The 576,716-nt window shown below is 36.8% G+C and overlaps 1 protein-coding gene across 1 annotated transcript; it reads left to right on the top strand.

The window, feature by feature from the left end:
• The first annotated feature begins 115,066 nt into the window (after window positions 1–115,066).
• On the top strand, window positions 115,067–545,988 carry GRIK2 (glutamate ionotropic receptor kainate type subunit 2). Its single transcript, XM_059835498.1, has 16 exons — window positions 115,067–115,181; window positions 251,438–251,605; window positions 255,098–255,355; window positions 276,540–276,721; window positions 280,323–280,376; window positions 283,484–283,657; window positions 339,334–339,477; window positions 340,770–340,877; window positions 351,614–351,727; window positions 366,515–366,721; window positions 394,970–395,193; window positions 444,795–444,913; window positions 448,781–448,998; window positions 512,926–513,151; window positions 530,758–531,008; window positions 545,824–545,988. Exons 1-16 carry the CDS (start codon window positions 115,067–115,069, stop codon window positions 545,986–545,988), a joined length of 2,727 nt encoding a protein of 908 aa, XP_059691481.1.
• Window positions 545,989–576,716: the final 30,728 nt, after the last annotated feature.

The raw sequence follows: 576,716 nt of genomic DNA, 5'->3' as shown, positions 1-576,716 counted from the left end.
GCTGAGTGGAGAGGAAGGATCACTTGCCTTGATCTGCTGGCAACAGCCTTCCTAATGCAGCCCAGGACAGTGTTGACCTTCTTAAATGAGGAATGAGCAAGGCATAAAAGCATGTTAGTAAACGTATAAAAATGATCCCAAGTGGGTCCTAGAGGGAGGAGAATGAAGCCATCAACATGAACATCATAGTCCTCCTGGTGAAGAACTTGCATACTCTGACAGCTTGTGTAACAGCCCCTCCCTCTCCCGCAATACTGGATTGAAATCACTGACATCCTTAGGAGCCAGAGGAGCAGGAGAAGGGTGAACATAACACCAGGAGAAGGGATAGCAACTAGGAAATGTGTTTATTTTTAACGTATTATTACCATTAAGTCTTTTTCTCTATAAAGGTATTCTTTTTCTATAATAATTAGATCTGGACTAATAATTATTCTTTGAATACATTGTTAAGATTTCAGCTGTGCTAACAATAAATTCTTGGGTTTATATGTAAAGAGAATTTCCTCTTTTCATGTAAACAAAATTTTGAGTGTAAAAAGACCACAGGAAAGATTAATTGTACAGTTATAATTTGTTGACTCAAATTAGTATTCTGGAAGGAGGTGTTATTTTTTCTATGGAAACTAGCTGAGCAATTTGGGATTTGGACTGAAATTCCATAGCAGAGAGAATTAGGGTAATCCTGAAATAAGAAATATGATGTACAGTGTTTTTCAGGGTTAGGCTGACTGCAGGACTAAAGGATGTCAACCCAACTTTTTTTATGCAGTTACGAACAACTCTTTCTTCAGTCAGCATTTTGCTTTGGAATTTTTGAGGGCAGATGCAAATGGAAAAGAGTTTATTACGGAAAGGGATCGTTTTTTTTCCCAAATGTTGTAATAGGTAAGTGCATCTCACTGTTTAGTTGATAGCACCTGATTTGAGCCAGGGCTACTACAGATATAGCACAGATTGCAGAGGTCCCGCTTGGAGTCCTGGTGTGTTAGCTGCCATACATGCACACACTGCATAGTGTACTGAGTGATGGATCATGCACTAAGATAGGTTTTGAATAGGATGCAGTCAAGTCTCGTTGAAACAGTGGCGTCCTAAGTAGACCTGTTAACATTTCTATGTGGCCACAGCACTGTGCCAGATTCCATTACATACTGTAAGTATAGCATATTTATTACTATAGTCATCCTTCACCCTTTTGCTATTTTGACATCAAAGGAGGAGGGAAAAAAGTATTGAATTTCCATATTTGCTAAAAATAAATCCTGGTTCCCTTCATGAAACTTTTTGGCAGGAAGTGTTTTGTCTTGCAGCTACTGTAAACAATATGAACTAAACGGCTCTGACGCAATCCGTCACTGTCCAGATGAAGATCTTTGGGGAAGGAAAAAAGATTTCATACTCTGCTGGGTAAATGTACTTAATGCTTCAATTCTCTAGCTTTCACTAAGAAAGTCAATTTGCTTTTCATATGGAATATGTTATTTTTATGTTAGTCTTGCTACACCTAATAAGGAAGCACTCTGGTTTTTTTGGTTCTTCTTATTTTCACATACTGGTAATGGGCATAGACTGATGTTTATTAAATTCTTTTTCCTCTTTCAGAAGTTTATATTTTGTCTAGGAAAGAGCCCATGTATAATGAATTTCAGAAAATGACAAGTAAATAAGAGATGACAGCAGGCCGCCTGCTCAGTGTATGCATAGATAACAGAAAATACATAGCCTTAATATGCATCTCTTGTAAGCACAATCCTGTTCAAGGTCATAGTCCTGTTTTTTTGTGTGGCTGATCCGTACGTGTTTGAAAACGATGTTTTTTCTCCCATGAAATTTTCATTCATAGGTAAAACACGGCATTATAAAGATAAATAAAGAAGTACTATCCAAGAATAAGAAACAACACAATGTTTATGATCTCTGTCAGTAAAATAGCTCCTGGAATGTTACATCAATTTTTTCTGTCCAGAAAATAATACAATATCCACTAACTGGTAGAAAGTGATTGACTGTGGAATTACAGTATAGCTAATTATGGTATCAATAATTCGCATTTCTGTAAAGTGTTATAGCCTCAAAATGTCACATAAACAATTGATCAAATAATTCACTTAATTTTTCAGCCTTGCTGCTATTCTCATTTTTAACTGAATTCTTTGAAATAGCGTATTTTATTTTTAATAAATTATTTCTGTTATTATTCAATACTTATTCTAATTTCCTCACATTCTCTACATATAAGAAGTATAAAACTAGAGGTTTTACCTTGTACTGTAATTTTCGTAGCAAGTAATATTGCTGATTTGATACTGGACACATCTATGATTGGAGCTTGCAACTGCTTCAGCAACTGAAAATCCAAGTGTGGACTCCTGTTCGTGCTTAGACCTATGTGGATTTTACTGTTATAATTCCAGTAACAGTATACTGGAGTATAACTCTATACTGTTATATACAGTTGTCACTGTAACTGTATATAATTGTTATAGACTCCACATCTGTTTTAAGGTCCCTTTATGCTAGTGATACAGTGTAATGAGAAACAGTTTCCAAGTATAGGCATGGGGGCAAAATTTGGGCAGTTTCAAGGACTCCCAAACACTTTGTTTATTATTGATAATACAGAGTTTTTAGGCATCAGGCTACATCTACTTGTCATCTTTTCACTGCATTGGTCTCATTTACTATTTGAGTTAACGGACATACTTTTAGAAAGACTCCAGCATAATAGAAATGAGTGGGAGCCTTGAAATTGCAGAATCAAGCCTGAAATGTATATAATCTGCCAAGATTTACTGGAACACTCTTTGATATGATATTTCATAGGTTCATGTCAGTATTATTTTAAAACTGCTTCTGGTTTATCTGAAGTAAAATGTATTTATAGAAATTAAACAAGCATATAGGAATAGTATTATATATTAACATATATAAAAAGATTAACTTTGCTTAGATGGCGCAGCTATAGCATTGCCTGTAATACATCACATGATTGTTGTTGACAATGTGTGGAAAATTTTTCCTTTCAGTGTGCCAGGATTATGAGATGGAGGTGGACACTGATGATATTAAATGTGTATAGTATTTGCTCAATTTGCATCCTTTTGGAATAAGTCACATCTGAAGTTAATATCTAACGTACTAGGTTAATAAACCCAATTTAAGTATTGCAGCAGTAATAAACCCAAGCTAAGTATTGCAGAAGATGATTAGTGAATTGGTGAATCCCCCCCTTTTTTTTCATCCAACTATCCCTTGGTTAAGACAGCATAGATACTGTAAATCTAAGTTCAGATCTGGGTTTTGAAGGCCTAGGTTATTTAGAGGACTTAAAGGGCACTTTTTCAAACTCATGGGTTGTACCTACATTAGTGTTTTATTTCAGAACAGAAGTTCACTTTCATAGAGAATTTCCAGATAGCCCCCACTTGGGTACACACTTCCCCATGGCCCCAGAGAACATAGATTCGATTATTCTGGAGTGAAATGAAACTAGGCTCCGGCTGAAACAACCCTGAGTCACTTCTGGAGTTGACTCTAGTCACCAGCTGTTCTTTGCAGATCCACTCCCATAGCTCTACACTACTTGCTAATGTACTGGCACATCCTAACTGGGCAAAATCATAGTAAGATAGGCTAAATCCTAGTGGTTGTGCTGAAATACCATTGTATAATAAGAAGGTATGAGATGCTCTATTAGGTCTTGTTAGATAACTTAAGTTTTTTGGTAAGAATTTAGCCCTTTCACTGTTAAAATTGATATGGGGAAAATTAGGGCCTATCACTTAATGTCATTTTATGTTAATGTTTTTATGTCTTCTTCTTCTCATTTACGGAAAATTTCAGATAATAGCAGAATGACATCTAATTTGCTTTTCTCAGTTTTCACAAAAGGGAAACAAAGTTCCTTGCTCTTACCTTGCTCTTAGTAAATTTAATTAAAATTCTTATATGAAAGAAAATACTATTAAGATAAAATAACTGTTTGATATTGTTTCTCTGTATTTTCAGTGATGCGGATTAAGAGGTATATACAACTGTGCTATGCCACTCTTGCAACATCGTTTTAGGTCCGTATGCACTGGTCTTATCCTCTAAGATAGTATAAACCACCCTTAGGTGGTATTAAGTAATTTAAGTGCAAAAGCCATTAGAATCATTGCCTCACAGTAAGTACATCCTCTTAAGCTGCTTCCAGTAATATAGCTCCTGTGATACATCAGTTAAAGCTGACTCTGTTTACATATTTTGTTTGTGTGTGAAGGCATGACACTAAAGCAAGTAGGTGGTAAAATAAGAGTCAATGCTCCCTGTAACTGAGTTCTCTTTGGGCTATATAAAGAGGTGTTGACTGTCAGGCAGTGTTTTGTAAAACTCACTATACATTTATGTAAATGTACTCCAAAGAGTGTAAACACAGAAAAAAAAAAGATTAATTGTTTAGGATAATATGAAAATGTACCAATAGGTATAATGAAATATGTTAAGTAGCCTGTGACATATAATGCCACTCATTACATGCTTTTAAAGATTATTTGAAATTGTAGGTTCTGTAGATTTGATCTACATAGTACTGAATTTACCATCCCCTCCCTGACTGTTATGGAGATAGTAAGAAGTTTCAAGAAAAAGAAACAAAATTATTCTTGGTAAGTACACTGCTTGAAACTACTTACCATTTTTTTTATAAAAATGACTGTAATTTAGGAAGTTGGTTTTTTTAAAGAACATTTTTTACTATATTTACTTGTGTAGACTGAAGTATTGAACATTAAATACTTACTGCTTTTTGGCCACAGAGTAGATTCCAAAGGAGGCCATGTATATTGGATGTTTAAAACTAGATGAGAGAAGAGCAAATGAAACTCTGGGATGTTAAAATACCCATTAGTGATACAAAAATGCATACATACAATAGAATTATGCTGGGTTTTAAATACATTTTTTCTAATTCTTATTTCCATAGAATAGGCCTCTTTATACACAGCAAGGAGTGATGCCGAATAACAAACATTAAGTAGGTGATGCTATATTCTTCAGGTTCATTCCTCTCACTCCCAGCAGTTGTGCTGTTCTCAGGACACCAGGATAATTTTTTTTGTGACAAAAAAATAGAGGTAACAATGTCATCCTTAAATAGCATAGTGAAAGCATGGTGCTGGTCTGGCTAAATATATATCAATAATTAGCATATTCAGTGGTATTTTGACCTTGAGGGGATGGTTAGTATTTTCTATAACTAGCTTCATAACTGAGATTTTATTCTTTTGCTAAAGGCAATTTATAGTGCCAGAATAACTTTTTAAAATGAAGTACTAACTTGTCTACCGCATGGTGAGAAAATGGGTGCTTTAGAAAAGCTTCTCAGTTTTAAAGCATCACATTCCCTTTAACTGGAACATTTGTATATACTGTTAGTAATACGGAGATTTTCAAAGTTCCAGCCAATAAGGAAAGACTAATTTTTTTCACTATTTAGAGCTTTAGATAATCACTGTTGGGAATAAAAATTATAACCAGAACTGTGTGTGTGTCTTTCTGCTACCTCAGTGACTTAGTCACCTACAGTGTCTCCCACACTATTTGTGTCAAGTTAATTTAGCGAGGTGATAAAAATGTATTCTGTTTTGTTTAGCGGACTCTCTAAAACTACTGACTGCAGTGCATATTCATATATTTTCTTTCAAAACACTTTTGACAATAATATAAGACCTGTAAATTTTCATATCGTAATTTTAGAAGATCAGCCACTCAATTCTTTAATTTTTGTTAACGGTAATTCTGGTAGGGTGATCTAGCTAAGGAATATCTGTTAAGAATATAAAAACTAATTCCTTTGAAATGTTATATGTACATATATACATACTTTCTGCTGAAATGTCCTTTTTCCAGTGGAAGCTAAATATCTAAAACCCCTTGCTATTATCAGCCAAGACCTCTATTAATACTGTGTTTCTCTGATTGGAGCATATTGAATGCTTCTTGCAATGGAACACTTGATTGATTTGTGTTAATCTTTGGTAGCATTTCCTCCTTCTGCTACCTCTTTCTGTAACTGGCCAAATCTACTGTATAGTTACTTGCCTATTTGGCCACATGACACTCAAAATCTTGTTATGGACAAAAAGGAAACATACCTATATAAAGGCAAGATTTTATTGTTAGTATATTTGAAAACTTAAGAGTCTGATCTAAGAATCCTAATTGTTATGGAAAAAGAAAACAAAGAAAAAACCTGAACAATTCTGTATTGAAAAAGTCTCAATAATGTGGCTAAAATTTCTATACATGCACTTCCTGGTTTCTACTCCTTTCTTGCGTTATGCACACAATTTGAATGTGGCCATGGAGTATTGTATCATTCAGGACAAGGTAAACTGCTACAGGTGCTTGGCTTTTGTACATGTACTCCCTGCTCAGTTGATAAGATGATGGGCTTTAGGCTTTCCTGTGCAGCCTAAGGATACTTACCCTGTTTCTGTGGTGGAGAGTCAGGATGCATTCTCAGCACTTGACTCAGATACACCCACATTCTTATTTTTGGGGAGACCATAATTGGGAAAGAGTTTCTATCCATTTGTAGCCCTTGAGTGACTCAAGGAACTCATCGCCTTTGATTCTGCACAGAAATGTATTATTGGGGTAATTTCCACTTGTTCTCAGCTAACCTTCACCAGCTTCACAGGCATTGGTTTGCTAAATCCAATATCAATCCATTTTCTTGCAAAAAGGGTAAAAGCAATTCGTTGCTCTTTCTCTTCTGGCAAACTGTTAGCATTAGTCTGTACACAGAATGTTCCAGTTCCTCTTGTGACCTCCCTATTCTGTAACTGATGTGGTGGGGGCACTGGGCCTATCTCCTGATTGTGTTATGCTGATCTATATCAAGTATCTACTAAGACAAACTTGTTGGAACCTTGTCCCAGCACCTCAGCTGAACACCAGTCTCCTCTAGTGAAACACCACTAGTGAACTACTCCAGTGAGCTAGTACTATAGCTACTTATTGCCTTTGGTCAGACTTAGCTGTCAGGAACTCTTTGTCATCTTTAGTCTTTTTTTTTTTTGAAGATATATGTCAGCTGACTGAGCACTCTTCTTTCTTAATAGGAGTCTTCATCCTCAAAATGTTTCCCTAGAATTAAAAAAGTAATTCATGGGTCTTGCTTTAGTGCAAGTACAAATACATTTTGTTGAGATAAAAACTCCACAGAACCAATATTCTTAGTGGTTGGCAACAATTACTGTCATACTCTGATCTTGGATTTACTAAATATGAAGATGCAAAGGAGCATAGCAATGCGTCTTGTATCAGATCCTACTTGACCAACCTGATCTCCTTCTATGACCAGGTTACCCACCTAGTGGGTGAGGGAAAGGCTGTGGATGTAGTCTACCTGGACTTTAGTAAAGCCTTTGACACTGTTTCCCACAGCATTCTCCTGGAGAAACTGGCTGCTCATGACTAGGACGGGTGTATTCTTCGGTGGGTAAAAAAAGTGGCTGGATGGCCGAGCCCAGAGAGTTGTGGTGAATGGAGCCAAATCCAGTTGGCGGCCGGTCACAAGCGGTGTTACCCAGGGCTCAGTATTGGGGCTGGTCTTGTTTAATATCTTTATCAATGATCTGGATGAGGGGATTGAGTGCTCCCTCAGCAAGTTTGCAGACGACACCAAGTTGGGCGGGAGTGTTGATCTGCTGGAGACTAGGAAGAGTCTGCAGAGGGATCTGGACAGGCTGGATGGATGGGCCGAGGCCAACTGTATGAGGTTCAACAAGGCCAAGTGCCGGGTCCTGCACTTTGGCCACAACAACCCCAGGCAACGCTACAGGCTTGGGGACGAGTGGCTGGAAAGCTGCCCTGCAGAAAAGGACCTGGGGGTGTTGATTGACAGCCGGCTGAATATGAGCCAGCAGTGTGCCCAGGTGGCCAAGAAGGCCAATGGCATCCTGGCCTGTATCAGAAATAGTGTGGCCAGCAGGAGCAGGGAAGTGATTGTCCCCCTTTACTCAGCACTGGTGAGGTCACACCTCGAGTACTCTGTTTAGTTTTGGGCCCCTCACTACAAGAAAGATATTGAAGTGCTGGAGTGTGTCCAGAGAAGGGCAACAAAACTAGTGGAGGGTCTAGAGCACAAGTCTTATGAGGAGCGGCTGAGGGAACTGGGGTTGTTTAGTCTGGAGAGGAGGAGGCTGAGGGAAGACCTTATCGCTCTCTACAACTGCCTGAAAGGGGGTTCCAGAGAGGTGGGTGTTGGTCTCTTCTCCCAAGTGACAAGTGATAGGACAAGAGGAAATGTCCTCAAGTTGTGTCAGAGGAGGTTTAGATTGGATATTAGGAAAAAATTCTTCCCTGAAAGGGTTGTCAGGCATTGGAACAGGCTGCCCAGGGAGGTGGTTGAGTCACCATCCCTGGAGGTATTTAAAAGAGGTGTAGATGAGGTGCTCAGGGATGTAGTTTAGTGGTGGACTTCGCAGTGTAGGTTTATGGTCGGACTTGATGATCTTAAAGGTCTTTTCCAATCTAAACAATTCTATTCTATGATCTTTACTTAAGCAATAGCCCACATGCTTATGTGCTTAGCCCATACCTTTTTACCACTGACTTTCTTTGTATCTGATCAATTTACTGAGAATATTTGTAATATTTCTTTCATTTGAGCTATCATAAACCTGCTGTACTTTCCTGCCTGTTTTGCTGTGTTCTTTCTTTTACTTTGTGTAATCAGTTTCCACATTTTTATTAAGGATCTGCAAAATCAGTATGGCTTTAGATTTTCATATTATATGGTTGTGTCTTACCAGTGGTATAAGATCTTATAAAAATATCTATAGTCTAGAATTAAAAAAAAAATCCAATGTGACGTACATCCTCCACCATTATTATAAATCTTGTAAGCATGATATAAAATTTGTGCAGTCATGTTTTAATCTAAATCCTTTATGTTTATGGTTTTGGTTTCTTACAAACTTAAGAGAATTGATTTGGAGATGTGGAGAAAATGGCAAGATCATTCCTTTTTGTAAAGTTTCACACTTTATTTCCTTGCATTTTATGCTTTTTTTTGCTAATGAAGAGCAGAAAACTGAAACTGTGTTAAAAAGGAGTAAAAAGGTATTGCTCTGATCATAAGCAAATAAAATTATGTGGTAGATGATATAGAAACTGCAATTGTCAACACAAAGTAATGAAAATCTGCAAGAAATATTAAATTATTGGCTACTTAAACCAGTAAACCATTAATTCATTTGCAACAGACGTAATGTGGTAGCTCAATATGAAAAGACTCTATTCACATATTGTTTAGATATCATATTAACATAAATTAGCTGTATTTGGGAATCTTTAAATACATTTACACTTCTCAAGCATTTCTGTCTTCTATGAGAAATTTTTCCAGTATCTTCTGTTACTTGCATGACAATGTGTTACAGAAAAGGCCAAGTTTTCTAAAATTCAGAGCGATTCTGTTGGAAGAACAAATTTGAATGCAGTCAGTAAATTAAAAACGTGTTTAAACAGGCAGTTAATGTTATAGGAAGGAAATTGTTCAGATCTGGATATATGATGAGAAAAAGACTTCACCTTTCCAAGAAAAGAAATGTGTTATTGAAAATACAGTTGCATTTAGTTGTCTATCTTTGACAGACTTTTCAAGGGTTGACCACATTGGAAATTCAAGCTCCTTCATGCATACATGATTGGTGGTTTTTTTCTGAATGTTGCTATTGAGTCTTATGGACTATTTAATCCAAAACATACCCACAAATTTACATTCACTACAAGGACAGCATTCTTACACTAGCATTTCCAGAGATCCAATGCACACAGAAGATCAAATTCAATCAGGATGTAGAACACCTCAAACTGTGTCCCACTTAAATTTGTCTGTTTACATGGAGGCTGAATTTGATCAAGTCTTTAGCAAACAACTAAATAATTCAGTCCAGTGGCAGCATTATTTCACATGACTTGTACATGTGTCTTGATTGTGAGTATAGCTGTTTTCCCAGGAATGGAGCTTTGCTTTGATGAAATGTGTCTGGAAAAACAATTTTTAATACATTCAGTAAATAATACTTTGTTTGTCATTCAACCCAGGTGTTTTTCCATCTCTATAGAACCTCTTTGTTTTAGATTCTGATGACTAAATAATTCAGTCCAGTAGAACCAGGACTATTTCACTTTGAAATTACAGCTGCTTGGGGCAGGAGAAGTGTGTCTTGTCCTCCCCTTCTGGCATTGTGGAGGGTCTCTATCTGATGGATGGCACTGGAAAAAAAACAACAAAAGGGATAGATGGATACTTTGGGAGTCTTACAGCCCCACTTTTGAAAAATACTATAGAACTTCTTTGTATGGCCACACAGTGTAGAATTGTTTAGGCTCTATTACATCACTCTGTGTTGCATTGTAAAATGAAGTGATTGCAATGTGATTGGAGCAGCTGATATATTTCAAATCACTTGACAAAAGGGGAAATGTAGTGGAAAATCAAATGGATATATATGGGTAGCAGAAGTGATCAGAACAAGTTGTGAACATAATTACCTTTGATTGCTATCCCTTTTTTGAACGTAACTGCTTTGTAATAGCAGTTTGCTTTGGGTTCATGGTGGTATAGAACTTCTCTCAGTTTTAATTTCTCAGAAACCATATAGCAAACGATAATTGAATACCATGGTGATATCAAAACATGAGTAGATTATCTTTAGTTGTGTGAATTTGAAACCCTTTTTGCTGTTTTGATTCATTTAATTGATTGTAACTGTTTCTAATCAACTGGGATAATATAGCATCAAAAGAGGTTTTTCATCCCCATTTCGATGGGGGATGAATCTTCTCTACCCTTATTCTCCAGTTCCTCTGGGCCAAATGCAACTGTTCCTAACACATTACAGTCTTGGATCTCTTCCAATCTTAATGTAAGGAGCATAGATATGTTGGCATTTATTTTGATGGATAGTGTCCCCAGGGATATAGACAAGGATGAAATGTCAGTGCTAGTATTTTTCAGTCTGCTAAGAATCTCTGAAACTCCTATGCAAAATAATCTGCTGATCTGTTGGTGTGACTTAGCACAGGTATCTAGAGTTAGGTAAAGTAAAATCACTCACTGTTATCCAATAACACTTGCTGGAGCATAATGAGAATCTCTTCTTTCACACTGTTTCTATCTTTAAGGCTAATTCTATCTCCTTTGTGATTGAACATGTACCTGAGGCCACTGGGAGACCTTTAATGATCAAAGCATAAAAAAAGAGTAAGGCAACCAGTGAATGAGTTGACAACTCGAGAATGTACTTTGTAAGTCAGGATTACAAAAAGTCTGTTTTTCTTTTCTGGCCTTTCTAATAATTGCTGAAGCTATGCACAGGTGCATAAATAAAAGTAGCAAGGGAAAGGTAACAACACACTGATTGTGAAAAAGCTACTATGTTTTCAAGCAGCTCCTCCATAAAATAATGAAGACAGCTAAGTCAAAATGTGGATGATGAATTTGTTTGTTGTCTTCCATTTTTAAAAATTCAATAATGCTGGAGCTAAGTAAGCACCTCAAGTGTTGTCTGCTTTGGTGATATGCCATTGAGATACAACTTTATTGATCTTCTCCAACTCATGATAGCAAGTGATGTTGTCAGTGGAACTGTACGACCTCCTCACATTAACAGGGGACTCAAACTCTTTTGAATATTATCTCAGAGACCCTCTTTAGCACCTGTAATTTCAGCCCTGGAAGGAGCCCCCTTTTTTTGATCCCTCTTTTGTACCTCTAGCTAATTGATACGAAGGGAGCACTGTCAAAATTAATTTCTATGTCTTGTCCATTGTAAGAGCAGTTTGTGTAACACAGATTTAATTCTGTTGGTGCTGTAATACACTTTTGAGAAATACATTTCTAGCATATCACATGTATCACATTTTATAGAATGGTGTGACCATTGATTTGTATCATTCATCCATTACACTTGCCACCAAGCTTTCAGGTTTGTCATCTACCCAATAACCTTTGTTCACTTTGCTTCACTCAGGTCACAATCCAAGACTCCCTTTGTTTTTTTCAAATGCATTTTTCTGTTTGACTTGCTGTACTGAGAACGTTTCCTCTTAGGAATGCATTCATCTTGAACATCTTTTTGATTATTTGCTATATGCTTTGGCCTTTCTCTGAAGCCTGCAGGTTAGGCAGCAGGTCTTTCTTTGCATATGGAATTTATTCCATTCCCCAGATTCTGGGATTTGGGCCCAGAAATAAGACATGTCTTATACTTGTCTGAGAAAATGTATAATCCCTCCTTGAGTCAAATATAAGACATTTATGGTGCTGTATAAGGCTTCATCTTTTAATGAGCTAGTGGTATATTACTACTAGGTCAATTTTATGGATCCCGTGTTAGAGGAGTTTCCTCTTGTAGTTTAGTACCAGTTTGCAGTTATATACATAGCTGTCTGAAAATACAAAGAACATTATATACAGGAATATGTATTTTTTTATACTCAGGTAATGATTAATGTTTTTAATTCCCCCAATTCCCACCCCTCCACCCCACTTTGTTTCCCATTTTGTCTCTAATATTCCATGTGGAGATCTCTTTTCATGTTATTCACTATACAATCTATGAAATGGTATAAATAATTCTGTTTTCTGATTTGTATGCAGTTCGTCAGCAGTTCATCAGTTTTCAGCAGAATCTTGGAAAGCTCAAAACAAAGGAAATTTGTAAAAGGAATACCAGCAAGTAGCAAATTGAGCAAAGTTAGCAGAACAAAATTCAGGTGCCATTGCAGTATTTAACATTATGATTCATTGGGACAAATTTGTCAGTGCTATCAATTTCAGTCTTATCAGTGACTCAAACTAACTGTGATGGATGCACATTTCCATATTATGATTTTGTCATGCTTTAGGGTGACACGTTGATATAATTATTCCAATGCATGTTGCTGATAGAGCGAATTCGCAAACAGCAAGTAGAGAGCATTTCCCAGTCTCTATTATACATCTCTCTGAAACCTTCCTTTCCAGTGCTTCACTGTAGGCAAGCTAAATGGTAGCCAGAAACTTCAGGTCATATTTATTGATGAAAGATTGTAAATATATAGAAGGCAAAAATGTAAGTGTTAAAAACATGTATTTTAAAAAAAATGTGTCTGATACAATATTTGTCAAGGTTAGAAAATAAATAATGTAACAGTTTCTCTGCAATATGGGTTTTCATGTCTGATTTTCAGAGATTCAGTGCCCTCTGCCTATTACTGTTTTATAATTAACCAATACTTAAGCAAGTGCTGTGCAGATAGTATAAGATCTTTTTTTTACAAATTGCAAAACCTGAACCATCAACACTAAAACCTCTGATAAAAAGAGTAAATATAAGGTAACTGAACTCCTAAGCTAAATGAATTTGCTTCCTTGCTTAGTAACTATCTTAAGTCAAGGGTGACAAATTAATGTAGATCCTTTGTTGCTTAATTTCCTATTTAATACCATGTTAACCCTTATGTTCCTATCTCACTACAGTGTTTGCAGATAAACACAGGAAGATGTCTTCCAAGTGCCTGACATTAGTCTTTTCTAACTTGTGTGGGTAAATGGGGGCAACAATGTAATCAAAGGAGAGATAAGAAAAGGATGGTTGCTATAGAAAGAAAATAAAAATAGAAGATACTTGTTCTGCTCCTTCGTCTTTAATGAAGGAAGTAGAGTTTCAATGAAATGGGAATTTGAGAGTTTCCTTGCTCTGGAAACTTACAAAATTTAGGGATGACTCCTGGTGTCAAAGATGACTTCGTCCAATAACCTTTGGTTTAGCTATTATGGATCTGGTCTAAGCCTCATGAACACTTACTGGGAATGCTTGTGAGAGGGCATGCCGGCTTCCTGGCATAAAGAATTTAGGCATCAAAATGTCAAAATGTTGTAGAGATACATTTACTGTGGAATGAGGAGAGAGAAGATGCAAGTCCAGAAACAGTTTCAGGCAACAAACTTGAAACAAAACAAACGTTCCCCTCACCAAAAACAGGCAAAAGAGGACACTTACTCATAAATTCCTCTAATATGACCAGCAAAAGCTGTCTTTTCTCCCTGTATGTGTAACTGGCTGTTATGCAGGGAGGTTGTGAAGTCTTTTCTCTGCAGAAAATGCATCTGGCAGGAGGAGGCTGAGGACCACTGTGGTTTAGGCTGGCCACTGATGTGAAACTGAAGAGAGCTGAGAGGAGGGTGTTTAAATACAAAGTTTCTCCTAAAGGTGTCATGACAGTGCTTTTTCCTGTTGAAGAGACTTTTCTGATACAGTTCCTTTAGGAACAGTTGACAGAAGAAGCATTAAGTATCATGATCTTATTTACTGGTCTTGTTTCACTCTGAGGGAAGAAAGCTTCCTGGGGGGATACCTGATAAGCAATATGAGTTATGTGGCTTTGCCCACTAGAAGGAGGAAAAGGAAAACCTAAAGCCTAAAGGTTCTTCCAGGTCAAGATATCTTCCAGATCAAGATATTTTTACATCTACTAATATGTGCCGTGAGGAGCTAAAGATCAAGATGTTTGCATTTATAGGGTGATGAAGATCAGTCTGTCTTCCAAATGCCTGCTTCTTCATGGTTACTTCTAACACATGTTGCTCATCATGCTTAAAAATCCTGGGTTGAAACAGTGTCAGAAACTCTGAATATAATTATAAACTGATGTTGTTGAGCAAGTCTGTTTGCCTTGTATCAAAGGTGGCTGAAGGAGGCAAGAAGTATGGGGCCTAAGAATTGCTGTCACTTTAAGGAGTGTTAGGAGGAAGGCAGAACTGAACTTGTTCTGGCTCTACTGCAAAATGCTGGCGTATGATAAGTATGCTAGACAGGAAATGAGAAGCTTTGTTTCAGCAAATAAGTGGATATATTCATCTGTGAAAGGCAGTGTGTGATAAACTGCTATCAGCATCTAGTAGAAGAATCTAGTAAAGAAAATGACCTAATTTCACAATGAGTAGTCATCCAAGTATTCAAAATCTAAAATGTCACTGTTCTGCAAGAGCTGTTTGTATGGCCTCCCCTAAGCTCTATTTCTACATCCGTTCAAGTCAAGAGCCAAAATCTGACTGACTTTAATGGGAGCAGAATTAGGCTCATATTGAATTTTTGGAACAATGTTAACATTGCTGTCAGCAAGATTATGAGTTCTATCCTCATGCTTTCCCCTGACATCTGCCCATTTCAAGGTATAAATGAACTAACACACAAGGTACACTTGAGGAAATTTTTACATCTGCCTGTATTGGCAGCCGGGAGAAATGTTGTAAAATACTGGAAGCTTGACAAACCCTGCAGCTTTCAAAAGTTAGATTGCAAATGTTTTCAGTTTAGCCTCATTAAAATAGGAATAATAGTAAAGGGAAGGCCAGAATTTAGATTTATTTTTGATTTCAGACTGTGCAAGAAGACAGAACAAGTACTTTATCTGAAGACCTATAAACAGTTTGAAATACAGGTTTATCTCCACTTACACAGTGAAACTAAGGGCAAAAAGAGATTAAATTATCTATTTGATGCCTTGGTAAGACTGTCTTTATTTTAAAACAATAGGTTAAGTGTATGTGAAAATTTATTTTCCACTTTACAATCTCTCTGCAATTGATATGTTACCATTACTTCATACTTTTTACTCTTCTAAACTTATAATTTTTGTATCTGCTTCTAGTATTTTGTATGCAGACACAATAATTCTGTGTCCTGCATTGTTTGAATAATATGTAGCAGATGTCTGTTCTGTTTTTGCCGTTGCACAAATCAATATATTTTCTTCAATGGAAAGGAGAAAAAAAAAGGTCATCCTAGATGTTGTAGACAAACAGTTTGTCTAGTCTGAAATACAAATGCAACACCCACAAGCTCTTCTCTCTGAATGATCAGAAAAGGCTTCCTTTTTAAAAATATCAAAATATTTAACTCCCACTACTTTATGGCTCATTAGATTACTTCAACACCTTGTTCCAGACTTTCCAAAGGTACTCCATTCTTGACCACAACCAAAAATAAGCTATTTTTTAAATTGGATTGAGCTTTTGTTTTATTGTCATCAATATTAACAACTGCATGTCCTTAACATGCAAGCTACTTTTATAAGAAGAAAATAAGAGCTGTTTCTTAGATATGGCTTTACAACCTAACAATGCAAAGATACTGAGTACTTCTTGTAAAGTGACAAACTTCTTTAGCTACTTCTGGATTTTCAGTGAGTAGGAATTGAGACCATTAATTATCTCACAGGATGTACCAAGCAGCTCTCAGGTCATGGGATGAAGTTCTTCCAAAATCTCTACTGCTACAGACTGTACTTTGGCTGAAATATTAGTAGATACAATGTAGCATTTTGTTACCAAGATGATTTTCTATTTCCATGGTAGCAGACAGTTTGGACAGAATTCAAGCCTGTGGTTTTTTTTCTTCTTAGTGAAAGGACGAATGAGAGCAGTGGGATTAAATTGTAGCATCTCTGTTCTGTTTGTTATACAAAGCTGTGGTATGTGACTGTTTCTGTCAAGAAGATCAAAAATTAATGAGATAGTTATGCAGTAGAAAGGAACTAGAGGTGAAGACGTGAAGTACCTTGCCTGGGATCTTTCAATGGCAGGATCTCTGGGCCATAAATAGTGCTTGTCTGCTTCTGGCAGCTTTGTTCTATGTTTTTTCGTAATTCTAGTTGTCTTAAAGTGTTACGTCTATAAACATGGTGCAGTGTACATATTACATTTAATGGTGGTGTTCTCCACACTTTTGTTTATCCATTTCTCTTCCCTCTCCACATTTCATATTGGATCTGAGTTTGGAAGATGCACAAAGCAGATTGGTTGCTCCTAGTCCTGTTGCTTAATTTTCAACAGGAATTACAGTCACTGTCATGATAAGGGTAATACAGAGCCTGAACTAATGTTAGATATAATACTCTAAGATCATTTGAAGTTACTTTAAAGAGTGAAGGTGGGCATATATGCCACAGTACTCAACTATATGGTTTTATGATACATTTTTGTTAATGTGCTTCTACCTTACTCCATTTCAAAATGTGCATGTAGACTGTCCATTGGAACAGAAATTAGAGTATTCAGAAAGAAGATTGTAGCTAGCTATCATAATGGACCATACCTAAATACTGAGGATATGAGTGCTCAGGAAGGAAGTAGGATAATGTAAGTAAAGGTTACAGAGCCAGCTAATGATATTATAAAAAAGTAGTCCTTCGTTCTTGTTTTCATGGCTATTATGTGTGTTAATCTTGGTATATTGCCTTTCTCATTGGCATCTCAGAAATGGCTCATAATCAAGTTTAAGTGAAAGACTTAATTGCAACAAAAATGGCAATGAGTTAAATTTTACAGCTGCAGCCACGTGCATTTTACTTCAGGGAAGACAAGGAGGGAAATCAGTTGAGGCATTTTAGGAGTCGCTAATAAGGAATTGTTAAAAAACTGTGGGGTACTTCAACTCTTCATTGTCTGTCTAAGATGCTTTGGATGGCTATTATGCAAAAAGATTAAATACAGTACTACAAATCACCATAGGTCTGCAAGAAAAACTGTTGTAGTATGGTAGTGTGTTTGTTGAATGAATATCTTCAGAAATACTGTGGTACCAGCACAGTGTGATTTGCATATTGCTAGAGCTAATGGCCACAAAGCATCTTTAAGGAGATCGAGTCTCCTTAAATTAATAAGATTTTTAATGTTTTCTTTCAGCTTTTCAAATTCCCACTTTCATCCTAGTGCAAACCAACTAGGATCTGTTGCTATTTAGGCATATTTCAATTTCATTCTTTTAATCAAGCTTCCTCAGACCAATGTTTTTAAAACAGAAGGTCTTTTTACATTCTTTTTACATTCTTGTGCAAAACAGTAAGTTTCAAGCTTCCATTCTGTGGGGAAGCTGTTCCTTCTCTACTCCACCTACAAATACATCTGTACTTTTGAGATCAGAATACGGTATTCATTCTGACATAGTTACAAAAAACGTAGATAACTTGCGTTCACAGATCGTATTGCTTGTGGCACAAGCAGGAAATCTTCTTGCTGCCTGAGCAAAGCTAGGAGACCGAGCAGTTAGAAGATGTTGGACCTTCAGAGTGCTCAATGGATTTGGATGTAGAGCAGCAGTGAGCACAGAGGGTAACAGTGCAATGGAGTAAAAATCAATCAGTTTAAAAGGTCTGACAGAAAAGTGGAGAGAAAATAACTTTGTATTACAAAGACAGCTTCATGTTAAAGCAAGTGTGTGCCAGCTTAGGCTGCTGGCAAGAATGACAAACAGCTGCCTCAGTCACTAAAAATAATTGTAACATGCCATATTTAAAGCCAGCCATGTCACTACAATCTCATGATTGCAAAGTTAAGTCAAGTCACAGATCCTGCTGTGTGGTTACCCCAGTCTTCTACTGTAAGTAATAGCCAAGTTAAGGCATCATTTAAGTCTGTGTGTACTAATTACTGGCTACTGTTGCTTAATATGACTACATAAATGCTTTTCCATTGCAAATTCTTCTTAGAGAATTGTAACCATGTCAAATTAGAGTCTCCTTTTCATGGAAAACTTTTGCTCATGGACCATGAAATGTAACACAACACATAATTTTGGAAAATTTTTTTTTATCCTAAATGCAAGGCTTTGGATTTTATAATTTTAATTTTTAAACTACTAAATTAAGAAAATGCAGTGTCCTCTGAAATTATTGATGAATTGGAAAGGAATTCTTATTCTGTGTAATGCATTTATCACCACATATTTCCCAAATACTGATGAGCAATGTTTATTAGATACTTCTGTGAGCTTTCTGTTGCTGTTGACAGTTTTACCATTTACGATTATTAGAATATATTTTCTTACATCTTCCAAAATTGTCAGATGTTTTATCTTTTGTCCTTCTGTCTCCCTAGTTTTTGATTTGTAGTCACTGATGTAAAATTCCAGTCTTCATTTGCTATATGGTACTTTTTGTTATTTTTAATGTCTGTTTTCTGTAATCCTCTAAGCCCATAGAGTCATTAGTGTTTCTTAATTAGAGATTTTTGAAATATGTACTGTAATAATTTTAGTTAGAATGCACCTTTTTCTGTTCATAAAAATAGTTGATTTAGCTCATAATTTACTTCTCGACTTGTGAAAATGCTATTTTTTAAGCACCAAATACATAAATCCTTTTTCTGTCTTACTCCACTTGCACATAGCAAATATATTCAAAACAAGAGCACTTGCTACAAAGTCATTTTAGTCCTGTGATCATAACTAAATGAATTTGGAATTTCTCTTAAATGGGTGAAAATGTCTCTAAAAGTTAGGAGATTGACACACATGCCATGAATTCTGATGAAATAAATTCTATCAGCAGGGTGAAACTTCTGGCATGTTTCACTGAGAGTAAAGGTTTCTGTGATATCACTTTTTTTTACTTCTTATGTAGGTGACTGTAAGAGTTGGTATCAATATTCTCTGAAACCTAATTACGCATTTGAATAGTGATCCATAATCTTTTCAAGGACCTTTTGCTTGTCAGTTATGGGTAACTGTTGTGGGTTAACACCAGTAGGCAGCTGAGCCCCACACAGGTGCTTGCTCATTCCCCCAGTGTGGCGGGCGAAAATCAGAAGCATAAAAGTGAGGAAACTTGTGGGTTGAGATAAATGCATATTAATGGGTAAAGAAAAAGCAGCATGCGCAAGCAAAGTAAAATAAGGAATTCATTCACTACGCATTGGCAGGCAGGTATTCAGCCATCTCCAGGAAAGCAGGGCTTCATCACACATAACGTAACTCTGAATGTCCTCCTTCCTCCTTCTTTCCCCAGCCTTTTATTGCTGAGCATGATGTCATATGGTCTGGGATATCCCTTTGGTCAGTTGGGGTCAGCTGTCCCAGCTGTGTCCCCTCCCAACCTCTTGCCCACCCCCAGCCTACTCGCTGGTGGGGCGGTGTGAGAAGCAGAAAAGGCCTTGACTCTGTGTAAGCACTGCTCAGCGATAGCTGAGACATCCCTGTGTTATTGACACTGTTTTGGTCACAAATCCAAAACAGAGCACCATATGAGCTGCTAGGAAGAAAATTAACTCTATCACAACCAAAACCAGCACAGTAACTTAGTAACAGCTAACACTATTTCGACAGAGTGCTGCTTCAATTCCCACTTTGCTTTCTCTGTCCTTTTTAAATAAGTCATACCTTATTCTTCAAGTTATGCAATTCATTTCACAAGGGTGCTGCAATACCAATTCTATTAAGTTTGGACATGTAAACAAACAATTCTGATTCATCTTATTTATTACTCAAACCCCTAGCTTAATATCTTCATAGGCTTTTGGTTTTGGATAACTTTTTTAAAATCCAACTTGATTTCGTTCTAAGCAAGTGCTTTGGTCTTTATCTTTGTTAATAGTTTAACACCCTAGTTACTAGGCTAGCAAGCTTTATCTGAGAAGGAAGATGACTACTAAGGATTGTACATACCATTATTGAGAGAAGCAAGAGATGCAGGGGACAGCATTATTTTTCAGCCACATACCCAAAAAGCATCTGGGAAATATTTTCACATCAATATTTGCATTTTTTTTTTTTAATTCCTTATCCTAGAAGATTGCCTCTACTGCCTCTCAAATGGTAGCTAGGGGAAAAAAACCCCAACTTGTTAGAAGTTATAAATAAGTTTACAATTAATATGAATCATTCTTCAAATATATTTCACTCACCTCTTATTATACATTGAAGAATTAGGGATGCAATGAAAAAGAGAAATCTTGATATGTTGCAGTTTTATGTGTCATCCTTGATGGCAAAATTGACTGTACCCCTTTCTGCAAGAGGTGTTCAGCAAGCTATCAAAAAATATTACAGGTTTTCCTTATATATAATATATTAAAAAATGGCGAAAGCACTCAAACAGCCAATGAGGGAAATTGCAGTTATCCCAGGTGGAGGCATTAAGGGCTGGAGACACTTGAGGCAGAACTGAGCTTGCTTATTCCAGTGTATCTATAAAAGTCGATCATTCTGTCATGCCTAATCGTATCAGGTATGATGAGTCCTCAAATGAACGGTACTGCCATAATTTCCTGCATATGCATGCAGTACTATCATGTCATTTATACATCCAAAAGGGTGGTCCAGAGTTCTGTCAGGTCTGGGAAAAATCTTCCATGCTCTCATGACTCCTGCTGCTTCTGTGGTACCGCCCAGTAACGAAACCAACAGGTAGCAGCGGCAATCTAACTGAACTGGGGAAGGGAGGTGAGGAGAGAGGCAGACAGGGTCATTTCTTAATTTCTTTCATCCTTCTGAGGTACTTACTGCTGCAGGACTCTGGGGGAACTACTCTGACTCATATCTGAATGGCTTTACCTATAGAAAAGGCATTTTCCAGAGAGAGGCACCTTCATAGCCATAAATGTATATCTTTTTAATATTTACCTAAGCTTACACTTTTAAGCAGTGACCACATACTCTTGGCACAGCTTGAGGGAAAAATGAGGAAACTCACTTATTACCTCGAGGTCAGCAATTCTGTATCAGCCTATTATTTTTAGTAATAAAATTACTAGCAAGAAGAACATATAAAACAATTTCCGGTCTCGATATATGAACATTATCGTGAAGTCAAGGGAACTTTAGGATATAAATTAACTGCTTATGGAGTTCTAACTTCTAAGTAAATATTTTAAGTGAAAAAATTTATTTTAATGTAAATACAGTGGAATTAGCAATTGCATATTACATAAACAATATATGGTTGAAAGTGATTTGTACTGTCTTGTTTAGGCTTAAACTGTTGGTATTGGGAGTAATGCATTTTTTAGATAAAAGAACATAGCTTTCTGGTTCAGAATTTTAGAAAAATTAATAAAATGGACAGGACAATTTATTTCACTTTCAAAAGTGGCAGAAGTGCAATAGCTTTTCTTTAGGCATCTGAAGATACGTACTGTATATCTGGCAGCATTGTACCTTTGGCTTCTCATCATAAATGATCTTATACCAGTGACCGGCTGATCTGCTTTTATAAGAAGTTAGTTCAAGTCAGTGATCATCCTTGTCAGCTAGAGACTTGAGCATCTTCTTTTATCAGTCCATCAACTTTAAAAGCTTTTATTTCCTCATCAATTATCCTGAATTCATATTTGACTTAGTTTATCTACGATGGACGAAAACTACATTTGAAGACTTGAATGCTGTCTAAAATACAAGTTAGTGCTACAGAAGTATTTTCCATGGTATTTCTGCTCCTTTTGCTGTAATTTGGATATTAGAAAATTATTTTTCTGTTCTAAATCAATTTTCTGATTTAAATATTTCTCTACACTTGCCCCTTGCAAACCTCTCTTCCTTACTTAGAAACAATTCTTCAAAGTGAAGTCAGTAGCAACAAAAACTATAAAACATTTCCTCATCTTTTATTTTTATGTTTTGGAAGTAAATCTTGTTCACTATTTAACAAATACAAGGATTAAAGTTGGTCAGTATTTTTTTTTTTTTGCATTTGTTAAACATGAAAAGCTTAACAAAAATGTCGGGCTCTCAGTAGACTTTCATCAGCATTCTGTAGCGGTTCTGAATGAAATCTAATGCATTCTCCAGCCTCAGCCCTGAGGTCTCTACCCTTTTGGCAGTCTATATAATAAAAATGCAGCACATAGGAGGTACTGTTTGAGATCAACATCCTCATGTCACAGAAAACTTCAAAAAAAGTAAGTGAATGACTTACCCAAAATACTTTATGAAAAATCATTCTGAAGGATTTACTTCTGCTTTCATATGGTCCATCATATACTTCTTAAGTATTGCAGCCACTATATAGTTCAGATACTCACCAATAACAAATTGTTACAGGAAGATCTTTTTTGTAACGTTTTTCATGTGAAAGTTGCCTACATTTGCCATGGTCTTAGAGTTTCATGCTTTAAAATTCAAGATGTAAGTATTTATCTTAGGAAGGGAATTTCAAGCAGAGACGGTTGTAAAAGATTTTCTGTCTTGTGAAAAATTTTGAAGCCTAAAAATCCTATTTTACACCAGCATGAGGTCAAGGTGTTTTGGGAGAGACAAACCAGGTTAGTCAAGGCATTCACTTGTAATAGAGAATCTCACTTCCCTCCATTTCTGATTGACATCCTGAGACCCTGAAGTTGCTAAGTGAGTCTATCCGCTAGACTATTTATGTGGGGCAAAGTTGCTTTCTCTTCTTCTGTTCTATTAAAAGATTAATCATGGACCAGATGATCCAATGATTTTTTTTCTGGATGAAAATCTTATTGAAAATGTTTCAACATAGAGTTTTAGTTACATAAACTGACTGATGTAAAAATCATTCTGATGAGGTTTCTCAATCATCTCCAACTCTGATGTTATTATAACTGCAAAGTATTATTTATTAATTATTTTCTTTCCCCCATCTGTTTGACTTTGTGTTCTCCAGAATTATTTCTATTTTACAAACAGTAAGGCAAAAACTGTTGTTGAAGCACCTAGTTGCATAATACAATGTTTTCACAGCTAATAGAAGAGTTAAGAAAACAAAATTCAAAAGACCAGCAAGACTTCAAAAGGTTAGAGAAATCTGGGATATTATTTCATCCAGTTGAAATGAAATTTAGCATGCTTCTTCTTTGGAAGGGAAATTGTCATTTACAGTCTAAAACAATAATAAAGATGCTATTTTATTAATTTCAGATTTATGTGTATATTTATCTGTTTTCTGAAGACTAACAACAAATAAACGTGTGGAATATATTCTATATGTATTATGCTGCAATACAAAGGAGTTGTACCTCAAGTCATATATGTGTAATACAAATTTGTTCATACAAAGAGCGGTTTTGACATGAGTGGTGCTTATGAATTAAGCCTTTACAAGCATGCATTTCGTACATTTCAGATCAAACACATTTATTTCCGGTATAATCAAGCAGATCCTATCATTTAAGGCATCATCTTTAAAAGGTTTAAGATGGTCCTTGAATGAAGATTCAACATTTCCAATACTCAGGCAGAGATCAGTAAGGTTTGACTAGAAGGCTCACAGTTGCAAAACACGCACTTTAAAAATAAGGCAATAGTATTCTCTCTGAATAAATATTTTCTTGCCATCTGGGTCTTTATAGGCAAGATGAAAGGAATTCAGTAAAATCTTCTATAGCTTTTTGGAGACAAGATTCTTTCCAATCGTTCGGTTGCTCTCAGGTTTTGTGGAGGCTGACTGGCAAAGTTATGGTTGACTTCAAGTTTCCTCCTCAATATTTTAAGAATAATATTTGCTATATTCTTTTAAGGCATTTTAAAAAAGATTACTATTATAATTTCTAAGCCTTAGCTCCTTGCTAATAAATCCATTGCCCAAGGATTTCTCTTGTGTATCCAAGAATGTTTTCGTGTTCTCCAGTAAAGCTTACAGCTGTTTAAAGATAGGAGATGTCTCAGAAGAATAGTCTTTTTCCTTAAAATACTGGTCTCTTTATTTTGTGTTTCATTCTGATCCTTCAAGAATGGATTTTCTTTCCTAATCAAATCGTGGTAAAGTATGATAAATCAAATTGTGATAGAGTAGGAGCTGGTGCATAAAGCCAAAGCTAAAAAATGTATATCATCTTAGCTACAAAAGAATCATTTGCAAACACATGGAAATATTTAAAAAACGTTATACCTTCTGAAATACCATGCATTGATTACAATCTTTTGCAACATTTCAGAATTCTGATGAGATTATTACCTAATCTAGCACACCGAACCATGTTCCAGTGCATCAGGACAAATGATAGGTATGTTACAATCACACCTAATATGTAGTTAAATTGAAAAATACTTGTGATCAAAAAAATATTCTTTACCCAACATAACATCATCAATAAATTTAAAAAGTGTCTTTGTATGTTAATCAACCATGCTGTATTTGCTTTCTAGCCTGCTTCACACAAGAATATCATGGACTAAATCCTAACTGCAGAATCTATATTAGTGGCAAATGTAATACAAATGTCTGGAAGATTGTGATGTGTTTTTTTTTTCTCAATCTTCATAACCAATCAGAATTTTTTTAGTCAGTTTAAAAATGAACAAAAGCTAATTCATTACCTGAATGAACTGGATACAGAAACTCTTGATATGAAAGAAATAAGGACCCCTACAATGTTATTTATATCCTTGCTCTTCTGAGTGCCTTTTGAAATGGTTTGCTTTGATTTAAAATGTGTGTATTGGATTATAAAACACCTCTGTACAAATAGAGCTGAATGCATTGGGTAGTATATTATAAAACTTATTTCTTTATTTTGGTTTGTGAGACAATATTTGCATTCATTATAGAAGCAAAGATTGAGCAGAATAAATTTAAAGCCTATTAAGTCAACCATATGCAATATTCATCTACTGATGATAATAAGAAAAATTAGCTAGTGAGATTTTATTTTACTATATTTACATATTTAAAATTCCTTGCCTTATGGAGCATTAATAAGATCATACATACAATCTTCCTGGACCATTGTATTAGTTGTATTTATGGAAGGCAGCTGATAGCACCTGACATGAATTAGGATTTTACAGTTATAGAATGAACTACGAGGCTACGAAGGAGAATCTGAAGGGTTTTCATGGTGTTTCTCTGTCTAAAATCTAATTGTGCAAAATCCTTTGAGTTTCTCTGTAACACTGAATGCCCTGGAGTTAGACACATTTTATTTGGAGAAAAGACGTTTATTTATGCAAAGAAATCACACCTCCTAGGTTTGGAGGCTCTAGGAAAAGTTAGATAGACCAGGCAAAGCTTCTGTAAAAGTTTAGTAGGCATATTCCTGGCAAATATGGGAAGAAGGATAGAGGATGAACAAACTGGAGAGCAGAAATATTCTTGGGAATGGTTTCAAATCAACTGACCTACCTTGCTCTTTTGCATACCGATGTGGAAGGGAGAAGGATTGTTAGACATCTAACATGAATGAATGGATTTTTGACTACTTCTGCAGTCATCTAAAGGCACTTGAATCTGGTTGATGATTTGCATTGGCACAATGTCTTCTGAGTGTAGGTTTGCATTCACATAGCAATGCTAATTATTAATAATCCACTAGATGTTCCTTAAACTTACAACCTTTTTGTGACAGTAAATTTTCCAAATAACTCACTTGTAGATTAATAGGCTTTTATAGAAGCTTATTCTTTATGGCTTTCAGAATCCTAATTCTGCAATTGGATTGTTTCCTTACCCTTTAATCTCTTGGTAAAGGTATACCTACACAAAAGAATGAAATCTGTTTTGAGGTTCTGTGTTTCTTCAACAGTGATAAGAACAGCTCCTTTATCTTTCTTGATGGACTAAAATTTCTGTTGTTTTAATGTTACATTTTTATCCTTTGTGTGCTTTAGCAGATTATACATAATAACTGCAAGAACCATGAGCATCCATGATTATTGCATATTACCTTATATGGCAATAGAACAATCTCCACAGAGTTGTTTGCTATTTCATTGCAAAAAAAAAATCTGTTGTAGTAGTAACTTTGTCTTTTTTTTCATGCTGTATATTCTTGACAATGATGTTTTCCTGTTTATCTTTTTTTTCTGGTTAGCATTTGGTCTAGTTGTCAGCAGTCTCATTTAAATAATTTAACTTTTTTTCGCTTGCTTGTGAAAATTTTCAAATTCACTTTCATTCACTTTTTGTGATGCTTTCTGTATTGTGTTTTCATTATTCACTTTGCATGCAATCATATATGATGTGGATGTTTGGCAATTCAGTTCACAAGGCACTGTCACATAAATAATGTATTTCTAGACTTCTGCACATGCCTATTAACCTGATTGACCTCAAACCCCTTTCCAACTTGTAAGAAGTTTCCTTCTATAGCAATACTTTATACTTTGTGCCTGATCCAGTCTTTTTATCTAGTAGCCCATTTTAAGTCCTATTCTTTACCTCAACCACTAATCTCTAGTTTGGAACCTTGTCAAATACTTTCGAAAATCTGAGTATATTACATCCACTGAATTTCCCTTATCTCTTACAGCAGCAATATCTTCAAAGAACTCCAACAGGCTAGATAAGCATGACAGTTCCCTGACAGAGTCCTTGCTAGTTATCCTTAATCAAACTATACTTCTCCAGGTGTTCTCCCTACTGCAAAGGCCTGTATGAAATAGTTTAAATGATTTTCTTCATGAACTGCTATCTACGGTTTGCTGTTAAGCCATTTCTGATTGCTTCAAATTTAAGTCTACAGTTTTCCTTGGCTTTAGCTAATGCTGTTTTCCTTCTAACTGGCATATATGCTCTGCCAATATTTTTTGCTCACATTTTAAATATTATTCGAAATAGATGATTACTGTTTGGTTTGTATCTGGTCTAACCAGACCTGTTACTATGAGGTTGTCACTTTAAGAGAAACTTACAAAGTAGTTCTGCTGTCTGCTAAGCAGATGAATTGCTGCTTTAACAAATTGCAAAGAGACTCTATTATATTACCCTAGAAATTTTAGTCAAAATTTGTATTCTTTTTTTCTCAGTTTTGGACCTCATTTTTGGACCGCTCTTAAATTCACACCGAATGATGTCATGAGTGTTCTTCTGTCTGTCCTGCCTTCCTTCCTTTGTTCTGTGTGGTTTCTCTAGAAGTGTTCTGCTTAAGCAGTCACCAGAAACTTCAGTAGACCAATCACAGCCATTGCAGCTGAAGGAAGTGTATTGTGGGATTGTTTCTCAAACAACCCATGTAACTTTTATCAAGCCTATAGCTCTGAAGCATTTGCTTTTCTGCCACTCCACAGGGACAGAATCTCCCATGCGCAAAAGAGCCACATAAGCTGTCTGTCTGAAATGGAAGATTTCCTTGTCCTCCTGCCACCTCCATGTTCTGAGCTGCTGTGACTGAATCTGGCTACAGCTGTTTGATGGTTCTTTTTGCATCTGACATGCTTTAATGTTACTCTTGATTGTGATAACACTAAGTGCCTCCGCTATCAGGAGAAGCCTGGAAATCAACAAGTGGGGTGCAATTTCTCTTGCTTAACAGTGATGTCTAAATTGATATTTGTTTTCAGCAGTGCTTAGCTGATGATTTGATAGTGGGAATATTTTTTTTATTTTTCTCTCTTACCACACTTATAGCTAAAAAATTTGCAGGCATATAATAATTGCTCTGAACTTGGAAACTGGCTACTGGGAATGACTTATATTTGCAGCTCTCTGATGGACCTATAAGAAGTGACTTAACAGAAAATTGCGCTGACAGTTGAGGCTGTACTGTCTATGACAAAGTTACAGTAGATAACTTTTTAAGAAAAAAAATAATTCCCTATTTTGATGAGATTCTAAGAGTATGGCTATCATTCATTTGAATTGAATGACAGCAAAGTATTTTAAATATAATAATTAGGAAAGAATATTGAGGGTTTGAGGAATAAATCTATAAAATTAGCTATTAAATTTTCTTGTCATTTTCTCTGTAACTCATGTTTATGACTGTAACTTTTACCATGAGGAAAGCATCCATTCCTTGTAGCAGAGGTTTGCCACCCCTTGAATGTGTTTCTGGTTTGCTCTTCTCATGCCTCAGGCTGGATGCATCAGCTCCTTACCATGTGCCTTAGCTCTGTGCTCTTTTGACTTCAACTGAAAAAGTTTGGAGTGCCTCAGAGCTGTCTGCTTGGAGCACAGGCAGGCCCTGACAAAGCTGGATAGGGTTGTTCATAGTACGTCCACAAGGTTTCTCAGTATGTAAGCAAGGGCAGTTCATACATTTCTAGTACTTTGTAGACATATGATGTGACTGAGAAACAGGACTGAGCACTGAGGGAATCAACCTGCAGTGTAATATTGGTGCTGTGTGAGTGTATTCTGTTGTGGAGAAATATGCTTGCTAAACTGTGTTGTGTATTGTCTGCCATTGTTTTTGGAGGTTATAACTAAAACGTAGTGATGTAGCCTTAGCGAAGGTTTCTGAACAATTGGCTGTTAAGAGTGCTGTATAGCATTTAGTTCTAAACATAGGCTGGCAGACTTCTGAGTCAAGCACCTTCTGTTAAAGAGTATCTGTATCCAAAACCTGTCCAGATTTTGTACAGAGAAATCCTTTATAATAATTACCCAGTTGATGATAGCTATTTTTAATTCTTGTGAATTAAAGTGAAAGTCGGGTCAATTGAAATTTTGACAAACATCACAAATTCAGGGTATTTTCTGAAAATAAAGGTATCGGTCTTTATTTATACCATAAAATTATGTTTAAGGGAAAATTATTTTGCAAGATTGAGGATTATTTTGGAAGAATTCTCTCCTTAGTGTCAACCTCTATTAACTAGACTGGGCAGAGCAGCAGTCCGTGGCAGAGGAGTATCTCTGTCTAAAGGCATGGCTTCACTGGCCTCACAGCACATGGAGACACTGTTAGATTCCTCCTCCTCCTTCCAACTGGTAAGCATTTTACTCATCATTTTGAAAGTATTTTCTATGAAAAGAAGAATGAGGATAGGATGACCACCAAAAAGGTATATTCTTCAGTACATTTACTTTCATAAAGCGTCTGCCTTTCTTAAGCTAGCACTTAGAGGCAAGGTCTGCATCATGCTGAGAATGCTTATTCCTTGAAATTCATAAAACAGTAAATGGCTACATGACTTAAAAAGAATTATCCTTACAGTATTGTCTCAAAAAATTAAGTTTCTAATTTGATCAATGCAGCAGAACATAATTATATTACCTTCTTATCATACACATACACTTTATTTGTGATGTTTTTTACAATACTGTCCTTGTTGTCCTGCCTGTAGCACTATTCTGCATCCTTACTGTCTGAACTGGATCACGAATGAAAATTCCTCCTCCAACCCTCAGCCACATTCTATTTTCAGTATGGTTATTTTAACTTGGATCAGGCTGCTGATCCAGTTCACTGTGTGGCCCTACGGATAGTTATATTTACAAAAGCAAGCGAGCAGCACAGATGTGGAAATAAGCATAAGGCAGAGAGAGGAGAATCACTGCTTAAACTTGTACTGCTGCAGAAAGAAATGTCTGTGGACACAGAGCCTTAATTAAACATTTATGAGGAGATGTGTGGATATACTGTGCACATATCTAGGATCAGTGCAATTTTTCTTTCTTTCATAAAGCACTTGTCATCAATCTTCTGCAAGCAGTAAGTGAAAACGGAAGCTGTCATCTGCACCATAGTATTTGCCTTACACCCTGCAGGCAGCAAATATCAGCTCAGTTCTCTTAAACACCAGGGCTTTCTACTTTGCTTTTTGATAGCCAGAAGATTTGCTTTGTCTGTCATACAGTCCAGCATACAGATGTGTTAGTTAGATTTTTTTCCTTCCTTCATTTTACACAACCAAAGAACGATTAAGAGTTTTTTCTCTCAAAGAATGCTCCTTTCTCATCCCAGCTGTGTGTAGCACCTGCTAGGCATAGAAAGACAACTGTAGCTGCGTAGCAGTCAGGAAAACTACATTCAGGACATAAAGATCTGATTTAACGTGATACACAAAACAAAATACAATAGCGCTACAGAAGAAAATGTCAGTGAAACATATGGTTTGACTCTGCAGTCTTTCAGTGAATAAAAGTTTTGCCTCAAGAATTACAGGCTCAGGCTTTCAATCTTCATTGCCTGAGATGAGTGCATGATATTAAGCATTGTGTTCTTCAGCATCTGGATGTAATGAGATGCATTAAGGAGAGTGTCATTCTTGATATTCTGCCATAGCTCTAAATTGCTTATTCTCTACCCGTTTGCGTTACAAATGTGTTTCTTTGCTTAAAGTAACATTAAAAAAATATTTATTCCTTTTCATTGGAAAACTCTCCATTAGTATGTGTGGTTTACAGACTTATGCTCCAAATTATGAAATGAGTATATAACAATCTTCATGGGTTATTGAGAAAATAATAAAGATTGTGTCATGTTTTCCAGATAAACACAAAAGGAGAGATTTTACAAAAGGGCTCTTATTTCTGTTCCGAATTCTAACAGCCCCAAAGGAATCAGGACCTGATAAATCATAACAGCTATTTTTAGTCTCTTGTGTAACAACTTACTTTGTAGCTTTTGAAAACTTCTAGCTCATAAATGGCCTTGGTGATCTGCACTACCTTTTGTGAAGCTGTTAAAGTGAAGATGGTATGTACCTTTAAAAAGTATAGTAGTTTTACTTGCTAATTGTTCATTTCTTTAAATATTTTTCCAGTTTTCAAAAGGCTTCAGTACAAAAAAATAAAATGTGAATGTTAAGAAGTGAAGACTGAGATCCCAGTTTTGGACTAATATGAATGTTATACTAAGTGTAGAGTACAAGAGAAACGCAGGTATTGACTGGGATCAAAATGGTAATCCATATTTTCTAGCATTCTGTCTCTGTAAATGTACAGCACAAGATGCTGCAGAGACAGATGTAAGAAAGTTTCAGTGGACGAGTTTTGAATAGTTGTTCACACAGCAAGACAGGGTGTCAAAATAGTGAACAAAATACTCCATGGGAGTCTGCTCTTTATTTCCAAACAAATAAATATTTATTTTATTTTTTGTCTGGTCTTGCACAGTACATTGGCATTTTAACTGAGCTATCTGTACTGACTCTTATGAAAAACAAATTTTAAATGCTTCTGAAATGATTTAAAGCTCTTGGGCTTTCAGAAAAGTGCTTGGATACCTAATTCTCATCAAAATTGATGAATATTATCAAATTATTTAAAATTCTGTTCTGCGATGGCTGTATTTATGCTGGAAAATTATAGTGGCAAATACACAGGATCATTCAATGGTATTGAACCTGTCTAATACAGAACAACGTACATGCATGCTATACATTCACTCCCTCTCCAAACCACACTGGCCATGTCTGAACCGCCTATCTGTAACTGCTTGTCCTTTGTTAAATTCAAGATGATGTCCAGAAATTGCCTGAGAGGCTGATACTTGGTCCAGGTTAAAACTGCATTAGTGACCATTCTAAGTTTTACAGATTAGATTATTTTGTTACAGTGCTTGGGAATGTTCCATGGCACTGTTTATTTTACTAGCACAGGTATCACAGAATCGTAGAATGGTTTGGGTTGGAAGGGACCTTAAAAGGTCACCTAGTTCCACGTCCCCTGCCGTGGGCAGGGATACCTTCCAGTAGGTCAGGTTACTCAAAGCCTCATCCAACCTGATCTTGAACACTTCCAGGGAGGGCGCATCCACAACTTCTCTGGGCAGCCTATTCCAGTGTCTCAGCACCCTCACAGTAAAGAATTTCTTCCTAATAATATCATCAATAAATTTAAAAAGTGTCTTTGTATGTTAATCAACCATGCTGTATTTGCTTTCTAGCCTGCTTCACACAAGAATATCATGGACTAAATCCTAACTGCAGAATCTATATTAGTGGCAAATGTAATACAAATGTCTGGAAGATTGTGATGTGTTTTTTTTTCTCAATCTTCATAACCAATCAGAATCTGTTGCATTCTGTATAATATGAAAAACAGAACCTATACTGACAAAGTTTTAAAAGCCTAAAACCGTTGCTAAAAATGAAACATAGCAACTGGTTTGATGAAGTCACTCTTCAAATTTATGCTACAAAATTTTGTCTAAACTGCTCAGAATATATACAATTAAGCTTTAAAAGAATTGTACAAGTCCTTTTGTTTCTCTTTTCTGAGGCTATCCATGTAAATGAATTATTGTATTATTTCCCTTAATTTAAAGTCCATTCATTATCCAAGGTAAATTTCACTTGCCCTCTTCTTACTCCACCTGAGTCTTTCTAGTCATCCCAATTTTCTGTGAAAAATTGTTTCACGTTTGCCTGCAAAGTAACTTTCATTAAAGGAAATGTCAGCAGGCAACAGTAATTGATTAAAAATACAGGTATCATTGTGTATCCTTCTCTTGTATAACACTTACACACCATGAAATTCTTTAAAACTAAAACTTAAAATGATGCTTTTATAACCTAGACTGAATCTACAACTGTAGAATTTAATCTTGCTGAAAAATGATGCTACTTAATGTAGCACTGACCTCATACTTTCTTGAGGTTCATTTGATAAAGACCCTTAGCAGTTCCTTCTCAGTAGTATGCTAACTCCACTAATCAGAAATGGTAACATATTGAACACTTAAGCTGTGTCACAGCTGAAAATAAATTCAAGTTATATAAGAATAACATATAGATACTCTAATAAGAAAATCTATTTTGTGTTTAGAATGTGTATTTATACATGTGTAGAATTTTGCTTTAGGTTCACGATACATATCCTCAGATCTACAGTGTTAGAAAGCATGACTTTAGCATTTGGTGGTGGTGGTGGTGGTGAGTTAATAGGAAGAGGAATGTAATTATTTATTAATTCCCAGGTTCAAAAATGGCCTTTAATAAAAATGACAGTTTGTCAAGAATTTAAAAATGCAAAGTGATGAGAGGTGATACAGAAAAATCAATTCCATGGGACAGACATAAGAAAGCTTTTCGATCCCATCAATTCCATGGGACAAAAAATAGGAAAAAAGTACCCTTTTAAAGCCTTTAATATGCTAGGTTTCCTAGGTTGTTGATACTTCTGCGAAAACATGTTGGAGAAATCCATGTGAAAAATAGCTGTCTTTTTTTAAGGTCTTCACTTATTCCTGGTAGGCTGTTAATAGTTCACAGGAAGCAACATTGAATACCATTCCTAATTTATCTTTAGAAATAATTGAACATTTAGCTCTGAGAAATGTAATGGTCAAAGGTATATGCTTCCCATGCGAAAATATTTGGACAGGGGGTTGCAGCTTATATCCAGAGGGAATTCAAATTATTTCCAGAGGTATGAGCATGTATGTGGTGAGTTCACGTTGGCTAGCTGCCAGATGCCCACCAAGATGCTCTATCACTCCCCATCCTCAACAGGACAGGGGGAGAAGATGCAATGAAAAGCTCATGGGTTGAGACAATGACAGGGACATCACTTACCAATTACCATCATGAGCAAAACAGACAATTTGGGGAAATTAATTGAATTTAGAATCACAGAATCATAGAATCATTTAGGTTGGAAAAGACCTTTAAGATCATCAAGTCGAACTGTAAAAACTGTTTATTACCAATCAAACAGAGTAGGATAATGAGAAATAAGAAAAAGTCTAAAAAACACCTTCCTCCCACCCTTCCCTTCTTCCCAGGCTCAACTTCACTCCCAATTCTTCTACCTCCTCCCCCCACGTGGCACAGGGGCACAGGGAATGGGGGTTACGGTCAGTTCATAATGCTTGTTCTCTGCTGTTCCTTCCTCCTCATGCTCTTCCCCTGCTCCAACTTGGGGTCCAATTCATGGGAGACAGTCCTTCATAAGCTTTTCCAGCGTGGGTCCTTTCCACAGGGTTCAGTCCTTCAGGAGTGGACTGCTCCAGCGTGGGTCCCCCATGGGGTGATAGGTCCTGCCAGAAAAACTGCTCCTGCATGGGCTCCTCTCCATGGGCCACAGTTCCTTTCGGGAGCCTGCTCCAGCTTGGGTTCTCTATGGGGTCACAGTTTCCTTCAGGGTACACACACCTGCTCTGGTGTGGGGTCCTCCACAGGCTGCAGGTGGATATCTGCTCCACCGTGGACCTCCATAGGCTCCAGGGGGACAACCTGTGTCACCATGGTCTTCACCACGGGCTGCAGGAGAATCTCTGCTCCAGTGCCTGAAGCACCTCCCCCACATTTCTTCACTGACCTTGGTGTCTGCAGAGTTGTTTCTCTCACATATTCTCACTCCTCTCTCCCAGCTGTTGTGCAGCATTTTTTACCTCTTCTTAAATATGTTACCACAGAGGTGCTACCAACGTCACTGATGGGCTCAGCTTTGGACAGCAGTGGGTCCTTGGAGCCGGCTGAAACTGGCTTTGCCCAACATAGGGGCAACTTCTGGCGTCTTCTCACAGAAGCCACTGCTGCATCCTCCCTGCTACCAAAACCTTGCCATGTAAACCCAATACATTATGTCAGATGTTATAGTATTTTATTGAGGTTGATAAAATAGAGAAATTCTTTAAGCCCTGAGAAGCTGAATTCATTTCCTGAAGCAAACTTAAATAAACTCGCTATTAACAAGTCTTGTCCAGAATGGTTAAACATACTACCTAGTCCCAATCCAAGCTTAATTTTAACAGAAGTAAGAGCATTATCTTTTGAAAAGCTGTTGTTTGTAAAGGAAGTTTTGCAAAACCATGAAATTGATGGATGAGGTAAATGCAGAATCATTATTTACAAAATGTTATTGTACTAGAACTAGCTGAAAGTAGTAGGAGATCAGTCTGAAACAGATTTTTTTAAAGGTATGGGTTTTAAGCAGACAGCGATGAAGTGTTGGAATTTGTTGCCACAGAAAATTGTAGAGACAGACAATATCAACAGATAAAAAAGGGATTAGACAAATTCAGGGACTATAAATAAATAAAGAATGCCTAGAAAGTGATGTACATCCTAAAGCCCTTAATCCAGTGACTGGGGATCTGAGAGGAGTGTCCACTTTGAGGACCTCAGAGGGTGGTCAGGTTTATGTGCCTTTCATGAATAGCATCACCTATGGTCACTCAGCTAGGTAGACCAGACTACCTGTCTGATGCTGTCAGGGCATTTCTAATGCTTTTATGTCTGTCATTGAAAATTCATTCACTTCTTTTTCTAATTCAGAATGAAAAACAAGCACGAGATTACCTTCTATGCAAATTCCCTTGTCCTCCATCCACCCACACATATTTCTATCTTCTTACAAACATTTGAGTAGAATTTGGGTTGGAAATTTCAGGAATGTGTCAAACAGACAACTAGCTATGTCATACTTTTTTTTTTTTTTGTTCAATAATTCAAGCTATTACACATCGTTGGTGTAGTCTGCTCTATTGTTTTATTTCTGGTTCATCTTTTAGGACATAATTTCAGTTCCAACAATGGTGTAGAGACAAGGGGGTACACAATAAACAACTGAACTGAATTGATCTGTGACTGCAATTCCTGCTTTTTTTATATATCTATGACTGTAGCTTCTAAACACAGGAAACTCTGTCTTTCCACAATGACAGTGAATGTTGATGAATGGTTAGAAAATGGCTCGGGTGATGCATGTGATAATGTTACTTTACTGCAATTTGCAATGGCACAATAGTCCCATTAACAGGTGATTCACATGAGCTGGAAGCATTTTATTGTATTTACAACACAATAGAGCTCTGCTTCTCTTCAAATAACGATGTTCATTGCAAATCATTTTGCTAGGGTTTTTTTATGTTTTGAGTTTCTCCTTTATTAAGTTTTTCTTTCCATGGTGGCCCTTTCACATCTTACCTAATGCAATGAAATTATCTGTTGCTCATAGTGACTGTAAACCACAGCTGAGCCAACCTGCTACTGCAATGATTGTAGTGCAAGTGTAGACAAGGACGATGTTCAGTGATTTTTTTTTTTTTCCCAGGAAGTCCTGGGTAATAGTATAAACCCTGACCTTTATCCTGTTCTGCGATTGTAGTTAATGGTTAACTGCATCTGTGTCTGAAACTCACTCTTCTGTAAACTAAGATACAATATAAAAAAGAAATAAATTTTGTAGTTTGTACACAACTTCAGTAAAAAGTATCTTTTGTTTCCGCCTCTTTTTCCTTCAAATGATTGCTGGGGGCTATGACATGTCCTAAAAAAGCGGGACCTGTGAATTAGCCAATGTTACATTTGGAAAATGTTAATTTCATTACAGAGTAGGGTATGTACTTCTCCATTTATTCCGTGAAGGAATCAAAGGGATCTTGAAGGATATATAAAGAAAGAAAACAGAAATTTATTTCAAAGCTGTAATATTAGAAGGAGAATAAAAATTTGTGATCCTTGAATAGTATTTTAGATTTATGTGAATTGCTTAAAAGGATGTAGCTCTTCATCTGCAATAAGCAGTTTGTTTAACAATTAAAGTGCAGTTAATTGCCAAAACAATGTCTCAGACACACCAGCTCTCTGTTCAGTTTCTTATTATGCCATTGGAATGTTCCTGATCTTGCAAAATTCATATTGAGTCATATTCTCACCTGACCACTGAATTACATGACCCCTGATCAGTCAGTCAAAATCAGTCACATCTCTTAGTTGTTCTTTGCAGTTTTTTGTGTGTTAAACAGATTTGATGCCCTATATTACTCCATAAATGTGACTCTATCAGACAAAAAGTGATGTTTTATTATTAGAAGGCTGATATTAATTCCTCAGAAAAAGTCTTATCTGAATGTGTGATATTAGCTCTCTCTCACAGAAACATCTTTCCACAGTTTCAAAGTTATTGAGTGAGCTTTATCTGAGATACAGGACTTTGGAAAAAAAGATTGAAACTGTATGGTCATAAAGCTAACATAACTGTTTGATACAGAAATTTCAGTTTGATTTTCTTCCAATATAAAAACTAGTGTATAGGAGTGTGTTCAGTTTTAGCACAATAAAAGAAAAAAAGGACAGTGGGAAAAGAAGTATTTCTCTTCAAGACAGATGCTTTAACCAATGAGAACTACTACTGTTTCCCTCTGAATATAAAATGTTACAAGCATATTCTCTTCACCCACAACTTGAGCTCATAACTTGAATTCTTACTCCTTGTGATGAAACACTTGAGTCCACCTTAATGCAGAGTTTTGGGCTAGGTAGTGATTCAACCCATTTTAGTCACCACCATAATGGATGGTATTGACAATATTCAAGTGCTTCAGGGAACAAAAAGGGCAAGAAGGAAGACCCAGGAAACTACAGGTCAGTCAGCCTCACCTCCATCCCTGGAAAGATGATGGAACAGCTCGTTCTGGGCATCATGTCAAAGCATCTGGAAGAAAAGAAGGTTATCAGAAGTAGTCAACATGGATTCACCAAGGGGAAGTCATGTCTGACCAATCTGAGAGCCTTCTACGATGGCATGACTGGATGGATAGATGAGGGGAGGGCAGTGGATGTTGTCTTCCTTGACTTCAGCAAGGCTTTCAACACCTCCTCCCACATCATCCTCATAGGCAAGCTTAGGAAGTGTGCGTTAGATGAATGGACAGTGGGGTGGCTGGAAAACTGGCTGATAGACAGATAGAGCTCAGAGGGTTGTGATTACTGGCAGAGAGTCTAGTCGGAGGTCTGTAACAAGTGGAGTTCCCCAGGGGTCAGTACGGGGTCCAGTCCTGTTCAATATATTCATCAATGACCTGGATGAAGGGATAGAGTGTGCCCTCAGCAAGTTTGCTGATGACACAAAACTGGGAGGAGTGGCGGGCACACCGGAAGGCTGCGCTGCCATTCAGCATGACCTGGACAGGCTGGAGAGTTGGGCAGAGAGGAACCTTAGGAAATTCCACAAAGGCAAGTGTAGGGTACTGCACCTGGGGTGGAATAACCCCATGCATCAGCACAGGTTAGGGGCTGACCTGCTGGAGAGCAGCTCTGTGGAAAGGGACCTGGGAGTCCTGGTGGAAAACGGGATGACCATGAGCCAGCAGTGTGCCCTTGTGGCCAAGAAGGCCAATGGCATCCTGGGGTGCATCAAGAAGAGTGTGGCTAGCAGGTCGAGGGAGGTTATCCTCCCCCTCTACTCTGCCCTGGTGAGGCCGCATCTGGAGTTCTGTGTCCAGTTCTGGGCTCCCCAGTTCAAGAAGGACAGGGAGCTGCTGGAGATGGTACAGCAAAGGGCTACGAAGGTGATTAGAGGACTGGGACACCTTTCTTATGAGGAAAGGCTGAGGGACTTGGCTCTTTTTAGTCTGGAGAAGACTGAGGGGGGATCTTATTAATGCTTCTAAATACTTAAGGGGTGGGTGCCAGGAGGATGGGGCCAGTCTTTTTTCAGTGGTGCTCAGTGACAGGACGAGAGGCAACGGGCACAAATTTGGTCATAGGAAGTTCTATCTAAACATGAGGAGAGACTTGACTTTGAGGGTGGCAGAGCACTGGAAGAAGCTGCCCAGAGAGGTTGTGGAGTCTCCTTCTCTGGAGATATTCAAAACTCGCCTGGACATATTCCTGTGCAATCTGCTCTAGGTAAACCTGCTGTGGTGGAGGGGGGTTGGACTAGATGATCTCCAGAGGTCCCTTCCAACCCCTATCATTCTGTGATTCTGTGAAAACATTTTGATATTTGCTATGATTTTCTGTGAGGTTGTAGCTGTGCTGTGATTGTGATGCATCACCAGGACAAGAACAAACATTTATGAAAGCTGCCATATTCACAGCAACTGAAATATAAACCAGAGAATGTTGTGGCGCTACCTCCAAACCAGGATTTAGACAGTGGACTCATCCCTTGAATTTCTCCTCACCCATATCCCTAAATACCAAATTCTTCTTATAGAAATATCTCTTTTATCTTCAGGTGACCCAACTCAGAGCTAGAAGCACCATTTCCTTCCTCTTCTTATCTTGCAATTTGCTATTGGCTTTACTGGTGTCCTACTTACCACTGCATTCAGCTACACAAAGCTCTGAATTTTGTAAAAAAACGTAGATGTAGGAAAATCATTAGGAAAAAACCTTCCCAGGCAATTTAAAAAAAAAACAATGGTGATGGAAAGCAATCGCTGATAGTCTAAGTATTTCTTAGAACAAATATTCATGGGCTTTACATTAGCATATACAATTGGGGTTTTAAAGTCTTGTTAACAGTTAATTTGCATTAAAATCTTAAGCCTGCTGTGCTTAGATAAAAATACAGGTTGATTAACACTTTGTGCTTCTTTTTGTCTTGCTTGTTAACATCTGTGTATTTTCTTTTTTTTGCATCTTTCTGAAGATGAATAAGAAAGTATTAGTACCTTATCAATGAATTAAACTAGGACTGTTTCAGGGCTTTAGCCACTATTACAGCTGCATTCATGCTATTTCAGCATCAGTCACAATTCTTCCATGACAACTGATCAAATGAAAACCTCTCAATAAAAGGCCAGTATGTACATAGAGTAAACATGCCAGTGTGACATACACAGGACTTTACCAAAGTGCTGTGGTTTTGCTTTAAAACAAAATGATAAAAAGATACAAGAAATGGAAGAATATTTCTTGGTTTTATTTCTTGTAATGTCCAAAATGAAAGGTTGAGAAAACTGAGGTGTTCCTCCGAGAAAAGACTGGAAAACCTACACCTCCCTTTCTCAGTAGTTTTAGGAAAGACTTATTTCATTTACTGCAAAGAGAATGCCAAACCTTCCCATTTTTATCCCAAACAAACAATGTATAAAAATGCCAAGTCTGAATTTCTCCTTATTTTTCCTATGCCAAATACTTTAATGTGATTCTTTATGTTTAAGAGTACACACTCTAAACTGGTGAATTGCAATTATGTTTTTAAATCACTTAGAGATCCTCAAGGAAATAACTATATATTTGTCAAGTGGGTCTTCTCAAGTTTATGTAATATATAACATATGACTTTTAGAAACCTGAGATACACATGCTGTACATAATTACAGATACGTGGCTTGCAACCTTGTAAACCAAGAGCATCCCCTATTTAGGCTTTGAGTTATGAGCTCTGGTCTTGCATCAGAAGAGACTGACATCGGTATCTGATAGCTCTTCATCCATTTTCATCCACCTGAGGTTACTACCCCTGTAACAGAAAAAATGTGGACGATCATATCACAGAATCACAGGATCACCAAGGTTGGAAAAGACCTGTAAGATCATCAAGTCCAACCATCAGCTAACACCACCATGACCATTAAACCATGTCCCACAATGCCTCGTCCACACTTTCCTTGAACACCTCCAGTGAAGGTGACTCCACCACCTCCCTGGGCAGCTTATTCCAGTGTTTCACCACTCTCTCAGTAAATAATTTTTTCCTAATATCCAGCCTGAACCTCCCCTGGCGCAACTTGAGGCCATTTCCTCTTGTCCTGTCGCTAGTCACTTGGGAGAAGAGACCAACACCCACCTCTCTGCAACCCCCTTTCAGGTAATTGTAGAGAGCGATGAGGTCTCCCCTCAGCCTCCTCTTCTCCAGGCTGAACAACCCCAGTTCCCTCAGCCACTCCTCATAAGACTTGTGCTCCAGACCCCTCACCAGCTTCGTCACCCTTCTCTGGACACACTCCAGCACCTCAATGTCCTTCTTGTAGTGAGGGGCCCAAAACTGAACACAGGATTTGAGGTGTGGCCTCACCAGCACTGAGTAAAGGGGGACAATCACCTTCCTACTCCTCCTGGCCACACAGTTTCTGATACAGGCCAGGATGCCATTGGCCTTCATGGCCACCTGAGCACACTGCTGGCTCATCTTCAGCCAGCTGTCAATCAACACCCCCAGGTCCTTTTCTGCATGGGAGCTTTCCAGCCACTGGTCCCCAAGCCTGTAGTGTTGCATGGGGTTGTTGTGACCCAAGTGCAGGACCCGGCACTTGGCCTTGTTGAACCCCATACAATTGGCCTGGGCCCATCCATCCAGCCTGTCCAGATCCCTCTGAAGAGCCTTCCGACCCTCAATCAGATCAACACTCCCTCCCAACTTGGTGTCATCTGCAAACTTGCTGAGGGAGCACTCAATCCTCTCATCCAGATCATTGATAAAAATATTAAACAAGACCGGTCCCAAAACTGAGCCCTGGGGGACTCCGCTTGTGACCAGCTGCCAGCTGGATTTCACCCCATTCACCACAACTCTCTGGGCTCGGCCATCCAGCCAGTTTTTTACCCAGCGAAGAGTGCACCTGTCTAAGCCACGAGTCGCCAGCTTCTCCAGGAGAATACTGTGGGGGACAGTGTCAAAGGCTTTACTAAAGTCCAGGTAGACAACATCCACAGCCTTTCCCTCACCCACTAGGCGGGTCACCTGGTCATAGAAGGAGATCAGGTTGGTCAAGCAGGACCTGCCTTTCATGAACCCATGCTGGCTGGGCCTGATCCCTTGGTTGTCCTGCACGTGCCCTGTGAGCACCCTCAAGATGAACCTCTCCATAATCTTCCCTGGCACCGAGGTCAGGCTGACAGGCCTGTAGTTCCCCGGATCCTCCTTCTGGCCCTTCTTATAGATGGGCGTCACATTGGCAAGCCTTCAGTCGTCTGGGACCTCCCCTGTTAACCAGGACTGTTGATAAATGATGGAGAGTGGCTTGGCAAGCTCCTCCACCAGCTCCCTCATCACCCTTGGGTGGATGCCATCAGGCCCCATAGACTTGTGGGTGTCCAGGTGGCATAGCAGGTTGTTAACTGCTTCCTCCTGGATTAATGGGGAGTTTATTTTGCTCTCCATCCTTTTCTTCCAGCTCAGGGAGCTGAATACCCTGAGGGTACCTGGTGTGGCTATTAAAGACTGAGGCAAAGAAGGCATTAAGTACCTCAGCCTTTTCCTCATCCTTCATGATGATGTTCCCCCCTCCATCCAGTAAAGGGCGGAGATTCTCCTTGGCTCTCTTTTTGTTGCTAATGTATTTATAGAAACATTATTTTTTATCCCTTACAGCCGTGGCCAGATTGAGCTCTAGCTGGGCTTTTGCCTTTCTAATTTTCTCTCTGCATGACCTAACAAGATCCTTGTACTCTTCTTCAGTTGCCTGCCCCTTTTTCCAAAGGTGATAAACTCTCCTTTTTTTCCCCTGAGTCCCAGCAGAAGCTCCCCGTTCAGCCAGGCCGGTCGTCTTCCCCGCTGGCTCTTCTTACGGCACATGGGGACTGCCTGCTCCTGCGCCTTTAAGATTTCCTTCTTGAAGAAGGTCCAGCCTTTCCGGACCCCTTTGCCCTTCAGGACCATCTCCCAAGTGACCCTCTCAATCAGTGTCCTGAACAGGCCGAAGTCGGCCCTCCGGAAGTCCATCGTAGTGGTTTTGCTGACCCCCCTCCTTACCTGGCCAAGAATTGAGAACTCTATCATTTCATGGTCGCTAAGACCTCTGACGTTCACTTCTCCCACCAGACCCTCTCTGTTCATAAACAGCAGATCAAGCAGGGCACCTCCCCTGGTAGGCTCCCTTACCAGCTGCGTCAGGAAGTTATCTTCCACACACTCCAGGAACCGCCGGGACTGTTTCATCTCTGCTGTGTTATATTTCCAGACGATGTCTGGTAAGTTGAAGTCCTCCACAGGAACAAAGGCTTGCGATTGCAAGGCTTCTGCCAGTTGCTTGTAGAATGTTTTGTCGGCTTCTTCGTCCTGGTTGGGTGGTCTGTAACAGACACCCAGGAGGATATCCACCTTGTTTGCCTTCCCCCTCATCCTTACCCATAAGCACTCGAGCTTGTCATCACAATCATTGAGCTCTATACAATCAAAACACTCCCTAACATACAGAGCCCCCCCACCGCCTCTCCTTCCTTGCCTATCTCTCCTGAAGAGCTTTTAGCCATCCATTTCAGCACTCCAGTCGTGCAAGTGGTCCCACCATGTTTCTGTAATGGTGACTACGTCATAGCTGTCCTGCTGCACAATGGTTTCCAGCTCCTGCTGTTTGCTGCCCATGCTGCGTGCATTGAAGTAGATGCACTTGAGCTGGGCCATCGATTTCACCCCCAACATCGGCACACCACCCCTAGGCTCATCTCTAGGCACCCTTCCCCCTTCAAACCTAGTTTAAAGCCCTCTTGATGAGGCTCCTTTTACCCCTTGACGATAGCTGAACTCCATCTGCAGCCAGCAGGCCTAGTGCTGTGTAGACCGCCCCATGGTCAAAAAAACCAAAATTCCTCTGACGGCACCATGTGTCAAGTCTTTAGCTGGAGCAGTTCACAGCTAGGAGTATTAAAATCAGTTGTCATTTCTTACAGTTTAATACATTTGACTGTGAAAGGTGGCAGTTTAGGATCCCCCTTACAATACATGTTGGCTGTAACTGCCACAATGGAGGTAGTTGCCGGTTCCCACTGTGGCTAGTAACATCCTTGTCTTTGACAACAGACTCACCAAGACTGTCAAAACACCAAAGGCAACTATGAAGCTCTAGGAATACAGCTGCTGGGATTTGGCAGCAATACTGGACCAGAAGATAAAAGAGATACTTAGCAAATTTGGGAATTAATGAAATCTACTGGGGGTATGACGTACCCACTTGGTCAGTAGATGTTTTCATACAAGGCTACATTAGGATGCTTCACTCTTACATTCATTTGAGCACTGTTATAATGTCTTACTTCAAGATTCTGTAAATCTGGGTCAATCATTTGGTAGCTGTAACATGTCACATGCCGCATGGAAAACTATATATATGAAACTATAAATCAGACAGTCCAGTCAGGTGCACAGTGGCGCAAGATACCCTTGAATGGGTATCTCACATGCCAGCTCAGTAGAAACTATAATAGTTTTATTTGTGCTAGACCTGGCGAGTGTCTTCAGAGTAGGAGGTAGGAAGAATTAGCATTGCTGTGATTCTGTAAGCAAAGTTCATCTCAGGCACAGTTTTAGCTATTTATCTTCTGTCATCTATAGTTTGTGTAGAAATCCTCTCAGAGATTTTAAATGCAAAGGTATAATATGCCTGTGTTTCCATGATAGTAAAATACCCAATCAAACAAATTCAGTTGATCTTAGATCTATGCACTGTAAAAGTGATGGTAATTTAGGGCTTAAGGATAAGAGAGGCAGATGAAACAGAGACGCAGGACTGGATTTGCTGAATTGATTTCTTAAGAAATAGGAGAAACAGCTACATCTCTAAAGATGAGCCCGGTTCAGTCAAAAAAGATAGGTGCCTTAAGGTCTCTATAGTGCCATTTTGAAGTTCTGTCACAGTACTCATGGCACTGATATCCTGCAATCTTTTGTTGATGTAGCTTAAAACTCTGGCAGTGATAAAGAATTTCCATGTGTTTTCTCGGTTTTCTTGTATGACAGATCTGAGAGGTGTTAGCAGACACTGCAGGCAGTCCTTTACTGCTCCCTGGGAAGTGAGGATATGCCAGCAATTGCAGTAACCTGTGTAGAGGCTGGATCTTCTAGAATAGTATTGTAACAGAGCTGGAAAACTATGTGGCAATATGGGGCATCTTCACTGTTTGATTCCAAACTGTGCTTGGGACCAGCTTTCATATCAAAACTAATGCCATTCCAGTTCTGTAGAGAAGTGCAAAATGCACAGTGCTCTGACTTCCCTTGAGGAATTTATTTCACTTTTGGTTTGACAGGTTTTGTTAAACTTCATTACACTCTTTAAGGTCTTTCTGCTTGCACAAGCATTTAACTCAATCTTTTGCGATGCTTCAGTAAGGCTCTTTGAGGGGTACTCCAAGTTTGTTTTTAGGGGATGCTTGTTAGCATCTTGTTAGCTCACTGAATTTCTTTTTTTTCCCTTGTGTGAACTGACATCACTTCACTTCTTTAGCTGAGCAAAAAAGAGGGGGTAAGAAGGCAATTTTACCACTCAGCACGACTTGGGTTATATTCTAAATGCAGCCATTTCTCAGTTGGAATTTGCTATTAATAATGATTTAGCCTTAAAAAGTTTTTACAAGTTTAAGTTCTCTAGAAAGAAGACTTTTATTTCTACATAGAAATAATCAACTTTTATTTTCTGGTTAGCAGAGTGACAGAGAGAATGTGGGATCAGGCCCTTAGCTGATGTAAACTAGTGGGTTTTCTGGTGTTTTAAATGAAACAATTACTTTATTCACAGTTTTCAGGAAGTGAGAATTTGGCCAATGGAATTTAAGGAAATCTTACTCTTAAAAGTGAACTCATTTTGTCCACTTATCCAAGAAAGAAAACAAAATCTCTGAGAGACACTATTCACCACCTTGCTTTCTTTAGCATGTCTTGTTTTTCTGCCTCCAGAAACCTGAGCAGATTTTAGACAATCATATCTTGATTCTGAAGTTTTTGAGATCCATTTTGAAATGAAAGTTGGCCTATTTTGAAAGGGAAGATTCGTATGTTAGAATATGTTTGAAGAGGGGTTTGCTACAGCAAAAGCTTACTGGCTGCCGCTGCTCTTCAATTCTCGCTGTGCCTATTTATATTTAACAGCTCTTCTTGCAGCCAGATCATCCGATATCTCAGTGATGGGCATTTTGGAGTGGACAGTCAGTAGCATTAAGCATAAGGTAATTGGGGATAAGAGTGGTGGAGATGATGGAGTGGTTTAGTGAGAAGGAAAGGGACGAGGAATAGGACAGGAGAGCTTGCCTTGTAGCATCCTTTCTTACCAATCCAGGCAACTCTAACTTGACAGAGACATTTCTGTGTTATTCATGCCTTGCTCCTTGCTTCAAAACTAGCACCATGCAGGGCTGTTGGTCTCTCTGTCTCTCCTAATAATTTTCATTTTGCTATCAGATTTAAGTTGAACAGTAGATACATGTGGTGTCTGTAAGTCAGGGCTTTTTAGATGGCTAGATCTACAAATTCCCAGAGGAGGTTTTTAAAGGAATTTCACTCAGTTGCTAGCTGTTTTCTCTTACTCCTTTTGGTCAAATGAATGTAGTTCTAGGGTGGTTGTTCTACACAGTCTCAAAGGACTCTATTTTAAAATAGCATAAATCAATGTGAACTTTTGTAGTCATTGACACTTCTGATAGTGTGTGCTGTGCATTTTAGACTGTACTAGCTTGACAAAAGTTAGTATTTTTCAGGAACTGCTGACACAAAAATACAGGTTTGCTATTTGTGTAATCCTTTAGTAAAAGAAAAATAATTCTTAGAATAGTTTATGAGCACATGTGTTTCAAAGTGATTACTTTAGGCAGTAGATCTGTGTTTTCACTTAAGTCTGCATTAGAAATGCAAAGGACAGCATGGATGGACAGGAATTTTTATCTCATTTAATTCATAACAAGGAAATACTTCATATTAAAAAATTATAGGTAGTTTTGGAAAAGTTGGTTTAGAAATCTGATGGTAAATTTCATTGTTTGTCATAATAGAGCACGACTTCTGGCTAGAGAAACATTTTTTCCTTCAAATCAGTCCAGGCTTACTACATGCCAGCTTAATTACGGTCAGGCAGTGATGAGAAAACATACAATCCTTAACTGATACAGAAAAGCTAGCATAAACCAGCAGATGAAAATGTATTTACATTTAAAAAAAAAAAAGAACTTTTAGTGATTTGGCATAGTTAGTTCATACTTTTGCTGGTCTGGATGTCTTAGTAAAGTGGCAAAGACATAGTGTATCTTTCCTCAAAGGACCAATGGAGGTGCCCAAATTAGAAGTGAAACTACCCATCACTTTTGAGAGGTCATTGGGGAGTAAATGGTCCTTTTATGGGGGAGCTTAAGTCCACACGTGATCCTAATAACCATGGCCAAAGGTATTGTAGGAGTATAATCTGATTAAATGCTTTTTAACCTAAGCTGTTTGGTTAGGTGACATAAAATTTTCCCACAGAACTTTATTATTCTAGTGTCCTCTAGCATTGGCTGAGGAAGGGAACCCCTATAACTCTGTAAATGAGAATAGCTAACTCAACTGCAAATAGATATAACTTATTTTTAGCTTTAGTGAGAGGTACATATTTATTTGGTTTTATTCCCTCCCTAAACTGGTGATGAGCAATGCAGAACGAAGAATACAGCTTTTGCATAATCTAATCAAGAAATCAGTCCTTAAGTCTCTCATTTAAAGTCTGTGAAAACTGGAGTGAGAAAGCACTGGGGGAAGAGGAGGCAGAGAACTTCAGCTGAAAATGAACCCAATTTATAAGCAAGATTAATTAAATACTGCAGTTGTATGCCCAAATACAAAATAGTGACGTGGTTAAGGTGATTGTATTCGTATAATCCTGTTTTTTCGCTACATGTACCCCTACATCTAAGTGGGAAAAAGGTTGAGATTGTGATTCTGTGAATTGAAAAAGGAGGAACTCTTCCTTCTCTTCATGATACAGACAATTATGTGGAAAATGGATGTACTACCTTGCTTTTTCAGTTTCTTCTGTTGGAAAACTGACTGCAATGGGTGAGCCCTGAGGAATTTTTCACTGAATCTGGAATTTTCCTGTGAAAGGTATTTACATCTAAAAAAGTCCTTACCAGTAGGAATACGTTGGTACTGCAATAGATCAAGAGTAGGTCTGAACATATAGTCACAGGCATTTGTTTCCTGTGGAGAATCCTTCCCCATTTAAACTATATATGAATACAGCTGTTGTAGGTACTGTCTATAGTACCTACAAAGCCAAAAGAGAGAGCTGCTATAACTGGCTGGATTCTTCAGTTTGTCTGCAATTTTGTACAGAAAGTAGTGTCCAGCCTTGAGGTGTGGGTTGTCAGGGTCCTGAAGACACTATTCGTTCTTACTGTCCCTGCCCACCTTCCCGGGGCTCCCCCCACCATGCCCAGGGGCCCATTTCAGCCCCCTGGGACCATCAGTCCCTGCCCCAGCGATGCCACATCAGTGCCAGTCTCCAGCTTCCCACAGCCCTGTTCTGCCTGCCCCCAGGGAGGTGCCCAATGCCCAGGGCTGGGGCTGCCAGCTGTGACCCCAGCTGTCCCGCTCCCGGCTGGGATGAGCCCTGGCTGTTGGGCCATACCCTGAGGGACCTGGGGAGCCTCCAGCCCGTGCTGCACCTGACACAGGTCATTCAGGATGAGTCTGGTTTTGAGAGAGAGCAGGCAACACTCCAGAAAGGAGAGAAAACACTGCTGCATCTCATTTGGAATAGGCTGCCTCAAATATATTACAAATGTGGAAGATGGATAGAAAAGTGCAGTAAACTGTTAATAATATTAACATAGCACAGCAATTGCATTCACGCTCTACAGACTTATTTATTGAAAAAATAGTTACTATCAAACAAACTATTCTGCGAAGTAAAAAATACACTGTTTTTGCCTCCTGTGTTGATCTATCTTTATCATTGCTTGGTGCAGGTGATTATAACAGAAACGACCCAATCATTCAACTTTTTGTTTTTACACTTTATCTTTAAAATTATTATTTTGTGAGTGGCCATTTGACTGATATGATAGGTGGAAAATGTAGATGTTCTGCATTGAATACTGTTGTCCTGTCTTGTACAGCTTTTATGATGATATTGCTAGTTCTGCTAGCATGGCACTTTCTGATGTGGATGGATAAGATCACTAAGTGGGTGGCAGTGCTATGTAAACCTGCTATGCAGGTTGCTGCTATGCAGTGCTGCTATACAGCACTGGCATGTTTATGATAATTTTCTCTAACCGTGTTAATACAGTATGTGCATATATATAAAATAGAAGCATTTTCACTTCTATGGACATTTTGGTGAGTGAGAAGAAGTGGTATCTGTATCTGTAACATTACGGCCTGTCTGATGAGGAGTTTGGCCTTGAAATCTCTTGAGATGGATTTTTCTCATGAGACTGAATGTTTGAAGCATTTTATATGGCAAAAAATGCATAAATACCTGCATATAATATGGATTTGAGTGGGAAGATATGGGGAAAATAGTGAAACCAAGAAAAAAATTGAACTGACCTTTTTCAGAGCTGATAGTCTTGATGTTTGCTTGGGATCTTATACTACTCAGTGTCTTACATACTGCAGATTAGTGCATTGTTTGGACAGCATGCTTTGATGTCCAGTCAGTGTTTAGGCTTTTGGGTTGCATGTTGTTGCTTGTTCCAGAACCATGGAACTATAGCAGCTCTGCCAGTGCCACCTAGCCAGCTGAGTCCTGAAGCACCAAGCAGAATAACTCCTCTGTCTGTTAGAATTAATTTAAAGGATTTCTTTTTTATTTACACAGTTTTTTTTTTGGTAACTACTTTATTAAGGCTATTTAGCACTTGTGCCCATGCATAGAAACTCTGATTCTCTAGTAGTAATTGTTCAGTGATAAGAATATTTTTAAGGACAATTTCTATTGAATATAAGTATGCTAAGTCTTTTAGAATTGAAAAATTTTAAGTTAAATTATAACCAAAATGTGTTTCTAAACCGTAAGTTTTTGTTGGACTATGTGTTACTGTGATAAACACTGGCAATATGCACAGTCAGTTGAACATTTCACCAAAATAATTTCTTTGATTATTTTAGTAATATTTACATCCTTTGACAGCAGAATAGGTCAAAATTAAGATCAATATTTTCTCTGTTGTAGGAAGACACTGTTTAAATTTTAAACTAGACACATTCAATTTTATTATGTCATAGCCTGCCCTAAGCAAAATTTAAAAAAAAAATAATTATGTAAAGTGTTGGATGAAAATCTCTTTCTTTGTACAGGTGTCACACTCTATCAAAATTGTAGCACTGCAATTAAATTCTTATTACACTTGCATGTTTTTAGTCTTATACTGGTACAATTAATTATATCCTACTTTATGCACAGCTTTGAATAGATGTTTATACCTTTATGATAGTAATCCTGTTGGAGTTGAAACCTGTCCTTCATTGTCATTAATGAACAATCCTTAGATAATTTATCCTTAACTGAGACTCAAATTTCTGCTAATCAGATTCAATTTCACACCATGCTCAGTATGCGCTCTAGCAGAATTACGAGTAATCATTACATTGAATCTATAAGTAAAGTTGTAAAATTGGTAACTCAGTGGATGTTCACATACACTCATAAGACTGTAGAACAGATTAGATTATTAGATATGTGTAGCAGGACAGAAAACAAAACTCCCTTGGAAAATCTTCAGCCATTTATATGTCAGATGGCATAAAAGGAGGTAGTGCTTTCTAATAGCTAGAACAAACTTTAAAGGTCAAACCTCCAAGTGAGGAGGGGAAATTAATTTTGTGTCACAGTTGCTGTGTAAAGCAGTTGTGATGAGAGTGACTCACCTCAGATCATACTAGGGCTCAATGAGAGGCATTAAAGGACAAGAGTTATGCTCAAGGTGACTCAGCAGAGAGAGTCAGGGGAATTCAGGGGAGAAAAGGAGGGCCTCTGGTACTCTCCATTTAATCTTTTCCTTTTTAAAAAAAAAATTTATTTTAAATTTGGTTACTGACAAAATGTATTGTATTGCCCTAACCTCTTCCTTCTACTTTGTGCTCCCTTGCCCTCATTGTTGACTGAACAGTGGCTCTGCACCATTGCATTCACTGGGAGTTGTTCATGCTTTACCAGACCTTGTTAATGAAAAGATGTATGTGAAAGATAACGAGAAGTGTAGCATAGCCAGAAAGTACATGGACGGCAGAACTGGTGCTGAAGGTAAATTCAATCACTCATTTTTAATTTGGGAAATATTTAGTTTACCTACTTCAGTTCAATGGTGAAGAAAGAATTCAACAAAGGAAACTTTGGAGCAAATGGATTTAAGGCCATAAATATTTAAACACAAGGCTATGAGGACAATTCAATAGACATGCACTACAGATATGCCTCCCTCTCATTTTCTTTAAGCATATTAAGGAATGTTTCTAACCAAACAGACAGAGACTGAAAGGGGAGTGGTGCCTTTCCACTGAAAAACAGTATATTTCAAAATTAAGGATTAGTTAAGCAAATTAATAAATCCCTGTCAGTATTGCAACTTCAGAAAGAATGCATGGAGAAGCCTTTTGCCTCTCACTACTGCATCTAAATCTCTCAGATCCATAGGCAACTATTTTTGTGGGGTAAGAGACACCTCCTGAAAAAGGCTCATTATTCACATTTTTCAGTTAGATTCTTGGAGCTGAGCAAAATGAAGTTGGGGGGTAAGGGAGGGGAAGAATATACATATAACATGGCACCAATGACCATTGCTCCATCTGAGCTAGTTTGACCATCAGGCTATGAAATATTTGAAGCCATTAGTATTATGTCCATGCTATGACTAAATTAAGATGGGTTAAGAACAAGGGGAAAAGTCTTATATTTTCAATTTTTTACGAAATAGGTTCCCAGACTGTAGCATAAATACCATTAACTATGTGAACTAGTACTACATGAACTACTACTTGTGGTTGTACATGAACTTTTCCGAAATGTGGGGTGAGGTTCTTCACACAGTCAGTTACCAATCCAAGTAACTGAGCGCAGCTCGGGTGGGCTCCTTTGTACAGGCAGTTGCAGCTGATCTGTTGGTAGCTACTGGGGCTGGCAAGAGAGAGGGTACTTGCTAAAGTTGCAAGGGATGGGGACTGGTGTTTTACTCTGGGAGTTTGGTGACAGAAATGTGAAGGTGTAAAATTGGGGTACTACTTTGGCAAGCAGGAGGGAATGAAAGGATGACAAGCCTGATGCTTGAGCCTGACATGAAATGAAGCTGCAAGCTGTTGAGGTATTGCCAATGGTGGCAACTACTTGCTTTCACCAAAGGGAGAATGTGTTCTGTCACAGAGTATTTGTGACTTCTCTGACCATTATGAATACCATACTTCCATTTTTACCTTTTAACAAAACATTTGTCATTTATGTTTGAAAAACATATTTTTTACTTATCTTGCTTTGTTTGACTTTTTTCACCTTCAGAAACATAACAGTCAAAGTTGCTTGGAAAAGGCATGAAGAAAGTCAGTTGTCAAATACTGGTTTAGTAATTCACCATTTACCTTTCAAATGCAAAATTTATCTTGCAGGATACTGATTTTTTTGTGATTCACTTATGATCTATAACAGTCATCTCAAAGATAACATTTATGAGATTGTTACATTGACATCCTTCTTGTAATAAACATTTGTAGAGCAATTGGAATTTGGTAGATGCGTGGTGCTTCAAAATATTAAAGCTGTTTACTGTGAGATGTTACGCAACATTTTAGCCTCAGCAGAATGAAGTAAAAGCAAAGTTCTTATCAAACACACGCATTAGTTTTCTTAATTCCACTTTATCCTAAGAAGAGAATAGACAAAATGGAGAGGAGAGCAACTCCTCTTTTCCCATCTATTTACAAATTGTGAGTTTCCAACAACACTGAAATATGAGCCATAGAACTGTAAAGAGCTATTTCCAGAACCCAACCAGAAGTGTAGCTGGTTCTACAAAACCCAAGATCCATGCTACACAATTTTTAGCTTATTCTCTTGATGCCTAGTCTATTTTCTGCATGTCAAACATTGGATACACTTTTGGGCAGAAACACTTATATCAAACATATTATTCAACTGAAAATTACTTTTTATAAAAATACAGAGAGATTAGCAATTTCCATGAAGGTTGTTAATTCTGTAGACGTTCTTAAGAAATGTCTCTCTTTGCCTTGGAACAAATGTTAGAAAGTGAGCATTTTTTTATAACAAAATGCAATAAGTGGAACTTATGACAAATGGTTTGTATGTTGCAACTGAAACATATTTTCTGGGATGCACACAGCCCTAGACTCCTGTAACACACTTCCTCTCTTGGTGGAAGATATCTTAATGAGTAACAAGACAAATTGTTCAAACTTGGGATGATGAAAGGAGAATAAGCTGAGGACTGCTGAAATTCTGGAGCAATGTTTCCCAACTGAAATATTTCTGATTGTAATTTCAATTCAATCAGAAAAAAAAATGAAATTTTGCTTAGAATCTATATAGTTGATCAATGCTGTTATAAATGTGTTCTGCAACTACATCAATATATTCCAGTCTGTCAAACAAATAAATGAGAAAAAAAAAATAAACTATGAAGCAGACCAGACTCTACTTTGCAAATATTTCTCTAGGAAACAGCTAGTCACATATAATACATGTGATGGCTTATAAGGGAAATCTCTTCCTCAGATCTGGCAGGTGGAAAGCTGAAGAGGTATGCATTTGTTTGCAATGGTAGACAATATAAAGAACAGTTAAACCCAAAATCAAGTCCCAACAGACCTGACAAAAAAGAACAGAAGGATTAATTCCTTTACTGTGCCTAATGCACCTTTGAGACTTGCTGTAAAACCTAATTCATTGTTCATGAAAAACTTTGGCATCATTATATGAAAAAAGTTTGAGAAGTATTAGTGGTTGGTTTTGCTCATAAAAATACATTATATAGTCTACTACTACATAATATTTTTCAGTGAAATAAAGTAATACTAAATTTGATTTTTATTATGTTTCTGTTATATTGTTATTATTTTTTATAATTATATATGATGTTCAGTACCTCAGCAAAGAGTTGCTTTATAATTAATTAACATTGCTATTACTACAGTTTATAAAATACCAGTATAGGAATCATGTGCTGAAGGAAAATATGTGCTAAAAGTTGAGTGAAACATTTATCATTTAGTATGCAAGAATGATCAGCACAGATGGAAAACTGTTGATATATTGTCTCAAGCATATTTACATATCAAGTCATAAATGTTCTTTGACTTTACAACTCAAGAAGATAAAGTATCAAAGAGTGTCTATTCTGATTGGAATAAAGATTCTTTTAAACTGATCTACGCTAAAACACTTTAGCATAAAGCTTAATTATTAAGTCAGGAGAAGTACTGATATTCAGAAATGTAAGCATAATTATGTGCAAATTTCTTTGGAACTAATGGTGGAATGTAACAACACTCACTGGAAACAAGAATTTTTGGTTTAAGTGCTTCTGTGAATTCAGTTTTTGATTTCCAGAGTGCAGATGTCCATATATGTAGAAATGCAATGTTCTTCGCTCTTGCAGTTCTTCCAAACTTCTCTGTAAAAAGTTTCCTACCACTTTGTCTTCATCCTGCTGTTCACATTTTGTATCTCTCTCCTGTCCCTTTCACTCCCCACATATCTGATCTAAACGAGGATCTAGGATTTTTCTGTAATGAAATTAAAATTATGAGTACATTCAGAGCTCAATTCATCCCATCTGCCTAAAATATTTGGTTTAAAATGGGGCTGTACGGGGAATTGGGGAAGATTCATCCCAGCCCTTTGTGAAATATTTTCACAATTGAACAGTATTTATTACTGTGCAATATTAAGAACAGCTACTGCATGATTTTATAAAGAACAGTAAAATAGAAAGATCTTTCATTTTCACAAACAAGGGTGAGATATCCCATTTAATGCCAACATACAATTTTCAGTTGTCTTCTGAAAAGACTAAAAATATTACTGTGCAGCATGACTGATTTCACAATGCAACATGTGAAAATACAACTGTAACAAATATCTAATATAGGGTTTACTGTAATTATTATTAATTGTAATTTATTGGGTAAATGTAGCAAATAACTGTGTTAGAATTATTGTTTAAAAAATGGGCATCTCAAATGAATATGTAACTAATGTTTAATCATACCACCTTTGGCATTAATAGATCAGAGCTCATTCTTCCTGATAAGCACTTTTTATTTCTAATAAAGAATCTGCCATTGCTTTATATATTTCTCTCCCTGGCAAGAAATGTCACATTTAGCTATCCTGAAGCCAGCTCACCTCTCTGTTGACAACCTGATGATTTTTGCAAGTATATAGCAAGTTTCAACAAGAATTTTGCCTCATTAAATATTGCTAGGTGAGACTTTTCTGGTTTTTTTTCCCTTCTTTTGGATTAATAGAAAATTATTTACACCCATAAAATGTAAAAATGTTATGTTGAAATTTCATGGTTTTGTGTTGAAATTTTGCAGTTTACACCTCTTTTTGATTTTTCGTTTTGTTTTGTTTTGTTTTTGGTTTTTTGCATGAGGGTGGTAGAATTGACAAAACTTCTAAAGTTCTCAAGCCATGAAATCTTCAGGGATCTTAAGGATTTTCCTCTGCTTCCCTATTTTGGAACAACTTTGACAATGGAGCTACCCAAAAAAAGCACCCCAAAGGGTGTGATGCTGCTTTTGAGTAGATACCTATAGTCTGAATACCATGCACACCTCATAGCCATGAGGATTCCCAAATGTTCAGAGAAAAAGGTTGTTGTCAAGCTTATGCATAGGCACACTTGCTTTCACTGAGTGAAAAAAACAAACCAAGCAACAGTAGGTGATAAGGAAACTATGATTATATTTATTTTTGTCTCTTGCATTGGGTTTTAGAAAGTGCTAAAGCTGGTTGCCAGTAATAGATAAAACCTCATATTATTTACTTGCAACAGCGTGATGCCATACATTAGCTTCATGGGAATAGAGGAGAAGTCTTGTTTGGTAAGATTATAACTTCCAAACTCTAGCAAACCTTTTTTCCAGACCTTCATGCCAACCATCTGTTAAAGCATCTCTGCAGAACTAGCCATCTGTTAAGTACTAAATCTTCTCTAGTGCTGTGCTTGTGTATATTTTTTTCAAGAATATTTAAGTTTTCTGGTTTGGCTGGCATTTTATCAACAAATATGAATAAGTGCCTTATTCTTACCATGAAAACTCCTGCAGTATTCGTACTGCAGATGGGTCACTTTTAATACATTAGTCACCATTCATAGGCAAATATCCCATGAGAACATTAGTGCTTTATCCATTATCTAATTAAAAACATAAACTCTATTTCTATTCTCTTGTGACTACATAACTCAAGATTAATAAATAGAAAATAGTCTTTTCCTGCATTCTGCTCACATTAATAGTGTTAGAGCTAATTTAATAACAGTTAGTTCTCTTGCGTTGTTGTACATAGAAAACTTGGAAACTGTAAAATAAAATTGGCTAATACATCAAACTGGAAAAAAAAGTCCTGTGCATTAAAAAAAGACTGCTATATAATCTCATTTGTGCCATTGGCAAATATACTGTATTGTCTGTATTGAACTTATTCAGGGTTTTGCAGTTGGTGGTGCTATAATGAAACTAGTTTATCGATGTGCTAGCTGGATGACTGCAGAATTATTTGTTGTTGATTTACAAGTCATAGATTTTTATGGTAACTTTAAATATAATTATCATTTGTAATTACCAAGAAAAATAATTATAATTATTCTGGCTGCATAAAATTACCAAAAAATTTATCAGCTTAGTCAGGTTAGTATTTTATTTCTTTGTAGCATAATAACACTATACTGTAAAATAGATTATTTTCTAAAACTACAAATAGTCAGCGAAGCACAGTAAATGTAAGAAACAAGATTAATTTCAGTCAAGTGAGCTTTTGACATGATAAAAAATGCTATAGAAAGTTAAAATCTTCAACAACTTTGTTTTGGAAATAATAATAAGTGTTTTAGAGCATTTGTTTCATTCAAAGGACAAATTAATGTTGTAACTGGTAGAATGTTCTCATATAACATAAAGCAAGCATGATTTAAAAAAAATTTCTAGTGACCAGATTTCAGAGAAACAAATAGTCCAAACCTTACGAGTCTTCTATGAGTTCCTGATATATAAAAGTTTTTAAGTATCTGCTTAATGTTAAGCATGTGCTTAAAGGCTTTGCTTTTCTGTACTAGATTGTACTAGATACTACCTGTATCTTAAAATGGCTTTTGAATTCCAGTGTTTATATATACTTATTTAAGGTATAAAGATGATATTTACCATATTAACCAACTTCATCAACAGATTCCCTTTAACAGCCAAGAGGCAGAATCTGACAGTGGGCTGGGAGGAATCCCTATTGCCTACACAGTGAACCAAAGCCAGATCGAGTGTCATAATTTAGGCACATAAACTGGATGCTCAGAATTCAGTGTTGTGCTATGACCTGACAATTCTTTATCACTAAGGCATTTGTATTAAACTCCTGTTGCTGAATTCTTTCAGCAAATGTTAAACTACTCTCAGATATTTTCTCAATTTGAGGACTAGGGCTGCTGCATATGTGCATGGCGTTCAGCCTGCTCATCAGTCATATGAGATGGCATCTTCCTCACCAAGCGGCGATTCCTAGAAAAGTCCTGTCTTTGCAGAGGGATAGAGAGGAGTTCTCACTCCTTCTGCTTTTCGAAGAAAGTAGGTTTTATTTTATGGAATTTAAGATGACTGCATTTTTACCCCACAGCTGCCCCACTGGCTGTTCTGCTGCCTTCCCCTGTCACAAGCTTTTAAAATTTTTCTATTGTTCTGATAGCTGTTTGCACAGTTACTGCAAATGTAGTATATGGGTCTCTCATTTATGACTGTCCAGAAACTTCAGCTGATGGATATATCACTTCCCATTTAGCGATACTTCTCTCATTTGTATTTGCAGCTCTTCTTTGAAGTACCATCCCATAGGAACCCGCAGTCTGTGTACTTCTGGTTCTGAGTGAATTAGCATCTTAATCTGTTCTTGCAAAAGTAATATGAGTTTTACCATTGACAGCAAATCTCTGCCAATTCACAAGTACAATCCTGGTGGTCAAGGTAATCTGAGACACAATAATTGAGAGATTTAAATAGTGAGATTATAGGCAAGACATTCTCAGGAATGTTTAACTTGAATTTGATTGCTGTGTTCTATAAAAGCCAATTACATTTCTTTTAGGGAGAATTCATGTCACATTAAGTTCTTAGTCTTCAGTATGGGTAACTGGAAGATTGAGGTTCACTATTACATCTGTGGACAATTATTTTAGAATTTAATATATTTTTTAATTTTTTTGTTTTTTACAGGTAGTCTGGTGTGCCTACTGTAGGCATTCTAGTCTCCTTTAGATTTGTAGGATCTTTTATTACATTGAATGATAGGCTATAGTACTTATTTCTCTAAGTCATTCTTAATGTTAGAGGGAGAAGGAACAGACTAATAGTAGATAGTAAATTTACCTACACATCTTTCCTCACATTGCTCATACCATCAAAAGTATGACACCATTGTTACTATTTCTGCTTTAGATCACATGTAAATATTGTGAATATTCTGGTTCTTGTGAAGAAGCAAAAAGTCAGATGGTTAATGAAATGCAACAATATAAAATGTTATAGTCTATTCCTATAGCTTTAATAGTGATTAGTATTTTTGCTATTTTTAGTGAAATTGTATAGCCTCTGTACCAATGGACACCATAAGAAAATTTGGCCCCAGTAAGAGTAATTGTGAATTTGAAGTGGTGTAACTTTCTTAAATGCAGAAGGCCCTAGCAATCTCAGAAATAGCAATGAGTAAAGGTGAAGAAAAACGAAGATAAAATAAGGACAGGGGATACTTACTTCTATAGTAAAACACTTAAACTTCTTCAAGTCTTTCACTAGTTACTTGTATTTTTCTAGCTAAAGTCCTTCTAGGCTTTTCCCTCAGCATGGAAGTTACTTCAGTTTGCAACACATAAATGTTTCACTTAAACTGTTGTTTCTGCTGTCTCCAATATTGGTTTCTAAGCTGAACCATTTCGTTCTTGATGAAAAATATGTATATTACACACAAATATCTTGCAGACAAATTGAATTATATATTTTTTTCAGAGAGACATATGCTATGAAAATGCATGCTAAAGTGATTGCTAAGCACTTGTTGTGCAAGGTTATGTATGGGTGGTGCCTCTGACCTTCTACATTAAACCCAAGTTGAGTGTTTAATGAACTACTATTTTCGGAGTATCTTACAAAAATCAGGTAAATTACTCATTTAGTTCCCCACAGTCCAATGTTAGCTAAACATACCTTTTGTGGTGCCACGTACCAGATCCCTAAAGTGAGCATGTACGTACTAAATCCGCTTGATGAAAAGTAGAAGCCTGCCCACTCAGTTGGTCAGAACACACTTTTGCTCTACTCATTGCCAAGGCAAGTGTAGTTTACACGCCACATGCAGGTACACAGCATGAGTACACCCACAGGATGGCTAAGTCTGGCTATTTATGAAAGTGTTCAGAGTAACTGTTCAGATACTCTCAGAGATCAGAGAGTCAATTCCTTTCTTACCAAGGTTGTGAGTGTAGAGATATAACAATGGGTAAGAGGGAGTTTCTTTGTTAAAAAAATGCCCAAACTTACTGAATTACCATAAAAGAAAAAATGTTTTACCAACTTTGTAAATGAAAACCTCGATTAATTAACTCATTGCCTGTTACTTAATGTCCAATAAAGGAGAGAATGAACGGACAAGAGTAACTTTCAATGCCATGAGACTAAGTTGCCATGTTTTCACATTGCCCAAGCTCCTTTCATTTTAAGTGCTACCCCCAGTTTACACCAGCTGAAAAAAGAAAAAGTGTTCTAGATGTCAAAGCAGATGAAAATCAAAGGAACAAATTCACTGGGCTATCTTAGCTGCATTGTACCTCTCTAGTGATGGAAAGGGCACACATGAGTCCAATGGCTTTGCCAGTTAGCTTCAGGTTTGTAGTTGCTTTATTTCCAAGGAGTGCAAAGAATTGAGAGAAAAGTGAAGTGATCTGTAAACACCTGCATACTTCAGTATAAAAGTTGGATACCACAATAATATTGATGCAGGAAGAAGAAAAGAAGAGCTGCATGGGGATTGTGGGACATGGATTACGTGATACATTACTAGATACTGGTAATGGAATGAGAGGAGGATAGCTTCCCCCTGTGCTGCTAAATCTTTTTTTGACATGCAGTCACCAACCCTGGTTATGTATTACTCTGGTGTAGACTCTTGATCCAGCTGGTGGCTTTCCCCACCTCCTCCCAGTCCCCTGAATGCTCTCCAGGGCCCTCTGTCCTTCTCAACAATTATCTACCTCTTTTTCTTTGTTTAACTGTCATTCCTGTTTCTGTTCAGTGGTTGTATCTTTAGCTTCCAACTAAGACTTTAGCCTGGTTTCTAGTGTTGTTTCCTTGGCTCAAAGCTGTTGCTGTTGCTTAACTCCTTCCATACTAGCAAGTCTTCTTAGAAAAATTTTCTACAGTCTTCCTTTAAAAATATGGACAACCCCATCCCAGTAAAAACCCTAACATGATAATGTATCACAAGAAAAAAAATCCATTTTTAAGGTAAGAGTACCATGAAAGAACACGGAATTTCTAAATAATAGAATGACTGTGCAGTTTATAGACTATAATACTGCCATGTAACACAGGAGTGTATGCAATACTGGCAAGTAGCTGATTATCATCATGGCCAATTGAGGTAAATTTGCACCAGTATATTAAAATGCACATCACGGAAGTAAGTACAAACAACTCCTTTTCTCATAAATGTCAGAAACACCGATGTAGCAGGAGAGACTAGAAAGATAAACCCCCATGTAAAATAAGCTACCTCTGACACCCTATTTATTATACAAATGTATTTTAATGTAGGTGTGAATTAAATATAAATGAACAAGGGTTGGAGTCAAGCACAGTAAATAGATCCTATAGGCCACTGCTTAACAGGCCAGAACAGAATCAATAGCAAAGCTGCAAAAATCCCAGTGACTCATTTTCAGAGACCTAACCAATTGCAACCTAGAAGCAGGAGAACTGATGGACTGGAAATTGATTCATAATAACATGTTTCCAATGTCCTGGAAGAAACTGCAAACTTCACTACTTCAAATGTACCTGTGAGAAACTTCTTTCTTCATAACAGTTGAAAGAAGTAATCTCTTAATCCTAAGGTTTCTAAAGTCATTGTGACTTTTAGGTTACCTAATGCCACTACAGATTTTCAGGTGGCCTGTTGACTTTTTATTTGGTCCATTACTGCCAACTAAATGCAGCTTTGGAGAATTCCAGGAATTGCGTTCTAACTAGCATAGCTGCTGGCAGATGAGGACCCCCTTTCAACACTCAAGGTGATCTGGATAACTTATTATCTATCAGTCCTTGTCTGTTGGTATAACACAAGGGATGACAGAGGCGTCTTTGAAAGTGGAAAAGACTTGATAGTGCTTCCTCAGTAGGCTATGACTAGATAGACAGTTGGCAACTTCAAGATTTTGAGGTGTGAAAACACTTTAAAGACCAGGACATATTCCCTCAGATCCATAATACCTAAAGGTGAAGTCACGTTTGTGAATTCTTCCCAGCCCTCATCTCACATTTCAGTGGAGGTAAGGATGAGAATGTTATGTAGACAATCCAAAAAGGATTACCGCATAACAACACCAAAAAGTTGGGTAGCTGGTCCCAATATGTTGGAAGGAGATGATGTTGTACTCTTGGTCAATCTAGTTTAAGCTATTTCCAGAGAAAACACACAGTTTTATTAGGACCAGTAATGACTTATGGCTTGTCTTTCATTATTTAGGCTGAGAGAGTAAAACTTTCCTTGCCCTTTAGTATATTTCTACTGCAGTTCTAGCATTGCTTTTTTTAACTAGTTACATGATTAGAAGTTTATAGAGCATGGGGAAAGATTGAAGACATTTGATTTATTTAAAGCTAGAGAAGAGAAGATTAAAACAAGAAATAATAGTTTTCAAAGTCATAGAAGGCCAGTTCAAAGAGAAAGATAATAATCTATTCACTATGCCCCAGACTAGAAATAATGGGTTCAAACTGCAGCAAGGAAAAATACTTGGCAGAAGTTTCTCGCAGTTTGCCAGTGAAACTGAATGGTGAAATTGGCTGTCTGGAAGGCCTGAGGAGTCTCCATCACTGAAGATCTTAAAGGAAAGGTCTTTTATGCATGAACACTATTGGATGAACTCCTGAGATATTTTTCAGTTTTATGTTTCCTGTGATTCTATGATTTTATGCTACCAAATTGTATGACCAAACTCTCTACGGCATGATGCAACAGAAAAAACAGCAGAGAGACATAACTGTAGAGACTATGGGAATCTAAGCCTCTGACATTTGTGCTGTCATTGTGTTGAAAAATCAAATTAGTTTCTCTCCAAAGAAATAGCAAAAGCTGAACACATGTGCACCAAATTAGCAAGACATTGGCATCTTCCTGATTGTAGTGTTATTTCTGAAGCTTAATTTTGCCACAGGCCTAATCTAATTGGTGCTTTGTTATTCTGCAGACCACTAAATACAAAAATTCTTACCTCAATGCAACCTTGCAATTTGGTTTTACCTTTCTACAGATTTCCACTCATTTAAATTTAATTGACATGTCTTGAAATCGGTAAAAGGAAACTTTTATATTTAATGAATTGTACTATACATCCCAGATGTTTTGCTATTCACAACTTTGTTGGTCAAAAAACCCTATCTCAACCCCTCTGCCCAATTACGAGTTCTTTTTTAAGACCAGCTAATGTAAGCACTATTCCAAGTCTGAACTTATGCAAGACATCTGCTACTTCCACATTCTCTGTATCAATTAAGTCTTCAAGAACAGGCAAGCTCATCTGTACTATTTTTCTAGTTCAGTCTCAGAAAAAGCAACTCTATTCTCAATCTTGGGGCCTGCTTCTAGTCAGATATACCTAAAACTTCACCCGTGTCACTTCAAATTCTCATTCACTGATGAATTCATCACCTTGGTAGCAACACTTGTTCTTCTCCAGCTATCCTTGAGTAGCCCTTTGTGATCATGATGATTGATAAGTCTCTTGGATCAATGCTATGAGATTTTTAGCACAGATATTGTAATACCTATTTTAATGATGGATATGTCTGAAGCCAGATGCATAGTGATGATATGTTTTGAAGCCCTATTTTGAGATCATTATCCTTCTGATCTTTGAAGGTCTGATTATAAAGGACTCTTATTTCCATGATAAATAGGTGCTAAATTATTCCTGGTTTCCTTTACTCATGGTATCCACTCCGTATAATTCAGGATGAATGAACAAGAGATTTACTAGGTATTACTGATGTTCTTGCTCATAGAATTACAGGCAAGTAGCATAAAAGTGAGGATAATTTTCTAGAGAAAAGAGCACCAGACAATGGGGAGCAGGTAAGAGAACACAGATACTTCTGTTTGGGGTTCTGAAGCTGAAGGTTTATCACAGTGTTAACGGTTGGGAGGTGGGTAGGACAGTTGACATGTCAGGTGCTGTGTCTTAGAGCAATCACTTTTGGAACATACAACTTCTGGCTAATGTAGGGGCTGAATTTAGCTGTGCCTGACCTGGCCTTTCTTAGGTTTTGCTGGATAGAGTTCCACATCCTGTGTACAGGGTGGCAAATGGTGCATACCTAGCAAAAAAGAGAAATATGTTAGTTCTGTAATAAAAATATTTTGGTTTACTGCAATACATTGAGGGAGTTAATGCATCTCCAACAAAATAAAGACCCTTTGTTTAAGAATATCAAATAAATAAATCACATGATGTTGCACCACAAATTTTCTTTGCTTATATACAAAAGGAATACCCCCAAGATATATGGATCTCTCCAAAAGAATACAGTTGTTGGTTTCTTTTTTATTATTTATTTTTTTGAAATCTTGAAGTGCAAGCATGTCCCTCAGGTGATATAAATATCTCTGTGAGTATTCTGCATTAAGTTACTTTGATTTTTTTCACTGCAGGAGACCATACTAATATGACATTACCTCCTATCAAACTGTTGATATGCTTAAGCTTTCCTAAAGCAGGGCTGCTCTAGTTACTTCCCATTTCATGCTACTATAACTGCTTACACAGTATGTGAATTGACCATTTATTAGTAATTTTTGTATTTCTGCCTGTATTAAATATATATGCCATAAGTATATTTTGCTTTTCATCAAGCACTCACCAAGCTTCCTTAATAGCTTTATGTAAGGGACTTTATCAAAAGCCTTTATCAGAACCTGCTTCAATTAGTTGATGTTAATGGAGCACTTTTTGAAAATGAAAAAGGCGGTATAAGTGTTCAGTAGTATAGTTATACAAAAAAGTCCTTTTATTAACCATTTTGCTAATTTTAAATGTTTATTACAAATTTTTAGAAGAATATTATTTACATACAAAATATTCAGGATTATAACCTGTCTCAATGGAGAAATCAAATTAAGAAACCAATTTTAAAAAATGGAACTAATAAGAATTTTAAAGCTGAAAAGTCTTCATTTTTTTATTCCATTAATTCCTTTGTGTGCCTAATTTTCTTCCTTTCTGTCTCAGATTCTTGAGCCTTCACTTGGCTGCACAATAGCTCTTTGCTGTCAGTTGACTTAATAGCTTTCCTCTCTCTCTCTGTGTATATATACCAGCTAAACACAACTGGCTATTTCTACTTCAGCCTTAAAATAGCACCTATTTTTTAATCTTCTATTCAAACTTACTCTCTTCCGAGTATTTTGTTTTCTGACTCAAAAGAAGTAGTACAACATAACTTCTTTGAATGCTTTTATCTGGGCATTTCTTTGCTTATAGAAGAGATGATACTATCACTTTATGTCCTATCTAAAACTAGTTGGGCCCACTGCCAAAATGTCTTCCCCTTAATTAGCCCGAATCTTTGATGAGATAATGGACAGAGTATTATATGTATACACAGAAATGCATATTGAGCCTTACAATCTGCCACAATTGCACTACCATATAATTTAGCGTGGCCTGGTTCTACATTTTTGGAGTTTCTTAAATGATTCTTTGTAGATGAGATAAGGACATAATTTTAGGAATTATTAATAGTTTTCAATAGTGTAACAACCATAAATGATTGTGTTTGCATAATCATCTTGTGGCACTTCTACACATAAGATTATTCAGACTGTTGCCTCTCAAAACTAATCTCTAATTTGTAGAGGGTGTCACAGGTCATTTATCTTAGCCGGGTGAAATGAAATTTCACATAAATCAAATCAAAATTCTTACTGGACTTATCAATAAGTGGGTAAGTAAATAAGATCGAATGAGTTTCTCAGACCAGGATATTTCTTCCTTAGACCTACAGAGAGAAAGAGGGACTAAGTGTCATCACATTTTCTCTTCCTGCTGCTACCCTGCTAACTGAAGTTGCACGTCTCCAGAGCATTAGTGCTAGAGGCTATGCCTCCTCAGATACCCCAATTCAGGTGCTCGTGGGATCACTTTAGTCCATATAAACCAGATTAGCATGGATATATTATTTTTTTTTTTAAGCAGTTCTGGTTTGTTTTGAATAAAAAGGCCTAGGGAATACTCACATAGCAAGTCAGAGAGACAGCAGTTGTCTCTGGGGCTGGGGACAGTAATTTCTCAGCCAGTGTAACTGCAGCCGGAAGAAGATTGTGACTATGCTAATGATATGACTATAAAGACTTAGCTCTAGGTTAGCTTAATGCATAAATGCATTCATGTGTACAGATTAAAGTCCTTGTTAAAACTGTACATGGTTAGGCCTTCGGCTGTGACTAAGACCTGCAGTGTCAAAAATTTACAGTGGAACATCCTAATTGGAACTGCAGTGGTCATAGGGAATTGATTTGATACAAATCTTCTCACAGATTTCTTTTTGGCCAATGTCCCTCAACTCTGCTGAGCAGAGATTTACTAAAGAAGGGTGGGAAGAACATAAAGCTACAAAGAAGAAGAGCCCTCTAATGATGCTGACTGCTGCAGTGTGTCCTCCTGTGTTAAGTGATGTGGCTGCAGCCATGTAGCTTGCCCAGCCCTCTTTATTCAAAGCAGGAAAGTATTTGCTTTAATTTGTTATGACAATGGTAGCTTGTAGATGTTGCAATATTTAAATATGTTTGCTTTCTGGATAAATAGAGTATTATTGCTCATTTCGTGGACAAAACTCTTTCATCAGCTTATCATTATGTATTTGCAAAGTGCTTTAGTCTATTTGGTCATTCATTTATTCTGCAGAAAGCCATGATGTTCTGTTACATTGTAAAGGCCAGATCTAAAAGGATTCTATGTTCTGAAGTGATAACACCCACCAAGGTAAAACTGCCATTCTGAAAAATCTCACTTAGCTACCATGTAAAGACAGCCCATACTTAATAAGAAGTCTTTATTGTCTTTATGCTCCTCATATGACCAGAACCGCATCTTTATGAATCTTTCAAATTGTCCTGGTTTCAGGTGGCTTGTTCGCTATCTCATGACTAGGTCCAGTCAGGATGTTGAATTTCAGTGTTTCACTTCAGTCCCCCAGGAAACCTCAGCCTAGATGGTATTCTCAGACAAACTGACAGAAGTAAGCTGTGCAGTGGAGTTTTGGTTGCTACTTTCCTAAAAAGCACAGAGAGAAGAGGAGGCTGTGGGTGTATTTTCTAAAATATCTTCTGACAGAGTATTTTCTGAGGAAGGTAGGAGGCCCAGGTTCAGACTTCCTTTTCTGCCAGAGTTGATTCAGACTCACATCTCTGATGAATGTGCCCTAATTAGCAGGATTTTAAGTAGAGAATGAATGAATAGGAAGCCTGTATACTTAACCTACAGAATCAACAGTGGGAAGCAGGGTTTGCAGTGCTGAGCAATATAAAACCACAGTCTGGTCGTCTCTTTTTCTATCATGGGAGAAAAAGCCAATACCAGAGGGTCTACTGTTCTAGCAAAGAGATGCCCAATAAAATCCATGGACTAGAAATGAAAGTTAGATTGTTCAGAAAAGAAATTAGGCACAATGCACAATGAGAAGAATTAACCTCTGGAATAAAATTATTTTAGGACAGACCACCAGGTCTGCAAATCAAAACCTATGTGTTTCCAAACCAGAAACTGTTGCCTGCGCACATTAGGGGTTTCATTTAGGAAAAAACTCATACAGCATGCAGTATGTTATGGGGGATTTTGGAGGATGGTCTTCATAGGTATGAACACATGAAAAATAAACGTTCCTTGAAAGACCACATGAGCCCCCAGCGCAGAGTATAGGCAGCAGAAGTGAGGACTTAAATATTTCTTAAGAAGCTGAGCCAAAATACTGGCCTATTGAATAGTGTTATTTTTCATCTCTCCTTTCATAGCTCTGAAGTACAGCTTCTTAACAGACATCAGAGTATTGTCAGTTGCTTTCTTTCTAATGGGCAAATATTTTATTGAAATATTCAGTTTGGCACAAGAGTTGGTGTTGATCAGGGCTCTGCACTGTACATTATGTAAGACAAATCTGGACTGTTTTGCTAGGATGGGTCTTTGTCAGCTCTTCCTGAATTCCTGAAACTGTGTTGCTTCTGGTACTTTCCTTGAGCTTTGTTTTCTAACCTTCCTGAACACAATAGTAAGTGATACTTAGGTAACGTTTCTGCCACCAAGGCACCTTCCATGGAAGTGTTAATTTACATGACATGATCCAGAGCCATGTCCTTGTTATAGAATTTAATGATTGTGATAAAAATGTGGCTTTCACATATTTTGATTAGTTGACTTGGACTTAGTTACTGCTTTAATTAGATATTTGACAAGAAAAATCTCAGTGTTGCTTATGGAGTCACATAGATTGCCATGACCTTATTTTACAGAACATTTATATAGACCGCTTGCTATCATTCCAATTCTGCAGGCATTGTGAAAAATTGGATTTTTGCCATCAAAGCCTCAGTAGTGGCAGATTGGATCCTATATTGTATTTACTAGAGTGGTATTGATCTTTCACTTTCTATTTCATTAACTAGAACTCCTTATTCATGGAGGCTCTGAATTTAATGATAAGCCTAATAGTACTCACTGACTTATTATTTTGTGAGCAAGAATCTTTTTGTTATTTTTAAAACACCCCAAAGCAAGAGAGAGAGAGAGAGAAAATTAACAATCACAACAGCCGATCTTAGTAACATAAAGGCAGAGTTTTTCACTGCATAATCATCCATTTGTCATCTGCATTGCCACTGGAGATTCATGTTAATTATGCTCATTCATCTGAACCAGCCACAGGGGAAGTTCTCTAAACAGCTTAAGGCAGTCTAGTTACAAAAGACACTCCTTTTATTCCTATCTGCCCGTTGTGTTGCTCACTTAACTTGCTGTTACTTGAGCAGTCAAGAGACTAACACCTGCAAAATCAAATGGTAAATATAGTAACAAGACATATATACATTAAAAACGCCAAAATCTAGAGGTACTTTAAATTTGGAAGGTCTGAGATAAAAATAATCTGTAATTTTAAAGAAACACAAGCATTCATATAGAAGCAAACATTAGAGGAGTTTTAAAGTTGTACTGTCAAGTGCCCAAAACTTAGTAAGTGCCAGATCCCTAATTCACAATTTCTCCCCACTGATGAAAGCAAATTAAGATATAATCTTTGATTACATTGTCACAGGTTATATTTTCTTTCATGAAAGCCCGTGCTTATTCAGTGCTTAGTATGAGCATTATTTTTTATATGGACAAAACAATGCCTTCATTCTGGTTGAAATGGATGAACTGGTTTTCCTGAAATTTTATTTATAAACCCCAACATAATCACATATACCCATGATATGGAAAATGTCATCCTCACACCTCATAAAGCTATAGCCAAATGGATGCAAGATCTTATGAAAAAAGCCACTGAGCAATCTCTAGAATTAGACAAAGGTTAGATGACCATATGAATACTTAGAGATTTGTGGTAAAAAAAAAAAAGTAATTTATGCAACTTTCAGTTATTCCTTTTCTTTTGTGCGTGTTTGTGCTGCATATGTTAGTCAGGGAGCAAGATCTAAATAAATTGTAAGGGACAACATCTGAATTATCAGTAATCGTCTTGCTGCAACAAATACAACTTTCTTCCTGCAAGAAAGGGTATCAAATCCACATTTGTCTTGTTGCAAAATATAATATTCAAAGGAGTCACATCAGATAAGACAAATTAATTCAAATGAGTTCATCTGAGAAAACCCACCAGTAACTAAACTACTGTAGACAATGACTTACAACCCTGAAGACAAAAAGAAAATATTTTAAAGTGTAAATATTTTTGGCTTATCATCCTGGGAAATGTCAATACAATATTGATTGTACTTAAAGAAGTAGTAAAAAATATATTGTCTAAAGGAAAATGTCTTAAACTATTTTATCACATGCCTGACAGGTTGTCTTTGATCTTCCTGATAAAACTGTCCTCACATTAGAGCTGATATCTCGCCTTGTACATCAAGAACATCATACACAAAAAAAGTGCCTTTTCTGGCTCATGAAAGATAGTTGTGAACAAGAAATGATGCTGAAATATTACTGAATCAGACAGTGCTCCAGAAGAGGAACCCCCACTACTATGTGAGACAACGGGCAAACCAGTCTCCTGGAGACAGGGCAGGTACTTGCCTGCTCTGGTGCTGCCTGACAGATGTCTGCCTGTCCCAAGCCTTGCACTCCACGACTGAACACTGCTTTGCACTCCAGGACTGAACACTCTGCTCTATTTTCTGAACGCACCATCTATCTGAGGGTGCCAGACCACTGACTTCAGTACCAGTAAAAAGCAGGTGACATCTTCACAAGATAGAGCTACAATCTTACAGCCAAGCCCAAGGATAAATGCAATCAGTTTATGCATGACGAATGGTTTGGCAAAAGGCTAACCTGGGCAAGACAGTGTGCGTGCTCTGGGCAAAGTCAAATGTCTTTTCAGCTATTACAGCTTCTCTGTAGACATTTTGTCCAAAAGAAAACATCTCTGTTGTTCCGTTTAGTCCATAAATCTCCTGAATTTTTTCACTGGGTGTCATGGTTTAACCATGGCTGGCAGCTCAGCCCCACACAGCCACTTGCTCAATCCCCCCCACAGTGGGATGAGGGCAAGAATCGGAAGGGTAAAAGTGAGAAAACTCATGGGCTGAGATAAAGACAGTTTAATAGATGAGGCAAAAGCTGCACACACAAACAAAACAAAATAAGGCATACATTCACTGCTTCCCATGGGCAGGCAGGTGTTCAGCCATTTCCAGGAAAGTAGGGCTTCATCATGCATAATGGTTACTTGGGAAGACAAACACCATAACTCTGAATGTCCCCCTTTCCTCCCTCTTACCCCAGGTTTTATTGCTGAGCACGACATCATATGGTAAGGAATATCCCTTTGGTTAGTTGGGGTCAGCTATCCCAGCTGTGTCCCCTCCCAACTTCTTGCGCACCCCCAGCCTACTCGCTGGTGGTGAGAAGCAGAAAAGGCCTTGACTCTGTATAAGAACTGCTCAGCAGTAACTAAAACATCCCTGTGTTATCAACACTGTTTTCATTAATCCAAAACATAGTACCATAGGAGCTACTATGAAGAAATTCAACTCTATCCAAACTAAAACCAGTACCCTGGATAATGCTTTCTGTTGTCTTAGGTCACCGACCAGGATCTATACAGCTCTGTACAACTCTGTACATTTATGCAAGTGGGGAAGAAGTTAGACCTGACTTCACTGTTTTGTAACAGCTGTATGAGATGCCACAGGTATATGGTAAAAGATGCCTCACATGTCAACAACATTCAAACCAATTTAGGACTCTGCATCTCCTCCTTTCATTAAGATGGTGAGCAATTTGAAACTTGAGATGCCACATCCAAAAGATATAAATATTTCTGACAGCTTTCTAGTGAAGACTGTGGCAGGGAATTTTGCTCCTCATGTATAGTAGTACAATATAATACAGTATAATGCCACAATTATGGAGATAATCATTGAGAATCGTAGAATTTTCCCAATGGCATGGTCCAAGATTGTGAAATTAGGCCACAAAAATCATAGGTATTTCCAACTTCAATTAAAAACATGTTTAATCATGATTTTTTCTTTAATATAAACCATAGCAAAATGTTTTCTTACTGACCTATTTCTTCAACAAAATTGTGCTTGAGAAAAAAGCAATGCAAACAGACTAAAACAGACTTCAGACCACATTTCCCATTTTGCAGAATATAGAAGTGCATTGGGTGCTGGTGTCAAGGTGTTGGCAGCCGGGGGGGCTGCAGCGGTGGCCCTTGTGGGAAGAGGCATGGGGCTGTCCCATGCCAGACACAGCTGCTTCCAGCTGATTCCAGCTGGTTCCAATGGACCCACCACAGGACACAGCTAAGCCTGTGAGAAAAAGAGTGAGAAACGGCAAAGAGGACACCAAGGCTGGAAGAGGAGGGAGGAAGAGGAGAGGGAAGGAGAGAGAAAGAAGGAGTGTGGAGAGGAACCACACCACCACAACACCCCTGCACCACCCCTTGCCTCACTGAGGGGGCTGAGTGTAAGCTGTGGCAATAATGAAGGGAGGAGAGGAGTTTGGAGTGAAGTTGAACTTGAGAAAGGGAGAGGAAAGGTGTTTTCCCTAAGTGTGTAAATGTTTGTTTCTTTCTCTGTTTTGTTTCCCAATACCTGAAACAGTAATTAAATATATACATATATTTATTAATTGGCAGTAAATTAAGTTAATTTTCCCCAAATCCAATCTGTTTTGCCTGCGACAGTAATTGGTAAGCAATCTCCTTGCCTTTATTTTGACCCATGAGTTTTCTCATTCCTATTCTTCCTGTACCATCCCCTGTCCCACTGAGGCAGGGGAGAGAGCGAGTGGCTGAGTGGGAGTTTAGGTGCCACCTGGGGCCAACCCAGCACAAGAAGTCTACATAAAGTAGAGCAAAAAAAAAATGTTGTATTAGTGTGCAGAAGAAAAGTGTAGACAAAATACTGACATTGCTGTGAAGAATTAGTGGATGAATAAACTCTGAAAAACTCCTGCCTGTTGGCAGACACAAAATCAAATACCTGGGTGCCAGATGTCTGTGTAGCTGTGGAGTTCATCTGTAGCACATGCTTTCATGCCTTATGCTACTTTATATCAAATGGTGGTATGATTACATAATACATTTATGGAAAAACAGCTCTGTTCCCATCTCTCACTGCTCTTCTTTATTCTCCCATCTCTCTCTCTCATTGTCACTACTGAAAAATGAATTCTATAGGCAACTGTCTTTCTATATACTGTATTTCCCCTTTCGCTCCAAAAAGAGGATCACTGAACTATTGGGCTCTGAGGAGTTGATGTCCAGATATTAGGCACTAATTAGTCTGATAATTCTACCAATCACTGTTCTGCAAGTGCATGGTGTTTCCTTTTAGGGGACTAGCATTAATGTTATAATTACACTTTCATACATTTTAATTTTGCAGGATGTAGCAAAATTATATTTAACCTTACAACATAAATAAGTTAAATACAGACAGAGAAGTTTTGAACCCACACTCATTTTAGTAGACAAAGTAGTGACAAAAATTCAGCAGGAGCAAGTGCTCTGGGTTTTTTGTTTGTTTGGTTGGTTTCTTTGGTTTTATTTGCAAGACTGTGGAAACACTGACAATGCAAAATTTCATCATTTGTACTAGTTAAATTGAATACCTTTTGTTTTCTTATGACAGTCCCCACAACGGGCCCATCTTTTCATTATAGAGACAAATTACCTATTAAAAAAAAGTTGATAAATTGTAGTTAGTTTAAATGCAGACTGTGATTTCTCTCATCATCAAGTTTCACTCAGCTTTATAGCTTCTCTGTGATCCCTTAATTATGACTGGAACTGTTTGGATCATAATATAACTGAGAGCACCCTCAGAATTTCTCTAATTTCATCACTGTTTTGGGCTTGTCACTAGGATAACATTTTGATACACTTGAGACTTCAAAATGACCATTTAGACCTGAGATTCAGCTTTCCTTCCTTCAGCATGATACTGCATTGTCCCCATGTTCATGGCTGAGGTGAGCATATATTGACATTCATTCATGAGGTCCCCTATTCCTCATTCTGTATCTTACTGTTCTGTAGTAATGGCAATGTTGAGTCAATGTAAAGTTTGCTGTACCCTGAGCAGAAGCTGGCATTTGGCCCTATTCTTTGTCTTTCATAAAGACTCAAAATACTGTTGGAACTTTGACTTGATCCTGGTTCATTCACTTCTCTATAAACTGACTAATCTCATTTAAGTCAGTATACATATAGTGCAATAAAAATAGAGTAAGTGAGAAGAGAACCCAGCTGCTGGCTTTTTACTTGTGTTGTTATTTTATCTATCCTTTTAAAGAAGGTAGCAAGGGATAACATCTGTATTTCTTCTAATTTAATTTTAGTTCCCCTTATCATTCTTCAGAACTTTCTTTGGCTAAGAGTTGCAGAACACAATAATTTCATATTCTGCCAAATTGCACCTCAGTTGCATTTCTTTGTGAAAAAGGCAATATTTTTTAAAAGTAATATTATGTATACCTGATTTACTGAGGGTGTTACAAGAACCTGAAGACAGTCTGGGCCATGAAAAATGGTGACTTGAAAGGATTAGGACCTTACAAAATACAATAAGGACAAAATTAGTCACGGGCACAGTACAGGTTTTCACTGTGCTAAATTCAAGTAAGATCACTTTAGACATGAGTACCACTCTCCAGTGTGATGGGGAGGACAGCGTCCCCAAGAAAACCCCTGATAATCTTCAGTAGAGATTATGGTTCTACCTGCCTTTGCATTCTGCCAGTCAGCCTCCTCTACCATGTCTGACTCCCTTCTTTTCCTTTGATTCTATCCATTAAGGGATTGATTTGGGGGGGGGGGGGGGGGGCGGGAGAAGTCAACCTATCATCTTAATATCTGTTGACTGATAAAAAAATGGAAACTTAATATTAGTCTCTCAATGGAAAAAAATAGTATCTGTAAACTAATATCTCTGTTTTGTAGTACAAGATCCTCCAGAACTTCATTTCTGTTACTGTATAGTGGTAAATGAATCCACGTGCCAGCAACACTCCCAGATGTCAATATGTAACAAGATGATACAATTTAGGAGATTTCAGGTTTGCTTTTCTGAACCTAGAGCCAAGACAATAGAGGCAATTACTCTTCAGAGACTGAGGGAATACTATTAAAACACTCCCCCAATGTAAATGTTCTCGCAAAACAGATAAAAAAAAAAAAAAAAAGTTAGTAGAGTTGCAGCTTCTCAGCTTCAGGTACCTTTCTTGTTCACTAAGATCCTCACCCAGCATAGGTAAGAAGTTATCACCATTTGCTTCAGGCAAATGTTTTAAGATATGTCTCTTGACTCTGCTGGACAGTATCTACAGTGTTAGGTTTTGTATGGAAATGATGTTGCCATCTCAGAGAGTTTCCATTTAGTTAAAATCAACTGTTGTTCTGTCCTTGTTGTGAAATGTCCAGCTTGATTCTTGTCTCTCACATGGCTTTTGGAAACATTTTCTCAGAACCATGATAAACTGAGACATCTGATGCAGAAACTGGCAATTCATCTTTGATATAAGTAGCTTTATGTCTTCAACACACTGAAAGGCACAAATATAGACAAAATAAAAAAATATAGACAAATATAGACAAAATATAGACAAAATATAGACAAATATAGACACAAATAAAAAGATTTTTATATTCCTGTGTGGAACTTACGTTTCCTCAACATAGCTCTTAAAAGTTTTAGAAGAATCTTGCCTCCTTTGTTAACTCAACAATTCTCCTTTTCCTCATAACTATATCCCTTTTAGTGCAAATACTTGGGCGTGTGTATTTCAATTTGTATTGATGTGGGACTGGCAGCTGAAAGACTATCACTGACTTTAATGGGAATTGATTAGATCCTGCTGGCGCTTATGCAAGTGAAATTCAATTGCTTGAATGTGTGCAGAAAATGATCATAAACATGATGCAAGTGTAGCAAAAAGGAGTTCATTTTTTAATCTGAATCAATGTTCGTGGAAATAAACATACCACACTTGCTGCAGCCTGGAAAGGATAAGGGAGGTAGAGGTTACTTAGTAAACCAGTTAGAAGAAAATTTTAAAGATAGCTTTAGAGTTTACTGAGAGGGAACACCACTTGAATATTTGGGCAAACTCATTATGGTGAGGTTCATCTTGAGGGCGCTCACACGGCACGTGCAGGACAACCAAGGGATCAGGCCCAGCCAGCATGGGTTCATGAAAGGCAGGTCCTGCTTGACCAACCTGATCTCCTTCTATGACCAGGTGACCCGCCCAGTGGATGAGGGAAAGGCTGTGGATGTTGTCTACTTGGAATTTAGTAAAGCCTTCGACACTGTCTCCCACAGCATTCTCCTGGAGAAGCTGGCGACTCGTGGCTTAGACAGGTGCACTCTTTGCTGGGTAAAAAACTGGCTGGACGGCCGAGCCCAGAGAGTTGTGGTGAATGGAGCCAAATCCAGTTGGCGGCCGGTCACAAGCAGAGTCCCCCAGGGCTCAGTTTTGGGGCCGGTCTTCCTTAATATCTTTATCGATGATCTGGATGAGGGGATTGAGTGCTCCCTCAGCAAGTTTGCAGACGACACCAAGTTGGGAGGGAGTGTTGATCAGTTCATAATATACTGGACAGATTTCATGAGATTGTTTTTTTTTTTTTTAATGGTTGGACTTGATGATCTTACAGGTCTTTTCCAACCTTAGTGATTCTGTGATTCTGTGTGATTCTGTGATTCTGTTGATCTGCTTGAGGCTAGGAAGAGTCTGCAGAGGGATCTGGACAGGCTGGATCGATGGGCTGAGGCCAATCGGATGAAGTTCAATAAGGCCAAATGCCGGGTTCTACACTTTGGCCACAACAACCCCAGGCAACGCTACAGGCTTGGGGATGAGTGGCTGGAAAGCTCCCTCGCAGAAAAGGACCTGGGGGTGTTGGTTGACAGCCGGCTGAAGATGAGCCAGCAGTGTGCCCAGGTGGCCAAGAAGGCCAACAGCATCCTGGCCTGTATCAGAAACAGTGTGGCCAGCAGGAGCAGGGAGGTGATCGTGCCCCTGTACTCGGCGCTGGTGAGGCTGCACCTCAAATCCTGTGTTCAGTTTTAGGCCCCTCACTACAAGAAAGACATTGAGGTGCTGGAGGTTGTCCACAGAAGGGCGACGAAGCTGGTGAGGGGTCTGGAGCACAAGTCTTATGAGGAGCGGCTGAGGGAGCTGGGGTCGTTCAGCCTGGAGAAGAGGAGGCTGAGGGGAGACCTCATCGCTCTCTACAATTACCTGAAAGGGGGTTGCAGAGAGGTGGGTGTTGGTCTCTTCTCCCAAGTGACTAGCGACAGGACAAGAGGAAATGGCCTCAAGTTGTGCCAGGGGAGGTTCAGGCTGGATATTAGGAAAAATTTATTTACTGAGAGAGTGGTGAAACACTGGAATAAGCTGCCCAGGGAGGTGGTGGAGTCACCTTCACTGGAGGTGTTCAAGGAACGTGTGGACGAGGCATTGTGGGACATGGTTTAATGGTCATGGTGGTGTTAGCTGATGGTTGGACTTGATGATCTTACAGGTCTTTTCCAACCTTAGTGATTCTGTGTGATTCTGTGTGTGATTATCATTTGATAGCTATTGTAATTTGCTAGGTATTACTAACTGTGTTGAAGGATGGTGCGTTGTCCACTTTCTCCATTGACTCTTATTGGGCTTATTGGATCAGACTCAAAACTTACATCTATACTGGCATGGTATTGTATTGGAGTTTGTTGCCTGGCCACAGGAGAACGATAACTTTTGGACTGCATGCATACTTTGAGCTCAATTATCTTAATTTGCTCTGCTGGCAAGGGAACTAATAAGAGCTGTTAATTCCTTATTTGATATATTCCATGTTACATGGTGTGCTTTTCTGACTACAATTGCCCCTCTGCAGCAATTTGAGACACTTCTAGAATGAGTGAAAGAGAATTCAACTTGTCATATTTTTAAACAAAATATATGTTCTTTTCTACAAGTTAGCACTTCAGTGTAAATAACAGAGCAGCATGGCATGACTCACGATCCTCAGGATTCATTACTTAAATCCATTTGTGTACTTTTATAACCTAATGTGATTTCTGAAATGCTTATAGCTTTTTTAGCTTAATGCTTACCAAAAAAAAAAAAAGCTTATATAATTCAAATTAAAGTGAGGGATCACATAAAAAGAAAGAAAGGTTAAGACTTAGCGCTATCAAAAGACCAGATCTTGCAGTCCTTCCCACACTCCTCAGGATTGTTTTCTCTGAGTAAGATTTAAGAAATTGATAAATCTTAACTTTCCTCTGAGTCACTACCAGTATAAATAGCCAAACTCAGTGGCTTGGTTTTGCATCTTTCTTTTTTTCCCCCAAATATCTTGGCACTATATTTTTTTCCCTATTATTTGCTTTTATTTCAGGAAACACTGCTAAGCTAAAGCTGTATTTCTTACACATACCAAGAACTTACCAATTGCAATAGGAATGAGAGCTACCCTTTGCTAGCAGTACCGGAAGGCCACAGTGATGCCTGACCAGTGATTTTCCATAGTTTTGAAGTCTGATGTGCAGCACGGTAGTATCAGATTTCTCTTTTCATGCCTGGGGAAGTCTGAAAAGCAAGTGGAGCATGAGAGAGATACACCCTAGAAGCTAACATTTATTCCTCATTTCCTGAGATTATAACCCTGGCCCCAGTAAAATCAAAGGCAGCTTTGCCTCTGACTTTAGTGAGGCCAAGATTTTCTTCTCTGGGGCGTGAATAGTTATGGTACCGTGTTACCTCTGTCTTACATTTGCCAAGAGTGGAAGTTTTGTTATGTATTGCTGCAATGGGGGATCACACTTGGTGTTCCCTCCCATAGGTATTGCTTTTGTTCTTTCTTGCTGATATTTTTCTTATCCAAAAAGCTGCCATTTTAGGTGGAAATTACAAAATAAAAAGAACACAGAAAAACTGGAAATACTGCATGCTTAGGTTTACTATATCTGGTATTCCTTTGACAGAAAGTGAGTGGTTCTCTATTACTAGTCTAAGAAATGTAGCATTGTTAGTGTGATGTCTTTAAGAATACGGAAATTAATTTCTTTTCTGATCTGGTGAGTGGGTCATGGCTTGAACACATGAATCCTTGACTTCCTAACACAGCTAGCTCTACAAGTATCCTCTACATCTACTGTTTAAACTGTTATACATTACTATTTTGAACTAGATAATATACTTTGCCGCAAACAGTAACATGGAGTCAGTGTGCATCCAAATTTCTATTGAAGGCTAATGAATAAGCTGTTAGCTAATTTAGTCTAATTGTAGCTTTGTTGTGCTAAAATATAAAACTAACAATTCAGCTTTTGCCCTGAGTCTTTTAAATTATATTTTCACCCCTGCTGAGTAAGAGTCTAATTAAAAGCTTTTAGCTTCTCATTGTGCATGCTGCTAAGTGATGTTGTTCAGTTTATCAGGACTCAGTTATCACTTGATTTAAATAGAAAAAAGGAAAATAACAGAACAACGTATTTGTGCTTGCGTTTTTTGCCACTTGCCTTGAAAATTGTTCTAACTGTTAATTTGATTATTAAGCAAACCCCATGAAAATCAGAAATACAGAAATATTTTCTTATAACATCAATGGTGTTTTAATGATTTAAAAAGAGAAAAGAGAATATAAACAATACATTTTCAAACAACATGACTTGTAAAATAATACATAGGAGTCCTGTGTCTCCTACGTATCCATTGCCTGGAGAGTTGCGAATGGGTTGATTTGATTTTGGATTTTGGTTTTTTTTTATTTATTTTATTTTGCTTTTCTGTGGGATTTTTGTTTGTTTGTTTTCTTGAGGTCTTGGGTGTTTTTTTGTGTGTGTGTGTGTGTGTGTGGTCTTTATATTGTGCCAGGTTTTTGTTTGTTTATTTTCTTGGGGTTTTGTTTTTACATCTGACAGCGGTGAACTGTAGTGAAGGATAAAGACTGGAAGGTGATACAGAAGACTTCTTAAATGGCTTGTGACAAAAGAAAACCATATCTTCAGACATAGTAGTCTCCACAAGACCTTCCTGAATGCTGCTGGTGTCCTTCCAGCCTTGCTCTGTAGTCTTCAACTTCACTCTCTTAGGAGTGCTAACAGAGTCTTCATTAAGTATAGTGAAGGGGAACTAGGGAACATATTGGAGAGCCTTTCCTGCTGGTCAGAAAAGTGTTTTTCCTTGTGTTTTGCCTAGCTACAGGTAGTCATTGTTTACTGTTAATTTTAAGCTGCCTGCCAATTTATAGACTGATATTAAAAGTCTGAAGAGACTTTGGGTTTTAGTGCTTGAGTAGTTGTTTGACAACTAATGAAGAGGCAGTTGAGCACTGGCAAGACTGAAGACTAGGTGTTGTCCAAGGGTAAATGCACTTGGCAGGGAAATCAAGCAAATTTGCAACTAAAACACCTGGTCATGACATGCTGTACTTAAAGTAAATGAGCTTTAGGGTGGCCCATTCTAATAGTATGAAGAGCCAAGTACAATACTGCTCTAAGTGCACTGCCGTGCTTTTGTCCTGCAGGGATGAGGGCAAATTGAGAAGGAGGGTAGAGCTGAGAGGAGAAAGGGACACAGGATCTCAGAAGCCAGGGTGTCAAAATAACTATGGCCTGGGTTTCAGACTTTAAGAGTACATCTATACTAATAAAGTAAACAGTGACAGGGAACAGGAATGAACACTGGAATGTTATTGTCTGTAGTGTTGAATTTTTAGCCTGGTCCTTGACTTGAACTTGGCCTGGGCCAATTGGTGTTCTTCCAAACAATTCCTAGGCCTGATCTGGAAGTCAACATGTGCCAAAAACTACCTGGATGGACAATCCTGTTTTGAAGCTATGCGAGTTTAATCATATGGATATGGATATGGGCTGTTCTGTGCCATTTGTCCTCAGGTCAGCTAATGGGCCTAGACACTGTGTATATTACTCATGTAGGAACAGCCCAAGAGTCTAAATGGAAGCTGACTCAGGGCTTTGAACTGGAATTTTCAACCTTGGTATAACATACAGTAAGTGAGATGTTATGCATGCTGCTACAGTATAGATATACACATTTGGGGTAATCATGCTAGACTTGCTTTTAGTCAGATGGAGGTGTGTTTAAATGGCTCAGATGACCTACCCCATTTTAGATAATTTAAATGACTAACAATCTCTAGTTAGTCCCAAAGTGTCTCTGGGATGCACCTGGAATTGGCCATGAGATTGTTTGATTTTCTTTTATTTTGCATCCATTGTAGTCCTATAGACCATGTCACAGTGAGGGTAAATGAAACATGCTATGGTGATATCTGAATGACTGATTATAATCTATCAGTATTCTCGTTATTTGGGATTACACAAACACCTCTTTTACACTTGGGATTAGCGTCCACATCTATCACCCTGTCTTCTGATATCTCTACCCTACATACCAGGCTCTGAGAGGCAAGTAATGTCATATCTAATTCAGCTGTTGAGGGCAGTCCTTTACCAGTTGCCAAGATATTCTTGCCTCTCATCTTCTACTGTTTCCTTTGTGATTTTGCTGTGTCTTCTTCAGCATGTCTTTCCTCATCCAGCAACAAGCTTGTGACCATAGCTTTAGCCTGACATTGTCATGCTCAGATGTGGGCCTGCCTCATCCCTGGTTTCTCTAAATCCCCTCTCCACTTTGGCATCTTTCACTGAGCACTTCTCATGACTTTTCTTTGTGCTGACTGGTGATGACAGCCTCTTCTCTGTCACTTCTTCTCTTATCTGGGCTCCAGATTGATTTTGGACACAGGCCAGTGACAGAGTTAGAAACAAAACATGCTTCATATATTTCTGTACCTATTTACACTTACATATAATTCAGCTTTCCCACTGGGTCAGTGGAACTGGCACTGATACGTTAGCAGGAAGCAACACAGGTTGACTTGCTGTCAAGGCAGTCATAAGGGTGAGTTTACAGAGCTTGGAACTGGGAGGAAAACATCTTTTTTACTTGACACTTAAGCGAAGCTAAGTTGGAGTGGTTGGGATAACAAACAGAGAACCTCTGCAAGATGCCATTTTTAGAGCTACTTTTCAAAATAAAAGTATGCTTTACATTCATGACTCTGTTATTGTCTGCATTTAGACTCTGTTCTCTCAAAGGTAATTTTACAAGCTACAATAAAGCACTTCCCAGCATGTAACATTACTTTTCAAGTGTAGCTGTTACTTTTTATTTTTCAAGTAGAGTTGAATGATTAGTAAAGGACCAGGAATTTACATTGCCACATCTCTAGTAAATGTTAACACATGCCTCATATGGGTCTCTCTGAAAGTCTGCATTATCTGGCAAGCAAACTGTATGTATACATATAATTATGTAAACACATTCTCCCCAGTGTGATTCATGGAGATTTAGTGCAGCCAGTGGAAGTTTTTTTGATCACTGTCCTCACTGTGAGTTGCTTAAACATCCGCCTGTCTAGTTGTGAGTCAAATTCAGTGGCTATATAGGGACGTGCAGTCCTGTGCATGGTAAAAATATTTGCTGCACCACTCACTGTATGAGCTGGTCACTTCTTGCTTCAGCCCTGTCTTGCACATTTTTCCTGACTGTAGCCATATCTTTCTTAACAAAGATTTATTCCTTCATTTCTATCCTTTTGTGGCTAAAAGTTCAGAAGAGCTGGCTGCTAAATTGTACTCAGGTGTGCTTTAAACCACATGCTTGGCTCAATGCAGCTGACCTTTTGTTATTAACACTTCAGCAGACAGACAGTGTGCGGCAAGTCATGGTCATTGCCATGCTTGTCTTTCTGGAACTGCTCCTGTGGACAGTACCTGTATCTTACACCTATAGACTTGATTCTGCTCTGAGTCCATCTATAAATAATCTCTATCAACATAAACCTGTCAAAAACCTTGCTAGCTTTGCAGATTCTGTGGCATTATTGGTGGAGCTATTCATAATATCTCTGCATTGACTCAATCATTGAATGATTCAAAGTTTAGTTCTGTGAGAGGTATGGAAGAGGCAATATAGCGTCTTCCAAAAGTTGTGTATGAAGAGCTGAACTAAGCTTAGATTTGTAGCATATTCAAGTGCCTATGTGGCTCCTGATATAGGTTTCCTGAGAAGCCTGTGGCTTCTCACACACTTGCTGCAGATATTGTCCCTGCGTGCAGGTGTGCATTCATTTGTGAGAGACTCCCCATGGCAGCCAGTGGGGTCAACAGAGAAGTGGGCATCACTTTTAGCAAGTCTTTTCTTCCATCTGCCTGCCTACGTATTCACTTATTCACCCATGCATGCATCCACCTAGGCAAAATTTTGCTTTACCTATACTACATTTCAGCTCGTTCCCCGATAAAATGGAACATACTGTATGTTAACTTAGTAATACTGCTATAATTGTTTCACAGAGAAGACTGCAGAGATAAAATCTTTCAGGCAGAGTTAGGAAGGCCAGGATTTTTAATACAGTGTATCAATAATATGTTGCTGCATAGACCTCAGTATTTCAGCACCTCACAATCTCTTTATCACAAAGTGGTAAATAAGTGAGGAAGCTGTGCATAGTGTTAACATGGATTATTTGGGCTTATAACATCTAATATGTCAAAAAAACATATGTATTTCTCTCTGAAAGTTCAGCAAATACTGTCAAATTCCTGTATGCTCATATGTACAATGATCTTTCACAAGACGTTGAGCTAATGATAATTCTCACAGGGATGAAGCTGCAGTGATTAGAAGCAGCAACATTTTCAGAAGAGGAAAATTGGTATAATAGCAAATAATGCTGAGGAATCAGTAAACATGGAATAATAATTAAAAAAGCTGAATACAGCTGACACATTAAGACAAAATATGATTAACCATGCCAACTGCCATACTTTTGCATCTCGAAATAATTAATTCAGTCTTTACTAGTGGAACTGGAAAATGGTGACTTTGAGAACACTTAGGGTTTGTAGTGAACAAAAGAATTTCAACATAAACTGCTTGTGAAAATGTTTATGTACACATATGCAGCCTAATAGAAGGAAAACAATGAGCTCTTTAATTTAGCAGAAAAGGCAGGCCAAGAATGAAAGCTGGAATATGAAGGAAAACAATTAAAATAGAAAACTAGTTATTTTCTTTTACAGGGTGGTAGTCACAAAGGGAAATAGTAAATTCTCTGTGTCTTGTTGAATTCAGATGAAGACAAACTGCTTTTTAAAAAGATATTACTTAGCTATAACACAAGCATGCTTTACTCAAACAGAGGTTGCCAGATTGAGCAATCCCCTGCACTTGTCTTACTGAGGGGGGTTGAGCTAGTTTGTTTCCAAATTATTAATGCCCCACATGTGCTTGTGGAAGGTGGACAGAGCAACCCTTAAAAGTGTTCAGGAAGTTTGTTTCTTGAATGAGGGAAAGGACAACATCAATAAACTGGCATTTGCTTATTCTGAAGTACTCAGAAATACTACTCAAAATTTGGCATTAGCTAGAAATTGGAGTTTACCACTCCTTGTGGTAGGGTTTCTCTCTCTCATGAAGGTATAGATATTGCCACGCATGAACTAACACTAAGAATACATCTCATACACTGGCCAGCTATTAGAGATCTGAAGTATGCAATAACCTTCTCTCCCCACTTCTGCGACAGAGCTATTTGTACCTTTGTGGACTTACTTACATTGCAAGGCAACATTTTCTGAAATACAGCTGGTAGAACAGGTGCTCCAAAGGCATGAAAATTGTGGTCCTGGACAAAAAAATAGAAAGTTAATTTTAAAAAAATTGCATAATATGAAGGACCCATATTGGCCCATATGGTCCAGCAGTATCCCAAAGTCTGCAATGGTTTTATGAATGACTAAGCACTGGCAGAGGTATGTACTGATTAACTACATTGTTGGTGGTAGCATCTGGGAGCTGTATAAAACCTTAAAAGCTATTTCCTTGGCCTTTACTTGTCAGTGGTTTATTATCCAAAATAAAGAAGATTTGATTGCAGTTGAAAACTGTTCTTTGCTGATTGAACTGGCAGAGAGGAAAACAAGACAGACAAACACACTCAAGCTGGCTATGACTCACCTGAGGGCACAGTAGCTGTCATTAATCTTGGTAGAAACAACATACATGTTGTTTCTCTGCTAACACCAGTGAAACAAACCTGGAAGCCTTATGCTACCATATAGTTCCATGTGTGTTCCTTCTATAAAAACAGCAATATGAAGGCCCTGTTCCATGATTTTATTACTGGTGAGCTCATTCAACAATTTCTATTCATTTATCAAGGCACAAGAAATACAAGCATACAGTGTGGCAAAGGCTTATTTTTAATGTGATGCATAATAGATATGCAAACTAGACTTAGTCTTTTTTGTTGCAAAATGTGGGCATCCCAAAGGCAAAATTTGGCCTTCAGAGGTAACTTTTGTGAAGATAATGCCAGATATTCCCTGCCACCTGCTTGTGAAATTGTTTGGAGACTATTAATTACATCCCTCTAATACTTTGCATTTTGGTTCACCTGAAAGATCAAAGTTCTCCTCATCTCCTTAGATAGCTGATAATTAGAAAGATAAATAGAACACCTCTGCTCATCACCCTTCCACCTCTGTTAAATATTTTGTCACTTTTTAGCCCTCTGCCTCTGAATCAGGATTTCTTAGCATTAAACATGAATGCCGAATGCCTTCATGCAAACTTACCTATAGGACATCCAGAACAACTACTGCCAAAAGATTAAAGTGAAGGTGAAACCATCATATCAAACTAATTCCACTAATGTCCCTGATAATAGCATCTAGTGGCCAAAGACTTAGCCATTCCAAATATCAAATGCAAAATAATTGTTCACCCTTTATTGAAATATTTAATCATGATGTTCTTATTATAACATTTTGAAAGCAATATCCAAGGGTATAATATCCATATACATTTAATCTTTGTTTTATAAGTTGATAAAATATGCAACTAAAGTATAAAGACATTAAAATTTAGCATATTTATTGCAGTTTTTATGAAACATGCTGCTGCAAAACACATAAAATCCTCTAGGATAAGTCTACATCTGGTGCTGTCTTGATAACTGTTGCATTTACAATGGTGTAATATTTATACAGGCTCTTCTTTTACAGAAATAGCTGAAGTGTAGACTTCTTTTGTATGAGATGTACTCTCTCATTTGCTGCTGGAAGCTACTGGTGCAGTGCATCAGTGTGAAAGTAAAATATGTGTATGCCTGGAAGAAAGTTAATTTTTAGAAGTGAAAAACCTAGTTCCTATCATTCATTTTCCACTTCAGTGTAGTTTTTGCCGGTTGAGCAGACTTAACTTCAATATTTTTAATTGGCCCCAAGCATCAAACATTTTGTTGCTCATGTACAATGTCAGCCATACCTTAAAACATTCACTTTTAAATTTTTTTTCTCCTTAAGTCTCTTTTACTGGTTTAAACAAAAGGATATTTTTTTACTATGGATAGCAAAGCAAAATTGTTAAAGTTTGGGATCTTGTTGTGAAGTTTTAGATTCAAATCACCTACTATTGTTTAAATTCTCACTAAACCCTCAAGATTTGCTAGAAATTGGTATACAGCTCTACATCTCAACAGCTTTTTCCCCACCACAGTCAGTCCATGGATGGTTAGTTTGTGGCTACCAGGACACACTCGCTCTTGAAGTGTAGGAAGGCAGGGCATAACTGTGTCCTGTGTCCTGCTCTGGAGATGTTCTGGTATCTGTGAGCTGAATAATCCTAATGTGACTTTCTGAAAGGATGAAGTCCTGCTGAGAATGGCATTGCAAGGTAATTCAGACACCTGGCTTTATTATCCTCTTCTGTTTTCTAGTAGAGTGGTCAGAGTGTCTATGAACTACTCCTGGAGAGCCTCCTCTCCTCAAGCCTCTGGAAAGTGTCTTGCAGCACTTGGTCATAAAAAGTTGATATAGACCTTATGAGCCAGAAATTCTGGCCATCCTGTTCTCACCGATAATTATGATAATAACTTGAAAATAGTAATTAGGTATGGATCCAATAGTGACACACTAGAATATCAGTTGATGTTAGGTTCTGGAACTAAGTTGCAGTTTCACTAAAGTCAGTGGATCAATATGAATTTAATTTGGAACTTGCTCAGTATATGATTTTTTTTTTTAGAACAAAACCTCAATATACATCTGATTTTCTGGTTAGTTGCAAAGGAGTCTTTCCTCTGGAAATGGAAAAAACTTATTTCCTTGTCTACCAAAATATTCTATGGATCAGAGAACTGAGGCTTAAGTTTATTTCATACTTAAGCATTTTATAAAGAATATCAAATATTCTTCTTAACCTTCTGAAAGACAAGAAGGTGGACAAAATTAATAGAATGGATTTTTTTTTCATGGGAACAATGGCCAGAGGAAGCTGGGTGAGAGCCATATGAAGATTAGGTAAAGAGAAAGAACAGGCTTCTTTAAAGAGTGACCACTTGGCATGTGTTGGATGTAAAATATTATTGTAACTTTGGCTCTTCTCTTGTGTGTGAGACCAGGAAATAAAGGGTAATCACTTACTAGAATATTCACCTTATTTTTGCATTAAAGCTTTAAACTAAGATTCAAGTAAGCCTCTAAAATTTAGAATGCACATCACTGCTCAACTTTTAAACCTTTGAATTTTGCCAATAACTAATCTCGACAGAGCTATTATAAAGAGGGGAACCTTACCAGATTTGTTTACACAGTTCCTCTTTGATCTACTGACTTTGAATGTAATTATAATTTCAGAATTAATATCTTGTCACTGTGCATATGACTCTCACACTGTTGCTTTCTTTGGTCTAATGAACTCAGTGTACTTCTCAAAAGCTTTTCTTTTACATGGAAATTCCAAAAGGACCTACTACTTGTTCTTTTCTATTCATTTTAATTCTTTATCAATTGAACTTACATCATTACTATGCCTATCCATTCACAATATAATATCTTGAATACTGTCCAGTTAGTCAGGTTTTCCACTGTGGCTTCTGTATGCTTGTTAACATTGAACACTGAATAAAAAACCCGTACTGACCTGTGCATACAGTGCTCTTAAACTAGCTGCCTGTCTTCCTAGTTTATGTAGAATCACAGCTGGAGCCCATTATGAAAAGAGAATAGTCCATAATTGCACCAAATGTACATACTGCTTCTGTTTCAGATTTTTTTTTTTTTAAACTTGGGTATTTTAATCAGCTGTTTTACTCTAACCATACTAAAGACTCTATGCAATTTATTTTTACAAGAACTGATTCTCACCTACAAGTGGACTATGCCTGCAGAAGTTAAAAAAAGGAATAATATTAGAATTTTTATAAATATTTCCAGGATAAATTCAGGAGCTATCAGACTTGTTAAGAATGTGGGCCGTGTACTAATTTGTTCTTAGAGGACTGGAGGGCAAAAAACACATCTTAGGCCAACCACCCACATTCAGAATGGTAGTAGACATTCATTGTACTTAATTAGTGTTTTCTTCAAAGTTGTTTAAAGTCAAAGGTTTTTATCTTGCTTTTAGTCTATGCTATCTTGTCCTCTCAATTCTGTTTTCCCAGTAGCAATGGAAGAGTAGAGAGATAGCTATGCATAGCTGCGACTTTCTCTTATTGTAGCTCTGCACACATGCTCTTAAGTCAAGGAGAAGCACAAGTCTGTAGTCTTCTCTCTGACTAGCTATTTGTACCCTGCTGTCCTTCTTCCCACAGTTCATAATATATTCCTCTTGAGGCCATCCTGCCTTCCATATTTCCTTTTGAGTTATTTTATAAATTTTTGTTCTATATTTCTGGATACAGACTGGACTATAAGTATTAGGTCAATGTCCATTATATATTTTCTCTCATTTTATTTTCAGTTATGTTTCAAAAAATCCAGTCAATAAGTAGAACACATAGCAAGGATCAGAAGATACCTTGAATGTCTTTAACTACATTTCACTCAAAACACTACAGAGTTTTTCATAAATTTGACATTTTCTCTATTGTTTGGTATAGTGAGGAAAATTATATATCTCCAGCTTTAATGCTACAAAAAAATTTCTTGAGCAGTATTCTTACATGCATGTTTTTCCCACACTAGAAATTCATGCATGGCTTCAGTAATCTTAGATGCCTGCTTTTCCTTCCTGTACCAGCATTTCATCTTTCCTGGGAGGTTTAAAAAAAAAAGAATCAAGGTCTGAAATTTTCTTAGTCCATTTTAAATTTGCCTTTGTGTGTCAAGCTTAATATCTGATATTCAGGGTCCCAAGTGAGGTGCAGAAGCTCTGCAACCCCTTTTCCCCCTCTTCCTAGGGGTTCAGCTGCATGCATTTAAGGTCAGCTCTGTGTGGTCTCAGACCTGACTGCTCTAAGAAGAGCTGTGACAGGGGGCCTTCTGTCCTTGGCTTGGGAGCTAAATTAAATGTAATAGTCTTATGCAAGGCTTTGACATTGACTTGTGCAGTGTTATCAAGAGGATTTGTCATTCTTCCTATGTAAGAGCCTTTTCAAGTGAAACTTCAATTTGTATGACTACATCTGGTTTGTTGATCATAATTTTCCTTCTTAATTTTCCTCTGTCTTCCTCTTTTTTTTCTTTTTAATTTTATTTCAGCTGTATTGTAATTTAGTAAACTGAATTCACGTCTTTCTACTGAATAGCAATTTCAGCTTGCTTTCTTTTTATCCTGCCTTTGTTTCAGTTTTCTATTTCTTGTCTCATATTCATATGGTATTTAGATTTTTTCATGCCTCCTTGGCATTATTGAAGACTTTGTTGATCTCTTCTGTATTCTCACCTCATCTGTGTTCACTTAAATGATTTGAGGATAGAATATGAATGTAGATCAGTGCCTGTTTTTATACTGATGTTCTCTTGTGGTTTGACAACATATTTCAATCTCTAAATTACTTCATGGCAATGTTTAGAAGTACAGTTCCTGAGATTTTAATTTGCTAATGATTTGGCTTCCAGTTCTAGTCTTGAAGTCCACCTGAAGCTTGCTGAAAATGTCTTTTATCTGTATGTTTATTAAGGATTCCACAGCTTTTCCAAATTTTATTTACTGTTATTATAGAGAAATTACAACAATCCTTTAGCCAGCCTTATATACCACAGTAATGAAACATTTCTATATGTGTGTAAAGATTGATTCACAACATGTTTGCAAATGTTATTCAAGAATGTGGTTTCAGTTAAAAAAATTAAGAAAAAAAAACCAGCTTAGCTGTGAGCACAGACATTCTGAGGTTCAGCTGTTTATATCATCCATTAAAATTTTACTAGAGCAGAATTCATCAGTATTCTGTCCAATTTCCTCCCAGGTCCTTACAGTTTCATTATCCAGTATAGATTCCGGGTTGCTTGGGAAATCCCCACAACAAAATATTTTTGAAAATGATAAAAAATAGTAACATATCATCCAGTGCTGAGATACTACAGCAGGATGGAGACTGTAGCAATTCAATCCAATAATGATTCTGGGTTATGAGTGGCATTGCCACAGAGCAGTTACCCTGGTGTCTCCAAAGTTCTAAGGCTCATTTAAAAGAAAAAAAAAAAAAAAAAAGTACTATGAAACAAAGAAGCAATTGTTTTAACCTGAGCATGATCTTGTCACTTATTCTTTGAACATGAGAATCCATCTTAAAAAAGTCTTTGTCAGTTCTAAAGCACCATCAAAGCAATCCTGAGCAGTTGTGCAAACACAAATAGCTGATGAGACCCTTCATTGTTATGGCTTTAAAACACTTAAAGAGAAAGAGGTCCAGCAAGACGATTACTTCAGTCAAGCAGATTCCCTTTGTATCATATATAGACAGCTTCTGTACATACAGTCACACTTTGAATTACATATGATAATTTCTGTTCAAGGTTTAGTGAATATAGTGAAACAATAGGAGATCAGATTCCCTGACACTGATTTCTCCTCTGACAGAAAATAGATCTGAAAGATTCATCGAGGTGTTATTGCCTGTTGAAAGGAAAAATATCTGTAAAAAACCCAAAATTAACTGGTTTCAGCACAGCCCTTTGCATTATAGTCCTTAGACATTACAGGTTTTAAGATTATTTATTTTGTGAAGGAAGGTTTGACAGAAATTTCAGCCGAAGTCTATATAGCTGTTTACATTTATAAAGCTATTGTAGCTGTTATTTCTGTAATCAATCAATCAAATGTCATTAAAAAACCCCAAGAATCCTTGCAAGCAACAAAATAAATTCTAAAGAAAGCAGAACCTGGAACTCACTATAGAATTAAGAGTGATGTCCACATTCCTCCCACAGGGCTTGTTAGATAATTTCTCATTAAACACCTTCATTAATGGACTAAAGAGTTTGTCAATGAGCTGAGATGATGTGGTGCTGTTTCTTGTAACTATGTGTTAGCAAACATAAAGTAAGAACTAATCCTGTACTCGTAGAAAGCTGGATGACAATAATTTTCTTCCATCCCTGTGACCTATGAACATACTTTTTGGTTAAATTGCCAGTGTAATCTTAATAAAAAGCAGTTGCATTGCTGAGATTCCTCAGGATAGTTTACGCTTTTTATGTTGTATAATGTATTATCCAGCTATGCTTCACAGTGTGGTGATCTAAGAGTAGGATAGTTTTGAAAGCAGAATGACTCTTTTGTTTAAATCATACTTTTAACATTTTAGTTGTGACCTGGGTTGGCTACCCAGTTTGCTCATTATATTATGAGTATTAATTGAAGGGACCATATATGAATGTATACACTTAAAAAGGAAGGAACTTCGTTTGCAATCTGTATTTTGACAGCTCTTGTTTCTTACAAATATGATGCAGCAACCTAAAAAACTGTTGTGATAGTACTAGAGAAACATTAATTCCATTGTTCCTTTAAAAGGCTCAAGGTTAGTTCTATAATAGATGTTAGTTCACTGTAACTCTGTCAGCAAGATCTATGCAACTGCACGAGATAAATATTTGGTCCCAAGTCTTTAATAAAATAAAATGAAAGTTAAACAAAAGGCCCTTATCTGAACAAATTAATGCATTTATATTGGAGGTATGAGAGTCTTTCAAGAGTCTTTTAGCTAAGGGAAGAACTATAGGTTCAAAACTCAAAGAAAAATAAGTCAACTATTTCAAGGAGTAAAGTTGCAATTTTCATTTAATATTCAATTGTTTTAGCTGAATTGAGTTTACCTCTTAAAGTCCCAGCCTTGGGAAAAGAGAACTTTTTTCCTCCTGGAGCACTCTAAATTCAGCAAGAATTTATCATTTTGCAAGGTTTGTGGGAGAGTATGTAGTAGTTTACTGACTTCAAATGAGACCTAAACTTCTGTAAGTCTTTTCTAGGTCTTCTTGACCATAACTTTAATTTGTGCAAAATTTTACTGAGAATAACTTCAGGCAGTAAGAGTATTTTCTTCATATTGTGGTTATTTCCCAGTTTGTTATGTTCCACAATTTCAATCTTGGTAACAGAGTGACATTTGCAGTGCAAAACCAAGATAAGGTATGCTTTATGTGAAGTCCATTTTCTTTATTCTCTACACCAAACTATCCCCTCTTTCAGATCTGGATTATGTTCTAAGTCAATCAGAATGAGGAGGTTTTATTCTGGATTTAATGAAACACCATATTCAGACACCCAGCATGTTCATGTCACGGCACCAGGTGAGTGCTCTTTTCAGCAAATAGGCAGTGAATTCAGCCTTGAGTTCCACCTCGGGCTAGCTAGCCCTGTTTTGCAGGGTAAAGTCAACATGAAAGTTTAAATAGTTTAGGATTTTCTCCTCCAGTAAATCCTTTTCACCAATATATGATACTATCCTATTATCACAGTTAAGAATGCTGAAATTCATAGCCTGTGCATCTCTAAGGATCTTAGCACTACCTGTGCTAAGATCCTTAGCACATCCATGCCCCCTGGCATGGGCGCTCACTCCTTTTCCTTGACCTAACACCATCAGTAACTTGGAGTCTGGGGAAATTCTAGAAGGCCAGTGTGTTTTTCTCAGACATTTTGAAATTGGATGCAATGTTAGGTTTGGGAAAATTCTTCTATGATGACTAGATTTTATGTGTAGTTAAATAGTAGTTAAATAGAGAGATGGGGTAAATTCAGAGAAGCTTGGGTGAATTTATATTCTGGATTAATAATTTTCAGGGCTGTATATTTTACTGTCTTGTACAAGCACTTAGAACTTAGAATAAGTGCTTATAAAATAGATCTAAAGAACTTTGTAAGTCCCTACCAAGAAAATAAGGAATAGATAAGATGACCTATAGTGCAGAAGTGAATTATTCTGATGACACTCATATGAAAAGTGGTATTTTCTATACCCTGTTCCAGGATACAATTTGGAATGTAATTCCTATATTACACTGTCCTTTTAAAAATATGAAGGAAGTAAAGATGTCCTATCTTATACACTTATACACACATACATACATTGCTTGCACATACATTTATTTAAATATAAAATGTAGAATCAGAAAAACAAAACAAACTATCTCTCATTCCATGATTTAAATTTTAATTTAAAATTAAAACCTCTCAGTTACTTAATAATTAAAAAAAGCAGAAACATTTATTGCAGTTGGTCTTTACTTGAAGACCTATTTTCAGTTGCCTCATCCTACAGTAGTTAAGTAAATGGGTCAGATCCATCTCACTGTAAGAAAGCCTACTCTTTGTGACTGACTATAAAGGAGTCTAGACAACTATTTTGGATGCTGATGTCTAAATTTGGACAGAGAAATCCTATTCCAGAAGTTTAGTTCAAAGTGATTTACAAAAGCTTAACTACTGTGAAAGAATGAGACTGTTTTTCCTCTGCACTTTGAAACATGGGTGCAATGGTTAATGTAATAGTGATGTGCCTGTTATTGTCGCTGTGAAAATCACTGAACTATTACCAAATTACAAATCTTTGAAATATAGTAATATGCTTGGATTTTAATAAGAGATTTAGACACTGATGGCTAAAATATCTGAAGATCGGTGCACTAATGAGCCTTTTAAGAGAGATAAGGCTATGTAAATGGGACTCATCCTGCTTAACTTTGGATGCTTAAAACTTAAACCTTCACATTTGTGTTTGTTGTTTTAAGTTCTGATCAAATGTGATTCAAATGGGTAACTAAAAAGTGGTATTTGTGTTCCATGACCTGCTCAGGTTGTACATGTTTTTTGGTTAGATGTTACCCCTTTCGCCAAATCAAAGTTCATAGAAAAGTCACTATTTTATAAATTCTAAACCTTTAAATCTGCACATAGTACTTAACTATTCTGAAAATAAAAATAAGAATATGAAGAAAAATAAAAGGAAAAGAAAAAGGAAAAGGAATAGAAGAAAAAAATCTCCAGGAGGCAGAATTCTTCTTTAAGATTTTAACGTCTTGAATCTCCTTAACTTACTTCAGTGAATTCTGACATCACCTTATGTAACTAAAAGCAGACTTTGAGAAAGTTAATGATTAAAAAAAACGTTATGTATATAAACCCATGACTGAATCTATGAAACACCTGCTAACTGCATATTGTTTTGCACAGAAAGTAAGTAAACTTTGTGTCAGAAACCAGCCTCCTTATTTCAGGGCAAATCCAGAGACACCGAGGACTAGAAGTGTTGATAGAACCCGACTGATAGTTGTAACATCCCTAAACTGATACTACATCTTCGTCCCTTCCTTCCTCCCTCTTTCCTCTCTCTCTTGTACAGTTTTTATTTTCACACTTAAGTCTTCCTGTTGCCTTCAACAAACTTTGGATAAGATTGTCAAACCTGCCATTCCCTCCTCTGATCTAAACCTAGCTTCATAGTCATTTTAAAAAATCATCTCTAATTTAAAAAGAGGGGTGAATTAGCAGAAATCGCCTGTACTTTGCAGATGTATCAACATTCTATGTTTCTATGAAACATAATAATATACTTCTGGAGCCTTTCCTGATTTAACTCTACCAAAACATGCTCTCATTGTTCAGCTGTAAGACCTTTTCTGACAAAAGACTTCAGGAGACTGGTAACCTATTATATGTTCTACTTCACTGGTTATAAGAAAAAATACTTAATGTTTTATGGGTTGCCTATTGCTGTCTGACTGTGTTTGTATGCCAGCAGGAAAAAAGTAAAACCAAGAACTTTGTAAAATCATTACTAAGGAGCTACATTTTAGCCTTTTGAATTAAACTGTACAATTATCACTAAATGTTCTGTCCATGTAGCAGTCATCATTATATAAGGTTACTGATCAAGCAGAGTGATGTAGTCAGCTCAGTAGACCAACAAGATTTTTTTCAAAAATGAAACAGGTGAGATGGCTAGAAGAAAGGTTTCTCAAAGAGCAGGTGAAGTTTTCAGCTATTTAGTCATAGAGGCCAGAAGAGATGGATTACTGGTACTTATGCCAAGAGACATGTTGACGTGGTGCTTATGCAGATGGTTTAGCAGTGGACTTGGCAATGTTAGGTTTACAGTTGGACTTGATGATCTTAAAGGTCTTTTCCAACCTAAATGATTCTATGATTCTGATTCTATGATCATTGGTGTAAGGAATTTTTCCTTGGTTCAAACTCCTGGCATTTATTCTCTCATCCCAATCTCAAAGTGGCTGAAAATTCTTAGAGTTTATTGAATATTAGAACCTCAACAGAAATGCAAATCAGAATAAAGGTGGATATGCACCTTTTTGAAATATTAGTAAGTATAATGAACAATGTCTCCTTCTAACCTCTTACCTGCACTTGGGCTGCCAGGGTCAGTGAAATCTATTCACTTCCAGATGGCATTTATTTTCAAGCACACATACCAAATACAAACTTTCACAGCTCTCATTATGGAAAACAGGTAATTTTTATTCATCTATCTTTGATGACAACCCAGCCCCCGGTACGTTAATAAAATTTATTACTTATTTCTTATTACTTCCTTATTATTATCTTGCAATATAAGAGGAAACATTCATTTAATCAAACTGTTTCTGGACTAATATATTAGCTGTTTGTCTCCTGAGATTTAGGGATAAATTTGGAAGGAGACACAGAAGTAGTTTAGTGTGGCTTTATCTCTGTTCCCTTAGGAATATTTATTCACAATCAGCATCTTTAACATTTAAAAACCAAGGACTGAGATTTTAAAGGCCAAACACACACTTATGGAAAAGGGGACACACCTGAACAGTCAAATGTGTGACAGAAAAATTAAGCCAAAAGTAATCTGCAAATAAGCAAAAATTTTGGAAAAAAAAAATTAATTTTAGCTTTTTCTACTGAATTTAATGTTTTTGCCAATGAAGTGGAAATGACACCATGTCTCTATGCCAAAGTGAAGACTGCTAGCAGTTAGGTTACGCTGCTCAAAATCAACTGTTGGTAAATGCTGGGCCGTAATCTTCTGACAGAAGTACAAAACAAGAAGACATTTTTCTAGGAGTTTAAGGATTAAACACTTGATAAAAAGCTGTTTTCTTTAATAAGTAAGATAAATAGTTTGGGAGAGATTCAGAGCCCAATGAGGGTTTATGAATAAGATCAGTCAAGACCTCTATCATCTTTTTTTGCTTTGGGAAGACTGTAGCTTCTGCTATATCATTGCTATTATTTTTCTGTTTGTTAAATTGCACAGGACTACCCACTTAAGCTCTAAAGAGTTGAAAGTTTCCCATTTAATTTATTAATATCCTATGTAATTTATGAATAGATGCTTATTTATTTCATGATAAGCACAAAAGGACAGGATGAACACTGTATGGGAAATGGCAGGCAAAAACTCCAGTTTTGAACTATGTTGACATGAATTATATATAGACTATAACAAGAGATTTCCATTTTGCAGGCCTCTAGCTAAAGAATTGCAGCTCAAAGTCCAAGGTTAGAAATGGTCAGTTTTGGAAAAACACACTCCGCTGGTTTAGCCAGCTTTGCCAATGTTGTACAGATTGCAATATTAGTAAGACTAAGTTTTAGCAAATAAGAGTCAGCACTGCTCTTTCACAATGTAGTAGCAAAACATTTTCAGTGTTATGATATCAACAGAGGTGATTTAGAACGTGAAGAAATTCTTCTTAAAAGTATTTTTGGGTTCTGAATGACTACAATTGTAGGTACTTCAAATTCTTATTTCCTTGTAGAGGTTTATGTATGGTTTTCCTAAACTAAAATTTAAGGGGAAAATAGTAATAAAATTTTGAAATACATGTTTCTTAAACCTGCAGTTATCACAAAATAGTAGATAATACTGCCTACAAGGTCTATTTACAAACAAGTAAGTAAGTTACACCAACCTCAATTGGTTCTTTAGATAATTGATGGGGCAGGTCCTCATATTAGTTACAGATATGCGGGTGCCTCGGATTTCAGATATCATCTAAGTGATTTAATCCAAGTTTATTCTGCTCCTTTGAGTGTTACAGACCAACTGGTTAGACTGTTGCAAGACATATTTTACCTACCATAGAGAAGTCTGTATGAAATTATTAGCTCCATTCTTTTGCCTGTGAGACCTGGGGAAAAACCTGCTGCTCCAAGTTCTGAACTTTATTTAATCATCTGACTCATAGTGCTATCTACTGTAAAATGTAGGGAGTTACATGAAAATGTTCTTATCATTTGTGGAAATGTTCCCATCTCTGGTTAAAAGTGGAAAACTAGAAGTTACTGTGTTTGTTCGTATGTGTTCCGGCTATTTAAGTTGCAGTCACATGTGTAAGAAATTATTGTTAGTAAGAGCTAGCTTTCACTTGATTTTTTTGTGCTTTGTCTCAATTCCCTCTTCAGTAATTTTTAGAATTGTCCCTGTCTTTTTTTTGTTGTTGTTGTTGTTTTCCAGTGGTAAAAGACTTGTTAATAAAACATGAAAGATGGGAGTATCATTAATTCCAGTTCTCCCTTCTTGGATTCAGGTCAAGTCTGGAAGAAGAAACAAAAACAGCAAAGCATTTGACTTCAAATTAAGTCTTTATATGATGTCCTTGTCTCCTTCTTATCACTGTTCATTACAAATTCATCCTGTTGAGGAAAGAATTTTCATTTGATTTAGATGTTCTTCCTGAAGGACTTCTAAAAAGAAAAGCTACATTTGGAAAAGGAGATGTATCTCTTCTCTTTTGTATCAAAAGATACCAGACTAGTGCCTCTTACCTGTTAGGAGAAAAAAATACACACTGCAAGTGGGAGGTCTCTGCTTTTTTTTTTTTTTTTCTGTAAATCTAGGAGACTAGAAAGTTTCTCAGCTTCTCTTTAGACTGGACATTGGTTTTGATAAAGAATGACTGCAAGTCTGATCCTCTGTGTTCTCAAGGCCTCAATGTTCATCATTTATAGACATAGAAACAGGGCAAATTAGGAGTAAAATGCTAACTAATTAGAATGATTGCAGACTGTGAGTTTAAAATGCTTTCATAAAGATGCTTTGCATTATACATAGTGTTAAGGAGAATCAAACTCTCCTAAATTATCCAAGAATAGCTTGTGTGGTTCTTTTCATCTTCAGAAAGACTTCACTCCTTCTGGCAGTTGTCCCGACACAGTCTTCTCTCAGCTTTCAAGCAATTTCAGTAAGTTTAAAGTATTTTATTTCCTTTCTGATACTTATCTTCAGTTCCTCCCTTCCTCCCAGCAAGGGGCCTATCAACTCAGGAACACTTTTTAGTTTTTCTTATCCTTCCTGATTTTCAGTTTCTGTTTCAATTTCAGGTTCAGGTTCTGCTGTTCACAGCACTGGTTTCATCATCTCTTGCTTGTCCTGCCCTTTCTCTCAGAATAGTATGTCCAACAGCCTTTTTTCTCTCAACGACTTCAAAATTCCAGTTTCAGCAATCTCAAATAATGAAAAATAAGCCCTCTTTTGTCCCTTTCGCTTCTAGAAGATTTTCCTGGACAATGGATTTCAACAATATATTGAAATGAAGCTATCAAGAGGATTTTCAGGGCTGTCCAAACCTGGGATATTAAGCAGTCTTCATCACTGAAATGTGATCATCTTTTCTCAGCCTGCATATGGGTACTAACATACTCTCCAGAGAGAGAGAGTCCTTGCATAGCCTCAAATCGTTTCTCTAAGTCAGTTCCTAATTTGACAAGGTAGTTAAGTAAATGTTTGAATCATGCTGACTATGGTGCTTAAGCTGTTCTCCCAGAAGCGAAGACTTTTGTTCTACTAAAAACTCAGACTGAAGTGAAACTTGCTGCTTCTTCCCAGCAAATGAATGAGATAGCAAAGAAATTAAGGAAGTAAAGGTGCTTATGAATGCTTAAAATGTGAAAAGTATTGGATAAATAAGACTTTTAATTACTTAATTAAGGTGTTTATTTTTACATATTATTTGTGGCCCTATTACTTCACTTATGGTTATCATTGCTAAAGTAGGTCATTATTCTGTTTTATAATATAATGCCAGGATATGTGACTTCTACTTAAAATGCATATTGTAGAGGAATATGCCCCAGGGAGCATTTTCACATACTAGAAATTATTTCCATAACTGATAAACTTCTTAGGCTTGAGTAGTGGAGCAATTTCCTTGCCCCCGCCCCCCCACCCTCAAATGGACCAAATACACTTAATATAGTCTAACTAAAATAATTTCAAGGTTGATTAGAAGCGTAGGCTTGCTTTAGATTAAATTCACTTTCCAAAACCTCAAAGAGATTTGAACACTGCACAGATCTTGCAATTCTCTACACACTAGTAAACTTTAATTCTTCTGTTCTGAGAATTTGAAGACAATGGAGCACCTTTTAACAGTTGCCCTAATGAGTAGCTAGTACTGAGGGCTAAGCTACTGTGTGTCTGTCACCACAATTAATGTTATATGTAGTGCCATATATCTGAATCTTGACAATGGATTCATGTCGATTTCTAAATCCCAGGAAGAGGTATGAGATTAATTATAATTCAACAGACTATATAATAGATTACTTGGTTTGAATCACAGAATCACATAATGATAGGGGTTGGAAGGGACCTCTGGAGATCATCTAGTCCAACCCCCCTCCACCACAGCAGGTTCATCTAGAGCAGACTGCACAGGTATGTGTCCAGACAGGTTTTGAGTATCTCCAGAGGAGGAGACTCCACAACCTCTCTGGGCACCTTGTTCCAGTGCTCTACTACCCTCAAAGTAAAGAAGTCCCTCCTCATGTCTAGATGGAACTTCCTATGACCAAATTTGTGCCCGTTACCTCTCGTCCTGTCACTGGGCACCACTGAAAAAAGACTGGCCCCATCCTCCTGGCACCCACCCCTTAAGTATTTAGAAGCATTAATAAGATCCCACCTCAGTCTTCTCTTCTCCAGACTAAAAAGAGCCAAGTCCCTCAGCCTTTCCTCATAAGAAAGGTGTCCCAGTCCCCTAATCACCTTCGTAGCCCTTTGCTGTACCCTCTCCAGCAGCTCCCTGTCCTTCTTGAACTGGGGAGCCCAGAACTAGACACAGTACTCCAGATGTGGCCTCACCAAGGCAGAGTAGAGGGGGAGGATAACCTCCCTCGACCTGCTAGCCACACTCTTCTTGATGCACCCCAGGGTGCCATTGGCCTTCTTGGCCACAAGGGCACACTGCTGGCTCATGGTCATCCCGTTTTCCACCAGGACTCCCAGGTCCCTTTCCACAGAGCTGCTCTCCAGCAGGTCAGCCCCTAACCTGTGCTGATGCATGGGGTTATTCCGCTCCAGGTGCAGTACCCTACAGTTGCCTTTGTTGCATTTCCTAAGGTTCCTCCCTGCCCAACTCTCCAGCCTGTCCAGGTCATGCTGAATGGCAGCACAGCCTTCCGGTGTGCCCGCCACTCCTCCCAGTTTTGTGTCATCAGCAAACTTGCTGAGGGCACACTCTATCCCTTCATCCAGGTCATTGATGAATATATTGAACAGGACTGGACCCCGTACTGACCCCTGGGGAACTCCACTTGTTACAGACCTCCGACTAGACTTTGTGCCACTGATCACAACCCTCTGAGCTCTATCTATCAGCCAGTTTTCCAGCCACCCCACTGTCCATTCATCCAACCCACAGTTCCTAAGCTTGCCTATGAGGATGATGTGAGAGGCGGTGTTGAAAGCCTTGCTGAAGTCAAGGAAGACAACATCCACTGCCCTCCCCTCATCTGTCCACCCAGTCATGCCATTGTTAGAAGTCTCTCAGATTGGTCAGACATGACTTCCCCTTGGTGAATCCATGTTGACTACTTCTGATAACCTTCTTTTCTTCCAGATGCTTTGACATGATGCCCAGAACAAGCTGTTCCATCATCTTTCCAGGGATGGAGGTGAGGCTGACTGGCCTATAGTTTCCTGGGTCTTCCTTCTAGCCCTTTTTGAAGACCGGAGTGTCATTGGCTTTCCTCCAGTCCTCAGGCACTTCTGTTCCCCAGGACCTTTCAAAGATGATGGAGAGTGGCCCGGCAATGACTTCTGCCAGCTCCCTCAGCACTCGTGGGTGCATCCCATCAGGACCCATGGACTTGTGGATGTCCAGTTTACTTAACTGGTCTCTAACTTGATTCTCCTCAACCAAGGGAAAGTCTTCCTTCCTCCAGACTTTTTCTGTCACCTCCAAAGTCTGGGACTCCTGGGGGCTGAGAGCAGTAAAGACTGAAGCAAAGAAGGCATTCAGTAACTCTGCCTTCTCTGCATCACCTGTCACCATGGCACCTGTCTCATTCAACAGTGGCTGCATAAAATGGCCATTAAACAGCTGCATATTTGAGGATAGAGGCCTACTCTCAGCTGCATATTAAAGACAAAAATATCACCTATGACTCTTATTTATATTATTACTTCAGGTTTAGGCATTTGAAACAATACATAACATAAGTTCTGCTGCTATGTTCTTCCCCCCTGCAAATTAGTTCTATAAATTCTCAGTGAATAAATCACTCAGACACTTGGAAAAAAAGTTCTTTTTTAATATTGTAAATGTGATCAAAACACACAAGGTTCCACACGTATGGAGAGTTTGGGTCAAGTACACTGGCAATTTAGCTATATAGCTGTACAAAAACTGTTGCAGCTTGTTGATGCATGATTGATATTGATCTTTTATATGGTATATTCTAAGAGAGACATGAAAAAAGCACAATGATCAAAGACCTATTTCATTCTTATGTTATTACTGAAGTTTAAATCTTATTGGAATAATAAGTCAGTTGCAAAGTAAAATTGAAGTTTCTTCACATTATTAGAATGTCCTCTTCCATATTTACAATTCAAAGTTACCTATCTCTTGGGCATTATCTCATACTAGAGAAACTTCCACTGCCCACTAATTAAACTGAAACCTTATTTTTATTATTGATTGGAGTTCTGCTTAAGGCTGTATTATAAGGTGGTGTATCCAGCTCTTGTTTAAGACATAAACCAGGAATTTTGTTCATAGTTATTTCAGCATTGTGCTTGTAAGAATTAACTGGGGTTTTTCTTAAATGATTTTATTTTGTACCTGTATTGGGTTTGCGTGGCAAGGTTTTGGTAGCAGGGGGGCTACAAGGGTGGCATCTGTGAGAAGCTGCTAGAAGCTTCCCCTGTGTCCGATAGAGCCAATGCCAGCCAGCTGCAAGACAGACCTGCTGCTGGCCAAGGCTGAGCCCATCAGTGACGGTGGTAGCGCCTCTGGGATAACATATTTAAGAAAAGGGAAAAACAACTGCGCAACTGCAGCCGGAGAAGAGAGGAGTAAGAATATGTGAGAGAAACAACTCTGCAGAGACACCAAGGTCAGTGAAGAAGGAGGAGGAGGAGGTTCTCCAGGCGCCAGAGTAGACATTCCCCTGCAGACCGTGGTGAAGACCACGGTGAGGCAGGCTGTGCCCCTGCAGCCCATGGAGGTCCAAGGTGGAGCAGATATCCACCTGCAGCCCATGGAGGACCCCATGCTGGAGCAGGTGGATGCCTGAAGGAGGCTGCGACCCTGTGGCAAGCCCATGCTGGAGCAGGCTTCTGGCTGGACCTGTGGACCCATGGAGAGAGGAACCCATCCTGGACAGGTTTGCTGGCAGGACTTGTGACCCTGGGGGCACCCACGCTGGAGCAGTCTGTTCCTGAAGGACTGCACCCTGTGGAAAGGATCCACTCTGGAACAGTTTGTGAAGAACTGTCTCCCATGGGAGGGACCCCACACTGGAGTAGGGGAAGAGTGTGAGGAGGAAGGAGCGGCAGAAACAACGTGTGATGAACTGATGGCAACCCTCATTCCCCATCCCCCTGTGCAGCTTGGGGAGAGGAAGGAGAGGAAATCAGGAGTGAAGTTGAGCCCAGGGAAGAAGGGAGGGGTGGGGTGAAGGTTTTTTTTTTAAGATTTGGTTTTATTTCTCATTATCCTACTCTGATTTTGGTTGATAATAAATTAAACTGATTTCCCCATGTCAAGTCTGTTTTGCCCATGATGGTAATAATGAGTGATCTCCCTGTCCTTATCTCAGCCCATGAGCTTTTTGTTATATTTTCTCTCCCCTGTCCAGCTGAGGATGGGGAGTGATAGAGCAGCTTTGGTGGGCACCTGGCATGCAGCCACGGCCAACCGACCACAGTACACATGATGATTACTTCTGAGTCTAGATGCAAATCTAGGTCCCAATCATGTAATTGGCTCCACTTAGGTTCCATCTTTACATTTTTTCAAAGCTTCATTTATTGCCACAGGTTTTTCTTGGTCCAGCTATTAATATATTTCTTCCGTGCGTCTAAATTAGCACAGGATTTATAAAAAGCTAGACATATACAAATTCATTAAACCTATAGAATGCATATTCCTACATATACTTTTTTCTTTAAAAGAGGGGAGAGGAAATTCTATTGGGATCAAAGAAAAAAGCACAAGGATAAGACGTTAGATAAAATATATTGGTATTCATAAACAAGACTATAGAGTTTCTAAGAATAAGCCTGGACAAGACATGGCATTTGCATAAGCAAAATAGAATGTAAAAGTAGGTGCAGAACAATTTTATTGGTATGCTGTTGAACTGTAAGGAAAAAAAAAAAAGACTTCTCCAGAATTCTTTATGTGGTGCTATGCTGCTATTGCATATTTGCTATTGCAAGTATTAATGACTTGGCTGCCTCATTTAAATGTTTGGTGAAGACAATATAGGAGAAACTGCAGAAATGGTGGTGGTTAGGCCCAGAGTTTAGAATGTGTCTCAACAAATTGAAAAAGTGTTCTGGAAAAATAAGAATGATATTCAACAGGGACAAGCACAAGATTCTACACTTGGGAGAGAATGAGTAGCTCAGCAAATGCAAGTGAGGAAACAGCTAATCAGGGGGTAGTTAAGCAGAAAAGCACCTAGACATTATTGTGACAAGGTAAATATGAATCTACAATATCATGCTGTTGCGAAGGAGTCAAACATCATATTGGGATTTCTGAATAAGATGGGAACCTGAAAACAGTAAAAATAGTCTTTCCTTTCACTCACTAGTTTGGTTGTGGTCTTTTCTGTAATATATACAGTTCTACACACTGTAATGCAGTGATATGAACCAATTAGAAAGTCTCTGGCAAAAGCAGTTTTAACTATGAGATGCTTAGTCTAGAGAAGAGTAGACTGGGGGGGACACAAGATAATCACAGAATGGTTGAGACTGGGAGGGACCTCTGGATGTCATCTCGTCCAACCCCCCCCTAATCAAGCAGAGACACCTAGAGCTGGTTGCCCAGGACCATGTCCAGACAGTTTTTTGATACCTCCAAGGTGAGAGACTCCACACGCTCTCTGGGCAACCTGTGCCAGTGCTTGGTTAGCCTCACAGTAAAAAAGTGTTTGCTGATGTTCCGAGGGAACCTCCTGTGTTTAAGTATGTGCGCATTGCCTCTTGTCCTGTCACTGGGCCCTACTGAAAACAGCCTGGCTCCATCTTCTTTGCACCCTCCCTTCAGGTATTTATACACATTGATAAGATCCCCCCTGTGACATCTCTTTTCCAGGCTAACCAGTTCCAGCTTTCTCAGCCTTTCCTCATATGGCAGATGCTCCAGTCCCTTCATCATGTCCCTTTGGACTTTTTCCAGTTTTTCCATGTGTCTCTCGTACTGGGGAGCCCAGAACTGGACACAGTACTTCAGGTGTGGTCTCACCAGTTCTAAGTGGAGGGGAAAGATCAACACCCTCAACCTGCTAGCAACACTTCTCCTAATGCATCCCAGGATACCATCAGACGACTTTGCCACAATGGCACATTGCTAGCTCTTGTTCAACTTGGTGTCCACCAGGACCCCGGGGTCTTTCTCTGCCAAGCTGCTTCACAGCCAGTCAGACGCCAGCCTGTATTAGTACATGGGGTTGTTCCTCCCCAGCTGCAGCACTTTGCATTTGCCTTTGTTGAACTTCAAGTGGTTCCTGTCAGGCCATTTCTCCAGACTGTCGAGGTACCTCTGGATGTCAGCACAATCCTCAGGTGTATCAGCCACTCCCCCCAATTTGGTGTCATCAACAAACTTGCTGAGGGTATACTCTGCCCCATTATCCACATCATTAATGAAGACGTTTGTTCAACAAGACTGGACGCAGTATTGACCCCTGGGGTACACTGCTAGTTACTGGCCTACTAGACTTCATGCTACTGATCACCATCCTCTGGGCCCGGCCATTCAGACAGTTTTCAACCCACCTTGCTGTCTGCTCATCCAGCCCATACATCAACAGCTTCTTTATGAGGATCTTATGGGAAACAGTGTCAAAATCCTTACTGAAGTTGAGATAGGCAATATCCACTGCTCTCCCCTCATCCACCAAGCCAGTTACTTAATTTTGAAAGTTTATCAAGTTGGTCAAACATGACTTCCCCTTGGTGAATCCATGCTGACTACTCCTAATGATTTTCTTGTCCTTCGTGTGCCTGGAAACGGTTTTCAGGATTAACTGCTGCATCACCTTCCCAGGGATTGAGGTGAAGCTGACTGGCCTGGAGGTCCCTGGGTTCTTTTTCTTGCCCTTCTTGAAGATAGGAGTGACATTTATCTTCCTGCATAATATTTCTTCAGATGTTCAGAAGATGGTTTTAGAGAGAGGAATAAACTCATCTCTATGTCCTCTGCAGGTAAGAGGAAGAGCGATGAGTGCCAATTGCCATAAAGTTTTTTAAGGCAAACATCAAAATCTTTTATAACAATAAGGACTGCTAAGCCATGAAAGCCTTCATGGGAAGACTGCAAAATATGGCAGTCTGTTGGAGAATATTGTACACTGTATTGTGACTGGCATCAAATAAAATAAAATGTCCAAGCCAGGCTTCAATATCCAAAGGTGTTCAGACACAGGGAAAGCTTTTATTCTTTTATGGCTCTTAGTAGTGTTATATTTTAGGCCTCTCAGTAATGTAATACATTTTGGTGTATCTCTTAAACAATAAAGTGAGTCTACATGTCAGTCTTGAATTAGGCTAGGTTGTTCAAATGTGACATATTAATTCTAGAGTTATGGGATATCATCTGGAAAGACTCTAGACATTCCTGCCTAAGACCTATCAGTGAAAGTCATTAGATGATCTCATCTTGCTACACGGTAAGGAGAGAGAAGAAAAGTGTCAGATGTACAGATTGATTAATTGCTATGAGAAACATCATGCCTGCTGTGTTACACAGGCCAGTACTTTTAAAATTAACAATAACACACAATGGTTAGAAATCCCTCATCAATTAAAAGTTCAATTTTGTATATGAGTCATCAAACTGACATATGGATGTAACCTATGGCTCATTGTCTCCCTCAAGTGGATAGTACAAGAACAGGGATTTATTACTTCTAGACAAAGAGATTTTTTGGTTTTATTCCATCCTGCTTTGATTCATTCTTCGGTTTGAAGGGTCAAGATTTGATACATGCAGCCAGCTTGACCATCAATATGAGTATACAAGATCATTATTAAAAGCTGCAACCAACTGTGAAGAGCCAAAGCTTGGGAGGATTTTCCTTGGCCAAACTGATGACAACAATTTTTTCTTTGTCCATGAGCTGTACCAGAAGCCCTTATGCCATAGCAGTAGCACACGGATTTCCTGAAAGACTACCCAGTGTTGTTCACAACTGCAAGAGGATAAAAAAATAAAACAATGGCTGGCAGGAAGAACAAAATATTCACTTGTCTGCAATATGAAGGTCCAAAAGTTTCCTTTAGTGTTTTCTGTGGCAGGGCACAATATGTGAACCACTCATCTTGAACAAGTGTCAGTACTCAGATTTGGGTCATTAATTTGGACAGAATTTCTTTAGGGCTGTTAAGCCTCAATATCCAGAATCCCTAATCCCCAAGATTATTTTGGTCAGTTTTGGGTCTTTGTAGATCTGGCATTTTCAAAAAAATCCGTGGAAACTTTTGAAAGATCTGTTTACATTATCATAGCTGACCCAAATTGAAAGATAAAGCAGGAAAGAAAAAAAGTATTAAATACTCAAATGTACTAAGTACTCATGATATAGATTTCTGTGGGGAAAGAATTTATTTGTCATTCTTAGGTAATTTCATTTTGGAAGGCTTAAAGGAATTAGGCTACAAGTTTACATTACTTCTAACTTTGAGGTGTAAATGCACCTAATGGGATGGGAATGTGATAAACCCAGATTATTTCATTCTATATATTTAGAAATAATGCTGGGAAAGCCAAACAAACCCCAAAACCATTCTCACAAAGATATTTGCATTTTTTTTTTACTTTTTAATGGGATGAATTCCTAACTGGCACTTATAAAACTTGTTTTAAATAGCTGGTGAAAAAATGACACATGTACATTCTTATTTGATAATGTTTTAAATGTCAATAAGAATATTCAAAAATAAAAAAGAAACAAATAAGTGGTTTTTTTCTTGTAAGAGTCCAGGACCTTTTGTGACATATTCTCTGGTACACCTTACTTTGAATAATAACAATCTGGGCCTGTGCTTAGATGTTTCTTTCTGGTGGTCAATACTGATAAAGTTCAAAGTTCCCACAGTGTAACTGGGAAGAAACGTAACAAGAAACTTTGTCAGTATTGAAATTATGGGGTTCTGCAGTAGTCAAAGCCTGAGAAAAGAGAATCCCAGAGTGTCTTTCCATTATGTCACTGACTTGCAATGACAACAGAACAACACTTAGGCTTGTTGTTTCAACTTTCCTGCTCCAACTTTCTTCATTTGAGTAATAATGAGACATATGCAAAGTCCCAAAATATCCCAAGTGATACGTGTTGACAACAGCACTGGTGACACTGGGAATCTCTTTCCTGTCTGAGGGAGGACATGATTCTGTGTAAACTGTTGTTGGCTGAGGAAAGCACTGAGAGTTCCACGTCTGGATAGAAATGTAACCCAAGCAACAAGGGAAAAGACTGCATCAATGTAGTTGAGGTGAAATGGTTACATGAGGGTATTACACAATCTATCTGCAATATTAGAACCGTTCTGGGGACTGAAATGCCACATCCCTTTTCTTCCCCTGCCTTCCTGTCTCTCATCTTAGAAAGACACGTTTGAGTCACATGCTGTTATGTTTGCCTTGTTCTGTGTTTTTGCTCTGGTCAGAATACTCTGGATAGTAACAGCGCAAACGCAGTCAGTGACAAAAGAAGAGGGACGGAATCACCGAGTCACTGCTTCCACAGATGTTTGCTCACCCGACCTCACATGCTTCCCACCCTTTGCCTGCCCGCAGCGTTAACCCGCCTCGCCTTCTCGGAGATCGTGGAGATCACTTGGCCACTCCCGTGGCGATCCCCGAGATTCCTTTCCCTCCTGCAGGACCCCACAGAGCTCAGCTTTCCGCGACGTTGTCCCGCTCAGGTGCCCCACAAGCAACCCGCTTACTCCTGGCGTAGCGTCTCCTCCCCACCTCCCTTTACCTCCTAAGGTGGCATGAAGCGCTTTGCTTTAGCAGTGCGTTTGTTTTTTACAAGAGTTATCTCCATTACAGCTTCAGGCAAATGAACTGACTAATGAATTTTCTGTCGGCCATGGAAGTGCGCTGCAAGTAATTAAGGGATGTGCTGTGGGGCCGATTAAGCTGCAAGTCACAGCGGCCAGAGCCCAGTCGCGGCGAGCCCGTCGCGGTCTGTGCCGCCTGCGCTCGGCTCTACAATGGGATCATTGACTATTTATTTACTTCGCACAACAACTCTGCTGTTTACTTAATTGTAGGAGCTTTTCAGCCACCAACCCCCACCCGCCCTAGCCCCACGTCTTCGACGCTCTTCGAGCCCCCCCGCCTCCGATAACCAGGGCTCCCTAGTTGATCGCTTGGGCGGATGAAGCGGGGCAACGCCTGAGGACCCTTTGTGGGGTGCGGGCAGCGCTCCCCCGCGGAACCGGGAACGGGAATTTTCCGTGAGGGAAAGGCAAGGGGACGGGGATTTCCCTGTCAAACTGCACAGCACGTCTGCCCGGAGATCAGACCTCGGGAAGGCTGTGGGGTGGGGGGAAGGCGCAGGGGAAATCCTGCAGCGCTTCAAGGCATGTCCGAGCCGCCAAAGAAAATGGGGAGAAGGAGGGAACAGGCAGACAACTGTGGCGCGGCGGGGGCGGGCGCGGCTGGGCGAGAGAGGAAAGCATTGGCAATCCTGCGGGGGGGGGGGGGGGTGTCGCGGATTTCACACCTCAGCTCATTAGGAGGGCCTTGGCCCTATTACCAGAGCCCCCCTCCCGCAGCGTTGCCACTTAGGAGCGAGTCGGGCGGGGAGGGGGGCAGAGGACATTGCGGCTCCCACGGGGCGCGCTCGCCCTCGCACGAGGTTTCTCCCCTCCCAGACCCCCTTCCAGCCTGGATGGGGTGGAGAAAAAGTGCCCGAGCTCAGTCCCCGCTAGTCCAGCGAAGGAGCGGGAACGGGCGGGCTTCAGCATAAGGAAGGAGTCGAGAAGCAGCCGCACTTTTTCTAGCACTCCCACAGGCTGCGGTAAGGGTGCTCCGCTCACCTCCGCACCCACGGGGCAAAACGGGGACGGGCAGGGGTCGCTGAGCACCGTTTTGCAGGTGGCAGGGTCCAACCCCCCACGCCCTCCGTGTTTACAAAACGGGCTCGGGGACCCCCATTAGCAGCTCGGACTTTTAACGCCCTGAAAACTCGCCGCCCGGCGAGCTCGGGACTCTCGGGCGACGGCGGGGGAGGAGAAGAGGGAGCGTTTCTGCTTCGCCGGCCGCCCGCGAAGCCCTGCGGCTGCTGGTGGCCGGCAGGGTGGGCGGGTAGCGGCGGGGGCGGCGGCGGGGAGCCGGGAGCGGCGGCGGCGGAGGAAGCGGGTTTCTTCTCCTTTAAAGGGCGCTGTGCAGCGCTCTCAACGGGAGGCGGATCTCCCTCCGTTCTTCCCTCCCTTCATCCCTCCCTCCCTTCATCCCTCCCTCCCTTCATCCCTCCTTCCCTCCCTCCCTCCTTTCCTCCCTCCCTCCCTCGCTTGGCCGCCGCTTGCCGCCACCGTCAGTGGTGCCCGGACGCCGGCTGCACCGAAGCCCGGGCAGTCCCCGGCGTCCTGCCACCGCCCTTCCTCCCCCCGCCTCCGCCTTCCTCTCCCTCCCCGCTTCCCCGCCCGCAGCTCAAGGTAGGAGGATGTCCCGGGGTCTCCGGCTGGCCGCCACGGTCGGAGGGGTTGCATGTGAGGGGCTGCGGGGTGGGGGGGCGGGGGAGGGTGGTGGCGGGCGGTGCACCGTGGCCGCGTTGTGCCCAGAGCTGTACACTACGATGGCTCTTGGCCAGGTGTCTCCGGGCAAAGGCGGGCGCTGAGCTGGCGAACCCGGGCTCTGCTGGGCTGGCCGGCTTCTGCCGCCCGGGTCTGTCCCTCCTGTGGGGTAGGCAAACCTGTCGCCTTTCTCTTTTCCTCCCCCCGTTGCTCCGCACCGAGAGAGCCGCCGCTGTCCCCACGCTGGGGGCGGAGGGGTGGGAAGCGGAGGCGAGAAGCCAGGGCAGCGCAGCCCCCCGATGACCCCCGCCCGGCTCCCGCGGTAGCCTGGAACTGCCCCCCACAGCCAAAGTGCTTCTCCCGGGCAGGGCTCAGGGCGGCCGAGCCAGCAGCCTTGAGGATGTGCCCCCCGCTCTCCTGGGGAAGCGGAGGTGAGAAATGGGCTCTAACTTCGCTAGAGTTGTGGGTGCATAACAGTCTCTACTTCCGTGAGGTCTCCTCCTGCCCCTACCCGGCCCCCACGGTACGGCGCAGACAGCCCCCCTTTCAGTTTGTCGTCAGTCCTTTCATTTATTTCCGAAGAAATTCAGCGTTCTTTGGGAGAGCATCCATCGCTGACCCAGCCAGGGCGCTGACACTCACTGTGTAAAGCAAGAGACATTCCTGCCTACGGACTGGAGTCATGATTGCAGTGAGTCGTGTGCGCACTGAAAAGGAGTGAATACATTATAATGAAAACCTCTCTTCACATTTTCCTTAGCAACTTTCGGGGGAGTAGACCATGGAAAACATTAAACATCCTCCTTCTCCTCCCAAAATCTTTCACAGCTTCCCCAACCCCAAAGCAAACTGATGTGACCAAAGGCTGATTTGTAGATAATGTCATAGATGTTTGTTCTTGCTGTTTCAAACCTGCCAGGAAAGTGCATTGCTGTGATACCCAAAAGTGCCTGAACAAGTAAGTCTATTGCATACTCAGTTCGTTAATTAGAATGCACTTCTTTCCACTAGCTAAAAATTAATTACCATCTTAAAATGTCATTAATCATCGGCGCAGCAGAAACTTGGTTGTAAATTTGGACTGAGCTAATAACAGACAGAGGAGAACCTAGGGTTTTTATAGCTGGTGGGAGTGAAGTGCAAGTGGGCCGCAGTGTGTTTTTAGATTATAATATCAACATTCATTTGAATACTTTGGCAAACCTTTAAAAAGGGACGACTGTGTTACTGCTTTGTCAGCAAAGCTGCAATACTGGTTTCTAGAGATCTGGGGAGACTGGTCAGGTATTGCTGTAAGCTATGGCTCTCCTCACACCAGATTGCAACAGCAGGAGGACTGTGGTGGCATGTGAATCTCAAGTGTTTGCAAGGATTTGCCGAAAAATGTCCGAGAAACAAAGCTTTGGGGACCATATGTTATATGTATACTAAATTTATATCAGTTGTTGTTGGGAGAGGATAAAACAGTAGATTAAGTGATATAAAAGCTTATAATCGGTTTTAGAGACATAGCTATGGCCAGAAAATGAAAGCCATTTCCTTGTTAAAGTAATATGGTAAAACTATACATCCCAGTAGGTGGCAGCTGGCTGGAACTGGGTTAACTTTTATTATGATAACAGCACATAAAAATATGATCTGAAGGAAAAAGCACCTGATACAATAAGCTAATCAGACTCACATATATCCCCTTTCCAAATGAAACATTTTGTACATAAGATCACCATTTATACCTGAAACATGCCTAAAGAATTTAGTAGGCTTTTATTAGGCAGAAAAGATTCAAAGGCCTTAGATTGTCTATTCTTCTTTCCCCACCTATAGCTGGAATACTCTTTTTAATATCAGCTTCACTTGAAAATCGTCCTTGTGTATCAAAGGTGTGTTACTACCATGTCTACGATAGATAACCAAAAAGTAAAACAAATCAAAACATGTATCCGAGGAATTGTAGATTTCCCAGTTGCTGATCACTGAAGTGTGGAGGGCAGTTTCATAAAGACTTTAATCTGAGAAGAACTGTGTAACAGTGGTGACAAGCCCGCAAAACACAAGACCAGCTTCTCCAGTAGAACATTTTATTAGGGATTTCCAACCTTGAACTGCACGTCTTACAGGGAAAGAAATATTAAAGGCATTGAGAGCATTTACTTGCTTTCATATTGAAATCATTGTGGAGGGTGGACAAAAGTATCTTTTTAAAGGCTACCCTTCCTTTTCCCTCCCTTCCCCGAAGAAGACATGAAGCTAAAGTCCAATTAACAGAAAAGGAGTCTAGGGTGGTGAAGTCTGAGACTTTAGTTAATTATATAGTCTATAAGCGGTCTTCAGTGGCCAAATATTTAGTAAGTTCTAACCATGTGATGTCTTGCAAGATTTACTTTTTGATAAGGAACTGGTATTCTCGAGAAAATAATTCTGGATTAACTACGATTTTCCTTCAAGGTGAGAGCTAGGGTTTGAAAGAAGGGAGGAGGGATGCTAATACAGAGCTTCAGGCAATGTGTGACAGCAGCTAAGGAGAGCAGCACGCCTTCTGAACCCATAAAATATCATAAAATAGCTGGCCAGCTAACATAATCGAGGGTGTAACAAGCATGTGTCTTTAAAGAAGCCGATAACAGGTTTTAATTTCCTTTCCGTGCTGTGAAATGACTGGAGGGGAAAAAGAAGGCGTTTTGACACCTGAAGTGGCTGGTCGCGTCGGCGCGGTGGCCGCGGCGGCGGGCTGGCAGCGCTCTCCGTGGTGCTGAAGGAGCCGCGCCGCCCGCACCTCCCGCCGCGCCGGGCCGCTCCGGGAGCTGTCCGCGGTGCTGAGGCCTCAGCCGGCCGTGGCGGGATGGCAGCGAGGGGGAACGAAACTTGGCTTCAGTTTTAGGCATGTAACCAGGGGGCTGCAGTGTGGGCTCCTGGATATTTAATAGTAAATGTAATTAATCCCAAGTTGGTTTATGATTCCAGTTATAAACGCCTCGGTGCGTTAGGAGCTCTTTTGGGCTTAGCTTACAGGTAGCTGTATTTTTTTTTCAAGCCACCTTAGAAAATCAGACTGATAACAGGAGTCACTTTGCCCAAAGTTTATGTCTTGTCTCATGTGCTAAAACAATGATATTATATTTTCAAAACTGCTTACCAAAACTACATTAAATTTAAAGAAAAATCCGTTTAGACAGGAAGCTACATATGAACATTCACAATTTAAAAAGTAAAGATGCCTAATGTCCTTTATTTTAGCAACAGCAGGGGAAAGATGAGGGAGGCAAAGAACGTTCACAGTATTCACGTGGGTCTGTTTTATTTCTCCTTGGACTAAGACAAAATATGAACGAGTAGAAGAAAATAAACGAAATAGAAAATACAAGAAAAAGCATCCCTCTGCATTTTTACTGGGAGATATTCTAAGTGTGAACTGAAGGAGTCGCTAGATATCCTTGGTTTTAACACTAGGTGTTCTTTCTAAAGTGCTCCAATAGTCAAATCGCCTGATTGAATTCCCTGCTAGACTGCAGAACTAGACATTCATGATACTTATTTTTGACACTGCAGTTATGCCTCCATCCTAAAGAAAAAAAAATCAATGATGTTTAATAATCCCCTCGCAGAATGTACATTTCTTTTCGTCAGCGTTTTACAGCGTTTTAAGTAAATGCATGCAGAGGAAATCAGTAAGCCATAATGATAAAAAGTTACTGTGAATTGCTAACACTCTTAGGGATACAGAGCACCAACATTACAGGTTATAATTTAAATGCTGCTGTTACTTATTCACATGTCTACAATACAGAGATGTTATTTAAGAATAAACTGTAACTCACCTCTGCCATGCTCTACTTCTGATAGATTCCACAGAGTGTTCTCATTAGCTTGGCATCATCAGTATTTATTTCGGTAAAGTCAGGTTTATTCTGTGTTCATCTGTATGTATCTGTGGGGGAAGTCTCTCAGTGATATTTTCTTTAGTAATAAAAGGTGGAGAGGGAGATAAAGGAGACAAAAGATGTCTGTAGGCAGAATGTAGAATAAAATTAATTCATTTTCCTGGTGGGGAATCTAGGAATTATCTTTTAATATTTGTGATAAAGCTTAAGTAGGTTCACTTAGATTGCAAAGTCTGACAGTCCTAATTCAATGTATTTTAATGGGTACAGGCACAATTCTGTACACAAATTGTATTTCCAAGGAAAATCTGTAGTCCACTGAATGAGTTTATCTTTGGAACAGCTGGCCAAAAGACAAAAATCCGTGGCTGCATTTGCAGATACAAACTCAGTATCCCATTATCAAAGTGGGAAGTGCTATTGTTCTCACTGAGGATTGTGAAATGACAAACTACGTAGATCTCTCAGTACAGGGAGGAACAGCAATATTTCCATAATAGTAGAGTGAAAGGAAAGCAGAGCGCAAAATAAGAGAGTGGCAGAATAAAGTGCAAAACATAAACTAGTAAATCCCAAGCTACTGTCTTTTAGGCAACATTGCGATTTTAAGCAAGTTGAGTGAAACTGGTCTGTGCATTCAACAAGGTTGTTCTAGTGCTGCCAATTCCTGTTTTCCTTGCAAAAGCAGTCTGATGCTTCTTAATCACTGGGTCCAGAGCAAGTTTCTAAGGACAGTCAGTATACAAGCCATCGCATTTACCCTATTTCGTGCATTAACATGAGCAACAGCTAGTGAATGTAAATAACATGATTTTTATTTTTAGCCTAAACATTACTCTGATAACCTGCATAACTTTATTTTCAGCCTTCTCTTTCACAACCCTAGAGCTAAGTGATTTCGACCCAGGCAGCCAGCTATTAAAATGCATGAATTGATTTTTACACAACTGAATCCCATTTCCCCTACAGCCCCCCCCCCCCCCCCCCCCCCGCTACAGACCCTTATAGCTATTGTTCAGAATAACTGAAATACTAATAACAATTAGAAGCATGTAAATAAACCCGAGCTGTTTTTTTCCTCCGACGACGCTAGGCGATCAGATCTGTTGCATAATAGAAATTGGGAAGGCTGTCTGGCAGGCAGCCTTAAGAAGAGAAGAGCTATCTCAATTTCTCTCACTTAATCTTGGCTTCGCGTCAGGAGCTGTGCAGCAGTGCAGTAGAATGGGAGTACGGCAAAAGCTTCGCCAGTAAAACGGCTGGTGCTCATTGACTCTCGCTATGGGGCGACACCTCAGCGATTTCTCGAGCTGGATTACCTATTGATTTTCCTCCTTTCTTGCCTCCCAGGTTTACTCGGCTGGACATTGTGTGTGTTTGGATTTCTCAAGGATTCTCCCCCGACTAACATGGATGTCCCACCATTCCTTGCAGTTGAAGGTTGCTCCTTGGCGCAGTGAATGAAGAACATGCAGGGATTGCTAATGGGTTTGGGAAGCATAGACTCTCTCCTCTCTCTGTGACCATGCCGTGATCGTTTCTGAGGGCCATCAGCTTACGTACCCTCATTCTCACCCTACCGGGAAACCTGACGGCTTAGAAGGGGGAAGTAAGGCAGCGCGTGTGTGCGTAGAAACATCATGAAGATTATTTCCCCTATTGTAACTAATTCAGTCTTCAGATGCACCATTAGACTCCTTCTTTGCTTACTGTGGATTGGATATTCTCAAGGAACCACACATGTATTAAGATTTGGTAAGATTTCCCGACACTTTTTTCATTGTGAATTTAAGCTTGAATGCGATATGCATAGGATTGATTCAGAAGGGGGTGCTGGGGGAGAGCTGGGACGTGCTACCGGAGTCAGGCACCGAAGTCCCTCTTTATTTTGCATCCGGAGGGATGAATTGCTGCGTGTTTTTTTCTGTCGCTGCAGCTCATTGTAGCCGTAGTAACGGCACGATGATGATAATCATTATAATAACAATAGAGAGAAAAATGACTGGCAAACGCGTTTGCCTAAGGCTCTGCGCAGCTTGCGTGGCTTCCTCGTAATGTACGTTTTTTGTTTCCATACTAGTGGAAAGCATGGATAATACGGTGCTTGACCGGTTAAAAATCTGTGAACTAGTTGTTAAGTTTCGGGCGCCCGTCCCTGCTCCGCGCGAGCCGATCCCGTGTGGGTGCGACGCTGTGATTTGAGACCGTTGGGCTGATTTCCCCGGAACCGTCTGCCTACTTGCTTGCTACTTCAGTGGCGTTTAGGGTTAGAGAAGAGATGATTTATGCTTGAGCGGTGGTAGCGAAAGAGCCTTTGTGATATGTTTCAAAACCACAGCTTTTCTATGCGAGCAAAGTTCTATCCCCCCCCCAAAAAAAAAAAAAAAGAAAGAAAAAAGAGAGAAAAGTCATAGATCAGAATGAAATTTCAAGGAGAGTAGAGCGGTTTTACAGTTTAAAGACTATCCCAGCTGGACCATGAAACTAACCTTAACAGCTCTGCCTGTGTACGCGCGCGTGTGTACGCGTGTATAAGCAAGAAAGCCAGGGAGAAATTTCAGCCGCTGCATCCCCTGTAGAAGTTTCGCAGTAAGGAAGGGCAGGACGGAGACGAAAGTTAACCGCAGGTCCGAGGGGGGCTGTGCGGCCCGGGGCAGTCCTCCGGGGCAAGCCACAGCGGGAGCCCCGCGCCCGCGCCCTCCCGGCCGCCCGGGCACCGCGGGCGGAGAGCAGAGCACCGCGGGCGAGCGGGGAGCGGCGGAGGGGGCAGGCCGAATGTTGCTTCCCCAGACAAGCGGCATCGTCTGTGCCTACCGACAGCATGGTTGGAGGGAGGAAGCGCGGATTTCCCGCATTCGCGCGGGCCACGATAAGCCGTAGCGGCCGCTACATCCATTTCCGTGGGGCACTGAAAGTTCTTGTCTTCGCCTAGGAGCAGTGCTTTGGCTTGCATCTAATTTTGTTTAAATTCCCTCCCGCACACACTTTTATGTGGAGGGGAAGGTGGGTAATGATTAAAAAGTCACCAGGCTGTTACTGATCTCGCGTGCTGAATTCCTAGTAGTACTTATTTTCTGCTTCCATCTGGTCTAAAGGTGGTGCTTAAGGCACGTTGCTCTTAGCAACCGTCTTCAGGAATGCTTGTTTCTTTGGACATGGATAAACGGGTCCGTATATCATTGTGGGGTTTATTTTGCATTCATTCTGATCCATAATCATGGCCGTGAAATTAGTGCTAGGGCTGCCTGTAATCTGGCACTGTCCGGCTGTCTGTCCTTCCACGAACCGGGATTTGTAACCGGTGCCGAGGGTCGGACTCTAGGAGTCTGAATTACTTTCAAGGGTACCTATGTAAACAAGCATCTTCCCGGCCACACCATTAGCAATAGGTGAGCTTTCCTCCTTTAGATTAGATTCTCTCTGAATTGTTAGTCCAGTGCTCTCCATAGCCCTGGAGAGCAGCGTTTTGATAATGACTAGAATAATAGATAATCCCGAGACTGAAGGGTGGTGCAGAAGGACTCCGGCGCCCACTGACATGGTCGCGCATGCATGCATTTTTTAGCCTAACTTCCCTTCCCAAGTGCCTCCTGGTCCCACAACTGGTTAACAGGTCGTGCTCACTCCATTGTTTGTAGAAGTATGAGTCCGCTTCTGAATCACGGCATGCTTTTTCTTGTCTTTCAAAAGAACTGTCGCCAACCTATCTCTGAGCCTTAGAAGTAGGTAGGGAGCGGTTGGTTAATTTATTTTAGTATAGAAAATGTTAGACGTAAAGAGAGAGCGAGGAAGACTTTTGCCCTGCTCAGCCGGGCCTGTTGCACATCTCTGTTTTAAGAGTCTGGATTTAGCCTAGTCCAGGCGTGGAATGACTCTGTCCCTGACCGAGAGAGAACTCCCGCTCCTTCCCCAGAGGCTGACATCTCTGCCCCTGTGTAGGGCATGGCGGGGAGGAGGGAAGGAGCAGGGAGTGAGCGGTGGAAACGCTTTCGTTATTCCTGAGAGGGGAATTCCCCGTCGCCCCCTCCGGGTTCCTGTGCTATCTGTCCCTTCGGGTTGTCCTTGCGACCGGGAGGACGGGATGCAGTGCCTTCCCGTGGAGTCCTTCCCGTGGAGAAGGGAGAGCTGAGGAGATTCCCTCCAGAAGGCAGCCTGCCAGCCCCCGCTCTTCTTCCTCAGCCAGCAGCGCTATGGCAACAGGGGAGAGCTTGAAGCCTGCCAGAGCTCCAGCCCCCTCATTCCTCCTGTGCAAATTAAGCACCATGGATTCGCATTGTCCTTCCCACGGCTTCTTTCATTGTTGGGACTAGCCTGCATGTCCTTTCTCTCTCTCTTTCTCGCTCTCAAGCTACCTTTTAGCAACCACACAGCGAAGTCGAACCGCCTGGGTTATCTGTCAAACGCGGGGGTTATTTTTGCCTGCGCCTAATGGAGCAAACACGGGGAGAGGCTGGTGCGATGGCATAATTCCCTCCCCAGCAGCACTCACTCAGGCATCTGGACGCCCGCTTGCTGCTGCTGCTGGCGTAGGGCAAGGTGGTATTTGGGCATCACGCCAGGCGCCCTTCCTAAATGGCACCTTGCTTCACCGGGCATGCGGCCAAGCTCCCTCCCTTGCCCTTTCTGAATAGCTTCCCATAAGCGAGCCCAGGGAGCGCTGAGGCTGAGGTTTGTGCTCACGGTACTCGAGGCTTTCAGCCGGGAACAGTCCTAAACCCGTGCTGGGGCTAAAAGGAGAAGTCCCAGCTTGACGCGGGAGAAAAGCAGCAAGCAGCCTAGCATTTGTCTCTCCGCTGTGCTAAGTGTGATGGAAACCTTTTCCTTATCACTTGGCACCCTACAAAAGCCGAAATACGTGACCGCCGGCAGATCCGTTCCGTTATCGGGGATCACATTTCGCAGCTTCCCGATTCAGCGCTCCTGTGTGAGAGCAGACCCAGGGCAGCGGCTCCCCAGAAACCCCAGGGAGCTCTGCAGACCCACAGCCCAGCCGAGCCGCCCCCGACCGCCGGTCACGGCGGGCGGCCCGGGGCCGGCCTCAGCCTCCGCCCCACCACCTTTTCGTAGGCTCCCTCGCTTTTGCCTTTACCGCCCTGGGAGCACCCCAGCACTTCGCCCGGTAAGGCTGAGTCAATAAGCCATTAAGAGCTGTTAACCATCAGTAACTGCTCACCTGTAGGTCCAGAAAGCCGCCCCTTCTCCTTGCCCGAGGCAGTAAGAGCCCGGGCTGTTTTAAATCCCTCTTTTCTTACCTATTCCTACACGGGGCATGAATGTCAGCTCTTTGAAATCTGTAGCACTCTAAAATACCCTCCTTTATTTAAATTGCCCCTTTCGGGCCTTGTCTCTGCTGCCGTGAGCAATTCGTCTTTCCTACAGCAAAGGTGTGAAGAGGGACCTGGGACTGGAAGGTGAAAGCGGTTTGGACGTTGCGTTTTCTCATTCCCTCTCAGGTAACTCATTGAAAGAGTGGTGAAAGACTAAAGACCGCCGCCGCAGGGGGCCACTGGCCTGATAAGCGTTTCCCCACTTCGTGAGAGATTTTGTTTTCTTCAGCACATTAAAAAACGAAGAGTAAAGAAAAGTGGAGGCTCGTGTCTGTAGTCTCGACTTTTTGTTGCTTTGGAGTTGCCTGACTTCAAGCAGATGGGGAAGGGAGCTGAATGTTGTGGGTTACAATGAACCACAGGAGGAAGGAGGGGGGGTCTTCCAGTTTAAAAGGGAGAGAAAGCCAAGAGAGAGATGGGAACACTTTTCGAGGAAGGAAGGGAGAGTTTTGAACTCTTACCAGAAACGTTTCCTACTACTGACTTTTTCTGTTTTTCCCTAAAAAAAAACCCCACATCAAACTTTTGCGCTAGCACTTTCCCCGTACCCTTCTATTATTATTGTTATTAACAACTGCAAAACAAAGCTGTTTATGAACATGTCATCTTTGGGACTGAAGAAAAAGCAGCCTCATTTCTGAACTCTTTTGTGGGAACACGGAGAGGGGAATTACTATATACCGGAGACTTCTTCCGTGAAGATTTAGCACGGGTTTCATCCGACATCTTAACTGAGCTCCTTTGGCTCGAACAGACTGAGTTTATCTCCATAGAATGGTTTTTACGAGTTAGAGCATGAAAACCAGAGAGGAGGCCATCTCATTGCGTCCACTGCTTGTGCAGTTGCACAGTTGTGCAGTTGGGTGTTGAAGCACACGTTTCTGAGGTCCAGGTGACCATTTTGACATAGTAGCATTTAAAACCAGCCAAGTCGTGGAACAGCAGTGAGAGCTAACTCTGTGCAAAAGGGTATGAGACAAGAGTTCAAGTGAAAAATACCTGCTGGGTAATCATGTAGAGTTTTCCTAGACTGGACCTGCATTAGCTCTCCTGGATGTGCACTTCCTTTCCTTTGGATTTTGCACTGACCCTCTTTTAGCGGAATGAAGTAACCTTTCTGACTGTATTTAGGAGAGAAATGAGAAAATGTACGTATATGGTTTTAGTGGGGAAGGCAGTCTGCCTTCAGATCAAGAGTGCGATGAAAATCTGCAAAATAAACACCCTCAGAGGCCCGTGGCTTGGTAGTTGCAGCATTTAGAGCCAATGAAAATTTTACTGCCAAGGACAAGAAGCTTTCAGTATGTGTTAACATCCTCACGGAGAGGAGTTCAAAATCAGTCTTATAAACAACAACAGAAATCTTTGCAGGAAGAGTAAGGTTAAGAGCCTCGGGAAGGCAGCAAGGAGGTGAGAAGCATTGTTATTGACTAGTCTAGATTAAACAGCACAGAGGAAGATTTCAATTTGATAACGTCACAGCCCTTCCTGTTTTTCTTTGCTGCTTCTGCTGACAATTTTGTAAGGTAATTAAACTGGCTGATTGAAGTCACAGTGGTCATGGGGTGATAAAGACCATTTGGATTTAATGGAATTTAGAAACAACGGTGCGCTGCACACAACTCTTACAGAACGAGAATTTTAATGACTCATTCAGGGTGCTGACTACATAGAACGTCCTGGACAAGTTTAATTGAAAGGGCAAAGCAGATTAGCTGTATACAGTCTTTATTGCACTAGATAGGGGAATTAGAATTATCCTTTTAAAAGACTCATTATTGCATTATCAAGATTTAATGTAGGTTAAGAAAGCTTTCATCCGTGTGGGCTTTCTGGAATACCCTCAGATCCTTTCACCCGGTGTTTGGAATACCAACAGCCTTGTAAAAAGATTTTCACACTATTGTCCGATAGACTGGATGCTGAGAAGTATAACTTGCTTCTTACTGACTCCTACTTGTCTTTTGAAGTGATGCAAAGTTCAAGTAATACCTCCCGTTTAAATGTGGTCGCTGAATGAAATTATTTCTGTCACCGGAGATAAGAAACCAGAGAAAAAGAGATTTTTCTAAACTCAAATATTAGAGATTTTTTTTAAAATTTTATACAAGAGAAAATCCCCTCGATTTAGAAAAAAAATATCCCAGTCAGTATATTGCAAATAATAGCAGGTCTTTGTCCCCTACTTAATATATTTACCTTGTCTGTTTCTGAGTGTTAACCTTCATCCTCTTTAATCTCTTCCAGAGGAACAATTACTAGAAGTTCTGTCAATAATGCAAAAGAGAAGCTAGAAGGTGCCTTATTTCCATACTCCTCAATCTGCAAGGCAAATTAATGTTTCTCGAATAAGCTTTTTATAATGTAATGCTGTAATGTATGTTGGAAGATTAGATTAAACAATATGATAACATAATGCCATTATGCTGTCACATCGAAATTGGAATATGGAGAATCAAAGACCACTATCATATTAATACTTATAAATTTGTGCTTTACCTACCCCCTCCCCCCCCCCCCCGAGTCTTTTGGCTTCTTTATTGTACAGTAATAATAGTTTTAAGTTTATATAGTGCCTTCAATTTAAACAGCCAAAGCTTTCAGTAATGCAAAGAGTACAGAACAAACATGTAATGATTATTATTCCAATTACTGGAGCTCAGCCAGCTCTGGATACACTAGATGGTATTGTAATACTCTGTAAAACAGTAAATAGAAGTTCAAAAAATGTATTCTTAATTTCATTAAAAGGTAACTCCTAACAAACTAAAACCACAAAGCCTTTTTTGCTTTGGGCGAAAATTAGAAGTGACCTATGGGTGTGGTGCTCAAGACTGCCTTTTTTACATTTCCTGCAAAGACACACTTGGCTTAAAATTTGCAAATTATTTGGATCAGCCTGGATTCAGATTTCCTTGAATATTACTCTTGTGTAGTCTTTCCAAAATGCTACCAAAGTAGAGTAACTCACCTAGGAATGTGTTTGGTAGCTTTGCTTGATGTATCTTTCAAATGAAAAACACATTCTTAGATGATACATTTTTAAAGTGTTTCCATTTCTAGGTGCTTCTGCCTGGGGTGTATAAAAACAGGTTCTTTGCTAGTATTGTGACTGTTGTCTACAGTAGGGGTAGTTAAAAGCACAGCTACACTGTAGTCCTTAGATAACAATGTTTGTCCTTAGATAACAATGTTTGTCCTTAGATAACAATGTTTCGTTATCAACGCATCAGAAGGTTAACTCATTTATGACTCCTACAGAATTTCATCTTTATATTTGGGGAAATACATTAATCCACATTAGCTGAACGTTTATTTTATTTTATTTTATTTTATTTTATTTTATTTTATTTTATTTTATTTTATTTTATTTTTATTTCCACACATAAACTCTTTAAAAACTTATTTTTCAATGAAATGGTTATCTGGATTTATGTTGAAAATGTCTGTCAACATTTCAGCATGAAAAAAAACCCCTGATTGTTAGAGTCACTAGTTCTTGTATTAGACTCGGTAACCCTCTGACAGAAGAACAGTCCAGGGAGAGCTTACTTACTATGCTGTCAGGAACTGTTGTTCAGGAGACTTGATGAGTTTTTTAATTCAATGTATGATGGCTTTTTTCTCTTCTTTTCTTCTATTTTAATATTTTACTGGGTGTCTCTGATGTTTCCTAATTATATAAACACTCGATCTGATTTCAACTTGTGTAGCTAAGTCTTAAAGTACTAAATCATCCGTGCTGTACTTTTACAGATGAATGGAAAAAGTAATATTATTTTATGGGTGGGCAAAATAATTTTGAAAGAACAATGCTGGTTTTTTTTTTTTAACTTTTGCACCTTGAATCATTTGACCCCTTCCCTCACCTCCTCTTTTTCCTTATTTTTTTAACAGATGAAATGGAAAATCATAGAATCATAGATTCCAACCTAAATCATTGTTTAGGTTGGAAAAGACCTTTAAGATCAAGTCCAACCGTAAACCTAACACTGCTAAGTCCACCACTAAACCATGTTCCTAAGTAAGTGCCTCATCCACACGTCTTTGAAATGCCTCCAGGGATGGTGATTCAACCACCTCCCTGGGCAGCCTGTTTCAATGTCTGACAACCCTTTCTGTGAAGAATGATTACTTACCTATCCAAAAGAAGAATGAATGTATGTTTGAATGTTACTTTTCTGGTCCTTTTTGGAAAGTCTTTGCTTTTCTAACTTTCTGGGAAACTGCATGAAAAATTAAAAAATTTGAAAGGCCTCATCTCAGTCTGAAAACTAAACTTCCAATCCAAGCCAAGTCAGGCCTCCTCTTCAGTATTTGGCAACTGAAGGAGGCAGAAGGATTAGACAAAGTTGGCTTAGACTGGATAACTCTTACGTGGCAAAAGTTAGGCTAGATGAACCGTGCCTTTCATGGCATCAGCAATATGGAGGAAGTGGAAGTGGATTGAGTAGGGATTTTTGTTTTCTTTACAGGTTTTGAGTTTTATTACCACATACTGAACTCAAAATCTCAGGTAGGAATTTAAAAGGGAAAGATAAGTATATTAATGGCTCAACAGCTTCTTCCTGATGTTAAAACACAAAAAATGCTGAAACAGAAACTGCTCACTCATTCTGCTAAAAACTCACCAGCAAATGAGTGGTGCTTGTTTTCACAATAGGTAATCATAATCAGTTCTGTAAATAAGGACTTGTTTGTGAACATATGTATTTAACTGATTACTTACTCTGTGGAAGTTTATTGAGTAAAGTTTATCAAGCTTGCTTCAAAAGATGCAGAACTACTTCAGCTTTGGAAGAGCATGCCATCTTCCCAATTAGCTCTTTCTGTATCTCCAGTAAAATATTTCAAATTAAGTGTCACATCTCTCTGAATACAAAACCAGCTATTACTTTAAAGTGGTTTTTGTCATAAGGTAACTGATACTGAATTTCAAACACTTTTATTAAAATGCTCATTTATGTGCATATACACACTTGGTAGGTAACAATCTGGGTAATTTTATTAAGGATTACTTTATAATTGAACCTGCCATCCATTTGGGCTTTTGTTCTTCTCCAGGAGCTAAATATATACCAGCTATTTCTATTAGCTCGTGAACTAAACATACATCAGCTGTATCAATTAGTTCATATTTATGCTGTTATTTATAAGTTTTACAATTAGGACATGACTTACTGAACAGTCCATAATAAAAATAATTACACTCATAAACATGAAACATTTACAAGAAAATCTGAGTCTCGTCACTCACCATGGTCAAATTTATGACTTTTACCTTTTTTTTTTAACATGTAAGAAAGTAATTAAAGTCCTGCCTCAACAGTTCACATTGTAAACCCTTGAAGAAAGTAGTTATTTAACTTGGAGACCAATCAAATCTTCTATTCCTACCTATATTTTCAGAGTCAGTGCTCAATCATCAGCCAATACCAACTATCACAGAAATACAACTGTCAGATAAATACTTTCCTTGATAGTTTAGTGCTAAGTTGATTTAGGCGAGTGTGTTTTGGTTTTGTTTTGTTGTTTTTTTGTTTTTACACATGTGATATGAAATCCGTGTGTACTTGGTAAAGTTTCTTATATGTAGTTATTCACAACAACAATTTATGGATCAAATATTGAAATAAGATAACTCATAGTATGCTTTCTAACTTTCCATTCAGGTCAGTGGCTTATGTTAGTACAAAATGAAATAAGAATCAGAGTTGTACATTGTAGGACACTGTTTAGAAAAAGAATGTTTTAGATCATTCTAATGCCAAAACTAAGTAATTATGTTAAAGTCCATGGAAATTTGTCTGTTTATCCTAAGTATAGTCATTGCGTAGATGAGTTGGTGATAGAGTATTCTTCCAAAGATGTATGATTAGGTCCGTAGCTACGTTGAATGACATAGTGCTTTTCAAGTCAAGTGATCTATGCTGGTTTACATTAGTTAAGGATCTCATTCCAGAATCTGTCTCTCCTTGATTTTTTTCCCCCCAAATATCTTTTAAAATTGCACTACACTTTTTTACACTTAAATGTATCATTCACTTATTGTTATTAACAATATTTAGCAATGTGCTCTAAAACAAATTGAACATGATAGAGAATAATTTCAGTTAGTGGTTTTTTTTAAGCTGGAAAGGGTATACCCATTGATTACAGATGCTGCAGTCCAGTAGTAGCAATACAACTTATTTCACTGATCAAACACTGCAACATGATCAGAAGCATTGTACTATGTAGACATACAGGTGAACAAAAAAAGGAATGTGAAGATTACATATTCTGTAGGAGAAAAGTATTTTCTAAAGCAATAACCTCATTATTATTCAGCAACATTCATCGTACAAGGCAGGAAATCTTTAAAAGAAATTCCATGTTACTTATTCATTAAGGAATTAGGTAAAAAGGTACATTAGGGAAATTAAAATCATTCAGAGTCTTCTAAATCAGGGGAATTAATTTTTCTTTTAAAATGCTGCATCATAGCAATTTTTGGTTTTGTGTTTTTTAACTGGAAACATGTATGTTCACCTTGCTATACACATTCTACGGATTTCAATAACTGAAAGTTGTTCATAAAATTAATACAGAACCTTTAAGAAATTATCAGCATGCATTCAAGTATTATATTAAAATTCATTATTCTTGCTTCGTTTTGTGCCACTTAACAAGGATGAGTATCAGGACTCAACCTTAGGGAATCTAATTTGTGACATTATTGCTTATCTGATTTTTACTGTTCAACAACGTTTACAGTTTTTGACTTTCTATACTTGCAAAAAATTCCTGTACTTGTATAGATAATTTTTTCATTCAAACTGAAAGAGAACCCTAAACCAGCTACCTTTTCCAGTTAATAATAATGAATTTAAAAAGATATTTATATATTCATCCTTAGAAAAATCTAGTCTTTCTGGTGTTATATGGCACCCATATATGGTTCTTTCTAGTCCACATAACAATGAACTTTTGATATTTCACTCCCTGAAGCTGGTATTTGAAAAGATTACTGTGCAAAATGGAAACGTAAGGCCAGTGTCTGGTCATAGCTAATTTGATGACAAATGCAGAATTCTTCCTTTTAAAAGAATATATATTAAGTACTGAGGGAGTGTGCCTTGCTAATTTGTAAGAACCATGCTTTTGAGTCAGTCTGTTTTCAGACCAGTGTTTGGCTAAAAGTTTTTTGGTGTTTGCCTTCATACCTTGAGTTGCTGGTCTATTTTAGACACTGAACTACTTAGACATGCCCCCAGATATCCCTGACTATACTATTCTCTTCAGTTTTTTTGAAAAAAAATTGATAGGCAGCATGGAAGTGGTTTGAGAATAATAACAATAATGCAGACATATTAAAGGCCATCAGTGATGAACAAAAAACACAGAAAGGAATTGAGAGGGGTTAATGAAAAAAACCCCCACCATTTATCTACAAAGGCCATATACAACTGTGCAAAAAGAAAGATTTTTGTTTCTGTTAGGTTTAAACCAAACATAAAGATGGTACTTGGCAAAATGATCCAATAATACCATAAAGGAAGTATAGCTTTGTTTTTGTAAGCTAAGAATTTGCTCAGTTAAATCCCTTTGCTTGTTATTGGATATTAAGTATAATGTTTACATAAAGCACAGAAACATAGTTAAATAATCTATTTCTGCCCACATTTGATCTTTTCTTAGCCTTGAAGGAAACATACACGGGGTCAGTTCAGGGGAAGTGGTAAGCCCTGTGCATGCCTTATCTGTAAGCAGCTGAGAGAAGAAAATGGAAATTTGTGAAAGATACATGTTACTTCCTTTCAGCACCACTATATGTATTTGTTTGGATGTCCTTGAGAAGGAAAGACTATAAAATATGACTGTTATTAAGGCTTATCTCTTCAGATCTCGGCAGACTCTATCATTCACGACATTCAATATGCCTGCAGAAACTTACTGTGTGACTGTGATACGGCTAAGAAAAATGTGTCCAGAAATGCATTAAATCAGATTTCCTAATGTCTTTTCAAACCTACCTAAACAATGAAAAATCACATTTAAAGATCAAGTCAACATTAGCTAGTCACATCTTCAGTGTTACCCATTTGTGACCTTTTGTGTTTAGACATTGGAGATTTCAAATCTAGCTATGCATTTGTATCATTCTGTGATCATTAATGTTCATTAAACACTGCATTTGTTGGAGCTTAAGGTAAGACTATACCATATTCTCATGTAAACAGTGTGGGTTGCTTTTCAGAACATTTCCCACTCTTTTCATTCATGGGAAAATGCTTGAGTTGGATAAAAATGTTGTGTCTAACTGTCTTGTGGGCACAAGAGCTTTGTTCACATTGATTTCCTTTACTCTCCTGACTGTTTCTTCTAGTTTGTAAGGAAGTTGCAAGACATGTTTTTGGAAGCCTTTTTTTTCCCCTGTTACCACAGACCATTTCAAAAAAATCCTTTCTGCTTGGGGTTGCACTATTTACTGTTTTCTTATTAATCAGAAACCATCTGATGTTTATAATGACAGAAAATTAAAAGCTCTTTGTCATCTACGTCACTCTGGCTATATACTTACAGCAGCAAACAGCAATATTTTCACTTATCCATATTAACAACATATTGGACTTCTGATGATAAGTCCTTTTATTACTTATCTTATTTTTTTGGCAGCCATTTGAGAGTGTCACAGTATGTTTGTGACTTGAAGAAAGAAACTAAGTGGCAATCATCTTACAAGTACAGGCCTGTGTGAATGTGTGCACATATATTTTCCTGCAGTGGTGGTCCAAAAGCAAAAAAAAAAAAAAAAAAAAAAAAAAGTGGGAGTAAGTCTCCTTTGCTGGAGTTGTCTTTAACATAAACTAGGAGAATTGCCTGAGGGTGCATCAGTGGTCTTTGACAGAAGGACTCGTAAGGACTATCCATCTGCTTCCTGACAAGTAGTGTGAGCATGGGATAGCAAAGAGCTGTGAAGGTGGCAGAATCTGTTCTCACTTGGTGTGATCTTCATGAATATTTTCAAAGTGGTCGTGAAAACAAAAAAATTTTAAGAAAGAAGCTATGAAATTCAGCAAAAAACACACAAAGTCAAGCACATTCGTAAAGAAAAAAAAAGAATTGCTACCCTAAGAAAGAAAAACTAAATTATGTGAATGAAGCTATGGATATATATGTACTCTTATGCATTCCACACCCGCTCTCCTCCCCCAACTGCTAAGTTTGTGGAAATGGTACTTGTTAACATGTCAGCTCAATTTGTCATGAAGCAATATTCTTAGTGTAAAGGAAATATTCATTTAGAGAGTGGATCTGCCTCTGTTGAAGACCCAGAGCAACTTAATTTTGCTACCGTTTTAAGAGGAGGTAATTATGCCAATATTACTGGGTGTCACTAGCAGTACGGTAAATCAGTAGATCATATTGAAGTCGATTTCTGCTACAGTTTAATTTCTTCTTAGCTGGATAGCCTAAAACTACAGCACTGCAACAAACCTTTAGGTAGATTTTCTGGGCCTCCATTGTAAGGAGCCGTGATATGCTGAGGATGAGCGTATGGTTCTTTGCTGAGCAATTAGGGCAACTCCTCAGGAGACAGAAGAGTCTTCATTACTTCCATGTCTGATTAGGCACAATTTCCACAAAAGCTTACCTACATGGATAACTTCACAAATATGGTTAATAGGTGGAAAGCCAGAAGGGATTTTACATCCATGAATTGTCCTGTTAAACCATAATTTTTAAAAATAATAAGCTGAAGGAAGTGACTAAATATTAGCTTATGTTTTAGAGTTCATTTAACTCTGAAGCTGAAGTAATCCATGGAAGTTTATTTTGTCCACTTTTAGCAGAAAATAAAACCACTGAAAGCCAGAAAATATTGGCTTTGGTGTCATCCTAAAGATAGTTGAGCTGTTTGTGCTAGACAAATTGAGAGGAAAAATGGAAGGGTTTAGTCTAGGTGTTAATGAAATATTTTGCATTTGGTGAAGATTATTGTGCTGTTATACAAAAGGATTTTCTACCAGGGCTGGCAAAGGACATGAGTATACTGAGATTTTCAGATGCCTTATAAGTACTGAAACACACTATCCTAAGTACAATACTTTATATTTGCAGTGATAGTGAGCTGGAAGCACAGAGGATTACAGTGCTTTTGCTTTTTAAAATATCTTTAGCTCATGTTTTATAAATAGTTCTTTTAATTAAATTTTGGATATTATTTGGAAATTAGTTGCCTTTCAACAGCACTTCAGATTTTTAAGAAGAAACTAATTTAGGTTGACTTACATCACAGGCAAGAGTTTTTGAACACAAAGGTTAGTTTACAATTAGAATTAATATTTAAAAAACATATATAAAAAGTGCTAGCCTATTTTTTTTAGTTGCATTATCTTGCTTGCAGTATATATGATCTTTTAAAAAAAATGATATTTCTTTCAGTACTAAACAAATATTTTACTTTTTTTTGGGTCTTATGCAAACACTGTGGTCAGTAATACAAACAGTAAGCAAGTAAGACAAAACTTTCCAAATGGACTTAAGTTCCATTTAAAAAAAAGTCTTAATTTAATGTGCTGCAAATACCTGAAGTACTGGGCTTCAGGCATAACTATAACTTTTTCCCTGAACTGGGCTTACATGACTCAAGACATGTGTTTTAGCTTTTACTTTATCAGAATTAGTGTAGGTGTAATCCTGTCTTTCATAACAAGAAATTTTATTAAGAATTTTAAAATGCAAATGACAGTTGGTAGAACTCTTTTAGAGGTAGTTTAAGCATCACCCTCTTTTTATGCATTGCATTATTAGTAAAAGAACTAATAAAGCTATAACTATATTCTTATTTGAAGGTAATATTTCTAGAAATCTGGAAAATAATGAAAAACAGAGAAAGTAGACTAATGAAATCTTTTTTTTAATAAGAGAGTATTGGAATTGGTATGTTTTCAGGTAGGTTGTTTAAAACAATAAAGAAGAAAATTATGTAATTCATTGCCAGGGAATGTTCTGGTTTCCACCTCCTCAGCAAATACATAGATTTAAGGAAGAAAGGTCTCCACTGGACACTATTTCTACTTCTGGCTCGGTGAGTCCCTAAGTAAGTAATTGTGGAAAGCGTAATAATTCTCACTCTGATTTCTCCCATGTTTCCCTTGTTTTCTTTTTCTTTCCCTTAAATTTTGACTATTGGACTATGTTGGATACAGGGTGGTGTGTGTTGGAAAAATGGTTCTTTTTCATGCTACTTTATGGCCATTCTTCTGTGATGTTCTCTATAACATGCATGGTCAGAGAATATAGAAAGTGATGTCAGTGAGCTATTGTGCTGTTACTGGAGATTAAGATAATGAAGGTTAAGAAACAAATAATACAGTCTTCATATGTGGATGAAATAACGGGAAACCTTTAGATACTGTAGAGGAAAAGAGAATTTTAAAATAAAAGTTAAATATGATGTAAATTTTAAATGGTATATGGTAAGGAAGAATATAGAATAGAAGTGGAACAAGGAAAAATAAATGCTCTGTAAAGCAGTACTCAGCCAAAGATGGGCACTCAGCCCTGCAGCTGAAAACATTGTGGAAATGTAGTTCTGGAGTAAGGTCATGGAAACATAGCTCATTTGTCTTTTTGCAGAAAGATATCAATGAGAATACTGGTGAGTGTAGTGGCCAATATATCTTCTTTTTTGAAATATAGCATCTCTAGGAAGACATCACAACTTTTATAGAATGTTATTTCAGCGTTTATGTAGAATAAAGAGTTGCTTTAAAAACCTGACGTTATCATTGGCGATCTCCAGGTAAAATACTAAACAGAGTCTGGACAATTTTGCTTATCTGAGGTTTGTGCCAGCAGTGGAGCTTATGGCCTATTGAAATGAAGAGATGTGGATGATGGTATTTCTAATTACACAAGCTTGTATCCAACTTGTCAGTTTCTTGTATTACTTCTCTCAAAAGAAGAATGTGTTCAGCCAGGGTAAAAATGTGAAACAGTTTCTTGGAAACTTGGAAGTAAGCGTAATTTTATCTTATTTATAAAAGAAAAATTCTTTCCTTCTGGACACTGATATTAGTGATCTAGAAACTGGAAAAGTACTTTTAAGAGCACAGAAACTAGAGAGCATAGTTTCATGCTATAATCAAACTCTGTTGCTGAGAAACATTACTATGTCACAAGAAAAGAACTATTGGCCATTGTGAGATCAATAGATCACTTTCATCATTACCTCTGTGGGAGAAAGTTTATTATTCAAAATGATCTTACAGCTGCCCAGTGACTGTTGAGAGTCCAAAGCCCAGAAGGACAATTGGTTCACTGGTTCCACAAAATAAAGCAGTATGGTTTAATCTTTCAGTATCTTCACGGGAAAAGTAATGAAGATGTTGATGCCTTATCCAGGACACCGTGCTTGTGTACCTCAAGCATTACATGTGCAAAGAGTTTTCATCCATATGCCAAGATTCTTCATGTGCCAGTTTTCTAGAAATATTTCCTTTAAACAAAATAAAAAGAAGATTGACAAGTGCAGCTGTATATGAAGTTAATGACACAATTATAAAATGATTCATTACAAATCTCAAGAAGCCCTGCTCGAGAATCTTGTATTATCTGCCTGATTTAGCTGTTCTTGAAATGGATTTCCCATAAGCATGCTTGTTTGACTGAATACTACTCCAAAAAACAGATAAATGGTAGCAATGACCAGACAATACATAAGAGAGGAACTGCAGTAATGTTAAAATAAAACATTAATTTAAAAAGACCACTGATTTAAGTGAGTACCATACCTGAATGACAGCCAGTAGTTCTCAGGAATCTACGAATGATTATGAGCAGTTATTTTTTTAGGATGCTGATAACTGCTGAAAAAGGATTTATTTTTTTTAAATTTTTAAAAAGAATGCTGGTAAATCATGTGCTGCAATTGGATTTTATGTTACTTTTTACAGATGTATCTTCTTGGATTAAAAGTGGAAAGGTTATGTTTCAGAACTGGGTATCTCACTTTTGTGTTACTTTCCTAAACTCTCTTAAATCCACCCTAATCCTGCTTAATAATAAAAAAAAAAGTTTAATTTCTAACAGTACTAATATAAAATTCCTGCATGTACTTTGCAAAGCATTGTAATCGCATTTTATCAGTAGTCATGATAGATCATAGATTCCATATGAAACAACAGATTAAAAAAAAAAATTTCCAGGTGCTTTTTTTACTTATGGAAATAGTAGATACATATTGTCCGCTGCCCCCCCTCCCCGCTCCCGCCCCATTACTGTGCACGTATTAGTGTGCACAATACATCCTTTTTAGATCTGGTCAAAAGGCCAATAAATAACATTTTTTTGCCTGTGTATAAAACCAGTTTTTATAAAAGAAAGTCTGTGTAGTAACTGTGTAGTTTTTGTTTAATGGCCTTATATTTGGATTTTGAAATTTTGAAACTTTTGGCTTTCAAATTTGGGTAAGCTTGGAATCTGTGGTTTCAGTTCTTTTTTGTTTTGTATGTTAGGTTTTTTTTTGGTTTTTTTTTTTTTTTTTTTACATCCATAGCAAAGTAATAACATTTCCTTTATTAAGTGAAATTCTGTGAGCTTGGTTTTGAGTCAGCATTCTGAAGGATCTGTCGATATGAATGAGGTGCCTGTTTTCTGATAAAAAATATTGCTGCTTTCTTTTTGCAATCTGGTTACAATAACTTTTTCTTCAGTGTTTGCACAAATAATCTTTAATTCTTACAATTCTAGAACAGGAATGGTAATTTGTCGTTACCAGGAAACCATAAATTACACTGTCTCTGGATATGATAGAAATCTAAACTGTAATGCTCATTTTTGATAACTCTAATAGTTCAGAAATGTCTTTTCTTAGTCTCTAAGGGAATATTTGAAAGGTACCTCAGGTCAAGTAGAATGGTAAATTATTAACATACTAACTGTTGCTAAAGAGCTCCTTGTGGGGATATTGTCACTGTGGAAGAATGATGTCCTAAAAGGGATAATCAGGTAGAATTAGGCATTCTTTCATGCATATATGAAGCTATTAAAGAATAGAGTTCCAGAGTTGTTGTGTAAGAACACCACACATGAAGGCCAAAGGTCTTTAGCACTGGTTTCATTAAATCCTACAGACTGGTTCATATACCTAATCGATATTAACAGTGTTTCAGCAAATTTAAAATTGAGAGACAGAAATTTCCAGACCTAGGTTAGAAAGCTCTAGCAAAGCCAAAAATGTGTAATTTGATGATGAAATTGTGCATCATTTGAGATGTGACAGATGATGCAGAAATTACTGGCTAAAGAATTGTCCATCATCCCTTCAGTTATGGTGAACACATGAAATCATTGATCCTGCCATGAAACAGATATGGAAAAGTAGTATCATATAATCTAATGATTTATCAGCAGTTTCTTATTGTAATTTAAGACAATAAAAATAAATAAAAATGTGTTTGATTCTTAGGAAAACTTCTATTTTGAATTGAATAATTTTAATAGGATTCTTTATGCTTAGTAGGAAGATGATTGGTAAGAAAAATGTAGCTACAGATAAACTGGAATGCCGCTTCTAGATTCAAGTACTTTTTTTTTTTTTTTCCTGAAGTGGTCATAAACTGTCTTGGCTCTATACCCACCCACGTTTTTTTCCCCTTTGCTTCCTCTTTCTAATTAATGATCTATAACACAATGGAAGGTTACACTTAGAATGTTTTGAAAAGTAACTCAATGCATTTATGAATATATTTCAGCGAAACTGGAGAACATTGTGTATTTTTCACTGACAGGACAAGAGGAAATGGCCTCAAGTTGCACCAGGGGAGGTTTAGGCTGGATATTAGGAAAAAATTCTTTACTGAGAGAGTGGTGAGACAATGGAATAAACTGCCCAGGGAAGTGGTGGAGTCACCATCCCTGGAGGTGTTCAAGGAACGTGTGGACGAGGCATTGCAGGACATGGTTTAGTGGGCATGGTGGTGTTGGCTGATGGTTGGTCTTGATGATCTTACAGGTCTTTTCCAACCTTAATGATTCTGTGATTCTGTGATTCTGTGACATATATCCGTTACCTTATCACTTAATTAGACTTTGTTCTTATAAAAACCTGCAGGACTGTTAGTTAAATTTGTCATCCTAAAAGTCAAAATCCTCACAATGAAAACTTTATATAGTAATTTGACATTTTAGAATGTATTTTAAGTGTGTTTTGTATTTAGACAAGTTTTCTTTTTTTATATGGAATCATAATAGAAATGGGTTTCCTGTAAATCAAGTCATTGTTTGTTGTACACGCATTTTATGTATAAAACATTAAGACCTTGAATCAGTGAAAAAAACTATATTGTAACCAGGTATCACCTGGTTTTAGTAGAACACTACCATGCTTCAAGCTAGGTAACTTGCTAACATGGCTCACGAATACTTCCTATTTGATTTCCATATTAGAGCATCTCACAGATGAAAGCATTGAGAATTGAACTAACAGAGTATTTATTTATGTTTGAAATCACAGAAGGCAGTGTTTTTATGTCTGTGTTATTGTAGTGAACCTAAAATGAAAGAAGTATTTCCTATCTTTCTGTAGAGGTAAGAAGAATAGGACCACATTCTGAGTTCACACAGGGATTTGGTACAAGGACAACTGCACCCAACTGAGTGCACTAATTTTGTTGGGTTTGTTTTGTTTTAATTGTTGTTGTTTTGTTTTTGTTTTTTTTTTTTAAAACTGGTTTAGGCAGAGATGTTGCTGCTTCACTGTAACTGAGGTCATTATCCTAAAGTGTTTTAACATGACAGATCGTGATGGAGTAACCCAAGAATAATGAATGCATTTTCCACAGCTGCTGTTTGTGCTTGAACATGCATTTGGCAGTGTAGCCATGCTGAGGACCATAGACCATTTTACTGTTATTCTGAGAGGACAGGACACAAAGAAGTTAACATTAATCCTTCCTTGTTTTATCAACGATGTGGTATTTGGATGAAGCAAACAGTACATATGACGTAGTTGATTTTACTACTGCTTTGTTATTAAAGCTTTTCTTCTCTCAGACTTGGCGTGTTGAAACTCTGACTGCCAGTAGATCAGTTTTCCCTGACATTTTTGCATGTTCTGTTGCTGAAATAACCTCAAAGACAGGCAGTCTTCTCACAGGGGATTTTATAACTGGATAAAGAGCAGTAAACAGAAAAGTTTACATCCATTAAGGAATGTAAATGTTGAAGGATTAATTGCTCACCTTGTATTAAAGAGTCAGGAAATGTTCACGACAAGTTGGAATGCGGATTTGCAATGTAATCTGAAGTCTCAGTATTTATTCCTGCTTATGCTTTTCTATTTCTGCATTAATTTAGGGTATTTAAATTTTTAAAGGAAAAATAAGCAGCCAGTATTTTGTATCTCAGATTATTTTGTAACTAATCAAACCACAAGTGCGTTAAGCATTTGTGTATATATTGCACATATTTGTATACGTATTTTATATGAAGTTTAAAAACACACTTAGAGATTAAAACTCATTGGCTAAAGTAATAACATTTATATCTAGTGTATACTTGTGCAATAATCTTGATCCAGAATTTGGCCCAGAACATGTTAGTTATTTAATAAATGGACTTTTAGTTACTCTCCTCTCATACAATATAATTCTGTCCCAGAATCCTAAATTTGGACTAGATTTTCCCTACTTAAATCAAGGCTCACTAAACACCATAGGTCAGTTAATCTTTTGTACAGTTCCAGGGATGTCAATAAGAGTCTTTTGAGTCTGATCAAGCAGCAGGAAAGGTTGCATAATGTGACCTGATTTTTAAGGGAGTCGAGCACTTTTTGTTCCTATTCACAGGAAGTGGCAACACTTTGCAGTGACTCTTAAGTAGGTATAAGGGACTTTGCAACAGAAAATTTAAAGATGAAGATTTTACATTTCTTAGACATGGTGTAATTCATATTTCTGCTGGCTGCTAAAGTGACCAGATCTGCTCATTTACAAGCTTCTCCGGTCTCAGTAATGGCTGGATGATTTCACAGGGTTTTGAAAACCGATTTAACTGCTTTTGAATATCCTTTACAGGTGGTCTAGCCTATGAAAAAAAATAGCATATCCAATTCAAAATTGTTTATCCAGTTTATTAGGGCAAAGGTGTTCGGGATGGTAATTCTGAATTATCTATTCCTTGTTCTGAACATTTGATACAAATGGCCATTGGTATGTTTCCATAATGTAGTCCTGTAGTCATGTTTATAAATAAATCTTCCCTGGAAGTGTATGTACAGAATAGACACACACTATTCCTAAAACAATTATGGCTTTATAACATAATGGTATAACGCTGCTTAAGGCAAATAGACTCTGAAAATCATATATTTGATTTTTACCCAAGTTCAAGGCTTTTGTGAATCTAGGATGATCCTATATGTTTATAGGCTTGTCTTAGAAAAGTGTATCCTACATGGCTAGATGAACTGTGAAATGAAGCAATTCTGCAAGGAGGTTTAAATCTGGTTACTTGAGAATGGTTTAGATATCTATCTGCTTAGCATTATGGCATTCAATGACTAAAAGACTGTAATGAATGTCTTCAATAATATCAAAGTTAAATATTCACAGCAATATTATTAAAAATTTTGCTTTATATCTTAACTTTACAATTATTGATTAGAAGCTTAATGCAATTTCCAACCTCAGAAAAGATTCTGCAATTTCCATGCCAAATTTATGAGTATATTCAACTAATAAAATAGGTTCTAAAAATCCCTCGGTGTTGTTTAAAGCAAGTATTGTGGACTCTATTTCACTTAGTGTATCTGTTTCATAAAATAAGTGTTATTTTGAAGCATATATATATCAAATCAAAACAGATGGATCTAGAAAAAAAGGTATACATGTGGGTATACATATGCTAAAATATTCTTTAGAATGAACCTCTTGTGAACCCTGGTATATAATTGTTAGGAAATACAACATGGTCTGCTGGTAGAGTTCCTTTTGTTGACTTTTTAGATATGAAGGAAAATATAATAGATATTTTAAAACCACATTTTACTTTTAAAGCATAAGATCAGTGAGTGCTGGGAAGTTACTAGCAAATTTTTCAACAGTATTTTTTAATGAATTTTCCCAGTGTATGTGTAGAGAGCATTACATGAAAAGAACTTTTTTCTGCTCTTTAGCTGGCTGAAATGTAGGCAGCAAAATATGAAATACCTTCAAGTAGGAAGTAAATAATATAAATGTTTGTATTCATTTGCAGAATGTGCTACTATTCTGTGACTATTTTTGGCTGTTTCCCTCTTATCTTGATCTTGGAACACCTAAGTGCCAACATCTTAATGTGCACATAGAGCAGCCTGCTTAACTCAGTTAACAATGAATTGAATTAGTCTTTATGAATGAGGGAAGTCTCAGGAACAGATAATTTGTCAGGGTTTTTAGAATAAACACATTATTTTCCATAAATAGGTATATATTTTCCGTTATTTCTTTTTCAGAGGAAGTAAACACTTTCAAATTAGCATGTTGCTTCTCTTATGCTGGTGAATGTCTACAAGATTCCAGTGGTGGAGTTTCCCTTCCACACTGTGGCTACTTTAAATAAATGAATATTTCTATAGAACTGCAACCACTTATTAAGAGTTCAGTAATGAATAATAGCTCCTGGACTTCTCTGTTCCCTTTTTTGTTTTATATTCCATTTCCATTAATTTCTTTCTTCATTAATCCCACAGCTTTATCCATCCTTTGCAATTTCAAGCTAGAGAAAACAAATTAAGAAAAAAACCCCCGTTAATTGACTTTATTTGCTTTAACACTGCTAGTCCATATTATCTGCTCTCTTAAATTGAGTTTGGGATTGCCAGCTTTAAGGGTATTATACTGCATTTTGGGATGCTGCCAGCATATCCTGAGCAAATATATTTAAATCAAAGCTAAGCTGCTTAAAATATTCATGTTATGCTCTTAGTATGGTTTAGAGAAATGTGAAACCATTTAAGACTTGCAAACCTGTTTTATGGCCAAAAATGTATTTGAACTGTCAGGCATATAGCCTAAATTGATAGTCACTGTTAACTTTGTTTAATAGGGAATGGTTTCATTGTTTTATTAGCAATGATACATTCAGAGGCTAATTCATTTGAAATTTGTGGCATAATGCAACTACATTATTTATAGAGATAAAGAAAATTTTTTTTAACTGGAAACAGTCTTGGGAAAAGAAATATTCTGAAGAGATAAAATCATGCAAGCAGGGAAAATGCACATTTGTTTTGAACAGTTAAACACATTTGTTTTATGCATTGCACTTTTATGCATTGCAGGGAACTTTGAATATCAAATTCAATAATACACTAATTCAAAAGTCAATGTATTTTTAAGTTGCAAAACAAAAAAGAAATGTCTTTGAATATATATTATATTCTGAGGACAAATACATCCTGCAAGAGAAGCAAAACAAGGAATTTTAAAAGGTTTTGATGAAAAAGCTTTGAAATAACCTGTTTAAGCCAGGTACTAATTTGTCTTTATGCATTTTTTTCTTTTTCTTCAGTAAAATAACATCTCTGCTCACAAACTGGCCTATGATAATCTTGCAGAAATGTATTTTTTTTTTCAGTTCTGTCCTACAGTGACATGAATAACAGTTGCTGTTAAGGTCAGTTGAATTTGGTGGAAGATTAGCAATGAATATTCAACTATCTACTAAGGCTGAAGTTAACTAAAAGCTAGATGTTAAATAAAGAGTGTTATCTTTTTATTTTAATGTGGATATTCACTTTAGTGAAACAAGTTGTAAAACGATGTGGTATCATCTCAAAAATTTAAATACAGCGCAAGCTATCAGTGTTTGATCTACTGCTAACTAATCAATAAAACAAAAGTATTGGCCAGAAACTACAGGCCCTATCCATCCAAAGATGAATAATACATTTTTATATAATCACATCAGGTTACTTAAAACTAACAATCTAGATTCATACTTTCAGTTTCATCCTAAGTCCTTCATAATCTAAACTGGATCCCAAATATTTCTGCAGTTTAAGAGAGTGTTACCTAACTAAATGTTGTTACTGCAGGCTACTAATTCTTAAATCTTGTTTTAATTTTCTTATGATGAGCCTAAATGTGAGCAACAGACTAAGTGGAAGACTCGTTCTGGGAACAGAGTTAGTAAGGGACTGTTAGTTGTTGGACTGTGAAATTATGAGACAAAATATGTTGTTTGTCTTCCAGCTGCTCATCAAAAGCAATTACAGGCCATATTTTCTTACAGTCTAAGGGAGTATATTGCTACAGAATCCAACAAAAATAAATTTTTTTTTGAGAGTTATAAAACTCTGGGTTTATTCTACAGTGTGCCTATGTAGGCATCTGTCTACCTGTCTGCCAGTCTGTCTGTCCATCTCATACAGAAAAAGATAGTTGAAAAGCTAAAGCATATAATAGGGGGCAGGGGGTGTGTGAGGGGAGAGGGCTACATTCCAAGCCCTGTCCAGTTCCAGCATTACCCTGTGGATGTATCTTTTAAGTGACAGCCACCTCAGGGTAGATTGTCCAGTCTAGGGAAGGGAGAAGGTGTGACATAAACATCTTGAAGTGTGTGTAAGGACATGTGTGTAGATAAAGGCATAACACTCTTTTAATTTCTCCAGCATCTTAGTGTTCTCTTATTTTAGATTTTTGACAAAATTTTGATTCTGTACTTTCAGCTCTGTTTGTGTATAGATGTGAACAGACATACATACATACCTACCTACCCATTACATATACGCTTCTTATCAGCGTCTCATGATAGCTTCCACTACCCAGCTATAGAGAATTTTGATTTCTCTCTTTCCTGCCCCTCATTTTCAGCAAAATTCCTTTATTGCTCTCCTTTGAGTCTTCCTTAAAACACTCCTGTGACACAACTCTTTCCAGTGGTTCGCTTTCCGTATTCAGAACTCGCTATCTATCATTTAACTTACCTTTTTTTTTTGTATTCATCATCTGTCCATGCCCGTATCTAAGTACTGCATTGCATTATTACTGGTCTCTATATTAGCCTGACAGTTATATGCTCCCAAGGCAGCTAGAAGTTGAAGCTTTGAACCCTCTTACTATAAGGAAGGTATTGAACCTGCCTGTCTGCCTCCTCAGATAAATTATGTCTCTGCAAGATTACTATATAAAAGATAGCCATGATCACAAGAGGAAAAAAATGCAAATAAATCCAGGAGATGGATCAGGCTTATGGATTTCAGTTTCTCCTAAGTTTTGTAACTGAGGGCTGAAGGAAAGTGTTTGTCCTTCAGGAAGGGGCAGAATTTCAGGTATATCCCAGTCTATTACTTATTTTAGACATGGCCTTCCTTATCTTGTGTCATCCCATCAGCTACCTGTTAGGAATCATTAGGTTGCTAATCCTGATCACCTAGTGGGCTCCTTAAATTGCTCAGGGATTTTAGGCATGGATTTTACCCTGAGGCTAGGCTCTGAAATCCCTGTGTGGATCTAACCCTTACTTGTGTTTTACTTCCAAAATGAATGTACTTTTTCACTGGGTCATATTTCTCTCCTCATTATACCACTGTAATGTCATTGCAGGCATGACAGCAGCACTGCTGTAAATCAGAGTAAAACTTGCCCAGCATCTTTAATGGATGTTTCATTTCATTCACATTATGTTCATCTTTTAAACTACTTTTCAGATATAATCTTTAATTTCCTCTCTGGGTAACTGCATAGAAATTCTAAACAGCATGTAAGGCTGGAGTCGCACATACTGCTGGCATCTAAAAACTAGATAAGTGATTACTTCTAATGGATGACGTGTGTGTGTGGTGTGTGTATATGCATTTAATGCACAAGTTTAGCCTTTCTCTCTTGTTCAGCTAATTTCCAGTAAACACCATATCATTGATAGTGTGAAAAGGATCCACTTGTTCACTCTGGCTTTCTGGAATAGATATACCGTGCAGACATGCACAGCCACTACTTTTATTTGTGAAGAAGCAGCATTCTTGGAGGATAGGATACATACTACTTGTGTAACGCTGCCATTGTGCTGCCAATACTCCTCTTCCTGGAGCATCACCCTCAAAAATAAACCAATGGAACACAGGGAGCCAGAAAGTTCTCCGGGTGACTATTTCTGCACGCCTTTTCCTCTTCTTGGAATAAAACCATGTAATTTCCACATTCCACTGTAGTTCTTTTTCTGCCAGGAAAAGGAAGAATTCTTCCAAAGAGAAAAAGAGTTTTGCAGCAAACATCAGATAATGAAAGGAAGTTAATCTCATAAAATTTCTGCCGAATGTAACAGATTTGAAGTAAGACATAGCAAAACCACCTGATGGCCACTACTCAGTTCTCACTAATCCTGTTTTCACATAAAGAAAGTGAAAGATCAGGCTGAAAGACAGCTTGCACAACACTGAGCGGCCACTGCTTCCTGAACAAAAGCAAAACTGAGATGTGAGCTTCCTGAATCTGACAGGTATGACAAAGAAGCGTGTGAAAATCTTTTAGTACAATTTGATTCATAGTTTTACACCCATATACTTACAAGGTGTGAATGAAAATATTTCATGTGTGTCTGTATTGGTAGTTCATTTTTATTCTTCTCTACCAATAGCATGCTCAGATTTAATATGTAGTTTCAGTCACATCTTTGCACACAGGTCTGGGCCTCTTAAGTTTTGATAAGCAGTTTGAGCAGCCAGATAAACATATGACACTTCCAGAAACAAATAAAAATTCACATGGTTGTAAGGTGCCTGCTGAGGCAATTGGCAGGATTTCCAGTATTGACTCTTGGAACCAACTTGCCTGGAGATGCTTTGAAACACAAACCTACTACAAAGACAATGGTACCTCTCAGTTAAATAGCTGCCCTGAGCTCTGTTTGTATTTGAATAGCCCTGTGAAGATTTATAACAGCATTTAAAAGGTGAGCTTCGTATTTCCTTATAATTTCCTTCCATTATTTTATATGAGTTTATATCTTGATCTGTGTCATTTTCGTCCAGCATAAGTGATGGCAAGAAATTGAGTCATGTTCTGTGTCGGGAGAATTTGCCATCATTTAGTAACTTAAGCACTGCAGCAAAGGCCTTTTTTGACCAATGTAATAAATGTGAGATGCAAACTAGACTGGTAAATATTTTCAATTAAACAGAAAATATAAAGTCCCGACTATACATGCAAGAAATTAAAACAGCATCAAAATGTGTTTATTTCAAACATTTATAAGAAAAAAGGGAAATACTGACCAGTTCTTTCCAGCATGTTCAGATTTTGTGACAGGTTATCCTAATCAGAGTCATGTTACTATTTGACTTTTATTTCCCATACCTAAATTTGAGGAACTGCAACCTGAAAAGGAGAGTCCACAGCCTGAGTTAAGTACTCAGGATCTGTATTGGGTGCATGGGGAGCAACAGGAAGCCACAAAAACCAACATGTAGTACAGTGAACTGCCAAAAATAAGCAGAAAAGTGGGGAATAGCTCATGTCCTGGGATTAGATGTTGTTTGTAGCTATGAGGAAGTGGCTTCATGTTTCAAGAACTTTTTTTACAATAGTCCACCAAACTTTCTTTAAAAAGGAAAAACAAAACAAAACATTTTTATCACATTTGGAAGACTAGTAGAGAAGATGTCCAGTTTTTATATAATTATTCAGTGGTTAATGCATTCATACAGGATATTGTAGTTCTGAGGTCAATTTTTGCTTATGTATGAGGGGATTTAAACCCACATCCGCTGCAAACCTACTGCTGATGCTGTCTTAGCTTTTGTACTATAATTAATGATTTACTGAGGCAGAGACTGTAAGAGGGAAAATGACTTCCTAGCTTAGCAGTTAACAGACTTGCTTGGATGAGTCCTGGACATAAAATAACTTTTTTATCCCTTGACTGTTAAAAGGATAATTATCCTTGAGGCAAAAGACTGAGCCCCATGACTCCTCCTAATCTGTCAAGTTATATACTGCTCTTTCTTCGTCCGCTGGTCTTTTCAATCTTGAACACTCTTATGTAAAACAGATATGGTTCAACAGAAGGGATTAAAGAATTCCCCAATTCTATTACCTTTGAATTTTCAATAATTTGACGGTTAAGACAATCAGCTTCAGGTTTAAAGCGCAGATTTAAATTCTTGTAAGGTTGAGGTAGGTGAGTGTTTTAAGCGCTGGAAAAAGTTAGGGAAGCCATCTCTTCCTCCGGCTGTTGTGGTATTTTGTATGAAGCCAAACCCAATAGGGATGCTCTAACAGCACCTATCAGATTAAGCACTGCAGGCAAAACAGATGAAGGAATTGCTCATCTATTTTTGCAGCTCAGTAGGTCTAAGCCTGACTTGAGTACGGAGCTCTCGTGCTGCTGTTGAGCCTGAAGTGCTTCCAAACATGCACAAAAGCAGAACTTTTGGCAGGTTGGAAAGGTTAAAAGAAGAAATAGGCATTACTGGCTTTAAGTATTAAAGAATTAGATGATAGAATTAGATAACAACTGAGTGGGGTGAAGACTAGAATTTAGGCATTTGGACTTGGGGTATGGTAATTACTAGATCTGTGTATTAGAAGGGAAAATAAAAGTGAGGGTGTTGTTTTTATTGAACTAAAGAAAGCAACATAGAAGTCATGTTAACTTAATGTCCAGTGCTTTTACAGTAAGATACTTTATAATTGCTTTGTTTTAATAACAATTGTTTTGCAGCTTTTTCAAACTACTTTATGAAATTGATATATGCATTGTCACTGCTGTAATCAGCAGAGTCAATGAGAAACATGAAGCCTTACATATGCAATTTTGCTGCAAGGTGTTTAATATGTTAATATTAATAACGACTATACCCACCAATACATATTGAAATACATGGCAATATTATCTACCAATATGGCTGATGTGTATGAAATATACACCATAAAAAGACCTTGACGAATCCCAATATGTTAACTTTTTGTTGTCACAGTCATTCTTACCTACTTTGTCAGTATAAAGCCTCTTCATTTTGTGCAAATGCCTACAGATGCCATTATGATAGGAGGACAAGGTGCACGTGTGCAGACAAGGTAAATGTTGCCAAGACTGGTCAGAAGCACTGGAGGCTGCACACTCTTCCCATACTAGAATAGCTAACTGTGCACCCTCTCTTCCATGCAGAAGTTTATCAATAGCAAAGCCTGGGTGAAAGGTACTCACAAAAGAAAGACCAGTTTTAAGATGCATATAAGTAATTTGCAACTAGATAGGAAAAATGTTATATAGAACTTACACGTATATGTCAAAATTATATTATATAAATGTAAATTGTTCTTGATCAATAAATTTACTACTCTAGAACAGACTGATAATTTGAGAGTGCATGTGGAATAGTCTTTAGGCAGATTCAGGATATCAAACAGCTTTTGACATACAAAGAGTAGACAAACTCTGAGATTATTGGCTATTTTGTGATTGATACAGTTCTTTTTTCCGTGGAAAACACTAAAAAGACTTATTTTTATTGTGTTTGCCATATTTCTTTAATCCTCATTCTCCTTGTGTCTCAAAACCCCATGGCTTTCAGTCAATGTCTCTGACCATTCTTCTGAGTGACTGGGTGTTCTGGTTACTTGCTAGCGGGTTTTCAGCTGTTGGGATGAGCCTGTTTTACAAAGAAGTACTATAGAAATAAGCCATAGAAGAATCAGCTACTAAAAAATCACAAGGGAAAAAGCCCCCAAACCAAAGTCAGAGGTGACAAGTATAATTACCTTTGAGAAGGAAATCACTCATAAAAGCATAAAGCAATGAAGGCATAATTATTTTTTCTTATGTTAAGGTCTAAAAAATTTTTTGTGTAACATAAAACATCCTATATTATTATTTAAGGGGTTTGTTGCACTGAAGAGTGTCAAAATAATAGATCAGTTTCACACATCCTGAATAGATGTTTGAATTGAGATTATAGGGATGACTGCAATACACGACAACTTCTCTGAAATTCTATATTGTATGTCTAGAGAGAACCCAAGTTATCATATTGCCTATGTATTTGATATTCTGAAGATATTTTTGGGAAAGCATGTTTTTCATTCCAGTTATGTAGTAAAATATGAATAAAAAATAATACTGATAGTAAGTTAAAAAACTCCTTTCTCAGGAAAAAAACCTAACAACGCCCCAGGGTTATCTCTTCTGGGAAAGGATCTCAGAACTAGTTAAATAAGAGATGTATGTGAGACTGAGTGATTTCATTGAGGTGACTAGCACAATAACAGCAAAAGTAGTTTATAGCATGCTGTATCTATACAACACTCAACAAATAATGGAATATTAATTTCTTTACTTACATTCATAAGTCAGGAATAAATCTGCTGTCAGCCAAATTAACTTCCTGTGTGAAGCAAATCAATCCTCTGTTGAGATTTTGCCTTAAAAATCATCGATATAACAACAAAATGGCATTTGATGTTTATGAAGGACATCATAGAAAATGGTATTTAGTTTTACAGAATATAAACTGTTATGATGAAAAGATTTAAGCATAAACTTTGCTCTAATGAGAAGGCATACTCTAATGATTAGGACTTTTTTGTTGCTGGCTTGTTATGATGCTTTCTTGCACAGAAATGAAATGCAAGTCATTTTTAAAAAAATTAATTGCACTTTCTTAGATTATGAGAAAAGTTTGATGCTGAAATATTTCACGCATTATGAGGCAGCTGTTGCTAAAACAAACAAACAAAAAAGCATCACTGAATGTGAATATTAACTTTGAGAGAAGTAACTGCAGGAAGGGGATGGTGTTGCAAACTTTTGCTTGGTTTTGGGTAACAAATTCCCTGGCATTGCCAAATTGTCAAAAATCTTTTCTAGCCCCCTTAAAAATGTTAATTCCACTTGGACTGTATATCAGACAAGAGCTCAAATTATTTTCACTGGAATAGTAACTCTTGTAGCTTGCTATCACTGTATTATTTTACTAACACTCATTTTCATATGTCTGTGTTTTGGTCTGAATACCATAAGAGAGAACCAGAGTTATACTTCTCTGTTTTGTAGACCACAAGCTTATGAGAAATGCTGCTGAGCTGCAGCAAGCAATGTTGCCAAGCCTAACAGACCTTCGGAAACATTGTGGATTCATCATTCATCTCAATTGAATTATCTTCTTCGGTCAGGCTAGATTGAAAACATCTTGGAACATCTAGTCTCTTGGGCCTGGGTAGTGTGTGTACCTGCTAGGGAGATGCTGGGGGTGCCAGAGGTACCACAGAAGCTGAATGACCAGAAAGACTACATTGGGGTCCAGTGCTATTACCAAATTGACACATAGGGATTTAAAATTTTCAATACAAATAAAAATGCAGTTAATTATAAACAAATTAAAATCCTGTTTCTAGCACTTGATTTGTGATAAAAAATAAATTTATATTCTCAGGTTTAAAGAAAATGAGAGTAGTTTGGTTTAGATGTGACTATTTTGATTTGACTTTTCTGAGAGGTTTTTCTTTGATTCATTAGGGTATTGCATGTCAGAATAAGGATGCATTTGTGTGTGTTTGCTTATACATATGTGATGTGATTATAAATGTCAAACCATAAGGAAATCCATGTACAAGAAAAGGATGAGGTATAGAACTTTGTAAGCTCCTTTACATTATTACTAAAAATGGAAGCACCACAATGACGTCACTGGCAAACTAGTACAACTTTCCTTTCTTGCCATAACTCTGTTACAGAGAGACAAAGCAGATTTGTGTTTTCAGACCCTGAAATATATACTAGTTTTTCTTAATTTTCATATGGGGGCTGCAAGAACAGACCTAACTCATGTGAAAATAGATATATAGACCACCTGCTGTCTTAAATGGCTGTTGGAGTGGGAGAACCACCTGGAGTAACGATGAAATCTCAATATGAGTATAGTCGTTCTCCCCTTTATTCAAGCTTACAGAGTATATATAGACAGATGCCAAGAACATGCGTCCGCAACAGTTGTATAATTGGCTTACAGCCTCTGTTCACGCGCCAGGGTGGCGAGTGTGATTGGTACAGTGCTCTTGTGCACGCACAGGAGCACTTCTCCTCTTCGTGGATGTAGCTCCTTCTTCTTGTTTACCATTCCACTGTCTCTTATCACAACAGGCTTTCAAGGACAGTTAACGGTTTCCTCCGAGCCTTCCCTCTCATCAGAGACTGGGCTGCTTATGGGAATCAGATCGTGTCCCTTGTTACTAAGCCATTCCTCCACAAATGGCAATGTAGTAGATACCTTTGTCCTCCAATATTTTTCAAAAATGTTAGTGAGGGCAGTACAATATCCATCAAAGTGCAGCAGAGAATGTAATTTTATTAGCAGATGTTTCAAAGTCTGCTCTGCTTATTTTAGTTGAATTTCTACAATTAGGAATCTCCCTCTAGGAGCTTGTACTTTGTGTAACCGAATGAGTTCTTTGCCTTCTCCCACATCTTTGTTCCCATCCAATTGCCAATTGTTCCAATTAATTTTTGTCTCATTCTTCCTTTCTTTTTCTAAAACCTGGCTGAAATAGAGAACAACAGTTTAAAGTGTGGCATGATTTTGAGGAAAACATTCTCTTCTTTATTGTAACTGCACAGTTGAATAAAAGAAATACTTCAAAGTTCATTGTTTGAATTTCTCTTTGGTAAAAAGCGTGGGCAATATTGTTATATTTATATTAAATAATTTCATAAGGATATGGAAAAATATGAGGCAAGCTATTTAAAATTACTTCATTGGTTCCTTAAACAGAAGGTGTAGAGTAGCAGATACATGTTTTAATGTACATTGATGTGGTAGAAATTGCATATTTATTTCTAAATATTTACACTTATTTTTGAAAAAGAAAACACTTATTTTCAAAGGCAAGTAACTTATAAGATTTTATAAATATATTAATAATTGATTCCTTCTTCCTGTTTCATAATACTCAGGACAAGCTGATGGGCAATTGCAAGGGTCAGAAAAAATATTAGGCTGTTCATATAACATCAACATTAATTAACATTGCCAGAACTAAAATAAGTTTCACCAAACTGAGGGGACACTCTAGCAGAACACGTTTTTACTCTGAGTTCAGCTTACCTTGGATTTTTGGATAGATTTGTGAAAAGTATCAGTTTTTTGCTTGATACCTCCTGAAGTAAATCCTTTGCACAAATTTTGACTAGATTTAAGTGGGCATTTTGCTATGGATTAATATGCATATTTATAAGGTACCAGCATAGTTTAAAACAGCAGCCTTAAGGAAAAGAAGAGCTCCTTCACCTTAGAAGTGTAACACCATATAGTGTGCATGAATGACATCACTGGTTGAGATATTTAGTTTGAAGATATCAGTTTGGAAGATAAATTATGCAGAACATTGCAGTGGTATCATGATTTTGGTTGAGGTTTTCCCTATTACATGCGGACATGGTAAGAGGCCTGTGTTATGAAACAGAGAAAGGAATTGCCAGGAATTCTAATTATAAAAATTATTATCTTCTATATAACCAATACCTATATTACCAATAATGAAAAAAACAGAGGCTGGCAGGTTTCTTTGCCAGTCATTGAACCAGCGGGACAGGATTTTACTCTAAACTTTGTTTTAGAAGTGGCAGGAACTTCACAGAGGGCTGACATTTAAGCTGAAGATTAAACAAGAGAACTAATGTTCTCAATTTTAAAGGGCAACCTTTGGTAAAGAAAGAGAACTGGCTTGGGGTAGTCAGCTGGAATGAGAACCTTCCTAGAATGAGGAAGCATAAGGATAAAACGAAAGTTGTCCAAAGTTAAGATGAGTTAGACCTTGCAAAGAGAATGAATTCTTAGCTTTATAAATAAATAATAATAAAATATAAAGTTAAAAACACCTAACCAAACAAAAAAAGGTGATGTGAGCTGTTTTCTAGTGAAGATGAGCTAAACAGTGTATACTAAAACCTAAATGTTTTCTTCAGTGTTCAATAAGGTTAATGATGGTCATAGTACAGGGTAGAACGTGAGGCAAAACCAGAATAAAGTATGAAAATGAAAATTGCCACAAATTGAAGACAAAATTGAAACACTTAAATAATTTCGTAGTAAGGATTTAGATAATCTCTCTTCCTATGTACTGAAAAAGGAGAATGCTAACATATGAAGACAATTGATCTCAGAATGTCAGGAGTCTGTCTCCGGGTTTCTTGATTCACCTTCCATAGGAACAGGGGAGTAAAACATGAAACTGTATTTAAGGCAGAGTCAAATAAAAATAGACAATATTTTGGTGACAAGTTTCTTGTGTTTGATGAAAAAGGTTTTAGAGGTCCCCTCCAGTCCTCTGTTTCTATATATTTGAAGGGAATTTACTGTTACCATAGTAACAGACGTGGAGACTGAATTTCTTGTATTATTCCTAGATGTGGCCTAGCTAGCATGGACAGTGAAAGAATTAATTTATCTTTGTTAATATTTTCTCAACCCTGAGTGGCACTTTGAAAGTTAACTGGAAATGCTGTGGATTCATACTGTGTAAATGTATATGGCTGATTAATTATCCAACATATTAAATTGACTTGGCCATTTTGGGTGCTTGTGTTTAATCAATAGCTTTGATTTTTGAACCAGTGATGTTATTTGTAGATCAAAACAGAAAATAACTTGCTACAAGATCTTTCAAAGTGTGAATTGTATGGCGATCAATGAATATCAGGTATTCAAACTGAAAAATTCCAGAGCATTTCATGTGGTTTTCTAGCTCTGGAAAGGAGGATGTGTGGCAATAGCAACATGCCTTTTTAGAATTAAAATAAATAAATATTGCAAAAAAGGTACAATACCATTAAAAGGTGGATTTTATCATTCTACCCTTAATATTGGATTATTATATTACTCTGTTATATAAATGTCTTGTGATTATTTTATATTTGGTGACGTAAAAATAAGATGAGCACTTGTGCTTTGAATTTGCATTTGATCTGTGAACAGCAGCACGTTATCTCCCTGCAGTGAGTCTTCAGTTTTCACTGTTCATTTCTTATTTTTTTTCCAAGAAACGAAATAATAATGGATTCTTTAGCTGGATATAAACATGCCTCTTTTTAAACTCTGGGAAATAAGATGGTATCTGAATATATGGTGTTCTGGGACTATGTTGACAAAAATTGTCTTCCACTGATGCCATAAATATCTTCACAGATCTTTATGGCACTGGAGTATCACTTGTTTTAAGAATAGGGAGAAACTGCAGACACAGTGAACATGCAGTGTTAAAAAGAAAGAAAATTGAATATATAATGATATCTGCAGTAGAAACCTAGTTTATACGTACACATACGTTGTACCCAAAAATATAGGAAGTATATATTTTTTATGTATTTTTCTCCGTTATTTAATATTTTATCCAGAATGAAATGTTATCTTTTTGAATTTCAATTATATGTTATAACAAAACCTGAATAGAGAAAAAGAGTATTAAAAAACATGGAAAACAGTGGGATTTTGAGATATGTTAGACACTATTTCTTTTTCTTCAATAGGCAGCTGGTATTATGGACAGTTGTTGCTCAGATCTCATCATGTATGACTTGGGTCTGTCTTTTGGGCTTTTAATGTTTTTTCTTTTTTTTTTTTTTTTTGTCAGAGAGTGCTTTTTTGTCTGTCTGAGTCCATATTCATAGACTTAGCTATAATCATACATTGACAACCAAAACCATATGTAAATAAAGGTATGTATTTCATATCTCTTGTGAAGAGTAGTAGGAAAAGAATATAAATGTACTGCACTACTCAGCATACAGTAATATAATTTAAAATTGTAAGCTTAGAAAGATGCTGATTTGAAGTATATCACTTGCATGAACCAAACTGACATTTCTTACTAGCAAAAGCATATGAGTGGGGTCTGATACATAAGAAGGAGGTTCTCCTTAAAGTCCAGTCCTATGCTGTTATTCACACAAAGTTCACATTTTCTTGAGTACGGTTAGTTGGAACAGGTAAAAGAAGAGCAATTGCAAAACAGAATATGGTTTACAAGTTCCATGTGAAAGTGTGTGAAGGCTCAGGTCCTAGGCAAATAATCCTATTTTAAACCAATGGGACGATTCTTGTTCTCTGAGGTTTAAAAGAAGGCCAGAAATACCTTTTCTCAGGAGCTGGGATTAACTGTATTGACATGACTGTTATGCAATGCTAAGCAGTGAGAAGGCATTGATTTAAAAAAAAAAAAAAACAAGACAGAAAACCTCTTCCTTCCTTTCCTTTGCCTGCTCCAATAGCTTAGTGAGAGTACCCATGTTTGACTGTATTTTCACAGAATCACAGAATCACTATGGTTGGAAAAGACCTGTAAGATCACCAAGTGCAACCATCAGCCAACACCACCATGCCCACTAAACCATGTCCAACAATGCCATGTCCACACATTCCTTGAACACCTCCAGGGAGGGTGACTCCACCACTTCCCTGGGCAGCTTATTCCAGTGTTTCACCACTCTCTCAGTAAAGAAATTTTCCTAATATCCAGCCTGAACCTCCCCTGGCGCAACCTGAGGCCATTTCCTCTTGTCCTGTCACTAGTCACTTGGGAAAAAAGACCAACACCCACCTCACTGCAACCCCCTTTCAGGTAATTGTAGAGAGTGATGAGGTCTCCCCTCAGCCTCCTCTTCTCCAGGCTGAACAACCCCAGTTCCCTCAGCCACTCCTCATAAGACTTGTGTTCCAGACCCCTCACCAGCTTCGTCGCCCTTCTCTGGACACGCTCCAGCACCTCAATGTCCTTCTTGTAGTGAGGGGCCCAAAACTGAACACAGGATTTGAGGTGTGGCCTCACCAGCACTGAGTAAAGGGGCACGATCACCTCCCTGCTCCTGCTGGCCACACAGTTTCTGATACAGGCCAGGATGCCATTGGCCTTCATGGCCACCTGAGCACACTGCTGGCTCATATTCAGCCGGCTGTCAACCAACACCCCCAGGTCCTTTTCTGCCAGACAGCTTTCCAGCCACTCGTCCCCAAGCCTGCAGTGTTGCATGGGGTTGTTGTGACCCAAGTGCAGGACCCGGCACTTGGCCTTGTTGAACCCCATACAATTGGCCTGGGCCCATCCATCCAGCCTGTCCAGATCCCTCTACAGAGTCCCCCGTCCCTTAAACAGATCAACACTCCCTCCCAACTTGGTGTCATCTGCAAACTTGCTGAGGGAGCACTCAATCCCCTCATCCAGATCATTGATAAAAATATTAAACAAGACCGGTCCCAAAACTGAGCCCTGGGGGACTCCGCTTGTGACCGGCTGCCAGCTGGATTTCACCCCATTCACCACAACTCTCTGGGCTCGGCTGTCCAGCCAGTTTTTTACCCAGCGAAGAGTGCACCTGTCTAAACCACGAGCCGCCAGCTTCTCCAGGAGAATACTGTGGGAGACAGTGTCGAAGGCTTTACTAAAGTCCAAGTAGACAACATCCACAGCCTTTCCCTCACCCACTGGGCGGGTCACCTGGTCATAGAAGCCGATCACATTGGTCAAGCAGGACCTGCCTTTCATGAACCCGTGCTGCCTGGGCTTGATCCCTTTTACTCTATTTAGGTAATTAAGAACTGCTCCTTTTTATTAAGTTGTATGAAAAAGCTGGATTGTGATACAGAAGACTAGCATTTCTATTTAAAATAGAAAATTTCCATTGAAAATAGAAATATAATTTTTGATTAATTTCTGAATAATTTTAATATAATTTCTGAAAATGTTACTATTGGTTGGATAGTGACTGGTTTTTACTGGAATCTATGAAAAAGAAAGTAAAAACAAGGTGAAGGTGGGAAAAAATACTCTACGGGCTAAGAAAATATTACCCTATGGTTTTTTGCCTTTTGCAGAAAAATTGCAGTGCCAGTAATTTGTCTGACAAAGTGAGTTTTCTCCAAAACTTTCTACTCTTTGGTACAGTTACAGGTGATTTTTTATTATCTGTAAAAATATTGTTTAATTATGTGCAGAAACGATTGGGTTTTATTCAGAAAGCTGGAGAAATCTATAGTACACTTTGAATCTAAGAGAAGAATTCCTTCTCCTAGAAAAGAAAGAATAGGTAAGTGTTCATCCTTACTTTTTGCTTACATATTTCTGCGGCATTTAATGTGACCAGACTTTCTTACTAGGATTTCGTAAATGTGAACTCTCAAATGTGTAAATTGAGTGTATATGAAAGCTAGGAGAGAGTCTTTGTAGTGTAGTATGTTTTCCTGCTTTATATTCATTAAGGATGTAGCATGTAGGTAAAAGAAGTTTTGAATTAAGTTCTTCTAATTCATTTTTCACCTTCAAAACGCTCATAGAAATGAAGTCTTTTCAACACACAGCTATTTTACTTAAGTACCCCCAACACTCCAGCTCCTGCTTTAGAATACAATTAATTGCAAGATAACCTATGTTAAACCTTCAGTCCACATCTGCTGAAAGACTAACCTATTTTAGGAAATGAAACAACACAAAAGAAAGAAATATCTGCAGGGTTTTTCTGCTCTTCAGAGGCTGTTGGCTAAAAGAATAGGGACTGGAGTGATTGTATGCTAAGAAAAAATGTATGCTTCAAGATAAGGAAGTGTAAGAAGGTTAGGTAGATGTATCAGACCATCAATCAGCTGCTTAGTCCACTCAGAGAGGGAACAAAGATTTATCCTGTGCTATCTTATATATTTAAATGGGATATCTAGGATAACTCAGAGAAGATTCCATTCAAATTGATGGGATAAACTTAGGTCAAAATCACTGCACAATTTTTGCATTCACTAAACAGTTCTGCTTTTGTAGAGCTTTATTTCCCTAAATTATAGCCAGAAGTTTTATCTGCTCAATCTCAAAGTTGAGAAAAACTGCAATCAGAATCACATATCTATGTCTTTGAGCAATACAAGCTCTACATTAGCTTGCATCTTCCTTAATATTGTAGTTATATTTTGTTGTTGCTTTTTAAAAAAAGTTAACTCTAAAATTCTGTTTTCTCTTTGTTTTCACTGAACAGTTCAGCTTTATTCTGGTGTTTTTAATTTACACTGTTTATTGGAAAATAGCATGCAAAGCATAACCAATTTAAAGCAATTTTGTACAAACTTAGAATGTTCAAGCCACATGGAAAACTGCAGAAATTACAGTGCATTTCTGTGAGATGATTGCTTAAGTCTTCCTCAGTCCAACATTTTCTTGTATGGCTTTTACAACTTTCCATTTTGTCTAGAATTGAAAAATCAGTGGACAATCTGGCTTCATCAGATTTTCTTTTGCTTAGTTAATCTGTATAACATAAATATTTTATAAAATAAAAATATTTATTTCAAAATTAATAAAAACATTACTCTTGAAATCAAGCTTAGCTTTACAACATTGTCAATAATCTCTTTGGAAAATGCACATTCAGCAGGCACTCAGAAAGTCAGCTTTGACAGTATTTGAATCTTTCCTCATTGGTATTCATCTAACCAGGTCATAGCCTTGTAAGTTAAATCAGTCTCCAGAATTACTACTGGCATTTTAACACTACTAGTGTGAATATGGCAGTTATAGAATAATAACCCTGTGTGCCTCTCTGGGAAAGTCCTGTGTGAAAATGTGTATACTGAATTCCATCCCTGATCAATTATAATTAATGTCAATTTAACACCTCGATGTAACCACTAGTGTTTGCATAACGATAGAAATAAATTCTGAGGCAAGAGGTTAATATCTTTTTGCAAGAAGAGCAAGACAGGAGTAGAATATGTGTACTATCAACCCATCAAAATGAAAAGAATTGGATTTTTGACTTATTTCTCAAATACTGCTGAGATGCACAGCCTGATGGAGTAAGATATCCTTGTATCCCTGTTTGACAAACCCCAATTTATTGTCCTTAGCCAAAACCAACCTAGTACTAAACAAGATGATTGCAGGGGTTTTTTTCTGGTCAAAGGAGCTCTTATTTTGATTCTGCAGTGTTGGGCTGAACCTAGATCAACATACAACTCCAGAAAGATGGCCTCTTCCTCTGGTGTTTCTGCAGCCACTGTATGTCTACTTAAACATCTTACCCCATGATGCCTATTTATCAGTCATATGGAGCTGGCTAGTAAGGATTTGTACCAGCTGACAACTTTTATGCAGAAAAATGCATAATTGTCTGTCTAAATAATCTTTGTCATATCTCCTTGTCGTGATATTTAAGTTATGCAAATATAGCAGAATCATTCATTTGCCCAGTAAACACATGAGTGTTCCAGTGACCTGTTCTGATTCATGTTGATGACGAGATAGAAAACCAGAAGAAAGATGGGATTTCTAGATGACAGGATAATTTTACCCTGAAGAAAAAAATGTAGTTAATAAAAGAGATGGATAAAAGTGTGGATATTGACCACAGTACTTTAACCATCATGTAGCTGCCTATGATTTGGGATGGTCCTTCACAATATACCACAAAAATGTTCATTTGCTGATGACACATCTCTCCACTCAGGAAGATGACACAAGAGATAACAGTTACATACCTACCTGCAGACTACTGCGGCTTCAGCTGGAAGAGCTGTATAGAGGGAGAAGTGGAGCTGGCACTAGAGTCAGTTGTACAGACCCTTTGCTAATGGTGAAGTTGACTCTTGCAAACCAACAAATGTACGCTAAGAAAACTTTCTTACACAACTGTAAGTTCTAGCGTATGTGTATTAGTTGATACAATAGCAGACTATTTGACATTTACAATTTTCTTTTTAAACCATTAGCAGTGTCATCTAAAAATAAACATCCATTTTAAAACTTGAGTTAAACAGTATGTCTAAATAGAATTGTTCCTTGAGTAGTGAGAAAGAGAAAGTGAATGAAGAAAGGCACTGTATAAATTATTGGAGTTTGCACAAGACGGAAGTCAAGAAAACACTTGTTTTTTTTAGTATAGCAATACTTATCTATTTATTTATGTATTTATTTCGGGCGTTAAACACATATTTTTTGTCTTGCCTGTAAACCTACCAGAAGCTGAAGTAAACTACACAGATTAGTAAGAAAGTGCATTTCTGGAGCAGAAGTAGAGTCTTTGTCATAAAAAGAAGCAAAATCAGATGCCCCCAAAGTCACCTGACGAGCAAGGTTTTTAAAATAGCTGGTTCAGAGGGAAAAATATTTTCAATACAAACACTTTCAATGCAAAATTCAAATAGTCACAGTACATAATGAAGAGAGAAGAACTGGGCAGGCTGAGACTACCTATTCTTGCCTGAGGCTTTCCAGGCCACAGGGAAAATCTGCTATGCACAAGCTGTTACTTGAGCTGTGGAGACACAGAGGTGGCAAAAGAGAAAAACAACAAGAAGAAAGACAACAGAGTTTAGAGTCACTGGATTTTTTTTTTTTACTTACCAAAGTTTAATTAGTAAATATTTATTTTTAGAAATGAAATAACTAGAACATATCACTTTTGTTCACAGATCTTAATTCTTCTGCAGCCTGAATATTAATATGTTAATATGTAATTTAATTAAGTTTCTGTTTTTGTCATTACTGTTTTTGTCATTTTGTCATTACTAATATTTCAGGAGTACTTCATATTTAGGTATCACAGAGCCAGGAAGCTATAGAACTTGAAAATAAAATTATCTTAAAAAAATCAAACAATAAATAAACAAATACTTCCTCCATTTTGAACTTTAGACTCTGTAGAGTAATCTCAAAACACTGTATTTATTAGAACTGCAAAAAGTATTTCATATCCCATGTCTAGGTAATGAGAATTATCTGGAAAAAGGAAAACCAACCAAAAAACACAAGGCCTGAAGAGAAGGGAAATCCTGATTTGTATTAAAGTTCTAGATTGTTTTGAAAATTCAGTTCTAATTTGTTTCCAGTTATGATCATAAGAATGGAGTAGAAGTAAGAAATCCTGTCTATTTCTTCCTAGAAAATACACCTGATTTGTCTTCCCCCCCCGCCAATATAGATTGTCCTTAATTCTTGCTGTGTCAGTAGTGTCTGAAGACACTAAGTAACAACCAGGGGTTAATCAAGATGAAATTCTGCTTGAAGCCAAAGAACTCTGAAGATCAAATGGCAGAATCACAGAATGACAGGGGTTGGAAGGGACATCTGGAGATTATCTAGTCCAACCCCCCTACCAGAGCAGGTTCACCTAGAGCAGATTGCACAGGAATGCATCCAGGCAAGTTTTTAATTTCTCCAGAGAAGGAGACTCCACAACCTCTCTGGGCAGCTTCTTCCCATCCTCTGCCACCCTCAAAGTCAAGTCCTTCCTCATGTTTAGATAGAACTTCCTATGACCAAATTTGTGCCCATTGCCTCTCATCCTGTCACTGGGCACCACTGAAAAAAGACTGGCCCCATCCTCCTGGCACCCACCCCTTAAGTATTTAGAAGCATTAATAAGATCCCCCCTCAGTCTTCTCTTCTCCAGACTAAAAAGAGCCAAGTCCCTCAGCCTTTCCTCATAAGAGAGGTGTACCAGTCCCCTAATCATCCTCATAGCCCTTTGCTGTACCCTGTCCAGCAGTTCCCTGTCCTTCTTGAACTGGGCAGCCCAGAACTGGACACAGAACTCCAGATGCGGCCTCACCAGGGCAGAGTAGAGGGGGAGGATAACCTCCCTCGACCTGCTAGCCACACTCTTCTTGATGCACCCCAGGATGCCATTGGCCTTCTTGGCCACAAGGGCACATTGCTGGCTCATGGTCATCCCGTTTTCCACCAGGACTCCCAGGTCCCTTTCCACAGAGCTGCTGTCCAGCAGGTCAGCCCCTAACCTGTACTGATGCATGGCGTTATTCCGCCGCAGGTGCAGTACCCTACAGTTGCCTTTGTGGAATTTCATAAGGTTCCTCTCTGCCCAACTCTCCCGCCTGTCCAGGTCACGCTGAATGGCAGCACAGCCTTCTGGTGTGCCCGCCACTCCTCCCAGTTTCTGCATTCTGCCGAAAAACCTTCAACAACTCTCCTGTTGGCTCGTATTTGCCTAAGGCGTAGGTGAAATGCCTTTAATTGAATATTTATTGTTATTTTTCTCTGGCTGAAGCGAATGTTAAGGAAGAAGGAACACGTGAAATTATGTCCTGGTTTGGGAAACAGCCATTCGACCCTCACAGGATGGTGTTTTTATTTAGTTGGATCTCTTTATTTGGTAGAGAAGAACTTTGGTAAGCCTTTCAGGTAATAAAACACTCCTTCAATCTTCAAGTATTTAAAAGGAAGTGAGCTTCATGACTGGTAATTTTTTTAGGCTGTATTTGTTGCAATCCACAGCCAAGATTACACATTTATATTAGGCAAGAATAAAGGTGAGAATAATGAAAGAGAAACTGCAGAGGAATGAGAACACTGTGGATGGCGATCATTGTCATGAAATACGTGATAGCCTGGCCCCAGAAGAGAGAGAAATTATTTTAGGTACTGGTTAATGTTTTGGGTCTTTTTTTTGCTTCATTTCAGTAAGGGTAACAAATATTATTTTTTAGTGTATCCCTTTCCAGCCCTCTGACAAAAAGAGCTAGCTGATGGGTGAGGGAGAGCTTGTTATCAGTGTATTTTTTATTTTCTACTAAACAAAGAAAGGCAAATCCCATCTGCTGGTTAGAATTGCTGGCTACCCAAAACAAAATAAGTGTATAAGAATGTAATCTTATTTAAGGCCAGCTAAATCTTCAGAAGGCTTTCTCAGTTGATGTCCCTTACTAAAATAGAATTATTATATGGTTGATAGAGATCTGGTCTCAGTTTTCTCTTTTACTTTGTTTTTTCAGAAGAAAGTGAAGAAAAAAGAAAAAGACTTGAGGCAGGACAACAAACAAGTGCACAGAAATTAAAGAAGGCAGCTTCAAATGAGTTAAAGATCTGGCTATGGCTTTCTGTGACACTGACACATAAATATGAGTGAATGGATACTATTTAAGATTGTATAGTGGTAGTACACAAAAGCACCATTAAAGAACAAGCTTTCATTCTATTAGGTGTAGGTAAAAGGATTAGGTTAGAGGGTAAGAAAGTCTGTACCACAAGGCATTTAAAATGTATTTTCTGTGGGGCTAGTTAGAAATAGCCTTTGTATCTCACAAAGCAGAGACCTAGCTCAATGAATGTAGGTATGTAAGCTCTTGAAAAAGGTTTCAGATTTTTTTGGTGTATTGGATTTCTTTCAGACAGCAATGTGCGTTATTTTCAGTAAAGTTCTTTGGGGCAGTGCCTGCTTGGATCTCCACTTATGAGAAGCACCAAATATGCTTTACATAACCTGAAGTGGGGATGGAGAGAGTGTTTTCAGACAGTGAATTATCACTATCAAGATTTTTAATAATCACTAGGTATTTGGGTTGAAGGTAATTATCCTAACGTTTGGAAATACTGCCTTTTTATTTCCTGTAGAATCTGACCTTTTCTTCAGGCACAGCTTTTTATTCTCTCTTCCTCTAACCCCAGTATCTACTTTTGCAGATACACAGCAATGTATTTACCTCTTCTGCACTTTTTTATTTAAAAGTGCTCTCTGTGTTTTGATAGAAAAAGACAAATGGATTTTTTTCCCATCTGGGAAATTCAAGAAATGTAATTTCATTTTTTTTCTTGGGCTGCCTTCAGTCGATGATCTTGAATTGGACTATGCCCTGTGAGTGGTCTCTGAAGCACTCAATGTCACTAGTATTTTTCTGATATTTTAAGCATTCTTCACATGCAGTACTCCAGTTTATTGAGTTAATAATTTTCATAGATAAATCTTCAAGATTTTTCTCCACACTGGAGAGGATAAACTGCATAAAATTAATTTGTGAGTTCTCCATTGTGAGACATCCATTTCATTTTCAAGAGAAAATTCTAGGAATTGAGAAAGATGATTGTCATGGGAATGACAGAGAGAACAAGGAATACATAACCAATGTATAGAAAATATTCCATGTATGGTAATGACACAAAGGTGATGACAAACAAGTGTGGAAGACCAACATAGTCCCTACAAGAAAAGGAAAAAGAAAGAACAGGAGGAGAATTTCCCCAGTAATATCTTCCCTGCTTGAGGATGTTGCACTGGTAAAAGCCACTACCCAAATGCCAGCAAGACCTCACAACCCTTTGGAAGAGGTAGAACACAGACTCGTTGATTTTTAGCATATTCATCACATTTCACCACATTTGGAACTTCAGACTCAGCAATCACACATGAAGTATTATCTTTATTACTGAATAGAGTTAAGCAAATTAGAATTTTAAAGCGCAGTGTGTGTTTCCTGAGAAGGTTGTGGCTGTAAGATGTTTTATTTTTGTGTGGACTTCTAGAGGACAGATGCATTAGCCGAGGAGACTTGGAAGGCAGAAGTAGGTAGAAAGTAGAGGTAGAAGGCAGCACATAGGCCTCATGTGAAATGTATCTCAAGTCCTTCATAACTGCAACTGAAAACTTGAGATGAGCTTTGTTGTTATATGAGCACTGGTAAAACATAGCAGTTATTGCTTGTCCAGTATTATTCTTCTCCTGTGTGGGGGTATCTTTATCATTGTGGTAGAAGAAAAATGTCGAGGATACTCCTACAAACATCTCCCAAATCTGTTGCTGCTGCATTGAGGGGGAAGCATCTCATGTTATCAGAGTGTTCACAGGGTGATCCATGCTGCATAAAGTCTCACTGGGAGACAGATTTTCTGTCTTGATTTGGAAACTGTTCTGGAAGGAGAGTGTGCATTTCTGGCTTCTTGACTGTATAAGGCTAGAAGTTGTTGGTCTGAGGCATGGATAAATCAGTGACTTTTCTAATATGACAAAGACATTTATTTTCGTAGAACTTCCAGTTGAGACCCAGGCAGCTTCAAGCTTTCTTCTCTTGACTAGGTTTCCCAGAATATCCTGAGCTGGGCCAAGAAGGCAACATAACAATGAGCAGAGGGTGCTGAAAACTCTGGTGAGGAGCAAGGGAGACTGATAGTCTTGGCTCAGTTTAAATCCTGGACTCTCTTTCAGGTGCTTGGTATACTATTTTTTTGCTAGATGATATTGTGAATGATAGCAAGAGTTAGGCAGGTCTTCTGAAGAGGACAATAAAGTGGGTTTATTAGGTGTTCATGATGCAAGATGCATTGAGGTCAGGTCAAATTCTGGAAGAGTCTTTGCTGGCTGTATTATACGACTGGTAAAATAAGTGTGTCCAAGTGTACCTCAAGCTGATCATAAATCAGATATATGTGACTTAAATGTTCTCGAAACCTTGCTGTATTGATTCAATGGAGTGAGCGCTCCAGCCTTGGACCCCCTCACTGAACAGACCAAGAGAGTAATTTCATACACTGGTGTAGACACAGCTGTATTTCCTATTTTTTTAAAATGTATCTTTATGCTTCTTTATGTCACTATAAACCAGCAGTGAGCTGTTGAAAGATTGTAAGAGTCTGCTGGAATTTCCAGCTCTCCGGTCTGCTTTCTGCAGTTATATAAAACCTCTCTTGGAGTGTGGTGGGGAAGAAATGTTTTCTGTGTCTAGGCCTGTAGGTTCTAATCATTTTTCAGCCTGAAACCTGTGCTGTCTGTGTATAACAGTCCTTCAAAAAAACCCCAGAATGCAGCGTTCAGGGCTGTTCATAACATGGTATACTCATTTTACAAGCAAATGCAGTGTGATGTCAAGAAAAAAAAGCATGTTTAAGTTTAACTTGGTTGTAGTGAGATGTTGGAATAGGAATTTTTCTTGCTTTGAATTAGGCATTTCACAGGGGGATTTTTCTTGATTAATTAAGACAGCTACAGTACTTTCACATAAATTATTCAGCAATTAAGAGGAAACTGTTACAAGATGCAGTCATCCTGGCCTAACTATTATTCATGTGGATCTTTAAACAAGGACGCAATGGCAGGTATACACAGTGAGTTTTTGATGGTATATTTCCTGCTTAACCAGCTGACTCTATTCTGCAAACAGAATGTATTTTAAGTTCACTTTCAAAAATTTTTTTTATATATTACTGCTTCATTAGAAAATCTATTTATTTAAATTAAGTAGACAGAAGTTTAGTAAACTGACTTCTCAGTCAATTACATTTCTCAGTACTTGTTTAGTCTTATATCCAATGCCTTCTGTACTTATCTTAATATACACCCATTTTTAAATTTCTGTCTAGTCCCTGTACTTCATTTTTTTCTATTCTGTTTTGTTTTCAGAACATTACTATCACTGCTTCCTGATTCTTCAATATTTCATGCTTGTACAGTTCTATTTTTTTCACAAACTTTTTAGTCCAAAGAAAACAAACCATAACTTCATTACTTTTGTGCAATTCTGCGCTTTGTGGCCTTCTGGCCACAATAATACAAGTTGTAATAATAATTGTTATTTATTTGTGTATAATATCGTAACAGCTATCAATCTGGAGTTGAAGTTTCTGCAGGTTGAGTTCTGATTTGAAGCCTAGATCTGTGAAATCTGCTGTGGAAAACATCTCCTAGCAATGCCCATGTCTTTGATAACGCTATTTGAGATGCAATAACTTATTTTAGCTTTTAGAAAGGCTCCTAATTCTTCTAGTATACCAGGAGGAATAATTGATTCTCAGATGTGCCAAGCAAAATATTTTCATTTATATTGTGTTCTTATGAAATCACTCACAGAACATCATACTAATGCGGGAGATTAGACATACAAAAATAAATTTCAGTGGGCTCAGTGTGTTTTTCTTTAATTTCCTTAAATATCTATTCTTTATGCAACTTGACATAAGATAAAATTCACCTTGCCAGGTTTTCCCACTGGTTATGTTGCATGTAATTCCACTTCTTTTAATGCTGTTTTGAGGGTGTAAAGGAGACTAGAATTTGAGCATCTGCAGTGGATGCATTCACATTCTTTCCTTGTGCTCGAGTTCTTATCTTGCTCTCTGCTTTGGTATGAAATGATACTTTTAGCCTCAGGTCACATGTGTAGTTTGTTATACCTTCATGAGGATTCCCTCTGAGAGGTGAATCCTCACAACTTTTTGAATTGCCTGTATTAATCTTTCAATCTGTTGGATCCATGTTGTAGCTGGTAAAATGTGTTTGCTACAGATTTGAACTTTGTCTTATAAACTAGTTGAAAGAGCTTTTCTCTTCTCTCAAATAATTACAATAAAGTGAAGTATAATGGATTTAAAAAAATCACTAAATCAATCCTGAAGATATATAGTGTATCTAGACAATGTGCTGATCAAATTAAGTTTTTATTTTATTGGAATCAAGGGAGTTTATGCATCAGCACAGAGTAACTAAATCAGTTCCCTGGAATTTACTTTCTTTCTTTGAGGTACAATATACCTTCATTTCACCAGCTACACTTCCTTTTTGGAAGTCTTGTCTAGGCAGAATTTGAGGACTTTGGACAACTGTCAGAGATTTCCACATATACAGAGAAATGGGCCTTTGGATGCTTCCAAAGTGATGTATGCGTGTTGTAACTGTGGATTATCCATACACAGTAAATCCAGCTGATACAAGATACAAGACATGCACAGAACTGTGGTTTAGCACATATTAAGGAAACCGGAGCCCTATTTTTTCTTTAGTGAGATCAAAGAAAACTTATCGCTTGGACCACCTGGTTTAAGAAGCAGCACGAACTAAATAAAGTAAGCTAAGCTAAGCCAAGCCATGCTAAACCAAGCTAAGCTATGCTAAACTAAACCAAACAAGCTAAGCAGACAGAGCCATTTTCAAATACACAATCTAGTCTTGATATTGCTGACATGAAAATAAATTTTGGACTTCACTGGATTTTTGTGTGCAATGAATTGACTTGATGATAACTGAAACATGACAGTGCTTGGGTTTAAAAGGGAGAAAATGATGTACTTGGTAAGTCTGGTCCAAAAAACCAGTGAGCACTTGAACACTTTTGATACAAATTCAACAGTTCCAATATGTTATTCCACATTTTGCTGTTGGGATGCTGCAGTGGTGGGGGTCCCACGAGGTCCATCAGGACCTGACAGCCAGGGCCTATCCCACCACCCCAGCCAGGAGCAGGGAAGCTGGGGGTCACCAGGGGCAGCCCCATCCCTGGGTATTGAGCACCTCCCTGGGGATGGGCTGAGGGTGGTTCGGGATGTGGGCCCATGGGTGGGCTGCTCTTGGTGGGGCCCATGGCCGGGCTGCTCTTGGTGGGGCCCATGGCCAGGAAGGGCAGAGCTGTGATCACTTAAGTAGCTGTAGATTCCCTTTTATATTTTCTGGCTCGATATTAAAAAAAAATACATTCCTTTTTATTTGATTGGCTTCTTGGTCCTAAAAATGCATTCTATACTTTTTTTTCCCCACTGTGCTTTAAACCTCCTTTTTCTCTGTAAACTTGATTCTATTGTGGAAGAGACTTCTAAAGCATCTGGCATATAAACTCAATAGATCTTGTTCTTCCTATTGCTTTATCTTCGTGCTACCTTGCATCTAGCATGAGAATCTAGCCAGAACTTTGAAACCATCTTTAGGAAACTGTATTTTCTTCTGATTTTCCTTAATGTGAAGTAGCTGAAATGTGTTTCACTCTACAAAAAATCCTATTCCAGAATTTAGCACTTGCTTTTAAACCTAAAAGTGGTGATTGTAGAGAGTAAGGATTACTGTTTTAAATGTAGGTATTGATTAAAAAATACTACATGTATATTTAAATTAATGAGAAAACAAATGAAAACTCTGTTAAGGAAGCATTCTCATGTTTCTACATCCTCAAGTAAGCAACAGGTACAGCAGGCACTGCAAACTGTGAAATGAAGAAGTGACAGTGTGATGGTATACTTCTGTTAAATATCCAACAGAAATCACAATATGTTATGCATGTCACTTAAAGACAAAGGGATCAATATTTCTTTGTAAATTCCTTCTGAAATCACTACTAAGTGTTTCATTGCCTTTTGAAGTCATATGAATTGTGAGGATTTTACTGAATTCTTTAAAGAGCCTTTTGTTCCACAGAATGACAGTTTTGTCTTCTATGTAGAAATTACAGACATTTTGTAATTAGTCTTGCTAAAATATGTGGGTATCTATTTGGCAAATTGAATGTGTAAATCCAAAATCCATTTCAATTTCTGATATACACAAAGGAAAAGTAAATCTTAAAGAGTTCTCCTATTAGCCATCAACCAAGCAATTATAAAAATTAGTCTTTAGATTATGGTGATTGATTTTTAAGTATAAAAGAAAGTAAATATCATAAATGCAGTATTCAATTTAACAAGATGGTAATGATATTAGTTGCCATGAAGAAAGTTAACCAACAATTACTATAATTTTAATTTATCTTGGTGCACATCCTTTGAAAACTGAGGTGCGATTGTCTACAGCTTTGTACCTTGTGTTGATATTTTAATGGTTTAAAGATTTTCATTGAAACCCTAGGAAAAAAAATCCCAGTTCACTAATTGCTGATAGCAGCCTGTGAATATTATGAATTTACTATTTCCTGGTAAGTGTTCTGTAGGGATGTTCATAAATACAAATAATGAATACCAGGCTGCATAAATAATTACGCTAGTCACATGCCAAAATATCATTGGCTGAGTAAAAAAACTATTCCTGCTGCAAATGCTAAAATAAGTGGATGAAAGAGGTACGGAGACGTAACCTGCAATGGCTGCTGATGGATGGATAGTGATAAGGTAACAGGCATCTAAAGGAAAGAAGAATCAAGACACTTGATTTTATTTCTGATGTCATTTTTCCCTTTGCTAAAAAGGAAGCATAACACAGAAAGGGATATAAAGGGTAGGAGGACATCAATAAAATGAACATTGCAGAGTCAGGTACCTGCAAAATTGGATAACGTTCTTAGTTTGATTTCCTGCATGGTCAGGCAGCAACTGAGAACTGGGGCGGGAAGTCCTACAGAAAAAAAGGATTGACTCAGAGTCTGGAAGGGCTCTATTGAAATAATGGTTTGCTGAAATAAGTAACAAACACAAGTTGTGCTAACCTTTCATTTACTGTCACAGACAGCATACACTTCCAGGTTTGTTCCCAATAACACAGATGTTCTATCAGAAAATACCACTCTCATATCCCTGAAATTTCTGTTCATTAGTATATCTTTTTTCCCTTCCTAACCTCCTGGCAAAAACTGTCAGTGTGAAGTGATCCTGATACAAAGCCTGAATTTGAATGTGGGGACCTTTGTATATCCTTGGTCCCAAGTTACTCTTTGTGTTGATACTACCCCTATCAGAGTGACTTTTATTGTCAAGCGCTGAGTAGAAGTGCTGTCAGAAAGTCAGAAACTTGGCAATGAATCTGGATTTCAGTACTATTCATTGAAATTCATTCTCTTGCTCCATATGCAGAGGTGACAAATAGCACATGAAGATGCTTTTTTATTTTCTTGGTGTTACACATTATAAGGAGTAAGAGCACTCAGTCATTTAAAGTGTTACAAAATATTTTAGAGACATTATGAATTATACCTCAGGTAAAAGCTTATATTCTTTTTAGAGTCCAAATATGCTGCTCAGCACAACTGACTTGACTAGGCGCTAAGGAACTCTGCAGAAAGTTTCCTTCCTTTTCTGTTTTGAGCGGCAGCTGAATTACCCCGTAGTTGTCAATGAAGCCTCATAGTTTAGGATAATAACAGTGACACATGGTTTTTCTCCTTTCCACAGAAGGGAGAACTCCAGAAAAAATAATAGTGTGTTCTCCAGTGTATAGGCCAACAGACTCATAGATGCTCACTTACACAGAAGAAGTCATTCATTCTTTAGAGCATCTGGGCCTCTCACCTTAGATGAAGCCTTTGGAAATAGTCAAAGCAGAAGACTTACTGATTCTGAGCAGTTTCTGTGAGGGAAGAGCTCTCTTCTGGATGGGTATGATTGTCCCCTGAATAGGGGCTTAAACAGTCTGTTCTGACACAACATCATGGTAATCTGTTTTACTATTTATCATCTGTGTTAATCTGGAAGTTTAAGAGAAACCAAGTGATTCTCTAATCACTCTTTTGAGTAATACAGAACTCTAGTTAGAAAATGTTGCATTTCAATGACAGCGAGAGGACCTGAACTATGCAGTAACCTTGGGAATATTACGAGGAACAACTGCTTCTGTAAAATTGTTGTCTACATTACAAAACATTTGAAAAGTTCTATTTTACAACCTGGATAACATGTTAATAACAGGGAAAGTAAATGTGATTTGGATGAAGACATGCATTTTCACCATCTGTGTTATATGAATTCACACACTTGGCATCTTGTTGACTATTCATGAGTAAGATACTAGTTCCAATATGCCTCAACTCCCAGAACAAGATATGACTTGATGGTGATAGTGGTAGCCCCAGTAATGCAATGGAAATAACTGTCAGGAGGTCTAAACCTGGTAAGTGGCTCAGTCTTGTATACATCTGGCAGTATTGGAAATATAGATGGCAAAGGTCAGTTTAAAGACAATTACTTTCTCTTTGCAATACCTCTGGAGTTCAGTGGAGTATTTTAAAAATTTATTGTTCCTTGTGCTGCATCTTAATAATTTTCTGATATTTAAAATTGCAAAACCTCCAACAGTTTTCCATTTGGGATGTGGTACTTTTAAGTAGGTTTAGCTCCTTGGTGTTTAATAAGCTGCATTGGATTCCTTTGGAGGGACAAAGAGGACAAATATTTATGGATTATCTTTGGCAACTTTCACCTGGTTAAACCCAAGATAGAAGTGGTTATTATTCTCTGATATTCTTCCCCTTGGGAAGATATTTTTCTTTAGAGATTTTAATATTGTTGAGGATTTATCCTCTCAAATTTTTTTTTTCCTGTTATATGCAGAAAGAGACCATGGCTTAAAAACAAATATAGTAAGGACGTGTTGTTTGTTGTGTTATTTTTCAAAACCTCCAAAGTTATTTGTTTACACTTAAATATTCAGTACTTGACCTTAACAGACAAAGTTTAGCTTTCCTACAGTGAATGTATGCACTAAAGAGAATTCAAAGGTTATTTGTATGGAGAACTGTGGAAGGCTATTCACATGCACACAGTATGTATTGTTAATAGAACATATATTTTATGTCATGTCTTTCTATTTTGCTTTATATAACTTAGGTCTTATACATTCAAGATACAAGAAAAGGCAGTACATCAGTTCAAAATTCATGAAGTTACAGATTAAAAAAATGACATACTTTAGAGTATGAATGAGGACAGATTTCTATTTTGGGTTTCTTTTTAAAAAGCACAATATGTAATTATAATTAGTTGATTGGCAGTCCTTCAGCATGGTGATTTTAAAACGTTATACAATTTGTTCTACAATCCCTTTTCAGAGTGACATGACTGCTAATTTTAAAGAATGATAAAGTTTGAGATATGTTATACATTAGGGACTTGAATAGTTAAAAATCATATTAATTTCCATTTTAACTTGAATGTTAGCCCTTAAGTATGATGAGTGATGCAAAAAAGTCTGACATATAATGTTGAGAATATATCTACAAGGGGTCTGGTCTGGACATATTTATGCAGACTATTTCCAGGCGATTTTTACTTGTTGGACTGAGAAATTGATTTTAATCCTGAAAGCAAACATCTGTGGTCTGTTGAACCTTTCTGTGTGCGTATACAGCATGTGGACTTCTATCCCTTATATGAGACAGAAGAGATAAGAACTGACACGTAAAAATTGAAGTAAATTTTATTCAATTAAAACAAAAGTTTGGAAATCCTCTTTTAGAAAAGATGGCTATATAATTTATGGCATGCTTCACATTGTGTTATTTGTGCAAACTTCATGTTTCATAAAACTGATTATCTGCCTACTTTTTCCACTCTGTTAAAGATCAGAATTTGATGTTTAATAAATGCTTCTCCTACTTATTTCCTGCTGCTGAGGATTTGTCTCCTGCTATCGATCGAGTGGTTCAATTTTATATTAACATGGTTTCTTCCTTTGTATTTCAGTAGTTCTCAGTTTTGTTTTTATTTAATTCTATACAAAGAAACAAAGTAAAAAATCTCATGACAAATTTTGTAAGATGGCAAAACCTAGTTTGTCATCTACAGATGAAGTAACATAGATTGCTTCTGTGGGTTGTTTTTACTGCCCTTGCAGCACTTCTAAACCAGCTCAACCTCTCTTTGCTATTATCAGTTCCAAGTATACACTTTGTTCTAGTGACATTTTTAAAGGACCTTTTGTGCCCTTAGGTATGTTAGACATAATATTTATCAGCTTAGATCTAGAGAAAAGCACTTAGGTCCTTTGGCTTCAGGAAAGCAAGCTTGGTGATCAGTCACCAAACTGCAAAGAAATACCTGTGTAACAGCTGCAATATTAAACTATTTCACTTTCCCTTACAAAGTCTAAATTAAAACTGTAGATGCCAGTTGTTGGACCATTTAAATAATTCAATTGCTTCACCTTTAGCTCCCCTCCCTAACCTGCCGTTTTGGCTTTTCTTACTGTTATCTGAAGAGCTGTCTCTCTGTAATTGTTGGAGTATTTACACAGCATTCTTTGCTTACAGCAATCTTTAGGTCTTTGACCTACTTAAGGGTTACCCTAAGAAAATATATTACACAGATTCCCTAAGATGACATTTCAGCTATTAACCAACTGTTTTAATCATACTGAGATTTGCCTGACTTACTTTCAGAGAAATCAAAGCCTTTCCAGCATCATTCTCTCTCATTGACCTGTTCTTTCATTCTAGAATTTCTTCATTGTATTCAGGCAACTGTAATTGTAGCATCTCACGAACTGCTGAACAGGAGCTAGTACCAATGCTGCTATGGCAATGTGCATAAAGAAGATACTAGGAATGCAGACTTTTTTTTACTTAATTGTGCAGATAATGAGCTTAATGAGAAAATTATAATCTCATATCCAAGGTCAAGAAGAATCCCATCTAAAGGGAGAACTTCCTTGAATCCTTGATTGAATGACTGGTAAAGATAATTTTTTTAAAAAAGTTATCAAGTTACTGAATTCCAACCAACTTCTTTTGTGCTATCTAAGTAAGGCTTTTGAAATTTTAAATATATAGGGATTTTATGATAATTGACAATAATGTAAATCAAAAATATTTCTGCTGAAATAGTTGGAATATCACTGGTATAAAAATTAAGGGAATGAAGACTAAGTCAAGACAGCTGTGAAGATGCAGGCAGCTTAAGCACAGTTCCTTTCAGTTTATGCCCTGTTTTTCTTTCTTATTCATATAGAGAATTGAGTGAATGATCTTTCAAAAGGAAAAGGGTTACATTCCATTTTCCTTCACTGCTTATCAAATTTTGACACTGAAGGACAGGAATAGAAGAGCTTCTGGTTGCCGGGAATGTTATGATGTTTATTCCTATTTTCTCATGCAGAATGGACACTTGTCAGAATATGCTTTTATTTATATATTAGGGAATTTGGAAGAAAAGAAAGCTGAACTAAAGGAACATATTTGTATGCAACCTCTCTTGCAAGCTTTATTGCAACACAAAGTAGTAGTTGTCTCTCTCTACATACAGAGGCTCAGTACATAGGAAAGTAATGCAGTTGGGTAATGCAATACAAATGTCACAAGATAAGACACAGCAAAGTAATTTCTCCCCCAAACTAGTTTTGACTTCCCTTCAGTGTAATTCCTTTCTTGCCCTTCAATCTTACATTGAAATCTACCTATTTTTGCTTGACGATCAACAGTTCATTCAGCTTCGTTCTGTAAATCAACAAAACAAGACCAGTGTTTTGAAACTTGTGTTCAAACCTGTGGCAAGATGTTGGCAGTGCGAGGATGTGCAGGGATGGCCTCTGTGAAAAAAGGCCAGGGGCTTGCCCCATGCCGAACACAACTGGTTCCATCCAGTTCAGCATCAGACTCACCACAGGACACAGCCAAGCCCATCTGCAAAGTCGGTGGTGTCTACTTAATCCTGATGACACCAACACCAAAGAAGGAATGGAGGAGGTGCTCCGTGCTCCAGGTGCTGGAGCAGAGATTCCCCTGCAGCCCATGGAGAGGATGTCTGTGGAGCAGCTATTCCCTGTAGCCTGTGAAGAGGACCATGCCAGAACCAGGTGATATTCCCTGAAGGAACTGTAGCCCATGCTGGAGCAGGTTTATTCGGAAGGACCGCAGCCTGCAGAGAGGACTGATGCTGGAGCAGGGGAAAAGTGTGAGGTGGAGGGAGCAGCAGAGAGGAGCTGTTACATACTGACCACAATCCCCCCACTGCCCATCCCCCTGCACTGCTTGGGGTGTGGGCTGGAGGAAGGAGAGTTGGGAAAGAAGGAGTGAAGCTGAGCCTGGGAAGAAGGGTGTGTGTGGAGAAGATGTAATTTCAATTTGTCTTTGTTTCTTACCATCTGACTCTATTTTAATTGGCAATAAATTAATTTTCCCCAAGTAGAGTCTGTTTTGTCCATGATGTTAATTGGTAAATCCTCTCTCTGTCTTTATCTCGACCCATGAGCTTTTGCATCTTATATTCTCCCCCTGCCCTGTCAAGGAAGGGGAGTGAGAGAGTGGCTGGATGTGTGCCTGACAGCTGGCCAGGGTCACCCTACCACAAAACTATAATGTAACTGCTCTTAACTCTTGTGTTCTTAATAACAGTTTAAATATAACAGCACCATGGTATTACTTGGAATAATACATGCAAACTTCTGCATAAACATGTGAAGGAAGATTTAAATTTTTTAGTCTGTGGTTAATAGTTAAAACTGTACATTGAGACAAAGCGGTAACGTATCATCAGTGGACAAATGTTTCTTTCTCTGGTGAGCTCCATTTTTGAGGATTTTGTATCATAATGAGTTAGCAGTAAGATGATTGCATAAAGAACATCTAAGAAAGTGTACTATGCTTTCTTAAAAAAGCCTATAATTCTGTAAGTATGCCCTGATTAACATTTCAGTGGTCCCACTACTTACAAAGCCCCTGACTTTTCATTTTTTGCTAGGAAAAACTGAACACTTCTCAGGTTGTATAAAATTTAGCAGGTAGTCCTGCTAACTATGAACATAGCCTCCTCTATTTCAGCATGCACAAAAAGTTGGCTGATTTATTACGTGGCCTGCTGGTTCTTTTCAGACAACTAAAAGGAGTGACCCTTATATTGCTCTGTAATGGAAGATCTTCTCTGAGGCATTGAGAAGAAAAAAGACTTTTTGAAATAAAGCTTTATCAGCCTTCATTATTTCTCATGACTGATAACAAAGCATCTGCAAGGTGATACGTGTTTAAGCCAGGAGTACTGTAACCGAGAGATCCAATACTACTTTGAAAGACTAAATTACTGCATTCTCCACAGTTAAACAAACTTGAAAGACCCCTCACAGTGAGTAATTTCCTTAAAAGGCAAAGAGATTTTAAGAAAAAAGCACTTAAGGATCTTATTGGGGCTATAAAGAGTCCCAGCAGTTAAAATATGAAATATTAATACTTTGGTTGAAGAGTTAATTTAATGAATATTTTATTATTTAAACGTATTTTCTTTTGTGTCTCTTAATTTTTTCTTAACTACAAGTAACATTTTAAAATTATCTTTTAGGGGTCAGCCTTTTATTTTCTCTCTCTGGTTGTTCCTCCTTTATTTATTTATTTACTTGCTTATTGCTAAAAAAAACACTTAGAAGTGTGTCTTTCAGTGTTCTCTTTTTTCCTGTGTACTCCTGACCTTTCCTTCTTTCATCATGCAAACTTCTCCCCTGACAAACATCAGTGTGAGGCTAGTTGGTGCACATAAAAACAAACCCAAAATATCACAACACAAACTAAAGAAATAGTATTTTTGCTTATTTTTAAGTCCACATTAGGGGAAAAAAAAAGAGTATTTAAATTGCTTGCCGTTTGGGTTGATATTTGCTGTACTGAATGGCTGCCCTTGGAAAACCATTTTCTGAAAAGTAAATCCACGAGTGGTTTAGACAATTCAGCCAATGAGGCTTGAGAGCACAGGTAATATTCTAATCCTGTTTTATAGTGACCCCCCTTCCTTGCATGCATCTTGTGGTCTGATGCTTTTGAACAGGAATCTGAAATTATCATAGGGCGTTGCTTTTATCACTTCCATGAAAATGTGTATAACCTTGATTACAGAATGAAAGTTTGGAAAAACCCCTAAATCACAGCCCAAAACTACTCAGTGGGAACACCTTTGTTTTAGCAGCTATTATCTCCCAAAATGCTACCCTTTTTGGGCATTATTAAGTTTCTCTGAGATCATTAATGACTAATATATGCAGTTCTTTCACAGAGTAAACACGTTCTGTCCTGATACCAAAGGTACAAACTCATAGGGAAAGGGTTGACTTTGACTCTAATACCGACTTCTGTAAGCAACCAAAGCCTGTCTCTTGTACTCTCAGTAATGTTCTTTCCCCTGCCCTTTTTGTATAAACTAACAGCTATTTCAAGCAAGATGGAGAAGAAGGATGTATATTTTAATACAAAGAAGAGATAAATTGCACAATGGGCATTAAGACTGGTATAAAAGAAGTCAGAAAAGGTTTGAGATAAACTGGAGACTGACATTTAAACACTGGAAAAGGAGTCTCAGGAGGATAGAACTGGCTTCAGTATGAACTGAGGAATGACCAGAGAAGGGAAGTAGCTGACTGTTACAAGAAGCCTCATTCTCTGTAGTGTGGCAAGGTGTTAGAATGACCATATGAAAAATTCCTGCTTTTTTCACTTACCACATATATCAGGTGTGTCTCTTTCTTAAAGCAAAATGTGGATTTTATATTTCTTAATATCCAGGAATATTCAGACAACATCTACACTTCTGAATGAAGTGTAAATAACAAATAAATCAAACTATGATAAACTATCATACAAACTTTCCCCTGAAAGAAGTTAGAGACGAATGTCATGTGAGACACATTGCACTACAATGTGTCACTAAAAATATTTTTTTTCATTCAGGTACCTGCACTACAACAATGAAGCTGAAGTAGGACTGGAGTAGATTTTTCACTCTTAAAGAGGAAACATTTCTGTTCATAAATAATATGGCTGTCTTGGTATATCAAAATAATAATAACTATCATACAGGGGGAACAGTCCCTTGGGTGGCTTTGGCCAGCTTTGCTCTCTATCTTCCCCTTCAGCTGCTTTCTTTGTTTTCCCTGAAGGAATGTTCATTTCACCTTCACTGACATTTTAAAGTCAGGTGGTGACTTTTAGCTTTCTACCCAGCCTGTGTGTTTCTTCAGTGCCCTCGAGAGTGCTCTTGACTTCCTCATCAAACAGTAGATGCCTCAGTCTCACCTAGAAGTCGCAGCCACCATGGAGTTACTGCAGAAATAAACATTTGTATGTTTGTAATATTTTTTTCTCTCACAAACTACTAAACAGTTGAAAACAACACTGGCAATCTATTTGATTGTAAAGGGGATGGGCAAAATGGTTCAAGCTTCTAGTGCAAGTGACTCTTATTCCTTCTGTTCTCCCTATCATATTAAGAGAGAGAGATGTATTATCTTTCCTCTTTAAGAAGCTCATGTCCTCACAGTCAGTGGACGGGAAACACTCATGATTTGCTTGCAACATTAGCTTTACAATCACAGTTTTAAGTTTTGAAAATTTAGATCTTTAAGTAAGGAAAAGGATTCCTTTTTTAATAGATTCAATTAATTACTGTTAGGATTCCTAATTTTTAGTAATCCTATTTACATTTCCATCATATATTCTAAGATATTAAACAAGTCCTGGACTGTATCCATAAGGAAACCTTTCAGAAGACCTTCAGAAGACAGAAGACTTTCACAACGTTAATGATTGCCTTTCTTCCTTAGGATCGGTTAATTGGTGTTCCGATTAGATTCAGTCAGAAACCCTAAAGTGAAATCTGCTATTTCATGGAAAGCCTTGCTGCTTCTAGTCTTGCTTCTAGACTAATGATGTTTAAAGGACAGTGCCTGCCCTTAGAGATGCAGAGAATAATTTAGATTGGAAGGGATGTCTGGAGGTCATTTGGTCCAACCTCCGTCTCAAAGCAGGGCCAAATTTGAGCAGGTGGACTGGGGCCTTGTCCATTTGAATTTTGAATATCTCCAGGTATTTCAGAACCTCTCTGGGAAACCTATTCCAGGGCTTGTGAACCTCGCTAGGAAGCTTTTTTTCCCAGAATCTACTCAGAATTTCACTTGTTACAACTTATGTCTATTGCTTCTTGTCCTGTCACTGTGCACCTCCAGGAAGAGCCTGGCCTTGTTTTCTCTATACTTTCTTACTGGTTAGTTAGAAACAGCAATAAGATCATTATCCACAATATTAAATTTACTAATAACTTTGCAGTGTAGATAGCAAACCTACACTTTCAAGACAGTGTCTGTACTTTTAAGTATTCTTTATTGAGAGTAACAATGTTCCTAACAAGCAAAGGATTAAGTCTTTGTGTCTTGATAGAAACCAGCAGTTTTTCTCTTCATCTGATAGTTTTAAACCACAATTTACAATTGATGTGGTCCTTCCAATGTATTCTGTTATTACATGTTTAGCTTTTAGGATATGAACTAGCTGCAAACAGCCCTCAGCAGCTCCTACAAGTCTTAAAATAAATATGCTCTTCAAGACTATTGATAAAATGGAAAATTGGATATAATTGTAAGGAGCTGCCTTGTTAGTAATATACTGTGTTGGCATAATGCACATTTTTCCATATGGTGAGGCAGGACTCTTCCAATCATTATATGCTCTCATTCAAATTCTGCCTGCTGCAGGAAATTAGCACTGCTCACACTTGTTTAGGCTTAATAAAAATCATTTTTGCTAAAGCACAGGGATAAGGTCACCATCTGCCACATGAAAATGCCAATTTCAAATGAGCAGCAGTCAAAAGAGAGTGTCTTTCATTTTTAGATACTTTCAGAAGGAACTTAATAGGAGAAATCGTAATTGATTCTGACACCTATCAGACCACAGGATACAGTTAAGCTATCAGATTTTCAGATCACCTGCTCTAATTGCAGATGTATACTTTTTTCTTACAGTGTCATGAGTGTTTAATGGAGTACATTTCTATTTTTAGCTTTGTTCATATTTGGGAATATCTGACTATATATAGTATGCACTTAGAAAACCCTCCCTAAGCATGAAGGCAATAGATCAAATTCATACCTAAGTTTAGTGACTCAGCACTCACACCAGCTTTGATTTTTATCAGTTATTTTAAAATATCTGATCCATACAAGTATGTGCTGAAATATTTTGATAAAAAGGTCTTTTACAAATGTGCAGTTTCTATCAAAACCTTTTAATTATAGCAAAATAAAGTGTGTGTATATATATATGTACACACATCATGACATTTTTCTCCCAGAATAGATTACAAAGAAACCTACACCTTCCATGAGTTACAAAGAGCACTTACACTTATTTATTCAGAGTGCATGTGCTAAATAAAACACATAATTAATGACTGTAGAATGAATGATCGAATATGGCCTTTTCATGACCAGAGTGTTCGTACTCTAATAAAGGAGATTAAAAAATGCAACAACATCTGAGGAGTTGAAGAGCTCTCTTACTCACTTAACTTTGGAAACATCTGCTTTTCAAAATTATACTCAAAATCCTGTAGCCTTTCAAAACAGCAAAACAAAATTTACATTTGATTATATTTGCAAATTTCCTTAGTTTACAAACTGTCTGGTCATGATAAGGTTGTTTGAATTGAATATAAGTACATTCAATATTGAATTCAATATTGAATTGAATAAGTATATTAAATCACTAGTTCTGTATTTATTTGTTATATATTGATTTTTTTAAAAATCAAATAGTTATCTTCTTATGCTTGGGAAAATCAAGTAATCCAGGAATTAAAAATAACAATAACCCTCATCATTGACTGGTTTCTACTTTCTTGAAGCACAAAAATCCCAAAGCTATAGACTGAGGACAGAGCCAGGCTGATGATTAGCAGTCTGGGGACAGCAGAAAGGATAAAAGTTACTTATAATAATGGCAGAAACATATTGTGGAGAGAACAAAGTTGTGATAGATTGTTTCCACTCCACTTGTTACAAAATTCTAGATTTGTGTTTGTTGATATCACGTATCCTAACATGAACTCAAAAATACTGGGTGATTTTCTGTTTGGCCAATGAGAACTGACACCATGTCTTAAATTGCTTCCCTCAATCATTGGTGGTTTTGGCTCTACTCAGAATTTCAATGCTGACCTCTAACCATTTCCAAAAAATTATACAGATAGGTTTATGAGCTGGATGTTTGCTTTGCTCTCACAGCAGTTTTTGGATCGGGTGATTGTAAGCATAAGTTGCCCTTTATCTCAAATGCGAGTAGCTGATTTCTTTATTGATGGCCCTAATGTTGCAGCTGCTGTAAAGCCAATTTCATTTGCTTCAGCTCTATATTCAGCAAAATATTCCAGATGACCTCATGGTTTACTTCTAGGTGCTATTTTTTTTTTTTAAATAAGGAGTTTACTGCTTTAGAGTCAATTTTGACAAGTGAAAACAAATTAATAAAAATGTAACTGCCATATACCTGCCCAGATTAATATAGTGATCAGTCTCTAAGCAAGTGTGCTTCAGTCACTCTTTTTAGTCTGTTCATTACTAACTAAATAGCCTCTTTCATCAGCTGTCATCTTGACTCTTAGTATTTCTTAACCTTCTAACATTTTTTCCTCGTCCTTCCTCTTTCTTTTCTGAGATGCTTTTATAGGTGTTAAGATTCCATTTTCATGCTGTTCACTTCCTCCTTTAATTATATGGGGAATATAAATCCCAGCAGAGACAATAAAGGGAAAAGCATGCATTCATTTTCCTCTGTCATATTTTTAAAGCTATTTCCAAATGTCTTCATTTTTAGGAGAGGACTTTTAACTTTGTGGCATGAGTTAGGTAAGAGAGAGGAGCATGGATGCATACTATTCTTTCCTTAGCTCTGACTCTGCATGCCGTACCTAGCGTATAGCTGGGTCAGGTATGAAATTAATCATGTACATACAGTCTGTTCCTGTGGCAATGTCATGTACCTGGTGACAGGTTGTGTGCAAAAAGTACAGATGGGATTTTTAGATATCCCAGACTTTGGCTTCCTTTATACCAGTATGGCACCATAAAATGTAGATAAACTGAGCTGTTTCAAGTGATACACAATGTGTAGGGATACTCCTGGCCCTTGCCCTTAAGACAGAAAGGAAAGATATGGCATGAAACCACCATAGAAAGTTACTTTTCAATGAGCAACACCTAAATAAGAGCAATTATATTATGGCACATGAATGTAATAAAATAGCGAAAAAGCAAGCCTAGAAGACTTGGCAATTAAGAAGTTAAGGACACTAATATGCATGTTTATATTGTTAACGTTTCTCTCATTTCCCATTTAGAACAATTTTGTGACACTTTAGAAGCTATTAGACTGACATTTCAGTCATCCATGGAAACCAGATTCAGTGTTCTGCACTAGCAGCAGCATCTAATGGGGGCTACAATTTTATGAGTGTCTAGATGTCAGTCTAGCAAAATTTGTCAGCAGAACAGGCTAATAGTGAAGCCCAGCATCATGCTCGGAGAAAGCATGGTAAATCAAATTTGCTACCTGGCTTGTGTGTATGCTATAGTCAGCAACAACCACTAGCCTGGGGGCACACAATGCTGCTGCTCACAGGAGCAACAAAGCACTCTCCTACAATGCAATGAAATCCTTCCTCAATTTAGCATGATTCCAGTAGCAGACTGTAGACTCAATTTAGTCTCTGCTCCTATTCACATTTCTTCCAACTGTGCCAAGGGTGGCCATAGCCATATCTGAATGACAGTGTTATGTCCTAGGAGATGAACTAGTATATTGTTTCATTTTGTTCAGCTGTGGCTGAAGTCATTCCAGTTTAGTTAGTTCTAGTTCACGTTCAACAACATTTCAAAATAGCAACTTCTTCTCCCATTAATAAATAAATAAATAAATAGAAATTACAGCTTGAACCACTTTTGAACTGTTTGGAGAAGAAATGGGTTTGCTTCAGCTGCCAGTTGTGCATGTAAGAGGGATCTATAATGTATTTTTTACTCAAGAGTATGGGTAAAGCTATTAAGGGTCTTTTCAGCCTTTTTGGGCCTTTTCAGCCCACCTTCTCTGATCCCACATGCATATCCACTGAAATAAACTAGAGTAGAGTCTCATCCTAAAAAAAGAAATATTAACATTTGTACAGCACTGCTTGTGCTTCTGGTATTAAAAAAAGACTCTAAAAATGGTATGGTTCTATATTGAGTGTCTTTCACTTCTGTAAGAAATACATTAATTTTATAAATAAATATCTTAACCACTATTCCTGCCCATCCAATTTAAGGTCTGAAAAGCTGTGTTTTTCTCTTGTGCTGTCATCAGTGCAAAAAAGTTGTGAATGTAAAATTAAGCTTTCAGTTATATCCTCAGTGGCCTCAGCAACACTTACAGCTCTACTGTCTGTAATACATTTATATAAGTGTAGTTGCTGGGTATCATCTTGAATCTTTTCCTTTTTAGGGCTGTGTGAGGCTAGCAGAAGTTTCTTTTTTTTTTTTTCCTTCATTTTTTTGCCAGTTAAATGAGCAGAGATTTCTGAAAAACAAGAAAGGGGCTGATTTAGAAAATAAGAAACAATCAATTTTATCCAATTGATTTTTTAAAGTATAACTGTCCTGTAATTAGCAAAATGAGGTAATATTATTGTAGCTCTTTCAATATAAACAAAAACTGTGTCTGTTTCTCAGTTTCTTAAAAGAGATACAGTAAAGAACAAGAGACACGTACAGGGGACTGTAATCTTTTACAGAGAAAATGTAGCCATGTAGTTGGAGAATATGCGGTTATGGTGACCATACCTACACACTTCTGGTTACAGCTCAGCTTTGGCCTACAGTTTTCTGGCCATACAATCCATTAAAACTACTTTAATGACGTCCTTCCTTCACAGTGATTTTCTTTCCGAAGTCCATTTAAAACACGAATTCTTTTCATAGCCAAGACCCGCCTCCCTCCACTTCACAGTCATTAAAAGTTTTAAGAGACAGACTTCCCTGAAGCAAACACCTGTCCTATGGGTTCTTTGTCCTGGTACTTACTTTCTTTTCAGCTCTTGGAATGAGTTGAGAATCCTGCATCCTTCAAGCAAAACCCAAAGGAATATGTTTTGCCTCTTGTAATGGGAATATGTCTTCCATGAGATTCATTGTAAATCAATGTAGGCTTTTATTTGTTGGGAAGATATTCAGTGATCTATTACTTTAACGTTAGTACACTGATTTATGGATCTGGTATTTGAACATGCCTATATGAGCTGTGTTTATGAATTTCTGACCGGGATCTAGAAAGCAGTAATAGTTTAAAGAGATCAAGCCTGAGCTACTTATGGAATTATCAGAGATCCACTTTCATAGCCACTAGTCTTAAATAGAACATATATCTGTTTTTTCTTTCTTATAATTTTGAACTTCTTAAAATCCTCAGTTGACAGGAAGATGTACTACCATCTGCTTGCCTTTAAAATCCACATATTTACCTGTTTCTGTAAAAATCATATGATACTCAAATGTGCACATATACAGTTACAATATTTTTCTCTCTCTACAATTTTGTGTGAAATAACATAGTAGAAAATGCTAGTATAAATTCAATACTATATTCTAAGGAATTATTATGAACTCTTGAAGGCAGTTTTTATTCTGTATAATTCTTCTAAATGGGTCTGAATCACACTAATGATCAGCTCTTCAACAGCAATGTGCCTGGAAGTAAAAGAGAGTCCAAACTTGAATGCTACAAGTTAAAAATCAAGCATGGGTTATATATTCAGTGCTAAAAAATGTGTGGATGCTAAAGAAAATAGTCATAAATGTAAATATATTACTCTGAAAGATATTCTGTATTTTTTAAAAAGTGATCTATAATTTAGAAAGGCACAAAGTTCTTCTGAAATGGATTAAAATTGAAGGTTAAGAATGCACCTTCTTCAAGTACGGCCCTACTCTCTGTGACCTCAATTTCTGACCTTAATGTAAAGTAGTTAAAAGAAAAACGAATATTAATGATATACTGTTAAGTGAAATGATTTTCTGAAATTTAAAAGTTACATGTTTACAAGGAATTGAAATTAACACAACATAGTGTTAGAACACGGCATATAATCAGACATTAAATAAGCTTGTTCCCTGAAGGGGAACCTAGTTTCAGACAGGTCAAGGCATTCACCTTTAGAAATGGAATACGACTATACCTTTTAATCCTTCTTCTCTGGCAGCTAAGTGAAGATTTTAAGGAGTTTTATTTACGCTAAATTCTCTTTATGTTGTTGTTGCTCTGCATAGGGACCTTAAAACAGATAAAACTGCACTTTTCTCTACTTTACTATTTTCTCCATATTTCCAGAGTGGTTGAACAAGGCTTCAGTGTAAATGAAAAAAAGGTCCTAAAAGTACAAGAATATAACAGAGTGTCCAGTGAAGCCTAACCACAGCTGTAGTTCAGGAAAAAAATACAGCTTTGATCTAAAAATAAATCACTTTCAATTATTTGTGGTATGTAGTAGAGGTCCATCCCTGTTGTCTTGTTAGTTTCACACCAGGGAAATCACTAGCATTAGCTTTTAGCCTCTGTTTTAGTAGGGCAGTTTTATATCTTTGCTTGCTGCTAACTTCCTCTCATTTCTTTCAGATTTACTGCAGCAATTGAAATGAGGAAGAGGAATAGCCGCAATCTCCATTTTAGCAATATACATTTAGTTCTAAAATATACTGTCCATGACAGATAAATTATTCAGTGCACTATTTAATAGTGAGAGCTCTGTAGATTGTTTGTATTTTAATTAAATGTATCCTAAATTCAGAATCCGTCTCTAAAGCCTGAGAATGATGTTCTGGGTTTCCATTACGTTAGTACATGGTTGTCAATTAATTGTACATTTCAGAATATAGGTCTGTAGGGGTACTTTTAAGGAGCAAGGTTAAAGACTGTTTCAAGGTGCCAGTCTATGCCATCCTGTTGATCTTTGGATTGCACAGAAAAGTTACTATGCTGGCATTTATTAATTTGGTTTCATATTTTTTATAGTCTGTGATATGTTAACTAAACTTTTTTATCACTTTTGTTATCTCATACAGAAAATAGCTGATTTGGCAATGTTAAGATATTAGTCTGACAGATTTAACAGAGAAAGAGCAAAAGGACTGAGTGTTTTTATTATTCTAGGGGATTGTGATGTTAACTCCAGGTGCCAAAGTAAACTTTCCTAAGACTTGACCAAAGCAGAAGGATGAGGATTCTGGGAACAGAGAGATCTTGTTCTGAATTTTAAAACAATTTCTATTGCTTACATCTGCCTAAAATGAAAATAAAGACAACCTTTGGGGAAAAATGGTAGTAAAGTAGAATTCTTTTAATTCTCAAAGGATAAGAGATGGATCCAGGTTATTGCCTTTCAGGATAAATCTAGAAACTGATGTAAGAAGTTAAGTCATTCTTTAATTAATGATTGACGATGGATATTTTTATCTCTGTGGAATGAAAAAAAAAAGTTCATGCATATATGTATATATATATATATTCCAAGAGCTGTAAATCAACTGGCTTGTGAAATTTCAAATTCAAAGTGGCTTCACCTTTCCCATACTATTCTGATTGCTGATAAACTTAATGACCTTCACATGATATCAACTGGCACAGAGTCATTAAAATCAGTTAAATCCAGTCCATCTGCTAAGATTTAGCTCAACCATGCTTATATAGCCTAGCCTGTGAACCTCTGTCTTCTTTTTTTTTTTTTTTTAACATCTAAGGCAAAGGGATGTGCCTTCTCTGTTGCTTTGTCAATTTTTTTTTTTTCCTGTAATTTCTTTAACAGCATAGCTCCATCTCTCAGTGGAATTCAGCAAAGGTTTTGTGAGAATAAAGGTGAGCAGTTTTTTGTGGAGATCATAGTTAGGTTTTGCTAAAGTTTCAAACTGGAGTCTTTTGATGAAAGTATGAGTCTATGATAATTGGTATAAAGAAGTTTGCTGAGTAGGGAACTGAATGGTCAGTCAAAGGAGAAAATGGAACATGTTACAAAATCTAGCTGTCTTTCCTTTTTTAGAAAGAGTGAAATAGGCTGCTTTGAATGGTAAGTTAATATGCTTGCTGATTTTGGAATCAGTGAAAGATTCTGAAACAAAAGTAACTTTAAAACAGCAGTGTCAATTTCAAAGCTCAGACACATTAAAAAAATGTATGACCTCAGTTTAGCTAAGGGAAGGAGCTCGTAGTAGATACTCTCCAGTTACTAAAACTTGATCCATTTTACTCTCAAGGTTTTATATATATATTTTTAATACTATTATATATGTTTGGCATATACAGTACTAAGGTAACTTTTTGCCTGTTCAGGTTATCAATAGTTCTTTAGGAATGTCTTACAGACCCCCTGATTTGTAATAGTACAACGGTATGTTTGGATCACAGAACCATCGAATGGTTTGGGTTGGAAGGGAACTTTGAAGATCATCTAGCCCAAGCCCCCCGGACATGGACAGGGATATCTTTCACTAGATCAGGTTGCTCAAAGTTCTGTCCAACCTGACCTTGAACACTTCCATGGATGGGGGGATCCACAACTTCTCTGGGCAATCTGTTCCAGTGTCTCACCACCCCCATTGTAAGAAATTTCTTCCTTATATCCAAACTAAACCTACTCTTTTTCAGTGTAAAACTGTTGGCCCTTGTCCTGTCCCTATAGGCCCCGGTAAAAAGTCTCTCCTTCTTGTAAGCCCCCTTTGTATATTGAAAGGCTGCAATAAGGTCTTCCTGGAGCCTTATCTTCTCCAGGCTGAACAATCCCAGCGCTCTCAGCCTTTCTTCAGAGTGGAGGTGTTCCAGCCCTCTGGCCATTTCTGTGGCCCTCCTCTGAACCTGCTCTAACAGGTACTGGGGACTGTACAGCTGGATGTGGTACTCCGGGTGGGGTCTCACCGGAGTGGAGTAGAGGGGCAGAATCAAGTGCCTTGACATGCTGGCCACACTTCCTTTTATGCAACCCAGGATACAGTTGGTTTTCTAGGCTGCAAGTGCACATTGCCAGCTCAATTCCAATTTTTCATCCACCAGTATCACCAAGTCATTCTCTGGAGGGCTGCTCTCAATCCATTCATCCCCTGGCCTGTACTGATATTAGGGATTGCCCCAGCCCAGGTGCAGGACCCTGCACTTGGCCTTGTTGAACTTCATGAGATTCACACAGGCCCATTCTTCAAGCCTGTCAACATCCTTCTGGATGGCATCCCTTTCCTCTAGTGAATCAATTACACCACTCAGCTTGGTGTCATCTGCAAACTTGCTGAGGGTGCACTCAATCCCACTGTCACTGATGAAGATATTAAATAGTATCGGTCCCAGTACGGACCCTTGAGGGACACCACTCATTACTGGTTTTCACTTGGACGTTCAACCTTTCACTGTAACTCTTTGGACTCAGTCATCTAGCCAGTTCCTTATATGTCTAACAGTTCATCCATCAAACCCGTATCTCTCCAATTTAGTGGCAAGAATGTTGTGGGGGACTGTATCAAAGACCTTACAGAAGTTTAGGTAGGTGCCATCCATAGCTCTTCCCTTGTCCACTGATGCAGTTACTCGATTGTAGAAGGCTGCTAGATTAGTCAGATAGTGATGATTATGCTTTCAAGACATACAGCTAAATGCAATAGTATCCTTCCAACACAGAATCACAGTATCACTAAGGTTGCAAAAGACCTGTAAGATCATCAAGTCCAACCATCAACCAAAAAAAAGAAAAAAAAAACCACCACCATGCCCATTACACCATGTCCAACAATGCCTTGTCCACACGTTCCTTGAATACCTCCAGGGAGGGTGACTCCACCACTTCCCTGGGCAGCCTGTTCCAGTGTTTCACCACTCTCTCAGTAAAGAAATTTTTCCTAATATTCAGCCTGAACGTCCCCTGGTGCAACTTGAGGCCATTTCCTCTTGTCCTGTCACTTGTCACTTGGGAGAAGAGGCCCACACCCACCTCTCTGCAACCCCCTTTCAGGTAGTTGTAGAAAGCGATAAGGTCTCCCCTCAGCCTCCTCTTCTCCAGGCTGAACAACCCCAGTTCCCTCAGACGCTCCTCATAAGACTTGTGCTCCAGACCCCTCACCAGCTTCGTCGCCCTTCTCTGGACAACCTCCAGCACCTCAATATCTTTCTTGTAGTGAGGGGCCCAAAACTGAACACAATATTTGAGGTGCGGCCTCACCAGCGCTGAGTACAGGGGCACAATCACTTCCCTGCTCCTGCTGGCCACATTATGTCTGATACAGGCCAGAATGCCATTGGCCTTCTTTGCCACCTGGGCACACTGTCGGCTCATATTCAGCCGGCTGTAGACGAACACCCCCAGGTCCTTTTCTGCGGGGCAGCTTTCCAGCCACTCCTCCCCAAGCCTGTAGCGTTGCATGGGGTTGTTGTGGCCAAAGTGCAGGACCCGGCACTTGGCCTTATTGAACCTCATACAATTGGCCTGGGCCCATCGATCCAGCCTGTCCAGATCCCTCTGCAGAGCCTTCCGACCCTCAAGCAGATCAACACTCCCTCCCAACTTGGTGTCATCTGCAAACTTGCTGAGGGTGCACTCGATCCCCTCATCTAGATCATCGATAAAGACATTAAGGAAGACCGGTCCCACAACTGAGCCCTGGGGACTCCGCTTGTGACCGGCCGCCAACTGGATTTCACCCCATTCACCACGACTCTCTGGGCTCGGCCGTCCAGCCAGTTTTTTACCCAGTGAAGAGTGCACCTGTCTAAGCCACGAGTCGCCAGCTTCTCCAGGAGAATGCTGTGGGAGACAGTGTCGAAGGTTTTACTGAAGTCCAGGTAGACAACGTCAACAGCCTTTCCCTCATCCACTGGGCGGGTCACCTGGTCATAGAAGGAGATGAGGTTGGTCAAGCAGGACCTGCCTTTCATGAACCCATGCTGGCTGGGCCTGATCCCTTGGTTGTCCTGCACGTGTCCCGTGAGCGCCCTCAAGATGAACCTCTCCATAATCTTCCCTGGCACCGAGGTCAGGCTGACAGGCCTGTAGTTCCCCGGATCCTCCTTCTGGCCCTTCTTGTAGATGGGCCAACGTGACGCCCATCTACAACACAGGAGTTTATTTCATAGCTAACAATGAAGAAATGGGATTCTTAAGAAGAGTGATTTGTGTGTGTGAATGTTTATAAATGAATACACAAAAGATGTCAGCATATATACCACATCCTTCTTTTATACATGCATAAGTACATAGAATGTTGACCTTAAAATCACTTAACCATATTCAATTTTACTGGTATAACACCAATTTGTCCTAGTTTGGCTAGGTAAATGTAGGAAGAATGCAAACCAGTATTGTAGTAAAACTGCAAAAGAGTTGAGAAGAGTATTTATTGACCAGAAAAGATAGACTGCAGCTATTTAAGAAAGAGACTTGTAACTCAAGCAATCAGTTCAGCATGCAGCCTTAATTAGAGATGAACAGGCATAAGGAAAGGTTTTTTTAAAAAACAGGAAAAAATAGGGAAAAGAAAAAAAGCCTGAGAAGTCTCCTATTAGAACTTCTATGCCTTGTACCCAGTGACTGTTTTATAGAAGCCATACTTCTACCATTGGTCCGGTTGCTGCTGTCACTCCCATCTGGGTCACATCTCAAAAGATTATGCTTCTTTTCTCTATTTTCCCACTATGTCAGACAACTATACAAACACAAGGAAATTGCTCAGTGTTGTGGCTGCTTTGTAGTGTGCTTTTGAGGTAGGAAGAGTTTGGCACAGTGGGCAGCTGGTGTTCTGTATTTTAAGGGAAAGCAATCACTTAATACTTACTTGCTACTACTAGGTCATACGAGACTATCCGTCCTGGTAGCTTAGTAGCCTGATGCTGTTGACTGACTTCTTCTTCCTGTTCCCAGCTTTGCAAACCTGTCTCCCGCTTGTGCTGCTCCTGGCCCTTGTCTGTCCCTGCTTCCAGTGAGCCAATGCAACTTGCCAAGCCAGCAGTTTTAGGTTTTTTATCTGGTTGGTTTTCTGCTAATTAGTGAATTAAATGACCTCACTGAAGAACCAAACAAGTGCCAGAAAAAATACATTGGAAGCAATGGGAGCCTGGCTAAAAAGACTAGGTTAGACATACAGGGAGGAGCAGGACTCCCACTGTCTTTGGCAGCAGCCAATTATTAACTCAGCCCACTTCATGCATTTGTGCTCTCTACCTCCCAAACAATTTATAGGATGCTTACGTGCCAAAGGATTCAGATTGCAGTCCAGTGTCTAAGTGACTGCAGTGGTGTCCAAATACCTAAATAAGATCCATCACTGAGAGGTTATGACTTACTAAGAGAAAAATTAGTTGGGTTTTCCTTCTGTTCATTTTTGCCTGAGATTTTGGGTTTTTGTGAGCTTCTCTCATTAAGCAATGCTGCTTAATGTATTATTCTCCCACCATACACAATACTGGCAGTCTATGATATAATTTAGATTATAGTCTGGATTACATTGCCAGTATTCAGAGAAGAATACTTTAGGTTGCAATTACATAAGAAAAAGATCCTACCAGGGGTACAAACTTTTACATGGAATCATGTTGCTTAACTTAGATGAGAAATCTATTTCTCTTACACTTGCTTCTTTTGTAGAGTGATATCAATGTGTTCACTAGCTATGACTTTTCAATGTTACACACTTTTTTACTTTAGTGCATTACTGTTCTTACCTTATACTACACGGACAGCACCTGATCTTGAGATATTGGAATTGTTTCTGTGCTAAATTTTAGAAACACATGCATGTTTACCACTCACCAGGTTTCTATTTGTGTACTGGCAAAGAGTCAAAGCAAAAATTGTGGCTCCAAAAATCACAAAGTCATTACAGCAAAGAATAACCAATATATAATCTATTTGAAGGACAGCTCAATCTAACAACTAGGATTATCTGGAATAATAAAAAACAGATGTGAAAGAATGAACTGTATAGTGGGACATAGCATATTAGGAGCTATAGAGTAAATACTGTCATCCAGAGATTTTCAGAGTTGCCTAAGAAAAACCAAATGCATTCGTACTTGGAGAAATAGTTTCTGATGTATTCTGCTGAACACAGTAAAATCCTTTGCAATGAAAACATTTAACAAAACATTTCAAAGGTTATATAATTGAGTGTATCATAGGCAACAGCCTACTAATTGTATTGGAAGCTCTATAATGAGGAAACACACGTCAGTGCTTTGTGGGTATAAAGAGGGAGAAGCAGTTTCCTGTAGAGTGTATAGATGTATGACCTGATAACTCAGGAGAATGTAATAACTTCACTTAAGCTTAACAGAGCACAGCATGAATAATAAAATAGATAAATTATATCAACTCTCTGATGTTAGAATCTGGTGCATAGGACAAGACTATCCTGTATGTTTGGTTTTGGTATAGTTAGACTTACAGACCCAGCTAAGGCCTTTGCAGCATTATGCTAGACAGTCATGCAATTAGAAGCTATATCTGCTTTGAGGCATATAGGAAAATGAAGTCTAGGATAGGAACCAAAGCACCTGATGCAATTCAAACAGGTCAATGGCAGAGAGGGAAATGGAACCTGGGGTATCTGACATCCAGTTCTTTGCTCTGCTAATTGGTCAAAATTATTATTGGAACAGCTTTAAGGAGAATAAATACATTTTAAAAATGCGATTCACTACAGTTTTTCTGCCTTGGAAAAGTAATTTGGCTAAAATTGTTATTTCTGATAAAATGAGAGTAAAAAATAGACATATGTACACTGCTGGATAAAAATGCCAAACATAGATAAAAGTAGGGACTATGTAAATGTGACATTTTTTTCTAATTTATTTTCCACCAATATGTTTTGTTTAACTTATTTTTCACCAGCAGAAGCCCTTTATTCTGGAGTAGATGCAGAATTTCCCTTTAGATGTTATAGCCTCAGATATTCTCAATGTGTAATTAATATTCAGATTTCTAACAGAAAGGTCTTAGATTTCAATTGCTTGTTCACAGAGGGTCCTTACTAGTCTTGGATAACTTGAATTCCATACCTCATTAATTTGATTTTTAATAAATGTGATTGGATTAAATGCATGCAGTTGTTAGATAAACTAAATATCCTCTTAAAAAGTTAAAATAAAACTTCCACTGACTTCATGGAGAATTGTCCTTGTTTCTGAAGACTAGACCCCTATGAATTAGATTACTCAGGACAAATTTAGATAACCAATAATGGATTTTGCATACTTGAAACGGATAATTTTCCTTATTGATGTTTGTAATTAAGTTTTCTAATTAATATTTTTTGTATTAGTAAACAATTCATTTTCTGGTATGCCCATGTATTGCAAAGGTAGTGACATTCAGAAAAATGCTCTCTAAGAAAAGAAGTCTCTTTACTTACAATTGTAAATATTCATAGACACTATAATATTCCAGTAGAGTGAATTGGTGGTGAAGAAGAGCACAATCAGCCAAAAGGTTTGGAGGCTTCGCACTATACAGTAAAATACTGATATCTCTAACTTATACTGGCCCAGCAAATTTTGTATTCTAATTTCCATGGCATTACATTTGTGCAGAAATGAGTCTTTTTCAGTTACTTACATAAGTCCATTTGAATCCCAAATCTGCAAGATGTTCTGTTTGTGCAAACCTTCGAGCCCATGTGGCATCCTTTAATTTAAGCCATTGATGTGAAAGAATTTTTTCTTGCTGATAATAAAACAGATCCTATAAAAGATATAAAGGGTTTTAGACATATTTTTCATCTTTAAGGGTTGGTGTTCATAATGTGGAAAGTTACATACCATTAGGCTATGTAATAAAGAAGCTGTTCTCACCCACATACAAAGGAGCACAGAGGCACAAGGGCAGATGGGGAACCTGAGTAAGACCCTTCTCTGGCTATTCTCTGGGCTACCGCAGGAATGTGATCAGCCCATGAAAAGTTGTCACTCCCTCAAGTACAGGGGTGCACAGAGACACGATGGCAGGTGGGGGAACTGCAGTATCCCTGTCAGGGAAACAAGTCCCCTCCCCGGGCATCCCAGGAGGGCGTCAGCCCCATGGGCTAGGTGAGACCCACTACTGTAAGTCAGTGGAAGCAGTTGTCTGGGTCACCTTACAGACTGAGGAGGTCACTGCATAGCGCTATGGAACTTATTATGGGCTAAAGGAAAAGAGAATTTTGTGATTGTGTGAGACTTACGGGATGTTTCGAGGAGGAACCAAAGGTGGGGAAGGGGAGGCATCAAGGTGGTTTGGGGAGGACCATGCATTGGGAAAAATCAAAGGGATAAGGGGATAAAAGAGGCCACTTGTGTGAACGAAGGCTGGTCAGTACCCTTCTTTGGCTGTGCCCTGTGCCTGATCAGCACAGTCTGTCCTGTCTTCTAAAACTCCATTTCTAACTCTTTTCCTAGGTTGGGGGATGTGTATGTGTTTGTGCAGGTGTGTGAGTGTGCAATTGTTAGCAAAGATCAACCTGGACTAGCCTGTCAGTAAGTGAAGTGCCTGAGAGCAAGGGGGGTGAGTAGGGTGTGTCTCTGAATGTGAGAGCACAGGAGGATTTGCCTACTGGAGGGGCCAGGGGATCAAGGCCAACTGCTGGAGAGGCCGAGAGACCTGTGTGTCTGTGTTCCTGTGCAGGAGGCCGCTGGGGAGAGCAAGGATCCAAGGCCAGCTGCTGGATGGATTGTGTATCTAAACCCAGTTACTGGAGAGATGCAGAACGTTAGTGTTAGGGTGTGTGTGAATGAGGGCATTGTACCAGCAGCTGGAGTGGGGCTGCAGCCTCAGGGGCTCATATGTCCAGGTGCCAGTAACTGCGGAGACTGGGATCCAGAGGTCAGCTACCACGTAGACTGTCTGACCCCAGCTGCTGGAGGGATCCATGTCTTACATATGTACATACAGTTTTCCCACTAACAGACCTTCATCCTGATCCACCCCAAAAAGGACAGCAGAATGATGCTGTTAGTGCTGCTTGCATTCATGTGAGTGCTGAGCATTTCTGTGATGTTATGTGGCCAGCTGTGTATGTGTATTGTGTACCTGTGCTTGTGAGCCTACCGCGCATACATGCTCACCTCACAACTGGTTGGATGTGGGGATATAGAGCTGCAGCAGCCTTGCCTGTACTGTGCTACCAGGTTCCACAGTGCTTAACATAGATATTTAGTAAAACAGCCCAGATTTGAATTTTGTAGAAGCATGGAACTGGAAGGGTACTGGGTTACTCAAACAGTTATGTCATGTTCATATGTTGGGGTTTTTTTTATTTAAAAAAACCCCAAAAATATAATTTTGATGTTGGCTATTATGGAATCTATTACAATATTGAATTACAAAAATGTTAGATTTGTTGAAAGGACTTATTGTGACAATAATCAAAAAAGAATGCCATGTCTACCACCAGACGACATCAAGCAATGGTTTGTTTCATATGACAATTGACTGAAGAATTGGTTTGACAAATGCTGGATTAAGAGAGGCTTAATTTAGAGGGAGGAAATACCCAAAACTTCCTGGTTCTTCTTCGAATTCAAACACTTTAGGAAGTACCTGTCAGTCCACTCAGTTTCTGTGGCACTTGTTCTGGAGGTGACTGGAAACCAGTTTTATGACTTGGAGATTAGAAGAGAATTGTGTGCTATGTAGTTGGTATCTGATTTGAGGATTACACTTGACCCTTATGTACAGTATTGAATTATTTAGCATACAGTGTGGGCTCTACAGACTTTGCTTGCTCTTCCCTGTCTCCCTCCAGGCATCACTAGTCTTCTCACTGCTGTTTGTAACTGTTTGTATCTTTTGAGTAGATTTGGCTAATATGAATGAAGGAAGAACAAGATACATGGATAGTTCTGAGCTGCAATGAATCTGTTATCTCTGGTCAAGGACGTAGTTTCAACAGCCTCAAAAGGGAAAAAAAGGTCTGTTTGAGTGTATGTTACTGCTTGTTGGTATTAGGAGAGTAACCTTGTAGCCACATCTGCAAGCTTTTCCTTACCATCAAAAGAATTGGGAACTTGTCACTGTTAATGAAAAACCCCATTTTTCTTATAGCCACATGACTCCAGGACCTTATTTGGAAGAAAAATTCAGATATTGAAAGCCTATGATAAAATCATGAGAACAGCAATTACTTGGACCTAGTTATTATTTCAGATGAAAGATTTAGAAAACAATATTTCAGTCATTTTGACCTACTGTTATTTCCTCCTTGGTTAGTACTTAGTCTGCGCTCTAGCACAGGATCAGAAGCAGCACCTTTTAGATGAAGAATAATATAATGCCCAGACATTCAGGCTGGTATATCATTAAGGGAGCTATGACAGTTAAAGGGTTAAGTACAGCAGTGTGGCTAATGTCTAGTTTGAATAACAGTGTTTTTTGGATGTTATGCTCTAATGGATATAGTGTTCTTCACCACTTACCTTTAATATTATGCACTGAATCTTTACTTTATAAAGTCTATAAAACATCTACTGAAAAATTTAAAAATACAGGGAACTAATACACATTTAAATTTATATAGATAAAACAAATATAGTTCTCTAAACAAGAACTGACTGAGAAACAAAGGCAACCAGCTTTGTGTGTTGTTAGGGCTATGTAGCCAAGTACAAAGTCTTAGCCTCTTCTTACTGCCACTACAGTTCTGTTGGGACTTAAAGTTCAGGAAAGCCCCAGGTTCCTAAGAAAATCCTGTAGGGAACTCGGCCAGATCTGGGGGAAAAGTTTGCACAGGCAGCAGAACCAGCTGGGTCACTAGTGGATTTTCAGTCCTTCCAGTGCAGCCGTTATAGGAGGACAAATTAAATCTTTCTGTCCACATCATTAGTTCCAAATGTAATAACTGACAGACATGAAAAACACATCTATCTTGCTTCTGCCTGCTTATGTGCAGGATTTTCAGGTGACTACTCCCAAAACTGTTCGAACTGCCTAAGTGTTTGTGTATGGCTTTGTCTGACAGCATATATGACCAGAAGCAACATGCTGTGTAATTTTGTTAGCTGTAACTGCCCTACAGGTCTATAGTATTACTTTACTGTCCCTTGCCTTATGCCAGGTCTTTTGTTTGTAAAATACTTTAGCATCCTTCATGTTAAAGGCATTATGTAAACCTAAGATGATAATATTAATAACTTTAAGCAAAATGGGTTGCTTTCATTCTCTATCATTAAATCTGTTGTGTTGCCCCCTTCAACCCTCCCCCCCGCCTCCACTCCATGCAACAACTGTTATTCCAAACAGCTTTCAGGAACTGCTGCAGACAATTGTTATGATGCACCATATGCTCTGGATGTAATTTTTTTTTTTTTTTTTTTTTGACATACTTTCATTAGTGAATGATGTGGTCTAAGCACAGGACATAAGCCAGCTCATTTTTAATGTGTCTGGTAAGGATGTTTCCAATGACTCTGGCCATGTCAGTGATCTTCCCTGCTATATTTCTACCCTCTGTAAGGTTGGTATATTAAGAGTGTCCTCAGAGGATGTGTAGGAGAGCTAATTAAACAATTACTATAACAAGTATTCAGCAGATAAACTTGCTTATAGAGTGTATTTGAGGTTAAGTGGCATTTTATTCATAAGAACAATCATTGCATAAGCAATATATTAGAGAAGCTAGATGGGCTAAATAGATATAAAATGTTTGTACCCACTGTGCAAAACTGAAATATACAGATGACAGTAAAAGAAACAGAATGGGAGGCTTTTACACGTAGGAGATTTTTATCTTCACAAGGTGGGAGCAAAGGGGGGAGGTGCTGCAACTGCCTTTATGAAGCAACCTCCGTATTATGAGCATGTCACTGCTTAAATACAAAGTATGCAAATACCATATGAAATAAAAACATCACTAAGGACTACTTGTATGACTACAACTGAGAAGTACATTTTAAAGAACCTCTAAGGTTTTTAGTACAAGCTTCATTTGACTTGCATTTAAAGATCATCTCTGTTAGTCTAGTGGCATTTGCCAGCCCCTTAGGTTATGATTTAAAATGGGTTTCATTGTACTCATTTAGCTCACAAAATGGACATAACTATGTGTAAGTGATTTAGTTGCAGTAAGCAAGTAAAACTTACTCTGCTTTATTTATTTTTAAGCATAGTATGTAATTCAGCAATGTGATACATTATCAAATTGGTAGCATCATATTTCCTTTCAAACTGCCTTCTTTGTTCTTTTCTAAAAATCATATTGACTTTTCTTTTTCAGGGAAGGCTTCCCTGTTCACTCCCTTCTCCTTCTTGCTGAAGGAGTTGCATTATAAAAATCTGGATTTTGTTCTTTTAAATGCATCCAAACCATTCAGTGTGTCGGCAGCATGGAACCACATCATAGAAATGTGGATGGCCCTTACTTCAGGGATAAGGCTAGTTTTTCTGCATTCTTTTCTCTGCCTGCCAGATGAAAGTAGTTTGGTTTTCAATTCACTTGTTAAATAGGAAGCAACCGCTGTTTTGGCTTTTTAGTCTAAATTGTTTTATACATGAAAGCATTGCCAGTCTCAAGCCTTATTTTATACTTTTGATCTTTAAATCTCAATAGAAAATCAGCAGTAATTTCAGTAAAACTTTCACAATGAGCCAGTAATCTTGGCTTTTAATATGCTGCTTTCTAATCTTGCCTAAATTAGTTAAACAGGAGGATGACCAAAATGACTATGGTAGAACTTGCCTCGGTTTTTAATTGTTGCTGGTTATGACATTCCTGAACTATGCTTACTCAAAGTGTGTGTGTGTGTGTTAGAAGGAATACAGTGAACGGATAGGTACAGTAGGTATGTTTCTAAGACCAGTTGTTATTTATCAGATATTCAGAAACACAGCATGAGTTTTATTTTACTTAGCTCTCACCATGGTAAAGCTTGCCATGAACTCTAAACAAACTTCTAGGCTTCCTCAGAAGCCATTGAAGAGATGCTCATTTTGAGACTCCTCTCTAAAATAGGAGGTGGGGGAAGTAGTATTCTGACTTTTAGAAAAAATGTAGATATCTAGTTGAGATTTGATGTCAAACTTCTGGTGGCCAAAGTTGGATGAGATGAATCCTGTTCATAAAGATCTTGATCTTCATAAAGATCAGCTTTCGAAATACTCTGCATCCTGTTGAAGTGTTGATTTTGCATGAACATCAATGAGGGATGAAGAAGTACTGGTATTGTCAAGCAGTAGGTTCAATTTTATTTAAGATGAGTTGAAATACTTTAAATATATCTTAAATGTGTAAAATATCTTAAAAGGATATAAAAAGGAATACTGAATTAGGAATTTTTTCTTCAGGAGAATAAAATTAATTTTTATTGTTTTTGGAAGTTTTTTTAGTAGACCAATTTGTCATTTGATAGGTGGGAAAATACAAGCATTGAAGGGAAAAAGTGGTCACATTTTCTGAGCTATGACTCTGTTTACATCACTTCACTAGTGTAGTAAATAAACTGATATGAGTATGTTCTGTCTTTTTTAAAGGGGTAAGCTTTAAAAATGTGGACTTTCATGTGATTTAATTTTCTTCCAGAAAAAAAGTCTTTTTTGTCTGAAAAGTGATTATCAAATTAGTAAAGAGTTTCAAAAGGGTAAAAAAAACCCCAAACCCTCAACTTTTATTTTCAATCTACTTGTAGAATGATTGCATGACATTACCATAGGAACGCATGTTTGTACCTTACAGCAATAGTAAAAATCCATTATTATTTCTTGTTATGGTAATTCAGGATGGTTTCATTAGATTTTGGAATTTCACTTAGAGCTAATATTTTGTTAAGGTAGATTATGTCTTACAAGTACACTGAAGATTGTAGCTGAATTCTTCATTGTAGAATGCTGAATTTTGCTTTTGAATGAGTTGGGGTTTGTTAGTGTGTAACAACAGAAGTTGCTAAGACAAGATGGAACAAGAAAATGCTATAGCAAACTGGGAAAAAAGGCCAGACACATAACGATTAGCTATTTTAACAAAACCTTGTTAAAAGAATCTTTTTCTGATACTGAAAGTAGGTTAAAACTAGGAAATTCTAACAATCTTTGCTTAGTGGGTATGCTGTTATACACCTGAGCCAGCTTTGAATCAAAACCTCACCATTCAGGGAAAAGCTTCAATTAACGGGCTTGAATAGAACCGAACAACATGAGAGAAGGGCAGTCATCCATTCTAGCTTCCTGCAAGGTTGGAATTATTCTCTCTGCACATTTCATAAAATGTGTGAAGTTTCGTTTTGTGTATTCCATGTATCCTACCCTTTTTCATATGAGGTTGTGCAGGCAAGTTTCAATTAGTACAGTTAGTGTCTAGATTAGCCATTCTTTGCACAAATGTGATTCTAATCTTCACTACTCTTTCCTCCTGCTTTTTCTGCTATCTTAAGATTTATTTTTCTGTATCTTTTCACATTCCTCCTAAACCCTTGCAGGATTATTTGACATTGTAAATTAGGATCTCATTTTGGCATCATTACTGATGCTGCTTTATAGCATTGTGAGGAGGGTGGAATCTACCATTAGGCATCAACAACTTTTGCTAACATGCTTTCTCATAATACGAAATAGTGATCCATAATACAAATCACTGTGACATTTCTGAAACTTGTAGTCAATACACTGGAATTTATTATTAACTTTGTTTACAGCCATTCACTTTGCATGAGTGAGTTGGTAACCAAATCACTTCAAGAAGAGTTTTTAAGGAAGATTTTGTGAGAGTATAAAATACAAACAAAACTCTAGATGACATTCTGAGTACTCATTTTGCCTCTTCATTCTAAAAGCTGAGCAACAATAAGTCAACAGCGATGTACTGACTTCTTGTAGTGTTATTGTGGTAATAGTCTAATGATCAAATTGCATGTAGTTGACACCAAGGTGCACAAATGTTAATATGATACAGATATGCATTTTTAAGTACCTTTACAAATACTGATCTCACCTTTTTCTGTGATCTGTAACTCTTTTTACTTAATGGGAGTCTTATCCATCTGAATACCATTCTAGCCATTGTGTCAACGATCCAAGATAACCGAAGTATATGGTAAATCACAGATTTTTGAACTTTTTGTTGCACAACTGGTTAAATTACAACTGAGAATGTCCAGTGAGACCCTTATATAACTGCATTTCCCTTAACGCTTCATTTTCTCCTGCTTAGATTACAAACTGAATATTATTCCTTAAAAAATTAAAAAAAAAGGGCAAAATTTAACAAAGTGGAGCATGGGGGGTAAGAAAAGGTAGGCATAAGAGTCTGTGACAAGGAATTTTTTTCCTTTAGTATTTCAGATGCTATTTGTGCCAGGTGTAATTCATGAATTTAAATAGCCTAGAAAGCAATATATTCCAGATGTCTAGACTGCAATATTTTTTCCTACCTTTAATGTTGCCACACTTTGTGATGGGCAACCTGAATACCAAGTATAATTTTTTTTTAGCTTTTCAGAGTAATATGGCCCTTGTTATACGATTTAACTTAAATGAAAAAGATGTTTTCCATTCTACTGGCAGGAATTTGAAATACCACAGCATTTTATGTAAATTATTTTCATTGCTGTGTATTTCAGTAGAAGGTTTTCTGTATATCAGGTAACTTTTTTTACTTACAGAGAACAATACATTAGTATTTATTAAACAGAAATTAGATAAGAGTACACAAGATCAAGGAAATGAATACAGTAGTTGTATAAATTTCAAGTTTTTGTAACACTAATACATCTGTATGTTGTCTGCTAGTGCTGGTTATGGCACTTGGGTCTTTGACTTAGCTGAAAAATATGTAAAACTACATGAAAGTAGACAGCTCTATTGACTACTCATCTAAGGCACTTTATGTATATTTTTTTACTCCAGGAACTACAGAGAGTATATTGCAGTCAAAAAGAGTCTCCTGATGTGCTGTAGTTTCAGGTAGAAGAATACAAAATAGCTGGTGAATGGGAGTCAAACCATCCATTTTTAGTTAAATCATATTTCTCATAACTTTTGTGGATAGGCACATTAGACGTGCATCTCTAACATAGTTTTGTGGAGAAAAAGCAACAGTTTTTGGTAGTTTACAATGGAGAATGTGTCAGCTGCTATTTTTTGTACTTGTGGCTCAAAAAAACCCTATTGCTGAGCTAAATACATACCTACAGAAAATGTTATGAGGTTTTTTGTTATGTTCTTTCTATATCAGAAATCTTTTCCATTGTTCTTCAATGCACATGTTAGCTGGAGACAAAACCACCTTGACATCAGTTAAACTACCCTCAGAAATGAAAACTATTTCTGTAAGTAGTGGCTTGTAAAACCATGTCTTTAGCAGTAGTGTAGCAGGAACACATATATTTACTTTATTCAAATAACTTAATTTCTTTTGCTTCCTGGGAAGTTCCTCACTTCCCAGATGGAGCGTTGAGTAGTCCTCTCTTTGAAGTTCTAAACCACATTCAAATCTTTTGACAGATGGGGACAACATGCAATCTCCCTGTTCTTGTCCCATTCACCCAGCCAGGAAAGGTTATTCCTCAGCTACTCAAGGGTAGACTTTTTCCCTTGGTGATTGTCTGATGAGTATAAGATATTTCGAACGGCTCATGACCTAGCAAGCAAGTGACTAGAAAACTAATTGGACTCAAGAAGTCTACTTGTTAGTTCTTACAACTTACCAGTAGGCTAGGATAAGCTCTGCCACTATTTAGAAACACATACAAAATAAAAAATGTTAAATATTATAGCATCTTTATGGAATAAGCTAATGGTTGCCTTTCACAAGGTTAGTCAGAAGCCACATATTTAGCATATCAACTAAATATGAATTCGAAGTAGTGAATTAGTGAGATGCTTTTCTGAGACCATTAATTCCATATCTAATTTATTCCAATACCTTTATGTTGACAAAATGTGTAATTTTTTTTTTTTTTTATGCAAACCCACTGGTAGAAAACTGCTTTGAAATTACCTGTTCACTGGATGTCACTGCTGCACATAAATACATATGAGAAGCTATCTGCCACCATTCGACATTCATCCAGGCATTCAAGAAAATAATGGGAACCCTATTTCTAGCTCTGTTAGTGGAAGAATTACGAGCACTTCACTCACCACATTTCAGAACAAAGCTATTTAAGTTGACACTTACAGGAAGCTATACCCAGTAGTAGCTGATGTATGTACAATGCTATTGTGTACTATTAAAAATCATATTGCTGGGCTGTAACAATAGCCTTTGCAATCACATGTCTGGTTATAACTGTGTTTATAAATTTTGATTTCCTGTTGAAGACAGGCAGTTATTTTATAACAAGAATTAAAAGGTTTCCTTGCTTTCAGGTTTTAGTTGTCTGCAATACTAACAAAAGTTGGTATGAAAAGTTTTACATCTGGGTTTGTAATACATCAAAAAGAAATAACAGGGTCTTAAAACTGTCTTTAGTTGAATATCTCCTCTTGCTCAGAGTACTATGCTTATTTATGCTTGACTATTACTCAGGCCAGACTTTTTTTCCTCTAAGTCCAATGACAGATGACAAGCTAAGTAATTTCAGCCTTAGCAGAATATGTATACAACTTACTTAGTATAATGATCATGTTCCTTCTCTTACCCTATCAACATCCCTGCAAGTCAAATTTCAGAAAGGTAATGTGTCAGGTAAACATTAAAATGGGAAAGAGCTAGGAAATTCAAACTTTAAAATTCAAAGCTAAAGAAGAAGAAAATTGATCAATGAGTCCTTAAATAGCTATTTCATATACATACATTTTGTCTTCTTAGGGCTTTAGTTGCAGATTGTCATTTCAGCATGAACTATTTTCATTCATATTATAGTCTTATGTGTAATAGTCTCGTAAAAACTGTTACAATTGAAAAACTGGTTTGAAAGACACTTCAGGGTATAGTACTGAAAAAAGAATAATTCTACTTACACCCAGTCTTTGCTACAACAGATCATAAACAATGTTTCTCTCTACTACTATCCATAGCCAAGAATCTATTCAGAATTTTATCAAGTATAAAAGAACAATTTTTACAAAGAATTTTTAAGAAGAAATCTATCAACTTGTCGTTTCTTTTCTGTATTGCTTTAAAAAGAAATCATGAGCTCCTGAACTTAACTTATATAGTCAGTTCATAAGGGAGAAATGAAAGTTTACCAGAAATCACACTATTACTTACATTTTGTGGTGAAAATTACATTTTCTTCATATTTTAAACTTAATTTATATAGAAACAAACATTGACTTTTCTGGTTTTTTTCCTTGCAAATTTTGAATTTGCATACAATATTCAATGACTATTGTCTAAGCAAAGTGTCTTTCGTGTCAACGTGCGTATGTGCATTTTCAGTTCCAGGCCATTTGGAAAGCATTTCATTAGTTAGACAGGAAGTATTATTTAATATTAAACAATGTTTGTCCATCAAATATAATGTGAAAAAATAGTTATAGTGCTCTTCCCCAAACCCAGGAAGCAGATTTCAGTCTTCCTAAAAGTAACCTTGGAATGCTTCCATACCATAAGGTACCATAAAGATGGTATGGAACAAGCATAGCAGACATTAGTTTGTTATATCTCCTCATCCAGGAAGCCCTGGCACCCTGTTTAAAGCTTTGGCAAAGTTAAAGGTAAGTGTTTAAGACAGTTGTGCTGAACTTATTGAGACTAAAGGTGTTTGGTTTTGGCCTGAATTAAATCTAGAACCCCTTCATTCTCAGATCATTTTCTTCTATAATGTGTTAACAAATTTATTGCTATGTTTTAGACTCTATGTTATAAGGTCTGTCTCAGATTTCTTGCTAATCACCACCCAAACCCACAGCATTCAGCACAGCCTTAAATCCCAAGCACATGCTGAAATCTGAATTTGCTCTTTTCTGGTTACTTGAGCACAGACACTTATTTTTTAATAGGAGTCTGAGAATTTTTATAATTAATCTTGTTGCAGAATTGCTGGATTACATGTTGGATTTTTTGAGGCAGGATTTGTATATGAACTATCTATCTAGTATTTTCATGCGCTGCTTAGGAAAAATGTCAGGTCTGGGTGTCCAGCTACTGTTAATGTAAAACAAATGGGTTTTTTGTTCTAGTTTGTGAATATCCACGTATTTAATATTTCCTGTTATTTACTTCTATGGTAAACTATGGCCCCAATAGCATATGTTATTCCAGATTTAAGTATTGGCGCTTATGGTCCGGGTACTTCAATCTGATTTTTAAGTAAGCCAATGTTTTTTATTAATAAACATACTGAAAGGAAAACTCTGGAATACTAATCTGCAACCTTAACATTGAATGATAGTGTAGATCAAAGTGTACCTGCTTGTAAAGACAAACATGTTGACAATAAAGTTTCAAAATGTTACTGCAAGTGCTTGTTTAATTGTATTTGGTGAGAAAACTACCACTGTTAATGTACTGCAACATTTAATAACACTTCTGTGTGTTATAAAGGCAGAAAGTACCTTCATTAGAGATAGAATTTGGCTTGGATCTCTTGCTTTTATGCTCATTACATGTCTCTACCTTTTCTACATTACTTGAAGTTTTTATTAAATGTAATTTCCTACCTTCACATTCCTCTTTGAAAACTTGACAAAATCAATCAATAAGGAGACACCAAAAGCCCACATGTTTTATTAATTGGACTATTTTGGTGACACCAAGGAAAAAGTGACGAAATTTGCAAAGGCAACATCTTTCATTTTTTGCTTGGGTAGAGAAGACCAGAGGAATAAAGATGAGGAAGCCACAGTTCTGGCACTGTAGGAGGGGAAACCAGCTGCAATTGGCATGCTGAGTTCAAAATAAAATAAACTTGGACCTATTTGTAGCATAAGTGGCAGAAACAAAGTAACCCTGCACAAATTTTTAACTGCTGGATTCCGCTTAAAAATAGGGCACTCTCTGAAGACTGAAAGGAAATATTTATTTATATTTATACACCCTCTAACCAGTGAAGTTGTGATCTTGATGAAGTTTTGAGAGATTATTATAGTAGCTATTATTTTCAAGTATTGGAAAAGAATTTGGCAACCAAATCCTTTGTTTCCCATTATATTCACCTATCTAGCTCTTCATTCATAAACTATGAAGGAGCCGACATCCTGCTCATCTACCTGAGGGCAAATGAATGTTGACATGCAGATGATTAAGCATGTGCCCACAAACAATTGGCTCTGACCCTAACTTGTGCCAAGCAGTTGGCATGGCTCCTGATTAGTAATTAATTAAATCAATGCCAGCAGACACTAATGGTCTCTTCCCATAGAATGGCATGCCAGATCCATTAAGAATAAACTACATGATACTGATTCCTGTCTTAGGTTTTGTCAGTTCAGCTGGATGTCTATTCAATGTCAGTAAATACACTATGTGAAAGATTCATTAAAAAAAATACTATCTAAACCATAACATTAAAATTAAGCTCAGAGAACATTTTTTGCTAAGCTATACAACTTCTTGCTCACTGTATAAGGAAGCTGCAAGTCTGCTATTGGATCTGATTGCCAAAACCCAAACTATTAGAAAACCAAACAAAAAGCCTCCAAACTACACTCTCTTCTCCCTGTAATTTCAGGTGTAGCTTATATGATAAAAAGAAAAGATCAGTTTTGATTCAGCAAGGTACAAGAATATTGCTTGAGATTTAAGCTCTAGTTCTGGTTGCAAGTGTATTTCAGTACAACCAATTATTCTGAAATTATATTGTAAAGTGCCTTGTGGACTTTAATTCCATTTCAAAGACTCTTTTTCTATTGAATACCTTTTGTCCTACATGCAACATCAGCTCCTGACAGCTGATGGACACCTGCTACACCTGCTTATTTCCATGGAAGGCAGTTCTCAGGATTTGTCATGTTTATTGACCCTTTTTATATCAAAAGGCCTGATTTAAGGCTCTCTAAGTGAAAGAAATAACTAGAGGCTACAACTGTCCTTCAGTCATAGTTGTGTAAACTGAAAGTAACTTCACTGATTCAGAAGTTTAAAGGCTAAACACTTGGGGAGGTGGGGTGGGGTATTTTACTGCCATGCTAGTAAAATACACCCATTGCCCTACAAAAAAAAATTATGCAAGGCTGTCAGCATAGGAAGCTTTTGCATGTGGCCATGTCTATAGTCTGTGCCTGTCTCCTCCTTCACGAGGAGGAAAAGCATGCAAACAGAAATGTTAACAGGAACGGTCAAAAAAGTTCTCGTGCTCTGTGGAGGCAGGGGCTTTAAGCCTAAGAACAGGTCTAGGACCAACTGTGTTGGATGTAATTATTAATGAGTCTAGGGAAGGCTTCCATTGCACTCTGCATAGCTGTGTCTGAAAAACAGCCTTTCTGAAGCAACCCCAGAAGAAACCCAGACTTCGGGGTCCAAGAGCTTAAGTGTTGGAAAGCAACTATTTTGGATGAGTTGTTTTTTGAGAAGTGGTTGGTATGCTGTTATTTTATCAAGGAGCTTTTTTGTTGCTTGGTACAAATAAGCTGCCTGAACACCAGGCAGCCATAGGTCTTTATGTGGAGGTCAGACTGAAAGGACAGGGTGTTGATGTAGTTGAGGTTGAGGGTTCTGTAAGCTGATGGTACAGGGACAAAGTTAACTCAAATCTTCTTATGAGGCTAAAGCCCATGCGGTTATTGTTATCACTGAACGGCAAGGACATCTGCCTTTGGTCTTCATGTCATTTTCTGACCTCTGCCTGATTTAAGAGAATTTTAATACAAATTTTTACTCACTTTTGGAAGATAAAAGATATGCTTTACTACATGCCATGGAGCAGTTTCTCCCCTCCACTTCCCTCTGATCTGTGCTGTCTCTTTGGATGCTGGTGAGCACTTGACACTAGGTCTACCCTCTAATCTGACTCCAAGGAGAAAAACAACACTTGCCATGGGCGTGTTTTAAATGAGTCCACAGGTCTCTAGGAGCTGCAGGCCTTGAGATAAATACAGGGGTGTCTGGCTCTGTGAAGACATTTTGAAGGGCCAAATATCAGCAGATACTGGTGTAGTTGACCACTGCAGACCAAGGTGGAAGGTACCTAGCTCACACGTCAAGCTTCTTGCTCACACTTCTTCACCACCATTTGCCTCTCATAAGGAAGTTGTCATTGTAAAAGGGAATGCTTTCTGCACAGCTCTGTGACAGAGCAAGTGCTAGGCAAGTTATGGTGGGAGTACTACAAGTTTCTGTGGGATTAAAAACATTGAATGATGCCTTGTCTGTTGAGAAATGTCAACGCAGCATGTCTTCAGTGCTGTGGAAGGACAGGGGAGCATATTCATTCAGCCTCTGCTTGGGTTACTGTAGACTTCATCTCCCAAGTGAGTGCAAGGCCTGTTATATTCTTTACCTTGGAAGAACCTTGCAGCCAAAGCTGGAATGCACAAATTTTGCCAGCATCCACAGACATGGCACATGTACTGATATGTGGATGAGACCCCTATGATCTAACCTATATAATTCAAAGATGGTTTGTAAAGACCCATGTTATTCCAAGCATGTAGCTCTGAAAAGCATAGTTTTTACTCAGAGGTGAAAGGTGAACTCATCACAGCTACGCTTTTATACCTTTTGTTAGAAATAAAATGGGATTTTAAACTATTAGCCTTTAAAAATAAATATCCTCACATGAAATACAGCTGACTATTAGAAGGAGTAATTATGGATTTATTAAACTTCAGTAGCTGTTTTATTTTTAGAATTTTCCTTGGAGGGTTTTTATCCAACTCTTATCCAGTAGTTTTGAAAATAAAATTAGTCTGGTTAGTGTTAAAGGTTCCACCTGGAGAATACTTCTTAAAATGTCTTCCTGATTCCTTATTCCAGCACTACTGCCTTATTGAAAAGTGCTCTGAAAACCTTAGGGATGAAAGGTGACAGGTGCTATATGGATGCAAAGTGTTATCTGTGGCAGATCTAGGTCAAAATCTTAGTCCAGGCAGTAAAATTCACCTTTGCCTAGCATGTGATTGTTGCAAAGGGCAGTTCTGAATTTTTCCTTGATTGTTTTCAGCAGCTGTCAGTCTATTAACTGAGTGCCATGTTGATGGGACCAGCTGCTGCTTGATATTGTTCCTCTGGAAATGTTTTCAGTTATGTAGCCTGAAAAACACTTGCTTCTACATAGATGGGGCTATAGGTATCTGTTCTTTTTGAAATGCATGGTGGTCTGTAGAGGTGGTAAGGAAAGAGAAAGATTGTTGATTAGATCTTATATGATTGTTGAAGATCTTAAAGTAGACACGAATTTTGTGATTTTGGCGTTCCTATGTAAGTAAAAGAGAATGTTTGCAATGGAACTAAAATCTTGGCAAGACCAGCTTCAACCTTCTGATGAATCTACAAAAAGAGATTGTGCATGATTTGAATAGGCTTGAGCTGAACAGTAATTTTTGGTTAGTATATATAGTTTCTTGCCCCTTCTCGTGTGTACTCTTTCTCTCTTTTTAGGAAATGAAGATAGGAAAAAACCCATGTAGTGTGCTGATGGTTAGTTTGGTTTTTGAGGCTTTGCGTTTATAAAATTTACAGTGATTAGCATGGATGTGAATGTTGTAAACTTGATAATCTTGTGGTTCTTTATTGGTCTGTTTCATGACAATGTTTGTAAAGACATTTTTTAGCATTGTTACAAAAATGAATGCATTACCTTCTTAAACAGCAGAGGTGCTCAAAAAGGCAAAATGAACAAAAAACCTTATGTGTGATTACATTCTAAAATCTTTTTTTTTAAGTTTAACAATGAGGAAAAATAAGTTATGCAATCTGTTTTAGTCTTAATCGATCAAATTCAGGTACATACCAAAATCTTTGTTACTATTATGCATTAGTTTTTGAATTTTTGCTGGTTTTGCTTTCTCAAATTATTATTTCAAGCTTCTATTTGAAATAGTGCTATTGTTTTTAAAAACAAACATAAATTTTAATAGAATTTCTGCATATACAATTTTAAAGTTATTTAATTTTCCTAAATGTTGAAATTAAATAAAATTTTATTCTGGATGCACATACCTTGATATTTTTTATTAGAATAATTGAGTTTCTCTATTGGTATTTACAAAGAAAAATTTTGGATTATTATATTGCTATTTTTGAATTATTTTGTTATGTTTTGCATCAGTAACAACGCTCAGTAATGGTATGTTTATGAAGAAAATGACTGTTAATTTCTATACAGCTCTAAAATACGACATATTTAACTTGGGGGGCAGCTTTTCAGATGCTTGTCAATGTATAATGTAAGGGACAATGCCCTTTACTTGCAAACTGAACCTATTTTATGTGACTTGGTTGTGAACAGATGACAGTTGAATTACATGAGAGAAGTGGGTTGTGTTTTCCAAAAGCTCTTTATCATGATGGTAAAACCAGAGCAAAAAATCACAAACAAAAACTCCTGAAAACGTTTTGTTAACTTTCCTGGCTTGTTGCTTTGCTAGGCAAAAGCCCAGAAGAACAATTATTTTTCTCAGTAGAAATCATTGGTATGTTTATTTACAATTAAGTTCTAATTTGGTGAAAAGAGAGCTCCATATCTAATAGATGCTATCACATTTTGCCTGGTTTTCTTCTAACTACACTGCTGTCATGTCACGCATAAGCACAGTCAAAACAGTGACAACAACTTCAAGCTTGTAAACTTGGATGCAAGTATCAGTGCAAACTAGTCATCTAAGTCATTCAGGTTTCTAGGGAGTTGTCTGAGCTCTATGAGTACTGCACTAATGGAATCCAAATTAATTTAAGGCTAACTTAAGTACTTGTGCAAGAGCTTGCAGTTATACCTGTCTCTTCAATTTTGGTTGAAAATCATCATTTCATTGTATCTATGATGGATGTGCATATTTTTTGAAGACAGCTGTTGTCTTGACTCCACTTTGTCACTGCTGGAAACGTCTCTTATCAGTGAACCACTACAGGTGATTTTTAAGCATTTCCATGTATCTATAGTTCCTAAATACTTGTTACTTTGTGGGAATTATTGTCTATGACATAGTGTTTGTTACTGTTTGAATCAAAATGATCATAGGTATCTGATCACACTTTTACACTGAAACTTTATAAAGTTGCAGCTGTAATGCCTGCTTCTCAGCAGACTTTTCTTCCTCAGTCTGTTGACCTCATTCTTTTATGTATTTCCTCTTTCTCTCAACATTTATTTGTATGAACATATTTCTTTTAATTTGCCACGGCTTGTATCTCCTAAGCAAAATTCTTTGTGCCACTTCCTAAGACTTCTCTTATTTCCAAGTAACCAGTAGAATTTAAGTACTGATAGCTGGTTCATAGTGGTATTTGAGGTTGTGAAAACATGTTCAGCTGAACACGGAAATTATGCTTGGAGATTATTTGATCTTGTAAAGATCACTGTGTGTTGGATTTCCGTAACAGCAGTTCAACGATGGCTCAAAGTGACACTTTCCAATTCAAGCATAGCAAACACTGATCAGACTTTCCATCATTTTATTTACATTGAACTGATGGAATAATGTATTTTATTTCTACATTATAGGAACTCCTAAATATAGGCTTTTAAAGTGAAGGTACTCAAAATCATACTGTATCAAAACTTGGTTATGAACGGAACCTGAAAATTTGGGTGTACCTGAAAAGCAGAGCAGACACTACTTAAAACAACCAACTAGCCCCTCCTCCCAAAATGCAACAACAAAAAACCCAACCGAAACCCATCCACAACATATGCCCTCCACCCCCAAGTGTGTTAATTTTAAGACAACTACTCTGGCTGGATGCAAAATTTACCTACTAGTATCTCCTCTGTGCCTAGTAAAAGGACTAAAATTTGTTGCGCATTCCTTCTGTACTTACACCTGACAGCAATAATGCACAATTTATGTACCTCATAAAATTACTCTGGAAAGCTGATTTGCTGTGGATAGTAGAAATGCTGATAAAAGAGTGGTCTGTGCTGTCTTAGAAACATGCTCTTTTTGTCTTTCAGCTTTCTTGTGTCCAATTATTCCATTTCTGTTTGCAACAAAAAATGTATTGGTAAACTTTACAATATGCTGTTTGATATAAAGAACTAAGTTAATATTTAAATCTTGAAGCACAGAAGCAACCATGTATATTTTACCTATAGGGTGGCTTGAAGCCTAACTGCAAGTCAACGTTGGACAAAAAATTTTGGTAATTCTTCATCACCAAAATGTCATGAGTAACTGATAGTAAAATATATCAATTTTTTTAACAACATTGGTAGAAATATTTTTCAGATTGTTTAGTATAATCTTTTTAGGGACAGAATAATTCTCTTCCAGGATGACAGAAATAAAGGAAAACAAGATTTACCTCTGTTGTCATGAAAGGGGCAAACATGGACTTTTATGCTTTCGTCTTGATAGGGAAGTGGTCTTTGCTTTGAGTGAGACAAGTAAAAATGAAAATAAAATCTACCAGCACTGAGTTTATACAAATCTGTGCCTTATTGTTAGTATGATACACCATAAAATAAAAAGCGGAATTAATATTTAGATTGTGGTAATGACAGAGGCCCCAAGAACACTAAACCCCACCAGGCTATTTGTTATAAAAGGTAATGGTTTTGAAGTGGTTATAGGTAATAAGGGCACACAATTAGCATCTGAGAACTATTTAAAACTTGCATATGTTAAAATTGTTATCTCTGATTTTGTGTACTCTGTGAAACATGATACTAGATGTTTTTACAGTCATCTAGAGTATTTTTAACAAAAACTAATTATATCAACATAGAATTTGATATAGACTTGTGGGGCATCAGTTCTACTGTATTATAATTTGTTAAACTACACATTTGACTCTCTTGTTCTTTTGAGGTCTTCATCACCATTGCTAGGTTGTGAAAGAATTGTTCCCAAGCAAATAATTGTTGCACAAAAGCAAAGAAAACAATTACTGATACGTTTTCTTTTTCTTGGATTTGAACAGGCTTATACCACATGGTTTTAACTTTTTTACGCATAGTGGCCAGTCAAATATATAATAATTGTTATAGATTTTCTTTAAAGTGTAATCATATTTTGTATGTGGTAGTCTAAATAAAATTGTTCTTTTGAGCAATGCCTTACATCTGTGTAGGTAGCTGATTTGAATTAAAACCTATTTGTAGTTATATTAGTATTTGTTTAAATGGAAAATTTTTCAGAGCCGTGGGTTTTCCTTCTCTGTATTAATTTTGAAAGTAAGGGTTTGATGAAAAGAATATGTATCAGAAGCAGTGAAGGAAAAATATAATATAAAAAACTGAGCATACTTTATCTCACAGACATCTACAATTAAGCTGAGATAGATATAGAAACAATCAAAGGTAGACCTTTAATTATAATAATATTTTGTGTTATGTTTTGCTTGCTGGAACTGATGCTGAGGCTAAACTTCCTACATTTTTATTATAGTCCACCAAGGGAGTAAAGGATAGATTCCTCCTTTGGGCCAAAGAATCCTGTTCTGAATAACCCTTTACAGAACCTCTTTCTTCATTGTTCATGGAGGAACACTGAGTTTAAACTTCTGATATGAATGTTAGTCTCTGAGAAGATCACCTAATCATGTGGCCCTACACAGTATGCTTACTACAAGGTTAAAAATAATATTTGCTGAAGATCAGACATTTTCTCCCCATTGGCTTCAACTGGATATTAAATCAGCCCCTATTTTGTCTTTACAAAGGAAAAGAAAAATTGCTGTATAGCTGAACCAAAGTTTTTAGAGTCAGCTCTTAAAACATATGTATTTTCACAATACAGCTAATGTAGGAGTAAGTCCTTAAAATTCATGGCTCAATGGGGTCTGCTTTCACTAGTTTAGTAAAATTTCTGGGGTTTGAGTGATCATGCAAATAAAACATAAATTACATGACTTTTGACTGAAAATCACTTTCCAACCAATAAAAAGTGGAGGTCCCATGACATAGATCACAGAAGTGATAACTATTTGGCCTAGGAATTCGAGTACTTGACTGATGCTTTTAGTTTGTCACTTATTGGGGCTTGTTTCACATTATTCACATTGGCAAAAAATCCACACAACCTTCTTAAAGTAGAAGAAAAATCCTACATGTCCACATTATACATACCTCTATAGTGAATCATACAAAGCCATGGACAAATTAATTTGTGTCCTCCTTTCTTGCATCTGATTCTTCACCATGTTTATAATTTTCAGAATAAAGCTTCATAACTAATTGCCTAACTAATTAAAACTCTCGTATGCCACGTTACCTGTCAGTGAAGCAGCAAAGCAGAAGCAGCAGCCTGATGTTTTTATGTAGATTTGCTTTCTACTTACTCACTGGATTCTCTGTTAAAATGGTGTCATCTTGACCTTTTCTAAAAAGATAAGTTGATAACTGAAAGCTCAGTTGCCTGAGTCTTTATTACCAAAGTAACCATTGTAGTAACAGTAAATACTTCAGCAAAGTATTTTCCTTGCCTATTGAATTTCCTCCATTAGGGGGGAAATGAGTGGAGATCATGGAAAAAATACAGGAATTTAAAGAGTCAGTATATGTGCACATTTTTAAATGACAACTGAAGTGTTGAAAAGTGACTAGTAATTTTATATATCTCAATTTTCAAAGACTGACCTGATTCCAGAACGAAAGTACTAAAAATTTTGAAAACAAGGTCACAGAAAGATGGAGCCAAGTGGTGTCCCAACTTCTTTTGGAAAATATCAGTTGTTTTTACCATCTCACAAATACTTTGAGGTTTCTCTGACAGAAAATATTGTACTTTATGGAAAACAGAACAAAATATTAGCCATAACTGGAATTTTTGAGAGGATCAAAGATCTATGTTTTCTTCTGAATGAAAATTTTTGTTGATATTTTCTTGTGCTCCGAGTATCAAAATCTCCTGTCTCTACTTATCATTCTCTTTTTTTTCTGCTTTTCAAGTATAAAAACTTATTAATCACCTTTTTAAAGTAGTGAAAACTATTAATGATATGAAACAGAGAAACTATATTGCTCAAACTTTTAACATCTATAAAATTACTGGTAATAAAGATATAATTTAGATATTCTACTTTCCATTTCATTTAGAAAATTAGGTAGTTTCATGGGAAAATCACAATTTGCACACATTCTTATAAAAATGACCTAGTTTAAAATATCTTTAAAAATTAGGTTGTAAATGACCTATTTAATATTGAAATATAGTTTGGAGATAAAAGAATTGATAAATTTCACCAAATAACATTAACAAAAATAAGAATTTTGGTTTAAATAGCTGTAGCTACGGGTTTATAAGGCAGTTGTGCTTATTATAAAAGGGTACAACAGTCCTTCTGTCAAAATAAGTACATTTTTTACTGAAGCTACAAAAATTCTTGAGAAACCTCTTGAAATACTTATGTTTTAAATGTGATTAAAAAGTTGAAATATTTAACAATAATGCAGCAGTTCCATTCAATGAATATGACTAACTTCAACAATCCTAGACATATCTCACAGATGAGGTACAGTCACAAAAACAAATCCTGGTTTTGGAATGACATTTTGAGAAATGTTAAAATTAAATAGTCCCTTTCTTACACACCATGAAGGCAATTGTTTTGTTCTCTAAGATCTAACATTCATTAATTGCTTCTCTAATTGCTTTATGGGGATTTGTTGGCTGATAGATTTATCTTTCATTGTGTGGAAAATCTGACAGTCACTAAATATTCTAACATGTCAGTCCAAGAAAACTATAGTCGCTCAACTTCCACACTTCATTTGGCTGCAGACCTACAATTTACAAAAAGCCAAGAAAGGGTTAACAAAGTTTTTACAATTACTACATGCAAGGAAATAATAAAAAGGTATGATAAAAGCAAACTAACCTATAAGCAAATGTACTTTGACACCTCCTCCACCCCCCTTTAAAAATACTTACACTTTTCCGCTTCTTTTTAAATAACGTCTACACAAACACTAACAGAAGGTGGCTCTCAAGGACTTACTCTATCTGGCAAATTTTTTAGCCATTATTGGATAAAATTTCTACTTGTAGATGAGGTGTGGAGTCTGTCTGACACAAACTAGTTGCAATAGTAATCACAGAAGGGAATATTGTTTTTTAGGTTTGAAGAGACAAGGTACAGTGTGCTTCTGAGAGCAACTTCCTCCTACACTTTCAGTATAGCTTTAGTAAACTAAGGGCAAGATTCTGTCAAGCATGTCTATTTTTATTAAATATCTAATCTTAGCTGAATGATGTGGTCTTATAGCTCAACATCTGCTGCTATTTACTCAATGACTGTGAAGGTCTGGATAGTGATCTTGGGAAATACATTAGCACTAAGCAGAACCCCTGCTCACTTTAAAATAGATGATTAATCATTGCTTTCTGAATAGCCAATGAGTGCTGTACTCATCTTCTAACTTTCAACAGCACATCAGTTTCTTCACATCTGTTGTGGTTTTTCTGGGTTTTTTTCCCACTGTGTATTTTGGGATTCTTGGGGAAATAGGGGATTTTGGTCAGGTTTTTCTCCTTTCCTAAGCTTTAACCCTGTGAATTCAGAGCTCTGTGTGGTATCTAGTAATGGAATGGATTCAGGGATAGATCTATAAAAGGACTTAAGTATAAAAGTATTGAAACATCGCAGTACTGAACATTATAGCGCCTAATTTTCAGATACCTGCTGATAACAAGAATTCACAGTTCTGAAATAGGTACCTAAGCTTCAATGCCCAGGGAGATTTTTATAACAACTGTACAGTGTAGAAAATCTAGTATATCTGGAAGGGCAACCAGAAAGAGGCAGAAGGACAGTGGTGATAGTAACTAAAATACTTGAGTATTTCCTGCACCTGAGTACCAGGGACCTCATTTTAATAAAGCCTGTCCCTCAGTAATAAAGACACTCTGCTGACATTAGGGAAATGGGAGTTGCCGTCTTCACCGGTGGATGGAGGACTGAAGTCTACATCTCTTATGCAATATTAAGCTACTGATTAAAAATTCAAGGACTAATCCACCTCCTTTGGCAAATGGTTTAATGCCAAATGGTGTTCATTGAGAATGGCTGTTCATGTCCTTTATGTAATGTTTCATATGAAACCTTACAGTCCAGAGGTGTGAGGCAAGCTGGCAAGCTCAAGAAGTACTTGGGGGTTAAAAAAATCTTCATCCTTGAAAAGCAAGTGTCTCCAGAATTAGCAGACAAATTAGAATTTTTGGTAATCTACACTTTAGGCTTGGGCAAGTAAGGCATGATGTGATCCAGTTTCTCCCTCCTTTTGAAGGAATGTCTGGTGGAAGATGGACAACCTCTCACTGGAGAAAGTTGAGTCAGTTTCTCAGCTGGTCTAAATGAACATGGCTCTGAGTTAATTCATAGCTGCTGGTGTAGCAGCTGAATGACAGAACATGTGTTAAGGAAGGTTGTGGTTTAGCTGCAGCTGTACTAGGATAGTTGTGCTGTAGGGTAAGGATTTTTTTTTTTTCTCCCCTGTTGTATTTTATGGCAATCTTTCACTAATTTTTATAAATGTTGTATTTTGACCTTAAGTCAATTCTAAAGGAGAGACACTTCTGACTGAAACCTTATTTCAACTGCTGAATAGGGACATTTTTTCCACCTTCAGATAGAAAAATGTGTGAGCCATCCAACACCACTGTGAGAACACTACAAAGACAAGTCACTTCAGTTTCACCAAGAAGTAAACTGGCAAGGTCATAACATGTAGAGTTTGTGCTTATTCATTCTCTCAGGATGCAATAACACTAAACCAAAACACTCTAAAATTACAAATTTCCAACACTATAAACTGGTTTTGTTTGCAGTAAGTAAGAGACTTGGCTGTATAAGGAAAATGCTATTGAATGTTTTCAGAAAATCTTTTCTGTCAGTTCAACAAAATGGCTCAATTTATTTTAAAAAGTAATAATTTTATATATTTCATTAACTGGCATTATTAGGTGAGATTTTCAGAACTGCATCGGTCACAGAATCTATATAGTGCAGTGAAAAATAATTCTGCTGCCTATTGGAATCTATAGCCTGAGCTGTTTGCCAGCTTAGCTAACCAAAGTGCATTACTTCAAATTAATATTAAGAATGTTATCTAATGACATCTATTCTGTTTTGTGTAATGATTGATCATTTATACCCTCTTACCTAAACTGTAAAAAGAGGGTCAGTGGCCTAGTTTGAAAATCTGATGTTTTTGAACTGCATTAGGGATTTTGAAGGAAATTGTTCGCACTTTCTAGTAATAGTTGCAACTAACATGACTGATGCTGCAGTAACTGGTGAGAATCATTATATCAGATGCTAGTCTATGTAATTTTTAGGGCAATATCTGTTAGAGAGAGAGAATTCACTTGTATACATGAATGTTGCTGTTTATCCAAACAACTCTGTCATATTTACTATTGTGCTATAGGAGGCAAATCCTATGCAACTCCCACACTAAATAGACAGAATGAGGCACAAGCCTGTCCAGCTTATACTTCCTACTGTTATTAAATATAAAAGATGGATTTTATGGAAAAGGCTCATGACCTTAAAAATGCTTGCAGGGCTTATTTTGCATAGAAGTAGGTTGCATTTATACAAAGAGTAAACAACTGTTTTTCTTAGAATAGTTTTCTCTAAACATTAAAACTGTATTGATCATTCTACCTTTGTACCCATTAGGTTGATCAAGTTTACTACTGAAAAAAATAACACCTACAAAATCCTACAATTTACCATAGAGGAAGTGTTAAAGTAGTAGCTCTATTGATTTTTTTTTTTCTTTCTTCCCCTTCCTAAGTCTCTGATTTCCTATTTTATGTCATTTTGACTGAACTAACAGATTTATAAACCAGCTCCTTGAACAGTAAAACCACTTGCCATTTGGTGGAATTGGCTGACATTTCATTTTTGCTGTACAGATTGCAGATAATGTTGACATTATTTTGCTGAGCTCTGTACTACATCATTAACGTATTGCTCATGACTGAATTTGAAATGCTTTCACTCTTGTAGTGTAATAACCTGCATTTTCTCTGTTGAAGAAATGACGCAGATTTTGCTGAGAGAAAATAGTTAATGTTGCAGCATGGTAAACTAGAAATTGCATTGAAGTAACAAAATACAACACTAAAGTCTGTTAAAAGTAAAGGAAGAAAACCCCATAGATGATGTGTTTACTCTTGATACCTATAAATCTTGAGTAGAAACAAGAAATATTCATGAAATAGGCTTAAACCCAGACTATATCAGCATTGTAGCAATGCAGGATGTGTCAAATTAGAGGCATATAGCTTCCTGCTTGCATCACATGAAAATGAAAATTCATTTCAAGTTGTAGGCATAATCCCATTCTTGCCCATATGTGATTATTTTTGCTGAAAAAGAAACCAGCCAGCAGTATCGCAAAGTAGCTTTGGGTGACCAGGAGCACTGAAACCCTAGACAGATTTTTGACAGGTTAGCAGGCAATTATCAATGAGTCTATTTTTATAAAGTTTTAAAACCTACATCTATGGATTTATCTGTAAATCAATCATTTACTTTGAAAGTTTTACTTTACCTCCTGCTGAGAGAGAGAGAGAGGTGGAACCAGAGAACTGTTTTTTAAATTGTCTGTCATCCTGATACAACCTGTCCAGGATTCATCATTAGCATTATCAATGATCTTAGACAATTCCATTATTCTTATGTATTTTTCTCTGTCTTCTTGGTTCTTCTTCTTCATATCTTTGATTAAGTATGTTTTGCCAGACTGTGGGTTTTTTGTTTCTATAACACATTATGGATCATATGCTGCCATCCTTCTCCATGTTAAATTGTATCTTCAGCTGTATTGGGACTAATGGTCAACAATTAAGATTACAATTAAAAATTAAGTAAGAGGTTACTTAGTGTCATTAAAGGTGGCAGTATGTCATCTTGGTTGACTAATAGCTTTTCAATCACATGTTCCACATACATAAATTCTTTCACTGACCAACCACATGTGCAGTTTAAAAACACAAGATCCAATCAACCACCTGCATTTTGAGATTCTTTCCAAGGTAGACTAATTACTCAGTTTCTTATAGTCAAATAGATAAACTTTGCTTTAAATTTACAAATGTGGAACATAGATTCTTCATCAAAATTAGATCTTTGTTCTGTGTTGAACCCAGATCTGGGAAAAATCAATGGAAAGAACTTAAACTCTTTCCATTCGGGGATGGGGAATGGGGGTTGTGGCCAGTCCATAGCAGTTTTCCTCTGCTGCTCCTTCCTCTTCACACTTTTCCCTTGCTTCAGTATGGGTCCTTCCCACAGGATACAGTCTTTTACAAACTGCTCCTGTGTGGGTCCTCCATGGGTTGCAGTTATTTCAGGGACTATCCACCTACTTTGGCATGTGGTCCTCCCCGGGCTGCCGTGTGGACATCTGCCCACCGTGGTCTTCCACAGACTGCAGGAGAATTTGTGCTTTGGCACCTGGAGCACTCCTCCCCTCCTTCTGCTCTCAACTTGGTGTTCACAGGGTTGTTTCTCTCAGTTTTTTTTCCCCCTTCCTCACAGAGGCCGCCCCTGCAAGCCCCACTGCTGCCAGCACTTAGGCACAGACACTCAATGCAATTGTAGTGTAAATATATTGATAAAATATGGATTTCTCTATCACCATTTTATGTAGAGTAAAATTTTCACACATGTCAATGATTGCATCTCAATGATTTCATCAGCAGTTACTTATTTCCTACTGTATATGTAGATGAATTACTTGTTGCCAGGGAGACAAAAGGGTTTTTCACTGTTTACACAGTATGTGTGGTGCAGGATAAGAAACAAATATTACCTTAGTTGAGATGTTTTGCCATTAAGAACTAGTGCCACTTAAACCAAAATAATTTTATTTCAGCACTGCAATGCAAAATATGAAGTAATTCCGCTTTAATTTTTAACAAATCGGCACTTTTTCCACGGGGTTTGGTATTTCTGTTGTTCATTAATATTAACTGAAAAACTAGATAGAGAAGTATTTGAGCTATGTTCCCCCTCCCCCAGCGGGGTAGTTTCTGACTTTTGAAAATATCTTAGGTTTTTTTTTAATATTAATTATGTACAGGAAAACTTATTACTGGGCATAAACCAAAGCACTAAATCTGAGCTGCCTGAATTTTTTTTAGCCTTCTAGCCAAGAAATACAGTTTTCCCTAATTGTTTTTTGGTTTCTGTCTTTAAGAAGCTTCAGCATCTGTAAAACATACTGTCATGTATGTTGATTTAATGTCTTTCAAGTTTAAAAGTTGGGGTCATGCACTGCGTTTGACACCTTAAGATGCATAACTATATATGCTAACAGGCAAAGGTTGGTTGAGCTTTTCTTAATGAATACATCTTCCACAGTCTTTAAAGGGACTTACTTCACTGGCAGATTTGCATTTTGGAGCTGCTGCAGGCAAACATGAGAATAGGTTTTCAGGAAAAGTGGCTTATAGTTGGCCAGACTAAAAGCAGAGATTTACAACAGCCCCATCAGAAACCTAACATTCTTGTATTGTCTTGAAACCTCCTATTTTCACAGATGATCAAGCAAACAAAAATTGTGTGATTACTTAATCAGCTGTGAGAAACTGGCTTTGTGAGAAGAACACTATAATTCACCATCTTCAGGGGCTTTGGCATGCAGTTAGGTCTCCGTGCTTGCTTCATCACAGCACTGCACTGATGAAATCACAGGTGCAGTGACTAATGACAGTGCTTTCCCAGTTGTTTTCCACTTTGCCATAGATGCCCTGTGTGATCCTGAACACTGTCTTAAGCTGGTAAGTTAACCAGGCAGCTGAAACAGGTTCCTGCTGCTTTGCACTGCAAAATCTATCAGGAAGAACCTAGATTAGATCCTTAAATCTGCAATGAATAAGATGAATTTGGGTATCCTGTTCGGTTTTTTGCTATGTTTTCTGTATGGTCAGGTGGTTGTTTTGTGCTTTACTCTTGCCTGAATTTCAGTTTCAGATAAGCCACCAAACATATGCAGATGGTTAAGCCTAGGGTTTTCCATATGTACAGATCATTACAACCAGGTATTATTACACATTTTTTCTGTGCTTTTTCATACTTGTTAAAAAAAAAAGTTATATTTTTCCTTCCTGCCTTTACTAAGTTGAGAATAATTTCTGATATTTTGTCTTTGGAGTAAAGGATGTCTAGTGGACTTGGATGGATTCAGCTTCAGTAAAAATACTAAGTGTAGCAAAATCTGCTCCATACAACACTGACCTGGGGTTTGAGGGGGTGGAGAGAACTCTGTTGCACCCAAGCTGACTTAGACTCAGTACTGCAGTATCAATCACCTTGTTGTGTGGGAAGGTTGTAGCAGAAAACACACAGACTCACAGCACTTCTGAATTCTAATTTACTTAACTCATTCTGCAGTACGTGACTGAGACTCCAGTCACCATGGGATACAAGGTAAATCAAAAAGCAGCACTCTTTTTTTACCAAATTCATTATTTTAAGAAGCAGTGTTGATATGGTGCAGCATCTTTAAGAGAAGAAAATGCTGTGGCAGTCCCTGCTTGTTTTGCCTTTCTTTGCTGTTCACATTGGCACTATTTTTTTATTTATCCCCTTTGTGTATTTATGATACATAAGATGTTGTCCATATGTTGGATACATGTTCTTTGTCTTCTTTTCTTAAACTCTAAAATCAGCTTTACCAACTCTCACAGTTGCACTCCTTATGTCCGGGAACTAACCACTTGTGGTTTTTATTTATACCTTTGGGAGTCTCTCCTATTATCTTGTGCTTATACCTCCAGGACCTCTGCAAAAACCCGCCCATGCTCAAGCTCTTTTCTTTTCTTAAAGCTCACAAAAGGCTTTAATATATACTGAAAAGTGGAATCGCAAGGGTTTGGTCATGGGACATGTGGAGATCTCTATTGTGAAATAATGCACAATGGCTGGCAACTTCCCCAAGCTAGTGCTGACTCAGTATTTTGTTCACACTGGACTTGCTCACACACAGCTCACCAGGTTTGATTTACAAGCTATGGTTGGATTGTTGCTGTGATCATCGGCCTGACTTTCATCAGTGTAGCAGCAGACAGGAGCAAACAAAGTTAGTGTTTTCAGATTCACGAATGCACGCCTCCATTGCTCTTCTGGATAGATGTTTGGGTTATGCAGGACAAAGGTGAGGTGAGGAAAAGGAAAGAGGAAAGGGAGACCTGATACTAAGATAGGTTTAGACACCTAGTTCATAGGCCAGTATCAAGGATTATGTAACGTTTCCTTATCAAGTGAACAGTAATCAGAAGCATTAAGTGCTACAGTTAATATTTACAAAAAGTAGCATGTTAACCAACAATCATGAAAACTGTGATCAGCTTTCACAGAGGTGTTTTTTGAATTTGGCCTCCTCTAACACATGGACTTGAAGGGCTTTTGTCAGATCAGATCCAACAGTCTGAAACTCTACTAAGATTCAGTACAAAGTCATTCCTTTAGAAAGTGAGGCAAGTTTGCACGAGCTTTTCTGGGAACAGGGACCAGCAGTCAGATTCCCTTCATCCTTCTCAGCTGAATGAACTAATTAATAGGTTAAGAAATCTGTGCTTTCTCCTACCTCTCTTTGGCCATGTTCATTCCATTCTCCTATAGAAGCTGTGTCACAGTGAGGAGGAGGACACTGCTCATGTGCATACTCCTAGCGTAGATCATCTTCCAGGATACAGTGTTCTCGTGCAAGGCAAGAAATATGGAACTGAAACCTCTTGCACCAAACAGGACTTGGAACCCGCATCCCAGGCAATTTGATTTTCGGTGGTCAGACAAAAAACCCCCACCATTTATTTTAATAGAAAATGGCTGTCTTGTACAGAGCCCAGTAGTGCTAATGGTAATTTTGACTACCTGCTAAATCAGGGTCTTCAGCCTTAGCATTATTCCACTTTGTGACTCTGCCAGAGGACCAATCAAATTCCTGCTGACAGTGACAATTCAAGTTATGAAGGAGTATTTTAGCTTTTAAACAGATAAGAAAATGTGTTAAGAATTTTAATCTTGGTATCATGGTATCATGCTTAAATCTAGATAGGGGCACATTTTATTTGTCTCTATTTGTGTTGGTTGTAGCTGTTATGTGTTTATATAAGCAATGCTATTTCTGGGATAGCTGGGCTTTCTTCTGTCTCAGGCAAAACACTTTCTCTTTCCAGGGCAGAAAAAAAAATGGTATTAAACTCTTCATACAGATCACTGTGAGCCAGCTGTAAAAGTCTGTAAAGCAACTCATGAATTCATAATAAAGACTTCAGTCATTTTATGCAGGAAATCCTAAAGACATGAAAAGTACTTAAGCAATAAAATGAAATTTAAAGGACAATTAACTGATCTTGACTATGTGTAACCTTTGTGATAATTATCATTTCACTGGGGTTTTTCAGCTGTATAAATAAATAATAATAGAGTATTCCCTAAAGTTTAAATCTACATTCAATGACTGTAGTTTAAATGTGAATAGATACATGTAATTTCTGTTACTTGGTACATGGATCTTAAAATTATTACAAGAACTTAATTGTTTTAAGATATTCTATGGGTTAGAAAAAACCCCATAAACAGTATTCTACGGTTTTCCAGAATTTTTTGTATTTGTCTAAAGATCAAGATGACTGACAAAGCATTTTTTTATTCAAATGCTTCAGGCTATAGAAGAAAAATGTTTCATTTAAGTTCATTGAGTGAATTCCTAAGCAGTGTAAGCCATGTGTATTCAACAGTTACTGAACTGTATCTTTAAAGCTGGAAATCCATTTTCACTTTTACATGAATGAGAGATACAAAAGGAAAACCTCCTTCTTGTAGGTAAACTATCTGTTAGGTGATGTTTATATTTAATTATATATTTCTTTAATTCTGCTGTTAGTAGGTTCTAGATAAGTAAATCCACATTATCATGGGCTAAAATTTAAGGGATGGTAACATTTAAGGAATTCTGTAGCGGCTTTTCAAGATATGCCTAAGAACTATTGTTAGTGATTCAGCAAGACACTTAACTGTCTACTTAACTCTAAGTGTGTGAGCAATCTTTGAGCAAACGTCATTTGGTATCACAGTCTCAGTAGTATATCAGTACGATTTCAAAAAATGAGTCAATTATTCTGGCAATGTTTTGCTGAATTTAGAACAAATTATTTTGATGTTAACACCAAGAATAACGTGGGTTTTTTTTTTAAAATTTTAATGTAAAACTTATGTTTGACTCAATGCTAAACCAATGCTCCAACACCATGTATAGATGCCTTAAGCCCTGCATGTATGGAATAGTGTGCTTTCTGAGTTTTGTATATTGAAATGTCTTTTTTACATACCTTATTTTCTTTTTCCATGTTTAGTGTTCTCTTAGGAATGGAGGTTGTATTACTTATGTAGGATACTGTTTTTATTATAAAGAACATGTTTGCAACAATGCAAAATGAGAGGTGGTGATTACCAGCTATGCCTCTCACAGATTGTCTTGTTAATTTTAAGCCACGTTTGATCACCTATATCTTCCCTTCGTGCAAATGTCCACCCTGTCCTGCCCAAAGGTCATTGAAATGAATTTGCAGCAGACATTGTGATTCTGTCTCAACACATACTGTGGAGATTGCTTGCTGTTCTAGGCTGTTTAGGAGCTATGATGCTCTTAAAGAGGAGGAGGAAAAAACACAGAAGCAGATTTCCCCTCCTCTCATCCTGAATGGTGGGCATAATGCAAATACAATTAAAAATAGAGCTTTCGGGAACATTTTTTCTTCCAATTAGTTTTGTGCTCTTTCTTCAGTGCTGTATTGTTTATTAGCAGTTAAATACTGCTTAAGTTCCACTACATAGCAGGACTATGAAAAGCAGAGCCTGCCTCTAGTTAAAGATGCAGACCAAGTGCCTGAAAGTCAGTCTCCAACTCTTACATAAAGAATAAGGCTACAAGTCTTATAATTTAATGTCTTTCTATATTAATACACGCTGCTGAGTCTGAGGCCACTGCATAAGTTGCATAGGAAAATGATCTATATAAATACTTCCAGATCAATAAAGAGCAAGCCTACATGCATGGCTGACATAGCAACAGGATTGTTTCTACAGAGGCTTTTACAAGCAGCAATTTCTTTTCTTGAGTCATGGTTTCTGTTTGGGTGTACAAACACTTCCCTCCCTCCCCAAGTGACAGGCAAATATGATAAAAACTCTTCAAAAATACAGTGCCTTCAGTCTGCAGTAATGGGGATTATAAAAGGAATTTAAGTAGAGGAAAATTCTGAAGATGGGAATGTTTAATTAGTAAAAAACAATACATTATTGTTGATGAACACAACTGCACAAAGGTCCAGTGAGATGCTTTGAAACATTTATTTTACTTTTCTCCTTTGGAAAGGAATCTGTAGGAAGCAAGCTGATAACGGTAGCTGGGCTTAGTAGTCACTCAGGAGAATTAACTAATGGATGATCACAGGGTGCAGGCCCTAAAACTGTACAGGCACGTAATTGGTGTCTGTGGTATCTGGGATTCTCTGACCTTAGAGTGGGAGGTAACTGGTGAACAATCATATTAGCAATCTGGTGGTTCTTCAGTACGCAAATATGTGGAATTTTTCTGTACTATGTATAGTTATGAAGTCTTCTGTTATTGTTGTTGTTGTGAACATCTATTGTCGTGGTTTAGTCCCAACCGGCAACTAATCACCACACAGCCGCTCACTCACTCCCTTTCCTCAGCTGGACAGGAGAGAGAAAATATGACAAAAGGCTCGTAGGTCGAGACAAGGACATAGGGAGATCACTCACCAATTACCATCATGGGCAAAACAGACTTGACTTGGGGAAATTAGTTTAATTTATCACCAATCAAAATCAGAGTAGGATAATGAGAAATAAACCCAAATCTTAAAAACACCTTCACCCCACCCCCCCCCACTTCTTTCCCGGGCTCAACTTCACTCCCGATTTTCTCTAACTCCTCCCCCCGAGTGGCGCAGGGGGATGGGGAATGGGGGTTGCAGTCAGTTTGTCACACGTTGTTTCTGCCGCTCCTTCCTCCTCACACTCTTCCCCTGCTCCAGCGTGGGGTCCCTCCCACGGGAGACAGTTCTCCACGAAATTCTCCAACGTGGGTTCTTCCCATGGGCTGCAGTTCTTCACGAACTGCTCCAGCATGGGTCCTTTCCACGGGGTGCAGTCCTTCAGGAACAGACTGCTCCAGCATGGGTCTCCCATGGGGTCACAAGTCCTGCCAGCAAACCTGCTCCAGCGTGGGCTCCTCTTTCCACGGCTCCACAGGTCCTGCCAGGAGCCTGCTCCAGCATGGGCTTCCCACAGGATCACAGCCTCCTTCAGGCATCCACCTGCTCCAACATGGGGTCCTCCATGGGCTGCAGGCGGATATCTGCTCCACCGTGCACCTCCATGGGCTGCAGGGGCACAGCCTGCCTCACCATGGTCTTCACCACGGGCTGCAGGGGAATCTCTGCTCTGGCGCCTGGAGCACCTCCTCCCCATCCTTCTTCACTGACTTTGGTGTCTGCAGAGTTGTTTCTCTCACATATTCTCACTCCTCTCTTCCCCGGCTGCCGTTTCCCAGTTTGCCCCCCCCCTTCTTAAATATGTTATCACAGAGGCGCTGCCAGTGTTGCTGATGAGCTCGGCCTTAGCCAGTGGCAGGTCCGTCTTGGAGCCGGCTGGCATTGGCTCTATCAGACATAGGGGAAGTTTTTAGCAGCTTCTCACAGAAGCCACCCCTGTAGCGCCGCCCTGCCCCCCCCCCCCCCCCCCCCCCCGCTACCAAAACACTGCCACGCAAACCCAATACAATTATTAAATTTTCCAGTACTTGTTTTCTTAGAATATATCATGAGGGGCTTGAAGCCAGATATGGCCTTTAGATACACTGAGCCTGTTAGGTATTGGAATGGTGGGTTTAGCAGCAGTGGCAGAAAAATATTTCTGTTCATTACAGGAGAAATGAAAAGGTGGAAGGGGTTAAAATAGCAAGAGGGTTGATGTTACTGTAAATGCACTTTTAATGTCATGTTTGGAACATACAGGCAGGGTAAGAAATAGATAGACATCACTCCATGGGTACCTGCATGTTTATCTGTGTGCCTTTGTACAAGTCTAATGTGTGACCCTATTTTTTTCTGTTGCATGCATTTCTCAAAAAGGCTGATTGAACTATCTTTATAGTTCTATAGTTAAAAGATATAGTTTTGATAGTTTAAATACCTACCTGAAGTATATTAGTTCTGAAAATCTTCAGAAAAGAATGATTAAATATACTCAATGGCTTCCACTTAAGAAATAATTCAGTAGGACACTTCTCTTAACCTACAAAAAAGAGACAGCTGAATGGGCTTAGAGGACTGTAAAATAATGAGTAGCGTGGAGAAGGTGAATATAAAGGTGAATATAGAATGACTGTTCACCCTTTCTTCCAATACAACAACCATGAGACATCAAATGACTCTAACAGACAGCAGGTTCAGTGGAAATTCCTGCCACAAAACATTGTAGGTACTAGAAGTTCATGTGTATTCAAACAGTGACTGCATCTAATGGGTCTTTATTCTATGGATTTGCCCAAAGAAACCTCTTGTTCAGCAAACTGAACCTCCCGTTCACACCAAAGACTTACGAAAACCTGTAAGAATGGTAAAATTATCCCTGCATGCATTCCCTGGCATACTTTCTTCCTGGGTGATCATGATTGGCCATTTGTGGGGACAGGATACTGGGCTAGACACATCTTTAATCTGACACAAGATAGCTTTTTACATGATTGTTATCTGAATCCCCAGCTGAATGATGCTTTTGTCAGTATTGTCTCTCAGCTTATGTACTCTAGCAGTTAAAGAGGTTTGTAGGAAGTAACAGTGTCCTCGGAGATATATTTTTTTTCTACTTTCCTAGAACCTGTAACATACAACTGAATGACACTGATCCTTTGTTTAGGATCATCCCATCTGTAATGAAAACATTAGCGGGGAGACTTGCTGTACTATTATTTTGCTTAAAGAATGGTGAGCTTGCCTTTAATGATTAGAATATTATTTAACTGCATCATTTATTTAATTAACATTAAAAACCAGGTAACAACCATTCATGTTTATTTTTAAGTTATTTTTATATTTACCTATAAGAAGCATTTTGAGTCAGGAACACCTTTTAAGTCTTCAGAAATATGGCCTACAGGCAGTGACAGTGTGATGTTCTGTCCCACATGTGGAGGCAGAAGGCACCAGGAGACTCTGCAGCATCACAAGCCCTTTCATCCCTCTGGGGGAGGACAGCTCTTGGCAAGTATAACACACTAAAAAGGAAAACAATCTGAAAGTTGGGAGGTCATGAGACCTGTCGATCTTGGTAGAAAAACTTGCCTGATTTAGGTGCTCCTGCCCACCCCTGTACAGGGCCCAACAAGACTAAGGTGAAAGACACTGTGTACAGACCAGACTTATGCCTTACACTGTGGTTACTTTTTCCAGGGAAGATTTGCCATTTAGCTGAGAAAGAAAACAGCACCCTTGGGAAAGAAAGCTTCCTTGAGCAGCAGCTGTTTGATAGCATTGATCAGAAAGGGAAAATAACAACAATTCAATGTTTCTCTGCAGCCATTAGGAAGTTGCTATTATTTCCTTTAGCTACTACACTGAGAAGAAAGCTCTTGCATCAACTTTTTCACTTAGGTTTAAATCAAATAGGACTCTCTGCTCTCCTTCATTCTTCTTAAACTTGTTGAACTGTAGTAGGAGTTGTGATTAGGTTGAAGCTGTGTATTTTCCCGTGGTACTTGAAAACTACTATGTTTAATGACTGTGTAGTCTTCAACAAAAAAAATCTCCTGTCCAAGCAGAGATTCCCCACTGTAGTTCATAACTTATGTTTGTATTCGGCTGACTCAGTTGCACTCCGGTTTTCCCAAGTGTCTAAAAAGGGGGGGGGGGAGGAAACACGTAATTAGTTCTCTTGTTGTTTGATACTGGGGCTCTAACAATGACAATATTTGTATGGCAATGTGTTTACACCTAGCCTCTAACTGCTGCAGCTGAAACATCCTCAGGGTAGTGAAACACTGGAACAGGTTGCCCAGAGAGGTGGTAGATGTCCCATCCCTAGAAGCATTCAAGCTTAGGTTGGACAGGGCTCTGAAAGCCTGATCTAGTTGAAGATGTCCCTGCTCATTGCAGGGGGCTTGGACTAGATGACCTTTAAAGGCCCCTTCCAACCCAAACTATTCTATATGATTCTATGCTGTCTGAGTCTAGAATGTCAACTGTTGTTACAATGAGGAATTAAATAACACTATATACTGAGCACTCTGTTATGGTATGTTCAGAGAAATATTCTTACCATTTATTAAAAAGCCTCATCAGACGCCTGCCTTAGGATGCTGTTTTTAGTATATCACTGCTGCTAATGTATAATCAATAAGAAACATGCTAAAGATGTATTATTAATAAAGTGGCAATGGACCAAAGCAATATGACACCACCACAATCATCTTGCATAAACAGCTTGCTTTGTACTGTAAATTTTCCCTCACCAAACCACATTCTCATTCCTAGATATTATATAAGTGAATTTAAAAAATAAATTGTTAACAATATCCTTTGTGGAAAAAAAGTCCAGAATATAAAGGAAGTAATGAACTACTGAGGGAGTCTCTTGTTCGGTTATGAAACTGGAATCACTTTTTATGGCACACAGCCATTGTTTGCAAAGGCATTAACCAATTTGTCTTCCTAGAGGAGGAAGATATGCTGCACTTTTTGTGACAAACTGATAGTGTTATGAAAAAATTCTTGGTAAATTTTCTGTTGATCCAAATAAGATTCATAAAACAAATATTGTAATATATGTATATAGAATAAATACTTTGGCACTTTAGTGGAACTTAATATCTGCTTCAATGTTCATCTCTTATGGATACAAAAATAAATCTAGAATAAAACACAATGAGAATAACATTGGAATAGTTGAGAAAGCTGGAAAGATGTGGACTATGCAAACTAGTCATCAACTTAATTTTTTAACATAGAAGTGAGGAAAATTCAACATCTTAATCACTTATTTAAGCAACTAGAGGACTAAATGTCAGTGGTTCTGTACACAATAAAAGTATTTGAAAACTTCATAGAGTATGTGCCCTCTCGTATAATCTCTTTTGGCATTTATCTACCCTCTAGTTTGGTAACGTATCATTTAAAATACTTTTACCACAGTAATTTCTACTGTACTATCAACTGCTGTCTTTCTAAAGAGGCAATATCAGTGCTATTTTTTATTTATTTTTATAATCAGCGCAAACCCAGGTAATAAGGCTATTTTGTGTCTTTGCTCTGGGCAAATGAAACCTGGGTTTGGGCTTAAACCTGGTTTTGGGCTTGAAAATTTGACAGAAGGAGCATTCATAAATGGTGGTTTTCCTACCTATTACCACCTCCTTATTAATTTCTTGATAGCCTCCTTTCAGTCCAAACATTGATTCAAAAGTATTTTGTGAGCCTAATTATGGAGCCATAGGTCTGCATTTATAGAAACATCACTTTTCACAGAATCACAGAATCACTAAGGTTGGAAAAGACCTGTAAGATCATCAAGTCCAACCATCAACCAACAACACCATGATGCCCATTAAACCATGTCCCACAATGCCTCGTCCACATGTTCCTTGAACACCTCCAGGGAGGGTGACCACCACTTCCCTGCGCAGTTTATTCCAGTGTCTCACCATTCTCTCAGTAAAGAAATTTTTCCTAATATCCAGCCTGAACCTCCCCTGGCACAACTTGAGGCCATTTCCTCTTGTCCTGTCACTACTCACTTGTGAGAAGAGGCCCACACCCACCTCTCTGCAAACCCCTTTCAGGTAATTGTAGAGAGCAATAAGGTCTCCCCTCAGCCTCCTCTTCTCCAGGCTAAACAACCCCAGTTCCCTCAGCTGCTCCTCATAAGACTTGTGCTCCAGACCCCTCACCAGCTTCGTCGCCCTTCTCTGGACACACTCCAGCACCTCAATGTCCTTCTTGTAGTGAGGGGCCCAAAACTGAACACAGGATTCGAGGTGCGGCCTCACCAGTGCTGAGTACAGGGGCACGATCACCTCCCTACTCCTGCTAGCCACACTATTTCTGATACAGGCCAGGATGCCGTTGGCCTTCTTGGCCACCTGGGCACACTGCTGGCTCATATTCAGCCGGCTGTAGACGAACACCCCCAGGTCCTTTTCTGCAGGGCAGCTTTCCAGCCACTCGTCCCCAAGCCTGTAGCGTTGCATGGGGTTGTTGTGACCCAAGTGTAGGACCCGGCACTTGGCCTTATTGAACCTCATACAATTGGCCTCGGACCATCCATCCAGCCTGTCCAGATCCCTCTGCAGAGCCTTCTGACCCTCCAGCAGATCAACACTCCCACCCAACTTGGTGTCATCTGCAAACTTGCTGAGGGACCACTCGATCCCCTCATCTAGATCATCGATAAAGATATTAAGGAAGACCGGTCCCAAAACTGAGCCCTGGGGGACTCCGCTTGTGACCGGCCACCAGCTGGATTTCACCCCATTCACCACGACTCTCTGGGCTCGGCCATCCAGCCAGTTTTTTACCCAGTGAAGAGTGCACCTGTCTAAACCACGATTCGCCAGCTTCTCCAGGAGAATGCTGTGGGAGACAGTGTCTAAGGCTTTACTGAAGTCCAGGTAGACAAGCCTTCTTCTGCATGAGAAAATTTCTGTACTTTTCAAAGAAGGTGAGATTTTATAGGGATTAAACTGGGATAAGCAGAGAGGGAAGGTCAGTAATCACAGATTATCATTGTATATAAATTCAAAGCTCCCAGAAAATGAAATAGCAAAGTTGATTTCTAACTGCTTTTTAAGATGGTAGCATGCCAAGATTTTTTCATTTCTTCCTTTTTTTAATTATTAAATTCTTTTTAGTATTATTATTTTTATTTTATTATTAAAAGCTTTTAGCCCAAGTCACTACAGAATTACACTCTGGGATTTTTCTTTTAAGAGATAATAAAATATGGATCTGATTGTTAAGAAAACAAGCAAAAAACTGAGAACGTCCAAGGTAATGACTGTCCTACCGTACAAGAGAAAGTCAGTGAGAGCAGGAGGTGCTGATTTATTTGCAAACATGAGACCTGAACAAGTAGCATTTCTAAAAGCTGGTTTACTGTTATCTGAAACAAGTATTTGTCTCCTTTTCTGGAAAATATGAGGAAATCTGGGGAGAGGGGGTAAATCTTTGCTTTTTGGACTGTAGTTTGCTGTCGCAGTGTGTATCTTACTCTTCCCATTAGTAACTCATTCTTTAATGCTTGATGTGTGTTTTAGGAGCTTAGATTAACGAAGTATTAAATACATGAAAGAGGTTTCACAGAAAGTCACTTGGAATGCCAAGGTAGACCTTATTGACTGTTCTTGTGAGTAAGAGTTTTAAAGATGTCTGGTTAGTCTCTTTTGAATTGTCTGTTTCAGTTTTTCTCCCTTCATCTTATTAGTGACTGTCTTTTTCTGGCTTGGGCTCCTGAAGTCTGATAAACCTTGCTTGCCAAGTTGATACTAGTTTTCATTTCTGCTTATGATAAATTATTCCTAAATGACAAGGTATTGTGAATGGCATTGTTGAACAGCCTGCATGATAGATACTATTGCTATACTGTTCTTACCTTGGTACAAGATAGTCACGCAGGCTGCCAAACAGGTACAAGACCTCAAGTGGAGATGTTGGTTATTCCCAGCCACCCTCTGATGCAGGTTGGCTCTGCAGCTGCGGGACAGCCTGCAACTATCACCTCTGGCCCTAGAAAAATGTATTGCTGGATTCTGTAAGTGCAGAGTAGAGAATGAGAAAGCTTGGGATACAGATGAAATAGAGTGGATGTTTTGAGGTGGGAGTTCTGGGACAGAGAGGCAGGGATTTAATGCAGTGAGGGAGCTAAGCAGACACCAACAGGGGCAAGCAGTTAACAGAGTTTCATTTGGAAGCATTAACTATCCTTTAGAGGTAAGCATTCAGATGGGTTTAATAAAAGGCTGCAAGCATCTTAATTTCATTGACATGAGAAATAAGGGGTTATAATTTGGAAGTGTAGTAGTTGAATGAGGCATAGAGGAATGAAGCTGTATGTATGTGTGTGAAGAGAATACCTTTTGTTTGTGGTTCTGAGCCATATCATTCTATTGGCTATTATGAGACAGTTTAAAAAAACCAAAACCCCACAACCAGACCAACCAACCCTCATAATAGTTTCCTCATCCATAACTGAGAACAGATTCCCATGCACTTGAGTGAAAAGAATGTGATCTGAGAGTTTTTGAAAATACAATGCTATGCTTGCAGAATCACGAATTTTGCAGATCTTCTTGATTTTCCTGGCTGTTTCTTATTTTGATGCTCTTCATCAAGTCTTCCTGGGCTTATTTTTCTCCTCCCTACCCTCTGCTCTCCTCTTAGGCATTTAGTTTTGCACACTGCTTCGGGTAGATTCTTCTTAACAGCCATAACCCCTGTGGGCTTTGACGTGATGCTTCAACTCTGACATATTGCACTGCAGCATTAGTTTTCATTTCTGCTTATGATATTCACATATTTTTTTTTGTTGTTCTTCTAACGATTTAAATGAAGTATCTTTGATAATAATGCTTTGTTTTACTTTCACTCCAGCTTACACACACTGTTTTGTTTAATGGAATCTGTTTTGTTGATTGCGTGTTATTCCTGCTTTCAGTAGTTACAGAACCTTCCAGTTCAGGTGCTGTGTTAATGTAATTAATGTGCTTTTACCCTCACTCTCAAGTAATTAATAGAATTGAACCGAACAGCGATTCTCAGGACAGGTATTACGTTTGCCTTTTACTGCCCTTTGTTAATGGCCCTTGGGCTGGCAAGAGTGCTCATGTACCAGAAAAACTGAATTAATTTTTAAATGCTTATTTGGGAAATGCTTTATCAAATGCACATTTCTAGTAGTACACACGTGGTGGGCATTAATTCATTCTGCTCTAAGCTTGTCTCTGGAACAATTCCTGATAACAAGCCATATCTACAGGTTGATGATGTGAGCAAACAATGTTTCTGGAATGGAATACAGTACTCCTGTACAAAGGGGATCTGACTGCAGAGGGCAAGGTAGGAGTCACAGGAGAAGGGTTGAGGCAACCATGATGTGTATCAGTTACTGAATGAAGGCAAAAGTAATGCTCAGATCATATTGCTGCAACAGTGTTATCCAGAAAGTCTCTCTTTCACTTCTCATCTTTATTTTGATTAAAATTGTAGGTTTGGCTGAACAGAAATTGATTTGGTCTGTGACTATGTAGACTTTCTTATACTCTCCTGCAAATACAATTATAGTAGTAAAGTAAGAAAAGTTGATAAAATTTTGACTAGTTCTGGCTCTGTCTTCTTTCGCTTTCTAAATTTCTAAATTTTTCAGCCACTTGAGGTTTCAGAACTGTAGAATAATTAATCAGCAATATCCATGGAAACTGTTCACTGGCAAAAGGATTGAGCAAGTATCTTCCAGGCTTTAGGACCATATGAACAGTTCTTAAAAGAATTTTTCAGGTACACTGACAAAGCTATTGATGGATATTGGCAACGTACTGAAGTAACGCATGTCAATGTATGGGGAACAGTAGTAGGGAAGTAGTCAACAAGGATTCACCAAGGGGAAGTCCTGTCTGACCAATCTGAGAGACTTCTAACAATGGCATGACTGGTTGGATAGATGAGGGGAGGGCAATGGATATTGTCTACCTTGACTGCAGCAAGGCTTTCAACACCGCCTCCCACATCATCCTCATAGGCAAGCTTAGGAACTGTGTGTTGGATGAATGGACAGTGGAGTGGACTGAAAACTGGCTGATAGATAGAGCTCAGAGGGTTGTGATTAGTGGCAGAGAGTCTAGTTGGAGGTCTGTAACAAGTGGTGTTCCCCAGGGGTCAGTACGGGGTCCAGTCCTGTTCAATATATTCATCAATGACCTGGATGAAGGGATAGTGCGCCCTCAGCAAGTTTGCTGATGACACAAAACTGGGAGGAGTGGCGGGCACACCGGAAGGCTGCGCTGCCATTCAGCGTGACCTGGACAGGCTGGAGAGTTGGGCAGAGAGGAACCTTAGAAAATTCAACAAAGGCAAGTGTAGGGTACTGCACCTGGGGCGGAATAACCCCATGCATCAGTACAGGTTAGGGGCTGACCTGCTGGAGACCAGCTCTGTGGAAAGGGACCTGGGAGTCCTGGTGGACAACAGGATGACCATGAGCCAGCAATGTGCCCTTGTGGCCAAGAAGGCCAATGGCATCCTGGGGTGCATCAAGAAGAGTGTGGCTAGCAGGTCAAGGGAGGTTATTCTCCCTCTCTACTCTGCCCTGGTGAGGCCGCACCTGGAGTACTGTGTCTAGTTCTGGGCTCCCCAGTTCCAGAAGGACAGGGAGCTGCTGGAGATGGTACAGCAAAGGGCTACGAAGGTGATTAGGGGACTGGGACACCTTTCTTATGAGGAAAGGCTGAGGGACTTGGGTCTTTTTAGTCTGGAGAAGACTGAGGGCAAGGGGATCTTATTAATGCTTCTAAATACTTAAGGGATAGGTGCCAGGAGGCTTTGAGGGTGGTAGAGCACTGCAACAAGCTGCCCAGAGAGGTTTTGGAGTCTCCTTCTCTGGAGAAATTAAAAACTCTCCTGGACGCATTCCTGTGCAGTCTGCTCTAGGTGAACCTGCTCTGGTGGGGAGGTTGGACTAGATGACCTCCAGAGGTCCCTTCCAACCCCTGTCATTCTGTGAACAGAGAAGTAAATAAGCTGCTAAAAGAAAGCAAATGGAATACTGTGGAACCAGTAAGTTGGAAATGAGGGAGGAAAGATCATCACTAATGATACTTAGAGATACTTTTTGCCAGGTAAATCTAACCTTCAATTTATTTGTTTTATCAGACTATCAAACATTTTAGTTTTCCAATTCACTGTATTTACTAGGACAACTTATTATAATAATAATATAAAATACAATAGTTTAAATAGCAGAGATTATTTATTTAATTAAATATTATTTAATAAATAACACAAAGCTACAGGGATTGTACGGCATATTCTCATCTGTGAACCAAACATAGCAGTTCTAGATGCCATACATTTGTAACCAAGAAAAGTATTTGTAATGTGCAACAATCACCTTGAAATACAGGGTTGCAATCAAACCCCACGTCGCTAAATTTAAGGACAAATGCATGCATGTGCAAACAGAGCCCTTCAAAGATTCTTCACAACAGCCACCAATAAAGAGTCAGCAGGAGAAGAGAGTCATGGATTGTGGTGGACAGACCCCACACCCCCAGAGGGATGGAGGAGAGAATTAGAAGAACAAAAGCAAGGAAAAATAACTCATGGGTTGAGATAAAGGAAGTTCAATAAGTGGAGGAAAAAAAGTAAGGGATGACTGATTAAAAAGCAATCACTCACCATCAGCAGACTGATGGTGAGTTTGCCTTCAACACAGGCAAAATGAAAGACCCATTTGGGAGATTAGGCTTCAACTGAAGGCAAAATGTTTTTAAAGAGGTATCTTAAATATCACAAAAGCTTTTCGAGGTGGCTATGTATAGATTTCAATGCAGGAAAAGCTAAAAATAAATGAATATTCAAAGTACTAACTACATTTAGAAAACAGCTGAAAACGTGTGAAAATGGTAAAGAAATAGTTTGCACTCCCCCAAAGTAAATGTTTAATTCTCCTATCCGTATTGCTACCTTTCTGAAAAACAGAATAAATGACTCTTACTTTTTCCCGGTCAACTTGTTGCCAGATGTAAAAGACAAAATGTCACACTCCATTGTTTCCATGACATAAGCAGCATTTCAACTAAGTTGTCAGTGTTCATTCTGAACAGGCCTTTCCACAGGTCTGACTCATTACAGATTTGAATTGAATTATAAAGACACTGAGGCTAGTGGTTTACATAAATCAATATGAAAGGCTAGAAAATGTGTTCTTCTCAAAAGTGGTCACTAACAATGATAGGCTAATAATTTAAGACAATGTTATTTAAATCTAATTTACATGATATCTTTATATGTATGACAACTTAATCTTGCTTTTTTTGCTGTAGAGTGATATGCTTCCACCTGTGTCATTTCTAAAGAAATCCCTGCTACTTACTGGGTGTGGAAAGCTATAATTTGTGAGCACATTTTACAACATACTATTCCTGGGAAAATCACTGCATGGAATCTTTCATTTTTGATTATTGGGGAAAACAGTTATAAGAAAGGACCCTCATAAAAGACAAAACGTGTTTTATGCTATGACAGCACTCTGTTTCAAAATGCTGTTAACATTAAATAATTAAACCCCAATAACAACTAAAACAATATTCTGTAATATAAGAAAAAATATATGTATCTTTGTTAAATAGCAACATGGTAACAAAGGGCAGCTGGTAAAGAATAAGAAATAAACACACTGGAATGTAAACATGGAATTAATTATGAATATACAAGTGTGCTGTGTCAGAAAGCTCTTGGTGTAGGACCTTTATATTGTTACCAGCTCATGTGCAGGTGCCTCCCACACTCACATGGAGACACATACACACAGAGGAGAACCAGTAGGAAAGAGGCTCTAAGGAATAGCTTTAATTCATCTTACCTAAACTCTATAATGAGCAAGAAGAAAAAGGATATGTGCCAAGAGCCTTTCAGTCTACCTATTTTGAATCAGTCTCTGCATGTGCCTTTCTTTTCCACTATAGTGGGACCTACCATACTAACTTCAACTGTCTTCTAGTAGGACGAATTTTGTACACGTAAGTGTATTCTGTATCACCTGTATAATTTCTAGTGGGCAAGCTCTACCTTTACAGATCTTTTCAACGTAGGTCCAAAACATCAGACAACTATTTTTCTATAAATGACTCTAATTGTATTTTGTATATGTATCAATGGGTATATACTGGCTTGAGGAAAATGAATTTCTAGTTCAGGGAGTAAATTCTGTTTACTTGGATCAGAAGGTGACCACTTCTATATAACTTGGTTTTTGTTAGTTATTTGAGCAGTCATTGTCAAGTATCAATGTCTTAGTTGTCTGAAATAGTGAAAGGTGGCAAATCCAGAGAAAATTTACTTTTTTTTTTTGAAGTGGATGCAGGTTAGTGTACCTGAAACTTTCTAATACCACTTTGTATGCATCTGGTTTTTGTATCATCTTCACAAGGGCTGCTGAAATAAGGTTTTAATTTTTCTCTACTGAAAAACAGTTAATGAGGTTCACCTGCAGGAAATCATTGCAGATTATGTAAAAGTATTAAGGAGGATTGGACTTGTGTGTTCAACAAGGAGCAGTGGGGAAATCTTCTGACCTCTTTTAAACAGTACTTTTAGGATACAATTAATTGCATCTTAAGGAAGGCTATAAAGGCTGCTTACAATAATAAACTCAGAAGGGACCTCCACCTTATAGAAAACTAACAGTAGGTGAAATTGAATCTAACCCAGTGAATGGGATTCAGCTGCCATAATGTAGGTGTTACGAGACATATTGCCTCCATCCACTGTTACAAAGTGCTTGCAACTCCAATGAGTCCTTTGCCATATCTGCCATCCTCTACAGGTTGTACCCTAAGAGAGTCTCAGGCAATCTGAAAGGGCAGTAGATACCTGTTTTCAGGCAACTGCATCTTGCTTTGTGTCTCCTCAAAATTCCTCTTTACAACTCAACATTAAAGTATTAACTATGACTGCAAATAACCTTAAATTGGTGGGCTGGTGAGCCCAAGGTAATTAAAAACAAAATAAACAACAACAACAATCTTTAAAACCAGTGCAACTTAACAAACCCTCTGGCTCAGAATTGTCACTGAGGCTTTACTAGTGGCAGATGTGAATCTTTAAAGACTAGAAAAAGCAAAATTATTATTTTCAAAGATAAAAACGATCATATTCAGTATCTGCATTAAATTTAAGCTACTCCTTGCCACACAAAATGTGAAGGTAACAAAGTCTTATTTTCTGAGGTCAGTGTAATTTCTGAATGATGACAGTCAATGACCAACTGTTGCACAAGTCTTAAGTACTCAAAAAAGCTAGTGGTTTTTGGTCTTAAATACTGCCCAAAGCTTACACCATTAAATTGGTTTAAAAACATGGCTTTGATCACTTCTGTTCCTAAACTGAAATCTAATAGTATAACCTAAAATAATCTGTTGCTTTTTTCAAATATAAAAATGTATTCAAATTTTTCCATATTTTTTTAAAGACAGTTAATGCTACAACACAGCAAAACTCATACTAATATAAAGGCCTAAATGGAAAAAAAAAAGAAGGTCAATCGCATTTCTCTTTGATATAGAAGAAATGTGTTAGGGGTCTAGAAACTGGTAAAAATGTAACTGTGTTTTAACACCACCAAAGTATTAAATATAATTGGCTCTGACCTTTCTGTCTGATAAATTCTAATAATATATTTCAATTCTATTGTATGTCACTAAAGGCAAATTTATTAGGATTTTATTTGTCAGCTGTGCTTAAGAAATATTAATTTTTTTTGATAAACTACTACTTCTGGTGAACAAATACATCTTTCCACCATAAACATGAAATGGAGAGAATTCAGGTAGCAGTTTCAAAGATGTTCTTTCTCAGCATACAAACCAACTATTAGATAAACCTGTATTACATAAAGTTGTCTACTGCAGATATCACAACTTCACATCATCAGAAAGAAGCAAAATTCCCTGGCTCCAGAAGGTAAATCTATAGCTCTTCATGTTGCAAGATCAGCCTAAATTGCAAGACATATGCATAGGGGTTATGTTTCTTTGACCTATTTTGTCTTGTAACGTTATTGGATTTTAAGCCATTTTAGGAGATGGTAATCTACATCCACTGCCTACTACACAGTCTCTTTCTTGTTTGGTTTTCCTAAGTCATACCTCCGCAAAAACTAAAAATTAGCACTGAATACTTTATAACTAGCATCAAGTAAGGCCCTCTAGTTCTTGTATGAGAAGAAACAATGAACGAGAAAACTGTACCCACCATTTGCACAACATATATGTTTTTGCAGAACTCTATTTTACTCCAAGCTGCCTCTTTTCCAGGCTGAATTATCTTTTCTCATTCAATGCTTATGTGAAATTCGTTATATAATTTGTTGCCTTTCTCTTTACCTTTTCCAGATCTATTAATCCATTTTTGAAATGATCAGGATTTGGTTCAAGGTTCAGATACATATGTGTGCCAAGTACTCAAACTCCCCTTTTAGTCAATGGAAGTTAGTAGACGAAATGGGCAAGCTGTGCTGATAAGCTACAAAAGGACTGATAAAACTTGAGATCTATTTGTGTTTCAAAGCCACCTGTCTAGATAAGATGTGAGACCTGGGAAAGACACATTCCTTTTCTGTACCAGAGGCCAGGAGGGATAGCTTCAGCCTTGTCAGATAGCCCATATATGGACACATGCATTCAGTCCTAGATGACTGTGCTCAGGTGAACTGAACTGTTCTCCAAGATCCATTGAATACAACGGGAACTTGTGCTCCTAGCACACCTATGGATATCTTAATCTTTAGCTTCAGTCATTCCTGCACCCCCCCTTCCCCCTCACTCCGAGAGAATTAAAACTATGTGCAATGTGCAACATATTGGCATGAAAGTAGAGCTTCCATATTAAACATTACTGTAGAATTTATTTTCCAAATTGCTGTTTTGAACCTTTTTTCCCCTGTTTTTTTCCTGATATTTAGACTGTTTTCCTAATGGAAATAGTTCGAATGATTCTGTCAATGTCCTACCTCCTTGCTAAGTATGCTTCCTTGCTTGAATACCTGAAACAGAGTGGCTAGATAGCCTGTTCATTTGCCTAAAGCAGAATGGCCTTCAGTGAAGATACTATTTTTGTTAGACACTGACAAATCCAGTTGTAAGATATAGATTCCCTGAGAAAACATTTTATATGGCACCTATTATTCATGGAACATCTTTTTGCTTCCTAAAAAATTGTCTCCTCTGTGAAGGTGTTTTGAAAAAAAAAAAAAAGCCTCAGCATGGGGCAAAACTGATCATACTGGTAGAAAAAAGAGTTTGGCCACATACTAGAAAAATATATAGAAGAGACAATAAAAAGAAAGAGTTGCTTTATATAAGATAGCGGCTAATATTTAATCCATAAATAGGGTTCAGATAAGGTAGGATGCATAACTCCTGCTTTCCTGCCAAAACAACTTTTCAATTTTTCCCAAGAGGCTTCTAATTCAGTAATTAAAACTTAATTATCAAATTAGTGAACAACTTTTTAGAGCCTAATTATCGTATTAGCTAATAACTTCTTAGCATTTAGACTCTTAATAAAACAAAATATCTGCGTATAATTGAAGATTAATCTAAACTCAAACTCTGGATAAATCTAGCGCTAATTCTGGGGTATAGATCGAAACAGAATGAAAGGATATACTGTGGAGGTATCATTTGCACATCTAGATCACATTTCAGTCATTAGGAATATAAACACCTTCCCTCTCATGGAAAAAAATGGGTAATTATTAAGAAAAGCAAATTATAGTCAAATGTACTGCAAATGAGAGAGGAGTGTATTCAAGTATCTCTGTGCTTCTGATCAAATGTTTTTACCTTCTGCTTTTGTATGACACTTTCCCCCAACCCCTCCAATAATATTTCTGCAGGCTGTGAATTAAACACCGCTGGTTTATCACTGGAGAAGTGAAACAGTATCTCTGATATCTATCATACTGAATCAGACCCTCTTGTGCTTCATTAAATATTTTTGCTTGTTTACTTCAAGATCCCACTAGTATCTGTTCTCCACATGAATCTGTCGTAAATTATTGGTTTCTGAACCACTCAACTTTCATGTGCATTAACATGCTTTTTACTGATATTAATTGAATGGATTCAGAAATATGAATCTGTAGCAAAATTTGTGCATCTTTTGTGTCATATTTAGAAGAGAAATACCATGCAAAAGCTTTCAAGAACCTTTCAATGATATAATTATATTTCTTGATATTTCTGGAGTTGATATAGTACATTTCATTAATTTCTTTGGAGAGCAATGTCTTAATTTCTTCTGCTAATGTCGTGTTTGTATAAGCTATGCTGTGCTGCATAATTTATCTTAGATCACATTACAAGACGTGGTATGTTTCACTATTGGTGTAACTTATGAAACAGGTGAGCTCAAGGAATCTCAACCAATATATTTCTAAAATTTTAAAAATAAATTTGCACAGTCTAGCAGCAGATGCCCCTAATATCTGCTTTCAAAGATAAGCTTTTTTAGTTTTGTTTCACTTCCTCTTTTATCCACATTAACACTTGACAATCTCTCTCTACAGATCCACCTTTTTCTTGCTCCTTGGAATTTTTATCAGCTGCATCTACTACTTGTTTGCTCGTACTATTTGCCTGTTTCTGTACTCATGTACATCACTTTTTTCTTTTTTTCTTCCATGGCCGAAGACTCAAAAAAAGAATCACTGAGAGAATACAGAAATACCATTTCTATGCAATCCAAGCAGCTGGTACATTAGGGACAGGAATGCGAAGATTTTCCAAATAATATTCAATAACCCACCTTAATCTTTTGAAAATTGCTTTTAAGTATTTAAACCATAATACTATAGCAGCACATACCATATGTTTATAAGGGTAGCAATATTTTTGGCAAAAAGTGATTTTGGTGACATTGTTACTAAGATGAAAACATGATTACTTAATTTCTATGCAAGACTCTAATTCAAACACTTTTGGAAACTGAACATTTGATTAGTGAAGTGAAACATCATTAAATGTAACAGCAAGAAGTGTTTATTTACCACATTTAAAACTTTTCCATCAGTCTGATTTTGAAATTTGTTTTTTAATTCTTTTATGACTATTGTAACTTTTCCTTCTATTTCACAGCACTTCTATAGCAGTGATTTCAAGCTGTTTAATTGTAATACAGTCAGGAAACACTTTGAAAAGGTGATTAAATGCTCCAAGCAGTAGTGAAGAAAACGTATCTTTTAATAACTTTAAAGATAAAATGGAAATAAACTGTTCGAGTTAACACACTGTAACATGGCAGTGTTAAGAGGTTGTAATGCATTGCTATGAAGTAATGTAAAACACCATGTAGCAAACTAACAGTTGAAAATATTTTCCTGAAATATAAAAATTACAGAAAAACTTCATTTTTCTCACTTTACAGTGCCATATCCAGGACAAGAAACCTTAATTTCATATCTCATATATAGACTCCTTAGAAAACAAACCCACACTGTTTCCAGTCCCTCCTAAACAAGTGGATTTACCAGTTCTTGCCTCTGCTTACTCAGGGATCACGGAGGAGCACTTGTAGAATTCTACTTTGTTTCCATTAAGAAAGAAATATTTGTTGATTCTTTGGAGGTTACTTTGCCTATGCACGGCAAAACCACCACAATTCTTGTTTTTGTCTGAAATGTCTGTAGAAAGAAAAAGTATTTCACTAAATAATAGCAATATGGGTCCTTTAAATAGACAGTTGTAGCACCTTTCTCCACAATAGAAGCCTAAACACTATTTCATTAGCCCAAAGAATGACTATTAAGAACTATTACAAAAATAATTCCGTTTATGAGAGGGATTATTCTGCAGACAGTGAAGAGTACATACAGTTCATTTTATTCACAGAACGATATTAGATACTTTGCATCTCTTCTGTTACATACGTGTGTATATGTATATTAAGCCTAGTTATGTATTTTTTCTTTTCCCCTCAATTTAGATAATACACTTCATAAGAATTGTTTCAGATTACTGAAGGATTCTATGTGTGAAAATCTTGAGAGAAGGAAGAAAAATGGGAAAACACAGTTTTTGAACTTGCTTAAATCACTTAAATATCTACAAACGTCTGAACTTTTAAATATTAAGCATTAAAAATAAAAATTCATCCTGAAGCTGGTGATAATAGTTTATACATTTTACTTCTGGAATAGATTCTGCTCAGGGATCCAGATGCTGAAATTTCACTTACTTTAATTGGTCATGACATTCAGCAGGGCTCAGGTCAGGCATTTTTTGCATATCCATTTGCAGCATCTAAGTTTTAGTCTTTATGTGCTTTTGTGATTGCAAATAAACTTTTATTAACCTCTTTTTAATGTCCAAAACCATGAGAATGAGTGCTCTTACTGTTTATTTTAAGAGAGAAATTAATCTTTTATGATGTGTTGTTGTAAATTTAATTGTGAGTAATTTCAATAAAGTTTTTGTTTCTTGGTATTTTTGGAAAGAGGAAATGCAAGTTATTTATTTTGAAGATTTAAATAGACATTAAGTGTGAGAATCTGTTGTTTTGGGGTTTTTTTAGTGGTTTGTGGTTGGGGATTTTTTGTTTTTTTTTGTTTGGTTGGTTTTTTTAAGAAAAAAATTATCATGCATATTATGTGATTCTCATTTGCTAGATCCTGCAGTGCTTGCTTTGTTGCTTTTAAATTATCTGGTGGGTCTGTGACGGAGAGAAAGAGACTTCACTGTAAGGTTCAAATTAACAATTTATCTGAACTTCACTCACAGGTCCAATATGCCACTATTGCAGGGTTTTATGGATACAATGGAGGAATGCACTAATGCAATTAAATACACTATTACAACCTACAAGTGATTTCCAGAATGTACTAACACAAACCACAAATGCACTAGATATTAATACCTTAAAAGAGTGCACTAATCACGATCTTAAAGCATGCCAAATACCATACGTATGTTTCTTAATCACTTACCCTCTCTCTCTGGTAAGGCCTCTTAATCCCTGGGAAGTTACCTTGTACAGCATCCTGGACAAGGGGGAAAGAATCTCCTACAGGCCAGCTGTATCCTTGGAAAAAGACTTCCCCCTTTTCTGCCCAAACCTGTGGTTTTTATTCCCTGATTTTATTGGTGGGGGCAGGATTATGCACGAATGTTTATCTCTGGTGCCTTGATGGGTCCTTAGTCTGTATGGTAATTTAGTGATGTCTAGCACACAAAGTTACTGAATAGTGGTGGAATGGTACTCAGAGCATTTTGTTTGTTAAGGCATCATTCACGGCTCCATTCGGGTTTCGGTTCTTTTCATGGTGGTTCAGGCAACCCCAGGCTGAGCCGTTTCCGCAGCTCCCCCAAGTCATCTCTGCATAGATAAGGATCTGTCAAGGTGAAACGAAGCTGAGTTGAATCACAACTCCCTGCATCTCGCCTTTGTGCTCCGAAACTGGCTTACCCAGATGATCCCATACAGGGTCTTAGCAGGGTGAGTCAAATTATCTGGATACTGGGAGTTGACTCTGAAGGTACTTCTGGCTAACACATGCCGATATTTGATGCTGAAGATGCATTAGGAATTACTTGACCAGAAAGAGCAAGCAGAAGGTGAAGTGACCATATAACACCAGTCCAGTGAGGTGCACTAGTATTGTGGAAGGAAGCATAGGGTTAAATAAGAAAGCAGGTTGGAAGCTACAGGCTGGGACTGTAGAGTACTGAAGAAGAAAACCTGAGTTCTGACCCTGAATTTGTCTTCTATTCAAGCATTTTCTGCAAGAAATTAATTGGATAAAAACAAATGATCTAGAAATCATGGGCTGGCTCCTATTGCATACCTAGCAGAGATATATAGAGCTGTATGATAACTTCAGGCTTGCCCTTGTTTTCCGGATCTTGCAGACTGAAAATTCCTGTCTATATGGTACCCTATCTTCAATCAAAGTTGAAAATTATGATATACATCAGTATATTGCCTGCTGGTTAGGGCATCGTTTGAACAGTGAAAGACATGGGCTTAGAGTTCAGTATATAATAGAATCTGTTTTCTGCTTTATAGGTAAGCATTTTAACATGTTGTTTATTTGAAAATTTTTAATAACCATATAATCACAAACAGTATATTTCATTGAAGGTGTCTTTCCATGTAAGCTGTGCTTTGAGCTTCCACCAATTAAGAGCCTTCTGACTTCAGTGAAATTTAGGCACTTTTCTGTTTCATCTTTACATTTCAAGGGATCCCTTTACATTTCAAGGGATCCTAGCGTGAGCTTCATATACTGCAGTATTTCTCTACATGCTTGGATGCCTACAGTTCCTGGGAAACTTTTCAGCTTTCCACGGAATTGTCAAGTGATTCCTGGTAACTGCTGAACCAGAGACTCTGTGAATTTCTTTGGAGAAATTAGGTGTGCATCTTTTCTAAACCCCACTTGAAAATTTACAAAAATAATATCTGACTCTGAATCCTACATTTGTTCCTGACTGAAAAAAACTGAACCAAAAAGAAAAAAAAAAGAAAAAAGTTCCTTTTGCTCCAGCTTTTGCATGTAGACATATTAGTATTAAGTAGCACAATATTGTAGGATTTAAGTTCAAAATACATTTACTTTTTTAATGTCTACTTATTTCTCATGAGTGAGTCACTTATACTTTATTTTAAAAGTAAGTGAAAACCTAGATAAAATTTCCTTCATTGTCTGTGGACTTCTTAAATGTGATTCCAGACACAAACCAACGTTTGAGAAGATGGATGAATAGCATTCAGTGTGATGGAAAGAAAAAATCCTGGCATAATGCAATATTGTTAGCTTTTAGCTATGGTCTGTAAGAGGAGGTTAGGGAACTGTTTTTGTCAGTGTTCTAATATAATTTATGATTCTTTCTAAAATAAAATGAAATGGTCTATGATTTGCGTATCTTCAAACCTATAAGCAGGAAAGTTTGAAGATAATTAACTGCCCAGTAAGTAGCCCATAAACAGATGTAAGACTTCTGCATTAGTCCTTGTGAAAGTATTTATGTAAAACCTAAGCACTTAAGTTTTCATATTATCTTCTTTAAAGAAGTTTTCTAGAAAAAAGTTTTCTTCATGGAGACTGAAAAACATTTTACCTGGGTGTTGGCTGACTCTTTAGAAAAAAGGGAAGGAAACAAAATTGTGTTGTTTTGAGACAGTTTAAAACATTTTGTTAGTCAAAATAATGAAAAGCACATTTTAGCAAAATCTCCTGATGTGATTTTTGTAGTCACATTTCATTCAGTGTTGTGTTTCCTTTTGTTACTGCTAGTCCTGAGAGAGTAAATATTATGTGAATGTGATAATTGCATGGAAATAATCAAGTGTATTCTGTAATAAATTGCTTAGCATGTCAGAGGAAGCTAATGTATATCCTTAAAGTGGGAAGAAATCTTACGGATAGTACATTCTAAGACTGTAGATGAATGTGTTTAGGTGTTCTTATTTTGCCTGTCATCTTTAGTCATGCTCTGTTGATATTCTGACTTAAGGGAGTAATATTCATAAACAGAGATGCTATCAGAAGCAGTGTTTTATAAGTGTGCTGCATATTCCATTCTAATATTTTTAGTAGTATTTTATTTATGACTTTTCAAAGCATATTTGGAACTGTGCTGATGAAAGGTAAGATTCTGACATGTGGCATTTGTCACATCCAACTTAAAGAAGATGTTAGAATGCATCAAATTATATTTAAAATACAATTTTAAAGATACTTATCATTTGTATGTACTTACCTTTAAAAATCTTTCTCACCAGTTTTATAAGCTAAAGAAGTTTTCGCTCAAATGAGATCCATGCTTATTATTTCCTCATAATATCCCTTATTATTTCCTCACGTTTAAGAAAAACAAAACAAAGTCTTTCTGTTTTGATATATAATTTAACATTAAATTAACAGGATAAACCTAGCATTGACTAGATATTTAGCCCCTTATGTATTGAACAATCAGAAAATACATAGTTTTATTTGTCTTAAATCTGTGGATAATTCAAATACTTTTAGGAGAAAGATGTCTTAAAGTTGCAAGATTCATGCAACTACATATAATAGAATATGTAGATCATAAGATAACTTATAGATCAAAAGATAACTTAGATGTTGAAGGTAATATTTGTGTGTTTTATAGTGCAAGATTTGCAGGATTCTGGGATCATGTCTTCGTACACTGATTCCATGAATGCCTTTAACATAAATTATGTCTCATTTCAAAATATGTTACTGATTTTCCAATAGTTGTGCCTCTATTGCAATGCTGAGGTGTTTGTTACATCTGTTTTGGGATGAGATATTTATTTTTTAGAAAAGCTTCTTGTCCAAGGTCACACAGGAAATCAGTGGCAATGAATATAAACCCCAGAAATTCCAGGTCCTCCTTCCCTCCTCCAAACCCTATGTAATACTTGCTATGGATAAAGGATACTGCTGAAGTGTACTGTCTTTTCCCACAGTGGCTTATCCACATAAAAGGGACTTCAAAGTCAAATAAGCAGAGTTTTCTATGTCAAGTGATCCTTTTAAACTTTTTCCTGTTGTGAGATTCAGAAAGCTTTCAATATAATTTTGAAAAGTAATAATAAAAACATGTGTAGTCCAGATTCACACTGCTATATTCTAAATCGATATAGAAAAACTACACTGTTTTATGGAAAACGCTGTAAAGAAGAAATTTTGCCACATCAGTGATGCTGGGTTTTTCGATAAGCCTCTTCACTGCCTTCTGGCTATGCCTGTATATGGAGAACTGTAGTCCCTTCACGCTTCCAAAAAGCCATCGCTGACATCTCTGGAAATGTTGACAGTATACTAGCATCCATTGAACTCTCAGTAACATGCTTTTGACTTTTTATCCCTCTACATGTAGTACCACCTTACATAATCATTGGCTCTGATTACCAAATGGCCAATTTCAAAATTGGAACACAGCAGATATAAGCATATATTTTAATGCAATAATGCCTGATAGACTTGCTTGATTCTCTCTTGAAACCTTTTTTAGAAAAGTTCTTTATCACAGAGACCTTGTTCACAGATACCAGTTACTCCTTTCTCCCATCTTTCCAGGTTAATTAAACAGACTGTCTGAGAGTTCATGTTTTCTGAATGGGAAATAATCAGTCAGAAAAAGAGATTTCTATTTGTCACATCAGGGTTAGATCTGGGCACCATAGTTATCTTATATTCAAAGTATTGATCTGAGGTCAGGAAGAAGAAATAAAATAATTTCATTCCTATATAACCATATAAATTTATTAGTATAATTTAAACATACTCGTATATTTTTAAAGTAAAATGATGGGAAGAAATGTTACTGGGCAAGACAAATTGTTTTTAAAAGCAAATTTTTTCCAGGCTCTCAGTGACCTTTTTAATGTTACTTAAGATATCATGGGTTTACATTATTATATTTTAAAAGTTACTGTATCATTAAAAAAATGGTGCTCATGACACAATGTGACTAATGTTATTTTTCATAATGTATTAACAAAGCGCTTCTTCTTTACAGCTGTTGGTAAATCTGTGCAGATTGGTGCATGATAATGATAATTTGGCTATAATGTTAAAAATTATAGGTATTAAAAACTAGTGTGTGTATGTGTGAAGATCTTTATCATGTTGTTTTGATATTAGAAAAAAAGTCGGTAGCAGTAGCTGAGGTTTTATGGCATGCATCTGTTTCAAAAGTTCTCCGTATGTAAGAGAAGGAGAGATTTACAAATAACTTGTTTTGGCACTTGCATTCATCTAGTGATTTTGTGTAGTTAAGCACTTTTGTACTTTGTGCTGGATTTTATCACATATTACATGGAGGTAACAATGCAAAACACACAAGATAGTGATCCCCAAAGTGGAATGTTTATTGGGGGGAAAAATACTTATGACCCTTTTGTGGAATAGAAATGGAAAATTGAAACATTCAAATAGTTATCCCATTTGTGAAATTAGGTAGTAAAGAGCAGGACCAATTTTTTTTTTGTAATTTTTGCCAAGATGCGTAGCCAGCTGACTTTTTTTTTCCCTCTGGATTTTGTGTTTGAGAAAATGATTTGAAAATTGGAGAAAACCAGGATGGCTTGTGAATTAAAAATGGCAATTCTTTTTCAACTTTTTTTGGTGGAAAATGCAGGCTTTTTCATTTGAACAATTTCAGAACAAATTTTTTTTTGACTTGTATAATTGTTGTAAAAACGATTTCAGATTTTCTTTTTCCTTGGAAAATAATAAGGACACCTACATTACTCACACTATTTTAGACACTACATATTGTCCTTTTTAATAAAATATTACTATCAATTTTTTCCAGTGGTTTCTGTTTCTGAAGAAACTGTTACTGCATCAGTATCACACTGATGACTGTATTTTCCCTATTGGTTATGGTAAAAGAACTTGGTCATATAAATGTTTTTTTCAATAATGACAACTGTGATGAAAAATCCTAGTGGATTTCAGGTTCAGTAAAAACAGTTCTAGTATATCAAGATTAATAGGAGATCTGAATTATCCTGGATGTCACTGCGAAAGATATAGTATTTAAAGATCGTTTTACAATTGCTCTTGAGTATCTGGCTTGGACTGGCCTGTCTTTAAACATTCTTCATCACTGTGATCCTTCAGGTGTTGATCACTACTAAAATCTAGTGAGCTTTTGCTAAGTGGTTATCATGACAGTAAAAACTTGAAGTGTTCATCTATACAGCAGTCACCTACTGTACACAGTCAATAAAACTTCATGAGCTACAGATTAAGCTGTAGCTACGTGATGCCATATTCCCTACTGTTATTGTTATAGGGCAGAGATGAACTGCCATATCATTACCATTGTAAATGAAGAAGTCATATATGAGACCATTAAAGCAAGCTAAGCATTAAATACACATTTTACTACACCTTTTAAGTTTTCTCTCTCTGTTTTGAAGTAGCAGTGAAAATTCAGCCATTTCTTCTAGGATGTGCTGCTGGTTGTATATGAGAACTGGTGTTTCTGCCTACTATGGATCTATAAGCTGTGTTAAAAATAAGACCAACCCCAATACCTGCATTTTTCAAGCTGTTAGACAGAGATAGGCATTGGCTTGGCTGCTTGTCCACATATCAGTGGCAAGATTTATGACTCTTCTGTCTGCTTATCTGAGAGCATGCAGTGCATTCCTGAATTTGATTATTAATAAGGCTATCCTGAATACAAGGTACAACAGCAGTAGAGAAGAACAGCCTGCTTGGGAGGGAACAACATGACTCAGTATGCTATAACAGCTTCTGGAAACCGATATGCCTTTATAATTGAGTATACCTGAATTGGAAAGCCAATCCTTTTTATTAATTTCCTTTCCATTTTACAAAAAAATGCAGAGTAATTTCTGGCTTGTCTTCCAGTATTAAGGCAGTGGATTTACACAACATTTTCTTTAAAAATACTCAAAGTATTTTTTGGTATTATTTACATATTCAGTAACAAACATAGGAACATAAAGGTAAGGCCAAGGCAGTTTAAAGTTGTCGAATAAGTTTCTACTTGCATCTTATGCAGCAATGGAGAAAGCACCCTTTAAAACTTCCCATTCCTGTCAATGTCTGAACTCATTTATGTGCTTTTGCTGAGCATCCTGAAAATATCTGAAGCATAGACTTCCATGCATGCTTAAAATGGCTCTTGTCTGGAGAATAACGAGTTGTTTTGTGACTATATTCTGATATTCAGTCTGCCTAAGCTCCTGCTCTGCTTAGTGTGTGAGTTCAATTTAAACTGCTTAGAAATTTAGTTAAAAAATGGTGGTGCCCTGTGCGTAGTGTTAGGTTGGCCAAAGCTAACAGCTGTTACTCATTATGGAGGAGCCTGGCATTTTCAGCCATTCTGCATATTAGTAGGACATGGTACACTTTGAGAACCTGTTGATTTGAGTCTCTTCTTAGTGTGAATGTTAAGAAGAACCTACACCTGCCAGCATCCAAAATATTTAATTATGGGATGTTCCTCCCCCACTGCTTGAGCAGACAGATACAGAAGTAGAATAAAACTGGAATGAAAGGAGCCTAGTGGAAGTTTGACATCCTACAGGTCAGAAAACTGCTAGGAAACTGCAAATATATGGTCTAATCTATATTCCTCTAGGGTTCTTATTTTTAATCCAGTGTCTAGCTAGTGTAAAATGTGAAAATATTCAGGAGCAGGAATCAGAAGCTATGTTTTCCTTCCTCCTAGCAAAATAATCCTCATCATAGGACAACAGAAACAGGTTATTCTATCTCTGTTTTCCTTAGGAATGGAAATTTCCCCTAAGGCAGACACACTATATGCTGCCAGCTTTGCAGGGGATACATTTATCAGAGGGACAGAGAATATGTGAGTGAGGGAAGAAACCACTGAATGGTGCACGTGGGAAATTTCACGTCGTTGCCACTCACAGGAGATAGAGACTTTGTCATCTTCAAAAATTGTCTGACTATGTGATGGACTGGCACTACCATTAGGAATTACCCAGATCTGAGAGGTCAAAATCCGTATTTATTTTTATTTTATCTTATGCTGAGAGTAGTGGCTGCATCTTTGACAAGGAATTCCCCATCTCAAGAATTTAGAAATGAGCAGAATGAAAAATACAGGAATAAAGAAGGAAGATTGTATTGCGCTTCAGACACATTGAAATGAAAGAAGAAATCTTCCAATATAAAATTTTCAGGGAGAAGAAAGAGATATTCTAATGCTTATTTCCCTTTATGAATCCATTGTAACTTAGGATATAATTTTTTTTTTAATAACTGTTTGTGTGATACTGTTTTATTCAAACACATTTGAATAACTGCTTTCCAGATGCCTTAGGAAAGCCTATAAAATCTATCTGAATTTTCATTATGTTCATGGAAATATCTTTTTATTTTTCTTGTCTCTTAATACCTATACTTATAATTTATTCACTAATTTTTAGCTTTCTGCAGCAATTTTTAAATATTTTCCCCAAATCAAAATGGGATCCTCCTATATGTCACAGTTTGATTTGTAATGTTTAGATGCTTGCTGTAAGTCTTAAGCAGCACAAAATCTTATTGTCACTATGTTTTCCTGAACAGACCACTTCATTAATTTCAAAAGCAGTAGCTTGCCTTTCATGTTAATAATGCGTCATTGTGCAAATAAACATGGTATTTTTTTTCAGTTTTAACGTGTACTAGACCTATATTTACCTGAATGTTATCCAAGTTTCTTTTGCTTTAGCTTCTGAAGTATTGTTAATATTGGTTACTGATTATATATGCATTCTATGCTTAATCAGTTTGGATAATTTCCCTGGGTATCTGAATTTTTCTCAAGCATCTGCCTCTCCCATCAGTGCCTCATTCTCAGTTTTAAATGACTAATGGTTAAATAATTATTAGTCACGTCTTATCTCAGTGGTTAGTGCTTGTGCTTTTAAATTAATCTTATTTGAGCATCTGCCCCTAGGGCTCTCACCAGGAATTTAAGGGCTCATCTGCAGGTAAAAAGTTAACACCTCCATCCTGTAGTGAGAAACAGGTTGGAAGAGGCAGGAGGTTTGCAAAACTGAAAAGCCTTTTCATATTTAATAGTATCAGAAAGGGAAAGAGTTGATAACTAAATACACATTCTTTCTGCTTTAGAAATGTTTTATCTACCTGGCTGCTCAACAAGACTGTTTAAAATACTGAATGTAGTTTGCAAAGTTCAGTCTGACTCAAGCCTGTACATTCAGATTCTGAGAGCTTCTTGCTGAGAAAGTAGCAGAGTGTTGAATAAATTTTTTTAGGCAATTCAAAGACAGGTAGCAACATTACCTTGGAAATGAATAAGCAGAAGCTAGGAGAAGGTGAATGATAAATGTTTCTTGCACAGATACAATGCCTGGCTTGTAATTAGTGATCCTCAGGTGATGGCCATTGACTGTCCATTAGTATTGACAGATGCTGTTAGCATGAGGACTGAAGAGACCATATGGATGCTGATTGTTTTTCTGAGGCATTCCATGTCACCACAGTAAGGACATATCTTCAAATTACTTTTATTGTCACTGTATCCTTGGCTTTTCCAGACTCAAGAATAAATGATGTAACCCCAAAGTATATATATGAATTTACATTTCATGGGCAATGGTATCTCATTAATGAGAAAAGAACAGCTGAAGCACAGCACAATTTCACAAACTTATTTGCTTCATGTAAGATTAAGGCTGGCTCAGAAGCATTCTAGAAATTGCCTATCATTTGCGGCATGTCCTCCTCTGGCAGTACGCTTTGTTTAGGGATGCTTTCATTGCATGATAGAGCTTATGCAGGCTGTAGTTGCTTAGATTCCTATATTTGCTGAGAATGATGTTAGCACGTACATGCAGCTCAGTGCAAAAGAGCAAAATTTGAACCCTTTGCTCAACGTATTTATCAGTTCAGACACACAGTCATGCTAAAATATCTATACGTCTTCATTTCTGGAGGCAGTTTGGGGCATCCCAGTTACATGCTCCTTTATATGTTGCATTTTCAGTGAACTTTCCAGTTCATTATAGCTGTATCATAAGTCTAGAAGAGTAGAAAACAAGAATCCAGAAATCTCCCTCTCCACTGCCACACACATAGGTGGTGGTCGATCTGGAAGAGGTAAATGTAATCATTTCAAGTTTAACTGTGTAAATAATAATTATATATTCTTCATCCCTCTCCTATATTGCTTCTAAATAGTGTGGTTAGTTTATATTACCACATTCTCTTTATTCACATTAGTAAAATGAATGTTGTATGGAAAAAAAACAAACAGGTTTTCTTTAAGGTAAGTTTGATTTGTTGCTGGGTTATTTATGGTTTGACTCAAACTTCACCAAAATCATGAGATAATTTCATGAGTTGCACTCTATCAGGTTTATTAAGTTAAAAATTTCAGGCTGATTTTTCCCAAACTGATGATTAAAGATGTTCTTGTATGCCATTTTGGCTTACTAGTGGTTTGTTTTTTTTCTTCCTTCTTTCTCCCACTACCAGGAGGCATTTTTGAGTGTGTGGAATCTGGTCCAATGGGAGCAGAAGAATTAGCCTTCAGATTTGCTGTGAACACAATCAACAGAAACAGAACTCTTCTGCCAAACACCACGTTAACATACGATACCCAAAAGATAAATCTCTATGACAGTTTTGAAGCATCCAAAAAAGGTAACCTTTTGCATATTTAATTTTTTTTAATGAGAAGCTATGAGTCACTTGGTTTACCTACCTGAAAAAATGTCTGTCCAATAAAGCCATATGCAGTGAAACTGTACAAGCTTGTGGCTGACATCAAAGAACTGCTTTAAAGACCACCCCTTGAAAGCTGTAATGGTAACTACTTGAAAATTACATTGTCACCTTGGTCCCACTGCCCCTGTCTAAAAGCTATTTCTTTAAATATTTAAAAATCTGAAATAAATTTTTCTGAGCTTTGTGACTAGGGTGTTTTTGAGACCAGCTTCTTTGGAGTAAGAAAACACTATCTCAGACTTTGTCCTGGAAAATGCCAAGTGCCCCCAAATTCTAGTGAACTAGGAAGAATGCTCCAATTAAATTTTAAACATTCAATCACTTTAAGTATACCTCCAGAAATACCTTTAGCATATGAATGTCTTATATAGTTAATCAGGTGGGGGCTTCAAAGGGGAACAAGTAGTTGTAGTTTTGTGCATCTTTTGTCAACGAGGCATAAAAATAGGCCTAATTATTTAGTATGCTTAAGAATATTGCTATCAGATGAGTGTCTAGCCCTGAGTTCAGCAGGTTTCTCCTAACTATAAATTATTTGTTTAAAGAAAAACTAAAAGTTAAAAATAATTCTGAACACTTTTCCTAAATTTTCAAATCTTTGATTCTCACAAAAATTGAAGTTTTCAGATTGCTTTACATTCAAGTCTATGACAATAGATGCAAGTTGTACTGTATCATTGCCATACCCTAGGAGAAAATACAAAGCTTGGTGTCAGAACTCAGCAGAACTTAATTTTGCTCTGTATTACATGTTCTTTAAAACCTTTTTTTTATAAATTGAAGAGCCAATTTCATATAAATTTTGTCCTTAACAAGAAAATAAGAAGGGTGAAAGAATCAGAGGTCAACCTATGCCTAGCAAGATGGTTTCTTTGCAGAGGAGAGTGTGTGGAAGAAGAAACAGGCAAACAACACATTTAACAAAGTATTTTTGAGTTGTTATTCTGGTATTTTGGATGATGGATTTAAGCAGGTTCTAAAAGACTACTCTTTCCTTTCCATCTTGGCCAACAGTGTATAAATGGGCTGATCCTTAATTCTGGCACCTTCTTTCTCCTTTCCTCCTCATCTTCCAAATTCAAATGTTTCCTAACTCCAGCACATGCTGTCCTGTGAATTTTAATGGGACAGTTTCTCTCCATTCTTGAGGGAGGATATAGAAAGCAGAGAAATTTGTTCTGCGATCTTTAATTCTTTAAGCCTTTCCTGAGACAGCACAACTACTTTTAGTCCTTACTTGGAGTTTGCTTGAGGGTGAAAGCTAGCCAGAATATTATGTTGCTAAATCTTCATAGATTATAATAGCTGAAGTTAGAATGGCAACATGCCATTGATTGGATATATTGAATAGATTGTATATATTCATTGCTCCCACTTACAACTTGGATGAGAACGCAACTCTTTATTTGTAACTGGTCAGGCTGTATCAAAATCTGTGTAATCTTCCAGTGCTAATAGCTTTTTGCTTCATCAATTCACAATACAGCCAACTACGTTTGTGCTGACAGGTGCTTTAGTTCAGAATCAAAGGCTAAAGGTTAACATAAAATGGTTCATTTTATTATGATGGCTCCAAAGCAGAGTTTTAACAATGAGGTTTAAGTATTTGACTCGTTTTGTGGTTCATGATTATGTCATGATTAGTGAGCAGGCAGGCGCTGCGTCAAAAATAGCCTGTTCAGACCTTTTAGTAACACATACTTTGAATACAGATGAAATATTAATGTTTTTTTAAAGGTATTGTATGAAAGAGCAACCTGAAGGCAAGATGATATTTCCAAGATACTGTTTCAGTGAAGAATAATGTAAATGCAAACAAAATATTCCTCAATGCACTAGAAAAATTGGTATGCATCTGATAGAGCCAGTGCCATATTAAATCACGTGTGAAAGCATTGCATTATTCAAATCTCAGAAACAGGAAAAAAAAATGCCCATTGAAAAGCCATCTGGTAGCTATTGATGTTGTTAGTGATCCCATTTACTGACATTTGCATAAAGCTTGTTGATTACTCTTAGGAAGGGCAATATTAGCATAAATGTTTTTTTATAAAGCTAGTCATTTAGGCCCTGATCCTATGCTCAGAAATGCAATGGAGATCCTGTGTGTATATGACAAGCTCATTTAAACCACCGGTGCTCTGAAGTAATGAAGAAGTGTGCCAGCATAGTTTCTGGAATGCACTTGGAAGACTTAGCAATATTTTCATCATGTTGAAAAGGTTGTGCCCAATAAAACAATTAATTTTTACTTGCTGGGAAAAGGAACACAGCAAGATATGTTTTTGCTGCTTGTTTCCTCAGCTGTCAGGAACATTGGTGGTAGAGTAACAATATTAATTAATCAAACCTCATACAAATACTCTCATGTAGATTGGATTAGGGAGATGCTTCTCATTACTTCTCTCTACCAAATAGGATGTTTTCTTACAAGACAGAATCTCTTGATTTTTCAGAACTGCATACTCATAAAGGTTATGTGTATGGTAGTGATCTAAACAGGAGCAGGGCATGGGCTGAAACACTAGTCTGCAGTATTGACCAATTTTCCTGCCTTCTTTTTGGCATGCCCCAACTAATATTCTACAGGATAATACTGGAGACTACTGTGGGAGATAACACAGACCAGAGACTGGTAATGCATAGTACAGGTAGGGCCACCCTATATTGGAAAGAGGAGAGCTAAGCCACTTGAATGCAGCAGTATCTTGTCAGCGATTTTCAGGGCCAGTTTTATCTACTAATATAGGTGTAGCAAAACTGAGTATTTCCAGTGTTTAAGAAGAGATACTGATTTTTTTCCATTAGCAGATAGCAACTTGATTTTCTTTTAGGGAAAATATTGACCCTTAATTTTTGCTAGTCAACATGCCTACTTTTCAGATACAGACATTCAAATGTCCATTTCAATGAAATTAATCATTTGGCTGATACTTAACTAAAATCCACTTAACACATAGAATTTCTGAGTAGTTAGGATCTCAGCAGAAATAGTGTTGACTGACTGAGGAAGAAGTTAATGCTTAAACAGCCTAGGTTAGAATACTGTCCCATATGGCCCTTTTCCAAATGTAAGATGCAGCTGAACATAACTATCTTCTCTTGTCACTGCTTTCTAAAAGATACACAATTGCTGGTCTTTGTGACTTCCACTGACATAGAAGCGTTTATTAAACATAGCTGAGTGCTATTTCGATGTTAAGTGTTGCTATTTATTTGCTCATAGTGAAAGCTTAGAAATGTATGCTGAAGTTGAAATCTGTAAGTGAAAGTGTTACACAAGAAGGGAGCTCTGTCAGCAATAAAGTTGTATTTCATGGAGTGCCTTTTGTTTAATACGAATTATGCAACACCTGGCACACTGCCTTCTTTCCTCTCATCATTGACAGACTTCTGTCTCCTCTTCAGCCTGTGATCAGCTGTCCCTTGGGGTGGCTGCCATCTTCGGACCATCCCATAGCTCCTCAGCTAATGCTGTGCAATCCATCTGCAACGCTTTGGGTGTTCCACATATCCAGACCCGCTGGAAACATCAGGTGTCAGACAACAAGGACTCCTTCTATGTCAGCCTCTATCCAGATTTCTCTTCACTCAGCCGTGCCATCCTTGACCTTGTGCAGTTCTTCAAGTGGAAAACGGTTACTGTTGTTTATGATGACAGCACTGGTAAGGCTAAAGCATTAGACTATGTGCAGATATATTCACATGTACAAAGAGAGGAGAGGAGCGGTGTCACTACTCATATTTCTTAATTTAAGAAATCTTAACTAAGTTACAAGAATTTCTATTGGTAAGGTAGTATATAACAATTAATGTGGATTTATTAGCATAAGTATTCTCATAAGTATGCTTCAGTTGCTGAATTCTGTGTGTTTGAACTCACAGCTGTCAATAAATCAGTCATCCTCTATCTGCATTTTCTGCAGTGTCTTTAACAGTTGCTAACAGCTATGTCTTTTGATTTTATTTAAAACTTAAATTTTGAAGAAAAATATGGTAGCTTGAAAGATGTACTAGTATGCCTGGTGAAATAGAAGACCTAAATTCTAGTGCTGCTTCTGGTATTAGTTAAGTCAGAAAACAGATGCCCTATTTGTTTGGAATTTCAGTATCTGCTTTTTCAGAGAGAATTGTGGAAGGAGCCCTGTTTTTAGCTGCTAGAAATTGAAACAAAAGGAAGTTTGGAGGCTTGTTTTGCAGATGAGTTACATGAGTTAAAAATGAACGTCTGACTTTCCAGCAGAAATACACCGGTTTGCTGCCTTTCCCTTACCTCACCCTAAAATTTGTTTTGCCCTTCTGTTTTGCCTTGACAGTGACATCTTTGAAAAATGCTTTAAAAACTTGTTTGATTTAAGGTCTATCTAGTGGTGGTTAGAACTAAGACCTTTGTAAGAGGAAAATCTGAATGTAATGGAAGATGCAAGGAAGGTACTTAGCCAAATGAGATATATTTAATCTTCTTGGAAATGTTGCTAACTTCTTCCATGCTGGTTGAGCTGTCATTGGCAAGAAAAGAGCATGGTGAGCCTCAAACACTTCTCAAACACTTCTCAAACACTTCTCATGGTTCAATGAACTGGAAGACTGCTGATAACCTTGTTACATAATGCTACTATCTATCTAAATCTGAAATAAAAAAAATAAGATCAAGAAACAATATGTGTTACATGTGATGCTACCTGTAGTGAAGACTAATTCTGCTGGACAAACAGCAGCTACAGCAGGACAGAATGCTGTTCAAACAAGATGTGTGTATAGCTATCAAAAGGTGAGAAGGGCACAGAGATGGCAGTGCATAAAATTATTTATAACTAATTTTTTTTTCTTCATGCCTTTTAAAAAAAAAAGCAAGGCAGTGAAGTTGCCAGGCCAAGCCAGCACGGGTTCATGAAAGGCAGGTCCTGCTTGACCAACCTGATCTCCTTCTATGACCAGGTGACCCGCCTAGTAGATGAGGGAAAGGCTGTTGATGTTGTCTGCCTGATGTTGTCTACCTGGACTTCAGCAAAGCCTTTGACACTGTTCCCCACAGTATTCTCCTAGAGAAGCTGGCGGCCCGTGGTTTAGACAGGTACACTCTTCGCTGAGTAAAAAACTGGCTGGATGGCCGAGCCCAGAGAGTTGTAGTGAATGGGGTGAAATCCAGCTGGCGGCCGGTCACAAGCGGAGTCCCCCAGGGCTCAGTTTTGGGACCGGTCTTGTTTAATGTCTTTATTGATGATCTGGATGAGGGGATAGAGTGCTCCCTCAGCAAGTTTGCTGACGACACCAAGTTGGGAGGGAGTGTTGATCTGCTTGAGGGTCGGAAGGCTCTGCAGAGGGATCTGGACAGGCTGGATCGATGGGCTGAGGCCAACTGGATGAAGTTCAATAAGGCCAAGTGCCGGGTTCTACACTTCGGCCACAACAACCCCAGGCAACGCTACAGGCTTGGGGACGAGTGGCTGGAAAGCTCCCCCACAGAAAAGGACCTGGGGGTGTTGATTGACAGCCGGCTGAATATGAGCCAGCAGTGTGCCCAGGTGGCCAAGAAGGCCAACGGCATCCTGGCTTGTATCAGAAATGGTGTGGCCAGCAGGAGCAGGGAGGTGATCATGCCTCTGTACTCGGCTCTGGTGAGGCCGCACCTCGAATACTGTGTTCAGTTTTGGGCCCCTCACTACAAGAAAGACATTGAGGTGCTGGAGCGTGTCCAGAGAAGGGCGACGAAGCTGGTGAGGGGTCTGGAACACAAGTCTTATGAGGAGCGGCTGAGGGAGCTGGGGTTGTTTAGCCTGGAGAAGAGGAGGCTGAGGGGAGACCTTATCGCTCTCTACAACTACCTGAAAGGGGGTTGCAGAGAGGTGGGTGTTGGTCTTTTTTCCCAAGTGACTAGTGACAGGACTAGAGGACATGGCCTCAAGTTGCGCCAGGGGAGGTTCAGGCTAGATATTAGGAAAAAGTTCTTTACTGAGAGAGTAGTGAAACATTGGAATAGGCTGCCCAGGGAGGTGGTAGAGTCACCCTCCCTGGAGATATTCAAGGAGCGTGTGGATGTGGCATTGTGGGATGTAGCTTGATGGGCATGGTGCTGTGTGGTGTTGGGTGGGTTGTGGCTTGTTGTTGTTGTGTGGTGGGTTTTGGTTTTTTGTGTGGTTTGGTTTTTTTTTTGTTTTTTGTTTTGTTTTGTTTTTTGGGGGGGTTTTTTTGGTTTTTTTTTTTTTTTTCCCCAGGTTGGACTTGATGATCTTACAGGTCTTTTCCAACCTTAGTGATTCTGTGATTCTGTGATTCTGTGATTAAGAGGCTATCTCCCTAAAAGTTTCTTGGCTGATGTCACAAAAAGCCTCAGGTAATCAAACTTCTGATTTCAAGTTTAGCTTTACAGACTTAGAGCAAGAAATATGTAGCTTGTTTATTAATGTTTTTTGATTTTTTTTTGTTTGTTTTATTGTTCTGAAATAGGACAGGAAGGGAAAAAATCCTCAAATTTTAATCAAATGATGATTGAAAAAGTAATTTGTGGTTCAATGAAACAGTTATAGACTTGGGTTTACAGAAATTGGAAATATTTCACTTTGATTTAAATCATTTGGAGACTAACTATTTTTGCAATAAACAGGTGACCTTTTAAAACAAGTCATATGTTTTAACACTTTGAAACTGCTGTGCTCAATATTTTCAAGCAATTTTCTCCCCTCCCACAAAAAAAAAAAAAACACAACACAAAAACAGCAAAAGAAATATTTCATGTTTAATGGGCTCTTTAAACTCCATGTTTTCTGAAAGAGATATGTTGTTAACAGTCATGCTGGACCTGATCTTTTCATAAAGTATGTTTTGAAGTCAGGATGTAAGTAGATAAAGGAGTGAAGATGGAAAAGAAGTTTTTCTTGTGTATGTTGTGATCTACTTGATCTACCTGTGACTACCGTAAACATTTAAGAAAAAAAAGGAACATGAGCTCTTTTAAAATAAATTTAACAATGAATAAGGAGATTCAGGTATTTCATTTATTTAAAAAGCATAAAGAATTATTTCAGGAAACATTCACTTTAAATTTATATTTCTTTTTGGAGTGGCTAGACCTTTCATGTTAAGATACTGGTTGTTCCTGCTGATAAACAGTAATCCCATCTACAACATCTTTTTTTCTTGAAATCTGTTGCTGTCTGAAGAGACAGAAAAAAGAATTGGTTTTAAAAGGCAATCCTCTCTCTTTTTGGGCATTTGCTGTAAATAAATTTAAATTCTACTTTTTTAAGACTGTCAGTTTCTCTTTGTTAGTAGCATCTCCTATGGATAATTCAAAGACTTCAAAAGCAGGATGCACTGCTGGGAAGTCCACAGCGTTGCTTGCCTTTGAAGTACATATGGGAACAACTCTTAGCTATGAGAAACTGTCAATCTTAAAGAAGTAGAGTTTAAATCTTGTTAGAGCTCAACTGCAAACTGGTGTTTTTTGAGGCAAGGGGCAGGGGAAGGGGAACCTTTTGAAAGGAAGTAGTTACTTCAGCTGAGGAAGAGGTTATCTCCTGCCACGGGTTAAGGGAAATATTCCGTTGTGAACCTAGGGCTGAAGCTGAACATTATACAGCTAGTAAGTAGAAACTGTGTTGTAAGACTCCTTGTGCCATTTAAGACTTAATTTCAAATCTATTAAAATGAAGGCAATGAAGACAAAATATTTATCACTGTTTATATCTGTTTCTTCCATTTAGTCAGTGATTCCTTAATGTGAGATGGATATCATTCTTATTTCCCTCTCCTTTGTTTCTCTTTTAATACCCCACATTTTACTTTCCTTTACTGAAAAGTTTTTTAGGATGATAATGCATGTCTTATTTTATGATAATTTTAGTGTTATGGATTGGATTTCCTTTATCTGAATGGAAAACCTCCCAAAAGTACACCCTAGTCAAGACAATAATATGTTGGTATAGCAGTTACAATGATATTTTTTCTAATTATTAAAATTAATATTTGTGGGGGGACAAATTTCCTTCATGTATTTCTATTATTAATTTATAAACATGGATACAAGAGGAGATTATACTTTTATTATATACAGGAAGAAAAGGTAGAAAACATCCATAAACTATGCCTGGATTCTTCTCAAGATAAATTATGGGGAGTCACCCATATGCCAAAATCCTGGAAGACTGTAGGTCCATTCTGAGGGAGGGTATGATTTTATTTTTAATTTTTAAAAATGTCTTTATATCTTAATTGTTAGGGTTCAGTTTTATGAATTCTCTAAGGAAATGTTAAAGGTTTACTTCTCTAATAAAGGAAAGATACCTCACCCACTTCAAAGCATTCTGATAATAGCTGTGTCCATGTTCTTCATTCCTTCAGTACGGGATATGTCTTCTTGAGTAAACACAAATGGAAAAAGCTGTGTGGTTATTTGACACTCTGCAGTCAATAAAAGCCAATATTAAGTCTAGTGTCATTCCCAGGAATGCACTGGAGACTGATACTTCAAATGCACACTTCAGCTGCCTCTTGACAGCACCCTTGTGTCTGATTATGCAATCCCCCATGCTCCTATTTTATAGAAAGAAAAGCCAGTTATGTGACTTTGATAGCAGAGCATTTTCCTGCTACATGAGGCACTCTACATAAGTGTAGATGCATTCTTCCATAGTGTTTTTGTGTGCCTTTCAATCCTTGGTGTAGCTGCCTTCAGAACATCCATATGATGAGATGTACGAAATAAACTGCCACCACTTGTATTTGATCTGGATCCAATTTGATCTGGGATTGTGTGGTACGAAGATGGTACCGAGGAAGTCAGTCCACGTTTATAGCCCAGTTTGAAATAAGAGAGAAATTTGGAATCCTAGGCTCTCTTTGCAATAATGAACAACTGCCCATCTAAAAGATTACCACAAACAACAGCCATTACCGAGTTGTCTCCCTCATTGAAGTGTTCTCCCTGTATCCTCTGTGGAGGAATAGCTTTTCATCTTGCTACTAATTTGAGAAAAGACATAAAGAAGTTGCTTTTCATGCACTATGGGTAGCAACTAGACCCTGTCCCCAAACCTCCCCAGCTTTATGACGCAGAAATGGTTAAAATGGAGATTAAGATTAACCTATGGAGTCTGGCTATTGCTCCTCACATCAGTCTGGACCTCAGAATACTGGGTTGTTCTGTGCTTATTAGACCTGCCTCACGTTTTCAGGAGCCTTTAATGAGGAAAGCAGGATAACTTGGCACAGGAGAAAATGGAGCTTGTGTCATTCTGAAATAGGGACAGAGATGCTTCTAAAGGGATATGGTCAATAACACTGGAGAGAGCAAAGACCAGGTTGAATATAGCATAATAAGGAAGAGTCAAGACTCTACAAACAGCGTTAAGTAGATGAATAAACTAGAAAGGTTAATTCTATCTTGTCTCAGTAGGAAGAGATGCAGTCTGTTACAGTGGTGATAAGGTAATGAAAATAAAAATGAACATAGAATGGGCAAAGGTTTTAATATTATAATAAAGCCTTCTGCCCTGGTAGTATTTTATGGAGTAGGCATTGTGACAGTAGCTAGATAAGTCTGTTCTTTCAGGGAAGAAAAATATGTGCGAGTCCTTTTTCTGTGAATCTGTGTTTGAATACTCCTGCACCTGACTTTTTTTTTTTTGTGTTAAATAATAGCTATATTCTGTTTCCTTCTATGATTTAGTTTCTCCCTTTATTTTTAGCTTTCAGGACTTTTTTTTTTAATAATGTGGTCCATCTGTTGTACAGACAAAAAATTGGAATGAGGCTCTAGAACACTTTTCTTGCTAGTCTGAAAATAAGTATTGCTTCCTGTGATCATTCTAAATGGAAAAGTATATTCCTTTTAACTAGAATTTCTCATGAAAAAAACCTATCAGGATGTAATAAGAGGTTGGCTAGTTTTGTTTTTTTTCTTTAAAGTAATTTATGGTCTTTTTCTTAATTAAATGTCACTAAACTGTCCCTGGATACTAATTAAGTCCTTTCAGATTTACAGATTTGCTACAGTCAATTGTCTTTAAGAAAGAAAAGTGGAAAAATGGCAGTATGTTCATCAGCTGCATGTCCTAATGGTTTCATTTGGTCTCAAAACAGTAACTTAATTTCAAGTACATATTCTAATCTCTGTGCTAAAGAAAACAGACTAGATAAATTCTAAATAAATTTGTGAATCTCAGAGAATTCCAAAACAAAGAATACATTAACAGTTAGATGCGGGGGCCTTCAAATTATAGTGGCACTTGTATTGCCAACCAATGCTTTATGCAGATCAAGTTGATATAAACAGGGTTCTGGGTTTTTTCTTAATTAACATTTGTTTTGGTCTTCGGTGAATGAGTATAAACACCAAAAATCTGTTGCGTCTATTAACAGAAGCCAAAGTAAATGTTGGAAAAAATGATTTCAGAAACAAAAAATATTTTGTGTTGGTCTTCAATATTGAACCCTGTACTTTAATTCAAATGAAGGAAAAAGAAAGATGCTATTTTTTAAATATTTTTACTGTCATATACAGGTAGCATTGATTTGTAAATAAAACTACAATTTCTTTCTTGGGACCAGTACTAAAATTCACATTATCTTACTCCTGCTGTATTTAGCACTGTTGTAGCCTCACTTTGAGTATTGTGTGCAGTTCTGGCCCCCACAATTTAAAAAGAATGTTAAGGTACTTGAATGTGTCCAGAGTAGGGCAACAAAGCTGGTGAAAGGGATGGAAGGCATGATGCCCTATGAGGAGCAGCTGAGGACACTGAGTTTGTCTAGTTTGGAGAAAAGCAGCTTGAGGGGTGACCTCATTGCTCTCTACAGCTTCCTGAGGAGGGGAAGTGGAGAGGGAGGTGCTGGTCTCTCCTCCCTTGTATCCAGTAATAGGACACATAGGAATGGCTCAAAACTGCATCAGGAGAGGTTCAGACATGACATTTTGAAGCATTTCTTTACTGAGAGGGTGGTCAAACACTGGAACAGGCTTCCTAGCCTAGGCTTCCAAGGCTGCCAGTGTTTAAGAGGCATTTGGACAATGCCCTCAATAACATGCTTTAACTTTTGGTCAGTCCTGAATTGGTCAGGCAGTTGGACGAGATGATCATTGTAGGTCCCTTCCCACTGGACTATTCTATACTATATTTCACATATCTTATTTCCAGATATCTTACATCTTGTGGTTTGTTGTGTGTGTGTGTGGTTTTTTTCCTTCTTTTTTCCCCCATACTAGTAATAAAAAAGGATACTCACCTTTGCAGTTAATATAACTTCACACTAAGGGGAATTAAATATCTTAGGGGTAAAATGGATGTGGGGTGATGCCAGGCAGGCAACATTGCTAAAGCATTAAGGAAAAAAAGCTTGTAAGTGATTCAAAGTATATCTTGGCTAGGGAGAAAATTTCTAAGGAGAAATAGTGCACTACAAAAATAAGAAAAGGTGTTCAAGAAACCTTAGAGAACAGGCAACTGAGAAGGAAGATAGAAAATGAGATGGTCTGAAAAGGCCTGTTCATCTCTGTTTTTCTGTAAATGAATTAAGCAACATCTCAATTTATGTGAAAAGCTGATCTCCTTTATAAACACATCTATATAACTAAGGTTTATTCTTAGCAGAATGAGAGAGAAGGAGTGAAATGAGTCGAGAATGCTGTATTTGAACGTTTGACAACTGATACAATAACAGTGTATTTCACCTGAGTTTAGAAGACAAGACTTCAGTCTTGGTGATCTACAAACTGACACGGCTGGCATGCAGTAGAATATATTTCAGGTTTGAAATTTTGATATAGAAGGGTAAAGTTTGTTCAGGAATAGATGACAGGCAGAAATAGGGAGAGATTTCATAAAGATAATCTGGGGTGCTTGGTCCACAATACAGAAGGAGACATCTGCTGGGAGCAACAATGTAATTATAAAAACACAAAGGAGTATTGTTATTGTGATTTGCATTGCTGTGGATCAAGATCCAAAACAAACCACTAAACCATGAAAATTAAGTGGACAAGGCTTTTTCTTCCCATTGTTTTTAGAATCGTCTAACAAAAATAACCGAACGCAAGATTTTAATTATCAACAAATATTTCAAACTAGGTGTTTACTGGGAAAAGGAGTATAGAAGGACACAGTTCTTACAATATTCTTAGAAAGATGTTATAATGTATGTTGACTTTTTTAATACTGAAAATACTGAATGCCCATGTATGAGATGTTCTTGTGATATTTCTGCTGGTGAATCAATGCTTGTAAATGGAAAATAATGGTTTGTTATTAGGGAAGTACAAACCAGCAAAATATACTGAATAGAATTCAAGAAAGTGAATGTCATTTAAAACTGGAATTTCTACCAACAAAATTAGTTGGAGTCTAAACCAAAGAAGATTCAGATCAGTTGATGATTTCTTAAATAATACTGAAATTGAATAAAACAAAACAACAGTTGTGAAGGGACCTAAGTTTTCAAATCACTTGAGTAAGAGACTTTTGAAAAACTTTAAAATGAAGTAAACTTAGATCTGTTAATAATTACCTTTTGAGAACTCATGGATGATAAGAAGTTCTAGCAGTCTGGAAAAGGTAGACAAGCTCAGATTTATCCCAACTTAGATATTTGTCCAAATTTTGAAGCACATTTATCCTGGTTCATTACGTTCACTTAACATCTAAATAATCCACCTATTCCTAATACCTACTTTCCTAACTTGGAACCTGCTTAATATTAGGTAGAATAAAGTGAGGTTGTAGTATGAGTATTTTTTTCCTTTTTTTTTTTTTTTTTTTAATAGACCAGTCAGCTGAATTTCTATTCCTGGAAAAGTGCTGGAAAAATACACTATTTACTTGTAAACACTTAAAAGGTCTCAAAGTGATGAGTAATGGTAAAGTTTGCTGTATCGACAGCAAATAATGTAAAACTTCCTCCTTTGACAAGTCAATGAGCCTTGTGGGTAAGGAGAATGCAGTAGATGTGATAAATATTGAGTTAAGAAAGTCATACTGTTCAAGGTGACATTCTTATATGCAAATCAGAGAAATAGGTTCCTTATGCAACTGTTGTCAAATGGATGCAAAAAAGAGCAATAAGGCTTAAATAGATTGGTTAGAGCTTACTGCAAAACTGAAAAGATATACTTAGAAGATTCATTTTCTGGTATGAAGAGTATACAAATTACACATGCAGGTGATAAGCTCAGAAGTTACAATACTCTAGAAAATATGATTTATGTTAAAGTATTTTAACCGTCATCTATAGAATGTAAGACGTGGTCATTATAGATAAGCTAACAATGGCATTATGAGAAAGAAAGCATAACATACTCAGATGTATGACCTGGACTTTCATGTGTAAGAAATTCCCAGCAAATTCCATTTTAATCTGCATAAGAAAGGCATCACACCGTATTACATTGCTCTTTGCAGCAGATCTCGAGAAAGATGAGGGCTCTTCAGATCAGAGGCTTAGGAAAATATGACCTGGGAGGAGAGACTAAAAGTGTTGGTTTAGTCTAGGGGAAGTGGACAAAAAGGTCTTGCAAAAGGAAACAAATAAACTATCCTCTATGTTAAACGGCATAGTTAGAGGCACGTTTAAAATTGTAGCAGAAATTATTTAGCTACGAACATTTAGGTTAGAATGAAATAACAGGTATCTTTGAAAGGCTGTGGGAAGTCCACCTCATGAGGTTTGGTTTGCAAATAAACTTGTATATAAAAAATATCACAGATACGGGATATCTGTGGGATGGGATAGCTTAGCACAGCATGTTAAACGAAAATATTTTTGTGAATTTCAAATTTGTGCCTTATCAATTAATAATCAGTTATTCTGTGTTATTTAATGGAATGAATGGAATTAATATCTAAAGAAGGGCTGTATTTGCCATGGGGAACAAAAGCAGACTTGAGGCTTCCCATGCGTATCAGCTGAAATGGCACACAGTTCTGTTCAACATCTGTTCAGTCACAAAGTCAGACAGAGGTTGCAGCATCTGTAAAAACATCCACATTATTATTGAATCTTCTTATTAAAGACAATAGATTTTTAAGCCTTCCTTAATAAACTCAGATTTGGTAGAATTGTAATAATTAATAGCACTAATAATTTTGATCTATTTTTGGAGAATGAAGAAATATTTTCCAGGCTGATTACATATTGCATAGTATCTTTTAAGTACAGAGTGTTTCAAGTGCTGTGCACAATAATTTCAAGTGAAAATACAATTAGTAGTTATGTGCTAAACCTAATTGCCATATTTGGATGTAGCTGGTTAGTTAGTTTGGTGTATTCCTTTTCTAAGAAAGTTATTGTACCATTTGTTCTGTAAAGTTCAGAAATATTTTACTGGTACTATATGAAAATACCAGTGGTAAGCAGGATGTTGTGAAGTTAAAATTTCACTTTCAAACTTTTTTAGGTTTTTTTTTCAGTTTGGAAGTTAAGAATTACTTAAGCTAGCTGTCTGAGGAGAAAGAAGCTAAATTCTGTTATTCTTTTTGGTAAATGGACATCTAGTTGTTCTTTGAGAATAAATCTATAGAGATTTTAATTATTTTTTTCAAAAGAAAAGGAAATGTCATCAAGTTAAACAGAATGCATGAGTCCAGCCCATCTTGCAGGAAAAACATGTACCACAGCCCTTCCCCCTTACACCCCTCCCTGCCCCCCGCCATTTTGGCCAAGAATTGAATTTGGACTTACTGCAACAAGACACGTTATTATAAAAAGAAAACTGTAGGTTTAAAATAAAAATAGAATAAATCCATAAGGTACTTCATAGCATTTTTCTATAAGCCTAAGGAACAGAAGTGGGGGTAATATTTCCAGAAATTATTGCTATTGTGGGTTTGAATAAACTTAAGAATTTAAATCTTACAGAAAATTGGCTAGGGAACTTATGAAAGAAAAAATTATTTTGATCATAAAGACTGGAATTTTTTTTCATTATTTTCAAATACAGAAAAATGTGATGGGAAAACTATTTAAGTGAAAAATGAAAACAGGAAAATGGAGACATAATCAGTATCATATCTTGCATGGGACATAAATTTAAACTCAGATTTATTAAAAATTAACTACGCTTTTACTCCTACTTCAGTATTGCATATTTTGTCCTCTGATTGGAGGAACACTGTGAAATGCACTTGAGATGTCAACTGGTTTGTGAATTGCTCTAAACAGTCTCAGCTCAAATATTCCCGTCTTAATATATTTTAGATTCAATTCCAGATTTTTCTTCTCTTCCACTCTTCCCAATTTTTTTAGCAAAAACATAGCTGCTTTAGTTTCCAAGAATAAATGTGCTTACCTAGTGTAAATTCCAGTTTACAATGTTCATTTATGTTTCTTTTCCAACCAAGTTCATTTCGATTTCTAGTAGATACTATTTTTTATTTAGTTTTGTATAGTTTGATACAATAGTGATACTTCTATGTTATGGCTAGAAATTGCTAACTTGTTCCACTGCTTCTTTTATCATTGATTCTGACAGCTTTGACAAAAGCTGTTGTGTCCTTTGACTGTAGTAGATCTCTTTTTTCCCTCTTCACCCTCATTAAACTGTACTGCTCATAGATGTCAGCCACTTGAGAGATCATACTTCACACTATTACAAGAATTCTTTTGAAATGCCCAGGACTGTTAATTGTCATTGCTGTCACCATCATCACACTGAATTAAAGATAAAGCTTTCTGAAAATGTTCAAAAAACATGTTCAGAAAACCGAATAATAGTATTTCAAATCAGGCATACATATTAAAGCCACATATATAAAGGAATGTCACACGTTGATGGAGGCTAGAAAAACATGGCAAATCTAATATAAAAGGCTTAATGTTTTCTTAATTTTCAACATTTTCTTCAATTATATTATTTTTTCCTTATATTTTCACACACTAGGTGCAGAGGTGAGGGAAGGAATGGACAGTTCTCTGTTTTGTTTGTTTTTTTTCCTAGCTGCTGTAAGCTGCAGGTCATTAGTACTCAGGCGGTATGAAAAAACTTTTTTTTTTCATCTTGTTATGGTGATCATCAAGATCAAAACCTTTCCATGAACTGAAGGCCTTTTCTGAACTTAAGCAGCACATTGATTCCCTCTTGTGGAACTGTGTGGGATGGGGTAGAGGGTTTTTTTTCACTGCAGTGCTGAAAAGCCATTATTAGAAAAGAATTGTTACTGGAAATAGGCTGAATTGGGATTGGTTATTTGAAACTAACTATAAAAGACGTTTGCACCCATGCTCTGACGTGTTCACTTAGCATATTTAAAGAAAACAATAAAGCTGATTATTGCCTTGCACTTCAATTACAGCTGGTTATGCTGAAACAGCAGTAAAATGGATTTAACATTCAGATGCTAAGACCCAAGACACAGAAAAATTAAGTGATATGCACAGTATCAGAATGGAAATCTGACTGACTGTGGAGTTAAACCTGGATCCCTGGTTTTCTTGTTCAGTGTTTTTTAACCCTAAGGCTAGTCTCTCCTATATATGGCATTTTAGTAATCTCAACTTCAATATTAATTATGAATACAATTTTAAACACTTCTGCTTTCCTGTACTGAGTAATTGTTTCAAAACAGAATTTTTTTTAGTCTAAAAGAAAGCTTTTTTTTTTCTTTAGTCTAGACACTTTTAGATCTTTCATAATAATGAGATTTGTGTTTCAAATACATATACATACATGCACACACATGTCTAGTTAAAAACATAGTTCTGCCTTTTTTTGTTTTAGAAAGGAGCATTTTTCCCAGGTATTAGTATTACTGTGCTCTAAGTCCTCCTGAAGTACATCACTGGTTATATCAGCATCATTTTGTGGAAGTGCAGGTCAAGGAGTGAAAGAAAAGACCCCTCAGTCTTCTTGATATACACTCATAACATTTGTATGATCACTGTTGATCCTAGGCTCTCCAAAAAAGTAGTCTCTGTTTGTTCAGCTGACATTGACCAAAAATGGGTAAGACTGCTGGAGATAAAGGTTAAAGGTCTTGAGTCAGGTCCATCCTTCCACTTACAAAGTAAGGATCACCTGAAGTTTGGGGACTGGATTTTCCTTCCAAATCTGCCCAGAGGGCGCTAATTACTATACCTGAGCATGCAGCTGAATACTAAAGTGTGGATGTGAAGGCAAATCAGGTATCAGCTCTCTAACACAGAACCTTCAAAGCTCAGGTCAAATTTTGGAACCGAAGATAATTCAAGTATGTCCCTCCTTCCCATACAGACTTAATCTTTGAATTAGTTTAATAAAGGAAACTCTAAAGCCTTTAAAATTAAAATAAACATCTAAAATATTTCTGTTGTATGCTTCTAAATATTGAGCTTTGGAGCTCATGCAAAACTATCTGATTGTCTTGATAAATGTCCAGATGTGTGTGGCACAGAATAGCACACACCTTAATATGTTGGCACGAGGGCAAGATGAACGTTGGGAGACTGCATCATAGCCACAGTTATGGAGATGTTTAGAGAGAGGCGTAGTCCTTAGCCCTAGAAATCTTGTTTCAGCAGACAATTAAGTCAGTAAACGAATTGCTGGCATCAGTACCATTATTCTATGTTGAAGTTTTGTGTGTGGAGCAGAAGATTTAGTCTCAGTCCAGTCCGGACAATAAGCACTATGAGAAGATGCTGATTTAGAAAAAGAAATGCGAGGAGAGAACTAGCTACCTAAACTGAAAAGTTTTCTCTGACTACTGGCATGGCTACCATCCAAGAGATAGTTTTTGAAAAACATTTTCAGTTGGAAATAATGTAACTTTTATTTGTCCTCTCATACTCAGTGACCCAGAACTGGCTTTTCAGCGTGACTAAAACTTTATTTCAGTGATATGCTCAAAAGAAATATATTTCCTCAAAACAACAACCCTTCTCCCTCCCCCCCAAAAAAACCTCAACTTGATGATCAAATTATTTTTTCTAACAACACAAATTGCTGGTTTTGAAGCACTGTACCTTCTTTAAGTGTGTTTGTATAGCTGAAAGGCCACATATGGGGAGAGTGAAGCTAGGAATTAATTCATCAAGATATGATAGAACACATCAACATAGTCTAAGGGTGTTCTGATTTATAAACAGGAGTTCTTCCGTGTCTCTGAAGAAGAGTTGGGGGCAGTAGGTCACTACTGTATGCTTTGATAAGGAGATAAGTACATAGTTACAGGTAGCTTGACATTATAGAGCCTCTATACACCTACGCTTTTTCCTCCAGAGGGAAATTTTATCATCCAAATAAACCTCCAGAGTTTATTCTGGCAAATACTATTATTGTCATGGGTGACTAGTGTATCTTGGCTTGCCTTAATGAATCTAATTTTTAAATTTTCAGCTGAAGTTATTCTAAACAGACCAGCTATATTTCTTGACAAAGGGTTTGTTAAATAGAAAGTGGTTTGGCAAAACTACTACTGAAGTCAGTTGCCAGATGCTTTTGCTTTTTTTTACTGATACAGTGCTATCATTTTCCTGGTAGGAATCAAGATTAACAATAGAAAAATAATTTAAGTCAACATAATACTGGATATCTTTGAACTCTTCTTCCTCTCACCTCCACTAATTGTAGTGTGTTTTTAATATTGCAGGCTGCAAGTGGCATAAAGCTCTAATGCAGTAATATCTGTAATATATATACATATACACACATACACAGGTAGTATTCTGACTACCCTCCAATGCTTCAACTACAAGACTGAAAAATCCTGCTAAAATGTTGGACTCTAAAGCTTGTAATAAGGAGCTGTATTATGTTGACAGTAAGAAGATAAATTTTTCTGGATTACGTATCCTAAAGCTCTTCCTCCATTAAAGACACTTCACACCATTGGTACTGTATTTAAATGTGTTTAAATATAACTAACAACAATTTTAAGGATGCTTTACACTGCCGGAATTGGGTGAAATGATCTTAATGTAGCAAAAGGGCTAAATATGAATAAATGAGAAAGGTCCATCAAGCTGTCTTTTCCCTTTATCTCTATTTTCTCTGCATTTCTCTTAATGGTGTTCCTGTATTATGCTGTTATATCCAAAGAACACAGAACAGCCCACTGTTCAAGTAGCCCTGCTAGTAAGTGCAATTTCTTCCCCCCCCCCCTTTTTTTTTTAATCCTTTCACTAGAGGTGTTTGTTAAGTAGAGGATGAGGATGATAAAACTAATCTTGAGAGTTCATGGGTAATCTCTTCAGGATGTTCAGTATCTGTGAATCATTTCATAGCAATGAACTGTTCCGGTTGATGTGAAACATTCTGTCAATGCCCAATAAATGGGCATTCTCCACCCTTCTACCCACACCCCTTTCAAAGCCCAATACACAATGATATTTTTCTGAGACAACCAGAAAAACTGGGCAGGGGGCTGTCAGGGAAGGAGAAGGGTACAGAGAGGTGCGAGAGGAAACAACTTGCTGAAAATAGACAAACTATTCTGGTAGCTCTACAAAGCAATATATTATTATTATTGAAGTTTTTGAGATTCTGAAGATACGAGTAGCCTTTAAAAGAGCATTAGTGTTCTTTTGTACAGAAAAAGGTTCATGTGTTTAGCCTATTGCAAAGCGCGTTTGCTTGCATTCTTCCTGTGTAGCACAAAGGCAGCATTAACGGAAATGATAAATAGTTTGATGAGCAGGCCAGGTGGCATAGCAATGGCTTGCAAGACTGCTGAGCTGGAGACACAGGTTTTAAAACAAACTTGGGGCTCTTGCTTCCTGGACTGGTTGAAGTTGAACATGTCGAGGAGGTAATGTGATTGATCTCTTTGGAGGAAGATGCCAGCTGGAGAGCTCACAAACTGCTCCTTCAGGGTTCTCCTTAAAGATGAATTGATGGCAGCTTCTGAAAAGAGTTACTCACACCGCATTCTTCCCAGCCATTCAGAGGTAAGACTCTATCACAGTGGCTGCTAAAAGAAGGAATTGAGAGTTTAAAGGGACAGGAAAAAGGTGTCCCTGGTGAAAGAAACTGCAGGAAGTACATTCCCAAAATGCAGCTATTGTTTCTATACTGTTATAAAATAGGGTTTTTTTTTTTTTAGGAGCTCATTCACACAAATGGTAGGGGTTTTTTTTCATTACACTGGGATCCTGTAATGCTAATAAAATAAGAGGTCATCATTTCATCTGAGGGCTATACTTCATTTTATATTATAAATCAGTTGTTTTAAAAATATTCTAGGCTGAAATCTGTGCTTTTGTGTTGACAAATATCTCCTCAAAATTCTGGTGAAGAAAGGACTCGTTTTCTCCTTAGCTTCATTGTCCTTGTAGTTCTCATATTATGTTCCTCCCTCCATTGGAGGCTCTGGTACCTCTTTTTCTGATTAGCTACACATAAGCTACATACGTGCCCTCTTGAAGCTGTCCCTCGCTGATCCACTTTATTTCTCAGTGCATGACAGCTCATTACTGCAATTCTGAATAACCAGCTTGTCCATTTCCTCTAATGTCAGACAACAGCAACGGAAGTTACTTTGGGATTAACAGTAGCTCAGAAACTTAGCATTAATGTATAAATACTCCATGCTTGTTTAACCTAAAACTACCTTGGCCCTTAGCTATATCCACAAAGGGTAAAAGGGTAGAAATGGAGTCCTACAGACAAACTGGACACAGTGGGAAGAAGCAGTATTACTTGAGTCTAGGGAATCGCACTTATCCAAATGGGCCATAACAGTATCAGGAAAAAGTGAAAATAAGGTAGAGGTCATTTTTGTTTACTGGAAGGCACCAGTTTTACTGCAAAAAGCCATAAACGTATGATGTCTTATAGCTGTGAAAAACTGAACTCTAAATACAGATTGTTACTTTAAGGATAGTGGCTGAATTTATTTATAGCGTACATGGATTGCCTGGTTACTTCTCAACTGTGTGATGTCTTGATCCCCTGGATGCTTTTTTGGCCATTGCACCTACTCTTCCTCTGACAACCAGGATATTAGGGTGTGGTGGGGAAGAGAAGATCAGTGACAACCAGGAGTTGGGAAGCAGTTACTGTCCACAACCAGACCCAGGTGCTGCAATTTACATACAGGAGCTTGTTCTTTTAGGTTATATTTTTGCAGTGCTTAATTTTTTCTTTGATTACAAATAATAACCCACTGTTCAATATTTAACCTAGAAAAGAAGGAGGAAATTAAACTGCTCAAAATGGTTGGAAAACACTGCAGGCAAAACAATCCAGAGTCAGGGGATTTTACTTAATTACTTTTAAACACAAGCTTCTGATCACTCATTTTGTTAGTGAGAAAAAGGATGCAATTACATAAATACATACCTTCCCCCCCCCCCCCCCCCCCCGGAAGAAAGAAAACACTGTGTGTATTTCACTGTGGGTTACATGCACTCCATCGATGTTTACCCTGGGAGCTGCCTGGGGGAGCTGCGTGTTCAGGCCGTTTTGTGTAACGGTTTCTGCTGCTTTGTGTGTAACGGCTTTACCTGTCGTTCTGGGCTGCAGCCCCCTCAGGGAGTTCCTGCCCCGGCCGTGAGGCACCCACGGCCACAGCCTGCCTCCCCCTCAGCCGGGCTGTGCTGTGGCAAGGAGCTCCCTCCCTCGAAGAGGGTGTCTCCAGCCCTGTGTGGCAGCCCGTGTCTTTCTTCAATACTTTTGAGCAGAACTGCCTCCCTTCCGCGCCCGGTGGGATTTTCTCACTGCCGTTTAGGTTGGCCCAGCACGGTCTGGAACCGGCTGTGACCGGTGCTGGGCAGGTCACAACGCACCCCCTTGTGCCTTGCACAGGCGGTAACTCCAACGTATTTCAACTCCAGTGCCTTCATCCAGGCATAATGGAGAGAAGAAGGTAACGATAATGCGGTTTTCGGGGTTTTTTGTGTGGGGTTTTTTTGTTTGTTTGGTTTTTTTTCAGATTAATTATGCCATTTTTGCTCAGGGAATCCATTTGGTGGTTTTTATTTTCTAGGAAAACTAGGCTGCTTTTCACACACTTTATATAACACAAATACTGCATCACAAATGCTAGGTGGAAGGAAACTTTCAGCCTTTGATTTATATCTGCAAGAGCCTGCTTTCAAAGTGTGATCCAGGTCTGGGAGGCCTTTACTCAGTTCCCACTAATGCCTGAATGAGGAAATGCTGCTTCTCAGCACTTTACCCACTGGCACTCTGACATAGAAATAAAAGTACCAGAGAGAGGTATTCTCATCACTACCTGATTTTTTGTTCTATGAGGTGTTTCTCTGCAGTGAGGAGCTGTAAGGTGACTGTGGTAGCAGTATTTGTCACCCGTGACACAGCTTCATGGTAGCTCCCCACGCCATGTGCTCTCCACAGAGTGGTGTTTCCAGGGCGCTCTGTGCGCAAGGCAGGAGCCCTAGCGAGTGAAGGCATTTTGTTTTCCAAAATTGTTCCTGTGAGAGCCTAGCAAGCTGGAAACTGTTGAATTTGTGCCAGCAAGGATTTATCTGATTTGAACTAACGTGGCTATTTAGAAAGACTGTCTTTCTGTCTGTCTTTTCAGTCATATTTGACTAGTGAGCATCAAAAGCCAGGATTTCTTGCTTTTCACATCTGCCATTTACTCAGAAGGCACGTATACCCTAGCTATCACTTCTCTGTGTCTTAGCAAGCAGGGACCAGGTCTAGTAATGAAAAAGTACTTGTTTCCACATCTATTTTGCCCTCAGCACCTCTACTAAAGGTTGCCAGTAAATACAGTGATGTTTCTGTGGTTCTTTAATGGTGGCTTTTATTTCCTTTTCAAAGCAGGACAAGCAAAACAAAATGAAGCAAAGAAAGCAGGTCAAGTCTAAAATTAGACTTGCTAAATATAATGTAATAGGAGTCAAAATTATTTACAAGTTATTTACACTGGACAAAAGTTTCCAATTGTCTTCTTTTAGCAAGCAATGACAAATAATCTGGAACACACGGAATTATTTTTTATCCCCTCTTGAGTTAAACCATTTTACTCTGACCTTAAATTTTGGTATGTTGTTATGTACAAAAGGCCATTAACATTTTTCACATTATAATTTTGTACAGAAAATGTCAGCCCACACTGAATTTCTGGATTTAGTTCTTCGCAGTACTTTAGCTGTTAATGAAGATCCTATAGAAATGTTTTGAGAACATGGAAATTTGAGAGATTATTTAGCTGTAGGTAAAAATTGTCTCAGTTTGAACAATATACACGTTGTTGAGAATGTTTGTATGTGATGCTGTATTACTGGGAAATTGTAATGAAATATGCAATATTGTGTCTGTGATATAGACTTGTGAGTAAAGAAAAAATTCGTAAATTGACTAAATAGCAAGGTTGTCCTTCCCCACTCTGCTTTTGGGCCGAAAAGGTCTACTGGGATCATCTGCCAGATCTCCACACCTGCAGTCTTAATTTAGGAAGGTTTTATATAGTAAGCAATAATTCCTGCTCCAGCTAATTTCAGCAGAAACTGTTGAGAAAATAATGTGGGTCCTTTGCAGGGTCAAAAAGGAGGAATGAGGACATAGAGGAGACTGGTTTTATCGTTTGGTTATATTCTCTACTGGTCTAGTTCTGCTGGAAATGGTTAGATCTAAGTTTTTTACAATCTAAAAGCATCATAGCAAAAAATCATAGCAATAGTCTGTTACTAAAATCTCTCAGCATTATGTTACTAAAAGAAAAATGTATGTTGAAAAAAAGCTGTATTAAATCCTTTGTCAGAGGTTATCACAATTTCTTACTGTAGTGTGGTTTCATGTTACATTATGACAGCATCATTTCCTGAAATCAAGACAGCTTTGACATCCAGTTGTAACCAGGAAGACTATTTAGAGATAAAATAGAATACCAGTGTTTTTTGATAGTCGACAGTGCTGCCTGTGTTGATAACTAAATAATAATTAGTCATCTCCATTAATATTTTTGATGTAGTCAAGTGAGCTATTTCAGATTTTAGAAGCACTATTCTTCATTTACACCTGGATCCTGCTGTAACTGAAATCTTAAGCAGAGCTTCCATTTTTCTGGCAGTTGGGTGTATTATATATGTGCACTGCAAACATAATGATGAACACTAACCCTTGTTACTACCACTAAGTGGAGCATGCTTCAATGCAAGAAGGAAGTGAGCATGGCAGAATACATCTGTTTTTTCCTAACACAGAGATAAACTACTGCTTTATAGGAGACCTGTTTTTACTTCGTCATTTTAATACAGTTAAACAACTTAATATTTAATATTAGTCACAGACCAATCGGTGATCTGTAAACCACACCACACACTGTTATGCTGATGTGAACAATAAGATTTTTGGAAAAATGTTAATGCATCTAATTCCACAGTAAAAGTAATGTAATTCAAAATGGAATTGTGGAGTATTGAAGATGAATGCAATGGCATGAGTCATTTATTCAGCCTCTTTACTGCTGCATACATGTGTTTTGTTACCTGTTCAATCAAGGAAAAAAAACCCTCATGAATTATGTGAGAGTGTTCTACAGTGCTGAAATGATTCACAACTTTGTATGTAAACCTGATAGATTAGTTAGGAGACTGACTAGTCTGATTACAAACTATTAGTCTGGGATATTGCTTTAATTGAATTAGAATAATTATATACGTTCTTTGAAGAGGAATGTCATAGTTGCATGATAATGCTAAAGGAAGATTTGTCTGTCTTAAGGTAATCCTACCTGAGGCTGCTTACTGTCTGTTAATATTAAGGAAGAAGAAAGTCTTGTTATAAGAAACTATTGTGAGTGCCGATACTTTATTTCTTTTTTTTTTTTCTTTTAAATAAAATTTTTGTGTATCAGTTGCAACATACTGAGAAGGGAGAAAAATTCAGGAAACTTTGAATGTTTATAGTGAGCTAGCAGCTCAGGTTCTTGTTTTGATAATTTTCTTTTCTTTTGACTCCTCTGTTTTCTTTAAGGCCTTATTCGATTACAAGAGCTCATCAAGGCTCCATCACGATACAACCTGAGACTAAAAATCCGTCAGTTACCAGCTGACACGAAAGATGCAAAGCCATTGCTAAAGGAGATGAAAAGAGGCAAAGAATTCCATGTAATCTTTGACTGCAGCCATGAAATGGCAGCAGGCATCTTGAAACAGGTAATTCTCGTTTTGCTTTAGATGGCCTCATCTTTTTCATCCCTAATAAATAAAAGTAATATCCAGATTAACGGCATTTAACAAGCAGGGGAATTGTATGTCAGTTTTACTAAGGCCTAACTGAAAATCAGCCAAGGATTTCAGAGATAATTTTATTGGTGACTCTAACGGTAGCTGCTTGCTTTCATTATGTTTTTTTTAAAGAAACAGATTAATTCGTTCATGTACAGAGGAAAAGGTGTATCAGTCTTTCAGCTATGAAGAATTGGTACTTTGGAGAACTGATGCTTTAACCAGGGTTTTAAATGCTTGCTTAGTGTTATTTAATATAACAAAGATTTTTTTTTTAAATTGAAACCTCTAAATTGTGTACTCTTAATCAGATAGTGGTATTTGGATAGTATATTACCAACAGACCACATTAATGTGTTCCACTGAGAGGACAGAACTAATAGATATCTTTTAAAGCCATGTTCTCTTTGCACTACTAATAGAACTGCAAAACACCTGAATATGGTTGGGTAGGTGCTTTGAAAGCGTTTGCTTTATTGTGTACAAGTAAGATGAATAGATGAGATACGGTAGGATCCCAAATACTTAACTGGCTTTATATTGCAGAAGCAGATTCTAATGATGACTTCCAAGAGAAGGTGGCGATATAGCAGCATACAAAGGATGCGGCTCATAAAAAAGCTTACTGTCATCCTGAAATATGCATAAAAGACATGCCTTTGTGTGTCTCCTTTAGATTAAGGAACTAGATCCAAAGACTGGGAATTTTTTATGCTCAGAGCCCATTGTCCCCATAGTTTCTTTATTGAACTATGACTTGCAATAAGGAGGATAGGAAAAATACCTAAAACAAACCAGTATTCTGTATTTCTAATGTGCGTTTTTTAGTGAATTTAATTCATGTTTATATTATGTTTGCTAGCAGACTGTATGGTTTAAATTGAAAACAAAATGTATTTAAGATTTGAAAAATATGTCTCTCATTAAAGGTAGTTAAGGCATTGTTGCGGGTACAATTAAAATTGCTAGTAAGCATCGATGTATACTATAATTTCTTTGCTTTATTGTTCATTGATTAAAAGGCTTTTATTAATTTCTAGTAATTTTAAGCCTCTGCTGGTGGTTTTTGCTCTTTGCTAAGCATAAGCCAGCTTAGTTAGTTGAATAGTTTAGCCCAAATCATTAAATGTACATTATTTTAACATATTAAAAATGCAGATGGAAAATGTGTTGGTGGCAATACAAATCTGCAGTACTAACAATAACTCTATCAAGGTATGCTATTTATACTGTACCTAGTAGTTTTTAGGTGAAAGGAGACTTTTCTTTCACAGTAAACAACATTGTGTAAACATTATCAAACTACTCTGCTCATCCTAAAGATTATAGAAGGAAGGTACAGGAACAACTCTTTTATGAGTGTTTAGATCTTTATACAGTTTCTGTATACAGCTTTCCATTCAGCTCCAATATTGCAATGCTTGAAATAGGTCTAAAATTGGTAGTTCTGCAGGTGAATTTGAGCTCTTGCTGTCAAAATTGACACAAAGGATGTTAAGATTGTATTTATTATTTTGTGATATCATTCCAAATATAGTGTTTACAAGTTTTTGCTGAAAAAGAAAAAAAAAATCTTTATATATTCATTTGTGAACTATTAATTAACCAATTTTTTCTGGCAATGGAGGGATGAACTTGGGGAGACATGACAAGGGGTTTCTTCTTGGGAGGATCATTGGAAACATTAACAATGAAGTTGGTGGAAGAGAAAACAAGCTGGAAATAAAGAAAAAGTAGCTTGAGAGGCCAGTGAAATGGCAACTACTGTTTTCTGGCCAAAAATACATCATGAAGAGGAAAAAAAGAATCCCATTATTCAGACAAGCATAATTAAATTAAGGCAAATCTCAGTGGTAACTACATCACCAGGCAACCAGGGAAAGCAGACATGATTTAAAAGGTGAGGGAAGCACTGGAATAATGAGAGCAGAAAAATGACAATGTTTTGAAGAGGAAAAAGGAGTGAGGTCTTCTGAGAAGTGAGGAAAGTGAGAGAAAGAAGACTTGGAAAAGAGACAACACCAGCACGTAGCAGAATCAGGAACATGCGTAGGATGTTCTATGCAGAGATTCTGTGGGTTATGAAAGACCTGATTATAAGCAGATAGATATAGGTGACTGCAAATGTGTTACGTATATAAAGGAAGGTGTCTTGGCTTTATTTAAAAACAACAACAAAAAAAGTTCTTAAAAAAGCTAACAATGTTTGTAGTTGTACAGTTTCTAATGAAGTACATTTCTCGTGAGATAATGGTTTTCCTATGTTTAAGAGAATTTAAATTGTTATTGGCACACTATACTGTAGTTCTAAATATTACTGTGGAATTCTAAATACACAGGTATAGGCATCCTTTGGAAAAGTGTTGTTGCATTTTTTGTCAAAGTCTTGTGAAAATATTATAAAATCTGATCTGCAGCTGATATTTCAAATTCATTTTAGCTTTTAACTTTTCTTTGGAAAAGAACATATAGACTAGTCATTTCATCATTTTTCAGACTATGTCACAAGTAAAAAGGCTCCCACAGCCTTCAGAACTCTGATAAATATTTTGTATACGAATTATTGTATTACGACAATTGTATAATTGTTACCTTCAGTGTGTTTAAGGAGGTCTAACTGGTAGTGACTTGACAAAGAATTCCGTTGATAATTCCTGGAAAGGAAGAAAATATTGCTTACTTGGGTAGCTTTTTTACAGTGCTAAAATTAGGTGAAAACCACTAAAATGATTGAATAAATCATACTAGTCTAAGGCAACTTTTGTGCAGAGCATGAAGATACATGCTTTTCAGGTGAAAATGCCTTTAATGAATAAGAGTGATGAGACATCCATAGTGTATTGCTTTAAAATTGTATCTACAAATATTTGTTCCTATGCTGTTGAGAGCAAAGTATGAACATTTTAAAATCCACAGTTGATCAAAAACTATTTGGTATTACATAGTTAGCAAGACAGATGAAGGTACTTGTTAGATATCTGAGTTTATAGAGTAATACTACGAATATTTGTTCTTCATTTTTACTGAAATAGTAGGTATCTCACTGTTCAAAACCACTCAAGTATTTTCTTCCATGGTTCGAAAAATGTACACACATATAATACAAGCTTGGGTCCTTCTTTTGAATGCATAGTAATGTTCATCAAAAATAAAAAAAATATTTCCTGTTAGGTTATTCCTTTTAAGGGAAGGGTTCAATAATGAATAAAAATATTGTCGACTCAAATTTTGTGTGGCAACTTAATGCATCCATTAGTATGTAAAACTATAAGCCTCTTTCACATTTACTGCACTAAACAGTCTAATAATATTCTTTTTATCAGAAGATCTGGTTCATAAATTCCTTTAATAGTCAGTAATCTGCTCTAACTGCTAGGAAATGACTTGCTTGACCTAATTTTAGTATAATTCTAACCCTGTAGTCTGATCCCAGTAGTGCTCTTTTGCAGCTTTTCATTTGCCATGTAAGTATGATAAAAATGTATTATGTGTCCTCAGAAACATTAATCTTTTGTTTATTTTTTTTAAGGCTTTAGCTATGGGAATGATGACAGAATACTATCACTATATCTTTACCACACTGGTAAGTGGCTTATAAAAACATACTGATAACATCTAACAAAGATGTTACTTTCCTTAATTATATGACTTGACAAAGTGAAAAAGGTCTCTCTGGAATGGGATGTGAGTACAAGATATTTTCTCTGTTGAGTTTTCTTACTTTCATTGAAAACTCATCAGGATGGTTTAATTATTGTTCAACAATGTGCCCTGGAAACTGATAGACCTGAACAAGCAACTGACTGTAGCACTGCAGTTTTTAACTTTCAGGCAGGGTTAAGTATATAATTCATCATTGATTATTTATATTACTAATTTTGTCCTTTTTCTCTTTAACTATTTTTATGTGAAGATTATGATATTTTAAACTTACTCTTATATTCTGTATTTTTAATCCAACATTTTACAAGGTAATTCTTCACTGTCATATGATTCCTGAATAATTTGGTGTAAATATTAGCAGCATTTTATTTAACAGTCCGCATGAGCTTTTTAGGCACATGAATTATGCAATATTATTTGGTGTCTATTGTAAAAGTGACTAAGAAGGAATTTGATCATTCTTGGAACCGTCAGATTTAACACTTGCAATAAATGAACATTTAAAATGTGAATGCTCTTACAAAACATGACAAACATGTATGTGAAGTCCTTTTTTGTTGCTCACCACAACCTAACTAAGAAACAGTTTAAAAGTTAGTAAAATAGTACTCTAGAAACCACAGTTGTGCACATTTCTCTCTTTTCCATTGTGTTCAAATTTGCGTATTTAGATTGCAGTTCATTAAAGTTCTTAAAATACAAGTAATTTCAAGCATAAGACAGATATGCCTTAGTAAAGCCATGCTTGAAATGACCTATGTTTAAAGTCACATACATGTTCAAGTTCTTCAGGAAATGAATCCTTTGTGGTAGGATGGAAAGTTCACCTCAGAATCACAAAACAGAAGTTCATGGAAAGTATTAGCATGGAAATAGCTTGTTGAATAGAAAGCAAAATGATTTGTGAAGTGCATTAGAACTATAAAGGCAAAACACCCTGGACAAGTACCTGTCTTATTTAGAAGGGTAGGTTGTTCTATCACTTACTGATTTAGGCTTCCGTGCAATAGAATTTCTCTCACTAGTCTATCAAAATGGATTCTAGATGTTTCAGGGATTTTTTATTTTTAAATTTTCATTTTGCTAATGGTGAAAATTGCTTCTTTGAGTGGTATGCTGTCCATTGGCATTTAATTTTTATTCTTAAAGCTATGTTTAAAAATCAGGATTTTCTGTCATTCTTATTTCCTTATTAGAACATTAGCTTTTTTTAGGAGAGACAAGTATTGTATTGACTTGGAGCTATCAAAGGATTATTTAGTGTGCACAAATGGATGATAGATTTTGATTTTGCAGTGTAGCTTTGGAACTTGCATCAGAATTTAGTTGTTTTGATATATTAATTGCTTCTGACGTGGTGAAAGTCCTGTCAAATAAATTTTCCAGTCACAGTGTTTACAGCACTCTTCTGTGTATTCTCCTCTTGATTGATTCAGGGTCTAATGCAGTAGCTCATTAATATGCTGACTTGTGTGTATTTATAATATATGCATAATATTGTGTATATTTATTATTATTCCAGTGTAAACATGAATGTGTTTGGATTAAATAATTACATCTCAGGTTCTGACTTCTTTCACAGTAAAAATGGAGAGAATTTTTAAATGGAAAGGTGTAACATAGTTCGAGTTACGTTCAACGTTTCCTTTGCAATAAAAATTTTTATTTCTTTAGAAAGAGGACATGACTTACGTTATTTGTAAATTAATAACTTAAAAGCATTTTGACACCGGCATATCTAAGGTATTCAGTATGGAAAATGGTATAATAATTATTAGCTATAATTAGAAATGGGTGGTGATTGATAACTGGTTGATATTTTTGTGGGCTTAGTGATGTTAACAATGAGTAATGAATTATATACTGGTTTTCCATAGTACAATATTTAATCTTCTTCAGCTCTAGTCAGTAAACAAAATGGATTCAGGCAAGTGTTACACCTAACACTACCATTTCATGGAAATTTATAATATATTAAAATGCCAGCAAAAATTAAATTAAAAATTAGGTGAACGACTAAGTATGAATGAATGAAACTAAAATTATGTTATAGGACAGCCATGTCTTATGTATAATTTTGATTACATCACTTAAAAAAATTATTTAAAAAAACAAAGTAAACCAAATGAAAGTTCATTTATAATGCACATACCTAGGCCTAGTGAGTCATGACTGTTTTCTTCATCAACTTTATTTTATATTTTTTTTCCCATGTTCAAAACCTGATCTTAGACCTGAGTTTCCTGAAGTCAAGAACTGGTTCTATATTGTTTCTAAGGATTCTGTCGAAGGATTGGGATAATTTTGAGTTTACTTGCTTGATCTAAAATTTGATTTTCTTCTTTTTATTAGTTTATATTTGCCTCTGTTTGTGTTCGGGGCTAAATACACACACACATACATACGTATTGAAAATACATTAATTGGCAAAGGTTATTCTTGCAAAGATAAATTTCTAATCAAAGATATGTCCATGTTTGGAAGTATGATTGATAGCTGTGAAAAATATTTTTGGTTAAATTTAAAGCTGTGTACATTTGCCCTCTCTCCCCCAATTTGTCGTTTAGATATCAACTTGTTCAAGTTTCATAGAGAGTGCAGATGCAAGGAAAACCTTGTTCTGTTTATTTCATGATTTGAAGTGTGTTGTAGTAAGCCAAAGAAGTAGCAATTAATAATACTACTTTTAGCAACCAATAATATTTGCGCTTACTCTAGTATTTAAGCCTAACTAGTAGGGGATACAGTTGCTGGACTTAGCATTTCCTAAAAGGCTTTTTTTTTTTTTTTTTTAAAAAAAGGCAGTTGAAGTTGTTCTTCCTCTATGAATCAGGTTACTCCCACTATAGGGTCAGCTGAGTTGCTTGCTCACAGACACAGGGCCCCAGATAAACAGAGCACATTTCCTAGCCTATATAGCACTGCTACTCCTGCAAATTTCAGTACTCTCATCTGGGGAGATGGTCTAACAATTGAAATAGTAATTGCAGTGCATTAAAGAATTTATATGATGGTCGTTTTTTTCAGGACCTTTTTGCCTTGGATGTGGAACCCTATCGGTATAGTGGTGTTAATATGACTGGATTCAGAATTCTAAACACCGAAAATACCCAGGTGTCATCTATCATTGAAAAGTGGTCTATGGAGCGATTGCAAGCACCTCCTAAGCCTGATTCAGGTTTGCTGGATGGATTTATGACGGTATGAATATCAGTGTTTAGTTTCTTTTTTTGTATATGTTTGTGAAACTAAAAAAAAACTTTTAACTTTTTATTTCTGTTACTAAAATTGTTTAGAGGTGTGAGACTGAATACTACTGTAAACATGAATCAGAAAGAAACTGTGGTGTTTCTGTTAATATTCTGTAGGCTGAATACATGGCCATATTAACTTTCTTTCAAAATTACACATACTGTATTTTTTTCCAGATGATACTGACACATTGTAAATGTCTAATTAATCTAGTCCGTATTTCCCTACTATTTTGGTGAAAATATTTTATGGGATCATGTCAAATCCTGACAAAAATCATGCTAAAACACAATTGTCTCTTTCTCTGTGTTTTGTGTCTTATTCATTTAAGATTAATTCATTAATAATGTGTACTATTTAGTTTCTACATAATTCTTTTTTATATATTTTATGAATACTATAAATAACACCTTCTTACTGTCTTTTGCAGTTTCTATGCCTCTACATAGCTAATTAGTCTGATTGCTTTTTTTTTTTTTCCCTTCCATTGCCATTATTCTCTGGCCTCACTTCAATTCATGAAAATCACAATTATGTTCATGCAAATAAACTTCCATTACTAGGTTTTCAGTGAGTTTCTGCTTATTAGCAGAAATTAAATCTGGAATAATGTCAGGAAGGGATTTATTTTAAAATATATCCTACATTAGGACATCTTTAGTTTTCAAATTTGTTGAAAGATCTAATTTTCCGATTTGGCCTGGAGCGATTTGTAACATCTTTGCTGACAGAGTTCAACTGCTCGTTAGATTTATTTTTTTTTAGAAGCCTTTTCATGTTCCATTTGAAAAATAGCAAACTGTGTTTCTTGAGGATTAGTATCTTTGTTATCTATCAGTTACCTAGATTGTGTTAATTGAGCCACATAACATAGCTAATCTTTTGAACATTTTTTTGTACTGATAAGATTTAAAAATTTTCTAGACATTAGATACTAAATGACAATCAATATTTAAAAAAGTTAATTTCCTTTTTCTCTTGTTTTTAGAAAATTACCCTTTTTAGAAAGAAATACTCATTTTCTTCTATTTGCTTGTTGTATATAGTGTCTTGAACATGATAACTAGAAACATTTTTAATTTATTTACTAGTTCTCTTGTGCTGCACTTTCAAAGTACTGTATGATGGGATCTGTAAAATTACATGGTTCATTTATTTAAGTAATTCCAAATAAGCACAGGAACCCCCCAATATTTTAGAAATGTGTGAAGTATGCATCTGTTTTACATATAGCTGCTGCTTATTATTGTCATTGTTTCATGCTTCCTTGTTTGCATTAATACTTTCATTCTTGATTTTTACCTTTTTCAATTTAAAATTTGTAGCAGTTCGTCTCACTCATTGTACTTGTTTATTTTATGCATTGATCAAAGATACAATTGATCTCAAACCTTCAGATAGTTACCAAGACCAGTAGCATCAGTTTCTTTATCAGAACATAGGGCCGTGGTCAATAAAATCATCAAATAATAAATATTGGAATAGAGGTCTGTGGGCCAGCTGCATGTTTTTCATCTTTTGTGGTGCTATAAAGGAAGTGCCATTCTCAGAAAAGCTTCTGGTGTGAGGCAGAAACCTGTTATTGCTAGTACATGATTGTGTAAGACCATACTTGACATCATTACTTTGCCTCAGGATAGAAAAGGATAAAGTGCATGAAAACCACACTGGTTTCTCTTCTGGACCCTTAAGAGCCCTCTTTGTAAATCTAAGTGGAACCCAGTATTCATACAGACTGTGATGAATATTTTATGGGGATTCTTTATGTTGATTAAGCATCTAAATGCGGTTTGATTACCTGGGTTTTAGATACCTAAGATATGCAGGTAGAATTTAAAGGATATTTAAAGGCCTAATAATCTTGACAAGTGTTAGGTGTTTACAGAGCTTTTATAATTTGGCCCTTAGATACAGAAAAAACATTCACAGGATGTCAGTTTTACATGAAATGTCTTTGGAAGGTGTTGTTCATGTGTATTTAAAGTCAGAAATGCACTAAAGAACTGAAGATTCTACACAGATACTGCTGTTATGGAATACTCTAACTGATATGGGCTGAACTGGGAATTTTTTTATTTTCACTGGTTGATAATGACTACAGCTTATTCAGGAAAATATTAGCAATAAACCTGCTTAATGAGAGCACATTCAGCTTGAGTGACATAGCTAAATGCCATTTAATCAGGTATTAAAACACCTGAAACTCGAGAATTTGCCAAATAAAAACCTGAGGTTTGTATATCTCTCAGCATTTAGAGACCTCAGTGAAGACTAACTGTTTTCCAATGGTATAAAACCAGGCGGTTATGGATCACGACGTTTATAAGCTCTGGTGGTGTTTGTGTTATGTCCTTCTTCCTCTGACTTTTCCACCATACGTAAATCAACTTAACCATCACGACAGAGTTAGAACTATCCGTTTAACTGTGACATTGCATTTCCTTATTTATGATCCATAGAGTTCCCAGTCTTAATTCTTGTTTTAAGTTGTTTTCTGTAGGCTTATATAGCTCTCTAATTAGTACGTAATTTTCCTCATAATTATCTGATCTTTAGTGTCCCAATGTGATAAAAAGTGGGTATAAAATTTCATCTCATCTCTTTGGAATGCTCCAAGTCAAATTTCGAAGTGTGGATCCTATTGTCTTCAGTTAGGATAATTTTTCCTTTGTTTCTAGGCTGCTCCTCAGGACAGCTCTGGAAAGGGTGATGCTTTAGCACACCCGAGATTAGTGGTGAAAAACAAATTCTCCATCACATTTCACTCTCCTTTTAGGGTTTCTTAAGAATCTGTGTACGGACTTTGGAAAAACAAATTTAACCTATTTAATGAATGCTACCATATTTAATCATTCTATTATTTAATAAATGTTGACTAATTTGTATAACTGTCATGGTTTAACCCCAGCTGGCAACTAAGCACCACACAGCTACTCACTTACTCGCTCCTCTAGCAGGATGGGGGAAGAGAATTGGAAAGGTAAAAGTGAGAAAACTTGTGGGTTGAGATAAAAAGTTTAATAATTGAAATAAAATAAATAATAATAATAAATTGTAATGAAAAGGAAAATAAAAAAGAGAGAGAAATAAAACCCAAGAAAGACAAGTGATGCAAATGAAAACAATTGCCCACCACCAACTGACCAACGCTCAGCCAGTCCCCGAGCAGCGGCCCCACTGACAACCTCCCCATGCTGAGCATGATGTCATATGGTATGGAATATCCCTTTGGTCAGTTGGGATCAGCTGTCCCAGCTGTGTTTCCTCCCAACTTTTTGTGCACCCCCAGCCTACTCACTGGCGGGGCTGTGGGAGAAGCAGAAAAGGCCTTGACTCTGTGTAAGCACTGCTCAGCAGTAACTAAAACATACCTGCTTTATCAACACTGTTTCCAGCACAAATCCAAAACACAGCCCCATGCTAGCTACTATGAAGAAAATTAACTCTATCCCAGCCAAAACCAGAACAATAACAAAGAATCTAAATCCATTCTATGATTCAGGAGAGTAACTGCAGCACAAGTGGCTTTGTTCTTTCTGTGACTCCAGAAAATTTGTGGAGATGTTGGAAATAATTTGCCGTGTTGTGTCAGACTGTACATGTTTTCTTTACACAGACTTCTTGTGATAAAAGGTTTGCTTGTATAAATGTTTATAATAATCAAATAGATACGATTTCTACTAAAGTCTAAATTAATTGGTGACTTTGAAATAAAACTGTGAATACAGTTTTAATATGATACATAGAAGTCCTGAGGAAGTCTCAGTGGTCTACTTCTATTGAAGAGGCTTTTCTATCATGATTCACATTTATACTTTTGATGGTTCTTTCATATCTCTTTATTGGTCCGAGGATAATCAAAGTGGTGCTTATCCTTATATCGATAACTATCTAAATGTGTGGCTATTCAACTATATTTGTATCTTTTTATCTCTGTCTCACACTTGTGCAGAAATGCATGTGCACATGTGGTATAGCTTACTAAGTTACTTAAAAGATTATATTTATTTCTTAAATCTGTAAAGGTCTTTTTTTTCTGAGTATCGTCAGCAGTCTTGTATTTACTTTGATCATTGTTTTTGTATCACCATCTTCTTACTAAACAGATAGAAAGATAGATATAGTGCTTTTAAAAGGAAAGATCACATGGAACTGGCACATGCCATGGCCATTGTTTCTTGTAATAAAAGTATAGGAATATGTTAATGATAATTGTCACAGGTAATAAACCATGCCTTTAGAAAATACCAGAAGAAAAGAAAAGTCAAAGACCAATCCATTGCAATACTTTATCTTCCTTACTAGTAGAATTAACTGTAGGTAACATTTCTCTATCTTTTTCTCATTGTCTCCTTGTTTCTTCTTGTTACTGTTGTGTGAAAAAGTCTCACTGAAATAACGAACAAAATCTTTGCCCATGTTAAATCCAAAGCTGGGGCTCTTTCAGACTAGAATAAACTTTTGTAATGAATTCTCACTTGGTACTGCACTTCCTGACTTAATTCAGCAATACATAAAAGCGTCTTTTTTTTCTTTGGCTTGTTACATGTTTCCAAGTAAAAACCAAAGTGGCTCTAATCTGTCACAACCTAGCTGGTAAATGTCCATTCATTCGTGCATTTCCCAGTTTCTCACCACTAACTTCACTTGTTAGCAGTTCAAAATGCACATTTATAAAGTTAGACTGTGGGCAGGGTGGGTCGTTAGCTTTTGGACTTGCTCCATCTGTGAGAAGCTTAAATATACTGAGCATTAAGGTAAAAAGCACTAGATGTTGATTTGGTCAGCTGCCAGACTGGATTACCAGGGGTTTATTTATGGCTTAATCATTCTGCTAGAATGTTTAGTTGTCTAGACATCTTTTACAGGGTTATAGAAGCTGGTGCATAAAAGTAAAATGAAGACATCTGCAGAATATTTTTTCCATGCACATTTCTGTCCCAGAGGCTAGTTAATTATAATATACGAACAACATTCAAACCAAAAGAGGTTGAATAGCATCACTGGAAGTTTTGAGATTTGCTCCAAGATAAGTATTTGCAGTTGTATGTCACCAAAATGGATGTCTTTTTTTTGTATACAAAATGTATGATAGATTCAGGTATGCAAACCTATGGTTCTGTTGAACCAATCTGCCTTGAAAGTGTTTCAACATTGCAGACTGCAAAACAGACTGAAACTAGTCTGAAACGGAGCCTTGTGTTATGATGTTACTAAACAATTTCTAACTAGATTGAGGATCTTTAAACAATTCTCTGATATATGATCTATTAATGACTGTTATTTTTCACTAACTTTATCCTAAATTCTGAAATTTGAAAGTGGTTGCTACTTAGGAACCACTTGAGCAAAATGACTTGGCATTAAAAAAACCACACTGTTTTTCAACCAGAGTAGGATTTCTTCTTGAAAAACAAATATATAATGTAAGTTGAAAAAAGAATGAAATAAAACAATTTAATTTATGTAAATTTAGCTTTTATTTTGTAAAAGTTTAGATTTGCGAGGATTCATCCTGATTTAGCCTGGAGCAAAAAATTGAATTTTGGATTTTTGTGCAAGATGGAAAAAATACTTAATTATGGCAACTGAATATTTTTGTTAAATTCTAACAGTATCGTGATCTGTACTGTATTAACAGAAAGATATTCTGGAAAACAGAGGAGTAACAGTATTTTCAAGAAACTTTACTTCGTTATGCTTTGTATTTTTGAGTCTATACAAGTAGCACACAGAAAGAGAAAAAAACCGAAATAACCAAACCCTGAGCATAAATGCACTCCTGCATTTATATATGACAACCATGATTCGTGCTGTACTTTGCCTGGTCTGTATAAAGTGTTATGAATTCAGAATTCTTTTACTCTACAACTATTAATCTTCCACAGTTTTCTGTGCCTCAAGTCAGAACTTAGCATGCATAATTAAGATGACCTAACAAGCTCTGCTGCTTCATTAATGTAAAGTTTTCCTTACTAATTGCTTTTGCCTATCATCCAATTTAGCTATCTGCTTTCATCTAATGTAGAAAAGAGTGAACTTTTTTCTATTCTGACTATTAATTCTATTCTTTACTGTTCACTTTAGTAGCTGTATATGGCAGGTGCAGGGACCACTGTGGTACTTGGTGAATGCTATAGCTAAGGTCAATATTAAAGTGTTTCCTCAGAAAAATCATAGTTTGGGTCTGATACGTTTTGTAGCCTGCCTAGCAGAACGGAGCATTATTTAGTTGTGCGCTTTCTCTTTCCACTCTTAATTATCTTATTTAATTTCTCCTTTCTTTTCTGAATGTAGTGTGCTTTTCAAGCTTATGTGCTCTCCACCATGAAACATAATATTTCTCAGCAAGTGAAAACTAGTTGTAATAAAAATTTGGAGTGCTATTAAATACTGAGGGCAAAAATGTAGAGATTTGTTGCATACCCAGGATGGGCTTATGGTTCATTTCTGCGTATGAGATTTTCATCTGATTCAAAAAAAAAGAGAGGTGAGTTTTTATAAATAAATATTTGAAATTTTTAAAAGCTGGTGTATAGACTTCCTTGGATAAGGAGAATAGATCCAAGGATATTTTCTTTAAATACATAATTGTAAAAAGATGCAAAGATCACCAGGAAAAATGTTAATACTTTCATACGTTGTCCTTAATCAAAAGAATATACAAATGCATTCATTCCACAGAGCTATCTAGGAAATTCATTTTTAAACTAGCCATTTTGAGGGATACAGTAAAAATGCTGACATTATAATTGCTTTGGAATTTGAGAATGGAAATGAAAGAGAGAATAATGTTGGATTTGTAAGTGTGTAAGTATTTTCCCCTAATTAGCTCTCCATATTTGCACATCTAAACACTTTGGGGACACATTTATATATTATAGTCTTTGTTAGTTCTCTGTTTCCTCTGATTGTAAGAAAACTTCCACTAAGCGACATCTCAATGTTGAAACCTTATGACTGTCCCGTGAATTCTAGTTTGTCTGAATGTTCACCTTAGCTTTGTGGTTATGTTAGTTTAATATTCTCAGAAGTTTTGCTGAATCCAATGGTAAGACAAAGAATTGCTAAAGAAAAGAATGGTGGAAGGGTGAGTATGGATGGACAACAATGGTGTATTTTCAGTTGCATTAAATCAATTTGTTTGGAAAACCCTAAAATCCTGTAATGAATAGGACCAATGCATGAAGGCCATGTTAAATGGCCAGCTGTAATCACGTGAAAGAGCCTGATAATCATCAGAGCCCTTTGGCTTACTTTTGGTAAAGCTTTTTTAATCATGTTAAACTAATTTAGTTAAGCTAATACGGTTGGAAAGTATACTTTTTTCCATTATAAACAAGATTGGAAGAGATTAAGAGGGTAAGGGAAGGCATTGAAACCATGGCACTTGTAGATTAAGAGCCATCTGAAATGTAAAAATCTAGAATTATTAAAAAAAGTGATTCAGTTTTTTATCATGATATAACCAAGGCTTAATGATGTTTTTAATGAAAAAGATAAATAACTCCCATGTCAGGTAATTGGAAATGAATAATATTGAGGGCACTTTCCTATGGCTATGAAAGACAAGTATGTATTTCCCAGGTTCAATACCCTGCTTTAAAAAAAAAAAAAAACCAAAACCCACAAGAATTGAATCTAGTTGTCTCTGATCCATTTTAATCAAGGTTTGGGTGAGCGGCATGGGCCAAGAAAAAGTGTGAATAAAAAAAAATACAGCAGTGATAAAGGAAGAGATTAGATTTTGACCAAACAGTGTTAGAATTAAGCTCTTAATTACTGACTCAAGAAATCGGGGAGATGCAAAACTGGAAATATAGGCTATTAGCAACATTAGTATTTTATATATTTAGTTCAGTTTATTTTTTAATCTGATTTTGTTCTTTACCTCAACTTCTTAGTTTCTTGTGCAGTGTTCTCCAAAATTCACCGCTTTCCTTTCCTCCCAAAGGAAGCAAAAAAATTATGGTGTCATCCAGGGTTTTCTTTCAGCACATTTCTGGAGTTTGACTTACTTTATTTATCCTTGATGTTAGGATTTTCAATGACTGTACAAACCGATATAGATAGTGAGGTTATTACACCAGGTACAAATTCTGCACTGAGATAGAAAGTTCTAAAATTTGTTTTCCTTTAGGCAAATAGACTTTTATAGTTACTTGGGGGTAAAAAAGAATACATTCATTGCAAGTATGGTATTTTTAAGCTTGTTCAATTAGTGCTTTAATGAAGTTTAAGTGCTTATCTAGCGGTGATAACAGAATCTACAGCTGCTTTACATCCTGCTAATTCCTTAGAGTATGCTTTGATTTTTTTTTTAAAGTAATAAATTATTTCATACTTGTTTATGTTCTTGATTTGAAGTGGTAATCTCTTTAATTTAGCAATGAAGTTATTTTATAGAAGATAAGACTTCCGATTTGTTGAATAGCTTGTTACAAATTAGTCATTTAGTTCTGTTAACAGTAAAAGGATATTTGTGAAAATGCAATTTCTTATCTCTACAGTAACAATATGGAAATAACAGTTATATTTGAGATAGCTAGTTAAATAATAATTTAGTAACTGCTAGCAGGCATTGTGACTGGACAGAAAGATTTGATGAGAAAAAGGTGCTGTTAAGGTTCCTGAGGATGAAGAGATCCATAAAAATTAAAAGAAGTATTCATTACAGAAATACAGCCTCAGATTCTGATTTAGAGCTTCAAAGAGGATAGCTTGTTATGTAGACAGCTTTATAATTATCCCTTTAGCAAAAGAAATTTTCTGGATTTGCTGATGAGATGTGTTTAGTAAAACAGTGTGACAGCAAATGTGTACTTCAAAGGAAATACTAAACAATTACTTATTACTGCATTACAAGCTAGGAATCTCCCCTAGGCACAGTTAACTTCATGAGTTTAGGGACTATGCAGGATTTCATGCTGTAAGATGTTTTTGCAATGATATGTCAGCTATTTTGAGAATTAATTGCATTATTAAATATTTGACTCCTGTATGTAGTCTTTCTTGGTATTTTAGGAGACAGGATCTATCAGAAATTTTGATCCTATCCTGAAGGAAAGATACGCCCAAGGGTTGTATAGCATTTAGCAGAAATTGCAGCTTCTCTCCTATGGAAGATTGCATAGAATTCTTCCAGATGTGGTCTGAGGATGTATGCATATATTTATAAATATAGTAAGATTAACATAGATTTATATAATGCTTTCATGTTAGAACTCTCCTGCTACATCTTTACAAAGTAATAGAGGGAACAGCAAGTAGGGAACGGCAGAGCTTGTGCAACCTGTTTTTTGAAATAGGAATTTAAGTGTCTTTACTCAGGAAATATGCAAGTGTCTGCACTGTATGAAATTTAAAGTCTGATGACTGTAACCATAATCTGTCAAAGCAGATAGTTTTCTTAGGATAAGCATTCTGAAATTCGGTTTAATAGTTCATTTATACACTGTATTTATTGTAACTTTTCAGGAAAAGTGAACCAAAAGCAAGATTACTTTTATTCTGTTCCTTTGCTGTTATTAAAGAATGTTGTCTTTAGGAGCAGCATAATCAATTAAAGCTGGAAATCAGCAGACTTATTTGCAGGAATGAACAACTCTAGCAATCATTATGGCTACAGTTGTAGGATGTGGAATGGTGACAGTGTAGCCATGCTAGGTTAAGCAGCAATGTAAATCATTCAGTTTGTGGAGAGAAGGGACCATCAATTTATCTCTTATTGTGTGCTCATCAGTTTCACAGTGGCACTGCCTGTTAGGGCTGGTATGTACTCAACTCAATAATGAGGTTTAAAAGTATGTTCTGGGTAAAATCCTGGTCCTTTGGAAATCAGTGTATGTGTGTAATTTGGCTAACCTTTAGTTTCCTACATGCATGCTAGGCTTAGATATGGTAATGCAGGTGAACTGAAGAGTTGATTTTTTTTTTTTTTATGACGTATTAAATACGACATACTGTAATGGAGTGAAAAAGAGTGAAAATCACATGTAAATATTTGTCTCTGAATATTCAGGTGGTTAATTTGGGCATAGCTTGGTAAGCTCTGTCTGCCTTCATTCATTATATACTTCTGATTTATGAAAAACAAGAATGTGTTATTTCTTTCTGTTACTAATTAATACTTACTAATTACTAGACCAGTTGACATAGCTGGTAGAAGTAAACAAGCTTCTGGGCATACCATCCTCTCTGCTAAAGACCTGAAGGGGTATGTGATTGAACGTTTTTCTATTTTTTTCCATTTCCAGATGTATATAGATTTGTCTAATAAAAGATATTACTTCTCCCTATAAATCTTTTTTTGCTTATCTCCTTAGGCTGCAGCACACTAATTTCTAATTTTAAATGGGTTCATGTAGTACATGTAGACTTCACAGGGACTTTCGTCCAGATCAGATGCATAGTTACTGCTTAATTTCATTTTCCTAAGGGATAACTCTATTTCCTGTCCAGAACATCATGGACTCAATTTGAGTGCTTTCCAGATACCCCAGGATATTGTGCCTGGCCTCCACTTGCCCCTCCAGAAGACCACAGGTCTCCTATAAGTTCAAAGTCAAGGCTGCCCATTTTGCGTATCCTTGAATATTTCAAATGGTGCTATATGCCTGCATTTAGGCTGCTTAATCAAGTATCTAACTAGAATTGTAGCAGTGAATATATTTCCCCTTAAACAGTCTAGTGGGAATACAGTCGCCCCAAGCACACATACAGAGCTATTAAACAGTGCGTAAGAAAATTCAAGCATCAACCTGAATCTGCGTGTGAATACCTTTATGTCAGGCTGGAAACAAAATTAATATGTGCTTTAATTATTATATATTTATATATTTTTCTTTCTGAGGGCTCTGCTGTCCCAAGCCACATTCAGCATAGGAAATAAGTGAAAAAATAACATACTGAATGCACTAAAAAGAATTAAGTATCATGAGGCTGTGAAACAGAGATTTTGGATATTACAGTTTTTATACTCTTCACACTCCCACTTCCCAAGGCCTGAGTATATGAATAGTATGTTAATAGCAGAGATAGGGCTGTATCCTACTTCAGATAATGAGAGGCTATGTAATGTCCTGGAAATAAATATTAAACTTTTAAAAAAATCCTTATTTTGATACTATAGAATCATTTATTCAAGCCTAGTAGTGAAATATCACTAGGAAAGTATTATTTTGTAAACGATATTCTGTGCATGTAATTTGTCTCAATACTGTTTATAAAAGCAAAATCTAATTTTATCTTTTTTTGTCATATATAGCAATGGATGCATTATTCAATCTGTTTATTGAGCTGTTGATTGAGGCCTCAGTTCAACAAAATATTCAGTGTGCTTTCTTGCTTAAAAAGCAATACAAAGCTTGTTGTTAGTCCTGTTGAAGTCAGCTGGACTACTTTGGCACTTAACATGAAGTATATAATTTGTTTAAATGGGTCTTCAAAGGTCACTTGTTAAAAAAAAAATGGTTTTATGTAAGTTACTTTGTTACACTCGTTCACTCTTATTTTGAGTGAAGACTGAGAATTTCAAGGTACCTCCGAGCACAAGGGGCAATCCTTTTTCAGTCTTATAATGACAAATGACATAGTTCAGAAAATACCACTTTGCAAATTGTGTATGCCTGATGATATGATTGTTCTCAATGTTGTTTACATAAAAGATAAACAATATTAGCTTAGGCTATTTTGGATTTCTTAGCCTTCTATTTGCTTAAAATACAGGACAGTTATTCTGATGTAATTCCAAAGCTTGAGTAAGATTGTAGTTAGACTCCAAATAAAAATAACTCTGTATCTGAAGTAATACTCTTGTCTGCAAGATTGCTGAAAAGAAACTATTTTTTTTCATTTATTCATTTTGAGACTGAAAAAACCACCCCTTTTTTGTTACAGTGCTCATAATTTCTGTCATAGTCCCTAGGGTGCTTCACACAGTGTGATTCATGTTAACATGAATGCTGGAAGTAGGAGTTCTTCCTGAGCAGGTAGTTTTGGAGTACTGTATCTAGAATTGAAGCTAGGGAACATAAAGCTAGCAGCTGGAGGACTGCTGGCCAGTTATTTCATGAAGTTGCTAGACTAATTTAGAAGGTGATGTCCACAAAATTTCCTGACTAGACTGTCCTGGACTCCTTGGGGAAAACTGGCATACCTGTAGACACCTTTTTGCCAGTGGTAGATTTCATAGCATCATAGAACAGCCCAGGTTGGAGGGCACCTTGAAAGATCATCTTGTCCAACCTTTTGTGGGAAACGGAGCCAAGATAAGATTATCTTGCACCATGTCCAGTTGTCTTGAGAACCTCCAGTGATGAGAACTCCACTATGTCCCTGGGGAGATTGTTCCAGTGATTCTTCTCACTGTAAAAAATTTCTTTATTGAGATAAAACCTCTTCCAGTGTACCTTGTATCCATTGCCCTTTGTCCGCCTCATGTGGCTCCTTGCGAAAAGAGAGCCTCCGTCCTCTTTGTAGCTGCCCTTTAAGAACTGGAGTACGGTGATGAGGTCCCCCCTGAGCCTTCTCTTCTCCAGGGAGAAAAGACCTAGCTGCTTCAGTCTTTCCTCAGAGGTCAGGTTTTCCAGCCCTTTGATCATCTTTGTGGTGGTGTTTTGGACCCTCTCCAGTGTGTTGTGTCTTTTTTGAATTGTGGGGACAGAGTACTACAGGTATGGCCTGACAAGCGCTGAGTAGAGCGGGATGATCACATCTGTATCTCTGTTAGTAATGTCCCTGTGGATGCAGCCCAGCATCCGACTTTCCTTTGTTGCTGCAGTGGCTCACAGATGACTCATACTCAGCTTGCTGTCCACCAGGACCCCCAAGTCCTTTCAGCAAGGCTGCTCCCCAGCCACACAGATCCTAGTCTGTACTGTGCTCTTTGGTGATGTCGTCTTTGCACTTGTCTTTGTTAAACTGCATGCAGTTCTTGCTAGCCTATCCAGGTCTCTCTGTAAGACAGCTTTCCCTTCTGATATGCCCTCTATCACCCAGTTTAGTGTCATCAGTGTCAGCAGCAATTAGAAAGGGTTCTTTGTTCTTTGGCACAGTTACGTCTTCATATATTTATACAAAGCAAAGATGTGCTTAATGATTTTGATTAGTAAATGCTTAGATTTGCCACAGTTTTGCAGTTAACAAGGAGAATAATAACACAAACCTTTTCTTTAAAATTGAATATTCTTCTACTAATGTTAATACAAGTAGGGTTCTCCATCTTCATTTGTTTGGTTTAGTCCTGAGACAGAATTCTAAATGAAAAACCTAAATATACAAAGAAAAAGAAATATACCTTTTATTGAAATTTATATCAAGTTGCATCAGAGAGTATTGTCTCTGTGCTTCTTTTAGCATTGAACATGCTTAGGTCTCTTTGACTTTACTGTTCCACATTTGGCCTATACATTGACTAAATGCTTGTCTTAGATAAAGGTCATTGATTAGCATCAGACACCAGCAATGCTAGGAAATTGTTTTTAAATGATTTAAAGGGGTTTAAATGTGAAGATCTTGAAAGAAGTTCTCTTTAAATGAAGTCATAAGGTCTTAAGCACAGCTGTGTCATATAAAGCAAATTTTTATTGGCTTTGTTTATAAATTGCAACATAAGGAGCTTTATATGTAGTTTTGCAAGGCTGAACATAAAGCTCAGGTTTACTTTGGTTATGAACAAATATTAACATTTATAAGCATTTATAAGGACATGTTTTTAAATCTATTAATGTAAAAAGAAGTCAGTGCTGATTCTGTCTTTTAGACATGGTTGTAGAATACTGAATGACATTGTAGTGGGTTTAGTGATTACAATTTGCCTGGAGAAAGACAGAAAAATCTGCACCCAGATAAAGTGTGTGTGTGTTCATTTAATGAAATCATCTGTATTAGGTTAAAGATAAAGGTACCTGTCGATTTCATTGAAGTTACTCTGAATTTGATGAGATCAGATTATCATTTAAGGTTCATTCCTAAAAAAACCTCATATGGGATATACTTGGAAATATAAAATGAAAGAGGAATAAAGTGAAACTGTAAAATGTGAAACACTTTATTAAAGTGTATATATACTGAAGTTTAGCTTGGGCATAATAAAATTCAGGAAAAATAAATTGGTAGAAAATCAGTGAGTTTTGTTAGCTTTTGCATCATTGCTAGCAGTTCTCTGAGGCAAATATCACACTCCTTTCAAAAAGCTGTGAATCAAGAAACTCATAAGGATGATGCTTGAGTAAAAATGTATTGATGAATGAAAGATCAGGCAAGGGAGGGGGGATTCCAGGAGTAAAAATTGCAAGCAGATTTTCAAATTTTTATATATATTAGTGTTTGCTTTTCTTTATCTTGTGGATACTAGCATATGTTCCTTTTACTTGTGGTCAGAATAATCTTGGGAATCAAAACGTTTAGATGATCTATATGAAGTTTATTTAATGTTGTTGGTAAAATCAGAATGTCAGGGACCTCTGTTGATTTACATGTAAGAGCAAGGGAGAAAGTCCATCAGTAGAGCAGTGGGAGGTAAAGCACTATCAGGAGAGAATCTTTACTGTCTGAACACTAGGTATTATAGTTGTTACAGAAGAATACTGGAGGGCTTTTCTGGGAATATAAATTAGCAACAACTAGCCAACCAGATCTAACACAAGATTTACTAATGATTTGCTCCTAAAGAGTGAGCTGTTCCCTGAGAAGATGTGTTGCTATCTCTTCATTTGCAGAGATGTGTTCAACTTTCCAGAACTGCTGAAGTATTGTTTTCTTTGTATTCCATAAGTTGTGATAATTTTGAAATGCAGTACCTAATTTTCGAAGAAGTTTGCATTATTACAGGTGGGTGATTAAGATTCAGCCGAGTGCAGTTCAAGTAAGATGTATGGAAAATTTTGAAAATGTTTTCATTTAAGACTTTCTAATAGTGTAAAAAGTTACTGGTTTTGTTTTGTTTTGTTTTTCTTTTTTTACTATTAGCATTTTTAAATTTTTTGTGTGTGTGTGATAGAAGTATCACTGGGAGCGACCCATTGCACATCATGGTATGATGTGGTCAGTTAGGCTTCCTTAATGTGACTTTAACCCCTTAAAAATGGATTCTTAGAGTGTTATTTAGGTCGGTGGTCGTCCTCCCTCTTTCTCTAAGCTGTGTTTTCTTTGACTTATATGGTTGGAAGGAGTAGCACATAAAACCAATAAAGAATGCAATTACTTTTTCCTGGAGATAATAGGGCGTTGACCAAAATGCTTCAGGACTCAAACAGAAGATTGAAGCATTTCAAATGTTACATTCGGAAGCATGAACAGAACATATACAGTAACTTCTTTGTATAGAAAGACCTTGATAAACTGGAGCAGGTTCAGCGGAGGGCCACCAAAATTGTCAGGGCTGAGGGACGGGAGCACTTGCACTATGAGGAGAGGCTGAGGGAACTAGCCTGGGGAAAAGAAGGCCTTGTGAGGACCTAACAGCAACCCCCCAACATCTGCAAGGAGGTTATCAAGAAGACAGAGCCGAGCTATTCCCAGCAGTGCGTGGTGTGAGCGTAAAAGCAACAGCATAAACTAAAAGAAGAGAGGTTTGGACTGGATATGAGGAGAAATTTTTTCACCATGAGGAAAGTAAAGCAGTGGAACAGATTGCTCAGAGAGGTTGTGTAGTTTCCATCCTTGCAGGTTTTCAAGACCTGATAAAGTTCTGAGCAACATGGTCTGACCTCAGAAGTCACATCACTTTGAGCAAGGGGTTGGACTAAGGAAGTCCTAAGGTCCCTTCAACTTGAATTATCTTATGATCTTTAATTTATATACAACAACTACTCGTGGCTGTCCTCTGACAGATTAATCTCCAGTAGCTCTGTAGAGCACTGTTTGACCTCTCCAAAAGCAAGAGCAGTTAGAGCCATGAAATTGAAAGTTGTACTCATATTCCTAAAGAAGAGTTGTAGCTTAATCACACAGGCATCATATAGTTGGTAAACTGGAGTATCAGTTCTTCTAGAAATCACCCTTCTGTTTTGGGAGAAGCATCTGCATCACTTCCTGATTTGCTTGTATTTTAATCCTAACAGGCATTTGAATTTTTCAGATTACAACAAAACTTCATTAAATGTAGTGTGGTCTCAAATAGAATTTTTTAAGCTTCTACAACCACAGAAGATGTGTTAGAATACATCAATCATGATATTATCAGACTAAGGTTGATATCAAAACACTTAGTGAATTAATTCAGTAAAAGAAATGGTATTGTGATGGTTACATCTCTCCTGGAAGACACTAAAATGTGCTTTTGTTGGACGTTTTTAAGACATGTTGGTCATCTTTGTAAGATAGACAAAGTTGCTGATCATTTCATTTCTACAGACACATAGACATAATTATGTACCAGACAAATAAACTTTAAAAGTACTGAGAATTTAAAAGGGTCCAATATTTAAAATGAGGAGTACACCATAAAAAGAAACAGTGAGAAGCCTTGTAATTCCATGTTCTGTTCTGAACTTGGCTGATTTGCTCTGTTTTAATGTAAGGAGAATCATGAATTGAGTTTGTCTACACTGTACAGTCATAGGCATGGTGGTTAACCTGCCTGTCTCCTTTCCATGCAGCTGTTGAACAGGCAACTTTGCAGAAAGCTTGGCGGCAAACCACATAGAGGCTTTCCAGGAATGGCTAATGGTCTGCTAAATCATCCAGCAGTGGCTTGGCATATTCAGACATAGTCTTTCATGGTGGTGGCCATGTCTTAGGCTTCATTTATTTATGTTTGCAGATAAACTGCCCAGACAACAAGTTTAATACCCTTTGCCTGTGCTTCAGAGTGAACTGTAGTACATACCTCCTTATGAAGAAGATGCCTAAACAGTATGTGTGGAATTCACGTTTCCTAATTTAATCTGAGTAAAGTTCAGATGTCTAGTAATTGCCTGTATTTCCTTTGCAGTTAGTAGAAGACGAATGCAGAAATCTGTCCTAAAAAAGCTGCATGGACTGTACTACTGAAGATGTGTCTATAGAAAGCCTAGATGATTGGCTGGCCAATTTTAAATGGCGGAACTTAGGTGAAATGATTCCTTTCTGATGTAGGTGGGTTTTGCACATACAGGTCCGTGTCGTCGCCCATCGCCCCCCGCCCATTCCCCCCCACCCCCACCCCCACCCCCCCCCGGTTTTTATTATATTGTTCTTTGACTTTTGATGATGTGTTTGCAGTTCTAATCTGTCTTGCCTGTAGCTCTGATATGTATTCTTTAATACGGACTATATTACTTTGGTGCCCTATCTTGAATCAGTGACTACATACACACCAAGATGACATATTTTGTTAAACTAGCTAAAAATGCATTAACAATACAGTAGAAGTTGTAAGTAAATAAGATCAGTTGTTTCGTGTTTCCCTAAAACACAAGAAAATTGCTGCTTTCAAGGCTGGTCCCAGAATGTCAGTTGTCAGTACTGTCTCAATTTTTCCAGCAGTGTATTCTGTTTTAATTGCTGTGGACTCTTGCAGATTTTACCACGTGAAGGAACTTTCTAACAATTAATCTGGTTGGACTGGACTTAGGTAGCAAAGTTAATAACCATATCAGAAACTATAGCACTCTACACTGCTTTCTTCCTGATGACATTTGGTGAAGACTCTCACTCCTTATCTGTCCAAACCAACCTACGCATATTTTGTAGAGACTTGACAAAATTATCTCTTCTCATGTTGCACTCTGTAAACTCAAACAGTTTAGTGCTTGCCAGAGATGGAGAGAGGGAGGAAGGAGTTTTAAACTCTTTAAATAGATATAGCAGTCCTGTATGTCAGAAAAGTAGACAAAGCTTTCTTTGTCATTTCTTTTGATAAGATCCTAATTGTGTAAAGTACTAAAAATGTTTATGAGGTTCCACAGCATTTTCAGATTAGCTAGAGGCTGCACTGCAGAAGCTAGTAAGCCAAATCTCCACAGGCCAATTTACTGTGATGCTACTCTTTCAGTATGTCGTCTTCTCATTATCTAGACAACAGCAAGAATCTGAGGGTTGTTTTTTTTTAAAAAAAAAAAAAAAGGAAAAAAAATACACTTCAGTACTAGTCCAACAATTCATGTGACCTAGAGGTCTCTAACTAGTAAGATAATATTATTTATCTATATCTGTTTATGACTTATTCCAGTGGAGTAGTGCCCTGTGGGAATAGAAACTAGGGGAGAAAAATTTTTTTCTGAGTAAGTATGAGCCATCAGGTAGGCCAAGATTAGATAATGAGACCTTCAACAGCCAGTAATGGAATAACATTAAGCCTTTTGAGTTCACTAGGCAGTTGGATGTACTAATGGAGGTACCATGCTGGGAAAGCATACATTTTAGTTGGAATTTCTTATGAGGAGGTGATTGCACATTATGATATGAATAGCTACGCTAAATACATGGAAATTTTCTGCCAGAAAATTAAGGCCCTCTCTACCAGATAATGGCTCACTGGAGGAATGTAATAGTGGTGAAGTGAAATCTGAAAACAGATGATTTCCTATTTAATAGTCCATTGACTTTCCTCCTAGAGTCATTGTCTCCACCATGATGGCTATGGTCTTTATTTTCATTCCATAATCAAGTTCAAGCTGTTTTGGTATGACTTGGGCAGGTACTTCTTTGTTGTTAGAAAAAGGTTTAATTCATTAAAGTATTATGTTTTTCAGTTCAGGTTTAGTTACTGATTTCGGCTGGATTTTCACTAGTGTGCCTGAATAGATATTGCATAATACATGAAATTGTTTTATTCAGTTTTGCCATCCATAAATGTCACCCTGTCTTCAGTATCATTTCAGTATCTTCTGGTATCCATTTGTGTTTCCAAACATTTAGTATTTCCTGGATAGTTCTAATATATGGTTCTGCTATAAAGGTCTTAATTAATCACAAAAAAACTTTATGATTAAGCTTTTAGAAGGATAAATGCATTAATGTTGCTTCTGACACCTGGTAAAAATTATTAGTGTTTAAAGTGTACTGTGAGCAGATACATTATTTCCAAAAATGAAAAAAAAAAATCTGATGAAGAGGTTTTTCTTTGTAGTGCTAACTGTCCTCACTCTTCTGCTGATATTTCTGACCAGACAAATAGCTTTCCTGTTTTTACTCTCAAATACAAGAACAAAAGCCCTACTTTACTAGGAACTGCTATTCTGCAAAAATTTTCCATTCTATCATTCAGTAAAAGATGCTTGGAGGGAAAGACATAAACAATCTGCATGCATCAAACAATACGGAAAGGTAGATGTTGTCCAGAGTGACTGGAATAGATTATCTCTATCCATTGTACACCATGCTAAACTTGCTGCCCTGGTTTCTTTATGAAACCTACCCATGAATTGCTATCTGAAATTTTATTGTAAAATCAGAATGATTTTCCTTGATTTACAATGTAGGGAACATTATGATTAAGAATCTGTAGTTTTCAGAAATATGTGTAGCAAGGGAGGGCTTGTATCTAGAGCAACAAAAAAGGTACATCATGAGACTTTAATAAACATAAATCTATAGAATCATAGAATCATCAAATGATTAGGAAGGGACGTTCAAAACCATCTAATCCAACCCCGCTGCCATAGGCAGAGACATCTCTCACTAGATCAGGTTGCTCAAAGCACAGTCCAACCTGATCTTGAGCACTTCCAATGATGGGGCATCCACAGCTTCTCTGGGCAATCTGTACCAGTGTCTCACCACCCTCACCGTAAAGAATTTCTTCCTTATAGCCAGTCTAAACCATTCAGTTGTCTTAAAATCTGATGTGAGAAATCTCCTTTCTAAAAATTAAACAATCACAGGTATACTAAATTCTAAAGTCTAATCAAATTGTGTTATAGAATCATAGAATCATTTAGGTTGGAAAGGACCTTTAAGATCATCGAGTCCAACCATTAACCTAACGCTGCCAAGTCCACCACTAAAGCATGTCCCTAAGCACCACTTCTACACTTCTTGTAAATACCTCCAGGGATGGTGACTCCACCATTTCTCTGGGCAGCCTGTTCCAATGCTTGACAACCCTTTTGGTGAAGAAATTTTTCCTAATATCCAATCTAAACCTCCCCTGGTGCAACTTGAGGCCAGAGAAGAGCAGTAACTCTGTGCTTCTATGGTGGCTTTTCCTAACTGAGCCATCTTTTCTTTATTATTACACTGTAACAGTAATGTTAAGTGTAGATCTTACACTAGCTTTGCTTTTACAATTCAGAATTATGAAATACTACAGTATTTCAGTATCTCTTTTGAGGGCCAGTAGGTTCATTTTCAAAATAACCTGAAAATCATAAGACATGGAAGTGACAGGGCTGAATGCTGCACATGACATTTTGAAAGAGCTCAATTATTTTTTTATCCAGGCAAACTAAGTTTAAAAACTAATAAAGATAATCAATTACCATGCATTTGAAGAATGACTTGAGGATTTGTATATAGCAAAATTTTGATACATTTTTGACAAGACACTTACTCTAGAATAAGTGTATCGTTCTTTACAGTACAAATCCACATTAAAAAAATCTAATAAAATACATCTACTTGTCTTCTGTTTTTAAGGAAAAATGCATATTGCCTCAGACACAAAATGGTTTTCTAGTTAACAAACTATTTTCCATACTATAAATAAACAATTTACTTCCAGCAACAGGTTACTGTATACACTTCTAAAGCAAAGCAAGAAGTAAAAAATCTTTCTTCAAGCTATACCTATGTTAAAAAATGCGATTTGAATACTTGGAGTAGGTTTTTGAGCAGTATCGTCTGTGCTGAGCTAGTAATATCTGGCTCTTTGACAGTGTTGATTCAATGATTTCTTGTAGCACTGCAGGTAGTAGAGGTGAACTATTTTCACAAAGAAAAATATTCAGTAGCCAATAAACTTCTTACTAGAAGTAAATCTTCAGTTACATTACTGCTGGCTTTATGACCACAGTCTTAGCTTTTGGTTGTTGTGAAAGCTAGTGATTTTACTTTAGAGAAATTGGAATAATTTGGGGATATCTGATTTGTAGATAAACTACTTATATGTCTATCTGATAAATATAAACAGTGTGCAGAGAAGTAAAATAATTTGTACTTAAATGACCATACAGCAACAATCATTCATGGAACTCTAATGGATATCAATTAAATACCCATCAGTGTGGATCCAGGATGTAGAAGTGAAAGCTGTGTTTTCACAATGGCTTGATGAAACTTAGGAAAAATCCCTAAATAAAGAATTAACTAGAGTGAATTTACTATTTAAGCTGCTTTATTTGAAAAATGTATCTTCCTTTTTGGGAGATTACTGATTTGATTTCTCTTTGTTTATTGATTTTTTTTTTTTAAATCAGATGATGCTCATGAAACTGAGATGATCTGTTCTCTTTTCTACACACTGGTATTTCAGAAAATGGCTAGAACACTGGAAGATTTAAGTTCTAAGCATTCACTTAGTACTGCATTGCATGAACCTACCTTCATACACTTAAGCAAAGGTATTAAAGATAAAACCATTCTGATATAGCACATATACTATTCCTCTTTGGAGAGCTGAGAGAGAATTTTACTGTGTTTTTGGATTTAAACGCTTATATTACCAGTAATTGCTTTGGCTTTTCTTCAGATTTCTGTTCTCTACAAACAAGAGGGAATTGTTAAAAAAAGCAGATGTTTCTCATGAGATAAAGAGAAGATAAAGGAATAAACCAGACTGAGAGTTAACTTTACACTCTCTGCTGGTCGATTGGCAGCTAGGAGTGATAGAATTCTGTTGTAGGCAGTTCCTCTAGTGTGTTGCCCTCTTAGCAATATTGTTCTGACTGCCACGGTAGATATCCCCATGGAAGTTAATAGAACACCAGAGATGATCTGAGTTTGGACCAGGATCACCAGTCATTGAAATAAGTTGCTAATGTCTCAGTGACTCCCTTTCGTCTGAATGAGCAAAAATTCTCACAGGAAACCCATATCTAAGTATTATTAATAATAATACTAATAGGAATAAAGGCCCAAACAGACAAAGAAGTCTGAGAGAGAACTTTTGTTAATGAAGCATTAAAATACATTCTCACTGAGGAATTATTTTCTTCTCACTGGTGATATTTTAGGTAAAAGAGAATCATGCAGTATTAAAAATACTTGGAAAAGCATATGAAAGTATTTTAATCATCTTGGGGAAGAATATTCTTTTTGTAATTAAAATACCAACAGAAGAGAATCCTTATAACCTTGTCCATCCTGAAACTGAAAACACAGCATATAATTTATAAATGTTTATTATACTGAAAGCGAATTTTTTTTATGACCATATTGAGCTTAAATAATTCTTGGTGGAAGTTCAGAGAGAGAATTGCCCATAGTGGAAAAAGCATTGACTAGTGTGTATTTGTCACTATATATATTCACAGCTTGAATTTTGCATGAACTGAACTTTCTTTGCCCTACAGCAAGTTTTAGATTTTATGAACCATTGTACTTCTGGCTATATGTAAATGCGCTTCTGAATTCCAAAAATAACACAGAAAATTGCTGTATTTCTTATGTTCTACTTAGGCCATTATGAGTTGGCACTGAAGTAATACAATGGATGTACTCTTTGCTGCCAGTAGTGTGAACCTGGCTACTTTCATTCCATTGTTAGAATAATATAAGTAGTACCTTGAGCACTAGTGGTAAGGAAGCCTTGTTTTGTATGGATTTGTGTCTCCTAAGTGATTAAGTGGTGTGTGAGCCAGTAACAGCTGTCCCTGAATTTTTTAAATACAGTTAGGGCATCTCTCCTGTGTGAATTCTCAGGAAGTCAAGACTGATGAGGCAGCCATTTCCTCAGTGAGGTATTCAGCCAGGCTTCTCTTCTTTTCCTCTTTTCATCTAGGACTTTCATATTTGTGAAACCTCTATCCTAGTATCACAGCTGGAAAAATGTGGAGTCCCCTTTTCTAACATATTCCCCTCCACTGCTGTTGTCCTTTCACTCTTCAGCCTACCTCCCGATGGCTGATCACATAAGAGCTGGCTAAGAGTGTTCATCCATATTTTCTCCTTTTTCTTCTTTTTTTGTGTTTTGAAAAGTTATGCCAGATATTTTTAATGTTTATATACAAAGCCATTAAAACTTACTTTACCACTGTGTACATTGATGGCTATTTCTTAAACATTGCTATTATAGTATGTTGAAAGAGAGAAGTGGGCTAGAAGTGCAGAGAGAGATTGATTACTTAGATGTTAAATGTTTATACTGTAAAACTGTCTTTTTCCCCCCACAAAAACCAAACCAGTTAAAAAAAAAAAAAAAAACAAAAAAAAAACCCAACCCAACAACAACAACAAAAATTAAAACCTAAAGCCTTAGCAGAATATATGCAAGCTATCATTGGCTCAGTTAAGCATTCGTGCTAGTGTTTTCAATATTCCTCCATGTACATAGATCTGTTCTAGTCTCTTCTGACTCAAAAATATCCTTTTTATAGTATTGTGCATTTCCTAACAGCTATCAGATGTTCAGTGTTAGTATTTCTTTATATGTTCACTCACAGTCTTGCAAATGGTCCTAATACTGACTCAGAGATGGCATGTATAACTATCATACATACCAACTATAGTTTCAGTCCTTGGCAAATTTGCTGTAACTGATAGTAATGGTGCTGTAATTGTTTATCTATGCTACAAATATTGAGGAATAATTAGTTTCTTATGGGCTGTTAACCACTAGAGATATGTATTTAAAAGTTCAGAACATTTAGAAATAAGAGTTAAATACCATTTCTGTACATAAAAAGAAACTCCATACCTTCTATTACTGTTTATTGCTTAATTTATGATATTTCATATAGCAGTTAATGGTCAGAAGGGCCATGCCTCGCTTTAAAATCTGGGTTTTGTTTGTTAATGAAAATACCGCCCACCACCCATGAGCCTAAACACACAAAAATTAATTAGCGTATTTTTCTCCTTGATTTATTTGACTTACAGTTTAATCCCCATTGATTATGAAACTAATTTCTTTGATATTCATAACATGTGCCATCCAACTCCCTTGCTTGCTGTGAACTTGTAACCACCTTCAGTATGTGATTGATGAATATAAAATTGAATCACAGAGATCTAGAAAGGTGGTATAAAAATGACTGTACAGACGTGATCTATAGATGCAGTCTCAAAAATATATCTGAAACTGGAATTTTCAGAAACTGACTTTGAATAGGACTGGACTGCTTTCCTGCATGCCATGATTTGAAGAAATCTGCCTTTGCAGGATCAGATTTGTTATGTTCAGAGAGGAACAGTGTATATGTATAACCTCACAATAATTTTATCACTAAAGTAATGACTTACTTTGTCCTAAAGAACCTGGCAATGGCTGAAATCAGAGAGGAGAGGAGTAAAGGTTGGCAAATTGGCAAAATAACGCCAATTTGAAGCATACACATTTTAAAACTTAAAATGTGCTTTAATAAAAATTTGAAACCCAATGATGATTATTCGTAGAAATTAATTTATATTTTTAATGTATATTAGAATTTTGGGTCCATTTTTGTAATCTTAAATTGTATGTGTATTCTCAGTTTTTACCCTATATTTCTGAGGAACATACTTTTAAAAATCAGAATTGATATTTGGCAGAATAACTTGAGCAAACAAGCTAAAAGAATGGTGGATTTCCAGACTGCGATAATAAAATATTGAGACTTGACAAAACTAGACCTGCATGTTCTGTTTTTTAGGATTTTTTTTCTGAAATCGGTTCTGTATAATAACTCTGGTTACTGTATACTAGCATGTGGCTTATAGCTATGTATAAGGTCCAAGCATCTACCTGGTTGTTTAGGCACAAGTCTGCCAATGTCAACAACCTCTGAATTTGAAATTATATTTTCTTTGTAGATGTTTATAAAACTCTCTGTGATTGTCTTTCATTTGTGCTACAGGCTGTGAAATGGAACCACTAGTTAATTTATGAGTTTTCAGAAGATTTTTAAAAATTATTTTTGCCACAGCCCTAAATAAAATATTTAAATATAATTTTACCTGGGAGAGGTGGAAAACAAGAAGAAAAGGGTATAGCTAGTGGTTTTATGACAGTACAGATAGATTTTTAGTGTAGAATATGTATTATTAATATGTGGAATTTTCATTTGTTTAGTTTGTTATAAACATTAAATTAGAAATTACTAATAGAATTCAGCTATCCCCTATAGACACAACACCCCTTAAGACAGTGCACAAAGCTGTTATTCAAAACTATGAATAATTATGTCTAAATGTGAAATGGATATCTAACAGAATCTTAGAACGAGGGGTTTTTTAATAGACTGGTAGGTTTTGGTCATAGATTTGAGCTTTGAAAAATTAAATAGATAGCTGAAGCTATGCACCTGGCAGTATCCTTTTCAAAAGGATAAATGTTTAATTTCATGCATTCCTATGGCATATGTTTGGATTGTCTGCTTTTTTTCAGCAAAGGATATAACAACCCCCTCTGTTGGACCAGAGTTCTGTATGATTAAATGATTTACCTTTTTCAGTGCATTTTTAGACAGCTGTCTGGTACAGATGTAAATACATTTTAAATTCTAAGTACTATTCATAGAAGAGCAAAAATTCCATTCTTTTGTCTAACAATGTAAATACGAAAAATTCCACTACTATGTAATCAGGAAAGTTTATCCAATAATTTGAGAACAGTTAAAAACAGAGTTAAACCCTGTGTGTCTGGCAGATATATAAAGGAAAATTTCAGTCTTTGCTGGGGTTGTTCTATTAGCAACTTCAGTAAAAAAATAATATAAGCATGTTAAAAACATCTTCACAGTAATATTTTTTTCCATCTGAGATGTGAAAAATATATTTAATTAATGTTAGGAAAGTAGAAAGCTTTATACAGACAAAACTGCAATCGGATATTGGAATTTTAATTTTTCTCCTCTGTTCCATTCTGATTAGGACTAATGAATGCTGGGAAATAAAAAAGAAATCACACACTATCTGTTTAGCTTTTAATTTTTGAGGATATTGTTTTTCTTATTCTGCTTTGCTCAGAAGTAACTATTACACTTTGAGCCAGTACAAGAAAAGAATTTCTTTACTAATTACAGCACTTTTCTACTCCATGGGCAGATTCAAGAAATAACTGTTGTATGCTGAATAACCCCTTATGAAAACAATGTCCAAAGAAGATATCCACTCGTCATTAAATATAGTTCTGCTTGGCTGCTTTGCACTTTTAATAGGAAATGAAGAACAACTATGTAGAAATACACTGTTGGTTGCTTTGTAGCAATATGTCAGTGATATTCCAGCAGTTAATGAAAGTTGATGAAAAGGGATAGCTTCTGTAAGTGGTGCTTTATTTTTTATGCTTTAAAAAGAACTAGCTGCATCATGTCCTTATGAATTGGTTGAAGCTGTGTTTTGGTAAGAAACATGAGGTTCATATGAGCATACAAATAAGGAAGTATGACAGCATAGAGCGTAAACATCCATAATTGCTTGTGTAGACAGCAGGAGAATCACAGGTGGTTTATAGTGATGACTGAAGCACCTTCAAATGAAGACAAGAGATTTTAACTGGTGAAAATTAATAAGAGTGCTGAAGGTAATAAATGGTCAATATACAGAAATTATTGTGGCATTTTTGAACAGTAAGTTTAAGGAGAACATATAATTATGCAAATGTTCAGTATTTCTAGTGTTTTATGCCCAGCTTGGTGTTTTACATTTGGCATTTTTAAGCCCAGTTAGCTTTTGACCTGCAAAGCTGTAGATGTCCTCCTCATATTTTCTTCTCTCAACTGAAGGAAGAAAAAGGTGAAATTGCAAGACCTGGAAAATGTTAATATTTATGTCCAGAATCTTGTAATACTAAATGCTTTTTCTCTTATGTTGCTTTAGCTTTTATTTGTGTTCATCTACATGGAACACAGTTGTTTTCAGACAAGAGTAGAATGACTGTATCTCAACTGTTCCTAGACAACACTTGGAAAGCAAACTTTGATTTTATGTTTTTAGGAGGCTAGAGTCTAATAACTTAATTTTTTCATCCACACCTAGACATCTAGTAATTTTTTACCTACTCTGTTACACTCCACCAGGCCTCCCATCTGCCAGTCAAAGGAGGACGTGAGTTTTCTCTATATCCTGGGTAAATGGAGGCAAAATTGTCAAAAGGAATGAGTTGTCTGTCTCTTTACAAATGAGTGGCTGAGGCCTTCTGAGGAGGAAAGGTTTCCAGGCTTTAGATGCCTGTGTTGTGGGGGTTCCACACTTTCTCAGGTGTTTAACTCTTAAAAAAGAGTAGGATTTCTTTCTGTTCTGAGCAGTTGCTACTGGCTAGCTGAACTGGAGTGATAGTTAAGATAAATCATGGTCTGAAATGTCTCTGTTTCTGTGCATTGCATACAGAGTTGCATGACATGTGGATTCCATTCGGAGGTCTGGGTGCCTAAAGGTTCACTGTAATGATATTGAGTATTACAATAAATATCTTTTCCTATGGTTTCTAAAATTTTAGAAATTCAGCAAGTTGCTTAGGTCAGCTTGAGAGAAGTATTTAAGAGGAATCAATGAATTAGTCAAGTGGCATGTCTATAGATAATTGAATCTATTCAATTCAAGAAGTGTAAAATCTCAGTTTCAACTTTGTCTAGGAACTGATGAAAATAAAAATGGAGGAAAGCAATTACATTAAAGAAATCTTACCTAATAACTTGAAGATGATAGCATGTCTATAAGCTTGGAAGAATTCTTACTTATTTCTTCATGATGCTGTTACTTAATTTGTTAGTACCATTAATGAATTATATTTAAAAAAATCAGTGAGTTTTCACAGAGAAGAACAGCTGAGGTAGCTGCTTGTTACAGAACAACTTATAGTAAAATCACAGTGAAAGCTAAAATCTGAAGGTAATTAAATCATATTTTTCTTTATTTATGATTTGGCCAGGTGAGAGAAGGATTCTGTCTGAGAACGTAGCAATGATTTCTGCACTGAGTTTGAATAGATAAAGTTCGATTCCTTTTTTCTCTTATACCTGTGAGGGAATGGAAACATTTTGATATATGAAATGTTGAGATATGTTAAGTGTGTAAGGAAAGAGATAGTCATACTCACATCTAAAAAAGTATTTAGGATCTTTGTTCAAATTTTAGTGGAAAAATCTTGCAAGGAGATTTTACAAAGTGAATGCGAGTAGAGAAGTTACAGCAGGTACTAAATCCTCTAGAATGATGTCTCTGTTGTCTCCCATTTCTTCAATTTGCTTTTGTATCAGCTTGCAACTTTTTGAACACCAAGCCTGTGTGACTAGATATTTGCAGGGTCTAAGAGGCAGTTTCCTTGGAGATTAGTCCTCAGGTGGACAGTTAGTGACCTTGGTTTGTGATGTTTAATGGAATTGGAAGGCACTTTAAAAATGGTTCTCTTTTTGACAACCCTTTAGTAGCAGCCAGCAATTAAATGTATTAAGAGCACTTGTTCACACTCTTTCAGCCACAGAACACTAAGGGATGTATATGTTATAATTACAATTATCCATTCTCCTCATTGTCCTGCTGAGGAATGCAACTGTAATTCTGGCAGCCAGACTACATAGTTGGCTTGCTGTCCTTGGACTGCAGATGTCTAATTGCAGGCAACCATTTCATTTCAAATGGCTCATTAAAGCAGAAGCCATTTAGCGTTGCTAACATGGATCTTCATCCATGATTATGCATTTAATTAGAAAAGTGCAAGTTTTTTCCATTGTAATCTGGATTTACAAAATTTCTCCTATGTAATTGTTTCGGAAGAACTTGAATGGCTTAATTTATTATCTTTTTTGCAGTGCTTAATATCTGTGTTATTTATCCGTGAAGTTGATAAGCTAGATATAACCACATTGTATGCATTTGTATTTCACAAGTGTTGCATGTTTGTGTAGTTATCCAGTTTGACTTTTCTTTAATCTGAAAATAATTTATTCTGCCACTTTATTTGTACCTGTAGCTAAAACAAGTTTAGGTATATGAGCATCTCGATTGACCTCACCCTGAGAAGCTACTAGTAAAGTAGTAAGATAATCTCCTTGAGTCCTTTCTTCTTTTTTTGAGCTCTATAGGTTATTTATTGTCCATTTGTGTGTGTGTGTTGATATCACACTTTCTGCTTAGCATAGCTGGGACCCATTTAAATTGTGTTATTGATAGGGTTCCTTCCTTTTCTATACGTTATACATATGACTCTGTTTTTCTTATCCTCAGTGGTTAACTGTTTTGGTAGTCTTTCAGCTAGTAGACGTAATCTGGGGGGGTTGCTGAGTATGTTTTCTTCCCTCTTTTTTCCATTGCAAAGTATGAACTGCCAGATGTTTATATTTGGACAGACAAGCACATTTGCACTGCAAGCAGAGATGATGGACTCATTCTCTGCGCCGGCCTCTGAGAAAAATTTTTTTCTCTTGCACTTTACCTTTTTGCATCTTACTCAATCAGTTGCTCCAAAGATCTTTAGCATCCTTGACTCTGTACTGTATCCCCTTCCTGAGACAGTTACCTCTCACATTTAGGTTTCTATGTGATCCTAGTGGCAAGTCCCTTCTAGAAAAGGTCTAGGGAGGTGTGCTTAAGTAAACGTGAAAGAATGTCAAATGAAACAAGCCTCTATACAGGTGCTAATTTCCAAATATTTCTAAAATTTCTCAGTAGAATGTTGTGCAGTGCTTTGAATTACAGGACAGGATGGGGACAACCTGAACTGCTGGCTCTAGAATAGGGGAGGTCAGGACAGTAAAATACATTTAGGAAGCGTGAAAAAGCTTCTTGCTGTCATACTTTGGGTGGGTGCAAGGAACATGAATGAGTTTACAGCTGATGAGGCATTGTACATGCTAAGGCTGTGAAATACTACCTTCTATCTAACTCCTATTAAAAATGAAAATTATTATAAGCGAAGGTAGGATGTCTCAATGGGCTTTGCATCTTCCTTTTTAGAAATCTAATTAGCTTCTACATTTCTTAACATACGTCCTGCATCTTCTTTTTGTTTTGTATAGTCTTGAAGTAAATGGGAAAACAAAGTGTTTGAGGCAAAAAATTTTAGTTTAGCTTCTACTGCTTGAATTACAGTAATAAGCACAAGTGTGGTTTCTGTTTTGCCTGGTCTATTACAATTAACTTAAAATGTTTTATTTATATCCAGGTACTTTAGATAAATGCCAAATGGGACATCTCCTGTTCCCTTTCCCACCTCTCACAGCAAAGAGTGGACAGGATTAAGAAAACAAGTACTGTGTTCAGCTGTTGCTTGTTCACAGTAGTATCTTTGGAGTATTTTTTGATCTGTTTTTTTTTTTTTTGTACATCTGAAATCACCGTCTAAAAGAAGCAACACGTATTTTTAACCCTTTTAGAAATGGAGGACCTGCTGCTGTTTACCGAGAGAGCAATTTGCTTAACAGAGGCAGAAATCCATATTTGTGGATCACTGCAGCTGTGAACCATCCTGTCTAACTTTTAAAATTAGTACAGTATTATCCAATGAAACAGTTTGCTTCCTTGGAGTTAACTGTGTGGATTAGAGCTTATTGTAATTATATAATGAAGTCTGATTTGTATCATGGAAGTTAGAGAATATGGTTTCCGTTCAGACCTTAGGTTTTAAAGTTTGAAGTGTTTGAAGTTTTTCGACATAGTCTTACTCTGAAAGTAGGGTATATGCAATGTAAGCTAAATGTCTAGGCTCACTCTAAACTCAGGATAACCAAATGAATGACTGGTTTTAATTCATAGCTCTCGTGGTGGTTTTTAGAAGGCTAAAGTTAGGTAAATGAATTCTATCTGAAATGTTTTTTAAGACTCCTTTTTTTGTGATGAATCAGGGTTTTCTTTAGTTCTGTAAAGCTACAGTTCACCAGGATCAAATGGTTTAAAAGGCAGTACATTTGGAAAATATTCATACACAAAGCCACATGTGTATTATGGACATCCAAATGGCTCTGAAATCTTTAGAAATGTGTATTTTAAGAGGTGTTTAGTCTTTCCATATATTTACTCTCTAAAGATAACTTGGTGGTTCAGTTTTCTTTTCCTCTCTTCTTTTTAACAATGTAAAACAGCTTGAAAAAACATTCTCTTAGCAGATCTCTTGTGCTAGTCATAGGCAATAAAAATAGACTGGAGTCTCAGCGTATACTCTGTCCTTTAGCAGCAGTGATTAGGTAGTGTCTCAGTTAGTTTGCCTGTTGAAAGATACTTTCACTTCATACTTTTTGCCTAATGTTAATCCTTTAAGAAAAAAGAGCAGTGCACAACTGTCAGTTTTAGTGAGTTGGATTTGTTTGAGCAGGATAACAGTTCCCAGAGGAATGTGAGCAAGTGGTAGAGTACTTTACAATCTTGCTTTGCGTCTCAGAGAGCTTTCTTGACTTGGCCTTGCTGCTGCTGTTTATTTCCCTGAGGAATGTCTGCTAGAGGAACTGTATTTGTCTCTGAAGTACCACATTGCTTCCTGAGTTTCTTTTTCCCACCTTTTATTTTTCAAGCAAAAGTCTACTTTCTAAATTCTTTCTGTTGTGTTTATACAATGCTTAGTGAATTGTGGCAGAGATTGTGGCTTTCTCAGAATTTTAATATATAGCTAGTTAGGCAGGTATAGTTTATCCAAGGAGAATCCAGTGATGATATTTTACCAGTATTCCAATCTGATAATTTTGTTTGGATTTTAACAAACTGAAATAATATTAAATGCTTATTTTGTTTACTTTGTAAAGAAAAAGTAATTGACTTCACTTGCTTCTGAAATTTAAACTAAATGTATTTAAGTTGCATTTGGTTAGATAAAGTAATGACTGGCTTCATTCTAGAGGCAATTTATACCATTTCCAGGGGAAGATAGTGGAGAAAAGCATTTTGTGATGAAGAGGTGCGCATGGAAATACCGTCCAAGGTCTAAGCTAAGATCATTGATGGAAAACATGTAAAACTGGCTGCTCTAGATAGAGCAGCCACTCTTGTCAAGATGGCCCTGCAACTAGAAACAGGCTAATGAGAGATATTCTGTATCCCTTTAATATTTCTCTAATTTCCCCTCAGCAATACTGTATCTTTTCTGACATTGGTTGATCCAGCAAACACTATCCCTTGTACAGTGGCATTAAAATGAAATGTGTGGTTTTTGCCTTGCTTCTGATGCACTGTCATCTTCTGGACTTACATTCTTGTTATAAAACTAAGTAACTTCATGATTATTCCATGTCATGTTAAATGAAAATGATCATATATAGCTGCTTTATTATTAGTTGCAAATAAAATGTCATCTCTGGCAGTGGAGCTATGACTGAAGAGGTTTTTAAACCACTCTAGAATATATGTAGATTTTAATCGGTTTTCATTAGTGTGCTTGTCAACTTACTTACTGCAGGTTTTTTTTTCCTCTCCTTTTCCTGAAAAGGTGGAAGTGGCACAAATCAGATTACAAGGTTATACATATCATTGAAAATCTTTCAAGCACCAATTATACAATTTTGCAGCTATTCACATTTTTTCTTGAGTGTTTGTTAATGGAAATTTTCTCTTTCTTAAAAGGCCACTTTCCTTATGTATTAATATCTCTAATACTGGTAGCTCTATACACAGGACAAGTGGCAATTCTGTTTTTTCTTTTGGTTTAAAGTAATCTTTTTTTACCTCATTGGCATCTCTTTTTAGATAGAAACATGAATGTTCTTCTAAGAGAAAAACTGGGTTTGTGTCTGTTTGAGTTCCATTTCCTGATTCCCAGGCTCTTCCTGGGGACCCTGAGAGCAGTCAAATCACCAATTTACAATGCAGGGATGAACAGGGTTAACAATTTTCTCCCAGAATGGGAAGCAAGGTTTCTCACGTATAAGATGCATTATTCTCTTAGGGTATCTAGACTAAACCTTTTCTCTTGCACTTCTGTTAAGAGCTTGTCCTTTACAAATTTTTAAGTCTCCTTACTGAAAGATTTGCATTGTGTCTTGTTTCTTTCTAGTATTTAACATAGAGGAAATATGGCATGGCACTGTAGGGCCTACTCCATTTTCATTTTGGGTGTTAATGATGCCCATCAATCCAAGATTTGTATTTGTTTTTAAAATGTAACGTAAGTTCATCATTTCCGCTACTATTTTCTGGTTCTCTGACTTCTATTTTCTGTCTTTGTGTTTCTCTGTAACTTATAACAGGCTTGTGGCTGTGATCTCCTACTGCCTATTGATTTAAGGACTCTTTAATTGAAAACTATTCAGCAAACACGGTTTTCAATTTACTGTTTTGCCCAACTATGCTTAGGTGCCAGGGGCTCATTTGCAGCAGTTGATGGTTAAAATTTTAAAAGTAAAGCTGCATGTCATCTAGGTATACTTCAGTAATATGCAGCGTTTTCACCAAGGACTTGTCATACATCTTACATAGCCTGCAGGCTAAAAGTGTGTGTCTGTGCATTTGTGTCTGTGTGTGTAACCACAGGAAAGGAAAAGGCAAAGAACCAATGATCTCAAAATTAATTAAAATCAGGAAGACTTTCTCCCTGCTGACAGGATATTTAGGATGAAAATAATTAAATGAGCTATTGTGGCAAATGCAATATTGATTGCTCACCAAGAGCAGCTCCTTGAAGACTTAGATGAAGATTGATAACTGTTTTTTAACAGTTAGAGCCAAAGGCAACCATTCCCATCTCCAGTTTATGTGCATGTGTGCAGTCTGACAAATGGCTTTCAACACAACCCTCTATTGACCACTATAAAAAGCTATTATCTACCATAAATAAATGGCATATACATGCTGCTTCTCCCCTCTTCTTCATGAAGAGATGCAGTGGGGGCAGCTCCATAAAGCAAAGCTGTTGGTGCCAAAAACCTGATTATTCTTATTTCACGCTATTCTATTTTCAGCTATTTTGCTTCAGACTATCTCTAGTCCGTTCCTTTGGACAAAGCCAATTAGCAGATGGAGCATATAAATTACATCCCTAGATCATATCTTTCAGTGAATTTTATCTTAAAAGAGCCTAGTTCATGCACTATAAGACTGCTTCATGATGTGAATCAGAACACTGGTATGTGGGAACAATCAGGAGAGTCACTTCAAAAACTTGTTGCTGGTCAAAAATAAAATCTGTGGTAGACATTTCAGAGTAATAGGGCCTTACAAAATTATTGTGAGAACAAATCTTCATGAAAGGAAAATGAGTGGACAAGTGTTGCTTTTGTTTTGGTCAGAGACTAAACCAAAATGAGACACAGAAAATGCTGTAGGCAGAAAGGGAAGTAAATAATATAGGTTTAATACTTGTTTAAAATACCAAAACAAGCCTGTTGAAAGCATTTGCCTTTGAGTCACATTAATTTATCTAATTGTTTATGGAAGCAGACTCTTATACATCAACTTATTTGTGGGAAGACACTTGCAAGAGGAAAACAGTTCCACATCATCTAGAGAGTAAGTAGTTCTTTTCAAAACATAATAAGAAGTGATGAGAATTGAGAAGTGCTTAACAAGTGCTTCCTACCTATGCTTTGGCAGTCTTGTACTGCTAATGGCCCTGGCATCAAACTTAGCTGTTCCTGTGTCAATGTTTGTGGTGAGCTAGAGCTCTGTGAGGTGAGATTCCTCAGTTACTACACTGTATGGATAGACTGGTTCTTCTGAGATATTTCAAGATAAAGGGCTTACACAGAAATAATTCTCTGCAGAAGTAATTCTTTTCTATCTTTTTCTTTCTGATGAATCTGCAAATAGTTGTACCTTTTTGGAACTTAAAGACTTCTTGTGACTTTTTATAACTGGATAATTTTTTGTTCCATTTTTAATTAAATATTAGATAAGAATTTGTAAAGAAATCAACTGCTAAGAAATTTGAGAGATTGAAATAGCTACCTTTTGAGCTGTAGATTACTCAAACCTTATGAGATCAAATAGATAGTCACGTTAAAATGAAGAAACTACTGTCTTGTAGACCTCATTTGTATGCTGCCTGCTGCCTCGAACCATTTATGATCATTCAGGAAAGGTTTTTGCTAAACAACCATGACATTTCCTGCACACTGTGATATCTGAAAATTTCTTCATCAAGGGCAAAAGTTAACACCATGGATTAACTACTTCAGGAGAAAAAATTTTCCTTCTATGAATGAGTATCATTCCACTGTCCATGAAAGTTTGTCTAGGAAATAATAGATGAAGAAAATAAGACGATAAATTATTAACCTGATTGAATTTACTTCTGTTCAGGGTTCTTTGCAATATAGTCAGTTTCATTAAGACCATAACATTAGACATCTAGGTTAAATATGATCCTTTGTGATTTTAATTTCATGGCACTATATTTTGAGTTTGTTCAATTTCTGGGGGGCATACAAATACTATATATTTTTACTGTAATTTTTTCACATCTGATCAACAATAATTTCCACTTAGTTTTAGAGACAGGACTAGTGTATTTCTTTATATTAATAAGAGACACTTCCAAATAGCCTTCTTTCAATTTTTTAGAGTTTTGTCACACTGTAGCCACACAGCTGAATATTTTCTGAGCAGTTGTATCTCTTGGTATAAGTATTTTGAGAAAATTTCAGCTAAATCAGATTAGCCACTTTGGGGTAGATGAAGTAGGGCAGAAATATTACGTTTCCAGCATTCGATTTTTTTTTTTTTTCCCCCCCCAACCTTTCCCTAGAAAAGTGCAAGTATTCCCTATGTTAAAGTAGAAGCTTGGAATTATGTGGAGAACATCAATGAATTTTATGTTGCATTCACAAGTCAGAAGCTTTTTGCTGCATCTGATACAAATGCACTTCTGTAATCCTCGTGGAGCTGGATTTTGATCTGTCCTAGCTGTACTGGACTTCATATGTGTATCTGTGGGATCCTGTAGAAAACACACTCTGTGGTTATATAAATTAAAACTTGTATGTACACAAGAGACGTAAAGCTTGCATCCTTACAGCCATTATTTTCTGTATGGTAAACACTGATTCTGTAAATATTTTTCTTATTTTTTTTTAAATATAAATCTACATGTATTACAAAAACATGTAGAGCGTGTTTTATTTGTTAGGTAGGTATTTTCCCATAGAAATGTCTGCAAGCTCTACGATGTATAACAGACAGAACAAATTATTTCCTTATAGCTACCCAAAGCACCAGTTACACTTAATACCTCATGGAAATAATTTATTTAAAATATCAACATACAGTATAGAGCCATAAATTATAAAAGTGTCTTCATAAACTCTTACCAAAATCCATCTTTTGATAATAATTAGATTTAGTTTTCCATTTTTAAGTTGTCTCTTGATAAACCCCCTCTTATCACACTATTTGGCAGTCTTTGGAAGAAGCAATGAGGAGGTAATAAAAACTAAGGGAGTGTGCCTATTACCTTGTAAAGAAACCTGACATTGCTTTGAATTTTGCTATACCTACATTCTGTTTTTTCAGTACAATCTGATTAATATGGTGCTTCTTTGGGCTAATTTAGACAAGGGAGGGTATATAAGACTGGCTTAGTACAATTGAGAATGCTTCTAAAGGATAATGCATTGTGTAGTGCTGGGATAGCTAAACTGAGAAACAGCTTCAGGATCAGAATGCACAGAAATGAGCTGAGTGATAGCAGCAAACTACAAACTTGTACACTTTAAACTGCTAACAATATTTTTTTATCAAGCTTTCTTTGAAGATGTAAGAAGGAATAGAATTCTGTGAAATTTTCTTACAGGTGCAGATGAATACTCTTACTTTTATGCTCTTTATAGAAAAGGGATTATGTGAATGATCCTCTTGCTGTTCTCTCTTAGAACTCAAAAACTTTACGGAAGTGTCAAAGAAAACCTAAATACCTGGGATAATTGATGAGGCTTATCACATTTGTGCCTATCTATTTTTCCTTCTAGTTTATCTGTCAAAGGCCATTTGGCTAGTAGAGCTGTCTGTGAGTATGAATGAGAAAACTAGAAATCCTTGTGTTACTGAGTTTAAAGTAGAATGTACTTGTATATTTCCTCTATTTTCTTCCTCTCCTCCCTTCTTTCTTCCCTATGCAGTCTGTAATTTCATATATGGAGAACCACCTGAAATATAAGGGATTAACATCTCTAAAAATAAGATGAATGGTGTGAAAAACGTGTTTTTAAATCTTGCTAAAACATAGTTAAGAGGTATTTGTACATTTCAGGAAAAATAAATCCTCATCAGACTAGTCAGAGAGATTAAAAAAATTTGTTAAAACTTCTGCCTCAGCTTGGACACATTTTTTTTTTTAAATGTAGATTTAGATGTAGTGCAGAAATTTGTTATCCTGACGGATGGTGTCCTGATGGTGTATTGAAAAAACTGGAAGTGTATTCAGTTTTCAATTCCTATTTTTGGTTTAGTAATTGTGATAATTATATACTATCAGTTGGCTTCATGATATAAATATCCTTTGGAAAGTGAACTATGTTTAGAGAGAGAGAGAGTTCCAAAATTTCGGGAAAGGCTCACTAGGTGAATTTGGATTTTATATATTGCTACAAATTTTATTGGACATACCAAGATTCATATATACATTCAAAAAAAATCTGATCACTATGAAGATTGAGGTTGGTTCTTATATTGACCAAAACAGCAGCTATGTCTAGTATGATAGCAAAATTATTTTGAGTTTTTCTTATTAGTAAGCCTGTATTTCTTCCAGCACTGAATTACTACAAGTGACTTCTAAGTTTTGAAAATTTCATATACATAAAAAACTCCCATATAATTTTTCTTTATCCTTACTTCATTTATCTATCATTATTTTCTTTATACTTTGAACTTCCGTGTTTTTTGATATTTAAGGATTTCAAAGTACCTAAAACTTCAGTTAAGCTTTCAGTGTCAAGGTACCTCTCAGCATTAGCCATTGAGGTTCCCATTAAAAGTTACTCAGCTTTTTCTGAAACATCACAATTTGAAGCTGTACTTAAATTAGGTAAATTTTTGTGGGCATAATAGGCAGTCTAAGATGGCTGGTTTTATGAGGGCATTTTTAGAAGATAACCTGGAAAAGTAGTGTCACAAACCAGAACACACAGCTTTTTAATCATTGAATAAATTGACTTAATGTAGGCAGATTTTAATCAAAATAAAATGTGTCTAATGCAAATATGTCTGAATGTATTTAATTCTGTGTCTACTCTGATGGTGAAGCTGGAGTCAATTTATGAGAATCCGATTATTAGAACTGGCATCGTAACATGATAAAAAGTTTATTCTGAAAGCAAACCCTAATTAATGGAGAACTTCATTGACACAAAAAGCAATTATACAGTGAAATGCAGTTGGTGGAGGCACAATTGCAAAGAAAAGAAAGTAATGTTACACTTTGCTTTTCTGTAATCTGTCTAGGCCATGGCCTGCATGTAACATACAAATTGATTAAATATTATACAAAAATGGCAAAAAACAATCTAAAAATTGATATGCTTCCAACATAAAAAAAAGAAAAAACACCACCAACAACAAAATCTATTTTCTGAATCTAAACAAGAGATTGATTTTCTAAATCACAGGCCAGTTGTCTCTTTTAATACCTTTTCCTTTGGGTATTACACATTTTAAGGATGTGTTAATCCAAAAGCAACAATTTTACTTATTTAAAACAGAGCCATAGGACATAACTTAGTAAAGAAATTATAGAAGATTGACATAAAGCAGAATTCTGTTTTGAAACAAATATGTACTCTTTTATGGGTTAGTTATGTTTTACACTGCTTAACAATTTGTTTTCTCTTGCAAACATGAACTGCATGTGTAATCACATTTTTTGCTGAGGGTATTAAAATCTGTGTCATTAGTTTTTTCTAAGGGGGAAGGAATGTAAATGGAGCTTGGTGAAAGCAGGAGAACGTAATTTATTATGAAGACTCAGAACTCTTTTGTCTCTGCATTTCAAAGTCATCAGTATACATTTATTTTTGTCATTTTATTTAAAAATTTGAAGATATGAAAGCTCTGAAATCCTCAAACATTGTGAAACTTTTCCAGGATACAAAAATAGAATATGTAGGGATTCATTCTTTAGAATACGTTTTTTCTCAATCTTTTTATAAGATATTTCTGGATATCTGATAAATTTTTATCAATTTTTTTATCAGATATCTCTGGATTATTCTGGCTCTATGCCTCTCTAGTTGTTTGTGTTGTCAGGTGTACTTTCTTGCTGCATGTGGGTACAAAAGTGTTCAGTGTGTATGCTGAGTAGGATCTTTCTGTAATTACTTATGAATTGCTCATGCAGAGGGACTTTTCATGTGGTGTGGTAAGTCTTGAATACTGAGCTAATATAATAGTAGCAGACAGCTCTTTATTATGGATGTGGTTGATGGTGTTGCAGTGATCGCAATCATATTGATTTTTGAGCTGGAGAACAGATGAAAGGAAATAGACTACCAAAGACCAAATAATGACCCATTATTCCCAGTAATTAGGTTTTTGCTATCTGTACTTAAGGTATATAAAAGAGTGTGATGGGGTTTTTTATTACAAAAAATATTATAGCACATACCATAATTTCTAAAGTTCAGAAGAAAGGTTGAGAAAGTACTTCAGAATAACTTTCACCTGGAAATTTTAAATTTGTTTTTAAGGATATATAGAAACATAACATCATAACATATTGTTCCTAATTGTATATTATAAGCACAGTTCTTCAAGTGCATATGCAGTCAGGAGGCATTTGCTATTGCAAGCAGTACACTGAAAGTCATTTGCTTCTTGTATTAGTAGAGTTTGTGACATGATGGGACATTTACAGGGTCTTATGAAATCACACTTTATGTGGTCTTGTTAGCCAGAAAATAGAAAACAGGAGAAAATAAATTTCTAAAAAATAACATTATAGAACTATTTTTTTGGCCTTTATTTTTTTCATACAGTTAACGGTGTTTATTCTAGATAAATGTAGATGACCATATAGGCTGAATTATTTATATTGTGAACTTTTTCCTCTTTCTATGATTGGAAGGAAGTAAATCATCCTGAACAGTTGTACAGGGTAGTGACAGATAACCTGTCCAATAAATGGTTAATTTAAAAATAAATGAGAATCAGAAGTTGATCAGAAAGTTCAGGAAATCAATCACAGCTTAACCTTACATCAGAATAGCAAACCTTGTGTAGAGAGACTGGCTTTGAAACCGGAGTGTCATCCAATCAAATTTAAACATTGAAGAAAAAGATGCATTTCTAAATATTCTCAGATGCTTTCTACTTATTCCCTTAACTGAAATTTTCCCTCATACTTAAGATTTAAGCTTTTGCTCCACAAGAATGAAAAGGTGTCCTTGTCAGAAAACAGAATTCAAAATTTTCCTATGCACTTCAGTGTGTATTCTAAATCTTTAACACTTTATTTGCTAAAATGAAATTCAGATCCTGAATCAAAGCTCAAGCAGATGAGACAAATACTGCTGCTGTTATTATTTCAGAAAAACCTGTGTTAAAGCTAATTGCTAACTACATCTCCTGTGTTAATTACTGGCAAAATTTCAAGTTGTCTGAAAATTTCACCTCCAGTAAGTTAAAATCAAGCTGCAATAAGTGGCTACCTTGAGGTTCTTAGTACCATAAATATTCTATCAAATTACATGATAATGTGAGAGTGTTTTGTGAGATGAAAAAAGTTCTACCACTTCAAACTTTTATACTGGGAAATATGTTTTTATTCTGTTAATTAAAAAAAAGCATATTCTTTCCTATGTAACAACAATATAATGGCAAGAAATGTGGCAACAGCATCACTATACTTTGGAGTGCTTTTCCTATTCTTTTGTTCTCTTGACATTTTCTCAAACTTTGTAATTGTTTCACGTTCCACTTTGCCATTTCTCTAAGAACTGGAGATCAAACTATGAGGCACTGAGGCAAAAGAGGAAAATATTTTCCTTTCTCTTTCTGCGTAAGACAAAATTACACTTTTTCCAAAAAAATTACCTGGCTTATAAAAAAAATTCTACTTTTTATTAGGTTTTAAAAAAATAATTGTTTGTTAGCCTTCAGACATTTTTCAATAATATAAGAAATAAATAATTTGCTTTGTTTGGATATTTAAAGAAGTATTTTGATGGTGAGGAAAATAATTTGCATCTCTTCTGTCTCTACTTAAAATCACATATACATGTCTAAACAAACAACCTGTTTAAAATTCACTAGGCAACTAAATGTTGAAAAATAATCTAAGCAGCTATGCCTTAATATGATGATTATTCAGCTGAATTACTACCGTATTTTTTAAAAAAAGAATTTATGCTAACAAATTCTTTGATTTTTAAGAAATTTAGATGAACATTTTTTACAGCTTGCCGATGCTCATCTTTTGTTCCCGGTTGGAATACATTTTTGGGGGTGAAAAGAAAATCTCTACTGTTTGCTTAATTGTACCCCAGAGTGGAGCTGGGAATGTGTCAAGAAGTAAGAAAACACCAGCTTTAATAAGCATACAATGCAATTTAACAGTTCATAAACCAGTAAAATTTAATCCCAGGCTGAGAGATTTATTAAATCTCACTCAGCAAAATGGTTTTGTGGGATGTGTTAGCAAGTGAGAATTAAGTGAAATGATTTCAGGGGCAATAGATTTTATTACCCGAGGAGGGGAGAAACTAGTTTTGCAAGCCGTTTCTTCTTAATGTCATTCACTCATTATAATTGCCTTTAGTAGGAGAGCTTTCTGTGAGTAGCAGTAGTATGTTGGGTCTCTAGAATTTATGTGCATGCTACTACCTTTGTCAGGCATCATCTAACGGAAATATCTTCTGTTGGTGGTCTTATGCAGTGGTTCTTTTAATGATTGTTAAAGATTTTTAAATCTAATACAACTTAAGCCTCTATCTGCCTGTAAGATAAAATGCTTCCTATTGATTTTTTTTGTTTTGTCATTTTTGCATCCATGCTTGTTCTTCTGTGCTCTTTAGCTTTGCTTTCTTTCCTGGTTTCTGTTCCCCTCAATGGTTGTTCTCAGACTTTGTTTTCATAGGCTACAGAAGTGATATTCGTTCTGTCTCTTTTCTAATACTTCTGCCCGTTAAAGGATTCCTAATTCTGCTTTATTCTTGCAGACAGTTGTTACATCCCTGTGAAATAGTATGTTGACTTATATCACCTGCTTATGTCCTACTTATATAAATGTTAACATATCATTCAACTGTCCAAAAAATATTTTTAAAAGTTAATTTCTTCCAATACTTTTATTCCTGTAGCCTCATATGACAAACTCCTTGAAGACACTGCTCAGAGTCCAAGTGTGCCCACAGCTATCTTACTTAATGCTACACTAATATCATTGTATTATGAATTGCTGAAAGGACTTTTCTTCCATTATTGCTGCCCAAACTGTGTTCAAACTGTAATACGAGTTTCTATGGGGTGCATATCCCATAGAGATATGGGATACCCAAGAGAAAGTTTTAGTGAGCTTGGCTAGATTTGTCATATTTTGGATTGATAAATCATTTTTGTTCCCTTATTGCTTTGAAATCGTTCTTAACCTGAGGTAGGTTAAGATAGTATATCAGCATTTATTTGCTTTTATACTTTCCAATACAGGTGGAAATATTTAAGAACAGATAAGACATACCTGCTTTTCTTACATAAGGTTAACTTGGAAAAGTTTTTCTTTTTGTCTGTCTGCCCAGCTGTTTTGCTGTATTGGTTTACTGTAGAGTTTCTTTAACACAGAGCTGCCTGGTATTTCTATACACCTTACGTATTGGGTCACATTCATTAGAGAGAACTGTTTCTTGATATGGAATGGCACGGGGCAATTTAGCTTTTACAGCTAATCTCTTGCCTAATTCTTCCTGTATGTCCTAAAGGACCTTTTCTCCTGAATCTAGTTTACAATATGAAGTTTAAACCTCATTACTGAAAGCTGTGTTTCATCAAGCTGTATACCCATAACTGCATAGAATAAAAAGAAGGGGAGGCCAGTATGTGTATGATACTTATTATTTACTTTTGAGTGAGGACAGGTATGATGACAATCAGTTTGCGGTTGTAAAATGAGTATGGCGTGGCGTGATTTACCCTTTTATCTTTTTTTCAAGTATACTGTAAGATGTTGTATGACTTTACTGCAATGCAAAACTGTATTTAAAAAAAATTAGTTTCATCTCATAGTGCATAAAGGAGTAGTAAAGAGTAAACATAAATCTATATTTACTTTGATACTCAAATTTTTCTGGAATATATGTATACAGAGAAAGATACTATATTCTTGTGCCTCTTCCAGATCTGTGTGGTCCCAAATAGTTCATATTATTGAACATACTTGTGATGTGAATATTTCCTTTGGACTGTTCTTTAGGTTTCATTTGTCTTCATGTATATTTTGTTATGTGATTAAACATAAACTCTTTTATTCTTGTGTCTGTTCAATGTAAACTTCTGACTGTTTCATCGTTGTGGTAAATTCAACCTATTCTACCTTTTCTTGTGCATATGACTGGAACCTTGTAGAAGTTCCCAAACATGATCATTCTTTGTTTTATTATTATAATAACTTATTATAGAAAAATATCTCTCATATATATGTGTATATGAAACAGAAAATAATGTAAACTTTTAGGAACTGCATTTCAGACACTGAATGGAAGCAATGGAATATATGTCTGTCCCATTAACCATAGACTGTAATTGCCACAAATAAAATAACAGTAGATAGATCCATGGAGTTTTGTAAATCTCCTAGTACCCTTTCTGAGAAATCATTTCTGAAAATGGGAAAATGTTCCAGATTATAGTCATTAAAACAATACTGTACAGGCCATGAACAGTTAGATGCTTTATTTTCATCTTCTTATCCAACCATTCTTTGCTAAACATTAGCCCTGAAAATGTTAAAGAAAAATTACTTTCTTCAATTTTAATCTCTTGTTCTGGACCTCCTTGGAAAATCACTTTGTAGTGCAGATTTGAAACTACCTGTACTTTGAAGGTAGCTGATCATGGATATGTGGTGAATCAAGCTTAAAGTAGGGTAATGTTAGCACTGTTGTCACCACACTATATGAGAATTTGGGGGAAAAAAATTCTTATGTTACCAGTTATTCTGGTTTGTGCGTTAAGATCTTTAAGATCATTGTCCTAACATAATTCAAGATCTGGCCCTTAAAATTTTCTGACCAGGCAACAGTAGGATCTATAGTAAAGAAACTGCAGATTTTTATAAGTAAATCTTACCTTATTTTTATATGTACACTATCATAGTTTCTGTAGTTCACATCCAGTAATTTTTAAAGGCAACTTTGTAATTTTCTGTCAAACAGGACAGCTTTTAAGGAAAGTAATAGGCAGTGTTAGTAATGAGTGCTCTTCTGCACTGAAGGTGGTCACCCCTCTCTGATTTCTGAGTGTTGTCAAACTTTTCTTGTATCTTTGTTCTTATCTATTTTTCCTGAGTTGTTTAAAAGAAAGGAATTGGAGTTAGCTTCTATGATAAAGTCAGTCTTCAAAGGAAAATAATGATAATAAAAAAACCTGCACAGAGGCCTATTTCTGTTCACTGTGCTCACAATGGAAATAATCTAGAGAATAAGACGAATATGGGAAAAAATGAAAGGCAGGTGGTGGGGAGTTTGGTAGAACAAGAAAAGGAAGTTTTATTTGTTGCTGTAATATGCTATTTATGCAAGGTTTTGTAATTAATAATTATGTATTCTGTGCTAAATTATCCGTAAGGATAACTGAGAGAAAAATAAGTCATTATCAAAAGAGAAGTACTGCTTAGCAGGCTAAGGAGGTTGATGATGGGACATTTTTGAGGGCTTTGAAATGTGTAAGTATGCCATTGTAAATCCTAATTGTGCAGTGCGTCCTAAGTAATGTTATTTCTCCACAAAAAGGTTATGCTGGGGAGGGAAAATACTTGACTAGACCGTCCTGTTCATTGTACCTCCAGTATCCACTACGCTCAGGCTGTTAGATCAAAGAAACAGAGCTGTTGTTCTTACCCTCCTAATTGTACATGCCATCTCTGTCCCTCATAAAACTGATTAGAAATAGTCTGGATATATTGGGAGTTGAAAAACGAACAAACAAACAAACAAACAAACCAACAAACTGACTTTGCAACCAATGTTCTGTCCAAGGCATTACTGTTGTGTAAGGAATAAAATACAATTTATAAGGACGAATGGAAAATTCAGTCCTTCTGGAACATGCCCCGCCTCGTGTTCTTACACACCTTTTGGCAAATGGGAACATAACATTCTCATTATGTTCTAAACTCTCGCAAGGACAGGTACTATAAATACAAGCTCAGCGAGAGGATCTTGTTGCAGTGTGAAATGAGCATGTTAATGCTTTGTTAAACCAGTGACCACAGTCAGTCTGAACTAGGTTTATTTCAGAAGATACTATGATCTGAGATCGCTGTCTGTGTAGCTAATGGAAATTCAGTAACAAATGATATTATATGATGAAATAAGTTTCAGAATGCATTAAAGACTCCACATGAATTGCTTTTAACATGTTCACGCATTTTCAAGGACTTTGTTAAAAAAAAAAGAAGTGGAAAGTGTTCTTTCACTTTTGTGCATTTATCTGGATACTTTTGTCATGGTCACCTAGGAAACAAATGCAGATATACATTTGCAAGCATTTGCATTCAGTTTAGTTTCATTTTTGATGCAGTTAATGAAGTCACACTTGAAAAGAATTTAAGCCTCATTTTAATTAACACACAAAATTTTTCAGAATACATTAGTGACCATCAGACACTAGGCAAACCCCTCTGAACAGTTTGGCTTTTTAAATGTATTTGGACTTATTTCACAAGGGTAAAATTTGACTGACTAGAGACAGGAAGACAGAGATGTTCTTGAAGAGAATAACGAGCTGCATATGAAAAATACAAGCCATCCTGCTTAATGTAGTGGTACTTATTCAGAAAATATGCAGGTAAAGATAGCATAAGAACTAAAAATCAGAAAAGTATATGCATACTTCACTAATCAATGGAAAAAGCTTGCCTCATGTGATGCAGTATTTTAAGTGAACTGTACAGTGTCCTCCCTTGAAATTTTTAGTGAGTCAATTCAGTTTAACACAGAACTGACTAGAGAACCAGAATACTACGTTTCACGTTTTGGTTTTTTTACTTCAGTTTTGTTTTCCATGAAACATTTTGTTTGTTAAAGAACTGTTTTAAAAAAAAGAATTTTAGCAAAATATTTGTCTTTACTTAAAAATCTAGATATATTTAATTTATGATGTATTTGTAACCTGATACTAATGACAGTAGTGACTGGTAAATGCAGATTCAGGTCTTCACTTTGTGACAGGACAGGGCCTGTCAACTGAGTTGTAGAATATTACACTGTTGCATTTTTTTTCTCATTTGCCTTGTCTTTGATGAAGAAATATATTTTAACATCTTTTCTGAATCAAATATTTAAATTTTTATAGTGGAAAATCCAGTCTTGTTAGACTGGCTAGAAAGTCTCAAGTTCCATCTTGAAGTATCTGAATCAAGTGTATCTGAATTTAATTCTGAGACACATTTTGTGTTTCCTTCTTTTACAGTTTTGTTTCCTTCTTTTACAGGCATAAAACTTTCATTTTTTCCCCCTTCCTTTTCCTTCTTTCTTTCAGGATTAAAGAGATATTAATTTGCTTTTACTGCACGTGACTTGAATGAAAAAAGTCAAGTTCAAACACAAAATACAGATCACTGTAAACAAGTATGTATCACACTTGCAAGGATGTCATCTTTAATAATATCTTACACTTACCATAAAAGCATTTTGCAAATGGTTAAGCAGTCTAATCCTCATAAAGGTAGTCCTTATATTGTTAGGGGGATATTTTAATTAGCTAACTAAACCTTTTTTTTTTTTTTTTAAACTCTTACTTGGCCCTCTTCTTAGACTCCTTTTCTGTCGAAAAAGTTCCCCACAGTCAGTGAAAAAAATTGGAAGAGTAAAGAGGGCAATTATAAGATCTTGTGTGTCACAGATTTGTAAATAACAAGAATCTTCTGATCTAGGGAAAATAAACCACTAATATTGCAATAACTCATTCTTGTCTGGGATCCACACTGGATCAAATACTAAAGAACAAAAAGTAAATGTATTAAGCTTCTCTTTTCCATTGAATTATTTAATATGTCACTTAATGTAGAAAATTTCTTGGTTTTTTTCAAGTACTTCACAGAACACCTTTTAAGTAGAAGACCGTATTTCTTCGTAGACTTTTATTAGTAATAAATTTAGTTGAAGGGAAAAACAATTGTATTAGTTTAATTTAACATTTAATTGAAAACCTGAGGGTTTTTTCCTGTTTTCAAGCTGTTTTTAATCATCTGTATTTGAGTAATGGAAAGTTCTTCCAGATCATGCCTATGCAACAGTTCCTTTTTTTAATAATTGTAGATTATGAAGGACTACAATTTATAGTAAAACCTGAAATACTATTTTTTCTGTTTGAGAAGTGTAGTATTTCTGATATAGCTCATGAAGAAACAGAATTAGCCTAGCAATCCTTCATCTTCAATTAATGTTAAACTTGATTGTGTGATAAAAACCATGTTTTCTAAAAATAAAGCACATATTGTGTGAGAGGGAGATAGACTGGTGGAGCCATGCCCTACCGTCCCTGAGGGAAGGGCAGCAAGAGGGAGGCTCCACGAGAAGCAGAGGACCCCTTACCCTCTTGCCGCCAGGCAGAAGGAGGGGACCTAGGAGGCGAAGGGGAATGGAAAAAGGTCCCTGCTTGGGGCAGCAGGCGAATCCCCTCCCGGCCTCCCTCACCCTCACCTTCTCAGCTGCCCCTACATAACAGATATGGGGCTCTGGAACTTGAGGGCCAGGCTAACGAGGACATGGATGAAAGTCCATCTGCGGGGCTGCCTAGGGCGAGACAGTCTGCCCCACGCATCACAACCACCTCTACCAAGACAAAAAGGAGGGTAATTATTGTAGGCGATTCCCTCCTGAGGGGATGAGAGGGCCCAATATTCCAGCCTGACCCAACCCACAGGGAAGTCTGCTGCCTCCCTAGGGCCCGGGTGAGAGAGGTCACGAGGAAACTCCCTAGTCTGGTACGGCCCACCAATTACTACCCACTGGTAGTTTTGCAGGTTGGCAGCGAGGAGATCGAGCAAAGAAGCGTGAAAGGGATCAAGAAGGACTTTAAGGTGCTGGGGAGACTGGTTGAGGGATCGGGAGCACAGGTGGTGTTTTCTGCAATCCCTTCAGTGGTGGGGAGGAACACTGAAAGGAATAAGAAAGCAAACATGGTTAACGCGTGGCTCAGAGACTGGTGCCACCAGAGGAATTTTGGATTCTTTCACCATGGGGTGGTCTCCGTGGCACCGGGCCTGCTGAGTGCAGACGGTGTTCAGCTGTCCTCAAGGGGGAAAAGGATCCTTGCCCGTAAGTTGGCAAACCTCATCAAGAGGGCTTTAAACTAGACTTGAAGGGGGAAGGGGATGAAGCCAGGCTACCTAGAGATGAGCCTAGGGGTAACGTGCCATTGTCGGGGGCAAGACCGATAGCCCAGCTCAAGTGCATCTATTCCAATGCACGCAGCATGGGCAGCAAACAGGAGGAGCTAGAAGCCATCGTGCAGTGGGGCAGCTATGACGTGGTCGCCATCACAGAAACATGGTGGGACGACTCGCATGGCTGGAGTGCTGCGATGGAGGGCTATAAGCTCTTCAGGAGGGATAGGCAAGGAAGGAGAGGCAGTGGGGTGGCTCTGTACGTCAAGGAGTGCTTTGATCATATAGAGCTCGATGATTGTCATGACGGGGTTGAATGCTCATGGGTAAGGATGAGGGGGAAGGCCAACAAGCCGGATATCCTGCTGGGGGTCTGTTATAGACCACCCGACCAGGGCGTAGAGGCCGATGAAGCGTTCTACAAGCAACTGGCAGAAGTCTCACAGTCGCAAGCCCTTGCTCTTGTGGGGGACTTCAACTTACCGGATGTCTGCTGGAAGTACAACACAGCTAAGAGGAAACAGTCCCAGAGGCTCCTTGAGTGTGTGGAAGATAACTTCCTCACGCAGCTGGTAAGCGAGCCTACAAGGGAAGGTGCCCTGCTTGACCTGCTGTTTACAAACAGTGAGGGTCTGGTGGGAGAAGTGAAGGTCGGAGGCCGTCTTTGGCTTAGCGACCATGAAATGATAGAGTTTTCAATTTTTAGCCAAGTAAGGAGGGGGGTCAGCAAAACTGCTACCATGGACTTGTGAAGGGCAGACTTTGGCCTGTTCAGGACACTGGTTGAGAGGGTCCCTTGGGAGACGGTCCTGAAGGGCAAAGGGGCCCAGGAAGGCTGGACCTTCTTCAAGAAGGAAATCTTGAAGGCGCAGGAGCAGGCAGTGCCCATGTGCCGTAAGAAGAGCCGGAGGGGAAGACGGCCGGCCTGGCTGAACAAGGAGCTTATGCTGAGGCTCGGGGGAAAAAAGAGAACTTACCACCTCTGGAAAAAGGGGCAGGGAAGTGAAGAAGAATACAAGGACCGCGTTAGGTCATGCAGAGAGGGAATTAGGAAGGCGAAAGCCCAGCTAGAGCTCAACCTGGCCACGGTCGTGAGGGACAACAAAAAAAGCTTCTATAAATACATTAACAACAAAAAGAGAGCCAAGGAGGATCTCCATCCTCTACTGGATGCGGCGGGGAACATTGTCATGAAGGACGAGGAAAAGGCTGAGGTACTTAATGCCGCCTTTGCCTCAGTCTTTAACAGCCACACCAGGTATCCTCAGGGTATCCATCTCCCTGAGCTGGATGACAGGGATGGAGAGCAAAATAGGCTCCCCATGATCCAGGAGGAAGCGGTTAACGACCTGCTATGCCACCTGGACACTCATAAGTCTATGGGGCCTGATGGCATCCACCCAAGGGTGCTGAGGGAGCTGGCGGAGGAGCTTGCCAAGCCGCTCTCCATCATTTATCAACAGTCCTGGTCAACGGGGGAGGTCCCGGATGACTGGAGGCTTGCCAACGTGACGCCCATCTACAAGAAGGGTCGGAAGGAGGATCCGGGGAACTACAGGCCTGTCAGCCTGACCTCGGTGCCGGGGAAGGTTATGGAGAGGCTCATCTTGAGGGCGCTCACGGGACACGTGCAGGATAACCGAGGGATCAGACCCAGCCAGCACGGGTTCATGAAAGGCAGGTCCTGCTTGACCAACCTCATCTCCTTCTATGACCAGGTGACCCGCCTAGTGGATGAGGGGAAGGCTGTGGATGTTGTCTACCTGGACTTCAGCAAAGCCTTTGACACTGTCTCCCACAGTATTCTCCTGGAGAAGCTGGCGGCTCGTGGTTTAGACAGGTACACTCTTCACTGGGTAAAAAACTGGCTGGATGGCCGAGCCCAGAGAGTTGTGGTGAATGGGGTGAAATCCAGCTGGCGGCCGGTCACAAGCGGAGTCCCCCAGGGCTCAGTTTTGGGGCCGGTCTTGTTTAATGTCTTTATTGATGATCTGGATGAGGGGATAGAGCACCCTCAGCAAGTTTGCAGACGACACCAAGTTGGGAGGGAGTGTTGATCTGTTTGAGGGTCGGAAGGCTCTGCAGAGGGATCTGGACAGGCTGGATCGATGGGCTGAGGCCAAACGGATGAAGTTCAGTAAGGCCAAGTGCCGGGTTCCACACTTTGGCCACAACAACCCCAGGCAACGCTACAGGCTTGGGGACTAGTGGCTGGAAAGCTGCGCTGCAGAAAAGGACCTGGGGGTGTTGATTGACAGCCGACTGAATATGAGGCACCAGTGTGCCCAGGTGGCCAAGAAGGCCAATGGCATCCTGGCCTGTATCAGAAATGGTGTGGCCAGCAGGAGCAGGGAGGTGATCGTGCCTCTGTACTCGGCGCTGGTGAGGCCGCACCTCGAATACTGTGTTCAGTTTTGGGCCCCTCACTACAAGAAGGACATTGAGGTGCTGGAGCGTGTCTAGAGAAGGGCGATGAAGCTGGTGAGGGGTCTGGAACACAAGTCTTATGAGGAGCGGCTGAGGGAGCTGGGGTTGTTCAGCCTGGAGAAGAGGAGGCTGAGGGGAGACCTCATCGCTCTCTACAATTACCTGAAAGGGGGTTGCAGAGAGGTGGGTGTTGGTCTCTTCTCCCAAGTGACTAGTGACAGGACTAGAGGAAATGGCCTCAAGTTGCGCCAGGGGAGGTTCAGGCTAGATATTAGGAAAAAGTTCTTTACTGAAAGAGTAGTGAAACATTGGAATAGGCTGCCCAGGGAGGTGGTAGAGTCACCCTCCCTGGAGGTATTCAAGGAGTGTGTGGATGTGGCATTGTGGGATGTAGCTTGATGGGCATGGTGCTGTGTGGTGTTGGGTGGGTTGGTTTTTGGTGTGTTGTTTTTTTGTTGTGGTTTTTTTTTTTTTGTGTGTGGTGGTTTTTTTTTTTTTTCCCAGGTTGGACTTGATGATCTTACAGGTCTTTTCCAACCTTAGTGATTCTGTGATTCTGTGATTTTTGCAGTTTAGAGATAATTCTGGAGGACTAAGGTATGAACCAGAGAGGAGTGGTTTATTGGTACATGAAATCCTCATATAGTTGGATGGACATAAATGGAAATGCCATACAAAAACATTGCGGTGTAAATAAGGTGCACACACAAGTCATGATTCGACATCATTAAATGTGGAATCTGCAATTTTTTTTAACCCTTAATAGTTAATTAGGCACAGGTACTCCAAAAGCAGTTAGCACATTGGTTGAGTCGGATATCAAAGGACATCAATGAACTCTTATGTACTGTAAGTCTGAAGATGGTTATGAAGACCATGATTCCTCTGTTCTGTTAGGCTTGCTTGGATTTTTTCTGTGTGTCAGCTCTCTCTTTCACTATTTTGGAAGGTCTTAAGATACAGACTTAGATCTCAGGTTGCCGCTGTAATACATAAATAGCCCATTTGGTTTCAGGATTTTCAGCTGATGCTTGTCTAACCTACCAACCATGCTGAAGGTCACTAAAAATCATACCTTCTTTATGTCATAAGAAGGGCAGAAAAACATGGCAGAGAAGCAGTTTGTCAGTTCATTACGCGGGGAAGATTTCTTGGCTGAAACCCAGGCTATAGTGGGTTTCTTCTGCATCAGCTTTGCCATGTAGGTTAGAAACCAGTAAAAAACACTACCCTGCCAACCTCCTGCCCCAGCTCCAAGCCCCCAAAACTCAAACCCTCCCTACAATACTGATTAACCAGGACAAGCAAGCATGTAACAAAAATCACAGCGTTTATCTTAGAGCTTATCACATGCCTTTCACATCTTTGGGTGCGGCTAGGGATGGAGAAGAAAAAGATCACCTCTTACTCTGAGGAGACCTGGGGAAAAATAATACACTCTTTCTCTGATAATAGAAAGGACTCTTTTTCTACCTTCTTTATACTGAGTCTAGCTCCACCAGGGCCCTTTCACAGTGAGATTAGAGTACTTGCATGCAATTTGTTAAACAATATTTAGCTAGTAATTTAGCAAGTCTCAAAAGTTATTATACAGAAACACATGTAAAAAATAGAGGCAAACAGAACACCCACAGTAAGATAGGAGGTAAAGGAATGCCGGAACAGTATTGATAAGAAATGTGTAGTATCCAACTGAGTTTGGGATAAAAATCCAACACAGATTGGTACTTTCTCTCTATTTGAGATATAGTGTGACCAAAATCATGTCTCTGATTAAGCTGTTACCTCTGAGTTCTGAAAGCTTTCTTGTTACTTGATGGAGTCAACTGAAAAACAGACTTGTGGTCACAGACATCTGTCACCTGACATCCTAATCATGTAACTCAATCTCTATTTTAATTTGATAAAAAATTTTTGTAGCTTCTGTAGTTGTAGTAATTTTTTTCTTTTGTAGTTGTAGAAATAGAAATGATAGTATCATGAGCAGTATTTTAGATGAGTTTATCTGTATCCAAGCAAGTCATCATAAATACTAAGTAGGGTTTTGAAACCAAAAAACCAACCCATGGTTCAGAAACTGTACCAAGATATATTTGTGAAATACAACATAATTCTTAAAAGGTTTATACAAGTTGACTTAAACAGTACTAATCTCATTTTTCAAAAAGATTATTTTATTGTATTATGTGTGCTTCAGTGAATGGAAACATTGTAGCAGGTTTCTATCTAAAATTCAAGAAGCATTGCTTCTCCTGAAGTTTCTACCTCTTCTACCTTCCAGACTGCTAATCTCTGTTTAGATAAAACAAAGAATTCTAAAAATTTAATTAGGGACATTTCCCCCCTGGTCCCCAAACAGCCTCTTGCTGAAACCTGCACTTCCTGTACCACAAACCATAGTTCCAAAAGTGTGATTTAAGGAAGAGAAAGTGGTATGGAGGAAGGGCAGTGAGACATAAAGTTTAGCAAGCCTAATGAACCAAGGGTGGAGAGCTTGGCCAACAGCTATCAATTCCTACTGTCTCTTAGAGGAAACGTAAAGTGACCAACCAAGAGGAGAGCCCAACCTGCAAATTCAAGTATACACTTTATGTCTTTTCCTGAGTTTTGTGTTATTTCTCTTGCCGTAAAATCAATGATTGCACCCAGTCAGATGAGTGCAATATTGAATCACTAAACCAATATATTTTTGAGTATATGGTTCTATCCGTCTTTATTTAGTACAACCATTTAAGCCTACATTTAACTTTAATCTTCCTATACAAGGTGAATTGTGGAATCTCATCCAATGTGAATATGGGCTTCATCTTGTAGCATCTAAAACTCAAACAGGGCACTCAGCTTCTAGCCAGTGATCAGTTTATGTTGTGTACATTTAAAAGAAGTACATTCAGATTTAGATTTATTTCCAGTGAAGCAATATTCGTCAGTCAAATATGAAGAATATTATCAGAATTTGGATTAATTCTAAAACTGCAATGGCTTTTTTAGGGCTTCCGCTGGAGTTGACTGTCAGTCCTACAGATTTCCAGCTCAGTGGCTTATAGAATTAGACAAAAAGCCATGTTGCTCTGCATCTGGCATAATGTCCATTTGATTCCTACTGATGAGTCTTATCAGTTCTGTGTCCAAATTTATATCTAATTAATCAGTTAATGCTGGTTTTGAACCTCTGATTGCTTCTTAATGGGCTGCTTTTGATAAAGTCTCACAGCAATTTCAATTTTCCTTCATTGGTGCAAGGACTACAGTTTCAGAAGTAAAGCTTATTAAAAAAAAAATTGCATTTCTGAGCCAGATTAATATGCTGTACTTATTGCTTAGTTTATTTAAAAAACTGTTGTCTAGACTCCAGCTACTGCCAAGTACTGCTTCTAGAATATTAAGCTTTGTATGACGCTTACTCAGCATGTCATTCCAACTTTTTGGTGTTTCGCTGCCTCCTTGTCAAATATCAGCTTGCCTTAAAAGCACTTTAATGCCTTGAAGATAATGAACAATTTGGCAGCAAAAATATTTTCTGACTGGTTTGGAGCTCCTGCATAAACTATGTGTTGTCTGAGATCATTGAAACCTATTATACTGGCTATTCTAAAATTAGGATTTATTTCTGTTTGGATTTTGAAATCTCTCCCTGGGAGAGCCATTTAAATGTAAACGTATATTTTCCCCTTTAACAGCAGCTTATGGGCTATAATGGTAGAGCATTTTTGCATTTTTATGTTTAGTTTTATTGTAAAGAGCCTTGGGATGCATTTGCATGAAAGGCGCTATATAAGCTCATTTTGTATTGCATTGTATTGTATTGTGACAAGTGCAATAATCTCCAGGTTTCCTATCCATTAAAGAACTAATTTCACAGCTCACTAATTATGTGAATGAGAAGGGGAAATAGGTCCTTTTCCTCTAAGGTATACTGAGCAGATGGCATAGCATTCATTTCCACCAGCTGAATCTAAGGTCCTCTCTTGCTTTTGGTTCCAAGGCTTGCCTCTGTTTATCAAATAGAACAGGACAGAAATGTCAGTTTCTTGTACAGCATGACAGTGTGTACTGAGAGGCTGTCTCTGTCCTTTGCTAATACAACATTAGTTAGCACATACCAGGTCTAACCAGCCTATTTATTTAGGGTGGGACATGAAAACCATTAAAATGAATGTGCATTTTAATGCAATTCTGATTTGCCTCTGATTTATAGAAGATACTGGTTAGATCTGTCCTAGGGATTTAAACTGATACCAATAAAAACTTATTAATGAATCGGTTGAGTACTTTAGTACTGTATCTAGTCTGTAATTTCAAAACAGAAAAACATTATTTCCTTAGCCTGTGCACTTTCCTTCATAGGTAAGCTTTTGCTACCTTGCTAATATTTTCTTTTCTTTCGCCTCACTCATGGAGATAACTGACTTAAATCAAACATGCATACTGATTTATATAGCCCCCCTAATGCACTGCTTTTTTAAAGTAACATGAGTCATCAGAGATACCAGTGTTCTGTGATCCTGAAAAGTTGGTATTTGGGCCCTTATTTCAGCATTGAAAAGAGAAAAGCTGAGACTGAAGATCCTGACACATCTTATGTAGAACTTGGCAATAAGGCTGCATTTTACAGTGCTACACAAAGAATCAGATAATTATCTCCCTTTAACATAAGAAACAGTGCTAATTTTTGTTTCCTTCTCTTGCTGCTGGGCTGTCACGTTTTTGTTTTGTGTTCATGGTTCTGATTTCATTCTAATTTCAGACGGATGCAGCACTAATGTATGATGCAGTTCATGTGGTGTCAGTGGCTGTCCAGCAGTTCCCACAGATGACGGTCAGTTCACTACAGTGTAATCGTCACAAACCTTGGCGCTTTGGAACGCGCTTTATGAGTCTCATTAAGGAGGTAAGTCACTAATAAAGTACCCTGCTTCATTACTTTCCTTTCTCCCAACTCCCATTTTCTTTTTTTCCCCACTCTACTTGAATTCTGCCTTTTTTTTTTCAGTAGATGGGAATCTCTCAGCTTGTTATGTGTAAAGGGTTTAGCAGGCAAGACAGCATTTTTATGGGAAAGTGGGTTTTTCTGAGGTATTAGTTGGAACAAAGAAACATAAAAAGGTGAAATAACTGCAATCTAAATAAAACTTTTGTTTGTAGATAATTGGGGAGGTGGTGGGGGTTGGAACATTTGTTGCGTAAAAACCCAAACTCCTGAAACCCCAAATCATAGTCTGACTATGAAAAATTCAGCAACTAAATATTGGCATAAGTTTAAAGGGGCCAGAAATGAAGTTTACTCCCTGGTTTTAATTTTCTTTTTCTTTTTTTTTTTTTTTTTTTTTTCCTATTCTGAATTAATATATGTGGCCTTGGTCTCCTAGTATGCTGTTTAGATACTGATAGATAGCAATTTAAAATAAAGTAAAGCTGGGAGATTTAAGGTGCTAAAGTTGAACACTGCAGAGTATTCAAATCTCTTGTACTGTAAGTAACTCCTAATACAGTAGTTCTTATTCTAGATATGCAAAATACTATGATAAAGAGAATTATTTGCAATGGAATATAATCCTGTTTTTAATATTGGTTCCTTTTAGGATGGTAATTTTGTTTTCCACATTCCTTCCTCTACTTTAGCATAGTTTTAGAACTAGGTAGACTTTACATTATAAAAAAATGAGGATATTGCACGTTATTAAAAGTAAGGCATCAGCTCTGGAAGACTGGCTCAGTGACCTCAATTTTTGCTGTCTCAGTGGGTTTCAGGGGACTCAGCATCTTGCAAAAGTAAGCCTTTATTTGAATGAAATTTCCTGACAGAAAAATGAAATCCAGAGTTAATGAAAGAGATTGAGGCTTGGGGGAGGGGAGGTCAGGTAGGGAAGCAGAAGGGGAAATGCGTGTATGAATGATGGAGGAATGAAAACAAAACAGCCTTTTATCTCATTTAATAAGAAGAGTCTATTGGCTAACATGGAAAGTTGCTCAAAAAATTGTCTGTGAAGGCTGAAGAAAGGTTGATTTAATTAGCAAAAAATGAATAAAAAATATTTTTTTAAAAAGTCATCCACAAGGTAAATTATTTAGATAGAATGAATAATAAATGTTCCCATCTCGGCAGAAGTAAAATTTCTTCTTTGGGGGCAAAAAAAAGGAAGATGTATTTATTTATAGAAATTGTTTTTTCTTTCTCCATAGGCCCACTGGGAAGGCCTCACAGGCAGGATAACTTTCAACAAAACCAATGGCTTAAGGACAGATTTTGATTTAGATGTTATCAGCCTCAAGGAAGAAGGTCTTGAAAAGGTGTGTAAGATATTTACCTCCAAAGTGATGGGAAAGAAAAAAAAAACCCACCCCCTAAAAACAGTAGCATTTTTAAAAACATTTCATGTCTTACATAAAACAATATACCTGTTCTCAACTTGATATCTGGTTTCAAAGTCTTCCAGTAAAAGCTGTTATCTTGATGACTGACAGTTAGTGGCCTCTTAACTGTCTGCTTCTAACCACGGTCCTGGATTCAAGTGGACTGTGGAAGAATGAACAGCTGGACCTGGAATCATCCACTAATATACTTTGTCTTCAATCTATATTGAGATTAGTTTTATTTGTGATTTCAATCCCATTGCCTATCATCACGTGTGAACCTGTGGGTATATGTATTTGTATTTTCTTTACATTTTACTAATTCAAGAAGAATTTCCTCAAAGAGAATGAAGTAAAATAGCTTCATTTTGGCAATTTTCTGTGTTTTAAGAGGGAACTTTGATTCTCTTCTTGGAATACAAAGTTTCTATCTGTAAGTGGTACTAAAAAATTAAGAATAGGTAGCCTGACAGGTTTGTCTGTCTTCTGACATGAATTTTTCTTGTACAGAGATGGAGTGAAAGACCAAAGGATTGAGAAGTGTCTTTTCTGTGTAGCCTAATATTGTCTATACTTGAACTAAAGGCCTTGGGAAGCATGTACAGATATTTGGCCTGTCTACATGATACCATGATTATCTGAAATCAGATCATCTTCCCTCTCTTCTCCAGTTACCCTGCCATGGAGAAACAATGCAGGACACTGCAGTGTCTCACATTGTGATCAGCAGACAAAGGTTTTGCAATTTGCATCTGCCTTGTAGTTTGTATTTAGCTGTGGTGTGCAGTGTTCTGTAAGCACTAAGTTTTCCTTCATGTTCACATAAAGTTTCATTAGCTATTGCCCCAAGGTAATATTGCAGCAACAAATAAAAAGAGAAATTAAGGGAAGGCACCATGCTGCGGAGTTGCATTTCCTTTCTTCTACAAATCATTGAATGGAGAAGCTAGCATAAACAATATATTTCTCCAAAACTTTTCTGCCCAATAGTAGTTTTGGAATATTACTGTTCTCTTACTAAGAAGATTTTAAAAAAGTTCAGAAGCCATGAGCTTGCTTTGAAACACTTACATAGGTAATAACATTTTTGAAAATGTCCAGTGGCAAACCTGTGATTAAAGGACTAAACTATATTTTAAATCATTCAGCAATGCACTGATAGTAAAGAGTCTTCCTATGAAGTATTTCATGAAGGGAGCTCTGGAGAGTTAAGGGGGAAAAAAAAGTATATAGCAGTGATTAGATTCGAAAAGCAAATTAGCTTTGTGTATGAGTAGAACCAGTGCAATGCAATCTGTCTTCCTTACTGGAAACAGAAATGGAAGAATTCATGACATGGGAATAATGAAATAAGTCAGTGGTGGCTGAAGAGTCACTGAAGTGATAACTGTTGAAAATGAGGAAAGGAAGTTTCTGTAATCTAGGATGGCTTTAAGAATATTGGGTGGCATTTGAGAACCATCAAGCAACATGGGTTTTCTGGAAAATAAAAGCTTTACAGTGTATTTAATTTCTTTTCAGGCAGAAATGCAAAGTAATTAAAGAAATACAGACAGTGTATTATATTTGTCTTTTAATGACATATGTGATACTACTTCACAATGCTATTAAAAAAGAGTTGGATTTGTTACAAAATTTTCTGTGTGGACTGGAAATTTTCTGAGAGAACATTGTTGTAAAATATTGCATAATAGGTGTGCAGTGGGCAAAAGGAATAGCATCTTCCACCTGGATCTGGTTTTGTTTCACCATCAGTATTAATATTAAAATAGAAACACAAAACCATGTTAATTTAGTTCTCAGTTGACAATATATTAGGAGAGATGTACTCCAATGAAAATATAGAAATAAAAAGGTCTACAGAGATCAGAAATATGGGAAGAAAATAAAATTCAACATGAAATACAGTACTCTAAAACACATAATAGAAAAAAGGAACTTGGGAGACAGTAATAAGGAAAGATATGTAAGAGACAACGACAGAAGTAGTTGTAAAAGGATATGGATATTTAAAATCAACCAGCACTGTATACAGAAGTTCACAGAAAAGGAAGATACTTTTACTGCCTTCATGGCTCATTTTGACCATGTGATAAAGGGTTAATAATGTTAGTTTTTCACCAAAATGTGCTGATAATCTTTGGGAAGAGCAGTAAGAATTAGTTACCATGTATCAGAAAAGTTTAGGATTTAGGAAGGTGTTAGCAAAGAATGATGAGGAATGCTACACAGATTCAAAGATACCTGTGAGCAAAAGCAGTTTCTGTAGGGCGTGGTGATATGAGAGTAGGAAAAGGAAAATTAAGGTGTATGCACATTAGACTGAATTGCTTAGTAAATATTTGGAATGCATAGGGTATTTTACTGAGAAAGAGAAATCAATGCTGACAAATAAATGCTTTTCTTTGAAGAAAACTTGGTTCTTCTGAAAGAATACAAACCCTATTCTTCTTGAATCCAGGGTGAATCATTAAATTCTAGAGCAGGACTCTTCCTAGTAGTGAGAGTATGTTCTAGCCAGTCCTTTTATTTAAAAGAGCTGCCTCAAAGGGGGTTTTTTTCCACAATATTATCTTCTGTTAAAGCTATGATGAATCCCTCTTCCTTCTCTCTGTCCCCTACCTCCCTCCCTTCACATGTGCACTCTATCTCTCTGCATCACACTTTTTCCCTCCTGCTTTCTGCTACTCTTTCCTTCCCTCCCTTTCCTCTTTCCCCTCTCTCCCTTCCCCCCTCCCTGTCCATTTCCCTTTCCATCTAATCCCTGTCCACTTGTTCCTCTTCATCTCTTTGCTCTTTCCATCCCCTTTCTCTCTGTTTTCTTCTTTCTTCAGGAGCTTTTCCCCATCTTTGTCCTTATCTTCTATGTTCCCAATGTTCTTCCCAAACCACCATTTGTCAAGCCTCTCTGTCTATCTAGTTAGAATTCCTGAACAGTTTTGGTTTATTTATTCATTCATTCATTCATTTTGTGGGATGAGAGAAGATCGGGAGATAGGAATTATGTGTGCCATATTATGTGTGTCCTGTTGCCATACTGTTAATAGCTATTATTTCATTTAACATCTTTCCAAATATGGGGGAATGATTTTATGTGAAGGACAACAGTTCAACCCAACAATTTCAGCTGTAATATGTAATGCTTTTGTGACAAAATGAGTTATCTCGAGGCGAAAAATATTTATGGAGGGGAGAGAAAAGAGTTATTGTGAAGTATTTCTAGAAGACGTATTTTTTTGAGATTTTGTAAAAAAAAGTCCTAGGTAAATCGCCTGGTTAGTATAACGGGAAATGACCTGAATCATGTATTTTAAGTGCAATGACTGCTGAAGTCAGTGACAATAGAAAAGTTACTCATTGATTTAAAAGATGCCATGTGTGATCTCAGATTTTACATAAGAAACTCTTGAATGAGAGGTGATAATCAAGCATCAATCAATAAGAACTATGTGTTTCCTAATAAAAATTCATGTCTGACAAAAATGATAGCTTCTTGTAAGATGAAAATGACAAAATTAATAGATCATTGGAGTGCTGCTAATGTAATGTACAACAAAATTTGCTGACAGTCAGTCTGGACACACTGACACTACTTATGGTTAAGCACAGTGAAAATCCCAAACTGTGGCAATCCAGTATAATAAGCAAATTATCATGTAAATTACAATCAATCAGTATTTACACTGAAGCTACATCATGAGGAGAATTATTTTATACTTAAGGGAGATAACAAATACCTGAATTTAATACCACTTTTGATATGAAAATTTGTCACTTAAGAAGGATCACATTTCTTGAATAGAGATGTTAACAACCGGCTTGAAAACTTGCTAAGGAACTTACACACAGGATGAATATAAATGACACAAAATGAGTTGTAATTAATTGTCCAGCATATCAATGTAAGTTTTTATTTTATTTAGTATCTTTATTAATGATCTGGGAAAAAACAACAAGTGGCATAAACAGAGGGTTTTGTAAAAGTTAGAGAAAAAAAGAAAGTGAAATAACAGATCTATGGAAGCCAGAAGTATTGGTATTAACATGATATTTGGCAAAGAAGGCAAGCATATTAATATTTCTGAAGAAAGCAAAATAAATGAAGCCATTCCCAAATGGGAAATACATGGGAAATAGGAAGAAATAATATTGCTCACACTGGAGTATAAATAATTGTTTTCTAGATGTAATCACCGCTATTACTAACTACTCTACAAAATATAATAAAGAAAAGATGGTAAACTGTAGACACATTTGTCAATTCTTCGAGGGTTGAATATGGCTCTGATTTTGGCTGCATAGGTGTGCATTTGGTACCATTGCAGAAGGGCAATGATCACTCCTAATACAATGCTTGTGGCACTTCACTGTGAGTAGTATGTACAGTTTTGGTTGACTGAGAGCCAAAAAAATGTTACTTTTCTTAGGAGACTTTTGAAGGAAATCTGCAACAAAGAATACTTGCTTATTCATAAAGATAAATTTCTTTTTCTCAAACATACTAAAGTAAGAAAGCTACTTTAATGTACTGATTTTTTGTGGATAAATTCTCACAAGACTGATGGTCAGTAAACTACTCTAGAGTATATGTAAACTCAGAAATTTTAAGTTTCAGGAGTGTACAATGCTTCTTTTTTGGGAGGGTGGTGAATTATTGTACTGGTTTTGGCTGGGATAGAGTTAAATTTCTTCATAGTGGCTATGTTTTGGATTTGTACTAAAAATAGTGTTGATAACACGCTGATGTTTCAGTTATTGCTGAGCAATGCTTACACAGCGTCAAGGCCTTTTCTGCTCCTCAGATGGCCCACCAGTGAGTTGGCTGGGGGTGCACAAGAAGTTGGGAGGGGACACAGCTGGGACAGCTGACCCCAGTCGACAAAAGTAATATCCCACACCGTATGACTTTGTGCTCAGCAATAAACCTGTGGGGTGGAGGTTGATGGGGGCTGCTGTTGCTCAAGGACTGGCTGGGCATCAGTCCAGTGGTGGGCAATGATTGTCTTCTGTGTCACTTGTTTTTCTTGGGTTTTATTTTCCTCTTTCTTTGTTGTTTTTTTCCTCTCCTTACAATATTTTTTTTTTTTCAAATTATTAAACTGTCTTTATCTCAACCCATCAGTATTCTCACTTTTACCCTTCCAATTCTCCCCCCCATCCCAGTGGGGTGGGGAGTGAGCTAGTGGCTGTGTGGTGCTTAATTGCTGGCCACGGTTAAACGACAACTATATTGTATTGGTCTTGGTAAGAGTAGCAGCTTTGAAGGAAGTCTGGGTGTTACTAAGAAGAGACAACAAATTTGATTTTCTTCTTTTTTTTTTTTTTCTTTATAAATAAGTTGCTGAATTGTTATTGGCATGACTAGAAGCAGACCTTTACTATATGACAAATTGCATTTTTGTTGCAAAGAGGAAATACGCACTTCAGACATGCTGTAGGAGATAAACTGGGATCGTGCTGTATCTTTGAAAATAAATGGGATAAGAGGCGGCTACCACATCTTATAATACTGTTAAATTTACATAGCTATGTGTCTAAATATTCACCTGTGAACTTTTTATTTGTATACAAGCTTAATTTATACTACAATCTATAAAAATTTCCAAGTCTGAATATGCCTTTCAAATTACATTTATGCTTAACTTTATAGATCAACTCAGAAATTGATTATGTTAGTAATCAATAACCTTGAAAAGAGTAGAATTTTGATAAGGTTTGAGAAGGTTTATGTCCTTATTTTGGTACCAAATGTATTGCTAAATGTCACAGAAATCCATCTAATATTTCCAGAAGAGACTAATAACTTTGAGCTGAAGTCCAATATAGCTTTCTTTTTCTCAAATCCCTATTAGATTGCTGAGTCAACTATATAAATTTCATGCAAAGAATTACTGTAATCAGCACTCTCTGTCCTAGATAAAGGCCCAAGAATGTATCATAATTATCTCTAATTATTATACTATATGAACCTATTAAAGTTTTTTTTTTTTAAAAATGTGTATAATAACCATGTGTAGTTTTCAATATTCAGAATTTGAATTATTATTAATTCTGAATTAAAAGGTCTGATATTTTTACTTAGTTTTTATTATTTGGTAAGTACTTTTTTCCTAGAGTATTATTCCTTCACATATTGTGCTAATTGCATTTTACTTTGAAATTAAATTAATATTTTTGGAAATAAGCACAATTGTACTGATCTTTTTTTGGAAACTGAATGCGGAAAATACTTGAACCCAAAAGAATCAAGTTAATTTTACATTTGTGTGAACATTGGCCAAACTTCTTTGTTTTCATTATTCACTGAATTCTGTTCTTTGGTGATGACATTGATTATTTTTGAACATTTATGGTGAGATTTAGTTTTGAAATTGTACTATTGAACTACTGAGTAGGAAATACTGTGAAGATTATTTAAGAGTTTTGTTTAAGTGGTATAGGATTGATTGACCATTTGGAAACCTCAGAGTGTACCTGCCTAAAGCTGGCTGGCAAACTTTTCTTGTGGTACATGAGAAAAGAATCTCTAGATTCATCTAGTCCAGTATTCTGTATCTGAAAGTGGCCAGTTGCAGAAGTCTAGGGAAGAATATACAAAAATGGCAAGCATATTGCAGTACTCCACTAGAACGGTCCCAGAAACTCCACTTACTGAAGTCTAAAAGGATGGTGTCTTCATAGACACAGGTAATTTTCTAATAAACACAGAATTCTGAGAAAATTATGACTTTACAATCAGAGTTTAAGCACATATTTCCTAGTTTTTCCTCTTTATCTACCTTTCAGTAATGACTGTCTCAGGGGTCATAATCTCCAAGGAAAGGAAAAAGATGAATTTGCTGTTAATTTCCTGTTAGTAAGATGTCTGATAGTATCACAAACATGTATTTTTCATTTGGATTACAGGTTTAGGACTTGTTGCATATAGTTATATAATGAAGTTACATTGTGTTGCCACCATTGTCTTAGATCAGATGATGCAACTTAATTAAGAGACTGCAAATGACTTGAGGATTTTTTTCTGGAAACTGTTTCATTAAAAAAAAAAAAAAACAAACCAACAAATAATCCCAACTGAAAAAATAGAGAATTGTGGTTTATCAAAGCAAAGCAGCAATAAAAGTGTGGAAGCTTCTGTCCGAACTTTCTGCAGGACTGCAGTAACCTGATAGTTACCTAATAGTTAAATACATGGAAGCTTAGATGCAGGTTTTTAGTTATCACTTAAGTGTAGCCAGGAAACTGTATCCCATGTCCCTGAGGAGCACCCCAACTGCCATGTTACAGAATATTCTATATATTTGATGCCCAGTGGAAAAGGACCTGGGGGTGCTGGTTGACAGCAGGCTGAATACGAGCCAACAGTGTGCCCAGGTGGCCAAGAAGGCCAACAGCATCCTGGCCTGTATCAGAAATAGTGTGGCCAGCAGGAGTAGGGAAGTGATCGTGCCCCTGTACTGGGCACTGGTGAGGCCGCACCTCAAATATTGTGTTCAGTTTTGGGCCCCTCACTACAAGAAAGACATTGAGGTGCTGGAGAGTGTCCATTGCTGGTGAAGGGTCTGGAGCACAAGCCTTATCAGGAGTGGCTAAGAGAGCTGGGGTCGTTTAGTCTGGAGAAGAGGAGGTTTAGGGGGGAGACCTTATCACTCTCTACAATTACCTGAAAGGAGGTTGCAGTGAGGTGGGTGTTGGTTGCTTCTCCCATGTAACTAGCGATAGAATGAGAGGAAATGGCCTCAAGTTGCACCAGGGGAGGTTTATACTGGGTATTAGGACGTGGCACTTCGGGACATGGTTTAGTGGGCATGGTGGTGTTGGGTTGATGGTTGGACTTGATGATCTTAAAAGTTCCAACCTTAATGATTCTGTGATTCTGTGAGTCTTTTTAGTAGCTCTTGTTGGAGTTGTTTCAACTTGAATAAGCTGATTCTTGACTAAGCTAATTCTTTGTCTCACAGAGATTCTTTGTCTCACTGTGGAGCACAACAGCATCTTCATGGGAGCTCCTGGTTTGGGTCCTGTGCTATGGATAATGAGTGCTGTTAACATGTTCAAATTGGCATGCTCACTTCAGAATAGTCCAGCCATTTAGGGGACTTGAATGGAAGAACAGGGGATTGAGGGCTTCACAGCCTCCCTGTGACTGTATTTACTATGTGAACATTCTCTCTAAGGTGTATATTAGAATAGCAGTTTGTTTAGCTTTTTAGGAATACTTGAAAGTTTGTTGGAAATAAATGTAATGCAGTAGAAGTAAATTGTAAGTTATCTGAATTGCAGTTATATGTAGTAGAGTACCTTGATTTGCTTTTTCTACATTTTTGGCATTTAAACTTTTCTAGTGAAAACACATTAGCAATTCTACTCTCTTCAAAAGACTACTTTAAAATTAAAACACTGTGCTTAAGCAAATAGAAAAGAATTAATTTGCTGCACTGTTTATGCACAGTTTTCTCTAGAAGCAGCAGCTTTGAAAAGATGTTTGTGTGATTTGGGAGCTATACATATCAGTAGTATATCAGTCTGTGGCATAAGTTGTTGAGTTCAAGCTCATTAATAAAGATAATGCAAAGAGTGTCTTATTTGGAACTTCCAAATTTTGTTCCATTTCTTAGATTTTTGATTCACAAAAATAACAATACAAGTACAATTAACCTCATTTAGAAAAATAATCTGATAATTTATCAAGACAGTAGTTTCTTTTTAAAGTAATGCTGTTGATAGTTATAAGAAATATAGATGGATGTAGTTAGCTAAACCCCGAATTCTAACATTTGATAATTATTCATTTGCTTGTGGCTGTGGCTATGTTAAAAAGTAAGGGAATAAGTATTTTAATTAGCAATGTCTTAGCTTTTGCCAAGATAATTTGAATTATGACCTTGAACTTGAATAGAGTATAAGATTTAATGAATTTAGGATTTGAAATTGATCAAATAAGGTGATGGCGTTCCCTTACAAATTTTCGTGCTACTTGTGTACCTGAAGGTGAATCTCATGGAGGAGATTAGTCCAGCTTCAATTATATGAAGAAACAGCAGGGACAGGCTCAAGTTCTAGTCTTTATCACTCCTTATTATTCTGTTCTAGTTTGGTCTTTCTTTGAAGTAAAGGAAACACTATGATTGCTATAACAGAATATTGCAACTAAAAGTTCTTGATCCTTTTACAGTTTCTTAACAGTGGCCAAACTGCAAGGCTGAACATTTTGGGTTTCCTGAAAACCTTTCAAGTCACCAAATAAAATAGTATTAAGAGTAAATGAAGAAAAGTTTTTTGGTAGTAAGTTTTTGTTTCAATACTTTGAAATGATGTGTTAGATGTTATTTTCCGGTTGAATTTCTGAGACACACATATGTTCCCCTTTCTTCTCCTCATGATTCTTTTGTCAGTTTACAAGGTACTGAGCGGCCCAAATTAAAGAATCACAGCCACTTAAAGGAGTGACTTCTTGGAACTGAGTGTTATGCAAAGAAGAAAGATAAAATACTGATTTCTGTGGAACAGAAAATCATAGAAAAAGAGGAGGAATTTGTGTTTTCTCTGTTACAGCTTCCACTGATTCATGCTCTGCTTTATTCTCAATTTTAGAAATGAAACTTTTTATTTAACCCATACTGGATTGCATCCTGAACTTACTTGGCAGCCATACTGCAACAAATCACTTAAGGGTCTATGAACAGTTTCTCAGGAATGAGTTTGAAAGATTAAAAAAAGAATATTGTGTGTGTTTATGTATACATCTATTCATACTTATATATATATTCACAATCAAACCTCACAGAATTTTTTAATTACTGCCTAGATTTATTTTTAAAATATCGTTACCTTATATTATAGATATTGCTCAGTATTTGAAACTATATTTAAAAGTGTTTCTAAAAATAAACAAGAAACATTTCTGGTTTGTTTTTTTTTTTTTTTAGACAATGGACTAAGACAAACATTCTGATGTCTAAAAATGGATAGTTGTATTTACTGCTTGCCCATTTTAGTTGTATAGTGATGAAATTGCAGATAAATGATGTAATCATAAGCCCCATTACTTATTACTTAGTGTGTGAGACTGTCCTTGGCCTGAACCTTAAAGCGTAACCCTGGACCTCCTTGCTTAGATAAAAATCCTGTTGACTTCACAGGAATAAGAATTCAAGGTATAAAATGTCAAAAGAGCTACATACTGAACATTTATCTGTAAATCAATTAAGTTATTACATTTAACCTACTTTCAGTCTTCTCCATTACATTTTCCCCAAAAACATCTTTTTGCTCTGATGTTCGCTCTCATCACAGAAAATGGTAAATCCTTCTGTAGAGACAATGCTTTCTGCTCTGCAGATGAAATTCCACCTAACTATTAAGTTACCTTCAGATGTGGTTTATCTTGAAGAATGAAAGTTAAATGGAAAATTAAGTATTCAGAGTAGCTTTAGACATTCTGTGCATCATTTTTCCACTTAATGTCACACTTTGAGGTACTGTGAGTCATATTTTAAACAAGCATACTTTAAATGTAATGACAGAGAATAATGGAACAAGGTTTATTATTAAAGATTAACCATCTTTTTTTTTTTTTTTCCTGTAGTAATCTGTTTTTCCTTATAGCGTTCTTTTCTAGATGCTGAAAAGTAACTAATGGACAATTTACACAGTAACTTACTGTTTTGTAGGTTGGAACTTGGGATCCATTGAGTGGCCTTAACATGACAGAAAATCAGAAAGGAAAACCAGCAAACATCACAGATTCTCTGTCCAATCGCTCTTTAATTGTTACCACCATCTTGGTAAGCAATTATATTTGCATTTCCAGAAATACAGGTGTACAGGAAAGCTAATAGGGTATGTTATACTAATTACAACAGTAATGAACAATCTGCAGTATATGTTGCAGTTACTTAGAAAGTACTGTGTCATGAATTAATTCCAGTTGTTAAGCTAGTCATGGTTATTTACTCTCATCTAAATTGTAAGTAAATTATCCCAATTTTAGAGTTATGTCAGTTGATTAGTAATTTCACTTTCCTTATTATAGATTAAAATGTTTGGTTCCTTCACAAAGCTGTTTAGTTCAGCACCATATGAGAGGACAAAGGGTGTTCGTTTAAAAAAGTGTTTCGGCTATGAGCCTGATGATTTTAGCCAGCAAAATTTACTGCTTTAATTTGCTAATCTAACACCATGATATTACCTCTAAGGAAAGTACGAAGTATTTAACATTTATTTTCATCATCATTATTACTTGATTATTAAGTTGAAATTTTTAATCATACAGAAAATTAATTGAGCTATCATTTGAACTAGATCAGAGGTAACTTCTTTTTCATTGCCATTTTTGACAAATTCACAGTGATGAATGAGGGTTTTTTTTTTTACTTATAATTACATATATTTAGTTATGTAAAAATAAATGTTCACTAATTTCCACAACATAATTTTGAAGTAGTAATTTTAATTTCAACACAAATGAAAAACTTTCCAGAAGTGTGTCTGCTGTTTGTCTGCTGCGACCATTATTGTGAATTTGCAAATATCAAAAAAAGATTCAGTTCCCAACAGTTCTATTCTTTAATAAGAAGCTTTTACTTACCAACATATATTTTGACATTTCAAGCTAGAGTGAATTTTCATAGGTATATAGATACAAATGCCAGTGTGCTTCTAACCTTTTACGTAACATAAGCCATGTAATTTCATCCAGTGGGTAACTTCTTGGTTACTTATAAGGTCTGTTTTTATTTCAAGATTTACAAATTATAGAAAATCTTCTGAAATCCTTTGTTTCATTTATTCCACTAATTGAAAAATACATTCCTGATATATAATTGGAACATGTCTGACTCACTTTCAGATGTAAGTTCTTGTTATGCTAAGACCAACACAGCTTTACCACAACTTTCTCTTGTACAGTTAATTACAGTTTATAAATATACAATCTCTTGGGTTTCTTTTTTATAAAATGTAAATGAACCTCTTATAGTATCTTAAAGTAAAAGCATGTTTTCTAGAGTATTAGTCTGTCTTTTTTCTTCCCACTGCTCTTCACAAGTTTTCAGATTTTGTATATATAAGAACTACTGCGTTATCAAGTAATATTTCTTAGTAATTCCAGTTGACTCCCCTATACTCCTGTTACGTTGTATCCAGAGATCCTGCCTAGATTTTTCCTGATGCATTCCACTGACAAGTAACTATGTTTCACATTTTTCCTAACTGGTTTCTAGAATTACTTCTTTCCAGATTATAGTCCTATCTCTATTAGTGACCTGTTCCCTTCATTACTCAGTACTCAACCAGCCTTTGTATCATCTGCACACTTCATTAACAATCATTGTATACTTGATTCCAGATCAGTGATAACAATACTGGGACAAGGATCAATCCCTGCAAGATTGCATAAGAAACACTCAATAACTTAGGGTGTTTCAAGTTTATTTATGTTTTAACATCTATCTGTTGATGAGGTTTGAGTTCATATACTGTATGTATAATATTGATTTTGCATAGCGATACTTACACTTGCATGATTTTGTTTGAAATAACAGTCTCAAGAAAAGGTGAGCTGCACAGATGTGAAGAGCAGCGTTATCAATGATCACTGACGTTAGACTGGTTAAAGCTCACAAAAATAGATTCCTGAGATTTATGATAGCAGCTGCTTTCTGTAATCAAGGATACCCTTTCTCTAAAGGGATAACTTTTTGTTAGTGGTGTTTTATAAGCATCTGTCCTCTTTGCACATATCTAAATAAAAGAAATATGAAGACTTTAAATTGATGTTACGAGATGCTCGCTTGTAACTGCCTTTTATACTTCAGTTATTGTTCAGTGAAAGTTTTGGTAATTGCAATAACTCTTTTCAGCTATGAAGACATTGTAAGAGTAATACTCAGAATAGTGAAATGAACCAAAATTTTTTCTGGTGCAGAAAGCACAGGTACTAGCTTAATTTTGTAGCTCTATCTTTTTGTGCTTAATAAATACATTTCTGTTGGACAGAAAGCATATTACTGAATATTCATTTTGCAGCAATGCAAGGGAATAATATAAAATACTACGGCTCCTAGAAACCTGGTTTTTTTCTTCATCACCTTCCTTTTCTCTCCTTTTTGCACTCTGGAGAATACTGCTTTAAAAAAAGGCAATTCTCTCATTTAAGCTGTTCACGTAATTTTTCTATGCTGTTTTTTCACTTTAACAATTCTCTACAATAGTTTATGGTATACTATCAGCTATGGAGTCTTGATCAGTTTTCTCTGTAGTTTGCTTTAATGCTCACTTTTAAAGATACCAATCTTTCTTTTATTTTTAATTCTGTCTTCTGAAATTCTGAATGATATTTTTTTCCTCCTTTATATTTTAATCATTAAGATCTTTACAACTGTGAGCATACCCTGCTTTTTCAGTGGTGGCTGAGACTACTGAAGATGAAAATATATTGATAGGCAAAATGATAAATAAATTACAATTCATAGATTAATCTACTGCAAGTAAGGACAGAACTACGTGATCTTTTTTGTTTTGAATTCTGCATAATACATGCTATAGGTAACAGTCTGAAAGATTATTCCTTGATTTATGAGCAGTACAGTAGCTCTATTATGAAAAGGGGTCAGGATTCCCAGGACTTCATCACTTCTCAGAAGTCTACTGGCATGTAGTTTTGGTGCAGAAGCGTGTCTGGTTTCCAAGTTCTGCTTCCACAGCAGTCCAAAGTACTAGCTGAACATGTCCAATGGAGCAATGGTCAGCTTTTTAGTGGGGGGAAACATTTTAATAATAATAATAATAATAGTAATAATAATAATAATAATAATAATAATAGGCTGTTTGTATCTTTTATAAGCATAGCTTTGGATATCTTAATCTTTTTGACACTATTGCTTTATTTTATTTTAATACTATCTGCCTTGGAACTTCAGAATTTCTTCTACAATTAAAATTCTACATTCTGAATATTCTACTTCTAAAAAAACCAAGTTCATTTAATAAGGTTTTCTTATAACTTGATTTGCCTAAATTGACTTTGTTATGTCAGCTATCAGAACTCTGTTTTTTTTTCCCTGTAGATTTTAGATATAAGTATCTAAATATCTTTATTCTTGTGCATATTCTACTTTTACTTTGGAAGCTTTTTAACTTTGGAATTCAATTTTCATATTTATAGATGTATGTGCATTTTGTTTGTTTATTTATGCTAAATTGCATACCAGCCTGTACATTTTGCCATACAAGTTCATTTGTCCTGTTCTGCTGAAATGGATGCTCCTTTCCTTTCCCTTATAGCTTTTATGTGCTTTTCTGTATCTGCTTACATCAAAGCTCTGAAAAGCTCGCAGCTGTCAAGTTTAATTTTTTCAAGAAATTTGTGAAAGTTATGAAAGGTGTGTGATAATCTCAAATTTACCAGTTTTTTGTTACTTCACTTTTGAAATGTGAAATTACTTTTTTTACCGTACTTCCCTGAAAAAAAAAAAATTTGAATATTTTAGAAGAAGGAATAATTATAATGGATTTTCCGAATAATTTTATTTAGTTCAAAATATAATATCCACACACTGTATTTTTTTATATAAATGCTGCTTTTTCAAATGGGTAGAAATCTGATGCCATATAAATGCCATCTTTTTTTCAAAATAAAGTTATAGAATCAAGCAAAGCCCAAGGTTTTAGCATCTTTTATATTATTTTTAGGTGTGTCATTTTTCATTTTGTATATTTTCTCTCCCTTTCTTTTGGACCCAAAGGATATTTAAAGCATGAGTTTTTAATGGCCAGATTTTAAATTAATATATAAAAAAAGAATAACTACTTTTTATCTTTATAAAGATGGGTCACTCATCTCTTGTACACGGAATTGCAGATTCATAAACTTTTTCATTTTCTTTTTTTATAGTCTGTTTTGAGGAAAGGTACCTGAGGCAGGCATTTTCTCATAATTACTGTTGTATCATTCTGGAATGATTCAAGCAATACCTAAATTTTGAGATATTAATAATTCAATAATATTTGGTTCCTGCTGATGTTATAGCCCTAAATAATTATTTCTCTCTCATAAATCTATTTGAATTTTTTGTACTGTCACGAAATAGTTGAATCTGGTTTTGTCTAGCAGAAAGCTGTAAACGATGTTTTTCTATTTTTAGTTTGCTCAAATGTGGGAGTTATTTTTTCAGAAACTAAAGGAATATACAATTCCTTACTTTCCAGTTTTAGTACTTTTATTATCCCCTTTTTATATACTTTCCTGTCATGATCAGTGTGTGCCTGAATGCCTCTTCCAGACTTCTCATACCCACTTCAACATCCAGAGTCTGCACCCTCTCCTTCCTGAACTTCATTCCACTCCTGCTTCAAGTTCATTCATCTGTCTTCAGCCACCAGTGCAGACTGTAAACTGACTGATTTCTTGAAGATGTAAGAGAAATGTAAAACAAACTGCTTTAATGTATTGCAGGAATTTTTCCACTGAGAAAGGTAAATTAGCTTGCTTTGTAGTTTATGGTGCTCAAAATGCAAAAGAGTTTAAGTTGAAAATCACCCTTGTCCTGAGATCCAGCATAATATCTGTGTGCTTCTAATAACCTTTGGGGCCTTCAGATTTGCAGGGTATCCAGAGATATGCTTGGCTACAGTGCTTGTTTGTATTTCAAACATAGAAGTAAGTGACACTTATCAGAAAAAAATGATGAGGTTTGAAGGGAGTCGTCGTATATGAATGAGTGCAGTGGGATCAGCACAAGTTAAAGTTTGACTTAGTAGAAAAAGGCCAATAAAGCTATTTTTCTCCTGTCTGGGTGCAAGCAAAAGGTAGGATGGCCATGTATTTATATCTCTGGATAATGACTGAGAAGTACTTTTTTTGGGTTCCAAGTTTACAACATCATCCCAAACAACTTCTCTCAAATAATTCTCTAGTGTTTCAATTTCTTTCTACTGAAATGTTAGTAATAAAAATATACTTTTACATAGTGGCAAGAATCAGTTTATAACTCCACTTCAGGATTTTCACTTATGAACACCAAGGACCATCAATCTAGGAAAATGCTTGCTGTATTTGTTGGTTGTCTTGGGTTTGCATTTTTTTTTCTTTGTTTTTCCCCACAATCTTTTGAAAATTTAAGATACATCATAAGAAAACAATGTTTTGCTTTCCTTTACAGTAAGACCTAATAATGTCTTTTATATTCTTCATGTATCGTGAGGAGAGTATGATACAGTTCAGCTGAAAAATAGGTTAATACAGTCTGCAGTGTGTTACAACAGTTTAATGATTTCACCTTCTGTGGTTTATTGAGTCAAGCGGTTTTGCTTGAAATAGGCATCATATTGTTTTGCTTTACTGGAATGGAAGCTTAGTACACGTTCTTGGGATGCAGCTGAATTAATTTAAAGTCTAGCCAAAGTTAAGAGTAAATTGTGGGGGAATAGATAAAACTATTTTTTTTTAGGAGCCTGACAAAATGAGGAATGAAACTGCAAAAAGAACAACTATGGCTTTAGTTCGTTAGGCTGTGATGTATCAAAGCATAGATATGACTACACATTTTATGACCCAAAAGGTCATACTAGGGAATCTTTCAGGAAATATCTTAAAAAAAATATCTTAAAAATATCTTAAAACATCTTAAAAGATGTCAAATAAGGATATTCATAATTAATTTCTATTATAGATAGTAGAGGAAGGCGACCTTCATGTTTTATTGTGTCTGACCTTAGTTTCTTGTATTAGAATATCCTGGCTCAAATGACTAGTGAGATGTCTAATATATTATATTGTTTTGGTTGATTGTAACTAGTGCATGGTTTCATCTCTGCTGCTTGAATTTTGACTGCCAACTGTGAAAGCCTGTTGTGTATTCCTTACATCTGACATAAATGTTAATTATATATGGCAGCCTTTTAACTCCAGTATCCTTGGTGAACAGAAGCTAATGATTAAAATTGCCTGTTCTAACAGTGGCAAATTTTGAAGATCGTTTTCCTCTTTTCATCATCAGGACTTCCACTTTTTTTTGTTGTTTTGTTTTGCTTTTTTTCAATACTGATAGTAGTACAAAAGTTCTAGATTCTTTAAAAAATGCATATGTCCACATTGAAAGTATTAATGAACAATCCATATGTTTGATAACTATCCATAAAAATTAAATTCAGTATAATTTGAAATGTAGAATTTATTGTTGTAATTTCTAGTAATATCTTTGTAGTTGAAATATGGTACAGCTGACAAGAATAATTCAATTAAGTATTTCTTGTCAAAGTCTGAAAAGAAAACATGTAAATCAAGACAACCAAATATGAAGAATTCTATCAGTAGATTTTTTCCATGCCCACATTTGTATAGAATAAATGGGTTTTCATCGAAGTGTTAATTCTACATTTTAAACACTAAAACAAGTCTGAAAAGCCACAATATTAATTCAACATGTAGAAACATAAGACAATAATCTTTTATTGTGTAGGGAAGCTTTAAGTTTGTGATGCAACTTATGCATTAAAAAATAAATAAAGATAAATTTTGCAAGCAGAACATAGGAAAATGTGTAATGGAAAAACTTATATTGACATCCTAATGAAAAAAGTCTTTGGAGATAGTATACTTGCTGTGTATCATAGAAATGATGCAACTTAGAGAGTTATTATGAGAAAACCAATTGTTTACATTCATGGAGGTTTAGCACATAAAGTCAGAAGAAAACATTTTGATCATTTAATCTGGCCTTTAATACAATACAATTGAAACTTGACTCCTTCTTCTCGTTTCTTTTTGAAATCTGTCAAATTTTTATTTTTGGACTTCAGAAAACTATTTATATCGAATAAAGACTTTATATAATCTCTCTACTCCTTGATGTCTTTTTTGCATCCAGAAGGGTGCTACCCCCTTCTGATGACAGTGTATGACAAATGACTGTCATCTTCTGATTATTTCAACTTCACTGTCACTGAAAAGATTCACTGTAATTAAAGTTCACCATGCAGCCAGGAGGACATCACCTTATCAATAAGTCAAAATGTCTTTATTCATCAACAGTACATGTAAACAGAAAGTTGGTATGAAAACAGCAGTCATCTGTCACTTGGGGGTCATATCATTCTTGAATGAACTTTTGTAATTTTTTTATACTACTCGATAAATACTTTTCAAGGATTTATCTTCTATTTACAGATATAATTTTTAATCTACCTGCTGTTTTACTCTTCCTTGTGACCACATCTTCATTTGCAGTAGCTTTAGTTAGTGTACTATGCAGTAAATTTTCTCAGAAAAATGTTTACTTGCATTTACTAGTTTATCTGCATTCCCACATTTAGTACTTATCTGGTTTGGGGGGTGCTCTTCTGTATCAATCTTCACTGAAGATATTGTAGTCTTATGAGACATTAAATGACTACTTGGATCTTAAAGTTTTGTAGCAAGCTTACCTGTTGATGAAATTAAGTAAATAATTGCTTCCAACAGGGGTTCTCAGGGTAAATTTCTGTCTTAAAGCTATGATTTTCATTATTGTTTCTCAAAGCTTTCCTTTAAAATGTTAAAATATACACTATTTTCTTGAGTGCATCTTACCAAAATCTTTGTCTGCACAATATCTCCTCCTTGCTACTTACTGTTCACCCAATATTTGTGTTATCAGAAAAAAACAGTTTGTTTGGTTTTTTTTTCTTATAGGTCAATGTAAGAAAATGGGTCAGTGTTTAGAAAAAAAAAAGACATGAGGTGCACTGAAAAGAATCACAAATATATATTGAGTGGATACCTAGAAAGGTTTTAACACTTTGCTCTTCAGAAGGGATTACTTGATTAGGATTAAATTTTGGCCAGCCAGGTTTTAATGAATTTAAATGTGTGTAAATTTCACTGCAAAATTTTATGAGGCACCAATTCAAGAACCTTAGGTTTTGCAGGCAAACGTTACTTAAAAAGATAAGAAAGATACAGGATTAATTTCTACGTATTGTGAGATCTTTCTTTGATCCCTTTCTACATTTGTTATCAAATGCTCCATTATTTTGCAAATGTTCACTTCAAGGCAGGTTTGGACTTCTGTCAGTTTGTATGTGAAATAAGTAATGAAGTTATGACAATTTTATTTAAATTAGCATTAACTTTTAATTCTGTAATTATTTATTTGTCAGTTGAATCTGATATGAAAAGTGCTTTTAGTACCTTTGAGCTAGGTATTTATATTTTAATATTTTTTTATTTATTTTAGATAATTTTAGTATTGACTGTGTCAGTCTGCTATATATTTCAATCAGATTGGTGTCTGTTAGGATTATAAAAGTCTGATTTGCTTTCTGTTACATAGACTTGTGTAGTACCACTTAGTGACATGTATTTATAAATGGTGTCTCATCCTCTAATTTATCCTTTACAACATTGACCAAGAGTCATTTAATTAATATATGACATACGAACAAGAAATACAAGTATTTTAGCCAACCTGTTTTTTTCTTAATTGTTGAAACAAGAAATTTAACTCTTCTGAGAATGTGTATTTTCCTGCTAGGTTTATCATCATGATTCTAATTATAATAATTTTTTTTTATCCTGGAAATTATCATTATTAAGTTTTTAATAAAACATTTTTTCTACCTTGCACCCTTTCTAGACCTGATTCATTTTATTCTCACAATGTTTTGTACTGAACAAGTACTTATTTGTTTCTAGTCAACTAGGTACTCGTTAGTTGCTTTTGCAGATAATTGATTTTCCTTGTGCTGAGATAAAGGCCTGTGGTGGGTTGACCCTGCTGGATGCCGGGTGCCCACCAAAGCTACTCTATCATTCCCCCTCCTCAGCTGGACAGGAGACAGAAAATATAACGAAAGGCTCGTGGGTTGAGATAAGGACAGGGACATCACTCACCAATTACCGTCACAGGCAAAACAGACTTGACTTGGGGAACTTAGTTTATTATCAATCAAATCAGAGTAGTATAATGAGAAAATAAAACCCAAATCTTACAAACACCTTCCCCCCCCCCCCCTCCCTTCTTCCTGGGCTCAACTTCGCTCCTGATTTTCTCTACCTCCTCCCCCCACAGTGGCACAAGGGGACAGGTAATGGGGGTTGCAGTCACTTCATCACACATCTCTGCTGCTCCTTCCTCCTCAAGGGGAGGACTCCTCACACTCTTCCCCAGCTCCAGCATGGGGTCCCTCCCACAGGAGACAGTTCTCCCTGAAGTTCTGCAACGTGAGTCCTTCCCACGGGCTGCAGTTCTTCACGAACTGCTCCAGCATGAGTCCCTTCCATGGGGTGCAGTCCTTCAGGAACAGACTGCTCTGGTGTGGGTCCCCTGTGGGGTCACAAGTCCTGCCAGCAAACCTGCTCCAGTGTGGGCTCCTCTTTCCATGGGTCCACAGGTCCTGCCAGGAGACTGCTCCAGTGCGGGCTTCCCATGGGGTCACAGCCTCCTTCAGGCATCCATCTCCTCTGGTGTGAGGTCCTCCATGGGCTGCAGGTAGATATCTGTTCCACCATTAACCTCCGTGGGCTACAGGGGGACAGCCTGCCTCACCATGGTCTTCTTCACGAGCTGCAGGGAAATGTCTGCTCCGGCGCCTGGAGCACCTCCTCCCCCTCCTTCTTCACTGACCTTGGTGTCTGCAAAGTTGTTTCTCTCACGTATTCTCACTCCTCTCTTCTCTGGTTGCTGCTGCACAGTTTTTCCCCTTCTTATGTATGTTACTGCAGAAGGGCTGCCACAGTTGCTGATTGGTTCAGCCTTGGCTAGCGGCAGGTCTGTCTTGGAGCCGGCTGGCATTGGCTCTATCAGACATAGGGGAGCTTCTCACAGAAGCCACCCCTGAAACCACCCCTGCTACCAAAACCTTGCACATAAACCCAATGCAAGGCCACATAAATTAGATGTCTTTTTAACTAGGCATAAACCTGCATTCAATGAAACAAGATCACTTTGTATTTTACCACTTTTTGAGTCACTAGAATTGACTGTCTTTCATTTATCTTCTTTCACTGGACTAGAATGATCTCCAGGAATAAAACCCTATCCCCTCATGTTCCTCTTAAATCTTTGAGAGTTCTGCAGAGTATTGCGATATTAGATTCATCTGAACTTGAAGACTACTAAGTTATAGAATAACATTTCTGGAAAGGGAAGATTCCATCCTGCTATATACTTGCTTCATGTAGAAATTTTTTAAAGAGAAAAATGGCTCCAAGAATATTTTTTTAATTTTCTCTGTTCTTCAGAAATCTCTTTGCAAGTATTTTGGATTTTCTTATCTTTTAGGCTGAACAGTTGTTGGTGAATGTGTTGATACCATTTTTTATTTCCTTTGACCTGGTGGTTTTTAAAAGGCAGCTTTCCTCTCCAAGATCCAACTCGCACTCTACAGAAGGTCTCCATGGGCAGGAAAAAAAGTAAAAATGCACAATGATTGACAATTATAACTAGTCATTATACTTTTTGCACTTGACAAGCAGACATTGCGATTTACTGCATTCCAGACTGCAGTCAAGCTTCTACAACACGGTACAAGACCATACACAGCTTTAAAGGTGTATTTCCCTTTAATGTTATTAAGATGGTACTTATATCAGAACTACAGAATATAAATTCTGCATAACCTATAAATTCTGCTCTGGCACTCAAACACTCATTTTTCTAGTGGTCTAATAAACAGTTTAAAGATGGCTCCTCTCATGTTAGCAGCCATGGGCAGCTGCAGTAGTCTGGTATACATGGTCAAGTTGAGTGACCGCCTATACAGTGAGTAGTTCGTTAGTTTCCTGTTTTTTCTTCAACAGCCTTTAAAAATATGGTTATGATAACATACACTGATGTTTTCCAAACACACTCAATGTATTCTAGTGACACATGGTATACATTCTTGTTCTATGGTCATTGAATAAATCCCATGTGCATGTGATGAGCTTGAAGAAGCCAGCTAAATTGGCAGAAATTTGCTGAAAATCATAAAGACAGCTCATACTTGGAAGACCTGTTTTTAATACTCACATGTTGAAATCTAACTGACATAACAATAATGGTGCTGTAATGTTATTGAGAGAACCAGTGAGAATACTCCTGATGGCATATGCAATAAAATGATTTTCAACTCTGTAGTGCTAAATTTTTCCAAATTGCTCACCTGTATTACATTGACAGAATATTTACAGCCACCCATGCATGAAGGGGTGATTGCATTCTCCAGACAACCCAAGCTCAAGTTCATGGAGTTAATTAGCCAAACTGACCATTTCAGACTACTAATGGTTCATGTGACTATCTCCTTCAGGTGCAATGTGAGTGCTTAGCACTGAAGACAATTTATTTGCAGTATATCTCAAATCTTTAAAAAAACCTGGAGAGGGTTATCTTGTTACACTGTTGTCCTGAGTGCTAGAGATATTGGCAGTTTATCTCCAGTGAAAAACTAAAGTTTCTAGTTGTTTGCTTTTGTTCTTCTTCCAAACCATCCTATTTTAAAAGTAACTAGTGGTGTGAAGACTTTCCCTTCAGAGAAAAAGCTATCCATATGAAATATAACCAGTTGAAACAAAACCAGTGTTTGATTTCAGATTAAATTTATATTTTGATGATATAGGTATACCCTGAAAGTTGGAAGAATGTACTGCATATTTCTGAGCACAAATACATAAGGATACTGTTGCTCAGCATATGTCTTTCTTTTTTACACCTGAAATGGGGTTTTTTGCATATTCAGAAATAAATTTTAGGATTTCAAGTGTAGCTAAACAATTTTATTGAGTATTTAATCCCAATTTAATATGGGATAATATATTTGAATTAACTACTTTTGATAGAGAAGTTCCAGACATTTTGGAAAATTCCAAAAACACAGAACCTCACATCTGAAATGGACAATTTTCAGTTGTCCTGATTTCACTTCCTGGATGGTGAATGTTCTTTTCACATCATAAACGGTTGCCACAGGTAGCTGTTTTCTTGGCCTCCCTGAATTTCTGCGATTTGTTATTCATCTGAAATGTGGACATATTCATTAAAGCCTTTTGAATGACTTTTTTTTTTAAATACTCTTCTATTTTCTGAAACTTACAATTTTGAATTCTGATTCTGCCCCATTGTAGAGTGAGTACACATCCAATTAGCATCTTTTCTGTTCAAGAATAAGTGGAAATATTTAACTGTACCCTGTAAAGGAATACCACTTGTTATAACTTTCCAGACTGATAATGAATCTCTTTCAATGAAGTGCACATTTCTGGACAGTCAAATTTTCTTCATAGTTTTAGGAAGAACAGGATGACTTTGCACATAACATGACGTGATGACTTCTCTCAGCTTCTTCCCCTCTCCATAGTCTCTTAGCTTTAAGTTTCCACAAATTAAATAAATAGTTTTATAATTTGCTTAGGATAAAAATATTTTTTTTCTAAAAATGGCATTAATCAGTCTACCATTTCATAGCTCACCTTTCTCCAATTTGTGAAGTTTTTTGGACTGGGAAGAGTTTAAAGATAAGCCTTTTACAGTCTCCTTGAAACCTTCACGAATTCTTAAAGGTAATTCCTAATGGATCTGAAATTGCTAAAACCAGTTCTCCTGTGAATTCATCAGGTCCAAACTTCCTGAAAATACTTTAAGTCCAAGGACTCCCTGAAGTTATCTTTCCCAACTTTAGTCTAAACACTTTTACATGTGTTGTATTAATTTTGTACATTATCTGATAGCCTTTTCAGAGAAGTCAGGCACAGGAAAATCATCAAACTGTTTGATTGTCTTTGTAATGTCATTTCATGGTTTTCTCTTCCTGCTGGGCAACAGATGAACTAGTTCCTAGAATTTCCTTTTATCCTTGCTTCTAGAATGTCACTTTTTATCCTTAATATAGATTGCTAATTGTACTGTATTTTTTTGCTTGGCATTTATGCATTTGTCCTGGCATAAATTTTATGTTTGTTTGTTTGCTTTTCTGTTCGTCCTTCACATTCTGAGTTACATTTCACTTCCTCCGTACTTCCTTTTCTGAGTTTCAGTTCATTGAAGAATTCATGTTTGAGTCTTGTTGCTTTTTTTTTTACACTTTCTGTGTTTTGTCTCAGCATAGCTTCTGCTTGGCCAGTAGTATACTTTCTTTAAGGAATTCTCATTTCACCTGGAGAACTGTTTTCCTTACAGTTGTTTTCTGTGAGCTATTTCATATCAATTGTCTGAGTTTATTTAAAACTCTTTTCATACAGTTTTTGTTCTGTCACTGTCTCTGCTTCTCAAGAATTATTCAATGATCCTTGTAATTTAAATTACTTTCAACTTTCATGTTTTCAGTCAGGTCTTTGTTCTTGTCAGTACTACATTTAGAAGAGCTCTCCTCAAGTCGTTTGCCTTTCAATTTTTTGAAAAGTTTCTATCAAACCATCCTAGTAGTTTCTCTGGACAATTTATTTCATGTTACATTCCTTGTTAATTGTATGAAGATCAGTTGTGTAATTTTTTTAAAATATGGCCTTAAACTTATTAATTTCAATAGAAGTATATAAAAATAGAATCTCAGCAGAGTCTTGATTCACTAGTTGGTTTTATTTAGGGAAAAAAGTGTAAGAGGCAACAGGGGAACAGATATATTCTGAATACACTTCTTTTAAGAGCAAGAGATCTCCCTGCTTTCTCCTTTGCATTTTGGGCAAAATCATATATGTTGAAGTTCCATTTTTATGCAGATATAATGCTTAAATCATGGGACACTTTAAGATAGATGTTTACATCAGGAATGCTGACAAATCCTTATTAAAGCTGTCAGATGCCTGTAGAATGAAGTGCCTTTAACCCCACTGAGTGCTGATGTGGAGATTTAGGGCTGTATGAATTTTGTTAAGTTACCGTGAAAAGTTTATCTCATTATTCATTGAGACTTATATTTGGTGCAGTAATTGCATCTACTACCATTTGTCTTACCTTACTTGGTGCTTATTTTTTTATTATTGTAAAAAATGAAAAAAGCCCATCTAAAACATGAGCAAAGACTGAGTTGTGTATTTAACCTATCAAATACAACTTGAATATTGGTGCCATATTTTAGTGGAAAACTCTACCTTTTGGTTTTTGGTTTTTTTTCCCTTCAGCTTTGTATTTGAGGAAAGTTATCCTATATGAAGAAAAAGATGTAAAAATCCTATATTTTGCTAAATATTGTTGCTTCCCATAATTATGAATATTCTGCCAATCATTTTAATTTGTTTGCTGTTCTGTTTGCACATCAATTCATGAAAAAATTCACATTGTTTAAATTAAATATAAGAAGATAAATGTTTAAAGAAAATAAATTCAGTTTTCATGGAATGTATATCATAGAATTTGCTTTTTGAGTTAACTCTTTCTGGTTTTGCTGCAGTCTTATAAATGGTAGCCTATAACTTGAGGCAACAGAACAGTAGGTGATTTCACTGATTTTTTCCTCCCCCTGTGGGTTTTCTATACTTTACCTAACAAAACATTGAGACTTTTCATTTTACTTCTTTGTACAGGGAGTGGTATCATGGCAGTGTACTACTTTAGGTTAAAAAGAAAAGAAAGTTGTAGGGGCACTCATTATCCATTCTGTCTTTTTAATTTTTACAGGAAGAGCCATATGTTATGTTCAAGAAGTCTGACAAACCCTTGTACGGAAATGATCGATTCGAAGGTTATTGCATTGACCTCCTCAGGGAGCTGTCTACTATCCTTGGATTTTCCTATGAGATTAGACTGGTGGAGGATGGAAAATACGGAGCCCAGGAAGATGCCAGTGGACAGTGGAATGGAATGGTTCGTGAACTAATTGATCATGTAAGTTAACTTTTGGAAGCTTTCTGCTATCCATTTAGATGTCAATTCTATCTATACAAATTGTAAGAATTTTATGATAATGCCATTTGAATAGCACTGTTTTGGAAAATGCAGATGTTTAAAGAACTAATGCAAGTAGATTCACATCAACGGTTTCTATAATGTAGAATTTGTTTGTTAAATGAAGACTACTCTGCATCTGTTTTGCCTATAGGCAGTGTTTGTTTCTGCCAAACTGGTTTAGCTCTTCTGTGGCATATGCCTAAGTCAAAGTGTGGAATAGATAGTATTCAGAATTTATTTATGAGAACAAATATATGGTTTTTTGTGACAAAACATCTTCATTAATCAGTAGAAGTCAGGCCTCTTCTGATAGTGGATCTGACTTTGTCTTAGAGAAATTTCTGTGTATGTAGTTTAAGCACAGAAATTATTTGATATACACAAAGAAGAGGAACATCTTTCTTGAAACATTAACAATAAAGTGCAAGCAGTAAGACAAAAATATCAACATATACTGAAGCAGCAAATTAATGCAATGTGTGTCAAAACGAATACCATTACAATTACTTGTAAATGAGTAAGGCAGGCATTACTTCATGTCCTTCAAAGCATGCTTTCCTGGTTGGTCATGCCAGTTGAATTCAGTTTCTTAGAAACATTTTAGTCAATTTGAAAATTATGTCATTGTCCCTTTTTGCATTTATTTGGGCGAATTGCTTGATATAGAGACATTTGACCAAAGAACGAGATAAAACATATTCTGCACTTCACTGTCATTTAAAATAGGAAGAAGGGGAGACTATTTTATAGCTAATTCAAGTGAAACCTCCTAATGATGGCGGAAACTGCATGAAAAACTTGAAAAATATTCACTGATCTTGTTTCAATTTGCTTTAAGATTTCAGCAGATGGGCAGAACATGTGCTAATCAAAATATTCATATTTACTAGAAGGGTTGTTATCTTTGTGCTTTTCTAGTAAATAATAATCTGGTAACGCTGTTGCAACAGATGTTGATTATGTCTAGCTTCACACTTTTAAGAAGAATGCGTGGGAGTATTATATTTATATTATCTTTAAATGTGTGTATGTATTACACCTAGTACACATACATAGAAAGCAAACAGATATTTAGCTAGACTCTCTGTCTGTCTCTTTACATGCATATTTTCACACATGTATAAATGCATAGGCATGCATAGCTATTAGATCTGATGGTTGTTAGGTAGTATCATCATCTGGAACTAATTTTCCATGATGGGGTGGATACTATCGAAGTATTTCTTATATAATTCTTCAGAAGCAAAGAAAAATCACATTTTGGAATGCTTTTATTATTCAGCCCTAAAGTTTTCTTGAATAAACACTAGTATGGTCTCCTAAGCTTTTCACTAAGATAATCTTGAAATAAAATGCTTTTGAAGAAGTTGCAGCAGTAAAGTATGTGGAGCAGGAGCTTTTCCAATCCTTTCCTCTTGATAATACAGAATGGAACATGTGTTCTTTTTTCCCATAGATAACGTATAACTAAACTTAGATTAAATTTTGTTTTGGCTCTTGAAATGATATTTACTTAGGAGTCAAGAAAGTTTAGATACTGTACTTAGTGCATCATGGAAGATGTAGTCTAACTTCTTAACATGGATCATAACTTTTACTAGTCTCTGTCAATTTCTTAATTGTTAACATTTTCCTTTAAAATTTTCTTCATTTTTATTTATTCTTATTTTGTAATCTATTTGAATACATGCAACTTATTTATGCATCTGTGCCCTTTATCTGCATGCATGTTATTTGTACATTTTATTAGCAAGCTACACTTCAGACCTCAGGACTGAGGCACAAGAATTTATAGAATAATTCAAGATAGCCAGTTACCACATTTGGTGTTTCCATATGGTTAGTACTTCACTTGGACCATTAGCTTAGCTTTTCAGTCTTTCTTTTCCCTTAGAGAATATTTTTAAAGAGTCAAAAAGGTTTTGTTTTGTATAAAGTAATGTAATTAACTCGATTACTATTTCTCTGGGAAAGATGAAAAGATTCTGTCTACATTCTTCAACCTGAGTTTCTAATTAAAATAAATGGACTACAGAATAAAGACAGGGTTCTAAAAGTTGCCATAGTACTTACATCTATTTGAAAAATATTTTTAGAATTTATTGTATTTTTATCGGCTTATTATATTTTAACTGTCAGTTGCTTAAGTTCAGAAAGAAAAGATGCTATAGTATATATCTTTACAAGGGTAGTTTGTAGCATTTGTAATTCAAGAATAAATAAAATGGATAATTTCTGTATATTATGTGTGTAGAAAGGAAGATGCACAATTTATATAAAGATAAAAAGTACCAAATAGAATCTAATTTTTTTAAACAAACTGTTTAAATCTGTGCTTAGTCGTTTTACATAATTGCTGTGTAAGTGAAATGAAGATAATGCTCTCTGAACTGAGCTTAGCATATCATGTCAGTCTCAGGCTTGAAATTCTACAGTGTGAACAGAGACTGAAGCCTTCACATCACACTGTGTTTTCAGTCTCCTTTCCCGTAGTTTACTTGCATTTCGTCTTTCTTTGATTGTTTTACTCAGTGTTCACATATGCCATCATTCTGATATTGGTCTCCAAACAATGACTAGTTTCCTTTTGAATAAATGATAAATACTGAAACTGAAAAATGAGTTCAGTGATTCTTTCCGTTTGACAACTGAACGATAATGAATCCTTGTTGGAAAAGACAGTGGTCTCTATAGCTGCAAATGGAAGAGAAATATTCACTAGGACAGCAAATATAGATGAGATTTCCCTATGAAAACATTTTAAATTTAATTTCTCCAGTTAAGCAGTCAGATTTCTTTGCCACAATTTTTCATTCAATATTTTACCCTCCTCTCTGGTTAATTTAAGACAAGGGTGTTAGATATTTGGGGTAGGGGGAGCTAAAATCCAAGTATCTCTATCCTTTACAGATGCATTTTTCATAAAGAAGTATTCTTTATACTAACTTGCTGCCTTTGGTTCAAGAACTTTATTCAAGGGTAGATTTATTGAATTGGTTTTGAACTGAATTATAAATTCTGGAGATTTCAGGTCGTTCTGTGGTGCTAAAAGTTGTATTATATTGTATGAGATATATAGTGTGAGTGTGTAGATTGGGTTCCCCTAGAGGTAGCAGATACTGATAGAATAAAAATATATAATTTTGTTTTTTTTCTGTTAGACATTCTACTTTACAGCTCCAAAATGACTTCAAAACATTCTTATCATTGGGTTCTAAACCAGGCAAAAATTACTATTTTATACTTTCCCAGAGGTATAAATGAAAGCGAAAAATCCACTGGGAAGTAATTTGTTATTGTTGCATACCATTAAACTAACATTTTTTTTCCTGGCTCTTTATTTGAATGATTCTTCTATAGCACAAAGCTTATGCATTACAAATGGATTTTAAGGCTTGAAGATCTCTTATGATTCATAAATAATTATGGAAAGGGTCCAATTTTTAGATCATGACTGTTCTTTTATTGTATGAGTATTAAATGGGAGCTTTTCTTTGTATCTGAGAAGAGTAGGATTTTCAGCTTGGAGGAAGTTAAGACTTACGCAGTTGGGCAATTGGGAAGCACTACTTAATTTGAATTATCTTGAGACATAGCTTTGTGTTTTACTTCAGTATATCTTTTGAATTTTTGAAAATCAATATCTTATAAATGCTTATGTATAAAATGCTTATATTTATAAAAATAGTAGTGGCCTTTTAATCTCTCAATAACAGAATAGTTTCAGATATTTATATAATCAGCTTAAAATGCTTCTGGAGACATCTTCCTCCAATAACTTTTTTTTTTTTTTTCTTCCTAATTTAAGGTCCTTATGTTCTTGAAGGACTAGAGCCAAGCTCTTTGTATTACTGTGTAGAAGTGAAAAAAGCTTCCAATAAAAAACTATATAGATTTTTGGTTGCTTCCTTTTTGAGACAAAGAAAAATCTATATGAGTAATGGAATTTAAGTTTCTTCTATGTTTTTCTTTTCTCTTCCTCCCCTTTTCAAATGCAGTTTCATCATGTTGTTTGGACTCTCTTTCCTTCATACTTACAGCAAGTCCTACCATATGGAGCCTCATAAGGAAAGGCTAAGGAGCTTCTCTCTTCTCAAGGATAGTCTTCCTCCTTGTAACTTTCATGCGAAAGGTCTGACAGTTGAGATTTTCAATACAATGCAGGACAGTTTAGCCATGCCTCTTTCATTAATCAATATCTCAGAAAATTTGACAGTAGCAGGGAGTTAGAGACTCTTCAGGTGAAAGAAAGATCAAGCATTCTGTCTTCTTGCACCAACATATATGCTGGACAATAAAACCTGTGATCTGTGAATGCTCTTTAGAGCACCATATCTGCCTCATTGTATTAGTGAAAACACTGGTCTGATGTCAACATTTTCAAAGCTATGTATAACACTTAACTCCTACCGATTTTTTTTTCAAGTGATGCTCCTAAATTAATGTACTTACTTGTATGCTACTACTTATTGAACATTATTATTAGTCAATTTTCAAGATATTTCTCCATAGAGGAGTACTGGATTATAACAGCTTAATTTAACAATAATTTTTTTTTAGCAAATAGAATGCTATATCACCTCCTCCTTTCTGTATTTCTTGGAATGACTTAGTTGTTTTTTGAAAGACTCCCTAGATTTTTGCTAAGGGCTGCTATGCTAGTCATCATCATCAGGTTCAAACAATAAGAATGTTTCACAGGACAACTTAATTAGTAAACCAGAAGCAGAATATCAGTAGTGACTTTAGAAATGTGTTTTGCCTTACTTATCTGAATTTGGAAAATTCAGGACTTTCGTACGGTGGTTTATGTCTCTTCCTTTGTGGCCAATATTTATGACTGTGAACTGTCATTCATTTTGTATTTCTTTAAAGATATTATAGATGTTATAGCTGAAACAGATATATCAACTGAGTAAGCATTAGGAAAAAAAAAGGCCTGAAACATGAGACAAGTGGAGATTCAAAAAAAGATTTTCCAGAGAATGCCTTTATATACGACAACATTTGAGTGCGCTGCTGATCAGAAGTTAGACTGGTGCTGACAGAAAAATAATGAACTAGTATTGTAAGATCTTACTTAGGATCTGCAAGAAAGATTTCAAACTATTTAGGCATTAAGTTTAGAACGTTCTCCTATATCAGTCATTTAAAATATTTTTTCCAATCACATTAACAGCTGTAAAATTATCAGTTTAAATCCAGAAATGGTTATTTCTCCATCTTCAACACATTTTCCATTAATTCATAGTATAGATTAATCACATGATCCATAATGATATATCAGAAAATAAAAATAGATGGGAGCATATCATAATGCAGAAGCGATTCTAACTCATATCTCTACAAAAATGTACCTTTTTTCCCTGATCTATCTTTCTCCATCTGCACCTACATCTCAGACCTCTCTTAATGTTCATCTTGGCTATCTTACTGTCAAATTCAGTTGAACATCACCAAAACTTATCTCACTATTTTTACTTGTCTTTTTTATTCCTTCATTCTTGTCACTATTCCTAACATCAATATTCTCATACCAGTTCAAGACTGTAAAGGAGTAATTTTAGATGTCTTCCTCTTTATTTCTCTTTCCATAGAGACTGTGTTCACATCTTGCCATGTCTTCTATAAATCTTGAAAAATCAACATTTTTTTTTTTTCTTGCCCCTACAGCAAAATAGCTCTCAGGCCAGACCTTTCTTTTGTACATTTGCCTGCAGCAGAGACCCTGTTCCTGTCTTCTAAGAAGTTCATGAATCCATTTCTTAAGCCCCATGTTCTTCATTGGTTTGACCTAACATTTTATATGGGTGCTTTTCTCTTATTGTGCTGGATCAGTGCTGTTGTAACTGCTTTATTTCCATACCACTATTCCTTTTCAGATCATAAAAGTATCATTAAAACTCCTTGAAATTTTATTTTTGTGTTCTGCAGAAACTTTTAGTAACAATTGTTCCCATTTGAACAGAGAATTTGACTTTGAAATGAATTCTAAAATAGATTTTTTTTTGTTTCCCTGTTAAAAGAATTTATTGACTGTAACTTGTTATAAAAAACATTTTTTTCGTTAGAAATTCTTTTGGCAGGTATTTTTCAATCAATTAATGGTAAGTGATTTTCTCTTTGAAATTTGTTGTTCTGGTTTTGGTACTCTGTAGAGGAAGGGAAACAAAAGCTATTCAACATTTTAAATAAAAGAAGTGATGCTCAAATTAGAACTTTAGGATCAGATGTTGAGTTTAGGATCATATGTTGATTTCCAGCCAGTTTGGGGTCTTAGTGATTTTCCTTTTGAGGACTTGGGTAAAGACTTGTTGTTGTTGTCATGGAACTTTCTGACTACAATAAAATAAAAGAATTCTAGGACACAAGTTTTTTATCAGCTATCTCAGGAATAATTCTTCCTCTGTTACTATAGCATGTCAATGGTGAGGTACCAGGCAATGATACACATATTTTTCATTTTTCTCTACTTGAGTAAACAAGCAAAAGATTTTTGTTAGAGGAAAAAAATATTAATTTGATTTTGATGCTATTGTCTCTGTCTTAGTTCTCCACACTTGCAGTATTATTTTTAAGCTCCTTAGAACAGGTACTACTCACAGTATATTAAAATACATTATAACATGTCAAGCACTGCAAAATATTTGTTGAGTCTATTGTTAAAACTTTTCTTGTCTGAAAAACAATCAACTTCAGATATCTTTCCACCAGCATCTGCAAAATGAGTGTGCATCTTTTGTGAAAGAACAACATACATTTACTTGTGAAAAAAAACCCAAAACAAAACAAAAAAACCCCAAACACACAGAAACTTAGAGCACTGCTTAATTTGCTTTGTTTTTCTGTTTTTTCACAAATATACTTTATTTGCATTCTTAGAAGGGGGAACTGGGTGCATGTAATTGCAGTATTTTATTTGGTAACACTTTAAAGTTTAGTTCTTAAAGTTTGGCTTTAAAAAAATATGTTTCTGTATTCTTGAGGTGGTAAAGCTTGCTTTATTATAAGTGTATAAGTTTTTGAGGTTTTTTATATTTCTTGTTTTTGAAGGACTTTTCTTTCTTTAAGTATACTAGCTATAGAAAATCTAAATACAATATGTGAAAGAGTTTAAAAAAGAGAACTTACTTTTTTTACACATAAATTATATATTGAAATTTGCAAGTGATCATCAATATTAAGGAAAAAAAAATTCCTATTCTATCTTCCTTTAAAATGAAGGTGTATTGAGTGCATTAAATATACATTTTTTTGTTTCCTATAAATAATATTATTCTAAAGCCCTGGTAATCCTGGGCAGATTTTCTTTATTCAGAGAAGTGGTATCTTTGACTTGTGTCCATTAACATATTAAACAGATACAATTTTGATGACTGTCTTCTGTGCATGTCAAATTATTTGCTGCAATAATTAACATTCTGGCAATCTTGTAAATTTTGGCTCATTAAAAAAATGAGGTTTATCTGTGAAAAGCATGGGATTTGAGAGGGTAAACAATGTGGTAGTTTTATGAAACAAGGTCAGCTCACGTGTAATAGATGTGAAAGGTAATTTTTGACAATGCCTACCTTTACTTTCAGTGTTGTTACATAAACAAGGTACTAATAATTGCAGATGTTCCCAAAGAGGATGGAGGATTTTGATATGAACTCTTTTTTTCAGATGCATTTTTAGAACCTACTTGATATCTTACATCAGGCCTCATAACATCAATTTAATCTTGAGTACAATTCTATGGATTAGAATGTTGTACCTCAGAGGGGAAGACAGTCTGTGAGAGAGGCTGTGTAGGATTAAAATGCCTAAATGAATGTTTTGGTAAAAGGTGCCTGTTGGAGCACTAGCTTTGTAGGCTTCTGTTTTAGGCAGTAGAGTCCTAGTGAAAACAATCATACCAGAACCAAGAGATAAATTTAATTTCTCTTCTAAAGCTGTGTCCAGTGGAGTAATTCAGGTTAGATGCTCTATGATCTCAAGCACATCTGCATAAGACAGTAGATGTGACAGAGGACATTCGTCCTAATCTAGAGCAGCACATTTGAGGACAGGTTGGCTATCCAAGGTTTGTCTTATGCAGTAGACATATCCAGGAATGCAAAACACTTTTCTAGAACTTGGTCAGCTGAATTGCTCTTTAGACGCCATCATCTGTATTGATTAGACCTTCACTGACTGTGATGGGAGTTTAAACTGCTATGGATTAAGTCAGTAGCCCACACATAAGTGTCTGGTGCCACCTGAGCTTCCTTAAACTGTTCAAGACACCCACATAATGCTGGCAGATCTAAGACCTATGGGAGACCCTTTCATTGATGGAACAGCAACTAGAGGCATGGGGATACCTTAAAGCACGTCACAAGCTCTAGTCCAGTTCAGAAAAGGGGCTGGAATAAGAGCCCAGGCATCTGCCTGTTGGTGTTAGCTCACACTTAGGTCTTGCTTGAAGCAATTGTGAGTTTACAATCTGTCTTTACAAAATTATATTTGTACTGCATTTGCTACAGTATTCATTGAGTGTTCATCTTATTTTTTTTAATTACTGTCAGTAAATGTGAGTAGATAAATTCCTCTCTCAATAAAGTATACTAAGACTTCTCCAAATGCTGATTCTTGTTTATGCAAGTAAACATAGCTGTTTTCTCACAGAATGATGCTATTTTCCAATTATTTGTTTTCATTAACCCTGTCACCTATCATGTTTATATTAGGAGCTGGAAAAAATAAGGATTACCATGAGAAACTATACTGTGAAAAACAGCTGTCTGAGAACCTTTATCCATAAAGAAAGAAAATAGTAATTTTGCTAACAGTGCCTTCATAACAAGGGGGTTTTATTTGTGTTCCTGATTTTTCTGTACCTTTAAATAGACCATTTAAGCTGTCTGGCTAGAACTCTTGTCTTTCATCTGGTTGTATAGTTTGATGAAATGTTTCTTTATTAGGCTAATAGCATAGGATAAATTGTCTTACAAATCTTGGTTTAAATTAATCATCTTGTTTCTTAGATAAAACATCATGGGTTTTGTGCATTTTTAGTCTATTAATCATAAAAATGAAGTAAACACCCAACAACTTGCATGTACTTCAGTTTCACATTCAAGAATAGGCTTAATAAGTCCTAATTTTTTTTTTTTTGTGTGTGTGTGTGAAAATACAGGATTTCTGTTGATGGGACAGTTTACATGATGCATAATATTACTCATCAACACTAATTATATTCACAGACAAAAAGTTATTTTTCATTTCTTGTGACAAGGAATATTCAGGCTATTCAGGTTAAAATATGTAAGAAAGAGGAGAGAGAATGTAAGTACTGCTGTTCAAAGTGGCAAAGATAAGTGTTACACAGATCTTTAATGAATAGTAGGAAGCAGTGGGTGATCATGTGAGTGTAGTAGATAATGTAACAGGCTTATAAGCTTATGTCAAGGGAATTCCAGTGGGGCTCAAACCCACTAACGCACCAGGAGTTCTGGTGGGACTCAAACGCACTAGTGCACCTCTGTTTCTGGTGGGACTGAAACACACTCTTGTGCCTTGGGAGTCCACCGCTGACCAAGGAGAGAGACAAAGTATAGCATTGCAAAGGATTTTTTTTTAAGCAATGTGCATGCAGTGCCCCAGCCTAATGCTTGGGGACCCTGATATTGAGGAAGGCAGGGTTAATATATGTTACAATACAGTTGTGTAGACTAATCAAATCACCTGTGTTAATGGGTAGGCTAATCAGTTACCATTGTTTGTGTAATAAGTGTGTGCTTATCCCATGAAGGATTACTGTGTGCTTCTCCTGTGCAGGCGGTTAGTAGCATGTTCTCATCGTTCTAAACCTGTGCAGGTGGAGTGGTTTTGTACTGGATTCTGGTCAGTTGCTGTTCTGAGAACCTTGAGTTCATCGCTAGGCTTGATTCACAATACTTTTCCATTGTCTGAGAGTCTTTCTTTGCAATCCGCTGATGTTGGTTCTTAACACTTCTCATCTACATTTTTGAAATGAAGGTGGAAAGTGTTCAGCCCTCCTTCAGAGGAAGGGTTTAAAGATTTAGAAGTAAGGCTAAAGAAAATTTGTTTTGAAAACTGTAACATTTTAGGTAAAACATCATTTAAATAAATTATATTCCAGAGAAATATTTTAATGTTATGTCCTTAATACACTGAAGAAATCTCAGGTCAGTATACAAGATATAATAAAATATACTAAATTCTGACCATTCACAAACCACTCGTTGGGTTTTAGTTTGAATGAATATCATTGGGAGGAAGATGAATACTCAGCTTAGCAGAAACTGTAAAATTTTACGTCTTTGAATGGTTTTCACCCGCAGAATCCATAAATCTATCTTGATTTTGGAGTTTCCAAGTCTTCTTTGCTTGTTATAGATTTCTTTACATTATGTCCTGTTCCCCTATAAAGCTTTCACACTTTTTATAATAATTACTCCTTTCCTTGGATGAGTTTACATGGGTTACGTTGAACAGTTTTGCATTACAAAAATGGAACTTAAATTGTCATTTAATACGTAATGTATAGTACTTACAAAGTCTAAGCTCCTCTGTAAATGCAAAATTTAGGCTACATTTTTGACTATGTGAGACTTGGTTACATCTTTTTCAAATCTGAGGTCTGAGCTAGCATCTGCAACTGAATCTGAGGTGTCACATGATGAAAATTTTAACCATGCTAAACTTTTTCTATATATAACATAAATTTGAACTCTGATCCTTTGGGAAGATGGTGTTTTGAGGGGTAACATTCCATAAACCACATAGAGTTTTGGAAAGTCTGCAGTTATAGCATAGCAGTTGCTAAACCAGCATCTCTAGTGAATATAGATAGATGGTAAGCTGAATGCCTACTGATTTCTGCTGAAGTTTTTTTATGTTATATTCTAGTATCTTGACATTTTATTTTATTTTTACCTACCCTCTTTTAAAAAAAAAGAAGGCACAGTTCTCTTTTTTTTCTGTATTCTCTGTATGCGTTTAAAATGCTACTGTTTGTATTTGAGTTTTCTCATCCTTATCTGCTTGTATTTTCAGCTGTCTTATGTTTTGTTTATAATTTCTCTCTTTCCTGATTTATCTGTTTAGCCATTTGAAGGCCATCTGTTCTGAGTGCATTTTTATTTCTTGGTATGCATTTATTTACCTTGCAGATTAAGCATTACTGTTGTACACTGGAACATTCTTCTCTGAATTTCCAGTAATCATTATTAGTTACATTTGTTAAGTTATGTTGGCAGTTTTCCAGCACAACCCTCCCTTTAAACAAAGCTACTAATTCACGTTATTTAATATTTAAAAATGGTATTCCAACTCCTTCCAGTTATTCTGTGTCACGATAAAGTATCCATAGTTCTTTAACTGTTAAGTGCCTGTAACATATTTTTTATGTATATGTTTACTGTTTTAAATATCAATATTATCTTCCAGTTATTATTGTTTGCATGCTTTCTTTTCCTCATTACAGTAGAATTGCATTTCTGTGTGAAATCTGTCCTGGGGTCTATAGGATAATTTATTACGATAATTTGTAATATGCCGGAAAATATCACTTCTGCTTTTTGTGCCTTTCAGTCTAATTGCTAATTCATTAATCCACAACTTCAAGTGCTCTGACCTTTTATTTCCAATGTCATTTGTCCCAAGCTGAATAAGCAGCAGCAGGTGTCTCCCTGCCAAGCAACTAACTGTGTCTCTTTTATTGCTTGATCTTCTGTTTTTCTCTTCAAGCAAACTGAATATATTCATAGACTTACAGAACCTCTCAGCAAATTCTTATCTTGCATGTCTGAATTTATCAATGTAATTCACTCAAATTCACTGCCATATTATGCATCTACGCTTCCTTATTATTTGTTTGCTTTAAGGTGAAAGATCAAAGAGATGGTCTTCTACATGATCATAGAATTAGCAAATACAGCTTTACTACTATTTCAAAGCAACAGCCAAGCATTGGTCTCTATACTCACTTACCAGATGACACTTAATTTGCATGTCTACTTAGTCACTCTCTAATAAAGGCTGTATATGATATTCCCATTGAAAAATGTACAAGCAGATCCTAACTCAGAGTAAATGTTATGCAGGAAATAAACTTCAGATTGAGTGCAGCAGAAAGTATTGCAGAAAGCCATGAAAAAATGCTAGGGAAATAAAAAAACTCAGTAATCTAAAATGTCAAAGAAATCCTAAGCCAGAAGCTTAGGTCAGGTGTGCAAAATATATGTATTAATTCAGTGAGTAGCATAGCAGAAGTGCATGTATGAATTGCCTAATAAATTGCAGGCAAGGGGTGTGTTACTGATTTCAAGTACAGTACAGACTGAAGATGTAGTTTTCAACAAAAGAGCAGTTGAGAGTGAGCAATTATTTTCCAAAGAGCAAGGAACTTCCACACAGTCTGCATTTAGTAAAGCAAGGCCCAGCAGTATTTCTAATATTACAGTAAGACATGGAGAATAATAATAATGCATACACTTTTTCTTAATAGACATAAATGTTATTTACTACATGATATTTTGAGCTGATCACATCCTATGTTTCCCAAAGAAACTGGATGAAAAATTTTAAGTACATTCTCAAGTTATTTGACACCAGAAGTGGTAGGAGACTTTCACAGTAGAGTCTTCTCAATAAGTGCTCTGAGATCTGTGGAATTTTTCTGATGATCTGCACACAGGGTGCTGTTTATCTGAAATTTCTTGAGACTAGGGGTAAGTGAATATTGCCTTCCTTTTCATGTAACTATGTATACCTAAGTAATACTTCTTACAGTTACGGTATTATGGTTTTCTAATTTTAAGTTTCACATTTTTAATGACTACTAATGAATCTTTTTCTTTCAAAATCCTTTTTCTGTTGCTATGTGAAAATAACCTTTCTTCTTTTTCCATTTCTGTTTTTTCTCTTTTTCATTCTACCAGTGTTATCGAATCCTATCAGTGAATTGCCAAAGAATCGAACTTACTTTTTGGAACAACATTCATAATCTGTCTTTTAACATTCTGCTAGATAACTCAGGATTTTATTTAAAATATAGATGAAATTCAGGAAATACACTAAATGACTTTAGTAGCCAGGATCCCTCATGATAAATAGCATGGTTTGCTGTGTAAAACTGTTAGTTTGTAATTTCTATTCCTTGTTTTGACCATTTGCCTACCTGCCCACATTCATAAATAGGATGTTTGCCCACTTGCCTCCCCACCCCCCCATTCCCCATTTATTTTTCTTTTCTTTTTTAGGTTCACAAGTTTCTGGAAATGATGGAGAATCATTTCAAATGTTCATTGAGAAGTTGCTGGGAAAAGAATGCCAGCACTGGGCCAAATCAAGTGTGAATTAGGGACCAAATATTTTTGAGGCTGGGTGAAAGAATTAGTATATAAGCATTAACACAGAACATGTTTTAAGTCTAACCAGTATAATCCCCATTTATAATTGTTAACTATTTGGACATGCCTGGCTAATGCACTTGGTTGTATAAAATGACTAAGTTTCAGTGACAGATAAAAACTGGACAGTGAATAGTTGTAATTCAGTTTCACTGCATTTCCAGTGAAGTGAATCATAGCCCATCAGGGCAGTGGCATGAAGTTTTTCAAATGAGACTCCAAAAGATAACTCTTTATCTCAAGCTCATCTATGCTTACAGCAATGATTAGGAACTGATTGGATCCAGGGCTAGGGCTGTATTCATAAAAGTGTTATTTTTCATATCCTCATACAGTTATCTGATCTTTACAATCACTTTTGTTGCTATAATGATAGTGAAGAATGATAGAAAATAACACGGAGATTATTGTTTCTATGTATATGTCTGCTGAAGTGAAATATATGTGAAAATTAGAATTCTCTAATTGCAGAGTTAATTTCCATTGGGACTTATCCCTTTTATTAGGTAAATTCATGTGTCTACATTTTTATTCTGTCTCTTCTGGTTCAGAAAAGGTTGGTCATTGGGGTTGGCCCCATTTAATAGAAATTAAATTACCTGGAGAAAATTGATGAAACAACTTTTCTATTCAAATATGTGCTTTGCCTCTAAGTAGGTGATTTGCAATTCTGTTTTTCATGTCAAATCTTCAGCAAGTTATTTTTAGAGCTTATCATGAATCTGTTCATTCAGCCTTTTTCTACAGTATCTATACTTCAGTGTACAGTACTTGATCATTGCAAAGATGAAAATAAGTTCAACTGTACGGGGAAAGTTGATCACTACCACTTTTCCCCATCTTCCCTCAGTCCTCCCCTCTGCCTACTCACATCTTACTTCCTACCAGAAGTAATGATTAAGGAGTTTGATTGCATGCTTGGTAGATCAGGAATTCATAAATTCTACTCATAACTCTGAACATGGCAGACTCTGAACATGTTCATAAGAAATGTTGCCGCTTAACCTCTGCTTGGATTTTCTTCATTTGGAAATGGTAACAGAGGATTTTGAAAGACTTGTAGGGGATCTAGATAAATCAACTAGAGGTGTATTAATGAAGCACAATTAACACAAACAAATGCATTCTTAATATCATTACTGATACTAAAAGCTCTATGCTGCAATTTGTCTTTTGCTCATCATGGAAGGTAGGAAGGAGGGCCTGTGGAATCCTGGAGTATGTTAACTTTCAGCAAAACAGCATTTTAGTAAAACAGTTTCAGGGTGTGCTGGCAGGAGATGTGTCCCTGGGAATGGTGCCCAAAGCACGATATAACCCATACTGTTTGGGTAACTGAAAGGTATTAATTCTGTATCTGTTATTCTTACAGTATCAAAGATAATTCAGTTGTTTAAGAAAATTATACAAAGTCAAACATTCAGAGTTAAAAAAAGAAAAAAGAAACTGCCAGTGCAGCCTTACTTAAGTCCAAAATACACCAAATGAGTGTTTCTTTGTCACAATAGCTTGCAATTGGTTTGCACAGTCAATTTTTATTCTACTTCCTGACCTCTGAGGGCCTGATAAGCAGTAACGTGTGGTAACTTCCAAAGATGACTAACTTCTCTTCCTGAGTATGTATGTTAGTGTGAAACAAATATATATATACACACACGCACATATGCATACCAATGACTGCATATAGGTGCTTATAAAGAATGAATGTATATTTTTGTGTGGATGTGTGGGGGATTGGTACTCTTAAAGTGCCAGTAGAAACTGTGAAACAGTATAGATACTAGTTAGTTTTTTTTTACTCAAGATATTGGATAAATAAGTGACATACTGAGACAATGTTTTGTATATAAAAAACATGTAATTTAAAAAATGGTTAGAAGTTTTATTTTAAGTTTGTAAAGTCAAGTTTAAAGAAATGGAAAGTATTACACTTGAAGAAAGATTTTTTACTTCTTGCTTTGCTTTAGAAGTGTATACAGTAACCTGTTGGAAGTAAAATATTTATTTATAGTATGGAAAATAGTTTGTTAACTAGAAAACCATTTTGTGTCTGAGGCAATATGCATTTTTCCTTAAAAATGGAAGACTTAAGTAGATGTATTTTATTAGATTTTTTTTAATGTGGATTTGTATTATAAAGAATGTTACACTTATTCTAGAATAAGTGTCTTGTCAAAAATGTATCAAAATATTGCTATATACAAATCCTCAAGTCATTCTTCAAATGCATGGTAATTGATTATCTTTATTAGTTTTTAAACTTAGTTTGCCTGGATAAAAAAATAATTGAGCTCTTTCAAAATGTCATGTGCAGCATTCAGCCCTGTCACTTCCATGTCTTATGATTTTCAGGTTAGTTTGAAAATGAACCTACTGGCCCTCAAAAGAGATACTGAAATACTGTAGTATTTCATAATTCCAAATTGTAAAAGCAAAGCTAGTGTAAGATCTACACTTACGTTACTGTTACAGTGTAATAATAAAGAAAAGATGGCTCAGTTAGGAAAAGCCGCCATAAAAGCAGTGTTAGGTTGGACTTGATGATCTTAAAGGTCTTTTCCAACCTAAATGATTCCATGATTCTGTGATTCTAATCCTGTTGCTATTAGAGACCCCCATAAAGGTGATAGAGTTTTGCTGAAAGAGCAGTAGCAGCTTAGATTACAGCAAGAGCATGATTTTAGATGTCACTCAGGTGTGCCTGAAACAGAAAGCTAGAACCAGCCACCAGCAGAGTGCCATTGTACTAACCATGCTTTGTGAGACTTAGAAATAGCACATTTCAATTCTAGACTTAATGGTCCTGTATCTAGGTTGATATCATGTTATCTCTAGAACGTCTGTTGAATTATTTGCTATATTTAAATGTTCAAATTAATCAGTTTGAAGTATCTTTAAGAAAATTGTTCTGTAATACAACCATCAGACAAGAATATTTTCCTTTTTTTCTTAATTCCCCACTGTAAACTAATATAGAAATAAGAGAAATTATAGAGATGCCATATTTTAGTATTTAAAATCTTGTAATATTTGAGCAATTTCTGGTTGTCTTTGTAATTTAAAAAATTATTTTATCTATTTATTTAACTACTTGTAGCTTAACAGGAAACCAACAATATCACAGAACGTTTTAGGAGACTATATGCCAAAGTTAGTTTCAGCAGTTGCAAACATTCTTTGTCTGCATCCAGAATAGAAATGAAATTGCAGTTTTTTTACAGAGGTGTGTGCAGAAAATTGCAAGGAGAAATTACTTACACTACAGAATCAAAGAATTATTGAGGTTGAAACTGACCCTAAAGATCACCTAGTCCAAATCCCTGCTCAAAGCATAGCCAACTAGAGCAGGTCACCCAGGGCCATATCCCATCAGGTTTTGACTGTCCCTAGGGATGGAGACTCCACAATCTCTCCGGGCAACCTGCTCCAGTGTTTGACCATTCCTACAATAAAAAGGGGGTTTTTTTTATGTTTAAATGGAATTTCCTGCATTTCAGTTTGTGCCCATTACCTCTTCTTTGACTGGATACCACTGAGAAGGGTCTGGCGCTCCACCTTCTTTACTTCCCCCCTCCCCCTTCAGTTATTTGTATTTATTCATCAGATTCCCCTAAGCCTTCTCTTCTCCAGGCTAAACTCTCTCAAGTATCTCCTCATATGGCAGGTACTCCAATCTCTTAATCGTCTTTGTAGCCCTTTGCTTGATTCATTCCCGTACGTGCCTGTCTCTCTTGTACCAGGGAGCCCAGACCTGGACCCATCACTCCAGATATGTCTCACCAGTGCTGAGTAGAGGTCAAGAATCACCTCCCTCAACCTGCTGGCAATGCTTCTGCCTAATGCAGCCCAGCTGGTCACCATGCTTCCAGCTTTAGTACTGGTGCAGCATTTGGCATTTTCCTTATTTGAACTTCATGAGGTTCCAGTCTGCCTATTTCTCCAGCCTGTTGAGGTCCTTCTAAATAGCAGCATAAACTTCTGGTCCATCAGCCACACCTCCCAGTTTTGTATAATGTGCATACTTGCTGAAGGTGCACTCTGTCCCCTCATCCAGCTCATTAATGAATATGTTAAACAGTATTGGTGCTAGTGTTGACCCCTGGAGTACACCGCTAGTGACCAATCTCCAGCTCGACTTCATGTCACTAATCACAGCTCTTTCAGTCCAACAGCTCAGTCAGTTTTCATTTAACCTCGTCATCCTTTTATCTAGTCTGTACTTTGTCAGTTTGCCTCTTAGGTTGTTATGGAAGACAGTGTTGAGAACCTTGCTAAAGTCAAGATGAACAACAGTCAGTGCTCTCTACTTATCCACCAAAACCAGTCATTTAATTCTGGGAAGCTATCAGGTTAGTCAGACAAGGTCACCCCTTTATAAATCCACGCTGATAACATTCAATTATCTTCTTGTTCTTAGTATGTCTTTCAGGATTTGCTCCATCACTTTCCCAGGAATTAATTTGACTCTCAATGGCCTGTCTTGAAGACAGGAGTGACATTTGTTTTCTTTCAGTCCTCAGGAACCTCTCCTGATTTCCACAGCCTTTGAAAGATAATTGAGACTGGCTGACATCAGCCAGCTCCCTCAGCACTCATGGGTGCATCCCATCAGGTCCCATGGACTTGCGTATGTGCAGTTTGTTTACATGTTCCTTCACCTGATCCTCCTCCACTGAGGGTTAAGTCTTCCTTGCTCCAGACTTGGCCCATAGTCTCAAAGACCTGGGATTTCTGAAGACCAGTCTTCTTACCAGTAAAGACTGAGGTGAAACATGCACTGAGTACCTCGTTCTTCGCCATGTCCTTTATCACCAGGTTCCCTGCCCCATTCAGCAGCAGTTCTGCATTTTCTCTAGTCTTCCTTTTGTTGGTGATGTACTTGTAGTAGCCCTTTTTGCTCTTGATGTTCCTCAGCAGAGCTGACTCCAGATGGGCTTTGGCTATCCTAACCCTGTCTTTGCATGTCTGGACAGTGTTGCTATATTCCTCCTGGGTCACCTGTTCCTGTTTCCACCTCTGGTATTCTTTCTTACGTCTAAGTTTTGTCAGGAGCTCCTTGTTCATGCAGGCCTCCTGCCATCTGTTCTTGACTGCCTGAACGTGGGGACAGATGATTTTTCAGCTTGGAGGAGGTCAATCCTCATCCTTGAAAATCAACCAGCTTTCCGGGTCCACTCCTCTCTCTAGGATCGTCTCCCATGGGATTCCTCCAAGTGGGTCCCTGAAAAGGCCGAAGTCTGTTCTCGTGAAGTCCAGGATCATAATCCTGCTTTTTTCCATGTTGCCTCCCTTCAGAATCCTGAACTCCACTATCCCTTGGTCACTGCAAGCAAGACCCCTGCCAGTCTTCATATCCCGGACCCATTTATCCTTGTTTGTAACTGTGAGGTTCAGCAGAGCATCTCCCCTTGTCAGCTACTTCATCATTTGTGTTCAGAAGTTATCGTCACTACACATGCCCACAATGGGCATGGTGGTGGTTTTTTTTTGTTGATGGTTGGACTTCATGATCCTACAGGTCTTTTCCAACCTTAGTGATTCTGTGATTCTGTGAAACCTCCTGGATTGCTTCTGCCCTGCTGTGTTGTCCTTCCAGTAGATATTGGGGTAGTAAAGTCCCCCATAATGACAAGGACCTGGGAACATAAGGGTTCTTCTAGTTGTCTGAAGAACTTGTTCATGGTAATGCATTGCATTGGGAGCTTTGTAGCTATGCCAGTTACAACACTCCAGCCTGTCAGAAGATATATGATTCTGTTCATTACACAAAAAAAAAAGGCACCATGGCATGGGAGGAAGGAGAAGCCTCTCCACAGACAGGATCTGCACAGCATGACAGGGGAAGATCCATCTGGGATCTGTCCAATTCTGCACATAAGCAGGGTTCCCTGCATCAGAAGGGATGTGAGATTTATTCGGCATCTATATTGCTCTTTTTATTATATCTCATTAAAACAGGTAATTTATTAAGCCATTTGTTTTCAGGCGTTTCTTACTGAGATCCAGAAAGAACTCTGCCTTGTCTCTCTCTGTCTCACCTCAAACACACCCCTCTCTGTGTAGACATGCATGGCCAGTAGTCCCCTCCAATTAATGCATGAAGTTCAGCTAAACTTTAATGGATTATAGTGTAAAAATTAATGCAAAATTTATTTTTTGAAAATAAACATAACAGAAGGTATGACTGAAATTTGAATCTTAATTGGATGCAAAATACACGCTTGTATGAAGCTGCAGCGTATCTTTTCTAATTTTATACGAAGTTTAATGGTAGGTAAGAGGCGTAACTATTAATACAAAACTGTGCCTACATGCACATGCACCCCACTCCCCTCCTTATAGCTGTTTATAGTAAAAGCTTATTTTGCCCAATATGCTGTCTTCCTTCTTAGCAAGATTTCCTCCTTGACAAGAAATGTCAAGAAAATTGTATGAGGATGAGCAGAACGTAGTGATATTTACCCCATCAGCAGTGTGTTGTGGATAGGGTCTTACTGAATTATAAAATAGGGGATTTTTTTAATATAAAATAGTATTACTGAATTTTCTTAAATTATTTCAAAACATTTAAAGCTTTGGCATCCACAGGTTCTGAAAGCAAGGAGTTTTTCAGTTTAATTATACTTAATATGAAGAATCATTTCCTTGCTTCTTTTTCTGAGCTCATTTTATTTACTGTCCTCCACTTCTTTTTGTGCAGGTTGACATAGACCAATACTTTTATAGCCTTTCTACTTTGATTATCATAGTGTCATGCATAAAGGTTGTTACTTAACTATCTATCCCCTTTCTAGTTGGGCAGTAGTTAGGCTAGGAATTTGTCTACATCTGCCTGTCATGCTGATCAATGTTTTTTCTTGTTATATTTGTGTTCTTATTCATTATGTATTTGTACCCCTCTGTTAATCCTTGTCTTCCAGAATGAAGCAGAACTTCACATAATACAAGGAATAAATTATAACAGTAATGACATTTTTAAGTGTTTCGTAGACTTCATGTTATAAATATCAGAAACATTTTAACTCAACCACCACAGATTTCATCCTTAGGTTTTGCATTTTATTTTCATTAAAGCTGATTGTTAATAAGTTTATCCAGGTATCTTCAGTGTTTAAATAATGCCTAGAGCTTGGATAAGCTTTACTGAATTTAAATAAATGTAAGAAGTTTTTCAAATGAATTAGCTTACATATACCCTAGGCAGAACAGGTCTAAATTAGTATCTAGTGCATAAAAACACTGCTAACATTTTTCTTTCTTAGATTTGTGACAATATTTTTGAGTAATAAAAAATGTACCGTATTAACCATTCGTTTGTAATTATGGTGTATGTAAACTATTGCATGATATGTAATGTTTTGAGAATACAGGCAATATAAAAACACTTCTGTCTATATTTCATATGTGATGGAGTTCTCTAAAAAGACCATTTTTTGTTATTGTTTATAGTAATGATCAATTTTAATTAAAGTCTAAGGCACTGGAATTTAATGGTTCATTGAGTATTTCAGTGTGTGGATTCTTTTTAAAATAAAGTCTAGTCCTTGTGATGGCTGCATCAAAATGCACCTGGAAGAGATGAGTGTACAGGAGTTTGACTTTGGCCATTTTAATGGGGTTTATCCCATTAATTAATTAAGCTGATGAAATTATAGCTTTAAAAAAGTTGTCAGTTGTGAACTGTTAATCAATAAGAGGTAGCATGTCCTGCCATGACCTACTCCCATCCAAATGATATGCAAAAATGTTATTAATTATTGATTCCCTTGTGAAAAATTGCACATGACAAAGTGATACAGAAAAGTGGGAGCAAGTAAAAATTGACACAGGTCAAACCTGATTCCATGATGAATGAATTCACTGAAACAATTTGATAAAACCCCCTATATTTGAGAACAGAATTTACATCAAAATTGAGAAGTGTGGGATTTTTTTTTTCCTGAGCGCAGTAACTGGAAGTCTAGGTGACATAGCTGGTTAACAACTGGAAAAAAACACTTCCAGAGAGTTGCAGTAAATCTGGAAAGTATAATGATAAAAATGCTGGCTACAAACAAGGAATCAGTGTTACCTCTGTATTTTATTTCAGGAAGCTGCTCTGGAGCAAGATGTCCAGTAATTTTCATATTTAGTAACCATCTCTGGTACAAACACATAATTTTGGAAAAAGACTGTGTGATAAATGTAAAGAACAACGGTAACATTTTAATTAAAGTACTCTTATATTTATTTATTATTTTTTTTAAGGGGGTGGAGTCTCCCTTTCCTGAACCCTGAGCCACTATAGCTACACTGTCTTATAAATACTGTCTTTGGCAGTTTGCCCTTTCTGTGGGTATGTGAATCTTTCTCTTCTAACCATTAGAAGAGCCCTTTGTGGTAAACCCTGCTGGAGTGAAGTGTTAAGAATTAAGGCTGAGATTTTCTTACTGTTGTAATTTATTGTCATCCGTCTTCCTGCTAAGTGTAGTTTTGTGGTCCACTGTCTCTAGTCCTCTTACATACAATTTGAGTAACTGTTGATTAAAACAAAATTGGTGCAAAACACTGTAGTGAAACAGTGTCCTATAAATTCAGAGATAGAAACTTTGTGGCTATTTTGAACGGGTACTCACATTATATCTATTCAGCTATTAAATCTAATCCATGCTGGCATAGCTAAATGAGAATGGACTAGAAAAATTCCTAGGTTTACTAACCTTGAATAGAAGGAAATAATGTAGATCAAGTAATTACAGAGTTCCTGATGGTTTTAATACTAGTATTTTTCCTTGACTAAACATTCAGAAAATAACAAAGGAGCAAACAGAAAACAATACTGGAAGTCTAGACACTGCTAGGTTGATCAAAAGGTATGCTCTATCCTATTTAAAAGCCATTATAGGAAGGATTCCAAATGTTTTTGTTTAGTTGAATTAATGTAGCAAGTTGTTTCTGCAGTAGCTGACAGCAGGCAAATTTCCTCTGCAGAACCTTTTGCTTTTTTTTTTGGAGATCTAGATCTCTAGGGTGATGATCTTGTTGGTTACTAGATCAGGACCCTCCTCTAAAGACTTGAGTGCTTGTAGTTGACACAACCATTAGTTACCACAGCCGTTCAAGACTTTGCCAAGAAAAGCATCAGCCATGCTGATATAAAGATGTCTAAAGAAATAAAACAGCTATGAAATATTGAGTGTCAGTAAAATGAATCTGAGTAAACCGCTTGTATTTCAACAACTTTTTGTTGCTGAATAGTAAGTACTGAGAAGCTCAGTTAGAAACAAATGTGTAACTTGAGCCAGTACCTATTGAAACTGTCATCATATGTTACTTTATTAACATAATAAAGTAACAACTGCTAAAGTTGCAGCTATATCTGATTTTGTTAACAATCTTAAATAATACAAGTCAGAATCCCACAATTAAGAAGGTGTGACATCTAAATTCAGCTATCTAGTCTGGACTTGTTTTGGACTTTATAGAACGTTGCTTAGATTTGGCAAAGGTAACAACTTCTAGTTGCAGCTTTCCAGGACCTGTAAGGAGGTTATCAAGAAGATGCATCTGGGCTCTTCACAGTGGTGCCTGGCAGGAAGACAAAAGACAATGGGCATAAATTGAAAACCTCCAAGTGTGGAAATTGCATAAGCTCTCTAAGTAACCTGCTCCACTGCTTGTCTGTAGAAACTTTTTCACTATGTAGGCAGACAAACAGTGGAACAGGTTATCCAGAGAGGTTATGTAGTCTCCATCCTTGGAGGTTTTCAAAACTGACGGGTAAAACGCAGAGCAACCTGGTCTGATCATGTAGATGACCCTGCTTTGAACGTGAGATTGGACTAGAGACCTCCTGATGTCTCTTCCCACCTGAATTGTTCTATGATCCCATGAAAGGTAGTAGAAAAACATGAAAAATTATTTATATCAAAATAACGTAAGTGGCTAGTTAAAATAAAAATGCCAGTAAAGCCCTAATAAATTCCTAGTGGTTTCAAAAGGAAATGAACATCTTGTGTCAAGACCAAAAGCTTTTCACAGGGTGTAAATTTTTCTGTAATGTAGCAGCATAAGCAAGCCAGTTTAGGATAGATCACAAGCTTGAAGGCAAACTACAGATCTTAGTTTTTCAAATAAGTGACAGGCAAATGCACTGCTGCAAACAGGAATAATGCATAAGCTCTCTGTGCATTAAGAGCCCATTTGATGGGTTTAAAGAATTAAAGCTGGGCAATAGCCTTCCTCTGTTTAGCTTAGGGATGCATTTTCTCCAAAGGAAATGTAATCGAAATTCAGCTCTCAGGTTAACAATCCCAAAAACATGAAGTGGCTGAAGAAGTTTATGTATTGACTTAGGGTCTTAGGCTGAAGAGCAGACTTCATTTACATAGGCTAAATAACTCCATTATTATGGCGGAATATTCTGTAGTTGCAGAGTCTAACTAAAAATAACTATTAGCCATTTTATGGTTGCTATGTCTAAATTGTATTTAAACTTTTCATTCCTTTGAATAAAATAGGTGAGACAAAAGTTTTTCAGAAAAGCGTCATCAAAAGAAAATTCAATCAATGTTTATTTTTCCTTTCCCCAACGTTATAAGTAGAAGCTATTAAATGCTTTCAAAGTTCAATTTCCCCAAAAATTAATGCAGCAGTTTGTCTGGCTTATATTTTATAGAGTTAATTCTCACATACAAAATATCAATATCCGCAAATACCAACTTACTATACATGCTATGGCCCATGCACCATTCAACATTTATGTTCAGATTTCTTACTGAAGTTATTTGTAGCTGCATGCATAGATTGAATTCAGTATAATTTTGAGGCTTGTCTTCTTGAAGGTTATGTACCAAATTTCAGCCCTATGCAATGGAAAAAAATGTTCTCCCTTTTTTCTTTAAGTTTTACTTTATGTAAAATAGTCAGTCAACAAGCTGCTTGGAAGTAAAATGTAAATGAAGAAGCAAAGGAGGAGGATTTTAGCATGCCTTAAGGGCTTCTCTAGCAGAAATAAATCATGTATACCTTGAGTTGTTTGCTGGTGAGTGAACATCCTACAACTGCACATGGCAGCAAGACAGGGAAACTTTTACAAGGCTGTGAAGAGAGTATGTGCAGTCCTCATATGGCACAAAAAGAAGGGAAGGTCTAGCAATCCCTGCTCACAGAGTTCTGCAGTAATGTAGAAAGCAGACCATACTGAGAGTTCATATGCTAGTATGAAAGGAGAAAATATCATTACCCTTTAAGGTGGAGGGTGAAGGTGGAAGATCAAGTACTACTGAGAATGTCCTGTTAAAAGTAATGTGGTTGGTGCAGAATTTTTCTCTGTAGCAACTAGCTTATCCTCACCAGTCCTTGGATGCTGTCATAAAAAGGCCTTCATCTCAAGTACTCTAAGGTCAAGAGTAAGTGCTAATTAGGATTATTCTTTCAGATAGATAAATCTTTTTTTCCTTTAAAAAATAGAATCATACATACATTCCTTCTAAAAAATTGAATTATACATCATTGCCAAGTAAGACAAATATTCTTTTGTTATGGAACTTATCAGAAAGCCATTTTAGGATGTACTCATTTGTAAATGTTGATAAAAGTAGATTGATAAAATCCTAATTTTACACCATTTGTCTCCAATTCATCCTAAGAAATTAACTAAAGAGTATTCTCTTATTCATATTTCTTCATTGTAGAAGAGTGTAGGAGACCCTGGCACTGCACTTTTGGAAACTTGGCCCCTTATTTCTCTTACTTTCAAGTAGTGCCATTTGAGAATGAAACAATTGCCAAGACAATTTAATATTTTGGAGATAACATATCTCTAATTAGCAAAAGTGGTTACATGTGGCAGTATTGCATTTTTATGTCAGTCATTTTAGCACATTTTGTTTCCTCAGTTAGTAAAGACTGCATATTATTTTTGTTGAGATGTTTAATTTTTGTTCTTATGGTGATACACTAGTTGAAGAATATTGAAACAGAGTTACTAAAGCTCTTGAGATTTCAAGATATGGACCTATATTTTGGACCTGTGCCTCCAAGATTGGGATATTTGATTGTCCTGTTCTGTCATGAGAGCCATGCATTATTTCTTGTTCTAATTTCTTTTCTGATTTATTTTTCTAATTTCATCTGCAACTTCCCTACTGGAGATAGTTACAACCTACATTCACTTGCATACCATTTTGTCTTCATCTAGTGACCAAGGGTTGGATTTCCTATAGTATTTCTTAAAAGAAATGATTTGTTATTCATTAAGGCTCTGTTAATGTTTTAGGACCAAAATTCACAACTGCCAATAGCCTTCCAAAAGATCTATTTTCTCTATCTTTGGCCAGCTGCATCTTCTGACAGTCTCTAGTGAGTTGGATTCAGACTCTTAGGGTTAGGACTGCTAGTTGCCTCTCAAACTAATAGCCTGAGTTGTTATGTTTCTCAAACTTCTACATGTTGACCTATAACTTTTAATCCAAACTAGTTTTAGTTTCTTACTTTACCATTTTCTTTCTGCATCAGCTGGAATATCATCAATAATATGCAATCCATAAAAACTCAGCTGCTGGGGAATAAAGCCTTGCTGGTCTGAATAATACCTATAAGTTCCAAGTACCAATGGAAATGAAGCATATGTCACGTTTTTGACCAGTAAACCCTTACTAAATTAAATGAACAGTGCCAACAGTTTCACATTGTAACATAGAAGTTACGTGCCAAGTGCAGCGTTCTGCACTTTGGCCACAGCAACCCCAGGCAATGCTACAGGCTTGGGGACGAGTGGCTGGAAAGCTGCCCTGCAGAAAAGGACCTGGGGGTGTTGATTGACAGCTGGCTGAAGATGAGCCAGCAGTGTGCCCAGGTGGCCAAGAAGGCCAACGGCATCCTGGCCTGTATCAGAAATAGTGTGGCCAGCAGGAGTAGGGAGGTGATCGTGCCCCTGTACTCAGTGCTGGTGAGGCTGCACCTCGAATCCTGTGTTCAGTTTTGGTCCCCTCACTACAAGAAAGACATTGAGGTGCTGGAGCGTGTCCAGAGAAGGGCGACGAAGCTGGTGAGGGGTCTGGAGCACAAGTCTTACGAGGAGCAGCTGAGGGAACTGGGGTTGTTTAGCCTGGAGAAGAGGAGGCTGAGGGGAGACCTCATCGCTCTCTACAACCGCCTGAAAGGAGGTTGCAGAGAGGTGGGTGTTGGTCTCTTCTCCCAAGTGACTAGCGACAGGACAAGAGGAAATGGCCTCAAGTTGTGCCAGGGGAGATTCAGACTGGATATTAGGAAAAATTTCTTTAATGAGAGAGTGGTAACACACTGGGATAGACTGCCCAGGGAGGTGGTGGAGTCACCCTCCCTGGAGGTATTCAAGGAGCGTGTGGATGTGGCATTGTGGGATGTGGCTTGATGGGCATGGTGGTGTGTGGTGTAGTTTGTTTGTTTGTGTGGTGGTTTTTTGTTTGTTTGTTTGTTTGTTTTGGGGTTTTTTTTAATGGTTGGACTTGATGATCTTACAGGTCTTTTCGAACCTTAGTGATTCTGTGATTCTGTGATAGAAGTACTTTACTAGAGTAGATCTAATGGTATGACAAATGCTCATAACAACAATAGAGTATAGTAGAACTTTGTGGAAGGTGAGACAACAAAAAATAGGGAACATTGAAATGCTATGACATTGTGTGGGATTTTGAGTGTTACACAGTATACACAATACCAACTGAGCAAAATAAAAGATATAAATATATGAATTTATATGATTTTATCAGGAATAAAATCTCTGGATCTTGGTTTGGAACAGGCATTCTGAAAATGGTGTTATTTGCAGCTATGTTACTTGAACAACAGTATTTCATGGTAGCTATATCATTTCTGTCATTGCATACCCATATTTATGTATAGTTTTCAAGGAATTCTTAGTTTACAACTTGCCAAGTTTTGTACTGTATAACTTCTTGGTCTGAACTTCCCTCTTTCATATGTGCACATGTACACACACACACATGTACACATACATACACATGCACAGTAGTCTTTCAAGAGTTGTTGAGATTAAAAAGTAGATGCTGTAGATTTCTTGTCAGTATTATTTCCATTAAGTTTTGAATAAAAAATAGTGTAGATAATTTACTAATCTCCTATGAATTATTGCCATAATAACTAAAACAAAATGTAAATTGAAAAAATAATTCCATTGTATGATTTTATTTTAAATGCTGCAATTGATTAATACTCAGTTATCTTCAAGTTTCATAGTGATTTCTGCAAACTAAGGACAGTTGTACTTTGTTAGAACTTACTCCCTGTAGCAACCTTTCAGGTGTAGCACTTCCCATTTTAAAATGTTCTTCATTTTGTACCGATACTTTTATGCTAAAATAAGCAAAACTGCTTCCTGGCCCTTTCGTTACACTTGTACAAGCATATTCACATCTGCTTCACAGATGTATTAGCTTCTAAAGAGCACAGTGAAGGAATAACAAAGAGAAGACATACATTGATATGTACATTATAAAATGTTTTAAAAGATGTGATAAAGGATGTTCATGTTTTCTGCAAGATGCAATATTTTTCTTTGCTTCTATCTCTGTAATAGCGCTTCTGATTTTCTCTGAATGCTGCTATATCTGTTTAGCAAACAGGAAGTAGAATAAATCTGTTTCCTTATTTATAGGGAGAAGAGAGTTTTAAATTTCAGCCTACCTAGTACAAGAACAAACCTTCTCCATGTAAAGTTTGTGTTTTGCTTAATCTGATTGTCTGCTTCAACCTGTTTCTTCTGACTTACGGCCTATTTCTCTTTTTGTATTTCTGTTAACAGAAAGCTGACCTTGCAGTTGCACCATTGGCAATTACCTATGTTCGAGAGAAGGTCATCGACTTTTCCAAGCCCTTTATGACTCTTGGAATAAGTATTTTGTACCGCAAGCCCAATGGTACAAACCCGGGCGTCTTCTCCTTCCTGAATCCTCTCTCCCCTGATATCTGGATGTATATTCTGCTGGCTTACTTGGGTGTCAGTTGTGTGCTCTTTGTCATAGCCAGGTAACATGTCAACTTTTGTGATTTTTTTGGCAATTGTTATCATCTTTTTCTTACTAATAATTGTCAAAAGTCACAAAAAATTTCTTACTTTCATACTCTTATATTTTAACTTCATGATGTACAGAAGAATAATTAATGATGAGGGTTCTCACTATTAATTTTCTCCACTGCCATACTAAGTCTCCAGTTTGTTATGCTAAGTCTTGAGTATGCTAGCTAGCTTTCTCCTTTTATTTACAAATTTAAACACCAGAAAGTTTATGAAATGTCTTTTCTCAGCCATGCTGTGTTTAGAAAGACAGGGGGTGACATATTTTATTTTGTTAGCCTGATTTCATTTGATGCTATGGTGCTTAATCTCAAATTGAGTACTTAGCTGCCCATGTTAATCCTCGATGTCCAAGTTGGGCCTCTACCTGTTACAAAACAAGTTTGTGTAGATTATTATCTTAGAAGTAGGGTAACAATATTTAGTTTTTAATTGTGTGCTAGATAAAACCCCTGAGATAACTCACATATTTTAAAGTCCCAGATTGGAATGTATTTGGAAGCATGTTCACTTGAGCTTTTGGTGTTAAGGAACTCAGTGAAACAATTGTTAAGTTATAAATTGATTTGATATATAGGGCTCACCTTTTTATCTGTTTTCTTCAACACAGACAAGCAGAAAAAAATCTTTTGTCAGAAATTCCCATTATATTTACCTTTTCATTGTTAAGTAATTGGGACTGACTCCAGGATGCTGCTCACAGAAACATAGTCTTACTTGTTGTAACTTTGACTTTGCTGTCACAGGAAAAAAATATTCAGAACAGTAAATTAGAGATTCCCAGGGGTGTAAATGTAATCTTTTTTGCAGATTTCTCCTAGTAGTCACTTTTAAATTTTTTTTAATCAAATACATATAAACTATATTGGATTTTATCCCTTTAATAAGATTTTTTTTTTTTTGTCTATAGCAATGATTTTTAGAAGCGTATGTTTGACTTGATAATGCAATCTGACTTCAGCCCCAAGATTTTTATGATTTCATTCTGGGGTACACAGTAGAGTCTTCATATTTTTCTTTTCCTATTACACTGTAGTTGATATCAGGGTTCTCCATCTTTCTTTGATATTATCCACTTCATTTTGGAGAAGACGTATCATTCCTCTATTAAGGGGGGAGGTAATATTTTTAGTAACCGGTCTAAAAGTAATTTAGCAAGATCACCTGTACATAAAGTACATGAGGTATTGAAGTAATATAGATAACACTGAAACTTACCCTGTAATGAATAACTTCATTTGTGTGCCTTCTTTAAAAGTCTGCTTTAAAGAGCCAGACTTATGTTCAGAGTTTCTTGAAAGAACAGTAGATTTTAATGGACTGTATAACCAGAGTAAACTCATTTTTGAGGTGTTCCTGTGATACAGGTATTTCTGAAAGCACAGCTGATCATAAATCACAAATGTTATCTTGTGAAACACCTGATGTAAAATATTTATGTGTATGTCCAAAAGTTTTAACCCTATTGTTATCACTGAAGGACATTCTCAGCATGATGCACAGTGCTTTTGACAGGCAGCTCCCAGTAATGTTAGTGGGAGTTGTATGGCTGAGTTCTTACTTGTGCTTTGAAAATGTGTCTTGTGATATTTTGTAGGAAAGATACGTTTTCTTTAAGCCTTTTTTTAATTAAGCTACTCAGACACTTGATCTTACTAGCAGAGCTGGAAAGAATGTTTAGTTTTAAACAGAAGCACCACACAGTAGACCAGTATTGCTGAACTTTTTTTCACTTGTCTGTTTTTGTGACCAGCACCATAAATTCCTTATTATCTTCGTTGTAAAGCAATATGAAATACTTTTTATACCGAGCAGAGGAGTTTGATTTTTTGTAGAGTTGTATAAAATAACTTTTTTATGCCTAAGTTCAATACCTCTTAACTTGTATGATCAAATATTGATAAACACATTTAGAAATAAATGGTGTAGGATTATGTAAGACAATCTACAGGTTTTATTCATAATGCAGAATGACTTAATAGTATGTGATAGCATTTTCTAACACTATAGTTCATATAGGGAAACAGGTCTATGTTAAAAATGTAATCTGCTGAATAATAGAGAAAAGAACATTATTTAAAAGTAAAAGAGCCTTTTGCAAATATAATTCACAAAATGTATCTGTCATGTAAAGGGAGATACTGCTAACTGAAGTGTGATAGTGAAGAGGATTTTCCAGCATAGTCCTGACTATGTATTTTCAGTACAGGTTATGTTAGGTATTGCCCAGCTGATGATGTAGTTTTCAGTCCTGGTGTCGTGAAACTGTTGGACTGTATACTGCTAAATTAATAGGTTCCACCTAGAATGTCTTATTAAGAAGATCTCTATTTCATAACAATCCTTCCATAATGAGTGTTTAACTACCAGTGTTTCATAATAATTACTATGTGTTTCATAATAAGTTGTATCTATGTTCGGAGCAGTACTTAGTATGCCATTTATGATATGATGTTTTGTAATTACAGCTCATCAGATTATTCAGTGTAGAATATTTATTTTTAGATTTAAACCTCCCATTTTTGTGTCAAATGTTTCGTGATTTTATTGTTTTACCATGTCTTCCAGACAGTGTTGGAATGTAAGAGTTTGGTACATTGAAAACGGAAAGTACAGTTCATTCTGGTACTTGGATTTCACCCATTAATTACTGGTATGGTCCTATTTAGGGAAAGATGAAGAAATTAGTAAAAGGTTCAAGAATCTTTGAGAAAGAATTGCTGAAAGGACTTTCATAGAGTAACGTATTAGGCATACATGGGGGAAAAAAGGTAATATAAATCTTTCTTAGTCTTTTCCTTTATTTGAAAGAGCATTGGATTTTCCTTCCAATTTGAGAACCAGATATAAAGAGCTGGAATCTTTACATACTCAACAAGACAAAAAGCTAGGAGAGAGATTTATTTGTTAGCTGGAGGGCTTGTCTATGTCATTTTCCTCTTGTAGTCCCCCCCAAAACGATGAGTCATCTATTTATGTGGGTGTTACAGATTTTGCGTTGTGGATAGGATGAAAATATATGTGTTATACACAGTGTTTTCTTTAATTGTCATTCTTTGTGGGGAATTATAGTAGGCTGTGATTTCTCTCTCTCTATAAAAACCTCTTAATCTTGTTTGTTGTGATTGTTGAATCTAAGTAGTTATGGTGGTTAGTCTCTGAAAGTTCTTTTCTTTGTCGGACAGGCTGATGACTCATAGATAAACCCAGTCTGCTTGACACTAAGCCTATTACTTTTCTGTGAACTGAGAAAGTCATACAGCATTTTTTTCCCTTGTGGCAACGGTAATAGATCTGTTTCTGATGCTAGCTAGCAGTGTCTTTGTGTCACTGCTAGCAGTGTCTTGTGTCATCTGATGTCTTGTTGCATTCAAATTCCAATATCTTCCCTTTTTGCCTCTGCCTTTACTTGTTTCTTTGATTTAGAATCCCAGTTAAATTCACAGTTTACATGTGATTAGAAGGAAAATGTAACACTGGAGTGAAGTGTGCCAAGTCCTTTCTGGAGTTCTGTCAAGTACACAAAATCTTCTGATCTGTATAATGAAAAAACTCCATTAGTGGAATTTCTTTTCATTTCTGTCTGTTGGTGCAAACCATTGTTTCATTTCTAAGAAACATGCTGATTTCTTACAGTGTTGTGTACCAACTTCATAGACACATACTGTCCCTTCTTTTCCATTAGTCTGTGTACGTGAAACAGCTGTTCCCTATTTTTGGTTTCTGCAAAATCTGATGTGTTGGTAACTGGAGGATACTTCCCATTCTGCATAGGCAATATGAAGAAAATCAGTTTCATACTTTTAAAAATGCTAAATATGTTTGATTTACATAGGTCTTCCAATTAATAACTTTTGAAATTAATCTTCAGCTGGCTTTCCTCATGATTGTATTATATTTTTTGGAGTCTTTTATGTAAGAATTTAAACATCTATGTGTTCAAGAATCTTTTCTGGAAACACAGATTGGAGGCTAAACTGCTTAAATATTTTTATCCAATCACTTCCCACTCAATTTACTGGATTTCAAGTTATTGAAGTATTTCTCTGTGTAGTTAGGTCTGTTTGTGGTGAACATGTCTGTCTGACATAAAGCAGTTTACTCTTAAGTGACCTTTCTTCATAACTGGAAGAGATAAACCTGCCTTAGCATGATGCTTCAACTTTACAGATCAGCTGTGAAGCAGATAAACTACCCTGGATAAAATGGTCCACTAATGAGCTCTTATGCTTCTTATATTGAGTGTCTGGAGTATCAGTGAATATTGTGTAAATATACATGAAACTGTGCTCACTGCACTAATTGCTAATATTGAATCATGGGTTATCATTTTTAAGGGGTTGATTCACCTTTACTTGTACCACATTCTGTATATTAGGACTTCCTGCTTTTTCCTTCGTTCAGTGGAATTATGCTATCCTACTTCTCATAAGTCAAGCCCTTGTACTGGTTTCAGCTGTCAAAGCATTTAGTATCAACTATTTTTCCATTTCTTTGTAAACAGTGATAAAAGCACAATGAACATTGCCTCATCACCAAATTATATTTTCCTCTTACCAGCTGGAATAAAACATAATAAAAGAAGACAAGAGTTTCTAAAATGTCTCCACACATTTATCTTAATCTTTTCTCTGTGAAGAAGCTTAGGAATAGCCTGCTGCTTCAGACTTGAACAGACGCCTGAGCATTATCTCTCTCTGGAGTGCATGCATATCCTTTTACATCTCATCAGTCTTCATTTTTATTTCATATTTCTTGATCAGCTGATTTCTGTCCTTGAGCTTGTCTGACTGATTTTCAAACTACTTGAAAACTATCTTGATGGAAAGGAATTAATGGCAGAATAAGAGGGAACTACTTTTCCAGTTACTATGGAGCTCTGGTTACTAAATTACTATGTTGATATTTATTCATTAGGGAGTTAGCATATTCGCCCTTTATTCTTAACAAGCATTCTTCCTACAAGAATCTTATCTCCTGAGGCCTCCCTAGAGACCTACAGTATATGTTATGAGGTGTTTTCAGGAATCGATTCATCAGCCAATAGGGCAATCCAGATGGCAACCCTGAAATCTGCCTCTCCTGCTATCTAATAGTTTTAAGATAATTTTGCCTCAGTTGTAATGCAAAAATTTAGTTTTGCCTCCAGTTGTAATGCAAGTGGGGATATTGTCACTTGACTATAAAATACAATGTAAATAGACAAGGATAAAAGCATGCCAAAAATTACACACCTTCCAAACCTGTTCCATAACAATTATTTCAAAGTCAGAGATTTTTATTTCAGTTAAACCAAGTTGCAGCTTATGACCCTTAGTTGATTGCTTCCAAAAGATTCTGTATAGTCTGCTTCTTTTCATATACTTTTTCTGGTTAAAAAGCAAATCCTTGTTAACGCTAGGGATCATCTTTATTGTCAGCAGAGAGCAACTGTGCCAGCCTCTGGAACACTGGGTTTTTTTGCCAAGTGAACCAGGCAGATTGCATGACAAGAATCTTTCCCTCTTTTCAATGGCTTTTCTAGCTTTTTATTAATAATAATATTATTTTTATTATGTTTGTGTAGCTGTACCAAGAAATCCTAGTATTATGTGAGAATGTTCTAAAAAGCTCACTTTCTGAACTAAATTTCTTCTGCTTTACATCAGACCTGGAAAGTTTTAATTTTATATTTCTATCATTTAAATAGAATTTCAATAACTGAGGTTAATATAAAGAAGATACCTCAATTACATCTTAATTTTTTGCACTCATAAGCAAATTATTAAGCACATGTTTTTCACTTAGTCTATCTTGTTATATGTTATAGCAACAAAATTGTACAATCATCTTACCTGGACAGCAGTCACTGGAGATGTTGTAAGGAAGACTTGCACATGATATTTCAAATATGCCTAGATATTTCTGGGTATCACTTTTCACAAAATGTGTTGATTAAACAGAATGGGAGTTTGCTGTGCTGTATGCTGCTAATATTACCATAAATCTGCATAATCTGATAGTATTTAAGTTTAATTTTCTGTGGTCAGCACACAGATCTTATGTTCCATCTTTTTTCTATATCAAAAATGTAAAACATACTGGAATTATAATGCTTTCTTAGGTCATCATCTAAGTTGTGTAATTATTTTGAGAAGTTATGACACAGATCGCAATCTGTGCTATAAAGTCTAAATGTTGTGAATGAGGATATATGAAAGACATGTATAGCAGTGAGTTAAGCAGCAATCTCTCACTTTGCATCTCAACACCCAGAAAGATGCGTTGATGTCTCTGACCTCCTCCACAACAGATTTATCTGGGTTCTGTGTCAGTTTATAGAATCTCTGATATATAAACAAACAACTTGGTATGGATTCCTCATTCTAACCCCTCAGGATTCTCTTGAATCACTTCTGAATGCTCTCAATCTATCTCCTTCAACTCTTCAAAGAGAGGTAAGAATATCAAGACGTCTCCAAATCTACATACAAGCACAGTATCTACATAATAGCCTCTATTAGAATACTGTTCGAGATTACAGTAAGAGAAAAGTCCTTGTCTTTTACTGGTTTTAGCACAAATAACCTCCTTAGATTTTAGGGGGAAAAAACAGTACTCTGAGGCCTTGCTATATTGGTGGTAGATCAGTCTGACATCCCTGATACTACTTACCATGCATCAAATATAAGAAGAAACCACTGCCAGCAAAACAACGGTAATGTTTTAACTGAGGATGGCCGAAGAACTCATAACTCACCTGCCTTAGCAGTCCAATAGAAGATATATTACCCCCTCATTGGCTAAATCTCTGTATGCACTTTAAAGAAGAAAAATATGCTCACTTCAACATACCTGATCAATTCTGGATTCTTCTGTCAAGAAATTGATTTTTTTTTTTTTTTTTTTTTTTTTGTGGAGGTCTAGCCAAACTTTGTCTTCTGCAGAGTTAAGATGTGTGTAGAGCCTTCTCAGGAAACAAAGCAGTAGGTCTGGTAAATTCTGCCACAAGGAAACCACCTTGTAATATGCATCTGTTTGCAGCACTTGCTCCATCAGTATGTTTTATGTTAATTCTTGTTACTTGGTTGATTAACCTAATCAGAAAATGGCTTCTTTTTTTTAAATGAGTAGTATAGTAGTATCCTTATGCTGTGTACAATTGAAGGTGGCCTAAAAACTCCATCCTTTCTGTTATTTTTTTTCTCATTATTCTGAAAGCCATCACAAGGTTCTTCAATTCATCGCTAATTATCCAAGAACCTAGGTATTTTGAATGTCTGAACTGAATCATAACTCTGTTCATCCTTAAGGAGTTTGTTGAGTCTTACTACCAGCAATTCAATCTCTTAATTCTCATTTACTTAAACTTGTTGTTTGTAACACAATCTTTAATAGAGTCTGAGAGGCGTTTATGGAAAATTGTATCAAAACTCATGTTGAGGTATTTTTCATACTATTTCTCTTGTTCTCAGTTTCTTATTTACATGTTACACTGAATATTTCAGTGCCCAAATATGTCAGGATCTTATATATCCTTTTGAATCTTAATAGTGTCTTGTATCTCAGGATCCAAAGGCTGTTCACTAAAGCTCTTAGAGAGGATTCAGCTGGATAAACCATCTTCACTAATAAAATCTTTAGAGTTTTCATTGGTGAATAGCTTCTGAAATAATGAGTTTACTCTCTGGCCTTCTTCCATTTTGAGTTTTGACTGACTAGAATTGTTCTGTTTGATTCATTCTGTTTCACATAGTTCATTGCTACAGATCTGCCATTCACGGTTTCTCTAAATCATTTCAAACCACCTATGACAGTTTAATAATTGCATTTGCATTCACTTCTTCTTTAGAACAAGCTGGGAGATACTGGAAGGTATTATACCATGTGTATTGCCATTTCTTTTCACACACATGCAATCCTAGCTCATATATTCATATTGCAGTTTACATGCCCAATTTTCTGTGATTTTTTGCACAATATATAACCAAGTTGAAAATACTATAAGCATACATACTATGGAGTTTGATTTTGAAAGTATCTCAGCACTCAAAACAGTGACATTTCTCCTATGAAATTTGCATTGTCTTTATTTAATTAGGTTTAACTACAAGCAAGGTAGATCTCATCTACCTCACTTAGTGTCTTCAAATGCCTTGGGTAAACAGCTTCTGTAGGGGAGTCAATACCTGAAGAATGTTTTGTCAAGTGTTCTGTAACATCATACAAAATAATGTTTCATATCTACCATAGACAGTGATTTGTTAGTCTCTATGTACTGTGCTACCATCCATTAGTAAATAATACCATAGTCCTTGCTGAGAAAGGTAAAAAAACAGTCTGAGGAACAATTTCATTTAGTCTGGAAGATCTTTACACTGTGGTAACATATGCAGTGATTCATTCTTACTTTTAACAGCCCTTGCTAATTACCAGCACATACAGTACATGAGAAGAATTTTGGATTGCTTATATGAAGTAGTTTGCTTGAAAAAAATTTGAGTCTCCAGAAAAAGTGCTGAACATTCTTTTCTGATATTGGGTCATTTCTTTCTGTTTTGTCAAAACATTTTTTTTCCCCAATGTGTGACAAGAAAAGAAAAGAAGATGCAAGTCTAGACTTGGCACTTTGTATATTTATTTAGCAAATCATAGCATGGAATAATGTTAAACATGCCTGAAGAGAAATGTTCCTCTACAGATGAATCTGAGTGTTTTCAAGCTAAAATGATGCTTTTAAGAAAGACCAGTGTCTCTTATGTTTTTGGAGGTAGGGGGAAGGAGGCTTATTTGCTTTATTTTGGGTTTTTTTGCATGTGTTTTACTCTGGCATGCATAGAATTAGTGGGGAGAAGAAAATTTTAACTTTCACCATAATGCATAGCAGCAGTTTTCTCATGAGATGTGCAAAACCTCATAGTCCTCCAACCTAAAGAACAAAACACAAGAATCTAGTGGAATGGGAATAGAGTCAATAAGAATCCAAGAAGGTACCACAGTGCTGTCAAAAGATTTTGTTAATAATTGGATACAAGTAGTAATTTGAAAGTGTGCAAGTTAACCGATTGACTCCTTTTCCATTAGCATCTGTGACTGAATTTACAGATTGCTTGATATATCATTAGATGAATTCAACCAGCAACTGAACTGTTTTTTTATCCCCAAAAAAATCAAACCAGAAAAGCTGAGGTAGGAGACATTTTATTTACTGAAGTCATTTCACACATGCATCCTGCTTGGAACACCTTGACTTAACAGTGAAAGGTTTCCTCAAGAAAAATGTAGGGGTTATAGTGATAGAATAGAATATGGAACATTAGCAGTCATGATTTCTATTTACCTTGCTTGTGGAGGGCCCAGAAACCTATAAAAAATGGCTGTAAGGATTGAAAGGCAGTTTTTATTCTAAATGAGCCAAACATATGAAAATGAGCATTATTTGTTTGCTAAATATGTGAACCCATATGCAATAAATTTCTTTATATCATCTAAAAGAAGAGGGAGACATAAACTATTGAAAGCAAAGCCAATATGATATGATCGTTATTAACCTTGTAGAAAATCCTAGCTACAGATGTTCAGAGGAAGAGCACTTTCTGTAGGATAGTATTTCAGAGTTCTCCTTTGAGTTCTTAGGTTTCAGGATTACTTGAAGGATAGGAAAACCTGGGTAATGAAAGGATGTTATGGATTTCACTCTTTTAGTCTCTAAAACAGACCTTGTATTGTTGTGTAATAATAATACAGATACAATTTAGGCTACTTTTAGATATTTGTAACTGAATAGTCAAATGTCTGATTATTTGGAGTTGTATAAAATGTCTGTTAGAATATAAGGGTTTATTTACATTAAATGTCACTTTCTGACTTCAGAGCTGGAAATAATTTATTTTCTGCAAATTTAGCTAAAACCAAATTTCCTAAATTCCTCTGACTCTCAATCATCATTATCCATTGTATTCTGAAAATATGTAAGTAGAGCTAAATTGGAGGAAAAACAAAACAGAAAAAGAAAACCCCAAACCAAAATAAATTACTAGAACCTTACCTCTTAGAAAGATAGAGAATTTCTTTTTTGGAGGAAGAAAATATTAGACGCAGGTCATGTTTAAACATTATACTTCAAACCAGAAGCACATCTTTAAAAGAAATAAGGAAATAAATAGGGAATATTTCTTGACTTTAAGTGTTATTCAATATCTGGAGAAAAGTAAGATTGTTCCCTACAAGCTCCTGTAGGCAGAAGTATGAGAATTATTTGTTTCCTGCTTATCTTTCTGATTTAGCTGCTAGCTGGAAGTTTACCTAGCTTAGGCAAGTCTCCAGTCTCTAACTTATTACAGAGTAGGAGACATTTAAGCACTAACAGGGCTTGACCAGAAATCAGTCTGAAAAAAGAAGTATGGTAATTGTTTTTGATGCTGAAACTAAATCAGTAATGTGTCCTCCAAGCATTTCTGTTTTATCTATGGAAATCACACTGTGTTAATTCTAATGACGGTGAAATTTCTTTAGTGTAAACCTAATCATGCATTTTCGGACTTAAGTACAAAGGTGAGCGCCTTTTTTTTTATTACAGTATTATCAGAAGTTCTGTCTTTCACAGCAAAGGTATCATTCTTACAGGGAAATAATTATACAATATTGAAAAATTTCAGCATTGTAGTTAAAAATCCCACATCAGCTAAGGGATAAATTGATTTTATTAGAAAATAATAAACCTTTAAAATTTCAAAATGTTCATCATTAATCATTCTTGTAGCATGTCAGAGAGGAGTTTAAATATAAGTAATTTTTATTAAATAGGCCTGTTCTGTCACTTTGCTCTCATTGTAATGTTTCGGTTTGTTTTGCGTGACCATTAGACATGTGTGGCACCTACACTTGCCAATTAGGACTTGCCTGAAGACTTTACAGCAGATAGCCTCTAGTTGTAAGAACCATGAAGGCAATGTTACTTCAGCTTGATGGGATCATGCATATAATTTCACCAGACTAAAGATAGCAAACCACCCAGAGCTACTGCCTCTTTCCATTTCAGTTTCCTTCCTCAACTTAGTGTAGCAGGAATGCTGCAAGGAAAACTTTTCATGGGGTAAATAGTGAGGTGGTAGATAGCAGAAGAAAGTTATACAGTTTCTTTCCAGTCTCCCAGATCTTTAAAGAAGTTCTTGTCTTTTCCCATGAGAAATATCTTTAGATTTACACAGAATAGGATGCCTATTTGCTATTAACTTATTTGTTTTGTAGAAGTAGAGATACAGTGTTTCTATACCAGAGCACCATCATCAGTGATAGAAGACAGTTTTCAGCTAACAGGTACTACAGTAATTAGTTCATGTTCTGGAGCAATTTTCTTGGTAGATATTTTGGAATAAAAATTAGAAAGGTTTATAGCGTGATGCAGTTTCAGAGAAGTTCCTGTGAAAGAATTCCACCACTTTTAGAAAATTCTCTGGTTTTGTGGCTGACACAATGTAACCAATGAGCCCTGTCCAGAAGAAAAATGAAAGTAGTTAGCGGAATTTTGTATATTGCACTGCTTTGTTGTGCTCACAGAGCATGGCAAAGTTAATGTTAAGTTGCAAAAATATCTGAAAAAGGCTTTTAATTAGTCATATTTATCCTCCACACACTTCTCTCTCTTACTTTCTTGCCCTTCCCTTCTTCTAAATGGGCATGAGGAGAGTGAGTAGTTAATCATGTCAAAATCCTGGTCAGCATGCCCTTCATTTACTGGAATGAAAGGAATTTTCACCTTGCTTCAAATGTAACTGTAATTAGATAAAGTTGCTAGGTAGATGGATACCAGAGGCTCCTCATGTCTTTCTGTTCTGTTGCTGCTAGAAGCCCAATTCTACCTCCAGCTTAAATGTTGATGGGGATTGTTCATGTTCTTAACACCTTCCTCATCATCCTGACTTTCATACTGCATAGTCATTTGTGCCTGTGCAAAAGCAAATGTCAAAACCAAGGAAGATGATGGTATTGTGCCTCTATGCATGAATGTAAATGGCTCCACAAGTGAAGGCAGTGGAGATTTCTGGGTGGTATGGAAAGCTTAATTGGGCTTTCTTGTAACACAGAACAGCTTTCAGAGAGCATTGCCAAGAAGGGTCATACCTTCTTGTTACATAACAAATACCAAATGCTTGCTTTAAAGAGTTCATAGTTCAGAAGGAGTATTTAAACAGTTTAAATAGTTAAATAGGATGAAAATTTCTATGAGGTGTGAAGAAAATGATGTGAAAAATGAGTACTATTCTTAAGTAGTCAGGTTCAGCAGTCATAGTTCATCAGCTACCTAGGCAGGACCACATTTCAGTTTGCTGTCTACATTACAAAGCAAGTGAATTTTGAGGAGGATTTTGAAAGACAGGTATTGATTTTAGCTTTGAAGCTTTTCTCACATGAAGTCTGGATGAGATTCAAATGGCACTGGTGGAATAACTGCACAGGTTAGCCTATGGTAATGACATTAAAATCACTTCCAAGTTTGTCTTTCTCTTGGGGAAGAGCAGTGGATATGAGGAACAATTAAAGAAGAAAATCTTAACAGTTACATTTCAGATTAATTTGTGTGGAAAGGGATGTGTTTGTAAGTATTGAAACTTGATGGAAAGCTGTGCATATACATGGGAGAGGAGCATGCACTAACTGCCTTTACAGAAACATACAAGTTGCCCATATGTCCTGTATCACATATACCACATCCCTAAAGATGTCTTGAATATGTTGCAAAATCTGAAAATTCTGAGACAATGGCGTTTAGGCAGCTGAATCTCTCTGATGTTGTTTAAGTCGCAAACATTTGTTTTGACAATCTGGTCAGAGGGAAGATAATAGGTTAGATTCAGGTAGGCCATGTTGTCCTAGAAGCAGTGTATTTGAGTCAAATGACAGGGTTAAATACAGAATGAAGTCAAGTTAGTGGTCCTTGATAACAAAAAAGTTAGAATAATTGTCTTTCCTCAGAGAAAAAGAGAGAAAGGAGTATCCGTAGTCTATTTCTGTAGAAAAGAATGACTTACTGCATATGTCCAGAAGCAGTTTGGATCTAGTCCCTACATTGTTGAAATACTACTTCTAGAATCACAATTTCTTGGAAACAGTCTGGAAGAAATCCTGAGCTGAGAGAAGACCTGATATACTCAGTACCCTGACAAGGTTTTATCAAATGGGAGATGTGGAGGGGTGAATTCCAGCTCATTGATAGTGCTATGAAAGAGGCACAGGGATGGCGAGCATGTGAGGATGGGAGTTCCTGACTGTCAGTGCTATCAGTGAAAGAAGCACTGGTATCCCATTAGTAACCACTGATTGTTTTATAGGTAGTTCATGTCCAGGCTTCAGTTTTTTATTTGAAGGTGAGAGAAAGATTTCTAGACTACAGAAGTAAAAAAACCCCTTCAACTATTTATCCTCCATCAGGATGTGAAGCTGCAATTCAGCAGAGTCCCTGTGCTCACACAGACCTCGAGGTACTCAAGTAGACCCTTGTAGTTCAGTTGAAGTTATATGCAAACTTAAAATGAGTCATGTGTTTGAATTCCTTTAACCATGGTCTTTCGTGAAGAAAGCCTGTGTGTTCCATTAGCAGTAATTGAAATATTTGTACAATCAATTGGTACAGTTGAGAATTATAATGGAATAATCAGAAACGATGAAACATTTTGGTATCAAATGTCACCTTGAATAAGACAAAAAATTATTGTCCTGTCATGTTCCTGTAGAAGTCAATGTGAAAACTCTCACTGATTTTGATAGTAGCACAGTGGATCCCAAAGACTATGTATATACATTTCAAAGGCTAGGGTCCAGGGCTTGCTTTCTGGTTCAGAGGACAAGTGACATGGAGTGGCTTATGTTTCATATGACTAAATGCTCCATCACCCCGGTTATCCCACCCACAGTGCTTACCAGCACTTCCTGTCTCTCTGGACCACATCTGGGCATTATTTGAAAGTAGCATAGGCCAAAACTGTGAATGGGAATGTGTTAGCAAGTAAACTGTATGGATGATTGCATGCCATTGCTGAAACCTGAGTCCTTCCTTTGCTTACTGATAAAGATGTAACCACAGAAGCTCGGAGAATTACTTAGATTCCTATTTATAGTAAATTTTTGACAAGACTTTAATCAAGTACTTTAAATACAGAATTATTTCTTTTCCATCGTATAAGCAAATTCATAAACAATTAATTTATGACTACTTAAAAAAGAACCAGCTTAGTTTTTGGGTGAATTTTGGTAAACCTGTATTAAAGTGCCAAATCTGAAAGCTATTCTATTCCTTCAGGAGGCCTTTAGGAGTCACAGGCCAGCAAAAGGCAACCTTATGTGCCTTGTAAATCCAACTATGGATTTTCTTTTAAGTCAGGGTATCTACTTATTTACTTATTTCATGTCAGATCAAAGATCTCAGTTCCTCAAGCTTTACCAGGCTGTCTTAAATTTTAAGCATGTGATTACCCTGTTTAGTAATATAGTAACATTTCAAAAATAAAATATGTTTAAAAAACATACTGAATTGCACAGAGGTTCTCACATAGTCTTGTAATTACTCAGGAAAAAATTTACTTGGTGAAGAATTCCATTTGACATCTCTGTGGATTTTGGTGATGTCCTTAATGTACGGATAATAAAAAAGAAAAGGATTTGATTCTTATTTTGAAAAAACCCACACACAAAACAACAATTCTCCAGGTCTTAATTTGTGATGACAAAACTTTTTCTTTTTAGTATCAAAGTGCCATATAAGTGCAAAAAATACTCACTATAAATAAATACTCCAAATTACTCCACATGACCCCATATTACCACAATTAAATTTTGCAAAATTTACTGGTTTTATTTAAAGGCCGTTCTATTTTGACATTTTTAAATACTTAAAGAAACATTATTTTGCTCTTGGAAATATTTTAATGGTTTATTCTGTATGTAAAAACCACATTCAATGATATTCTATTAGGTAGTGAATCTAGTGTAATAATTTTTTTATTCCTGTCATTCTGATGGGTGACATTTAATGTACGATGAAGGGCAACAGTGAATTATTATGCACTCTAAGCTAGATAACTCCTTTGCTGTGATGCTCAATGTTAAACTAATCTGCTGTCAAGAAGGCTGTATTGAATAGAAATGCCAAATTTGTTATACAACCTTAGAATGAGCTCTCCCCATTTTTTTTAAAAAGCCCATATATTTTTGCATTGCAAAATATGATTTCACACTTCATTATGAGCCTTTAGTTGGTCCTCTGCAGTACTCTACTTCTTCCCTCAAACTTGTGTCAAACTCTTGAATGTATTGAGGAAGTCAAATAAGTGCTTCACTTTTAAAAGAGGGAGCATTTGAATTTCTCACGTCCCCTTCTTACTTACACTGATTAACTTACTACTTTATGTTACTAATGTAGAATGGAGTATCACTGTTGTATATTATTAGTTTACTGTCTTATCTATAGATATAGAATAACCATTGTAAAAAAATTGTTTGGGCCAAGATAGTAAGATCTTAAAATCAATAGTGCATATGAGTCCCTTATTAATGAAAACATGCCAGTCATTCAGCTCTAAAACTTTAACAGCAAAAAAAAGTATAAGGAACTTTGCAAAGGCCAATACAGTATTACACAGTATTGTATTAAACTATGTCGAGCACTTGCTGACCAATTTTCCTGATAACATGTATTTGGAGATATAGACAAATATAGGACATGATATCATAATGTTTAAGACTTAAAAGTAATCTTACAGACACAGTGGCTGGTATGTGTTTCTATTAAAAAAATAATTAAATGACAAAGGAACACAATGCCTGTGCAGCTCCTATCTTCTACATAGGATGAGATTCCTTGAGGTAGGAAGACTGACTAAATGTAATCTTTGAAGATGTGTCAGCTTGAAAGGTATTTTGGTAAACTAGTTTCTGAGAACTCAGCCCACCCTTGCCAAAATTTGTTTCAGTTTAGGAACACTGCAAAACCTGTTGAAGTACCTGACAGTAATAGTATAGGGGTTTTTAGGTTATAGACCATCAGAAATACAAGCACTAACATTCTCCAGACAAAATTAGGTGAATCATATTTATCCGTAAAGTTTACATATTTTTGTTATTTCTTGTGTAAAATATATACATTTTTTCCTGAAGCATGAAAGTCTCCTATTTTTTTAATAATGTGGGAGAGGAATGGGTAAATATCCCTGTGTTATTTCAAACTGTTGAACTAAGATATTACTAACATTTTGCTATTGCACACTGTGCATATTCTTTGAATATTCTTCTATCAGCAGACACAGATTTGCTGATTTTCTTTGATAATAACTTCTGAGTTCCAGATCAGAACTTTGGTTTCTAGGATTTATTAAATCCTTCTTGAAGGTGTGTTTTGGGGGGTATATAAGAGAACCCATGCTAAAATGACTCTTCAGTAGATTTGACAGTCTACCTGTAGGAGCAGATCAATGAATATAGTAGGAGGGAGGCAAATTATTTTATATATTAATTTATATATTAAGCTTAGGAAAATTGTATTGTTTTTCTTATCATTTTAGGGTTACTTAATGATTCATTCTTAATTAAACAAAAATTTAAATAAAATGCAGATAATAGATACTTCTCTGGACAGACATAAACAATGTGTTTTGCAATCTTTTTTCATATTAAAGCAGTTTAGAAATTAGGAAATAATAGATGCATTTTATTATTTAGAAATGAGAGTGATGTATCATGGTTTCAGGATGTCAAAGTGTTTGCTAGTTATTCATGAGTATGGCATTTTTTAGAAATAAAACTTTTCGTAATACACAATAATTTTATTTTTTTGTTGCCACATAACAGAAAGATAACTATTGTAGTTCAAATGTTTGCAATTTTATTACAATTAAAAATCCAATTATTTCTTAGCTTGGGCTAAAACAATGCAAATTTTACTATATTAAAAAAATCCTTTTTAAAACAGTAAAACTGTTCAGATTAGAGGACAGGACCATACGAGGGGAAATGATGAAATTATAGGGAAGAGAGAAGTTTGTGGAGAAGATAAATCATACTTTCCTCTATACCCCTTTTCAGAATGCAGAAAAGGAAGGAATGTTAAACCAAATTGAAAATAACAAAGCAGAAAAGAGAATTTAATTCTTTTGTTTGTAAATTGATAATTAACCTCTGGAACTTGTCTCAGACTAAAATAAAAAACTAATGCTCTATAATAAAGCTATAATGATTAGAAATGTAAGTGCATCTGAGGTAATGCTTCATTTGTAAAGCAACTCGTGGAGATTTTAAAGAAACTTTCCCTGTAGTGTGTGGGCAATTTTCAATTTTGTTGTAGTTTTCAACTTCCAATTTTTTTGCAGATTCGTATGAAATGCTAGGACTAATACTAGTCAGAAACAGAATATGTTCTTGTAGAAAATTTCGTTATCTGTTTTCCCTAGTCCAGAGAGCAGTAGAGTTGAGAAAAAAAATAATCATTCATCAGTGTGGAAAATACTAGGCATCATGAATTTCTTGTGTTTATATTTACTATGCTCCATTAAAAATAACATTCCTACTGATTATGACAATTTTAGTGAAATAATAAATCCACCTCATAGACAGTGCTGTGTAATGTCACTTTATTTCATGTTCTATGCATTTCATTAACCTGTTTACACTGTCTGTTGTGTAAATTCTTTGTGCATCAGTTTAATTCATAGATTTGGGAAATATTACTGCAGACTGTAGGTTTCTTACAGTGTTCACTGAAGATCATGGAAAATATTTCCATCAACTTCTGTAGACATTAGCTAAGGTCCATTTGAACATATAAAACACCAAAGATAACATGGAATGCAGCTAAGTAGAAGAAAATGTTAATTCAATGAGGTGAACACATATAGGGTAAAACGTTCTCCTGAGTTTATTGAGTTAGTATTTGAAGCAATGGTGAAAAATATGGCCTTGAATTTGGGCCTTTATGAATGTTACCGGCATCATGACCATTATGAAACAAAAGCTGCAACTGTCATCTAAGTTGGTTCAGAATATGCACCTGAATATTTATTTTATTGTAGTAGGTGACAATTAGGTAAGTTTTTCCCTACTTCCCTGTTAATAATTCCTGGTTTGCAAATTTATGTCTAGCAGTTCAATTAGGTTAAATGGCATGTGTTGAGACTGAAAACTGTTGTTGATTAAAATACTTTATAAATCATGACAGACAGAGAGGTAAACAGGTAGGCTTTCACTCTTGTGAAAAAGAAATTTCAAGATTCATAAACATTTTGGTTAATGCATTTGTCAATTGAAGATACCAAAATTAAAAAAAAAAAGGAAATTAAAGCAAAAATTTGATTCTTAGTGAGGTACAGGTAACTTTCAATTTAGGTAAAGGTATTTTTTTTCCAAACATGTTGAATAACTGCTGATGTTTGAGCAGTTTTATCTATAGTAATAAATGTCACTTTTTTTTTAAAGTCCAAAGATCAGAAAAACTTTGTGCGTAAGTATCTTTAAAAGTGTCTCTACCTGTTTACTGTGCTGTCGTTATTTAAAACCACACAAACAAATATTATTCTACTTTTATTTATTGTATGTAATTTTGACATTCAGTTTTAAAAAGGCATAAAAATGCACATAAAATAATTGGTGCACCTAACTAATCATAAAAGTTAATGTGATAGTATATATTTTATATGATAACTAGTAATTTTGTGTAAATTAAGCATATATTTATCCATATATTATTTTTTACTATGTAGATTCAGTAAAAGCTAGTGCCTATAAATTTAAAATATTGCTAGGGGCAATCCAGATATGAATTTGCTATGTCTCATGCAGTCTTACATTATACTAAATGGTGACACAAAAGCAAATATGTTTAGTTAAATTGTTAGCGACATCCTTTCCTTTGATTGAGAATACTTCATAAAGTCAAAATGTGGCTTTGTTGTTTGATGCTTACAATAATATTGCCTTCATTTTCTTCCAATTAATCCAAGAAAATCCATTGGAGCATTCAGTTATTTGCATTTTTTTTTTTTTTCAGCTGATTAAAATTTAAACATCTTTTTTTCAGGTCAAAAAAGATCAGTACAATAGTTGAAACACTGGTTTTTGGTTTTGTTTTAAAGAACAGCAAGAAAAGAGAGTTTGTGGTCAGGTGAAAATATTTTTGCTGAATTGCCTAATGTGTTATGACTGCTTCATTTACAGAAAACAATACTGTTCTTTTGCATGAACTTTTTCCTGCTTCATTCTCAAATTTAAAGCCACTCTGCCATCAAGGATGTATGTGTAAGAACTTGCTTTATAGCAGGGCAAAATTATTCATTCATAATACAAAGCAATTTAAACTTGGATGGATGAATTGTAGTGTTATATCCAAGTGAGCTACAGCAAGATTTGGGTCCATTCTGTCAGTCCTTAATCAAAGAAGCATGCATAAAGTAGTGGTAGTTTCTTCTTAGTTGATGATTTTATTCTCTATTTATTGCTTAATGAAAATTGGTTGGTTTTTTTTTTTTTTTTGACGGATAAACCAAACTGAATTACATGTGTATTTCTACAGGGAGAATATGACTTGTTTAAGTTATTGTAGTTGAACTTGGCTGAAAGTGCAGTATATTGGAAGTACATTACATAAAAAGTTTGTTCAGGAAAATCTGCTCTTAAGTGATGTATCCAAACCAAACCAGAAATTTTTTTACTTTGGGTCTTTTTCTTTAAAATTCTGAAGCAAGGTTATTTTGCATCTGAAAATGAATAAGAAAGAAATATAATCAATCTCCTTAGCCTTTATCTCTTCCTTATTGTCTGTTTTCATTTTTGTGGTTAATCTATGCTCTAAAACTAAAAGTCAGGATGAATTTTTTGAGAAATGTTTGTGACAATATAGTAATCCTTTTTATAATTCTAAACAGTTCTTCCTTGTTTATAGTGAAAAGAAAATGTTTTGTTTGAAGTTTTCAAGTGTAGAGTAAAATTAAAAAAAATTTAAACAAGTATTTGAAAGCATATATTTCTCTAGTTACCAGCTTCATCTTGTTTGATTGTAAAATATGAAAAACTAGTTCTCTTTCAGGTAGGTAGACAATAATTGCTCAGGCAAAGTTGAAAGGAATAGGCAGTATTTCTTGAGCTGCTTCATTTTACTGATGTTATCAGATATTAATAAAGGAAAACAGAAATCTTGCATTGCCTAAGATTGTGAGGAATTTTATAGCTGAATGAGTGTTAAGATACGATTAAGCAGGATTCTTAAGAGCATGAACTAGAAGTGATTTGTTTTTTCAGTTTTCTCAAGGGGTCTAGTGATCATGCATTACTGATATTGATTGCTGCTTGACTTAATAATAGAATTAATTATGGCCCTTTTCACTTTCTTTCTGCTTCTCAAAACTGGAAAGAATCATTGCCATTTGTAGTAGCTTTAGATTATATCACCCCAGTTGAATAAACAGAGCAAAGGCCAGAGCGAAGCTACTGAATGTGCTCTCTGCTTAACTAGGAGCGGCTACATGAACTGCACTGCAATTTTTTTTTTTTTTTCATTGTGAACAAAACTACTAGGCATTGTGAACACAACTAGTAAAATGAGGGCAAAATGAGTTTGGCGTGATAACAATATCATTGCTAATGATTTCTACAACTTCTGTAGTTGAATTGAAGAAAACAGTGCCAACAATTCCAATAGTATAAAACCAGAATGTTCAGAATGTATACATGTGCAGTCCTTGCCTCTTCAAGTTTGTAGAAATTGTAATTGAAATTCTTACTTGGGTATAACTGAGACACCCAGAGAGAACTTAGAGTAATAATTGCTATGCTCCAGTGCATTCCTGCTGGTGTTTCCTTTCTCCTACAACTGAGTTGACATTAGTTCTGCAGTCTGTTGGTGGCTGCAGTAACAATTCATAATGAAGTACAGAAAGCAGGAATATTCTTTCTGGAGCCTAAGCTGTGTCAATAGAAAAAAACTTCTCTTAAGGGAACTATAGGTACCCAGACAATACAGAGAATCTGCTCTGAAAACTAAAAAACAAACAAACACACACCTCCCTCCAAAAATTATCCTTTTCCCATTGCAAGAAGGAGGTATTCCTATGCTACTTTTTTTTATGGGACAGTTCCATGATGCAGACAGTATTTTATTTGCTTTGTTCCATGAGTGATTTTTATATTAGGCTTTCTTGTCTGGTTTTTTTAGTAGTATTTTTTTAATTTTGTGTGTAACTATTATGTATGGGCCAGTTTGACAGTAATAGTTGTTAAACTTATATACTAAAGAAACATGTATATAATGGCTTCCATAAAGAAAAAATGATGGGTCATTGTCATAGGGGACTCGCTCCTGAGGGGAACAGAAGGCCCGATAGGCAGATTGGACCCACTTCTTAGGGAAGTCTGCTGCCTCCCTGGGAGGTGTGACAAGAAAACTTCCTACCCTGGTACAGCCCTCAGATTATAATCCATTATTGATTCTTGAGGTAGGCAGCAATGAATTGCCCTCTCTTGAGGGCAATCAAGAGAGACTTCAGAGCCTTGGGACGACTGGTTGGGGGATCGGGAGCACAAGTGATGTTCTCCTCCATCCTTCCTTTGGCAGGGAACAATGAGGGAAGAAACAGGAAGAGCAGCCAGCTGATCAATACCTGGCTCTGAACTGGTGTCACTGCCAGAATTTTGGATTCTTTGATCACGGGTCGCTCTACACGGCACCAGGCCTGCTGGCGGCAGGCGGGGAATGCCTGTCTCTGAGGGGGAGAAGGATCCTGATGCAGGAGTTAGCAGGGCTCATTGAAAGAGCTTTAAACTAGATTTGAAGGGGGAAAGGGATAAAACCAGTCTCGGTGAAGATAAGCCTGGGGGTGGCACGCCAGTGTTTGAGGGACAGTGGGCTGGCAAAGACCTTTGGACTGCCATCTCAGTGGAGGTAGGGGATGGTGACCCACGCAGCAGCAAAGACACAGGGGTTGTTGATGTCCTAGAAATCAGGGAAGCACCTGAGATCAGTCGCATAGGAAGTAGGACTTCTCCTCCCAAAAAGATGGCAGGATCAATAGCCCAACTAAAGTGCACCTATACCAATGCACACAGCATGGGCAACAAACAGGAGGAGCTGGAAGCCATTGTCCAGCAGGAAAACTACAATATAGTGGCCACCACAGAAACCTAGTGGGACGACTCACACAACTGGAGTGCTGCAATGGATGGCTACAAACTCTTCAGAAGGGACAGGCAAGGAAGGAGAGGTGGTGGGGTAGCCCTCTAAGTCAAGGAGTGTTTTGATTGTCTAGAGGTTAACGATGGTGACCATAGGGTTGAGTATCTGTGGGTAAGAATCAGTGGGAAGGCCAATAGGGCAGATACCGTGGTGGGAGTCTGTTATAGACCACCCAGCCAGGATGAAGAGGCAGATGAAATGTTCTATAAGCAGCTGGGAGAAGTCTCAGAATCGCTAGCCCTTGTTCTCCTGGGGGACTTCAACTTACCTGTTGTCTGCTGGAAATACAGTATGGCAGAGAGGACACAATCTCGAAAGTTCCTAGAGTGTGTGGAAGATAACTTCCTGACACAGCTGGTGAGCGAGCCAACTAGGGAAGGCAATCCACTGGACCTGTTGATTGTGAACAGAGAAGGACTTGTGGGGGATGTGATGGTGGGAGGCTGTCTTGGGCATAGTGATGATGAAATGAGAGAGTTTTTGATTCTCAGAGAAGTAAGGAGGGAGGTCAGCACAACTGTTACCTTGGACTTCCGGAGGGCTGGCTTTGGCCTGTTTAGGAGCCTGGTGGACAGAGTCCCTTGGGAGGCAGTCCTGAAAGGTAAAGGAGTCCAGGAAGGTTGGACACTCTTCAAGAAGGACGTCTTAAAGGTGCAGGAGAAGGCCATCCCCATGTGCCAGAAGACGAGCCGACGGGGAAGAAGACTGGCCTGGCTGAACAGAGGGCTTTGGAAGGAACTCAGGAAAAAAAAGAGTTTATGACCTTTGGAAGAAAGGGCAGGCAACTCAGAAAGAATACAAGGATGTTATGAGGTTTTGCAGGGAGAAAATTAGAAGGGCCAAAGCCCAACTAGAACTTAACCTGGAGACAGCCGTAAAAGACAATAAGAAACGTTTCTATAAATACATTAGCAACAAAAGGATGGCTAAGGAGAATCGTCATCCTTTACTGGACATGGGGGTAAACATAGTGACAAAGGATGAGGAAAAGGCTGAGGTACTTAATGCTTTCTTTGCCTCAGTCTTCAATTGTAAGACCAGTTCTTCTCCAGGTACCCAGCCCCCTGAGCTGGAAGACAGGGACAGGGAGCAGAATGAAGCCCCCCCAATCCAAGGGGAAATGGTTAGCAACCTGCTACACCACTTAGACACCACAAGTCTGTGGGACGGGATGGGATCCACCCAAGGGTATTGAGGGCGCTGGTGGAAGTGCTCACCAAGCCACTTTCCATCATTTATCAGCAGTCCTGGCTAACTGGGGAGGTCCCAGTGGACTAGAGGTTAGCAAATGTGACATCCATCTTCAAGAAGGGCTGGAAGGAGGATCCGGGGAACTACAGGCCTGTCAGCCTGACCATGGTGCCAGGGAGGGTTGTAGAGCAGATCATCTTGAGTGCCATCATGTGGCATGTACATGACAACCAGGCAATCAGGCCCAGTCAGTATGGGTTTATGAAAGGCAGGTCCTGCTTGACTAACCTGATCTCCTTCTGTGACAAAAATGACTCACTTAGTGGACGAGGGAAAGGACGTGGATATAGTCTACCTAGACTTTAGTAAAACCTTTGACACTGTTTCCCACAGCATTCTCCTGGAGAAACTGGTTGCTCATGGCGTGGATGGGCATATTCTTCTCTGGGTAAAATACTGGCTGGATGGCCGGACCCAGAGAGTTGTGACGAATGGAATTAAATCCAGTTGGTGGCTGGTCACAAGTGGTTGTTCCTCAGGGCTCAGTATGGGGGCCGGTCTTGTTTAATATATTTATCGATGATCTGGATGAGAGGATCAAGCGCACCCTCAGTAAGTTTGCAGAGGACACCAAGTTGGGAGGGAGTGTTGATCTGCTTGAGGGTCGGAAGGCTCTGCAGAGGGATCTGGACAGGCTGGATCAGTGGGCCAAGGCCAATTGTATGAGGTTCAACAAGGCCAAGTGCCGGGTCCAACACTTGGGTCACAACAACCCCATGCAACGCTAAAGGCTTGGTGCCAAGTGGCTGGGAAGCTGCCCTGCAGAAAAGGACCTGGGGGTGTTGATTGACAGCCGGCTGAATATGAGCCAGCAGTGTGCCCAGGTGGCCACGAAGGCCAATGGCATCCTGGCCTGTATCAGAAATAGTGTGGCCAGCAGGAGCAGGGAAGTGATTGTCCCCCTGTACTCAGCACTGGTGAGGTCACACCTCGAGTACTGTGTTCAGTTTTGGGCCCCTCACTACAAGAAAGATATTGAGGTGCTGGAGCATGTCCAGAGAAGGGCAACAAAGCTGGTGGAGGGTCTAGAACACAAGTCTTAGGAGGAGCGTCTGAGGGAACTGGGGTTGTTTAGCCTGGAGAAGAGGAGGCTGAGGGGAGACCTTATTGCTCTCTACAATTACCTGAAAGGAGGTTGCAGAGAGGTGGGTGTTGGTCTCTTCTCCCAAGTGACTAGCGACAGGACAAGAGGAAATGGCCTCAAGTTGTGTCAGGGGAGGTTTAGACTGGATATTAGGAAAAATTTCTTCACTGAAAGGGTTGTCAAGCATTGGAACAGGCTGCCCAGGGAGGTGGTTGAGTCACCATCCCTGGAGGTATTTAAAAGATGTGTGGATGAGGCACTTAGGGGCATGGTTTAGTGGTGGACTTAGCAGTGTTAGGTTAACAGTTGGACTCGATCTTAAAGGTCTGTTCGAAACTAAACAATTCTATGATTCTAGAATATTTAAAAAATTATCTACTCATGTGGAATATTTGATCATTAAATGCACTACTTTTTTACTTAAAAGGATGGGTGAACTTAACATGACCATTATCCCAAAGGGCTTAAAACTGAACCCGAGCGTTTGTTAGAAATGTTCATTGAATGACAGACCCCAGTTTTCTACTTACAAAGCTCTCATTTGCTTTTCTTCAGCAAGTGGACAGGTGGTGATTTTGAATGCTTCATCTTTGTATAATCCTGTGATAATTGCATCCGTTTAGTCTCCCATGTAATGCATCCATGCATTTTAATCTTTTGTTTACAGCTACCTAGCACTTCTCATGCTTTCCTGTTGAAAGCTAATAGAGAGCTCAGGTCTTAGCTTATTCAGAATAAAATAAGCAGTTAACTAAGAGCATTGAAAATGATAGCCTCACTAAACTGTTTAATAAATTGCTCAAGTATCATTTTTACACATAATTCCGAGAGATTGCTTCCAAATGGTTAATTTCTCAAGAGAGTCATTTATGAATATGCATTCCTTAACGTCATAGAGTATGAGTTTGAGTTCATTTCTGCATTTTGCCATTGTTTTGTGGCCTACATTGCCATTAATTGAAAAATGTGTCAAACCTGCATAACACAGTTCCCCAAAACCTTTACAAAGCAATTCATCAGGATTCAGTAATGCTTAACTGATGGCAGTGTAAGGCAGAATCTGTCAGATATAAAACAGGTGACATTTTTTTCGTCTAATGTACTTCCTGGAAGTATATACATATGAAAAGGTATGATTAAGCTAACTTGCCAGAGGACGCAAAAAAATCTTTAGGGAATCATAGAAAAAATAAAATTGTTCAAAAGGATATATTGTGCAGCAGAACTCGAACACTGCTTAATCTGACTAGGCGTGAATGCTATGATATGCTTAGACTCATACCAGATGTGAAGCTACAATCTACACAAATCTCAGAAATGTAAGAGCCAGTTTTCCAGATGCCCTGCACTGCTTTTCTCCATTCTTTCCTCAGAAATATGTGTTATGAAATTATAGTTTAGTAATAGCATCAACAGCAAGAACAATAATTAAAGTAAATACTTTTTATAGGTAAAAATAAATTTTCAGAATAATAATAGTCTTTCTTTCATAAATAAACGCAGCCTTTGTATTTGTGTTTTGCTGTAGGTTTATCCCAACTTTCATTTACTGAGTGGGGCTGTGTTGTCTTCTGCCACATTAGAAATCTCCAAGCAAGTAGGAAAAGACTCTTTCTTGCACATAGCCTAGACTACATAATGGACAAAACACATAAATGAAGTGTACTGTCCGCTGTAGTTCCAGTTCTTTTGATGGTCTTAGCATCAAGTGTTGTTCAACTTCCATTTAGATAGTAGTGCAGTCTTTTTGGCCAGTGTTAGTTTCTTTATTTCATAACATTTAGAGATTAGACAAAGGGAAATAATTCTAACAACCAAAAAATAAAAATAAGGAACAGGTCTCCAATGAGTAAGAGATAGATCTTCCCCATGACTTTTAAAGTTATTTACAGGCAGTACTACAGGCTGAAGAAAGGGAGGGAACTTCTGATGCAGCTGATGATAGAATCCTAGCAGGCAGTTCAACCTGCTACTAACTCATTTTCCTATTTCTGACAGTTATACCTAGCACGCCAGTGAGCCACCTAACAATAGCAAGTGGCCTTCCTCTTGCCACTTTTCAGTTGCACTTCACGCAAGGGGTAAAGAGTAAAGAAGCAAACAGTAAGAGATCAGACTCTTGCTTGCCTGAGTTAGAAGTGTGATGTGAAACAGAAATGAAACGGATGAACTGATAACAGGAAGAATGGTATCGTGGAAGATGCTTTGCATTTGCATTCAAATATGTAAAATAATTTTAAATATAAAGAAATTCCATTGTTGTCAGATATGGGCCAAAACTGAATACTTAGACTTCTAGAAAAGCAGTCTTTTACTGTGCTGTACTCCTCATTCCAGAGAAAATAATTTTGATATTTTCTAGATATACAGAATTCTGGATATTTGTATATTTCTGGAACTTAACTTCGCAATTTGATCAGTTTTCATAGTGCACATAAAACTGAGGTATAGAGTTTAATTTCAGAACTGTGTTTGAGAGTGTTTTGGTACAGAATATAAAAGTCTTCGATAACTGACCTTTGCTTGAAGCATCTTTCTTTTCTCAGTCTATTTAAAAAGTAATTCAGGTTTTCTTTCTGTTTACTTCAAGTTAACTATTCTTAATTATAATTATAACTTGGATTTTTTTATGCTAATTGTTTTTCCTACTCAATTTTGAATATGACTTTCACTGTGTTCGTATCATTTGGTAGAAAATGAATTATCAGCTGAAATATAGTGGGGCTGTGTACTGAGACAGTATATACTGCTTTTGTCAGAATGGAATTAGAATTGTGCTTTTTATGTTCAAAGAGTAATTAATCTGAAACAACTTAGGGAACACATTTGCCCAGATAGCAGTTGAAATGCAATTCCAGCATAAGTTTAAGTATGGTTAATAGTTTTGTTCATATACATTATGTATTTGCATATTTATATCCACATATGTGTATGGATGTGTATATACATGGTGGTGGCTGTGTGTGTGATTTGTATTTAAATATCCTGAAATCCTACTATCAGATGGCTTTTTTAAATATTGGTGGTGAAACTGCCTTTTGCTTGGGCCCTCAAGTGTTGTGGGTATTCCCACAGCTGTAGTGGAGGTAAGGCTGGATACTCTTTGCACACGTCAGCTGATCTAAAACCTAAGGGGGACAGAGCAGGTTCTAGGGTCAAGTTACAGCTTTCTTGGTACCATTGCAGTTCACATGGACAGCGATGATCGTCTGGGAGCATTTACCAGCATTAAGATTACCACTATTACTGTTCCCATGGTAAACAGTATACAAGGAGTAATTTAAGCCAGGGTCAGTGGAAGAAACCACAGCTATCTTCCATGGACCTCAAAGTGTTTGGTAAATTACCCTTAAAATCAGTCCTTGTGTTTCTTTGTAAAGAAGTGCCTTATATGTTTAAGGAATTGTTTTACCCTTTGAAATGCATCTGTAAGAGTTTAAGTGGATGTGAAGATCTGTGTCCTCACTCCCGTCCCCCTGTTTTTAAGTGTCAGTAAAAGGGAAATATCCCTCTCTTTCCTCTCTCTTATTTCCCCACTAAAGTATGATATTGTCTATAAACCTCTTAGGTAAATAATTTGCCATACAGTTTATAAGTTTATGTTTATTTTTACAGTTCATCAGAGCCATCCAATTCTTCTTAGTATTTCTTTTCCTAACAGTAGTTACAATGCATTGACTTTGAAGGTTTCTTTAGTGTCATCTCTTAAAATCATTTGCTCAAACCATTGGGAGATGATTAGTGATGAATGAAGCTGAAAATAACTGGAGATTCAGCTTAGCAGTTCAAATGTTCACTTAAGCCATATGGTCTTGTCTGTCTACACTCTTAGAAATACATTTAGAATTATAACCCATCATGGAGTGTTTTGTCACTTTGTTGATTAAAAAAAAAAGAAGGAGAAGTCTGTGAAAATGAAATAGACTAGAGAATTTTAAAAGCTTAAGTTGGTGAAAGATTGCTCAAAGTAGACTACTAGGGAGAAACTTCATTAATGTTAGGGAAAGAGTCAAGCTTTTGACTTGGTGGAACTAGCTAAAATATCTCTAAATATGACTGGAAAGCAACAAATTGCTCAGATCAGGAGTAGCAAACTTGAATAATTTTATCCCCAAATAATATAATTCCGTGAAAACATTCTTTGGTGCAAAATATTGTCACTCTATACTCAAACACACTTTTTGTTTTAAAACATATAGTTCAAATTATATTAAACTTCATGGACCCAGTATCTTCCATTAGCTTCCAAGTGTTTGGTAAATTACCCTCAAAATCCATCCTTGTGTTTTTACATAAAGTAGTACTTTATATATGTAAATGGTATCTTAATAAAGTCTGATGAAATACAAGTGCAAGTAACTGCTACCATTCTGTTCAGCCATTAATGTTCAGGGTATAAAGTGCATTTAGCCTCCACATTAATTATAAAATGAGTGATTCTTAATAATGGCATGTAAATTATTAATTAAATAATCATTATTTAGTTATAGTTATTTGTTTTGAAGAGGATTAGATTGTTTTTTGGAATGCAGGACTGTAACCTGATATATGAAGGTATGCAATACAAGAACGGCTGAATTTTTTTCTTGTCAGAATTACTGAATAGTCCCATTATAGCTAAATCCGCTGCCCAAAATAAATCTATGCTCACTGCTACAATAAAATAATAATACTTACTGCAGTCATGCCATTTATGTCTCAGCTGGGCCTATCTTTTAAACAATCGGAGTGTTTAAAAGGATTCTGTAAGCATTAGAAAGATAATACCATTTTATTTTTCTGAAGCAGTTTGCTATATTATCAAGTTTGTAATTATAGAAAAAACACCTGATTTGCAATTAAGTCTCAGTGGAGTGTGTTGATATCAGTTTAATTAGTATAGAAACTGACCATAGTTATTGTAACTTTTTTATATTATAACAGGATGGAAGGAATGAAAGAATGCTTAAGCAGTGTTGGAGAGATTGTTGATATAAGATGATAGTCATATAATTGTAAAATGATTTCTAACATCATGAGAATACTCAGATTTGTTTTGTGTTTCTCAGGATTGTTTAGTACACACTATAAAAAACCCAAACCAAACCAAACCATCTCTTTTAAAAGCAAAGCTATAGTACTAGCTCCTTTAGAAGATTACAACGTGGGTAAAAAAATAACCAACATTGTTTTGAAGAAATAAAGTAGAACAGGTATCAACTGTAGTCATCTTTTTTCCCCTCAGTAGAGTGGTGAATAATAATATGCTTCCCTGCAGCCATATATGACAGGCAAAATCTCTTTGCATGTAGTAATTAGTTTACAGCACCCTATAGCCTGGAGCCCAGCAGGAATTATTTGCAAGCAAGTACAATATAAACAAAAAGATAGTTCCTGTTGTAAACCAGCTGACTTGCTTCTTTGGTCACCAACCAGTTCCTTCTTATGAGAAATACTTCCCTTATTTTAGAGATGAATATAGATGGAAAGTTAAATCAGCAAAAGATACAAGAAACCTATCTTGTTTTAGTTCATGATTGTTGCTTGAAACAAGTGATAAACTTGGTGAATTTAGGCTATTCTAATACAATGAAAATGTTTCATGTTTTTTTTGAAATATAATGGATGGAACGAAGCAACTAAAATTTTATGCTTACAGAGAGTTGTAAAGAAAATATAGGAAAGAAAGAAGGGTACCCCTCTTTCATATTTTTTCTTGAAGTCTCTGAGGGATTTAGAGAACACTTACATATTTCTTGCTAAGGCACACTTTTATTGAACCCAGATTCAGACAAAATATTTTTATGGAATATCTTTAATGATTTGCATTCATGTGTATAGGAGCTATATCAACGGCTTACATATTTTGTATGTACACACTTGACCACTCAAGGTGCAGAGCATTGCGTGCTCACAGTGAGAAGAGTTACTCTCCCAAACTATTAAAGGCAGACCATAAAAATACCACCGTCTGAAAATTTAGCCTCGTGAAAAGCTAAAAGAACTGCTGATATTAATGGCAAAATTCATGTCATGCGTTCTAGTCCCTAGTAGAGATAAAGGCATACAATTACACCTTTTTTTTTTTTCCTTTTTTTTCTTAAATTACCCTCTGCAGCCAATACTAGTGTAACAATGAATATTCTTAGGTTATCCTTGTGGCAAGATAATATGTATTAGGTTCAGTGAAGATAGTTTAAACTGATGAATTTGACCTTACAATCAATGGGACAGACAAAAGGAGAATACCCAGATGATGGTGGTGACCTGCCTGGAATTAAGAAATGATCACTTAATTATGTTTGATTGTGGGTCTGTATTCTTAATAATGTCATGCATAGCACCTTGTTTTTAACAGGGTTTTTTTTCTCGTTAAAATAAATTGCAGGCAAAGTCACTGTGCAGTTGGATAAACAAAAAACAACTGAATTAGTATTGGGGTATATTGGCCAAGTATACTTCTCATAACACTGCTCAAAAAAACATGAAAAGGGAGCCTATCAGAATGCTTAGCAATTTGTAGACTGCTTGCAATGCATGCTTGCAACACAGGGCATTTAGCCTGACTAAAAGCTAACTTGGGCTGTGAAAGGTAACTTTAGTATCTGTGTGCTGCAGTGTAGATTTAGGTACTGTACTTAATTATTTGCTTACCTTCTACACAATCATTATCTTCCTTCAAAATTCTTAGTACAAAAGTGGTTGTTTGTTAGTGGAAAGTTATATCAGATGACAGAGAAACAAAACTCTATGCCAGCTTGCCCATACAGGTTTGATCTATACTATATTTTATGTATTTCACAATTTTCCTTCCTAGTTTTTTCTTTACTATTCTAAATTCCAGAAAGGATGCTGCTGAAAATAAACAGAATCCAAAGTAAAAAAAAAAAAAAAAAAAAAAAAGACGAAGGAATTGTTGTAAGTGGAAAATAATTTCTGCTTTGGGACTGTGCATTTAGTGGACATTCAAGGTTGATGCTGGAAATGCTTTGAAATGTACTATAGAGGAAGAAAGGGCTTCTTTCACTTAAATTACCAACAGATATATTTAGCTTATTGGACAGTCTGTGAATGGGCCTAATACTACTGTGACCATATTTGTTAACTTTGTTATCACAGACATTAAAGAGTAGGAGTGCTTCAATCATAAATATTTTATTTATCTCCCACATGACCTGTTTTTGTTCAAAAGCAGAACAGTGCTCCTGAGAGATTAGTTTCTACCTGGCTGAATAGTAGCAGTAATTGTCTGAGTGAATGAACAATAAGCTGTATTTTTCCCTCTAATACAAAAAAATTAGTTTCTCATGTATAAACATGCAAAAATATTTTTCTTAATATATTTAACTTCTTATAATAATATTTTTCCATATGCTAAATAATACATAATCCTATATATTTTTGTATACTAAACAATATATATTTCTATACAATAATTAATAATTTTATGTTCCTGATTTCTGAGATGCCTGCCTTAAGATGCATAACCATCCTGTATTAAAAACACAAAAATATTGCCTGGTCCTTAGAAAATATCTCATATTAAGCTCCTGGAAGATGAGAGCTGTCAATCTTTTAATACTTTATGGGTCAAACACATCAGAGAGGCCAGGCTCCTCCAGTCTCCTTGGCTATGTCTGTTCCATTGCATAGCCCACAGTTGAAGCTCATGCTTGAAGACAAACTTGCATATAATCCATATTTCCTACATCCATGTCCCCAAGGGCAACACGCATATTAACTGCTTTGGGCAGGTTACATAGCAATCTTAAACCCCACTTGAGCAGTTGGCCTTAGCAAAGGCTGCTCACCTCAGTCTTGTCCTCTTGTGTAAATACATGTCTCCTAGAGAATATGATAGAATTATAGAATAAACTGGGTTGGAAAAGACCTCTTGTTGTCATCTGCTCCAATCCCCAACAATGAAAGCAGGGAGAACTTTGAACATCTCGAAGAGCCATGCCCAAATCAAGTTTTGGACATCTCCAAGGATGGAGATCGCACAAATTCCCCGTAATGTGTTCCAGTGCTTAAGCAGTCTTACTGTGAAAAACTCTTATGTCCAGACAGAATTTCTTTTTCTGCCTTTATCCTTTCTCTGTGCATCTCCAGGAAGAATCTGATTCCATATACCCTTCAGGTAGCTGAAAACAGCAACTAGATCTTCTGCTCTTTTTATTTCTGCAGGCTGAAACCCAGCTCTCTCAGTGTCATCTTCTACATCATGTACTCTAGTTCTCTGACCATCTTGATGATCTCTGCTGGACTCCAGAACTGGACACAGTACTCCAGATGTAGCCTCATGATTGCCCAATAGGCAGTAACAGTCACTTCTCTTGACCTTCTGGATGTACTTTTGCTAGTACAGACTGGCATCTGGTTAACATTTATTGCTTTTAGGACACTTATGCTTAGCCTGTCCACCAGGACATCCAGGTCCTTTTCTGCAAAGCCTCCTTACAGCCAGTCAGTACCCACCTGTACTGTGCATGGTGTCTCTGCTTCCAAACTGCAGGACTTTTCATCTGCCTTTGTTAAACCTCATGAGGTTTTGGTCAGACTGTTTTTCCATCTTGCCAAATTCCCTCTGAATAGAAGTCCTGCTCTCCAGTGCATCAACCTGTCTTCTCCTGGTTTGGCATTACCCAGAAAGTTGCTGAGGTACATTCCATTCCATTCCACTATCCAGGTTGCTGATGAAGATATTAAACAGCTTCGGCTCTTGTATCAACCCAATGAGAAATATTGTTGATTATTGGCTCTTCTTCAAGCCCAGAAGTCCAGCCAATTTTTTCTCCACCTTGCAGTCCGCTGATATCTGGGCATTACCTTCCTGATTTGGCAATAGAGATGCTATAGGATCATAAACTGATAAACAGCGACTAAAATCAAGATAACATCTGCTGTTCTCCTTTCATCCACAGAACTAGTCTTCTTATCACTGAAAGTAAACTTGGTTAGGTACAATTTGTCCTTGGTAAGTTTCCTCTGGCTCTTCTGAAATACCTTGTCCTTTTTCTATCTGGTAGTGGCTTCCAGGAGGACTTTTCCCATAATCTTCCCAGAGACTGAGATGGGGTTTTCTGGTCTGTAATTCCCTGGATCTTCCTTCCTGCCCTTTGTTGAAGATAGGTGTGACATTTTCGTTTTCTAGCCATCATGGATTTCCTTTGATGAATGTGACCTGATGAAGAGGTCTGTCTCTACAAACTTTCTCCATCTGTTTACTAAAACTAAGTTTACAATGAGACAGTGGAAAATTCTTCTTTTTTTTGAAGGAATTCCTGAAAGTTATAGGCCTATCTTTTGACTGCGTTATAATAGTTTAGTCAGTGTAGAGGAAACAATGAATGGAGAAGAGTTTTGCTCGATAAAGTTTTCAAAACTAATCGATATCAAATGGGGTTGCCATCATGGACCTGCCTACTATAAACTTCCTGGTTTATGTCAGATGAGGATCACCCCCAAAATTCCTAATAGTCAACACCAAAAAGAGTAACATTCTCCAACTAGAGAGAGGTGGTGTTCTTACATTCAATAATGTTAAGACATGTCTACTAATATTTTCAGCACAGTATTGTTTATGTTTTCCTGTTTACAGAATACTTCCAGGGCTGTCCAAGGATAAATTCTAATCAGCCAAACTAAGATGGCTGTTAACAGGACTTTTATTTCACTGATAGGTACCAGGCAGGAGTGACTGTTTATATAATGCATTATTATAAAGGTGAGCCTTGATTCATTGCAAATCAGTGCTCACTTCAGCCCTCTGATGGGGATAACAATAGGCTTCTGTAAATGGGTGTGCTACCATAAGTGAAATCAGTTCATTAACACATAAAAAAACTTAAGATGAAAAGTTGGCTTTTTATATAGAGGTGGTAGCAGGAAGATACAGAGTACTTGATGGTACCTTTTCTGGATTCTATAAGCATTTATTAAGTTATTGTCTGTCCATCAGACAGGTCTAATGCTTCCTCTATTTGAATCTCAGAACCCCAGTGGGTCAGGAAGCATGTAGAGCTCTGTTGCAGCCTTCAGGTCTGTAGCATACCCCTTCTAGACATTCCCTAGTACGTTTGCCTGCTAACTGAGCTGACTATATTATGTGTAAACATTTATGTGTAAAATGTATACTCTTTTTTTTTTTTTCCCCAGCACAATTTACAAATAATCAGAAGACAGTCCTGGAACAAACAGTTAATTCCTTCTACTCTTTCAGTCTTCTCTTCCCTTGCAAGGTTCAACTAGAAAATTAATTGAATACTGCTACTCTTAACTATTTCTGCTTTTAGTATTGGTTTCATTTCTATGACAGAATGGATACACTTTTTTTACATCAATATGAAGTGAATCAGATATAAGACTGGTCACTGTTAGAAAGATGCTACTTTTAAAGATAGAATGAAGACTGAATTCATTTGAATTATCCTCTTCACCTCCTTTGATCAAATTTTGTGTCAGATAAATGAGTTAGGGATACAACACTGTATTCCAGATCCGCTGTGACCTTTTCCTTTCTTGTCTCTGCTGACAGCCGTTGCTAGAGTCTATATTCAAAATTTTGTTTTCCCTTGATCATTCTCTCTCTTTTTCAAATGAATTCTTCGTTTCACCATGTGTTTGGCTTTTTTTATGCTGGTGCAACGTATATATCATTGTCTAAATTTCTGTAGCCTGCAGCAAAACTGCAGACTTATCTCTACAGCTGTTCTAATCCAGAACAAGCTTTTGATCCCTTTAAACATACAACAGTATCCTTATAATTTCTTGAATGTAAGACTCGCAGAGACATTGGCTTCCAGGGGTTAGTCTTTCCTGTTAATATTCTTTCTGTATTCAAAGTGGACTAAAACCTGCTAGTTATTTTGTCAGCTAACCTAACTAGTTGCAGTTCATTCAGCTGCAGTCAGAACTGATCTTCAGTTGTACTCATAATTTCCGGTTTCATATTGAATATCTAATTTTTTAAAATGTTGATAATTTGTTTAGTATTTCCATGAGATATGGCACTGAGAATGCAAAATATTTTCAACTGTTTTCTTGCTTTACAATATACTAAAAAGCAATATCCATTTATGCCCAAACAATTGGAGCACTACAGCTCAGTAAATCATTTACTGAGTTTGTCTGGGGATACAGAGTGATATTGTAAGCAGTAGCAATTAAAACATAGATAGAAAATACAACACCCTCTTTTTTTTGTAGTCTGTGCCATCACAGTTGAAGAAATCATACCTTTGGGGTAGTTTCTTTTCCTAATTCATGCAATTTTCTCTTTGCAAGTGTAAAAGAAAGATTATCTTGGCAAAGATTGGTTGTGTTTTATAATGATCACTAAAGACATATTACCTTTCCAGGATTCAACTCGGGATGTTCGCCTGTGTAAACTTCGGGTTTATCCACACTTGACAAGGTTGCTATTTTAATCACTATGTGTGATCACTCAGGAGCATGCAAAGTCTACATATTTCAATAGTACATAGCACATAGTTTAACAGATGTAGAATCCATGCTAATCAAATCCTAATTTTGTGTCTGTGAGATGGGCAAGGAAATAAGTAAGAACCACTAGTGTTTACAGGGGAGTGGATTTTCTGTCTTTAAGTGTTATGGTACACTTTTGTGATTTTTCCCTTGGTCCTCAAAATAATAATAATTTTATTAAAGATAATTATGCTTTTCCAAAGCAAACTAGCAGAAAGGGATGATCCGTACAGTTCTGATGTGATTGATTCTTATTTTGTGGAAGGGTATCAGCTGGAGAGTTTGAACTACAGTTTTTAAGAATGTCTATACCATCTGTACTTTTAAGCATTACCGTTAGGACAGCAGCATCTTGCAGTATCTCAGAAACAAAAAAAAAAATCAGTAATTGTGATTATTTCTTACAGTTCTGCAGAAGTTCCTCACACTGTATGAAAGACAGGAATATATCCTCAGTGTTTTTTAGTGCAGTTACTCAGATGCACTTAGAGTTATTAGAATAATTTTCCTGAAAGAACCCGTGAAGAAACCCATCAGCTTTAAAATAAGTTATTAAAAAAATGAAGGTCTTTTCGAGAATACAGCTTCTACTGACAGATTGTTCATTATAATTTTGACATTATTGTCAGTAAATTCATTTGAAAATTAGAAAATTAACCCATAAAAGCAGCACTGAAGTAATTAAGTGTTGTAATATACAAACAGCATTGGCAAACTGTGAGATTAGAGTAAAATCCTAGCACAGAAGATGACAATTTTCTGGCTGCTGCCTATTTTAATTAAAATAATTATAAATATGAGATTTTAGAACACTTCATACCAGAACACAGCATCCTTGGAATTTTATTTCTGGTGCCAAATTCCAAAGAATTAAAGGAGAAAAAAAAAACCAAAACAAACAGAAAGATATATTAACTCCTGCATTAGGAGCACTTCATTTGGTCCATATTTTTAGGCATATGATGCAGGAGCATGTCCATTGCTACACTGCCTTATCCCCTCACTCCTCTTGAGATCAGGCTTGTAATTAAAGCATTATCCTTTATACATATTCAAGTCACAAACAGAATAATACATGATTAGCTTTATGGTTTAATCATGCTGTTATATAAAAGACTGATTTCTTTTTACTACTGTCCATATTTCACATTTAAACAGATTAGTTTCTTTTTCTACTAAAAATACTAAAATATCCAGTAGTCTCTCTCACCCCCAAACAGAGGAGGCCAAGCTTTATTTCTTAGTGTCAAATGAACCTATTACCACACTTTCTTTGAATTCATCTTCCATAAATTTGAGTCTGGTCTTTATAGATACACACAGGACGCTGTGTAATGCTTTCTTTTCCTCTGAGAAGGCAAGAGACCCATACAGTTTTTCTCCCTCTGGTGAGCACTGTTTTAAAATGTTTCAGCAATTACTTAATGTACCAAATCCCGTAGCAATGATTCAACACAGTGCTACTGAGCCCAGGAAATGGGAACCCTATAAAATATATAAAATTAATTTATAAGCTCTGAAGATAAGCAAGTCAATCACCTGTCAAATATGAACCCTTAGGAAATTTGAAATAATTTTTTTGCGTAATATAACTTTGGGCCTGCAAATCTGTCGAAGATGTTTAAATCAGAAGATATCACATGTTCTAGTCAATACTTGGAAGGAAGAACTCTAAGGAAAACTCAAGTACTGCAGGCATAGTTTAGGGTGATCATTAATATTTTTGTTAAGAGTTGGTATTGATAAATAAAAACATACTGTGATCCAGGAGCATATCTCCTGTCTTTTAGGCAAAAAGTAAATAAGAGTTCTTTCTTTACAAACCATGAACTTTAGAGATTCTTTTGCATTTATTGTAATGATGTGAACCAAGCAAGGAGTGGTGTTCTGTCTAGTTTAAGTTTTATAAGCAGTGGATAAGGCAGATGATAACAATTGTATAATCTTACAGTGTTCTGTCTAGTTTAAGAAAGTTTTATAAGCAGTGGATAAGGCAGATGATAACAATTGTATAATCTTACAGTGCCCTAACTAAATATTGATGGGAAGCTGAAGTTCTATTACATAATGTACAACAGGGCTATTAAACAACAAAGGAAATTTCAAGCACTTCAAGCAACAGTAAAACCTAGAGCCTTGAGTTAAGGTCTGAAGCAAGTATGTTTAAAGGGAACACAGAGACCAAAATGTCTCATTCCAAATCCAAAAAGCTGCTGTTTCTGAAAACACCCTCCTGCTATAATTTTTTCTCCTTTTTATGGCTGTCTTCATACTGTAATCATAAGCTGATGATAAGGTTTGATTTGGACTTAGAAAGAGTAATTACCTATATATTAACTATCTTCAAGTGTATTATTATTCATGACATAATTTATAATTTATTGACCAGAGCTGTCCAGGGATCATCAGTGATGTAATTTTTTAGTGGGAAATGTGCCATAGCAAAACATTTCTAGAAAATGTAATGGTTTTTCTGAAATTTTCATATTGCTAAGAGAATTTCTAGTCAAAATGAGAGAAGACAGTAGAAGGAGAAACAGGTGCCCCTCAAAAGTGAGTAAAAGTTTTTATCCTGTTTATGTCAGTTACTGACCGAAGAAAAACAAGAACTTGAGTTTGGACTTCTTCCAGTCCCTGGTAAATACCAAGGACCCAATAGCGATTTAATTAATTTATCTAAGTACTTTCTCTCTGACTGTGGGCAAAAGTGGTTGTCTACAGAAGAGTTAAAAGCATAAGCAAGTTTATAGCAATACATCTCTCAAGTACACTCCCACAAACACAATAGTTTGTGGCTCTCGACTTGAAAGACTGTATTTTCTTATACAGATTAAGATTTCTCTGAAAACTTGAAAAGTATTGTCGACTGAGGAAGATTTTTCTCACCCAAGACTAAATAGCACAGTTTAAAATATGCTGCAGACTTCACAAAGCAAATAAGACATGATTTCTGCCTGGAGAAGCATACAAGTCTAATTTTAGACATGACAGAACAAGTGAGCACAACAAGTAGTGGGGGAGGATGGGAGCTGACGAGGGTCACACTAAGAAGATTACATGGTTACTTAGGTTCATTCCATGCATATCTTGATAGTATTACTGTTTCGTTGGTATATAACATTTCTAAAGCTTCTAGAAATATTCTAGAAGTAGTTGAAGAGGCAGCGGAAAGAGAAGAGGGAGAAATGTGTATGAGGTTTAGCAAAAGTGAAAGAGGTGATGAAGGGAAACAATTCTGTATATAAAATAATAGCCTGTATTTGTGTACAGGCTCTTTCGTTTTTCTATGTGACCTTCAAGCCATTGAAAGACATTCAGATGATGACTAGTCTCGTGTCATCTATGTGGAGGCACTTACATTTTAGACTTTCTCTTTTGCTGGGTATCTAAATATAGCTCTGCTGAATGGTTCCAGAACAGCTATCTTAGCAAGCATTTCAAACTTATTGTAGTTCGTGGATGGAACATGGGAAGGTCCTTTGTGTTGTGTGAGGGTAGGTGCTCAAGCTGTTGACCAGAACTCAGATCTTACCTGCCATGGGAGGACTCTCATTAGAGAAAGCAAACCAATTCTATGTTGTGGGGTGTTAACCTTGGCTAAGGGCCAAATGCCCACCCAGACATTCCTCTGCAGCAGGACAAGGGGAGAAAATAGGATGAAAGCTCATGGGTCAAGATAAAGGCAGGGAGATTGCTTACCAGTTACTGTCATGGGCTAAAATAGATTCTGAAGGTGAGAAACAAAGATAAACACTGAGACAACACCTTTCCTCCTCCCTTTCCCAAGCTTAACTTCACTCCTTCATTCCAGATTCCTCTACCCACCCCTGAGCAGTGAAGAGAGGATGGGGGCAGTTTGTGGTCAGTACATAGTGATTTCTTTCTCGCTCCTTCCCCTTCACACTTTTCCTCTGCTCCAGCATGGGTTTTGTCATGGGCTGCAGTCCTTCAGGAAAAAAGTCTGCTCCACTGTGGTTCTCTCCACAGGCTGCAGGGGAATCTCTGCTCTGGTGCCTGGAGCACCTCCTCCTCTCCTCCTTCTCTCACCTTGGTGTTCCTTCTGCTGTTTCTCACTTTTTTCTCCCTTCTCTTCTCTTTCTGCTTGGCATTTTTTGCCCTTTCTTAAATACACTTTCCCAGAGGTGCTACCATCTTGCCTGAGGGGCTCAGCTGTGTCCTGTGGTGTGTCTGCTGGAGTCAGCTGGAACCAGCCATGTCCAGCACAGGGCAGCCCCTGGCCCCTTCTCACAGAGCCCACATATGCAACCCCCTTCCAGCCCAGGTACTAAATCCTTGCCATGTATAACCAATACACATATTCTTTTTTTTTCTTCTTTTTTTCTTTTCCATTGTCCTTACCCAACTTTTGTATGTCTACTGGCCAAAGTTCAGTATGTGGACTTCCATCATAGGTTTTCACCTATGAGAGAGGTGCCCTCCTGGACATTAGAAACAGTGAGTTCAAAACTGCTCAACCTGAGGAGGGCCTGGAATTCAAAAGTCTCTTGGCTTGCTGTTTTAGTCACTACATATGTTTGAAAAGGTTTTCTCTTCTATTAGGCACAGGACTCAATAGAAGGCTCAGCACTGTGAATCAGAAGTACATACTATGCATCTCTGGACTAGTATGTACCTAATCAGAGGTACATACTATGCATCTGCTGAGGAAGCTCAGGCCCCTGGTCCTAAATGTTTTTTGTTGTATGGTTGCAGTCCTGGGACAGTCACCCTTCAAGATGAGCTTGGAAATCATGAGGAAAGGATGTGCAAATCCAGCGTGCTCCTGAAGGCAGAATAAGATTAAGTCACCAGAAGTGTTTAGGCCAGACATGGGGCCAGGGAGTTAAACAGTTCAGAGGGGTTTGGCTGTTGGACAGTAATATGGGCTTTGGATGCTCTTTTGCTGTTTTTCTTTGACTGCACTGTAGAGCTGTAGATGCTGAAATTAATATTGGCTTAGCAAGACAGAGCATGTGTTTTTCTTCTTCCATTACCCCACTGCTGGTAGTACCAGACATCAAATATAAATACAGAAAAAAAGGTAGAAGAAGAAAGAGAGAGAAAGAGAGTGAGCAAGCACCTAGAAAAGGTGATAGAGTAATAGCCAGCCAGTCAGTGAAACTGTATCACAATATCTGTGGCTACACAGAAACTTTCCAATTCTGGCCCATCAAAGACAGGGATATCTAAGGAGATTCAGGAATGTATAGACTGTGAGCTCCACATCTCCACTTTCCCTGCTGAGATAACTTTGGCTTCAGCCATTCTTCCTTTCCCCGCCTCCTTCTGGTCTCATTCTTATTTTCAAATAACAGTGGAATTAGAACCACTTCAGTTCAGTTTGTATTGTAGAAATCTTTTTTTTAATTGTTTTGAATCCTCAACTCTGATTTTTAAACTCAGGCTGAGAAAAGAATTTACTGATTGCCTGGATATTCAAAGGTCTTTCTAGAAATGGAGATAAGAAATTTCCAAACTAGTCATTTTTCTATTTCTCCCATTTTATCAATGTACTCAGAAAAACCCATATTTGGGTAAATAATAGTAATGGTCTCTGGTAAATAAGTAAGAATGTTATATAAAACAGCTTGATGTAGGCTGTTTAGAAGGAAAATGCAAATAAAAGCTCTAATAAATAGTATTGAGAATAACCCATTCTTGGAAGTAACACCCAAGTGTTTATGACTATCTAGATATAGGAATAAAGGAATACAAATGAAGAATTAAAGATTCTCAAGTATGTTAAGAGCACTAAAGAGCAAATCATACAAAGGGGGAAAATCATATTGGATATATGAGTTTACTTGTGTCACCAAAAAAGGGGCAAAATGTTTTCTAACACAACAAATACGCTGTTTCTCTGAGTTGTGCTTCAGATACAGAAGTTAGGACAGGTTGTGACTCTTTAAGTGTAAAGCCAGTTTTAAACAACCTATGTTGACTCTCTGGCCTTGGTAGAATTTGCATCAGACAAGAGGTACTAGCTGCTTAATACTCCTGAGCAACACTCCACTGTTTAGGGATTGTCAGAACACCACAAGCATGCATTGTGTCCTTGCTAATGTTCCTCCCCTTACCAAGGCTGCTCTAGAAATCAGCTAGTCTGACTCATTGCCCACCCAGATTCCCTTTACATTCAGGGAATCTTCAGTGGGGAAGTGTTATCTTTCTTTCTTCTATTTCTAATGGGATATCTGGGCCTAGCTTGCAGGTAAACTGTAGAAAACTTCTGAGTTGGTTCTACCCACACCTAGGCTTTCTTCCCCTATCATTTTAACTTTTTGCCTGTTCTGCTATGCATAGCACTGTCTTCTGTGTTCATCTGCAATAATACTGCCTTTATTCTATATCGCTGGGTAACATTGTGCAGTTCAGATCAACCTCACTTTCTGTTCTAAACTATTAATCTGATATTTCTAAGCTCTTTGTAGTCCTTTGCCCTCCTTAGTGTTCATAACATCCCCCAAAGTACTGCCCTTTGTGTTTTAATTAGTGTGTTGCTTATACTTTCTTCCAGTTTGTTAATAAAAATCTTCGTCAAAATTGGCTTAAAACTAACCATGGAGCAACTCTTTGGACATCTCCCCTACAATACCTTACCTGAGATATCTAAGAACTGTTTGGTCCAAGAATATTTGTTTTTAAAGACATCAGTATGTTTAGCAGAACTCGGGATACATTGATTGGGGGAGAAATATACAATCAATGTGAAGTTCACATATATTAAAAGATACTAATTTTAAATAAGTTTTCTTCAGAGTTTTGACTGTCATTTAGCATTTAACTCTATCCACATTTCTTCTGTTCAAGAAATGGATGGACTAATGTTCTGGAAGTTAAAAAATTATTTAAGGACTGAAATCAGTATATTTAATAAATTAAGCAATAAGAAATGGACTAGTGCTGCAAAAATGAGATTATATATATATGTTTGACTCTTATTTCTAGCATATAGATCTATGAAACCTTATCTAGATCTTAGAAACCTTAACGTTTGTCTTTTAGATATCTAAAAAGTCAGTCACATTAAGTTCCATTTATAGGCAATGGAGAGGTGATGGTGATTCAATGCAATTATTTTAGATGGGGGGTTTTTGTATATAAAAGAAGTTCTTGTCAGGGAGCAGCAAAAGCAGAGTGGCTCCATGAGAGAAGATGATGTGGAAGATTACCACAGTGCAGGCAGGGCAATTACTGCAGTGACAAGGGTATCTGAGTAGGGCAGGGGTGTTGGCAATAACAGACTCTGTTCACAGCCCAGCAATCATCAGAAAAGGCAAGGTAATGTGTTGGGTCTGACATCCAAGCAGCCAAATAAAAATCTTGATTTTTCTAAAAAGCATAATTTAGAAAAAAGAAATGCAGGCTTTAATAAAAGGAAGAAGAAATATGATTTATTTTTGAGTAGTGCAATAAATTATAATAAAGCATCCATCTCATATCCTGGATATTATTGAAGAAGTTATAAAATATTATAATTTATCTGACTGTCAGTTCTTATGCAGTAAGATCTGGGTTGAGGGTGTAGTCCTGTACAGGAGCCCTGAAAAACAAGGTCTAGAAGAATCATTCTTCATCATTGCTCTGGTGAATGGGAGAATGTGTAATTTGCTAGAGCTAAGAGTATCTCACATGAACGCCTTAATGCTTTGTTGTGTTCAACAATATCCAGTATTGAATCAGTATGCTCAGCAGTTCATGAAGAAGATGGGGTAAAACTCTTTTCATTTTTCAAATTGTGCTCATTAGATGAAGCCTTACGGCTTGTGAAATCTTCGTGCTAAGGGTTTTGCAGTGAAAGCTGATGTCTGCCCACTTCTTGGTCTGATAGTGCAAGAGACGTATCTGTGTGCATATAAGTGGTTAATCATGTTTCCTTTACATTTCTTCATAGTCCTTATCCAAAGAAAAGTGAGGGAATCAATGAAAAGTATCTCAGCTAATTTGGCAGGTTTGAAATAATGCTAGAATAATATGCACACTGTAAATGTGTGCTATCTGTGTCTGTGGCATATATTGTTGAGCTATGCAGGGTATGTTGGTTTATATGTCATGCTCTAGATAATATTTTTATAGCACCCTTTTCTCCTAATTGATTTACATGTTCATTTTCAAAAACACAGTAGCAGCATTGTCTGGTTGTAATATTGTTGAAAAGAATGTAATTTAAATAAAATAAACACAGCTACCAGTAAGAATCTCATTAGTCCTTTAAGTCATACTTGCACTGTACTTCTTTATAATCAGTATTCCCTTCCCCTGCCTGAAATTACTCAAAATTCCATGAATATTCTGTCTGACTGCATCAGACCAAGAATTCAATTTACTGCATTTAATTTTTGTATTGTAATTTCAAACTGTCCTGTAGAATATAGATTTTTCTTAGCCTTTTCATACTCATTATGTGACTCTTATTTGGGACAGAAAGGAAGACAGTATCATGGCTGAGATAAGGATGAAATGTTATGTCAGTATGGATTTTTAAACAAGAATCAAACTCCAGGCATTATAATGGTAACAGATCACTGTTATGGATTTTTAGTTAAATATTCAGTATCAACCTGTGATTTAAAGATCCCACGTGTTTTGCTTTTTTGATCCTCAGGCAAAAAAAAAAAAAAAAAAAAAAAAGAAATCCCTGCACCTCTTACCTAAAAAAGGGAGACTGTTTTAGATTTTTGGTGAAAGCTGTGTGTAGGAATTTAACAGGTAACATGCTGCATATGATTTAATGACAGTACACAACTATTTTGCAAATATCTGAAAACAACACAGAAAACTGAAATGGTGTGTAAATATTAGTAATGCGGCCAATCATTCTTTATCCCAGAACTAACTGTATGTTCCCAAATGGTATAAATTCAGTTCTGTGTAATACTCCTAGACAGCCATGTGTTAATATAATGAAATACAATTGCAAATATTACTCCACTAATCCATTTGCTCTTCACTCTAAATTACACTTTTTGTGTTCTCTTCTCTTTTTAATAAGTTGTATTGCTCTCCAGAAAATAGAGCTTAAATTAAAAATGTCTTTAACTCCAGATATTAAAGTCTGTACTAAGCATGTCTATTAATTTGCTTTTAAAACAAAATTCTCAGCAGCTTTGAATTGAGTTGATTTGTATAGAACACGCTAGACCACATCTTTTATGAAAGCAACTGAAAGCAGCAGTCAGTGTGTGACAGAGTGTACTGCACTGAGTATAGTTTGTGAGCACAAAACTGTGTACCTACAATCACATTTAAGGTCATGTAGACTGAGCCCTGTGGCTCTCTGTTAAGACTGTATCTTTACTTACTGACCAAATATGTAGAAGCTGCTCTAGTTTATCCAGAATTAGTCATGTGTCTCTTCCTAAGTTTGTCTCAAACTATGAACACCAGAGAGGAGAAATGGGTGCCTGTAGGTCAAGAATTAAGGAACGGAATCTTGTATCATCATGGCAAGAGGACTTCCTGCGTCCAGAGTGTGCAAAAACAAGCTCCTAAATAAAAAGGGAGGCTGAGATGCTAGCAGTAGAATATAGTTGATACCATAGCAGGTCCTTAAGCCAAACAGGCTCAAGATGGACTGCTATTGAGTCTAAAAGCAAGCATTCTTAGTGTAGACAACTGGAAATTTTATGCCTGAGAAGGGACCTCTTAGTTGATGCTGTCAATATAGATCTTGCCTTAGAAGACTAGCAGAGTTTTGTATTGAACTGAACTTCCTAGGATCTCAAAGGCTAGAATCATGACATGTTTTCCACTTTCTGCCCCTGCATACCATCTTCCATAGATTATAGAAAAGTGGCTTTGCTAAAGTTGGTCTCCTTTCTGTGCATTGCGCACAAAGAGCACTGAGAGGTTCCACAACCAGATAGCATAGTATGAAGTATAGGCAGTCTTCATTTACATTGTTCGTTCATGACCATAACTATGTAGCTATGCCAAACATAATATGATATTCCCTCTCATCAGACATTGTTTATGATCATTTCTGTTCTTCCCATACACTCAGAGGCTGCACTGAAAAATCCAGTATCTGATTAGAGGATTATCTGAGCAGATTTTTCAAAAAAACTGTTCTTGTTTTTTAAATATTCACTATTATTTTTAGTTAGCAGGCCTGTAAGATCAAGGATTCATTATTCGAAACACTGTATGAATACGGAGCTTAAATAAATTATAGTCTGTCTCAAATAATTTGCAAATGAAATGATGCAATTCTGAAGTAGGTCTTCTGTCTGCTCATTGGGCATACTAATTTTAATTTCCAATATCATAGAATGTCCCTAAAGTAGGATTATATTTGACACAAATCTTCCCTTTCCTGTGGACTGCTAAGTTTGCTAATTTCTAAACATTACTTGTACTAGCCAATAGTTTTGGAAGAGTAATTCTAACTTTTCAGTTGGTAGCAGCAAAGAAGAGAAGAGGAACACAGGTTTTGTAAGCTCATTTAAAGTCTTTTTTCAGCTATTTCGAACACCTGAAGGTGTTCAAGATTAAGCAAAGAAACTGTATCTTAAATGTTAGAATAAACACTAATAGAGATGGGTAAATGGGAAGAGAACCTGTTATTAACTATTAGGGAGATCAACCTTCAAAATTGCATCAGCTCATTTGAGTACTGAAGTTTCCTTTTTGTTTTACGCTTGTGTTCTTGATTGAGCTAGTGTTCTGCATTTACGTTGGTAGGAGCGTAGTCAGTTAATCAAGGAAAGTGATTATTCCCATAATAGCATTTATTAGACCACATTTAAATATTGTGAGCAGTTCTGGGCCCCCCAATACTTGAATAAACTTGAGCAAGGGTCACCAAGCGGCTTGGGATCTGGGGCACAAGACTTGTGAAGAGAGGCTGGAGGAGCTGGGCTTTTTTTAGCATCAGGTGGGAGGAGTTTTCCTACGAGGCACTTTCTAATAAGAGGAGCTGATTAAAAAAGATGGAGTTGGGCTCTTTCCAAAGCTGTGTAGTGCTTTATATTTTGAAACAAGGGAGGTTACAGCATGATATAAAGAAAAAAAATCATTATTAGGATAATTAAACACAGGAACATGTCGCCGAGAGAAGTTGTGGAATTTTTGTCTTTGGAGGTTTTTGAGACCTGACTGGACACCCTCCTGTTCTGAATTAGTGGCTGACATTACTCTGAGCAGGATGCTGGATTATATGACCTGAGTGAACCTGAATTTATTCTGTAATTCTATGATTTGCAAATATTTATTGCAATGGGTTAAACAGCATAAAATTTGTACACATATATAGTACGTACAAAAAATTAATTAAAGGATCTGCAGTATAAGATTCTTACATCAGACAATCTAATAGTAGACATTAAAATAAAGTGGGACAACATTTATCCATAATAGATCAATTTTATTTTCCTTACTTCCTTTTCTCTTATTTTTTGTTATGTATTAAACACTCCTAAGTATCTGTAAAAAAAAGACAATTTATATCCTATATTGTGGACTGAAGAATAAAAAATAGAGAATTCTAAAACTATAGGATGTGACTTTGTCGTACACTGAGTCTAGGAATAAGACTGCAGTGTTTTTTTTTTTCCTAAAGCCAGCTCCTGTGTCAGGATGTTTCTTCTTTTCTTTGTAAATATGGGCCATTTTTCTTCTCCTCATATCAAAATAATTAAACCCGGTAAGATATCAGAAAAAAAGTAAAGTTGTCAATTTATATTTTAAATTGTCCAGTAAAATTGCAGCCACTAAAAATAACATTTGCAGATTGGTATTTATTTTGAATCTCTAAAATATTTTTGCTTTATCTAGCAAACATTGTCCTCAGAAGAACAAGATATTTTCCAATTTCATCTTCAAATATGTCTCAGTAAAAGAATATAAAAATCTGCTTCAGTTTCACTGGGTGCTTGGTTTCCAAGTTTTGATGGTTTGATGACAAAATGATGTGAAAGATACTTATCTTTTCAATGAGATGGTAAACTTCTGATCTAGTTTTACTACAAAGTAATAGAAGAATTCAGGTCACAATGTTTAATTAGAACCCAATCAATTTTTTTGAACAGCATGTCAGTATTACTTTGGAGAACCAAATAAAACATTTCTTTGTCAAGTACAGACTTTTAAGACCGGAGATGTTTTAACATTACATTAAAAGCATAAAAGTGGAACATTTGATTTTCTGAATTTTAATGTGTTTGAAATATTATTGTGAAGAAAATAGCATTTTCTGAAGTGACAGATGCATTATTCAGATAGCTTTGATTATATGATAGATTAAAAAAAATTCTTTCATAAAGGATGCCTATCCCAGGATTTCTAACAGAGTGGCTTTAATGATTTGAGAAATTAGGAAAATACATTAATATTGATTTAGTAATTAAACTCAGTACTATTATTAATTATTGTGCTGGTTACATTCTACTGTGTTGCAGTGATTTTCAGGTTTTTGCTCAAATATGTTATGCACATGCACTCGTATTCAATATAAAATATTTAAAGACAAGATTTAAGCATAAAAGTCCCTATCACAGTGTGTCTCTAAGGCCAGGCACGATGATTAAATCTCTTAATTGATTAGAATAATCTTGCACATTGGAATTAAATTTTAAAGCTGTACAGAGGTATAATGAGGAAGAGAAAGAATTGCAAATCTTTGTTTCTGAATGGAATTGTAACAAAGAATAATTTACCTAGACATGTTTGCTTGTTTTAGCTATACTTGATAAAATAATATTTAGATATGAACTCCTCATAATCCACGGTAATGTCCAAGTCCTGAGCTAAAATAGATTGATTATATGTAATCTGCTTGTAATCTATTGCCAGATTCAGGCATCATTCTACTATCTTTGTTCTACCTATTTTTGAGATAATTAATTTCACTGTCTTTTTCTTTTTCTTTTTCTCTTTTTTTTCTTTTCTCAGAGCCTGACCCTGCAAGGTGCTTGTGAGTGTCCCCAACTTCTTTTGGAAAGGCTTTCCAGGGATGCTACTGTGCACCTCACAGGACAGGATGCAATTCTTTTAATTTGCTATAATATTGTTTTCTGTGAATTATACAGTTTAGTCCCCTCATTTGTTGATTAATGATGTCACTTTTACCCCCAACTATTTATTTTCTATTACATTCATTATTTGTAATTTTACTGAGAAAAAAATTTTGCCTTAATGTGTATTTTTTTTTTCTGGTTAATTACTGTGATTTAATGCATATTGTATTTTCTTTCAAGATGCAAAATACTGACACAATGGTTATAAGGACCTAATCCTAAATGGCACCAAGTGCCCGCAATTCCATTGATGCTAATAGAAGAATAAATGCTTTATAAATGTTTACAGGTGGCACTCAGAACCTTTCAGAGGAAATCTCTATACAACTTTATTATTATCAGCAATAGTTAAGAATGTAAATCTTCAGTATTGTTTTATCTTTTAAAATTGTTGTTAAGTATAACGCAGTCATACTGTAAAAACGTCCAATCACTATTTTCTTTATAACCTTTCTTGTTTTTCTTTTTCTTTTGCAGCAGATTTGCTGGATAGACTTTCTGCTGGCCGCATTTTAAATCTGTTCTTTTTTCTGTCAATTACCACAGGTTTAGTCCCTATGAGTGGTATAACCCACACCCTTGCAACCCTGACTCAGACGTGGTGGAAAACAATTTTACCTTGCTAAATAGTTTCTGGTTTGGAGTTGGAGCTCTCATGCAGCAAGGTATACGATTCAGTCTGCTCTTTCTCTTGGGCACCATGTCCCACTTTTTGCTGGGGGTAACAGCTCTCTGGTGCAAGTCACTTGCATGGGTGCCTCTGTGCATGTAACCATAAACCAGCTTTTTTATGTTTATGTATCCAGGCATTCTCAAACTCCACCTTAGGAATAAGTCTGAAGACAGATAAAATTTAAAAAAATTTGAAGTACAGCATAACTATGTCATTTCTTTCCTAAACAGAATCACGTACATTACTGCATAAGTAAAAGAGCTAATCTGTCCATTACCTAACAAACCTTCATTTAAGCAACCTAAAAAAGAGTACATCTTTGTCAGGCAACAGTATGATATAAATGTCTCTCATTTGTTTGATTTTGATCTAGAAATCTTTCAATAACAGACACATTTTATCTAGTAGTTAGTACCTGTAAAATAAAATGGTAAATATAGGAGATTTAACTTTTTCCAGCCACATTTTATATTTTTTAAAATCAGAATGGCCATTCTTAGAGATTTAAATAAACAGTCTATAATATACAATGCGTGCACTGAAAACCTGATGTCATTGCTGTCAATAAAAAAGGCAGTTATAGTCCTATTGCTCAGAGTATAACCAACAACCAATTTTAACTAGTACTGTCTTTGTAAAATGCTTAAGCTAAAATACATTCTTTAAAATCTATAATTTTTCTTACCATATTCCTTTTATTTTTAAAGTATACCAAAGATATATATGAATAAAAATATATCACCATTTTATTACCCTTTTCCTTAAGGATTTGAGCAGAGTCCCATAATTTCAGACACATTTGAATAACACAGATTCAGCTTTTTGTTCTGACATTTCACTGGGCAGTATAGCGTAATAAGAAAGATTGTTAGTTCTGTTGAAGAACCACCAAAAGGAATGGCTTTTCTTTCTGGAAAAATAACCAATGCATATCACAAAAAATTCATAGAAAATGTTGGCAGGAGCTAGTGCATGTTGGTATAGTTGCTTGATGGATATACCTGAGCAATCATTTTTAAAACTTCCCATTATAGGTACACCAACTATAAATAAATCCTGATTTTAAGTCATCAGATGAATTCATGAAGCTCTGCTGTAACTGTAATAAATGTTCTGTCATGTATCAGGTCTGTAGACTTAAAAAGTCTCTAAGCTCTCTGTGAAAAGTGTACTATGCTCAGAAAAACATGAAGTAATGGGTAAAAAGGAATCAAGATTCCAAATCAGAAATAAAAATACAGCTATATTTTGGTAAGTGTTTAGTATCAACTACATTACTAATATACATTTCAAGAAATTATATAGTCCAAGCACAACTCCTAACTACATGTGTTGTAAGATAATGGTTGCTTTCAAAGGAGCTACCAAAAAATGGATACTGAATGAAACAAGATATTTTGGATTCCATTCACAGTTCTCAGGATTGTCAGAATCACTATGAATGCTGCGTTTTATTTCTTACGTGGCTGTATGGTTCTTCATATTTCTGGAGGAGGGAAAAAAACAATTTAGGTTTTTGCATCATCTTTTTGCAAAAAAGGTTTTTTAGTCCCTAGCATCTAAACATTTCTTGACAATCAAAACAGGAAAAAAGAGACATTCATTTTAAAAGACCTCTTGGGAGGAAAATAGTTTTCCATGAAGGAAAACTAATTTTTCAGAATTAAGGCTGACCCTCTGTCCTTGCCTTATATTGTTTTGGCTTTGACTCAATGCATCTTTTAATAAACTTTCCAAGGCACCATTCTAAGGATGAAGTATCAGTCTTGATTTTGATAATTGCTTTAAAAAAAAATTTCTCAAGTGCCTGAAGTCATCTAAAAGTAGGCTTTTACACAAGCATGGAAGTTATCACCTAACAGCAGTAACTTTCCATTAGAAACAATACAATAGTGCTTGGGCCATACTCACATTAACTTATTAAGTGCTGCTTCTTTACAAAACATTTGCTTAGTGCTGGAGGATACATGATAGAGGGAACTCATACATGTCTTGCTGACACCCCTCGCTCCCAGGAAACTGTGGGATATAGTGCTGGACATGACGTTACCTTGGGTACATGACAGTCAGCCCCTAACCAGGCTCTGTTTCACGGGCCTAGGCGGCACTCGGTTTTGGTCCTTGGTAAGGTATGAACTTGTGGTAATTGGGGCAACTGTGGCAAATGTTTCCACTCTTCTTTTTTTCCCAGTCCTATCTGACTTTACTGGTGTTGCTTTTTAAATGAAACGAGAGCAATTAAAAAGAGTTGATGATGGTGGGCTTATTGGGAAATCTGTTAGTGTTATGGTCTCTAAGTGTCTGACTAACAGGGCCTAGGAGCAACTACATCAGAAAGGTACTTTTCTACTTTTTTCCTTGCAGAATTCTAGGCAGAGTCTGGCGCTGGAGTTGGCTGTCATGTCCAAGTCTGTCAGCTTTTTTTGTTTGAAACAGCAAGGGTAAGATGAACTGCAGGGTAAGATGGGCTGTTTTTGAATATGATAGTCCAGTTATGATACCACTTCTTTTTTCCTTTTCTTTGGTTTTCTTCCTTTCCTCCCCCTCCCCCGCACCCTTTCTGTTTTTTCTTTGGCATCGACATTGGAAGTTTGGCATAATCTTTCATTTATATGAAGATGTGTTACCTTGCTGGACCAGTTCCTTAAACAATTCAATATGAACACTAAAATTTAACGGTAATAAAATAGTCCATCTTGCCTTCATTCCATTTTACCCAGGAGATTTAAAACCAAGCATAGTGACCAATTAACAAAAAGTGATTGTTTTGGTATGATGGTATAGCGGATATGGTAAAATTGTTTCTCTGAAAACAAGTTTCCGGATACTTCTAAAAGATTTTGCATAAAGTTCTTACAATGAAGCTTGAAATTGATTATTTGACATCACTAGAAATTACATTCCATTCAATTATAATGTTATGGAAAAAAATCTATACGTGCTCATTTATAATAAATATTTGTGGTTGTAAATTACACTGAATTTTATTTTTTCCTATTTTTAGTAATAAGGCACAAGAGGAGTTTATGTGCTTCAATTTGTCTCAGTAGACTCTAAATTAGCATTAATAATTATGCAAATTACTATACAGTGTCTGTTGCCCCCTCCATTCTTTAGTGCCATGAGCAGGCAACTCCAGCAATGCATTATAATCTATCTTTATCTAGTTTATGCATAGCGGTCTAATATTTTCATTGCTGCTCTACCAAATTAAGTGTGGCATAGCCACCCATGTTTATCTGAAATTGTGGGGCTAACTATAGAGATGGGAGATGTTATTTTTTTTTATCTAAGCAGTCAATAAACAACCCTTTACAGCAATACAAATGGCAAACGTCAAAAGCATATTTACAATAGATTTCAGATATGAAATACTTTATTTCATATATGCTCCTTTCATCAATAGCTTATTTTTATTTACTCAAGCAAGTTTTTACAAAATACTTACATAATGTTTATTTAGTGCCTTGAAGATAAAGAACTGTAGAAGTGTTTCAGTATTAGTATTAACTTAGAGGTTCAGTCCCGCTAAGATTTTTTCTGGAAAGCCAGTTCAAGGAACTGCTTTCTTCACATTGTTTTATATATATATTTATAAATTTTTAAAAGGCACTGATCATTGAGTCTCCCATTACTATGTTTTGATTCCCACAGCTCCAAAAAATTTGTCTTTATAAGTGTAATTGGTTCTTATTTTTCATTTCAGTTGTGTGTGTTTGTACAAGCAGTACATGTAAGCCTATAGCTTAAAGATTTTTTTGCACAGTGATTCCATCTCCCCACTGTGGCAAAAAGTGCTGAACACTTATTAATTGTTTTCTGTGCATTGGTTTCACCTTTCTCCCCTGGTTTTCGTTAGGTTCTGAGCTCATGCCCAAAGCCCTCTCCACCAGGATAGTGGGAGGCATTTGGTGGTTTTTCACACTTATCATCATTTCCTCGTACACTGCTAACCTAGCCGCCTTTCTGACAGTGGAACGTATGGAATCCCCTATTGATTCTGCTGATGATTTGGCCAAGCAGACAAAGATAGAGTATGGGGCAGTTGAAGATGGAGCAACCATGACTTTCTTCAAGGTAAGCTTTATATTTTGTTTGAAAAGATCCTATATCCCGATTGTGGGGACAAAGCTTGTGCACCTTGCTGAGGAGCAATGGATATGGTTCCCACTGCTGTCAAAAGCAACTGAAAATCACTTTTTTGAGGATTTTCCAGATAGCAAAGGAAGCAAAAGCAAAATCTCTCATGGAAAATAAAAAGGCAATTTCTTTGATTTTCACTTAAATAATTGAATTTATAGCGGTGGAATAGGTGAAGAAACCTGAACACTTTGCTCAGACAGATCTCCTGTAGCTGTGTACAAGAATGATTTTTGCTGGATTAGGCGTTACAGTATCAGTTCAATATCATTATACTTAATTGTAGTCTTTGTTCAAGCAACTGGACTACACTAAGGATATTAGTGACTGGACTGAGAAAAACCTTTTGGACTTCATATTTATGAGAAACTTTTGAATGAAATTTGGGGTCTATATAAAAAACTCAGTTTTTTACAGTTTTTCTATTCATTTTAACCTGTTATCAAGACCATTCAATTTGAAATATAGTGAAATATGCTGCTGGATTAGAGAGAAATCTTTCTTTTCTAGTTTCGTCAAGCATTTAATTGGGCTTAAATTAGTGAGAAGTATCCATGAAGGGAGAGAAGATGGTTTGTTCTATAACTCCTTCTGTTTGATAGCACAGCGGTGTCTTGGATCTTCCAAAGAGAGAGGTGTTTAACAATATTTGTGTGATCTTTGTTACATTTTGAAGACTTTTAGCTTGTATATTCTCTTTTTATGAGTTCTTATGCTGTCACCTAAGGCTTTGTGGTGACTGTGACATTGGCATTTGAAATTAGACAAACTGAGGTCCAAGGTAACTTGTAAACTGGTGCAGAAATTGAAGAATGTGTGCTCAGTTCCTCTCATCAGATTCAGAGAGTACAAAATTTGTTTAGATGTCAAGGCTAAATAGTCACTATTTAGTATTATGCCCTTAGAGCCAATTCAAGTGGACACATAGTTTTAATTCTAAAAAATAATTATAGGGCTTTCAGCTTCTGCTTGGAAACAAAAATTAATTCAACTTCAGTATCTCAGAATGTTTTAGGCTTCTTAAATTACAATGTACATTGGGAAGTTTCTGAGTGTTTTCCCCAGAATACTTGTTGGAGAAGGAGCTGATGAAGTTAATAGAAGTAGCTAATGAATTAAAGGTCTCTTGATGTCAGGAAATATGTGAAGCAGTTAAAAGAAACAACATTGACAGTTTAAAGACTGAGGTTTTTAAAAGAGTCAAAATGATTTAAGTCTCAGGACATAAAGAGATGACACAAGGTATTTATTGAGTTACCAGAAAACACTACAGAGCTTTAATTTCATTTTTGTTTGGCAGAAATATTTGAACTTGTCAGATTCGAACTGTGGACTCTAAAATATTAGGAAGCAAGTTTAAATTAGCAGTGTCTTTCCTTCTGGTTGCCAGAAGCACTTTTCTCTGCATCTTCTTAACTTTTAGCTTTCCTTCTTCCTACCCTTATTTTTCTCTTATTCACTTTTTTCCTTTTTTGTACGTGCATAATCTGTGGGTTTTTTAAGTGCACAGAGACTATTTCTCTTTTTCTGGATGTTTTTCCCCTCTGCATGTAATATAATGCTCACTTTTCTGCACAATTCTTTCTTTCTGCTCTCTTTCTTCTTCTGTTTCTATTTATCTAGATATATTTTGTGTTTATTTAGTATATTGTATCCAAGAACTAGAGACAACTTACTTCTAATGAAACAGCAATTGCACATCCTGCATAGAAGATTTTTGATCGCAGTTGAAATAACCTAGAGTTATACACAACAGAGTTATGGTGTCAGATCACATAATTTGGTATCGCTCTTAGTACATTAACGAATTCTCCTTCTTCACTATGAATGAAAAAGAGAAATCAGAAGAAAACACAGGATTTCTTTATTCAGCTGATACATTTTAGGTCAAATTAAGGTTTATTCTGTTGAACAAACATATTTTCTGGGCTTAATGTGGGAATAGATCATGGTTAGCAAGTGTTTTGTGACATGAAAATGCACTGATAGTTAAGAACTTCTGTTCCAGCTAGCAACCAAATGATTACAAATATTTTTCTGATGCTTGCTATCTTATCTAGTAGTATGTAAATTAATTGGTATTATTTAATGAAATGGACCTAAACTTAATCATTAGAAGTAGCTGCAACTGTTCTTGTAGTTCAGCAATAAGTGAAAATCATGCTCTTAAAGAAAAGTAAATGGGAACTATATAATCTCATTTGATTTATTCAGTGTCTGAAGCAAGTTCCAGGTGGAAATTAGAGTTTGCTTGATGTAAAAGCTATTCACTAGAGCTAACTGTGTAAGGAATACAATCTAATTAAATATATATTTCATGAAAGATAAAACAAAACATTTGTATACAGTTTATCTGTTAGAGTAAACTTTCTGATAAAATTAGGTATTTTTACCTAATGATGTTGAGTTATCAGAAAACAGGATACTATAGTTCTAGTCAACAGATTATACCTGTATCTGTGTGTTTTCAAAATATACCTCTATTTTGTATAAGCAAATTGCTTCAGAAATGTAATTTCCTTACATGAAGAAAATGAAAATGCAAGAAAATATTTAAAAATAAGACTATAAGTGGAATGACCCTAAAAAGTACTACTAGAGTTGAACAGCTCATAGATACTATGACTAAATAATAAAATAAAATGCACTTAAGAATAGGAAACTGATAAAGGAGACAAAAACTGTCACTTAAGTGACAGAAGTGACACTGGACATATATAGTATGCAAAAGTATAGGTAGTATGGAAAAGACTGAAGAGTTGCATATGCTTTTTGCATTGTGTGTAAAAAACCAGGATAAATAGTCACATTTTAAATTCTTTTCAGAATACTTTCTCTTTTATCAGTAAGCTGAAGGAGGGTTTAAAATGGTATATATTATATTCTCTGATATATACACACTTTTTATATGGCATTAGGGAAACTATTAATGAACTATTGTGTCCTACTCTGGTGACCAAACTTTGAAAATATGTTTAAAATTGGAAAGAATTCATTAAAGGTGAAAGCATGACCATAGGTCTGGAAATAAGCATTGCAGTTAGAGGCTAAGGAAGATTTGTCTGTTTAATCTGCTGAAGAGAAGGTTAAGAGGTGACTTGATCATGGTCTGTAAGTGTCTTAATGGGAATAAGACTTTCGACAGCAGATGACTGTTTAATCTAGCAGAAAAAGGCATAATGAGATCCAATGTTTCAAAGCTGAAGTTAGGCAAATTCAGACTAGAAATAAGGTGCACATTTTTAAGAGTGAGAGTAATTAACCACTGGTACAACATATCTAGGGGTGGGCTGGATTAATCCATCACATGCAGCCATTGTGAGGAAAATAGATACAGCATAGACCAAACATGTTACACTTTTGATTTAGAGGCTACTCAATGAAATAGGTAGCCTTCATTATACAGGAGTTCAGATTAGATTTTAGTAATCCCCTCCTACCTCAAAACTCTATGAGAGTATGACTTCCAGGGGAGGTTGCACAAAGATGATTACGAGGATAAATTTATCATCTCTGTGTATGTTTTTCCTTAGCCACTTTGTCTTGTTTTAATGAGAGTGGATGAAGTAAAACAGTGGCATTATGCTACAACAAGAAATGAAGACACCAGATGGTTTCCTAATGTTAAATGAAATTATCATATCTTGGTAATAGTTATTAGTTCCATTCACAGTGAGGCTTGGTAGCTGCCCATGAGATTGACAGTGAATTCTGCATAAGTTATCTACATAGCAGTCCATTGAATTCTTTCTTAAAAAAACTTTGGAACCTGGCCAAAGCTGTGTGGTGCTAATACGAAAGAAGAACATTTTTTGAAGGAGAATCTAAATGAGAATCAGACAAACAAACTAACTGCTAGATTAAAACCTGCTAAAGTTAAAATCTTGGAGAGCACAGGGGATGTATGATGAAAATGCTGTTAGCCTTGTGAGTCAAACATACCTGTGAAATAGCTTCAGTGAAAAAGGAGTGTTGTCTCCGGAGGTTTATTAGGTCTTCCAGATCTTCATATGCCTCCTTCTGCTCTGAGAAACATGACGTTACAACATCTTTTAGAAGCCAGAAAGTGGGGGAAATTTTCAATTCTCTCTCCTTTTAAGATCTACTTATCTACTCTGAGCATGGAACAGAAAGTAGTTTTACAAGTCTGTTATATGCCTGGTGGGTCTGGTGGGCCATTTCATTGGCAACAACAAAGAAAACCTTAGTATTATCCAAGAATTAGAAGGAAAGAAATGTGAAAGTAAATTCTAAGCCGTATCTGCTGCTAGGTTTGTAGTTTCCACTGCTGATACATGTTTTGGTGTTTCTCAAATCATGGAGTTTTTCTTAGTTATGAACTTCTCTTCCTTTCTCTTGACTGCTTTTGTTACTATTGACCATTTTCAAGTTTCAGAAGCCTGTCTTCCTTCCTGTAAGGAATAAAATAAAAAGCATTTATTATTTTTATGAAAGGTACTTATCTCACACTAGCTGTTCTTGGATAAAAAAGCTCAGATTTTTTATTGCCTCTGATTTCTGTGGTCTCGCAGTCTATGTTTCTTAAAATCCCAGTGCCTGTTTTCTTGCTGAATGACAGTTCTGAAATTGAGAAGAACAATGTTAAGTCCACTCTGATTCTATTTGTACCACAGTTCTCCGTCCTCACACACAAAGAAACTACTACAGCCCATACGCTTATATGTGGTCTACAATTTTAAGATGTTTATTTTGTTAAGTTGCTCTGTACCTTTGTTTTTCTCATAATTTTTCATATCTGTACCTTTCAATGTCAGAAATCTTTTCTTTCTATGTTTTTGTACAGTACCATGCACAATGGAACTTTTCTCAGTTTTGTTTACTAGGCATTTGTATACCAAATAGTAAAAAACAACGTAATTTTTCATTCTCAAATAGCAGTAGATTGGTGTCATTACTTCTGTATCATGAATTAAAGGTCTTCTCAGCTCTCTGTGAGAATCATATAATTTATATCCTTATTTTGCTCATAAGGAAGCTGAAGCACTAAAAGAGAATGCATCTTTTTCAAGACCACTTGGTGAAAGGCAGATAGGGGACTAATTCAGGAAAGCTGACTCACACACCTTAGAATTATCTGATAGACTATTCTATTTATCATTTACATTTGCCAGTTTTTTTCTTTTCTTCTTCAGGACACATTTTTATACTCCAGCTCTACTTTTCTACAATTCCTCCATTTCTTCCTGCACTGCTTTTTCTCCACGAAGATCCATGCTGCTGAACCTTTTCAGTTCCCCCCCCACCACCACTTTTTACCCTAGCCATTTTGTTACCACCGCCCTTAGGAAATTTGGGGTGGGGGGGTGGGGGGGTGGGCAACAATTCAGCACTTAGTATCTATCTTCCTTTTCCAAATTCTCAGCCTATTGTTAAAGGAAATAGTATGAAGCTCTACCTATACCTTGCAAAACCTCAGAAATAGTCTCTTAAGGCTGAAAGAAGGAGTTGTAGGGGAATTTTCCCACTGCTTGTAACTGGAGTACAAGTGACAGATCACCTGACGTAAGTGAAAAAAAGCAGCAAGAATAAAGGTATGAATGCTATTCATTTGTTGTGAGTGATGTTGGCATTGGTGTGCATAAAGTCAGTATAACTTCAGTGGGTTTTTCAAACCTGGGTTTGAACATTGGAATAGGCAAATGACATTTATCTGTTTAGCAAATAAGTATGCATATGCAAGCACATGGGCATATATGCACATAGAAACTTTAGTTGAATGCTGCAAATAAAACATTATGAAGTTTAGCAGTGCGTATCATTTTTTTGGTGGAATTGTTGCAACTCAAAGATGAAAGAAACACCAATTCTGAGCCTCTCAGATATCCACTGACTGACAGTGACTAATGGTAAACAATTTTTTGAGTCCCAGTTTCCATGTGCTGTGACCTGGATAATGCTTAAAAAGTAATTGGTAGCAGACACCACAGATATATGTTCAGTTTGCTTTAAAATTATTTCACTTTATAGATATGTTGCATTTGAATGTAACAAATACAGACTTGTTCTTATGCATAAAAACACATGTGGCACTTTTGACTAAAAAGGGAATTGAATATAAATACCATGTGATTTTTTTTTTTTAATTCTTTTTGATCATCATCATCATGGTTTGGGTCTACCTGCTAGAAACCCATACAGTTGAAATGCGTTATTTCTCTTTTCCCATAATTATTCCTTCTGCAGGAACACCTATGCAGTTAACCACTACTTCTTTGAATGTAGAAAAAAAGCAGGCACAGTTGCAAACCTGTAAAGCAAGGTCTGTGGTCGCTCCACACACTTATAAGAACTGAATCTACAATGATGGAGTCTGTGACAATGAGATACAGGCTTCGTCCAGAGACCTCAAAATAGCTCTGCCTCACTGAGTTCTACTTATTTCTTTAAAAGATCAAAGAAGCTAGGTAGAGGTAGGTAGGTTAGATGATGCATTAACACAGACTATAACAAAAGCAGCAGTACATTTGAATTCTAAAAACAAGAAATTCAGATAAATTTGGTAGCATTAAGTTCTTTGAGGTGAACTCTCCTTTTTTTGAATCTGAGGGAAGAAAGCAGAACTAATTCACATAAGGGTCTCATTCCAAGCGATTCTCTAGGTACTGGGACAAAGTGACTGAAATGGTTTTATGCTGTCTTGACTCTTTGCCCTTCTCTGATGTTGTCAGAGCCATTACTGTTCCTGCAGTAAATAAGAGTATATGTTTGGCTGCCTGTTGCCTCTCAGTGCTGAGGCATGAAACTGTCCAGGCTGTCCAGGCTGTCCAGGTCTCCGGCTGCCAGGAGTGCCTGAGCCTGTTGCTGGCGCCGGAGGACCAGAGAGACAACGCCTGCGTGCGGTGCGACCAGGTGAACGATCTGCTCAGCCTGGTGGCAGAGCTGAAGGAGGAGGTGGAGAGGCTGAGGAGTATCAGGGAGTGCGAGAGGGAGATAGACTGGTGGAGCCATGCCCTACCGTCCCTGAGGCAAAGGCAGAGGACGGAGGCTCCACGAGAAGCAGAGGCTCCCTTACCCTCTTGCCACCAGGCAGAAGGAGGGGACCTAGGAGGCGAAGGGGAATGGAAAAAGGTCCCTGCTCGGGGCCGCAGGCGAATCCCCTCCCGGCCTCCCTCACCCTCACCTTCTCAGCTGCCCCTACATAACAGATATGGGGCTCTGGAACTTGAGGGCCAGGCTAACGAGGACGTGGACGAAAGTCCATCTGCGGGGCTGCCTAGGGCGAGACAGCCTGCCCCACGCATCACAACCACCTCTACCAAGGCAAAAAGGAGGGTGGTTGTTGTAGGTGATTCCCTCCTGAGGGGAACGGAGGGCCCAATATGCCGGCCTGACCCGACCCACAGGGAGGTCTGCTGCCTCCCTGGGGCCCGGGTGAGGGAGGTCATGAGGAAACTCCCCAGTCTGGTACGGCCCACCGATTACTACCCGCTGGTAGTTTTGCAGGTTGGCAGCGAGGAGATAGAGCAAAGAAGCGTGAAAGGGATGAAGAAGGACTTTAAGGCGCTGGGGAGACTGATTGACGGATCGGGTGCGCAGGTGGTGTTTTCTGCAATCCCTTCAGTGGCGGGGAGGAACACTGAAAGGAATAAGAAAGCAAACATGGTCAACGTGTGGCTCAGAGACTGGTGCCACCAGAGGAATTTTGGATTCTTTGACCATGGGGTGGTCTCCGTGGCACTGGGCCTGCTGAGTGCAGACGGTGTCCAGCTGTCCCCAAGGGGGAAAAGAATCCTTGCCCGTAAGTTGGCAAACCTCATCAGGAGGGCTTTAAACTAGACTCGAAGGGGGAAGGGGATGAAGCCAGGCTACCCAGAGGTGAGCCTAGGGGTGGCATGCCATTGCCGGGGGCAAGACCGATAGCCCAGCTCAAGTGCATCTACTCCAATGCACGCAGCATGGGCGGCAAACAGGAGGAGCTGGAAGCCATCGTGCGGCGGGGCAGCTATGACGTGGTCGCCATCACAGAAACATGGTGGGACGACTCGCATGGCTGGAGTGCTGCGATGGAGGGCTATAAGCTCTTCAGGAGAGACAGGCAAGGAAGGAGAGGCGGTGGGGTGGCTCTGTACGTCAAGGAGTGCTTTGATTGTATAGAGCTCGATGATTCTCATGACGGGGTTGAATGCTTATGGGCAAGGATGAGGGGGAAGGCCAACAAGCCGGATATCCTGCTGGGGGTCTGTTATAGACCACCCGACCAGGGCGTAGAAGCTGATGAAGTGTTCTTCAAGCGACTGGCAGAAGTCTCGCAGTCGCAAGCCCTTGTTCTTGTGGGGGACTTCAACTTATCGGATGTCTGCTGGAAGTACAACACAGCTAAGAGGAAACAGTCCCGGAGGTTCCTCGAGTGTGTCGAAGATAACTTCCTGACGCAGCTAGTAAGTGAGCCTACAAGGGAAGGTGCCCTGCTTGACCTGCTGTTTACGAACAGAGAGGGTCTGGTGGGTGAAGTGAAGGTCGGAGGCCGTCTGGGGCTTAGCGACCATGATATGATAGAGTTTTCAATATTTAGCCAAGTAAGGAGGCGGGTGAGCAATACCATTACCATGGACTTCCGGAGGGCAGACTTTGCCCTGTTCAGGACACTGGTCGGGAGGGTCCCTTGGGAGACGGTCCTGAAGGGCAAAGGGGCCCAGGAAGGCTGGACCCTCTTCAAGAAGGAAATCTTGAAGGCGCAGGAGCAGGCAGTGCCCATGTGCCATAAGAAGAGCCGGCGGGGAAGACGGCCGGCCTGGCTGAACAAGGAGCTTATGCTGAGGCTTGGGGAAAAAAAGAGAACTTACCACCTCTGGAAAAAGGGGCAGGCAAGTGAAGAAGAATACAAGGACCTCGTTAGGTCATGCAGGGAGGGAATTAGGAAGGCGAAAGCCCAGCTAGAGCTCAACCTGGCCACGGTCGTGAGGGACAACAAAAAAAGCTTCTATAAATACATTAACAACAAAAAGAGGGCCAAGGAGGATCTCCATCCTCTACTGGATGCGGCGGGGAACATTGTCACGAAGGATGAGGAAAAGGCTGAGGTACTTAATGCCTTCTTTGCCTCAGTCTTTAACAGCCACACCGGGTATCCTCAAGGTATCCGTCCCCCTGAGCTGGATGACAGGGATGGAGGGCAAAATAGGCTCCCCATGATCCAGGAGGAAGCAGTTAACGACCTGCTATGCCACCTGGACACTCATAAGTCTATGGGGCCTGATGGCATCCACCCAAGGGTGCTGAGGGAGCTGGCGGAGGAGCTTGCCAAGCCGCTCTCCATCATTTATCAACAGTCCTGGTCAACGGGGGAGGTCCCGGATGACTGGAGGCTTGCCAACATGACGCCCATCTACAAGAAGGGTCGGAAGGAGGATCCGGGGAACTACAGGCCTGTCAGCCTGACCTCGGTGCCGGGGAAGGTTATGGAGAGGCTCATCTTGAGGGCGCTCACGGGACACGTGCAGGATACCCAAGGGATCAGGCCAAGCCAGCACGGGTTCATGAAAGGCAGGTCCTGCTTGACCAACCTGATCTCCTTCTATGACCAGGTGACCCGCCTAGTGGATGAGGGGAAGGCTGTTGATGTTGTCTACCTGGACTTCAGCAAAGCCTTTGACACTGTTCCCCACAGTATTCTCCTAGAGAAGCTGGCGGCTCATGGTTTAGACAGGTACACTCTTCGCTGGGTAAAAAACTGGCTGGATGGCCGAGCCCAGAGAGTTGTGGTGAATGGGGTGAAATCCAGCTGGCGGCCGGTCACAAGCGGAGTCCCCCAGGGCTCAGTTTTGGGACCGGTCTTGTTTAATGTCTTCATTGATGATCTGGATGAGGGGATAGAGTGCTCCCTCAGCAAGTTTGCAGACGACACCAAGTTGGGAGGGAGTGTTGATCTGCTTGAGGGTAGGAAGGCTCTGCAGAGGGATCTGGACAGGCTGGATTGATGGGCTGAGGCCAACCGGATGAAGTTCAATAAGGCCAAGTGCCGGGTTCTGCACTTCGGCCACAACAACCCCAGGCAACGCTACAGGCTTGGGGATGAGTGGCTGGAAAGTTCCCCTGCAGAAAAGGACCTGGGGGTGTTGATTGACAGCCGACTGAATATGAGCCAGCAGTGTGCCCAGGTGGCCAAGAAGGCCAACGGCATCCTGGCTTGTATCAGAAATGGTGTGGCCAGCAGGAGCAGGGAGGTGATCGTGCCTCTGTACTCGGCTCTGGTGAGGCCGCACCTCGAATACTGTGTTCAGTTTTGGGCCCCTCACTACAAGAAGGACATTGAGGTGCTGGAGCGTGTCCAGAGAAGGGCGACGAAGCTGGTGAGGGGTCTGGAACACAAGTCTTATGAGGAGCGGCTGAGGGAGCTGGGGTTGTTTAGCCTGGAGAAGAGGAGGCTGAGGGGAGACCTTATCGCTCTCTACAACTACCTGAAAGGGGGTTGCAGAGAGGTGGGTGTTGGTCTCTTCTCCCAAGTGACTAGTGACAGGACTAGAGGACATGGCCTCAAGTTGCGACAGGGGAGGTTCAGGCTAGACATTAGGAAAAAGTTCTTTACTGAGAGAGTGGTGAAACATTGGAACAGGCTGCCCAGGGAGGTGGTAGAGTCACCCTCCCTGGAGGTATTCAAGGAGCGTGTGGATGTGGCATTGTGGGATGTAGCTTGATGGACATGGTGCTGTGTGGTGTTGGGTGGGTTGTGGCTTGTTATTGTTGTTGTGTGGCGTGGGTTTTGTGGTTTGTTTTTTTTTTTGTTTGTTTTTTTTTTTTTTTTGGTGGGTTTTTTTGGTGTTGTGTTTGGGTTTTTTTTGCTTTTTTTTTTTTTTTTTTTTTTTTAAGGTTGGACTTGATGATCTTACAGGTCTTTTCCAACCGTACTGATTCTGTGATTCTGTGATTCTGTAAAAATAGGTGGAATGTGGCAGAAATCCACTACCTTTCCACCCTTGCCTTTGTCCATGCCCATGCTTTTTCCCTTCCCGTTTGCCATTCTCCATTCCTCATTTCTTACACCCTCTTCCCCTGTTCCTACATTATGGGCTGAAAAAGATGAGCACAAGGCCTAGTCAACTTTTCATTTCTGCAAAGATTTATACTGCGTTATGCCATATATCCAGATAGTAAGCACTTTTAATAAGCTGCTGGATAACATTGGTATTCATTAATATTATGCTCCAAAATCACAGAATTCATATTTATCATTGACACCTGTCTCCAGCTACAGCTCTTAGAAACCAATGAAACATATACAAATGTTTTTTTGGGTCCTCTCAAAGAAATATGCATAACTTTCCAGTGAAAACAAGATTAGTCACTCACAATAATTAAAATATTGAATTAAACAGTTAACATATGAATTAGGTCGCCACTAGTTAGTTTGAAAGGAAGAGAGACATCAAAAATAAAAGTTGGCATTAGGAAAAATTTTCTCTGTCTTTGGATCAATTAATATTTTCCACAGCTCAACATCTGTTTCTGCCTTACCCCAAATATTCATAGGGAAAAAAGTTTTATGCTGATCTTCCCACAGAACTCTCAGGTGGGATAAACTATGTAACCTATGGTCCTATCTGTCTTTCCTGTTCCATAAGTATTTCTCAGTGTGAATGTAATATAGAACTAAAAGGAACATACCAGCAAGAAGCTGATATTTGTGTTGTTTTTCAAAATTGCATCCAACAACAATATGCATTAATTAGTGCACATGCATTAATGATCCATACTGTAGGTACATGATGGAGTTTGTCTGAATAAAGCTAGTCTTTCTCAGTGTACAAGGTGTTGTAAAATATAGCAAGATCAAATTGCCACTTGGATAGAAATACAGGATATAAGAAATTAGAGCCCAGAGGGGAAAAAAAATTACTAATTAAGTGTACATTTGTCCATAGAAAGTCAAGCCTGATGATATACAAATACTATGCAGACCACGCTTTGAGTCCTAAATTGTGTCAAGTTTTTTTACCAGCAAAACTGAAGAATTTCTACCAAATGTAGCTGATTCAGAGAAATGTTATAATCTAGATATTTGAAAAATCATTTTGTAGTTAAAAGAAACCCATTCTGACCTTTTTTTTTTTGGAGATTATATGGTGATGCCACTGAAGACAAGAAAAATAGGGGCTTTTTCCTTTGAAGTCAGATGGAGTTTAATCACTACTAATCACTGCAAATTGTTCTGGTCATACCTCTCAATAGCTTTCTTGCTGTGTTTTAGGATCAACTTAAGCCAGTCTAACTGAGTAGTCCAACCTCTTCTCCTGCCTTCAACCTCAAGCTCTGTTGGCTTTACATATTGCAGGGCTGTGGCAAGAGTCAGTCCAGCTTTCTGAGCCAACTGAAAATTAATCTTTTTTTGTTATTGCATGTTTACTTTTCACTTGTGACGAAAGCTGCTCTGGCTGCCAGAGTGCTAGAACTGATGCGCAGGGAGCAGAGGGTGTCTCTTTCCATGGCAGGGTGATCTTATATCACCCTCCTAAATGTGAAAGCCACTGGGAATCCACACCCTTTGGGAAGTGAGTTCTGTTGCCTAGGCATTTGGAGGTGTGAGGCTGAGAAAATCAACAGCAATGTAATTGCTCATACCTCCAGAATGTATGTTGTCCTTACAAACTATTGTAGGTTTTGTCTTAACTGGTAAGCCATTTTGTTTCCTTTCTCTCACCTGATGCACTTCACTTTCTGGCCTCTGCAGGGCCTGCAACAGCACTGCTGACAGGATCAGTTGTAAAAGAATGACTGAACTCTGGATTCTGACTATAGGTTTGGTTGCAAGGCTTATTCCTCAGAAATGCATAACCTAATTGCTCTCTAGCCTTTTCACTTTTCTCTCCTTCTCCTGCTGCTTTCTGACAGGAGGCAGGGCAAGAACACTTTCCTGTTCTCTTCTCTTTTCAGCTTTTTTCTCTTTATGTCTGTCTTTAGATCATGAGCAAGGTGAGAAAGGGAACTGAACATGATCATAGAGAGTGCTTCAACTGCAGACAGCATTCTGTATGAAAGACAGATTTTAGAGTTAGGGTTTGTTTAGGAAATTGAGAGTACATCTGAGAATGTTTTTAACTATCAGAGTCTGAAAAAAAAAATTGTCTTGCTCTTCAAAACAAATAGATCTATTACCAAGTAACCATGTAAAGTTTGCAGATTTGATCTATGACTCATCCTGGGAATGTGATTCAGAAACAATTCTCCAGAGTGAACCGTCTCTCAGTTTAGCCAGTTTTGTGTGAGATCCTGCCATATGAGCAACCTTCAGTGTTGACTTCCTGCCCACTGAAGCAGCCTGAAAGACTCCATTCATTAGCAGAGGTGAACTCTTGGTTCCACCTTGTCAGTTTATATATGATACTACTGAGGTGTTGTCCAAATGCATTAGCATTGCTTTGTGTAGAGAAACATTTCCAGTGCCGGAATTACCCTGGACACTACATAAAGTCTTATTATACTGAGGAATTTCTTCTCCAGAGTTATTCATTGCTCCAAACAGAATGCTTGTCAAGATTGGTTAAACCGTCCCTTTTACAATACACCTATGGTAATAATTACATAAGCTTTATTGGATATGGATGCCTTTTAAGCATTTTTCAGTATCCATGCATCAAATGAACTTGTATTCAAGATCCTTAATCTGCACTATATAGATTACTGATTTATACAAAAAATGTACTAAACCATGCATAGAATCATAGAACCATAGAATCATTTAGGTTGGAACAGACCTTTAAGATCATTGAATACAACTGTTAACCTAACACTACCAAGTCCACCCTAAACCATGTCCCTAACCACCACATATACATGTCTGTCTTTGAAATACCTCCAGGGATGGTGACTCAACCACTTCCCTGGGTAGCCTGTTCCAATGCCTAACAACCCTTTCAGTGAAGAAATTTTTCCTAATATCCAATCTAAACCTCCCCTGGCACAACTTGAGGCCATTCCTTCTCATCCTATCACTTGTTACTTTGGAAAAGAGACCGACCCTCACCTCTCTACAACCTCCTTTCAGGTAGCTGTAGAGAGCGATAAGGTCTCCTCTCAGTGTTCTTTTCTCCAGGCTAAACAACCCCAGTTTCCTCAGCCACTCCTCATAAGACTTGTGCTCCAGACCCCTCACCAGCTTCATCGTCCTTCTCTGGACACGCTCCAGCACCTCAGTGTCCTTCTTGTAGTGAGGGGCCCAAAACTGAACACAGTATTCGAGGTGCGGCCTCACCAGCGCCGAGTACAAAGGTACAATCACTTCCCTACTCCTGCTGGCCACACTGTTTCTGATGCAAGGCAGGATGCCATTGGCCTTCTTGGCCACCTGGGCACACTGCTGGCTCATATTCAGCCGGGTGTCGATCAACACCCCCAGGTCCTTTTCTGTGGGGGAGCTTTCCAGCCACTCGTCCCCAAGCCTGTAGCGTTGCCTGGGGCTGTTGTGACCCAAGTGCAGGACCCGGCACTTGGCCTTGTTGAACCTCATACAGTTGGCCTCAGCCCATCGATCCAGCCTGTCCAGATCCCTCTGAAGAGCCTTCTGACCCTCGAGCAGATCAATACTCCAGCCCAACTTGGTGTCGTCTGCAAACTTACTGAGGGACCACTCAATCCTCTCATCCAGATCATTGATAAAGATATTTGGATAAAGAACTGGCCCCCATACTGAGCCCTGAGGAACAACCACTTGTGACCAGCTACTCACTGGATTTTACTCCATTCATCACAACTCTGCGTCTGGCCAGCCAGCCAGTTTTTTTACCCAGCAAAGAATACACCTCTCCAAGCCATGAGCAGCCAGTTCTTTATGATCAGAGTAGCCTACTGACCAGAGGATTTTCTGCCCATGAACACATGGGACCAAAGATAAGCTATATATTTCTCGTTATTTTTTATTTGTTCAGATACGGCATGTGATCTTTCCATTTACTCATAAATTTATTGTATAGGAAATTACGGGGTTTTATTTTTTCACATCTTAAAAGCTGAGGCAGCCACTCTTAATAATGGTGATGATCATAAATAATATGATCTTTTATGCTGAATTTGACTTAAGTTCTCATAATAGATTTTAAAATGTAATTGGCAACCAAAATCCGTGTTGTTATGTGAATTCTGTTGTGATTGATTGTGATTTGAGGGGAGTATGAGAGCTTTTATTATATTAATACATACTATTAGTAAACTATTAATTCTAGTTAGAAACTAGGCACTGTGAAAATTAACAAAGGATGTAGTATCACTTGCTTCAAAATATTTGTATTTTAGTAGTCTATCCTTGCACTTGAGAACAGCTTACCCTTAAAATACAGCAAATATCCTGGAGGCCTTTGAAGACTTGACTTTTTTGGTCTGTCTTTGAAGAACTCTTTCTTTCTTGTGCAACAGAAGGCCAGTGTTGCACAAGATAGATGGTAAGATAGAAACTGTTCTGTTCTTCTTTCTGTTGCTCTCACTGTCTTTCTGTTTCTCTGTCTTTCATTTTTTATTTTTTGATATAAGAGACACTTACCTTCCTTGACTTACAAGGAATCTTCCAAAACTCTTAAGAAGCTTCTATATGACATGTCTGATAGAAGTTTCCTGTACTCTTTCCTACATTTGCACTTTCTGAAAAAGGAAGATGCATCCCTAAAAGCACTTTTTGTGAAGAAGGAAGACTAGCACCAAACATTTGCTGTGATTTGTTGGGAAGGCTGTCTAGCTCTTCTTTCACCCTTTTATTTTATCTGGCAAAGAAGCTCTGAGAGTAGTTTCTTTGATGCTAGAATTTCTATCTAAGCCTATCCAAGTGGTTATAGTTCAAGTGTATTTTTATTCAGGTTGAATTGCTGATGATTTTACTTGGATTGAACAAAACCAACAGTTTGGTCCTTAATTTAGTTTATGGCTACACCTAGTATTTCTGATGCAGCTTTTGTTCCCTGAAGTACAGAGATGCTGAGCATAGTTCAATATAGATGTGCAATCCAACAATGGTATTCTAGTCAGGGGTCTGGCTACCCATAAAATCAGAAGTTAGCAGAGGAAACACTGAAATTTCAGTTATAGCTTCCTCTTCCAGTCACAGGTGCCTCATATAAGAAATCGCCTTTCTGAAATTAAGGAGAATATTTTTTGTATAGCCTTTTCATAATGGAGAAGATTTGGCTGTCTCAGTGGCTGTCTTTTCAATTCAGATCATCAAAGATGAAAGGAGGATTGTCAGGAAACTATAAGGCTCATCTCATAAGCAGTATTGAGACCATTATTTTTTACATTCTTATTCAGCTGATAATGGATTTCTGGATTTATTTCCAAGATAGAACTTGATTTCTAAATACTCCAAATAGATTTCTTAAGACTTCCAAAAAACCTTAAGACTCTTCATCTTAATCTTCAGGTCTACAATTTTCCCTTCAGAAATATAGAATTACTTTGATAAGTTGAATCCCTAACTTTTAGTGGAATAAATCTAACATCAAAACCACTAGAACCTACAAATGTTACAGATGTAATATCGTGTGATTTGAGATGTTTTTTGTTATTTTTACATTTGTTGACATTAGTGATGGAATCAACTTGTTAAAAGCCTCCTATTACTATGTATTTGTCATTCAGATTTTTAGTATTGTCTTTTCTTACACTGTATTGCATTACACAAACCCTATTTTAATAATTTTATCAACTGTAAATGTAGCTAGTTTCACTTCATAGGTAATATGTGTAGCAAAGGTAATTTATTATTCTTTTATAGATATAAGAATTGTAAAACGAAGTGTGGCATCCCTGAAATGATAATTAGTAAAATCAAGAATAGGCTGTATACCTGAAGTTTCTCAAAATGTGTAGAGTAGGACTGTACTAGCAATAGACTGGTAAATTGGTGGATTGGTAAAGAAAGAATCTCAGTTGTTTATTGAGAGAATTTAATAAGAAGACATGATATGATCCTGTGTTTTTGTTTCAGAGCCGGAAAACAGACCCCCCTGGATGATTTAAAACTACATCTGGGAAAGATGTATTTTTTGAAACACATAGGGCGATTTCTCCTCACTCCAAAATGTAGATATTTGCTCTCCTCTCAAGTAATCATCTAGTTGCCTTTTACTGGCACTGGAAAGAAATTGAAAGGCACCAGAAAGCAGTTCTTCCATACTACGTTATGTTACTGTCCTAGAAGGACAGTGTTTTCCAGAGTTACAGAACTTTTACCATTGACTATGCAGAAGCTTAGATTAGTACCTTGGTCCAGATGCTTAATGTGTAGGTGGCTACAAGTATGTAAGAAGCATCTTATAAAATTTCTGGTCACTAAGCACTAGGCAACTTTCATATATGTATAAAATGCAGTATGACTGTAGGGAGAGGCTGTGATTAAAAAATATCTATGTATGCAAATTAATTAATTTTACAAGGAAGAATACAAATAATTCTAATTCCATAATAAAACTGACTGACTTAACCAGCACTGTGGGGATATTTGTCTTATTTTAGATTATTTGTTTAAAGGCTATGAAGTTTCTTTTCTTACATGTTGGCACTGAAATGAACACAAAAAACAAAGAGAAAAATCTCTTTCAAATCATAGAAAAAATTCACATTTTGGCTTACAGTCTGAGTTGGACTTTGGCCCAAATTCTGGTCTGTGTTTGTAAGGATCGTATTTAAAAAGATTGAACTGGTCACAATGTGTGTTCCTAAAAGTTAGCTGGTGATTGCAAAAGCCTGTCTTTCAAAAACAAAAGTAAAAATAACAAACAATAAACACAATCCACCATTTTTCTTTGTTCATGTGACTCTATATGCTTGATCATATTAGAAGTTGAGTACATTTATCCTCCACCAGTAGGGCAGATGTTGCTGTGTCATCTGCTGTCTAGCTTCTAATTTTTTAACATCTATGAGTCCAATTAATTTTTTTTATTAAATTAGGGTGACAGGTGCAGGCTTTTGATGTCTGCACCAGTAATGTGTTTGCATTGTTTGCACATTTTGTCAGCAGTATGTGGTTATCTTGACACATTCTATGCCAGAATTTTCGTGAAAACTTTAAATTGAAGGGTACAGTTCAGCAAATTGAGTTAACTAAATGATTATAGCTCAGTAGTTGTTAATCAGGAAATTACGAAAAATCTGAGGTTATATACCGATTACCATTTCTCAAACAACTTCCAGCTCCAAACATTTTTGTATTGTCATCCTCTAAGATAGTATTTGGAGTTCCAAAATTATGATATGGTTTAATTTACAACTGTTAGAGCAACTCTTAATGCATTTAGAGGAAAGGGACCGTTGTTTAAAGTTGTTTATTTGTTTGTTTGTTTGTTTTTCCTGGATTAAAAAAGAATAGCAAGAATAAGTAAACAAAAGAATTGGCATAGTAAATTTTTAGAACATGGAATCACCTTTAAGCCTGAAGATGACAACACTGCAGTTATTGATTCCTGTTTTTTTAATTGTATAGTCAAGTTCTATTCACATGTTTGGGCTTCTGCATACATATGGCAGATTAGTAGGCTGGCACAGCAAAACTAACAAACTTGTTTACAGAAAAAATAAAATTTGCCCACATCCAGAACAAACTATACCCTCTAACAGATTCTGAATCATTAATTCTCTTTTGCAAATTTTATTTTTCTGTACGTTTAGGCTTCTTGGTTAGAAGGTGAAACAGAGGGAAAATTATAAAAGCTAGAGTAGAATAGAATAGAATAGAATAGAATAGAATAGAATAGAATACAATACAATACAATATTTCAGTTAGAAGGGACCTACAACGATCATCTAGTCCAACTTCCTGACCACTTCAGGGCTGACCAAAAGTTAAAGCGAATTATTGAGGGTATTGTCCAAATGTCTTTTAAACACTGACAGGCATGGGGCATCGACCTCCTCTTTAGGAATCCTGTTCCAGTGTTAGAAAGCTGTCTTAAAAATTATTGTTAAAAAATCATGATTTCTGACCCAAAATTTTGAAGTAAGAATTTTGAAGTGAATTGTTTAGAGACTAAAGTAAAATTTATAAAGAAATATTTATTCAAGAGTAATGTAAAATATGTACAGAAATATTTATATAATGTTTCAAGTGTATTGTTCCAAATGCGTTATAAGTCTCTGTCTTGTACAGTTTCAAGCTATATTTTTAGTAGTAAATAAAACAGGCCAGAACCATTTTTAAAGTCAAGGTCACTGGGCTAAACTCTCTTTTCCATCAAAATCAGGTGATCATACACAAACACCCTGTTAGGAACAGTCTTTGGTAGGTACTTGACATCTCCTGAGCTATTATCTGGTGGTGGAGCGCAGGTATCATTTGGGAAGTTATTCCTTAGGACAGGCCAAAACTGTTCCAGGCCCCATGCTAACAGATGGTATGGACAGTTATGGGCCTCTGTCCTGGCCCTATTTTGTTAACTGTAACAGGTGAATCATAGTCTTGATTTGTATATAAGTTAGTGAGACTCTTTAGCAGCTTTGCTAAAATATTGTCAGTAGAAGAATGAATTATGTCTGATTCTACTCTTTAGTAGAAAAGTTGGCTGAAGAGGTGAATACTTTTTTCTTTTCTGTCGTGCTCCCAAATAAATTTCGGGTTTTTTTCTTAGATGTAGTGGTTCAACTTAAAGCAAATCAATTGCTGTGGGAGTAATCTGTTAAAATATTATTACAAACTGAAAATCCTAATAGGGAACTATATCCTTATTTCTTCTTTCTTCTTTCTATGCTTCTTTCATAAATAAGTTCCCATTGATTTCAGTAGGTATTAGGTGTTTCAATACCTTTGTGAATCTAGGCTTAAAGACATACAAGGAAAAAAAAAAGAAGGAAAAAAAAGAGCTAATTCCAAGTAAGACTGTGCACAGAACAAAGTGTGGCCATTAAAGCTTAAAGAATCTGAAGTTTCACCCCCCCCAAAAAAAAGGAAAATCAGTTAAATGTTACACATCTAGAGGCTTGGACTAGAGAAAACCAAAGTAAAATGCAAATAAAACACCAGTGGTTTAATAGTTTCGGTCTGTTTGAAACTAAAATGTTATATTTGATCTTTAATTTAGACATGTAATGCTTTTCTTTTGGTCATGCTCGTGTTTCCCACAGCATTATAAATAAGGACTGTTAGATAATTGATATTACTTACCATTTTAATTTCAAATGAACTATTTCATTAACATAATATGTGTCAAGAAGAAATTATTTCATTTTACTTGAAAAAAGAATCTTTGATGTCTTTGTATTCAAGGAGAGCAAAACAAACATACTCTTTGTTCTGATATTCTCTAATGTGCATTACTGATTTGTAAATATATGTTTGGATCATATTTTAAGTGATGACTAATTTCAAGCTTATTTCCATAGTGAACACCATGTATTTTGAGATGGATTTCTTAAGTGGGACCCAGAATGACTCCTCATTTGCTTAAAAAATTCAAAACCAGATCTACTTTGCATAATTTTGCATAGGCAATGGTTCAGTATAAAAGGAACAAATGTTATTCTCCTCCACATACACACATATAAATGATGACTACATGTTTGTTTGCATAATTTGCACACAGCGTTTCCCCTGAAGGTATAGAAAACACACTGCTATTTTACTGCATTCCTTTTGTTGAAGAGGAAGTGGTGTCATTGAATAGAATTGCCTCATCAGACACTCTACAAAAGTGCCAAGTTGTAGCAATCAATGGGGAAATAGCAGATGTGAAGGTTAGTTGGCATCAAAGAAGATGAGTGGAAGACTTTCCTATGGGAAAGAAAGTACTTCATTATACTTCATCTATACTAAGAATATTGGTTCTATCAAGCTTTCAGAAAATTAGAATATGATGGCTTTCATGACTCCAACTCTGAAAGAGTCACTTTAACAACAATTAAAAAGTTAGATAGATATCCATCTGGGGAATTACACTAAGTGATCTGGATTTTATTAAACTGGAATGTCGCAATTTCTTCTCTCTCTGAAGAAAGCAGTTCCAGTGCAATGACTCTGGGACACGAATTGCCTCCCTGGGTGATCGCTGTGTTGTAGATGAGTGTAAATGCTGCTTTTGGAGCATGTTCATAGGAAACAAACAACATGTTATCATTCCTCTAGAGCATAAATATTTAAAGACATTTGTTCAGAAAGTTCCTTGTTTTGGGGCTAGTTTGGATATTTATGTTTGTTTCTTTTTCTGAACAGTGTAAGAAACTTTTCAATGTTTGTCCACACAGAAACTGCTGCAGAAAACCTGAGTTTCAGTACATCAATCAAATGGATGCTCTTTAGAGAGATTGTCCTACAGGGAATGGCAAAACTGAAGAGTCAGTAAACAGAGTGATGTTGAGCTGGCAAGTCAGTGGATCATACATAGATAGTATTTGTCAGTATGAGAGCTTACAGTTGCTGATAGCAATTGAATGCTTTTCTGAGCAAGATATAAAAAGGAGCAGGTGTTAGTGGGGATAGAATAGCTGGAGGGAAATATTCACTGACGGATGATTTTGTTCATTCACTTTGCAAACTTGTGAGATACTTTATTTTCAAGAAGGTGAATTAGAGATTTTGTGTGTGTGAGACTGAACATGGGGGTTTTTTGCCTTAAAACAAAGCCCAACTCCTTAATCATATATCTTTCTCTAAGAATACCTCTAGTTACAGGGGTAGATACATGTTTCTTATAAAACATTGAAGCAATTTTCTCACCTCACTGATCTTTAAATTAAAATACTGCTTATTGGATGTTCTGTCCCTAGTCTGCTCAATTAACACTTACAGCAAATTATATTTATTGACAATGTGGAGGAGGAGTCAGCACTAATTATCTTTTTCACTGAATTCCAACATGGATTGAAAATGAATTGTCCCTGGTCCTTGAGCTCTGTTCACACTAATAACCAAATAAATGCAATAAAGCACACACTGAATCAAAGGTTTCACTGGCAGTTTAGACATTTAGTGCCAGAATGGAATTTGATTTGCTGAGTACTCTGCAGTGCTTCAGCTTCCTGCGCCTTCAAAGTTCACAAGGGGCAGAACTGAGGGTTTTAACATTAAGAGCTTAAATGAACATCACATGGTATCTGTCAATATTTCTCTTTCATCTTAGAATGCTGTGTAATGATGTTTACAAGCAAGTTGCTTCTGCCTTCAGTGCTTACAGATACATTTGGCGACAAGAGGAAGTTATTTTGCCTTTGGCTTTAAAGTGAAGCTGAGGCATTCCTGTCATGCAGTAGCCCAAGACCAAATATTTTGTACCTCAATAAAAATAACCAGAAGCGTCATAAAAATCTGTTAAATAATCTCTTTCTCTTTGCATTTGTGTTGCTTTTGAACAACAATTTCTCAAAGCAAGCAAAACAGAAATAGCAATGAGATTTAGAGCTGTATCTAACATGCAAAGTCTTTTACAACCTGGACTTTATTAGGGTCTTATTTTAGGTAGTAAATCTCTTTTAGTAATGGAGAAAATAACCTTATTTAATTACAATGAAAAGGTTAAATATCAGGTTCTTGAAATTATGAAAACCTTTAAGCACTGGAGGCTGAAATCTTCAGCCTTCTTAGTCTAATATGAGTGGACACGGACTAACCTTTTTTTCTATTGCTGTATTACAATGCTTCTGTACTTGCTCAGAAGCAATGACACACCCTTTCAGCCAACCATATCTCCTGTGCACACTGAGATTCAGGGTCAAGTTTACCTGTAAGTGAGATGACCTGTAAGTGAGTACTCTGACAGCTATTCATCTGGTCTAAAATCTGTTCCTTTAATCAAGATTGCTTTAGAATTGTAATGACCCCCCTTGTATATTTTTAGTTCACTTATTATATCTCTTTTATAAAAAGCACTGAGTATTGTAGTTTTCAGAGTGGGAAAATCTGGTGTGAATACGTGTAGTATGGAGCACAGTCTTTAACTGTGTTTGCATAAATCCCATTAAAATTAGCACTTTGCAAGCTATCATAAAAAAGAGAAGAAAAGGAAAATCCCTATAGACCAAGATTAGTGACAATATTTGATTGTCACTACAGGTAGGTGTCTTGTTTATTAAATATTGCAATTTAGCTAATTAAACTATACAAACTGTATTATTTTTCACTGTAGGTCTCCTGACATTTTTCTGAAAACAATGAGCATTTTAATTGATTACCAAAACAATAAAGTCAAAAGAATTAAGTTAAACTTCTTTTCCCCAGGAACTACATTATAGTGATGCAGTAAAAGACTAGGAATAGAGCTACTTCAAAGCTCAGTTGCATGAAACTTAACACATGGATTCAACCAGGTGCCATGAAGAAAAATGTTTACCAGAAGAATCTGATTCTGTAGTTAGTGTAGAATAACTTTTTATCATAATCCTAAATCTAAGAAATTTTTTTTTGTAATCCCATGCATTATCAAGACGATTGTATCAGGTGAAATTTTGTACGCTTTACTAAGGACAGTGGTTTTATCACTGTCTTTTTTTTTTCAGCCCTGAACTTTCTATCCCTATACAACTAAGTCCCAATGAATTGTGCTGAAAGTTTCCAGCTAAATAGATGGGTATTAGATCAGATCATTAATTTGCAATTGTAGCCTTCTATATACAGTTACTAAACACTCTTTCCTCTGAATTTTCACTTAAACTAATACATTCAGAGATCTGCTTTGCCAGAATGTTTTCTGCTAAATTGGTCAACAGAAAATACATGAAAATTTGCTGCAGGATGTTCACAGATTATTGAAGCAGAAATATACAGAACGAACACAGCAGTGCTGATCCTGGTGCCATCAAATACATGCCATTAATAAGTATGGGATATTATTAAATTCACTCTGTTTTACTGAAGCAAGGAGATAATAGCAACTGGGATTTGAAAGATCTCAAGGAACATATAGATTCTTTTATATGTTAATGTATACTTAGGAGGCATAGAATAATGCTAGAATGTCTGCTGAGCTAACTTCCTTCCCCTAGCTCCTTTGTGGCAACTAGTGAACCATACCACTCCTTTTGGATTGATAAAATTCAGCTCTGTCTTCTGGTCTTGATTGCTTCGGGTCAGTTTGTTTTTTTGAGACATTCTGAAAAATGAATTTTTAAATTAGAGTAATTGTGTTTTAAATTCTACCTATATATAAAATTATTGTAGTTCTACTGTACTGTCAGAAATAAAATATCATACACCAATGCACTTTCTCATGAAAATAGTATCTTGTTCTCTCATCTGTTTACCAGACAATTATACCATGCTCATTCCTATGTTAACTTCAGAGACTTGCAACTCAATTACGGGCTAACTATGGTATTAGTGATAATGGCTCCCGTTGTGGTTTTTTTGTTTGATTGTTTTTTACTGTCTTAACATTTGTTTGTCTCCAATATCCTAGGCACTGTATTAATGTGAACATTAAAGCCATAGTGCATTTCAAATGGTTAAAATCTGGGTGAAATTAGCTATGATGTGCTGTAATTCATAAAAGGCACAAAGTCCTGAATGGAATCCCTGCTATTCACATGATGAGATGATAAGAGGAAGTAGATGCTCTGAAGCATCAGTGATTTAATTTTCATGTGGTGACAAGATTTTCCCTTTACAGTATAATCCCACATGTTAGTGTGATGATCTGGTTACCATTTTCTGCAGTAAAAAAACTTATTCAGCTTGCACATGTCCAAACATCTTCCTGTCATGGAAAGTTTTTTCCCTGCATGAGCCGTCTGGGGTCTTAACAGCTTGCTTGCCTCCAGCTCTTCTGGTTATTTCCTCAGCTTTGTATTAATGCAATGAAGTTTGCACATGCTCAGTATACACAAAGGATAGAGCTGTTTCATTAAAGAGAGAGCTGTACAGAAACAAACAGCTGTACAAAAAAAAAAAAACCCAAACCACAAAAAGCAAACCAAAAAACCCAAAACAACCAACAAAAAACCCTGCCCAAAAAAACCAATAACACCCAAACCAGAAAAAAAGAGAAAAGACATGAAGTAAATTAAGATTAACACTTAACTGTTGTGTGGCACCCTGAACCTGTAACCATTTAATCAGTATCTTAATTAAACCAAACTGTGACCAGAAAATCTGGAATTTGGATCTTAGTTTTGAAGTTCATAATACATGGAACTAGCCTGTTGAACCTAACTTAGAACATGCACATTTATGTTCACAAAGTCTATTTTCTGTCTTAAAACACCACAAAACCCAAAGGAACCAAGCTGTAGGATTTTCTAAATGTTGCAGTTGGCTAAAATAACAAAGAATAAAAACATAAATTAGAAACAAAATTACATTCTGTCAGAGAATATTCCTTTCTTTTAACAAATCTACCTTACTTTCTCTTCTCTTCCTATTACCTTTTTGGTTTGGTATTTTTGGGTGGTTGTTTTTTTTTTTTTGTTTTGTTTTTAATTTGAGGCAGAGTTTATTTCTGAGCAAAAATTACTCTTCCATGCTGACTGCAGTTCACAGAAATAATTCCCTAAAACAAGGTATGATCACTGTTTTAAAGCTTTGAGTTCCTTATCCTTTGAGCTTATCCCTTCTAACCAGGTTAAATTATCTGAAGATTTCAAATTTCTTGAAAACTTTCTGCTTCAGTCATATGTATACATCTTAGCTTTTATTTAAAGATGTGCTAATGTCAAGGGATGACCTGTCCCCACTGAAGTTTAATGGCTTTCAAATTAAGGGAGGAATTTCCCTGCATTTATGAGGTTGCAGAGCTGATTTAAAAATTTTCTCGAAAAGGGGAGGATGAGATTAATGAAAACCAATTGTATTTTTAATAATATGATCTTTGAGGCAAGAGTTACCTGTTATGCATTATAGTAAAAATAGGCGGTTTCAAGTGAAAAGGGAACTATCCCATCTCTTTACTTGCTGTGGTTAGCATCATCCTCCTTAGATGCTTCAATTTTCTGGCTGCTTTTCTTTTCTAATGCTATATTTATAGCAGTATAGTTTTATTTGATAGGCTATAGTGGTTCTTTCCAAACATGTTTAATTATTTAAAAGTAAATGTTTCTTCTTGAAGTTTTATACTCTAAAGGTAATATGTAGTGTTGAAACAAAAATTATTAAATTTGTTTGAAAAGCTATTTTCAGACTTAACTGTCTCAGCTGATTTCTTTGCTTTTTATTCTTGAAAAACAAGTGTAGTTACACCATACTAGAACCTGGCTTCTTGAAAAATTCTCTTGAAACTAGGAAGATTTAATTGTAGAAACACACACATGCTATAGTACAATATATTTTATGCGTGTCCTATTTCGTTTTGCTTCTTAAACTTAAAAATTGATTTGTCAGGTCCAGTTACCTTTTTCAGACAATAAAGAAGAAAATTCTCACATCCGGGTATGCAGCATTTATGTTTATCAGATTTCTTCCTGCAAAACATTTTTATGGAGGAGTTACTCTTATCAGAAATTTAAAATAAGCAGGACATGTAAATATTAATAATAGCACTGTTTTTAAGTGCTCTCAGATAATTTGACATAAACAAAATTATTATTACTTTCCTAACATCTTTATCATTTAGTATTTCCTCAGGTTTTTTTAGCACATGGCTACAGCTGATGATATAAGCTTGTAAAAATACAAGCCTATCACTTTTAAATCACAGCTGGTGAAACTACCACAACAGGTCTTTAATGTTGATTCTGCTCCAACAGCAGGACTCCTCTGTCGTTGGATATTATTGTAAAGATGTAACATCTATTTTGTATCTTTCCATCTGCCTAGCACTGATATTTATCACCGATAGCAATGAAGTAAGTGCTTATTAGGTGGCCCTAGATCAGAACAGTACAATCCCTTTTAAAGTTCAGAAAGGGAGAACACATCTTTGTGATTATTAGGTTCCAAGCCTGAGGTTGAGGAGTGGGTTTTTTTATTCCTCGGAAAGTTTCTTTTTAAATTGGGTACTGTGAAACTACATACAATGTTTTTTCCTCATTGTATTTCTAATCTCTGTGATTCCTTTGTGTCATTTCTGCACAATAATGAGGTTGTTAAATACAACTAGACCTAACCCTAAGCCCTTTAGTCGCTTATGTTGAGTCCTCTGTCATTAGTCTTATGGTCCTCTTGTTTTAAGTTCTTTCATTATGGTTTAAAGCCATTAAAGCCATAGTTTAAAGAAATTATTTGAATTAATTTTATGACATGAATTTTATGATACAATGATGCTTAGCTTGACATGTGCTCTGACTTCCCAGCAACTCTCTCATAGCCTAGTCTGATCCTTCCTTTGCTTCCAGACCACAGAATGGCTACTTATTATTCTCCTTTAGATCCTGATTTAGTAGGAATTATCCAAGACAAATAACATATGGCTCATGATGTCCTACAACATGCCATTCTTTAGCTCTCAAGTGACTTCATTTCATTCCAGCCCTTGGGAATGGTTGACAATATCTAAAATTCATATTTATGCAGCAAAAAAAAAAGACTGCCTTAAGATGAAAAATAAAGTAAAATTTATTTTTATTCTCTCCTTTCTGAATGAAGAGGATGGCGGGGTGGCAGAGGGCCCCATAAAAATCTGTTCAGGCCCAATGCAATATTTTCCCACAGGATAAAATTGAGAAGAATCTTCCAGAAGGTCAGGTAGAAGTGGAAGGTGGAAGTCTTTCCTCTCCCCACTTGTCTCTTTATTTCCTGATCTCATATGAAGTCTCTGCAATATGGGAAGTGTATGGACAGCGAGAGTGCTCAGGGTCCCTAATTTCCTCAACCTGTTCCAGACCTGCTGTCTAGTGAAAGTATCTTGTCCTTGCAATTGAAATTTCTCCCAATATTTTTTTATATATGCAGAAAAGCAGTTTCCAACAGAAAAAATTATTTGAGTAGACAAATCTCATCAGTTTAGTAGGCATTATCATCAGATTCCTCCAAATGAATTTATCTGAAATCACTCGTCTTTCTGTACTGAACTATGTCATTTGTCTTGCCTAGCTTCAGAGGACAGAAGCTAGTCATGCAACCTGACCAAGTCTTTTAGTTCACTTCTGTAGTTACTGTAGGATTGGGATAGTTGGCAGAATTGTTCTCTGGAGAGAACCTCTTTTTCCTTTTCTGTTGAATATAAAGTGAGTCTCTATGAATATCTTAGCTTAGAATAGGTGAGTAACTTTTAAAGGTCTAAAGCAAATAGTGTGATTTTTTCCCTAAATGTATTTTTATTTCATTTTCAGTGTTATTTTCATTCTAGCATTGTGTACATACTTTCTGAAATTTGGAAAGTTTATAAATGCTCTTTTACCCTTTTGAGGTATATGCCAGTTGGATACCTCACCCATGTTCTTTTAAGAATACAGATATTCCAGGTCCTCTTTCTTTTGCTCTCTTCTAGTTGACCAAAACTGTATCTTTAGTTTTGCTGGTTACCAACTCAGTCTACTAGTATCGTTAAAACAATACTATGACTTACTACTCTCTGTTTTTAAATATACTGTCCAAGTACTAACCAGAACCAAACATGGTTTTCTTATAATAAAAAGTGCGTAAGGAAGTAATCCTGAATTTATTACACAGTATTCTTATTTTAAGATAAACTGTAGTGCTGATATATTGATTACAGAGAATTAGTATTGCATTAATTTTTTATGGTACTCCTCCCAAATCTGCCAATCTAAAATTACTCAAATGAAATTATGTCTCCATCATTTCTTCTCCTAAGATGCCATCTGTTCCACAAATAGTTTAGGTAACTAATTGCTGCTTTAGTCAAAGTACAACATTTAAATCCTCAGTTGCCACCTGTCCCTGCAGTCAGCAATTTCCTTAGTTTCCTAAGACAGTTTGCTTCTGATGTTATGCAGAAATGACTACATTTGGCTATTCTGAACAGCTAAATGCCTACTTTTAAGTCCCTTTGGGGGCCTAACATTCATCCAGGGACTGGTCTGGAAAGACGATGACTGCATCTTCTCTTACCCCTACAGCGACAGCAGTGGTGTTATAGCTTGGTTTTAGCTGGTGACTCAGTTTGTAGAAAATACTTTAGAAGGAATGTCTGAATTTTTTAATGTTGAGATATTCAGAGGGGAGAACTCTTTCAGTCCATACCATTTAAGATAACCCATTTTTATGGATTATTATGAATAGAAAAGCAAACAGATTAATAGACTAACATTCTAAGATAAGAGAAGGGAAAGAAGGCATTTTACACACCTGAAATTTCAGGGTTTGCTCCACTAGAATGTGTGTGTGTTTCATTCCAAACAACCCTTTGTTACTCAGTTTAGTCAGGCAGAGTGTAAGTTTTCTGTCTTTAGTCAATGGGATACATTCAGGATGGAAAAACACTCTATACCACTTGTTTCTGCATCCTGTTCGTACTGGGTTAAACATAAATTTTGTTTCTAGTTAGTCTGTTTTAATTTAGTCTATTTGTTTCTGTTTAGTAGCTTGAGTAGATATACCCCCTTTCCTTCTTGGTATGATGTCAAAGGTACAAAGAGGCAGAAAACTGAGGCCATTCTACTTAGAACAATGAGCATGAATATTATTTGTTAAAAAAGAAAGCAAAAAGAGAAAGGAAAAAAAGATAAAACTGCCACTTCAGAGCAAGCTATGGATTTCAGACAAACTGGGGTAGCTTTAATTTGTACTGTGCCTATTTGAATAAGGTATTTAACATAGTAATTACTTGAGTATTCATGTTCAATAATTGCTATAGCACATCTGCAGAGTCTAATTACCCTGCCTTAATATCTGTAAAATATACAGTATGTTTTCTGTTCATCATTTTTAATCTTCTATTTACTGAAAGTAAACATGCAAACCAAAAAACAAAAGGTCCAAGAAAAGGTGATTAAAAATGTATATATTAAAATACAAAGCAGTAATTTTTCTTGTTGCTGTGACTTATTACATTTTGCATATTACTGTGATGAAGCTGAAGTGCTCATATCGCCATGTAGTAGAAGTACCCAGTTAGTTAAAATAAACAAACAAAAAAATTAAGAAGCCTCCCAGCTGGAGCTGATTATTGCCTCCATCAAGTGTTTCCCTAAAAGGAAATGAAGTGAGAGAAAAAACACTGTTGGTAGAAATTAATCTGACCTGTCCCAGAGAGATTGTTTCTGGACAGTTGCTTTCTCAGGGAGCATTTTTTCTGATCAATCCAATCAATTAAAACCGAGGCTAAGGTCTGAAGGAAGCCTGTTCTGAGGTCTTAACATTTAGTTTTACAATGTAGCTAAAATATTTTTGCTTAACTCTTCTAATGAAGTAATCCTAGTCAAGCAGCTGTCACTTCCATGGTCAATGGCTTGTGAACACATTTTAATGCTAGTAACAAAACAGTGCTTCCTTAAGGTTTTTTTGGAACTGTTGTCTCTTTGTACAATATAGGACATATATAGCACATATAGCACTTCCATTCATGGTTGCATCTTTCTTGGCTTGTCATTTATACTTCAGGGATGAAGAATTCCTTTTACACCCCAAAGCTTGATTTTACATTTCACATATGTGATATTAAAAGACATCAACAGTCTTAATGACTACACCTGTCTTGTTACCTCTCTGTTGGTGTTGCATTTGTTCAGACATCCAGGATGCTGAAGGATGGTGTTAATCAGTAGAGTGTGTTTTCTGAGCACTAGAATGTTAGTTGTCTCTTCCTTATGGTTGCAGTATTTCTCACTGCCATTCATTAGCTTTCTTGTAAATATGGTCCCAGAAATACGAGCTGAATAATCCCTATCATTAGTGACATTTAATGACAAAATGGAAATGCCAATAAAAATTGTAGCAATGGCTTATTACAAAGCCAGATACACGAATCATAGAATTACAGGCTGTACTACTTCCTATTCACTGTTACAAAGTAAATGATTATCAAGCAACTGCCTGTTTTCTCATGCATCTTAAATTTCTGTTTTTATAGCTGTTTCCTGTAACATAGTATGATCTGTGCATAAAGAATATTTTGAAGATGAAGGTCATTTGCTAAAAAAGGCTAACTGTCGGATAAGATAATAATAAATATACATTTAAAAGACCATAAATGAAGATAGATGATATAATTAAAAGCTAATTATGAAGGGACTGCTTTAAGGGAAAAGAGCTTAACTTTCCCCAGATCTTACTGTAGAGAAACATATAATGTTTAGTGCAGTCTCTTTCTCTCTCCCTGCCTGAGGTTATCATCATGACATATGGGAGATTATCACTAGTTATATGCCTGTTCAGATACAGTTAGATGTCTGTGCATTCTTTGGGATGTCTCCAAAGTCTGTATCCCAGCAGGCATAGCAACCTTGTTCAGATTACTTTCTTTGTGCAGAATAAACTAATCAAGCAAGGGAGCCTTTTGCCTCTCTGTGGAAAGCACACACATTAGCAAGTATTTGTAGGGGTCACAGTAAACTCCAGAGTAGAACAGATTCTTAATCTGTATGTGGCTGACAACACAGCTGAGTTACAAGGATTAACAAGACCAGTTGCAAATTAACATACTGTCAAATACAAATATATAGACTTCAGTGTTTTAGATTAAAAAAAAAAAAAAAAAAGACTTTAAAAAACCCCAAACAAAGTACATTTATTTCCCTCAGCCTAATTTCTACCCACAGTTTTTTAAGCCTCTGAGGCTTTGGAATTTACCTGGTTCCCTTGTGATTTCTGAGAAAACTGTGATTTTCAGTAACTATGATGTGTCACTGTATAGATCAATTGAGCTGCTCTGTAAGGGAAAAAACATGCAAAAGATAAGTATGTTGAAGTATTTTTTTTCTTAAATGTTTCATAAAAATCAACTACTTCCAATGAGTGTGTGAGGCATTGGTTTTAATGCATGTATGGGCTTTTCTTTGGTTGTTGTTTATGACAAAGATGAGTTCTGTAGGCTCACAACAAAGTTACACAAAGGAATAATAGTGGCTTTCTGTCCCTGGGGCTGATCCTATGCCAAACACAGTCTAAATTATGACAGCTGGTTGGTTATGGCTCCCAGCAGTGCTTTGTTAGCAAGAAATTGCCTGAGCACTCCAGTACTCCAGCCATGCTGAGTGACCATATGGAAGTTAAGAATTTGGCTTGTGGTTGCTATTGCCATCATGGTACACCAATTGCAAATTCATTCTCCAACACTGTAGACCAACGTTAATGACTTCATGTTTTTTGGACACACTATAAATTTCTTTCTGTTTATGATGATCTTCTCATTACTTAGGAGAACATGTATTGGTGATAGTTTAGGGTTATTTCTAGCTAAATAAAATCTAGGAGAGTCTAATTATATTGACTCTTTAGACTTGGTTTCTAAAACATATAAGCCTTACAACTTTGTCCTAGAAAGGTATTAAAATGTCTGTCTGATGAGCTTAAAATAATACAAACCTAGGAATATGTTCTATACCTTTGTAGTTGTGACATTAGAACAAGCAAAAATTCTCCAATATAGATACCTCTAATTTAAGTAAATCGCAGCAAGTGGCTAGAATATAATCATGGCCACCACTGAATCATTTACCTCAGTATCTTGTTTGTGACAGTAGTCAGTCTAGGGTGAAATATGCTCAGTATCTTGTTTATGACAGTAGTGAGTCTAGAGTGAAATATGTGAACATGGCATGCACAGTGATACTCGTCTGAACTGGCAGGGATTTGTAGCTCATATCCTTCTTGAGATAGAAGTACCATCATTATGTTTAGTAACTACATTGCCAAAATAAGAGGAATCAGGAAGCAGAGACAGGAAGATACTATAAAGGGAGTGATTAACAAGAAATCGGACCAGATTAAGTCTTCAGATTCAGTTGGATTACAGAAGTATTTCATGTTACATTCAGAAATATTTTTGCTGGTTGGAAGATCGCTGCTTTAGAGCAACAGTCCTCCAAACTGTCTGCAAATCACCTGAGTCCACTTTTTGTTTTGTAGTAGACATGCTTATCAGTGTAGTCACTGTTTTTGCTGATGTTTCAGGGATAGTAGAAACAAGTGTATGAAAGACTCGGTAGGCTTGCAGGTCTCCATTTTCAGATGCAAAAACCCAGGAAAATTTGGTAGTTGAGTAAAAGCTTGAGGCTAATTGTCAGTGAAGGTAAGGTCTGGAAAAATTATGAAGGATCAGACAGATTGTGCCTCCATTGAGGACTTGGCAAAGGGAGTAGGATAATTCCTGACATGGAAGAGAGCTGGACAGTTTGGCAGCTAAGGTCAAGCTTTGTACATTGCTCACCTGCTGCCTTTATTCTGGAAATGGTGCACAGAAACTCCTCCAGTCATTATTCTGCAGCCAGCCCTGACTGTGGCCTTGTAAAGGGCTCCAGGAATGCAGTCTCGTTTCATCCCTGCTGTCAGCTTGCTCCAACTGTTCACACACCCGGTCGAATAGACCCTATCAAGCTAATTTCATGATGTTAGAGGTTAGACCTGCCTTTTCCCACATATCTTGCTTGGAGAGTTTTGGTTCTAACAGAAGGGGTTTGCCCATCTGTACTGTTAAATGATGTATTGAGTTAGAAAACATGTTAAGTAAAAAAGCTATGTACATTGCAGCAAAAGTACCTATAATGAGTGAAGCTTAAAGTGAAAAGCACCACCATATACTGTATATTTAACTGTATCTTTACCTTTTAGCCTGCAATCACAGCCTACTAATAATCAGACTTTGAATATGTAAGCTGTTTATTATATACTTCATTAAGTATTCTGTTATGAAGTTATTTGTGGATTTCACTGAGAAAAAATATATCCATATAGAGATAGATTTTTTAAAAAGTCCTGTAACTTTTATACATATGCAGCTGGTGGCATGCTGGTTTTTGGACTTACCCTATGGTAAGAGGATATAAAAGGTTTAGGCTCCCTTGGCTTCAGTTCACCCTTCCTGCCTTCTGACAAGCGAGAGGGGAATGGTGAATGGAAGTCATACTGTAGGTAACAGTCGTTATTACCTGATTCCCAGTGTAGCTCTTTACTAACAGGATGTGAAAAGGGTTGCTCAGGAGAAGGTGGTTTTATTCTGAACCCATGACTGTGAGTTAGCATGTATATAATCGCTCCTCTATCAGCAATCCGTTATTTGTTTTTGCTACCTAGGTGGGCTCTGCTAATGATGTGAAAACTGTATCAGCCATTACAGGAGCTTACCCTTTTTTTTCTTCTGTTTGTTAGACCTATCACACCTTCAGGCCTGAGTCCAAGGCTGGAGTCCAAAACTCCTGAGTTCGATCTCTGTTTATCAAGTGACTTTATTACAAATTCAGGCCACTTAATACCTCTTTTTACTTCGGTTTCTGTATTAAAAGAAAGGAGATGATATTTACATACTTCAGTGGATGATGTTAGGAATGGTTTGTAATTGTTTAGTACTTTGGAAATGAAAGGTTTAATTTAGCATTATTTTCTTTCTCTATCTGAGGACCCTTCTCAGCAAAGACTGTGAGAGGTTTTATTTGCATTGTCTTCTCTGACCTCCCTTTCCCACATTTTTCCTTCTAAACAAAGGGTCAGTATCTTTCTTTCTGAATTATCTGTGAAGGAAGCAATGTCTTATGCCAAAGAGAGATGAGCTGGATTCCTACTCTTTTTCCTACATGTGTCGGAGGAGAAAAGGCTGAAGGATGCAAGGAAGCTTTCATTGGAGAATTCTAAGTCAGGAATTTTCTCCAATTCTCACAGCCAGTATGAAATAAAAATATGCATCTGCCCTTGAGGTTGAGAGGCTAGTACTGTGTGCTCTGTCATACCTAGAAGGTCATCTAATACTTTATAGCAATCCCAGGAACAAAACATGTCATTTCTTCCCCCTGACTACTCTCTGTGAACTGAGGAGAGTTTACAGTTTTTCCTCCATACTGTGATGGGTCATTTAATTTTCTGGTTTACAAGCAGGTGGGTTAAATTAAAAAAAAAAGATAATGTGAAATAATAGCAGCATTTTTAAATTCAAGGACCATAGCCATGTTTGTTGTTGTTTTCACACTTAATTTGTGTCATCAGGACAACAGTTCACAATACCTTTATTTTCTGCATCACTTTAATAGAAATCACATGAGACTAACTTACAGGAAAGAGAGAAAAAAAAAAGATATGAACGTACTTATGGAAATATATTATTTGAGACTACTGTAAAATTAAATTAGGCAATTAAAATGGAATCCTACCACAGTAGAAACCCACCTTAACAAATCCTAGAAATGTTATCATAAAGAGATTGCAATGCTGATATCATAGCTTGTCTTCTCACTTATGTCTCCACAAAATTTCTTTATTCCTCAGTACAGTGTAAAGTCTTTCACATGAAAATCCATTACCTCCTCACAATAGGCTAACTTTGAGGATTGCTATGGAAATTAAAAATAGTACAGGATTATGTGACAAAGAAAAAATAAATCGTATGGTAGATTGCCATCAGAAATTACTCTAATTCCAGTAGAGATGAAAAAGTTGTTTTAAGATGGATCATGAGAGCATTTATTGCTGCTGAGGTCCTGGAATTTACCTGACTCCCAAGTTAATAGTGTACGCTATTTGTCTCCAGTCAAGATTTTTTTGCCAGTTTCACTGGGGGAGAAAAAAGAAAGCAAACCCAACATAAAAACATTTGATGCTTTTTAGGAACTTATTAAATTGCAGTAGTAAGTTTGGCATGAATGAGAGTGTGAAAACCCCATCAGATCATTCTCTTAAAATAATTCTATGAAATAATACAGGTGTTTAGAAGAAAGGGAGTCTTCATAAGGAGTATGAATAAATGTGTATTTCATTACCCATTTTCATGTGTTATGAGAGGGAATTCGAACATGGCAGATATACATCTTCCTATATTTATATTTTGGAACCCCCTTTTTTTTTTTTTTCTTTTTTTTAAAATGCCATTTTCATACAAAAGTGTAGATTGAAGAGTAGTACAGACCTGCTATACTGTCATTCATCAACTGTCAGGTAAGTATCCTCATAGTATCATTTAATTCTGATTGGCAGCTGTTAGGTGCTCAGCCCCGTCTCATTTTTTCCCTTAGAAAATTGGTCACTTTCAGCTTATTATCTCTCTACACTCTGTATCTCATACCATTAAAGCAGTCTGGCAGTGTCTGGCAGAAGGAGGCTGGGAAAGGGGTAGCCTGCAAAGCATGTCTTCACTCTGAAGCTTTCTTGCTCCCTTGCTGCTCCTGCCACTAGAGCTGCTATTCATAATATGGGAAGAAGTCTTGATGATAAAGCCTTCTGTCAGCAGTGTTTGACCTATCATTAGCTAATTGATATCTAGTTAGATTAAGTTTGTCTCTCCCTAAATTAATTGTGAATAGTTGTTTTGTTTTTAATATGTGAGCTTTGTTTTCTCATTGTTGTGGGGTTCATTTACTTTGTTTATATATGTTATCTGTGGTTGGCCCTGTATTGCAGACAAATTACTATGGCTTTTACAGGCTTTTTGACAGCTGCCTGTGTTTAGCATTTCAAGTGTATTTCTTATACTTATCTCTGTGTCTCTTCCTGCCCCCCACCCCCAATCACCCTCTAATAAACACTAAAGCAGGAGTAATAGGAGCGTTATTGTCTGATAGCTATAGAGAGAAGTAAGCAGGAAAATCCTCAGGATGCCCTGCACAATGGTTATAATTTCACCATGCAAGAGCTGATGCAACAGTCAGGACTATGTGAGTCTCATAGCTGTCTTTAAAGAGGAGCTCGTATCAAAATGAAACAGAGGTTAAGATTGTTTACTTCGTTTTTAAGACTGTTTATTTCAGAATGAAAAGTGTGGGTGGTGGAGTCCTCTGAAGTTTGAAACTGTTGTACATACTTTCTCTGAAAGACTAAAGGGTTTTATTTTGTAGGTTCTAAGTGTGGCATCTTTCACAGGTTTCACACTTATAGAAATAATATATCAAAGATCCATCAGGTTTTTTTCCAAAATTCAAGCCATGCAGTGACAGAAAATGTGCAGTGACAAAAACCCTTGCTTGAAGAAACTTCTAAAATTCATTTCCATTCATTCCATTAAGTTCATGCTGATGAACTTATCAAGCTGAAAGCTGGTTAAATTGGTATATTTCATCTTTATTTCCTTTGTAAATCTTAGAGACTGAGAAAGAGGGGAGAAAAGAGAGGGATAGAGTCAATAATAATAAAAAAGGCCAAACACACACATTTATGCACTCAATTTATTTCCCTCTGATGTATTCTGATGTTTTTAATTAATCACCCCCTGCTGGGAATCAGATTTTCCTTGATATGTTACTTTTTGTGAGCAGTAGTAGCAACAACATCATGGAATTAAGCTCTCTGGGCTCACACAAGAGTACACAAAAACATGATGGAAATATGATGCTGTTAATTGTAAGAATTAAGCATTTTGAAAAGGATCACATATGAATTTGGCTACTTCTGTTCTTCCTGATGCGTATCAGAGCAAGACTTCTAAGAATTTTTAGTTGTAGGCTTTCCATACCAGCTTCCAAACGGTTGTCTGTCCCCTTTAAACATTAAGACGACTATGTATTATAACAATAAACAATATATGTTTATATTCTATCTTAGATTCCTTGTCCTAGAATGGAATTGATCCAGCCTAAACTCTGATTTCCTGTTTGTTCTTCCCTCTACATGTTAACGCTTGCTTATTTTTTGATTGGGTTTAGCAGAACACAATAGCTTTCTTCACACAGGCCCTTGCTACCTTGATTTCAGTAGGAAGACATTAATAATGAACTAAATACATCCTGTATGTTATAGTATGTATCTAACATTCTCTTATAAACATATTAGGAGGAGCTATGCACATTAGTGCAAAATCTACCTATGAAAATACCTAAATATCTGAGTGCTTCTCTATGTATTAGATACTCAGGCACCAAAAAACTTGGGCTCCTGCACTTTTTGCAAACTGTTACCTCCATGCTCAAACCATCTTGAGGTGACAAGTCTTGCCTACTATGCTTTACTATTTTTGAACATAAAAAGGAGATGTGTAAGAAATTCTCATGGAAGTATACTGTTGAATAATCAGAGAGTTACTTATTTGCTTTTGCCTTTGCCTTTTTCTTTTCTTTTGTGCATTGTCTTTACTCCTACAACAACAGGAAATTCCATTCCTCCACCTTCACTTTGAACAGGTATACCCTGAAAGTTTAAAATGCATCTTAACAATAATAACAAACAAAAAAATCTGTTACCCAAAACAAACAGAAAAGAGAAACGTAAAACTTATGTAATAAACCCTTGTTAAAGATTAATCTTCAACAAAAATCTGAAATGCTCATAGGTGATATTGGCATTAAACAGATAAATTTCAGTTTTTCGAGGTGAGAAAAGTCTCCTGGCTTATTTGAGTAATTTTGTGATACACTTAAATATACCATCTTAATTGTTGTTTGTGAACATGAAATAAAGACGAACTTCCAGGAGAATTTTGTAATACTACATTATTTCTTCTGATTCAGCTTTCATTTCTCCATAGATCGTTGCTTTTATTATTTTCTAACACGCTTTTACTGACCTTCATCACTGCAGTACCTCATACACTAGAAGGAGTTTAGGCAGCCAGATTCCAGCAGCTTGTGAAGTACTTTGATGCTACTGTCAGCCTTATGCCATGTCTCTTTAAAGGGTCAAATTTGGTTTTATGGGGCAAAGTTTATCCTGTTGTTTGGAACAAATAACCTGGGGTGCTGTAGCAAGTATCTTTGGCCTGGGCTGGCTAAACTGCCTTCGAGGCTGATTTTTTTTTCAGGACACAGAAAAGAGAATCAATTTTATTCTTTGCGTACTAAATCTAGGCAAAAACACGTGTTTCACTTGTTTTTCTTCCACAACCTGCGTTTTCCTAATAATTTATTAATCATAAGCTGATTTGTTACATTGTTTGCAACTGCAGTTAGCAACAGCATTTGGTGTAAAATCAGAAGTCTCCAGAAGGAGATTCACATTTCAAAACTGATTTCTTCTCCTTTTCCTTTCCTTCTATTTCTTCCCCTAAATTCTGCTAACTGCAGCAGAAAAATATAGAGAACTGTCACTCTTGAAAGTCAAATCTTTAAATGACCAAAAAACATGAATATTTCAAGTTGCTTTTAGTTTCATGAACGTGCATGCAGATGTTATGTTCATGTTGCTAACACACACATGCACAAAATTCTCCTTAATAACTTGAGTCTTTTGAGCCAACTCTGCATCTATCTTTTTGGGAAGTTTGTCAAACCTGTTTTGGCTCAAAGTTGCTTGTTTTACATGACAATGTGACTGGTGGTTTTTGGTCATTCTTTTTACTATGTTTGTGAAAAATCCTTTTGCTGTGACATCAAAAGTACTGGGGCTGAAGTAGGTATTGGCCCACAACGAGCACGCTTTATTTCAGGCAAATCATAAGGGAAAGGCTAATGCAGCCTTTGGAAAAGCGTTTTTTAAAATAAAGGATCAATAATAATATTCATAATTTAGGGGAATATTTCTCTGATGAATTCATAGCCCAGACAAAATGTAGTTTTCTAGATTGACATCCTATATCAACAATGCTATTCACTTGATCTCTTGCACTTATAGCAATATTAGATAGCCTAAGCAGAGTGTGTGTGTGCGCGCGCATGTGTATATATATGTGTGTGTATATATATGAATTGAATGTGCACACAAATACACATCCAATTTACTTACAAAGTCATGTAATTTTGCTTCAAGCACTCTTCTTGTAGACAATTTTATTCTTTCTTTGTCGATGTTTTTCAGGCCATTGCAAATATAATACTACTTTCAAACTGAAATGTCCTGGTAAACTAGAGGCCTTTGAGTATATAGGACTTCTGCACACTCACATTTTTATTACTTTTTATCCGGTTTTGAAACCTATTCTCTGTTGCATTAGAGCCTTGTGCCAGGAACTGGTGTCACCATATGTGACAGCTACAGCCTCCTTTTGACTACAGCTAAGAATGGGTATAGTAGTAATATTGAGAGTACATAAATAATTGGAAAGCATATGCAGACTCACAGTTTGTTATATCTGTGACTATATAGAAATTAAAATGTATTCTTAAAAGATACCATTTTAGAAGTCCTAATAAGATTGTATAAACATATTTCATCTCCTACATGTCAGAGACTGGGACACAGAAACAGTTCTCTTGCACTCTATAAAGTCTCTGCGTCTTTCAGAATGATTCAAGTCTCTTTTGTGGTATCTTATAGAATAAAATGCATGTGTTCATCCATATATAGGGACCCTACTGATGAATATAAACGAAATTAACAGGCAAATACCACATTTAATTATCTGTAACATGCCTCATAACCTCATACAGGAGTTTCATAGAATCATAGAATGGTTTGGATTGGAAGGAACATTCTAAGAATATCTAGTTCAACCTCCCTGCCAGGGTCAGGGACATCTTTCACTAGATCAGGTTGCTCAAAGTCCCATCCAACCTGACCTTGAACACTTCCAATGTTGGGGCATCCCCAACTTCTCCAGGAAACCTGTTCCACTGTCTTACCACTCTTATCGTAAAAAATTTCTTCCTTGTGTCCAATGTAAATCTACCCTCTTTCAGCTTAAAACTGTTCCCCCTTGTCCTGTTACTACAGGCCCTGGTAAAATGTCTCCCTCTGTTTTTCTTATAAGCCCCCTTTAAATATTGAAAGGCTGCAATAAGGTCTCCCTGGAGCCTTTTCTTCTCCAAGCTAATACCCCAACTCATGGAGTTTCATGGAGTCTCTTCTGCTCCAAGTAAATGCTGGCTGGAGCTCCAGTAGCCTTCACCAGATTTGCCTGTGTTTGAGTTACTGGAAGATTATAAGCAAAGCTTCAAAGTCGAAACTTGTATTTGTGGGTTTTTACATTGTTATGAATAGGGCCTGAATACTGACAGAATGTGCTGCATAAGTTTTGTTTTGTTCATTCAGAATTCTCTAAAGCTTTGGTAATGTATGTCTATACTGCACCTCACTAGCTAGTATCAGATGTTAATACACATGCTGCAGGAGATAAACTGCATGCATATTACACAGTTGCTTATTTATCTGCATTGAGCCTGTAGAGGATAGGGTCTGATGTATTTGTCTGACATGTTACTTTATGACTAAAGAACAAGCTGTTCATCTTTGAAGATGTCTGTCTTATGTCATTCAGGCTAGGAACCCCCAGACAGGGTACAAACCTGTCTAAGAATTGTATCTATGTATTCCTGTATGAATATTATATACAAAAGTTGTGCTTTAACATTAGGATTCTTGAACAAGTAAAGCAGTAGGAAAGAATTAAGGCTTTAAATGAGGCAGATCTGTTTGTAAATATAGATGCTTCTAAAATAGTCATGTATGTGAGACACATACTTTAATTCTTCAGAATGACCTGTTAACCCCTTAAACTAAATGACTAGAAACTTTTCTGTAACTAATTATTGTAACTTTAAAATGTTAAAAAGCAACATTAGTTTTTAAACAAAGCACACTACCAGTGCTGTTTAGGTACTGGCTGTTTGAGAAAGGCATTGTTGTTTGAATGTGTTTGATAACAATTGCTATGCTAAATATTCAAATGTTCTTTATATTAAAGCCTGCAGTAGTATCCAATCATCTGTGGTCTAAATCTATTAGGTACTAATTATGACTATGTTAAAGAAAATCTGAAATTTTGCACAAATATTTCTTCTCAATTTACTGATACTTAACCAGGACAAAGTTTAAGCAATAAATATTAACAAATGCTACATTAATAAATAATAGATGTATTTGTGAAAAAGTCATTTTTAATGTGAAACCATACACTTATCTTTTACCCAGTTGTATGTAATGGAAGTGAAAGCATTTTTTTTTCTGAAACCACTAATATGCAGTAATTTTTTTTGGATACATTTCTTCTACTAATATTTTTCATTAAGCATTATTTTTCTTGTTCTTTCATTCAACTATCCTCTCTTTTAATTATTTATTTTGCATTGGTTGTCTTCTGTCTCAGAGTTGGAAACCTGTTTGTACCCATATTTATAGATGCCAGCCTCAGAACCAGTTACCTTGGAAACTGTTTAAAGTGCATCTTCTTGATTATTTGTTCTATCAAATCACTGAACTGCCTCTTTCCTCTTTCATCTATTGCTCCAGAAAGCTTGGTACTAGCAAACAGACATGCCCAGCTTATTTCTTACTATAACTCCCTTTCTTAGCTACTCAACGTGACACTGTACAGTAGGTGTCTGCTCTTTTTCAGGTAATCATTAGATGTCGACCATATATACTTTTTTGTTAAGAACAAATAAAGAATATCTAGATACTCTTTTCTGCTAACAGCTACTGTTGCAAGCAACAAAGTTGCACAGCACTAATAATAAGTGTAATAAGAGATTCTCTCTTCAGAGAGCAGCAATAGTTACTACTTCCCTTTCTCATGCACTCCCCTTTACTGTGATTTGGAAACCACCAAAGTGAGTATGGCAAAGAAAATTATTTACTTAATAACAACAACTATTTTGAGAATGTCAGTCTTAGAATAGTATAAATAAAGTCATTTGACATTTCTCAAGAATCCAAATTCTAGTAATACAGGTACAAGTTTGTAGGTTCTTACCCTCATCTGGTCTTAAATGAAATAGCTCTATTGAAATTCTTAGTATCTCAAGATTAGTGTTTTGGTTCTGTCTTGATGTCTCTCTGCTTTTCATTCAACCTGTCTTGAAAATCCTGACAAAAATAGTGATGCTGATATTTTACATTGAGAGTTGCAGGCAACTGGAAAGATGTTTATGAACACAGGCAGGTAAGCAAAGAGAATTTCTTTTTTGTTAGGGTAAGGCTCAAATTGAATGTGCAAGTGAGAGCTTCACCTGTGTACCCTTACTTTTATAACCAAATGAATTTTATGACATTCTCTGAATATTTATACATTATTTATAAGCATTGACACAGGCACTTAAGCTTCATCAAGAATGTAAAAAATGTCAAGGTTAAAGCCCTGTGAGCCGTTGCACCTTTCTGAGTTTTAAAATACCATGAAATTTAGAGTTCATGATGGCAAAAAATGACGTGAATCCCATTTCAGTTTAGTGTAGCAGTTCAAAACTTCTGCATCTGATTGAAACCAGGTATTCATGCTCCTTTTATAATTAATGGAGAGAGAGAGGAACATTTGAAGGGACTAAAGACACAAGGGGTACATAGACCAATGCTAAAGACAGGAAGAATTAATTACCTTCATGGATGTGGTTCCTGTTTTTCTCCATTGACAATATAAGGAAACTCAACACCAGGTTTAGTTTAGATGCCTGACTTTTAAACACCTAACACAAGATGAAATGAAGCTAGTCCTTTGGTCTGAAACCTAGGAATGAAATGAGAAATGAGGCTTTGGCATTGTAGATCATTTAGTCAAACAATGCCAATTTGTCAAAAGCAAAAGCCTTCATGGAAAGGTTTGTTTCAGCCTAACTTTTGTCAGAAGGAGTAGTCATGTCCAGGAATGCCTTTGTCTCTAACAAGTTGTTCGTTTGTTTGGCTTTTTTGTCAAAAATATCCGCAATATATATGTGTGTATATATATATATACACACACAGTGGAGACTTTTAATCAATTTCCTCCTATCAGGTGTGGGGAGCGGGTCTCTCATAGAGACTCCTCTTTACTCTAAGGGGAGTAAATTGGTCATGAGTGCTTGCTGCTGTGGAGGCTCACCATATTTCTTTCTGGCTCTCCCTTTTCTCCACTTACCTCATTGTGTTAAATTAGAATAAAGAAAAAAGTTCTAATTCTCTTCCTTTACCTGAACAACAAATTGTGCTATGTCAGTATTCTTTCTCAGAACAGATTGTATCTTGATCTATTCAGTGACCTCTGCTTTCTAGCCACAGGTAATGTATTTTAAAAGATAATGAATAGTTTACTTCCAAAGAGTTTCCAAAGGAGACAGTTTCAACCCTCCCAGATGATGTCCTTCTTGCAGATCATTGCAGATGTATAAGGAGATACTGATTTCTGGATACCTTCAAGATGAAACAGACAGAAATGTAAATGGACACAAAGAAGGTGATTTGGCTAGTTGGATATAGCAGATGACACCAAGTTGGGCGGGAGTGTTGATCTGCTCGAGGGTCGGAAGGCTCTTCAGAGGGATCTGGACAGGCTGGATGGATGGGCCGAGGCCAATTGTATGGGGTTCAACAAGGCCAAGTGCCGGGTCCTGCACTTGGGTCACAACAACCCCAGGCAACGCTACAGGCTTGGGGACGAGTGGCTGGAAAGCTCCCCCACAGAAAAGGACCTGGGGGTGTTGATCGACAGCCGGCTGAATATGAGCCAGCAGTGTGCCCAGGTGGCCAAGAAGGCCAATGGCATCCTGCCTTGCATCAGAAACAGTGTGGCCAGCAGGAGTAGGGAAGTGATTGTACCTTTGTACTCGGCGCTGGTGAGGCCCCACCTCAAATCCTGTGTTCAGTTTTGGGCCCCTCACTACAAGAAGGGCATTGAGGTGCTGGAGCGTGTCCAGAGAAGGACGATGAAGCTGGTGAGGGGTCTGGAGCACAAGTCTTATGAGGAGCGGCTGAGGGAACTGGAGTTATTTAATCTGGAGAAGAGGAGGCTGAGGGGAGACCTTATCGCTTTCTTCAACTACCTGAAAGGGGGTTGCAGAGAGGTGGGTGTTGGTCTTTTTTCCCAAGTGAGTAGTGACAGGACAAGAGGAAACGGCCTCAAGTTGCGCCAGGGGAGGTTCAGGCTGGATATTAGGAAAAAATTCTTTACTGAGAGAGTGGTGAAACACTGGAACAGGCTGCCCAGGGAAGTGGTGGAGTCACCTTCCCTGGAGGTGTTCAAGGAGCGTGTGGACAAGGCATTGTGGGGCATGGTTTAGTGGGCATGGTGGTGTTAGTTGATGTTTGGACTTGATGATCTTACAGGTCTTTTCCAACCGTAGTGATTCTGTGATTCTGTGACATCACATATTTCTGAGAATCATTGAATATAAGCTCCAATATTGTACAGATTCACTGGAGTTAGTATCCAGCAAATCTTTAGAATTGCATTGCAAGGCTGCGATATCTTCTACTGCAAGTTTTATGATGCTCTTCTAGATCCAAAATGCCTAACTCTTTTCTTATCTCTTCCAGAAAATACAGGAAGCTCAAGAGAAGCTGCTACATAGAAAGGGTTATATCTGTGAAGACTAATCATTTAGTCTACTTAAATTCAGTTCTTAATCTAGGATCTGTGAGAAACAGATTATAAAAATAAAAACACACAGATACATACATACTTATATATATACACACACATAAAAACACAGAGGGATGTATCAATATCTGTATACAAAGATTTATGGAGAGATATTCTGTTCCTAAGGACTAAGGTTTGGCTGATTTGGGAATTTGAACTAGTAGGAGTATTGCAATGAAGAAAAGAATGCAGCCATAAAGAAAAATTGTTAAAGATAATCTCCATATTCAATGAGGGGGTTTTTTTATGCTCTATTTAAAACGGTTTCTAGAGTTTACCTCTTCTTTAATGAGAAGAAACAGTGGATCTGAATGTCAAGTACCCCTTTACATGAATGTTCCTAAGTAATGTATTTTAAAGAAAAGAATAAAAGCTTTGTTGTGGATCATTAGAAAGGATTTTAGGGGCTATATGACAACAGCATATTGGTTGTCACTTTAATCTGATTTTCTTGCCCTGAAGAAGTATTTTAAATACCAAAACACTTTCTTCACCCTGGATTTATGATAGAGGCAAAATCTTAATTGTCATGGATAGACTATTTGGGAGAAAATGCAAACCAAACAAAATATTCCATTCAGGTTAATTGGAACATTTCACAGGTACAGCTTCATGGCATTCCCTTTTTTTTTAACCTTGGCTTAAATAATTAAAGCCTAAATTTATTTTAAGAAATAAATTCTTGAGCTACATCTCACCTTCCAAATCAAACAAAAATTAAAAATAACAATAGGAAATCTTTAGAAGGCTAATATGTTTTTCAGTTCAGTTTTTTTGGAACAGAAAAGTTGACGAGGTTGATTTTTCTCTAAGAACATTAATAATTCAAAAACTTTTCAGGAAAAAAAAATATTCTGTTGAGTCCTATCCAGGCTGAAGGCTTCAAGTTGATAATTTAGAAAGTGTTCTTCATTTGGGGTTATGAACACTAAGGATGCTTCAGAGAAAATGTGGTAGCCGATTCTTTAAGAAAAAATGCCTTCTTCCAAATCTAGACATACCTAGGCAGATAGATACTACTACTTCAGCGTAGTCTCTTCTCTGATTGTCAAGATAACATAATTTCTTATATTGCTTAGAAGAGGGTATCAGTGAGTAAAGAATGGTCACAAACTTTTGTTTCCATAAACACAATTATTTTCCAGGAGTTCTAAGCCTTCTTTCAGCTTGTTTCATTTTCTGAGTGCCTGACTATGTCTTGTTTCTGGTGATACCTTTTCAGCCACAGTACACGAAAGACATCGATCTTTTAGTGTGAGTTCAGAGGAGGGCCAAAAAAATGATCAGTGGGCTGAAACACCTCACCTCTGAAGAAAGGCTGAGAGAGTTGGGGTTATTTAGCTTGGAGAAGAAAAGTCTCCAGGGAGAACTTACTGCAGCCTTTCAATACTTAAAGAGGGCTTATAAGAAAAACAGAGAGAGACATTTTACCAGGGCCTTTTTCCACTGGACACTAGGAAGAAATTTTTTACAATGAGGGTGGTGATACAGTGGAACAGGTTTCGCAGAGAAGCTGTGGATGCCCCATCACTGGAAGTGTTCAAGGTTAGGTTGGATGGGGTTTTGAGCAACCTGATCTGGTGAAAGATGTCCCTGCCTCTGGCAGGGGGGGTTGAACTAGATGTTCTTTGAAAGGTCCCTTCCAATCCAAACCATTCTATGATTCTATAAGTGAATGAGAGCTGTTTTATCAATCCACTATAATGGCCAATTTGCTATTTTTAGTTTTAGCCAATTTGCACCATAAAGTTAAGAATTGAAGGCATGGACTGCTGGACATGATTTGCTAATACCAATGATTTTCTTTATTGAATAAGTGTGTCAATGAATTACTGAAACAATTAGCAGAAAATAGAAATATAGTTGATGCCATTCAATCAAGCACCCTAAACATGATCCAGAAAGACTAGCAGAATTTTTGCCTGTGCAAGTATCATGTCAGAGGGTCCATAATATTTATGTTGGAGTGTTCACAAAAAATGTATCTTTTATTTCTCACTGATGTTTATTTGTGACCATTGTTTGCACTCTTTCCAAACTAGCCATCTCAGGCTGGAGCTCTGTTAAGGATTTGTGACCTAGATGTAAGTTTTTGATATTTTGCAGTTGGAAAATAATATTGTCCTCCACATACAGCTCCTCACAGATATAGAATACCTATAGACATTTCCTTTTTGAAACAACAATATCTATACCAATTTTATATAATGGCTGCAATATCTACAAAATTAATGTTTGAAATATATAATATGTAGGTCTTCCATTTGTTTTAGATGGTAATTTTAAAGGGACAAAATTTCCTGCAAATATCTGAAATATTAATTTTCTCTCAGAAAATGAAAGTCCTGAGACTTCAAAACCAAGTATAAATTAATCTATTTAGACACAAGTATTAAAAGGACAATAGCTTTAATATCAGTTTCTGAGTGATTATTAGAACTGGGAGAACTAAATAAAAATTAATTATAGCTTGCAGGATATTTTAAAAATGTTTTAAAAAAATAAGATGTTTTCAGTGAGCTGGTGTATTTTATATCCATTGATGTGTGATTTGCTAGCTTTCTTATTTCTCTCAGCATTGCATATTTGTATTAATGGATGATAAAATCAAAGAAGCAGACTAACATAATTTGTAAATCGGTCTAGGAAAGCTGTATAGACATTAAGACATAGCTTAATCATTGTCTTCAAGGCGGTCAAAAGGTTGATTACAAAGAGAAGAAAATTTATACATGAGCTTCTCCATCATTTGATACTTCAAGTAAATAGGTTGCCCTGCAATCCGGAAGAAAAGGTACTGCACTGCAGCTATGGTATTTGGTATTGCTTAGATAAAGTCTGTTTTAAAGGGGGAGAAAATAAGATTGCCATAAGCCCGTTGTCAGCTTCCAGTGTGAAGTCAATTCATACATATCAAAAAAGACTCAAAGAAAATAAAAAAAAAAGTGGAGAAATAAGCTGGTCAAAGCAAATGCTTAACACATCTCTACTTTAGGCATTAATCATACTATACGTGAGTGAGGATCAAAACAGCTGAGGTGAACAAGGAGTATTTTGGTGCAGGCAAATAGAAAAAAAAAACAACTAAGCTAGTAATTTAAAACAGATTGGAATTTTTAAAGTGAGACATAAAGGTCACAAAATCAGATTCAGATTGCTAGGGCACAGTGGGCAAGTTTCAGTGAATTCTCAGTAAAGCTTTTTAAGACAAGCACTCAAGACTGGAATATCGAGATAAAACAATTTTTTTTTTTTTTAATAAATAGGAAGAGAGCTAAGGAAAATTCTAGAGAAAGATCAAACAGAATTATGAAAACTTGGTTTTGAACAAAGAAACTGAGTTTCCTAAGACTGATTTTACTAACTTTTCTATAGTAAAAAAGAAAGTTTTTCAATGACTGACTTTTACTCCTATGTTGGGGACAGCAGGGATACTGTTTTGTCTTCTCCAAATGTTATCAATCTAACATCTGTAAACAGTAGAGAAGTTGGAAATGAAATAAGAAAGAATAGAGTCTTAAACCAAGTCATTAAACCTAGCAAGCAAAACAGTGCAGTGGTAGAGATAAATGGAGATGAATGTTTACTTTTTGTACTTGAAGTTGTAGGCAAAATAGGTATATAAATGAGATGTCTTTTCAGTGTAACAGAAATCCACTTTATCTCAAAAGCAGTGTGATAAGTAGTATAAAGAGACAGAATCACAGAATCACAGAATCATTAAGGTTGGAAAAGACCTGTAGGATCATCAAGTCCAACTATCAACCCAACACCACCATGCCCACTAAACCATGTCCTGAAGTGCAACGTCTACATGTTTTTTGAACACCTCCAGTGATGGTGACTCCACCAGCTCCCTGGGCAGCCTGTTCCAATGTTTGGCCAGTCTCTCAGTAAAGAAATTTTTCCTAATATTCATTCTAAACCTCCCCTGGTGCAACCTGAGGCCATTTCCTCTCGTTCTATCACTAGTTACATGGGAGAAGAGACCAACACCCACCTCTCTGCAACTCCCTTTCAGGTAATTGTAAAGAGCGATAAGGTCTCCCCTCGGCCTCCTCTTCTCCAGACTAAACCCCAGACTTTTCCTCTAGGCTATTTTAAATGCCTTTACTGGACTTTAGAGGAGAGATCTATACAAAGAAAGGACAAGAAATTGTTCTTCTATATCCTTGGTGAAGGGTGTCTATCTAGTCTAGTATGGACCAGATATGTGGAGAGTGAGGTGGACTGAAAACTGGTTGAACTGCCAGGCTCAAAGTGTTGTTATGAACAGCTTGAAGTCTGGCTGGAGATCAGTCACACACAGTATGCCCCCAGGGTCAATATTGGGTCCCATACAGATTCATTCATGACCTGGATGGTAGGACAGAGTGGTCCCTCAGCAAGTTTACAGATGATACAAAACTGAGAGGAGTAGTTGATAGACGAGATGGTTGTGCTGCCATTCAGAGGAACCTCAACAGGCTGGTGAAATTGGCAGGCAGGATCTTCATGCAGGTCAACAAAGGAAAATGCCAAAAACCTGCACCTGAGAAGGCGTAACCCCATGTACTGGTCCAGGTTGGAAGGCTGACCAGGTGGACGGCATTAGGCAGAAAATTGCCAGCATGTCAAGGAAGGTGATCTTTGCCCTCTATTAAGCACTGGTGAGACACATTTGAATGCTGCTTCCAGTTCTGGGCTCCCCAGTACAAGAGAGAGAGTGTCGTATTGGAGGAAGTCTAACAAAAGGCAACAAAGTACATTAAAGGATTGGAGTATCTGTCATTATAAGAGGGGCTGAGACATCTGGGTTGGCTTAGCCTGGAAGAAAGGTTGGGGGCATGGGGCATTGGTTGATATTTGTAAATACTTGATGAGAGGGTGTAAAGAAGATGGAGCCAGACTCTTCTTGGTGGTACCCAGTGAAAGAAGAAGAGACAATGGGCATGAATTGAAATATGAGAAATTCCATTTAAACATAAGAAAAACCTGTGTTTTTATTGTGAGGGTGAAGCACTGGAACAGGTTGCCCAGGGGGACTGTGGAGTCTCTATCCTTGGAGATATTCCAACCCTGGACAATATCCTGGGCAACCTGCTCTACTAGACTTTGCTTGGAGCAGGATTTTGGGCTAGGTGATCTCCAGAGTTTCCTTCCAATCTCAACAATTCTGTGATTCTGTGATTGGGACAATGGTATATGTGCCATCCTCTCACAGAATAGGAACTATCCTCCAGAGTTTTAATTTACTCGCATGTTCTATGTGCATTTGAATTAATGTATCTTAATTGGGCCTTGCTTGGAAGAAATCTACAAAAGAGAATTCATGAAGAGGGCACTGATTGCATTAACAACACAATTAATAACGAGCTGCTTCTCCCTTCCCTTACTAGCTTCAGCATCAGCAATGTTCCTTCTGGAATGGAAGATGAGCCATTTAGAATTTTTAGACCTCTTTAACTCAAGCTAGACAATTGTTTTAAGGGTCAGGCTTATAGGTTGCTCAACTTTTTTCTGAGCCTAATAGTGAAAGAAATACAAGTCCCATTAGGGTAATAGTTAATAGCAGGCAAAACTAGAAGAATCATGCTGTATGATTATGCAACCCTGGAGTAAGAAGAGCAAATTAGCAAGTTACTGGGATTTTCTTTATTCTTGCATTTTACTCAAAATGAGAAATTCAATGGAGACTAATTATAATGCAAAGAAAATGCTATGATTATGGGACTGTGGCTTGTATATAATTATTTTTGTTTGCTGTTTCTTTAGACTTAATCATTTCAGAGTTAGCTCTTTGGATTTAAAGGGAAAAAAAAACTGTCAGGGATACTGCAATATCTGGTTATAATCCATTCTCATAGGATAAAGTTAGATATAGAATATATTTCCTAGAAAAAACCCCAGTCCTAGAATTACAGCAAATGCTGCCATGATCTGAATGGACAGAGTGTGCTACTTGACAGATGCTATCACATCTGTCATGATGAACATGAATATACACTTCCCAGAGATCTTCAGTAAATTGGCACCTTCCTGGAAGGTTCAGTGCAACTTTGTCAGATAAACATAAACCAGAATCAAATTATAAGAATATAAATGCAAATTAATGAAATTATAGTACTTGTCCCCATTTGAGAAATGACTTTGAATGCATAGTGTTGATGCACACTACTGAAGCTAACTATTGCTAGGATGAAACAATAATAGTTGATTAGGGTCTTATGACTAAAGTTAAAAGGTGTTTATGGAGGTATGCACCTTAAAGCAGATTAATTTTCTTTATTAATTTTATTGCTGACAGATAATGATTTTATCACCTATCTGTAGCTGATTATTGTAAAGTGAACTGGTGGTGCATCAGTCCAACTGCTGACCCAGGTCCTCATTAGAAAAATATATTATGTTAATTGCCACCATTTTAAGCAACCTCAGCAAATGACCAATATTCAAAATAGAGATGGAACTATTCCCTTACTTCTCCAAAAAGTTTCATCCACTTTGTCATGTTGGAAGCTGCTTGTACTGCCACTGCTTTGGCTGCTTTTTTTCTTGGAATATGCAGAGAAATCAGGTTTGCGGTGTTGGTACAACACATTTCCTAAAACAATGGCTTTCAAACTCATAGGTGACCTCTGCAATCCTATCTGTGAGTAGTGAAGGATCACCTGAAACAATATAACCACAATAATGCATTGACAGTGGCATCAGTACCATGTGCCAAAATACAATCACAAGCACTATCAGTGCAACTGTTTATTTTTGTCAAACTACATGGAAACTAGAGAAAGATAAGCAGTGTGGTAAAAAATGTAGAATAAATTGTATTAATTTTCTGTGCCTGCCTTCACTTTATTTTTGTTGCCATTGTTTTCAGTCCTATGTGATACATATGAACAACAGGACGTGAAGTCAGTCATAGCTAATGATATTAACTTTTATTGTAGTAACTTATCACGTATTTAGTTATTATTCATTGAAGGTTTCTAAAATAGTTGTTCATAGTTTCCATATAAGTCCCTAGAATGGAATTTTCTGACTTTTCACAAATAGTTTAATTAGAACAGGAAAATAGGGAATAAAGTCAAACACTATAGTCCCAGTTGTTATTATTTGAAACTGCTCAGCAGAATAATTTGGTAGCATCCAGAAAAGGTTGGCTTGTTTTGATAAGAAAGTTAGCAAAGATATTGATATAAATTTAGCTAAATTTAGCTTAATGGATGCTCAAACTTCATCAGAAATTTTGTTTCCGTTTAGCTTTTTACTGGATAAATGACAGAATTTCTTTCTAATGTCCAATTGATCAACTTATATCTTGACAGGGGAAGCACAGAATCTGCAGTATGATGCACAGCTACACCCAGCAGTTCCATGGAGGAAATGTCTAGAATCCTTGGCAGTTCTGATAATACCATGCAATCATTAACATAATAAATTTTCTAGGAGTTATGATATCACATACCAACCCATACAGGATTTCTATGATGGCACATGGAGATCCATTAGAGCATGTCCATATACAATGTCAAGTGTCTATTCCTCCTCTTGACTGTATTTCAGAACTCAAATGTCACAGTCCACAGAGTAATTATTTCAAGCTATGTTTGAAGCATTGCATCATTGATATAAAATTCTGTGCAGCCCCAAAAATTCATAGATAGTAAAGTGTAATTGCTTTTACCATGTGTAATTATTAATACATAAATGTAAATTAATATTTTAGTCAATAATATCAATCTTCTATTGCTGGAATTAGTTGAAATTTTTAGTTAGAAAGCTTAAATATCATTAAGGCATTTCTGGAGCTCACTGAGTATTTTGCTGAGTATCACAGAGAATTTTTATGCCACCTCAGGAATTCTCTATAAAAAAATAATTTTTTGCTAAATAAAAATTTTCCATGGTTAGGTTTTGATCTTTATTATTGTCTTCATTTTTCTGCCAAGTTAAATCAATATGAAATTTTGGTCTCTCCTATTTTTTCCCTGTCATTCTGTCTCCTTTGTTCCTAATACATTATTATGTAATGCTTTTTTGAAAATTGATTTCACAGTTTCTTATTCTATTTTTCGTTGCAATTTCGTGTGTCTGCAATTGCTGAAATACCAAGATTTTCTGTAAGACAGAAATCAGAATTTTTTGTTTATCTCAAATATTTAATAGGCTTTGAAGAACTTTCAACTTTTGGGGGAAGTAAGGCAAGTGCTTATCACTTTTATCCTTCTCTTCCTCTTCTCTAATTTGTACAATATTAGTGTCAATAATAAACATCAGAGTAGTGTACTAGCTTTGTAATGGAAGTTTGAATTGTAGAAATTTGATCCATATACTACTGAGAGACTTAAATGATCTCTGAATTCACTGTGTTTAGTTTCTCACTGAAGTTTCACATTGTCTCTCAGGTGGGATATGTACCTGCCGTATTTGCTCATGTAGCAAAAAAACCAAACAGGTGAGAATCGAGGGAAGATCACATCAGCCTAGCTTCTTATTTCCTTGTTCTGGGTGATATGGCTTGATGTTAGTATCATTTTAACTTTGATTTCTGTCATTAAAGATGACATTTAATAAGTCTACACTTGGACTTATGTTTGCATCATAGGTGCACAGAGAAAATTCTGAAAATGCAAAGAAAGAAGAGGTTACAGTACTTTTCACCTTGATCTTTCCAAGAATTCAGGGCAACTAATAGGAACAGAACATCCATAATTTTCAAGCTGCAATGCTCAGGCCATACCATGTGACGGACACTTGCCAGTGCAGACCTGATAGACCACCTCACTGTTGTCACAGAAACAAGTATCTGTTCCTACAGCCAATGTCAAATGTGCTCAAATTAAATTTACTTTTGCAATTTAAAGTTCAATCTAACCTATTCCTAAAGAAGATATAGTAGCCAAGGTTTTACTGAAACTGCAAACTGTATGTTTTTGTAAGTAGATTTTGAACAGCATAAGTTTCTGCGGTTGAGATAGGGTAGTGGAAATATAGTGCATGAATTTTTCATTGATTTTACTTTTGCTTTTCCTCTGCAAAAAGATATAAAACATTGGGATTTTGGATTCAGTAGTTTCAGAAAAACACACACAATAATGCTACTCAAAATTATATTTTTCTTTTTTTTTTTTCAAGAATGGTTCTGCACAGTTCAGTTATCTAATAAGACCATTGTAATAAGCAATAATAAAATAAGTAGTTGGCACAGAATTAGCCTGAGAAATCTTAGAATTGTCTTTGGCTAAGTTTTGATGTATCATTTAACAGAAAAGGCTAACATGATTGATTGAAGTCACCGAATGGTCAAACTGGTAAACTGGTGATGAACTTTTCTTCCTTTTTCCTTCCTTGGAAATTCCTAATTACTTTATTCCCACTAATTTTGAGCACTTCCCTCCGAAAAAAAATGGAATACACTAGTTATCAATGCTGGAAGGAGAATCCTTTCCCTTCTGTTCTGTCATACACTTGCTGTTCTGGCTGTTCCAAATTATAAATAAAGCAGAGCCTTTCTAGCACTTCCTCAGTCTTCAGAAGCTATATTATATCCCTTTCTCTGTTAAACTACGTTACCAGCTGCTTTTACACTGCCTATACTCACCTATTACAGATGTCCAAACTGCAGTATGCAAATAAATACATAAATTGTATCTTACTCTAACTTTTGTCATGTTATACAATTTTGTCAGTACTGCAATTTTCCCCATCTCCTGAAAAGTTGGGTAGGGAATCTATGTACCACTGCTAAAAAAATACTCAAAACTGCATCTTATAACTCTGCTATTGCTCATATTTTCTGTGCAGATCGCTAATCTAACACACGTAAACTCATCTATGCATGTAGATTAATTCTTCATGATGTATTCTTCAGCAACCAGTTTGGCTGCAAAGTTCCTGTGTCTTTTACCGTAGCATTTCTTCCCAGATCTTTTAACTTTTTTTTTTAACCTCTCCATTGCTGGAGGAAAGCAGCTCCTTAAGTGTTATGTTGCTTATCTTCTCAAATATGTTGTTTAGGAGAGTACAGGTGTTTCAAGATAAAAACGCCAGAATTATTCCAAGACCTGACAGATTTGCTAACAAACAGTTCTTCTGATCAGTATCCTACCACTCTTCTACACCTTTGATATGAACCACATATGGCATCCATCCTGTTTGCCTGAATTAACTCCAATTTTCTAGTGACCAAGGTCAGACGAGTACAGAGAAAGACTCAGCTGTTCTTAGCTAGCACATATGGTCCAGTGTTGTTGGCAATTTACTTACTATAATAAAAAAGTACTGAATGCTAAATCCAAATCCCACTGCAGAATACCTCAGTGGTGACTTATGCTAATCTATAGCTGGCAAATATTTTACATGAGCTATTTTTTAAAGAAATACTTGAAATTATTGGCTATTTTGGATGTTCAGAGTTTGTCAGGTCTGGCCACAGAACTCATGGTGAAATTTATTGGGGGAAAACACCCACCAATCTGTCTGTGCCACTAGACTGATTTTGATAACTGTCATTACAGGCAATGACTAAGGCTAATGCTCCTGCTTGACAGGTGCCAAAAGAAAAAAAGCGACAATGGTTAAGTTTTTTAATGGTTAAGTTTTTGAAATATTATTATAAACAATAATTATTATTGTTATAAACAATATTTACTCCTAAATGTTTTGGGCAACAAATCAGCAAATAATAGTTAGTAGGCTTTCTTTCCCTTCTCCTCATTCAAAGGATCTTGAATGCTATGAGTTTGATTTTTAATGCTGCCTGATGAGTTTCTTTCAAATCACAACAGCAACAGAGTGTTTTGGGCATAGTGCGTATTAATTTTGCTTTGAACATTGCATAAACATCTTCCATGACAGTGTAGATGCTGTGAGAATACAATTGCTAAAATCATGGCATTGTGACAAATTCTTACACTATTAGAGGTAAATATTTAAAGTAGTATTTCTGAACTTTATGCTCAGTTCAGTGATGAAACTATGCACTCACTGCTTTCGGAAAAGGAGGTTGCTTCCAGATACAGTGTAAATGAAGTGTGGAGTTTTGTACTGCAGTTTGTATCTGAGAAGAGGCAGAGCAAGCAGAAGTGGATTTTTCTTTACAGAACATGCAGAATATAGAATCTGCTTTAAAAACAGATTATATTTGCTTAATGTCTTATTCCTACTTAAAAAGGAAGAAATCTACAAAAGTGTGGGAAATATCACACTTGTCATCTTCCACAGTATTTTACAAAAAAAAACCCATTCTGAGATTAGTTATAATTCAGTAGAGGACTATAAATCGTTCTGGTATAAAAGGCAAGGAAGTTTTCTGAAATCCATTAGTGATTTTGGAACTATAAAATCCTTACTTATTTCCAGGTCAAAGCTGGTAGTGAAAACTTATTTCAATAGCATTAAGGTTTGGGTTTTTTAAACCATAAATTACTTTAAATATTTAATGTTTGCTCAAAATCTTTCATTTTTTGAACAAAAATCAGCACAATTGGGGCAAGAGTAAAAATGTCTTTCTCTGAGCACTGCATTTTTCATTCTTTGCAGCTCTATTCTTGGCAGGAACACCTTTCCTACCTTTTTTCATTTGTGCTCTATGGACCATGAAAACTGTCGTTATGGAGGAGAGAACGCTTGTATGCATTGGTTTTATTGTTTTTATGCTGACACACCAAAATCTAAATCGGCTGGTTCACTTAGGGGTTTTCAAGCCTCAGCACTTCCGAACAAATAGGGGGAAAAAAGAAAAAAAAAAGGGGGGAAAAAAAGAAAATAAATGCCCTGAGGTCAGAGTCAATGAGATGAGTCTGATAAAAAGGAGAGTGTCTTTTTCAGTTTTGTTTGACAACTGAGAAAAAGCCAGTCTCATAGTTCTAGGAGACAATAAAGAAAATACAGTGCTACAAAGGTAATTTTTATAACTAGGTGGTAATCTGGTCAGAAAATCAGATGATACTCAGAAGTTCACTTGAATTAACACAGTCTGTCTATTGAGTGATAGAGAACAGCTAAGCTGATTTAAGTCTGGTCTGCTGTCCAGCACAGGTGGGGGAATGTATAAAATTTTCAGTATACTTAAGGTGCTAGTCATTAGCACGATGCTCTGTAACAGCTATGGCTTAGCCTACAGCAATGATTCAAAACTATGCATTACACATATGTGAATGCAAAGTTTGAAATGTCTATGGCATCATATTATATTATGGAGGCATCAGGTGCAGATATGCAATTAAGACCAAATTGTGTTTTACACATAATGTGCTCAGCTATGTCAAAATCAGTAAATGGACTGCTTCTGCTGCCTTAGAAAACAGCACTTACTTTTGGAGTGTACAATTAGCTAAGGCTTACTGGAAACTAGAAATTATTTCAGTCATTAAAACAAATTTAAATGGATTATTTAAAAAAATAATCTGGAAACAGGACATGTAGTGATATTGTGTAAAGCTAAAAAATTAATAAAATCTGATATCTTCCATTCTGATTCCTGTAGCTGATTCTCATATTTATCATTATTTGCATATATTGCTGTTTAGCTCAGAAGTCCCAGTAATGGTTCAGGAACCCATCACTGTCCATTTTAGAAACATTGAGCAGTTTGGAGAAAACAGCACTTATTCCAAAGAATTCAGATTCATATTAAGAAGTGGGAGAGGTGGATCAGTGTACACAGGTATAAATCACAGAAACAAGAAGTACAAAAAATGCACAACAGAACAAAGGCATCATCAGTCATTGATAGATATTTCAACAGTAGCAATCAGCCTTTACAAATTTCCATTTGGTGACAGTTCAGGAAAGCGATCAGGCAAGTGTTCAAATTCTTTCAGATAGCCTTATCTTTGAATTTCCCTGTATTTATAATGCTTGAGGACAATTACAGAATTCCTAAAACGTTCTTTACCTTGGGCTGTTAGTTTGTTCTTTCAGCTTTAAGCTTGTCATACTATGATTTGAAATGTATTCAATTAATTAACTTTATTTATTAATGGTACTAATCCTCTGTGGCCTAAAATACTGGAGACAGTATGTGTAAGAACAGTTGTAGCCATAAAAGGATCATCTACAATGTTTGCTTCACCTAAATCTGACATCTAGCCTTCTTATGTTTAGAAAAAATTCTTGAGATATGTTAGTGCTTTTGCCGTTACTAAGAACATCAGAAATGCATTTTCTAGCTTATTTCACAGCTATGTAGACTTAGGGCATGTGTCAAAACAAAACATCAAACTTACCAAAATGAATAAGGAATGAATAAAATAAATTTATTATATGGACAGTTCAGCTTGGATTTCCATACTGGTATTCAGGATTTCCAAGGGGCCATGTATGAAACAATTGGGATGAGTCTACTTGAGTTTCAAAGGACTGAAGGGCGAAAAACCCAGGAAAACACACATTTCCCTGGCTAATAATGGGCTTGCCTTTGGCTTGATGTATAAATTACATAAGTTCACAATATTTTGGGGGTTTGTTTTGTTTGTTCATTTGGTTTTTTTTCCCAAACAGGAAATCATATGTTTTGTTTTGTTTTCTTGAAATTGCTCAATGTCAAAATTTGAAGAGTCTCTAGAAACACTTATTACTGTACATAACTTCATACTGGTAAAGAATCATAGAAATCAATGAAAACTCAGAGTTGGAAGGGACCTCTAGAGTTTCCTTTCTCTGGATGGAGGAGGTCTGCTTTCCTATTTGAAAGCAAGTCCTTAGATTAGCTTATTCAGGCCTGTGTTAAGCTGTCTCTAATATTTCCACTGAGCTGATTCCACTACTTGTGTGGGCTACCTGTTCCAATGCTTAGTTGTTCTCATGATGAAGAATTTTTTTCTTATATCCACACAGAATTTCCCTTCAGTAGCTTGGGCCATTGCCTCTTATCCTGTCACCATGCATCCTAATGAGAGACTACCTTAAACTTCTCTCTAACCTTCTCTTTAGATAATGGAAGAACGTGATTAGATTCTGTGTAAGCCTTCCATTCTCCAGGTTGAACAACCCCATCTCCATATATCATTCTTTGTAAGTTAAGTTCTCCAACCCTCTGATCACCTTAACATCTCTCTTGAACTTGGAGGACCAAGACTGGACACAGTATTCCTTGTGTGGCTTGACAAGTGCCAAGTATTGTAGATTAATCACATCCCTTGTTCTGTTGGCTATAGTCTTGCTGACACATGCTGCAGTTTGCTTTCCTGCTGCAAGGATGGGCTACTTACTTATGTGCAGCTTGCTGTCCTTATGGATCCATAAGTCCTTTTCAGCCAAGATACACTTCTGCCACTGAGTTCCCAGCCAGTACTGATGCTTGTGATTACTTTCTCCCAGGATAGGCTTTGCATTTATTTTTGTTAAACCTCATGCAATTCCTTTTATACTAATTTTCAAGCCTCCTGAGGTCTCTCTGCATGGTAGCTCTTTCTTCCAGTGTATCTACCTCTCCTCCCTGTTTGGTGTCATCCACCAACTTGGTGAAGGTGCTTTCAATACCATTTTCCAAACTGTTTATAAAGATATTGAATAGTATCAGGTCTAGGACTGACCCCTGAAGCACTCCACTCATGACAAGATGCCAATCTGGCCCTGAGCTATTAACTACCACCTTTCAAGATCAACATCTCAGCCAGTTCTCCACCTGTAGGTGTTCCATCTGTCTAGTCCATATCCTACCACCTTGTCATCAAGGATGTCATAAGACACTGTATTGGGAACCTTACTAAGGCTCATATAGATGGGTCTTTATGACTGCACTTTTCATATGTCACTCTTTTTGTCAGTGCAAACACATAAGTGATGAGCTTGGTGAAGTAATTCAGAAGTGACTTTTCATAGTCTGTGTATTACAGAAGGTCAGAATAAATTTGCATAATTGTTTCTTTGGCCTTAAAAAAATTCATGAACCAAGCAACTTTAAGAAAAGTGGCCTGTGCCCACTAAGAATGCAGTGCTCAGGAAAACAAAAGTTACATAGCTGTTATAGGCAGTGTCATAGATGGAAAATAGTGTAGTAGGATTGGGAGTCTGTGGTTTGTTTTTTTTTACATAAAGATTGTCATGGTTTAATTCTTATGTGGTGGAGAGTGCTTTTATAAAATATTTAAGAACTGGGCTTCTGACTTTTTTTAACTTATTTTTTTCTCAGAATTTAATCTTAATCACCTTTAATTTTTCTTTTGTTACTACAGCCTCTTTTGATTTTAAATATTGCATAGGTGAAAGCAAAGCTGAGGCATTGTCTGTGACAATCAAATGCTTTTAGAAGCCAGGAAAGAATTTGGATGCTATCATTAAATAAAAATCTCCATTAACGGATCTGTAATTTTGCCTTTGTAGAAAAATGTCAGAATTTGGCTGGCACACTTTTGCTGTGCATTTATCCAATCTTGTCTTGTATTATGAGGTCTGCTTCCCTGTCCTTTGATCCTTGTTTATTCTGGCATTCATTCAACATCCTGATATTTTTCTAACCTTGTGGTCCAGAGTCTGACTGCTCAGATATTTGTCTTTCCTAGCGAGTGCTTCAGGATAGAGCAGTAAGTAATAAATTACTAACGATGATTCTTTCTGTTTCCAGCCTCACATTTGTACATATCATTAGACTAACTTAGAGCCTTTGCCATGCTTCCTTTTGTGATCCTTGACATGCACAGTTATCTTCCAATGATCTTTAATTTATGAACGCTGAGTATGTCACTGACTATCCTCTGAATGTCATTGTGAGAGCTACCATTTTATGCACCATGTAGGTGAGTTTCTTGATTTGCTTAACCTTTTCTTTTCCATCTTTCCTGTTAGTTAGTTCTCTTTTTTTATTCCAGTGAAATTCAAAAGTTGCAAAACGTAGGCGGCTTTCTTACTACTCTGCATTGTCTTCAGCATTACTGAGGGAACACAAGCATGATAAATCATGTCACCACAAGTTATCTTATACAGACATCATTTCCAGTTGATTTCAAGTTAGGTTGGATTTCCACAGTGATTTTCAGTTAGATGAAACAATATGGTGAACTAACCCAGAAAAAATAGTATACTTAATTGATGGAGTATATAAGTTGATTAACCAGATTGATTTGCACACAGTGAAAGAATATGGAAACATAATGTAAATTGCAGCATCTGCTTCTATCCATATGAATGACACAGTCATAACCACAAGAAGCAATATGTACATATTGGAGTTGTCATTCTCTTTAGTTCAATGTCAAATGGAATCCTGATGCTTTTGATTGTTCTGGCTTCTTGATTTTAGTCAGGTGAGTCTGCTGAATAGTTTGCCAAACACAGAGAAAAACCATTTGTGGTTGTATTTTCCTGAATCAAATGTTTTTTTATTTTCAGATAAAACATTCTCTGTTCTGCATAAAACAAATCCCATAACATGTACTATACACTTTTTTTGATAAGAATTTCTAAACGCTAGGTAGAATTTAGGGGTGAAAGTAGATGGGCTGTTTTTCTTGGCATCATTTCAGTTCTGACTTTTAGCTTTTAGGGGTGGAAGAAAGCAGTGCAAATACATTGTAGCGTTCTGCCTATATGAGAAAACTGAGAGATCACCGTGCACTTTCTATCACCCTTGCTAGCTTCACAGTCATGAACCATATGCACTGACGTTCTAGGCTTTGTGCTATCTTCTACAATCTCACTAATCATATGTAGACGTTTTTACATTTTTTGGTTTTAATTATTCCAGTAAGCGAGCTATCCTATGCAGGAGCTTTCTCTGATTTTATTTGTGACCTTTGTTCCTTCTTTTTCAATAGTAGCTATGGCTTCATCCTAGCTGATTAAATCAGTCATTGCAGTAGGAGCACTCTGTCCTTTAAAGGGTATTGTATTTTTTCACATGCTCTAATGTTTTGGTAGAGAGCAACCATTCCCCTTGATAACATGTTTTCATCATGGAATTTTTTTTTTTTCAACTGAAATGTAGAAATGCATATTTATTACAGTTCGTTCTTGCTTTATTTTCTATTATAGCTCATTTGGCTTTTTCTTTTTTTTTCCTCAACATGCGTCAGCAATGTGTATCTAACAGTTTACTAAAATGGGTTTCTCTGCCAATTTTTTATATTGCTCAGATTATTCATAGTGGCTAAAATGTTTGTTTTGTGTAGCAGGGTAAAGATTGTATGTCAGAAGAATTAAATACAGGTTCTTGGTAAAATTTTACAAATACTGAAAAGCATTAATTTTCCATCCTTTCCGTATTACATAGTAATTTAGATTCCTACAGAGCTGATGTGCATTGCTTAAAGTATGTTATACTAAAGTGCAATATTAAATGCCTGCAAGAATTATTTGATCTTCAAAAGAAACCCTATGAGGAGACACCATATCTGTTTGGTCTTCTCTATTCTATGCATTCACAGTATATTCCGAAGAAAAATTATTTCCCCTCTCATTGTTACTAAAATCTTTTGCGATCAGCCACAGACTATGTTCAGTACAGTAACAATCTGTTCAAGTCTTCAGTTTTGTTAGCATTGACACTAGAGTTAGTTCAAATGCTTGATTTGCTAAGTCCCCAGGCAGAGTGAAATAATTCTTGGATTGTAGCTCAGCAAGGGGACAAAGTAATCTTTTTTCTAAATAAATGTTCTTTTTATTCCACATACACTACAAATTCTCCTCTGGGGCAGAATTTATGGCTGCCAATCAGCTGAACTTCAGAAAGGTTTGTAGTGTCAATCTTTGTTTAGTATCTCCACCAGAACTGACGGCAGAGTTATGTTTAAGGCTGACATTAAAAGCTGAAAGACTCCTAAAAAGTCTGATTACACTAGTTCTCATGTTGTATTTCTACATTTTATTCACTAGACAAGATTTAACATTACTGAACATTTTCTGATACATCTTGAGTTTGAAACTTTATTAAACAGATGGGGCAAATGTAATATAAAATGTTCAGTACTTCTAATACCTTCAGTTTATTCAGTGTTTATGATCTCTTAAGCACTGTGTTTTACAAACATGAGGAAAAGTAGTATCTTTTTTAAAGAAGCTGAGGTGAAAGAAAGGAAGTGACTCCTGTATAGTTGCACAGCATCGCTTTGTGCCAAACTACCATCTTCTTTGTCCCAAACTACTGTCTCTCTCTTCCCATCACAACAGTTCTTTGCATTCTGGGAATATTAAAGCAGAAAACACATACTCATTTTTAGGACTTTTAGTGGTCAATTTCTGAATGGCAGGCTAGTATTAGTGTGACTAGGATGTGATACTATATCTTACCTAAAATCTTTCTCCAAGTATTTTTGCAGTGTACCATGGATAAAATATTTGCTGCCCTCTCCCTCACAACTGTTTTCACCATATACTGCCATCTGTAAGTGCTTTGATTACTTCAGGTTGCTACACTGTGCATTAGGTTTTCAGAATTGCTCAGGAGTAGCTAAGTGATTGAAATAAGAGTGAAAATTTCAAGTGTGCCAGAATCCACAGATTCTCCTATAACACACCAACATTGTTGATGAACTTGGCTATAGTGAAATACTTAATAGTTTTCCACTGACTTCAAATACTTGTAGCCCTTCATCCTATATAAAATCATATAAACAATAAAAAACAGATAAACAACAGATACTGTGCATTTTCTGGAGAATGTGTCCAACTGTTTTGTTTTATGTAGGCAAGATGAGAGGTACAGATGAGATGAAAGGTACAGGCACCCTTAGAAGAATGCCTTGGTAAAACCTGACACATAGGAAAATACGATAGGAGAGCAATGTGCAAACTGAGAATTTGCTTTACCCTTATAAGCGTATTATTATTATTCATGTTGCATATATTTGTCTTTCAGAAATCCAAAATCTCCACTTACGACAAGATGTGGGCCTTCATGAGCAGCAGGAGGCAGTCAGTGCTTGTCAAAAGTAATGAGGAAGGTATTCAGCGTGTGCTTACCTCTGATTATGCATTTTTAATGGAGTCGACAACCATTGAGTTTGTCACACAACGGAACTGTAACCTAACACAGATTGGAGGCCTGATAGACTCAAAAGGTTACGGCGTTGGAACTCCCATGGGTAGGTGATATGTCAACCATTTGTTCTCTGTTCATTAATCTTAGTTGTTGCAGTAGCATAGAAAAAGCTTCAATACACTGTTGTTTTCTCTATGTTGCTAACATTTTTTCTTGTTCTCTTTTTCCCACCTGGGGAAAATATTACATGTTTTATCAACATTTATGGGTTTTATTGAATTTTCTAAACAGAAAAAAATGGTTACTTTTTAAAAAAATGGACATGTTCATATGATATGTTTCTTTTACATGGTGTCTTCCATATGTTCAACAACAACAACAAAAAGTACTTTTCACAGCACTTTGTTTTATAAAAAAAATGTTTGAAAATGTTGATGTCTCTCTTTAGAGAATGAGGTGCTAGTAGTACAAGACTTACATTAGCAAACAGAGATAATGCTTCTATATTGAGAGGGCTAATCACCGAGATTCTTAAAAGAGGAGGAAAGATTCCATAACATACTGTGTATAACCCACAAAAAAAAAGAAATACTGAATTAACCTTGTGGAATATGGTTTTGCAGAGCAATTTCAATCCTGTAAATATTTTCCAGGTCAGGTGTTCTTGACTAGGTACAAAACTTTGGTTGCAAGATTAGAAGCCAGCTGCAGACATTAGTTTGCTAGAATCCACAGGATGGGATTCAGCAAGCACTGGGGTGCTGAATTCCCGTTGACTTCAGTGATTTTTGAAGGACATGAGCTGAGGATCTGGCTTTAGATTTCAGAATAGATGGGAATAGAAAATGGTGTGACACAAAGGATCTGTGCACCATGATCCTACTTAATATTGTAAGATCATTCTGCTGACTTCTTTGCAAGGACTATATTTATTCTAACTTTATTTTTAAGAAGAATTTATCATTTTGTGATTGATGTGAATATGTTTCATGTTTTTCTCAAATAAGTCTTACATTTGGTACTGATTTTATCTGTGTTAATAGTATACACTAAACCATTGTGTGGGGAAAGTTGTGTCTAGTACTTTAAATCAAGCAGATGGTAAGAAAGGTTAAGAAATAAACTTTACTGGAATATCTTGCATAAAGAGGTATCTAGTATTATCAAATATAGGTTTCCCGATATGTTGTAGATAATTACTGCAACTTTAATACCATCTTTGTAATTTTCATTACTTCAGTAATTTGCTATAAAATGGACATCTCCCCCGGAAACTATGATTCTGTTCATTCTGTCTTTGAACAGTTAGTTGTTAGGAATCTAGTTTTAATCCATATACCATTTTTTCACCCTGTTCTATTGTGGCTTCTTATATTGCTGAATATAGACATGAAAGTACCAGAAGTGAGTGGACTTCAGTCCCGCTTCTCTTTTTGGCATCGCATGTTTTCTGATATATAAACCTTTTGTTATTTTGAGGGTGAAAACCACCTTCCATTTAGGTTTAGTGTGGGCAAAATTGAATCTTAGTGATAGTTTAAAATCCTTGAATAAGCTGTGTGCACATTTGTAAAGCATCTGAAGCATGCCCCAGACGTTGAAGTGCCCATGGAAGTGCCTAAGTGATAAAAATCAGAGAGACCAGGCTACTTTGTAAGTGATTTTGATCATGTGTAAATCAAAGAAGCAGCATAAACACAAGAGAAAACAGATGAAAAGCAATGATAAAGCCCTCCCTTTTTTGGGGACAACAGGCACTATGCATGCACTATTTCTTCATTAACTTCGAATCATATCAAATACATTATTCAGCTCTTATTCATCTGCAAGATTCCAAGTAATAACAAATTATGTGTCAAGTGAAATTATAGTGTTGTACAAGGGGATCTGTGAACTGGCAATTGTCTTGAACCAAGACGAAACAAATCAAGGACATACCTGCAGGAAACAGAGATCACCAAAGGAGGTAAAACTTGGCAAAACTTGGCAAAAAAAGTTGAAGTAAGATCTGAAAAATGGATGAGGCCTTCATAAAAGGAAATAGAACCTAAAGTGAGATGTAAAGTAATGTTTTCACAAAAGCTATGAAGGAACAATAAAACAGCATCTGGAGCTTTCCCAGAACACCTAAGAATTAGAGATTAATCCTGTGTTTGGGCAGTATCTATAAAATGCTATCCGGAGAAATAACATTTATAAAAATTTTGTATCCTGTGTATTAACTGCACAGTCTCAGGGGAAAGAGATTGGATAGCCTCTGGTGAAATAATGCATAGTTCACCCATACATTTGAAAGGAAACCATATGAAGAAGCATATCCATAGTGCCTGTCAGAATAGTTTTTGTTAAATATGTTGCTTTATTGAAGCTAAAAAATCTTACAAAGCAGTGGATAATACAAAATAAACTGATGCATTATAGCTAATCTCATTTCTACAGGAAAAATAATTCCGAAGTCTTTAAAAGAACTTATGACATGGTTGAATCTACAGAAGTAGATTTCATCATTATTTAATGATCATGGAAGAAGTTTATAGACATGCAATTAAGTAATATCTTTCCAGAGTCAATAATCCTAAAAGAAACTTGTCACATGCTTGGAAAACTACAGTGTAATGGTTTCACAAGTAAACCACAAGTTACTGCTTGTGACTGTCTGGGAAGCAACACATCTCTGAGCAGAACAATACAGAACTATTTCTATTAGAGGCACATTATCTGAAAGATATAGATGTCATCTCCCCAAATTTACAGAACTATCCAGTTTATCTCTTGGAATAGTGGCTGGAAGTTGCAGAAGTATTTGCACGTAAGATTAAATTTGTAGAATACAGTTGTTACAGGCCTTATGTTGAATACAGTAGAATGGATATGGTTACTTTTGGAGAACAGCATCAAAGGAAGTAGGTGCAACAAATCTTGTTCCTTTTGAAGGCTAATAGAATAACAGTGAGAACGTAATTTGCCTGAGTCTGTTAGCTACAAGCAGAAGAGCTACAAGCTTTCCTAACAGAAAAATATGCTATCAGTCAAAATATGCTATCAGAGTAGTTTATGGTAGGATAATCACTTGGAAAAATGCAACCACCCAAATATAGCACCAGCTTAGAGTACTATAGCAAAAGCTCTCTGCTCACAATGTGAAAGTTTTAAATTCAGAGAAAGACAGTTGCACAAGATAAGGAGAAAAAAACAGCAGATAGGCATCAACTCCTTCCAAGCACACTGAAGAAGCAAAATCTGAGTTTACATGATTATTTTAATCCTTCTAAATGCATTAGTGAAGTAAACAAAGTTTAGATTGCTAAAATGTAGGCTTCATGAAGGAAATTGGAAATTATGTACTTTTGGCAAAAAGTAGGGTCAGTGTACACCTTTAAAATCAACAAAATACACTGAAGTTTGGAATAGGTGCAAGGTAGTATTCTGTATGGTATCTTTGCTGTTAGCTTTATTTAATATGTCACATATGACACCTGCAGCACTGAAAAATAAACTAGAGATAGTGAATTTGATAAGTTATACATACAATGAATGATTTTCATGATACATGTTTATAAATTAAGGTAACAGTCTTGTATATACTTGAATTCATTTTCAGTCAGCCACTTCTGGTGCTAGGCTAGAAAAACTTTATTTATAATGAAGAGAGAAGAGGAGAACAGGCCTGGGATGAGAAGTTTGACAGCAACTGATACTTTGGAGCAGATAAGGGAGAACTTATTTGTAACTGGGGGTGTGTTTGTTTTGTTTTATTTTCCATCTTTGCAACTTTATTTACCAAGAGTGTAACACTTCTTTTGCTAGAGCACATTTGCATTTTTTTCCTCCCAGTATGAAGTGCCACATGCCAGGGGTTTGTATTGGCTTTATTCTGGCATGTCCTATTAGGAGGCACTACTTTGCCAGTCCTGTATTCTTCATCAGTGAATCTGGTAGATAGGAAAACTTTTGTTAACATGCATAAAACTTGAAGTATGCTGTATAGTTTATTTCTAATAATAAATATATGAATATATAAACAGTGTGGCCAGCAGGACTAGGGAAGTGATTGTCCCCCTGTACTCGGCACTGGTGAGGCCGCACCTCGAATACTGTGTTCAGTTTTGGGCTCCTCACTACAAGAAAGACACTGAGGTGCTGGAGCATGTCCAGAGAAGGGTGACAAAGCTGGAAAAGGCTCTGGAGAACAAGCCTTATGAGGAGCGGTTGAGACAGCTGGGGTTATTTAGCTTGGAGAAGAGGAGGTTCAGGGGAGACCTTATCGCTGTCTAAAACTACCTGAAAGACATTGTAGAGAGGTGGGTGCTGGTCTCTTCTCCCAAGTGAGAAGTGATAGGACAAGAGGAAATGTCCTCAAGTTGCACCAGGGGAGGTTTAGACTGGATATTAGGAAAAATTTCTTTACTAAAAGGGTTGTCAAGCATTGGAACATGTTGTCCAGGGGGGTGGTTGAGTCACCATCCCTGGAGGTTTTTAAAAGACATGTGGATGAGGCGTTTAGGGACATCGTTTAGTGGTGGACTTAGCAGTGTTAGGTTAACGGTTGGACCTAAACAATTACATGATTCTATGATTCTAATATGTATCATGTACAGATATCTATCAGGAATATATTTCTTTTAGTGGTCGGAATTCGGCTTTGTGTGGGCATACACCTCACCATCCAAGGTTGATATTCAAGGGAGGGAGGAAGGAAAGGAGGGAGGGAGGAAGAAAGAGAAAGAGAGAAAAGACACAGAAAGCAAAGGAATGAAGGGGGGTAGGGTGGAGAGAGAGAACAAACCCTTTGAGTATGCGGAATAACTTGTGCTTTTAGTCATAGACCCTCTTAAGTATTCCTTATCACCTCCAGTAGTTTTAAATGTCCCATTCTTCATCATGCATGATAAAGGTATTTAAAATTTGTTTGCTCTTGAATAAATCCCAGTTGGGATAAATTTACAATTGCAAAGGATTCCTAAATGTTTATGATACTTCCACATGCTTATGGTCTTCTTATCAAACATAAATTGTAACTTTTTTTCAAGAAAACCTGGTCTATCCAGCAATATACATTTCATGCCCTACTGAAACACAGTTAATATGACTTTACTATGGTCAACATAGTGTAAAACTCAGTAATATTATGTGAACAAATGTTATTTTCCATAATGAGTATTTATTAACATCTTTGTTAATATGAAGTGAACCACATGAAAGGTTAGAAATTTAGCTTCTACGTACTCTATATTAAGGCCTTAATGGTCTGCAAAGCTACTTTTCACTTTTTTTTACTTTTTGCTCTCCAATTGGAAGAAACATTAGAAATCATCGCTTGGAAAAAAGCAAATCTTCACATTTCTGGAGTGGTTTCAGGTTCTTATTTCTTTTCCAAATTCCTGTTTCTCTTCAGTGTGTTACACAGCAAGCTACTTTCCATCTGGCTTGGGCAGATTTTCTACTGAATTGCCAGTTGCTTCTATGTTGAACTTGGAGTATATAAATGGCTGACAAGTGCATATGTCAAACCCATTCCATATGAGCAGATCTACTGAGCACGCACCTTTCAGATGACCTGCAGTTATGTGGCAACTCAGGACTATCCTGTATATGCCAGACAAACTCTGTGTGTGGAGACACATGCAAAGCAACACCTTTGACATTTTGAAAATGAAAAATTGTAGGTGTAAGTAATCCTAAAAGTTTGCATATATTTCTTCTAACTCTTAAGAAATACAACATAGAAAGTGGTGTTTGAGAGGTATGGCACATATAAGAAAGGAGAGCTAGTAATTTCTCTACTGTTTCTCTATGATTGTTGAGCTGTGGAAAACTTACAGAATTTGATTAAGAGGGGGCTTTAGCTGTATAGCAGTGATGTTCCTATGATATCTGACAATGGTGAGGTAAAAACCAGTTTGAGAAAAAGGTAAAACACGTATTATCCATTCTTCTGTGAAGTTTTTACAAGAAAATAAATTGTGCTATTAACATCAATAATATCTCAGTGGCAAAACGTGGTGAGGTGAATCTGTTAGATGTCTCTCTTCACTTTTACTTGTTTTTTGACTTACTTCTCCCTTGCTGTGATCAAACTATGACTTTTCCTACTACATCATATAACCGTTTGTATCCCTGATCTTTCCACACTGATGTACTATCAAGATGCCCTGAAAAAAGCTGGAAAAGGTTTGAGGCTCAGATCTTTAATATTTAATTGATAACTTAAAAATTGTTAAAAAAAGAAATGTGCACTCCTCCAACTATATAGAGACTCTTCACTCTACATGGGGGTAAAATACAACTCTCAGGATATCAATGAAATTAAACCATGCATTTTGGGGTCAACATACCAAGTAGATAAAGCTACTAATATTTCATTGCCGAACTAAGTCTTACAGAACTGCCCATTATACGAAGCTGCAATAACTTTGTGTGCAATATATCTGCACAGTGTATATTTATATATCCACAATAGAAAGCTGGCAGCTATTGTGATACAAACAAGTTATACCTGCCATGTCAAAAAATAAAAGTATATGAATAAAATAAACGGCCTTCCAACAGAGATGTATTGGCTGCAGGACCCAGATATCAGTGTGCTCACTTAAGCGCAAAGGATGAAACAAAACTTCAAGGCTCTCATGTTCTATTGATTCACAGGTGCCACTTTTAGTGAAGTTCTCTTTTCTGTAAATTCTAATGAACTATAAAATAAAATGTCTTTGTTTACAAACATTTTTATCTCTTGGAGGAAAAATATATTTTTCACAGTACATTGTTCTTAAAGATTCTCAAAATTTTGCCCACTCACCTATGACTTCCAAAGGGTCTATTTGGCCAACTAATGTCATGTGCAGATCACTTGAACAAAGAAATTTATTTATATACTTTTGCACAATGTAGTTCATCTTTTTTTTTTTTTATTTTTGGCAAATCAGACCCAAAAGTGGGGTTGACTTTTTTTTTTTTTTTAAATTTCAGTCAGCTGTGTAGCATGTAATTAAAATGTTGTTTGGAGTAAGCACATTTTGAAGACAGTAGTATTCATAGAATTCCACCAGACATAGAATCTAGAAAGAGTATTTCACACTCCACTCATTTAAATTAAAGATTTCACTGCAGAAAAAAAGGGTTTCAGGTATCATCGTTAGGAATATGACTTCATGAATTATTTATATTCATCTAAGCCATTAATAAATGCAATACAATAGTGTTCTTCCTACCCCAGTGATAGGCTGCTGGGTTCAAATAGAATTTAAACAGTTTAATCAGCAAATGTATAATACTTAATTATTATGTTGTATCCAATAACACTGTGTGGGTTCAGCTGATTTATATTACCTAGTCTGTCTCTTGGGAGTGACCTCAAAAACACATTCACAGTAAAATTTTTTATTTTATGATATTGAAAGTTTGCAACTGACCTGACAGTGTTCTTAATGCAGGTATTTTACAAAAGATTTCATTACCTGCCATTTTTATTTAAGTGTGTGTTTCCAAATATACAAAATTTTAAATGAAGGCACAGTGGGGAATACAAATTACTTAAGAACAAAAGTTTTTAATAGATGCTTGTAATTTCAAAGATTAAAACTTAATGTAGTAAAAATACGAATAAATAAATTACTTATTTTCTAAATATGCAATAGAAAGTGAAAAATGATATTATGAAGAGGATCTCAAAATAGCCTTAACTCTCTTAGAATTCATTCAGCCTCCTGTGTTGCTGCTTTTCTGACAGAGATTTGCAGCCTGGTTTTGTAATCATCTAAAAATTTGTTTACTTTTGGAGCTTGTTTGTAAGATAAAAAGTAAATAGAATTGAGGTAAACACCTTGTAGTGTAAGAATAACACTTCATCATCATACAGATGTGTAAGATGTTGCCTCCTGTGTTTTGCCTAACTTTTAAAAGACCAAAGCCTCGAATTCTACAGCTACGTATCTGAATTAACTTTTTTGTTAAGCAGTTTCTACACTTAGAACATGTACTAGATCCAAATTAATATTTTAAACAAATGCCCTGTATGTTTTCTAGTAAAGAAATTTATTATGTTATTACATATTTAGAACATAGAGGTGCTAGAAATTTTTCCTACGCTAGGTGCTACCTATAACTGTGGTAAAATGAAGTCCAATTTAACAGAGAATAAAGTATGAATAGAAAGCCTTTGTTTTCCAGAAATTACTTAAAAATCTCAGAATTGAAGGTACAGTTGTCCATAGTCAGACTTTATAGCTCCCACCAAAGTATGGGGCAGTCTATTGTTTAAGCTCTGACTGAATAAGAATGTTGTATGGTTATCCTGCAGTTGTAGATTCTTCTGAAGGGAGCAGGATCATGATACAGATGAGTATCATAATGATGAATTCTGTGCCCCACAATTTAAGAAGGATGTTAAGGTACTTGAATGTGTCCAGGGGAGGGCAACAAAGCTGGTGAAAGGAGTAGAAGGCATGGCCTGTGAGGAGTGCCTGAGGGCACTGGGTTTGGATAGTTTGGGGAAAAGGAGGCTGAGGAGTGATCTCATTGCTCTCTACAGCTTCCTGGGGAGGGGAAGTGGAGAGGGAGCTGCTGGTCTCTTCTCCCTGGTATCCAGTGATAGGATGTGAGGGAATGGCTCAAAGCTGTGTCAGGGGAGGTTCAGACAACATTAGGAAGCATTTCTTTACCGAGAGGGTGGTCAAACACTGGAACAGGCTTCCTAGAGAGGTGGATGATGCCCCAAGCCTGTCAGTGTTTAAGATGCATTTGGACAATGCCCTTAATAACATGCTTTAACTTTTGGTCAGCCTTGAAGAGGTCAGGCAGTTGGACTAGGTGATTGTTGTGGGTCCTTTCCAACTGAAATACTCTATTCTATTGTGTTCTGTTCTGTTCTATTCTAGTACTTGGATGCCATTGTTTATGCAGTTCTCTTTTTCTTTTTCTTTTTCTTTTTCTTTTTCTTTTTCTTCTTCTTTTTCTTTTTCTTTTTCTTTTTCTTTTTTTCTTTTTCTTTTCCTTTTTTCTTTTTTCTTTCTTTTCCTTTTCCTTTTCCTTTTCCTTGTTTCCTTTTCCTTTTCCTTTTCCTTTTCCTTTTCCTTTTCCTTTTTTCCTATTTTTTCTTTTTCTTTTCCTTTTTCTTTTGTCTTTGTCTTTTCTTTTTTCTTTTTTTCTTTTTCTTTCTTTTTCTTTTTCTTTTTCTTTTTCTTTTTCTTTTTCTTTTTCTTTTTCTTTTTCTTTCTCTTTTCTTTTTCTTTTTCTTTCTCTTTTTCTTTTTCTTTTTTTTCTTTTTCTTTTTCTTTTTCTTTTTCTTTTTCTTTTTCTTTTTCTTTTTCTTTTTCTTTTTCTTTTTCTTTTTCTTTTTCTTTCTCTTTTTCTTTTTCTTTTTTCTTTTTTCTTTCTTTTCCTTTTCCTTTTCCTTTTCTTTTTCTATTTTTTCTTTTTCTTTTCTTTTTCTTTTCCTTTTTCTTTTGTCTTTGTCTTTTCTTTTTTCTTTTTTCTTTTCTTTTCTTTTTCTTTTTCTTTCTTTTTCTTTTTCTTTTTCTTTTTCTTTTTCTTTTTCTTTTTCTTTTTCTTTTTCTTTTTCTTTTTCTTTTTCTTTTTCTTTTTCTTTTTCTTTTTCTTTTTCTTTTTATTTTTCTTTTTTCTTTTTATTTTTTCTTTTTTCTTTTTTCTTTTTATTTTCCTTTTCTCTTTCTCTTTCTTTTTTCTTTTTTTTTTCCCTTTTCCTTTTTCTCTAATTATTTTTTCTCTTTCTCTTTTTTTGCTTTTATTCTTAGAGAAGATTATAAGACTCCCTGCAAGGTTTGGTTTAGAATGTTTTATTTTAATCGCTGAGTACCTACACCTTACTTCAGTATTGCCAATATGTTTTAGTGTAGGGAATGTCATCAGGCCAATCACATTATTTCAATTCTTTCCAATGTCCAGTTCTGATAGAGTTTTCATCGTCTTGGTTAGAAGATGAAGTTCTCTCTTGCCCTTCCAACTGCTTTATGGGGACAGATTTGCAGGAAAAGACAGACTTTTTTCCCTAAAGAAGTATTTGACAAGAGTGTTTAGTATGCTTGATGCTTCCATTCTATGTGGTGCTCTTTGCTGTTCCTACACAGGTGCACAAATACACACAGATTTTCAGTCTGTTCCTCTATTTTTAATTTACTTCTATTAGAACCAACATGCTAGTAAAGATTTATTGATTGGATTCCAGCAACGAGATCACTTGTTTAAAAAAAACCCAAAACCAAAAAACCCAGAACAAAAAAACCCCAGACATAACATTTTTGTCTATAACATACCTGAATAAGAAAATAAGGCTGAAGTTTCACTGTGTTTTTAAACTGACATAGGGCTGCTGCATTTTGAAAAAACTGACAGCTGTATGAGCTGGTTTAGTGACCTAAACTGGCAGAATACTGTTCATCTTTTTTCATAAAATTAATTTACTTCGTGTTTAATTGCATAGCTGCTAATGAGTCTGGATAAGCACTAGTCCTAGTATGAAGAAAGCAGTGATAGCAAACAAACTGGGATGTGGAAGAGGAAATGGGATTTCTGCACAGCCAGCTGTTAGACTGAGTCTGAAGACAATCCTGAGATTCTTCCCTGTTTTGTAATAGTTGCAAAAAGCTGCAATGTGTCTCTCAGTGGCAGAAATAAAATAGTTGTAATTTAACAGAAGTGAGTAGTTGTGGGGCGGGGGGGAGCTGTCAAAGTGAGTTTTCCATATTTAAAAAACTTTTTTTTTTCCATGCCTCACATTCATTCCTGATCAAACTTTGCAGAACTTGAACAGTACAGTTTTCATCCCCCTTCACATTGGTGCTTCTTCAGTTTTTTCTTCTTTTTGTCTTTTCTCCTGGAGGTCTAGGCTAAGAATCAAAGAACATTATGGTAGCAAGAGGGCCATAAGAAATGAAAACACTAGCATGTATTAAATACCTTTTTTATAAAAGAAAAGGTCCGTAGGATCCTTTCAAAATTAACTGGAGTTTATCAACATTCCTTACTCTCTGAAGTTAAGCACTTACTGTAGCTAGGGCTGCTTTCTATGTCCTAACATAATTCTTTTTTCACACCTCCACCAAACAGAAAAGGTGACATGTTTTGAAGAGACGTGTTTTAAAAACTTTCCTTAAATCTCAGGCAAGACTAGAAAACAATAACATTGAGCCCAATGGCTGGCACTAAGCATGACTGGCATGTTCCTTTCAATGAATTTGTACATTTGGCAGTCAGTGATCAATGCGGTAAACATAATTTTAGTCTTTTTTCCCAGGAGAAACAAGGCAGGTTTTTTTTTAAATGTTTCCATTACTTCTCTTAAATATTGCACAGTTTTCTAAAATTTGAACCATATGTTGACTTATTTGAAGAAATACAAGAAAAAGAACAAGAACATCCTAGGCTCCACAGATATAGTTAGTGAGATCTTGCTTTGCTTCTACTCTTGCAGTAACTCAGTTGTGTCTGACACTGACTGGTAAACAGAAGGTCTATACTTTTTACATATCTATGTTTAAATATATTTATGTAAAACCAACAAAGCCACAGGTATGAATGATGCGGGAACCTTTCAAGAAGCAGGCAGTTCCAAAACTGAAAGGAATAACAGGTAAATTATATATTCCTGGTTCTCCTCTGTAAAGTACCCAACAGTCAGCACTGGCTTTCAATTTAATCATTGTTGAGATTTCAGACTCTGCAGCTGTTTTTGTTTATATTGTGTGGGTCACTGAGGATATCTGAGCTATCCTTGTCTATTACCTGTTGTAAACTACTGCTCCTGGAGAAAAATTTCCACCTTGCAGACCAGCACTCTGTCTACTTAGAAGATGTGCATAGGTGTTTATGTAGATATATCACATATTCTTGGGTAACTTCACATAATAGGTGTAATGAAAACTGTAATTTTTGCACTCTGAACTTCAATACTGAAAGTATAAATATTGTCCCCTGTCTATAGTTTTCAAAATCTAAAGCACTACAAAAAATAATAATAATAATAAATAATTTCTAAGCTATAATTCGGTTTTATTGTTAAGACACCCTAGTTCTTTTGAAGCTACTTATTACTGTCAGACCATACAAATGACATACATAATACTAGCATTTTTAACCAGTCCTTGGAGATAAGACATTTAAACAGATCTGTTTCTATAGGAATAAATAAGAAACCATGTACCAACACAGGAGGCCTTTCTCTTCTGCTTGCCTGCACTTAATCTATAATCCTTCATATAATTTGAACTGTAATATTAATCGCTTATACATGCATAAAAGTGCTGAGCTTCAATTCTTCTGTAACTAAAACAAATTAATACATTTGTCTTCATTAGTTGAACATAATGAACAAAAATAGGTGCAAATTATTTATTTTTATGCAGGTCAAACCACGTATTGAAACTAATTTGAGAATTTCAACTGCTTGAGCAGTTAATTTATTTTTGCTGAAATGTAAGTATGTGTAGCTGCCATATTTGATGAAAGAACTGTTTTTTATAGTTACCTCAGAAGTATGAGCATATTGAAGCACTATCTGAGAGGCATGTTAAGAGACTGAGCTTTATAAAGGTAAAGAATTTCCAAAACACTTAATGTCCAGTAGCTGTTGCAAGCAGACTCTGCCTTAGAGAAGTGGTTTTTAGTAGGAATTTACTGAACAGGTGTAACTGAAGCAAAGACATTATTAAAACTTCAGTGTTGATGTTATGCATGTATTGCATTGTCAAAGACCCACCTACAAATGTAAAATGTCTCTTTCCTGGTATGTCACCCCTAATTAGAAACAAGCTAGTGTGTTACATCCCAGCACATGGTGTTTGCATGGTTTTAGGCATTCTTGATCTGAAGAAGCTGCAGCATCAGCTATTTATTTTGTCTGTCTTGCATTTCCTGGCTAAGTGCTCCTTTTTCAATGCCTGTTAGAAATGGGACCTCATTGCCCAGCAGCCCAGGCTCACTGAATAACTATCACCCTCCACCCGATGTCCTGTAGTTTAACTTTCTTCTGAGGCACATATAATAACTGAAAGCAAACTGACCACAGCCTTTCTGAAGGTTACAGGAGAGGCTGTCAGAGCTGGGACTGTTCAACCTGAAGAACAGAAGGCAGCTCAGGGGGGATCTGATCAAATCTGATCTATGGGGTGTTGCACACTTCCTATGATTGCAAAGAATTTTACTCTATCAGATCCCCAGCCATGGCAATAGCATTACTCCATTACCTGAAAAGAGTCCTCAGTGATCTTTTCTTATGTAAAAATGAGGTGATTTCGAAATTGGAGCCAGGGAATCGGAACTGTCAGAATCCCTCTTCTTTCAAGTATTCGCACCTCAAACACTGTTTTCAGTTTTGGGCCCCTCCCTACAAGAAAGATATTGAGGTGCTGGAGTGTGTCCAGAGAAGGGCAACGAACCTGGTGAAGGGTCTGCAACACAAGTCTTATGAGGAGTGGCTGAGAGAACTGGGGTTGTTCAGTCTGGAGAAAAGAACACTGAGGGGAGACCTTATCGCTCTCTACAACTACCTGAAAGGAGGTTGTAGAGAGGAGGGGTTGGTCTCTTTTCCCAAGTAACAAGCAATAGGACAAGAAGAAATGGCCTAAAGTTGCACCAGGGGAGGTTTAGATTGGATATTAGGAAAAATTTCTTCATCAAAAGGGTTATCAAGCACTGGTACAGGCTGCCAGGGGGGTGGTTGAGTCACCATCCCTGGAGGTATTTTAAGAGATGTGTTATGTATGCTCCAACTCCTTTTGTATTTGATAGAATGAGTAAAACAGACAAAGAATAACAAAGCAGATTTTACTAAATTGTAATCTAGTAGGAAGCATTTTCAAGACCAGCCAAATCAGCAGCATACTAGTCTGTATACAGTGGTCTCAATATATAAAGCTTATGTGTTCATAATTTATGACTAAACATATCGTTATGTGCATAAATCTTTATATACTGAGACTTCAGGGCAGAAAACTTATCTATGTATAACTTCTGCAGTATTTCTGAGACTTTGTTATCTTAGTTTTGTACAGATGCTTTAGACAATAGAATTTGATGCAAATTTTCATTTTTATTTTAAATTTTCATAAGCAGGTAACTGCAAATAGAAATTATTACATCCCTTATTGAGTTTGTTGATCGTAGGAAGGCACTAAGGTCTCTATAATCTATAACAGAAAGTCTTAAAATTCTTCTGGCAGAAATTCTCATTCCTGCAAAGAGCACCTACAGTGGGATCAGCAAATATTGCATAGATTACATTCTGTAAGCCCTCCAGTCCCAGCTTGTCCTGGGAATAGCTCATCAGTTGATAGAGAAACAAAAGCAGTAGGAATCAGGAAAAGAGAGGGAAGAAAAAGTCAGATATTTCTTCACTGGACTTCTCCCTTTCTCTGCACTCAACGGAAGATTATATACTTACATACTCTCTTTCCCTGACTGTGGGATGCAGTTTTAAATATCTCTGTGCCTGTCCCCTCCCAGTCTTCCCCCCATGCACAGACTGGTAAGATTTTTTTCAACTGCTTATCTTTTTATTGAAGGTTGAGATGTGAAGTTCACTTTTTTCCACATGGCAGAATAAAGCTTCTGCTGTATTACTTTAGTCTTATTCATAGTGTATTTATTTTGCAAATGCATTCATATACATTGTCTGGAATTCTTAAAGTTTCTGGGTTTATTTTATTTTTTTCTCTTGAACAGTAAATTCTCTTAAATGAAATACTTCTGATTTTAAAAAATGTAAAAAACAGGACATGGCCTTCTTGCAACATCTCACGGAATGGCTTGATTCATCTAACAGTCATGTGACAGGAGTGACAGGGAAAATTACCAATAAATGTCAAAAATCTTTTACATTTACTTGATGAAATTTTTCATTTCTGCAAGGAAAATATTTTTAACATCCAGAGTGTAATCTGGAAGCCCTATCCATATTCTCTATTTATTTTCTCTTCTTTTTGTATGCTGACTTTATCATCCACAGATCGGACCATAATACTTTTAGCCACTTCAGGTGCTTCTGGGTGGATTTTCCATTGCTGGGACTTGCAATCCAGCCTGTATCAGAAAAAAACCTAGGAGCAAATAAAACCTTAGGAAATAATATCATTGCTATGCTTCTTTTGTTCTCTTAATAACTATTTGTATCAGTATAAACACCATTAAAAATAACTTGTTTTCGAATATCAGATTATTAGATGTACTCATTATTTGTTGCAAAATATGAATCAATGAATTTAGAACATTATAAGTCATTCAGAAATAGAATAGAACTACAGCATTGAATGCTATCTTTTTCATGGGTATAAAATTTATATGCTTAATTTCACAGCAGCAGTATGCAATGCTGGTCATCCCACATTGATCTTTACTTGTGAGATTACTATTTTTAAGACAAGGTAATAAGGTATAACAAATACAAGTATTGCATTAGAAATGCCCTGTAATCTGTTCACTCCACAACTATTTGTGCAAAATTTTGCAAATCACCAACAGTAAGTGATACAAATGCCATTGAACTGAATCACTGTTAACTGCATGCTTCTAACTCAATCCTCATAAACTTAATTAATTGTAGATAGGATTAGCCCATGCTGCATGGTTTCTACCTATGAATTCTTCAACTAATTCATTTTTTAAGGCCTTCAAATGGACTAGAACTCTATGTGTACAAATCTGGTCCCTAGAATGTATAAATAATACATGAAGAATAGTTGGTACTGCCTATATTTAGACCAACAGAAAGTGTGAAAATGAAATGCAAATCAGTTTAATTAGAAAGCAGCCTGTCAGGTCAGAAGATGGCTTAAACTAGGTCCAAAATTATTTATCAGAATCTAATGTTATTTAAGTTGTTGTTATTAAGTATTTATAGGCAGTGTAACACCAAAAATATCCCAAAAGAGTATAGTATGCACTACACTTCCCCAGGCTCTAGTGGACTAATCAATTTCCTTCTTCCATTTGACTGAAGAAATGTGTCAAGTACAGGGTTTTGCAGAGTTTCAGCATAATCAAGATGGTCTGAAATGGTGTGACTTAGGCCCCTGCATGCACAAGACAGTAGAAAAGAGTTTGGTTTCCTTTCTTTCTGCTTCTGGTATAGTCCTGTGTAAATAGTTTAGCTCCTAGAACAGAACATCATTCTTTTCTAAGCATAGATAATAAAGCACAAGTTCTTGCAACTTAAATTGAGGCCAGCTTTTCCCACCTTTTATTCTGGAATAAAGGAAAACCCAGAGTATTTGCAATTAATAGTCCTTTCTATGTTTTACTTCCATGCTGGCACAGCAACCCTTTGCTATTGGCTTTATTCTCATGGTAAGCTCGAGATATGTAAGAAGAAACTGAAGGAAAAAAAAAAAAAAATTGAAAGAAATTCCAAAAAATATGTTTTCCAATAGTGTAAATAGTATAAAATATCTTGTCCATGCATTCCTTCAGCTCCTTCACAGCCGATAGCAGTACATGAAATAGTCAAATGGGCAGCATCCCTCTAAAGAATGCTAAGGATTTTTTCTTAAAAAGGTATCAGGTTAATGAAAATGCATTTTATTACTCAGCCAAAGGAAACACTGTAAAAATTATAGCTAGTAAGTAGCATTATTATGACAGAAAGAAAAAGAGGAGGTATTCTTTGTAGAATTGCATTCCTATCACATAAAAGAGGGGATGCCATGCCTTTTCATCTATTCTTTTTTTTTCTTGGGATTTCTTAACGACTGTAATGAAGTTTTTTGTTCCTTTTTTTGAAGGAGGAGAAGAAAAAATATGGCTTTGTTCTCTCCTTAAACATTACACAATTCTTCACATAGAAAACACTTCTAACTGATGTGATTTACTCTCTAGTACTCAGGCAAGAAAAGCTTTCTCCATTGGCATTATTCATTAGTTAATATAGATTTTACAATACTCATTGAAAAGTCCTTACTCACTATGTAAAGAAAAAGAGAGCAGATGACATACAAAGATATGACACCACCCTTTGAACTGTCCCTTGAAATATTGAAATGTTCAAAAGCTGCAAAATTATAATGTCATTTTAAAATGCTGAATTATGAGAAAGAAACACATTAAAATATGAAAATTTACATTCCTGTTACCCAAACACACTTAACCTTATCTTTCTGAATCTACCTGGTACTGTTAATAAATAAGTGTGTGCTTGGAAGGTATCTTAAGTGCCTGACAATCTATCTAATTGAGATTTTGTGGCTATGTCCTGAAGTATAAATTGTTGTTTCTTCTTTTAATGAAGTAATAGTATCAAGTGTTCGTTACATATCAGACCTTGGATTAACTTTAGCGTAAACAAGCTATGAAGCAACAGCATGTAGATTTATGTGTATTAGACTAAATCTACTGCAGCATAATTAAAAGCCTGATGGATATTGAAAGATGAATACTATCTGGCTGGATATAATAGTTGAGCATGAAGATGTTTGAGACCATGGGACTAAGTGTGGTAGGACTTGTTGCATCAAGTTGTCTGGCTTACAGCCAACACCATCTGGATCAAGATTTATGCATATATATTATATGTGTATGCGCATGTGGGTTTTTATTTATGTGACTAGTGTGACTGTGGTAATATGTAAATGGCTTTTCGATAAATGTTATGTTTGTAGAGGATATAGTTTTTCCTGTGACATTATCTTACATTTTATTCTTACCAGGAATAACTAACTTTCCTTAAAATGTACCCCATGCAATATATGTTCCCTGTGGTCTCTTTAGGTTCTCCATACAGAGACAAGATCACTATAGCAATTCTTCAGCTGCAAGAGGAGGGCAAACTCCACATGATGAAAGAGAAATGGTGGAGAGGCAATGGCTGCCCAGAGGAAGAAAGTAAAGAGGCCAGTGCTTTGGGAGTTCAAAATATTGGAGGAATCTTCATCGTGCTGGCAGCAGGATTGGTGCTTTCTGTCTTTGTGGCAGTGGGGGAGTTTTTGTACAAATCAAAAAAAAATGCCCAGTTGGAAAAGGTAAATATTGTCTTTTCCTATTTTATTTTCTATTTATGGTCTATTTAAATAATACTTTAAGCATTTGGTAGTGAAATGTAGGTGATGCATACTATTTGTTATTGTATAGTACTTGTATAACAAAGGAACACAGCAAAGTACCCAAAGTTTTACATTTACAGCTTTTAATTTGTCTTCAATGTGTTTAATTGTAGCCAGATTTCAGGACAAGTGACTATTTCTCCTCTTATTCAAGCCTGAAAAAAGACAGCTTTTTACTCCTGGAAGTTCACTGCAGTTAATTTTATGGATGAAGAAGAAATCCGAAACTGTAATGGGAAACAAATTAATCTTCTACAGATAATTCTGATTTTCAAAAGACAAACTGTCTGTAGCTCAAAGTCAAAATCTAAAAATGTCTCTATAGAAATGTTCTTTACAGAAGTTTATACTTGCAAAGTTGTCCTGGTAGCATCTGGAAAAGATCACATCAGCATGGGTTTTTTTGATGCGTTTACTATTGATATGATGTCCTGTAATTTCAAAGTGACTCAGTTTTGAAAATTCTAGTGTTAGTCTGTTCTGTACTTGCAATTTATACAACCACAATGCTGTAAATGTGCCAACACTAGTCATATCTTGTGACGTTCTTAGTTGGAATTATAATTTTTGCATAATAAATAAATAAAGCTTTCTATATAATTGTGACCATGTTTAAACCTAAACTCTATCTATATATTTTATTGCTATGAGAAATTCTGAATTTTAAAAATTCAGAGAAATTGTTGGATTTTACTAGGTCTTTTTCTTTTTTTCTTCTTCTCCTTTTGAGGAGCTTGTGACCTATGGCAATTTCTATATTTCTATTTAGAAATTTAATTTAATAAAATCAGTAGTAAATCCAACAGCTATATTTATATTGGTATTTTTCCAGATGCTACTGGCGAATTTTTGTAACTTGAATTATTAGAAAATTTACAATTTGTTTTCACTTCTTTTGAGGCAATTTTTTGGTATGTAAGTATCCTGCTATAAATTGTTAAAGGGGTTTTTTTTCTAATACCCACAAATGCAGTGTGGGGTTACAAGGTCCTAAACACAGTTTGAACATGGGCACATTTTATTATGTTGTTAAAGGACCATTTAGATCCTCTGCTTTATGATACTACAGGCTGATTCCTTTCTGTTAACATGCTATTGGAATGTTATGTTTCTGAAATGAATTTGTGAGGAGAAAGATACCAGTTACTTTAAGTAACCCATGTAAGTCTCAATAATTTTTAACCATTCCTAAGGTGGATATAGATTTCATATGGACATCAGTATAATTTGGTTTAGCTTTTCTGGATTTTTAACAAACAGACACTTAGAAAACTCAGACTGTTTTGATAATAATCCCATAACATGAGTTCAGTATTTTGCAGGGTGTGAATGCATATCTCACATGACAATAACAGCATGTTGGAAGTTGTGTGAGGAAGCAGTGAGAAACTTTTAAATTTGTTTCTCTAAGGCCTATGGTTTTGTGTTCGGGTTTTTTATTTGCTTCTTTTTTATTTTTGTTTGTTAGTGTTGGATAGAGATAGCAACAACTGGAGGTATCTGACCTTTTAACAGTACTTGTACCAGAAATGTCTCGTCATACTATCAAGTACTGAGATATTTTTAAAAGTTAGGACTGAATCTGAAGCAGTTGAAAGAGTCAGGTCTCTCTCTTCCCTTCCCTCCTTGCTGCCAATCTCTTCCCTTCCCTCCCCTCCCCACAACACCCACATACCATGATGTCAGGAGACCAGCAAAATTTCAGCTGAACTTTACTTATGGAATTAAATTAACAGGAAAATGATGCCAGCATCCCTACACATGGCCTACCCCAGCACCCCGTCACCCGCTTTTCTCCCAGCACCCACAGACCTTCAGTGAATGTCTTCTTCCATCCTTTTCAAATGTAGCAGATAGATACCCTGTGCCTAGAAGAGGGAGTAGCAGCAGTCAAAGGGGAGATAAGCAGTAATCATCTGTCTCCAGTCTCTACATCTCCTCTGCTGGGATGAGTAAACCATGCAAGTAATGCTGCCTTGGCTATCCCACAGAGATAGAGCAGGCACCTATTTTTGGTAACATTTAGTTTCATCCCTTTAGAATCAAAGTATCATTCTGGCATTTGTATTCTGCTTGTCAACATTTGGAGACAAAGAAGATCAGAGGTCATTTTTAACAACCAAAGAAACAAAAGAAATCAGACACCTTCAGCTGCTGAATACATGGAGTATCCTTGAAATATAAATGGGCATATTAACATGTGTGTCTGCTTTTTGAAGTATAAAAAATATACAGTTGCATTTCCAGTGGGGAGGCAATGCAGATTTAAAATATATAATCTAGATACAGTTTTTTAGCATTTTCAATGTCAACCCCCTCCTGGAGTTCAGACGTAAACAGAGACATTGGCTGGTCTGAACCTACTTAGAGGAGTGAAATCTAGAAAGGAATAGAGCTCAGAAAAGCAGTAGAGAAAATTGTGTTATTTGCTAAAAACCTGTTGCATCTTGTAACCAAAGTGGTTCAAAATATCCATGCTCCTGATGTGCTCAAAAGTCCAAAGGAAACATGTGACACTAGCTGTAGTCTTTCTGGGAAAAAAATGAATGCATGCCACCACAACACTTTCTAGACATGGATAAATTCCTCTTTCATTGACACCTTTCAAAAGCAAAGATAAGTCTGGATGTTATCACAGTTAGACTGTCAGTCACTGACACTTACTATGGCTGGTTTGTTTGAAAAATGAGTGTCCTAATTTACAAAGTATTTTCTAGAAGATCCAGATCTGATGGATGTGAAAAGAACAATATATGGATTCAATTCTGCTATCATTTACAGCCATTCAAAACTCGTTGAGCCATCAGCAGGTCAGAACTAGGTCTGCTTGTGAAAAAATAGCAGATGTACATTTCATTAATTTTGAACGGTTAAGCACTTCAAAAAATGTGAAATGAGACACATGTCAGAGTACTTTAACTGCTTGTTTCACTAGAGGAGATCTGGTCATAGACTTCCTATAATACAAAATACTAGATTAAATCTTAGAGTGTACTGAAACGATAACACCAACAAAGTATTTCTGGAATTGTATAATCAAATCATAACCTAAACATCAGTTAAATTAGCCTCTCTGAAATAGTTATTTATTTACAATTTATTATAAAGGCAATAAAAACAATAACCAAATTGATACTGGTTTATATTTTACATACATTTCCCCAGGAAGACAAAAAACAATTGAACTTTCCATGGTAAATAATTCACTGTTTAGCTACACAATTGAGTTGAGAAAGATCAGTCTGGATAGTCTATCTCACAAGGTGCAAAGAATGAGCAGTTAGCAGGACTGGACCCAAAGTAGACATAAGTAGCTGTGAATATACACATGTGTTACATACAAAACAGTGGTTTACTTACAAATGCAGATTCTATTGAACAAGAAATTCTCAATGCTGAACTGTGACCTGTATATAAGACTAACTATGTCTTTGAAGATGGCACAAAATAAACTGGTTGACTCTTGCCCAGAATAAATTGTTAACAAAAATTTCAAACACCTTCTGCAAAAATGCACAGACCATGTTTTGGTTTTGATAATGTAAGGATAACAGGAATAGAAGTTTCTGATCTTAGCTGGCTCAAAAATCCATGCAGCTTTACTGAGCTGCAGGGACTTTAGGTTATGGTAGTATTTGATCTTAAACTTATTAGAAATTAAGTGTGGTTTTGCTACAATTGCCAATAATTCTGAATTTACAGTCTACCTCAAACACACATTTGAGTAATGTGATAACCTGGGGTGTATTTTGGGCTAAATAACTCCTCTAGTCCTACCTAGTACATAGTCTCACTGATTTTTTTTTCAGAGGGTGTATTGGAAATGACAAAGCATTGTCCTTGTCTATGGCAGAATTTTGACATTCCAGTTGACACATTGGGAAGGGGTAGGAAGAGATGGCAGGTTGGAGGCTGCCCTGACTGCATTCCTGCAGAGTAACCACAAGATGGTGCCTCCTAATTTCTCAGAGGGAAATTTAATTGTTACTTTTTAATAGAATTTATGTCACAGTGCTCACCTATTTTTTAATTGCAACCTTTCTAAAAAATGCTAAATGCTTGTATTCTTTCCTATTTTTTACAATACAAACATCTAACTACGTCATCTGCTTGGAAACATGTTATGAAGCAGATCTTTTATATCTAGTCAATCTTGACAATAAATGCTCAGTCATTTACATTTTATAATTGCTTTTGCTGGTGAATGACCTGTTCCCTGATTTTAACAGGCACTCAGAGGGCAGTGAATAAGCAATGTTAGAAACAGAAGCCATTTAAAACAATTACTATGTCCTTTTTTTTTTATTGCTGTGCTTCAATGTGTTATGGGTTTATGTCCATTTCATACATTTAGTTTTGTACAGCTCATATTATTATCATAAGGGTGACGGAAAACATTGACCTTGAAGACCATTAATATTTAACATAATATATTGATGATTCTCAGTTTGAGAATTTATTGACCTTTCCTTCCTTTTTTTTTTTTAACTCTTCGCTGAGATTACTTCCATTTTGATATCACCTTCACACAGTGATTAGATATTAGCATAAATGTCAGCTGTGTGGTAGAAACTACGTGTGCACTGCTGAAAACTTTAGGATGAAATTCACAGTATTGCTGAAGGCAGTGTGAAGAATGTATAGAATATTGCTTGTTGTCACCCTTGCAAATGGTTGTCCGTGTACCTATCCTGGTCATGGTTTCCTTGGACAAGCTGGCATTGGCTTGAGAAGTTATCTTGAAACCTGGTTTTATTAATGTAGTGGACCCACACCCTTCCCAAGAGGCTAGGAGGGGCCAAGGGCTGCTAGGCTGAAAAAGCTGTTGTGCTGTAACCATATACAGTTGACACCATGTCCTGATTGTGCTCTCAAATACGGTTTAACTGTTCTTGATTTGTTTACATGAAGTTAGTGTAAACGATAACATGAGTTTGTTTGCCAAAGTCTTTCTACAATCTGTTTGCACCAGGATAAATTTAATTTGTTATGTCTTAGAGTGCTTCTTTTTAGAATTGAGGTGAGCAAAGTGCATATATGTAGCTTATCCTATACGAAATAGTCTTAAAGGAAGAAGTTAATAAGTACTGAAATATTGTGGATGCTTCTTTGTCAGCAGGATATGTAGAAAGTCAGTATTTCCATGTTTAACTGTTATCTTAAAAACAATGCAAAACAAAATTACTACAATAACGTCATATGAAAAATGAAAATGTTTTTAGGATCCTTTCTTACTTTACCAGAGTATTTTATGGTTTGGGTTTCTTTCCAAATTTTACTGAATTAGTTTTCATTAAAGTATTTTTCATTATTTTCTCAAAAAATGCAGTTATGTCAGTGTTATTGGAATTCAGAGAATAATCCTAATAGTTTAATACCAAAAGCCTTTGATATTTGGGACAGTAGTTTATAATAGTTTTGGAACAACCCCAAAGTAAATCCCAGCCTAGTGATATTTTTTTTTTTCCTTTCCAGGGGGAGGCAAGTTCAAAAGATTTTAAAGTTGAAAAGGCTGTTCCTCAGGCTATAGTAAACAAAAGAATGTAGGCATTCTTGGTAAATCAAAGTAAAAGCTTTGGGATTTATATCCCAAGTAACTTTTATACAACGTACAGTCAGTGATGTAGTTTGTATTGTCATGTCACATTTTATAATGGAGTAACCTCAGAATTTTTAATGTTGGCTGGGAAAAGCAGCAGCAGCTGTGACAGCTCATAAAAGGAAATGTTCTTCCAACTTTAGCTCATTGCATTCTGCAGATATGCAGTTGGAAAATTTGGAACTTCTATCATCCTGTACTCCTTTGAGCACTGTATGTGGATGTATAGACTTGTATGGCTAATTTGTGTATGTGTAAGTGAAAAAATTACTTGAAGTTGAGGTATTAATTATAATTAAATGCCCTCTTGGAAACCACCTAAGTACAAATTAGAGGATATTTTCTAATGAAAGGAACTGTTAGAAAAATCAACAGAACAAACCAAAACCCAAAATAAAAAAATCAAACCGACAACCCCCCCCACCTTTCACAGAAAAAAAAGATATAAAAAGACAAAAATGGAAAAAGTGGAAAAAAGCAATTTGACTGACTGTGGCATTTTAAAAATCATTTGCAAACAATAAAACATTAAAACCAAGATCTCTTTTTTTGATTTTTGATTGCATCTCAACCAATATCTATTTGGTAATGGACCTTGCTTCTGAGGTATTTTTAATATCTTAATTTGTATCATTCAAGAAACAAAGAACACAAAGATTAGAAATGTATGTAAAGCTGACCATTGCACAGGTACAAATGTAGGAATATGATTTCAGGAGGCTCACTATTGCTCCGTAGATATTCACTTGAAGATCAGGGCTTAAATTACAGGTCTGAGTTGTGGAATATCTTATGTTTGATAAGAATTTAAAGTTGTATGAAAAATTTTTGGAAACCCGTACATGTCATTTATTTTATAGCAAGTGTAGTTCACTTTCACTCATCAGTAGAAAGGAGAAACATTCACATTATATAATTATTGGCTCCTCTGAAAAAAAACATTTTCTTCATTCTCAAGGAAAAAAATGTCAAATTATAGAACATTCATGTCTTTCTAATAATTTTTCATTGTCTTCCCCTAAATATTGCTTTAACATGTCAGGTATACAAATATTTTAATATATAAATATTCATCTTTGCATTTTGAATTAATCAGCTATACTATAGCTAAGTGTAGTAGCAAACACAGTTTAGTTCATCTGATTTAGATTACTTTGACTTTTGTATAAGCCAGCAAAGAAGCAACAAGCACACCCAGCTGCCTTTTAGATTGAGAAAATATACTAGACTGCCAGATGAAATCATGTAATTATAGAGAAACGGATGCTAACCATTTTGATATTATGTAGTGTAATATGACTATAATAGATAGTGTTTCCAAAACAGTAGAAACTGTTGGCATTAAATTAATACTAATAGTGTCTCCCTGTTCAATATGATTTGAGGCCATGCCAAATTTTATGTTAAGCTTATGCTAGCACACTGAACTATAAAACTAATATAAATTTTTACAGTGAATAATATACAGTGGAATTTAGCTCAGCAAAGTTTTAAAAAAGCTGTTTAGAGACAGCTAAACTCAGGTAAGAGAGGTTGTATTTGTTTTCTAAAATGTCTCTGTAAAATGGACTATTTATTTTCAAATTAAACTATATGGTGTTACATATTTTAATCCAGATAGTTTCATACTCCAAAGATTAATTACATATCATCATTGCTTCCTTTCACCATGTCTGAAGTTCAACAAACCTGACCTTCCTTGGACAAACAAAGAATGAATTTAGATCTAGGATCAAAAATGATTTGACAGGTGAATGAACTTTCACATCCAGTGGCTGAGAGAGTAAGATCTCAGGTGGCTGATTTCAGTGCAATCAGGATCATCTCTGCTGAAGGGCAGAGAAACACCCTGCACAGCTGTGATCGCAACATACAGAACCATTAAAATGTTGCATTGGATATCATTCTAAATCAGATAGGCAGTGCCATATATTCTGTTATGTATTTGCTCAGTGGCAGCTACATGGCTGAAGTACTATGAATTGTTGTCAGCACTTATTAAATGCCTGGCAGTCATTTGTAGCCATTGTCCAGGGACAATTACTCTACTGCAATAATATGTTCTGGAAGAAGACCTGGACTGGTGTGGCAAGCTTCACACCAGCAGAAATTGTTGCCACTGACTGAAACACAAGTGACAAAGTATACTTACCACCACTGATCCAATTTGAAATCCGAGAACCAAACTTAGGAACCTAGAGAAATCTGAGACTGTAAGCCTCTTTCACAAGAGGTGGAACTGAATAATAAGTGTAGATATCTTCTGAATGCTTCCCTTTACTTGTCCAACATAGCAATCCCATCTCCCTGGGATTTAGCTATACCCTCTATTTCAGCCAGGTACTGGAAGCGCAAAATGACTGTGCCATCCTGGTCTGATGAGAGTAGGACTGTGTCTCATCTGCGTGCCCATGACACCACAGCCCAAATTATTTCATTATCTCCTCAGTGGCCTCATATACATGTTGAAAGGAGAGATGACAGGATGAAACCTTGTGGAATCCTGCATGAGAGAGAGCCCTCGGGGCTGATGAGCAATTGCCCTATGCCATCCTCTGGGATTTCTCTGAGAGGAAAGAGTGGAACCACACAAGTGCAATCCCATCTGCCCCAGCCTAGGTCCACAGGTGAGTCAGAAAAACATCATGGTCAGTGCAATGGCCAGAAAGGCTGCTGGCAGAGCTAAACACAGCTGCCTTTGAAAAAACTTTCTGCACTGATAGGAGTTCCCCATCAGCCACAGGAACTAATGTAGCTGTCAGGCTGCACTCAGACTGGAAACCAGGTTAAATAGTTTCAGAAGACTTTAAATTAAATCATAGTTGCTTTACCAGAAGTCTATTTCATCCACCAGAGTGCGTTTTGTTTTGTCAAGAAAAAAATTTAGAATTTGAGAGTGACTGAAGTGGTTTTTTGCATACCAATTGATAATTCATTGAACAGATCATTTAAGACAAGCTGGTATCTTACTGTCCCACTGGGAGACACTAACAATCTATGCAAGAAGTGTCCTGCAATGAGGTCCTGTATGTATGTCATCTAAGTTCGTCTTATAACTCTAAAACTCAGTGAGCACTTCAGCCCATGGAAGATTATTTCAGGGTTGTTTTGTTACAGGAAGGGTCAGTTCCATCAGATTCTTGTGGATAATTTTCATAAAATAGCTAGAAAACTTGAAACAATGAGCATTCAATTCAGTTACAGGGTGAAGCACCTAGTGCTTCACCAAACTGTCAGGGACAACTCTACTGGTCTTGACTTTGTAGATACTATGGTGAAAGCAAAGCTTAATTTATGGATTTATAATTTTCATTTTGCTTGGTATTATTGTCTGTATTTGAGTAGGCAATGAAATCTCCCATACATTTTGGCCTGATAATAACTTCCTAAAATGTCTGCTTGTTCTACTTCTACCAAAAAACCCAAAAATTGCTAGCCTGAAATTGAGAATATATTATTGGCGATATTTTCAACTAATCGATGTGAACTTAGTCTGCAGTGTACTTATGCATTATAATTGCTATGGACTAGAAATGTACTACATCCGAAAAGTCTGTGGCAAAATATTTTTAATGTAACCATATTAAGTATATATATGTATATACGTATAAATGTGTATAACCTTTGATCAACAATCATGTCTAAGACTAGTTACATAACTAAGCAACTTAAAAATCTGATCATTACAAGTACACTTTAACTTATTTTGAAATAGTAATGCTTCAACTACAATGAAATATGATTTCTCTTTTTCTGACGTTATTTTCATTCCATTAATTTTTCATCTCTTTGTGATCCTAAATCAAAATTTTGCTAGGATTCGTGTTTCTGTCTAGGGAGTTTAAGACTGACAGATTTTCCATATACACATTCAAAATCCCTGGAGGAGTGGCGTATGGAAGCAGAAACTGATTAGGAGGGAGGGTCAGGGTAGCGCTGTGCATTCATTCTCAGATAACTTCAAGAAGATGAAAAACAGTTTGATTGATCCCACTAGATGCTGGAACACTGACCCATAGCATAACAAGACAATGCAGGATTACTGCTGTAACTGTTTTAAGAAAATTAAACAAGGCTTCAAATAATATTTGGCACACAAGATTGGAAGTAATGAACTTCTGAGTAAATCTTAAAGCTTTTTATTGAATGGTGACAGTCAACTTTATATTAACTGCATGAAAGAGGGAAAAAAATATGAAACAGCAAGCGATTGGAGATTTTTATATTTAAAACACATTGAATATTATTCACTTAAATCAGAATGTTAAGAGCGGTGCAAGCATGCCATTCCTGTCTTCCTGTTACTCTTTTTAGGCTGTTAAAAGCAAAATCTATGGTGATAGTCTCATAAGTATGTGTCTAACAAATGCTAATATGATTTCTAATTACCTTTCTAAATCCCTATAAAGCAATATAATGAAAATGGTTTAAATATTGTCTGGCTTTCATATTAATACATACATGCAAAGATATGTTTTTTTCTCAGGCAGTAAAGCCATACACAAGCTGTCTAAATAGATTGTAAACAGTGGTAACACTTCACAAAATTATTGTCTCGATTCTACATGACTTGTGAGCTGTCAGCTGTGGCAAATGAAAGTCAATTCTTTACTCTTCTTAAGGAGATGACCTTTTTCAAAATTGCTTTGTGTTAAAAGGCTAAGAACTACAGCTCTGATTAAAATTTTCTTTTGTACACTTGAACTCCCCACTTAGAATTGCAGCTCTTTTTTCTAATGTTTTATAGTGATTGTTTTGCTGCAACAAAACAGTTGCACTTAACTGCACTAGTGTTTAGAGAACCCTATGCCTTCTTTCAACTCTTCTACTATTTGATTAGATCTAAGAGGACTTGAAGGCAGCATTTACTTTCTGATAACATTCAACTTGTGATTTTGTAAGGGTTGGTGAAAAATCAATAATAACTAATGTTCTTGTAGCAGGCCTGCAGTGTGGAAGGTAAGTCGGGGGCAAAAAGTTATTTTCTTTGAATTAAGCGGAGAGTCTTGTAATATTTACTAAAAGTGCTCAATTTCATGATGGACAACAGTTTTGAAATATAGCCTGTAAGTTCCCTAAACATTTCACTGTTTTTCCCTAACAATCTGAATAGTCAGCTGAAATGAGGATTGAGACACTGGATAATATTTTCTAAAGACATATCTGAAAATGTCATTTATCTGTGACAAAAAAGTATTCTAGAGCTGCTTCTTTTTTTCATGTCTTACTATTCCAAAAGTTATATCCTAACAGTGAAAGAACACAAAGTTTAACTGTATGGAAAATGGAGACTGTACACAGATCGGAATTGGAATGAGACAAGAAAAGATTTTCTATTTAAAAAATGGTCAAACATAAAGTATTCCTTTGTAAACCTTTTTTGATCATGATTTTGCAATATGTGGGAAAACTATTCCTTATATTTCTCAGGTAGAACCCCAAGAAGAATAAGGATCCAGGTCATGAACTTTTACATAGCCTTGAATTAAAAATCTTTTTTTAAAATACATGAGTGAGTGAAATTTAAAAGGAAAAAAAAGAGATGTAATATTTCTCTTATTCACTGCTCAGTTACCAAAACAATGTTACTGTCTGGGATCTAATACTGTTTACTCTTTTCAGACATCTGATATATTAAAATACATAGCATACATAAAAAAATTTGGTAAATTAAATAATTTATATTTTTAATACAATATATGCAGATAAGTTCCCATGAACTTAATTTATACAAAATAATTTGAAAACACAGAATAGAAGAATTTTCTAGATAAAGTAACCATCTCAAAAATGTGTTAACTGTCTTTTTAAGACTGTCAGTCTTGACGACATTTCTCATTTAATGCGTTTTCAGATCCAGTTAAAATTCTCAGATAAAATGTGTTAGCAAGTTTCTTGAGATCTCATTTTCAGGATATTTCAGAATATTGGCATCAAGTGCATGTATCTTCTTACCTCTTGGCTAATGATTGTAATTCCGTTCCTACTGATATTACCTAAAATTCTATACCCTTTGGTAAGCGTGTGCAGATTTTAGTAAAAGATTTTGGTGGCTTGATGCATCTTGAAAAGGATTTACTCTGTTAGATGGCACTCCTGTTAGATGTTTTGTCAAAAAAAGACAAGGGACACAATCTTGAAAGTGTTAAGTGCTAATGCACCATTTTTAAATTTAGAAGGATTTTGTTCCTCAGAATGTTTCAGTTAGGTCTTTGATTCCAGAGATGAGACCCATATAATGGCTGGAGATGGCGTAATGCTGAGAGTTGCAGCATTTACTTCTTAATGGATTCCCCATGAAATTCCCAAGTTATGTGCTAGGTTCCCCATGTAGTGAAAATGCCAAGAACTGCAAGCCTGCAATTTAGTCTGTAAGCCATTAGGGAATATTAAATTAAATCTTGCCCTTTCAAAATTTCAGATTTATAATCATAACTGCAGTTCTGACATTAAGCGACAGCACTTTCTTAAAAAAAGAGAAAGTCTAAAAGAATTGAATATTTTCTCTCAAAGTATGGCTGGATAAGGAGGTATAGTTTCCTGCTTTGTACACAATGCTGAGCAAAGATACCTTATGTATGAAGATGTGATATATTATAGATCAGACCATTCAATTAGAAATTTTAGCCACCTCATTCACACAATGAAAGCCATAAGTTCTGTCTTGGACATCAACCCAGTGCACCAGAACATTTTTAAAAGGAATTGCTAATGAGTGTCCATTGCAGAAGTCACTCCATGTAGCCAGCCAGAAATGATGAATTTTGTCCTGACCTTTGGCCTCTGAAGGACTTGTGCTTGACTCTGCACCAGAGAGATATACCTTCCTCTCCTTTGGGTTCACAACTTAAACTTTTCTTAGCTGTAGGTGGCTAAACACTTTCTATCATAAGTTGAGTAGGTGTCACACCTTTATTTCCAACTCAGCAGGAGAAAGGAATGTTTGAAATCCTGGCTGTGTTGTATCACAGGCAGAGTAAGATTACTCTTTTCTTCCCACCTGCCTATTCCCTTATTCATGAAAAGGATTAGAGAAGAGCACATCTGATCAGGATTTGGGGATTCAGGTTCTATTCTAACCCATGACTGAGACAACTCATGTTTGCACTCTTTTGCACTAAACAGAATTTTACATAAACATATTGAAGTCGTCACTGAAACAGGAACTACCACTGAAGCCTTTCCTCTGCCACTGTGTGCTATAATCCCTAATCTACAGAACAGCCCACGCTCTCCCTCTCTCCCTCTCTCCTGCTCTGCCTCTGTTAACTGCTTCTGTGCAAAGTGGAACAGGATCAGTAGGTGGAAACTGCAAGTGTTTTTACCTTGAAATGGTCTAATGCCTGTAGGTTACAGCCCTTTGCTGAGACTCTGAATCTTAAATCTCCTCCAGCAGAACACACTGTTGAATTGACACTCTCAAATGCGTGTCACATTGAGCTCTACTGCTCCAGCTGATGAATGGCTGCACAGAAGAAAGTTGTAATGTCTTCCATGTGTCCTTCTTTAGCAGTTGCCACTTTTTTTGAGGAACTTGATTTGTTAAGTCCTTTGAGAGCACACTGAATTGATGACCTTATACATGGAGAACTTGAGTGTGAATTTGGATGGGATCCGGGAAAGCCAAGCACCAATGTCTTTAGCAGAATTTCTACTAACTATGGCCAAACGACAAATCTATAAAGTTTAATGAGGAAAACAGAGGGCCTTACTGCTCAGAGTGCCTTCAGCCCTGGAGGTTGGAAACTGAATGCAGATTTTGATAAACATGGTTTCAACTTAGGCTCCCAAAGACCTAGGTAGGCTGAGGTGCTTAAATATTTTCTGGATCTAATCTCCAAACTCCAGGTTTGTATGAATAATGGAGATGTAACAGTTTACAAATAAAGCAGAGTTCTTAATTTGGGAGATAAATTAGACAATTGACTGATGAGCTACCACTAATCACACAAAATCAAACAATGATCAAGAGATGTTTACAGTAACTCCAGGTGCTCTGTCTTTTTTTATTTTTTTCTTTTTCCAGATCCTCTCCCTGGATGGGAGATTAGTTATTAAGAGAGCAAAATGCAAAGGGCTGGATTATACTTCAGATTTGCTTTGGGTGAGAGCAATTGTCAGAGGCTTGTCATAACATCTCAGGCTCTGGGATGTGTTATTTAGTTAATGCATTTCTCCATTAGCTGGAAAACATTTAAGTTAAAGTATACGATAAAAGTGGCTAATTCACAGACCCCAAAACTGAGACTCCTTTTCTTTCCATATTTCACCCATACTCTAGTTCTCACACTGAGGAGAGGCTAATTGCTCAGCACGCTATTAGCAGTTGAGAATTCAGTCAAACTGAGGGAGTAAGGGAAATTCTATTTTACTTTTCAAGTTTCTTGCACTGTAAAATGGAAAAACAGCTTTAAGGAGCTAGCTTTTGATGTAAACTTGTTAATAAACTGTGTTTTTGACAATATGCTCTTCATAAAGATTGATGAAACTGAGTATTTTTTGCAAATATATACTCCATAATTGATAGTCAGTAGTGGAAGAAGTGTTTAGATACAGAAGATCTTAAAAATAATGGAGCAGATATTGGTTTTCAGTAAGGGGTCTGCATTTTAACAGTATTTAAACATTAATTTAGGTAAACATCCTACCCTAAGGCTTGTTGTTTTGTTGAGGACCAGCTACTTAAATCACATAGAAATGAAATGTATTGTTTTGAGATATGGGCAAGGAGATTTTACTGAATACCTGATATACACGTTACATTCAGATGCTATCCTGTAAGGCTAAACTCTGTTAACAGAACATCAGATGCTATCCTGTAAGGGTAAACTATGTTAACAGAACATCTGTTTGAAATATTTTTATGTATCATATGCATCCATAGTCAGTAGCTGCCAGATAAATAATTGTAGAGACAAGGTGATTTTTTCACTGAGTCATCACAGCTTGATAAGTCATTTTAATTATTATGTGATGCATATTTAAAAGACAGCCATTTGTTATGAGCTCCAGGCTGGGACAAAGCAAACTGACAGGACTGACAAGACTGTGCCAATAGAGTGAATCTGCTTCTAGACATTGCAGCTAGACATTTCTTACAGATTTTTTTTCTTCTTCCTCTATTTCCCTCTGTAGAGGTCCTTCTGTAGTGCCATGGTAGAGGAGCTAAGGATGTCTCTGAAGTGTCAGCGTCGATTAAAACACAAGCCACAGGCCCCGGTTATTGTGAAAACAGAAGAAGTTATCAACATGCACACATTTAACGACAGAAGGTTGCCAGGTAAAGAAACCATGGCATAGAGCTGGGAAGCCAAATACCCCAAGCACAAACTGTCGTCTTTTTTCCAAACAATCTTGCGAGAATGTTTCCTGTGGAAATATGCAACCTGTGCAAAATAAAATGAGTTACCTCATGCCGCTGTGTCTATGAACTAGAGACTCTGTGATCTCAGCAGTTGCAATGGCCAGACTCGAATCACAAGCATCATGGATCAACCAAGTTATGCGGGGTTACACTGTTCGTCATGGGTTTCCACCATTCTGAATGAATGAATGTTCCATGTGAGTTTTGTGGCTAGTTTCAAATGCAGTCTCAGTGAGAAATTACAGGTTCCTTTTGAAGTTCAACGGTTGCCAGGAGATGGAGAATAAATGTCCAAGACGATACTAACCACAGAAGGAGTCTAGTAAAAGTAGTATCTCAGAACTGTAGTGGAACAAGAAACCATATGTTCTTCTGAACTCCCAAGCATAGAAGAGTTAGTAACTGCTGGTAGACTGAAACTACCATCTGGACAGGCGATATGAGCTTCCTGGATGGGAGATATGTTAAAGTGAAGAAACATGAATCCCATGAATAGAAGGATAAATATGAGGAAGCTCACCTGCTTTTTGGACTGTCTGTGTCACTGAACTAAGTAAATAAATAATAATTTAAAAAAAAAAATCAGTAACTTAAATTTACCTGGGCTGGAACTTTGATCTAAAAAACCAACAAAAAAAATCCATAATTTTGACCTAATTTTTAGATGAATGAAAGTTTCCTTAGTACAAAGGAATGTATCTTACAACCTTTAGATATAAGCAATTACTTTTTTCTTTAATTGTGAAAAGAGGGAGGGGGGTGGGAAACAGTGTATTTCACACATAGAGGGCTTGCATTTTAGCCTGAATGGGTTTTGAAACCCTTGTTCCTGCTACTAATTGAACTCAATGGAGCCTGTGCAATTCTCGCTAATATTGGAAGTGGGATGGGTCACCTTAAAGAAGTGAATGTGGAGAACTTTAAGGAGGACTGCATTTTTCAATACAGTCACAGTACTAAATGAACAAAATTCTTGAGCAGTTTTTTTTTTCAAAAAAAAAATGTTCAGGTTTATTTGTGGAAATGCAAGATTTCTATGAAAATAGTTTTTGTATGGAAATTTTTGTAATACTTTTTATCAACAAAATAAGAACTTGTGTTTCTGTCGGGGGTGTGATGCCAAGCATGAATGGTAGTGCGTGTGCACCACCAACGTTTGGTGAAAACTATTTTTATCGAGAAAAAGGAATCTTAGAAGAGACATATTTTCAAGTTAGATAATATAAAAAATAGGTGCACTACCACCACTGCTTACCATGCTACACCCCTGGTTTCCACTAGGCTGATAACATGCTGTCATGAACAATTGTGTGTAAATGGGAAAAGACACAGACCTCTTGACCACATTGTGATAACAGTTAAAGTGCACTCAGTTTGCTGTTTGAATCAAATGCACAAAATTAAAAAAAAAGCATTAAAATATGTCAGTTTTAGTTGTTTTATTTTTGCTGTGTTATTTGAGCAACATATGTACAGTACTTTGTGTCAGTACTGGTACTTAGCTTCAGCTTAGTGCCCTATCCTGCCGATTCTTGCCAATAAATTCGTGGCCAGGGGGTTTGCTGGGATTTCTGAAAGAAGCCGGTGCAGCACATTGTGATAAGTTTTTGCAGGATCTGGCTCTTAGCTGCTTCAGAGCTAATTTATATGTTCTGCCTTTGGTGAGTTCCCAGACGTAGTATTTTGAAATACTGCCCTACAGATGCTGACTCTTGCACCTCCATCTACTGTAAATTTATTTGTATCTCAACAAAAAAATGTATAGGATGGGCTATGTAGGAATGTTATGTCAGCCCAAAAAGATTATGAATATGGTCTTTAGATGGAAAATAATTCATTTAGCTAATTTAAAAAAAAACTTATCATAGATAATCAGTCATTGGTGAGTAATGAGATCATTTGTTTACTAGGGTTTAATTTAAACTTATCAACATCTTTCTAGCACAGGAGTATAAGATATACCATCCAAATTATAGAAATTATAACATGAAATCTGGGGGGAAAGAGGAGGTTTGTGTCTACTACAGTTCTCATATATCTTCATAGAGACTGAGCTGGCCATTTCCATTGTGAATAGGGACTGTGAAAGCAAATTCTCTTATATTTGTGAGTTTTTCATCCCAATTTATGTGATAACAAAGAACAGGTTATCTTTGTCTGAAGTATAAACAAGATAAAAACACCTTCAGTACAGATTTTAAAAATGAATATACTTACGTAATACATATTTAAGTTTAAGTTAATTCTTTAAAATACAAAGGAAAAGAAAGTAACAGTCATACAACACAATGAAAACTCCTAATTCTGATGGTTTGGAATGGAAAAAATAATTGGCTATTGCATTTGATTGATGATTTACAATAAAATTTGTAAAATCATGTAATAAAATGCTGTATTATATTCAAACAAACCTTTCTTTTCTCCATTAAGGTTGTTGAAATAAGCAGGCGTTCCATTCTCACCTTGATGCACATGACTAATTCTCATTAAGCTTTATGTGAGCCAAAATAAGTGCTTGCAGAATATGTCCCACATATTTTTTTCAGTCAAAATCCCCCAAGGAACAAGAATCCTAACGCAGAAGTAATGTGGCTTAATTAAGATTTCAGTGAGAATTTCAGCCTTCCATTATTAAGGGAAATATGCAAAGTAACTGGAGATTTGTATTTAAGATTGAGACTAGAAATGCCTGGCTCCACAGATTCATAGTAGGATAATGGCTTTTTAAAAAAATTATACACTAGTTCATACTGTTACTTTGTTGTACATTAGTAAATATTTCTGTATTTTTCACAAAAATTAAGACATTTAAGGAAAAATTACTAATAAAGAGTTGACCACCAAAGCAGTAGAAAACACTGCTGGTAGTTTTGTACTCCAAAAAGCTCAACGGTTCATTTTCCCTTCACTATTATGAAGGAAATCCTCAGTTCTGAAGAAAACTTCCTCATTTTGAAAGGCCTCTGAATGGCTTAGTCCCAAATGCTCAGGTAATATAAATTTCTATAGTGTCATTAAAGTCGATGGAACTACACCTGCTAAAATCAAGTGAGTATCTGGCCCATGAAGATTCAGAATCTGTATATAACTGCTTTACGTGGTTTCATATAATAGCTCAATTAGTCTGTTGATTTCCCAGGACAGGATGATGGGTGCTTCTCTGACTGACCTTGAATGTCACTCTAGAGAAAACTTTTAAAGCAGTTGTAAGTCAGTCAGTTATACGGTGCTAGCCGGTGGATGAAAATGGGAGGTAAAAACTGAACGGGACTTTTTTTTTTTTTTAATGTATCTGTTCCAAGGAACATAGAAGTCTGTAATCTTCAAGGATTCTCAAGATCTCAATCTGGATCTTCAGGTTGCCTCAGCATGGTTATATAGCAATAAATAACTAAATGGATATTACAGAATAAATGACAAAAAAAGCCCCTTTATCTTTCTGAGAAATGTCATTTGTGAAGGACTGGTAGTGAAAATTCTGGGCCAAATAGTTGGCTGAAATCAAGAGGTACGTGGTGCTTTACAGTAAATGAGGATTTGGCCCATTGTAGACATCAGCAGGCCATTTAATAGCATTCCTCTATACACAAATACAAACATATCAAGGGAGTATCTGGCAGTTTTTGTATGAGATATTACTTTCTGAAGTTTCTATCAATTTTCATTTGAAGAATTCAGTATAGGTTTGAAAGAACCTGTTCTTTCATGTTTCTATTACTTGAGGCTCTGTGCAATAATTCTTCCTGGTTTCATCCATAGAGTCTTCCAAAAAACGAAAAATAACACTGTTTAGCCCTACTACACTAACTAGTTAATATTTCAGAACGGAAAAGACATAATTTATGAAGAAAAAAACCTCACCAAAATCCAAAGCCTCAAATAGAAGTAGGAGAAATTCCCTGATATTCTACAAAATCTAAATGTTTTCAGGGAAATTGGGTCATGAGCAGAGATAATAGCATACAAAGAGGTAAAAAGTAATGCTCTAAAATAATTTTTTTATTATTATTATATTAAGAATATTAGAAAAATATTTAAAGTACTGTAGACACAACTTCACTTTATTATTCAAATACATTAGAGTCTCCAAATATATCAATGATCACAAAATACGATGATCAAAATTCTGACTACTTTGAAAGCAGTGTCAAAACTCCTACTTCGGAGGAATCAAGATTTTTTCCAATACATCCCCAAATGTGTATTGATACAATTTTAAAGGCAAAATAAGATACCAGCCTGCATTTAAGTGTACAGGAGCAATTGTACTTTTTGTCATATTTTCAAAGATGTGCAGGAAAAGAAAGGGTCACTGAGGTTGACTCGTCTGACATCCAAGATCATTGCTTTCCAATCTCAAATATGTTAGTGTCCTGTTCCCTTCCAGTCTTGCCTCTTTTCCTTCCTACAAGCACCTCTGACACTTTCAAATTTATTTTCAAAACCCTTTTCTTCTGGCTTTCCTATAAAAAATAGTTCTAATTAAAAATAAAGTTACTCAAGCACCTCATCTCCCCAGTTTGTATCCACCAAGATAAACACACTAGCTTTTCATGTGACTGTAATCTAATTGTCCTTCTCTTCATTTACTACCCCTTTCTGTCCCCCGCCTGTGTTATCACCTCCTGTTGTTCTTGTACTTGCCTAGACTGTAAGCTCTTAGGGGGCAGGGAATCTGTCTTTGATTTGTTCTATGTAGCGCCATGAACTATGGAGCTATATAAATAATAAAAAAAGTAGATCTTCTTAAATGATGTTTGAAGTGATAGTGATCTGATTGACTGCCAGTCTAGTAATATATTGTTTTAGCTCACTGCCTGAAATCCTAATCACTACAGCAACAGAATTAAAAAAAATAAAAATAATAAAACCAACCCAAATGAGCTACCATACCAACTTATCTTACTGGAAATTTCCCTACATCGTCGGGTATAGGAATATAGAACATCATGTTCACATAGATTCTGTAAAGGTTATAATATGATATCAGGTACATTAAAAATGGAAAAAGTGTGTTAACACATAAAAAGAAGGGTTATACTCATTATGAGCTTTTTGAAAGAGAACTTTTCAGTGGTTTAAGCTTGGAAAAACTATGATTAAGCAATTTGTTAGGTTGAACACCAGGCACCTTGCCTTCCTTCATTGTATCTGCCCACTTAGATCAACAAGCCTCTCATTGCCAATATCTATGTCAATCCTATTTTATTAATTATTTTATGGACATCATTAGAAATTTTCTATGAATGAGCATTCTAATGAAAACTAAAGAAATACATCCTCTTGTTCCTATCCAACAACACTAGCTTTCTATGACTGCTGGAACAACAGAATTGTGGGAATTTGAGAAAAATGCTAACTGTAGATAAATGAAAGGAAACAATTGATGCATCTGATCTTGAGGACAAACATATCAGTTTTCTCTTTTACCGTTTTCTTCTTCAAAGAATGCCACTCTGTAATGATGAACCTTTTTTTTCTTAATGTTGAAGTGTACACTGGAAATTATACGTAGATATGTCTTTCAGGAATTTTCATAACCAAGAGAATGTATTTCTTTCCCTGTCATACAATGTATGCATAGTTTTTCCAGCTACTTAGGAAATTTAGCATGAGCTAAAAATAATGAAAAAATCTTAGAGTTCCTTCTTTGCCATGACTGTAGTTTTTCTTGGAGGAAATAAGAGACTTAGTCCTACATTAAACTTGCCTGAAAAATTATATGAAAATATTGAAGATTGGTAAAGGTTTGAGCTGTTGTTAATGTTCCTTGGGCTACATCATCTACCACAGACCAAGTTCGTAGCAATTTGATTTTGAAGACACAAGTTCAAACCTTATGATGGATTTATGCCAAGAGTTGTCTCTTGCCAGTCTCCCACAAGTACACTGCTGGCTTTTAAGCCCAGGGAGTGGCAAACAACCTAATGTAGTGATGGTAACCATATCATTCTCTTTATACTTTAACCATGCTAACTGGCTGGGCCATTTAGACTCAGGTAGATAAATAGAAATTTCTGATATGTACATCTGCCAAGCCATTCTATGCATTAATGTCTATGTTAAAAATGCTCATTTGTGTTAAGTAAAAATTACTTGTGGGCTTATCATAGAGGCATGTCTTGTAGAATCATAGACTCACAAAATCACAGAATCATTGAGGTTTCAGATTGCTGAGTCCAGTGACTTCTCCAGATGGAATGGCCTTCTGGAGACTGTCGAGTCCAATGTCCCTGTTCAAAGCAGGGTCAACTAGAGAAGATTGCCCAGGATTTCGTCCAGTCAGGTTTTGAATATTTCCAAGGATGGAGACTCCACAACCTCTCTGTTTCCAGTGTTCAATTCTACTTACAGTGAAAAAGATTTTTTTTCCTCACATTTAAAGGTAATTTCTTGCATTTCAGTTTGTGCTCACAGCTTATCATCTCACTGGACACTGAGAGTCTGGTTCCATCTTCCCCCTGTCAGATTCTGCTGAGCCTTTCCTTCTCCAGGCTGAGGAGTCCCAAGTGTCTCAGCCTCTCCCTGTATGACAGATGCTCAATCCCTTAATCATCTTTGTGACCCTTCACTGCAGGCCATAGTCACTTTGTTATGCCCTTGTCTCTCTTGTACTGGGGAGCCCAGAACTGGACTCAGCACTCTAGATGTGCCTCACCAGTGCTGAGTAGAGGGGAAATATCACCTTCCTTGCCCTGCTGGCAATGGTCTTCCTAATGCAACCGAGGGTTCTGTTGCTCTTCTTAGCGGCAAGGCATATTGCTGGCTCACGTTCAGTTTGTTGTCCACCAGGACCCTCAGGTCCTTCTCTGCAAAGCTGCTTTCTAGTTGGTTGGCCCCCAGCCTGGGCTGGTGCATGGAGTTATTCTTCCCTAGATTCAGGACTTGTCATTTCCCTTTGTTCAACTTCATGAAGTTCCTGTTGTCCCATCTCTCCAGCCTGTTGACCTCCCTCTGAATGGCAGCACAAACATCTGCTTTATCAACGACTCATTTGTATATTGTACATACTTGCTGAGGATGCACTCTGTCCCATCATAAAGGTCATTAATGAAGATGTTAAACAGTATGAGACACAGTATCGACCCTTTGGGTACATTACTAGTTACTGGCCTGTGGCTGGACTTTCTGCCACTGATTACAACCCTTTGACCATGACAGTTGAGCCAGTTTTTGATCTACCTTACTGTTCACTGACCCAGTCCAAACTTCATCAGTTTGTCTGTGATGTTGTTATGGGGGATAATGCTGAGAACCTTGCTGAAGTAAAAATAAACAACATCCACTGTTCTTCCCTCATCTACAAAGCCAGTCGTCTCATTATAGGAGGCTATCAGGTTGGTTAGACATGATTTCCCCTTTGCAAATCCATGCTAACTACTTCCAGTCACCTTCTTGTCCTTATGTTTGGAAATTGTTTCCAGAAGGATTTGCTCCATCAGCTTCCCAGGGATGGAGATGAGGCTGGTAAGCCTGTAGCTCTCCACATCCTCCTCATTGCCCTTCGTGAAGGTAGGAGTAATATTTGCTTTCTTCCAGTCCTCAGGCATCTCTGCGAACCACCACGAGCTTTCAAATGTTATCAAAAGTGACCTCATGATGACATCAGTCAGCTCCCTCAGCCTTTGCAGGCGCATCTCATCAAGTCTCATCAATTTATATATGTCCAGTTTGTTTAAATGTTCCTTAACGTGGTCCATGTCCACCAAGGGTAAGTCTTCCTTGCTCTAGACTTTTCCACTGGTATCAGGGACCTGGTTTTTCTGAAGGCCAGTCTTACCCATAAAGACCCAAAATGAAGAAGATATTGAGTACCTGGCCTTCTCCATCTCCTTTGTCACCAGGCCTCCACCCTCATTCTGCAGCCATCCTCCCTAGTCTTCCTTTTGCTGTTGATATATCTGTAGAAACCCTTCTTGTTGCCTTTCACAATGCTTGCCGGATTCAATCCAGGTGGGCTTTGGCATTTGTAACTCTGTCCCTGTATGCCATGACTGCTTTCCCTGGGATTCTTCCAAGCAGGTCTTGGAAGGCCAAAGGCCAAATTCTGCTCTCCTGAAATCCAGGATTATGATCCTACTTTTTGTCCTGATCCTCTTCCCTCAGAATCCTGAAATCCATCACCTGCAGACAATGCTATCCCTCACCCTTATTATTCCATGTTTATAAGGATGAGATCCAGCAGAGAACATCTTCTCTTGGCTCCTCCATCACCCATGTCAGAACATTATCATCAAAACACTGTAGAAATCTCCTGGACTGATTGTGCCCTGCTGTGTTGTCTCTTCAGCAGATATCAAGGTGCTTCAAGTCCCCATGAGGACTTGAAGGGTTTGCAAACATGAAGCTTCTTCCAGTTGTCTTGAAGACATAATCTACTTACAATTTGCAACGTGCAAGACAAATTATGAACTTTCCATCAGGCCATAAATATCCTTCCATGTTCATTTGCAATATCCTTTCATCTTCATTCACTTGGAACTCTTATTCAATAGTCAAAAAACATCTTGGTGTCTGCTTAGAAAATAACAAAAAGTACCTTTTTTTTTACAGATCTTTTGCTGCTGAGTAATTTCTGAACATTACCAAGAGAACCACAACTAAGTATCTATCCAACTGGATTTCAAATTTTTGTGACTTATCCGATTAGGTGTAAAAAACCTAAGAAAATATCATCTCTGCAAACGTGGTGGACAACATTCACTACTTTAGAGTGAGCAGCATGGTGACTGAAAGCAGCTGGTGCACAGTTCTGTTTTGAAACATTTCAGACTCTTTAGTTGCTTCAAAGTGGATAGCCATTTTCAGCTTACCTTATTGATGGGCATGTTTTCATCTTTCTCTCCAAAAGTTTTGAAGCAAAGTCGCCTGACATGAAAAAAAAGAAGAAAAAAAGCTATTTGTGTTCAAGGCTCATGAGATCCAGCAGTTTTTTCTAGACCAGAATACTATCCTGTGACTCAGTAAGCTCTCAGATAGTAAGATTTTAAATCACAGATTCATATGAACTTGGTAACTGCAGAAGCACATATGTAGCTTTCAAACTACTATAAGAAGTTGAAATAGCTTCCATTATCTGAATCAGTCCTAGATTAAGAAAAAAGTGTCCAAGAAGCATGGTTGAAGTACAGCTATATTTGTAGTTCTGTTTGATATAGCTTATTAGGCTTTTTCATTTTATCTTTTTCTTTCTTTCAGTTAATGGTTCCCAAAATACCTGAAATCTACTACTAGCTACTTGCTCTTGCTTGTCTCTATATATTTTAAGATCAGTACAGTGTTCTACCAGACAGATGATCTTTGGCCAGAACCTAGCCTGAGGGAGACAACTTATGGCCCTTAGAATCAAAATAACACAATTATAACCAGGCTATTGAAATTATCAGTCATCCATGTTTCATCTCAAATCTTTCTTTTCTGGTGATGGGTATTATATTCAGATTGCTAGACTTTTATTTTCTTTTTCCTTTTCTTTATTCCTGCTGTACATGGGTTCATGTTATAGGAATCCCTAGTCTAACATCGAATTCCAGAAATTACCTATGAAACGTAGGGATCATTTTAGTTTCTACAAGACAGTGAACCACTTATTCCACTTGTGAACCTGTGATACCTGATATTAGCAGGCTGAGTTTCATGATAACAACTCCTTAATTTTTCTTGTAATTTCACTGCCTTTTCTCTACCTTTTTGATTTTGTACTGGTAACTGGATTTCTTTTTTTTGTTTTTGGTTTTAACTTTTGTGCTCATGTAGAGTGCCTGCAAAAATGGAATTCTAACAAAATGCAAACATTACGTAATAGCAATAAGACAAAAAGGTAAGTGGTTTCTCAGAATGGTATCTATCTTGCCTCCAGGATATTCCGGTCCAAGAAGTTTATGTGATGACATCACATTAACTTGAGTTAAGGACCCACTTCCAGGATGCCAGTTGTTCAACTCTTCATAATGTGTTTGTAATATCTGTAATATCAAAAATCTGTACTACTAGCATTGTTTTGACAAGACCAAGTTCATTCATGCTCCACATCAGCAGTACATCTGTTATGTCTTTTGCTATTTACACAAAAAAATTAACGTGATATGACTACAGAGATGCTGGGACTTTGGTTTATCTACACACCTAGCCAACAGGCCTACCAGGATTTCCTTATATTATAAATCAATTAGCTATTCTTAAACTGTTGCTCTGAAAAAAACACTACAAGGTGCCATGATACTTTAAACGGAAGATACAATGAAGTATGGCCTCTGTAACAAGCAATCCGTAGATGAGTACATGGTAGATGAACTACAAGGAGTCTGGTTCTAGGATATAATTGAATGACCGAATTTTCCATCTGTTTATTAGGATGTTGGGCTCTTAATGCATTATAATTAATATTGACATCTTTGACACTAAAAATTGAACAGTGTGAGCTTTGCTTGAATATCCTAAATTCTACAGACTTTGATTTTTACCAGGTTTATGTATCTCACTTGTTAGGAAAAGGTTATGAGAACTAGATAATTGATCCTGAGCCCAGTGAGTTAAGCACCCCATTGGTGGCACAGATTAATTTTTAAAATAGATGCTGTCCCTGGTGAGCCATTTTTCATGCAAACTCATTATGAAGGTGAGTGAATATGCTATAATCATGCCACTTACCTAACACCTTGCCCAGCATAAATGAAATTAATTGGAATATTTACAGCATATTTGGACTGGTAGATTACAAGAATTGATATGTTTTAGTCTACACTTGCCTATGTTGCTCAAGCCTTACTCATATATGATATGGAGGGGTTTTTTCATGAACTGTATATATTGATGTACTGACTGCTACATGAAACCTACTTTCTTGGCCTCCTAGGCAGATCCATTTTACAATTTTGCTGTCTCTTTGTAAAATGACAAATAGCTTTGTGAAGATAAATAGGATAAGCAAATATAGCTTAAAATTTATTTATTTTAAAACATGTCTGGAGATGGATCAAAAAATTATAAATATGGCATAATATAAATATTGATTAATCCATTGAGGAGTCGGCGTTAAGACAATTGCTAAAATTCAGTGTATAAAAAGACAGATAAGATTGCCTATTCTTGAGTGAAACTTTTTTTTTACAGAATCACAGAATCACAGAATCACTAAGGTTGGAAAAGACGTGCAAGATCATCAAGTCCAACCATTACAAAACAAAACAAAACAAAAAAACCCCACACACCACACAAAAAAACCCCCACTCACACACGAAAACCACCACACACAAAAAAAACCCCCACCCACACTACACAGCACCATGCCCATCAAGCCACGTCCCACAATGCCACATCCACACGTTCCTTGAATACCTCCAGGGAGGGTGACTCCACTAGCTCCCTGGGCAGTCTATTCCACTGTGTTACCACTCTCTGTAAAGAACTTTTTCCTAATATCCAGCCTGAACCTCCCCTGGTGCAACTTGAGGCCATTTCCTCTTGTCCTGTCACTAGTCACTTGGGAAAAAAGACCAACACCCACCTCTCTGCAACCCCCTTTCAGGTAGTTGTAGAGAGCAATAAGGTCTCCCCTCAGCCTCCTCTTCTCCAGATTAAATAACTCCAGTTCCCTCAGCCGCTCCTCATAAGACTTGTGCTCCAGACCCCTCACCAGCTTTGTCGCCCTTCTCTGGACACGCTCCAGCACCTCAATGCCCTTCTTGTAGTGAGGGGCCCAAAACTGAACACAGTATTCGAGGTGGGACCTCACCAGCGCCGAGTACAGGGGCACCATCACTTCCCTACTCCTGCTGGACACATTATTTCTGATACAGGCCAGGATGCCATTGGTCTTCTTGGCCACCTGGGCACACTGCTGGCTCATATTCAGCCGGCTGTCAATCAACACCCCCAGGTCCTTTTCTGTGGGGGAGCTTTCCAGCCACTCGTCCCCAAGCCTGTAGCGTTGCCTGGGGTTGTTGTGGCCAAAGTGTAGAACCCGGCACTTGGCCTTGTTGAACCTCATCCAATTGGCCTGGGCCCATCCATCCAGCCTGTCCAGATCCCTCTGCAGAGCCTTCCGACCCTCAAGCAGATCAACACTCCCTCCCAACTTGGTGTCGTCTGCAAACTTGCTGAGGGAGCACTCTATCCCCTGATCCAGATTGTCGATAAAGATATTAAACAAGACCGGTCCCACAACTGGGCCCTGGGGGACTCCGCTTGTGACCGGCCGCCAACTGGATTTCACCCCATTTACCACAACTTTCTGGGCTCGGCCATCCAGCCAGTTTTTAACCCAGCGAAGAGTGTACCTTCTCATTAGCAATCTTTAACCTATTTCTAAACTTGTATTAATCTCTCTTTAAACCTGTCAGATAACCAGCAAGTGCCTGATAAGAGATTTTATCATTTAATTCTCTTAAATTTTCTTTTCAATAATCTAGATGATTCATAATTACAGTTGACTTCATTTTTGTCTGCTAACTTAATTACGAAATCCTTGCAGTGTGTCAGTTTCTTTAAAGGCTTTCAGATTACTAAATTAGGTATAATTTTTGTTATAATTCTGAAATAATTGTTCAAAATTATGGATTTTTTTTTTTAACTTTTCAAAGATGTAACCAATGTCCTTTTTTCATCCTGGAGACTGTTGAAATACCTTCTGGATTAAATTTACTCATATATTTGTATCTCCATTCGTTGGAGATGCATATATTTTTTTCGTGTTCCTCAATGCCTGTAAACAAAATTTTTGGTTTAACTTCCCTTGTAATAGTTTTCCTTAGTATATATTTCCAGTGGGGATCTTTATTACCATCTTTGATTTCCTAACAGGTATTAATATTTACATCCTCATAATGACCTCAAAGAGTATTGCTTTCCAATTTACAGAATGGAATAAGTGACACAATGAAAAGTGAGTTGCCTAAACTTAGATAGAAGGTCTGTGTCTGCAGTCTCCTAAATCCTTACTTAATGTGGGTGGATTGTGGTTACACGGCCATTTGAATGCAGCATAAATCCAGGTTGCTGCCAAAAGGAGACATTCTGTTCTTTCTCCATTTTCTAGTCTTTTAACCACAGTCCCTCCTTTGGGCCATCATACATCTTTTTTTTTGTGGCCATATGATGAGAAGGATCTCTGTTCCTGCAGAAAACTAATTGAGAATGAAAGGGAGGGAAGACAAGTTTCCAGCTCATGAGAAGCATTAAATTTGCTTCATGAGCTACAACCAACTGCTGTAGGCAATGATAGCAATCTAGTCTCCCCTTATGTAAAAATCCTTTTTCCTCCCAAGTTGAAACAGAAATATTACAAGAGCACAGTTCTCCACTTAAAAGGAACTGGAAAATGATGCTTGGTTGTGTCAGTTCTAGCACAACTTTAGTAACAGGAGGCCTGGCCCTGGCATTGTAGGCTGGGGTGTCTGTTTGGCTTGGATGCTGGTCAGCCCTCCTATGCACAGCTGTTTTGGGAAGGGGGGTCCTGCCGCAGATGACCCCCCCGAACCTCTGCTAATGAGCACCCAGAGTTGCTCTGCTTGCTTTCCCTGCCTGCGTGGATATCAGGTGTTCAAGCCACCTAAGTCCTAGTTTTCAGCTCTACTCAGTGTGAGGACTCAGTCCTCTCTCTGACTTGTTTGCAGCTGGAGTGCTGCAAATGGAGTGAGGAGACTGCAGCAGAACACAGGGAAACCCACCACATGTACTTGGGTTTGGGACAGAAAAAGACACTGAAAGCATCACCGCTGTGGAATGGCTTTGAATCAGAATTTTCCTCTTCTGGATCATCTTAAACATAATGCTGTTTTCCAAAGCAATCATCAGCTATTCGTAATTTAATTCATTTTTTGTGTAGTGGAACATGGATATCCACAAGTACAAATAATAAACATTCCTGAGGAAAAGAAAAAAGAAAGTCTCTACAGTGCCCAAACAAGTGTGTTGTTAAAGTGCTTGGAGGCACAGTTTTTCACATCATGTTTTATTTTTTATTGCATTTTATCTCTCCTTTTCCCTGGTATTTATTCTTCTTCCTTACTTTATCACTGTATCGTGGTTTAACCCCAGCTGGCAACTAAGCACCACACAGCCACACGCTCACTCACCCCACAGCAAGACTGGGGAGAGAATTGGAAAGGTAAAAGTGAGAAAACCTGTGGGTTGAGGTAAAGACAGTTTAATAGGGAAAGCAAAAGGTGTGCATGCAAGCAAAGCAAAGTAAGGGATTCATTCACTACTGCCCATTGGCAGGCAGGTGTTCAGCCTTCTCCATGAAAGCAGGGCTCCATCATGTGTAACAGTTACTTGGGAAGACAAATGCCATCACTCCAAATGTCCCTCCCTTCCTTCTTCTTCCCTCAGCTTTATATGCAGGGCATGACATCATATGGTATAGAATATGCTCTTGGTGAGCTGGGGTCAGCTGTCCCGGCTGTGTCCCCTCCCAACTTCTTGTGCACCCCCAGCCTACTCGCTGGGGAGGTGGTGTGAGAAGCAGAAAAGGCCTTGACTCTGTATAAGTACTGCTCAGCAATAACGAAAACATCCCTGTGTTATCAACACTGTTTCCAGTACAAATCCAAAACATAGCCCCATACCAGCTACTATGAAGAAAATAGTATGGGATGAAGAAAAACTCTATCATCCCAGCCAAAACCAGCTCACACTGTAAGAGAGAACTATGAACTGTGGAAAGCTCACTTTTATTTCATACCTGTTCTTCCTCAGTATTTTCAGATTCTGCTATCCAGACTCTCTTTGGGACAGAAATGTAGCAATACTTATTTTTCTTCAATACAGACCAGGTGTCTCTTTCAAGTTTTTGCTGTTTTGCCTGCTATTATTCTCCTAGCTTGAAGAACACTCCTGTATGTTAATACGGATAGCCTTAGTTTTTCAGAAGGTATATCTTAGTTAACACATAATGATACTATGTTTTCCAGACAGAAAGAAAGATCCATGTCTCATTTCTGTAAAAAGGAGACAAAATAGTGCCACTTTCTGCAATAGAAACAAAGTGAAAATCACTTTGCAGTTGTCCATATGAGAAGGTGGGACTGTTACCTGTAGTTCCGTTTCCGTGCACAGAAAAAATGAAACCAACGATAATCAGATTTAAACTCTGGTAATAAGTGGCTCTGTTCAGTGACATGGAGAAATCTCCAAGAAACACATAATCAGCCAAACCAATTCTGCTTGCACTGTAGGTGTGTCATACCCTGACCAAAGTTGTGTTCACTCCACCCAAATCTGCATGATGGTAGGATCAATCATGTAGTTTTCCATTACATAAACCCTGATGTTGATTCAGCTTACACCAAAGTCTGATTTAATCCCTTATCATCTCAAGGCTCCTGTTTCATAAATCAAGCTTTGTGCTAAACACAGTTTGTCTGTAACGAAGATGCAAGAACATGATCCCTTTTTATTCAAGTTGCTGAGCATCCCCATCTCCCAAAAGGATATTAGGTCTTTTTTAGCCCTGCTGTATGTATTCTGGAGTGGAAAAAAGAGCTCTGTTGCCCCTTTTTCACAGAGGTCTAGATAGACCATGGACTAGAGACAGTCTGCAGATAGACTTCTGCATAAGCTCTGCATTTGGGAAGTGAGCCAAAGTTGTCTTTTGTGGCTGCCAGGGCATGGAACATCTCTGCTACAGAAGCAGCCAGAGTCTCTGCCCAACTGAGCTTGTAAGGGAAGGACCTGAAGGTGCATCTGGATCTTCATGCGGTTTTCTTATTACCTCTCTAGTTAGGAAATATACAGGAGCTTCACCTTAGAATGGAAACAGAGGGGTAGACAGAGGTTAATGAGACTATGCACATGACCTACAGAAATAATATGCAGAGAAGATTGACAAGCCTTGAGTCCCTCCTCACCTGTCTTTCTTCTTTTCCTCTTTCTTTTCTTCTTTCTTTTTCTTTTTGTCTTTTCTCTTTTTTTTCTTTGTTCTGTTTTCTTTTTTTCTCCGCTCCCCCTCCTTTTTCTTTTTTTTTTTTTTTTTAACACAGGAGAATCTGTGATCCCAGTATAATTCTGTATGGTGTACTCTTCTGCATGTCTTGATATCCGTTTGCAAGCTGCATTGTGTCATCTGTAGCTTTTCCTCTTTAGCCTGGGCTGCTTGTGCTTCCTCTACTGTGAAGAACATTACATTCACGGAACATTTATTTGGTACTGTGAAGAGAGATTTGCATAGCTGCTGTGCAGGGAGGGAGTTAGAAAACGAGAGTGAAAAGAAGAATCAGTGTCTAATAATCTGTCTTTGTCTTCATTTTGTTAACTCAATTCTGTGTAAGTATTGTCTGGGGAAGGTAATAAGTAGAGAAAACGTGCCATCAAGGGATTTCCTGCAGGAGGAGTTATTACATGATCAAAGGGCCATTAGTAAATAGAAATGGCTTGGTGCTATTTTCATACTTACTCTCTAAAACTCTGCCCATTTGAGTGGCAGGGCAATCAAAGCACTGAACTGAATCTGGTATTTTTAGAGGAGACTGACTCACACCTAAATGTTAAAATATGTAGACATACATTTTCATTCTGCTCAGCAAGACAGGAACAGATATAATGGATCCTCTTCTTTAAGAATTTCAGCTGCTGAATACATGGTCTTCCTAATCAATGGTCCTGCGGAACTTTTCAGAGGGTTGATCTCAAACAGCAGAGGAAGCTGATGTTGGGTAGGGGATTGCAACATGGGGAGTTCTGGTTTAGCTTGGATCATGGTGGATAACACTGCTCTTTGTGAGAGAATTACCACAGGAAAACATGCTGAAAGCATTTAAACACTGACCTGAATGATTTGAAGAGCACTTAAAAATCTATTCTTGACCCTCATTCCCCAAATATAAAACAGCAAAGATCAAGAAAGCTCTTTTTTACAGTTTATTCAAAATGGAGAGTATTTCTCAACCCAGTTTTTAATCTTCTGTCATTTTAACTGTAGACTATCCTAAGGATGACCCTTAAGACTGAAAACTTCTTTTGTTTTCGTTTTTATCCTTTAACAACATAATCTGCATACTGTTATGAAGACAATATTTTGCATATTATACTCTTGGCATTTTGTAAGCACAAATCATCCATGGTTGACCTTGCCCTTGACATTTTTAGTTCTCTGAAATATTTGTGGTATATTCCTTTTAAAAAGGAAGGGTTGGCAATTGTGTCCATGATGTTTGTTCTGAGAAGACACTGTTTTCTTCTATGAAGCTTGTACAGTTCCGAAGAGACATGCAAAGGCTAATGAAAACATGCCGCCAAAGCTGCAGAATAGATACCTTGTCTTGGGGAATGATGCTGCACTGTAATGCAGACAGCTGCCAACTGTAGCAAAATTGCAGTGAAGAACATTTTAGTAGCATAAGGAAATTCAGCATCCAGATCTATAAGAATACAGAAGAGGAAAAAAAAGAACAAAAGAAAACTAGATTAGTACTGTCTCTGATAATTCACTTTATGTTGGTTTGTAAGCTTCCAGAATAAACACTGTATAGCAGTGACTGTATTGCATGAACACATGGCCAGCTAAATTCTGGACATAATCTTGCCCTTCTTACCTCTTCTTCCAGACTGGCGAGAATTATCTCACTCTTTTATACGGAGTAGTTTATTGCTGCCTCTGCAAGCCAGCTACTGTAACCAGCACACAGAAGTTCCTCCCTTCACTTGTTCTCATTGCTTCTTCACAGAATGGAAGGGTAAAATATATTGTCTTCTTTGCTCTCTTAAGTGATTCTGATTTCCCCCTTGCTCTCCTGTTCATCCAAGGTAGGACAGTGACAGTCTAACCTTAATCATCTATCTCCCTGACAAATGTAACTTAACAGAAGCTGAATAAATACAACACAAATGACTTGTGTTCACGTTTAAAGCTGGAGCAAAACACTTAATTTATTTTCCTAGTTTTCTTAGTCCTAAATGTTCTTTTATGCAAATACAAGAGAGCAAGTGGGTTAACTTTGCCAATCTTTTAGTCTTGGAATTTGCAAGCTGAGCTTTGTAAAAAAGCCTGGAGGGTCCCTGACAAAGGGGACTCTCAGAAGTGAAGAGCCTGTGCTCTGTCTTGGTCTGAGAAACTGGGTTTACAGGGTCTAATATAAAAGATTGCAGTTATAGCACTGAATCAACCTACAGGCAGTTTAACAGGGAAAGAAGAGGAAATACGAGCTTGGTGAGAGTTTGAGATTATTAGAGCTTAAAAAATATCCTTTAGACTATGGAAACCCTGTCAACACTCCAGTAAACTTAAATATAAACTATGTTAGTGAAGGTGTAAATTGAAAATTAAATTGGCAACAACGATTTAAAGAGCTTTGGGATTAATTATTTATGTTGTTTACAGAACCCAAACCCCTGCTAGGTCTCTTAGAGAATATATAACAGACATGACATTTTTCCTTCCTGCATCCTCCCTTCCATTTTCACTGCCTATCATTGTCACCCGAGCCTTAGACAAGGAAGACGTGACAGAACTTGCCGAATTCTTTATGCCTAGCTCAATATTCCAGTGTATGTAAAAGTACTGTTGGAAGAATAACTAAACAGTCAGAGCAAGACACCAGTTTGCTAAAAGGTTTTATTTACCTTTGTGTGCAGCATATAAACTCAAGTGCGTTTCGACCCTAGGTATTTGCAGGAGCCATTTTCTAATTATTCCATTACATTCAATTATGTCTTTTGCGGACTTCACTGAAACAATTACCATAACCCAGAGAACAGCCTTTTAGGTAGCTACACAAAAAGCATGTTATTATCATTCACTGTTAACAGAGGCAAGCTGAGAAAACTGCAACAAAAATAACAGCAACCTGCTCTTGTGACTTTGTTTGTGGAGGTACTGTTTAAAGGCTCCCTTGTGTGAAGGTTATTTGCTGACAAAGTTCCAGATCATCAGGAAAGTAAGGGAGTAAATGTCACAGCTAATGGCTGAACTTGGACATTCTGAAAAATCAGACATACACACGAAATAAGTTGGACGGTGCTACGAGGCAGGCTGGAGTCTTGTGAGGTTTTGTTTCCTTGATACCATGAACAAGTCAGTGGCTTTATATGACATACACACCCCACTGAACCCAAGAAACTGTAAAACTTCAGCCTGGTTAATTACGGGTTTAAAGCTGCAATGTGTTAAACAAGAAAGAACAAGGATGTGACACACTGTGAAATGCTCTTTGTTCTAATTTCCCTTCAATTTGAAATAAAGAAAAGGTGTGGAAATAAAAGCAGACAGACTGAATAGCATATAACACAATGAGTGTGGTAGTCTAGGTTGTTCTAAGATACATCCTCTGTGAGGATGAGTAAGTGTTTACAGACTGCCAACAGTGACTATACCATAAACCCCCACCTTTTTCTGCTTGTGCTTCTGCAGCTTCTCCATACAGGCTTGCAGTGCTAACCTACCAACACCTCTCTGTCTTTCCATGTACTTTTTTATAATATAAATGCAACAAGATAATTAAAAAATGTTAATATTTGAACATTTGATGTGTTGTAAGAAACAGTGAAAACTGTTGTTATCTGTAGCAAAGAGTTAATTACAAGATTTGGTTCTTGGGAGCTGTACGCTTTCTCTCTCAGGATCAAGCATTGGGTCCAATGACCCAATTGGGAGCACTGCGTTTTGCTTCAGTGCCTGTAATTCTCAATGAGGCAGCAGAGAAAGGTAAACATAAAAGATATATTTTAACTCTTGCTGTAGCAGAAACAAGGCACAGAAATAGCTCCTACTATTGGTTAGCTAGCTGTTGTAGAAAGACGGTTTCCTCTAAGCGTTGAAATACAGCTGCTTTCAGTAAGGGCACACTAAACAATAGAAATATTTTTATGAATAATTTTTTCTAGAGAAAATGTATTCTTCTGAAGCATAGAACAGAATGAAAGGTGGACTCTTAGTAGCTTTCTTCATAATAACTGTGTTTGTGTGGCTAATCATGTTGTCCTATACTAAAAATCACTAGCAGACGGTATAGACCTTCCTACTTTGTTCCAGTTGGTGGTCACAAAGCCCATCCCTCCATGGAGCATGTCCCTCCCAAAGCCACTGTGTTCCTGAGGTGGTGGCTAGGCAGAGAAGGGCTCTGTTTCCACCATAACTCCAGCTGTTTTCTGGCACAAGAATAACTAAGGTAATCCTGTTCTGTAGAAATGCTGCCTGGGGCTATATGAGCTCTGTGAGCATTCTGGTGATAGAGGTGGGAGAATCCCCATCTGTGGTCAGTCTGTGACCTTGATTCTCATCTGTGACTGCTCTCCAGTTAGACGAGAAGCAGCAGTGAGGTCTAGCAGGAGGCAAGGGAAAGGAAAGTCTATTTGCAAAAGTCTCTTTTTACCTATGGTCAGAACTACATTCTTTTTTTACAGAAGGTTTACAGAAATCAAAGTATCTGCAAGCACTATCTTGCAGATGAAAAGAAATTACCATTTTTATTTCATACATTTGCACCCATGCTTTGAGATGTTCTGAAAAATGTCTGAAGCATGAAACAAAAAAAAGTCCAAATCTTAGTATTGCAATTTAGCCTGTGATACATTTTAGGAGGGTCTACACATTTTTCCAGTAAGAAAAAACTCACATTCCAGGCACTGTAACATGTTAATTTGTGTTAATGCTGGAACAAAGAGCTGGTCATGTTTAGAAACTTAATATATAATTTTGACACAATCAAAATTATCTGTCACCTATGTGAGTGTTTTTCCCTGCACATGTAACATAATTGAAGGTCTACAGTCATCAGAAACATTGACTGAATAATATCTTTCTAATACTACATTAAATAAAAGTACTTTTCTATTACCCATGAGAAAAGAGAAGAGAAAATCAAACATTACAAGGCTAATAAAAAGGCATAATGAGACAAAATATTGAAATATTCCTAAATATAAGCTGCAACATACTAAGTTGAAGAAACAAATTAATCGGTAGTTCTGTAAATATGAGTAGACTAATGTTGCACAGTATAAGGAGAAAAGGTAACTATGAAGATTGTAATGCAATCTTTTCTAGTTTATAGCTAGGACTGAAGTGAGACCTAAGGACAATGAATTTCAGCAGAACAAATTTTGGAAGTATGCAGGAAATGATGGGTGAAATTGAATGATTTTGAGTAATGGAGAGAAATTTAAAGTGTTTAGAGATAAATTTCTTAGGCACAGAGATTATGCATGCTACCTAGCAATAAATATAGTGAGTGGTGGGTATTAGGTATTATTCTGTTCTTTTTTTTTTTTTTTTTTAATAGCTGATGTAGATGAACAGGGAGATGAAAAAATGACCAGCAGTAAGAAAGATGCATACAGTATGTTAACGGAAGTACAGGAAACTGTTTAAACACTGGCAAATTGCTTCAGAAAGAATAATAGATAGGGCAGACATTGAACCAAACTTGAGAGTATTGAATATTTGATTTGCCTTAGATATATAGAACTCCATCATCTTATCTGAATATGAACACCCAAGTGAATAATTGCTATTATGTTGCAAAAACCATTGCAGTAGCCTGTGCTACTGTTCCAAGGATTTCTAGGCATTCAAATCAGAAGGGTTTCACGCAGCTGGTAAAGAGCTGATTTCAGTGCTTTCAAGGCTATTTTTAAAGCAGTATTTTTTTACATCAGGAACCTTCCCAAGGGATGGTACAAGTCCTGAATTTCTCAGCACCCAGACACAAGACTACATAATCATCCTTTATCTTGTTCTTTCTTTTTCATTTGACCAAAGAATCTTGACTTTTTTTTCCCCTGTAGAGCTTCAGCTGAGTGAAAAGGGGATGAGACAGAGGCTGAAGGGTGTTGCCTTCAAGTTGCACTATTTGTGCTCTCTGGACTATCCCATATTCAGGGATTAAGAGTTTCTCCTCTCTCCTAGATTTTTAAACCAGAGATTTAGAAACAGAATTCAGTAAGTTAAAGAGTGTGTTAAATTCAGATTTTTCCAGTGGGACATTCGCATTAAGTGCCTATAATCTGTTTTATATGTACCCCTTATGGTATGATGGGCTCATGATCTCTTCGGTGCTTCCTCTGGGACCAAAGGATTTTCTTCTCTTTCCTAGTGCATGTAGATTATTTCTATTTCCATTTTTTTCTTATTCATTTTTATGCTGATATATGGATGTTTTTTGCTTATTCATTGGGACATGATTTAATTTACTTGGAAAGGACTTCACCCTTATTCAACAGTGAAACTTTGCTGATGAAGTATTATCTCACAAGATCAACAGTGCTACTGATGCAATATATTTTGTTAGGAGGGATTAATTTTCAACTAACATTACATGACAGCACTATTGATAGCCACTCCTGAACTAGTCACCCTGTACTCTTCTGAAACCAATTTTTCCATAGAAGTACTAGGGCTTTAGAGGGAGCCTAGGCTTACTGGTTGACACAAAGCTGCCTACACTGCAAATAACAATAGCTGATCAGCAGGTGTCTCTCATACTTAGTGACCCTTCACTTTTCTTACTGATGCATGATGAGAGCGTATGATACCTCATAGCACCCATGTGCCATGCTGATGAACAGAGATAAAAAGCAAAAAAAAAAAAATCTATTTTCAAGTTAATTGAACAGACATGGTAAATGACAAAGTAGGAAAATGCAACACATGCAGAAAGAAGAAAGACAAGATGATACTTAGCACTTAAAAGAAAAAAGGAGTAAAGTTCATTTAAAAAGTTAATTTTTCCAGCTTTGTGTGCAAGAGTTTAAAAAAAAAAAGTTCAGTATTGCTGAAGAATTGTACTGAGATGATAAATTGTATTATTTTTGGAACTATTCTAATTCTCTTTTCTATGGAGCTCTGAAAGATAATAACAGATTATATAAAAAAAACCCCAAAACAAATGAAATAAAGTGTATTGAGACATTCATCACACCTATATGGATGTCTTGATTAATATGTGTTTTCCTCTTGCGAAAGTCAGCACTTTAAGATATCGATAATGTAACATTCTGAGGTCCAACAAATCATCTTATATCAAGGCACTACATTTCAGTTTACATGAAAGACAGCTCTGCCATGAGCTGTAGAAATGCATCTGAGTGAACTAAATTAACTGAATTCTGGACCTAAATATCTTTTCCAAACTTTTTAGACCACTGAGTTGGTTGTATCTTCATATTTCACCTAAATATTTGAGACTTCTACATAAAATACTATTTTAGATTTTAAGGAGTTCCATGTTGTTCACAGTCTTGTGAACAAGTGTAATATTATCAGATACAGTAACTGCTCAAGAACATTGGGAATTCTGGTACTGGAGAAGAGTTTAACACAACATTTCAACACCTATCACCAGGTGTGTTTGATAGCTTTTATACCAAATAGGTGACCAATACTTTTTTGAAGAAACCTGGTAGTTGCTTGTTGACTGACCTCTCCAGAGCTAAGAATTATGCTGCTGCTCAACATAGTGAAAAAAAAACGTTTAAACTAAATATTGCACAAGGTTGTGAATTTATTTATAGGCATCTTGATTAAACAGTTAACACTTAAAGCCCTTGAGGAATTTTATTCCTTTTTTTAGTAGAGTCTACTGTAGGCTTTATGGATAGAGATTTTATTTCCAGATTTCCAAGCTAGTGGTGTTAAAATTAAACCCTTTGGCTGTGTTCATACTAGCAAGTTAAGCAAGTGATTTTTGGACACACTAGAATATAAAGTTCCCTGGCTCCTAGTAGTGTTTTGGGTGGGCTGTTAACATTATCCCCTCAGAAATCCTGGTCTTTGCTCAGGAGTGAGAAGAGGTCCTGGCGCAAGGTGATTTGGATGGGCTATCTTGCTTTAATGGGTAAGAGCTTTCTGTGATGGTTGGCCTTAGTGTCAGAGACCTGTTACATCACATGTTTAGTTTACCAGTAAACAAAGAGCTTTGGAGAATAATTGGATAATTAAACTGATGTCTAGTTTTGTATTATACAATACTAATCACTTTGGTGTGGGCATGCAAGTTAGTGTTGTAATACAACCATCTAAATCTTGAAACCCTGTCAGGCTTAGAGTAAAATCTGAAAAACTGTGGATACTCCTAACTTACATCTATCGTAGACTGTTCTTTTAGTCATGGTCTTAACATGGATATTTTTACAAAAAGAAAAAAAACACAGACTGCAGAGTCAGCTCCCTTCCTTGCTTTTCCCTTATTCAAAGAAGCAATACAGGATGTGGAAGGCTAAAGTTCACATGCCTCTTCTCACTGAGGTAAGCTAAGGCTTTGACTTGAGTTGTCCTATAGCCATGAGACTATAGGCAGCTTGAGGCTGAGTTTCTCTCAGACTACCATGTTGAAATTCTTCAGTTCAAGCCACAACAAGAATAGTAGCCAGAACCATACTGAATGCCCTGCTTACTGAGTCTCACTGCAGAATGCTAGTTGTCTGATGAGGCAGGATGAATGACAGAAATAGGAGAGGTCAAGGGAAAAGTTCTGCTTTAGTTCTGTAGGGGACTGCTTCAAACACAAGTCCTCCACATTTCATGTTAAGGCCCTAATGAAGAGGTACTTTCACTGGATAATGTAGCTCAGAAAAAGATGAGGCAGGCTTGGACAAATGTTTTTGAAAATACCTGTCAAATATCTAGCCCTATAAGCAAAATAATATTAGTCCCAAGTTTTATAGTGCTGCTTTGGTTGAAGATATGAGGTAGTGAGAGTATGAATATATGTGGTATTGTATATTTGCATAGAGTTAAGGTAAAGCTGAACAATAAGAGTTGTGTAGCTGTTGGATTTGTCTGTCTAGGTGTCTATGTACTTTTATTAACATAACTCTTGGTAGCTGAAGCTTCACTAAAAGTCAGTGGGATGTAGGATGCCAGGAAAATCTTTTTAATGGATTTAGGGTCACAAAAATTATAACACAGCAAGTCAGACATCGGAACAAAGCGAAACACGGTAGCCAAGCCCAAGCTGTTATTTGAAATGTTTATGCTGTTGTGTAGTTATGTTGGAGATATATTTTATTATGGGGGTTCTAACACACAATACTTTCAAGAGATTATGTGGTATCCTTTTATTATTCTTTACTATGGCTAGATGCCTAATACAGTTCTAAAAGCTAAAAGAAAAGCAATAATAATTCAGATCGTGAGTACTCTGGCTTTACTTTTCTATTATTTATTTTAAGGAAGACATATTGCTAGAATAGAAAGGACACTTTAGTTGTTTACCATTTCCATTGTTACTGAAATTATTTTGATTTGTGCAATACAGTCATTAACTTAGACAACTAAATTTCAGATTAGTAGTATTAGTCATAGTATTAGTATTATAGTATTAGTATTGGTATTGGTATTGATGATGATACTGATATCGCTATTAGTGTCTTTTTACTTTGAATGATTATTTTCTAAGAATTCTTATCGTGCTTAATATTATATCCTACATTACTTCTCTAGTAATGAGTGTATTTTGATGTAGTCACAATGGTATTTGTTTGCAATTCTTGAAAAAATTGCCTTCTTGTGCAATCTTTACTTTCTTGTGAAATTTTACAATTCTTGCATAAGACTACTGTGTATATTCCATAGGTGCAAATGTCTTCATAGCTGTGAAATAAATATATGTACAAGATCTGTTCACTGGGTTTTCTTATAGACTTTGATTATGCAAGAGATGTAAAAATTTTAAGGAAGTATTATTTCAGAATCATCTGATATTGAATGTCTATGAATATAGCAGTTTTTTGGCTATCTGTGGTTGGATATACATGCAATAACCTTTTCAGAGGGCAAATAATTAATACTGCAGTAGTAGTAATGATGTGACATCCTAAGGCTATAAAAAAAGCAGGGGAGTTATCTTTTGTTAGATCAAAATTCCATAGGCCCTGAAGAAATGTTTGCATTTTTAAAAATACATCTATTTCCATCAGCTATATTCCTATTTGGTGTAGAAATGAAGACATGCACAAGAGCTGTGTAGTATTTTCTAGGTAGCTGGCATGTAACATAAACATTTTCCTTTTACACTTCCATGAAAGTGTCACAGCATTTTGGTGGCTGGTGTTTACTGGACATAAAAGTCTTGTTTTTCAAAGAGTATACCATTTTCTCTTTACAATCATAAATTTATCATCTTCATCTTCCGCGGCCTTTAGGAGCTTCCGGAGTGTTGTTTCTGTTTGATTTTAACTATGCACAGCTTTGCAAAATATTTGACTATCTGTCTCTTGAGTCAGGAAAAAAAAGGAAACATGGGAACAAATTGCTAAAAATACAAATTCAAAGCTTTGTTAAAAGAAATATTTAGGAGCTCTGAAATGCAGTGACTAATGAGGTGTTTGCATAAAATCACTAGGAGTAAAAGATGCATAAGGTCCTCTTAGTTCACTTATTTCACCTTCTAATCCAGATGTGAATCAAGTAGACCCAGAGATGTTTATTCTAGAACTTATGTAACATGTTCACACACACACACATGCGTGCGCGCACACACACACATAGCAGTGCTAGCTTGTTCACAGCTTTTCTACATGACCTATTCCAGTATTAAATGATGCTTCCTGCTAGAAAGTATCTGTAGGTACATATGGATCTAAATCATATTTTGTGTTCTGATTTAAGCTTGTTACTGATCACTCCACAAAGAATGGATAATTTTACTGTAATTCGATACAAAAAATTATAGAGGTTGTTCATTTACAAATATCTTGTGTTCTGAATAGTCAGCATGCCTAAACCTGTTTGAGGTCAAAGAAAAGCAGCCTTCCTGGTTTGTATACACCATTTGCATCAAAAGCTCCCACTTAATGCAAATCAAACCTAGTATTCACTTATTTTTGCAACTGTGATCTTTCTGGCACTTAATGCCTTTCAGTTCCACCTACAAGAAAGTAATTTAAGTTCATTTCTGGCTGTTAACTCAACATTGCAGGAAGAAAAAAAGTTCTAAAAGAACAGCAAAACCACCAAAAATATTTAGTCACTATTTCTGTAAGTTTTATCTAAATACAAATGAAAGAACTGTGACAAGTGTAAAGAATGGCAAGCTCAAATGTTGCAGAATATAAAAAGCCACAGAAGTAGAACTCTCAGTAAAACTTTCTTTTCCTTTTAAGACAAAACATTCTGCAAAGAATTTTTATCAGTACTAAATATTATTTCTCAAGAGAAACAAAGTGGATAAGACTTTAGAGGAGATTCAACTTTGCTCTTATTCAATCAAAATTTTTAAAATTTTTATTGAAAGAGAAAAGAAAAAACTCCAAACCTAAACCAGTGTACTAAGGGTGGAAAATTACAATACAACCATAACAAATCCAAATAAGGGATTTGTCAGGCAAGCATGTCAGGAACTACTGAAGGTTACAAAAAGTTAGACTATGAGTTAGAAGACTGAGGATGGGGAATACTGTTTCTGAGGTCTTCTTGAGAAGCTTGCTCATCCATATAACTCCAGAAGTTCAAACATGCACCTTCTGTGAATGTCCAGTGACATTGAAAACTGAAAACTTTTGAGAAAGCAGAGAAAAATAAAGTAGAATCTTTTTTTATGCAAATAAATTAAATAACATATCATTGAAAACTGACTCCAGCTGAAATCTTCCAATTAGTTTCTAATCAATCATTAAAAAATTCAGAAGGAGATTTAAGTAAGTGCCTATGTCACTCAGATTGACTAGATCACTTCAGAAAAATTCTGTGGAACTTAGGGGCTGAATAGAAGCCCTCTGAAGTAAATGAAAGCATTCGCTTTGGTCCTAAATATGCTTCAGTTTCTAAATGCAGAATCTCAACAGGTAGATACATATAAAAATGACCCTCATCACAGAAATGTCAAAGAGGAAGATTTCAGCCCTGGAGATAAAAAACTTGAAAGATGATTCTATAAACACATATGCATGCATTTAATTCTATACACATGGCTAATTCTATTTTTAATGTTAAACATGTCAGTAAACATTTGAAAAAACAAAATTATATTTGTTCTGTCTATGTATGGCTTTGTAAGCATTAATATATGAAGATTGTATCAGGGGAAGTAAATCAATTGCATCAAAATCATAGTATCAAATTAGTTTCATAAATAGCTATTCTTTCATCACTCTTTCAGATTAATCTAAGCCATATTGAGGGCAGCAAGAAGCACAATTTGGGACAAAAATTTATACATCCTTGACACTGCAGGAAAGGATCAATTTACACTAGTGATAATGTATTTAATATTTATGCCATATCCACAGGAGTTGTCCTGTTATAAAGCATTTAAAAGTGTAGTCATGCTCTTACATGTATTTGTGGAACTGGTTGTCACTGAAATGATAAGAGGATTTTAGATTTCAAAATGAGCAGATATTGCCTTTAGAGGGAAATCCTCAGAAGCACATTTGCTTTTAGCTACCCTTTTGCCCCAAAGAATCTTTTGTTGTTTTTTTATTTTAGGTTTAGCCACCCATATATGCACACATACACACATGTCCCTATACAAACAATTGAATGATATATTGCCTAAATTACCAACACTCTTTCCCTCAATGTTGTTATTGTAGCCTTTAGAACTTGGAATATTACTCAGAATACCTGACAAAAAAGTAGAAACAGCTCAGCATATGTGTACAGTTTAGGACTTTTCACACTTTTTATATGGAGTTCCATAAGTATTTGTTGGTGAGAGCATACAGGTGTCAAACTACTTAGTGCTAGCTGACTTATTTCTATTCACCTTAGAGAAAAACGCTGACACAAAAACAATATTCCCAATATTGTTCTTCTGTGTAAGAAACTGTATTATTTAACAGAAGATGCCATTTATTTATTAGTAGTTGATTTTTAACAATATGCCAGTGATAATTTGAAAGGTATTTTTGTGGAAAACTTAAATAGTAGTGGACAGTATTACTCCTTTGAGTTCGGACATGACATGCAAAATCAAAGACATAAATTCTTGACATAAAAAGAATGGGTCGGATTCTGCTAGACCTAGGATTTGCTGTATATATCACTAAGCTTAATGAGAGTACTCGTCAGTTTGAGAGAGAACTGGATGGAATTGTTACATTAATTGGGTCAGTGTATATTGTGCAATTATTATACAGTAATACTAGAATTACATGTACCCTGACAAAATAAAATGCAAAACCTTCATGATCTTTTGGGGAATAAGTACTTAAACACTAGTGTTTTTACCATTTCATTAAATTTACTGAAAAGACTCAAAAAACTTAAAGAAAAAAGATTTATAAAGCAAGTGACAAGCTGGCATTATATTGTTAAAGGCCAAATAATCTCTGAATCAAATTTCTCTCAATATGGAAAGTTCAACAATAGCATTTTTTTTAATAAATGTATGTGTAGACTCTGAAGTCATACTGAGTTAAATATTTTGAAAATAATAAATTATCAGATATTCAATCACTCTGAAACTGCACAGTAGTACACACACTATGTACCTATAATGACAGAGGACTAATGGAGGAGACCAGTGCAGTGACTTTAAAGGGAATATTTTGGTTTTGCTCCAGTTACCCATATAAATAAATGACTAGAGAAAATGACTGAAATTATGCAGTATAGTTCTGACTGAGATTAATGAGCCTCTAAAATATACACTAGTGGTAAAACAGAAGAGAGCAGTGAGATTTTGAAATTGGAAATTTTTATTTCTGTACCTAGCATTATCCGGATGGCCATGACTCAATATTTAGACCAAGTGTTTCCAAAATAGTTCCTCCTTGATAAACATTTAACTACCTTAGAATTGGGCCTACCTCACAGGTACCAGGGAATTCTAGATTGTCACAGCAACCACTGCTCATAACTTTTGAAAAAAACAAGTCAACTGTAGTTGAAGTAGTAATCTGTATTTTTAGGTACCATCTTTTCCCATTTGAGTGGTTTTAAGTTCTTAAAGCTGTTTGATCAAACCCGGGTAAACCTTCCTCTAAATCAGCACAAAAGTTATTGACTTACTAAAAGAGAACAAAGATAGTTTCAGTACTAACTGATCACAATGAATTTCAAAGACTGGATTCTATGTCTTTCATGAAAACTTTGCTTTTCAGGTAGATTCTCAACTGTATCATCCAAGATAAAATACTACTTAGTAGGTATCCAGACTCAAATACTCACTAACTAATAATCAAATAGAAGCTAAAGCTCTAATAACAGCAAACAAGAAGAGCAAGATGACAGTTCAAAGAATACCACTTTGCCAAAATATACTCTTAAACTCTGTTTCTGAAAAGGTACGTATTATCCTTTTTTTGTTAGAGTATATTTTCAGAGCACTCTGTGGTACTTCACACCTGCCAAGGTTCTGATAGATGTGACAATTTTTTTGGTTGAGTTTGAAACTCATATGCATATATGAAATTTGTATATCTAAAATATTTGTCTCCTTGTAATTTAACTGCTAATTTGAAAAGGTACATGACCATAGATTATTTCTTTAATTAAAATTCCCAGTGATTTATCGACTATGGATTGAGTGATTGATTTCAGGAATTGATTAAATGGCTCATTTCAAAGGAGGAAAAAATTTTTTTCAACTAAAACAAAACTCAGCATTTTGAGGTATTTCATTCACCTTACTACATGAAAAATAAGCTAATAATACCATAGAATTACAGTGAAACAATGCAGAAGAATATAATTTGCAATAATATGGAGTAAAAGTCTCAATGATTTCTGAAATTTTTATGATTAAGCATTTTTTTATGATGTATAACTTTTGTCTGAATGTTACTG

Source organism: Gavia stellata, chromosome 2 (assembly GCF_030936135.1).
Source record: "Gavia stellata isolate bGavSte3 chromosome 2, bGavSte3.hap2, whole genome shotgun sequence".
Taxonomy (NCBI): Eukaryota; Metazoa; Chordata; class Aves; order Gaviiformes; family Gaviidae; genus Gavia; species Gavia stellata.
The sequence above is the reverse complement of the archived record's forward strand: the minus strand, read 5'-3'. Positions and strand labels throughout refer to the sequence as shown.

Bases quoted from the DNA above. Each gene is read 5' to 3' on its own strand.
- GRIK2 (XM_059835498.1), top strand. From the start codon at position 115,067: ATGAAGATTATTTCCCCTATTGTAACTAATTCAGTCTTCAGATGCACC. The intron at 251,606-255,097 runs GTAACCTTTTGC...TCTCCTCTTCAG, and splicing joins TTTTGAAGCATCCAAAAAAG to CCTGTGATCAGCTGTCCCTT. The intron at 444,914-448,780 runs GTATACGATTCA...GGTTTTCGTTAG, and splicing joins TGGAGCTCTCATGCAGCAAG to GTTCTGAGCTCATGCCCAAA.